General features: G+C 40.8%; 1 protein-coding gene across 7 annotated transcripts; it reads left to right on the plus strand.

Moving 5' to 3' along the window:
• The first annotated feature begins 182,826 nt into the window (after nt 1-182,826).
• NLGN4X (neuroligin 4 X-linked) lies at nt 182,827-472,288 on the plus strand. 7 transcript variants are annotated; one of them, XM_078065083.1, is made up of 9 exons: nt 182,827-183,427; nt 214,366-214,536; nt 217,914-218,000; nt 250,275-251,063; nt 350,698-350,757; nt 354,223-354,375; nt 455,628-455,813; nt 459,290-460,079; nt 468,516-472,288. In XM_078065083.1, the coding sequence occupies exons 4-9, from the start codon at nt 250,592-250,594 to the stop codon at nt 469,363-469,365; spliced, it is 2,511 nt and encodes an 836-aa protein (XP_077921209.1). In that variant the 5' UTR covers nt 182,827-183,427; nt 214,366-214,536; nt 217,914-218,000; nt 250,275-250,591; the 3' UTR covers nt 469,366-472,288. The 7 variants fall into 7 exon arrangements, with proteins under 7 accessions (XP_077921209.1, XP_035924351.1, XP_077921211.1 ...); XM_078065085.1 differs by lacking the exon at nt 182,827-183,427 and adding an exon at nt 183,819-183,970; XM_078065084.1 differs by lacking the exon at nt 182,827-183,427 and adding an exon at nt 184,082-184,359.
• Nucleotides 472,289-487,587: the final 15,299 nt, after the last annotated feature.

Genomic DNA, 487,587 nt, shown 5'->3' on the forward strand with positions numbered 1-487,587 from the left:
TAGGGTGTGGAGTGAGGGCCAATGACAGCATTTCAGGGGAGCAAAAGCGGAATTTTGAAGGAAGGCTTCGAACAGAAAGTACAATTTGAGCTTACTCCCTCAACCTCAACATTTTATTTTAATTCTTCTGACCAAAACAACTTTGTTTTTTAGGGTTTTTTTTTTTTTGTTCCCTTGTTTGTTTTTATCAGCGTACGTGTTTTTTGTTGTTTTATGTTTTTAGTTCCATGGGTCAAATTTAGTGATTCATCAGTTGCAACTAACACCCAGGGCTCATTCCATCAAGGGCCCTCCTTCATGCCCATCACCCAATTATCCCTTCCCCCCACCCACCTCCCCTCCAGCAACCCTAAGTTTGTTCTGTGTATTTAAGAGTCTCTTATGGTTTGCCTCACTCTCAATTTTCATCTTACTTTATTTTTCCTTTCCTTCCCCTATCTTAAATTCCACATAGGAGTGAAATCATACGGCATTTGTCTCTCTCTGACTGTGGGTTTTTTTTTATTAGAGTTTTAGCTGGAGTGGCAACTATGGGACATGCTCTTAGGCTAAAATTTGTAAGAACGGAAAGTGCAGTCTTGTGATTCCCTTAATCCAAGTTCAGCTCTTCTCCAGAGTCAGGCTGCTTCTATTTATCTTTCTCTGACTTCAGGTAATTGACTGATATATACTGTTTTGAGTTTAGTCTTGGCATGTGGACATTTGTTGGTTCAGTAGGATCCCAACTGGCCACACAGAAGGGAAATTCTCGAGCTTTTAAGGAATTTGAGACTTCGATATAAGAAAAGCAGAAGGTGATGTATTACAGGCAGGAGAAGTATGTCTGCCAGAGGTTCTGGGACAGAGTGCTCCATAGGCCATGAAACAAATATGGTGGTCTACTTTGGTTGAATGGAAGTGGGAAGGGAGGTGTGAAGATTGGAAATAGAGCATGCTCTTAAGAAGTCCGATGTGAGTGGCTGGGTTGGGTCTGGTCCTAAGGCTGTAAGTGAGAGCTGTAGACAACTGCCATGGTCTTGGAGAACAAACCCCAGAGAGGTACCAGGGGGACGGGATCATGGGAGCTCAGACACAGAAGTACGATGGGAGAGTTGTTTTTTTTTTTTTTTACAAACATGACATTGTATATTGAGGTGCACTACTAACGTGGAGAGAAAGACCATCAGTGGATGAATGGATGAATAAAGTATGGTACATCTACACACTGGAGTGAAGAGGAAAGACATACTGATGCATGCTACATCGTGGATAAAGCTTCAAACATTATGCTAAGTGAACAAGCAGTCACAAAGCGCCCTATATTGTGTGAGTCCCGTTACGTGAAGTGTGCAGAATAGGTGAATAACTCCATCCCCATTTCTTTTTTCCCCACACAGGCATTTTGCCTATAAAATCTTCATATCTTTACTTTTCTCTTGCTTTGCTTCTCAGAGGACACTCAGAGAAATTTGCTTCTCAAGTTCTCAAACTTCCATCCAAGCATCCTGAGTCTGCATCCTGGCCGCATCATAGCAGACTCTTCTTCCTCGTGCCCTATACCACACCATCGTCCTTCAGTCATTGACCTGCCTTTCCTGATAGATTGCAAGATCCTTGAAACCAGGATCCTGACCCCAAAGCCTAGGACTCTCTGTGGCACAGTACTGATTCTCAGTAATTATTGCATGAATAAATAAACTAAAATGACCCTGTCAAGCCTACAGTAAATTCCAATAACGGCTAATCAATTTCAGGGCATCCTGACCGTCTACCCATAGCAATCATGGTGATCACACCATCAACTGAGTTTGAAGGTGATTCCCTTTTGTTTGTCATTTGTGAAATTCTCAGTGGATGGCATCTGTGGATACCGCAGCGATTCTCAACACCATGCCCTTTTGATATGTGTGGATATTCAAGCCACTAATGACCTTTTTTTGTGTGTGACTTGGGAGTGAACAATGATGTACATCAGATTCACTACTCAACTTCTCTCATGTAGGGAATAGTTTAATAAAATAAGCCATCCGTTGTAAGTGCGTGATATCTTTAGGAATGCCACAAATGTAGTAAAAAAGAAATTTAGGAACTTAGCTGCTATTGTAATTCTAGTCAGGATTCTCCAAATTTTAGTACGCATACGGTCTCCTTGGAAATTTAAGTTAGAAGAAATAATAGCTCAAATACTAGCCATAGACTTAATAATTGGTGACATGAGCACTGATACTTTTTTTCTTGATGAAGACTCTATCATAATGTAGCCTAGATAATCCAAGAGTGATGTGAAGGAAATGTTGTATCTGTTGACAATGTTAGCTCACTTCCACTTAGCTCTTCTATTGCTATGGCCTAGATTCAGGAGGACCTTGGCCTCAGATGATTATCCCAGACCAGGGTAGCAACATGCTTCTGTACTCTCTTATGGGATAAACTACACTGTATCAATGCACATAATGACTCTGAGGTTTGGCTGGAAGTTTGCAGTGATTATCATGGGGTGAAGTATGGCGCATTTCAAATAGCATTAAGCTCTCCAGTAAATGTGCATGCACAGGATATTTTAAGGAAAGAATTTTGTTTCTAGTTATCTCAGTCTGACTGACAAGGTCATAGTAGTTTTAAAAATCATAATAAGAGAAATCTCAATACAAAACTGTATTTGCAAAGTGTCAGATTTTAGAGAATGGTGCCCACGGTGAGACAATTTATCTTATTTTAAAGACCAGCGTTATTTGTTCTGTGAATACAGGTCTTACAAACAGGCAGTTTTTTCTGGGTTCTATTTATTAATATCTTTAATCTCTGATGGTCTCTTAGCTGAAAGATTCCAAAATTAACTTTTATACTATAGAGTCATTTTCTCATATAGAACCAGAAATTTAATGGCAACAAAAAGATTTTTTTTGGGGGGGGGAAGTTCACACTAAGAACAATTCATATGATAACAGTTTTCAATCAAAGATCTGAGGAGCAACGCCATCAGGTCAGCTGTGTGCTCTTAGACAATGTGCTATCTTCCTCCGCAAAATTGCTGTCGCGTGACCTGTCAAGGTCTCCTGAGAAACATTACTATTACTTTATCAGATCAACACAGATGCTAGATAACAATCAAGATTTTGCCAAAATAAGCTCAAGTCTCATATATTTTAAAAGTTTATAAATTCAAGGACTCCTGGGTGGCTCAGCTGGTTAAGCATCTGCCTTCGGCTCAGCTCATGATCCCAGGGGTCCTGGGATCGAGCCCCGTGTCAGGCTCCAGCCTGCTTCTCCCCCTGCTTGTGTGCTCTCTCTCTCTCTCTCTCTCTCTCTCTCTCTCTGTGTGTCAGGAGGAAATGGGGCCTGGGGGATAATTCAAGCAAGGGTTCAGTGACAGAGAAATAATGATCACAGAGCAAAAGTAGGAAAGCAAGTACTAAAAATAGGACACAAATAATATATTTTATTTGCAGAGAGTATTTTTGCAGAATAGCTAATAATTACACGGTTCCCAGAATTCATACCTAACCTTACGGTTTTTTAATTTATTTTATTTTTTATTTATTTTTATTTTTTATTTTTTTACCTTGTGATCTATTAAAATACAATTTTATCTTCTGTAAATGTCTGATAGCACCACCTATCATATCTTCAAGTTAATGTCACAGGGAGAAAATAACATTGCAAATTTTTCTGTAAAATTATTCCATCGAGGATTTTTAATCTAGCAATTCTTCTAATAACATTCAACTACTTTTGACCTATTATTGCATTCTTCAATGAATATCTACCCTACGGATTTCTTCCTTTAATTCTATGCTAAAAAAAAAAAATGAGAGCATGGGGTAGAGACTTTCTGTTGGGTCATCATCGAACCTTTGTATACTGATTAATGGTTAAATATGTAGCTACACGATTTAATGACCTATGAGGGGCAAGGTGTCCATTTAAATTACAATGTCCAGACTTTAGTACAATCACAGCAGGACCGCCCAACTGGACCTAACCCAATCTATGACTAACGAACTGGGCAGGGTTAATGAAAGTATCACTTATAAGTAACACTACGGACTCCACCAAAACAAGAAGACCTTTTTGTGACTGCTTGGTCATCCCCATATGACTGTCACCATCATCATCATCATCATCATCATCATTGTCATCATGACTTACATAGCTTTCTACTATTTACAAATCACCTTCCTATGTCCTCTTACTTGACGTGAATGTCACAATACTCATTTGTCTTCAAGAAGTTGTCAGTAAAATTGACAAGCAATGAACAGGAGTCAAGTGATTGAGTAACTACAGTGTATTAAGATTCAGGGTGGTGTGGACACAGTGCTTGAGCGCTGCAGAAAATCCCAAGAAATCACAAGTGAACTTCTTGGAGAAGTAGGGCACCGAAATGTATGAACCGATTCAGAAAACATTTATGGATCTCTTGTTTTGTTCCAGGTTGTATGTTAGATGTGAAGGGATTGTAAATTAAAAGCTATATGCTCAGTGTGATGGTTAATTTTGTGTGTCAGTTTGTCTATGATTTCACAAACCCTACCTATGATTGCTTGCAACCTATCAGCTGAGGGGGAAAATGTTATAATTTCCTTGTAGAGATTGATAAAACTGGGGTCAAGTGATACTTTTAGTACTTGAAATATTTTTCCCTGTCTCCTGACTCTTGGTCCAGTGTTCTTTTAGACAGTGAAATATCCGTTAGTGGACTTGATTGGCAGCTACGATAAATTTCAGAGAAATGCCCAACACAGATGCTTGCCAATTCTGGAGACTTTTATATAATAGCTTTAATTCTTTCGATTTGTAAAGAAGAAGAAAAAAATTCAAATCTTAATACAAGAGCCAGGAATTGTGAGTTGGGATAAGAAGGACTCGTCAACTATAAATTCAATGAGCCCTTTAAAATTCAACTTTATATTCAATGAAATAGAACTACACAAATTTAACTGATATTGTAATGACAGGATTATTATGTTCTCATTTAAAACACACTAACAAAATAATTAAAGGTAATCCTCAGAGAATGTGGTACCCTGGTTAAATTATATATTTTCTTTCTATCAACTAAGATTTTATTCTATAATAATTTCTCTCTCCCATGCTTCATAAGCTTTTCGAAGGGGCTGTGTTTTGCCCATCTCTGTACAACTTCTCATAGTATTCTGTTTTTGTACATAGTAGGTGCTTACTAAATGTTTGCTATAATTATTTTTACAAAGTCCCTGATATTATGGTATGGATTTGTGAGTAGTCTCCCTCCCTGAGGAAGCGAGCATTCTCTCAACTTGGATGTGTGGGTATGAGCTTACATTCAGCAGAGGCACCTGGGTCCATAATCCATCCCCTTCCCTGACACGTGTTTGGATTTTAACTTCTGTGGGTCTCAGTTTGCTTATTTGCAGAGCAGGGTAATTATCACAACCCATTTACAGGGTGGTTGTAAGGGTGCCTTGCATATAAAGTTCTAAGAAGGGGCTAGTTATCACGGTCATTATACTAAATTCATTTCAGCCTCTGCGTATTTGGGGAGAAGGGCTCTGTGTAATCTTTTCTTTCCTGCTTTATTATTTTCTTTTACTTTTCTATGTTCTTTTTAATATTGTAGCATAAAGGACCAGAATTAGGCTACTTATCCCCAATCTATTTATTTTAATAACTAAGGTAGTGAATACCGATATTTCAAGAGAATGGGCTTAATCGCTTTGCAACCCTACAGAGAAAGTCAAGTGGAATATTTTTCTGTTCATCCCATAAGGAAAAATGTTCCTTTAGTTGGAACCATCACTTTAAATATTCATGCAACCCCAATTTAAATATCGTTAAAGAGGCATTTCCTCTCCAGCAAATAGAACATAAATTCCAAAGAAAGCAATCGGAATGTTCACTGGAGGAATGAAGTATTACCTCCTACCCACGTGTGCCTTCAGAAGTGGATATTTTCATAGTATTCTAATTCCCTCTCTGTGGCACGCAGACTAAAATATTCCAAGGTGCTATTAATGAAAACGTTTTATCTTTGAATATTGTATTGAAAATATAACAAGTACCTCTAGGCACTGATTAACAGATAACTACATCAGCGGTCTACAGAGTAGATCTAGCAGTGTTTATTTTTTTAGTATAAGAATCTGCACTGTTACATCTCAGCACAGTAGAATTTACTCCAGTTTAATGTCAACTGATTAACTGCCTGGATCCTATTTAGAATAACTCATCGCTAATGAACACAGCCCACAAATCTTCGATTGAAGAAGAGGCAAAATCCCCATACCTTCTTAGAGAAGAGGTTTCATGTGCATCATTATTTCATTGCAAAAGTCATGTTGTAAAATATTTGGTATTTGGAGGGGGAAGTTAGTCCAAGTTATATAAAGGGATGGACCATTGATTTCAATGCTGGAAGTGAACAAGGCTAAAATCGATTGAATGAATAGCTTATATCTCCAAGTCTCTTTCCAAGAAAACAAGAATATACTTTGGAACGGAACACTCCCGCACATTCCAAGGAATATGCTTGACACCTTGTTCAGATGATTCAAGAGTCTTCCCCCCACCCCCAACAAATTGAATTATTTGGAGAAGCATTACCTGTCACTTTTGGAAAATAGCTAAATGAGTTAGACCCATTCAGAGATCCGTTTGGCGTACAAAATTGGAGACATGTTATGGTCTTTTTCAAAGGGGTGCTTGCTCTTAACAAGAAATTATCTAGGCTGTTTCCTGAGTCCATCTTTATCTCATTAGGAATCTAATTGCTTTACCCGCTAACTCGGGGTAAACCGTTTGTGTGCCTGCTGAATAAATTAATGAGAGTGTGCACCCAGGAGAGCTGCAGAAGCACAGAAGCATCTGGGGAAGGGATGGATAGAAGAGCATGAAGAGTTCATAGAGGGAGGGAAAGAGAAGATGCACCGTGTGGAGAATACCACCTCTCCACTTACGTCTACTGCCCTCCCTGCCACGGGAAAGCTCACAGTAGGCTGCTGTGGTATTAAGACATTCATGAGCCCCCTTTTGCCTTTGTCATTAAAAAGAATACATTAACCTTGACCTTGAATCAAATCTTGACCTTTGCTTTGCCTGTTCAGGAAGGGAGATAAGAGAGAGCTTTTGTCATGTTTAGGTAACGGCATTCCATTTGGGGAAGCAGTCACATAACTAAAATCTAAAGTTCACCAGGTCTTTATAATGGGATAGAGGGGTTGGGGAGGAAGCAGAATTCTTTCTTTCCTTGCACAAAGCATTGGCTTCTGCGATGTTCCTTGCTTTTCTTTCTCAACATACAGCACTAACTACCTACCAACATTGAGCTCTAAAAGATGCATCTGCTTGGGACAGACCATCATCCTGGAAGCAAGGATACCCATGTTTCTGGGGAACCAACATCACCCCTGCCTCTGTAAAACATATCCATGTTGGTGTGGCCCCTTTTGTTGACCTCTGCCAAGCCCACTTCCATTACTGGATCATTTTTCTCAGTCGCTGTTTGCTGTGGTTTATGAATATCAGAGTACACTCCTTTTTTTTTTTTGGCCAGAGTCCCAGGGGAAAAAGTTTCTGCTTTCTTTACACCTGCCAGCCCCTTACCACAGAGCCATGGAGTATCACACCCACAGACAAGGACCCACAGAGAGCTCAGCCTCGCTCCCCGCGGCTTTCATCTGAAAGAGCCAGTACAGCATGGTGCATTTCAAACCTGTGCATTATATGCTCCTTGGCATGGCCCATTCATCATCTGGAAAGGAATTTAGCCACCTCTGAGCACGCACAAGGAAAAGGCAGTGAAGGCCCGATCCTCAGGCCTTGATTACTTGGCACCCACAAGTAACTCCCACCGCGTACTCAAACCGTCATGACTCATCTTGGGGAGCACCTTGGAGAATCCATTAATCCGTTACTCGTGGTTCAATATATCCTTTCTACATGAGGCCAGGTAGAAGCCCAATGTTTCTCTGAAACGTGGTTGTAACTTTTGGTCATGCTTTGTGGATAAGTAGATTGTGTCCTACTTGACATCTTGGTTGGATGCCTTTTAACTCCCAGTACTGCAGAGAAAGAGAGGAGCATAGCTGTGCATTTTATCCGCCTCTAAACATGTTCATTACCATTTGGCAGGAGGAACTTGCTCCGTTTTTTTAAGACCCTTTTGAGAGAAACTTCCTTAATGTGCATGTCTGTCTGTCTATCATCTATCTATCTAATCTACCACAAGGACAATTACTTGTACTTAGGCACATGAACTGACAGACACACTTCTGCAGGTCCGTCATAGCGCGTCTGAAGGAGAATGCCAAAGAGGATGATCAGGGGACAACGGAACTCATGAAATTTTTACTTTCACGTGTCATTTGCCATACCACCTTGACCGTGGCATTCCCTTTCTTTCTTGGGTTCTACATTTCCTTCTTACATTGATGTCTTACTCCAGCCCCAGAAACTGAAGCTCTAACTTGGGTAGTAAAGCATGGCAGTAAGTTGTATGTATTTGTCAGGGTTATAGGAAGGAAAGTCCACTTTATCTGTCTAGATTTCTGTCCTTTTCCCATTACCTTTTATTGCTTAGACCTCCACTGAAGCACAATATCTCAAAAACCAAGAACTGATCTTTTTTAATTGAAGCACACTTAACACACAATGTTAGTTTTATGTATAGAACACAATGATTCAACAGTTCTCTATGTTCTGCTATGCTCACCGCAAAGGTAGCTACCATCTGTCCCCATATAACGCTATTACAGCACCATGGACTATATTCCCTGTATTAGACCTTGAATCCCGTGACTTATTCCATAACTGGAAGCCTGAGCCTCCCACTCCCCTTCACCCATTTTGCCCATTTCCCAGCCTCTCTCCCCTCTGGCAACCACCAGTTTCTTGTTTGTATTTACGTGTCTGTTTCTGTTTTTATTGTGTGTGTTTATATATTTTGTTTTTAAATTCCACATATAAGCAAAATCAACAGTATTTATCTTTCTCTGGCTGACTTATTTCACTTAGCATTATACCCTCTAGGTCCATCCATGTCGTTGCAAAATGCAAGATCTCACTCTTTTTTATGGTTGAATTACACACACACATATACACCACATATTCTTTATCCATTCATCTATGGATGGACATTGGCTTGCTTCCATATCTTGGCTACTGTAAATAATGCTGCAATAAACATAGGGGTGCATATAGCTTTTTGAGTTGGTGTTTTGAGGGTTGCTTTTGGTAAATACCTAGAAGTGGTATTACTGCATCCTATAGTATTTCTATTTTTCACTTTTTGAGGAACCTCCATACTGTTTCCCACAGGGGCTGCACCAGTTTGCATTCCCACCAACAGTGCACGAGAGTTTCCTTTTTTCCCACATCCAACACTTCTTTCTTATCTTTTTGAAACTAGCCATTCTGACAGGTATAAGGTGATATATCTCCTTGTGGTTTTGATTTGCTTTTCCCTGATGCTGAGTGATGTGCAGCATCTTTTCATTTGTCTGTTGGCCATGTGTACATCTTCTTTGGAAAAATGTTTATTCAGGTTCTCAGCCCATTTTTAATTGGATTATTTGTGGGTTTTTGGTATTGAGTTGTATAAGTTCTTTATATTTTTTGGATATTAACCCCTTATGGGATATATCATTTGCAAATATCTTCTTCCCTTCAGTAAGTTGCTGTTTTGTTTTGTTGATGCTTTCCTTTGTTGTGCAGAAGCTTTTTATCTTGATGAAGTCCCGATAGTTTATTTTTGTTTTCATTTCCCTTGCCTCAGGAGACATATCTAGAAAAACATTGCAAAGGCTGATGTCAAAGAGGTGACTGCCTGTGCTAGAAAATCTTCTAGGATTTTTATGGTTTCAGGTCTCACATTTAGGTCTCTCATCCACTTTGAGTTTATTTTTATGTGTGGTGTAAGAAAGTGGTCCCATTTCATTATTCTGCATGTGGCTGTCCCAGTTATCCCAAAACCACTTGTTGAAGAGATGGACTTTTTCCCATTGTATATGCTTGCCTCCTTTGCCGTACATTCATTGACCATATAAACATGGGTTTATTTCTGGGCTCTCTGTTCTGTTCCATTGATCTATTGCCTATTTTTGTGCCAGTACCATACTGTTTTGATCACTGCAGGTTTGTAATACATCTTGAAATTTGGGATTTCAAGCTCTGTTCTTCTTTCTTGAGATTGCTTTCGCTATCTCAGGTCTTTCGTGGTTCTGTACATAATTTAGCATTATTTGCTCTAGTTCTGTGAAAAATACTGTTGGTATTTTGATAGGGGTTGCATTGAATCTGTAGATTGCTTTGGATAATATGGACATTCTAGCAGTATTAATTCTTCTGATCCATGAACATGGAATATTTTTCCATTTGTTTGTTTCATCTCTAATTTGTCTCATCAACGTTTTATAGTTTTCAGAGTACAGGTCTTTCTCTCTTTGGCTAAGTTTATTCCTAGGTATTTTAGTCTTTTTGGTGCAATTGTAAATAGATTTGTTTCTTTTTTTTTTACGATTTATTTATTTACTTATCTGAGAGAGAGACAGCACACAAGCAATTGTGTGTGGGGGTGAGCAGAAGGAGAGAGAATCCCAAGCAGACGCTATGCTAAGTGCAGAGCCCACCACAAGGCTCCATCTCATGACCCTCAGATCACAACCTGAGCCAAAACCAAGAGTTGTTTGCTTAACAGACTGTGTTACCCAGGTGCCCCTTGGATTTGTTTCTTAATTTCTCTTTCTGGTACTTCATTATTAGTATAGAAACACAACCTATTTCTGCGTATTAATTTTTATCTTGCAACTTTACTGAATTCATTTATTATTTCTAATAGTTTTTTGTTGGAGTCATTAGGGTTACCTATGTATGTATCTTCTCATCTGCAAATAGTGACAGATTAATTTCTTCCTTACCAAATTGAATGCTCTTTTTTCTTTCTTTCTTTTCTTTCTTTCTTTCTTTCTTTCTTTCTTTCTTTCTTTCTTTCTTTCTTTCTTCCTTCCTTCCTTCCTTCCTTCCTTCCTTCCTTCCTTGCTTTCTTCCTTCCTTTCTTTTTCTTTCTTTCTTTCTTTCTTTCTTTCTTTCTTTCTTTCTTAATTGTAATTGCTTTAATTAACAAGTATAGTTTAGAATTTTCATTGTGCTACCTAGTGGCATATACAATGTGAAGTTAATTTTTCAAAGAAAGAGACATAGTTTGAAGGCTTTGTCTAATGTCAAATTACTCATAAAAGGATGTTCTTTCTTTCTTTCTTTCTTTCTTTCTTTCCTTTCTTTCCTTTCTTTCCTTTCTTTCTTTCTTTCTTGCCAGGACTTCCCATACTATGTTGAATAAAAGTGCAAAAGCGGACATCCTTTTATGAGTAATTTGACATTAGACAAAGCCTTCAAACTATGTCTCTTTCTTTGAAAAATTAACTTCACATTGTATATGCCACTAGGTAGCACAATGAAAATTCTAAACTATACTTGTTAATTAAAGCAATTACAATTATGAATGTCAACAATTAGCCATGAGGGTGAGGTTCTCTTTTCAATATCAATGTGAGAAATGATCGTCTTACATCAGTTTTTTGTCATTGCTGCTTCCGACACCCCCAGGGATGATGCCTTGCCAGTGTCAGTAAATGCCACAGAATGCAAGGCAAATTTGGGAAGACAAGAGAAAGGTCCTCAAAGCCTTAATCCCACCCTATTCTTCAAGATCCGACCCAAACATCTCCCTCAGTATCTCAGGGAAGCAGAGCTGATTACTTCTGCCTTTCACCATGACGGCACTTAATTCATAATTATAGATTAGTCGGGGCGCCTGGGTGGCTCAGTCATTAAGTATCTGCCTTCGGCTCAGGTCATGATCCCAGGGTCCTGGGATCGAGCCCCATGTCGGGCTCCCTGCTCAGCCAGAAGCCTGCTTCTCCCTCTCCCACTCCCCCTGCTTGTGTTCCCTCTCTCGCTGTGTCTCTCTCTGTCAAATAAATAAATAAAATCTTTAAAAAATATATAGATTAGTCTAGGGTAGGGATCACCACACTTTTTCCAGAAAGGCCCACTTGGTATAGATTTTCAACTTTGCAAGCCTTGGTGCCTCTGTCTCAAACATTTGACTCTGGTACTCTAGCAGAAAAAGCAGCCACAGACGATATATGGTTGAATCACTATTATTGTATTCCAATTAAACTTGATTCACAGACATTTGTGTTCCCTATAGTTTTTAATAGACTACATCTTGAAGATGCACAAAAGGTATAGAAATGTCCCTATGCCCCCTGCCCCCACACATGCACAGCCTCCCTTATTATCAATACTTTCCCCTCAAAAAAATCCCCTGCCAAAGGGTACATTTGTTGAAAGCAATGAAGTTATATTGACATATCAGATCGCCCACCGTCCATAGGTCACAAAAGAATTCACTGTTGGTGTTGCTTTGTGGTTTGTACAAATGTATAATGACAAGAATCTATTATAGTATGATACAGAGGATTTTCAGTGCCTTAAAAATCCTCTGTGTTCTGCTGAGTCATCTCTCTCCCCTTCAACCCCTGGCAACCACGGATCTTTTTACTGTCTCCACAGTTTTGCCTCTTCCAGAATGACACAGAGTTGGAATCATACAAGATGTGCCTTTCTCTCACATTGGCTTCTTTCACTTAATAATAGGCATTTAAGGATACCCCGTATCTTTCTATGGCTTGAAATCTAATTTCTTTTTTTTTTTTTTTTAGTGCTGCACGATATTTCATTGTCTGGATGGACTAGTTTATCCATTCACCTGCTGAAGGGCATCTTGGTTGCCTCCAAGTTTTGTCAGTTATGAATGAGGCTGCTGTACCCATTCATGTGCAGGTTTTTCTGTGGACATAAGTTATTGACTGATATGGGTGAATACCAATGATGATACTGCTGGGACTATATAATAACAGTAGAGTTTCATATAATTTTCACATGTCACAAAATGCTGTTCTTCTTTTTATTTTTCCAACTATTAAAAATATTTTTAAAATTATTCACAGGCCATGCACAAACTAGGTAGCTGGCTGAATATAGCCTGTGGGCTATAGTTTGTAGATCCTTGGTCTGGACCATGCTATTGGGTCAATACCTAAGTGTGTTTTTTTTTTTTCCTCAAAGTCTTTAAGCCTCTTTGGGGTAGGAAGGGTTAACTCACATTCATGTTCAGATCCTGAGCACTTATTATAGTGCCATGCATAATTATTAGTAGAAAGAATAAAATTTGGAATAAAAATCTGCATTCCCATCAGTGATAACTACCCCCCAAAATGACCTTGAATATCCACGTATTTCTCCCACAGCAAAGTTGAGAAGAGATTTCTGCAACCATAAACCAAATGCATTGACAATGCAATGTAAATAGTTCAAAGGGATATTAAATATTGAATTTTAGACCCTTATAGTGATAAGTAAATTTCCTGAAACGTGTCTCAATGATGCATTAAAAATAGCGGCACATCAAAAGATTCGGCAACGATTGCCAAGCTGATGCCGTCTAGCCAATTCAAAGCGAGGTGGGGCTTCCTGTCCTACTTTGCCTTCTGTGTCACAGACTTGTTTGTGGAAATGCATATTAGTTTAGAAAGAAGCACTTTAGGTTCAGAGGCCTGATGCAAATTAATTAATTAATTCAGCCTACAGCAAAACATCTATATCAAAGGACTGCAGTAGTGCCAGTGCCATCGATGTTTAAAACATGAGTTTCCATTTCATTTTATTTTTAGAGCATCGCTTTCAAGAATGTATTCAATGCCCTTATCCTCCATGCTGATCTGCAGCTTGACTTCAGGATCTTGGAATTTAAGGGCCTAAGCCAAGTGAGGGGTCATGGTCTTCTGACTCCTTCACAAGATGTCAGGAAAACCCCCGAGAAGCTTTGTCCAGGGACGTGTGGTGATCAAATGAAGACTTATTGAGCCCTGTGTGTCCCTGATCTTTCCAACACCCCAGTTTGCCATCAGCTGCCCTTGACTTTACACATTCAGACTTGAGCTACCTGTCCTCCCCATCCATTGTTTCCTTCCTCATTTTCCACTTTACGCAGGACTTAAAACACTCATCAACACTCTGACTCAGTCTTGTCACCCTTTCTGATCTTTGTTCCTGTTCTGATAACTGGCTTTTGGCTGAAGACCCCACCCCCACCTATGCTCGAAGCCTGCAGACCACTATCTTTACCCAAGCCCTGTCTGCTTCTTTGATAACCCAGCCCCATAAAGACAGGGGTCTTGCCTTGATCTTCCCGTTTCATGACAACTGAGTTTGTTTCTTGGACATGGCCCATTGCATATGGCACTGCTGATTCCCAGCATACTTTGCATACATTGGCTATCTTCTTGAGTTTGTGAAGGGGAGCCACTGCAGGGTCCTCAAGCCCACACTCCTCCCGTCTTCCAGCAGCTGGGATCTTTGCAGCCTGTGGATACTGATGAACCCTTCTCTGCTCCAGGCCTGTTATTTCCTTTCTGCCAGCCAACTGGCTCTGCACTTGCCTGGCCCTCCATTGTAGGGAGGGTCTAACTCCATGTCATAACTCTCACTACATTCCTTGGTCAACAGCCTAGACCTTGACCTTTCAGTCCCAAGGTTTGAGGATATTTACCTGTGATAAAGTGGGGCCTGGGTTTTTGGATTTAGGGTACATGTTTAAACCATCCATGTTTCATGAAAACATTATCTCAGTTGGTGATGACTAGGTATAGTGTGTTGATCGCGTCCTTCAGATACTCAGGTCTTAACCTCCGGCACCTGTGAATATGTCCTTTTTTGGAAGTAGGGTCTTTGCAGATATAATTAAGATGAAATCATACTGGGTCAGGGTGGGTCCTTAGTCTAATGACTGGTGGCTTCACGGGACAAATTAGAAGGAGATTTGGATACAGAAAACATCATGTGAAGACCGAAACAGAGGCTGGAATGATGCATCTGTTGATAAAGAGCTTCAAAGATCGGCAGCAACCACCAGGAGCTGGGCTGGAGGCCTGGAACAGATTCTCCCTCACAGAGCTCAGAAGGAACCAACCCTGCCCACACCTTGATTTTGTGGTCATTTATGACAGCTTCCAGAAATGAATACACTTGTGCAAAGGACCGTGGTTCACAGACATGACATGAGGTAACTCTGGAGACAGAAGAGTCCTGTCATTCCCTCGCAGTCCGTTCAGTTGGAAAAAGCTCACTTCTGTGATGCCAAGCAATATGGTTGAAGCCTCGGGTTTCTCCTTTTCACCCAACCTATGATTTTTTTTTTTTTTAACGAATGGAGAAACGACTTGCATCTTTGCCTAAGGAATTATCACCCAGACTAATGGCTTTCAATAGTATCTCTCTATGCTGACATCTAAATCTTTGGCTCTAGTACATGCCTCTCACCAAGCTGCAGACACACGTACCCACCTGCCTTCTAGGAGCCGAATTTATAAGCCCTGACCACGTGCAATGATTTTTATGATTTAAGTGGTTCACCTCCACCTGGGGAGGAATATCGTCTTTCACGTCCACTTTCCAGGTAAAGAACTAAGGGCATAGAATAGTTAGGTTCTTGCCCAAGCTCCTACAGCAGTGAGAGAAGCTTCAAGAAATACATTTGATGAGAAGGGGACAACACACGTGGTCCGTAGACCTGCACCATAAACATGCAGTGCGGTATTAGCCAGTGGTAACCAGCAGGGTCATGTCATGTCTTCAGCATTTGGGCGTGTGACTCAGCCACCCACCATGACCACAGGCCACCTCTCTCTGAATTTTTGCACTTGTAAAAAGGAAGTACCTTATCTACCCCATAATGTTGTAGGGAAGATGAACCATCTGGCAAGTATCAAAAGCATAATGAGTGTTATCACGGTTGTTAATATCACTATCATCATTGGGAGGATAGTAATACAAATCATAATTACACTTACCATGGAGTGGCTTTTTTAGTGCGGTGCGTACAATGAGCGTGCGTCATCTGTGGGAGACAAAAACACTCCAGGATTTAGTCTTGATCCAGAATGATAATCACAGAGCTTGGATTTAGACTACAAGGAAGGTAAACACAGCCGTGCCTGTTTGTTTACTTATTGTCTATGGCTGTTTCCACAGGGCAGCAGCAGACTGGAATAGTCACAACAGAATCGGATGGCCCATTAAGCCTAAAATATTTATAGTCTGATGCTTTACAGGGAATGTCTGTCAGCCCCTCCTACAGATTATCAGAGGTACTGAGCATGATGTCTGCCGACCCCTACTGCAGATTACCATATGTTCTGAGCACACAACCTTGGTGCTTTATATACATTGTCTTTAGATGCCCAACTACCTGCTTGACAGGGTCTGTGTTTGTCATTGTTGCTGGGTGCTCAGAATAGTTCAGTGTTTGCTGAACACCAGATAACAGCCAAGTGGTGTGTTAGGATTGGAGGTTCTGGAATTCTAATTTTGAAGCTCTATTCCACACCCCTGAAAACAGGGGAGCAAGTTCCTGGGGCTTGAGCAAGTAGAATCAGGAATCCCCTAGCATTGGATTCATTTCAGGGAGAACTTGGGAGAACTTGAAGTTGGTAAGATGCTTCAGTGCTATAGTCCTCTAACAAATGGAGACATGGCAGAATACCAAAGAAACAGGACTTCCCATGTAAATGGAACAGAGGATCCTTCTACACCACGTAGTTCTGTAAACGTAGCCTAAGTGCTCCCCAAGAAATAGTTACAGGCCTATCCGCATATCGACTGCTCGCCTGAATGTGCCTGTACATTTGAAAAGTACCCATGCTTTATAAATACCAACAACATGTTAACCAAACATCTAGGTACATAGATATGTATGGGGCCATGAACTGCCACCGCCACACAGACTCATGGGAACAGACTCTCCTCCAGAGGGCTGACCCTCTGTTTCTGTTCAAGGAATGCTAATTTCTGGATGTTCATGGCAAATCCTTATCACGGCAAATTATCCCTGGGAGTTACACAAAAATGTCATTTGTTTCAAAGAGCTGTCCAACTTTAAAAATTGTTCTAAGACCTCTGTTGGGTAGGTGAATTCAAACAAAATGTATTTAAGCCTTTATTGTTGTTCACAAATAAATGAAAATAAAGAACATTCATGGCAGTTTGCATTTCTTTGCCACCTGGTAAATAAATAAAAGCCCAAGGCTTACTAATAATGAACTCTGAATGAAAGTTTTTATCGAAAGTAGACACCGTGTCTATATCAGCAGGTAATATTCAGCTTCCAACACTGACTTGAACTTTGTTTTAAAGACCAGTTCTGAAAACAATCAACTAGAAACGAAGAGTCTTGGAGTCTACTGGGTGTAATCCATCACGAACAATGAAAGAGCCAGCATTACGTTTCTGAAAATCTGTCAGGACATCGAACCACATGCACGAGGCAGACAGATATATCTTCTGGCAATTACATTTCCTTTTTGGTTGACATCCTCAGTATAAATGGTGGTCTTCATTTCTTTAGTCCTGTATTTAGTACATAATGACTCCTTTATAGAAATTAATCATCATACGTTTTGCCAAAATAAGAGATCACCATCCAGATTGTAATACCTTTAATCAGCTTACATAGTCTTGAGGGAATCACATCATGAAAAAATCATAATATTACTGTCTAGACTAGTGCTGTCCAACACAACTTTCTACGCTGATGGAAATCATCTTTATCTGTGCCACCCGGTATCAAAGCCGCTAAAAATAAGTGTCTATGGAGCTCTTGAAAGGTGGCCGGTAGGTTGGAAGAACAGAATTTTACAGGTTTTTTTAATTGAAGTGTAGTTGAAACACAGTATTTCATGAGTTTCAGGCGTACAGCATAGTGATTTGACAAGTCTATATACGTTACGCTATGCTCACCACACCTGTAGTGTCTTTACATGCTATTACAATACCATAGACCATATTCCCTAGGATGTGCCTTTTATCCCTGTGACTTACTCACTCCATAACTGGAAGCCTGTGCCTCCCACTCCCCTTCTCCCCTTTATCCATCTCTCCCCATCCCCCACCCCTCTGGCAACCATCAGTTTGTCCTCCATATTTAAGGGCCTGTGTCTGCTTTTTGGGGGTCATTTCTTTTGCTTTTTTAGATTCCACATATAAGCAAAATCATATGGTATTTGTCTTTCTCTGACTTATTTCACTTAGCATTATACCCTCTTGATCCATTCCTGTTGTCATAAATGGCAAGATTTCATTCTTTTTTATGACAAATATTCTTTTTTTTTAAAGATTTTATTTATTTGACAGAGAGATAGCGAGAGCAGGAACACAAGCAGGGGGAGTGGGAGAGGGAGAAGCAGGCTTCCCGCGGAGCAGGGAGCCCGACACGGGGCTTGATCCCAGGACCCTGGGACCATGACCTGAGCCAAAGGCAGACGCTTAACCAACTGAGCCACCTAGGCTCCCCTATGACAAATATTCTATTGTATATATACATGCACCACTTTCTCTTTATCCATTCATCTATCTTTGGACGTTTAGGTTACTCTGTATCTTGGCTATTGTAGATAATGCTGCAATAAATATAGGGGTGCATATATCTTTTTGAATTAGTGGTTTTATCTTCTCTGGGTAAATACTCAGTAATGGATTTACTAGATCATGTGGTGCATCTATCTTTAATTTTTTGAGGAACCTCCATACTGTTTTCTACAGTGGCTGCACCACCTTGCATTCCCACCAACAGTGCATGAGGGTTCCTTTTTCTCCACATCTTCACCAATACTTGTTATTTCTTATCTTTTTGATACTCACCATTCTGACAGGTGTAAGGTGATATATTTCCTTGTGGTTTGATTTGCATTTCCCTGATGACAAGTGATGTTGAGCCTCTTTTCATGTGTCTGGCCATCTGTATGTCTTTGGAGAAATGTCTGTTCAGGTCCTCTGCCCATTTTTAATTGGATAATTTGTGGGGTTTTTGGTTTTGAGTTGTATAAAGTTCTTTATATAGTTTGGATACTAACCCCTTATGGGATATATCATTTGCAAATATCTTCTCCCATTCTGTACGTTGCCTTTTAGTTTTGTTGAAGCTCTTTATTTTTATGAAGTCCCAGTAATTTATTTTTGCTTTTGTTTCCCTTGCCTCAGGAGACATATCTACAAAAATGTTGTTAAGGCCAATGTCAAAGCAATTGCTACCTATATTTTTTCTAGGATTTTTATGGTTTCAGGTCTCACATTTAGGTTTTTAATCCATTTTGAGTTTATTTTTGTGTATGGTGTAAGAAAGTGGTCCAGTTTCATTCTTTTGCATATGGCTGTCCAGTTTTCCCAACACCATTTACTGAAGAGACTGTCTTTCCCCTGTTGTGTATTCTTGCCTCATTTGTCAGACACTAATTGACCATATAATCGTGGGTTTATTTCTGGGCTCTCTATTCTGTTCTGTTGATTTATGTGTCTATTTTTGTGCCAGTACCATACTGTTTTGATGACTACAGCTTTATAGTATATCTTGAAATGTGGGATTGTGATACCTCCATTTTTGTTCTTCTTTCTCAAAGCTGCTTTGGCTATTTGGGCCCTTTGAGATCCTTATAAATGTTAGGATTATTTGTTTGTTCTGGTTCTGTGGAAAATGCTGTTAATATTCTGATAGGGATTGCATTGAATCTATTAACTGCTTTGTGTAGTATGGACATTTTAATGATCTTGATTCTTCTAATCCATGAGCATGGAATATTTTTCCATTTGTTTATATTATCTTTGTATTCTTTCATCATTGTTTCATAATTGTAGCCAATCCCAATTTTAACTTAAATTGGCACATGTAGCTAGTGATGCTGTACTGGAAATTCAGATCTCTTTACCAGATGGTATTAATCTGAATAATTAAGTAAAACTTAGAGTATTTAAAACTAATAATAATACTAAAAATACAGAGTGATTTTTATGTATGCCAAGATATATGAGGTCAGTGATGGTTACATTTTGAGCCATAGCTAAATTTGCACGTTAGCCCACATGAATAGAGGAGCTCCCTTCCATTGTGAGGTTCTGGATGCAAGATTATCTCATGTGTCATGAGGGTGTCCATGAAAACTTTTATCATTGCTTTATAACAATGTGAAGGAGGAATTCTTGGGTTTTTACCTCTTTCTATAAATCTAATCACTTGCTGGTTTTCAAGGTTTCCGCTCTGGTAGGCTGAATAATGCACCCCACCCCTGCCAATGTCCATGTCTTAATCTATGGACCTTTGGATATGTTATTTTACATGACCCTTATGAGCTAAATTGCTCTTCCTCCATTTATATGTTGAAGTCCTTACTCCTACTATCTCAGAACATGACTATATTTGGAGGTAGGGCCTTTAAAGAGGGGATTAAGGTAAAATGAGGTCATTATGGTGGGCACTCATCCCATAGGACTGATGATAAGAAGAGTAGTTGAGGACATAGGCACGCACAGAGGGATGACCATATGAGGACATGGGGAGAAGACGGAGTGTACATACCAAGGAAAGGGGCCTCAGGAGAAACCAGCCCTGCCCATGCCTGGATCTCAGACTTCCAGCCTCTAGAACAGAGAGTGAATAAACTTCTCTTGTTTAAGCCCCCCAGTTTGTCATACTTTCTTATGGTAACTCTCTCTAATGCATTGGTAAAGGGTCTTTCTGGATGAAGTTTAGCCTATGGACCTTGAGATGGAGAGATTATCCCAGATGATGTGAGTGGGCTCAATCTAATAAGAACCATTCCTGGTTGTGTTCAGAGAAACACGGCACAAGAAGAGGCAGGAGAGATTCAAAGCATGAGGACTGAGTCAGCTGGGACTGGCTTTGGAGATGGAGGAAGTGGGTTATGAGCCAAGGAGTGTGGGGCATCTCCAGAGTCAGAGAACAACTTGCAGCCAACAGCCAGCAAGAAAAGGAGAAGCTCAGTTCTACACAAGGACATGTATTTTGCCAAGAGCCTGGCTGAGCTTGCAAATGAATTTCCCTGCAGAACCTCCAGATAGGAGGCCATTTGAGCTAACACCTTGATTTCAGCCTTATCTGTGAAATGCAAACTGAGATTTGCATTGAGCCACTAAGTGTGGTGGTAATTTGTCACAGGATCCATAGAAAATCAACACACACCTATACAATCATTATCATTCAATATTAATAATATCTGGTATTCACAGTTTATGGAGCCCTTTAATTAGCAAACTCTTGAGGGAAGAAATCATTGTTGTTTTCTGAAATCATTGAAATCATTGAAATCTGCAATAAATATAGGGGTGCATATATCTTTTTGAATTAGTGGTTTTATCTTCTCTGGGTAAATACTCAGTAATGGATTTACTGAAATCATTGATGGGTAAATACTCAGTAATGGATTTACTGAAATCATTGATGTTTCCTCCAGGAAACCCATCCATAAACAGAAAGGTGACCAAAGGCCAACATACTTAAAATGGTTTTTTGCAACTGCAAGCACCTCTTCTGGGTAAAATACTACTTATGTCAAGGACCCGATTTAAAACCACCTAGGGTAACTACAGAGAGAGTTTCCATGTTTCCTGGAGGAAACCCATCTATAAACAGAAAGGTGACCAAAGGGCAACATACAGAGTAGATACAAAGGTACTTAAAATGCTTTTGTGCAGCTGTAAGCACCTCTTCTGGGTAAAATACTACTTTTGTCAAGGACTCGACTTAAAACCACCTAGGGTAACTACAGAGAGAGTTTCCAAAACCTGATTTACCCACACAGCCTTCATGGTGGAGTGTGTTATAAATCCCCTCAAGGTGTAAGACTCCAGTGGCCACATTCCTGTTCTCAGCATTGTCAGTATAAGTCATTGGATTACTTATAGCAAATTAGCTGCAACTCTGCAGACCAAAGGTTGATATTTATTCCCCCCCTGGGGTCGACTTGTGGCTTTCTTGGGCATCCTTCTTCCACTTGCTTGGGCTTAGCACACTAATATACCATAAATATTTAAATTTAATTGTATTTTTTTCTGTTATTGTTACCAACCAAATCATTTTTCCCTAAAGAAATGCATTAGGCTTTTGGTTCACTATGAAACTGCTAAAGGTACAACATAATGATTATATGAACTCTTCATGACCAATGTTCAACAGCACGATTTATTACCCACCTGCTCCTTAATTTATTGTAGTAATACTTCATTCTACCAGTATTGATTTAGTGCCTACCACATCTCAGGAACCTTTCAAAAGGCTGTGTGGAAATAATGGGAATAGACTTCCAGTGTAGTAGGGGATGTAGGCATGCACAAAGGGGTGATGCCTGCTCCATGGAAAACAAGTGGACAGCCCCCAATAGGGAGATGTCGCAGAGGATGAGGAAAATCTGCCCAGGGAAGACCAGCAAAGATGTCCTGTCTTTGAAAAAATGGATGCGTACGTGGTCTTCATGAGTGAGTTGGAGATCCCCAGGAACATCCCAGGAGGAAGAACAGCCGAGGTGGAGAAAAGGGCAAAGGAAAATACTGGGAGGTATACAAGAACCTATAGCACTGCTTGAGGTTTGATATGGCTAAAGCAGAGTTAGACAGTGGGGAAATGTAGCCACTTTCTGTATTTTTCCATCTGGCTCACAAGAGAGGACTGTGGATCTGCACTTCTTCCTCCTAATCTGAAGATCACACAGCTTAGCTCCAGTCATTGACTTACCTCATCTCATTGGTTCTGGCTTGTGGCACCATACCGCTGATGCTTTGATTCTGGCTTTAGTGAGTCCCAGACATGTTTCATGTTACCCATCTCTGCAACTTTCCAAAAATGTCTCTTCAAGGATCCTGTCCCCTGTTTATTCAGTTAAATGTGAATCTAGGTTCTGCTGCAAAGGGACCTTACAGATGGAGTTAAGGTCTTATCAGCTGACCTTAAAATAGAATGTTCTGGACTATGCAGGTGAGCACAATATAATCGTATGAGCCCTTAAAAGTGGAAGAAGCACTCAGGGAGACGTGTGGTAGAGGGAGACAGAGGAAGGATGAAGTTCATCAAAGCAGGAGGAAGACTTGACCCTTCATGGGTGGCATCAGGGGGCCCAAAGGCCAAGGAATAGGAGGGACAGATTCCAGAAGCTGACAGACTTGCAAGGAAACAGGGACCTCAGCCCTATAACCCTATTCTTCCAACCACAGGAATGTGTCTGCAAATGAATTCTTTTCATGAGCTTCCAGATGAGAACACAGCCCTCTCTACACATTTATTTTATTCTCGTGTGACTCTAAGGGGAACACCAGCTGAGCCACGCAGTGCCAGGAAATCTCATCTACAGAAACCACAAGCTAATAAATGGGTGTCATGTTAAGACACTAACTTTGTATTAATTTGTTATGGAGTCATAGAAAAGGAATTCCCCATGTCTTGGAGATCCCTGGTGACATTGAATGGAAGTGGTTTCACATCTCAACACAGCACTGGGGAAATAAATGCCCTGAAGATCCAGCCTTTTGACACTTGACCTCCTTTTTTAACAGGAGGAATTTCGGAGGAGTTACAGCTCCCTGAACGTGATACCAGACTCATGCCTAAACTTGCCTTGTCCTTCCATTGCAACCACACCAAAAGGACATGAGCATTTCCACTTACTCAGCTCTGGGACAGCTCTGGGATTACCACCATCATGTTGACAGGGGCAGACCGAGCGCATACTCTGGGATTAAAAAGGGGTGCAAATAGTAGAAGCAAACCATCTCTGGATCTTTGTATGGATCTTGCACACATAACAGGATATAAACTTGCCTTTCCAGAAGGTCACTTCAAAAGACAACTAAGTATAAAACAGCATATAGCAAACATGTCTCATGGGTGTGCTGCCCATACAGGGCTGGAGTTGTCTATCGAGGGAGACTGTGGAATGATGATTTAGGTGGGGTTTCAAATCCCCATCAGGACCGGAAACAACACTACCAGCAGGAAAAATAGCATGGAACTGGGGGGAAAGTTCAAGAAAAATTAAGATATTGTGAGCAGGCCAGTGGGGCTCAGAGGGCTAGAAATATAACGAGGACAAGACTAGGGAAGTCCGTGGAGTTAAAGAATGAGAAACTGAAGAAGGACTTTCAGGGAACAAGTGATTCAATGAAATACATACTTCCCAAGAATTCCTTTATGTGGCCGTGGAACATAAGATGGCATGTACCGGGCGTAATTGAAGACACAAGACAATTTAGGAGTCATGCATTCCCTTCAGGTTTGACTCTGTAGTGGCTTTATTTCAAGGTGTCTGCATGGAAGAGGCAAGATTCAGAGAGTCTGCAAAACCCTGACCAACAAGAAAAATGACACATAAATGTCGTGGGTGTACGGAGAGATTGAGGGGGTGGGTAATTTATGGTGGTCAAATTAAGCATGGCCGGTTGGTTCCTTTTAATTTTGTGTGACTCAATCCAATTTTCTAAAGCAAAATCCTACAGCTAAAATGAAGGAGGGTACAATTACTGATAGCAAAAATTTGTGTTTTATGAGATTGTCTCTTATCATATGTTTCATGGTCAAGGGGTACATTTGTAAGAGACGAAATTAAATATATGTACATATATGTGTAATATATATACACATATGTCCACATAAATATCTAGATATAATACATGTGCATAGATATATTTCATCTCTCAGCAATGCACCGTTTGGCCATACGATATATAGAGAACTGGACTTTTAAAATCAGGTCAGCCCATAAGAAGACACTTGTTTTAAAGACAAGGAAACTGGAATTTAGTTACTCAAAACTTAAATGGTAAATGAGCCCATTAGAACATTGTCCTTCGAACTCATTCCCAGGGATTCTTGTCTTATTAAGGTATTTCATGTGTCCTGAAAGCATTTGATTCAAATTTGTGAAAACGAATGTTGAAATTAGATTGCACCTGTTACCCATTATTCAAACTTCTAATTTCCACATTTGTCAAAAAAAATCACTTTTCATTGACTGATCTTATGAAGCCACATTATAAAATTTAAGCTAAAAAAAAAAAGTGCATTCACAAAAATAACCCGTTTACTCTTTTATATTTTGAGCACATGCAAATGGGTTCATTTGGCAGCATGTGAAGAATCCAGGAAGACACACACCATCCAAGGTACACGGCTTTCCCAGGGCAGTAATGCTCCCGCTTCTTGTGTAGAGTCATTCAAGACAATAAACTGGAATGTTCAGCTCTGCTTGGGATAGTAGTTACAGCATGGATTGCCCCGAGTCCCCGCAGAGCACTGGGCATTATGTCATGCCATAAACATCTTTTATAAGCCTTGCAGGTGTTTGTCTTGCAGGTGTTAGCACACCAAGTCAAGTGACTGCAAAAATAAATAAAAATTGGGGACTGAGGAACATCATCAATTTCTGCTTGCCATGATCCACTGTTACCGTCTCAAAGCCTGCTTTCAACTGTTTTGGTTTTGGTATCAGCTTTATTGCCATAAAATTCACAAAACATACATTCCACCCATCCAAAGTGTACAATTGAATGGTTTCTAGAATATATGCAGTCTTGTGTAACCACCATCACAACCAGTTATACAACATTCTCATCACCCCCCAAAACACACTCTGCCTCCCTCAATCTCCCTCATTAACCCCCCAACCCTATGCAACTATCAATCTACTTTCTGTGTCTATATGGATTTGCCTGTTCTGTACATTTCATATAAATGGAATCATACAGTACTGTCATGTGACTGACTGCTTTCACTTAGAATAATGTTTTCAACAAGTGTTGGTGAGGATGAGGAGAGAAAGGATCCCTCTTGCACTGTTGGTGGGCATGCAAACCGGAGCAGCCACCCTGGAAAAGAGTATGGAGTCTCCTCAAAAAGTTAAAACTACAACTACCATATATTCCAATAATTCCACTACTGGGTATTACTCAAGGAATATAATAGCCATGAACCCAAAAGATATATGCACCCCATATTTATTGCAGTATTATTTACAATAGCCAAATCATGGAAGCAGCCTAAGTGTCCATCGAAAGATGAATGGATAAAGAAGATATTACTCCACCATAAAGAGAATGAAATCTGGCCATTTGCAACGATATGGGTGGATCTAGAGGATACAATGCTAAGTAGGATAAGTCAGTCAGAGAAAGATAAATACCATATCATTTTACTTATATGTGCAGTTAAACAAAACAAAGAAAAGACAAACAAACAAAAAAAACCCAGACTCTTAACCCTAGAGAGTTAATGGTTACCAGAGGGGAGGTGGGTGGGGATGAGTGAAATAGGTAAAGGGAATGAAGAGTACACTTATCATGATGAGCACTGAGTCATGTACAGAATTGTTGAATCACTGTATTATATACCTGAAACTAATACAACACTGTACGTTAATTGTACTGGAATTAAAAGAATATATCCAAGGTCTACCCATGTTGTAGGATGTATCAGTCCTTCATTCCTTTTTATGGCTGGATACCATTCCATTGTATGGATACACCATATTATTTACTCATTTGTCCATTGATGGGCATCCAGCTTCAGCAATGTGTTTTGCACTGAGTAGAAATTTGTCCCTGCTGACACAGATCAGCCGTGCCTGGTTGTCATGGCATGGTTCCCCATCAGTCCTCAGAAAAACCCAGAGGGATTTGGCGGTGGATGACGTGAAAGCTACAGTGAATTCTAGGTCAGCTTCCCATTTATGAGCTCTTCATCCCGGTCCACGTGCTCTCACTAAATGAAGGCAACTGCACAGCCATGGGAGGATGGGAGTTCTCTGGACGTGGGTGCTTAAAACAGAATCAGACCTTGAGCACAGAACTTGGCGAGTGTTGCCGGCAGGAGACTGGGGGATGGAAAACAGGACAGAAGGGGAAAGCTAATAAAATAGGCAATGATTTTGAAAACAACATCAACTGGAGGTTGGAAACAATGTGGCTACGCTTCTCACATTTATTCCAATCAAGAAAATAAGAATTAATTCATAAGGTTCCCATGACTCAAGACTAGAGGTATTCTTGGTGGTTATGGGAAAAAAATGCCCTAAGAAAAGCCACTCACAAATGAATATGAAAATTGTATTATCACCCTATCCTTCAGAGTCCTTAGCTGTATCGCCTGCCAGTTCCCCCAAATAGTTGCCATGGACGAATGTTCTGTTGAAAATCCCATCCTCTGCCCAAACCCATCCACTGAAAATTGCATTTTTATTCCACCTATAGTGAATTCGTATTTGCTCTTGAGCAATTTCACTCCACTCCACTTCATGAATATCCCACTTCTTAGCAACTTCTAGAAAATCACTTGAAGCTTTTATCGCTTGTGAACATAAGTGTGTTTGTACATACAAATGGAACTCTACACAGATGCATGATGGATCACTTAAAGCAATTCTCTTAAAATAATGGACCAAACTTATGGATCCAAGTGCTATTTGTCAAGGTGCTCTCTACCATTTTTGAAATTCCTTTGGTATAAATTGTTTTAGAAAGACAACATTTCCCATACCCCCCCCCAAAAAAAATCCGTTTTTTTTTTTTTTTGCTTTAAAAATCTCTTGATTTTCATGAAGGCACTATGTTCCAGTTTGCTAAAATTGGTTATACTTATCAATTGCATTACACTTATGAGCCCCATTATTAATCTTGAGCTTTACCAACTGAACACACTTTTATGTGCATTATTGTATTGACTCACTAACAGGCATAGAGGGAAACTGAGGCACAAAGCTACTTGCCTAATGTCACATAATGAGTCTTTAACTTGAGCCAGAACTCACAGGCTTTATCTTCCAAATCACCTTCCATTCTCTCCCTGCTCTGTCATGCTGCTATTTTGGTTACCCACCATATTCACCATAGTCAGCTCTGAATGAATTTGGCTATTTCCCAGAGACTTAAAAAAAAAGTAATCATCAATGAAGACAGAAAAATAATGAGTTTCTACCTCTGAAAACAATAGCACTTATATAAAAATATATAGGCCACATGGTGTAAGGGAACTACAATTAGCTGGACAGAGAAGGGCGCCCACAGGAGGGTGCCCACAGGAAGTGCTAACTAACTTCTATTTATGCTCTCCATGGGCATCAGAACTGCATTTCACTCCCCCTCGTGCTTTTATTTTGAAAATGTCAAAACTACAGCAACGTTGTAATGGTAATACAATGAACACTTATATACCCTTCATTGAGAGTCGCTATTAATATTTACCCTTTTTTCCCACATTTGTTCTCTCTCTACTCTTTTGGATTATGCATGCTCTCAAACATATATATACAAATACGTAAATACATAGGCAAGTATATAATGCACATATATGAATACATATGAAATACATAAACATTGTGTATATATACATATACACACATCCTTCTGAATCCATTGGAAGTAACTACATTTTACTGATAAATACTTTAGTGTGCATCTCCTAAGAACAAAGACATCCTCCCACATATCCATAATACATCTCAGGTATTTAAGATCGATAAAATAACATCCAGTGTTCCATCCCATATTAAAATTGTCCAATTGTCACAAGATTTCATATTTGTATTATATATAATGAGATTACATCTATACTGCAATTACGTACATAAAGACTGTACATCTATCTAATCGGACTCTAGTTAATAATCATGCTTGGCATTTGCTTGTAATGCCTTTTTGCCCTCTATAAATCTAAAATTGCCCCTCTGCCGTTTTGGTTCATTTCCAAAAAATTGACATTTTTGAAGAGTCCATCCTGCTTGTTTCATAGACTACTCTTCAATTTGGATTTGTCTAATTGCTTCCTTCTCATGATTAGATTCAGGTTAAGCTTTTTGGCAAGAATATTGCTTATGTAATTTTGAGCAAATCCTATCAGGAGCCTGATAATGTCATTTCCTGCGTTTGTTCCAAGATCGTACCTTTGATCTAAGATATGTATCGACTCAAACAGGGTAAGAGGGGCTGAGGAAACATTAGTCTCATCACAATTGCTTGTCTTACCATTCCGTCTTTCAAAGAAAAGAAAAGAGACATAATGGAATATTTTAATTAAGAAACACATTGACGTGGTTTAGGTTAATAGCTCACTGACTCTGGAACAAGTTCTGACATTTTCTAATCGAGATCTACAAAATACTAGAGCATTAGCTTAGCTGTGACATGAAGATCCACCCAATGTGTGTGCACTCAGTATTAGAAATCCCAAGTTCTCTGTGTGACTCTAATTGCCCCAAATTGCTGCAATTTTCTGTAATACCTCCATGGCACTTAATCTCACCTCTAATCCTCATACAAGGCAAAATGGGAATTTTCTTATGGCCCAACTGGAAATTAGGCAGGTTTCTGTGAAGGTTGCTGACTTCACTTTACCTTCTGGGGTAGTCAGAAGGAGTTAATCATAAATAAATGAGCATCAAGTGCCTGGCCTAGTCCATCCCTGAAAATTGCATTCAGTGCATACTCATCCTTTCAAACATCCTTGAGCATTTATTCAGGGACATTTAAAAATCTGTAGCAATCACAGAGAGTGTGCATGTTATGATAAAAAGCATCAAGGTGAGAAAGAGAAAGGGACCATTGTTGGTTTTCATAATCAAGGAGTAAAGTTGAGAGCCTATCATTCTCATGTGAACAATGATGTATTAATACATTTAGCAGTGTGCCCATATGTCTGCCAAAACCTTGAATGTTGGACAAGCAAAATCTGGGGATTCATTCACAGTATTCACATCACAAAGAAAGACATCAGAAAACTTAACTATTAAGCAGGTAAATACAGTCTCTGTGTGTGTATGTGTGTGTGTGTGTGCGTGCACACACCAAACATCTATATTGTAGCTTTATTACTAAAGCATATATATAAAATATAAATAATTGCCAGGATACCTTGTGTAACCCTCTGTTTCCATTTTTGGAAAAAAACAAAAGTGTCTAGACTTGCGCATAATTGCATTGTGTCTAGACTTGCCCATAAATACACACTAAAAATGCAGAGATTCCTGCAAGTTGAAACTTACAAAAATTTGTGTGATAGGATATATTCCTCCTAAATACCGATCATCATGCATTTATTTTCGCAACCAATTTTGACTCAGAGATCAGTGGGCATTCATTTAAGTGACACATTAAAATATCCTCTGGACTGAAGATAGCATTGGTTGAATTATGAGAGATCGTGGTAAAGAGAAAATGCATCCTTTCTGAAGCTCATTTCTAGCATCACTGCCTTCAGCATGTCATAATTTTAAGTCTCTTCTTTTACGATTTCCTCCTGGTGAAAATGTAGAATGCCGGCCACAGGGGGCTCAACAATCCTTGTTAAATCATCTCTCTTCTTCAGGCCACAGATGTGTGATTCATATTCCTGTAGTTTTGGGTTTTCCAGTGTCACTAGGGTAGCGGGGTTCTTGGATTCCTCATTGGAGGTTACCTTCTTTCCAGAATTAAATAGCCAAAGCAGGTTTCGGTATCTTCATATTTTCATGAAAAAACATTATTTTTTGTCTTTAAAAAATTTCTAATTCCAAGTATAATTAACATAAAAGTTAATGTTAGTTTCAGGTGTATAATATAGTGATTTAACAATTCTGTACATTGTTAAATGTACTGTACAGTGCTCATCATGATTAAATGTGCTCTTCAACCCCTTCACTTGTTTCTCCCATCTCCCCGCCCACCTCCCCTCTGGTGACCACCAGTGTGTTCTCTAGAGTCAAGAGGCTGTTTCTTGATTTGATTCTTTTTTTCTTGTTCCTTAAATCTCACATATGAATGAAATCATATGGCATTTGTGTTTCTCGGACTGACTCATTTCACTTAGCATTAAATCCTCTAGACCCATCCACGTTGCTGCAAATGGCAAGATGTAATCCTCTTTGATGGCTGAACAATATTGATTTGTATATATATGCCACATCTTTCTCCATTCATCTATAGATGCACACTCTGGCTGCTTCCATAATGCTTCCATAAAGTTATTAACTTCCATAAAGTTATTGTAAATAATGCTGCTATAAACACAAGCGTGCATATCACTTTTCAGTTTGGTGTTTTTGTATTCTTTGGGTAAATACCCAGTGGTGCAATTGCGGGATGATAGGGTAGTTCTATTTTTAACTTTCTGAGGAGCCTCCACACTGTTTTCCAGAGTGGCTGTACCAGCTTGCATTCCCACCAACAGTGCACGAGGCTTCCCCTTTCTCCACATCCTTGACAACACTTGCTGTTTCTTGTGTTTTTATTTTAGTCATTGAAAAACACTATTTTTTAAGTCACTAGGTTGGAATAAGCTTTTGATCTCGAAGCCATGGGTCTTCAATCTGTATCAACTATAGCAGGTTGATGGCAAACGATGGAGTTACCTTCCCAGGATGAATTCTCTTCCTAAGGCAAAAGCCCTCCCCACCTCCTTTTTTTTTTTCCCCCCCTCTTTGGGAAATACATTCTCTTACTTTCTATAAGTCTTTTGATTCCCACAATGAGTTTCCACATGGGAAATGTTTTAATATACTTAGACCAGAAATTTTCTTCATTTTAAGCTCCATATCGGTCTTCCTGAGACTTTTTCACCCAATAATACAAAGCCCCCTCTGCTCTCTGAAATAAGACTTTTTCATTCATAGATTATATGAGTTAGACTTTATGGAGTGGATCTTTCTATCCCCATGCCATCATTCAGGAATAGATTTGCAGAAAGGTAGAATTTTTGGTGAACTGAAATACACACCTTTAAAGATCTCAAGGAGAACCTTACACGGTGTGATTTTGATCATCCCTTCCAGTACTATCTTTATCTAAACCCCAATCTCCTTTACACTTAAGATTCAAGTGACTCTCTTCTTGTGATGAGCACCGGGTGTTGTATGGAAGTGTTGAATCACTAAATGCTACACCTGAAACTAATATTACACTGTATGTTAACTAACTGGAATTTAAGTAAAAACTTGGAGAAGAAAAAAAAAGATTCGAGTGACTCTCCTTTTCCACACTGACTTCGGGTTCTGTCTCAAGACAGATCTTGGCTCTGGTCAAACTGGTCAGTTTTCGAAAGCTTCAGTGTGGGTTGAGTTTCCTTCACCCCATGCATTGAAGCCACCAAATCCTAATGTTCCACTTATCCTAATGAAGGTAGACTGGTTGTTCTGCTGATCCATCCCCATGCATTCATGGAGAGCCAGCTAAGGCAAAATATCAACAGAGCCCACCCAGCTGAGTCTTCTATGCTCTGTATTCATGCATGTGTGTGTACATGCAGTGTGTATGTGCTCTGCATTTGTATGCACACACACACGTGTGCATTTTCCTCTCCACCTTGAAGCCACATCATGCTAGGCATACACGTTGTGGGGTCAAGCAAGCTAGATTTGACATCACAACTCAGCCATGAGCTGATGTGGCCCCTTCTGTCTGTTTTCTCAACTCTAAAAAGTAGACCAGTGCACCAACGTTTATGAGACTGTTACGGCTGGAAATCAAATGATATATATGTAGGGAAAGAACCTCCTACGTACAAAACATGGTTTCTGTTCCACCTCCTTGCAGGATTAAATGCCACTCACTTTGTATTAAGTTCAATACTATAACAATAGAAGCTTGATAATTATATGTTGGTGCATTAATTGATTTTTAAAATTGATTAAACATCAACCCAGTTAATTATGCCTCCTCAATTTTCAAACTGCTTAAAATGGCATGTCAACCTGTCATCTCCTTTACCAATTTTAAGACCCAGGTTCCTGGGGCAGAACACAAGACAGCGTTTACAACCCTGTCTTTTGATGATTTCCCTTAAAAAGTCCTTAAATCATCGACAGCCGATAAGTGTATCCTCTTCCATATCCGGACCCCAGATGACTCCCTGCTTCTGACCATGTTTGAGACAATGCTGGTTTTATTCTCTTCTCTTAGATGCACCGTCCCCCGTTTGCCCTCAAGCTACATTGTCTCTTTAAGTAAAAACCAGTCAAGTGAAGAGAGAGAATGAGGTCCCTGTGCCAAGGAAGCCAGGCGCTGGTTGGGAGAGTGGCAGCTTCTCCAGAGTGTATGCAAATAAATTAATTCACTTTACCATTGTGAAAATGGTCTGGGAAGCTTGTTCTTTTTGCCAGCTGGGGAGCGGCCGTTAATTTCAGCTCACTGAACTGAGTATTGGATCTTGCTAAGTAGTGAAACACAGCTCGACCTGCCACCCTTTCCCAACACACAATTCTTGAACAGACACAGCAGGTAATTCAGTGGGCGTCGATGGGGAATCAAATCAGTGTGGCCAGAGTTTACGTATCTACCTAATTTTCCCCAAAGTGGGAACCAAATGAGTGATGAATTTCCCACGGATCCGTCCTGGCATTTCGTGCCCTGCTGTCCATTTTAAGGACACTTGTAAACATCACACTTGTAAACAGAATTACATTTGTTTCCATCTGTTGTTTTGTTACTGTTATGAATTAAGTGAGGGCGTAGTAAATTGTTTCTCTTACAACATGCTTAATGTGCTTTCCAAGCAAATGTAGCCTTATTTGTATGTTTATGGTGGGCACAGATACTTTTGGTCGATGGGTCGGAGTCCAAATTCCAATATCCCCTTGGTAAGCTTTTTAAATTCGTCACTTCTCCTTGAGCCTTTGTTCCCAAGATGTCAGAGGAGCAGAGAATACCTGTTATTATTACTGACTATGTCATTGTCAATAAATCTTTTTAAAAATAAAGAATAGACACTGTTACACAACAAAATCAAAGACAGCCACATTAAGAGTTTTAATCGTGAAGGTTTTCTGCTGCACTCCCTGGTGGAGCCATCGTGGTCCTCCGCCATCTGGTTACCCCATCAGCCTTAGATTCCTTTACTTTTTCTCACAAAATCTATGCTTTAGACAAAGGATACTTAGGATTTGGAGAATAAGCTGCAATATGTCCAATATTTTTGACCTTGAACATGACCTTCTCTGTGACATTACAAATCAAGGAATTGTCTTCCCCCAAAGCACGTGGTGCATTCACCCCTCTTTTTGGAGACCCGATCAAATGCCTTATCCCAACAGACTTTCCCACTCCCTACAGTGAGAATACACTAGGCTTCTAAAAGCACTTGTCAATTTATATGCCTTCCCCTTTTAAACCGCTAGGGTCCTTTTCTTTGTATTGTTGAGATATTTTTGTTCCAAGTTGGGGTAACTGGACTGCAAGAATGAACACAACAGTACTCCCTAATTCTTAGAGCCTCAGGTTGGTCAATCACGACACCTTAGGGTTTCTTTTTGGGAAGATGACCTGATGTGTGGCGATGATCTTTCTTCCAAACCAGATTCAGAGCCTTAGGAACTATGGCTGGAGCCTGGCGGCTTAGGGTCTACTAGTCCAGCATGATTTAATTCAGCCTAGGTTATATACCCTTTTGGTCACCTTGACCACCTTTATCTATTTTAACTCTGAGCCCTGTTGCAGAACCTAGTGGAAGACTTTGTCCAAGTAGTATGTCTCCCTCACACAGCATTCTCTCTGAATGACATTGACACAGTTACATTCAGGGCCAGAAGCTGAACTATTTATAGGAGCACACTGGAAAATGTAAAGGAGGGACTGTCCACTGTCCTAGCAGATCCACGGGCATCACTCGCATTCATCATCACAAGGGTGGCCAAGTCTCCTGCCTATTGCTATTCCGGGTGCATCCCCTTTTCACCATTAACCTGGTTTTCTGCACCCATGACTCACCCAGGAGAAGGCTGAGATGTGCAGTAGAATCTTCCAAGATGTTTGAAATGTGTGCACAATAGTACAGCATTTGCCCAGCTCACTGGTGCCCTCCTCCACCTTCAGACGCCAAAGGATAAAGCAACAATATGATACTAACATCTGCTTGATGGATCCAAAGCCCAGAGCTTCTCCCCTACACCACCACAGAGAGAAATTCTTCCACTTTTGGTACGTTAATTTTGTACTTCATGAACTGTTTCAAGGCAGACAATTCTTATATAATGCCAAGCAGAGGACGGTGAAGGGGTTCTCTGCTGTTCTTCCTGAAGGACCTGAGAAATGGGAAATGCCCATTTATGTTCACTGAACACACTGAAGGTATTGCCTGCCCTGTGTATTATAGGTATTTGCCTAAAACATTGATTTCTTCTATGAAAATGTGAAGCTCATTTCATACTGGGACTGTCTTATTTTATACATTTCTCAGAAGATGCCTTTTGTATAGGGGGGCACTCCTCAACTGTTTATAAAGGGGCAGCCTGTTTCTAAATATCACATGCCATCCATGTCAGAATGAATCATAATTCCGGGCTGTCCTCCTTGTGGAACAGCCTGAGCCATTAATTTGCCATTCCTGAGGTGCTCACTTATTTGAGGAAATAACAGGTGTTTGGAGGAACAGAGATGCAGGCAGCACCGAAAGGCAGTTTTCATATAGTTTTAGAACTACCTGCATTTCAATCATAAGGATTCCCCAGATGCAATTTTTACGTGAGAAATAAAGACGTAGAAAATACGCTTCATTCAGCTACATTGGTTTTTTTTTTCCTAGCCTGCGTCTGCAGGACCACAGTGATTATAGTAAGAACAGCTGAAATAAAATGTCTGTTACAGATTGGCTTTGCTCCCCGGTACAGAATTGTGGAATAGAATCCGGAAGCATGATGCTCTTCATCTTGAACAATGCAAGCAGTGTAGGCTGATGTGCTTTATATTCTAACCACAAAAAAAAAAAAAAAAAAAAAAAAAAACAGAAGAAATACATGCCAACAGTTAAGTTAGCATAATCACTTGGTGGGATTTATCTTAAAAACCACATCGTCCACGAAGGATAAAAACGGCTTCAACGAATCAGTCCTACATGAAACATATTTTGATACTAAAATTTAATGAACTTATATATGCAATTTTTCTTGCTTTGTGCTTTCACTCTGAAAACCTGGGAGATGCCTGCTAATACGTAATCCTTTTCGTGCACGGGAGCCATGAATCAACTGAAAAGGCGCCGTACCAAGAATCCGATGGGTTCCTGGTTCCATAAGCTTCAAGATCATTGCGGGGACTTCAGCCATTCCCTTCAGTTCTGTCTTCTTTTCTGGTTTGTCCTAAGAGGCTGCTAGGATTAGTCCGCGCTTCTGATAGTAAATAAAGGCAGATTTCTATCACCACCACCTAGTGAAAGTTGAATTAGCTCTTTGTTTTTAAGTTCTGCTTTTTTGTAGTTGACACACAATGTTATATTAGTTTCAGGTGTAACACATAGAGATTTGACAATTCTGTGTCTTACTCTGTGCTCACCATCATAAGTATAGTCCCCCATTTGCCACCATGCAACACTATTCTAATACCATTGACTCTCTTCCCTATGCTGGGAAGACTTAATTATTTTACAATTGGAATTTTACAATTTATACTCCTCAATCCCCGTCACCCCTTTTGCCCATATCACCCCCCACTCAGCAGCCACAAGTTTGTTCTCTGTATTTATAGGTCTATTTCTGCTTTTTCTCTTTGTTCATTTGTGTGTTTTGTTTGTTTGTTTTTTTAGATTCCACATGCAAGTGAATTTTTATGGTATTTGTCTTTCTCTGTCTTATTTCACTTAGCATAACACCCTCTAGGTCCATCCATGTTGTTGCAAATGGCAAGATCTCATTCTTTGTTATGGCTGAGTAATATTCCATTTTGTATATATAGACCCCATCTTCTTTATCCATTCATCTATCAGCAAACACTTGGGCTGCTTCCATATTTTGGTTCTTATGAATACTGCTGCAATAAACATAGGGGTGCATGTAGCTTTTTGAATTGATGTTTCTGTTTCCTTTGGGTAAATACCCAGTATTGGAATTACTGGATCACATGGTAACTCTACTTTTAATTTTTTGAAGAACATCCATACTGTTTTCCACAGTGGCTGCACCAGCTTGCATTCCCACCAACAGTGCACAAGGGTTCCTTTTTCTCCCCACCCTCATCAACACCTGTTGTTTCTTGTGTTTCTGATTCTAGCCATTCTGACAGGTGTGAAGTGATATATCCTTGTGGTTTTGATTTGTGTTTCCCTGATGATGAGTGATGTTGGGCATCTTTTCATGAGCGTGTTGGCCACCTGGATGTCTTCTTTGGAAAAATGTCTGTTCAGGTCCTGTGGCCATTTTTAAAATCAGATTATTTGATTTGTGGTTTTGGTGTTGAGTTGTATAAGTTCTTCATATATTTGGGATATTAACCCCTTATTGAATACAACATTTGCAAATATCTTCTCCCATTCCATAGGTTGCCTTTTCATTTCTTCTCAGTTCATTTTGATTCGCTGAGCAAAGCTTTTTTATTTCGATGAAGTCCCAGTAGTTTATTTTTGCTTTTGTTTCCCTTGTGTCTGGAGACATATCCAGAAATATGTTGCTACGGCCAGAGTCAGAGACATTCCTGCCTATATTTTCTTCTAGGAGTTTATGGTTTTAGGCCTCACATTTAAATGTCAGCTAATGTTAGCTAATAGTCAAGTTAGCTCATGACTTACATTTTCTCTCTTAACCCCTCAGAAAGTGTATGAGGTAAGAATTGTGAGTCCATTTTACAGATGAGGTATAGGGCTGTAAAGCAGGTGTTGGTGAGGTCACATGGTCTATATTGAGACCGCTCGACTCTGCTTCGTTGGGCCAGCAGCCATAGAAGATGCTAAATGAATGGGCGTGTCTGTGTTCCAATAAATCTTTATTTATAACAACAGGCAGTGGGAAGGATTCAGTTCATGGCTCATAGTTTACAGACCCGTTTTCTAAACGATCATAAGTCATAACCTTAGTTGGGTTGCTAAGCAAGGTTTTGAGCATTCCTGAGTATGTGTTTTTATTTATTACATAAGATCCACGGTGAAAATGTTGGAAACCACAGAAAACTCTAGAAAATGGCAGTCATGCATCTTCCAGAGACAATCCCTCATAACAGGTGTATTTCTGTCTCATCTTGGTGGTACTGCTGGTAGATTCCTGTATATACATTGGTTTTGCTTCACACACATCATATCATTTTTCTTTGCCATTAAAATCCTTCATGAATATGGTCTCCGTGTGGATGCCACCATCACCTGCTGCCTTATGCCTGCATCCAATGACATGCTGAACCCTAGATACAGAAGGCTGTCTCTTTTGCCTCAGGGTGCGTGCTATAGACTCAATATTGGTGGTTCTTCACAACCCTGCAAAAAAAAAAAAAAATCCATATGCTAGAATCTAATCCCCAGTGGAATGGTACCAGGAGGTGGAAGGTGATTAGTTCTCACAAATAGGATTAGTGTCCTTATAAAAGAGATCTCAGAACCTCTGTTACCCCTTCCTCCATGTGAGGACACGGCAAGAAGATGGCCATCTATGAACCAGGAAGCATGTCTCACTGACCAGGAATCTGCCAGCACCTGGATCCTGGACTTCCAGCTTCCAGAGCTGAGAAATCAATGTCTACTGTTTATAGACATCTCCCTATCCCCCCCTAAGTCCCCTGTTAGAGCAGCATGAACGGACTAACACAGTGGTACTGAGTGACGTGTGGGTCATGCTCCAAACCTCCCCATGGGATCAGGTTGAAGTAGACGTACATTGAGATCACATCAACCTTGCTTCTCCCACCCCAGCCCTATCCTCCTCTCCTGAGAGCTTGTCTTCCAAAATTCACATGCACACGTGAGAATAATCCTCACATGCTCTTCCAGAAAACCTGACCTAAGATACTGGTTTTATATATATATACAGAGAGAGAGAGACAGACATCTATTTGGATCTTGGCCTTAAAAACCTCATTTTAAAAGATCCTAGGTCTAAAATTCTAATTCTTAATTCCCATTGTTTTATATATTTTGAAAACGAACAGGAAAAAAGATCCCTGTGATTTCCTAAGAAAATCTAACAAGGTGTTATAAAAGCTTACAATGCTAATCACTTGTCTTTAGGTATGAGATAATCCATTTGCTGAGTAAGATAATGGGTCTGTCTTCTGAGTATTCAACATCATCTCAAAGTACAGTGGTGAGCTGAAGGCTTTACGGTTGGGAAAAATAAACCAGGGGATTAAAATAAATATAATAGCCGGAGACCAACGTAATTTAAAAGTTCTCCCTGGGAGGGACATAAAAGTAAAATGTTTAGTTTTGATCTTCGGTATAGAATTCAAAGAATGTTACATGTGTGGGAAGGAAAGAACACATTTCTACTGATAAAAAAAAAACAAATCATGGGTCTAGCTACTGTACTCAAGTCACCATGCGATCAACCCTCGGAATCCATTGCCCCAACTCCAAAGAACTTCTTAAAACCACCGTTTCCCTTGCTTTTCCCTCAAGCCATCCAGGCTGTGTCTCTGTTACTGATGTGGGTGTGTTTGTTTGAATGTTCCCAAGCAACTATTTTCACCAACATTCTAAACAAAATGGAGGAATAATCTAACTCCTTATCATCTTTCTTAAGGGTTTTGTTTTCTTTTTAAGTCACCTGAATACACGTTTAAAGTAATAGAAACATGACTTTTTTTCTTTTCCACAACAAACACAAATGCTTGTCTTGAGGCAGAATTTTCCCCTAAGGCATAAAAAGCTGGAAGCGTTTCAATCCTGTTTGTTTTTCATGAATGCCCCGATCTACTCCGTGAAACCTTAGTAGGGTTTACTTGAGCATGAATTACCTTATCGTTTGCCTCTCTGTCACTGTAATTCTAGTAGACAGCTATAAGGCTGTCAACACTTCATTCATTTCCGTGATCGCAAGTGCCAACAACTTCTTGGCATCAGAAACGCTGTGGATCTCCCACGAATCCACGCTGGTGGGTGTTCGCTACCAGAACCGACCCCGGTCCGTAGGATTCTACGCTGTGTCAGCCGTGTTTTTTGTGTGTCCAAATCATATACCGACACACTCAATGTAGAACCTCCTGGTCCTAACTTTAGTGGAGTCATTAATATAAATTGTGCAGGCTTCTTAGACTTCCGTGTGTTTTGGAGTGAGCCTTACAGACAGGTGCTATGCTGTTTGACTTCAGTCAGCAATGCCTGGTATTGCTTTACGTTCAGTGAGCACTGGAGCTGGCTCCCAGAAATGCAACAGGGTGCATCTCTTCCCATTTCCCCACTGAGTGACATCACATGCATAGCTTGACATCAGCCCCAGTAGGAGTACTTACACCCCAGAAATTGGTAAACACGACGAATCCGAGTTCTCCCCCAGCTCCTTTGGAGAGTCTGTTTTGAAGCGCTTGCTAGTCTTCTGCCGTCTAAACCTCTGACACAGCAAGAATGATTAAGAATAAGGCTAAAAGCATATTTTGCATTATTTGTTTCAGAGGTACAGATCTGAGATTCAACAGTCTTGCACAATTCACAGCACTCACCATAGCACATACCCTCCCCAATGTCCATCACCCAGCCACCCCATCCCTCCCACCCCTCCCCACTCCAGCAACCCTCAGTTTGTTTCCTGAGACTAAGAATTCCTCATATCAGTGAGGTCATATGATACATGTCTTTCTCTGATTGACTTATTTCACTCAGCATAACACCCTCCAGTTCTATCCACGTCGTTGCAAATGGCAAGATCTCATTCCTTTTGATGGCTGCATAATATTCCATTGTATATATCTACACCACATCTTCTTTATCCATTCATCTGTCGATGGACACCTTGGCTCTTTCCATAGTTTGGCTATTGTGGACATTGCTGCTATAAACATTGGGGAGCACGTACCCCTTCGGATCACTACATTTGTATCTTTGGGGTAAATAACCCAGTAGTACAATTGCTGGGTCATATGGTAGCTCTATTTTCAACTTTTTGAGGAACCTCCATACTGTTTTCCAGAATGGCTGCACCAGCTTGCATTCCCACCAACAGTGTAGGAGGGTTCCCCTTTCTCTGCATCCCCACCAGCATCCGTCGTTTCCTGACTTGTTAATTTTAGCCATTCTGACTGGTGTGAGGTGGTATCTCATTGAGGTTTTGATTTGGATTTCCCTGATGCCGAGTGATGTTGAGCACTTTTTCATGTGTCTGTTGGCCATTTGGATGTCGTCTTTGGAAAAATGTTCATGTCTTCTGCCCATTTCTTGATTGGATTATTTGTTCTTTGGGTGTTGAGTTTGATAAGTTCTTTATAGATTTTGGATACTAGCCCCTGTCATTTGCAAATATCTTCTCCCATTCTGTCAGTTGTCTTTTGGTTTTGTTGACTGTTTCTTTTGCTGTGCAAAAGCTTTTTATCTTGATGAAGTCCCAATAGTTCATTTTTGCCCTTGCTTCCCTTGCCTTTGGCGATGTTTCTAGGAAGAAGTTGCTGTGGCTGAGGTCGAAGAGGTTGCTGCCTGTGTTCTCCTTTAGGATTTTGATGGATTCCTGTCTCACCTTTAGGTCTTTCAACAATTTGGAGTCTATTTTCATGTGTGGTGTAAGGAAATGGTCCAGTTTCATTCTTCTGCATGTGGCTATCCAATTTTCCCAACACCATTTGTTGAAGAGACTTGTCTTTTTTCCATTGGACATTCTTTCCTGCTTTGTCGAAGATTAGTTGACCATAGAGTTGAGGGCCCATTTCTGGGCTCTCTATTCTGTTCCATTGATCTATGTGTCTGTTTTTGTGCCAGTACATACTGTCTTGATGATGACAGCTTTGTAATAGAGCTGGAAGTCCGGAATTGTGATGCCGCCAGCTTTGCTTTTCTTTTTCAACATTCCTCTGGCTATTCGGGGTCTTTTCTGGTTCCATAAAAATTTTAGGATTATTTGTTCCATTTCTTTGAAAAAAGTGGATGGTATTTTGATGGGGATTGCATTGAATGTGTAAATTGCTCTAGGTAGGATTGACATCTTCACAATATTTGTTCTTCCAATCCATGAGCATGGAACGTTTTTCCATTTCTTTGTGTCTTCCTCAATTTCTTTCATGAGTATTTTATAGTTTTCTGAGTACAGATCCTTTGCCTCTTTGGTTAGATTTATTCCTAGGTATCTTGTGGTTTGGGTGCAATTGTAAATGGGATCGACTCCTTAATTTCTCTTTCTTCTGCCTTGTTGGTGTATAGGAATGCCACTGATTTCTGTGCATTGATTTTATATCCTGCCACTTTACTGAATTCCTGTATGAGTTCTAGCAGTTTTGGGGTGGAGTCTTTTGGGTTTTCCACACAAAGTATCATATCATCTGCAAACAGTGAGAGTTTGACTTCTTCTTTGCCGATTTGGATGCCTTTTATTTCTTTTTGTTGTCTGATTGCCGTGGCTAGGACTTCTAATACTATGTTGAATAGCAGTGGTGATAGTGGACATCCCTGTCGCATTCCTGACCTTAGGGGGAAAGCTCTCAGTTTTTCCCCACTGAGAATGATATTCGCTGTAGGTTTTTCATAGATGGCTTTTATGATATTGAGGTATGTACCCTCGATCCCTATACTCTGAAGAGTTTTGATCAAGAAAAGATGCTGCACTTTGTCAAATGCTTTTCCTGCATCTATTGAGAGGATCATATGGTTCTTGTCCTTTCTTTTCTTAATGTATTGTATCACATTGATTGATTTGCGGGTGTTGAACCAACCTTGCAGCCCAGGGATAAATCCCACTTGGTCGTGGTGAATAATCCTTTTAATGTACTGTTGGATCCCATTGTCTAGTATTTTGGTGAGAATTTTTGCATCCATGTTCATCAGGGATATTGGTCTGTAATTCTCCTTTTTGATGGGGTCTTTGTCTGGTTTTGGGATCAAGGTAATGCTGGCCTCATAAAACGAGTTTGGAAGTTTTCCTTCCATTTCTATTTTTTGGAACAGTTTCAGAAGAATAGGTATTAGTTCTTCTTGAAATGTTTGGTAGAATTCCCCTGGGAAGCCATCTGGCCCTGGGCTTTTGTTTGTTGGGAGATTTTTGATGACTGTTTCAATTTCCTTAATGGTTATAGGTGTGTTCAGGTTTTCTATTTCTTCCTGGTTCAGTTTTGGTAGTTGATACATCTCTAGGAATGCATCCATTTCTTCCAGGTTATCTAATTTGCTGGCATATAGCTGCTCATAATATGTTCTTATAATTGTTTGTATTTCTTTGGTGTTGGTTGTGATCTCTCCTCTTTCGTTCATGATTTTGTTGATTTTGGTCATTTCTCTTTTTCATAAGTCTGGCCAGGGGTTTATCAATCTTGCTAATTCTTTCAAAGAACCAGCTCCTAGTTTCGTTGATCTGTTCTACTGTTCTTTTGGTTTCTATTTCATTGATTTCTGCTCTGATCTTTATTATTTCTCTTCTCCTGCTGGGTTTAAGCTTTATTTGCTGTTCTTTCTCCAGCTCCTTTAGGTATAGGGTTAGGTTGTATACTTGAGACCTTTCCTGTTTCTTGAGAAAAGCTTGTATTGCTATATACTTTCCTCTTAGGGCTGCCTTTGCTGCATCCCAAAGATTTTGAACAGTTGTGTTTTCATTTTTGTTGGTTTCCATGAATTTTTTAAATTCTTTAATTTCCTGGATGACCCATTCATTCTTTAGTAGGATGCTCTTTAGCCTCTGTGTATTTAAGTTCTTTCCAACTTTCCTCTTGTGATTGAGTTCTAGTTTCAAAGCATTGTGGTCTGAATATAGGAAGGGAATGATCCCAATATTTTGGTACTGGTTGAGACCTGATTTGTGACCTAGGATGTGATCTGTTCTGGAGAATGTTCCATGGGCACTAGAGAAGAATGTGTATTCCGTTGCTTTGGGATGGAATGTTCTGAATATGTCTGTAAAGTCCATTTGGTCCAGTGTGTCATTTAAAGTCTTTATTTCCTTGTTGATCTTTTGCTTAGATGATCTGTCCATTTCAGTGAAGGGGGTGTTAAAGTCCCCCACTATTATTGTATTGTTGTCAATGTGTTTCTTTGCTTTTGTTATTAATTGCCTTATATAATTGGCTGCTCCCATGTTAGGGGCATAGATATTTACAATTGTTAGATCTTCTTGTTGGATAGACCCTTTAAGTAGGATATAGTGTCCTTCCTCATCTCTTATTACAGTCTTTGTTTTAAAATCTAATTTGTCTGATATAAGGATTGCCACCCCAGCTTTCTTTTCGTGTCCATTAGCATGGTAACTGTTTTTCCACCCCTTCACTTTCAATCTGGGGGTGTCTTTGGGTCTAAAATGAGTCTCTTGCAGACAGCATATCGATGGGTCTTGTTTTTTAATCCAATCTGATAGCCTGTGTCTTTTGATTGGGGCATTTAGCCCATTTACATTCAGGGTAACTATTGAAAGATATGAATTTAGTGCCATTGTATTGCCTGTAAGGTGACTGCTGTGGGATGAGGAAGGACACTATATGGTGTATTTTAGAGTCCAGCAACATAAACGAGCCCCTGGAAAACAAAATAAGTATTTCACATTTGTATAGTGTAAATACTTAGCCCTGTATTGTCCCTTATGGTAACCACTAGCTGCATGGGGCCATTTAAATTTTCTTTAATTTAATTTGATACATCTCTAGGAATGCATCCATTTCTTCCAGGTTATCTAATTTGCTGGCCTATAGCTGCTCATAATATGTTCTTATAATTGTTTGTATTTCTTTGGTGTTCCAAAGAAATACTGAGGAACAGAAACACTGTTCCTCAGTTGCGTCTGCCGCTTTGAAAGGGATCAGCAGCCACCCTTGGTTCCAGTGGCTACCATATTGGATGACACCAATGTGGACCATTTTTATGATTCTTAAAAGTTCTGTTGGATAGCTCTGGTCCTTTGTCCATTCAGTAAATTTTTCTTGAACTATATTCTAAGCACTGCTGTAGTTATTGTAGATACCAGCAGAGAATAAAACAGAAATGCCTGCCCTGAGAAGTTTATATTCTACTGAGAGGTGCACAACATCCAAAGGTGGTCAAGCCTTAATTCATAGTGTGTCTGCCTCATACACAAATTCAATACAGAACTTATTCACATATTTAGTTTCCTTTTTACCCGTGAGCCTCTTGTGAACAGCCCAAGGAGCCCTACTCATCTTTTTAATCCCTGAGCATGATACCATGCCTGGTACCTGCTGTTAAGTGCGTGACAGGAGCTTGATTAATAAATAAAATCATCTTTATGACTCATCTGCCATCTTGTTCATAGGGAAACAGAAACAAAACTCAAGAGACTAAATATCACTCAGTATGTGGAAGAACCAAATTTAACATCAACTCTCTGAGTGTTACACTATCTCCAGAGAATATTAACATTCATGGTGATGAATTCTGGAGCAAACCATCCTATAAAGAAACACATCTGGATCTTCAATATTTGAAGAAAAGATAATTATCATTGGGAAGTTCACTCAATTTACGATAGAACTTTTCAAGAGAACATAAGATACACAAAATGTTCTTATTTCCTTTTCCGTGGGTCCTTTTAGCATTAGATCCTCAGTTCATTGCAGGTCCCTCTGAGAAAGAATGGGACGAGCCAGAGAAACACTTAGGCATGGATTGTTATAATGTGTCTTGGTATTCATATTGAATTTCACTTTATGATACCTTCTTTTAACCCAAATTAGTACATAATGATTTAAATACACACAATTATATGTTTTTATTCAAAGTGCTCATTTCCTTTCTAAATTGAATTCCGTTCATCCAAGCACTGGCAGAGTGTTTATTTTCAATATGTGTGATTATTCCAAATTCTACTTTCTCTTACAACCAGTTTTTTTGTGAACATAAAGTAAGTCCTACACAGTTTCCTGGAAAACCAAATTAGTTGTCTGTTGGTGAAGTTGTAAACCATAGATATCTGGAAAGAAAAAAAGTTGTATTTGTCAAATTAAATGCAGCTATTCAAGGCAATATCAAAGTTTGTTATGTGTTCTGGAAAGCTGTGAAAAAATTGTGAAAGTTGCATAATGATGTAGGTTTACAAAGTCCTTCATAAAATGACATGGATTATTTGCACTGCATGCTCACAATTTTAAAATATATATATTTTTAAATTTCATTAGTTTTTTTGACAAATAATAAAAGGTACGGGTAGAAAGGCATTGACAGGAGAGCATAAAGAAGAGAAAACACAATCCCCATGACTCCTGAATTTCTTGAAATAATGTCAAGTATCTTTTGGCTTATTTCAAGTATCTTTTTTCTATGTTCGTTTTCGGTTATTTCATTTCATTATTTTATACATTTCATTGTTAAATACACAGTGTCTAACATTCTCATTAAATAGAATGTAATCTAGTGATTGTGATTTCAATCCTGTGTATTTTTAAAATCTTCATTGCTTGTGGCTGTCCAGTTCTCCCAACACCATTTATTGAAGAGACTGTCTTTTTTCCATTGGATAGTCTTTCCTGCTTTGTCGAAGATTAGTTGACCATAGAGTTGAGGGTCCATTTCTGAATTCTCTGTTCTGTTCCACTGATCTATGTGTCTGTTTTTTGCCAGTACCATACTGTCTTGATGATTATAGCTTTGTAATCGAGCTTGAAGTTCAGAATTGTGATGCCTCTAGCTTTGGTTTTCTTTTTCAACATTCCTTTGGCTATTTGGGGTCTTTAATGGTTCCATACAAATTTTAGAATTATTTGTTCCAGTTCTGTGAGAAAAGTTGGTGGTATTTTTTTTTTTTTTTAAGCATCCGAAGTTGGTGGTATTTTGATAGGGATTGCTTTGGATGTGTAGATTGCTCTAGGTAGCATAGACATTTTAACAATATTTGTTCTTCTAATGCATGAGCATGGAACGTTTTTCCGTTTCATTGTGTCTTCCTGGGGAGGGTATGTGTTGTAATGATCACTTGGTATTATAAAAGACAGATGAATGACAGACCTGTACCCCTGAAACAAATAATACATTGTATGTTAATTAATTGAAAAAAATTTTATTGCTTAGTTATTTCTTCCCAGAATCAAAACCGTGACTTTCGAATATATGAAAATTTAGTACTTTTAAAGGGGACCTTACATTAAGTATGAGTCAGATTTGGAAGCAAAGTTACTCACCTGAGCACTGAGTGTCCAAGGACTTCTGCTTTTCAGGTTGTCAGATTGTACAAACACCCCTTCGGGACACCTGTCCCTCTAGACTATAATCTCCTTCCTGGGCTAAAGTGTGTCCTTCTTTGTCATGACATTGGACAGATCAAGTTAATTCTAGAACATGTGATTATTATGCAGTCTTAGTCTCTAGCATAGATTCCAAGTCTCCCTTCTCCACTTCTGCCCCCTCCCATCAGAAACTGCCTATTTTTATCTGTTTCCCCCCACTCTTCCTGCTCTGTCTGAAAGGGCCCCTATGTCCATTTGAGTATTTCAGTTCAGATATTTCCATGGCCAACCAAGGCACCGAGTAGGCATTTTGAAAGACACCAAGGCAAGCAAAAAAAACTGCAATCAAGGGGTTTAAATCGAGAAGGAGATGAAATAGAAGATTGCCTTATAAATAAATGATGGGAGTATGCCCCTCCTTTTCATCTCCATGTAGCTTACCCTAATTAATGTGCATGTTGTCACTATTCATCATTCAGTAAAGATAAGGATTTGATTCCCAATAATGAGTAGAATGTCCATGTGATATCCATGTTTATAATTGACCCTAGGCTGATTAGTATTGTAGCAAATTAGTAACAATATATTATTAATGACTTAGTGCTAACCGATGGAGAAGGTCAGTCTAAATTAGTGAAAATCATTTATTTCTAGAGTACTCATTTACAAATTAAGTGCTTGCAGATTTTGTCCACACTGCTGACGGATAATGAACAAAATATGCTCATTTGTCATATGAAATTAATTATGGCTGAATATATAGCCTTTTTTTTCCCCCTCACCCAACCTAGGCTGATTTAGCCACTTAGCAATGCCCTCATACTTTGGATAGATATCAGGACTTTCTGGCCCTCCAAAGCAGCCCAGCAACTTGGCTGTCAGGTGGTAGGATTCCAATGAAGGCCAACTCTGCCAACAATATGAATATTTATAGACACATTTTGATGAACTCAAGAAACCCTCTACTCTCTGTTTCTGGACACAAACCCTCTTCACGAAAGATGAACATAGAGATAGAATGATACTCCAAAGGCAGGATTAAGCAAGCATTAGGGTTGGTTTGGACAAAGTGTCCCTTTGAAATGTGAAGGATGGGGACACATGACACAAGACATATGGGACTGTAGATCAAGAACATTGTCCCAAAGGCATTGGGGGGGAGATGGCTAGTTTCCCTTAACCATGTAAGCTTGCTGTGTGTATTCGTTCTTCGTGGCAGCGGAAGCATATAGCCACACTCATGGTGGCTCCAAACAACGCAGATTCACTTATCTTAGAGTTCTGTAGCTCAGCTGTCCGCCATGGGCCTCAGGGGGCTGACAGCAAGGCATCTGCGGGGCTGCGATCCTTCTGGAGGCTCCAGCAGGGAATCTGTTTCCTCGTCCTTCCATCCTCCAGAGGCTCCTACATTCCTTACTTGTGGCCCTTTCCTTCCCCTTCAAAGACAGGAATAACAGTTGGAGTCCGCACAACTCAAGTCTGATCTGTTCTATGTCCGTCTTTAAAAGTGGGTGATTCCATTTTTTATTCCAGTGAGCCCACCTGGATAAACCAGGATAATCTCCCTATTTTAAGGTCAGCTGATAGGCTTTAACACCATGTACAGCCTTAACGATGCCTTGTCAGGCAAAGGAACATTTTCACAGGTGCTGGGAATTTCAGTATGTAAACAGGTGGGAGCAGGGCATTATTCTGACTACCATACTCTAGAAGCACATGTCTTGTCTACACCCATCACCAGAGAAAAAGTATTTCTTATATCCCCTATAAATAAGGAATCTCTGTTGTAGATTTCAAAAAGGACGTTTGGAATATATCCTTTATGGGTACTTGTGGATTTCCGATTAGTGACTTAGAGCGCTCACTTCTTATACTAGGGAGCAAGTAAAGTTAATTTTCGTACACAAATACATCATTCAGGATATAATGAGGCGATTTAAAGCGAAATGTCAAAAAACGATAAAACACCATGCATGAAATGCAGTTTCTACTAGGAAGTAAGCTGAATGTTATCTCTTCAATTTATTGGGCAAATGCTTTCTGAGTCACAAGTGCCCAAAATACAGGATTAAGAAAGAAATCTCAGAGTAGGAATAGCTCACAGACAGCTTTCGTCCAATTTCCTCATTTTAAAGATGAGATATGTAAACTGAGAGAATTGATGTAACCTGCTGAAAATCACAGATATAGTTAGTGACAGACAGAGGTGTGACCTAGATCCTCTTAATCCAAGTCTGGTTTTAGTAGCAGAAATAAAAGTTCACCCCTCATCTCTGATAATAACCCTCAAGGAATTTTTATTTAGAATTATTTAAAAATTTCAAATTAGAATTATTAAAAAAGGATGCTGAGGGAAAAAAAAGGAGGGAACAAAAGGCCTTTACCAACAAACTCTACTGAATTCAAAAAAATCCAAGTACAACTCAGTAGTTTGTGAATTATTAAAGTCTGTATCATTAATCTTAGGAGCCGATACATGATGGGCAGGATGGCAATAGATATTTATTTAATAAATATATATTAATTAATAGATATTAATATTTAATATAGATATTAAATAAATCCTTTGCAGGGAGTTCATCTGTCTCTTAGATTCAAAAATCTCTTTTCCCCTCTTTTGAGCTATAACATGAATGCATCAACTTTCCATGCAAATAGAATGAGTCTACCAAGTTCAGTCTTAAATACTCAAGTGGGTTTCAAAAGGGCTAACCACAGAATTTAAAAGTTGAGACCTGTGAATGAAAGCGGGTAACTGGGCGCCTGAGTGGCTCAGTCGTTAAGCATCTGCCTTCGGCTCAGGTCATGATCCCGGGGTTCTGGGATCGAGCCCCGCATCGGGCTCCCTGCTTGGCGGGAAGCCTGCTTCTCCCTCTCCCACTCCCCCTGCTTGTGTTCCCTCTCTTACTGTGTCTCTCTCTGTCAAATAAATAAAAATCTTTAAAAAAAAAAAAAGAAAGAAAGCGGGTAACTTCATGAACCCTCGTTAAAAATGTAAAATTTCAACAAAAATTCCTACGAAAAGTCTTAATAGCACACAATGAAAAGAGTTTGCTCATGCAAATTGTAAATGTGACTGAGGGGGAAAAGTATAAAAGTGTGTGACATGTCCCCCAAGTTACGAAATATTTCAAGATAGGTGCTTGTGATAGCATTCTTTATTAAGGCAAAATTTTTACCGACAGATCTTCTGAATGAAAAGACACCCAAATATGTATTTGGACTCTCAGCCTCTTTTCTACAATGTGAAAATTACACCATCATGTAGAAACTGAAATCGCTATTTATATCCTATGTTAGTAGAAACTATATGTTGTTATATCTAGGAAATTCCTGATACAAAAGCAACCCCTCAAAAGGGTAACCATAGATCGAGAATATTTTTGTATGTGTTTTTTTTAATAGCTTTGCTGGGGCATAATGATATATAAACGTTCCACCTCTGATTCAAACAATGACCACCTGATATTATAATTCTTATGGCAATGCGTATTTCCCAAATATTGTCAAGTATGAACAAGAAACTGTGCACTTTAATTATATTTTTCCACATATAACTCGTACACATCACCTCAAATGTGCTAAACAAACAATATGCATATTCAGTGGGTTCAAAGGAAGAGTGAAGAAGTAGAGATTTATACAGTGATTTGAGAATCTTTCCACTCAACCACTTCAGTAATATAACATCCAAACTATGTTCTCCAGAAAACAGAATGCTAAATTCCAGACGTTTTCCATGATAGGTGATCATTTTGTGCAAAGTAAGTTTGCTTTCCTCATATGGGAAGCCTCTGAGGCCTGCCCGCTGGTTTAAACTTATAGAAAAATCATGAATAAATTGTGGGTTTCAACTTCTCAGATCCATGCGTCAGTAAAAAGCATAAAAAAAAAAAGCAGGAAACCACTCTTGATTCTCCACTTAGCCACTGACATAGAGTGAGCCCGTTCTTTGGGAAACAAAGGGAAAATGGTTTAAAATCCACATCCTCCTAGAAAGGGTAATTTGTTAGGGCAATTAAGAAGGCAAGTGATTCCGGTATTCTGTAGGGTTGAGAGTGTATTAAGGTGAGCCCCAGGTGAGCAGAAGCAACGCACATTGTCCGTGCCCTGCTGCACCTCACAGGATTATTCCAGACTTTCTGTTTGGGTTCTTGGGAACACAGAAACAAATTGACGTTCCTTAACCTGCGTTCATACGCGTTGTGAATAGAAAAGAGTTCTTGCCAGCAATGTTCTGCAGGTTGCTGAAAGGGCTTCCCTGTCCCTCCAGCTCACTCCAACCCCCACCAACCCATGCACACACCTTGACTGGTCACATGGGCCGACGTTCATCTCCACCAGTAATTTCTGAATGACAGACTTCTGTTTCACACAAAAGGGCTCCGTTGAGAATCAGTCTTGCAGATTTTTCAGAATGAGATGTTTCTATTCCATAATTTCAAGCTTGGCCAGCTCTGAGCATTATTCTTTCAGGTAAATAGGAGCCCACGCAAGGAACACATGTGGACTCATTATAGACGAAGGGAAGTGAAAAGGATTTTCTCATTTGGAGTTTATCCAGCTGGATTTATAGTTGATCCAATAATTGCTTTAAAAGGGGTGCATGATTCAGAGCACATCTTCAAACATCCCTGTACCTTTGATCATTCCCTGGAACTCGGCCCTTAGAAATCACCTGAGTTGTAATCACCAGGGCTGAACGACGTGAGCAAAGGGTACTCTGGAGACTTGTGTGGTCCCGAGTTAGCAAGCGAAGCGTTGGTACTGCTGTGAATATTGGGATGGTAGATTCTAACTTTAAATGAAATTTAAGATCAGTTTAAAGGGCAGTTTTTTTAGGGAGCACATTTTTAAGAACAAGTACACAACTGGATAAGGGAATGCGATTGGAGCCCGTTGATGCCGCCAAGAGGAACTCATCGCTTTGTGTGGTAGAAGAAGTCACCGTACTTCATTCAAATCCTTGCAGATAATTTTCAGAGCACTTGTGGGAACTCTTCACTGTCTTCGGACCAGCATTCCTGATGCGTTCTCCAGATTACTATTCCTAGAGTATTAGTCGGTATTTGTTATGGATGGGCTGGATTGTGAGCCCACCCCCTTCCAAATTCAGATGTTGAATTTCTAACCCCAACTACCTTGTTTGGAGGTAGGACCTTTAAAGAGGGGATTAAAGTAAAATGAGGTCAGAAGGGTAGACCCTAATGCAATATGACTCATGCCCTTATAAGAAGAGGAGATTAGAACACAGGGACAGAGGGACGACCATGTGTGGACACTGAGACAAGATGGCATCTACATGACGAGGAGAGGGGCTTCAGGAGGAACCAGCCTCTGCCATGCCTGGATCTCAGACTCCCAGCCCTGAGGATTAAATTGTGAGAAATAACTGTTGTTTAAGCGCCCCCAATCTGCATTCTTTGTCACAGCAGCCCTAGCAAACAAATATCACATAAAAGAAGCAATCCCCATTGCCATGAAAGGTTGGGAAGCCGAAGGGAAATGCAATCCAACACAAGTTCTTCGGGTGAGCATTTTGAACAGCATTGTGTTTTCTTGTGACCCTACAAGAAACAATGATTATATGCAGTGCATTCCAAACTTCTCTGGCCACAGATCCTTTTAACTCTGAGAACTCGGAGAAACCTTTGTTCTGATACATATCCTTTTGGAAACATTGCCCTGCACTGAAGTGCTCTAATTAATAGAAATATCCATTCATCTCCGAATACCCGCTGTTTGCATATCACATTTTGCCAGCATCCCATTTAGTGTTGCTGTGTGGAATTATCAACCAGGAAGAGTCGTCTGAAAAGAGGTAAAGTCCTGATTTCTCTTCCAAGACACATCTTCCGACATAAATGAAAAAAAAATTGCCTGTAAGCATAACTAAAAAAGCAACACCTCTTATTGGCATAGTGGTTTGAAGTTTACTGTGCTTTGACACATCTTCCTCCATCCCAGAAATTGTCTGAAAGAAAGAACTTTCTCTTCTTTCTCTCCTCCCTTTCTTCCTTCCTTCTTTCGACAGAGAAAGAGATGAGGAATAAATGAAGCAATTTTAGGCAGCTTATTGGAGTATTTAAGACCGTAACTTTGGAGTCCATTCAAGCTGCCTAGAATACTCTGCCTAGGAAAATCCATTAACCCATCTGAATCTCAACTTTACATCTACTCAGTGAGAGAAAATACAGGACACGCTTGGCGCCTCTCCGGGTCAAATTGAGAATTAAATGGGCTGATAAAAATAAGCAAGTAACAAAGAGCCTCGCATAGCAAATACTCAGGAAGCACTAGGTGTTGTCTCTATCAAGTTTATCTTAGCCCACAAAGGAATGGTGCAGATGACTCCCAAATGGTATCCTCTGATATTCCATCTCCTCTGCTTTTCCACTGCAGATAAATCACTTTTTTGAGACTGGCGAATAGGGACTGATGGCCCAGAGCTTAATCAGAGCTAAGTGATCTGATAAAACTACTATTTTTATCCTGCAAAGAAAGATAAGCTCATTGGAATGCAAATCAGCAAAACTGTGGGATCCCCCCCACATTTATGAAGAAACTTAGAACTTCAAAACATATCCCCCCAAAATAGTGATGCCCACCAGTGTGTCAGTGAAATATATTAAAGGGGTGTTGGTGAAAACACCAGAGAAAGCACAATTTACACTCAGCATATGAAAGTCGAGCCCCCAATTCTGCTTTATGACCTTCAAAATCTATCATCCAAATAAAGTGCAATTCCACCTTTGTTTTGTTTTGTTTTTTTAATGGGTTTTGGGCATGCGTGTTTGGGTCTTTGATATGAGTTTCTTCTGTCTTGCATCTACAGATCTTGGGTTCCTTTTCATGGCTCCGTGTTTACTTTGTATTAGAGACAATCCCAGCAAGCTAGTTACACACCAGTTAGCACATCGAACACTCACATATTATTCAGTGATGCACAGGTGTGCATGACAAATATGCTTCTCTTTGCCAAATTTAAATTTCAGGCCTTTCATGAGGTCAAGTCATTTTCAAGAATAAACACATGTTGCCACAGGCAAACAAAAGAACACAACCCTATTCCAGCAATTCAACCCACAGTCAACTTTTCATACATCAATGTAACACAAAGGTTGCAGGCTGCCCGGTGTAAGCATGGAGCTGGTCTGCATGGTGTTTTCTTGTATTTGTTTTTTCATTTAAACTTTTTATTTTGAAATAATCATAAATTCACCTGCAATTGCACGAAAGAGTAGAGAGAGATTTTGTGTACCTCGCATCCATTTTTTCCCAAATGTAACTGCTGCTTTTTATTTTTAATTTAAATTCAATTAATTGGGGCGCTTGGGTGGCTCAGTCAGTTAAACATCTGCCTTCAGTTCAGGTCATGATCTTGGGGTCCTGGGATTGAGCCCCATGTCCGGCTCCCTGCTCAGCAGGAAACCTGTTTCTCGCTCTCCCTCTGCCCTTACCCCTGCTTGCTCTCTCTCTCTCTCAAATAAATAAAATCTTTTAAAAACTAAATTCAATTAATTAACATAGTGTATTATTAGTTTCGTAGGTAGAGTTTAGTGATTCATCAGTTGCATATAACACCCAGTACTCATTACATCATGTGCCCTCCTTAATGCCCATCACCCACTTACCCATCACCCCTATGTTTATAGCACCAATGTTCACAATAGCCAAACTATGGAAAGAGCTCAGATGTCCAATGACAGATGAATGGATAAAGAAGATGTGGTGTGTATACACACACACACACACACACACACACACACACAATGGATATTACTCAGCCATCAAAAAGGATGAAAGATATTACTCAGCCATCAAAAAGGATGAAATCTTACCATTTGTAACAATGTGGATGGAACTAGAGGGTATTATGCTAATGAAATAAGTCAATCAGAGAAAGATAATTATATGATTTCACTCATATGTGGAATTTAAGAAACAAAACAGATGAACATAGGGGAAGGAAAGAAAAAATAAAATATGATCAAAAGAGAGAGGGAGACAAACCATAAGGGACTTTTAACTCTAGGAAACAAACTGAGAGTTGCTGGAGGGGAGGTGGGTAGGTTTTATTTTTATTTTTTACACACTCATTCATTTAAAGAAAGCAATGATGAACACATTACACATTGTTAATAACATCTTCATATTATGATGAAATTAGTACTGCCCCTGTGGGAGCCCCTAAACTCTGGTTTAAAGTATCAGTTTGTTCCATAATATGAAAGAGCTGATGAAAGATGAGATTTGGAAAGTAAATTTTATTGACCTGATTTATAACACCTAAGTTTGACAAAAACATAAAATTTATTAAAAATCTTAGTGTTTTCAGTTTTGATGGTTTTATTTCCTTGGTTTATTGCTTATTGCCTTTGCCTACAATATAAAGGATTATTTTTTAGTTTCTGGACAGCAGAGATTCTGTATCTAGCCAGAATAATTTCCTATACTTTATGTTGACTTTATTATATTCTTCATTATTTAAGAAATAAAAAGAACAAAGATTTCCTTTTCCTCACTTGTAAAAGAACTAAGATTCTTTATAATCATGTTACTTTCTTTTTGTATTACTTTACAATGTTTTATTGACATTACCTGTGGTCTTTTTCAAATGTGATTTATTGAACATCTAAAATTGGCTAGATTTAGATTTTAGAATTTGATGTCTTGTTTCCCTTAAAAATTGAAAGATTCAGCCACAGAAGACGTATATTTTCACAGGCAAACAGGGTGTGGTGCTCTGTGATTCCAAATCAAATAGACACAGAGATTTGTCAGATTTTCAGCAAGAAGTATTTGAGTTTCTGTGTGACCCCTAATCTCATGCAGATTGCTTAGGAGAGGGGTCACTAGAGCCCTAGGTGGATCCCTAGCTCCCCAGTCGTGTTCTTTCCCTGCCTAAAGTCTGGCGCTGCGCTTCTGCATGCTTGCCCCATTGACCTTCTCGCACCCAGCTTATTCTTTTTTTAAATTTTTTTAATTTAAATTCAATTAATATATAGTGTATTATTAGTTTCAGAGGTAGAGGTCAGTGATTCATTAGTTGTGCATAACACCCAGTGCTCATTATATCAGGTGCCCTCCTCGATGCCCGTCACCCAGTTACCCCTTCCCCCCACCCACCTCCCCTCCAGCAACCCTCAGACTTACTCTTCACTTATTCTTCATGTCAGTTTTACCCTCTGACCTCACTGGCATTTAAGTATGAGACTCTTGGCTCAAGGTTACTCTGACGTAATTCATAACCAAATGCACATTGGTTATACGCCTGAGAAGTAGAAAGACATATCAAGACTGTTGATTGCCCATCAGAGAATATGTGCTTGATCTTGCGCAAAAAGACCGAAATCAGAAAGAGTGAAGGAAAATCACTGGAGAATTTTTGACATTGCCTTTCGGTATGAGACCAGATCTGTGTGTGGGCCCTCGCCATGGCTCAGGTTGCTATGTGTTCTGTTGACTCCACAGGTCGTCCACTCTTCAAACCTGCTCCGGAACAAAAAGAGTGTCCCAGCTGCCTGTTTGCTGGTACAGATATTGAGGATGAGTCTACAGAAGTCCCCTTTAAAGGAGTCAGTATGGAGGACCACTGACCTGCCTCGGTGGTAAGCAAATATCGATGAAGTTGGCTTGGTTTGGGTATGGGCCAAGATAGAACATTTGTCATCACGTGGGACGCAGGTTCCTGGTTTTCATGTTCCAGGATGGGCTCACGTTCTTTGGTGATGGAGATGACGTTGCGAATGCCAACCTTAAGTTCCCCTGGGTCACTGTGGCTTCATCCGCCACAGGTGTACGAACAACCGACTCATTAAGAGCCTTCCCGGATGTAGCCTATTTGAAACGGCTCTGGACCCCCTTTTATGTCCCTAATGCTGGAGGAACTTGTGCCCATCACCTAGAATCAGCAAACCTCTAGTGCCCCCCATTTATAGGGACACTCTGCTATTGCATTTCCTTCCTTTTGCTATATGAGTATCCAACCTCACGGAACTGTGCACCTGACCTGGGGCCAAGCTCTGAGCTATTTAGCAGGGAGGTATTTGTGGGTATGGAGTTCTCTATATATGCATTATATAATATATAATGTAAATATAAATATATATAATTATACAATAATATATATAATATTATATATAAATATATAATATATAAAACATACACAGGTTGCTCTTCATTCAACCTTTGCTCTTATTCATAATTCATAATCCTCGTCTTGTGGGTTCTGATGGGTATGTGCTGTCCAAACTATCCCTTAGATGATCAGGTCAGACTAAACACATTCATCTCCCTCTTACCATATTGAAGCTCTTTTGAGGCTTAGCTCGGTGTCCTTACAGCCCCATGGCATGTTATTTTTGGTACTCAGTTTGGCAAAATGCTGACACTCTTTGAACTTTAGTATAAAGGCATCATGTCTTATTTCTGTTGACAGATTATCTTAGTACATGTAATATTTAATTCGATTGAGCATGTGGAAAAAAAGTATCAATATTCTCAAAATAGAAATAGACTAATATTAACCCTAAATAAAGAAGAAAGGCGTAAAGTATGATTTTTTCTTCCTGATGCAGATGCTTATATTTGTAATTGAAAAATTTAATCTGTCTTTAGATTACCTGAGAGAATTCCAAGAAGTTTTAGCTACTTTAAATAACAATAATTTTATAAAATGCTCTGAAGTATTTGCCAATACACAATAGTAGTAATCAATCTTTCTAAACTTTCGTTAAGTTACTTGGATTCTGGGTCTTTAATTGATGGATATTATAAGCGATAATGCTATTTCACTTGCTCTTCAAAGAATGAAGATAGGAGCGAGATATAGCCCTAAATTCATAATTACTTCCACTTATTTTTTCTAATTTACTTTTAGAATTCAGCATTTTGTATTAGGTAGGAAGTCTTTTTTTTCTTTTTTTTTTTGCTGGTGGCAGGAAAATGGATTTCAACCTTTTAATTTACCTCTTTCTTATAAATCTGGACTGCGGGGGACTTAGTATGTTTAATAATTATTTCTAGAAAGAACATGTACGACTTCCCTGGGTTCTTTTTCTTAACACTAAGTAAACATCAATAATAGCAAATCTCGTAATCATACATAAATCCCATTACTGGAATTCAAATTACTTTGTGAAGTTTTGGGAAAGGTGAATGATCATATTTCCCCAAATAATCCACTTTATTATAACTGTGGATTAATTTTTCAGTCAATGCACATTTATTAATTACCATGTTCCTCTTATAAAATATCTTAAATTGACTCAGAGTAGAAATATAGAGAGAAAATTCTGAAAAACAATTAATCTCAGTATAACATATCATATGTACTTATTTATGCACTTTTGTTCCCCATATATTTTCAAAAGGACTTTGCTACCTTTGGGCTTTTGCGAACTGTGGTCGTTAATTTCATCTCAGGGTAGATATATTTTGGTAGGAGCCTACTTATCCAGAATTTACTCTGTTCTGCATTACAGTTTAAAATCAAGTTTGGGCATATCTAATTCCACGGCAATGGTGTTGTATGCACATTTCTTAGAGTCCAACTGTGTGTTTTCTTGAAATAATGTGTGTCGACCCTGTCACTAGAACCTTTTTTGCTTGCATGACCTACATGATAACATGGACCTACATCCCTACCACAGCTGGTTTGGGTCTTTTTTTTTTTTTTTTTTTTTAGGGACAAGGAACAGAGAGGAGCACAATTAATTCACTGTTCCCTTGACTAGTACAAGTTCTGTATATCTTAGATTGTAGTTCTTTTGGAGTTGCAGACTATTGCATTTCTGCATGGTTTGCAATAATTATTGAGCTTCCTGAATTCAGTCCTTATGTGGAATCCCTGGAAAGATCATTCTGACAAGGGGTATAGTTTCTCTTACATTGAACTCAAGTTAAGACGCTCCCTGGTGATAGACAATCAAACTTGACTTTACACCTAAAGGAAAAATACAGAGCCCATGCTAAAGTAATGAATGAACATGAGTCACAGAAGTACATTTCAAACCATTATGGGTGATAGCATTTTAAATTTGGGGCTAAGTTAGCAAGACAGATGGCAATCAATGACATATCTTTTTTCCTTGACATTTCACATAATCTCCCTGATACTTTACCTGGAAATTAAATTATATTTTCTTGGATATAAGAAAAGCCACACACACAATGAAATGATAGAAAGCATTTGTGATAGATGGTTGAGGAGTATGGGTTACGGGAGGTGAGCATGGGTAGGCAAAAGGGTAAAAACTATAGAAAGATGCCATCTTCCGTAAAGTATGGCACAAGAGGGACACATAAGATTTCTGACAGATTCCATATTAATTCTATTTGTTGGTATTTTTATAAATGATGCACCCAGGCATGTTTAGCTCAAGGGGACCAGCAGCAGCAGCTTATTCGTAAGGTGGAACTCTTTACAGGGAGGTACGCATCATGCATTTTGCATATTATGTGAGAGGCTGGGAGGGCGAATCAGAGCAAAACTGAGCTGCTGGGATTTTTGCATCTTTGTGGATCACTCCTTCGCAGCTGAGGTTTTGCTACAAATATTAATGCTTCAAATGGTTTCCCTTCTGCTGAAGGGCATGTTACACTGCAAATTTTCAAGGTAGATAGATAGAATAACAAATGTGCAAAGAGGAAGAAGTCTAGCTCCACAGTGACGGTGGCTGTTGAAAGAGTGGTTCTGCCTAAGGCTCTTTGGAAAGAATACCACTGAGATTGAGCAACACGAATGAAAGGAGAGAATATTGGTATACCTTCCTTCTCTGGTTCTCCAGAAAGAGTACGTCTGTAGTGTGTGAGGTAGGGATTCAACATGGCTGGGCACAAACAGAGACCATGGTCCCTAAAGCACATAAAGAATATATTTTAATTTCTGGATTGGTTAACATTTCTTTCCACACACCAGTTCTCGGATGTGCTTATAGTTGCACTGAATATCTGCATGACATAATGCCCCAATACTGATTTTATTATAGCAGCATGATCATATCTGAGTCATGAACACTATCCTCTTTCTGAGAAAAACAAAATAATGAATCAAAACTCACATGATATTTAAGAGAATGACTCCTAGGCAGGCGGGTGTCAAAACTGAGAAAGTAATGCAAAACTCCCTCTCTCCCTCCCACTCTAGAAATAAAGACATAATTGATCACTGAATGTGTTTATGGAATTAAACAATGAGGGTCAGAGAATGGAATAAGTTTCAAATAGCTGGATTTAAAAGAAAGGGAATCATTTTGGGGGATTGTATGATAGATAAATGCTTTTAGGCAAGTATATCTCAGGGTGACAGTGGCCCCTAACTGGTTGCTTATGGAAAGTAACTAAGAATCCATGCAAACAGACCATTTCCACAGCAGGAGAAATGAATCTGCCCACCAGGATAAAGACACAATAGTTTGAAAGAGAATTCTTTTGCATCCTCACCTTGAACTTGGCATTTGATGGCTAAATTTGCAGCTTATTTCCAAATCCCTCAAAACAGTTGCCAGACGTGGGGTTTGTAAGGTAAATCCCGTATTGTGGAAGCAAGCATAAAAGAATAAAACATATGTACAAAAAGATTTGCTGTATCTGAGTGATCAGCACCCACATCATGGGCTCAGTGGAGTGAGATGTAGGTTCAAATGCAGACAGATACGATACCATCCCTGCCATTGAGCAAGGCACAAAAAATTAATGTGGGACAAATGCGCCTAATAGTAGAACCATATATTTATCAACTTGATAACGTTTTCTTGATTCACTATGTTTCACCCATAAAATGAAAGAAGGTGGGACACCTTGGTGGCTCAGTCGGTTAAGCATCCAACTCTTCATTTCAGCTCAGGTCATGATCTCAGGGTCCTGGGATGGAGCCCTGCGTCGGGCTCCACACTGAGCGCGAAGTCTGCTTGAGATTATCTCTCCCTCTCTCCCTCCCACTCATGCTGTCTCTCTCTAAAATAAATAAATAAATCTTTAAAAGAAAGAATGGACACAGCCCACTTGTAAGATCCTTTGCAACTCTGAAATTCTGTGATCATGAAGGGCCATGATGGGTGCTATGATTATCCTAAGAGCTCAGAAGGGGGGGAAGTAAGGGGAGCTGGTCCAGTTAAAGATGATTTCCGTAGTCGGTGGGTTTGGGGCTAAACCTCAAAGGTGCTTGGCACCCAGGTGGACAAAATGGAAACGGGGAGGGTGATTCTTTGGATGAGAATATTAGCAGAGATTGAGGGAAGGACTGTTGATTGGTGAGACCATAAGACACAGTTTAACACAGAGTGTTCATTGAGAGGCACAAGTTCTAGAAGCAGACACAAATGTGGGAGCAAGACTTAACATGGCCTTGAGGGACACGCCAACAGGTTGCTTTTGGATATGTAGCAACAGCAAGGAAGTAATGCAACATAGAGAGCAATTGGAAAAGACTTGGCTTGGCCAAGTGGCGCAAACAGAAGAAAGACAAACCATGCATTCCTGTGAGGGGTCCTCCTCTCCTGGAAATGCCGTTATAACGAGAAAAAAAACCATGCACATGTGGTCAAAAGGGACAAGATGAACCTCATGTGGTCCAGCCAGCTCTGCCGTGGGGGTGGGGGGGGGCCCAGAGGGGATTTGGGTGGAAAATGGGATTTCCCTAAGCATGCGTAATTCGCCCCATTTTAGCTTCTGCAAACCTACCTGCTGCATCTGCCGCTGCTAACTATAAAGGATATTGAGAGAACCGGTCTACAGCATGGTCCATGCAACTCTCAACAGACCTCAGATTGAGTTTAGATAGTGCAGTGTCATCTGCTAATGTGATTTCCCAAGGCCGAGCTAGCTGCTTCCTGCTTGGTCTGCCCCCGGGTTTCCCCATCTCGGCACTGATGGTATTTGGGGTCCGATACGTCTTTGCTGTGTGGCTATCCTGGGGAATGTTTAGCAGCATCTCTAGTCTCTACCCACCAGAAGCCAGTAGTGAGCGTCCCAGTCGGGACAGTGAAAACGTCTCTAGACATTGTCAAAGTACCCTAAGGGACGCCATTGCTGCTCCTTTCCCCCTTCGCAGCTAAATGCAGCAAGACACCTCACTTTTGTGTTCATGAATTAAAGACTGCAGGCTCTGAGTTTTCCGTGCTAGGCTCCGCATCACCCATGCCTTTATGAACCCAGAGATAATTCGGAAAAAGCCTAGGCATTAAAATTTCCGACTAGGTAGCCTCGGTTATGTGCAAAAACCCTATTCCCTCCTTCGATATTTTGGGCGCTAAAACTGCCGGACAGAAAGGCTCTAGTCAAGCTGCTCCTCCTTTCCCTCATAAAGGACATTTTAGAAAACAGTGTCACTTCTCTGAAATGATTGCTTTCATCGTCCCGTGACACTTTGGAAGATGCCTTTCCCAGGTGGTCCCCAGGACTCTGTGCTTTGGGGGCCATGCTTTAACCCAGAGCCTCCGAAGGCCCTTCTGGTCCCCGTGACACGCCAGCCCGGGAATGCAGGCCTGAGCCAAGCAGTGCCGCGCGCTTGCCTCTCCTGTCCCTGGCACTGGGGCGCACACACCCGGAGCAGGCCTCCAAGGCACGTCGAGGGCTGTGGGAAAGCCCGGCTGAATGAGCTCATTGAAGGGCAGTGATTACAGTGAGGACACTCTGAAGCTGGCAGAGCCTTCAAAGGGTTCCACGGGGGCATTCCTCTGCCAGGGAGAGCGAGGAGGTAAGAGACCTAAAGCCCTAGGACCCTCCTGCTTATTAGCAAAGCCCTGGAAAGCGGCAGTCTCTCCTCCCCCATAAAATGAAGTTAGTCGGGATCCTTCACGGGCCAGACAGCACAACAAATCACTTTTCCGAACGTGAGCTTTGAAGTCGAGGACACTCAGCTCCGGAGCGTGCCCTTCTGTGTCTGCTTATCCATCGAAGAGGCTCTGCAATTAGGGTGTTTACCCAAGTGCGCCATACACCCCAGGGTCACAACAGAAGGGGTACGGCAAGCAACAATTAGGCGCTGACTGTCTTCACTGTGCCGAAGGGGATATGGAAATGCTCCTGGAGCTTGGGTCATTTGCATCACACAGTCCATGAATGGGATTCAAAGGGTTTGGATATTTCGAGGTGGAATTCCTTTCACTTTTGGAGATTATGAGCTCTGTCCTCATCAGTCCTTCCCTTGGAAAGAACACCGGGGACGACGCCCAAGCCCTTCATCCTCTGGGCGCCATGGAGACTGGTTAGATTTTCTGGAAGACAATCGAGTTGGGTGCCCTCCTTGCATGTCCCGCTCTGACACTGGGTGAGCACATCTAGCACCCCAAATACTGCTGGCTGACCTTGTTTCTGTAACTCCTCCAGTCCCGGAACCCGCAGTAGGCATCAGTGAGATTGGCAACACTCGCATCTCTGGCTATGGCTCAACGCTCCCATAGTCTGTGGTGCCCCGTCACCCCTGATTCCTTCTGAAGTTACTTTTATACCATCAGGCATCTTGCCCTTCAGCCTGGGTGAATGCATTCCGCCCAACATGTACACATCAGCACTTTGAGTTCTCAGTAGAGAGAACCGCAAACCTCATGTCCCCACCAGACAATTGTTGTCTTGCCTACTGGACAGCATCCCCAAGGCCAGCAGAGCACACCATTGTGATATCTGGATACCAACACGTTTCCAGGGTCAACGGGCAGCCTCGGTTCTAAGGGGAAGCCATTGGCCATTGGGGAAGCCATTGGTCCTTGCAGCGGATGCGCTGTGGAGCTTGAGCTCAGTGGCTCTACCCAAGGATGCTGCAGACTTGAAATCCTACCGCTATTTGAAAACTCCAAATTGCTACTTCCTTCTCCCCAGAGAGTGAGTCCTCTACTCCACTGAGACTGGTATTTGAGGGAACCTCACACAATGCATTCTGTGGACATTGGAGAAACGTAAGACACGGTTTGACTTTCAGAGGCTCCATGGAAGAGCCATGCATAGATGCAGCTTGACAGCACCGAGTTCCTTTTTCGTGTGTTCTTCATGAGCGCTCATCTCCTGAACCTGCAGGAGAAGGAAGCTGTCCTAAATACCTTCCCCTAGGCACATCACTTGGCCTTCAAAAACATAAAGCCAAGGGATAGTAGAACAAAAGTGAAGGATTTGAATCCTGGGAAGGAGTTTGCTTTGGCAGCCTTTTACACCTGTGTTATTAGCATAGGACATAAAGTTAGTTATTTCCAACTTTTGTTTTGTTTTGTTTTTTTAAAGAGCAAGACAGGTATAAAGTCAATAAACACCTGCTAGATCAATACTTGCTTCTCAATGACACCAGATGACAGATCAATATCTCCACAAGATCATTTCTTAAATGTCAAGTGACCAGTTAATTTTCTTGTACTTACTTTTTTGCAGTGAGATTGATGGGAGCATTGTTTTTGTTTTGCTTTAAGAAGTACCTGAACTTAGGTTAATGTTTAAGGAAACCCCCTTTGGGGACACCTGGGTGGCTCAGTCGGTTAAGCATCTGCCTTTGGCTCAGGTCAGGATCTTGGGATCCTGAGATTGAGCCCCCAAGTCCAGCCGCATGTTGGCCTCTGTGCTCAGCACAGAGCCTGCTTCTTTCTCTACCTCAGCTTCTCCTCCTGCCCATGCTCTGTCTCTCAAATAAATAAATAAAATCAAAAAAAAAAAAAAAAAGAAAGAAACCCCCTTTGGCATGTCTGTACATGCCCGTCCATCCCCAGAGCTGTGCACAGACTACCTGTGCTTTCTTAGCAGCCTGTGAGCTCGTGAAGTTTGGTCCTGGCCTGCCGTTTTTTCCCAGAAAGCCCAGAGTAATTAGTGGAGAGAGCCTGTTTTGTTAACTGGTGCCAAGAAAAAAGATCAGATAAGGAAAGGTCACTGTGAGGAGGAGGGGTGGGCTGTTGCTTCATTTTTAGCAAACACTGTGCCTTCCTTAACGTCGCTGTCTTCCGACACTGCATCATTTGTCAAACGTTCTTAGAATCAAGGGGTGATTTAAACAAAGCAAAACGTGGCACCAAAAAGAATGTTCCTTTTGTTATTGGTGAGAGTAGCCCCAAGATCAGAGAATGATGGGGTCTCCAAAGGACAGAAAGAAACACAACTAAGTTTATTTTACATTGGACCCAATCTCTGGGTATTTGGGGAGATGCCAATGTGTGTGTGTGTGTGTGTGTGTCTGTGTATATATAATTTTTTTTTTTTTTTTGAGAGAGAGAGCACATGAGTGGGTGATTGGGGTGGTGCAGAGGGAGAGGGAGAGAGAGAATCTTAAGCAGACTCCACGCTCAGTATGGAACTCACTCTGGGCTCAATCTCATGACCCTGAGATCACAACATGAGCCAAAACCAAGAGTCAGACGCTTAACTGACTGAGCCCCTCAGGCACCTCTAATTTTTAAAAAGAAATATTTCTGCTTTGGCACCATTTATGTTTTCCATAGACATTTCTTTGGAAGACGGAATATAAAGGAAAAGTGAAGGACTAACTGCTAGACCCCAAATATGCCTGGTGTGGGGACTAAGAAAGGACATATAGTATCCTTTTTTTCAGTTACAAGCCATTATCCTTCTCCTTTGTTACAGCTTCCCTGTTCTGAAAAGGCTCACGGGCCATCGCTAAAAATTGGAATTGTTAAAAATAAAATAGGCAGATCAATAGAGGACATAAAGTTGCCCATGTGATCAGGCAGGTTGCTGGGGGTGGCAAGGAGAATCAGAACCTTACCGGTGCGTATACCTAAAATCTAACATACGTTGCCATTTGTAGCATTTCACACGCCTATGTGGCCCCTCCAAGACAAAACGGTGTATGTCATTAAAAAGAAAGGCAAGGAACCACAAAAGTGGAAGAAAGTAGTAGAATGAGAAGATCTCAAAAGAGATGAGAAGATGCAATTTGTGAATCCTGACTGTATCCTGCAGAGGAGGAGGAAGAAGGTATTTTCAGAACAAATGGGTATATTTGGACGAGCACTTGATAGCGCATAATGAGATCAAACTACTGTGATTTTTCATAAGTGAGAAAATGTGGAAGCCAGAGAACATCGTCCTTCCAAGGAGAAGCACACCGCGAGCATGTGAGGCTCACAGCAAAAACATCCGAATGCCAAACCAAAGTCGTCACATTTCACGTGTATCCGGGGTGCATGGTTGGTGTGGCTCCAGGTTGAGCTGGGCATCAGGGACATGTGATGAGCTCTATGGGAAACCCCTGCCCGTCTCCAAGGGATCCATGCAGTACGTGGGTCTGAGTTCACGCCTGATGAACAAGGATACAAGGCTGAGAGAAGCCAAGTAGGGGACACTCCAAACAGATGGACATGGAGGTTCAGTGGCAGGACCGAGAGAGAATGACCCATGTGTGGGGCGCCAAGTAGGCTGGTATTGCTGTTTCCAGCCAGCACACAGGTTGCATGGCACGGGGTAGCACTCAGCCCATAACTCTTACAAGACCACGAATTCAGCAGATCACCTTGTCCTTGTCTCATCTCCACACCCAAAACTGGAAATCAGGATCCCACCCAAGGTAGGCATCTCCCAGGTCCTGCAGGAGGGGTAGCCACACCGTGCAGTAAAGCTCTGTTGGAAAGCAGGCCAGTGAGACCCAAGGAACAATCATGGCGCACACCCTGCCCCTTTGTGGCCTGTGCCCTTGATGGTTGGGGGTGCCCTGTCTCAGCAGGCATGCCATGCAGACTCACAAGGGATGCCATTCATGGAAATATTTATACCCGGAGTGAAATCCATGCATTGCACGCATTGGTTATCATTCCTGAATGGAACTCTACAAGCATGCATTGGTTATCATTCCTGAATGGAACTCTACAAGCACAAATTGGTTATCATTCCTGAATGAAACCTCTACAAGCACGCATTGGTTATCATTCCTGAATGGAACTCTACAAGCACAAATTGGTTATCATTCCTGAATGAAACCTCTACAAGCACAAATTGGTTATCATTCCTGAATGAAACCTCTACAAGCACGCATTGGTTATCATTCCTGAATGGAATTCTACAAGCATGCATTGCTTATCATTCCTGAATGGAACTCTACAAGCACGCATTGCTTATCATTCCTGAATGGAACTCTACAAGCACGCATTGCTTATCATTCCTGAATGGAACTCTACAAGCACGCATTGCTTATCATTCCTGAATGGAACTCTACAAGCATGCATTGCTTATCATTCCTGAATGGAACTCTACAAGCACGCATTGCTTATCATTCCTGAATGGAACCTCTACAAGCAGGAAAGACTCCGCACCCTGAAATTATTACCAGGGTGTGGATCTAGTCCCTTACTCCATGAGTCAGGTGCAACCCGCAAACATACATCAAGTAACATTGAGCCCCGGAAGACACTGCAGAAAGCAGAGGATCCAAGAAGACGGAGCCGTGCAGAGTTTTCACAGGTGCATGTGGGAATGAGCCAAGCCCACACAAAAAGGTTCCAGAACAATGGGTTTGAACACTGAAATCCAGCATTGGGTGTTGCAGATAAAAAGCCCAGAGCCATTATTTATAAGCACGTTTATGAAGACTTTGATGGAGGACAGACCTCTCCTGCTTTGAAGGCAGACGGCTTTCACTGCAGGCCAGGAGTCCCTCCTTTGTGGGAAGGGACAGGCTTGAGCGCTCCTAAGACGGGGGATAAAATGGAGGGGAGGCATGCAAGGTGGGACTTGGCCGAATGACTGTGAGTCCTGAGAAGACAGAGGTGTGTGTGAGTCGGAAATGCCCGGGAGCCAGGAACGCTGACAGTATCACTCCCAGTGGGAGGGCACGAGAACATCAGTCAGGCAGAGAGCCAATTCAACCTTCCCCTGCCCTTTGGTGTAGACAGACCCTCAACAGATTGCACGAGCCCCACCAACGTTGGGAGGGCCATGTGTTTTATTGGATGCACCAATTCAAATGCTCTTCTCATCCACAAATACCCTCACACACACACCCAGAAATAACACCTGACCAGCTAGCTGGGCATCATGACCCCTTGGGTGGACACACAAAATTAGCGGTCAGCCTGCCAGGGTGGATTCGGACGGTGCCGTATGCCCCCCTCTCTTCCCTGTGATGCCACACGGACATTGCAGAGTTCCCGAAACCCCTTTAAAAAAAAAAAAAAATCACGGATGTCCATTTATAACACTGCGCTGAGACATTGGCCGTCCTGAATCAACAGTTGCTATGGTAACAATTAACAGTTCAGATCAAAATGCTATTAACGTGGAGGCAAAAGAGCATTTCTTTGAAAATTAATAAAAAAGGGTTTCATGGAGTATGAACCATCATTTAGGCTCTGTTCAGAACAGACCTCACTCTGGACCGGCCGCAAGCATACATGATCTAGAAGCTCTCCTTGCAAACTTGCCAAACCTGAGTGCTTTCTCTACAAGTGCGTTGTTTCCGTGGTTTTGTGTGTGTGTGTGTGTGTGTGTGTGTGTGCATGCACTCATTCTCGGGGTTCAAGTGCAGAGTGATGTAAGAGGTTTATCAACAGGGGCACCTGGGTGGCTCCGTCGGTTAAGCATCTGCCTTCAGCTCAGGTCATGACGTCAGGGTCCTGGGATCAAGCCCTTGCACTGAGCTCTCTGCTCCCCCCGGGAGCCTGCTTCTCCCCCTCCCTCTGCCTGCCACTCCCCCTGCTTGTGCTCTCTCTGTCAAACAAATAAATAAAATCTCTTAAAAAATAAAAAAGAGGTTTATTAACAGATAGGTGTGAATCTTTCAAAATTAGATCTCCCGAAAGGAAGGGACATTTCCTCACAGCCACCTGCATAACGCATCGGTCCTTGCTTAAAAGTGCTCCTGAGTAATTAGAAACTGTCCTGATATTACCCACCACCCTCTTTAGAAAGTTATTAAGCTGATTCCTTAGTAAGAACAGTGTAAATAGCATTAGCAGAAGGACTAAAATTGTTTCCTTCTGAAGACTAACTCCTGGGTAACTAAAGCACTTTACTCGTAATTATTTCAGAGGGAAATTATCACCGGAGCAGAACAAAAGTGAAATTCTTTACGTTACAAAATGTTTTTCATAGGCTGTAGGGGGAAACAAAAAAGTACATTCGCATCCTTGGGGGTTTCCTTTGTAAATCATCCAGTGGCATTGGCCTGATTCTATAAATGCTCAGACTCATTCTGAAATGATTTTTGACCTGGGTGCATGATCCACCCCACCCTCTGGGGTTCTTTATAGAATCTGTTGAGGCCCCCTTTTTTGAATTAAATATACACATATCAAACCAAAATTGTAAGGCGGGTTTCTGCAAATTTCTTCTTGAAGGGCTACATAGTAAAGATTTCAGACTTTCAACTTTTACAAACCAAGAAGCAACACTGGAGAGATTATGTAGTTACGTATGCTATGCACCAATTTAAAACTTAACCATTTAAAAATGCATCTGACGCTTGAATTCGGCTGAGGTCATGATCTCAGGGTCGTGAGCTTGAGCCCCGAGCTGGTGGACTCTGCGCTGGGCGTGGAGTCTGCTTGTGATTCTCTCTCTCTCCTTCTCCTTCTGCCCCTCCCCTGCTCCCACTCTCTCTCTCTCTCTCTCGAAAATAAATAAATAAATCTTTTCTAAAAAATAAAATTTTAACCATTTAGAAATGTAAAGGCCACTCTTAACTCACCAACCATGACAAAAACAAAGAAACATAGATGGCTGGTCAGATTTGGCCCCTGATCTAAAGTATCAAAAATGCCCTAATACAGAGATGTTAGTAGTAATAAAAGTATTAATAAAGTCACTGAAACTTATAGGTCCAAGCTTATGAAATTATTTCACACATTTTACCTTGTTTAATTTACAGAGTTCCTACTTCCCTACCATCATTTTAAGTGATACCCCCAGGGGGAGTTTTTAGGGAACCGTTTGGTTTAATGCCAAGGGGACAGAACCGTCTTTTTTGTCTGAAATGTTCATAAAAGGGACATGATTTGTGGCATCAGCTGGCATGTGGATGAGGGCCAAGCAGCTCTGTATGCTGTTTTATTGACATTGCCCTCAACGAGACAGGATTTAGAGTAAACCAATAGGTAATACACAATACCACCAAACCCTTAGAAGGATTTTCAAGGATGAAGGACATGTGATCAGGTTTCCAGTACGGACTTTGGAGTTTTTTTTTTACCTACTTGCATGTAGGGTCCTCTACTGACTAGCCTGTTCCAACCATTGTTGAAGAAATAAAACTTCCATTGTAGACATTTCTGTGTATTTTTTGGAAGCCCCAATGAGAGTCACCCCAACTCAGTTTTGCAGAAATCATCCTAATGTGTGAGACTGTGGACATTGCCAAATTAAGTACTGAGTGTCAAAAAAGAAAGGAAACTGGAAAATGCGTGTCCTGCTCAACCTCGTAAATAATGTTATACAGAAAAATAATGGGCGTCACGTCCAACGTCATCTCAACACCGAGACAGAAGACAGAAATCAGTAAAAATCATGGCAGAAGATGCTTGACTTGCTTCTTGACAATGAAGTAAACTGTAACCGTGGGGTCAGGAGGTCCATCCAGCCTTCTGGCCCTATCACTGACCACTCATCATTCTGTGGTTAGTAACCTGTTTCCCCTTCTCCCCTCGCCCCCACCTCCCGCCAGCCACAGGAATTTGATATCGAACTGAGGAATTCTAACATTCCAGCCGTTAAACACTACCTTCCCGTCCGCCCCTCCTCCCAGCCCCTGGCAACCACTGCGAATGTGTCTCTATGGATTTGATGATGTTAAGTACTTCCCATAAGTGGAATCATACTAATGTGTCCTTTTGTGACTGTCTTATTACACTCCAGCATAATGTCCTCAAGGTTAGCAAAGGGAGTTTTTAAAAGCTCGTTTCACAAGGCACAAAACTGTAGAATACAATAACCCCAATTTAGGATCCTTTAGAACAAGCTCGGGTAGAATTAGTGCTTCTGGGATCCAGTGATTGGTTCCTCCGCATGCAAAGATGAACAACATAATTAAAATGCATGTTTCCCTCCTTCCAACAGTGTCCACTTCCTGTAAAGACATGGGGGCAGGTTCAGACTTTAGTCTGGGGATTTAATTAGAAACTTTGTCCTGAGAGGGAATATCTCCCAATTAAAAAAACAGGACACAGGGTAATAACGAATAAAAATGATTTAAAAGTGCATTGGAAACGTACCCTGATCTATCTGTGCAAAGTGATAAAGATGATTTGGGTGTTTATGGGCGGCTGTGTCCGATAATAGCCAAATGTGCTCAATGCTGAGAAACAACATAACGTGCTTTTGATATTGTCGTTTTCTGAAATGGTCATCTTGTTTTGTGGTTATGTAAAGCCTTATTAGGCACTCTGTTTAACAAAGATGGAACGGCTACTGTTTCGCGGCGTTGGGAAGGACTCTTCTTCCCCACGTGTTTTTACATCTTCTTGCTTCATGGCTTCTTACCTGATTATTGATTTTAAAGAGCAGTAGTGCATCCCACACTTGGGGTATCAGGAAGAATAATGAGTTTGTTTGGCCTTAATACAGTAGGCCAAACCTGCACGTAAGTGTAAAGGGCACTAATTTGTAACACACCGTGACTCCTGAATTTTACTTCGAGCTTCTTCAGCAATTCTCTAACCTCAGATGAGACGCGCGGCTTTTCATGCACAATGTGAAATGAAGCACCTGGGTAGATCGTGAGTCTTCAAAGGAGATGGTAGCTGAAACTGCAATCCATTAAAAAAAATCGAGACAAAAAAACCAGAAAGTGAGCAATGCATAAAACAGCCAGATAGTATGTCTGCTTCTCATCCCTGCCCCTCCTCACTCCTGGGGGGGCTCAGTACCACCCTTGGGTCTCCAAGCACAGTTTGAAGACTACTGGTAGTCTCTAAAGGGCCACCACACTCAGTTGTAAAACACACACACAAAATAATACACAATTATATTAAAACGATGTAAATTAATTTGAAAATGAATGATTAATATTTCTTTTTTAAGATTTTATTTATTTATTTATTTGAGAGAGAGAGCGAACATGACCACGGGGGGAGGAGCAGAGGGAGAGGCAGAAGCAGGCTTCCCACTGAGCAGGGAGTCCGATGTGGGACTCGATCCCAGGACCCCGGGATCATGACCTGAGCCGAAGGCAGACGCTTAACCAACTGAGCCACTTAGGCGTCCCCAGATGATTAATATTTCTAAAAATAAAAGTTACCATCAACAAAGAAGAAAGTCAAGAATGTGAAAGACTATTTGGAACACATAGTTTATAAGTGTTTATAAGTGATATCAAGAATAAAATAATTTGGGGCACCTGAGTGGCTCAGTTGTTTGAGCGTCTGCTTTTGGCTCAGGTCATGATCCCAGGGTCTTGGGTTCAGGCCCTGCATCGGGCTCCCTGCTCACGGGGGAGCCTGCTTCTCCCTTTCCCTCCGTGCTCTCTTGCTCTCTCTGTCAAATGAATAAATAAAATCTTTAAAAAATTATTTTAAAAAGAATGTAATAATGCAATGTATTATAATGCATTCATATACATAAGAATATGTGTATATTATTATATCATCTACAAAGAGAAAAGCCAGGAATGCACAAAGACTATTTAAAACATGTTTTACTCCAAACATATCAAGAACATAAGAATGTGTTGTATTATAATACCTTTATATACATAAGTATGTAAATGAATATCTGTGTATATAAAAATATATAAAAGTACACACACATATACACAGAGTCTGATAAATCAGTAAGAAAAGTGGCGGAAAGGGCACCTGGCTGGCTCAGTTGGTGGAGTGTGGGACTCTTGATCTCAGGGTTATGTGTTCAAGCCCCACGTTGGGGATTACTTAAAATCTTAAAAGGAAGAAAAGTGGGGGAAAACTCCATACAAAGTAGGCAAGAAACCAAATAGCACTTGGAAGAAAAAACCCAAATGGCCAATAACACATGAACAGCTGTCTTTTACTCGCGGACAGAGAAATTCAAGTTAAAACATGAATAAAACTCCCTTAAGTTGAGCAAAAAATTACATCACTGTGTAAAGTACTAAGGAAAACATGAAGCAAAAAAAAGAAAAGGATCCTCTTACTGTTAGAGGGAGCATGGATTGACACACCTCTTTGGGAAGCCTTCTGGAAGCCTCCATAGAACTGAAGATGCATTCAGCCTTCCAGCTAGCTGTCTACTTTTGAGAATCTTGTGTGCACAGAATCATGGACAAGAATGTCCCCAGTACTGCTTGTAATAATGAAAAATTAGAAATCAGCCACATTGGAATAATCCATTTTAAGTAAAATGAATGAACTATGATTGCAGGTATCAATCCAGTCCATGTCAAACTTAATTATGAATGAAAGATGACCTTCAGCATACCATTTACATACGTTTTAAAATAGATGTATGGATGGTAGGTAGGTAGATAGATAGATAGATAGATAGATAGATAGATAGATAGATCTAGATGATGAATGGATGGATGGATAGATAGATGGATAGATACATAGATATATTGGATGATGGATGATGGATGGATAGAGATGATAGATAGATACATAGATTGGGTGGATGGATGGATGGATGGATGGATGGATGGATGGATGGATGGATGAACAGACAGACAGATGCATATGTATTAGAATGATAAGAAAACCCAGGGATCCAAGAGAATGTTAAACCAAACTGATTAAGGTCTGCTGGGAAGAGAGCTAGGGAAATAAAATCAAGGGCATGTACATAGGGGATTTAAAAATATTTCTCAAGGACGCCTGGGTGGCTCAGTCTTAAGGTTAAGCGGCTGCCTTCAGCTCAGGTCATGATCCCAGGGTCCTGGGATGGAGCCCCGCATCGGGCTCCCTACTTGGCGGGGAGCCTGCTTCTCCCTCTGCAGCTCCCTCTTCTTGTGCACGCTCTCTCTCTCCCCCTGACAAATAAATAAAATTAAAAAATCTTTAAAAAATATTTCTCTAACATGTTTTAAGACCCATCATAGAGAAAGCATAAAGGAAATATGGCAAAGCTGTTGACACTGCTCTGTCCTCCGCAATATCAAACCTGCTAACATTATCTCTTCAAAAATATATTTCTAGGATATGAGGAAAATTACGTTATTTTCCTAGTGAGAAATGGTGGCTCATAAGTCTCATGTGTCTTAAGTAATTTCAAGTGGAATATGCAATTAATAATTGATATGTTTATTTTCCTCGTTCATTCATTTCATGTTTTTCCCCCCTGTTTAAATGTGATTGTTTTTATATATCAGCAAACACTATCAAGCAACAAATAGTTGAGATCTTCCCATTTGAAAATATGAATTTTTTTAAGGAATAAGTTAGCTTGTATGTGTTTTATTGCTAGCCTTGGTTAGTTGCAAGAGTGTTAAGTACCAATGTCCCCTGAATGTAGCAAACCTATGCCCCTGTGCATGGTGTCCTCCTGTCCTTGCTGTCTCTTTCTTTCCCGTAATCAGACTTTCTGGTCTGGACTTTGTATCCCTTTCAGTGAGGGAGGCAATCCCGACTGTGGTGCCCCTGAAATCCTCAATGTATCAGAGACCAGAAAGTCGTATACGATTTGATGTTGAGGGAAGCAAGTCTGGGAAGAGAACACCATACTTCCAGGGAGGAGGAGCAGAGGAATAGCGCCAACCCTTATGGAACCTGCTCAGGTCATCCTTGCTTGAAAGGGAAGAATATTAGAGACTTGTTGCCAATGTTTTTAACTACACACATCCTTTATACGTATGTATATGACACACTCACATGAACAAATATGTCTCTATACATGCCCTACATATATGTCTCTCTCTCCCTCTGTCTCTCTGCATACACACAATTATTTATTACGATATGTAATTAAACCTTATATTATGTTATATATTAACATATTGGTTATTAATATATCAACACTAATACATTCATATCTGTAAGAATGCAAATGAATGTTATGCTAATTAACATATTAGTATGTGCATCATATAATAATATGTTACATGGTATATCATATCACATAATATATAATTTATAATATATAATAATATATCAACCTTTATTATATTCAGATAATATATTATTACTTGATATAATAATATAGTTCATATATTTATGTGTATCATATTTATATTAATATAGTATTTGTGTATTAAGAAATACTATGTGCACAATAATTTAGAGTGTTTTATGTCACATAGGGTTCTAAATATGCTACATTTGTTGCTTTCCCAATTCAATCTTCACAACAGCCATGAGCTATTATTATACCCATTTTATACAGAGTACTGATACCCCAAGAGGCAAGTTACATGAGGTTCCATGACAAGAAGCGCTAAGGGCGAGCAGTGATTTGATTCCAGCCTCCGTGGCCTAGAGAGATCCCTTCCTAACTGTTGGAAGTTGCCATTGGTTTCCACTTTTGCCAAGTGCATGATGGCACCTCAGAAGATATGAATGACCCATATATCCAGAAATCTGCCATATTGAATTTAGCATTAACAGCTTTAAGTCCTCACCATATGCATTCAACATCCATTGTCACTATTAGAAGTATTGGACCACATCTCCATGTAACAAGTGCATGTCCACCTCCAAAACCAAAAGACGGAGATGAAGCATCCTTGGTAAATTGCGTTTGTCTTGCTGAGGATATGGATGTTGCAAAGGAAAAGTTGTAGATGCATCTAGGTTAATCACCAAAGAGAATCACGAATAGCCCTGGATCTATTTAAGTAGCTCGTGTATGGAACATTCTCTATGTATTGAATATTTTAAGCCCCATTATTATCATTATCATCTACAGCTACATTTATCATCATCCGCAAGTAATGGAAAATGTTTTTGCGAACTCCCAAAGCGCTGTGTGCTCATTTCAGAACGTCCTGTGCTCTTAATGCATTTCTTAATGGTGGTTCCAAGTTGTGATGGGGAGCAGGGGCTTTGGAAGTCAAAATGCCAGTATCTCATTGCAGCCTCTTCTTCAGGTGGAGACAGCCCTGCCCATCTTACAACAGACACCAATAATACACCAAGCTCAAATTACCAAGACTTCACTTACTGAAACCAAATGAAATATCAATAATCCTTTTTAAGGTAATTATTGCACATATAAAATCCACCTCTGATTTTTGTACAAACAAGCACAAAATGGGAAGATGAAAAGATATTGCAGATGCATTCAGACGTTGAGTTTCTGACCAAGGAGCTTCACCATAAAATAATTAGTTGCAGCTTTAAAGGAGATCTTATCTTATGCTTATCTTAAATTGGAGTTGGTCATCCAGATGAATTGGAATGGCTATCTGTGTGTGAAGAATTGGTAGAAATACAAGAGCCTTGGGTTGGGTTCTTAAGAAACAGAAGCTGAGACAAGAATGTGGGTGCAGTTGATTCGGGGAAGGAAAAACCAGCAAAGAAGGTTGGTGGGCAGGGGTGGGTAATGCCAGGAAGCAGACAGGCATGACAAAGGGACAGCCTCTGCACAATGCAGCCTTGGTCTGACATCATGGTGGGGCTCGATGTCATGGTCCCCATGGTGGAGAGGTAGGGTGTCACTTTCCGGGTAGGGCAAGTCATTGTCAACCAAGGGCAATGCTCTAGGGGGAGACCAGCTGTGAGCCATCGGCACCTAATTCGGACAGCTGAAAGACAAGTGCACTGGCCCGTGAGGGGGCGCTTGGGCAAGGTACCAAAACAGCATCTATCACACCTACCAACTCCTACACATGGAAGTCTCTTTAAGCATTCATTTACAATAATATGTCTCTTCCTGCTGTGACTCCTAACACCTACCACTCAGAAATTCCAACACCTTGAATTCAGATTAAATCATGATTCTTATGCTGGCCAAAATTGTACATAATTTAAGGCCATGGTTTCTAAATCTTTATGTCTATCCCCACTGTAAGGTACAGATTTGTAAATAGCAGGTTGTTGTTTTGTTGTTTTATGAGATTTATTGGCATGATTTCAAAATCTGTGGTTCGTTTTGTACACGTGTTTTCCTGGCTTATAAATCCATATACTGAGCTAGAGCTGATGCTTAGAATAACGATTTCTCAATAAGAAGTTGAACAGGATTTTTAGCAGGTTTTATAAATCAAGTGCAAAATATATAGTTGGAACTTCTAAAAGCAAGGATTTATGTATCCTCACAATAAATCATGAGTCTAAATATCCAGAGAGTCCCACTGATTTTGTGTTAATCTGGTCAATTGCTGGGTAAATACTTCATGCCTTTTAATCCAATTCATATTCATAATTAGAACTCATTATTTCCGTAAATATCTGTCGGTTTATGGTTATCCTAAATGCATGCGTTTGGAGGAGGTTGGAAGCTTGCTCGCATATTAACAGTTACCGAGGATAAGAAATGCTATCACCATGAGAATGAATGAAAAATGTACAACAATAATATTAAGTCCCATATGTAAAGGATAAAGCAGAATTTGAAATCTCTCCACTTCTGTTCTCAAAAATACACCATACAGTAATTATTCTTATGTGATATTAATTCAACTTTATAACTATAGAATGTTTTATGATTGACTTAACATTTTTATGCCTACATCTTTATTTTATTCTGACACTAGGAAATAGGCAGGGTCCGTAGAATTGTCTATTGACTCCAGTTGAGAAACCGAGCCTCAGACACTCCATGCATTTCCGAACGTCACAGAGGCAGTCTGGATATCACGGCTGCTCACTCTGGGTCCTGCCCTCCAGCTGTCCTCACACTCAACCCCGTGCGCTTTAGCATGGACCCAAATGCTAATCAGGAGGGAAGCCTCTTTATGGAGACTCTCCTCCCTTTCCTCAAAGTCTCTATACTCCAAGAATCATGCAAAAGGTTGGAAAGTTCATTGCTTTATACCCTTCTCCATCACCATGGGAGGGGACAATATGTCGGCAACTCACCGTCAACATAAGCCACGTCTATAATTGTTATTACAACTTACCTCTCAGCATTATATGTGTTGCCAAATGCCAGAGGACACTGACCAGGGCTCACCTGTTATGGTTGATGCACGGACTAACAGTTATGCCCACAGAGAAATCCCATCAGCCTTGCAACTGGGGAGCTGGTTCACTAGCGGTCTTACTGTCATAAAAAAAGAAATATGGATTTAATTTTCAATAAAGAATTAAATACTTTGTTAATATTATTAAACATGAAGGTAATGTCTTAAAATTTTAATCAATGATTAATGTCATGATGGGAAGGCTGTATGCAAGGGGCCTGTCACAGAAAATGTGTTCAGGATTCTATACAAATGACTAAGTGACCATTTAAAAAGATGAAATACAGGGAGGAATTGGAATTTGGGTGTGACTAGGTCAGGAGGATGTTGAACAAGGTGACTATATAATTTCATCATTCATGCAGGACTAGGGAGAAATAAGGACAGAGAAATTTTACAATTTTATGAATTTTATAATTGTAAAAATATTAATTAAAAAGAAAAGTTTGATCAAATTGTTGGAGCTGTGTATTAGTCCTATTTAAAAGTATATGTTAAAAAAAAAAAGAAGATAGAGGGAAGGGAAAAATGAAGGGGTGGGAATCGGAGGGGGAGACTAACCATGAGAGACTATGGACTCTGAGAAACAAACTGAGGGTTTTAGAGGGGAGGGGGTGGGGGGATGGGTTAACCCGGTGATGGGTATTAAAGAGGGCACATATTGCATGGAGCACTGGGTGTCATACGCAAACAATGAATCATGGAACACTACATCAAAAACTAATGATATACTGTATGGTGACATAACATAATAAAATAAAATTTAAAAAATATATATATGTTTTATTTATTTATTTATCTGAGAGAGAGAGCACAGGCAGGGGGAGAAGCAGGCTTCCCGCTGAGCAAGGAACCAGATGAGGGACTCTATCCCAGGACCCTGGGATCATGACCTAAGCTGAAGGCAGATGATTAACCAACTGAGCCACCCAGGCATCCCTAAAAGTATTTCTTTAGGGGAGCCTGGGTGTCTCAGCTGGTTGAGAATCCAATTCTTGATCTCAGCTCAGGTCTTGATCTCAGGGTCATGAGTTCAAATCCTGAGGTAGGCCTGAATAAATTAAAAAAATGAAAATAAAAGTATTTTTTATCTATATACAGAGACACATGCATCATTAAAAAATATTTCTTGGGGTGCCTGGGTGGCTCAGTTGGTTAAGTATCCAACTCTTGTTTTCGACTCAGGTCATGATCTCATGGTTGTAGGATGGAGCCCCATGTCAGGCTCTGTGCTCAGTGTGGACTCAGCTTCAGATTCTCTCTCTGTCTCCCTCTCATTTACTCTCTCTCAAATAAATAAATAAAATGTTTTAAAAATATATATTTCTTGCATCCTGGTTCTGGGTAAGATGTATATTAGCCTGCTTGGGCTACCATAACAAGATACCCCAGAATGGTTGGCTTAAATAACAGATTTATTTTCTCATGGTTCTAGAGGCTGGAAGTCCAAGATCAAGGCGGTGGCAGGGTTGGTACCTTCTGAGGATTCTATCCTCAGCTTGTTGATTGCTGTCTTCCCGTGTCCTCACATGGCCCTTTCTCTGCGTGTGCTCATGCCTGGTGTCTCTTCCTCTTATGCAGACAGCAGTCCCACTGGATTAGGGCCCCACCTTTCTGATTTCCTTGAACCTTAATTACCTCTTTATACAGTACCCCCAAGAACAGTTATACTGGGGGTTGGTTTTCAACACATGAATTTTGAGGAGATACAATTCCATCTGTAAAATGGGGACAGTGCATTGTATGCTGACTCTCCCTGGACAAGATGCACAGAACAGCAATTTGGAGACTGAAGACTGTATGGCCAGTACACGGTCATTAGAATGGCCCAAATCCAACATTAAATGCAGGCAAGGGTGTGGAGAAAAGAGACTCTCATGCATTTCTGGTGAGAACATAAAATGGTACAGTCACATTGGAAGACAGATGGTTAGTTTCTTAGAAAATGAGACATCCTCTCATCGTGCAATCCAGTAATCCTGCTCCTTGGTATTAATTCAGGACATTGAAAACATGTCCACTGGATGCTGACAGCAGATTTATTCATAATTGTCAAAACCACGGTTTGCTAATATCATCAGTCCAATCTGGAAAGATGTTAGCTATGGAAAGCTCTCAGTAGCAGATAAAAATTAGATTTTTCTCTGAAGCCAATGGCTCACTCTGTTCATTTTTGAACTACCTAGGCGGGTGCATCAGACATTCTTTTCATCTGTTCTTCCACGAAAACAGCTGCTACCTCAGTTTGCAACTCAAGTAACTGCACATATGCTTCCCTGCAAGACAGCAATCATACTTCAGTATGTAGAAGACCTTCATGTGCACCTCGTTTCACCATGCAGGTGACTAGCGGACCTGCGGAAGGGTTGAGATTTAATAAAATCAAGTTTTTTTTTATTTCATAAAGGTCGCTCTTAAGTGAAGCTGTCTTCCCCCCCCCCCCCATTGTCTCTGAGGCTGGAAGGTACTGAATAACACAGTGACTAACAGTACATATTGATGCCATTGCTTTGACTGGTTCTAAGTCAACAGTAGTGTTACTTACTATGTTTTGCATCTTAAGTACAAATATCAACATTGAGAGAAAGGCACAAAACATGATGATGTTCTGAAAATTGTTCTGATCTCCTGTTTTGATCTCCTTCTGACGTTCTTGGGAAATCCAAGGGTCCAGAAACTACATTTTGATCATGGCTGCTTTAGCCCTAGAATGTTCATTTGTAATTATCCACAATCACAGCTTGAATTTTGGTATTTTGATACATTTTGCTAGAGCAGCTGCTCCTGTTGCAATGATGAGTGATTTGTGGACCACAGACGCTGCTGAGGACAAGTCTACCCCATTGCTTTTCCATTTTCTACGAACGTCACCTACCAAGACATGCATGCACTTCCCTAAAATTTGTCTTCATATTATGACAGCAAAACAAATGAGTGCATCTTCCACGTTGAACACAGCATTCATAATACACCAGGTGTTTCAACGAAAACACAACAAACTTGGAAAATCTCTACTGTTATTCCTTGAATTGGCTGAACGATTCGACCAGTGTTAGAATTCACGGATATTTCAATATTCTCAAGTTGTGAATATAAAACTGATGTCATTCCTCTGCTCAGGAAGGTGAGGATTTGCCAATAGAACCAGCATGCTAACAATCTTCATGTTACTTTTTGTACATGCACAAGAAAACTGGGGAAAAGGATGGATAATTTCCAAAAGTCATTTGATCTAAATGAAAGATCATGCTTCCCAAAATGGCATGCAAATTCATTTTCTGCAGCTCTACATGTTAAATCCACTTGCAGTCACAGGCTTACAAAATAACTACAAAATTTTGAAATAAATGCTGTTACGTCTACAGATCTGTATCTTCTGCTTTTCATGTGCCTTGTGAGATCCCAACAGCATTCATGCTGAATTGTAGATATTGACAAATTTTTTTCAAGCAGGTTACAACTTCAGCATCAAATTTCTTGAGAAATGGAAATTTAATTCCTAATTTGTCCTTAATCATGGTCTGTTTTGGAGTTTGTTCTTGTCAAAAGGGTTGATTACAAAATTTTTTATGTTTGATCAAAGACATAAATACTTGTAGATTTATGCTACAATATTGTTAACACCTACTATAACAAAATATTCAGATGACTATTTATACACCCTAAGGCAGGACTACTGAGCCTTCTTTTCCAGCACACATTTGCTATATACTTAACCAATGATGACCTGTTGCCACACTGAACCTTGCCCTGAGGGCTTCACATATATTTTGGGTAGCAGCACCAGCTACGACTCAGTGGATGGGTACACTAAATGGCCAATACCACTGGCCATTATCATCAGAGTATTCAGCTTCTTCTGTTCCAACACTATTTGCATTACCTGTGAGCACCCTGCCATTTGAAGGACAGTGTTAATTACTTAGCACCTAGGAGGGTGCTTGTATTTCAGGTAGAACCACTCACAAAACTACCTGTTTATTGCACATACCACCAGAGAAAATCACAGCAGAATCTGGAACTTCAGAGTGGAAGAATACCCCACCTATCATAGCTTATTTTAATGTAATGATGAGCAATGATGCAATTAACTAAAAATTAAAAATCCACCGTGAATACTAAATTAAAAATGATGCTGAGGAAGTAGACAAAAACATGCACATTTGGAACATGCAAGAGAAGTCCCATGCAAACCAGAAAATGTGGTTACCAGATGTAGAAAGAATTGGGGGAAAAAATAGTCTCAAATGTCATGGAGTACCCATCCTCAGTCGTTCTTGACTTCTGGGAGAAGCGATGATCATCATGATTTGAGAACTTGTTAAAATGTATCGATTGCATGCCCCAGGAGAATGCGCCTATACTTAACATTTTGCCTAGAATTTCAGTGTCCGAGGAGATCCTGATTCTATCGATAGATTCCATAAAACCAACTCTTCAACGGTGGCTATAGATTGAGTTGTTGTGACTGTTGTTATAAGAATTTACTGTCACTATTGTCATTTACTGGACAGAAGCCAGGAATGATAAAAACTTCAGCAATGTACATTGAGAAGAGAAGAAACAAAATAAAACAAAAATGGTGCCATTCCCCACACAACTTTGAAATATCCCACCAGGTATTCATTTACATTTTAAAAAAAAGAGCTCCAATAATTATCTGAATCTAGAACCTGACTCGATTTTATATCTAAACTCAAGGAGTACTTTTTTTCACACAGTTTTAATAGGCACTGAACTTTCCAGGAACACAGCTACCAAGTAATTAGGGGGAAAATTGTCATTTATTTGTTTGGAAATGTACCAAGAGTTGTTAACAATTTCAGAAAAATTTCAACACTGCTCATAGTGTTTGAGTCACGGCCATGAGCAACTCACCCACCAAAGCTTTGGGCTACTTCATTATGTCAGTAGTGAAGATATATATTATATTATTGCATTTTGCTTCCCATTTATTGCTTGTGTGAATTAGGGAATTCAACCTCATCATTAATATTATTAAATTAAGTATATAGGTAAGTTATAGCATAATGGGTAAGATTTCATCCTTTATCAGATTTGCAGTCTTGGTCAAGTTGTGTACCTCTCTCTGACTCTGTTCCGTCATACGTAGAATGGTGATAAAAAGGACTCCCTTCACAAAGCTTGAGAATTAAGTGAGTTACCACTTTGTGTGAAAAGTGCTTGTGCCTGAGACTTTGTATACACCATATAAAGTTAGCTATCATTAACATCGTCATTATTAGTTATTGCTATACATGTGTGAGCACCAGGGGTATATTTTAAATATTTGATATATAATAAATAGAAAAATATTATTATAGAAGTGGGAGATTTATGTCTCTTAAATCGACAGAAGGAATTTAAGGAACCCAGTTGAGAGACAATGAAAATTGCCTTCAGTGAGAGACGTGACTTTAGGTCTACCTTTTTAAAAGAGGCATGCTTTACTCCTCTTTCCTGAAATTTATCCTTTTGTTGTTATCATTGAAATGTTCCTCCAAACTAGAGAAGAAATCTTAATTATGCTTGGACCTGTAGATAAATTAAACATTCTATCACTCAGTACTAGAATGCATTTCCTTTACATTCACTAAGTGTTGATTGAAAGGATTTTCTACATATGAGGGAACAGAGTCAGAGAGAGGTACACAACTTGACCAAGACTGCAAATCGATAAAGGATAAAATCTTACCCATTATGCTATAACTTCCCTAATTCACATTTACAGAGATGTCTTCAGACATCTGAATTACATTTTCGCTCCCACAAAAGCAACATCATGGAGTCACACTGCAAACTATGGCCATGCCACCTTCCTTCGTGCGGCTATTCACGAAGTCTTCGCTTGTCATGTCTGCTCAACGCACATCCAACTGATACTGCAACCTAATCTGTCAAAACTTTTCATAATCAACTGATTTCTTCCTCTGTGCTCTCCTAGGTGCCCTGGGCATTCAGCACCACCACAGTGGTGGTAATACTTCAGTGTCTTGGGGTTGCTGAGATGCAAATCTATTTGATTTCTGCTGGTAAGCATTGGCAACCCTAAGACAAAAGAGATTCTGAGAAATGGCAGGGGTTTCATAACTTCTTGTAATACAAGTCAAATCATGCGTGATTTTCTTGGCTCTGTTTTAGGGAGTAGAACCAAGGACTCTTGCTAGCTATATATATATTCATCTTCCTGAAAAAATATGATTGCTTACATTTTTTCCCTCATTCTCTGGATCTCCCGAGCATAACTAATGCCTATTTGCCCTCTGCCCACCCCCAAAATTACTCTTTAAAGTCTTGCAATATTGGATGTGGATACTGCTCTTTGGTTCATGAGCCTTAAAGCAAATAGATCCACCGTCTTTCCATATCAGGAAAGAGCAAACTGCAATGACTTATCAGAAAAAAAAAAAAAAATTCCACACTGTCTCCTACCCAAGTTATCAACAAACCCTGTCTGAAGAATTCACTTAATGAAGATTGATGGAAGGAGAAATAGCCCACCTACAGTCTAGCTTTGTGAAACATCAGGAGTTTGTGTTCTCTGATTGTTTGCACAATACTGTTTTGGGCATGGCCAAATGGCATTCAAATTTGGCTTGGGTGCTCTACCATCTGCTTGGGTTGAGGACGCCACACAAAAATGTCCTTATAGCCCACCATCTCAGTGGTTGTAGAGATGCTGTGGTCAATGTTGACCCCTTTGTCTTTTAACCTCACCATATTAAAGCCCATCTAAAAAAATTACAGCTTCATGTTGCAGAACACTGTTTGTTTCTGCTAATGAATCCATTGACTCTGTTGTTTTTAATGGAATGGCAAATGCTGAGTTCACTCCAATTAACTTAATGGACTAGATTATGGTTTATTTCTATAATTCTAATTTTTATTTACATGTGTTTTTTTCATTTTTATCATATGTATTATAACAGGTGTAGGAAATATCCCTTTTTTCATGTTGCCCATCCCCAACCCACCCTCCTCTAGCAACCAACAGTTTGTTCTCTATATTTATGGGTCTGTTTCTGTTTGTGCTTGTTTGTTCATTTGTTTTGTTTTTTACATTCCATATATAAGTGAAATCATACAGTATTTGTCTTTCTCTGTCTGGTTTATTTCACTTAGCATAATACCCCCTAGGTCCATCCATGTTGTTGCAAATGGTAAGACCTCATTTCTTTGGTAAGACTGCATAATATTCCATCACACACGTTCCACTTCTGTACCCATTCACCTATTGATGGACACTTGGGCTGCTTCCACGTGTTGGCCACTGTTATAATGCTGCAGTAAACGCAGGGCTACATATATCTTTTCAAATTGGTGTTTTCATTTTCTGTGGGTACATGCCCAGAAGTAGAACTGCTGGGTCACATGACAATTTTATTTTTAATTTTTCAAGGAAACTCCTTACTGTTTTCCACGGTCACTGCACCAGTTTGCATGCCCACCAACAGTGCACAGGGGTTCCTTTTTCTCCACATCATCACCAACACTTGTTATTTTTTGTGTTTTTGATACTAGTCATTCAGACTGGTGTACAGTGATACCTCATTGTGAATTTAATTTGCATTTTCCTCGTGATTAGTGATATTGAACATCTTTTCATGTGTTTATTGGCCATCTGGATGTCTTCTTTGGAAATGTCCATTGAGGTCCTCTGCCCATTTTTTATTTGGATTATTTGGGTTTTTATGGTGTTGAGTTTTGTAAGTTCTTGTGTATTTTGGATATTAATCCCTTATTGGATATATCACTTCCAAATATCTTCTCCCATGCAGTAGGTTGTCTTTTTGTTTTGTTGATGGTTCCCTTCACTGTGAAAAAGCTTTTTGTTTGGTGTAGTCCCAATTGTTTATTTTTGCTTTTGTTTCCCTTGCCTCAGAAGACATATCTAGAAAAGTGTTTCTATGGCTGATGTCAAAGAGATTACCACCTATGTTTTCTTCTAGGAATTTTATGGTTTCATGTCTCACATTTAGGTCTTTCATCCATTTTGAATTTATTTTTGTGTGGTATAAGAAAGTGGTCCAGTTTCATTCTGGTGCATGTCCAGTTTTCCCACCACTACTTGTTGATGAGACTGTCTTCTCCCCATTGTGTATTCTTGTCACCTTTGTTATAGATTAATGGATCATAGAATGTGTGTTTATTTCTGGGCTCTCAATTCCAGTGATCTATGTGTCTACTTTTGTGCCAGGATCATATTGTTTTGATGATTACAGCTTTGTGGTATATCTTGAAATCTGGGATTGTGATATGTCCAGTTTTGTTCTTCTTTCTCAAGATTGCTTTGGCTATTTGTGGTCTTTTGTGAATCCATACCAATTTTAGGGTTATTTGTTCTGGTGCTGTGAAAAATGCTATTAGTATTTTAATAGGGATTGCACTCAATCTGTAGATTGCTTTGGGCGTGTCTCCTCTGTAGTATTTTTCCTTGATTCTTGATGTACGTGGCTCTGAAGTTGGAAGGTCCTGACTCTCCTGAGAATGTTAAAATGCCCTGTGGTGCAAAGCACAGGGCCACGTCTGGAAATTGATTTCCTTTCCTTCCAACATCAGAACAAAGCCATGCCAATACCCATGTGAGGAGCAGTGTGAGCCCCAAACCTCCCTGTTGGCTTGAGATCATTTTAAAGTAATTGGTGCCTGAGACAGAAGCCTGCAGAACCAGCCTCCCTCCACCCTTACCTCCAGGAGCAGGAGCTAAGGAGATTTCCATTTCCATCCAGAAGAAAGATGCACACTTGCCTTTGCCATGAGTGAAGGGAACTAGCAAAGAAACTGCAAATATGTCCATGAGACAAGACGTTAGCCTTGAAATCAGCTATTTCCAGAGAGCAAGAAAATAGAGTATGATTAGTGCCTGCCAAGTAACCATGTCCTGAGATCCTTACCAACTCCCCTTTCCTTATAGACCCTAGTGTAAAACAAAAACAAACACATCAGCCCCCAGGTAGGGAAGAAGGTGAGGCAGAAAAACAGAAATACCATCACTCCATATACTCTAGTTGGCCAGTCTACAACAGACTCCAGCTGGGGAAAAAGAAACGTTTTAAATTAAAGTCAAAGGTTTTTTTTTTTTTAATTTTTGTCTGTAATTGGATAATTTAAACAACTGAATTAACAGTAGATTATATGACCAAAACCAGTTGAAGGGGAGAGACTCCTCTCGTTGAAGGTGTTCATAGACACAGAAAGAGCAACATTAGGATGGATTCTGATTCCATGTTAGGAGTCCAAGTGGTAAGGATCCCAACCATGTGCTCAATGAATATTTATCAAGTTCTGACTAAAGCTATAGACAATGCCAAGTACTAGGGAATCCGAGAGAAATGGGACATGGTGCATCTACTGGATGAGGTCATGGTCTTGGAGAGAAGTACAAACAGAGAGACCTGGGCCCACGGAGAATGCCTCACCCTCTCTGCTTCATGTTCAGCAATAGATCTCCTGTGAACCCAGTGGTCACCCATTCTCAACAGAGACAATATCCTAATTAATTGAAGGAGTGATGCCATGTTCTCCACTCTCAGAAAATAAGATAATTAAATGAACACTAGTTGATATTAACTTTAAAGAGGCCATTCTTTTTTTTTTTTTTTTTTAAGATTTTATTTACTTATTTGACAGAGTGAGAGATAGTGAGAGCAGGAACACAAGCAGGGGGAGTGGGAGAGGGAGAAGCAGGCTTCCCGCCGAGCAGGGAGCCCGATGTGGGACTCGATCCCAGGACCCCGGGATCATGACCTGAGCCGAAGGCAGACGCTTAACGACTGAGCCACCCAGGCGCCCTTAAAGAGGCCATTCTTAAAGCATTTCTTATGTGGCTCCTCTATTAAGTACAATCAATATTATGCTTTGGGATTAGTGGATCATCTTTTAAAATCTTTGTTACAATTAAAACTGGGAAGACAAAGTGAATGCCCATAAAATAATGAACAATAACAGTCTCAGTGTATTTACCTGTTACTCTGAAGCAATTACAGTAAATGCTGCAGGATTTTACTAGGGTCAGAGGTAACCTGATTAGTAAAAAGCCTCATAAACAAGGTGGGACTTGCAGAATGATTAGGATTTATCCCAAAAGAAGGGGGAAGAGAAGTTGTTCCACAGGAGAAAAGGATAAAATGAGCAAAGGCACTGAAGGTTAGGAGGGAGTGTTTTGAGAGGCTTTGCTTAAATCACACTGATAAAAGTAGACTTTGGTCATTGGAGAATGGTCAACATGAGTTTGCATAACTAAAAAAGTAAAAACTTAAGAGTCCTAAAATCCAGAGGGGAATGGTCAACATGAGTTTGTATAGACAAAGAGGGAAAAACTAGAAGAGTCCTAGAAATCCAAAAATTTGCATCTATGAACAATGGAAGAGCACAGTAAGGTTTGGAGCAGGGAGTTGGGATATAAATAAAACTTAAATGAGATCAAGCTCATAGAAGTCATTACCAGTAGACAGAAATAGGAGAGTCTCCAGCTAATGAAGTTCACTGGGAGGGTGCTGGCATCCTCCAGTCAAGAAGGTGAGTGGGAGAGGTAAAGTCAGGGTGAATGGAAACAAAGGTGTGTCAGATTTTCTCGCTTGCACAAGTATGGCCGACTAGCTATGCCAAACCAACATTCCCCCCAGAAAATACATAGCAATTCTGGATAAAGTGTAACAAACATTGTTTTAAATACAGAGTTCATTATAAGGAAGTGGAAATAGTTAATTTCTAGGGGTAGAAATGTAACAGCACAAGAAATAAGAGTGTCCAGAGGGATCAAAACTTCTCTAACGGAAGTAGCCATTTCCAGGACAGACAGTACACAAGACCTTGGTCTGATACCTAGGATGGAGTTGAAATTGAGACCTCTTTTCTGCAACCAAGAACTCAAAAGGCTCTTCTGCTGGTCAAAATTTGCACTAGAAAAAATATCCACCTGTTAATACAAGGAAATAAAGATATGTACTCTTTCGATCTGAAATTGATTGGAAAAATGTCTCCTTTGACAATTTACATAGAACTGCTGTAGTAAAGGTTTGGGAATTCAACCTTATATTTGGTGCATGATTTAAGAAGGCCCAACACAATAAATGATTACCTTAAATAGCACTAGTATTGGTACCACACCAGCACCTTAAAGGTGGTTCTTCCGTGGAGCAATGCACCCTCAAAATGAGCAGGATTCTCGCAGAGAAAGCATATGTTAGGTAAATACACAAACCCCAATGACAAAACACACAAGGCAACAAACCACAAACCACTGAGAACAAGAGTTAGTTATGGGAGCAAACAGCAGGTTAGATCTTTAAGAAATAAATCTTTACACCATACCCATCATCCTCTCCCCAATAAGCTGTATCAACTTCCTTCATCTTATTCCCAATAAACTATTCCTACAACCTCCTTCATCCTTTAACACAAGAAATACACCAACTTTCATCATCCTATTGCCCATAAACTATATCAAACATCTTCCATTATTGGGGTGCCCGGGTAGCTCAGTAGGTTAAGTGTATGCCTTCAGCTCAGGTCATGATCTCAGGGTCCTGGGATCGAGCTTTGTGTCAGGCACCTTGCTCAGCAGGGAGTCTCTTTCTCCCTTTGCCCCACCCCCCATGTGTGCTTTCTTTATCTCTCAAATAAGTAAAATCTTTAAAAAAAAATCTTCCATTATCTTATTCCAAATAACTGTTTATACCAAATTCCATCATCCTACCCCCAGTAAACTATTTCTTCTGGAGATGACTCCATGACTGGGGCACCTCCTACAATCTCATTGCATTTTCACCTCCCCACCTTGGTCTAGCGATTCTTACTTGGAACACCAAGTTTGGCTACATCCAGAGACAACCTATTTATCAAGCAATCCTCAAGAAGCCAGGCAAAGCCACAGCCCTGGATGATTGAATGATTATGACAGAGGGGCATCCAGAGCCTTGGAGGGAGATTTATACCTTGGTTGAGAACTGGGACAGTTCAGACCAACTCCACAGGAGATCTGATGCTCCATCGTTGACAATTGTGTAAAGACTTCTTTAAGTGACGCAATTGCCCTGTGTGGTGTCCTGTCCACAGGTAGGAAGAGAAATCAAAGGTCACTGTTTTTTTTTTTTTTTTTCTATTTCCAATGTGGATTCATCATCTTGGACTTTAAGATCCTTTTATACCCACTTATACTCTCCATCTGTTATAGCCCCTTCCAGAAATGAGTCCTGCATCCTTCTTACCTGGCATGTAAAGAATGCTTTTATGTATCGTGAAATGATCATGTTCTGACTTCCAGGAATGCATCCTGGTTCTGCTATTCTGGAATTATGTGAACAAGAAAATATAGGTGTCTACATATACCATGATTTTATAAATGTCAGTCATGACTACTTGCTTCCTTGTATTTTCTAGAACAATCAATATTTAACCTATAGCTCCCTAATAACCTTTACTTTTTCAATTTTATACTGGATCAGTAGAGGAAAATCAGTCTTCAGTTACCTTATTAGTCTTCCCAGGCAGAAGTTCATACAAAGGCACTTGGACATTCTTGAGGTCTTTGATCACACATCCTGAAAGCTGCAGATATTAATTTTGGTTTGTAATTCTTTAATATGCAAAGAGCCTTAATATTGTTTTGATTGTTTGCCATGCATTTTGGCTTTGAGACTATCAGCTGATGTTAAACATTGCCCTTTATGGGCTTATGGAGATTCTGGAAGTTTATCGCTTACAGAACTTGCTGAAGGTAGTAAGAGGCAATATGGCCCAGTTTTGTTTTGTTGGTTAAGGGTAATGGAACCCATTTTAGGGGAAAGAAATACAGAGTAAATTCCCAAGAGAGGAAATGCCATAGAAGTTGGATTGGGAGGCAGACGATTTTTAGCAGAGAAGAACTGGAATGGTAAAAGAGTTTGAGAGCTGCCAAATAGAATTCTGCTAAATACATGAAGATTCTTTGTTATATGGAAAAAAAAATACAGTATAAAATAATGTATATAGAAAGGTAACTTTTGTGTTGGAAAGGGGTTTAAAAAGATTACCTATTCATTTTTTATTTGCATAAAAGAAACACTGGAAGGATACCTAAAAATCTAATAAATAATTTGCAAAAAGATGAAATGTGAGCAGGAAGTGTCACAAAGCATACTTTTTATATTATTTTAAGTTTTGAATTATCAGAAAGTCTTACTCATTTTAACATTAAATGAAATTTAAGTGGTTTGTAAAGGTGATAAAGATATAGATTAAATTATTAATCCCTGATTTTCTAGTGTAAATCCACTATTCAGGACATAATTCTGACCAAGATGGAATTAGTTGAGACAGTAACATTTTGTTTTTTGTTTTTGTTTTTGTTTTTTTAATTTTATTATGTTACGTTAGTCACCATACAATACATCATTGGTTTTTGATGTGGTGATCCACGATCCATTGTTTTCGTATAACACCCGGTGCTCCATGCAGGAGACAGTAACATTTTGAAGGTGAGTACAACTCACTCTTTGAAGAGGAGGCAATTTGGATGTGCCCACTGGTTTTAGGCAAATGATTTATTGCTATATATGTTTTCATGGCTTGAGATTCTCCACAGAAAAATTACTCAAGCAGAACAGATTTCCTCAAAAATGAGATCAAAATGAGCCTGAGGATCAGGGAGGTTTTTGACTCTAGAATGTTCAAGGAATATGTCCAGATTATCTGACAAGCCCTCAGGGGGAAAATACAGAAATGAGGCAGGGACTGTAATTTGAGTGTAAAGAAAGCTCAGGTTCAGAATAAGCAGACACCTTAAAAATGCCAAGTATACCAGAAAATGTTTCTAATTATCAATTGCTATCAGAGTAACATGGCCTATTGCTTGCTACAGAAGACATGTTTTTCGTCACTGATGTAGAGAAAGCTCAACTGGTCTTCTACTTCTCTTCAGTGAGACTGATGGTTAGGCTAGACAGGATACAGCAGACATGGTTAGATAGGAATGGGAGACTGGGAAGTCTAGAACATTGTCTGCCCAGTGTTCATTGTACTTTCTTTGATACTTGAGTGGTCCTCATACTTTCTTCTGAGTGGCAATATATCCCATCAGGAGAGGACTCCATGGCCCATCCTGCCTTGAAGCTGGGTGATGTCATGTAACATGGTCTAGGCAATGGAATTTAAGTGGAAATCATTGCTTTGGCTTCCACAAGGATGATCTGACATAAACTAGAATTGGCTGGCTCATCTCTTTTATTCTCTCCTCTTCTTGCCTTGAAGGGATGGGAGACATGATGGCTGGAGCTACAGCTGTCATCTTGTTACCATCAAGGAAAGAGAGAGCAAGAGAATGGACTAATTGTAGCCTTGACCTTCCTGAACCACTGAGCCAAAGTAAGCACCTCTCCCTTTATAAATGAGAACAGAAACAGTTCATTTATTAATTACATTAACAAGAGCTAACATTTCTTCAGCATCTACCATGTGTTAGGTTCTTCTCTAGAACCTTCCCCTGTACTAACCTATGTAATCCTTACACCATGTCTATGAAATTAATACTACCATTATGCCCATTTGACAGAGGAGGAAATGCAGTGCTAACTCACGTTAACACAGGTCCTAAGAGGCAAGTGGGGATTCCAGGTGGGGATTCACACACTTCTCTACCAGGCCCCACTGCATTCCCAAACCCCCACTGAGCCACCGCTCTGAAAGTCATTGTTGGCTACAATTTGAATAGACCTGGTCCCCAGGGGATAACATGCTAGGAAAGGAGTCCCTGAAGCTGTTATCCTAAATCCTGTGTTCATCATTTTCTGGTTTCCTCTTTGTATCTACCCTTACAGCATAAATTTATCTTTCTAATATGTACACACCCCTAGAGTGACAGAGATGGAAAAGGAGGGAGGTGTGTATTACAAAATGAGTTGTCTTACCTGGAAAATGAATTTTTTTTTCCTGTAAAAAACACAGAAGTAGGACACAGAAGGGTCGCGTGTATACTAACACTAGCCTCTCATCCTCATGACATCTGCTTCTTCCACTTATGTGGGGTTCTAGTGACCCCCGCCCCCATTCCTGTTGTGAGCAAAGAGAATCGCTGAATTAAATGTCTATTTCCCCATCTGCAGGCTTGATTGGACCAATGACTACTTGGAGTAAAAGACTTTCTTCTGTCTCTCAGGAACGCTAGATCTGATGTTATTTCAAGTCACTGGTTCACATGGCAACTCCATTCCCCCCCCCCCGACTCCAAACTCTATCAACCCCCATTTCTATTCCATAGCTGGCCATTTGTAAGGCCTTACAAATTATTTAAATCATCTTAAAATATAATGAGCTTTAATTCACTTAAGCTGAGAGAATATTTTATGTGCCCTGTACAGATTATTTTGTTGAGGTGGTGGATGGGCAGGGAGACAGGTGTCATGGAAGAATAAGTTCTTCAACGTCTGTCTCAGAGAGTTGTGTCAGCAAAGAATAATTCCTAGGCACACTGAAAAGTAACAAGGCTCTTTCACATAAACTACTTCTCGCAAGATGAGAGCAGTTGCAGCTTGAAGTAAACGTTAATCATTTCTCCAACGTCTATATCTGCCATATTTATTTTCCTAAAAACCCTGAATAGTCTCTTGAGGGCATTAACAGATACAACCACGGGGAGATGCCTCTGAATTTGGTCCTCCTGCTGCAAAGCAGACATTTGTACAAAACAGCATCTAAGAAATAGGTTAGGGATTCATCCATTCGATCATATTTTATAGTCGATGGGTTCCATATAAAGAAAGGGATGCAATGATAGAACTTACCTTTCTTTCTTGAATACTAAGCTGGTACTTGTTATTTATCAAGGCGCTACAGATTGGCTGTGCTGGGTATATTTATTATGGATGGATGTGCATTCAAGAGTTATTGATTTTATTATAGAACACCCTGGATGTGGGAACTAGGAATACATTTTGGAATTCAAATATGTCAGATTCCAGTTTGAGGGGGCGGAAGGTGGATGAGGGCAGGAAGAATCAGTATGAGAAGCTTATGAAGTGGACGTGATAAGGCAGAAGCATTGATTTGCACATTATTCATTTGATGAGCCAGGGGCTTGAAGCAAAGAGCTGCGTTGGTTACAGTTTCTATCTTCAAGACCAATACTCATTGTAGCATTGCAGTGATTTGGTTAACATAACATGTGGTGAACTATAGGGTTGGTGAACGTTGGCTGTCCATTCAGAAAATACCAAACGTATTTTTAATTTGTGGGAAAAATATGAAATTGTATTGCAATGTATTATGACAACACTTAGTCTACTTTTACAGGCAACCCATCTTTGGCAGTTGTCAAAATATTGGAACCCAAATATTATGAGAATGTTTCATTTGAAAAATACTAATTCTGCACTTCTCATATTATGCTGTGTACTTGTTTCCACTCATAGTCATGGAGTTCATTGCTTTTTCTTGGAAGTCACTTCAAATCTGCTTATTTTTTTTAATAAGTTTCTGTCTTCCACACTCTTCCCAAAGAGTGGGTGATAATAAATCATTCTGATTTGATTCCTTAATACATTTCTTGCCATTCCTCACTGAGCCGTGGCATAGCATACTAATTCTTTCATGCCAATCGAATTCACGGATTCTTTTATTTCAATTTTGAATCAAAAAATGAATTTTATTGATCCAAATATTGCGATCTACCAGATTCATTAAACGGTGAGGTTTCTTGTTGATGCTTGGAGAAAAGAAAAGTTTTACAACGTTGCTGTGAAAGAATTTGGTATTTGAAAGTGTGTTGCAGGGTGCCTGGGTTGTTCAGTTGACTGAGTGTCCAACTCTTGATTTTAGCTTGGGTCATGATCTTAGGGTTGTTGGACTGGGCCACGTGTTGGGTTCCGCACTGGGCATGGAGCCTGCTTAGGATTCTTTCTCTCTCCCTCTTTATTAAAAAAAAAAAAAAAGTATGTTGCTTCTACTTCTTCACCATATAATAGTGATTAAAATGCCATCATGTAAACATCACTTGTAAACATTCAAATATCAATTATAAAAAATACACTTTATACACGCATTATATAAATTATAAAGATTTTACATAACCTTAGATAAATTTTAAAATTAGCATGAGTCTTGGTGGCTCACAAAACCTGAGAGGGGGGACTAGAACTCAAAGTGAGAAAAGTGCACAAACCAGCTGATGAAAATTCTCACTCTGTGCAGAAAAACAAAAGTAGCAATACTCTTCAGCTCATCCGAGTCTCCCGAAACACGGAGACAACAATATTTCTACAGAACCCGAATGTGATGATTGACCTAGAGCAGCCCCGGGCAAACACTGCTGCAGAGTCCCAGTTTTCTGGTTTCCTTGTAACAACATCGAACAGCAAGGACGCACCTGCAGGCAGCCAGAATCCCAGGTGCTCACAGTTTCATCAGCTGACCTCTTAACCTCTTCATTTTTTTTTTTTTTTTTTTAAAGATGGCGCTTCTCCAAACACAAATCAGTTCTGGCATTTGGGGCAAAAATCCAAATATGTAAAACTCCATGTGTCTCCTGTGGTTTTGGCTAGGAAGTGTAAAACTAGACAACAGGCAATCTTGCTCCTTCCCCTCCTATTTATCGCAGAGGGGAATGAGCAGCTGCAGCAGAGTCATGGAAAGGGAATGTCAGGTGTTTTCAAAATAATGTTTGATAAGAGAGTTTAAGGAATTATCTTCCCTCCCTGCGCATCCTCAAATGGACGCTGGGTGATATCTGACAATTATAGAACTTCTCCCTGTGACTAATTCCAGTCTGTCACTTCCTCTCCTTTTCCCCTCCCTTCTACTCCCTCCCTCTTTTTAGAGAGGCTGTGTATCACACACTGACACTCCTGTGTTTGGACCATGCACCTCCAGGTCCACCGAGCATTTACAAGCTACTGGCTGTCTGGATCATGTTTAATCATGGTGTCTCCACATCAGATCCCACCAAGTGATGCTGGTGACAGGGAAAGCAAACCCAGATCAAGGCTGACTGCATGATATGCAAAGCTTCCGATGATCACCAGTTAAGAATGCAAACATTCCCATTTAGTGATGATGGTCATCTGGGACACAGCATTACCATAATCTGGAGTAGCCTGTGTTCCTGTAAGCGGATGCTGATGCACTCCTGATTGCACCCCAAATAGTAGGTCTGACACAAAACTCAGAAAGGTAGCGTGTGGTAAAAGAAACTCCAACCATGGGTGGACCCTCACCCCCTAGAGGGAATTCAGAAGTCAGCACCTCCACTTGTCACAATTCACAGAATTCTGAAGGCGCTTACCCACATGGGGAAGTTAACTGGAGGACACTCAGGATACTCATGGCTTTGATTCTTAAGGGTATGATAATAGGCAAATAGAGGCTCCTCTAGAAACACATGGTTTTTAAAAACGAAATGGTAACTTACTGTTGAGGACAAGTTTATTTTATGATATGCATATTTCAAATCAATTTAAATGTAAATTTAAATTCTATGTAGTTTATTAGTTGTAAAATATTAATTTACTGAAGAAACATTTATTGAGCATCTACTCTGTGCTGAGAACAAGCTATTCCTAGGGAGACCATGATTTAAAAAAAAAAAAAGGCTTCCTTTTTTGTAGCATAAAATTTTTTAAAAGTAACTTTTTATATGAAAGTGCAAACTTACAGAAATTCTGCAGAATTACTCCAGGCAGCATACATTGTTACCCAGATTTATCTAGTGTTGTTTACCCCATTTGTTTTATTTTTGCTCTGCTGATAGATAGCAGGTATAGATAAATAAATATATATATATAGATGATAGATGTAGGGATAGGTACATAGGTAAATAGCAGACATAGAAAGATAAATGCATAGGGAGATGATAGGTAGGTAGATAGCAGGTATAAATAAACAAACATAGATAAATGGTAGATGTAGGGATAGATGGATAGATATGGTGGATGGGTGAATAAATGGATGGATAGATGGATAGATAGATGATTGATAAATAGATATAGATAGATGATAGACAATTCTGACCCATTTAAAAGTAAGTATTCTGGCCCTTTGCCCCTTTGTGTTTCGATGTCTGTTTCCTAATAAAAAGACGATTCCCTCTGTAACCACAGAATAGTTTTCAACTTCAGTGTATTTCACAGTTAATATTATCTATTGTCCCATCTGAATTCCAGTTTTTTATTCAATTAAAAAATGCCTTTTCCACATTTTCCCCTCCAGTGCAGGACCCAGCCTAGGATCATGGATCACATTAATCATCATGTCAGCCTGGCCCCTTTAATCTGGAAGAGTATCTCAACTTTGCTTGGGCTTTGGTAACACTGACATTTCAATGACCGTGCAACACTTTGTAATAAACTGTCCTTGTGAGTTTGCTGCTGCTCTCCCATGTTTCAGCCCTCATCGTGCATGCCTAGCTAGAATATTTCCTAAGTGATGTGTCTTTTTCAGGGTATAGTGAAAGCCCCGCAATGTATGGATATATGTCCACCTGTGCCTGATGATGCTAATATCGATGACCTGGCCAGCTCCAATTTCTCCATGATAGTCTCTGTATTTTCACCTAACCACGAATAATTAATATGTGTGGAAACACTTTCAGACCATCCAAATAGCATGCCTCCTATGGAATCCCCTCTACCATGGATGGGACATTCATCGGGAATTGCTGCTCAAAGGGATCTTTGCACTGATGACAGCAAAAATGTTTTTCCTATGCTGACCCTCCTTCTGCAATGCATCCCACATTTCACTGGAAACAAGATCTCTCCTTTCTTCCACATTTACTTATCTCTTTATTATTGGTAAGGACTCATGGATTCCTGATGATTTTTAATTCTCTACTGTACTCAGGTATCTTTTTCCATAGTGGTAAGCAATGATAGGTGTATTTGGGGTGTATATTTTGTTGTATTACACCATACCATGTATGTGATTTTTAAAAAAATAATATATCCTGAAAACCACTTCATATCAGATCATAAAGATCATCCTCATATTTGACAGCTGCATAGTACCCCATTTGTGTGCGCCATGATTGGTTCAACCACCTGCCCCCATTTGGGCATTTACAGACCTTCTCGTATTTACCGTGTGATCAGTAGTACCGTGCAAACAACCTCGTGCATTTGTGTTCCATATCAATGGAGGTGTATCCCTCCAGAGGGTAAATTTCTGGAAGTGGGGATGATTGAGATGTGTGAGGAAGGCATGTATTGTCCCGTTACCTTTTGTCACCTCCCTTTGGGAGCTGTACATTTGCAGCCCCACGGGCAATGTTTCCCACCAGCCTGGCCACTAGATCCTATTGTCACGGTCTTAACATTTCCCAGCGAAAGAGGAAAGGTATCCCCATGCTGCGTTAGCCTGCATTTCTCCTTGAGAGTAAAGTTCAACATCTTTTCACAAAGACTCATTAAAAGAAAAAATCTTTTCTGTGTGAGCTGTCATTTTATACCTTTGCCTAATTTTTAAAAAATCTGTGCCTTTTCTCATTTTTATAAACCTTTGGGTATTAGGGATGGTAGCCTGTAATATATTGCAAGTACTTTCTCCTCATTTATCTTTGTTTTTAATTTTGTTTATGAAATTTTTTTTTTTTTATTTTTTTTATTTTTATTTTTTTAAAGATTTTATTTATTTATTTGAGAGAGAGAATGAGATAGAGAGAGAGAGCATGAGAGGGGGGAGGGTCAGAGAGAGAAGCAGACTCCCTGCTGAGCAGGGAGCCTGACGTGGGACTCGATCCCGGGACTCCAGGATCATGACCTGAGCCGAAGGCAGTCGCTTAACCAACTGAGCCACCCAGGCGCCCTGTTTATGAAATTTTATACCATGTGCAGTTTTTTTTTTTAATGTAGGCAAATGGATCCATCTTTTCTTTTATGAATTTTCATTTTATTACATCTAGGTGTGACTCTTAGAAAGCCTTTTCCCTACACCAAGGCCATAGGAGAATTTTTCTAGTTTTTATCTGACTACTTTCTAGTTCTGGTTCTTTTGCCTTTTCTCTGGTCCACTGCAGATCCATTCCTGAGTATGGTGTGAGGAGTGGATCTAATTTTATTGTCTCTTAAATGGCTGTGTACCTCTGTCATCGTGCCCTTTATTAAAACATCCATTATCCCTTGGGGCTCCTGGGTGGCTCAGTCGGTTAAGTGACTGACTCTTGATTTTTGGCTTAGGTCAGGATCTCAGGGTCATGGGATCGAGCCCCACAACAGGGTCCTCACTGGGCGTGGATCCTGCTTAGGTCTTCTGCTGCTCCCCCATTATTTGCATGTGCTCTCTCTCAAAAAAAAAAATCTGTTATCCCCAAATGATTTGAGATCTAACTTTATCCTACCCTAGATTTCTCTCTTCTTGGGTCTATTTCTCTTCTTTCTATTCTCTGTTTCATTACTTTTTTCTTTCTTTCTTGGACCAGTTCAACATAGTCTTTGTCATAAAGACTTTGCTGTGTATTTGGTATATTTGCTATATATTTAAAATATATAGTGTGACTAGACTCCTCTCTTAGACCCTCCTTCTCAGTATAAAACATGCTTTTTTGATGAAAACAGTCAGAAATTGGTGGGACCTCTTCATTTCTATACTGTTGTTGACCTTGGGTTCTTTTTTTAAATCTTTCAGAGATGTCAGCCTATCCAAACAGTCTTCAATCCACCGATAATCTCTTGAGCGCATTTTTAAAAATTTTTTATTATTATTTTTTTGTACACCGATAGGAACACTACAGACACACATGTCCTATATTTGCATTGCAGAAATGAACAGGGCTATCTTGATTTGCCATTACTGGTGACACAGGCTGTTAAATTATCTCCTCTGTAATTGAACATAATGAACATTAGGGTTTGAGATTGAAATGCTTCAGTGTTGTCTTTTATAAACAAATGAAGACCCTACGGACCATTATAAGGCTTCCAGATATTGTATCTCAGTCTCAAACAAAGGTAATTTAGTGTTCAATTAATCTCAGGAGGTGGGACAAGCTGTCTCACATCATCTCCTGTTACCGATTTATATGTATTGTTGTATCAAGTAATAGCCTGATCTAAACTGTAATAAGTGCATTTTCAGCCAAACATCATCTCCAAGTAGCCCATATGTTTAGTCCAGATACTTCATAAGAATTTTTAAATCTGTAAGAGATTTTTAGAGTATGTTTCCCACTATAAAATGTGGTCTCTTAAAAGCTCTCGTCAGTTTATTACCATAGCTATAATTGATTATGAATTGTTAGTAAATCATGTTAAAAATTCCCTTGCAATTAGGATGTTTTAGTTCATATTTTTAATTGTCCCAACCAATGCCTCGTAAAAGCTTTCTAATAAATTTTCTGTTGACAATGATTAGGAATGCATAAATACAGTAAAATCCTGACTCATGGAATGTTATGATCAAATCCCACAAAATATTTTCTTTATGTTTTATGGTTCAAAAAAATCAGACTGTAAAATAAAATCATATTTTGTCCCATTTCCTAGCCTTCTCAAATTAAAACTGAATTTTATTCTGAAAATATCACAAGTGGATATAAATCATTAATAAATTGTCAGTACATGTGGAATTGCCGTAACATATCTTCATTTTATTTTATTTTATTTATTTTTTTTTTTTTAAAGATTTTATTTATTTATTTGAGAGAGAGAGAATGAGAGAGAGCGAGTACATGAGAGGGGGGAGGGTCAGAGGGAGAAGCAGACTCCCTGCCGAGCAGGGAGCCCGATGCGGGACTCGATCCAGGGACTCCAGGATCATGACCTGAGCCGAAGGCAGTCGCTTAACCAACTGAGCCACCCAGGCGCCCACATATCTTCATTTTATAAATATACCTGAATTTGTTTTTTTAAAATGATACTAAGTGTATTTGATCTAGACACATCATTTTAAAATGTAGTTGTGACATGTAGTCTAATCAGGAAACATACATTTATAAAAACAAGTTAATCTTCTTAAACTTATGTTTCATAAAATTGGAAAATCATTTAGATGGTATCATAAGTCAGTAAGAATATGAAGGAGACCACATTTTAATTATGTATCTTTCCAGATAAAATATGAGTAAAATTCCTACTTTAACTCTGGCTAACGATGCAATTAGATCATAAATATCATAAGTCAACAGATTTAAAGATAGATTAAATACAAGTATCCTATGGTACGAGTCTAATTATAGACAATTTAGCTCTCTATTTTTAGTTGTACCGTATCCTGTATCCATTCCATCTTTTTCAACTAATTTATTCTTTCCTCTGGCCTGCCATACAGAAAATTCTGGATTGGAATTGAGCAATAGGCTTCTGGTTCTGAATCAGCCTCTGATTACTGCCAGTTGTTAATGCCTGGTTTTCTCACCTATAAAGTAAGATGTGGGTGGTCAACATTCAAAATGGCAAATTGGATTTGTCATCAGTTAGAAACAGCTATATGATAGTCTTTGATGAGGAGAAATGAGGCTTCTCTAGAAACAATATTGATCATTAAGTCTACACAGAAGCTGAAAGATGATCTGGAGGCTTGTGTCCCAAATACCTGCTTCAGATATCTCTCAAATGTCAAACTCTGTGTGTAGAAATGAAGTTTACCATGGATGTGTGGTCTGTGTCTCATGTCCCTATTCTGTTCTGCTGATCTATTCGTCTTGATACCAATATTACGCTGTCTTGATCACTATAGCATGAATGTGTCTTGAATAGACGTAGTATGAGACCTCCAAATTTGGGGTTTTTTTTTTTTTCCAAACTTTTTTTTTTCCCCTTTGGCTATTCTACATATGAATTTTAGAATAAGTTTATCAATATTAACAAAAAAGCCTGCTGAGATTTTGACTGGGATTGTGTTGAATCTGGAGATTGATTTGGGTAGAAGTGACATGTTGAAACCTACATAGTTTTCCAACGATGAACAAAATATACCTCTCCCATTTATTTTGATCTTCAAATTCTCTGAGCAGTGGTTTGTAATTTTCAGTGTACTGGTCTTGCACATCCTATGTCAAAGTTATCCCAAAGTATTTCATACATTTAATGTTCCAGTTATTGATGTTGCTTTCCCAGTTTCAATTTTTGAATGTTCATTGCTGGTATATAGAAATATAATTTATTTTTGTAGATTGATCTTTTATCTTGCAACCCTGCTAAATACACTTTGTATTTCTGGTAGTTATTTTGTATATTACATTGGATTTTCTACATGGATGATCATGCCATATTCAAATACAGTTTTAATCCTCCTTTTACAATCTGCAGGGTTTTTTTTTTTCCCCTCATTGAACTGGCCGGAATTTCTAGCACAGTGGTGAAAAGCAGTTGTGCAAGCAGGCATGTTTGTTTTGTACTGATTTTAGGTGGAAGAATGAATTAGGAAGAATGCTATTAGTTGTAGGATTTATGTACGTGCCTTTTATCAGATGGATAATTTCTTTTTTTTTAATTTTTTTTTATTTTATTATGGTATGTTAGTCACCATACAATACCTCATTAGTTTTTGATGTTGTGATCCACGATTCATTGTTTTCATATAACACCCAATGCTCCATGCAGTACGTGCCCTCCTTAATACCCATCACCAGCCTAACCCATCCACGCACCCCCCTCCCCTCTAGAACCCTCAGATTGTTTCTCAGAGTCCATAGTCTCTCATGGTTCATCTTTCCCTATGATTTTCCCCCTTCATTTTTCCCTTCCTTCTTCTAATGTCCTCCATGCTATTCCTTATGTTCCACAAATAAGTGAAATCATATGATAACTGACTTTCTCTGCTTGACTTACTTCACTTAGCATAATCTCCTCCAGTCCCATCCATGTGGATGTAAAAGTTGGGTATTCATCCTTTCTGATGGCTGAGTAATATTCCATTGTATATATGGACCACATCTTCTTTATCCATTCATCTGTCGAAGGGCATCTCGGCTCTTTCCACAGTTTGGCTATTGCGGACATTGCTGCTATGAACATTGGGGTGCATATGGCCCTTCTTTTCACTACATCTGTGTCTTTGGGGTAAATATCCAGTAGTACAATTGCTGGGTCATAATATGCTCAAAAATAAGAAATTATAATTTCAGGAACACATTGAATTTCAACAAACTGTTTTCTGCAAATACTGAGATAATCAAGGTGGTTTTTCTTTTTTAATCAGTTAGAGGACATTGAGTTTGGATGTTAAAACAACCTTATATATTTGGAATGATCCCCCTTGATGTATTACCCTTTTTATGCAGTTTTGATACACTTTGCTAACGTGTATTTAGAATGCTTGACTGTTAGAAATATTCATCCATAGTTTTTGTTTGTTGTGCTCTTTCTCCAGTTTTATGCAACGGAATACCCACCTCCCCCCACCAGCAAATACTGTTGTTGCCATGCATTTTAGTTTTATATATATAATAAATCCCACAAAACATCCCTTTCACTTTTGTTTATACCATCAATTATATTTTAAAGATATTTAAATAATAAAAAAATCTTATAGGTTTATGAAGGAGCTTCTGCTTTTCACTCTTGTGTTAATCCAGACATCCTTCCAATACTATTTTCCTTCTGGCTGAAGGTATTCTTTGGACTTTTTTTTTTTTTAAGTAGGCTCCATATGGAGCCCAACATGGAGCTTGAACTCATGACCCTGAGATTGAGACCTGAGCTGAGAACAAGAGTGGGCCACTTAACTGAACCACCCAGGCGCCCCTGGACATTTATTATGGTGCAGATGTGCTGGTCATGAATTCTTTGGGGTTTTATATGTCTGAAAATGTCTTTTCTTTACCTATATCTACTTTAAATATATTTTTGCTGGGTATAGAAATCTAGGTGACTTCTCTTTAGTACCTTAAATGTGTTTCTTCATCATCTTTCTTAAATTGTTACTGACAAGAAATCTAAAGTTATCCTTATCTTTGCCCATCTATGCAAAACTTTTTTCATCTAGATACTTGTTAAGATTTTATCTTTATCACTGGTTTTGAGCAATTTGATTATGATGTGCCTTGGTAAATTTTTTCTTATATTTCTTGCACTTGGAGTTTGTTGAGATTCTTGGATCTATAGGCTTAGAGTTCTTTTTAAATTTTGGGAACTTTTGGCCTCTTTTTTCTCCTTTGAGTGTTCTAAATACCCACACATTAGGATACTTGATGTTTTATTACAGTTCACTTATTTTCATTTTTCATTCTTTCTCTCTATATTTAATTTTTGGGTAATTTCTGTTGCCATGCTTCAAATACTCTAATATTTCAATGTAGAATGTTGTGAATTTTACCACTTTGGGGTTGGGTATTTTTATTCTCATAAAAATTCATAGGCTTTCTTGGGGCACCTGGCTGGCTCAGTTGGTTGGGCGTCTGCCTTCCACTCAGGTCATGATCTCGGGGTTCCAGGATCGAGCCCCACATCAGGCTCCCTGCTCAGTGGGAAGTGTGCTTCTACTTCTACCTCTGCCCCTCCCTCCTGCTCATGCTCTTTCACTCTGTTTCTCTCTCAAATAAATAAATAAAATCGTTTTAAAAATTCATAGGTTTTCTTTTGGGATTTAGTAAAGTTATTTGGAAGGAAATTTATCTCTAGTCTTGTTTCTAAGGTTTGGTAGCAAGACCTGAGCAGTACTCAAGCTGTGGAGAATGATTTCCCCCCTTCCTGAGGTGGAAACTTCCTCATTACTTTATGCAATGTCTTAAATACTATGAGAGTTGTTTTTCTTTCTGGAGGGTGGAATCAGACACTGCTTACAGTCCTCTGTGAACACTGAGCAGTGTTCTAATTCTTTGGATGGTTGTATCCCATCCTTAGATGATATGTATGCACTGTATTGGTTACATAAATGCATTGATTAGTAATTTGCTAATTACTCAAGGCGGGTACTCTGCAGTTCTTATGGGTTCTCTATGCAGCTTTCCTTTCTGCAAACTCTGTCCTGAAAATTCTAACTGCCTTGTTCTCTCCACTCTGAGGTCCATCACCTCAAAGCAGGAGTCTTCCTGGTTCTGCGTGGGTTCCCATTCTTGCAGCACTACGTGGTATCTCTCTCAGAGCAGCAGCTGTTTAATGATAGTACTCATATCATTTGTTAACCATCTTTCTGGAGTAACTGTCATTCACTGACTGATATTCAAGGTCTTGAAAACCCTTGCTTTACATATTGTTTTTTTTTTTTCTTTTGTCAAGATGACTTCCTGTTAGTTACTCCTTCTTAACCAGAGGTAGAAGTCTTAAGTCAACTTTCTACATCCAAATTTACATAATTTCTTGTTATGAAGAAATCTGTAATATTTGATCTAGCTCTGAGAAATATTGAGGGCATTTTTTACACCAATAATTTTGTTGCCTGGCTACTTTCCCAGATTCAAAGGTGTATCTGCTATTGTCTTCAGCCCAAGTGAAACAAGTTTGCACTGGCTTTTCTATAATGGAGAAGCAATGTAGATCAGTGTTTAAAAGGCTAGATTTTAAAGCCAGAATCTATCGGTTTGTATCGTAGCTGCAAAATTCACCTGTGTTCCATTGGGGAAGTTACCAAAACTTTCCATGCCTCCATTATCTTATGTATAATGTAAGGATGACAGTAGTGCTGCCTTATGGGACTGTGGTAAGGACTAAATGAGCTAGTATTTGTAAAACACTTGGAACAGTGGTTGGCAGAGAAACACCATATGTGGTTGTTAAAAGAAAAAGTAAATGGTAACTCCAAAAAGGAGTTATAAATGTTGCAGTGAAATAATGGGAAAGTACTATCTGTGATTTCAGGAACCATTATGTAGACAAATAGCTCTCTCATTCCAGTTGTAATGGTTTTATCAATAAATTATGCTTAAATCTTTTATAGCACTACATCACATCACTATTTTTTTAAATGGGTCATCCTGACAAGATTGAAATTAAATCATTAATCTTATTTTTAATTCAGAATTCTAATGATACTTGCTACTAAATACATAGAGTAATTATCAGCCCTCCAGCTGCTAACAAAAGAAAAGGCTTTTTTTCTTTTGTGTTTTGAGGAAATGGATAAACATGTGCTTAAAAGGGAAATGTTAAATGATGTGATGGAAGAATTAGGTCAGTGCCCAGAAACTCAAGGTTGAGTGGATTCAGGAGAGCATCTTAGGATTCTCTCTTTGAAATTGGATCTATAGCACACTTTTTTTCCCAGGAAGGTTAGATGGAGTGACCAGGGTTCCCAACTTGGATGGTACAATCCAAATGTGGGAAGAGGTAGGGGTCGTACTTTGATTACCCAGTCACTTTTTGTCTTGAACCCCTTTGCATATGAAGCTTTAACCTCCCACCTCCTTCACTTTATAATTCTCATTCCGTGGTTATAATATAACATTATCCTAATTCAGAATGCTTATGAATTTAGGGGAGACATTAGTTTTAGTGCCTTCTATCAGTTGATCAGAACTGGACGCGTGAGTTAGGAAAGCATAGTCCTACAGTAGGACAAGTATTTGGACATTTCATGTTGTTTGCTTTGTGCAGGGTCACTTGACTTGGAGCCAGGAAGTCTGGCTCAAGATCCTGGTCATTAAATGCTACATGAACTAAGGAAGGGGGGAAGGCAGGTGTGCCTTTGGAAGTCGGCTTTGCTGAAGTGCATATTCCAGAAATCCCTTTCCTATGTGTTTCCCTTATCCTGTATGAATCTCTAGAAAAGAGATTCTTGAGGGATTAGGAGGGTAGGAGGGAAGGAGCCGCCATTTTGCAGGTCACCAATGTAGCTTCTGATTTACTGACTCACCTTGTTGGTGTGAAGCACTTCTGTGTGCCTCACATTCCCCAGCTCCTTCTGTTTCTCTAGGGCACGGGCTCGGCGTGCGTGCGCACCTCCACCATGAAGAGCCCATGAAGAGCTCCACCATGGAGAGCCACCATGACAGGATGCTGTTGCCACAAGGTGAGAGGCACCACTAATGCACACAAGTTTCCATCCATCTTCACTCATGCTTGTGAGCTCCAGCCCGCCAGGATCTCTTCCCCTAACATCACTTGTCCCTTCGGGACCACCCACTCTGTGTATTCCCAGCCTCAGCATCAGGCACAAGGATGACAGCCTGAGGAAGCATGCTCAGACCACTCCACAACCGTGGGAAGTCAAATCCCTGCCACAAATGTAAACACATCCTCTAAGGGATTGTGTTTCCATGATAGCACCCGGGGTGGTTTGCACGAATTGGGGAAAAGGTAGGTGCACAGCAAATGCATAAATACACATGAGGCCGCAACACTGAGAATAAATACCTTCCTTGCAAATGCGTTGCAACTTGGGCCTGCTCTGAATCACAGGTATCAAATAAACATGTTTACCAGAGTATCTCTCTCAGAGCAGCAGCTGTTTAATGATAGTACTCATATCATTTGAGTATTTTTTTTCTTCCACAATTTGTGGAGAGAAATGATCACCAGTGAGATATCAGTTGGGATGCTTTAGTTGAATAATTAACATAAGGAGGAACACTTTTAAGTATCTGAGGAATGATTTTTTTTTTTTTTCTTTTACATCCTAGGTCATATCCTTTAGATATGAAACAATGAGGATTTTCTTCCTGTTCTTTTAAAAGTAGACATTTATAAAACTAACACAGTAATGAATTATGGATTTTTTAAGAGAGAAATTAGTGAGAACGAATCCCTTTAAAGATTTCTCTCTTTCTGAATTCCTTAAAAGAAATTAAAAATAAATAGGGGTGCAACAGTCTTTTGATCAGGAAGTAGCCAAGAGTAGAAGGGACCCCAGTCCTCTTACTGGTGTCCACATTTCCAACACAGAGAGCCACCTGGCTGGGAGTCAGAAAGGCAAATGCCTTGCTTTGTTGTTGCAGCCCTGTGACCAAATTCCTCACCCATCCCTGACTCACTACCCATGCATCTTCACACCAAAGACAGATGAAGGGTTTAATATGCAGGACAGTTACTTCATGAGCACCATCTCTACTAGTAGATGTGTAGAAATGGGATCCCCAAATCATCAGTGTTTCAGGGAACTCTTTCCCTTGGAGCGGTGGTTCTCAAATCATAACGGATATACATGAGTCTCCCCGGAAACTTGTTCGGATGAAGATTATGTCATAGGCATGGGGTTGGTCCTGAAATTCTGCATCTCCTACAAGCTCCCAGGCAATGAGAATATTACTGGTCCAAGAATGACACTTCCCATAACAAGGCCTTTAAAGACCAAAAATTAAAGACCTTAAAGAATGAAAGATTCATAAATTCCTCAGATGCATTTCTTTTTCTTTTAAGTGAGGGGCATGGTGACTAAATTATAAAGACCTTTGTATCTTCAGGATGTATGTATCTGCTAATGTGAAGTGTCACTGCCTTTATGAATGTTTTTTAATTTTTCTCACCGACTTCGCAATAAAGGATTCGTGATGAATAGCCTGGATGTTTTTTACTTCTTCCAAATATTGACTTAGATGTGCATTGCAAGGTTTTATTTGTAATTGATGGTAGAATGTGTACCTGTATTCTCCGATTAAGGAGCCAATTTATCTACCTATCACATGCAGAATATTCAAGATGAGGTCTTAAAAAGAATGGTTGCAAAACATGTTTGATTTTGAAACCCTCTTTAGTTACATCCTGACACCCCAAAGTGAAACGGAAATTTAGCAATAATCTTATTAATTCAAAGCCCATACCACGTGGAGTCCTGAATTATGTGGTAAGGTTATTTTGACACGAAACAAATTAACAGCTGAAGCATTAAAAGAACCCAACAGATTGGCCATGGAGAAGCAAAGGGGAAGAAAAGTAATGTGTTTACAAAAGACAGGAGACAAAACAAATTCAAAAACAATGCTGACATTTAGAAACAAGATAACAGATTAAGAATAAAAAATGTATCAAGTCCAGGCTGCTTCTATAATCTGTTGATTTACATTTAAAAATGAAACCCTCATGAATTCCCCAAATTGTTTTGTATACATGGATGTTCACTAGTTTTTTCTTTGAAAAGATAATAATGCTTATTATGTGAGCCTCGTGTTCTCTCTCATACTTTGTAAGCAGCTGGTAGTAGGCATGACATGGATAAAAATGATATTTCTTTAAAAAAATGGGGACAGTATTCAAATCTGTGAAATGATCATTGAATTGATGATGATATTAATTCTCCTTGATTTTTCATTAACAATCAGGAAAAACAAATCATCTATGATGTAGAAATATGTATATTTTTTTTCTTTTTTAAGGACAAACTAAAAAGAGACCCTAGCATGGCATCTGTTTTTGGGACGTGGGTGAGTCTAAGATTTGAGAATTGTCGATGTGGTGTTAGTTTTCACTTTCCTGGGATGACCCCACCCAAACCACAGACGATGTGTTTGAGCTTTCAGACAATAATACTGTACAGCTTAATAGCCAAGGTCCCTTCTGCTATGGTTTCTACTCAGTAAGTCTGGGATGTGACCTGAGACTTCACTTTTTTTTTTTTTAACAAGTTTCCAGGACATGTCATGGTGCCCTTCTAGACCATAGTTTGAGAACTGTTATTTTACATCATAATCTCTCCAGCTCCTTTCTTCCAATTTCCTATCCTTTTTTTCTGTATATGCAGGAATTAATTACCAGGGAGAAGGTCTCCATTTTCCTCTTCTTGCTTTTGTACAATACAAATTATCAATACATACGTGCATTGCAGGAAAAAGGAGAAAATGACTTAGGTATTAAGAGAAGCCTTCCCTTGCTTTGGAAATACATAAATCTCTAGCGGAGCCTATCTGTCAAAGAAAGAGCATGTAGAAAAAGTTTTAGAGGTTTTGTCACCATTTAAGAAAAAAATACTTAAGGTTTGGTTACATGTTTAAGTGGATCGATCGATGTCTCTTCCAACCTACCATTTTTGGTATTAAAACTTTTCATGTTTAACAAAGAGATCTGGTGTGACTCAAGGCCCCATCAAAGACAATAAATTTCTACATCTGTTGGCCCCAGAGTATCCTAATCTGGGCTTAACCCAAGAAATTGCCCACCGGAGCATCACTGGTCAGGACAAGCCCAATGCCGTTTATCTAGAGATGTGGAAATGGCCAGTCCTTATCAAGACTGATTTGCTAGAGCTTTACTTTTTTACAGAAATGGGACATTTCCCAAATGGGAACAGAAAGAGTTCCTTAGAGAAGGAAACTCTACCAGTTTCCTATTGCTCCCATAGCCAATCACCATGAAACTACTTGGATTGAAACAACACAAATTATATTATCTTACGTTTCTGGAGGTCAAGATTCTTCTGTGGGTCTCCCTGGGCCAAAATCAAGATGTTGGCAGGATCGAATAATCCCATGTATTCAAGCTTGTACCTTTCCCAACAGATTCTACTAGGCTATGGCGGGCTTTGGAAAATGGTCTGTGGATTTGTTTGTGCCACGTTATCTCATCAGTTCATTTTTTGCGTGCCTTTCCACCTCGTAAATGGTGCTCCATAAATCCATTAAAGAACAAATTGGCGAAGTTGGAGGCTGCTTCCAGATGCCTGGGTGGCTCAGTCGGTTAAGCATCTGCCTTCAGCTCAGGTCATGATCCCAGGGTCCTGGGATCGAATCCCACATCGGGCTCCCTGCTCAGCAAGGAACCTGCTTCTCCTTCTCCCTCTGCTCTTCCCCCTGCTTATTCTCTCTCTCAAATAAGTAAATAAAATCTTTAAAAAAATTAGAGGCTGCTTCTCACTTTCTTGGACTTTTTCTGGTTTGGATGATGCTAAGAAGCAACAGCATAAAATTCTCTTCACTCCTATTTTAAATCCTTTTCCTTTTTTTTTTTAAGTTGTCACCATGATTATCAGAGAAAATATAATACAGATCCACAAATAGTAAGCAATTAAAACTTAGCTTATTTGACATTACTGAGCTATAACCACTGTTAACATTTTCACATATAACCTTCCAGTTACCCCTCAGTAAACACGCTCTTGGGTGTTTTGTTTGTTTGTTTGTTTGTTTAATTTTATTATGTTATGTTAGTCACCCTACAATACCTCATTGGTTTTTGATGTGGTGATCCACGATCCATTGTTTTCATATAACACCCAGTGCTCCATGCAGTACGTGCCCTCCTTAATACCCATCACCGGGCTAACCCATCCCCCCTCCCCCCTCCCCTCTAAAACCCTGTTTGTTTCTCAGAGTCCATAGTCTCTCATGGTTCATCTCTCCCTCCAATTCCGCCCCCCATTTTTCCCTTCCTTCTCCTAATGTCCTCCATGTTATTCCTTATGTTCCACAAATAAGTGAAACCATATGATAATTGACTTTCTCTGCTTGACTTATTTCACTTAGCATAATCTCCTGCAGTCCCATCCATGTTGATGTAAAAGTTGGGTATTTATCCTTTCTGATGGCTGAGTAATATTCCCTTGTATATATGGACCACATCTTCTTTATCCATTCATCTGTTGAAGGGCATCTCGGCTCTTTCCACAGTTTGGCGATTACGGACATTGCTGCTATGAACATTGGGGTGTATATGGCCCTTCTTTTCACTACATCTGTGTCTTTGGGGTAAATACCCAGGAGTGCAATTGCTGGGTCATAGGGTAGCTCTATTTTTAAATTTTTGAGGAACCTCCACACTGTTTTCCAAAGTGGCTGTACCAACTTGCATTCCCACCAACAGTGTAAGAGGGTTCCCCTTTCTCCACAACCTCTCCAACATTTGTTTCTCTCCCTGTCCATTTTTGCCATTCTAACTGGTGTAAGGTGGTATCTCAGTGTGGTTGTGATTTGGATTTCCCTGATGGCTAATGGTGATGAACATTTTTTCACCTGTCTGTTAGCCATTTGTATGTCCTCTTCAGAGAAATGTCTTTTCATATCTACTGCCCACTTTTTGACTTGATTATTTGTTTTTCGGGTGTTGAGTTTGAGAAGTTCTTTATAGATCTTGGATACCAGCCCTTTATCTGTAGTGTCATTTGCAAATATCTTCTCCCATTCTGTGGTGTATATGCGTTTTTAATCACAGTTGGGCAACACTGTAGAACTCTGCTTTTAACTGTTTCCTTCACTTAAGATATTCTGAGCTTCCTTCTTGTTAGTTTAGATCTATATCACTATTAGAATCGGTTCAGGGGGCGCCTGGGTGGCTCAGTCGGTTAAGCACCTGCCTTCAGCTTGGGTCATGATCCCGGGGTCCTGGGATCGAGTCCCATGTGGGGCACCTTGCTCAGCAGAGAGGCTGCTTCTCCCTCACCCTCTGCTGCTCCCCCTGCTTATGCTCTCGCTCTCTCTCAAATAAATAAAATCTAAAAAAAAAAAAAAAAAAGAATGGGTTCAGATTATCCTGTTCTATGTGTGCAAGTGTCTATACGGAATAAGTATGCACTCTTCCTTGACTCTCAAGTTTTTTTTTTTATGTTATGTTAATCACCATACATTACATCATTAGTTTTAGATGTAGTGTTCCATGATTCATTGTTTGCCTATAACACCCACTGCTCCATGCAAAACGTGCCCTCTTTAATACCCATCACCAGACTAACCCATCCTCCCACCCCCCTCCCCTCTAGAACCCTCAGTTTGTTTCTAAGAGTCCATAGTCTCTCATGGTTCTTCTCCCGCTCCGATTCCTCCCCCTTCATTTTTCCCTTCCTAGTATCTTTTTTTTTTTTTTAACATATAGTGTATTATTTGTTTCAGAGGTACTGGTCTGTGATTCAACTGTGATTTCTCTGATTGACTTATTTCACTCAGCATAACACCCTCCAGTTCCATCCACGTCGTTGCAAATGGCAACATTTCATTCCTTTTGATGGCTGCGTAATATTCCATTGTATATATGAACCACATCTTCTTAATCCATTCATCTGTCGATGGACATCTTGGCTCTTTCCACAGTTTGGCTATTGTGGACATTGCTGCTATAAACATCGGGGTGCACGTACGTTTTTGGATCCCTACATTTGTATCTTCGGGGTAAATACCCAGTAGTGCAATTGCTGGGTCCTATGGTAGCTCTATTTTCAACTTTTTGAGGAAACTTCTGTTTTCCAGAGTGGCTGCACCAGCTTGCATTCCCACCAACAGTGTAGGAGGGTTCCCCTTTCTCTGCATCCTCGCCAACATCTGTCGTTTCCTGACTTGTTAATTTTAGCCATTCTGACTGGTGTGAGGTGATATCTCATTGAGGTTTTGATTTGGATTTCCCTGATGCCGAGCGATGTTGAGCACTTTTTCATGTGTCTGTTGGCCATTTGGATGTCTTTGCAGAAATGTCTATTCATGTCTTCTGCCAATTTCTTGGTTGGATTATTTATTTTTGGGGGGTGTTGAGTTTGATAAGTTCTTTATAGATTTTGGATACTAGCCCTTTATCTGATAAGACATTTGCAAATATCTTCTCCCATCCTGTTGGTTGTCTTTTGGTTTTGTTGACTGTTTCCTTTGCTGTGCAAAAGCTTTTTATCTTGATGAAGTCCCAATAGTTCATTTTTGCCCTTGCTTCCCTTGCCTTTGGCATTATTTCTAGGAAGAAGCTGCTGCGGCTGAGGTTGAAATGGTTGCTGCCTATGTTCTCCTTTAGGATTTTGATGGACTCCTGTCTCACATTTAGGTCTTTCAACCATTTTGAGTCTATTTTTGTGTGTGGTGTAAGGAAATGGTCCAATTTCATTCTTCTGCATGTGGCTGTCCAATTTTCCATTCTCAAGGAGTTTTTGACATATTATTTTAACTTTATAAAATATCTTCATATCCGAAAAAAATGGTCCCCTTTATATTTCAAAAATTACTTGAAAAATCTACAAACTTTATTTGTCCAAAAGAACTTTCAAGTATTTCTTCAAGTTAAAACTTTGATATTTTGAATGAATTTGCATTAACCAGGTTGCAGTGGAATTTATCTTTATGATTTAAGTCTTTCTAGACCAGCATGAGCTGTGTCTCCCTATGTACTCAGTGCTTTCTATTAAATCATATCTATTTTGTCTTAATGTCCTTCCACTGAGATTAAGAAATCCATCTTTCTTCATATAGGTCCAGAGACTTTCTCATTACTATTATTCCTATTTGGATGTGTGTAGCTTTTGTGCAAACAACACTGTAACATTATGTTTCCTGACTGGTTATGGTTTGAACCTAAAAACCATATTGACTTTATGTTTTATTTTTTTTTAATTTTTGAAAATATTTTATTTATTTATTTATTTGAGATAGAGAAGAAGAGCAGGGGGCAGAGGGAGAAGCAGGCTCCCCGCTGAGCAGGGAGCCCCACGGGGAACTCGATCCCAGGACCCTGGGTTCATGACCTGAGCCGAAGGCAGATGCTTAACCAACTAAGTCAATAGTAACAATTAAAAAAAAAAAAAAAAACCAGTTACTGTTTTGTCCCTGGGCTTCACAATGACCTTATATAATTTTGGATATTATCTGTTTTAAGTTGACTCTTGTCAACTTCAGACCATCAAGAATTTTGCCTCCTGCTATCAAATGTCTCCCATTATCTTTCTGATGGAAAATTATAAACGAAACCGGAGTGAGAATTCTTGTCATCTCCTTGATTGTGGTTAAAGGAAAATATCTAGTGCTCACCTTTAGTATGACTATCGTTTTGATATGACCATTTTTTTATCATGCTAGGGAATGTCTTTTTCTTGCTATTTTAGTAACCAGTTTTATTAGGTATGGATATTGCATTTTATCAAATTCATTAATGCTATCTAATTTATGAAGAAAACTGCTTACTCTTTCTGCTCTCTCCACTAATACAGTGAGTTCTATCCTTGGATATCACGTTACCTGCCTTGTATTCCTGAAAGGATCCTTATTATGTAATGACATACTGTTCCGTTATTGTCCTAACTTCTTTCTCTGTTCTTGGAAAATTGTAAATACATAGGAATCCTGTGCTTCATCAGAACTTAAAACAGCTCATTACATTTATGGCGTAGTCCTTTGGCAACCTTCTCAAGGCCTTTTGGAACCATTGGTCTAAGAATTTTCCCTCTTCTGGAGCCAGTTTTGATCATTTATGTTTTTGCAAAAATAATACTCTGGTTCATCCTCATTTTCAAATTATGTATATATATTGTAATATATATTATATATCAAGTTATATATAAAATATATTACATGTTATATATATAACATGTTTTATATATATAAAACATTTGGATATGAACAATGAAAAATAGGATTTTCTTTGTATTCTATATATAAATATATATCTTTCATGAGTATTAATTTCTTTACATAGCTTATAATTTTTCACTCATTTTGGATATCTGTAGGTTTTTTAAATGCTTTTCATACTTATATATTTGACATATTTTCTTGTTTGTTCCATAGAAAATCCTATTTAGCGTGATTTTATAAAAATATGCTTTTCTCTAATCCATTCACTTCCACTGTCATTTATATTACTTCATTTCCATTTGTTCTCGTCCATCTTTAAAGTCCTTAAATGAAGGCTAAGTTGCTTATCTTCATTTATTTTTAGTAATACATCAGTTTAAAGCTATGCTATTTCCCTTGAGCCCAACATTCCCAGCATGCTAAAGCTGAAGATAAACTTCTCACATTGTTGAATTTTGATCTATTGATGCAGTTTTAATATTCAGCTTCCCTTCAGCCTTACCTCCTCCTTATCCTCCACATTTCTGCCAGAAACCTTAACAACATTCTCATCAGCATGACTTCTACACTTAAATTCTCCATTACCTGCAAAGCGTCCTTTTAACTCTTTAGGATGGTATCCTCTGTCCTTTCTGATCTGTCTTACTGGTTGACCTTGGAGTCCTGCAACCTCCACACAAATCCTCCTCTCAAGCCTGTAGGCAGCAAATTTGATTCTTTGAATAGACCACAAAGTCTCCTGCCCACCTTTCCACACTTTCATTCCTTCTCTTCCTTTATGGTCTTTTCTGTTCCCTCCTGCTCTGTCAATGTCACCTCAACTCCTAACACACAGAAGATTCATGATCCGCTTTTGCTGAATGAGCAAAGCACATGATTGCCTAACTCATGCCACCATATTTCATGGTTTTCTTCATCTACTGACACAATTTCAGATCCACTCATCTCTCACATAATCATCCCTCAAGGTACAGATAATGAGTAGATAATGCAAATCTCATGACCTTGCCATTGCACAGCCTTTTTGACTTCGTAATGATTCAGCTCCCCCCATGGCAGGGCTAATCTCTGGCATCTTTGTGAATTTCTTCATAGTTGTAGCCATAAAATATCCAAACCAGAGTGACTTTTGAGGCTTCCTGTCCCCACATTGCAAGGAGGCAAAGCTCAGCCCCACAGTGACTGGCCTGCAGACATCATGAAGGTGCAGACAGAGGACTGAGGTCCATTCCCCTGAAACACACCCAATATTCTCTCTGTTTCCCAATAGCTGATCGCCTCTCACTTCCCATTCACGCACCTTCACTCTGTCTTTGATTCCTGCTCCCCTGAGCACATGTGGCCAGGACCTCACAGCTGCTATATTGGCTACATCCCGACCCCACTGTATTAGGTCAACCTGAAAAACCCTGTCAGAGAAAAAAAAAAAAAGCAGCTCTCATACCTTCCAACCAAAAGAGACACGATCAAAATATACTAACAGACAGGTTTAAAAAATGCAGTTTAAGGCAAAAACAAGATCCTTACCTCTTGGTGATTGGGGTAGAAATTGGCACCATTTTGGAGGAAAGCTTTTCAGCAAATTGCTTTAGAAACTCTCTATAAGTGTTCATAGTCAACACTGACGATGAATCAAGGTGCCCATCATAATTGTGAGCAGCATGGCCCATCTCCTGGAAACCGCTGATGTCACAAACACGCTGATCCCCAATACTGTGATGTCATCAAGAGCTGGGACTTAGACTCAGTTGACAGGTGAGAGATGCATATAAGTCTCAGTCCTGTCCAGCCAGATGCCAGATCGCCTGCTCTAGGATATGCTCTAAAAAGTGATCATCATAGGGTATGAGAAGCATACCCCACACCTCCTTCCCATTGCTAATGTCAGAGATCTGTGGAGGCACAGAAAAGCGGGAAAAACAGCTTATGGATGGAGGAGAGGGTCTAAGATTTGATAGCCTAGACTGGATGCTCATCAAAGATGCCTGTATTGGGCTCCAAGAAAAATCTTTACTTCAAATGAAACCACCCCTTATGCATCTTTCTGAAGGGGGAAATGGGCAGATGTGGATGAAGAGATGGAAAGAGGAAGGTGCTCTTTACCTCTAGAAAACAGACTCATCTTGGTAAATTCGCTCTTTCATGAAGTCCATCTCTATATATACACAAATGTATGCTACATTATTAACTCAAAGGCATACTTCATTCCTATTTCCTTATTCTATATTTCATATTTCCTAACATCCTTTCTCTGTTCCAGGATCCCCCCCTGGGGTCCCACATTACATTCAGTCCTCATGTTTTCCTAGGTCCCTCTTAGCTGTGATGGCTTTCCCAGACTTTCCTTGTTTTTGATGAGCTGGATGGTTCGGAGGAGGACTTCTCAGGTAGAATGTCACTCAATCGGGATTTGCGGGATGCTTTTCTCAAGTTTAGACTGGGTTATAGGTTTTTAGAAGACAGAGGCACATCCTAGCAAGGGTATGTTCTGTTAGTATGACAGCAGAGTTGGTGTTGAGCTTGATTGCCTCACAGGGGTGGTACTTGTTGGGATTCTCCACAGGAGAGTTACTTTTTTGTTGTTTACTAATATATTTGCTACATACAGAAATGCACAAAGAAGGAAATGTAAATTACCCACAATTATACCACCATTTCCTATTAGGTATCTATCCTTTTAGTTATTTCTGTATCTATACATCTGTATCTATATATAGTTATATTTATATCTATCCAATCATTTTAACTTGTTTTATTCATTAATGTATTGCAATTTCAGCCCATCATTACCTATCCTGGAACACCATCTTTAAATAGCTGCATTGAAATTCAGCTCCTTTTTATTTGATCCATTCTCCCATTTGGGGCATTCAGCTTCTGCCATCTCTTCACTGTTAATAAACAAAACTTGGAAAAACCTACAATTACATTTTTGCACACACCAATTGTTTACTTACAGTGTATTTCTAGGAATGGAATTGATCGTCAAAGGATGTTCATCTGTTTGCAGCCTTTGCTAGATATCACCGTATTTCCTCCTAGAAAATTTGTAACAACCCATCAGAAGCCTTCAGTGTGCTTATTTCCCATTAAATATTTCCTAATATTTAATGTAAATATATGTAAGATGCACAGACACACACTCTTGGTTCTATTTTGCTGGAGAATTCTTCCCAAAACATCCTGTAAGCTTTCCTTAACCTAACCCTAGCATGCCTTAAGTATGCAAAGGAATAAACCATGGGCAAGACCTGCAGAAGAATAACCTAGAACATTTGCCAACTTTGCCATTTCTTTTCTCAGGCCAGCTCAGATGGCCAATATGCAAGGTTTCCGGGTGTGATGAATCACCCATCCTGATGGTAGTTTTAAAATAAAGCCACACATTGTTGTGAGCAAGAAAGAGAGGCATCAGGCGATCAGCATACATGGGATGACACATGTTTACACTGCACCCTGTGTACAATTTCAGGGGAAACAGCCCATTGGCTGTCACCGATGCTTCTTAAAATAACAGTACGCGTTTCCTAAAGGGCTGCCTACATTCTGTGGCCATTGCAATTGTGCTTGAAGGAAGAATTGGCCCTGGGCACGTGGCTAAATAGCAGGAAGATGTTCTGTTATAATTCCAGAGGCATACGCAGGTGGATTTGGACACATTGTGTTGCAACTCCTATTTAAAGGGCCATCCAGGTGTTTGCAGGGCCATGATTTACCTTTCCATTAATAAACACATGTCCTTCTATTCAGCCAACATGCAGGGTAGCTTTGAAATCAATGCTTCTTCGACCAAAGTCTGAAAATCCCTCTGTCATAAAGGAATAACAATTCATTTTCAAACCCTTTTTTTATTGACAGGGTGGATCGTTTTTGCTTTGTAGCTCACTCTAACTCATGAAATCCCATCTGGACAAGGATAATTCTCAAAAACTGTTCTCTCTCTTTGTAATACCTTAGAATTCTTTCATATAATCTCCATACCTTGAAACTGAGCACACAGGGCAATACATAGAAATCCAGCTAACCAAGATTAGAAATGATGGCTATCTCTTTAAATATTTTTAAATTGCTTTAATTAACAGAATATTGATTTCAAACTGTTGAGAAAATAGAATCCCATCCTGGAAATTGGAGCGTTTTTACTGAAAATATGTATTTGGAAAAGTTTTGAATTAGCATCACACATCATTTAACTCACCTCAGTGTAGCACCTGAATAGCAAAAATAAATTAACATTAATTAGTGCCAACAGCCCATAATCATATTTTTAAATATAGCTTTTATTTTCCATCCCAATGTCATGGGACATTTGAATGTTCTTTTCAGTTCCTGAGCTTTAATTTTTTATTTTTTTAATACCGAATCCACTTTTCCCATTCTTGCCCTCTGCTGGAAACTACAGGTGGTGGTCGGGCTGACAACCAATTCTGCAAACTTAGTGTCAAGTGGCGATAGAAGGTCTGGAACGTGGATGAGGAAACGTAATATTTAGTACAAGCATCACTCCTAACCCTCCATGTGCACCTACATAAGCTAATAGATGTCTCTGGAACACAGCTTCCTCGTTCCTCAAAAGAATATACGTTTTTACCGGTCCCCAAATTGAGAGATTGACAATGGCATAATGATTATAGAAGTTCTTTGTAAACTGAAAAGTGCTCTACAGTTCTCAGAGAACATTATTGTTTGTAAGTGGAAGAGGACAAGTTCCTCAAACTTCTCAGCACAATTTAAAAATACATTTCTCTTAATATATTTTCCATCATTTCTAAGATTACCAATACTTTCATAAGTATTGCTGCATCATACTTAAAACTTGTATTTGAATATCACGGGATCTGTCGTATGTCTGGTTTTTGTGTGTGTCTTGTTTATATTTTGGAGGAAGCATTAAAATTGAATTTGAATTTTGGTAAATATTAAATTCTACTAAAGGTATTTGGGGATTCACACTTTACTATTAACACAAGTTTAAGACTACTTACATAGCACACGTCATTTGGCTATATATTTTTTAGAATGAATGCACGTATATGGGTCAAAATTTGAACACAGATCATTAAATTCATTGTAGTAGTTTTCCTACATATATGGAAAACCAAGAAAAACATTTGCAGGACATCTGCAAAAGATCAAGAGTTAGCATCTTACTTAATGGTGAAAGGTTGAATGCTTTCCCCTAAGATCAAGAGCATGACAAGGACAAGGATTTCTGCTCTTACCACTTCTACTCAACATTGTTCTGGAAATGCTAGGCAGGACAGGGAAGAAAATACAATCAAAGGTATGCAGATAGGAAAAAAACAATTTGGTAGTCAGTTTATTTTAATAAATTCAACAATAATTTCTTTTTTTTTTTTTTTAAGATTTTATTTATTTATTTGACAGAGAGAGACACAGCGAGAGAGGGAACACAAGCAGGGGGAGTGGGAGAGGGAGAAGCAGGCTTCCTGCTGAGCAGGGAGCCCGATGCGGGACTTGATCCCAGGACCCTGGGATCATGACCTGAGTCGAAGGCAGACGTTTAAGGACTGAGCCACCCAGGCGCCCCACAACAATAATTTCTTAAAAAGGTATGCAGATAGGAAAATAAGAGCATCTTTATTTGCAGATATCATGATCTCATATAGAATATTCTAAGGATACAAGCTCAATATAAAAAAAATCAACTGAACTTCTATTCACTTGCAGTGAATAATCCAAAAAATAAAATTAAGAAAACAATTCCATTTATAATAGCCTTGAAAATAATAAAATGCTTGTCCCAAGAAAGGAGCACAACTTATATTCTGAGAACTAGAACACACTGTGGAAAGAGGAAAGACATCCCGTGTTCATGATTTGGAACACTTCATCTTTGCTAAGTTTAATAATACTCACCAAAGCAGCCTACAGATTCACTGCAAATTCAACAAAACCCCAACGGCCTATTTCAGAAATGGAAAAGTTGACTGTAAACTTCATACATAATTGCCAAGGACCGTGATAGACAAAGCATTCTTGAAAAAGAAGTTGGAGGACTCAACATTTCCATCCGTGGGTCCACAGAACGGACCGCCAGTCCCCCATAAAAAGGAATGACCTACTGACATGTGCTGCAACAAGGATGGTCTTGGACAACATGCGGTGAGAAAAAGCCAATCATAAAAGACCACATGTTGTGGAACTCCATTTATATGAAACGTCTAGAGTCGGCAAGCCTTTAGAGACAATAAGAGCATTAGTGGTCACAGGGGGTAGAGCGGAGGGGTGGTGAGGAATCGCATGCAAAATGTACAGGCTGTCTTTCTGAGCTGATGAAAATATGCTAAAATTTATTGTGATGGTTGCACAACTCTGTGGCTAGAAGAGAAACCGTTGAATTGTGCGCTTTTAAATGGGTGAATTGCATGACGTGTGAATTATGTCTCAATAAAGCTGTTACAAGAAACCCCAAAGCTTGTGGAAATCAAAGAGTTCTATAGCTTGGACCATTTGTAACTTGAGTGAGTTCTCATAGTGTCAATTTATGTTTCCTCCTATATCCCAAAGTTCATGCTTAGCTGAATTCTGGGAACTTGGATTCCTTTTGCTTCTTGAGGATAAGTGAATTAATTCCTGCCTGGATGTAGAGAAACATTTCATGTTTCAATGCACGGAGTTCTAATAAACACAATAAACTGACAATCAATCTGATGCATCTTGAGCAACTGTTAATGCTGGGTGCTAAGCCGAGGGCTTTTGATGATACCAAATAATTAAGTGCACAAACAAAAGCATTCCCATCTTCAAGTTCAAGATGGCTAGGCCAAGAGATACCTTTTTTTAAATTTGTTTTTTAATTTCTTGTCTAGTATATATTTGAATGCAGAAATTATAAATTCATGTGTGGTCAAATCAATAATTCTGTGTAGTGCCTGGGGTTTCTATCTTGCTTCAAAGTTGTCTTCAGTTCAGCACTGTATTTCCTGTTCCTTTCTGGAATCTCTACCTCCGTATTTAAATTTATATAAGGAAAAAAATAAGCCCTTTAGATAAATAGGAATATCTATCCATCCATCTTGTCTATCAACCTACCTGTCTATCCATCCTATCTATCATCTATCTATCTATCTATCATCTATCTATTATCTATCTATCTATCTATCTATCTATCATCTATCTTGCCAATCTATTTATCCATCCTGTCAATCTATCCATCCATCCTGTCAACCTACCTATTATCTATCTACCAATCCATCTATCCATCTGTCCATCTATATCTGTCCTATCATTTCTATATACACATAGATACTATTTAGAATTATAGATACATATACACATATATGTCCATGTCCATATGCACCTCTTTTTCCCTCCCATGGCCACATTACTCTCTCACAAATACTTGTTAAATGTGCTCTCTCTTCCTCATTGATTGGGATATTCTTTGTCATACACTAAATTCCCCTCAGCATGTCAATCTATTTGTGGACCCTTTGTCCTGTTGATCGCTCAGTGATTATTGCTCTGCCAATACCAAGTGGCTCTGAAACATGTAGCGTTATAACACATCTGTGTATCTGGAGGGGCTGGTGCCTCCTCACTCCTCTGAGACCCAGCTCTTCTCGTGCTCAAAGAAACCCTGTTGGCATTTATATTGAGATTGCTTTCAATTTACAAATTAATTTAGGGAGATTGACATCTTTACAATACTGAGTCTCCCTCGCCAAGAAAAAAATAACACGTTTTTCCACTTATTTAATTCTTATTTAATATATGTCAATGATGTTTCAACATTTTCTCTAAATATGTTTGTACATGGCTTGTTATGTTAATTTTGAGGCACTTTATTTTTTGCTTATTTGGTAATGTGAGTTATCTTTCTGTCAGCTTATTCTCTAACATGTTATTACTCATATGTGGGGCAATTATTGAATTTGTGTCAATTCCATAAACAGCTATTTTACTTTAACATCTTAATGTCTCCATTTTTATTTTTCCAGATCATTCCCTTAGGCTTTAGTTATAAAACTAACCTTTCTGAAGATAATAGGTATAAAAGGTATATATTTTATTTCTCCTATGTATTGCATTAGATAGTAATTCTAGAATAACATCAAGCATTGATATTCTGGGTCATCTTGAAGGCAAATAAAGAAAATCTCAAAGGCTCAAGGCAGAAAAGGTAACAAATGAAACATCAGGGAAGTGGTCAAGATTCAGAAAGAAACGGAAGGAGAGCCAGTGGTTCTACACAAGAGAGAATTTTGACTCTCCACGCCTCCTTGGGGATTTCATAGGAGCACACCAACCTTAGATGAGCAAACTCCTGATGGTCCCCCAGGGAGCTGTGCCTGCATCTGCTGACCCATAACTCGGTAGCACTTACCACATTGACCCAGCCGCCTGGATGGCCTCTCTGGTAGCATGAACTCACCCTGAAACAAAATTGCAGAGATGCAGCTTTGGGAGGGCACAGCCCCCTCATTCCTCAATGGAGGGCATCAGCCTCCACTCTGCAGGAAAGGAGATACTTGTTCACCGTTGCCTTCTATGACTAAGATTTTTTTTCTGTTCCTCCTTCAACTGTCCCACCTGCATGGGATCCCCACTTCTCATATAGGCTGTGAAAAACAGGTCCACCCCCTTATCAGAAGCCTCACAAGAAGAAGCTGATAGTCCATTTCCTTAGTTCTTAACAAAAAACCCCTCAGTTCTAGATATAGTATAAAGGACTATTTTTATTTTCTGGAACCATTTCTGAGTAAACGCGGTAACTTTGAGGCATCATTAATCCTGAAAATGCACTAATGTTTTCTACAAATCAGGAAACTCTTGCATCAAAATAAAGAGATTATCCTGGATTCATTATGATGGTCTAATCTCCAGACCTTATTTAGGTTTGCCAATTATCCCAATCACATCCTTTAAAGTCAAAAATTACATTCTAGAATCACACGAGACATTTGATCGTGTCTTTCAATCTGGAGCTGTTCCTCAGATTTTCCCTTGACCTTTATAACCTTGATAATTTTGAAGTTCACAGGCTGGATGTTTTGCAGAATGCCCCTCAAATTGGGTTTGTCTTATTCTCTGTATGATTCCATTCAAGCTATGTGTCTTTGGCCGGAATATGTCCGGAAGTAATGATGTGTTTCTCTTTTGTTACGATCTTGTGGTGAACAACATTTTTTAGTGCCATTATCAATTTGTCGGTTCATTCAATGGCTTCTAATCCATTCAAACTGTCCCCAGAGTGCTAGCTCTCCAAGTTAGCTTCTTTGTCTTCTGACATGATTTCATCACTCGGGCACTTCCTGACACAAGATATTCCTAACTCAGCTTGTACTTTTCCTGATCCAGCCCTGGACTCTGCCATTTTTTTCTAAGGCGCCCTTGTATCTCTTAATAAACAATGGTGCCTAGAAGCCAAAATCCGGGTCCTTGGTGTGCTCATTACCATTGGACTGTCCTTGTTCCCAGACCCCCTTACTAAACAGAATGAGGGACACATGCACACATTTATATGTGTATCCATTTCTTTATGTCTCTGACTGTACCAAAAACCGGGAGTTCACACAAATACCTCGGATCCTATTTCCACACCACAGGCTTCATTCAAGCTTCTTCCATTCCTAATTTTAACTCCCTTATCCGACCATGAGAACCTTGGCTCCCACTCTGACCTAGGTACATGCTTATTTGTTCATCCCTCTTACATGTTTGCAATCTCCCGTAGTTGATCTTGCTTCCGCTCCCCGATACCAGTGCCCCCTCTCCTCCTTTGGACTTCAGCATCCCACACCAGGCAGCCTTCCTATGTGGCAACTCCTCACACTGGCTCAGGCATCTTGGTCTGGACCACTGAGGCTCTCTCCCTGCCCTGGCATGAACATCTGTCATTCTCAGCCCTACCCTATGGATTTAGGATGAACTGATTAAGAAAGGAGAAGGAAGAAGAGCTTGTGGGCAAATTCCATGCTTCTCTAAGGCTGGGCTTACCTGTGAAGAAAATATTTAATTCTATTTTCCACAACAAAGGAACAATCATGCATTGGATTAGATAAAGTAACCCTGACTGATTAAATAAACCCCAAACTGTATAATGGTCCAAACACTACAGCAACCTTTCTTGCCTGATGTCCAGAAGAGGCTATCTTGAGCCACATATGACTCTTCTCAAAGGAATGGTTCAAGCACAGTTCCTGTCCATTGTTTGGTGCCATAATTTTTCATAGCCAAGTTCTCAGGCTACCATGCTTGTCTTCATCCTGAGAAAGGAAAGAGAAGGAAGCATATCATTAGATGTTTAGGCAGCAGAAGTGAAAGTAGCCCCCATGAATTATGTTCACCTCCTAGAAGTCAGGACCTCACTGCAAGGCAAGCTGGATGCATGCTCACAACGTATCCAAGGAAAGAAAAAATGGGACATGGCAGTTAACCAGTTTCTGCCAGACAGGACATACCACAGTTCAAATGGAGATTAACATATGGGCACTACATAACGGAAAACTCATGATACTATCAAGGGAACAACCTTCTGTTATCAATGTGTGTGAGTGCAACTCTCCAAACATGTTCACCATTACCGTAACTACTCTTTCAGCTTTGCCGTGTCCTCCTCCAAGAGAGGGGGGCCATCTTTTTTCTAAACCATGTTCAATGAGCAGACATGACTCAGTGTGACTGGTTCTGTGAAAATTGTCTTACATTATTAAACATAGAGGTTATTTTTCCCCCTCTGGTTTTTATTATGTCCCTGTTTATGGTGCACTGTAAGGAAGAACAGTGTAATAAACATGTTTTCACTCAACCATCTTTGGCCAGGAACTTCAATAAATGCTTGTTGACAAAAATGTATAAACAAATTCATTTTGCATAAACCCAAGGACTCATTAAAAAACAAAACTATGAGAAGTGGAGATTCCTGGCACAAGACACATTTCTGGTAGCTTCCTCCCACTTGTTTATTGGAAGAAATCTCAGGGTTGAGTGATAAGAAAGTCCATTTTCTTGCTAATGCAGCTTCCAACGCATGTGATGCTGAAATCAGCATCATGTAGATGGTGTCAAATGTGTGAACTTTAAAAAGAAAAAAAAAATGTAAATCATGACAGTGGTCATATTTACCAAATATTCTAAAGTATGCTGAGAGCTTCACTATCCTAGAGAAAAGGATTAATGGACATTGTGCTCAAATTTGCTTTATTCTAATTCCTTTGGTATCTCTTAGCAAATATTTCATTTTCCTAACATTAAGGAGATGATACCTGGCAGATCATTTTTTATCTGTAGCTCTTTCTAGCTGATCAGGAAAAAAATCGAAAACAAGAACAAGTAAAACTAGAGTGGCAAAACCTCCTGTACATTTTAAACTGAACTTGAGACTCTGGCGTAACCAGAATTTGCCATTTGGTCCGTCAACATGGAAAATGTTAAGGGTCTGGCCAAAGGTCAAGATAAAGATGAAGAAAGATGAGGAACAGTGAGGAGAAAGACAGAGTTCACTGAGGTCACCCCTAAGCTGATATCAGGTGGACAGCATCTCTACCATGAACGATGGAGGGGCCCAGACGTCACCCCCACAACTGCATTACTCCGACACGGGCAGTTCGGGTTCGCCTGGTCGACCGCGGGTGCTGCCTCTCTTCCCACGTCAGCTGATCCATTACCCAGGTCATCACTAGCTTTGTTTCCAGACCTGTGTAGGATCACCAAGTTCAAAAAGAAAACAATTTTAACGTTTTTACAATAAATGTTCTCCCTGTATCTATTTAGTAATTATAAAGATGGAACTCTAGTGTAAAATCTAAGAAATGTTAAGAAATAGTGTCCTTGCTGTTTGTGGCCTAACAACCACTTACTGGAAAGACTGTAATTTACTCCATGTGAATTTAAAATGTTCGTGGCAGAGCAGAAGACTTCTCAGTTTGCACAGCATGATTCTTAGAGGGGGTGGTGTTGGAAGTGAGATGGGCAGCAATCCATGTAGGAAAGCAAGCCTTGGGAAGGAACAGGAGTCTCAGTAGTGAAGGAAGAGAGGGAGTGTCAAATTTCCTCTGCCCCGCACGGGCCTCGCCTTTCATGCTGCATGCTGTTAGAGCCGAAATTCGGTGTCCTCAGACCTGTAGCAACCAGGAGGGACACAGAGCTGGGACGGGAAATGTGGGGTGGGTGCGAGATGGACGGAAATCAGCTCTCCAAATCAAGGAAAGCTTTCAGGTTTCCCCAAAGAGCGCAGCCCAAGGTGTACATGAAGGGGCAAAGTCTGGGTTTTCGAACCTAAATGATGAAACCAGATTCAGAGCAGCTCGGAGTAGAATCCCGGTGCAAATCATTGGTAGCTGGGCAACCTCTCCCATCGTTCAGTCTCTTCATTTTCAAAGCAGGACTGCTCGAGTCTAGTTTACAAAGCACCTGTGACAATATTTGAAAAGCTGACACACACCAACAACTCCAGAAGTAGGGGTACCTCCTCTGCCGATGTCCTGGTTCAAAAATGCTGATTTGCCTGAGAGCTATGCTTAGAGGTGACATCACATAATTTTGGAACACTAATTGGATCTTGAAACCAATCCTTGCAATGACGAGGCTCTGACTCTGCACGCCTTCTGCAAACATCAGGCTTTTGTAGATCTTGCCTCACTCAAGATCTTCCCTCACTCACAGGAGACGTTCTTAAATAATTAATAATGCAAGAGATTTGCTGAATGGTTATTGTTGAGCATGCTCTGAGATAATGTTTTCTGCAATGAAAACAGACTGGTGAGCGGGACATATTTGCCCTGCCTCTTTCTAGCTTAAAATAGACTGGGGGCGTTTTGGCCGGTGATCTAGAGAGTCCTCAGAAATACATTTGAGGAACACCTCACCCGGGGGGCTGGGAACATCCCCTAGGACAAAAAATAGTGGTGTGGAATAGGGGACAAAGGACTACAGGGGAGACAAGCAGGTGAATGAGACAACAGTTGGGGTCAGAGAAGAACACGGGGATTATGATACCATTCTGCCATTTTCAGGGTTGCAGTTCTCAGAGCGATGCTGGAAAGCATTCTTCATGAATGCGGTGGAGTGACAGAGAGAGACGCCATTAGAAACTTAGCGCTCCAAGCTATTAAATGTAGTTTAGATTGCTTATGTGGGGGGAAAAAAAAGAAGTAGCAGGCAAGGAAAGAGTAGGCTGAATGAAAAACAGGCAGAGCTGGGAGAGATTGTGTGGCGTTCTGAAATGCTATCCCAAGACGAAGATCTGCTTTGTAGTCTGAAAAAACAGAGCAAAGCATGGGGGAAATCACCCCAGGAACATGGCAGCCAATTTGAGATGGTGGAATGAATACAAAGGAAGGGGACACAAATTATTTTTTCACAAGTGTTTTTTTTTTTTTTCATGATGAGAGAATGTATTAGATTTCTCAGCCTTAAGGGTCCTCCAGAATCTTACTTTAAACTCCAAATAAACGTTAGAACTTGGGAAAATAAAGACCACTGGAGGGGAGGACAGTATTGAAACCATGATACAAAAAAATTTTTCCCAGCCGAGGAAATAATTGAGTTTGGTGACCCAGAGGGCTTGCCAAGAACTTCATGGAAAAGTAAAAGAATCACATACAGGCATTCAAGCAAGAAATACAAGTGACCTAAAAAATGGAAGGAAAAAAATAGATTATCCTCAGGGAGTTTTCCACAACAAATGCCGTAAGATGATTTAAAAATAATGCGGAGTCTTTAAGGAAAACGGTCGAGGGAAAACATGTGTAGTCTTAGTTCATTTGTGAAAATAAAACAAAGTCAGTCATAGTGGAAAAGGATCAACAATGTAAATACCTCCTGTTGGCAAATGTTTAAATAGATCACATTGCATCAAGTCAATGGATTATTATGTAATTGTGAAAAGCATACACCAATTTAGAAAATATAATATGGTATATTAAGTGTTAAAGTGGATATAAATATGATCACGAAACATAGAAGATATACTTGAAAAAAGTGTGGGACGAAATGGAGAAAAGTGTTAGTAATTATGTTTAGGGGGCTTTCCTATGATGCTATTTTGTCTCCTAATTATCTGAAATGCAAAGCTGTCTATATTTATCCTGTATTCATTTAACACAGAAAAACCAAACCTTAATATTTGATTTTTTTTTTTTTATGTTTGAGCATCAGCAGTTAACAGATATTTACTCAAATCAGCTTAAAAATAAAGATGATTTCCTTTCCAGGTGCTCACAGACCAGAAAGGAAACCGGACCCGGAGGTCAAGCTGTCAACAGGCTGAGTGCGTGGAGGTCAGCGGCTCCTTCCCCATCTTTACTGCGCGGGCCCCTCTTGTTCTATCCTGTGTCTGCTCCTTGCTTCTGCGGGTACCAGCTCCTTTATTCCTCCTCCTGCTGTTCCGTGCCATGATGCCTCTGCTTCTGGTTCTCCTTCCTCACCGTCCTTCTGCATTCCTGCAGACTCAGCTTGCCTTCTTTGAGACCTCACCATCTAAGACTTACCTAGCTGAGATTTCTGAAAGGAGCATCGTACTGGCCTGCTTGACCCCTGTGCACCCCAGCCAACACCTGACGTGTCCAGCGTCTCCCCCCAGGGTCAGATGCTTTGCACGGGTCCAGTCCACGGTGTTCAGGGCATGAAAACAAGACTCTCCACAAACACTCCTTCAACAGGGGACATAAACAGGGGCCGCGATAAGGCAGTCACCATAATTGAAAATCAATAGATAAAACCGTTGACCATTTCAATCATAGACATTTAGTTAATTGCTAGTACTCAGCATGAATCACCGTTCCACTGTCTAAGGGATGGCGCGGAGGGGGCTGAAAACAAATCCTTGCTTCAAAGCACATCCAGTTCTTTTCTGCCACCTTGTTATAGTCCTTGAAACCAGTGGACACTTTCTTTTAAAAGCATCTGTTTATTAGATTCATGACTGGCTGAAAATAACCATAATCATACTTCTTACTGAGTCATGTGCCATGTGCTTGTCACTCATTTAATAACTAACAGTCTTCGGAGGCTAGCATTATTACTAATTCATGGCCAAGTCGTGGCTAGAAGTCAGGCTTGGTTAACTTCCAAAACATGGCCCCTCCGTGCTGTCCCCATGATGACGCATCGTGGCACATAACACACACATGGATATCAGAGACAGGCACAAACTAGACTCTCCTCAAGTTTCCGCACACTCCTCATAATAGGAAATGAATTTGCTGATGCCTCTCCCAGAATTGTATGACTTGTGTTTACTGCCAAGACCAAGAGACCATGGAGCCTAATTGTGAGTAACAGGCGTGGGTAGAGCATTAATTAGCCATGCCCATCCACGTGGGCATAAATTCTTCTCCATCTCTTTGCCCACTCCCATTTGTGCTCATAAAAAGGGGAGTGTGTCTTGTAAGCACATGTGGCTGGTCTACCAGCATACTATCTTTACTTTTCCAATAATTAAGATCATGCCCGATAAGGTCATGCTAAAACAAAAAGCAAGGAACACAAAGCAGTACTTTAGGTACATATCATCCACTGAAGAAAATGTCAATTAATGACCTGAACAAAAATTAGTGAAAAAAATAAGGTACTTGGGACGGGATTGAGCTTCCCAAGTACAGGGACAAGGCTAAGCTCCTGCGATCAAACCCAGTGCGCCCATATGCTGTAGGAAACGAGACAATTATGCCAGTAATTCAGGTGAAACCGAAATGTTTACCAGCAATATAGCAACATCACATCTCGACTGTGACATGTTTTATCTTGAATTAAGGAAAATAAAACACACAGTTGTGAAGTTTTCTTCTACGTGTGACTCGGATCCATTGCAAAATGTTTTCTTTAGTGAAGAGTGCAAGGTTCTGCCATGATAAAGAGCAGGAGGTTGAGAAAACATCTCTGTTCTCATACCTTGTCTATCACTTACAAAAGTGCAAACTTGAGAGAGCCTAATAAGCACGCTGAGCCCAATCGTCTCTGTAGCAGCATCTGAAAAATAACACTGCCTCTGGTCCTGCTAACCTGTCCGCTTGCACTAAAATAGAAAAATAATTTCATGAAAAAAATACCATCAGAGAAATTTAGAATAAAACAATGGTGAGATACCATACACAGGCGCTGCAATGGCCAAAGTCCAAAACACTGGCCACACCAAATGCTGGGGAGGACAGGAGCGACAGGAACTCTCATTCACACCAAATGCTGGGGAGGACAGGAGCGACAGGAATGCAAGATGGTGTGGCCACTCCGGTGGTTTCTCCAAAAGTCAAACCTACTCTTCCACTATGATCCACGAATGGCGCTCCTCAGCATTTACCACAAAGAGCTGAAAACTTCTGTCCACAGAAAAACCTGCACACGGACGTTATAGCAGCATTGTTCATAAGTGCACAAACTTGGACATGACCAAGGTGTCCTCCAGTGAGTGAACAAATACACTGTGGTCCATCCAGATGATGGAATATTATTCACACTAAAAAGAAATGAGCTCTCAGGTCATGAAGAGACATGAAGGAAATTTAAATGCACATAACTAAATGGAAGAAGCCAATTTGAAAAGTCTCTATGGTCTATGATTCCAATTCTGTGACGTTCTGGAAAAGCCAAAACTGTGGAGACAGTAAAGAGATCAGTGGTTGCCAGGAGGTAGGGGGAGGGATGAGCAGGTAGAGCATAGGATTTTTAAGGCAGTGAAACTATTCTGTATGATATAATGGTGAATACATGTCATTACACATTTGTCCAAAATCATACAGGGTACACCACCAGTGGTGAGCATACACCACCAAGAGGGAACCCTAATGGAAACTACGGATCTGGGCAATAATGATGTGCCAGTGTAGGTTCGTCAGTTATAACGAATGTCCCACTCTGGTGGGTTGATGATGCGGGGAAGGCTTTGCATGTGTGGGTGCCTGGGGAGTATATGAGAAATCTCTGCACCCCCTTCTCAATTTCACTATCAACCTCAAACTGTTCCAAAAAATAAAATATTTTAAAAACAGATTTAGGGTGCCTTCTAGTAGTAATCGCAATATAGAAGTTAGCTATAAGTAATATGTCAAAGCACAACCCTATCATGGTAGAAGAAGACAAGGTGTGCATCTGTGTTGCATATCCAATGCCTGCACTATTATTGTGGTTCCTATCTGAGATATTTATTGTGGAAAATAATCTTCTCACCGCAGGTCCCTGGAATACTATAAAGTACCATGCAACTATTGGTCTTATTCCACTTCGTGCAGGTATTTTAATGGACCCTATTCCTTAAAGTACAACAGATTTTATTATTTTGTGCTGGAAGTATTCACTGAGACTCCTCAAGCACAATTCATGCCTGTTTCAAGCCATTGGCAATTACTTAAAAACAAACAAACAAAAACCTGAAAATGTTCTAAGGAGGTTAATAATAATGTAAATTCCACCAAGCGGAGGGAGATGCATTTAATTAGGAAGTTCCAATTTAAGCTTAGGGATTGCAGGTGCTTCTCACCACCACCACCCGCCCCCTCCCCACCCGGTATAAGCTTCCAACTCACTGCCTATGGTTGTGTCCTCCAGGGAAATTTCATACTCCCGTCTTCTTTACTCAGTACTTCAAAAGTCAGGTGAACAAAGCCCACTCTCCTTTGCTCCCCATGCCTCCAAACAAAGCTGGTCTCTGTAGTATGACAGTCAAAATATCAAACAACCTCTTTTTCCTTCATATCTACTGAGGTTGTCAGAAGCTGCAAAGAATGTCACTTCCACTCTTACAAGGAGAAAGAGATGGATTACCTACAGAAAACTGAACTTGCCTTGAGCCCTCCAATATGGACAAGACCCTCCAACGAGCTATGAGATACTCCAACTCTGTCATCTGTCTCAGCACGAGGGGGAGAGCCATCCTTCAACTTTGGCAAGTGTAGGCAAGGAAAAATCATTCTCCCTCCACCTTTCTAGGTTCTTGGCTGAGAACTCCCTGCAATGAGAGACAAAGGAACAGGACAAGGGTATGGTGGTTATGCAGATTTAAGCCGGTGTCTTCACTGGTGATAAGAGTTTCTAGAGATTCAGCCATCCTCATCTTTCTGGAACAGAGAAGAAGACACCCTTACAAATGGAAATCTCCCTTATAAATGTAAAAAGTAAATTCTACTAGGTTTTCGGAGCTTTTCCTGTGCCTGTAGCTCCTCAAAAATAATCAGCCGAAGAAGCATTATGCCGAAGAGGCATATTTTGGTGTGCCAAATTCTATTCCCCTTCATCATGTTGGGGAGGAGGAATTTCCTTGGCCCTTCAAGATCCTTCTAGCTGGACTAAAAGTCAAATTGACATGAGACACATTAACAGGAGAAAATCAAATTTAGTTTATACGTATAAGGAATCCACACAGATTTGGAAATTCCAAAGACAGGCAACAGGAGACTTATACGAGCTGAGCAGAGGGATAGGGGTCTGAGGATACAAAGGGGAACAAGACCGTTAGCAGGAAGGTCATAGGAGGTGTTTGGAAAACAAAGTTGCCCTCAGTTTCTTAGGTAAAGAGGAATGTCTTATTAATACCTCTTTTCTTGCACAGGTTCTCCTTTCCAATGTAAATTTAGGCAGAAGTAAAAGGCTTTTCCTGAATCTGCTCGGTTTTGATTGCTTTTAACTCAAAACAATGTTCATGCCAAAGTGGCCCATCTTGAGGCAGCCTGCCATTGGCATCTACAATAAGCAAGACAAAATCTGCTAAAATATTAACCAACTTTTATAGCTCAACCAAGGGCTAGCATGCCAATCTGGAATAATCCCAAGCCCTCTAAAGTAAATTTTTGAAAGACTTTGAAATGTAATGGATGCCCTAGTTAGCTCATCCATTCAGGTAATCTCTTCCTTCGTTGGCCTTCACCAGCCTATCTACAGGTCTCCAAACCACAACAAACTGATAGCAGTAATTCCTGTCCAGATCAATGCGAATTAGATCCAGTGGAATGCAATTGGTTTTCACCTTGCCGGTTTTGCCAGTGTGATATTCTTTTGATGAGTCAACTTTGCTAGGTTGCATAATGGGAAGCCAGTACAAGAGTTGGTCAATTTTACATCCATTTCCAAATTTATTTCAGTGTTTTTTATCAGGCAGTAAATGTGCAAACTGATTATATATCTTACCGATTCCCTCATTAATTAATAAGTTAAATAAAATATTTCGTACATGCTTATTTTATAGCTTACTGAGCATCATGGATTTACCTTTTCCTTTTTCTTTTTTTTTAAAGATTTTATTTATTTGACAGAGAGAGAGCACAAGCAGGGGGAGCGACAGGCAGAGGGAGAGGGAGAAGTAGGCTCCCTGCTGACCACAGAGCCCAATGCAGGGCTCTATCCCAGGGCCCTGAGATCATGACCTGAGCCTAAGGCAGACACTTAACCGACTGAGCCACCCAGGCGTCCACCTTTTTATTTTTCCTATGTGCTTAGGACCCCAGACACAAGGGGAGTCTGCACTTATTCATAAACCCTCAAGTGGTCTTACTGTTTCTCATGAGAGAGGTTGGAAGCAGACTGGGACATGAGACAGAGCCCACCTCAGAGGTGCAGGCATGACCGAGATGACCAACACCTGCCTGGGGAAAAGCACAAAGACTCACAGGCTTCCCTAAATTCCCCACTCATAGGGAAAGAAATCTTAAACCTCTGTCCAAAGTTACAACAGATGACATCACCCCCAGGGCCCAGACACAGACGCTTTGAGGCTAGGTCAAGGGTAGCAGACAAAGCCTCTAATCCTAGGGGAGGAGCAGAAATCCTTTTGGCCCCAAGATCCTATGCTGATGAGAAGCAGAACTCTGCTATCTCCAGGAAAAGGGCATATGCTCCCTCCCACCCAAGACCAACAGTAGGTGCCAAGCCAAGTTTGGCTGACATGGAAGGGAGGCCAGGGATGCTGAGAAAGTCCCACCTCCAAACCCTGGGAATAAAAGAGCAGCCTCAATCTGGGACTAGATTACGAAGACAGAACACCCCACCCCTTTCCCCCCAACCCTGCCCATCCTTGCCATCAGCTCAGCATGGATTAACAAGCAACATCAATGCACTGCTGGAGAAATGAAGGAGCGTGAAGAACCCACTCTGTGGGGGTAAAGTGAGTGGGGCAATCCAAAAGCAGAAACCACGAGAAAACACTTAGCCTCTGAGATACAGCCCTAAGCACATAGTAACAATCCCCCAACACCCACCCCCACACACATGGACAAATGTGAAGCCTGTGCTGTCCTGAAGAGCACCCAAACCCAGCTCCATTCATTGCCAACATTACGGGGAGAAATACAATTTATTTCAGTTTTTACCAGGTCTTGCTCTTTTGCAGGCAACCCACTCTTAACAAGACCGCCCCCTCCCTCGCCAACCAACTTGGTTTTATGCTCTGTTCCCACCATCTTGAAATGCATGATAACTTTTGATCAAGGGGCTCCGCATTTTTATTTTGTATGGATCCCTGGATATGATGGAGCTGATGCTATCCTCTACTATTCTGTCTGTGACCATCAGCTTTCAACAAGTTAGACCATAACTTTCCATACTGTAATTCAGGAAACCCTCTTGTGTCTGCAGGACCCCTTCAAAAGGTCCTTGGGCCAAAACCCTGTTCATAATAATTCTCAGACATTGTTGCCTTTTTCCCTCTCTCATTCCCTCACTGGTTTGCAGGAAAGTTTTCCAGAGACTACATGACATGTGATATTATAACAGATTGAATGCAGAAGCCAATATGAGAATCCAGCTGTCTTTTATCAAGCTCACTAGGGAGATTTGCACAGATACAAAACAATGAGACCCTAATCACTTTTTTTTTAAAAAAATACAGTCATTTTTAATAAAAGATGTTATTTATATTAGCATGCAAAGGGCTTCTTGTATCATACATCAATTTAATATAATAATAAGTAAATACTTCAAATGTTTCTCGGTTTTCATTTCTACTCTGCTAAATAGTGAATAAATGTAACCCAGATTAAAAAATGTTCATTGAGGTCCTGAATCCTTTTTTTAAAGGCAGAGTGGTTCCCAGATTTAAAAAAATTGGGAAACTGTTGAGTTAAAACATGTTGCCTCCTCCCTGCTCCCTAAAATAAAAATTTCAGAAAGGTTAAATGTGCTCAGTGAGCTGATTTGTGTTGACGTGAGATTCTAATGATGAACCCTGACCCAACCTTGAGGAAGACCCGTTGCCCTTCTTTGCTACGGATACTCCATCACTTCTAAACCTCAGAGACACAAATGCCACGTTTTAGAGCTTTCGGAATATTTAACTGTTTCTCTTCTGTTTTTAGAAAAGGCAGCTAAGGATGATAACGCATCAAGAGAAAAGACTAAGTGAACTGAAATGTGTCTATACTGAGGGAAAGGGGACAGGATTTAGTAAATGTGTGTGTATACATGTGTGTGCATATACCTGTATAATAAATAAGAAGATAATTACAGGTATAGGATTGGTAAAGTATATGACATTACTACTTTTCACTGAGTATTAGTGAGTGCAATTAATACTCCTTTATGCAAAGATGTCCCTGGTCAAGTGGCTTTAGGTGACTTTTCTCTACAAGGACGTCCTATACTTTAATGTGCACATGAATGTGCACATGGTGGTGGTGGGCAGAGGGGACGGGGTCTATCACATCTTGCTCTCAGAGAGCAAGTTTAGGATGGTGTTGAGCTTCTGCAGAAGCCCACAGACCAGGCTTTGAGTATCAAGGAGATGAACACAACTGTGTGGGTCTCCGGTGCATGTGGTGTTCCTGGGCTCCCAGGAAGAGAAAGTGGGGCGGATGGGCACCTAGCAGCTGTATGACCCACACAGACACTTGCATAGTCATATTTATTTGGGGCTTAGGTGTGTTAGGTATATTTATCTTGGAAAGGACATTTTGCCTAAGTTGTAAAACCTTCTGCATTTTCATGTCAGTACTTAAGGAAAATAGAGTACAATCTTGTTATACTCGATATTACAAGGCCTGCCTCACAAGAATTCACTCAAAGTCCATAAAATTTTCCATTTTGTCCAGAAAATTTCCTCTAAAAAAGTCCATGTTTTATCTCAGTGCCAAGAACTAGGGTTTTAGGTGTCTGCAAAGCAAAATAAACAAGCCCAAATGAATCTGAATGGCCACATGAGAAAATTGTTTTAATTCGTGTTTGTATGACTGATTAAAACATGGCTGTATTTTATAAAACATAAAAATTAAATATGGATGGTCTCTGAAGAGAGCCGTTTACATCTAATTTTTAAAAATAAACCTTTAAATGATTTACATTTTATTTTCCTATCTAAGCACCAAAAGATTTGATTAAAATTTTGTCTACTTTGCTATCTGCCGCTTTATGCAATTACTATCCCCTTGGATGGTTTTCTTTTTATTATTCTTTAAAGAAAAACTGCAAAGATAATACATGGATAAAGTTGAAGGATTTTACAACCAGGCAATTTTCTTGGTTTTACAACATTTACACTTTCACAAAATTTTGAGTCAGAAAATCCAAAGTTGGGTTCCGAAGGAGGAGTATTCAGTGGTAGGGCAGGTGCTGCCCATCTGACAACTGCACTGGAGCGCGTATAGGAATACACACAAAGCACACACACACTTGCGGTTAAATGAATGGCCTTTGAGCTGCTGACACCGTGAAGGACTTCTACAGTTTCCTGACATACTTACTGTAATGTGGGACCCTCGTAGCCAACGATGGCAAGACAGAGTGTACTATTTCTGCATCGATATGAGGTTATTACAGAACCTGTTTTAAATCAAATGGGATGAGCAATTGTATGACTTGAGATCCTTTGGTTGCCACTAAGCTTGGCACGGATGTATGTGTCCCATGAAGATAGGGCTAAAGTGGAGATACCGAATACAGCAAAGCCTTTGGGTATTCAGCAACTCAGCCTCATGGCAGAAAACCTACTGGCCTTGCAAAGACACAATGCAGTCTTCCAAATCCTGAGCTAGAAAAATGTCATTGCAAAGTCTGTGGGACTGGAGCGGACTGATTTTCTCCTTCAGTTGAAGGGTTTTCTTTACCTAAGGGTCTGAGGATAGCAATGTTGGTAAAATGGAAGGTATTTTAGGAAATTTTTATAGAAAGGCCAACGACTAAACCATTTAACAGAAATATACTTGAGGAGGTACAGAGCAGATTCAACTTCCTTTCAATGGAAGACAATTCAGGGATGAAATCTCGGTAGCAACCATTGTTGTGACAAAGAATTACAGACAGCTCAGATGATTCAGTCTCCTGTGAAGAACATAAGTAGGAACAGGATGTGAATAAGAAGGAAATGCTGGGGGTGGGGGTGGGGCGCCTGGCCAGCTCAGCCAGTGGAACCTGCAACTCTTGATCTCAGGGTTTTGAGTTCAAGCTCCATGCTCGGTGTAGAGATTATTTAAATAAATAAATTTAAGGAAGAAAACACTGATGTTTTTAAAAACACATCAAAGTGCCTCAACATACAAAAACTTTAGGTGCCATTCTGTACCAAGACTTTTTTTTTTTTTTTTTACTTTGGTAGGGCACGGACATCATAAAATATATTCTCTTAAATCCCCAGAATGTATGAGTAGAGTATGCATATTCTTTTTTTTTTTTAATTTTTTTATTTTTATGTTAATCCCCATACATTACATCATTAGTTTTAGATATAGTGTTCCATGATTCATTGTTTGTGCATAACACCCAGTGCTCCATGCAGAACGTGCCCTCCTCAATACCCATCACCAGGCTAACCCATCCCCCTGCCCCCCTCCCCTCTAGAACCCTCAGTTTGTTTTTCAGAGTCCATCGTCTCTCATGGTTCTTCTCCCCCTCCGATTTCCCCCCCTTCATTCTTCCCCTCCTGCTACATTCTTCTTCTTCTTTTTTTCTTTCTTAACATATATTGCATTATTTGTTTCAGAGGTACAGATCTGAGATTCAACAGTCTTGCACAATTCACAGCGCTTACCAGAGCACATACCCTCCCCAGTGTCCATCACCCAGTCACCCCATCCCTCCCACCCCACCCCCCACTCCAGCAACCCTCAGTTTGTTTCCTGAGATTAAGAATTCCTCATATCAGTGAGGTCATATGATACATGTCTTTCTCTGTTTGACTTATTTCGCTCAGCATAATACCCTCCAGTTCTATCCACGTTGTTGCAAATGGCAAGATCTCATTCCTTTTGATGGCTGCATAATATTCCATTGTATATATAGACGACATCTTCTTTATCCATTCATCTGTTGATGGACATCTTGGCTCTTTCCACAGTTTGGCTATTGTGGACATTGCTGCTACAAACATCGGGGTGCACGTACCCTTTCGGGTCCCTACTTTTGTATCTTTGGGGTAAATACCCAGGAGTGCAATTGCTGGATCATATGGTAGCTCTATTTTCAACTTTTTGAGGAACCTCCATACTGTTTTCCAGAGTGGCTGCACCAGCTTGCATTCCCACCAACAGTGTAGGAGGGTTCCCCTTTCTCTGAATCCCCGCCAACATCTGTCCTTTCCTGACTTGTTAATTTTAGCCATTCTGACTGGTGTGAGGTGGTATCTCATTGAGGTTTTGATTTGGATTTCCCTGATGCCGAGCGATATTGAACACTTTTTCATGTGTCTGTTGGCCGTTTGGATGTCTTCTTTGGAAAAATGTCTGTTCATGTCTTCTGCCCATTTCTTGATTCGATTCTTTGTTCTTTGGGTGTTGAGTTTGATGAGTTCTTTATAGATTTTGGATACTAGCCCTTTATCTGATATGTCATTTGCAAATATCTTCTCCCATTCTGTCAGTTGTCTTTTGGTTTTGTGGACTGTTTCCTTTGCTTTGCAAAAGCTTTTTATCTTGATGAAGTCCCAATAGTTCATTTTTGCCCTTGCTTCCCTTGCCTTTGGCGATGTTTCTAGGAAGAAGTTGCTGCGGCTGAGGTCGAAGAGGTTGCTGCCTGTGTTCTCCTTTAGGATTTTGATGGACTCCTGTCTCACATTGAGGTCTTTCAACCATTTGGAGTCTATTTTTGTGTGTGGTGTAAGGAAATGGTCCAGTTTCATTCTTCTGCATGTGGCTGTCCAATTTTCCCAACACCATTTGTTGAAGAGACTGTCTTTTTTCCATTGGACATTCTTTCCTGCTTTGTCAAAGATTAGTTGACCATAGAGTTGAGGGTCCATTTCTGGGCTCTCTATTCTGTTCCATTGATCTATGTGTCTGTTTTTGTGCCAGTACCATACTGTCTTGATGATAACAGCTTTGTAATAGAGCTGGAAGTCCGGAATTGTGATGCCGCCAGCTTTGCTTTTCTTTTTCAACATTCCTCTGGCTATGCGGGGTCTTTTCTGGTTCCATAAAAATTTTAGGATTATTTGTTCCATTTCTTTGAAGAAAGTGGATGGTATTTTGATGGGGATTGCATTGAATGTGTAGATTGCTCTAGGTAGGATTGACATCTTCACAATATTTGTTCTCCCAATCCATGAGCATGGAACGTTTTTCCATTTCTTTGTGTCTTCCTCAATTTCTTTCATGAGTATTTTATAGTTTTCTGAGTACAGATCCTTTGCCTCTTTGGTTAGATTTATTCCTAGGTATCTTATGGTTTTGGGTGCAATTGTAAATGGGATCGACTCCTTAATTTCTCTTTCTTCTGACTTGTTGTTGGTGTATAGGAATGCCACTGACTTCTGTGCATTGATTTTATATCCTGCCACTTTACTGAATTCCTGTATGAGTTCTAGCAGTTTTGGGGTGGAGTCTTTGGGATTTTCCACATAAAGTATCATATCATCTGCAAAGAGTGAGAGTTTGACTTCTTCTTTGCCAATTTGGATGCCTTTGATTTCTTTTTGTTGTCTGATTGCTGTGGCTAGGACTTCCAATACTATGTTGAATAGCAGTGGTGATAGTGGACATCCCTGCCGCATTCCTGACCTTAGGGAGAAAGCTCTCAGTTTTTCCCCATTGAGAATGATATTCGCTGTGGGTTTTTCATAGATGGCTTTTATGATATTGAGGTATGTACCCTTGATCCCTATACTCTGAAGAGTTTTGATCAAGAAAGGATGCTGTACTTTGTCAAATGCTTTTTCTGCATCTATTGAGAGGATCATATGATTCTTGTTCTTTCTTTTGTTAATGTATTGTATCACGTTGATTGATTTGCGGATGTTGAACCAACCTTGCAGCCCAGGGATAAATCCGACTTGGTCGTGGTGAATAATCCTTTTAATGTACTGTTGGATCCTATTGGCTAGTATTTTGTTGAGAATTTTTGCATCCATGTTCATCAGGGATATTGGTCTGTAATTCTCCTTTTTGATGGGGTCTTTGTCTGGTTTTGGGATCAAGGTAATGCTGGCCTCATAAAATGAGTTTGGAAGTTTTCCTTCCATTTCTATTTTTTGGAACAGTTTCAGAAGGATAGGTATTAATTCTTCTTGAGATGTTTGGTAGAATTCCCCTGGGAAGCCATCTGGCCCTGGGCTTTTGTGTTTTGGGAGATTTTTGATGACTGCTTCTATTTCCTTAGTGGTTATAGGTCTGTTCAGGTTTTCTATTTCTTCCTGGTTCAGTTTTGGTAGTTGATACATCTCTAGGAATGCATCCATTACTTCCAGGTTATCTAATTTGCTGGCATAGAGTTGCTCATAATATGTTCTTATAATTGTATTTCTTTGGTGTTGGTTGTGATCTCTCCTCTTTCATTCATGATTTTGTTGATTTGGGTCATTTCTCTTTTCTTTTTGATAAGTCTGGCCAGGGGCTTATCAATCTTGTTAATTCTTTCAAAGAACCAGCTCCTAGTTTTGTTGATCTGTTCTACTGTTCTTTTGGTTTCTATTTCATTGATTTCTGCTCTGATCTTTATTATTTCTCTTCTCCTGCTGGGTTTAGGCTTTGTTTGCTGTTCTTTCTCCAGCTCCTGTAGGTGTAGGGTTAGGTTGTGTACTTGAGACCTTTCTTGTTTCTTGAGAAAGGCTTGTATTGCTATATACTTGCCTCTTAGGACTGCCTTTGCTGTATCCCAAAGATTTTGAATAGTTGTGTTTTCATTTTCATTGGTTTCCATGAATTTTTTTAATTCTTCTTTAATTTCCTGGTTGACCCATTCATTCTTCAGTAGGATGCTCTTTAGCCTCCATGTATTTGAGTTCTTTCCGACTTTCCTCTTGTGATTGAGTTCTAGTTTCAAAGCATTGTGGTCTGAAAATATGCAGGGGATGATCCCAATCTTCTGGTACCGGTTGAGACCTGATTTATGACCTAGGATGTGATCTATTCTGGAGAATGTTCCATGGGCACTAGAGAAGAATGTGTATTCTGTTGCTTTGGGATGGAATGTTCTGAATATGTCTGTGAAGTCCATTTGGTCCAGTGTGTCATTTAAAGTCTTTATTTCCTTGTTGATCTTCTGCTTAGACGATCTGTCCATTTCAGTGAAGGGGGTGTTAAAGTCCCCCACTATTATTGTATTGTTGTCCATGTGTTTCTTTGCTTTTGTTATTAATTGCCTTATATAATTGGCTGCTCCCATGTTAGGGGCATAGATATTTACAATTGTTAGATCTTCTTGTTGGATAGACCCTTCAAGTAGGATATAGTGTCCTTCCTCATCTCTTATTACAGTCTTTGGTTTAAAATCTAATTTGTCTGATATAAGGATTGCCACCCCAGCTTTCTTTTGGTGTCCATTAGCATGGTAAATGGTTTTCCACCCCCTCACTTTCAATCTAGGGGTGTCTTTGGGTCTAAAATGAGTCTCTTGCAGACAGCAAATTGATGGGTCTTGTTTTTTATCCAATCTGATACCCTGTGTCTTTTGATTGGGGCATTTAGCCCATTTACATTCAGGGTAACTATTGAAAGATAGGAATTTAGTGCCATTGTATTGCCTGTAAGGTGACTGTTACTGTATATTGTCTGTGTTCCCTCTGGTCTTTGTTACTTTTAGGCTCTCTCTTTGCTTAGAGGACCCCTTTCAAGATTTCTTGTAGGGCTGGTTTCGTGTTTGCAAATTCCTTTAGTTTTTGTTTGTCCTGGAAGCTTTTGATCTCTCCTTCAATTTTCAATGACAGCCTAGCTGGATATAGTATTCTTGGCTGCATATTTTTCTCATTTAGTGCTCTGAATATGTCCTGCCAGTCCTTTCTGGCCTGCCAGGTCTCTGTGGATAAGTCTGTTGCCAATCTAATGTTTCTACCATTGTAGGTTACATATCTCTTCTGCCGAGCTGCTTTCAGGATTTTCTCTTTGTCTCTGAGACTCATAAGTTTTACTATTAGATGTCGGGGTGTTGACCTATTTTTATTGATTTTGAGAGGGGTTCTCTGTGCTTCCTGGATTTTGATGCCTGTTTCCTTCCCCAAATTAGGGAAGTTCTCTGCTATAATTTGCTCCATTATACCTTCTGCCCCTCTCTCTCTTTCTTCTTCTTCTGGGATCCCAATTATTCTAATGTTGTTTCGTCTTATGGTATCGTTTATCTCTCGAATTCTGCCCTCGTGGTCCAGTAGTTGTTTATCTCTCTTTTTCCCAGCTTCTTTATTTTCCATCATTTGGTCTTCTATCTCACTGATTCTTTCTTCTGCCTCATTTATCCTAGCAGTTAGCGCCCCCGTATTTGATTGCCCCTCATTAATAGCCTTTTTGATTTCTACTTGGTTAGATTTTAGTTCTTTTACTTCTCCAGAAAGGGTTTCTCTAATAACTTCCATGCTTTTTTCAAGCCCAGCTAGTATCTTTAAAGTGATGATTCTGAACTCTAGATCTGACATCGTACTAATGTCCGTATTGAGTAGGTCCCTGGCAGTCGGTACTACCTCTTGTTCTTTTTGTTGAGGTGATTTTTTCCATCTTGTCATTTTGTGCAGAGGAGAATAGATTAATGAGAGAACAAAATGCTAGCAGGGTAACAACGTCCCCAGAAAATATACTCTAAACAAATCAGAAAAGACCTGAAGCAGTGGGAAAAGAAAGGGAAAGAGAGAAAAAAGAAAAAGAAAGAAAAAAAGAAAAAAGAAAAAGATAAAGATAAAGATAAAAACAAACAAAAGCAGAACAAAACAAAACAAAACAAAAACAGAATGTGATCAAATATGATCAGGCTGGTTTATAGATCAGTGCCACACACTAGATTTTGGGTGTATTTTGGTCTGTTAGAAGAAAGTCCCTCCCAAAATTTTAAAGAAAGAAAAACTTATATATGTACAAAAATAAGGGTTGATATGATGAAGGGATGGAATAGGACTGTAAAGATGGAAATTATAAAAAATTTTATAAAAGGATTTGATAAGTTGTTTGAAAAAAGAAAGAAGAGGATTTAAAAAAAAAAAAAGAAAGAAAAAAGGGAGAGAATGTGATCAGGCAGGGGAGTAGAAAAAAACCATACACTAGAGATTTAGAGTATATTTTGATCTGTTAGAAGAAACTATCTCAAAATTTTAAAGAGAGAACAACTTATATATATATGCCAAAAATATGGGTAACTACTATGAAGGGATAGAATATGACTTTAAAAATGAAAAATAAAAATGTTTTTTTTAAAAAAGGGATTGATAAGATGTTGGTTGAAAAAGGGAAAAAGAAAAATTCAAAAAAAAAAGAAAAAAAAGGAAAAAGAAAAAAAGACAGTTAAAAAAAATAATTTTCTTTGAAAGACTAAAGAATCATGGTAAAAAAAGCCATGGATTCTATGTGCAGTATTCCCCTAGCGCTGGAGTTCTGCCGTTCTCATTGATCGGTAAACCTGGTCTTGGCTGGCTGTTCTCGCTGATCTTCTGGGGGAGGGGCCTGTTGCCGTGGTTCCCAAATGTCTTTGCCGGAGGCGGAATTGCCCCGCCCTTGCCGGTCCGGGCTAAGTCATCTGCTCGGGTTTGCTCTCCGGAGCTTTTGTTCCCTGCAAGCTTTCTGTACAGCTTTGGAGGCGGAGAGTGAAAATGGCGGCCTTCCAGTCTCCGCCCTGGAGGAGCCGAGAACTCGGGGTCCCGCTCCTCAGCGAGCCCCCAGAGAAAAGCAGTCAGTCACTCCCGTGTCCCCGGTCTCCGGCCACACTCCGTGCTCACCCGGCCTGTGACCGCGCCTTTCTATCTGGCACCCGACCCCGGGTGGAGTCTCCAAACCCAGCAGATCCCCGCGGTGCGCTCCCGCACCTCTCCTCCCGGGGGAAGAAGGTGAGTCTCCCCGGATCTGCCGCTTGTTGGGTCCCTGCTGGAGGAGCAGTGGCCCGACTGTGCCGCGGATCACGGTCTATGACAACCCCGAGCTGAGAGCCCGCGCCTGGGCTCCGTCTCTGCAGCCGGCTTCCCTGCTCCGATACCTGGGAGCTCTGCCGCACTCAGGCACCCCCGGTCTCTCTGTGACCCCGAGGGTCCTGAGACCACACTGTCCCGCGAGGGTTCCACCCCCTGCTTAGCCACCAGAGTGACGTCCCTCAGCGGAGCAGACTTCTACAAGTTCCGATTCTGTGCTCCGCGGCTCTATCACTTGCCAGACGCGGCCAATGGAGGCCCCTCCCCCGCCATCTATCCTCCCGAATATCGCCTCGGATTCACTTCTCCGCACGTCCTACCTTCCAGAAAGTGGTCGCTTTTCTGTTCAGAGAGTTGTTGCTCTTCTTTTCTTCGATCTCCTGTTGAGTTTGTAGGTGTTCAGAATGGTTTGATCCCTATCCAGCTGAATTCCTGAGAGGAGACGAAATCCAGGTCTCCTACTCCTCGGCCATCTTGCTCCACCCCCCGAGTATGCATATTCTTGAGTGTACTTGTAACTAACTGAGGAGGCCATTACTTTCTTACACAAAACGTTCCTAAAAATTAATACAACATTGCAATATGAGAAAATCAAGTAACAACCTCTATGCTCAAAAGAGAACACTAGGTCTATAAAACAGAAAATGAGCCCTCAAATGTTTCTTTGGTTTTTTATTTTTTTTAAGCTTTTTTTTTTTTTTTTTAGATTTTATTTATTTATTTGAGAGAGAGAGAATGAGAGACAGAGAGCATGAGAGGGAGGAGGGTCAGAGGGAGAAGCAGACTCCCTGCCGAGCAGGGAGCCCGATGCGGGACTCGATCCTGGGACTCCAGGATCATGACCTGAGCCGAAGGCAGTCGCTTAACCAACTGAACCACCCAGGCGCCCCCTCAAATGTTTCTTTTAGACAAAATTGTCAATGACGCGAGTTCAGCATTTCATATGTGTTTGTTTTTCGTTCTTTTCCTTGAGAATGTCACATGCAGTGGCAAACTTAAGTCCCACAGGGACCTCAAGAGAATGCAATCTCATAACCTGCCTGAGCTTCACTGTGGATTCTTCCCCAGTCAATCCTCCAGATGACAACTCAACCCAGACAATACCTCTATGGAAGCTCAGATAGACTCTGTGCCTGAACTCCTGACCCACAGAAACTGTGAGGTCATAGGGGTGCCTGGGTGGCTCAGTGAAGCATCTGCCTTCGGCTCAGGTCATGATCCCAGGGTCCTAGGGTCAAGCCCGGCACTGGGCTCCCTGCTCGGCAGAGAGCCTGCTTCTCCCTCTCCCACTCCCCCTGCTTGTGCTCTCTCTCTCTCTGTGTCAAATAAATAAATAAAATCTTAAAAAAAAAACAACTGTGAGATCATAAATGTGTGTTATTTTAAGTTTGACACTAGACATGGAGGATTAGTAATAATACCTGGAAGAGCATGACTAGATGCATGACTTAGTCTTGTTGCTGAATGTTTTCTGAAGATGGTGCAATCTCTAAAACAAACACAATTCTAGCATGAAGTAATTCATGTTCGCTCCACAGGTATCAGTAAAGAGGTGAGGACTCTGGACCTGGAAGAGAAAGATTCTACAATTTTATCAACTACTTGAAGGTGTCAACTCATTGAACCTTCCTTGGTCTCCATTTCCTTATTTGGATGGTGCGGATAATAACACCTCATGGGGAGTTGATTAACTAAATGGAAAGAAATCGCTCAAAGCACCTCAGGCTGTTCTCCATGTTTTAGGTGCTTGATCTATGTGATTTGACTTCCTTTCTTTCTTCTGCAGCTAACTGAGGAGCTGTGGTTCTCTAAAAACAAAATGAATCAAATGTCTTCTATTCCATGCATACTATGGTTTTTATTCTTATCATTTTTATTACTCATGGAGAAAGGCAACAGATAGTAAAGCTCCCTGATCTGAGGCAGTTTTCAGTAAATGGAGATCTGTCTCTCTCTCCTTCTATATGTTGTCTGATGGTCTTCCAAACTGCAAGGCACAGCATTTTGCACATAGGTTAGATGTATTCATTTAATCATCTATCCAATAAATATACATTGAGGACATCATTTATGCCAAGCATGGGGATAGACCCTGAGGATTAAAAAAATGAAAACATTACTCTAACTCTTCAAAGAGTTTTCTATGGTTCCGAGAGTTAAGGTTTTGCTTTGATTTCCTCTCGCTGTCTCAGCAACAAAATTCTGTAGCATAAGGGATGAAGGCCAGACCAGAGTTGGCCAGGATGTCACCTTAATCAAAGCATCATTCCCATTTATAAGATGAACAGTGCTTTAATAGATAAAACCCTATCTTCCTACACCTGTAGAAGGATTTAAAAGCAGATGGTTTGCATATTTTCCCAGGCTTGGCCAAATTTTTCACTGATATTCAATGACTTTGTACACTAGCATCACTTCGGAATATATACTCTTAAAGACAATACTTCTCAGAGATTACGTGTCCACATGAGTAGTACAACATGCCCACTTCCATCTAGCTCCTTACACGAACTCTTGATGAATTATGTGTAAATGGACCGACTTAATTCAATTGATAGCATAGTTTGCTCAAGAATGAAAATGAGAATAATTCATTTTTTATAGATGAAAGAAGGCAGAGTCCTGCCCTCAATGAATTTACATTAAAAACAAACATTAAATATAGATGGGAGTCTAAAAAAAAAAAAAAAACACTTGACAAGATATATTTAGGGACCCAATCACTCTAAACCATTAGAAAAGACAAACATCAAACACTTGACCATATTCTTATTCCCATCTATTTTTGATTCTTATCAAACTAAATAGATTTCTTCACTAATTTAATTCCAATGACAATAAAACTGAGCAAACACAGAAATCATAAATCAGCTCTCTGCTAACTGAAATCATACATTCACTAGAGGATTTCATGGAGAGTTTAAAAGAAATTCACAATTAGCTCACATTCTCCATCATTGAAAAATCAGAAAGGTCAATCATCTTGTTTGGAACTCTCAGGGCACCCCTGGGGGCTTCTACCAGTTGTTTCACTGGCCCGTTCTGATTCCGTTAATGACTTAAGTCCACAGTACAAGCTACTTTTGAATACGCTTGAATGGCAATTTGAGATTTCATTGTTGTAATAAGATGCCTCTGCGTACTTTCCTTTCATCAAAATGGAAAGAAAGGAAGTCTTTTGGAAACTAAGTGAACAATGGTAAGAGAAGGCGGATGTTAACCTTGACTCCAAGCTGCACAGTGTCCCCGGGTTCTGGAGTCAAGGGCCGCCGCCGCCGGGTCTCAGAGAGTCAGCTTGAAGAATGTTGCTTCCTGCAGTGTTCTCCAAGTCCTTAGCTTGGGGGCTTTTCAGCAGCAATCTGTCGTAGCCTGTGAACCCAGCTCCGTCTCTCACACCCCCAAAACGATGAGCTCACTGTCTCTCCCTTTTTTTTTTTTTTTTTTTACTTTCTTGGAGAATCTGGGCTGTAGAAAAAGCAGTAAAAACATTTACATCTCACTGTTGGAGCACGAGATGTGGAAACACTCATTTTACAACTTAACCCACTGCTTAAATTGCACTGTGAAGATTGCAGAGATTAAATCATAACTCCCAGGAGCATCGACAGTCTAGAACTTAATGAAGGAGAAGGGCCCATTGAAATATATATCTTTTATATTGCTTCTAGCTGCAACGGTCGGCTCGTGGTCGATCCGTCTAGAAGTTCTTAAAAAAAAAAAAAGCAAGAGTATAATGGCAGAGGGAGTTACATAATGCTGCAGGTTATTTTTAGAATTATTTCCATGCTCTGAAAAATAACTCAGGAGAGACTTACATTAATAATGTGTGTCTAGCTACCTAGGAACACACTGAACATTCTGAGCAGTGGGGTGTGCTTCCCCTGCTTCTCTGAGAAAAGCCTTGCCGAAGACTATCCTTGCTTTAGCATTTCGGGTCTGACAGTGCATGACAAACGTCATCCGGTTTTCATCTCGTATTCTGAAGCTTGGGAATCGCCGCAGAAATGAAGGTGCTGATTTGGGCTGCCGATAATTACCGAAAGCATTTCTCTTCACCAGTTACACGTTCCAGGGTCCGTCTTCTCTTGGACACATACTAAATCAACATTGCTCTGTACCCATGTTTCATGCCCACGGTTCTTCCCAAGGTAACGTGGAGAATCTATAAATATCAGCACAGTTTCACATTTCACTTTGTCCTTAAGGTATTTTGTTTTCCCCCAAATCTGCTTTCTTTTGAGAAGAGCCTAATTTCTTTCTGAGCCAGGAGGCAGGAGACACTCAACAGAGTAGCGGAGTCCACAGCCACCATGCCTTCTAGGACGAGGTGGGGAAAGACACCACCATCACCGCCACACTCAGTGTTTGCTCACAATTGCAGGAACGTGGGCTCCGCCCCCAGGGGTGGACATGTGCATATTACAAAACGAGCGGGTGTCATGGTGGAGGTACCAAGCAGGAATGGCAAATGGTGCCAAGCAGGAATGTCCCTTCCGTTGTCCCGTGAAGGGACACGGGGAAACTCTGCAGTATCTTTACGGTGAATGCCTCCTTTCCCTGATGCCAGAGACCAAAGCAAAGTAGTTCAGTAGGGCTGAGACTAGGGATGTCCGACAAACTTTCTTCTCTCTGAGTGTGCAGACTTTTGGGCTCATAGGTGTTGAGAAGAAGCAGCTCATAGCACCTGCGAGGTCTGCATCCAAGGGACTCAGTAAATGCCGAGTGACTTTGAAAGTGTCTTGCTCACTCCCACTTCTGGGCGTATATCCAAAGGAAATGGAATCGGGATCCCGAAGAGATCCCTGCACCCCCATGTGCACTGCAGCATTATTCACAGTAGCCAACGTGTAGAAACAACCCAAAGGTCCACTGACAGATGAGTGGATAAAGAAAATGTGGTCTATACCCATACAATGGGATATGAACCCACCTCAAAAAGAAGGAAATCCTGCCATTTGTGACACATGGATGAACTTGGAGGACATTATGCTAAGTGTGATAAGCCAGACACAGAAAGACAAATACTGTATGATGTCACTTACACGTGGAATCTAAAATAGTCAGATTCATAAGAGGAGTGGGTAGAATGGTGGTTGCCAGGGGCTGGAGAGAGAGGTGTTGGTCAAGGGTACAAAGTTTTGGTTATGTCTCATGAATTAAGTTCTAGAAATCTGCACAGCAGAGAGGCTATAGTTAATGATACTGTAGAGTGTATTTTAAACTGTGCTAAGAGGATAGATCTTATATTAAATGTTATCACACACACAAATAGTAATAATACATAAACAAGGTGAGAGGAAACTTTTGGAGGTATGGATACATTTATGGCATAGATGGTGGGAATAGTTTCATGGGTATACACTCATCTCCAAACTCATGACGTTGTATACATGAAATATGCATACCTTTGGTATGCCAATCATATCTCAATAGAGCAATTTTTTTAAAGGCTGTTCTGCTACAAATTACAGAAGAGAAGTTGTCCATTTACCCCGAATATGAGTTGGAGAACATTTCTATGAGGGGAATTTTGAGTAGCAAATTAATAAACCTTGTCACCAATGACAGCATGCTGAGTCATATACAAAGTAAAAGCACGTGTTGGAAAGATTTCAGAAAGCCTTTTCCAAATCCCTGCAATGGGCAAGGTGATGAGGATTTGGTGTACCAAATCCAGCTACCTGCCCTGAGATTTCTCTCTTTTCCCATTTTCTAAACCAAGTGCAGAGCTCTGGGTCCTGGGTCAAGGTGTCCCCTAGATGTTAATATCTCTTCCCAAAATAGGTCTCTAAGCTTTGGCTCAAATATCTCCTATCTCATGGTGGGCTCATAATTCTCCTTCCATTTCTCCACTTAATTTTAATAGTGCATGCTCTTCTTTGTGGTCTTCAGAGAAGGACCTTGGAATTTTAAAACTCTTTGCAGGTTATTTAAAAGATGTCATCATTTCTAAGCATCAGGGGCAGCTGAGAACTGATAGTAAAAGGCATCTCTCTGAGCCACGGTTGGCTTTCAGGTTTTAGACATCTGAAAAATGGCACACGACACAGTCTTTAGTGTCATGGATATTTGGATGAACTTCTTCCCGTGGTTTGTGAGTGTCTTCTAGTTGTCATTTGTAAGAATGAGCATCTTGCTGTGGCCAAACTCCCCCCACCATAAGAGGTGGTAAAGTGTTGAAACTCACCCAATTTGGTTAAGTGCCTCATAACGACCTGCTTATAGTTGGTGGGACAAGATCTCACACAGTGTGAAAGAGCTTGTGTTTTCTTGCTACTCTTTGCTGATGATGGAAATAGACTCTTCTGGTATGGGTTGAATTGCATTCCTCCCAAAATTTGTGTGTTGAAGTCCTAACCGCCACCCCCACAGAACTGTGACCTTAATTGAAGACATAATTAAGATGAGGACATTAGTGTGGTCTCTAGTCCAGTATGCCTGATGTCCTTCCAAAAAAAGGGGGATTTGGATACAGAGACACACACACAGGGAGAACGCCAAATACACAGGGAGAAGACCACCATCTATAATCAAGGCGAAAGACCTAGAACAGATCCTGTCCTGTCTTCTCGGGCCTCAGAAGGAACCAAGCCTGCCAACCCCTTGATCTCAGACTTCCAACCTCCAGGAGACAAGCCACTTCTGTTGTTAAAGCCACCCAGTTCGCTGTGCTCTGTTATGGTGGCCCTAGCAAACTAATGCAATGCATAAGCTAAACAACCCAACATGTGGTAGACCGTGGTCTACCATACTTAAAACATGCCCAAAACAACCACAACGAGGTCTAAACAGAATTTGAGGGGAGCAGAAATATATATAAGTTTAAATAAGTGCAAAATTCTTTCTCTACTCATAAGTAAAGAAATGCAAATCAAAAGTGGTGGGAACCTCTATTTTAAATCTTCGAATTGACAGCAATCTAAAACACAGATAACCCATAACGAGCGAGTGTTTCCATAGTGATACTATGAATCGGGTAGCCCTTTGAAAGGGAGATTTGACCAAGCAGATCCACACTTAAAATGCTTGTGGCCTTTGACCCAGCATTTACTCCCCGTTCTGGGAATGCACACTGAAATACACACTCCCCTGCGGCAGAGGGATTTATGTTTTGTGACGTGTACATTGCAGAACTGTTTTATAATAGCACAGAAATAGGACAAAAATAGCAAAATGACCATCGACAGAAATTAAATGACAGCAATCCACAAAAACAACAACAACAAAATGACAGCAATCCACAAATGGAATATTACGTAGCCATGAACATGTGTGTGTGTGTGTGGGCATGCACATGCTTATGCACTTCTGAGCTCAGATAGACTTCTTCCAGAAGGTTCCAGGAGAAGGATGTAAGAGCCTCCAAGGGAACAGTGGCTCCAAACCTGCTCTCCAGCAATGGTGAATTCATGCTTGCATATCTTTGTGACCCTTGGGCTTTTCACTTTTCCCTATGTGCTCTCACTTTCTGTTAGAATCATCCGTTAAGTATTCTTGAATTCCTTCATTTCCATTAACACGATGCTAGACTGGACTCTGTTTTTATAAAAGAATCATGGGCTTTCGATGAATAGTTGGCACTCTACAGAGGAGGCTATGAAAACAGAACTGTGGCGCTGGCCCCTGCTTATTCACATCAGTGCTCAATGCGGTTGCAAATGCAGCCTACTGTAGGATAAAGACTAATAATCAGTTCGTTTCTGAGCAAAGAAAAGGCCAACATTGCCTCGAAGGTACGAGAGAGCTTTGAAGTAGTATCTCGTCTTAAGATCATTCGTCATTACTTCCATCTCGTACATAAGAGGGCCGGGTTAAAATTGGCCCTGTCCACATATTCATACCCTGTAATTGATTTGATTTCGAGCACATCTTACAATCTGTGTTTTGTGCTTAAAAGGAAAGAAGAAATCGTTAATAGTAACAAAAACTCGGACCATAAAACTTGCATTAAAGAGCTAGGAAGGGAAAAACCTGACATCTTAGATTTGCAGATTTCTTTCCAGGTTCCAAAAATTATGCCAGGAAGTATGACAACCTTAAAATATTCTCAAGTGCCAACAATTTTCAACGCCGTTGCTGAGCAGACAGGCTGTAATTGTTAAGAACACTTCTGACGAACCCGTGGAAAAGAAAGTACTTGACATTTATTTAATTGTGCTGCATTAAAAGGTGAGTAGTTACCAAAGTGGATATTGTGATGATCAGTAGATTGTGTGTAACAGTAAGATACAGATTTGAACTCATGGCCTCTTTGATCAGCCAGACTGTGGATAATTTATAAATATCAAATCAATGGAGTTTGCTTCTGCAGAATTCAGGAAATCTGACAGCTCGACGTGGCAGAAGAAGGAGGCTGCTTTCAAGATGCTGAGCCAGCTTTTTTGTCGTGGAATTGAGTCACTCTTGCCAAGGTTTGAGCATTTCTGGGAAGTCCAAAGGGCCCTGAACTTGGAGTCCTGTACTCCAGTGCCTTTCTCTGATTCACTGGTGTTGTGTTTGTACCCTCGAAATTCACATGGTGAAGACCTAACCTGGAGCACCTCAGAATATGACCCGACTTGGAAATAGGATCAATGAAGATGTGATTAAGTTGAGACGAGGTCATAGAGGTGGGTCCCAATCCAGTATGACTGCTGCCCTTATGAAAAGGGCAAATTTGGAGACACACACACGAGGAAGGCTGTGTGACGATGAAGCAGAGATGGGCATGATTCATCTGCAAGCCACGGAGCACCAAAGATGGCCAGCCAGCAAGCCACCAGAAGCTGGGAGACAGGCCTGGAACAGAGTCCCTCACTGCCCTCTGAAGGAACCAACCCTCCCCATGCTTCGATCTCACACTTCTATCCTCCATATTGATGAGAGAATAAATTTCAGCCAGGACTCATGTCCCTGAAGAACGCCTATGGCCAACAATGAGGAGGGAGCAATTGATTGGTTCCATCATGGGCAAGACATCCCATCTGCAGAACGAGGCTAAACTGAAAATATTTCAAGGAAAACATGCTGAACCTTCCTCAAAAAATTATATTCGATTATTAAGACCTATACTCAAAAAGTTTAAATTGACCCTATGGCCAAACCCTCTGGAAGTTGGGAAAATCAGTCCCGAAAGGAAAACCATGCCCCAGATTAGACTTTACATTTGCAATCCTAATGAGATTTGTGTGACTTCTCGTAGACACAATTTTAGAGCATGAAGGAGGCAACCTTTCAAGTTGACATGTGTGAGTGTCTCCGACTGGCAGAAAGGAGGGTATAAAACAAAATCTAACCACGTGAGAAGACTCACATATGAGAGTCCCAGCCCCCATGTTGTATGCCAGTGGGACGTCCCTCATTTTATTGAATCTCTCCTAAAGCACCTTTGGTCAGCTCCAAAGAGTAGGCATGCATCCCCCAAGATGTGACATCTGAGTGGTCAGCCCTGAGCTCATGTCCTGGCCCCACATTCACTGGCCAGGCAATCCACTGGACTTGTCCTGGCCCTGCATCCACTAGGCTGCCCTTATGCTAAACTCTCCGTCTCCCACAGCTCAGCAAATCCTAAGCTGGGATGCTACACAAAACTTGAGTAGAAGGCAGTTGAGAGTGACTACACAGAAAACAAGAGAACCTGAAACAGGTTCCTAGGTATGGTGCTCATACTTCCCATGGGTGAATGTCCCCTGTGCCCAATGTGGCAAGGATGGCAAGGGATGTCAACTCCTAGGAGATAGAAGACTTCTCGGATGATGAGCTTGGCTTGAAGACTCCCAAACCACCTTTCCCAATTTTCCTGTTCCTGTTCTCTCTCTTTTCACTCAAAGTCAGACTTAACATTGAGCTGCGGTGGTTCTCCCAGCCTCACCCAGATCTCGCCCCATCTCTCCCTCAGGCAGGTGTTTCTCCGAAAACCATCCTTTCCTGCTGAATCATGGCTTGTCTGTTCTCCAAGGTTCATCTTGGAGTCACCTTATCAGGGATCTCAGAAGAACCCAAGCATCCTTCTGTGTAACTCTTCCATCCAAGAAGGTATGTCTGTTTGTTTTTCTAAAATAGTAGCTGTTTTCTGTAAAATGAGAAGTTAAGTCTTCACCAACTCAGGAAGAGGGGAGAAAATGCCCCCAGCTTTCAAATGACTCTTAGACCATTCTGGAGCCATGATTGTTTCAAAAATGATTATGGTTTTATGGGGCGCCTGGGTGGCTCAGTTGGTTAAGCATCTGACTCTTGATTTCAGCTCAGGTTATGATCTCATGGGTCATGAGTTCAAGCCCCATGTCAGGCTCCCTCTCTCTCTCCACCCCTCCCCCTCCCCCTCTAAAAAGAAATAAGTAAAAATAAACTTTAAAAAATGGTTAGGGTGTAGTTTGGGTAAAAGTATAAGCTGCCCAAGCAATTGTTAGATGTTTACAGTCACGAAGTTTGGCTGTGTCTGATGGATGTACATAATTCTTTTGGGATCTTCTTCAGGACCAAAACAAAGGTAAGTCAGAGCCCATGAATATCAATATTTAAAAAAAAATAGCCTGACATGTAGAATTAAACAATGAGTAAGAGCTAAAGAGAGAGTTGAGCGTGATTTGTATTTTTTCTTTTTTTTTTTTTTTTTTGAGTTTACTCCTAAGCTGTCCCAAATACATGTATTTAGGTCAAAAGCTAGGCTCTGTTACTCAGTGATACCAATCTGGGTTGACCTGGATAGCAGTTTTTTTTTTTTAAATGCCAACACCCAGGTCCATCCAATTCACAGAAATCTTGTTTGAACTGGTAGCAACTGGGATTCTTACCAGGCATGAGTGGTTCTAAACCCCTCCCCAACCCTCCCTTCCCCAGTAATTACAACACACAGCTGAAGTGGAGAAGGCCTATGTCCCATGTTTGGCTACCCTGTTAATTTTAAGCAAACTAAATCATCAAATCTATAACATAAGATTGTCCACAGAAATGCATAAATGTTATAAAAAATATTTCTTAAGATCCTAGCTGCTTCAAACAGCTATGTAATAGTTTTAAGAATAATAAAATAGGCAGAACTTTATATGTAAGAGGAGCTAAGTGATTTATATCTGTTATTCCACTAACTATTCATAACAAGCTCAAATAAACATGATAACATGATCTTCCTTTTGATCTGATGTAAGAATTAGTTACATTTTGGTATGTGAATAAGATGTTTTTATATTTTTCTATGATTTATTATATGAAAATGAATAGTTGTTATCATTGATTAGAAGTTTCAATATACTGCACAAATAAGTCAGTTGAAATACAAAAGCACATATTTAGGAACTTTTGACTAATGTAGATATAATTTTAGATTCATTCAATTGCATTCCTTGCCCTCCCTGCAAAGAGATCCAGCAAGCAAATGTAAACAGATAGGAAAGAATTTCCTAGATCTTTGCTATGTGATAAAAAGATAAGGCTGGCCAATTGTGTAGCTTCAAATTTTCTAGAAACCTCTTTAAAAATAAGCAAAGCAAAACTGGTGAAATCAGTTCTAGCATTATGTGTGATGTGACCAAATATAGACAAAATATCATCATCCCAACATGTGATCAATATAAAAGTCTTCATAGCATATCTGGCATTCTTTCTGTTGTGGTTCTAAGTGTTTGAGATCTGATGTGTATTTTCCACGTTGAGCACATCTCAGGTTGGACTGGCCACGCGTCAAGTGCTTATGGTCACATGGGGCTACCATCTGTGCAGCAAAGACCTGCTTCATTGTTTTCTCCAGGCAATAACCTGTGAAGACATCATCGATATCCAAGTAACATAGGATGTTGTTAGAGATGGATGAGGCTGTAAATATTTTCTAATCAAGAGGCATTTTACCAAGGATGATTCTAGGACTCCAGAGAGTTTAACTGGCTTGCCTAGGTCACAAAATCAATAGCAAAACTAGGACTAACCTCATTCTCAGCACTAGATTGATACCTTGTATACTTGTGTGTGTAAATTTAGTTACCATGTACTTTTTCCTACCACTAGTGTCCTAGAATGATATGCTTCCTTGGGATTATCATTCTAGTATGGTATGCAGACACTAGCGTGATCCCTGTGCTTCCCACCCCATAATGTTCATGCACTAAAATCCCCTCCCCTTGCATATGGGCAGGTGCCATGACTTGCTTCTAGCCAAGAATGTAACAATGGCGAAGGAACTTTTCAGATGTAATGAATATCCCAAATCAGTTGATTTTGAGCTTGCTCAAAGGGAGATTCTTCTGGGCTTCATCTAACCAAGTGAATGCCCTCCCAAAGCTGAGGGACTCTCCCTGCAAGCCTGATGACATAAGCCTCTATGTTGCAGAAATCCAAAGGGCAAAGAACAATGGGTGACCTCTAGGGATTGTGGACCGCCTCCAAGACCTGTGGGCAGGCTCTAGACAGTAGGTAGCAAAAAAGGCGGGACCCTCAGTCATATACCTACAAAGAAATGAACTCTGTTGACAACTTGAATGTGTTTGCAATTGATTCTCCCATTTGAATCTCCAGAGGCGAACACAGCCCAGCTATGACCTTGATGGTAGCCTTTTGGGATCCTGAGCCAGGATCCAGCTAACCCATACTCCAGAGGCATGGAAACTATGAGATAATGAATGTTCATTGTCTTCAGTCTCTGTGACAGAGACAAGTTGTTAAACAACAATACAAAACAAATACCATATCATATCTGTTCCCAAAATTTCATCAAGTGTACCCTACAGATAACTGATGACTTCTTAACAGTGGAATCAATGATTAATTGCTTAAAGACTCTCCTTCAAAGCAAGTGGTTGTTGGAGAGTGAATAAATCAGATAGATCACTTGAATGGAAATTAAGTCATACTTTTTATGCATTAGTATTATATACCTTTCAGGTTTATGTGTCAATTTTCTTGTTTGATCCATTGAGATTAAACAATCTTAAGGGACGTTGCGATTTCCTTTTAGAAAATCAAGTAACTTGGGTGCCCATAAGACATTGTCATTAAAAAAAAAAACCAAAACCAAAAGGCTATTACTTCTTAGAACCATCATGTACAAAAGATCAAAATTTTCAAAAGTTATGATGTGGAGTTACATAACAAGAAGAGGACGATCAATTTTAGATTTTGGTCATGGGTCGCAGTTCGAGCTGCTACAGCATGTGAGGACCATGGGTTTCAATGCCAAGGCTTTATAAATGATCCTGCTTATATATCTGAATGATATCTTAATAGCTGTTCCATCAGGGGATTTCTGTTAGTTCACATAAAGCCTACCGCTCATTTATTAAAAGCCTTTGGCATTGTAATATAAGAGAGAGAGAAAAAAAATCAATGTGTTCACTTTAAAAGTCAATAGATTGCTGATGTTTGGGGTGAGTGTAGAAAGTATATAATTGCAGAGATCTTGAAAAAGGAGAGACCTCATATTTAAAGATGTCACACAACCAAGAGAGGGTCAGATGTCCTGAAAGCATAGGTTCTTCAAACAAGTACTTTCTATCTAGGTAGAACTCACAGTTGGTCTAAGAAGTAGGAGAAAAATACCAGCTAGCAATACTCATTTCTTAGTACGTTCAGTTCCTCGAATAATAAAACAATAGGGATAATACTCATAGCTTGATAAAATATTTATTCTAAATCACTCACTCTGCTAAGGGCTCTAAAAAGTCTACACTTTATCTACCTAATGGCTGTGATGGAGGGAATATTATTTATCCCAATTAATAAATGAGCAAAATGTGCCAGAGAGAAGCAAAGTCTGGATTCGGAACCAAGATCTCCAACTCTCGGCTTCAGTGACATTATAATGGAATCATCCATGTATGGGGTATGTATTGCTATGGGACCAATTATCCCAGAACATAGCAGCTTAACACATTGATTAAATGAAACCATTTATTACCTTAGAGTTTCTGCAGCTCAGGAATCTGGGCATGGCCTGGGTGGGTCTGGTGCTCAGGGTCTCACAAGGGTACCATCAAGATGTTCACCGGCTGAGAAGAATCTGCTTCTCAACTCACCCAGGTTGTTGGCAGCACTGAGTTCCTCGCGGCTACAACACTGAGCACTCTGGCCGTGTCTGGAGATCAAGCAGAGGCCACTGTCCTATCCCAGGAGCTATCCTCAGCAGCTCACCAGGTGGACCTTCCAATATGACCACCTACTTCTTCAACATCAGCAACAGAAAGCATCTAGAGAGAATCTGGTGGCAGGATGGAGTTCTATGCAGCAGAAGCAAACGTGGACATCCTAAGATTCTGGGCACCCCAAGGAGGGGGGCTTATATAGAACGCTATATCACAAGATGGCGGCCATTGGGGGTCATCTTAAATTCTGTCCAACACAGGTGGAGTGCGAACCAGCTTCTTCAGTGTGGTTGCTGACTTCAATGACCCACGGCTGAACCTTTTTCTTGGGGAGGGCCCGCTCCATCTTTTAAGGACTTTCATCTGATTAAGTCAGACCCACCCCAGATGACCTTTCTTTAGCTGAACTCGAAATCAATCAATGTGGAACCATAAATGACATCTGCAATCTCCCTTAAAATTCCCCATACCTTGTGTCTAGAAACAAGTCATTCTAAGGGAATTCACACCTTTCTGAACACCAGGGAATGAGGATCATCAGGGTCACCCTGGAAGTACAGGGTCCATCACACTATATTTGAAATGTTTATGCACAGTATCTGAGAATCTACAATTCCAATCACAGCCATCTATGATGAAAGCTAATAAAAGAAATAAAGATATTTTTTAGGCAAAAACAACTCCAAAAATATTTTACCCTTTATAAAGACACTATGAAAAGATATACTTTAGCACAAAGAGTAATAAACTCGATAGGAGGTGCTAGGATTCAACGTGCTACATAAGTAAAGGCCATATGAGCTATTTTGGTAAATCTATAAATACACATTAATTGCAAAAATGACTTTAATGCAGTATTAATATTTATACTGAAAAGTAAGCTGGAATAGAAATGCTAAAACAATCTGAGCAAGGACTGAGGGGTGACTAGTGTGAGCACATTAACCCCATCGTCTTGGGCAAAAAGAGGATAAAATTACTTAGGTGATTCAAAGTTATTAAGAAATTGGAAATCTGAACATTTAAAAGAGCAAGTCGGGAAAAGTAAGAAAACTGAGAAACAGAGAAAAAAAAAAACAGAAGCCAGACACAGGGCAGGGTGAGAAATGGAAATGCAATTTGAAATAGTAGGAATATGTCCTAATTCAGGAATCACAGTCCATACAAAAGGCTAACCCCCCTGCCCCCATTAACAGGTACAGACACTCAGACTGGATTAAAAGTAGCTAAATAAAATAATAATGCAGCTCCGGACTATTTACTAGCAACCCATCTATAACAAAACAGCAAAAAGCATTTGAAAATAATGGAAATGAAAATTGCACAAGAACCAAAATGCAGCAGACATACAACTGAATTGAAGATGAAAGCAGGGAACAGAGGTTAGGGTATTACATCATCAGAAAAACATCCCACTGGGACGCCTGGGTGGCTCAGTCGTTAAGCGTCTGCCTTCGGCTCAGGTCATGATCCCAGGGTCCTGGGATCCAGCCCCGCATCGGGCTCCCTGCTCCGCAGGAAGCCTGCTTCTCCCTCTCCCACTCCCCCTGCTTGTGTTCCCTCTCTCGCTGTGTCTCTCTCTGTCAAATAAATAAATAAAATCTTAAAAAAAAAAGAAAGAAGAAAAACATCCCACTAAAAATGCATGATAATCTCAAACTTGTGTTTCAATGCTAACAACAGTCTTGACATACCTAAAGTTCAAAATGACAGAATTACCCAAAGACATTTTGTTTATTTTTTTAAAGATTTTTTTTTAAGTAATCTCCATACCCAATGTGGGGCTCAAACTCACAACCCCCAGATCGAGAGTCACATGCCCCAGTGACTGAGCTGGCCAGGTGCCCCTCCCAAAGATATCTTTTTAAAAAGATTTTATTTACTTATTTGAGAGAGAGCACAAGCAGGGGTAAGGGCAAAGGGAGAAGGACAAACAGACGTCCCCCTGAGCAGGGAGCCTGTTGCGGGACTCGATCCCAGGACCCTGAGATCATGAGCTGAGCAGAAGGCAGACACTTAATGACTGAGCCACCCAAGGGGCCCCTGAGAAGCAAACATATTTTAAAAACCCATCTTCAGTGGGAGAATTGAGTGACCCTCTGTCATGTATTACAAAAGGAAACAGATACAAAAACAAGAGGAGGATAAAACCTGCAATCTGGTCATTAACACGCTCGATCTAATGGATACATCATAAGAAGATAGCTAAATATGCACAACAAAAGAGACATTCAGCATAATTTTTGCAGGGCACCTGAATCACTGACCACGTTTAACCAGGGCTGCAAAGGAAATCTGAGAAAGAATCCCAAAGAACCGAAATCACCAAGACATTGTTCACTTTGCATTGTGCAATTATATTAGACATCAGCAGTAAGAAACTATAAAATGTGCGTAGACGACAGGGCAATTGCTACGTAATAAAACACGCAGGATGCATTGGATGGAAGATGGAAATCAGGAAAAAAAAAATTTAAGCCGTTATTAGAAAACACGGAACAAGAATGACTTTAAATATTTGGCTTAAGAACAAGCTTTCTGGAAATTGCTAAATTTCTCAGCCCAATTATAGCCACTACTTACTATTATTGTTCATACAGACCCTAAAATTATTCAAATTATCCCATAAATGCTGATTTTCCATGAGTCACATCATAGTTTTTGGAACATGACTATTCATACAGAGTACAGCACATTCGGCTCAATCATACGTTTCCCCGTGCCCTGAACATTGAAATCGTACGTCTTGTTAGGACTTGGGTTGTTTATTCGTTTTCTCTATGATAAAAGTGCTTGCTCGCTCTTTGTCACTGTGCTTATAACATATTTACATTGAGAAACTTCCATTTCAAAACCAGCGTCTTTTATGCCACTCACACACTGTGTAACAGGATGTAGAAACCATATGGTATCTGAAAAATGTATGGATTTACAATCTCCCTAAGCGTAGAGGCAGATGATGAAGGGTGAAAACATATCGCCCAGAAAGGTAAAAAATACGGTGAGATCACGAATTACGATTTTTTACGTTGATGTCGAAATTTTTGGCACACAGGTTCCTAAAAACCAGGCACTGGATTTTTGCAACACCTTTGTTAGAACACAGGATCTTATTAAATGTCGGGAAAAACATGTGCCATTCATCAAAGAGAACTATCATTGGGAAAGCTGATAAAAAGATGCAACATGATACAGGATAGGTTGGAAATGTCCTTTTTAAAACTACCCCTTGGGTAATTTAATAGTTAAATATAATAAGATAAATTTCTAACTTTACTTTTGTTAACATTGTAGCTACAATTTAACTCTTTGAAGAGTTGTTTAGGACCTGAAAATAGAAATTTTCTATTTCTATTTCTATATTTCTATAAACTATGGGAGTTTATAGGAGGACACCAGCTTTCAGCTGAGGTCATTGCGACACCATAGGAAATCCCAAAGGGAGAGAAAAAAAGAAAAGGTACTGTTGCTGAGCAATCTTTGATGGTAAAATTTCTATAACAATGTAATAATCGCATCAAAGTCATCACCTTTCCATATAACCTAGTCCTATAATAAAAGGAACTGAGAAAATTCAATTACTTGTAGAGCAGTATTAACCCGAGCACGTTTGATTTTAAGTGTGAAGCAATTAAAGAGAAAACAACATTCATTTAATTATTTTCCCTGAAATAAGATTATCTTCAGAAACCATTTGGCACTTTTCAAAAAACACTATTATTTTCCTCTCTCCTTCCTGTATCCAAATATATATTTGGAGAGTGATTCAGGCGTAGATGTTCTGAACATTTAACAGCTAAGAGAGTGGGTCACGTTAAAGCTAATAAAAAGATGTTGGGTGATAATTGCACCCGAGTAGATCATGTACCCAAGCATGTTCCCCTTCGTAGCTACAGAATGTAAGCTGAGGGTCAGCCCGGGGCCCCTAAATCCTCCTGTCATAGGCACCTATGAAAGAATGATGGGCCCATTCATAATCTGCTCGGATGGCCCATCACCGTCCCCAGGGTCCCAGGGCGCTTGCAAACCCTGGTCCCTCAGTTTTGGGGGCTGGGGCACACCTTGCATGGTTCCTTCCTACTGCAAAGGGCGGGCTGCCTCCTGGGCTCCTCCACCAACCTCAGTGGACACTCTTAGAAGACTAGGGAAGCTGAGGGTGCTGAAGAGGGATTATGGACAGAATAGTGAGAGCAATTGCTTTCCAATTCCTTTCCCACACTCCTCCCCTAAGCCCACCCTCATCCCCGGCCTCTCTGTTCCTATTCTTCACCCTCTCACCGGAAACCCCAAACTCCTCGACGATGCAGAACAGTTATCTTTCTCTGTCTTTGAGACCTCTCTTTCCAGGTCAGGTGCAGAGACATCACCCTTCATACCCGGAGAGACTTTTCCAGGTGTTTTCCGAAGCCAGGACTGGGCGAACGTCTTGGGCAAAGACACAGATAGTAACTACTCTAGGCTTCACGGGTCGGATGGTCTGTGTGGCGGCCTCTCCGCCCTTTCGGGAAGCATGAAGCATGAAGGCCTACTGTGTGCTGATAAACATTACATACGGACACTGCAATTTAAATTTCCTTTAACCTCCTTGCATCAATGACGATTCTTCTTTCATTTATTTTTCCAACAGTTCCAATGTACCATCTTTTCTAGAGCTTGCAAGTTCTTGGATATGGCTGGACTTGGCCCAGAGACCGTGGTTTTCCAAATTCTGCCGTGAAGAACGAGGTTCTCCGATGCTATGATTCTTGACACTCGGTCTGTGAACATCGCAGCAGGCTGATTTTTAAAATAACATCTTTAAATGTTTAAAATAACACTTAAAAAACTGTACAACATGAGGACGGGCCTCCACGGAACAGGGACACTTGGATTTGAGACCTAGGTCAGATTCCCTTATGGTACAACTTGAGGAATCAGCATCTGTGGAAGATGACATAATAATAATTCCTCTGTTGCCCAATTCTGTGGATTTTTGAGCAGCAAACTTGAAGGAAAATGGAGAGACTGTAACTATGTATCATTTCCTAAAAACGAAATCCTATGGAAAGGAGCTCACGTGGCTGGGATTTGATTATTCAAACATCGAATGGAGAAACGTTATTACTTGCAAGCATTACAACAAACACACCCAGGAAAAGAAATAGAATTTCACCATATTTTCTCTCCCCCATTTTGCCTTCTTTTTTTTAAGTAATTAATAAAGGGGCACCTGGGTGGCTCAGTAGGTGAAGCGTCTGCCTTCGGCTCAGGTCAGGATCTCAGGGTCCTGGGATCAAGTCCTGTGTCAGGCTCCCTGCTCAGCGGGGAATCTGCTTCTCCCTCTGCCCCTCTCCCTGCTCGTGCTCTCTCTCAAATGAATAAATAAAATCTTGAAAAAATAAAGTAATTAATAGATATGGTATCGACTGATTCACATCCATAGCTTAGACACCATGATTGGGATTGCCCCCGAGATGAAAATCATTCTGGAGTGCTCTGCTCAGCACTGATCTTCAATTAAATCTTCAGTTCAAAGGTTGAGGGGGATCAATAAAGAATTACTGGAAGGAAGCACGTTTGCCTTAGGATTTTCCCGTTTGCTCCATCCTTGGCCTCCAAATTCCGGATTCCAGATTCCCGTTAGCAAGCATGCTCTAGCTAATGACCCACAGGGAGGCAGCTTTAATACGATTCTAGTCAAACAGTTGACTTTCAAAGTGTGCGATGCCCAACCTCTATTCACATTAGTTTTGTTTTAAATTATTTTCATGTTTTTATTGATTAAAACTTTTGTCATTGCCCTCTTACCCTCTGGGGTGTGTGTGTACCCAATCCCACAGTCAAATTTCCTAGATAATTTGGGTACACACATCTCTAACTCTACTGCTCCAAATTAACTAGTGGTCTGGACCCTTCGTATTGGGATTGATGGCAAGAAGCAAATCCATCCTTCCAGGAAAGGAATGGCCATCACGTGAAATGCAATGCTTGTTGGAGAATAAATTATCAGGGCGTTCAGTTTCTCCTGCCGAACGTTCTGTCTGCAGAACGAAACTGAGATCAACATTGCATTCCTTTGTGTTTAATGCAGGGTATGATACTTAATAAATAATAAACCCAACAACAGCTTGTACAATAGCCCTATTCTGCTTAACAAAAATAATCCTCCTTTAAATAAATGACTTCATTGTTTAGGCCCAAATGTAACTATGGGAGACATTCCTTCTATCCTCGTCTCTAGATTTATTTAAGAATGAAATGGGAGGAAGAAATGCATAAATATGGGGTGGAAAATCCCATTACAGTAAAGTGGAGATAAACATTTTTAAATGGAATTCTTCGCCTAGTCTTTCCTATTTTAGATTCCTGCAGAAAAGCTGTAACGTGTTTTCTTTGATTCTTTCTATAGTCTTGAAATCAAAACTTTTCCTAAATAGTGCCAAACAGTGAGTTTAAAAGTTAAAGAAGAAAATCACACTGGTTGAAGCTTGTCTTCATGCCTAGACCAAATCAACACTGACTTAATGGCCAGACCAAATTGGTTGTTCAATTTCAAGGTCTACCAAAACAAATTGGGTGTGCTTTCTATTCATATGACTGCAGACCTATTAGGACAGCCAATCCACTTCCAAAGAAAAACAAATACAAAACAAAAAAACAGAACAAAAAACCCTTAAATTCAACTTTGTGTTCTCTCTGGCTCACCCAGAAACAGAATGAACTGTCTTTGGTTTCAGGTTTTTCTAGATAAATCCACAGTATCTTTCAAGGCAACTTTTCTTTAGGTTGTGTATGGATTTGTTTGCAGAAAAACAGGAGTAGCTCAATACAGGGTTTAGCAAGAAGACTCTGAGCATGAGATGGGGATGTCAGAGATAATCGGTTTTTTCCTTCTCATTTTCCAAATGAAATAAATCCCGAGGGAAGACACTCTTCCAAACGGTTATATTAAGTTATATATTTATTTATCTTGACAGGAAAAGGTCCCAGGAAAATTCGGAAGACAGTGTGGCCAGCTCCGGTCAGATTTGCCAATATTAAAATGAAGCTGGGTTTCCGGAGTTTTTTCAGGCTTCATGATACCATATTTCTTAGCTAGATTCTCTTAGCTAAGTGCATATATCTACACTACCTTATAACAGGTAGTAGTCAAGATAGATTCTCAGGGCAGATACACCCAGCTCCACCTAAGTGGTAATACCCAAAGCAGATTGCAAAAATCTAGTTGTTAACAACTAAAACCTACCTTCATACAATGGAGGGCGCTTCTCAAACTTAAGGTGTCCCACAAAAGCAATCTACAAAGAGGGAGCCAATTTTACCACAATGAGGAGCTCTTTCTAGATGCTTCTGGGTACCAATGCTTGTGCAATATGTGAAAACGTGCTGTGATGGATTCTTCTACTGAAAACGTGCTACTATGTACAATGTATCGTATCCACAACCTGAAATAAACATGCACACTGCATATTAGTGACCTACTAATGCAAGCAACTTGCCACCGAAACCCATTGCCTTTATTTCAATCTGAGCATAATTTACTGGGATTCTACAGTGTGGTGGGAACAGCACGGTTTTGTTTTGTTTTTTGCACATAGTATCTTCAGTGTAGATCTCTGCTTTTCATCCCCAGTAACGTTGGTAGCCATGCCCCCATGCATCCCCGTTAAATGAGAACGCATTTAAAGAAATAAGCACCTGGCCATTCAAACCACCAGAAAGAACTTGGATGTCAGTGATTTGCCTTCCCGGAAATCTCCCCAGCTGGAGAAACTGAGAGCTTTGCACAGCTTTTGGAAAAAAAAAAAAAAAACAAACGTAACATCATTTTCCTAAGTGTTTTTAAACATCGAACTTGACCAACAAAACATTTCGACTGCCACTCTGAGAAAGTAAATATGAATGACCTTGTAGGAGTAAAGCTTTTCAATCTGCATAACAGCCCGTACTCTGGTGAAAGCTTCCTGCCTCTTAACCTCCCCAGAGCTGAATATAAGAAATCAAATTTAGCACATTCCTATAGTTAAGTTCATAAATTGTTTCCTGTCTTTTTTTTTCTCATAAAATAAAATATTCATCCATTGCAAATGTTCAAATTCAATCACTATATTACTTTTACTGAAATGTCTACTTCAATAAGAGAAACCAGGAGATAAGACCTAAATCTTATAAAAGGTTTTTACTAAAACCAGTTGAAATTTTGTGTCACTATTATTAATCCTTTTAAAGTGTGAGATAAATGTTTAAATCCCTCTCCCTCAACAAAACAAAACTCCATAATCTCACGGGAAAAAAAAAATAGTGTTTTTAATTTTATATCCTTTAATTATCATTTAATAGATCATTGGCTTATGATTTAAAAATAAGAGTTTGCCCGTCTTTGCTTTAGGTGGACAGATGTAGAATATTTTCTTGATGATTCCAGTTGAGTCAGAGTATCCACTGTAATTGTGCCTGATTCATCCCTACTGGGGAAAGGCAGGTCAGCTTTCTTGCTTTCTCCGATTTCCCAGTTGGATCACTGGGATTCTGATGGTATTCTGGAATCCAGAATACCCAAGGGAGCTTTTGTGTGCCAAGAACACTTACCGTGTGCATTTTGTTCATCGTCTGTTTTGCTGAAATATAAAATTTCTTAAGCAACTTCGTAAATGATCTGTAAAGATTATCAGTAAAATGAATAAATAAAATCTATAAATTATACAGTTATTGAATATGCTGAGCTAACAACTTCAATACCTACCTCCTAAGCCCAAGAATAAAATCCCATGCCTGATGTCTCAGTTTCTCTTCTGACCATCCTGCCCTCACCCCCCTTCCCAAATCATGAGAACCTGACCCCATCTCCTTTGGAGAAGGGTGGTGGCTCAGGGAAGGCAGTAACCAATCACCAATTGCATTATAACCAACTTTGCATTTTTATCTAAATCTAAATTTGCACTTGCACATGGTAGGTTTGATGAGGTTTTATTTTGAGGAGTTTTTAAGAGTTAAGCATGGTTAAATTTTACATATGAAAACTTGATTACCAGGAAGCATGGTTGCTTTAGAAAGTTCTATGTCAGAGTGCCCGGGTGACGGGCTAAGCAACTGACTCTTGGTTTCAGTTAAGTTCGGGATCTCTTGGTGGTGAGCTCAGCCGGGAGTCTGCTTGGGATTCTCTCTCTCCCTCTGCCCCTCCCACTCCTGCTCTCTCTGTCTGAAATAAATAAATGAATGTTTAAAAAAAAAGTTCTTCTATGTTGTCCGTATGAAACTAGTATAATATTGTATGTTAATTATACTTCAGTTAAAAAAAATAAAGTTCTGGATCCGTAGTGAAAGGATCAGAATAGAAACACGGGGATCAGAAGAGAAGGGCTTACAGTACCTTCATCACAGTAATGTGAATATTTTGCAAAGAATAATAATAAAGCTACCTGGAACAAAGCACGTTTGTGAAAAGCCATCAAAACCCAAAGAAACGCAGAAATGGCAAAGTTAAAGTAGTCAATTAACAGATAGTTATACATACAACAATAGAAAAGCGATGGTAGACTACGTTTAACTCTTGCATTAACGTAAACAGTTAATGCGTTAATTATATTTGTGAATTCTGAAAGGGTATCCTACATAATCAAGGCCTTATCCACATACTACCCCCGATTCTCTTTAGTTTTTGGGGTGCTATTCTGGACCCCACTATATCACCAGATCCCTCTGTGCACCTTCCTATTTCCACATTCTGGGACTTCACGTTGGTATAGAATATCAGCAAAGATCCAAGTATTTCACCACGGAAATCATCACCTGCTACAAATCAGGACATACCTTGACCCAGAAACCCCATAGTTAAATATTTTTCTGCATGCCACTATGCTTCACATATATTTTTTCCACGACATAAATGCATTTCTTGAGGACAATGCCTTATACCATTTCTTGTAAACATTAAAGTGTCCTGCACCATACTGAGCCCATATGCATTACTAAATTTATATTTACTTACTTTTTTGAGTGGCTTTGGACGCTATTTGAAGAAATGTAATGTCTTATAATTTGCACTCATACATTTAATGTCTCATAGCAGTATTATCAACCTATTGTTCATTATCACTCCAGCCCCAGGGAGGCTTTTAAAACACGTTTTCCTAATCCACCTCCCTGTGTTTTGTGTATAATATATATTAAATATATTTATATAATATATATTAGATATGCTCTAAATCTGCTTATGTCCTATGTATATAGAGTTGACCCCTGATAACATGGGTTTGAACTCTGCAGGTCCACTTACATGTGGATTTTTTTTTTCAATAAATACAGTGCAGTACTGTAAATACATTTTCTCTTTTTTGATTTTTTTAGAAGTTTTCCCTTTATTAAGATTTATTTATTTGATAGAGAGAGACTATGCCTATGAGTTGGGGGAGGGGCAGAGGGAGAGCGTCTTCAAGCAGACTCCCCGCTGAGCGTGGAGACCGACCCCAGGCTCAACCCCATGACCCATGAGATCATGACCTGAGCCGAAACCAAGAGTCAGACGCTCAACTGACTAAGCCACCCAGGCACCCCTTCTCTGCGATTTTCTTAATAATATTTTCTTTTCTCTAGCTTGCTTTATTGTAAGAATGTAGTTTCCAATACATATGTAATATGTGTTAATTGACTGTTTATAGGCTTCTGGTCAATAGTAGGCTATTAGTGGTTAAGTTTTTGGTTACTCATGGATTTTGGACTGCATGGGGGGGTCAGCACCCCAACCCCTGCATTATTCAAGGGTCAACTGACTATATATGTTTCTTTATACCTAAAAATAATAAGTTTTTTTTTTTTTTTTGCCAGTTTTTACCCCCTTAGTACCACTCCTGTAAAGAATGTGTTACTATCTGTCACTGTCTTTTTCCATTCCTTGTTAGGAATGAAAATTCCTACATGAAATTCTTCTTCAGTATTTTACTTATGTGTTTTGCTGTCTCTGCTTCTGTGTAGGAAAGAGAATGTTCTTTGAAGTCCTGCTGGTCGATTTATTAGCTACTTACATCAAAAACATGTTACCCAGACTTTCAAAGCCTCACCTTCCTCATCTGTGTTATGGAGAGATTGAATACCCTCTTGCTCTACTCGTCAAAAAATATTCAGTAAGATAATATATTTGGAAAAGTCTCTCCTATTCCCTGACAGGCCTTCCCTCCACTTCCCCGGCTGTGCATAAAAATCAGCTGTTCGAGCTGCATTCTGATGAGCATCTTTTCAGAGTGGCTACAACATTTATGTTCCAGGACTGGCTGATGCTGATGAGGCCTTAAAAGAAATGGATGCTGATTCTTGAAAACACAAAGGCAGAGTCGCTGCATAACTGTGCTGTTTTTCCCGGAAATTGATGACAAACTTGTAAGAAAATATCAGCACACGTTGGCCTTCCTGGTTTGGTCACTTCTGTCATCCAGCACACTGAGGCACCCGGCACTGCCCACTGAGCCAGATTCAGTGATGGATTTGACTCCTCGGTACTGCTGTGAACACTTTCAGGAGCTAGGTAGCATCTGAGATTTTACTCCGTTTGGAAGCTCTCAAGCCAGCCAGCCAGGGTTTCGTGGATGCTGGCAGAAGACACAAAACCCCCGGGTCAGAGACAAAACACTATTATTCACAGGACAGCAAGCAGTATGATTGCTCCCCTCTCCCCTCCAAGCTCCAAAGGGGCAACGCACAGAGGCCCAAGTGGATGCTCCACATGTATCCTGAGCTGATGGAAGTCAACTATGTTATAATGGGCAGCACACAAACCTGCCCTTTGCTCAGTAAAAAGACACTAGCCATCTTTCCAGGCTGTCGACTCTGCAAACCTTCCTGAAAAGATAGTGCAGAAGACATGAAGAACCAGTACTTCCCTTGCAAGTCATACAGGACGTGAGAGAGACCTATGAAGAGTGTCTCCCCTCATACATCACTTAGGTAACTGTTAGGTTTACGAGGAATGCAAAGCACTCTGTGGATTTGCAAAGGGGAACATGTAAGCCAATAAATTCCATCTCCCCTCTGCTTTGTTACAGCTTTCAGTGATTCCAGCTCTTGATGAGTGTTTTGAGCAGGAGCTAAATGTAGGAAGGAACTAAGCATGGTTTCCCTACTGCCTGTCTTGACAGCCTTTTTTTTTTTTTTTTTTTTTTTTGCCAATTCCAGCAACTTCTCTACCACTTAATGTTTATACCTCACATGGAAGATGTGGGGACTTGAGCTTCTCAGTGCTACAGAGTGCATGGAGCCAGGTTAGAAGGGAGAGAAAAAGCAAAGAGAGGAAGTAGTTCCATTCACCCAGATTCATTTTTTTCTGACACAGGTATAAGAGTGCGAGTCATTACAGTTCTAATGCACTAGTCCTTTGCAAATGGAGAGGTCCCGAACTCTTCTCAGAGAGACACAGAGATCAGAAATTGGGCACAAAAGAGTAAGTAATATTTGTAGATGAACTACCTGCTTTGCAACTCTGCTATATTTAAATAATTAGATATTATTAATTTCATTGTTAAACTCTTAATGCAAGGTTAAATATCTTCATGGGCTCTGTGTAAGATCGAGTTAATAAATGGTATTTTTAAAGTGTTATTATCTACTGACATGAGACCAACCAGACCTGAAAGTGGAAAACAGTTTAAGGGGAAAAACAATTCACTTGGGATTCTGCTGTTTGCTTTCTTTCTCCTTTCTCCTCCTCTTACTGGTGCTCCTCATCCTCCCTCTCCTTCTCCTTCTCCTTCTCTCTCTCTCTCTTTCTCTGCTTCAGCACTAATACTAAGTAGATTTTCAATGTCTAGACTACTATAATGAGGAAAAAAAAAACCCTAAAATTGGAAATAATGTAAGAGAAAACACGGTGAAGAGCTGACAACTTCAAACGATGCATAGAGGGAAGTTTGTTTCTCAAGGAATTTTCTAGCAGACTTATTTAGCTTCTAAGCTGATGTGGGGTATCTGATTTCCATGAGAAATGAAAGTGTGTGTTATTAATTAAGAAAAAGGTGGCTTGAAAGAAGCCAGATGGTTGAGGGGTGAGCCTTTGCAGGGAAGACAGCCCCGCTCCCCTGACAAGCCAGGTGTGGTGCAGATGGATGAACCCCAGGAACACCCAGTTGCCACAGTCCAGCAAAGACTACAGTGAAGTGATGGTGTTTCAGTCAAGTGCCAACCCGGAGATTAGCTAAAGTCTTAGAGGTTGCAAGTAGCTGCCTAGTTTTTGTGCACCTTTCTGTTCATATAGAGCAGAAAGATTCGAGAAATCCCTCTGGGAGACCATTCTGCATGGTTAGAAGTGCTTTTCCAAAGCCCTGGGCAAGCAGCCTTTGGGGGCGGGGGGAGACCAGGAGTTATCAGAGCTGCTGGGGCCTGGACCCAACCAAAGGGAGGCTCTCCTGGGAGAGGCAGCCCCAGGTGTCTATCTAGACATGTGGATGGATTTGAGGGCGGCTGAGGTCTCAGGCCATCCAGGACTTCTCCACGGAAAGCTGGGTGTGGCCCGAACCCCAAGAAAGGGCCATGGGGTCCTGGGGCAAAAGGAGAGAATTGCTGAAGTATGTGAGCCCTGCCTCCTACTGCCCAGTCCTTTCTGGGGTGGAGGGGGTGGGGGGAAGAATGTCCGTATGCCTGGGTGTGAGAGAGAGACAGACAGACAGAGAGAAAGGGAGGAGGGAGAAGTTTTTTTCCTTAGGATTATGAAACACATTTTGAATGTGAATTTAAGAATAGGAGCTCTACATGATTTTTATTTTCTTTAAAATGGCCAACTTGGAATAAACATTCCTTTGTAGTCTTGTAACCCATCTACTAGGTGCTCCCATTAAAGACTATTGATCTCCGATTGCTATCAAAGAGGGCTTGTTTACCATCACTGTCGGGGATCTCTGGACAGAATAGCTTGATTATGCTAGTTATGTGCACAGGTGACTTGCGATGCTGTGGGCATGGGGATCATGTTCACCTGGGGCTTCACGTTTCCACTCTGTCGATAAAAACCGTGTTGCTTCATTTCATACCAGAGGGTTAGTGATTTTACGACTGGATTAGATGACATTTGCAAATGACTTCACAGTGGTCTCCCCAAGGTGGGAATCTCAACGCTCCAGAACGACGACGCGGTATCGATAGGAAGACAGGTGACACCGACCCTTCCCAGGAGATTTTGATTGATGTTTCTGGAGTAATCTGCCCAAGTTATGAGATTAAAGTAGACTAACGAAAATGAAACAAAATTCAACTTCTGTTATGTGAAAAGTAAGGGGCATTTTTATTTTATTTAAGATTTTATTTATTTATTTTAAAGAGGGAGAGTGCATGCGCACGAGTGGGGGGAGGGGCAGAGGGAGAAGGGGAGACTCTCAAGCAGACTCTGTGCTGAGCACGGAGCCGATATGGGGCTCAAGCTCACAGCCTTGAGATCATGACCTGAGCTGAAATCAAGAGTCTGACGCTTAACCCCACTGAGCACCCAGGGGCCTCATAATGAGCATTTTTAAATTGAAGCATTGGAGAGCTTATAGTCCAGTGAACAAGATGTGTGTAGACAGGCACACACGCCTCACACACACACTGTCTAAATGCTGTTGGAAGTAGTGGATTAACTGCTTTGAGAATATGGGAGGTGGAGTGATGAATTTTTCTGATGGAGTGTTTGAGGGGAGTGGGTGGTTATATGAGGAAAGCATAAGTCCTTTGGAATTAAGTAATATTTGCAAGCCTCTCACATTCTGGTTAGCCCAGAGCTGAGCAGGTGGAGGGGTGGATTCCCTCATCTCTCCTCCACTTGATGAGCTGTGAAAAGATCAAGGCTGTTGAGGAGCATTCTGAGCCAGGGTGAAGAAAATCTATTTTGCTTGATGCAGAAATTATAGATTCCGTTGTCAACTTCTGCCTTTCCTCTAATTTGATACCTTTTGGCAGGATTTATGAGCAGATGATGTACTTGTGGTTCATTCATCTATGGTGTGTCGGAAAGAGCCAAGCAACCATTCTGAAAGCTGTAGGATTTGTAGCACATTCGTTCAACTTGTCCAATGTTCTTTTCGGGACTGCCATCACTATGCATATCCACCCAGGCAGACACAGATGCGTGCACAGGGGCTCATGTCCTATGAGTTACCTGTTCCAGCACAGCAAATTACCCCAGACCTAGAGGCTGACACTCATACTGACTATGTCACGGCTTCTGTGCGTCCACAGTTGGACCGTGGCTTAGCTGAGTGCTCTGCTCTAGGATGTTCAGGACCTGCAATATCAGTGTAAGCCGGGCAGGGGCTGAGGTTTCATCAGAAAACTCGAGTGGGGAAGAAGCCACTTCTGAGATCACATAGTTGTTGGTGGGATTCAGTACCTCCCAGGCGAACGGACTGAGGACTTCACTTCCTCACCAGCTGTGTTTTCACATGAAGATGTGGCACAGGGTCCGCGGTTTCCTATGTAATTTTGGTCACATAGACTTGGAAAATACAGAAAATTGTTTTCCATATATACCAGGAAAATACCACCATATTACTAATATAGCAGTGGCGTATAACAGTTGGGTCCCCATTCAAAACACATCCATCGGTCTTAGTATATATGTTCCTGCCGCTCTGGTACTACATGTACACGTACACACACATGTACATATATGTACACACACGTGTGTGTACATGTCACATGCAAAGCATATTTGCAATACTTCACATCTCAATGAATGAGCATACAAAGCTAAAATAATTATTTTAATTTTTTAATTATTTTTATTATTTTTTTAAAAAAGATTTTATTTATTTATTTCTAGAGAAAGAGTGAGAGAGAGTGAGAGCACAAGCAGGGGGAGTGGAAGGCAGAGGGAGAAGCAGGCTCCCCGCTGAGCAGGGAGCCCGATGCGGGGCTCGATCCTGTGACCCTGGGATCATGACCTGAGCTGAAGGCAGACGCTTAACCACTGAGACACCCAGGTGTCCCTAACATGTTTATTTTTAAAAAAAGAAATTCCAAAATGAACCTTTAGTTCAAAAGGATAAACGACAGCATTCGTTCTAATAATTTTTTTGTCCACTACACTTTATTGTTTCATTCTTTAAAAGGTTTTTATTTAAATTCCAGTTAGTTAACATACAGTTAATATTAGTTGCAGGTGTACAATTGAATGATTCAGCATTTCCATACAACACCCGTGCTCATCACAACAAGTGCATTTCTTCATCCCCATCACCTGTTTCCCCCATCCCCCCCACCCACATCCCTTCTGGTGACCATCAGCCTGTTCTCTAGAGTGAAGAGCCTGTTTCCTGGTTTGTCTCTCTCTCTCTTCTTTTCCCTACGCCAACTGCACTTTATTTAAACTGAAAATTACACACCATGTGGCATTCACCAGAGATGTTCTAGTTCCTCTGGCATGGGTGACACCTGTCATGAACAAGAGGGAGGGCTGTCTGATCTGGCATCAGTACACAGACTATGTCCGTGCTGCCCCTAATATTTAACGTCCTTTTCTGCACCTCCCAGTGCTACATTTCTTTCTTTTCAAATACAGATTCTCTGAAAAATAAAGTATGAAAGTAGGAAGAGAGGTAGTGTACATACACAGGACAAAGATACAGGGCAGAATCAACCATTCTGGGAGTATAAACATCTATCTATTATATATTATATCTATCTATTATATATTATCTATCTATATATATCTATATATCTATATATCTATCTATATTATCTATATAACATCTATCTATTATATATTATCTATTATATAATAGATAATATATATTCCCAGCCCACTGTTAACCAATAGATAATATATATATATATTATCTATTATATATCATATACATATATACAGAAAGTTATATACATATGTACATATAGGTATGTATATGCACCTATTTAGAAAATACATATATATATATACAGAAAGTTATATATGTACATATAGTTATTATGTCTGTATAGTTCCAATATACAGAATGATATATATTAATATATAATGATGAAATGCATATGTTTTATATATAAATATGACTATAACATATTATATAATTATATTATATAATTATATTCTATATTTTATATACAGATATAATATATATTTAATATAATATACTTAATATAATATGTATTATATATGAATATCTATTATATACAAAATATAATTATACCATATTATATTATTATACATACAATATATTGTATATTTTATATATATTTATAACTATACTATATATCACATTATTATATATAATTATTTTATATATTACATATTGTTATATATAATATACATTTATTTTATATATTATAGAGAAATGTAAAAATATATATTATATATGAGTTAATATATACAATATATTATATATAACTAATTATAATTATATTTATAATATAAACATAAACTGTTTTATAAATGTATAAATATACATACATACAATATTATATATGTATGATGATAATATATTGTATTTTATGAATATATATATTTAGAAGTAAAATAGGGGTTATTTATAATATATATTATATTGTTTGTAACCCTGTGTATATATTATACATAACCCTATATAATATATAACCTTATATATATTATTAAAGTATATATATTATATATAAATATATAAATATATAAATTATAAATATATGTATATTCATATAAGTCTATGTATATTACCCATCTCTATTTTATATATAACTATATATACATTTTATATATGAGATATACATGTGTGTATATATATTTATATATATAATTCCATGTAACCTAGAGAGAGGAAGTTTTATGCACATTTTTCCTAATTTTCAAGTGTAGTGTGTGTTCTTACTTGTCAAAGGGACACAGACATTGTGAGAGAATTTCATAAAAAGTCTTAGGCAATAACAGTGAAAAAATTGCTGCAAATGTCATTTAAAAACGAACTCTAGCTATTTGGGATTTAGTATTCTTGGTTTTCAAAAGCAATAGTTAATGGCTTTCACATCCACAGTGAATACTGTGAAATTCAGGAGCTGGAATACTTTCTAAAAATCAGGGCCATTTAAAAGTCATTTAAGCTAATCATGCCCAGTGATGAAATAATAACCAGGGAAAGAATTTAAAATAGTCAGATGGAAAGTCAGCACAGTGCATATCTCTGTATACTGCATGCATATTACATAATTAATGGTGTTTTATGGGTTTAAAATAACAGAAGGACAAAAGCTTAGGAAAGACTGGAAGTGGACCCTCGTCCATGAAGTTAATTATTCCCATTTCTCAGATGCAAACATTGCGTTAGGGGCATGCACAGCCTTCTTATTGGAAAATAGAAACTTTAATATATTTCCTTAAAGCTTTCTAAGTCTTATAAAACACTTTACCTACAAAACCGATGGGGATAGATGAGAAAATCGCTTGTGTCTCTTCCAAGTAAGTGTCTATAACTATATTAACATGGAAGAGAAGGTATGTACCTTACACCCTCTTAAGTGATTGACGTGAATTTGAAATTCATTATAATTTAACTTAGACTGAAGTTTACTTTGTATCACTGAAAAGACAAGGTTTATTTAGCAACTTTGGAGGATACCGTAAGAATTTGTAAAACACTAAGAGAGTAAATATTTTTAAGGTTTCCAGCATATTTCCCTTATTCAATCTATGTTTTTAATCATATTATAATCTAGTCATTAAATCCAATTTGGGAATACTACTACTCAAATATTTGTAATAAATTAAGTACATTATGAAATCCAGTTTTATTTATTATATGTAATATATATGTCTGAATCTCTGTCTATTGTATATCTATCATCTATCATATGAAAATTATTTCATGTCCTATCCTTTCTCAAATTTATTAAAATTCATGCTCTGATGTGGTCTCATGTAATTGTGACCACCCAAAGCATTTACCATCATAATGTTGCAGAGATTTTTTTTCCAAGATTGTGTGTACAATGGTAAATGAATGCAAAAAAATATGATGAATAAATAAATACATAAAAATAAAGTGGGACAGTTGATTGATAAGAAAGGCCGTTGATTAATAATATTTAAGGATTAACTACTTATGGGCAAAGACCATGTCTTATTTTTCCATCCTTGGTATTTTATTTTATTTTATTTTATTTTATTTTATTTTTTTTAAAGATTTTATTTATTTATTTGACAGAGAGAGACATAGTGAGAGCAGGAACACAAGCAGGGGGAGTGGGCGAGGGAGAAGCAGGCTTCCCGCAGAGCAGGGAGCCCGATGTGGGACTCGATCCCAGGACCCTGGGATCATGACCTGAGCTGAAGGCAGATGCTTAACGACTGAGCCACCCAGGCGCCCCATCCTTGGTATTTTAAAGAGTTCTTGGAATAAGCAACAATTCTGAGATTCATGTTCATTAAACAAATGAGTAAGAGTAGCAATCAGCAAACTACTTAAAAACAACCCCACCTCAATCCCCCTGCCTCTGAATTTGTCATATCATTTCCACCCCCACCCCACTTCATTTTAAGACTACAATCATGGTTTCAATCTCCTCATCAGGATCCCACTCATGAATATGCCTACCACATTCAGTGGAAGCCTGTCAATAATCTGTTGATTCCCAAAAGCAATGGTGCTCTCCCATCCTCCGCATTATGATCTCTGCAATTTCTGCAGCTCTCCACACAGTTGACTCCTGTCCACTCCTTTGGGAGTTGAGACTCCTCCCTTGAATTCCATACCACACCTTGCTTTGCCAGAGCTCTTGTGCGGGCGGGACCAAGCTGCTGTTCGTGCTCAGACTGCCATTTGGATGCCTACTCCAAAGTCGGTTCCTCCAAAGACCTGTCTCTCCGTTTAAGCTAACACTTTCTCTCTTTTACACCAAAATTTCAAGTATCCCGTGCATTGGGTCTTCCGTCAGATTTACTGACCCTACTCCAAGCTTCCTATTCCTGTCAAATCTCAATCTTCCAAGGTCTGTGTGCCAATCACATTGACAGGCTCTGTCAGGATCTCAAGTCAAAGTCTTCAGTTTTCTTCCCACTCAACTTCTTTTGGTTTTGCATATTACCATTTATCTTAGCCTTTCCATCTTGCAACATCAAGGCCATCTTCTTCTAAGGTCCCAGCCCACTGTTAACCAATTTCTAGGATTTCAAGTCTTATAATGATTATTCCACCCACCTCTTGGTTTTAACTTTTACCATTACCACCTTAGTTTATGAATGCTACAAAAGATTACTACCTGTGCTCTCCTGTTCTAGAATGTTCCTGCTATAAGCTATCCCTAAAATGCAGCCATACCCTAAAATGCTTCAGGGTAAACTCCCTGAAAGTAAATCTGTGTCTCTCGTGTGCTAACGTCACCCATGATTCCAGTCAATGGATGTCCATAACCCTCCATGACTTGGTCTGACCAATGTCTCATTATTCTTCTTCATGAATGCTATGAACCTACCATTAACTCACCACCATTAGTATGTTCATGGTTTAATTTAAAGGCTTCTTACAAAAGATTCACTTAGCAAAGTGTCCCTAAAAATGCAGGTCCCTAGAGCTAACTCAAGACCCACTAAATCTGGATCCTCAGCGTTGAGTTCCAAGAGCATGGAACAAGCTAACAAGGTGGGTCCTTAGGCACCTTGAACTTTCAGAACCTCTGTCTACTCCGTGTCCATTTCTCTCTTCCAGACTTTGTTTACTTGGAATGATTTCCCACCCCTGCTCTCCAATGCGCCAGAAAAACCTTATTTATATATGAAAGATTTTCTCATCTTCCCTTCAGGAAGCATGCAATGCTTCTCATATGCTTCTAAGATGGCAAATACCATATATTACCTTGGATTTTACTGATTTAACACCCCCTTAGATTTTAAGCCTCTTGTATATTATACATATTTATATCTCCAATACTGTGTGGCAATTAATCGAATAGTACATATTACTATTACATTAATAATTATTGTTCTACTTCCTCATATTTCTGTTTTGTTTGAATCCTTGTTTTAGCTGAGTTATATGAGTTAGTAGTATTGCAATGGTCCACCTGGTTTAGCCAAGACTGCATTTAGGGTTAATTGTGTCAACCCTACAAGAGCACAAACATTATCCCAGAATGTGGTTGATGGAGACAACAAGATGGAATCATCAAGAAGAGCAATGGTACAGGAGAGATTATTTGTCAGGTTCTTCCATTTCTCTGGGCCAGGCTCAGTTCATGTCAATGGCCCTTCTTTGTAGGCTATGGTTTTGTATCTTTCCATGACCTGTTTCTCCATCTCGCCACACTGCACAATTAGATTTCAAATGGGAGCATAAAGAATTATACCCTTATCTCTCCAAGAATTCTGGATTTAAATCTTTCCAACTCCATTCACCACATTACAATCTGTTCTCCCAACAGGTTAAGAACCGGTGTGTTTGGTTCTTCCTCTTCTGACCCTGGTCTCATGTGATTAGGATTAGGGAAAATTATAAACTCATACAATTACACATTCACTTTTTCTTAAAATAATTACTCAGTTTGCTTAAGTATTTTTTTTTCCCCCCTGGGGCCTGAGCCTTTTTTTAATATTTTGTTAAAGCTTAATAAGATCATTCAGACCAGGTAACAGATCTCAGGAAACAGGTCTGGTACTCAACCAACCCACCGCCCACACTAAGACAGCCATTAAGATCTTACCCATGGATCCAAGCTCTCCCTCTCCAAGTTCACGTTTTTTTATGCTGCCTTAATATATTTAGACATGACCTTTCCTACACCCCTATCAATTGCTGTATTCCTTTTCTTCTCTCTCACTCCTTTCTCTCCATTATTCAGGACATTTCTCTAGGACATTCACCCTTCCAAGAGACTCAGAAAATTATCTCCTTTGCTTTCAGAGTTTTGTCCCCTCCAACTCATTCTCCATTGTGATTGTCCTAAAATGTAGATCTGATTCTTTCTCTCCTACTGTGGCTTATACTATGTTATCGGTGCCCTACTGTCAATGGGATAAATTCCATCTGTTCAGCATGGTATTCAGCATCCTCCATACATAGGTCTCAGGACACGTCTTCACCCTCTTGTTTCACCTCCCTTGTTTGCACACTCCGTGCCCTGCTCACACCACACCCCCTCTGCTTCCAATCCCCACCTGCCGGTAGTCGATGATACGCATTATCCACGGTATTTCTGTAGCTTTTTTTTTCTCAACTTCTGCATCTGAACCATGACTACTTACTTCTCTTTCAAAGAAAGACCCTTCCTTCAGCATTTCCACCTCTATGGATCCCAATGAACTCATGCATCAGAGGACTTTTTCCACACCTTGTAATCATTTCCTTTTCTTACCTATTGGCTACCTTGCCCACCAGACCATATGCTTTTTCAAAAATAAATGGGTGTGACTTACTCACAAATGCATTTTCAGTGCTTAGGATTATGCCCGCGCTCAACAAACACTTGAATTCATAAACCAGTCAACTAATTAATTCATTCTTGGCAAAGCCAATGACTTTCTAGACTCCTATAAACTACTGTGTTAAGTGGAAGCTCTTTTCTAAGCTTTGCTTTGGGAAACACATATGTCTACATCTATATTTTGTACTGATATCTATATAGGTCACTGATTTGGGGGAGAGGCCATATTTATTAGCGATACTATTATGTTACTGGATCTCACATAGCTATTCAATAATAGAAGAAAAATATATTTGTATAAAACATATAAGTTTCCTCTATATATGCAGGCATATGTATTTGTATACATCTTTTTGATAAAAGGTCTTTTCATACATAGTATCTCACTTAATCATGCTTAGAAACCCACAAAGACCGATTTTACTGTTTAACAGATGTAATCTCTTGGATTCACAGAATATGACAGACTTTCCAATACGTCAAAGCTAGCAAGGGTAGACACCAAACATGAAAGTAGGTCCCCTGACTCAGTATGCATCACCTTCCCCTTTATTGGCCACCATCCCCCCCCCCCCCCACCGTGAGTTCCTCTCTCAAAACGTGTGAGGAATCCCTAATTATCCCAACACAGCAAATACTGAGTGCTGGTTGGATGCCTCGGTCTGTCGTCTAAGTGCAGAAGCAATAGTGAGGATGTCCTTTGGGTAGGGGACAGTATCTCTTTCCTTTAATAAATAAATTCTTGGGCCTGTGAAATAATTTTAAGAAAAGCGAGCATTAATTTAGAGCTTCTTGCATGTTGAGTCCTTGTGTTAACCCAGCTCATATCACGATGATACGAGGAAGTCTTTACTTCTATCTTCTCCATTTTACGGATGCAGAGACAGACACAGAACATTTAAATCCACGCCTGAGGTCATACGCAACTTGAGCCCAAGCAACGTAGTTTTAGCCACCGCACTACACGGCGTCCCCTGACTTATCACTTAGGGACCCTCAGACATTGCCCATGCAGAGCCAACTCCTTCTAAGCCAATGATAAATACCAGCTCATATCACCAAAGTTAGAATTGGCCAGGAAAAGATAAACTCCTGGACCCTGGAAGCAAAGATGAGCTATTTAAAAATAACTGGCCAAATCCTAGCAACATCTCCAGGGTTGTGTATCCATCAAAAACATGACTGTATCAGAAAAGAAACCAACAAAAGCTATCGACCCATCACCTGGGCATCAGGGAGGGTCTGTCCTTTACAGACCTTCCATTGCAATTTGGTGCCAAAAAAAAAAAAAAAAAAAAAAGAAAAGATAGATACTCTTGCTTCCCAATGTAGGCAACAGTAACACATTTGTGAGCCTGACCACAGGGAATAGCTCCTCTCTGCTGGCGCCCTTGCAGTGCAAACCCTCCAAGAGTTAAAGATGTTTGCAAATACTGTAGCGAGTTTGGGGTGGAGGAGAGCCGAGGAGCCAGGGAGCCAGCTTCGTTGCGCGCCCCGTGGTGGCATGGTGGCCCAGTGTGACGCGCTCACCTGTTTCGCCACCCCGGCCCCGGGGATCTCTGCCACAGCTGGTTTGCCCTGGGATTAGCGGCTCTTCGCATTCGCTTGTAGCTGAGGATGTGGTTTCTGTTGGGACCGAGTGCGGAGATCTATTGGTTGCTGGCTTTATAAATTTCATTCAGTTTGGTCCAATAGCAGAGGGGGATCGGGGAGACATCAGGAGCTCTGTCTTCAATCTCCCCTTTTCCTCGCAGACCCGTCTCTGTCTCTCAGCACAGAGCTCTTATTCAGACCTCGCTCTGCCCTTTCCTGCTACGACTCGGTTGCTTTCTCCTCCTGACTCTTTAGGGCCGAAACAACGAATTTCCTCCAAACGGCCGCCGCGGTGGTCCCCACATTCCTTTGGAGGAGCAGCTCTGGTGGGGAATTCGAGAAAGCACCAGCTCCTGGATGCAACACAGCCTCCCCGAATCCTACCCTCAGCCAGGGTTTCCCTAGAAAAATCTGGACGTGTTAAAAAGAGCAGCCCCAGCTAATGCAGCCTTTCCACGACTAAGGTAGGTGCCGTTTTAAGACGTGTCTCTGGGTTCCTGATGCATTTTTAAAGCCTTTTAAACATTCGGACTCGTGTGTGCTCTCCCCAGCAAAAGCCTCACCAAAGGCGCTTGGGCTTCACTTCATCCAGCATTTGTTCTTTCATTTTATTTTGGAAATCCGAACAAGACTTTTCTCCCATCTGCCGCTCCATTTCTTAGGTGTGGGTGGGAGGGTGGACATGTATGTGTGGCGCGTCCTGTGTCAGCTTCATGCACAGCTCCACAGAAACATTTGATTTTTTTTTTTCCTTTTCACTTAAAAAAAAAAAATTGGGGACCCCCTTGGTTTGGAAGCATTTTGCTGCAATCAGCTATTTGAAGGGCTCTGGGGCCGAGTGTGATGTGTTTACAAAGTAGCGCTGTCTTACATACAAATAAACAGAAGAGTGTGGCGGGGAGAGGAGGAAAAAAATTTATCTGCAGTAGGGGGAGAGCAGGAGCTCAGCGCCAGTTCTCTGCAAACCGGGACTGGAGATACACAGACAAGACTACTTCTGCAAGACTGTGAGCAACCACGGGCTTTTTGTTTTGTTTTGTTTTTTTTCTCCCCCCCCCCCTTTTTTCCCCCTCCTGTTCTTTAAGGAAACTCAGCTACCACCTCCTCGGGTGCTTTTTTTGGCGCGGGGGGGTTAACCAGAGAGAAAAAAGGAAAACAGGCTTGGCTGGGGTTGCATTAAGCGATTTTTTTTTTTTTTCCTCCGTCGTCTGCTGGCCTCGTAGAAGATGACGGGTGATGTGATGCACGAAATAACGCACGTGATTGATTAGGACCTGGCTGGGCTTTGCTGGGGAGCGACCCGGGCGCGCCGGAGACCCCGGGTGGAGACCAAATGACGGTAGCTTCGAGCTGTTTCTGCAGAGCTGGGGAGCGGGCTCCATGCCCCCCTTTTCCCGTGCGTGTGGGTAGGGGGGAGGCAAGCGGAGTTAAGGGGGGGAGGGTGGTGTTTTGCTGCTTCGGGAGCCTTTGGGTCTGGCCTGGACCTTTTCGGGGGGCACGCAGCTGCCTGGCGAGCACCATCCCCGCGCTGCTTGCTTGTCTGCCGGACCACAAAAGTTGGTAGCTGCGGGGACAGGCGCCGGGCGCCGCAGCCCGGGTCTCAGGGGGATGCAGACCCCAAGTCGCTGCCCACAGAGAACCCGGTTCCCGGGAGCAGAGCTCGCGGGGCGCACGGCCGGCCGGTACCCTGGCCTGTGCTGGAGGTGGGGAGTCTGGGGAGTCGGTTCCGATATGTGGGCCCCCCCATGGCCTCGGGCAACCTAGCACAAACCCCCATCCCAAAGCTCTCCGCCGTCCCGCGCTGCAAATTCCCTCCTGCCCCCCCACCCCCAGCCCACTCCGGCGTTCGCGGCCGATTTCTCCCACCCCCACCCCCAATCCCGCGCGGCTCGGCCTGGCCCCCCTCCCACTCCAGTGGGCAGAGCTGAGCGCAAAGATCCGGCTCCCGGCTGCCCGAGGCGGGGGTGGGGGCACAATGGGGAGTGGGCGCGGGGCTGTGAGACCCCGGAGCCAGCCGGTGAACTTGAGTCCCGCCCCCTCCCCCAGGCCGCGGCGGCGCCCCTTAGCCCGACCTGCGGACGTGCGTGCGTGCGGGCGGGGGTGGGCGGTGGGGGCGAGTGTCGCTCGGCTGCAGACCCTGCGGGGGGATCGGGGCTGGCGGTGGTGCGCGCAGGGGCCGACCCCTCGGCTGTCCCCTCCCCCGCCCGCTCTCCCGGACGCCCGCCGCCTCCCCGGGCGCGCTCGCCTGGCTGCCTGCTGGACGCCCCCCCGCCTCCCCGCCCGCGCCCCCCGACCCTGCCCCGGCTCCCTCGGCCCTTGGCGGGCGCGCGGGCTCCGAGTCCTCGGCGCGGGTCTCCCGGGCCGGCCCCGGGGTCTGCGCGCCCAGTTCGGGGCCCCGTGCGGCGCGCAGCCCTGGGCCCGGGCGCACCATTCCGGCGCCCGCTCGCCGCCAGACACAGCGCCCTTCCTTCCCCGGGGCGGGGGCGCTCGGAGCCCCGCACCCCCGGGCCCGCGGGACCACCTGGGAGCGCGCGTCCCGCTCGGAGGGCGAGGGGCGCGGGGAGGACGTCCTCCGCATCCCTCCCGCCCCTGCCCCAGCAAAGGCTTGCTCCCTTTATTTTTTTTTTGGTTGCGGGTTGTCTTTGCTCTGACTCCTTCTCCTGAACCGACCGGCAGGTGCGGGTCTCTTTCTATTTATTATCGGGGTCGGGGGGGAGGGGACGCAGCAGGCAGCGTTGGGGGGCCCGGGGGTGGCTGGGGGGCCGGCCCCCGCGGTGTGTCCCGGCCGCAGCTCTGGCCAGGCGCCGGGTGCGCGGACTGCGTTAACCCGAGCGCGCCGGCGAGACTGGGGCGAGCGAGCACCGCGGATCCCAGTCTGTCTTTTGGACCCAACTTAAGAAATTTGGGGTGGGGGCTGCTGGGTGGGGGTTCTTAAATCTAGCAGGTGCTGTTCTTGCGAGCAGAATCCACAAGGTGGTAGTATGGATTCTTCTTTTGATTGGATTTTTTTTTTTTCCCCCTATTTGGTCAGTTGTGGGGGGGGGAACGGTTTTATGTGCTCATATCCTATGCGTTTTGGAAGGGATCTACCGCTGGATCGGCTCCCACATCCAGGGCGCGTTGCATTAACTGTCTTCTAGTGAGAGGTGGGGCGAGCGAGGTCCGTGCCCGGAGTCAGCACTTAGCAGGATTTGAGGGACGCAGAGAAGCAAAAAGAAAAAGAAAAAAAAAGAAAAAGAAAAAGTTTAGGGAGACCTAGTTATCGTGGTGCAGAATTTCCAGTCTGTGTGGGCGTTCCGCAGGCAATACGCAAGGGCCAGGTGAAGACCATTGTTGGTAGGTAACCTCCTTCCGCCAGAAATTAAATGACCAGGACAGAAGAAAGATCTGACTTTCCATCAGAACAAACCAACAGCAGCCGCTAACCGAGCTCCACGGTTGGAAGGGAGATGCTTAACCGGTTTCCTAGAGGGTGGCAGAGCGCAGAGAAATGAGCAGACTGCACAGAAATCTGCGCTTTTGTGGGGGCGGTGGGGAGCGGGCTGGGGGGGCAGAGTGGAGAAGTATTCCATGCCTTCAGTTGTCTGTAGGAAGGGGTTAACAGCAATTGTGAAAATCTCAGACAGACGGTTAATGGCACATTGTTGCATCCATCCCTTATTTCCAGAAAAAAAAAAAAAATCTGGGTTTTGTATTTGTATTCGTCCCCATGTCGAGAAGATAAGAATTTCACGGAGGGTTCTGCAACTATATATATTTTTTTCAGATTAGACTTCCAGAATTGTGTTATCCAAGGAAATCCAATATGTATATATATACTATATATATATATATGGTTTATATGTATGGCATATATTTGTAGACATGGCCGTTTTCAAGAGTATCATCCTTGACGTGTAAGAAAATGATCAGGACCAGTTGTAGCAAGTGGAAAATTACTTCATCAGTTTTAAATCACTGAATTCAAATGAGAGGATTGTGTTCTTTGGGAAGCCAGAATGATTTGGAGCAGGAATTGAATGATAATTGTATTTTCATAATAATAGCTGTGCTTGGAAGCCGTCTTTAAGGTGTTTTGACATATTTTTCTTGGATAAAGAAATTGTTGCTTTCCTTTGTATTTTTTTTTTCTTAAATAATGCTGAATGTAGGTTTGGCCTTAAATCCAGCGATCCAGCTAATTTTTACCCAAATCTAAGAATAGAAAAAGATACTTGATACATAACTGATACATAACTAAGGGGCAGGAACAGAGCTGTTGCTAAATTTGCAAGTGAATGAACTTGAGGATTGTCAAAAGTTCATTATTATTATTATTTTTTTGGCATGGAATGTGTAGACTAATGATAAGTATATGGGGGTTTTTCTTTATTTCTGACCTTGGCCTTTTCATTTGGTTTTCTTTGTAGTAATTTGTGGAAAGCTTCTGGTCTCTGCACAAAGATAGCGTGCTTACTGACTAAGCCTGTTACATTGCTTTCAGAATGTGCAAGGGTCTTTTTCAGAACTCTTTAGAATATAGGCGCTCTTATGCCCAGACCACAAAAAAAAAAAAAAAAAAAAAAAAAGCCTGGAGATGGTTTTCACAAAAGTAAACATTCAAGTGTGCATGGGATCCGGCCTCTGTTTAAGATTGTCTCGTTTTAATTGGAGCTCCATATTTTAAACATTGAGTATATGGTTGAGTATGGTCAGTAATGCAACTTGTTGATGGAATTTATTTTATTCCAATGAAGTTTCAAGATAAACATATTTTAAGTTCCTAAATCCTCACTCTGCAGATAGGCTTCTCTGGTTAAAACATTGGGAGAGCTGATTTCAGTATGCTGATTTCAAGTGTAAGGAACACTTTTTTTTTTCTTTTTTGTATATAAACCAGTCTGTGTCCTTTCTATAATGTTTTCCACCTTAACGATATATGTTCTATTCCCAAATGAGAAAAATATGTTCAGGGGTTAGTTTAAACCAGTTGTGCAATTTTTTTTTTTTTTTTCCTGGATACCATATCCTTTGAGAAGAGACTTCATGTTCTACTTAATTACGTTAAATGATAATAATGATGTGAAGACAGACTGTGCCTTCTATGTCATAACAGCTGATTTCTTAAACTTGTCAGCTATCAGTTTCCGATCCAATAGACCGTGTCTGCCCGGTCAGGGAGAGAAAGTGAGAATCTCGGAGGTGAAGGCCACGTGGTCGTAGGCAATTAGGTCATCTCTTGTGCGCTCATTCATGGGCCATTCGCTCAATGAATATTTTCCAGTTTTGTCATTTTTCTCTCAACAACCTACATGGGGCCTTTCAAAGCCTCCACTGTTCTTTGGTTCGTGAATGGCACGATGGGAAACCCTCCTTTTCTTGGGGAGAACAGAGGAACAGAAATGAGCAGGGGGTAGAAATCAACTGGTGCAGCCTAGACGTTCGCCATTTTGCTGTCGATGGCCTTTCCGCAAACATGCATGCGAAGCTTTTCTCTCTGCGGCGGTTATAACTAAACAAAGATAAATAAAAGGCTCCTAAACTCACAGCAACGGAAGGTCGGTAGAGGGGCACAGCCAGTCCCCTTAGGGCTCTCTTCAAACTCCAGACACTGAGTGCTGAGTTCACCTGTTGCGGGTGTTTGCATACCTGAGCTCCACCTGCCTGCGCAAATTGGCCAGTTTCCGGAATGATCCTCTTATCTCACCCCACCCCCCCTTCCTCCCGGAGGTGGTACCTGAAGGAAAACAAACCAAACCCCAATGAACATAAACTATGGAGTAAGATGAGGTTGTATTGAACTGATTCCAGAGGGGAAAAGAGTAATCTTTGTATAATTTAGGGAGGAAATGAGGAAGCATAAAGCCTAAAACCTCATTGGAATAAATCTCCAGGAGACAGATCTTTATTCAGGATAGTGTTAATGAAATGGCATGTGCTTTCACAGCTGTTTGGAAATGTGTGGAAATTATCCAGAGTTTTGTTTGGGTGGCTTTATTTAAAATGTATGTTCTATAAATAGGGAGTCCCTACAGTAACTGAGTTCTATTTTGGGCTTACAATGGGACCTTCTTGGTTCTGCATGTTAATGTTGCTGAGCATTCTGGTTTCAAGAGGCTAATTCTTCATGGGATGATGAGACCCTGCATCTTGAAGTTATCATTCCAGGTACATTTTTAAATTTTATTTTGTTGGGGTAAGAGCATGGAAGCTGAGATCTGCCCTCTTAGCAAACTTTTCAGCGAACAACACAGTATTGCTGACGCTCGGTACAAGGTTGTGTTGCTCATCTCTAGAATTTACTCACCTGGCTTAGCTGAAAGGTTATGCCCATTGATTGCTAATGCCCATTTCTCACTTTACCCAGCCCCTGGCAACCAGCATTCCACTCTATGAGTTTTGGAATTTGACTATGTTACATACTTGAAGGCATCAGTCAGCTCCTCTTCTAGGCTCCATTGCCTTTTGTGTTTCTGCTTGCTTGCTCTTTTTTTTTTTTTTTTTTTGCCCAGGAGGAGCAAAGGATACATATTTTGCAAAGTGCACTTCTTTAAAGTGTGGAACCTTGCCTGCTCTCTCTGGACAATAAAAAGAAACGACTTGGTTAGTTTGAAGTTGCGTTTCTTGGTCAGGTTTTGGATCCTTCAAAAAAAAAGAACCAGGGTTAATGACCCTGAGTGGCACTGATGGGAAACAGCATTGAAGGTTGATGCTCATTTTTGCAAAGTGTGGCAAAGGTGTCTTGGTGTGTTCCCACGGCTCTGATGGGATTTGCTCTCGGTGTCATTTTCCTTGTTTCGTATTTCAACATCACCAAGGCTTGGTTCAGAACTGGGGCACGGACGCGTGTTGCATTACTTGGATGGCCTGCGGCATTGAAGGGGTTTTGCTCTCTTGAACAATGGGGTGGGGTGTGGAGACCAGAACCCCATGAGATCATGTGCCTTCATTGTTTGCAAATGCTTCCTACTTAAGGATAGCTGTGAATGCACTAGGGGCGAAACAGAAAAACACTTTTTTTTTTAAACAAATGCATCACCTGTACCAGTCAGATATGCCCTTGTGGTCTAAAGGAATGTGGTAATAATTGAAACGTGTGTGTTTATATACACACAGATGCCCAGATTCACAAGCATAACCAAGAGCTATTTCTTTCTTTTTTTTTTTTTTTTTTAAGATTTATTTATTTATTTGAGAGATTGAGCACGCAGAGGCAGGGGTAGAGGGAGAAGCGGATTCCCCACTGAGCAGAGAGCCTGATGCGGGACTCGATCCCAGGACCCTGAGATCATGACCTGAGCTGAAGGCAGATGCTTAACCAACTGAGCCACCCAGGCGCCCTGCCAAGAGCTTTTTCTTGCATAAAATGTTTTTTTTTTCAGCCAGTGCAACACATTACACCTACACAAAATATACTAGAAGGAAAGATGTGATTTTGTCCCATTTTCCCCGTTTTTCGTGCCTCCTCTCTGTCATGTACCAATCATACGTCATACTGAAATATTCGTCATGTGAGTGACCTGCAAAGCGCTTGTGAGTATTTCTCATTTGAGGGTGAAGACGTTCATTCGTAATGGGACCTAAATAAATGGAGAGTATGTATTTAGGGGCAACTATCCACGATCTCCATGCGTCCTTGAAGTTTTGTCTCCTAATTGGAGCCATATTTCCTAACAAGTTATCCATCACCCACGTTAATGGTGAAATCATCTATATGATCATTGCAATAAGATGCTACCCCTTCACGGACATCGATCTCGTAGCTTCTTGCATACTGGGATGGAGAAATGCACAATTTCTCCACGGACCAAACTGGGCCCTCCTTTGAAAAGGCTAAGCCCATCACCCTTTTATCTGCCTTGCCCTTTATTTGTTTGGTGCCATAGGGGCTGTGTGGAGAGGCTGTGGCCATTGAAACGTTGTGGCATTGTATTAGCACAGAAGAGAAACCCAGTGATTCCTTTCATAAACACCCAGAAGCTTGAAGCCACAACAGTTGAGAAACTCACAATAGTCTCTTTATGGTCTTGGGTCCCTCCCTTCCTGCAGAACTCCTCTGCATTCCCATTCCGCCCGGACTGTTCATTCATGTGGCGCCTACCCGCGAAGCACTGAGAAATCCCAGCAGACAGTCACTGGGGAAGGTGAATGCGTGCAGCTTGGCTCTCCTCTCCTGGCTTTTCACTCCCCCACCGGGCACGGGGTCTTTAGAAATAGGATTCCACATTACAAGACTGCAAACACACTGAGGTCCCCAGCATATCAATATGTTAGCGTGTAGGCATGAGTGGCCTCTAGACACTTAAAGCCACAACATAACTAGGAGCTGTTTCTTTTTTCTTTTTTTTAAGATTTTATTTATTTATTTGAGAGAGAGAGCATGACCTGGGGGAGAGGCAGATGGTGAGAAAGAGACAGATCCCAGGACCCCGGGATCATGACCTGAGCCAAAGGCAGACGCTCAACCGACTGAGCCACCCAGGAGCCCCAACTCTGAACTGTTTCTTGCATAAAATAATTTTATTGGCAAATCGTATCTAGAAACCTTGCATCATTTAACTAGCCAAATTTCATTTAAAAATGTATACAATTACTAGTATATAGGATTACATTTATATACAGTCATTATTGTACTTCTGTGCTATCCATTTATATAATTATATTTACATTCAATTTATGTAATTGATGAAGAAAGCCTTCATCATCTAAACTTGGTATATTTCACAATTCACTGGAAAGCTTTTATATATCTTTTTTTTAACTTTTAGATATCTTGATGAATGAATTCATTTAGACATAGATTATATCTACAATTACGTGTTTTATAATTTTATATAAATATATAGTCTACATAATAAATTACTACATCAAAAATTACTGTAAATATATAGTACATTTGTAGATCTAGGTAGATAGACAGTCCTGCATTTTCCAGAAGAAAGTATCGTATGTGGTGAGTAGGTTTCCAGGCTGGTCCACAGTATCGATATTTAATGGTCCACAGAAACTATCCACAGAAACTACAGCTTGGAAGATCTATTACCGCGCGTGCATGTGGGGAGAGGCATATTGCAGTCCTCATGGAAATGTAATTAATTCATATCTTGTGTGCTTTTGTGAACCATTTGGGACCTCTTCTGTCAGGGGGACCATGTAGCTAGCCATGCATCTTTCCTGCTTGGATGGGTAGGCAACTTCTTCTCCTCTCCAGAAAGACTCTGAACACCTGAAACTAATTGTGTGTCAATGACATTCCAAAAAAAAAAAAAAAAGCATACCATACAAAAAAGACTGCAACTATCTACGGGTACGTGGGCAGGAAAGACGGCCATGAGCATGGGGGTGGTGGTGGCCAGAGCACCCGGTCTGTGCATCTGTCTGCCCACCATGCGATACGTTCTGTTGGTCTCTTGGTGGCCTTGTTCAACATGAAAAACCAGTATGGTAGACTCAGGAATGGAGCTCCTTAGTGAGCCCTGGCAGGAAAGAAATTGCGTGACTAAGGTATTTCTGTGTTTTTCTGGAAAACTAGCTTCTTCTTGCACTAGAGGTTTGTTTCTTGTGTTTGCTCTTGCTTTCTTCCCTTGAGCTATTTGATTGAAGAGGTACTATATGCCAGTTATAGGCTGGGGGGTAAGTTTAGTGCTGGTAGTAAAGAGATGAATTGGGAATATGCCAAAACTCTCAAAAACCCCTGGGTGTGAATGCTCATAAGAACGTGGTTAAGGTCTTTGGGTCATGAATGTATCACCCCCTCCTGTTTGTGGTGTGTATTACGGGTTCTCCCCTTCTGTCCCTGCCCCCCCCTTGCTTCCTAGCTCTCTTCTGTTTTGGGGAGTAATGAGATCTCTTTGGTCCTTAAAGGGCTGAAGGAATCATAAACTTAACTAGATAAGAGGCAGAGATCAAATCGTCAGGAAACAGTAGCAAATCGTAACAGCAAAGAGTTTCCATGACAATCTGAAAGGATCCTTCTCTTGCCATATGTGTGCGGCTGGGTCTCTTTTTAAAAGCTGTCAAACCCCATATTTGTAAAACACTGATTTTCAGTTCGGCAAATCTATGAGTAAACGCATAAAGCAGAGGACTTTGACTCCACCAAGAACGGCATGCTCCTGAGACATTTTTGCTGTGCTGCTTGTATGAGCCTTCGGTGGTAGACATGTTCTCGTCGATCCCCGCCGGTTCCTTATGGTCATTATAAAAATCAACAGGGAATTGTTAGCTCTGTCAGCATCCCAAAGGCGTGAGCAGCACCTTGACTCCTACTGTCCCTGAGTCTCGGAAATTGAAAGATCACAGATAATCAGCTCATACTGCACCACCGTTGCTGGAATCTCTTTTTTCCACCACGTGAGATCTTTCAGCTTCACGCACCAGCCTTGAAAATAGACCACGTCACTCGGATGGGCAAGATGACATTGTCCCAGAGAAAGGTTTTCTCTTGTGGCGATTCTTTCAAAAATCATGCAAAAGTGATAGCAATTGATGGAAAGAGTTCCGAATCCGAGATTCTCTCTTGAGGAGGATGCCAGCTCAACTAATTTTGGAGAACTTCACCTGTCATACCCCTCTCTTGAATTTTACCCTGAAGACAGGCACATTAAGGACTTGGGGAGCCTCGTGCTAATGGATTCAGGGACGTGACAGATAATTTCAGATTCCTTGTAATGAGTGTTAACCCAAATTACATAACTATCATCACAGAACTATGTTGAGAATCCTTGTATTATATTTTATTGACAGAGCAGAAAGAAGAACTAAGAGAATCTAATGTTCCTTGAGAGTGTTTCAATTGTCAGGGTAATCTGCACAAATAATCTTGCTATTCTTTCCCCCCCCCATTACATTTATGTATTTAATATCTGTTGAAGGCTAAAAAGACTATGTTGTTTATTATCCATATGACAATCCATTTAACAATGCCATTTTGCATCTCTTTCATAGAAATTTAAAAAAATATTGTGTGGGGTGGGTAGAAACAGTAAAACATGAACCAAAGTCTTATGATTCAGAACAAGGAAGTTTTATATCAGAATCTCCCTTCTAGTGTGTGTGTGTGTGTGTGTGTGTGTGTGCATGTGTGTGTTTAATCTCTCATGTCCTATGTTCACTGTTACAAAATAATGGCTTAATTCAATGTTGATAAATCTTTTTCAAATAGTTAAAGGCAAAATCACCAGGGCCATAGAGCTTAAATATTAGCAGTCAGGTTCATTTTATAGTTTTCAGATGAAGATGGTAACACTGTTATATTTTAGCTACATTAAGAGGACAAAGTCCTAGAGTTGGACAGATAGGTGAAGATGTTCCATACGGGGTGGGGAGGTGACCTGGAGCCTTGGCAAAAAGAAGGCTGCCTGGCCTAGGGGACGCTGGGGTGATACGTGTGCCCCAGACGTAAGCCAGCGGGAGCTGGGAGACCCAGATTTCATTTAACACTGCCTAATGTGAGTGTTCCATGTCACCTTTTTTTTTTTAAAGATTTTATTTATTCATTTGAGACACAGAGATACAGAGAGAGAGAGCATGAGCAGGGGGAGAGGCAGAGGGAGAAGGAGAAGCAGGCTCCCCGTTGAGCCAGGAGCCCGACGTGGGGCTCGATCCCAGGATCCTGGGATCATGACCTGAGCCGAAGGCAGATGCTTAACCATCCGAGCCACGCAGGCGCCCCCCTGCGTGTATATATTGTAAACCGTGCACGTGCTGAGCTCATTCTGTGCGAAGAGCTGCAATAGTAAGGATCGCATTACAGAGAATTATTTGGAATTCATGCCGTTAGAGAATTAGAATCCTTGGGAAGTAGACATTTGGGGAAAAAAAAATACAAAAAAATACCCCCCTAAGGCCAACATCTTACTTTGGATTCGACTTTGTCTGTTAGCACAGAGTTCAGGGTAAGTAGCTGAAATGTGTACCCCAGCAGTTGACGCAGGAGAAAATGGTTCTCTCCGAGGAAAATGGTAAAGCAGACCCAGGGAGAAAGTCTAAGTTACATGAAAATTAAGTAATAGTTAAATGTGCAGGAGGGCGCCTGGGTGGCTCAGTCGGTGAAGCGTCTGCCTTTGGTTCGGGTCGTGATCTCAGGGTCCTGGGATTGAGTCCTGTGTCGCAGGGAGCCTGCTTCTCCATCTCCCTCTCCCCTGCCCCAACTCATGCTCTCTCTGTCTCTCTCAAATAAATAAATAATCTTTTAAAAAAATAGTTAAATATGCAGAGAAAGATCGTACAGTGCTCCCCCCTCATCCCTGGATTTCAGTTACCCCTGGGTCTTAATGCTGTCCCCTGTGTTGAGGAAGAAGGTACGTCTCCTCCTGACCTAGCCTCCCACTTGGACAGGTCACAACACCTGCATTCTGCCCTTCACCTCCCCCGGCAGGCATCGGATCATTTCCCCTCATCACGCGAGGGAGGGTGAGGACAGGACAAGAAGGTATTTTGAGAGACAGACCACATTCACATCACTTCTATTAGAATGTATGATTATACTTGTTCTTTTGGATTATGAGTTATTGTGACTCTCTTACTGCATCACATTTATAAATTAAACTTTATAATAGGTATGCATGTATGCTATATGTGGGGTTTGGTACTCTCTGCCGTTTCAGGCATGCACGGGGAGGTCCTGAATCGTATCCCCCACAGAGGGGGGGGACCCTTGTATAAAGCAGGGATTCTAGAATGGCAGAGCAGAAAGTGGGAGAAAACTGAAGTTGTTATAGCATAAAACAGCAATGTGAAAGGAGTGCTAGGTGGTGAATTGTAGAGCATGCAAAAACGGGCAACAAAATTATTACAAAACAACAAAACTGGGGGCACCCGGGTGGCTCAGTTTAGCACCTGACTTTTGGTTTCGGCTCAGGTCGTGATCCCACAGTCGTGAGATCGAGCCCCACTTCGGGCTCTGCACTCAGCATGGAGTCTGCTTGAGATTCTCTCTCCCTCTCCCTCCCCCTCACTCTGTCGCTCTAATAAGTAAATAAATATAATCTTAAAACAACAACAACAACAAACCCCCACACAACCCAATAAAACTGGAAGGTAGTCATGGTAGTTATTTGTAATGTGGGAAAAATACCATCTCAACAAAAGACTCCTGACAGTCTAGGTTCATAGTAGAAATCAAACGGTAGCATATTATGAGGATGAATCAGTTCACACATTTCTTCAATTCTTTGTGCAAAGGTGTTTTATGATATATATATAAATATATATATAGAAACAGCATATTTTATGTTGGTTTTCTATATATAAAATATATATAACATGCATGCATATTTTATACATAAAAAACCTACATGTATACTGATATTTTATATATTTATCTGATTTATATATTTTTTATATAAAATATCAGCATACACATGTAAATATATAAATATACATCAGTATATATAATTGATAGCTATATAATTTAAGTATATAAGTTATATAAATATTCATATATATTCACATATGTATACATAATTTACTTTTTATTGGGAAACCTATCTTTCTGAAGATTTTTAGTGTATGTGCTGCCGAAGCGAGCGGTTTCTGAAGAGTCTTTTTTTAATGTTTTATTTATTTATTTGAGAGAGGGCGAGAGAGAGCATGAGCTGGGGGAGGGGCAGAGGGAGAGGGAGGAAACAGACTCCCGCCGAGCAGGAAGCCCGATGCGGGACTCGATCCCAGGACCCTGAGATCATGACCTGAGCCAAAGGCGGGCACTTCACCGACCGACCGAGCCCCCCAGGCGTCCCCTGAAGGTTTGTAAAAGACAAAACGTACCCTGCATTCTGTAATAGCATATCGGAATCGGTAAAAATGCAAACCTATTAGTTACAGCGACAAACTTGTGTTCTTACAATTCTATTGCTAAACCTTTCCAAGGTCCCTGTTTACCTTTTCTCTCTTTTAAGGATGAGACAACGAGGAGGGGAAGCAGGTTGCAATGCTATATTTAACCATAAACTATACCCCCCCCCCACCGCCCCCAAATAGGCTGTTTCATTCAGAGAAACCACAGCTGAGCCTGCAAATCCGCAGCATCTGCGGGGCCTCAGGGCGTGCCTGGAGCGAGGCGCGGAGCCCGGGGCGTTCTGTGACACGTTGCCGGGCATCCCTGGGTCTCCCAGGTGTTGAAACAGCTATCGGTGACCATGCCACCCACGGTCTTTGCTTCCTCTGGTTTCTCTTCAAACTTGCGGGTTGGCAAATTCTCTCTGGAGGAAGGACCCCGTAAACTGCATGTGTTCCTAATGGTGTTGCCAGTCATCTGTGGTGGGTGAGGCAGGTGGCTCCTGGGGCTGATCCTCCCCAGAGCTTCTCTTCCTTCCTCCTCTCCTCCTCCTCTGCTCTGACAACCTTCCCAGCCTGCTTCCCAGGACAAACAAGTAGCTGCTATGTAAGCTTTGTGGCTATTTCAATTTTATGGATTATTTTTTTCGGGGTGGGGAGAGGGTATGGAGTGCAGGGTGCAGTGATTCTAGAAAAGTATACGTCTTCATCCACTTGCAGTTGGGGGAATAGAAAAATCCGCCTCAGTGATGATTAAATTGCCTTTATCACATACAACATAGAGTTTGTTGGAATATTCATGATAATACCAGGCAATAACTTTAGGATCACAGATTGTTAGGGCTTGTAAGAAACCGAACAAACGTTTGTATTCCCCTCCATTTATGTGGAAAGAAAGTGAGTCACATGGAGCTTCCATGATTTATCCCAGCTGGTGGGTACTTTTATTTATTTTACTTAATTTAAAGATTTTATTTATTTGAGAGAGAGCATGAGCGTAGGGGAGAGGGAGAGGGAGAAGCAGGTTCTCCGCTGAGCAGGGAGCCGGACGTGGGGCTCGATCCCAGGACCCCAAGGTCATGACCTGAGCCTAAGGCAGATGCTTAACTGACTAAGCCACTCAGGTGCCCCTGCTCAGTACTTTTAAAACACTGTTCACGAAACTGAAGGGGAATTGCCTGAAATTTCAGGGTCTGATACATCTCTGTTTCCCAAATCATCCTATGCATTCACAGAACAAAGCACACGAGGTCAGTTTCGAAACCTGCTTTTCTTTGCAGAAATTTAACAAGGTAAATGATTTTGCTGACAGGTGCCAGGGGAGGTCTTCAGCTGGGGGCGGGGGGACGGAGGGAAGGCAGATCAGGGCGCTCGGTCCACAGGAGCTGGTCTGTGCATGTCCTGTCTTGGCATGGTATCTTTTGATTACCCCAATCTGGGGGTGACTCCGCGAAACCTGTTTTTTGCTTAATTGGAGTATGATTAGCATACAATGTTATGTGAGTTTCAGGTGTATGATATTGATTCGAAATGCTATAGATTCCTCCATGCTCCCGGTGAGAGGTGTATTACAATATCATTAACTCTATTCCCTGTGCTGTACTTCTCATCCCTGTGAGTTATTTTTATAACCCGGAGGCTGTCCCTCTGAACCCCCTTCACCTGTTTCTCCCATCCCCACCACCGCCCCCTGCGCGCCCTCTGGAGACCGTCAGTTCTCTGGATTGGAGACTTTTTTTTTTTTGTAGGGAATTATGCTAACCGAAGTAAGTCAAACAGAGAAACACAAATACCATATGATTTCACTAATATGCGAAATCACAGACACACCCACAAAAAACCCCAAAACAGATGAACAAACAAAAGACAGGCTCTTCAATGCAGGGAAATCTGTATGTTTACGATTCATCCGTATCAGAGTCAGCATGAGAATGGCTGACTTACCGTGAGCATCATGCCCTATCTTGTGCGTCAACAAAGCGCACTCTGACCCTCACATTTTTGGGTAATGGTCTGTTGTCATGCACACCTGAGGAACCTGGAGGATTAGAGCGTCCCAGCTTTTATGGAGATGACTTCTGTGTCCCTGAGAATTAATTATTATTTGACACGCAGCTCACCTGCATAATTACCCGCCCTTTATGCTTTGCACTGTGACCTAAGATCCCGAGCCTGGAGCTGCGCGTGGGGAGGGCGCTATCTTTCTGTTCCGCGTACTCAACGATTTTTCCCACGATGCCTTCCTTAATGCAAAAGCACTTTAAACGGATCCTTTATGATTTCAGTGAGAGGCATTTTGAAACTTGAACTTTGTTGTTATTGCTTTCATACCTCGGGGCTTTGATTCCCCAGGATGAAAACCAGGAGCTGATTATTCCAGTGCATGGAAAATTTCAGCGATAAGAAGTTGGCAGACCCCCTCCCTCCCTGGGTTGCAACGCGGATCCTTTGATTCTTAAACGTTGATTGATTGTACAGAATTTAACCCTTTTTTTTTCCCTTTAGGACATTTTTGCAATACTGTTTTCATTTTTAGAAGTAAACTTTAAAGTCGTTCTAGTTTTACAAAACATGATGTGAAGAGTATACACAGTGCCTGTTTACCTGCACCCGGTTAGCTCATTGCATTGCCGTTGGGACATCAGTCCCAACCGAGGACCCCGCACCAGCACATTACCGTGAACCAAACCCCAGACTTTACTGCGATTTCACCCGTTTTTACCTAATGCTCCTTTTCTGTTCCAGGATCCCCTCGGGGGAACCACATTGCATACACTGTCCGTTTCCCTTATTTCTCCTGTACTCTGGGGCGCTTTGGATGACCTTGTTTTTCATGACTTTCATTGTTGTGTGGTGTGAGGGTACAATGCCCCCCAGTTCGAGTCTGTCTGATGTTAGAGAGTATTATATGTTTTGGGTGGGGGGGAGGTTGCACAGAGGTGAATGGTCTTTATCACTCTATCAAGGGCGCGTACTGTGCACAGGACTTTCCCTGATGATGTTGCCCAGCTGAGGTAGTGGTAGGTTGCTGGGTTTCTCTACTGTGAAGTCTCGTGACCCCTCACCTTTCCATCCTCTGTGCTCTGGAAGCGAGTCACTTAAAGTACATGCAAGGTGGGGAGCACGGAGAATTCAGCTGCATGCCTTGGATGGTGCAGTACTGACCTCAGGGACTTAGAATTCTTCTCTGAGGAAGATGTGCTGCACCCTCCTAATTATTTCTTTATTGCATCATTCATTTACATCGGTATGGACACGTGGATGTTTAATGCATCCTTCCAGTACTACTTGGCAGTATCCTCCAATACACACTGTTACTCCTTTTGCTCCTTCTACTGTTTTGCTGCCGTGATTTGGACCCCAGGAAGTCTTTGCATTTTGGTAACTCCAAATTTCCTGCAGAAAACCTCAGTGGACCGGCCACATGCACAGTGTATTTGACAGAGGTTTCTTGCCTTTGCTTGCAAGCTTCCGAGGTAGGAAGCAAAGCCGGGCAGTGGTGTGGGCGCCATTCCTTCCCACAACCCATGCTAGCATTTTTCGACAAACACTTATGAAGTTGCAGGAACATACCGCTGACCCGAGAGTTCCAGGGCGGACCCACAGAGGAGGTTCCATTTTGTCACGTTGGCTGCCTGGCCCCATGCTTCTACTGGCCACAATCGATACTTTTAAAAAGTAACCTCATTCTCTCAACCCATGGTGTGCGTTTTGATATAAAACTTTAATATGCACACGGGTGATGGTCACCTAAGTATGTGTTAAGCATTCTTGTTGGAATTCTGGGAACTGGGTCAATTTTATGAATAAGGCACACTGTAGCCTTTTCAGGGAGCTTTTTTTTTTTTAAGATTTTATTTATTTATTTGAGAGAGAGAGAGCACAAGCAGGGGGAGTGGGAGAGGGAGAAGCAGGCTTCCCGCTGAGTGCGGAGCCTGATGCGGGGCTCGATACCAGGACCCTGGGATCATGACCTGAGCTGAACGCAGACGCTTAATGGACTGAGCCACCCAGGGGCCACATCTTTCTTTACATCATATCTATCCATATCTATGCCATCGTGAGCTTTATACTTCCCACAATATGGTAGCAAAAGCCACTTGAGGATAATTACAAATCTTCTTAAGCATTATTTCTCATCATCATCATCATTATTTTTTTACCTTTAGGATATTTATTCAGTTTTGCTCCTATAACTTATTTTCAAATCCTTCCATGTAAATGCTTCATCATAGGGGCATGATGTATTTTGTTGTGTGTATTTCCATCTAGTGTTTTGATTTGTAAACTTTGATTTGTATCCTTAGAAAAATGACCTTTTCTATGTACTTGAAATCTGACTGGATATTTTACTATGGAGAATTTCAAGTACTTGCAAAAAAATGGAATCATGAATCCCATGTACCCATCACTCAGCTTGAGAAAGGAGGATTGCATAGTCTAGTCTTTCCTATTTAACCTCATCTACTTCCCCTGTTCTCATTAGGGCACCATGGAATTCATCTAAACATATGTCAGTACATTGCTCTAAAATATAAGAACCTTTTTTTTTTTTTTTACATAGCCATTGTATCTTTATCACACCTAAAACTATAATCACCAACTTGCAAGCCAAAAAAGTAAAAAATGATTTTTTAATATTTTGCTGCCTCACACAGGGCTACGCATGACAATAGGTCGATTTCTGTTTTGAATTTCTTTTCATCCATCTGCACCCCCCCTCTATTCTTTACTCTTTATTGCAGAGTCTCATTGAAGAAAGGGATATTTCTACATAACCTACAGAAAAGTAGGTTATAACATCAGCAAAACGTAGCACTCGGGTTATTTTTAGAGGAACATGAATGTTGTCCATAATCTTCAGTCTCAGGTTGTAGCGACTCCTTAGGGGGGGTAAGCCCGCGTGGCCTGAGGCAGAGCTGTCCCCCAGGAGGAAAGCTGTATGAATACAGCCAGGTGTGTGTGTGTGTGTGTGTGTGTGTGTGTGTGTGTGTGTATGGGGGGCTCTGTGGGCTCCCTGCATCTCCTGTGTTCTGGTTCCCAACAGATGCACCATGCTGACAAGAAGCAATGAGAAAGAGGAATGAAGATAGACTTTGTTCCGTCATTCAACACACACACACACACACACACACACACACATACTCTTCCAATTTCTTCCCCTTTGCTGACTCAGTCAACCAAATTATGTCACTTTGGTAGAAGCCCATGTGGTGGATTCTATTGGCAAAGACAAAGACCACAGAATAGCAACCTAATGTACTACAATTGTCATTGGCCATTGTTCCTACACTAATGTGTATTTGTGCAGGTGATTTTCTGAATCTTGATGGAAGTGTGCCCCGTTTTACTTACTTTTCTCATTTTGTTGAGAAATAATTGCCATCCATCACCGTATACATCTAAGGTGTATGGCGTGATGGTATGATTTGCGTCTGTTGTGAAATGATTATCACAGTATCACACTTACTGCCCAAGGTTGAGTTAACATCCATCTTGTCACATAGATACAGTTAAAAGAAAAAGAAAAAAAAATGTTCTCCTTGTGATGAGAACTCTTAAGCTCTATTTTCCTAACTTTTCTACGTATCATGCAGCTTAACTATGATGTTGACGTGGTCCTCGTGCTGTCCATTACGTCCCCAGGACTGACTTAGCGTATCCCTGAGAGTTTGTGTTCTTTGACCAATTTCCTGCAATTCTGCCTCTCCCCACCACCCTGCCTCTTGTAACCACAAGTCTGCTCTCTCTTTCTATGAGTTTAGGTTATTTTGTTTTGTTGTTAGGAGTATTTCCTTCTTGGTTTTTTTTTTTTTTTTTTTATGGCTGAATAGTATATTCCGTTGTGTAAATATACAACATCTTGTTTATCCATTCACCCGTCGATAGACACTTAAGTTGTTTCTGTGTCTTGGTTCTTGTAAATAATGTTGCTATGAATACAGGGATGCAGATACCTTTCAAGCTAGTGTTTTCGTTTTTTTTTTTTTTTTTTTGCATATATTCCCAAAAGTGCAATGGCTGGATTATATGCTAGCTCTGTTTTTCACGTTCAAGGGAACACCATACTGTCTTCCGCGGTGAAGGTATAACAGTTTACAAGCCCACCATATGCATGGCCATCGTTCTCATGCTAATGTGAGCATGCCCCATGTCAAGATAGCTTCGGGTCAATCCAAGGACTAACAAAGATGGTTTCTTATCACTCTTGGTTTATTTTATCCCTTTTCCCCCACAGCTTTTTTGAGATATAATTGGCATATAACACTATATAAGCGTAAGGTGTACCCATTGATTGGATATATTTATATGTAATATGATCACCACCATAGCTTTCATGAACACCTCCATCTGGTCACACAGTTACCATTCCTTTTTGGTGGACAGATAAGATTTCGTCTCAACAATTTCCAAGCGTCTAATCCATTAGTGTTCACTATCATCACAATATCGTGTATTAGATTTCCATGATTATTCACCTTCCCAGTGGAAGTTGGGACCCTCTGAGCAGCATCTCCCCATCTCCCCGTCCTGCGCAGCCCCTGGTAACCAGCATTCTACTCTCTGTTCATAACATTATATCTCCTCCTTCTAGAACAGTGACCTCGAGGCCCTTGCCAGGAATGGCTGTATGTCTGAGAACAATGATACACGTTACATATTTCACTTGTGAAACAAAATAAAAGGAATGACTTACCCACTTTTCAAAAGAATGCTCTTGCTAGATGCAGCAAACTGTGCCCCCATTGTTGGTGTGGGTACGGATGCATGTGTCTGTGCCCTTAATAAACCCAAACTTCTACAACGTACACTAGAGATCCTAAATTACTGTAAGTAGAAGATCATTGCAATTGATTACAAGAAGAATGCATCAGAGGACTTTGCAAACTGACAGGTGCTGGATAATATTTAAGGAATGATTGGATGTGCTCAGATGTGTGATAGGAATACATCTCCCTTACAAACAAGATTTACTGCCCTTGGCACTGTTGATATTGGGGCTGGGTAATTCTTTGATAAAGGTGACTTCCCCGTGCATTGTAGGATGCTTCGCTGGATGCCTGGCCTCAAGCCTCTAGGTGCCAGGAGCATATCTCTTCCCAGCTGTGACCATCAGAAATGTCTCCAGACGTGGCCAGATGTCGCCTGGGGGCTAAAATCCCTCCCAGTTAAGAACTCTGTTATAAAATGAGGTGTGCCTCAGCCACATTCTCATTCTCTTTGGGGTCTTAGGGGCTGGACGTGACCGGAAACCAGGGGGCAAACAGGACAATACACACAAGATCCTTGGAGCGTTCTCATAACAAGAATCGACTATGAATTGTATCCGCTGTAATAAGCATTAGGTTGATGTTCGGACGCAGTCGTTATGAAGCGCTTTATCGAAAAGGAAAATGGAAGTGATGTATGTAAGAGAGAGCTTTAGAAAAAATAAAAAGAATAAAAAAAAATTCTTGATAAGCAACTTTCAGATCCAAGTACAGAACGCCATGCAGCTAGCTTATCTAAAATTGGGCAAAGGCACGTTGCAGATGGAAATGCAGTAGACGGGAAGACGGTGTTTGAACGTTTGACGCGCAGAATGATTTACCGTTCTATAGACGCCCGCAAATCGGTGAGCGCTGCCCCTTAGTTAGAACTTATTAACATCCATGCAAAACACAAACAATGGGCTGCACAGAAAATGAAATGTAAGACTCATTGAAAACGGGGTTCTATTTTCTGAGCTGTTACGCCGATTGATTAAAATTAGATTCTCCAACAAAATAAGTTTTAATAGTCTGCGAGTGAATACAAGATGAATTTATATGGAAAAGTGTGTGTTGAAGAGACGGTATTATCAGCCTCAGAGATTCGGAATTAGTGTCACCAACCCCAAAGAAGGCAGATGTAAGATGTGTCGTAAATGACTTCATAATAGCTTATTTTGTGTTATCATCGTTTTTGACTTCTGGAAGAAATAGTCACCTTTTACATTCTTACGATAAAAGGGTGATGTAAAAACAGTCACTTTTATTCAGATAGTAGTAAGTCGGCACGTGAATGTGCCTCATGTGAGGTGCACTCCTTCCCTGGTTTCTGAGAGTCTGAATGATACACTGCTGTTATCAAGAATTTAATTCTGTAACCTTGCATTGTGGGGGGGGGGGTGTACGCTGGTCTTTTCCTGTACATATTTCAGGTTTTATATTTGCTACGGCGAATATGATTTCATGGCCTTCATTTCTAAATGTCCTGTCTACCTCTCTCCTTGCCTCCATTTTTAAACCTTTGGTTATATTTTTGAAATGCTGACGTCATGGCTAAAATACTCAAAATAACTAATGGAACGGATTTAAAGTAAGTTTTTGTTGCACAAGGGAAGAGGCAAAGAAGCGAGGGTCCGGCAAAAATACGAGGGGAAACCCATGTATGATGCAACTATTCCATACAGGGTTTGAGATGTGTATGCAAATTGCTCCCACCAACAGTTTGGTTGCAGTCATCCTTATGTTGATAGCGGATGCATGTGTGAATGTGAATTATGCCGATAGCACACATTCTGACCTCATTCCTCAACCCGAAGCGCATGCACAGAAACAGCAAGGTGGTTTTTGTGGGGTGGTAAAATGCCTGGTTGAAAGTAAACCCACCCAGCCAGTCACCCAAATGTCCTGTTTCCGCAATTCCAAATTCCAGTGTCTGTGCGTGTGTGTGTGAGAGAGAGACAGCGTGCGACTTTCCCATTCGGTTTGTCTCCAGGTTTGACACTAGAAGTTCAAGTAGAAACACCACGAATCCAACCATGCCGTTTTACAAACAAACCAAGCGTTGTGGGTTGAATTGTGTCCCCCAGCACGATAGAATAAAGTCCTCACGCCCAGCATCTCCAAATGTGACCTTACTTGGGAAAAGGTTCTTTGCAGATACAGTTAAGAGGTCAGGCAAATGGACCCCGATCGCATGACATCTGTCCGTCTAAGACGGGAACACGGCATATGCGGACACAGGCACACACGGTGGGAAGACAAAGTGAAGACTCAGACCCACGGGGAGAAGACAGCTGTGGGACGATGGGGACAGAGGGTGCAGCAATGCTTGGGCAGAGCAAACACCAGCAAGGATGGCCAGCAACCCCCCTGAGCATAGAAGAGGCAGGAGCCTCTTCCTTTGGATCCTTCCGAGCAGCGTGGTCCTGCCAGCACCTTGATTTTGGCATTTTGGCCTCCAGAACCTTGATGGGAGAATAAATTAAACCATCCAGCTTGTGGTGCTTGTCCCTGCAGCCCTGGGAACCCCTCCAAGATGCAGGGCTGTGTGCAGGACCAACCCAAAGGTAAGCAGCCCGCCTGGGTAGAGCCGGGTGAAGGGCAGAGCCCTGGCCCAGCCCCTTGCTCATTCCTTAGCCTCCCCCGACTTCTCTGACACAGTCCGGCAGTTGGGGGGGAGGGGTGGCGGGACATCTGTCCTCCAGAGTCACCTTTGTTTCATCAGCATCTCAGAGACGATGCCACTGCATCCTATCACAACACCCACACATTCTGGGGGTGGGGTGGCGGTCCCCCTTTTTAATTGCAGCCCTCTGCAGGGACGTGGTGGGGCTTCGTACTCCTCAACTGTAACGAGTGGGTTGGACCGATCCCCAGGTCCTTTCCAGCTCATTCTGCGTGATTCCAGAGCCATGATCATTGTAATTAAGACTCTTGACTTGAATGCGGCTCATTTTAAACCGTGATTAGCGATACGCACGCTCTGTGTATTTTCTGAATAAACTTCACTGTGACCTGGTTAAGAGGTGCGTACGAATTGAGAAGAGGGGGTCTGCAACCAGAAATTGTGAAATCTAGCAAATCCAGAGGCGCTGACGTGCTGGACCACGTCTAGATGATCACAAGTCTGGATAGATCTCAAAAGCACGGTGTAGCATTTACGGTAGAAAATCTACATTGCGCTAAACCTAAACGTAGGGCCTGGGTGTGATGTGTCCCCTCCTATCTTTGCCTCTGTCTTGCTTCTGTACCTCACTCTGAGGAAATATCAAGTCCAGCATGGGTTTTCTCCAGCGTATTTTCAACTTCTAATCATGCATTATAAACAGTTGAGTGAAAGAGATTTCTCAACCTTTATAGAGTGGAATAGGATTTCTTTCATCTCCCAGTTGGTGTAAATGTCAGAACCTTTTGACAATATACCGAACATTTTATACATCGAGCAACGAGTGCCTGTTGGACTTTTTGTGGGGAAGGAAGGCATGTCAGCTCCCTCTGGGTGCGTGTGGTCTGGTGGGGGATGAAGGCACATCTCAAATGATGACATTAAGTGCATGTGACATCATTACCTTAAGAGTGGCAGAGTCAGTGTTTGTGGGGTTGGGAGGACATGGGGATTCTGGGTCCATGGGACATCTTCCAAGGGAAGTAAGACCTTCCACTTGAGAGGGGGCTGAAACAACCTGAGGAAATGGTGGGGAAGAAACAGATTTTGGACCCTGAAAGTGTGGCGTTCAGAGCTGGTGCTGAAACACCCCTGGGATGTGAATGAGGGACAGAGCTGGCTTCTGGACTCTTGGTTTGCCTCCGTCCTGTGCCCATGCATCCGTGGTTCAGAGTAGATTCCCACCCATTTTATATCTGTCCTCAGAATAATACTGTTGGGAAGATTGTCAGTGAAAGAACCCACTGAACCCTATGTCTTAATTGTTTTGAAGCCTATCATCTATGGCAGTATTTCTCAAACTTGAGTATCAGAATCCCTTACAGGACTTCTGGGCTCCATCCATTAGAGTTTCTGAGTCAGCGGATCCAAGATGGCACCCACATGAACTTGCTGCTACTGGTCTAGGGGGGTCACACTCTGAGAATCATTGCCTTTGGGTCTTTTCACGTTATATTTCCACAAACGACCTATTTAATTTTTGAGTCTTGTACTATTTTGGTCCCTCCTATTTGGAAGGTGGCTTTAACACTAACTCTGGGTCTGGTGGTTTGCTTTTGACATCGAGTCTTGCTCTGCTGATTTACACGTTGTATTTGTTTTCAGGTTCCCAGTCAGTTCAAGCCAGTGCATACTTATTGGGCCTCTACCATGTGCTATGGACTGTGCGGGATATAAAGATTAATAATAACCACCATAAAAAAACTCATTGATATGCTGGATGCTATTTATTCCTCCATGCTTCCAAATGCTTGGCTCATAATTCAAATCACTTGAAGGCAGCCGATTGTTTCCCACTTCAGGGATCCAAGGGCACATTCTGTCTTAAACAAAGGTCTTGTAATTCCAGGCTGCATGCAGCTATCTTGCCTTCAGAGACTGAGAAACCATGACTAGAGCTTCACTCATTCATTCATTCATTTGATAGTCATGTATTCACACCTTATTTTGAGAAGGTCACCAGACCAGATAATGCAAGACATAGAAACATAGATAAGATTCAACCCCCCGATCCCGGTGAGATCACCATCGCAGTAGAGAAGACAAAATGATCAATGAACTACTTTTACTACAAGGTATGCACACCATATATTCCATAAGGAGGATGAAAACACAGACCTTGGGAATATAGAGTCTTATTTTCCACTGTAAGATTCCATATAGAATCTTATTGGGCACGGGTATCACTCAGGACAGTTTGTTATTTGTCTATCACTGCATAAAACATTCCCCTAAAACACAGCTTAACACTGCAAATATTTATTATCTCATAGATTTTCTGGAAGTCAGGAATTGAAGAGCTGCACAGCTCGGTGGTTCTGGCTCAGGGTCTGCCGTGATGCTGCACTCCAGTTGGAGACTGGGGTGGAAATTTTACAAAGGCAGTGGAGAATCTCACTTATGTGTCCCTCCCTTCACAGGAGGCTCATGTTTTTTGCCACGTGAGACACTCCCTAAGGCCAGTCACACATTGGCTCCTGGCTTCCTTGATTTGGGGAGGAGAGAGACAGGATGAGAGGGAGGGACCCTAAGATGCAAACCATTGTCTTTTCTACCTTGATCTTGGAGGTGGTACATCGCCAGGTCTGCATGCTGTTGGTCACACCTGGTACCAATCTGGAATGGAACAGCGGGAGGGTGTTGGTACAGGGAGGCAGGGACCATGGGAGGTCTGAGGGCCATGATGGAAGCCAGTTTGTCAAAGAAACTTGTACAAAGGAGGTTGCTTATGATCTGTGTCTCAGGATGCATGGGGTTCTGTGTGAAGAGCAAAGGAGGGTGTGAGTCGATATGGGTGTGCAGCAAGTGTTGATAAAGGCACTTCTCGAATGATGACATACATGCATGTGACGTGTCATAATTCACACAAATGCACGTGAATGGGTTGAGTGTCATTTCAAGCGCAGGTGGTTGCGTTGGATGACTCAGTTGAAGTTGGAGAATTCTAGGTGGTGGAACCCAATGGTAAAGCCAACAGATGTTCTTCTGTTGGCTCTGGAGGAGCCCTGTTGTTGCTTTTGCTGCGGTGAACCATTCACGGAATGTCAATTTTATGGCAGATATGATGGAGGGAGGTAGCAGTAGAGATAGAGGTTGAGGCCATGAGGCTATTAGTGTGAATTGAGATCTAGCGGCAGTAGACACTGAGGAAATCATGACACTCCTGCAAAGCCCTGGAAGACAATATTGATGGCTATGTCTTGCATAGAGAACCAAGTAATGGGGTTGCCATTGGAGGCTGGTGTTATACGTCAGGTGATTTCATTAAGGGAAGAGAGAGGGTTCAGGAGTTGGGTGGACGGGTCAACATTACCAGATGCTACAGAGATCTCTGAGACTCACAGAGAACAGGTTCTTCTTGGTGATTATAAGGTAATGGATGGACTTGAAAGGATGCACTTCTCAGTCCTCCACATTCTCTGGTTTATAGTGTTCCTTTCTGAAACTGGTCTCCCATGTTCATTATCAAGACCTTCCCCACCATTCTCCTCATCTGCCCACAAACGTACTTATGTCCTGACACGTCGTATCTTGAAAGAACTCGTCATAACAAACATTTCTTTATTTCTTCCCACATCTCTCCTGCTTTCTATTCTGACAGCACACCTGGGCTTTGTGGCTTGCCCCGGGCACCAGTGCAGGGGCTGACCCTTCAGCACAGCCAACGTTCTTCTCAGAGTTTCTCTGTAGACTCTGACATGTTCTTTGCCCTTTCCTTCAAGGGGTTTTATCCTTCCTTGAATTTCTGAACATCCTCCCCTCTGGTTCCCCTCTACCGCCTTTCCATTCCTTTCCTGAACTTTTCTGGATCCTGCTGCTCCGTCTACTCCAGCCCCAGACCACTTCTCCAGCTTCCAGACTGTCCCACGCAGCTTTGCCTCTGTTCGTGACGTAGCCATGCCTTCCGCTTGGGAGACCCCCATGTCCCTACTTTCTGCTCTGACTTCTCCCTCAAGCCTCATCCTGCTCTCACAGTTGCCTCTTTTTGGACAACTTCGTCTGTGTGCTCTGCCAAAAGCTCAGTTCAGTGTGTCCAAATTCAGCCCATTGTCATTCTTGCCAAGCTTGCCCCATTCCCTGCATTTTGTTTTCCCAGCAGAGGCATCTTCTGCACTCGGTCCCTCATCCTGCACTTTGCATCCCCTCTCCAGTCTGCCTGCTGTAAATCACTTTCCAGGTCCCTTTCTTGCTCTGGCTATGATACGTCTCTACTTTCCATGGCCATGTTCTCACTTGACGTTTGCTCGTTTACTACTGTTCTGTCTATGGCTTTTCACACTCTACCATCTACTTTTAAAACTCTTCCTGCTCCACCTTCCTGAATAATAGCTTGCATCAGAGGACTGTCTCTTCCAGAAACTTTCTGTAAGCACACATGGTCTTCCATCTCCTGAACTGGCGATCTTCAAGTCAGTCCTGACCTCTCTTCCCTGGTACTTCCTGTTCCGTCCAAGCTGAGTGTCTCTGGGATTCACCGCACCTGTTCCTGGCCTTTTTGCTCTGCCATCCTCAGGCTCTCCTTCAACCCGGGTACTGTTGTATTCTCTTCCCACGTTGGTTGGGAAAACCACTCCTCCGCTCCTGTGTTCCTCCTTTACTCACACACTCAATGCTTCCTGTCACCAAATATGTGTGGTTTACGCCACACAGTGACATTCTCTGTGACAGTAGGAGGGTGTCCTACAATTCAGTTCAATTTGACACTAACTGGAGTCGGCGCAGATGCCACCAGTGAAGAGCTCAGTCCCACAAGACCGTATCCACCGCAGATGTCAATTGCAAGCAGTAGGTCCCCAGGTGACTCACAACTTTTCTCCAATTCGACTACAAATCAGAGGTTCCCGCAACCCCCTCCTTGGATTGCATCATTTGCTAGAACACCTCACAGAACTCAGGGAAACATTTCTCTAATGTCTTCCAGTTAATTTTATTATAAAGATGATAAAGGATACAGATGGAGAGATACAGAGGACGAGGTCTGTGAGGGTCCTGAGACAGGAGCTTCTGTCCTCCTGGAGTTGGGGTGCACCACCCTCCCAGCCATGGATGTGCTCACCAACCCCAGAAGCTCCCTGAACTCCATACTTTTCCTTTTTTATGGAGGCTTCATCATGTACCCATGACCAATCTTTAACTCAGTCTCTAGCCCCTCCATCTTTCCAGAGGATGGAGAGGGGCTGGAAGTTCCAAGCTTCCAACCATGACTTGGTTTTCCTGGTGACCAGCCCCCATTTTGAAACTATGTAGGAGCCCACCAAGTGTTGCCTCATTAGAACAAAAGACACTCCTATTACCCAGGAAATTCCAAGGGATTTAGGAGCTCTGTATGAGGAACCAGGGCCAGAGACCAAATATTAGAACAAAGATGTTCCTAGTGCTGTTATCACTTAGGAAATTCCAAGGGTTTTGGGAACTCTGTGCCAGGAGCCCCAGAGGCAGAGCCCGATACATTTTTTTTTTTCCTAGTATTTCACCCTTATCCATACCTTATCCATCACATGAGGCCTAGACTCTGTCATGCTCACTTTCTTCTCTAACTTTGGCATGCATTATGGACCCTTGTCTCTGGCACTCATTACTTTCTACCACAGGAGCCAGGCCCCCTGATGTTTCCTAGCTATGTGAAGTTGATTTTTTTCATGCTCCGGTCTTCTCATCCACAAGAGAGTTAAGTAGAGAGTCCCTCCATCTAGAGGTGTTTGCAAGACGAATAAGTTAACGAAGCAGGTAAAGTACCTTAAAATATAGGCACATCATAAGGCAGGCTGTTCGCGGCATTTATTTTTAACCTTATCTTCCTCCTCCTTGCTCTGAAATGTTTCACAAAGGATGGCTTCATGTTACACTTAAAATCAACCCAGAATTCCCTTTACTGACCTATTTGGCTTTACACAGTGAACCTCCTGCCCACCTCCGCAGCTTCACCCCACAGCACTGTCTGATTACCACCCTGCTGGTATACCAGTTGTCTTTCAGTTTTGTGATCCAACTAAGCACGTACTGAATTAGGGCGTTGCCTGTGCCACTTCATCTGCCTTCTCCCTTCCCACATAAAGCGGGTTACATGCTCTCCTGTCTGCATATTTAGCCTCCTGTTTGCTTCCTTCTTGGTGCTCCCTCACATTGGAAAGCGTTTTTATTTTTTTCCCGCTTAGATGTGTTTTAATGTTTTCCTGCCTTCCCTTAAACACGTGTGTTTCAGTGAGTTCAGCTCAGAGGAGACGCTCATTGGGTGATTATTGAAGAAATGAGTAGTTACAAGACACTCTGTGGATATTCACTGAATGAATGAGAAAATCAAAGGTTGCAGGTTGAGGACAAGTGTTAACAACCCAGACATCTCAGTTTTTTTAGACAATATAGCCAAACCAGAGAGAGTATGAGAGAACATCTTTGATCCTTTAACCTATTTGTTGTAGAAGGGAGTTTGTCTTCCCCCTAAGGGAACATGGTTCTTCCTCAATTATTGAGCTTATACACTAGCATGATTAACTGAAAATGTGTGGATTATTCAATATACTTACGTGATTTGTTTTTAGATGCCTTTTTATCCTAATTTTTTCCTCTCTTTTTTTTTTTTTTTGCTGGTAATCATTTCCCTACACTTTTTACAATTTTTTTTTCTGTATTTTTTTTAAAGATAGCATCAGAGAAAGGCTTCAAATTTCCCATTCTAGTCCATGCCTAGAAAATTGAGAGTGATAAATTTTAGGAATCTTAAGGATTTTGGAGATTAATTATTTACTGTCTTTCATGAAAGCTATAAATTTGCTTTGCTCTGCTGTTTGTTTCTACTCCTTGCTGAATAGATGACTCGAGTCCTTTTTAATTTTGTTGTAAAGGTTTGGGTCAAAATTAGCAATGTGGGATAAGAAATGAATTCTTTGAGAGTTCATCCGAATTGTGGATTGACTTAGGAGGAGTAGAATTGTGTAAAATTGATGGTATATATTTTAAGTTATGCTTTTTACATTCTAAAGAGAAATTTCTCTCTTTGTTGTTCTTCACTCGACTTCCATAATGCTAAAAATTAAACAATTTGAACATTGTATAAAACTGGGAGCAAATCCAAGGCAGAAGCAGATGTTTTATTAAATATGCATCTTTTCAAAAATGGATATAATTTGGAAGATTGTTCTGTTTGAGAGATGGGAGATAAAATTTGGGTTACATAAATTAGGTTACTTATGTTAATTTGAACATTTATGTACACATCTAGAAATATCCAGGATAACCCCTCTGAAACCTAGACATGCATTCTTTTCTTATGTGAGCATGCCTTTTATTTATTTATTTATTTTTTTATAGCTACCCAAGAAACCTATCAAAATGATGAAAATTCCACTCATTTTCCTTGCAGAAATTTGGCAGGTCATTGTGACTCAAAAGAAAATTAAAGGATAAATAAGCCTAGGAATTTTAAAACATTTTTAGGGGCACTGGGTGGCTTAGTCGGCTAAGCATTAGCTTTTGGCTCAGGTCACGATCTCAGAGTCCTGGGATCGAGCCCCGCGTTGGGCTCCCTGCTCAGTGGGGAGTCTGCTTTTCCCTCTGCCCCTCTCCCCCTGCTCCTGTTCTCATTCTCAAATTACATAAACAAAAATCTTAAATTTTTTTTAAATACCTCTGAAATATATTTAGGTTTTAAAAATCAGTTTATCTTCTCCAGTGTTTGCACACATGTGTGCAAGCCTGGTGCAGTCTTTCATAATGGTGCTGCTGAAGCCTTGGGAGCCCCGAGCCCAGTCGTGGTGCAGACTTCTCCAGGACCCCGTGGGCTCTGTGCAGCTTTCTGCTCATGCTTTCTGTAGGCTGTGCTCTGACAAATATGGCCCTTCTCCCCACTTCTCTGCAGCTCCTAAGACTCTTTTAGAGCTGTCACCTCCACCAAGCCTGGTACCTTCTATTCCTTTATCAGTGGTACAAGAGCTCCTGCAATTAATTATGAGTACTTGCTCTGATGATGCCCTCCCTCACAAGGACACAAACTCACTGGGGGCACGGGTGGTCCCGTTAGTCTTTGGAATTCCTTTTCTGCCCTCATATCTCATTCATGGTCTGCATTCATCAAATGCTTGTGAAATGAAATGAAAGGATTTCTAGACTGTATTTATTACAAGTTATTTAGGAACGAAGGGATACAATCATATCAGTGCCCTCTTGGAAAGCCAAGGGTATATGAATGCCATCTTTTATGAAGGTATTTATATCTTTCTATCTTATATTGTAGGTATCCTTTTGACCTACTACCCAGGGTGATTTGCAATGGCTATGAATGTCTTCATGAACCCCCAGATCTTCAGTTGTAAAGAAGAAAGTATATGGAGAGGCTTTCTTGAAACATTGTCATAGTGTGGAATAATATATCATTCTCCGTTCCAAGCCTCATATTCCTCAAAAGGTCTGTATGCTTTGACTAATGTACTCTCCGTATGCTAAGATCCTATTAAAATGATATGATAATTTTATGGTAACATTTGCTAATATATGAGTGAACTATAATGTTGTTAATATATTAGTAACTCATAAATATTGCTTTAATCAGTGCTTCCCCCTTTTTAATACACCTTGACTATTTGAAAACTATCATCACAGGCCGTAGATGTCTTTAAAAGTTTCTTGGGGCGCCTAGGTGGTTCAGGCAGTTAAGCATCTGCCTTTGGCTCAGGTCATGATCCCAGGGTCCTGGGATCGAGTCCCGCATCGGGCTCCCTGCTCAGCATGGAGTCTGCTTCTCCCTCTCCCACTCCCCCTGCTTGTGCTCTCTCTCTCTCCCCTCTCTTGCAAAAATAAATAAATACAAATCTTTTGGAAAAATAAATAAAATATTCCTTTCTAGGGGTGCCTGGCTGACTCAGTCAGAAGACCATGTGACTCTTGATCTCGGGGTTGTAGGTTCAAGTCCTATGTTGGGTGTAGAGATGACTAAAAAAAAAATAAACTTAAAAAAATTCTTTTCTATATCAATGAATACATATTAAGTACAGTGTAAGTCTTTACAAATGAGAAGTGTATGATAGGGTATACTTTCTATGTCAAAACTTAGATTATACAATGTAATGTCACATCATTTCCAAAATAATCCAAAATAATCAGCTATTTGTAGTCATGTTTATCTGTCCTTTAAGGCCTTCGAGATAGGCCATCCAGGCCAAATGTAATAGTAAAATCAAGAAGTATTTTAATCTAAGAAAAAAGTAGTATTTTAATCTAGAGAATTTATTCTTTAACCTTTGAGATATACTATTCAGCTCGTGACTATATCTTATAATTTAGCTTCAAATACACGAAGTAAGGCTTCCTGCATTATGTCCTGTGGTGAATCAGGGAGCAGAAAACACATGAGAAAAGTGGCATATTTGCATGGGGGAGTGTTGGTGATTTGCATCCTCCCTTGATTTCAACGGTTGGTCCCGAAGTGGCATAACTAGGATGGATGTCATAATGGGCCCTTCTCTGTCTCGGACTTCTCAGTGTTGGGGCAGTTTCTCACACAAAAACCAGTCTGGGAGAATGTTGTGTTGTGAGTTCACACATGAAGGGTTATCCTCGAAGAAGAAACTAAGAATATTTGGAATGTATTTAACCTTGCACAGCAGGAGACATAATACACTAAGGTGGGGGTAGGCTCCAGTAAGAGAAGTAGGGGAGATGGTCAGAGGGAGGGAAGCAGGACAGGTGGAGATATTCCTGATGGAGGGTGCACCAGCTTTAAATACTGTCCTCCCAGACAGAACGAGTGCGGGTGAACAGAGTTCTTTCCAGGGACTTCCGCTCAGCTAGATGTCCACGTGATGGGACTATTGATTTTGTTCTATCAGACTTTAGTAATATCAGATTTTAAAATAAAATGCATGGCAATATGATTAATCATTCCATCCTACTTGTGTACCTTAAAAAAACACACAAACAAAGCAAACCAAGAAACAAACAAAAACTCAACCTTAAGATAATAATGAAGGAACGTTTTTCTCTACCCCATCACAAGAAAAAAAAAAAAAGTACAGCCAGTCAGACGTAATCCATACTAATGTTTTTAGAACTTTCCTGAACTACATACATAGTTAACTTTGTAGTTGTGTACTTAACACTTGCCTGTGGGTGAGAGCCAAGAGATGACCTGGGATCAGGTGAAATAGAAATAGGGCCAATTTTCAAGTTGTAGTATTAATGATAAAGCTGGTATTCAGTGAGTGTCTACTGTGTGCATCACTCATGCACTATGAGTTTGTCTTTGCTAGGGATGTCAAATAGCCCCCCTTTTGCTGACGAAAACCATTTCAGCTGTAGATTCCCACAGTGTGGGGATGGAGGATGTGGGACAGAAAAGATGTTCATTGTCCCACCTGAGCCCGGGTAGCAAGGTACCTCGTGTGACAGCCCTACTTTTGGCAGCTCTGTGCTCTTGGGCTAGTTGCCCAGTAGCCCTCTGATTCCCTTTTTTCAACTCATGGTGATAATGCTCTTCCCTACCTTCTACGGTTCTTGAGAAGATAAAGAGAGTCCCTATATAAAGCAGCCGGTATGTGAAATGTTGACCCACTGTGTACGTGTTAGCTATGATGGTTCATTTAGCTGAAGAGGCAGCTTGATTTGGTAAAGTGAGTGATGTCCAGGGAGACTCAGTTCTTCCTCCCTCTGCCTCGAAGCCTATGAGCCGCACGACTTAGCCTGTGGACATCGGTTTTTCTAACTGTAAAATAGATGTCTATAGGCACCCTGCATGGCTATAGAAGGGTCAACAATGATGAATGCCATTGTGATTGTTTTGACACAGGAATTCATTTTCACAAATATATTTCAATCAACAGTGTTCATGAAACCCCTAATAATAAGTAATTGTGCTAGTTGTTATGAGTAATCAAAGCATCATTAAAATAGGACCCCGCCTTCCCTCAGTTTAATAATGCGCTGGCTCATTACCTTTGAAACCCAAAGACCTCATCTACTTGGTACTGATACTCCTCCAGCCTTGAGGTAGCGTGACAAGTGCATTAAATGAAGTAGTCTCTCTTTCCACTCACTCTGCTTCCTAGCACTCTGAAGTGGTGGGTGTCGGCGGCAAGTTGGTGTTCTGTCCAATAGCTCACAAGGAGCCACTTGCCTTGTTGTGATCTTCACTTGCAAGTAGAACGAGCAGCGTTGGGTGAGAGTCGCCCTCTAAAGAGAAGATTCAATGTTGACATGACAAGAATAATGCTCAACGATCCTGGGATGATTACTACTCCAATAGACACGAGTTTTCTCATAGCCGAGCCAAGCACATGGCGCCGTGTTGGGTCTCGCCCATCCTGACCCGTTGCTGTAGGGGAAAGAGCAGTGTCTGCAGATAAACGATTTCTAAAACACGGATTGACTCTCTTCACCAATTGTGTTTTGCAAAGATGGAAAACTCCTAAATTAGCTGGAAGGCAGGTAGACATGGGCTAAATTGATTGTCATCATCAACAAACATGGAACAGAGCCCAAATGAATGCAGACGAGACTGGAAACCTCAATCTGTCTCCCATTGATTCTAAATCGTCATGCCACGTGAGGACCAGGATGGATGGTTGTGGCTTCTCCAGTTAAACACACCTGTGCAGGTGTCCTGTTGTGATTAGCAGCTTGACTTATTAAGAACCCAGTTAAAGATCACTTTCTGCCATGACCAGCTAGGTCCTATAACAACCCAAAAGAAAGGTTATGTGAGCAATAGAACCTTGGCTTTGAAGCAAGCACACCAATCTCTTTCATTGAGTGGACCAATATGTCTCTTTGCCGTTTTTATTTTAATAGGGACAGATGTGTTGAGATGGAAAAGACAGCAAGTATATGTCCCTGGAGGTGTTTTTGAAGGCATCTTCTTAGAAGGACAATGTAATGGTGAGTGTCGAAATCGTTGACTTCCGCCGACTTATGTTATTGATGCATTTGCAGCCAGGGTAAATCAAATCTAGCAATGCTTTCTGGCTCCTTTGGTAGTAAAAATAGTTTTCTTTCTCACAGTCTATTGGAAATGAACCAAAGGGCAAAGCGGTGATTTCAAGCTCATGTGGAGTGCATAGAATGGCATGCGTTGGAAATTGAGGATTTTGTAAAAATTGCTTGTTCCTCCAAATAGCGACAAGGCTGAATATGTCTCATGAATTAGGTCTACACAGATGAGAGGCTCAGCTTCCTGACTCACCTCGTATAAACCTTTCCAAAATTTACCCTCAAGCCCATTGGCCACTGGAAGCCCACTCTGTTCTACATTGAGCATCTCAAGCTACAAGGGCATTTGAATGGCAGTGGCCCCTCGAGAATGGGATCCAAAATGTCAGAGGTGTGGTTCTAACGCAGGCCGAGGGGCCCACTGAGACCACAGGATCTTTCTCTCTATCTGGAGAACAGGAATAGAGCACATCGCAGGGAAGGGGAAATGGGTAGAATACTTTTGTGGTCTCTGGTTGGGAGCACTTGTTAGTAAAATCATTGCACCCTTCAAAATCTGGACCCATCCCTTCCCATACTTAGATTTGAGAAAGGATGTGTTTTAATATGTTTCAGGTAAATGGTTATGTCTTTTCATGGCTCAGCTGTCAATTCAAGCCCTGCTGAGGTAGTATTATGATTATATTACTCACGTATTCGTTATCTACCATCTTTCTCATCACTGTGAATACCAGGCTTCCAAACATTTTCCACCATTGAGACCACAAACGGCTTTTAGCTTCTTTAGACCCGACCACATAATTTCCATATCTTTCCTCTGTCGGTAACAAACTTACATAGGATTCCTGGATTCTACAGGATTGTCAAGGTCGTGTTTTTTCTATGAGACCCTTGTTCCCAACAAACTGGATTTCCAAACTCCTCCCCCATTTCCTGCCATAAAAAAAAAAGGGGGGCTAGTTCTTTTTTCAAAGACTATTTTTAATTGACAAAGACTCACGCTGTCCCCCTTTTGTTATTAACATGCAAATTTGGAAGATGATGATAGATGGGAAAATGATTACTATTTTTAGCTGGTATAGGTTATTTTACCAAAGGCATTCGACATACACAGGCATTTCTCATCAGCACATACACCTAAATCATCATTAACAGCCCATTATGTAAATTCCTTTGTCTTCTGAATTGTGCAGCTTTCTAAAAAAATATTGGGCTTCCCCCCCTCACCCCCGTTTTTATTTCCTTTTCTCAATCTGGAGGAGTATTGCTATCTAACCGGGGCATGAAATCTTGGAACGATTTGTCTTCCTTCTCACACGATTTGATTTTGTAACAGCAACCCGATGCATCTTGGTCATAATCATTTCGGTAGCCGCTGTGCTAGGAGCACTCTGTTTAATACAATCAGGCTGTCCTGCTTCCAAGGAGAAGCCGTGGTAATAGGTCTGGCATTGCGCTCCGAGCCGTGGACGTCACAGCTCATAATGTGACAGTTCACATAATGAAACCCAGAGGGAACATTATATAAAGTGCACAATCAGGAGGGGAGAATGAGGACTTCTGAATCTAGAAAGGCCTTTTGGATTTTGGCCATGGGCAATTAGACCAGGCTTTATCGACGTGTGTGTGTGCAAGAGGTTGTCTAAATACCCATCTGAATCCGGGTGTGCTTGGTGCTCACACTTTGAGGTGGCCTCGACAAGGGGTGATCCCAAGTTGGAGCACGTCTGAATCGGGGTGTGCTTGGCGCTCACACTTAACGGTGGCCTCGACGAGGGGTGATCCCAAGTTGGAACTTCCTATATTATATGCTGAGGACAGATGCATGGCTAGATGCAAAGCTCACGACAGGGAGTTTTCCTGTTCGGGCATTCCCAACATGTGTCCATGAGAACTGAGAACTCCATGGGTCTTCATTTGGAGTCATTGTCATTCACGAGGGGTGCAGGCTTGTGCATGGGGCAATGGTGCCTTGATCTAGGTCTGCTGATAGATGTAAAGAATAGAGAGACAGGCGTCCATTCCCCATTCACAATGGGGCTTCTGAGATTATAAATGAAGAAAACCAGCTGCCTAGGAAAAACAGATCATTCAGGAAGCCTCTCTGATACTTTAAAATTTCAACGTATGCCACTTGAATCACATTTTCTATACAATGTTGCCTGAGCATTTTCTGCTTTTGTAATCTCTGTGAAGGGAGGCTCTTTGCAATGGATTTTCATAGCTGTCTGGGTTGGCGTTAGAAATTCCTTGATTTTATTCCCAAGATGGCTTATTAGTTCAATTCAAAACCGATGACCAAGGATAATTCCTTCCACGGCAATCCCGGAATCGTAATTTTCATTTTTAAATGAGAGGATCCAGAGATGAACCAGGAATTGGGAACTTCAGGATTATATGGAACTGAATTTATGAGTGTATCAAAGATGCTGATGATGAGGACTAGTGTAGGGGCTAAGAATAAATTTGAATGTTGAGATAGTTTGTTTATACTCTATTTAGTTCTGAACTCGTTATGCCGATAGATCTTTTATTAAATATTTTGTGATTCAGAGGGACACAGAGGAGTTCTGTAAATCCATTTGGTACAGCAACTGGGATATAGACTTAAATATAATAATATAAAATTTACATAAATATAATAAATAACATAAATATTATATGATTTATATAATATATAATAAATACTTTGTTTTTGGTTCTCCTTAATCCTTTTCCTTTCAACTATCTTCCAAACCCATAATGTGTCCTTTGCACCCACACAATACTGGTTGCTTTTACCCCTAATTTAATGCCACTTTTCTGCCAAAATGATATATTTCAGAGTAGAATAAAGGGGCAAGTGTATCTAGTTGAGTAGAGCATTTTACACTATTTATGAGTTATTTATGCATAAGTTAATTCTGTTGCTCTCTGGAGGACATAACTAAACTCGACTTTTGAGTAAATGACCTTGAAACACGTGCAGGCGTAAGGTGAGCTAGCTATGACCTGTCTGCCATGACCTGTGGGCAAGTCACCTGTTTTTAGAGAGGTTTATTGGAACATAGCCACACCCTGGCATTTACTTTTTCTGTCTATGGCTGTTTTACATATGCTGTGTCAGAGTTAAAAGGTGTCCAGAGCACAGGACCTGGGAAGCCAAAAATATTTATTATTTGACCCTATACCATGAGTTTCCCAATCCATACCTTAGGGCGTGGCATGGTTTTTTGGAAAGTGGGAAGGCCGTTCATGGAGAACATCTTGGATTCACAAATCAGTCATGAATATTAATATAAAATAAATTATGCGTGCTTATATAATACATGCATATACACATGTACGTGCATACGATACATGTGTGTGTGCAAGCATGTATGCATGTATTATGTATGTACATATATGTATACAATAGTATATGTTTTCACATTGGGAATTCTATTAATGCCTCCTCTACACCCTTTTAGACACAGAGCAGGTGTTTGTAACCTGCAGCGTGGGATGCATGCATGAGTGGGGTCTGGGAGCCCTCGGGAATATCACCTGTGAAATCTCCATGCACCAGGGAGAGATTTGACGACCATCCACACAGCGTGTGTGAGGCTGCTAACACACACCGTTTAGCGTGCATCCTCTTTAGCTGTTGCAGCAATAATTCTGATTGCTGTGTCTGGTGGGGCTCAGGCTCCCAATTAAGCCAGTTGACCGTGGGGAGCCATATTGACCGGTGTTGCCATGCCCCCGTCCATTTGTTTTGTGATCTAGAAGAAAAGAACACTTGATTAAGTGCAGGCAATTATTGTGACTTTTTATCCTGCTTCACTAAACTTTTCAGCAAAGTGCATTTGATAAAGTTAAAGCCAGGGGATTCATGGATTCCATTTTTGGTGTGTTTGAGAATTTGAGAGCAAGATAATTCTGACTCAGCAGGCTTCCTTGAAGTGGGTAATTAATATCCATAGGGAATGGGGTTGTTTTGTTTTTCTCCGGCAGGTTATTGGATGTCATACTTGCCGTGCTGTGATAGTAAATATCAACAAAATATATTTCACTTGTAGATGATGGAGGATCTTTTGCTTAAGAATGTTCCCTTATATGCCCCTACTTCTTTCCCCTTCTGTAGCGATTGATGATACAGGAGTTTCTGTGGTGTCCCTCAGTATGAATTTATTTAACCATGAGGTGGGGTTGATGGGGAAAGGCAAAACTTTGGTGAGGCAGAATGTAACCTAATCCACACGAACGTGGTTAATACGCTGGAGGGGAGCACCGTTCCCCGTTCCCTCACATGAACCTTCACAGTGTCCTTTAGATGCAGTTGGAAATTGAAGTAGAACATTTTCACTCTTCCCCGTACTGAGCCCAGTGCATGGCATGTAGGAGATTCTCAGGAAGTGTTGGGTGAATGCGGGTCAACATGCTCAACCCCGTAGTTTTGAAGTGGGGCAAAGTCTAGTCCTGGCTAAGTAGACCACATAGGAGAGTGACAGTGGACGAATCCTCTTATCTCCTCCTGTCCCTTCAGCTGAGAAGGGAAGGGAATGAGCCTGCAAGATGCCAATTTCATCCGACCCTGGGAAGGCGTCCTTCCACGCCTGAAGTTTCCCTACAAATTGGTCCAGAGCTGACCAGCCTCTAAGAGGATGCACCTTTTTTCTATTATACAGAAAATCCTTCTGCAGTTCTTTCTTACCATGATTACATTATTGCAGAAAATACGTTTTAGTAAGGGAGGTCTGACCACCAATTAGGGTATGTGTGCTGGGGAGGGTTTCCCACACCGTGAAGAAGGTCTCTGACAGCCACTGGGTGTCCTGCAATTTAATGTGATGCCAACATTATCTACGTGCAGACAGTGTCAGATCCCACAGGGTGAGGGCTCAGTCCTACAAGAATGCCCACCTTACACTTCAGACACCAACTGCAAGTTCATGCTCGTACTTGTGCTTCTGACCCACAAGCTGTATCGATCAGAGGTTCCAACGGTCCCCTCCGTGGGTTTCATTAATCTGCTAAAGCAGCTGGTTCACAGAACGTAAAAAGAAACATGTCACTCACTAGATTATAGGCTTATTATTAAAGGCTGTAAATCAGGAACGGCCCCGAGTAAGGTGTGGACAATGGGCATGGAGCATCGTCCACGGTCTCTCCACGTCTGCCTCTCTCCCCAAACCTCTCCATGTTCACCAACCTGCAAGCTCTCTGAACCCCATCCTTTTGGGTTTTTATGGAGGCTTCTTCATTACACAGACAGGATTGATTAAATCATTGGGCGCTGGTGACAGATCCAACCTCCAGCCCTCGCGGGGGTCAGAGGTAGGTAAGTCAGAGGTAGGACAGAAAGTTCCAGCCCTCTAATCAATCACACAGATGTCTCCATTAGCAACCAGCACCCATTCCTAGATGCTTTCCAAAAATCACCTCATAACCTAACCAAAAGCACCTTCATTGCTCTTACCACTTAGTAAATTCCAAGGGTTTTAGGAGCTCTGTGCTAGAAAGGTGAAGATCAAATAAATTTTTCTTATTATAAATCCCAATATCACATTCAGAAAAACCAAGCATCTTATTTTTACCCAGAGACGAATAAGTATTATTTTCTTCCTTCAATTTTTGCAAACATGGAATAAGAAGAAAAGAAATACGGTGTCTTACGGTGTTTGTCTATAGGTGATAGGCACTTGGAAGCAATGCAGTGTAGACTCTAGAAGGTTGTTTCTCCCTGCCCCTGGTATTTGTTCTAGTCTCATATATATGCACAGAAGAATATAAATTATTTAGCATTGACTTATCTGTAATTAAGTCTTCTAAATGGACTAGTATTTTAGCTGCTGTATTTTCTTCTCCAATTACTTAGAAAATTCAAGCCTTCCTTGGGGAACACTTGGTCTTTCGCTTGGGCTTTTAATGGTAATTGATTGGCTTGTTCAAATTATGCTGTTCTGGGAAGAAGGTTAACAAATAAAATCTGGCAAGGTGATAAGCAGAGGGGGTAGGATAAATGAAGAGCACTCTGTGTCCAAGATAGGTGTCCCCATGAATTTCTTACCTTTCCAAAGTTACCGATTGATAACGAAGGTGAAGTTTACAATGGGAAGTGGGCTGCCCACAGAGTTAGTGTTTTGGAATAGGTGTTCCTGTGGTCTGTCACTTGTAGGATTTACATGTAAAAGCCTTTTATAATCATGACTTCATTAGAAGTCTCGACTAATTTAATTCTTTTTAAAGATTTATTCATTTTAGAGTGACAGAGAGAGCAGGGGGGAGGGGCAGAGGGAGAGGATCTCAAGGGGACTCCCCGCGGAGCGTGGATCCTGACGTGGGGCTCCATGTCACGGCCTTGAGATCATGAGCTGAGCCGAAACCAAGAGTGGGACACTCCACCAACTATACCACCCACGAGCCCCTAATTTAATTCTTTTGATATGATATCATAAGTTGCATGTTTAAAATATTTAAACCAAATACTTGCTCAAAAATTAATGAATGAGGGCAACTACAGCTGACAGTGAATAACTGTCATTTATCATTTTCTGCTCGGAAACATCAGATTACTGTGTAAATGTCTCACGGTGCCGAACCCGTTTTACCATCAACGGGTTGTCAGGTATTTAAAAAGCATTTCAATTTCTGTGGTTAAGTCCTAGAACCAGTCTTGGAGATGATGTGACATCGGCCATCGCTTACATTTTTTAAAAGGAGTAAGATATTACTGAGTTGGGATTCCAGAATATCTGACCAGAATTAGAACAGATTTAAGGAGGAAGTCCGTTTAAATCAGTTTCATCTACAGTGCATGAGAACATCTGAAGTCATGTTCAACAGTGCTGCCATCTTGTTTTTGTGTAGTAAAGATCCATGAGTGGATCTTCTATATTAAAGAGTCATTGGAGCAATTCTTTTTTTTTTTTTGTATGGAAATGGCTAAACTGCTTTCAAAAGAACTTACCAAGTGATTTGACCGTTTGGGGCTGAGAAAGCAAACACCAGGTGTCATGGCGTCCGCGTCCTCACCGCTAGACGCTTGAGGATCTTTCATCTAGGTTTCTTAATATGCCCTGTATTTGGAAATGCACTGGCAATCTTGCACGTCCAAAAGGCACAATCCTGCTGCTCTGTACCTGCTCTGTATTTCTTAAGAAACGCTTAGTGACAGTTACCTTCCTCCGTTGCTATTCTTTCTGCCAGGTATGAATTTCTCATGGCAGCTTTAACTGATGATCACAACCTTAATGGTCTGCACAGCACACCTGAATAAATACAGCTCTGGATGTCAGTTATTGGGGGTAAATACCCGAGTGTTCCCCCCGGGCTGATGCCTTTTGCAAGCTCTAGGAGAGAACGCATTTCCTTGTGTTTTTGCACATCAGGGGGCTGCCAGGAATCCTTAGCTTGGGGTCCCAGATCACTTTTCACCCCTCTGCTTCACTGGTCACATCTGGTCACATCCAGTTCTATCTCCTTCTCTGACTCCCTGCTGCCTTCTTCTATTCAGGACCTTGTCATTCCTCTGGGCTCACCCGGATCATCCAGCACCATTCCCTATCTCAAGACCCTACATTTAATCACATCCGCATAGTCCTCGTAAAGTCCTTTGCTGTGGAAGGTTATATAACGTTGACTCTTGAAAAATATGGGTCTGAAATGCCTGGGTCCACTGATACATAGAATTTCTTTTTTAAGATTTTATTTATTTATTGGGCAGAGAGAGAAAGAGCACAAGCAGGGAGAGTGGGAGGCAGAGGGAGAGGGAGAAGCAGACTCTCCACTGAGCAGAGTCTGACGCAGGGCTTGATCCCAGGACCCCGAGATCATGACCTGAACTGAAGGCAGATGCTTAACCGACTGACCCACCCAGATGCCCTGAATTCCTTTTTATCAATACAGTCTTGTAAATGTATTTTCTCTTCCTTGTGATTTTCTTAAGAACGTTTTCTTTTCTCTAGCTTACTTTGTTGTATGAATACAGTACAGAATACGTAGAACATACAACATATGTGTTAATTGACTTTATGTTTTTAGTAAGACTTGCACTCAACAGTCAGCTGCAAGTAGGTACATTTTGGGGGAGTCAGAAGTTAGATGTGGATTTCCAGTTGCACAGGGGTCAGTGCCCTGTTGCTCCAGGATCAGGGATTCTGGGGATTTGGAAGTGCATGACTTTGGGGGGGGGGTGCATTATTCAGCTTACCACATGTAGGCGGCCACGATCTTGTCCATGACCTTGGGAGTGTCTGTAGATGCATCTCAACTGTCCTCGTCAGTGACCTCTAGGACATCCGTCCCCTTCCTTGGGATGCTCTTATCATGCCTGACAAGCTCTTGTTTCTCCTCCTCCTTCCCGAGGCTGCTTCTCAGACTCTCCATAAGAGCCCTCCTCACTTCTCGTTCATTAAGGTTTAGTTTAGCTCTCGCTCACAAGCATATGCGCTTAGCATGTTCCTTCCTTCTTTGCTCTGTCTCCTTCTGGAATCCCACCCTCTGTACTTGAGAGTGGGTGTGTCTGGAGGACCCCTCCCCTTGTATGAACAAAGACTGGGGGCTGCTGCAATGGCCTCTGGTGACTTGGCCCCAGGCTCCCTATTGCATCCCATTTCTCACATCCCTCCACATGCTCTGTCCTGGGCAGCTCAAACTATTTAGAACCTTCCAGAATCAGTGGTGTTGACTCAGACCCTCATGTGTCTTCAGGTATTGCTTTCTTCCCCTCCCTTAGCTGACCTTTCTTCCTGGATCTGAGTTCCTGAAAAAAACCCCGTTCCATCTTATGTCATGAGGTCACCTGAATGTCATTTCCCAGGGAAGCCTTTCTCCTCCATGATAATCACTTATTGAAGAGGGCACCTTCGTTTTCGGCATTCTCCTGCCCATTTACTTAAATGTCTGACTTCCCGATGAGCCTGAAAAATCCCTCAAGTATAGGACATATTTTGTATTATGGTAACCACCACCCCCTCTGACATAGTAACCCCACGTGGTCCAAAGTGATTTATTGAATTAATTGAACTAATATTTAATTATTGAATTTATTGAATTAATAACACAAGAGCAATGAAGTCAATCCTTGGTGATAGCGTCATGACTTTGTCCATCTCTTCTAAGTGTATTCATGTTCATTCCATAGCATGTGCATCTCTGTGTGAGGTATATTGTAATGGATTATTAAAGAAGGTATTAAACTTGAGGGTTCTTTGTTATCATCTGCTAGAATTTATTAACATGCATGCAGAGTTGTCAAAAGAGGGCCAAGGTTCCAAATGACCATACCCCATCCTAATGTTCCGGAGAGCTGTGGATGTACCAAGGAAGATGAGAATGAAGTTCTCCCCAAAGCACAAAGACTTATCACTGTCGCTTAGAGGGAGACAGGCAAAATATTGGTGCCTTCTAATGTGATAGTGTTTTCCCCAGGAATGCTTTACCTTCACTTGACTTAAAGAAAAATATAGGCCCCAGTAGTGGAAATGAACCGATAACCTTGTGCCATTGCATATGGCTCTGCTCCAGGGGAGATCCTAAAGAATAATGCTTTCAAAATCACATCAAAAAATCAAAGTGAAGATTGCAAAAAAAAAAAAAGAAATTGCTGTCAGCAGTTTAGACCTTGTGAAGGTCATGTAGAGAACCACTTACCTGGAGTTTACAGCAACTCTGATCTCTCTCCTATTATTTTTTTGAGGAAAATCATAGTCAAAGATTTTTTTCTTAACACAGTCTCTGCTGCTACTTTCTGTTTATAAACAGTAAACAAATGCATTCAGCATTCATTATCTACAATAAACGGACATATCCAGCGTTCCATTGGGAGCCTTTCATTAGGTTTAGTGTAACGCTTGCTCATGTGCTTATGTACTTAGCACTTTTGTTCTTTGTAGGTTTCTTGTGTTCAAGTCTTTTCAAATTGAACCCAGTTCCGAAAGCTACACATCCATTTTTCAAGCACAAAATGAGGTGAATTTACTAAAAACTCAAAGGGATCTCAGTGACAGGACATTAATCTATTTTAATCATGTCTCATAAGCTCTGAAAAGGTGGTCACTTGACTTCAGCGTGATAACTAGTAAATGGCAGGGAGTCATAAGGAGATGTCCTTAGGAAGTCAGAAAGGGACCCCACGTCACAGCCTTGTAAGCTGAGAAGAAGCCACCTCCTTCTCCATCTTGTTTTTGCACTTGGCTTCAACTGGAACTTTGATGGTGTCCTTGTGATTTGCACTTGCCTTTTGGTCCTGAGAGAGAAGCACCTGCTCTCTCCACCCGCTTGACCTGAGAGGTTGGGTTTCGGGTGGCAAGTAGTCAGTAAAGAGAAAGCTGAGGTTAGTGAGAGCCCTCTGAGCAGATGAGGGTGTGAACCCAACACTGAGCAGATGAGGAGCATGTTAACCGAGCACTGAGCAGAGGAGGATGGTGTGAGCCCAACACTGAGCAGAGGAGGATGGTGTGAGCCCAACACTGAGCGGATGAGGGTGGTGTGAACCCAACACTGAGCAGATAAGGTTGGTGTGAGCCCAACACTGAGCAGATGAGGTTGGTGTGAGCCCAACACTGAGCAGATGAGGTTGGTGTGAGCCCAACACTGAGCAGATGAGGAGGGTGTGAACCCAACACTGAGCAGATGAGGAGCACGTGAACCGAGCACTGAGCTGAGGAGGATGGTGTGAACCCAATACTGAGCTGATGAGGGCATCAGAGTCAGTGAGCACCCATCTAGTGGCCAGACCATGGTACCCCACATGCACCCTGGGAAATTCCAACATCAGGGTTTCTCTCTCTTAGCAATGCCATAAAAATCACATAAATAGCAGGACTCTAAAGTTTAGCCTACTCTTTTTTTAAATGACTTTTCAAAGCCCTTGACACTCACGGAAAATGGTTTACATTTAGGATGGTATGATCGTATTGCTGGGATGACATTACCGGAGGCTTTATCCCCTTCGCTTGAGTATATTAATGTTTTATAGCTTTTTGTCATCAAAATATGCCTGATTTTCCTTACCATGCCATTCTCAGAGGTTTGGTGTTTTTTTAGGTCTTAAGATCTGGGAGCTTTCTTGGCTCTGACCTTCAAAAGCTTGACTTGATGTTGTCTCTTTGCCAGTACCATGGAATTTAGCTTTCCTCGGTTTTACCTGAGTTATGTAAACTGTGTCAGCACACTCACACGAGTGACAAGATCAATATATGCTTAGCATTTCTATATTTTACTCCTTTTTAGGATAAGTCAGTGAGGGAGATGTGTTTCTCAGGCTCATTGCACATGATCTTGAATGATGTGCACGCTGGTGATGATAGTGACTGTCAGCACATTGCAATATCTGATTTTAAATACAATGAAATAGTCCGTGCCCGCTACAATAATTATGGATGCATTTGTTTGCTCTGTGGTTTTCAACCTTCCTTTCATATACATGGTCCTATTTGATTGTGGAACAGGTTAAGCAGAGATATCGTGTCCATTGGGTAGAAAGTGAGCTCTAAGGAAGTGAATTGGTTGCCGGAAAAATCACTGTGGGCTCTTGTTCAGTGACTGTCTTGTCCATTGGGTCCACGAGGATCAAAGGAGATGGTGCCTTCCTAGAACTACAGAGTGACAAAATCAGTAGATGAATTGTGTGATTTCCTCAGTTATCGGAAGTTAGTGGGTGAACATGATCACATCTGATTGTGCTCCAGTATGTCATGTAGACCGCCTTTTATGTCTGGTGGTTATAGAAGCCATAGTAATATTCGAGAACACAGAGGGAGAGCGCTACGAGCAGGCCAGGTTCATAGCACCATCTGAAATCTGTCGGCCTCCATCATCGTCCCACTTTCTAAACGTCGGATGTGTCAACTTTGTAGATGCCTCCTGGTGTTCTTTAAAAATGTCCAGAGGTTCTTCTACCTCTAAGCAGTTTTTCATGTTCAAAGGACATGATTCTGCATGAGTAATCTGTTATGTGGCAACTGGCTAGAATTATAAGTCAGTCTAGACCATCCTATACAGCAAATAGACACATACCAAGATATTTTATGATGCTTGTGGAATCAAAACAATGATAGATGGAATAGGATGTTATTTACGTGCACAATATAAGGGGAATCATGTGCCCCCAAATACCGTTATTTCTTTTTTCACCGTACCACCCTAGCATTCTACCTCCTGAACCCAGCGTTATCTCTTTGGGCTATCAACCATAACATAGGCTGACAATCAGATAGCTTTTCATCTGTGCTAGGATCTGTTCCAAGTGCTTTTTATATACTGACTCAATCATCTCAACCGCTGTATCCAGTACTTACCATTCATATTGGTTTCCTATGGCGGCTGCAACAAATTACTACAAACTCAGTGGCTTAAGACAACACACATTTATGATGTTACACTTCTGGAGTTCCGAAGTCCACAATGAGTCTTACGGATCTAGAATCAACATGGCAGCAGGGCTGCATTTCTTCCCAGGCTCTAGGGGAGAATCTGTTTCTTTGCCAGAGCTCCCAGAGGCTGCCCCATTCCTTGGCTCATTGCCCCCTTCCTCTGGCTCCAAAGCCCCTGGCTTCAGTCCTTCTCATACTATGATCTCTCTGGTTCGCTCTCTTCTGTGTCCCTCGTTCTTTTCTAACGATCCTCATCCTTCCTTTGGGCCCACCTGGGGGGATCCAGGATCATCTCCCCATCTCCAGGTCAACCGATTAGCACCCGTAATTCTATCTGCAACCTATATGCCTGTTTTCCACAGAACATAACATATTCAGAGGTTCTGGGGGTTAACATGGGGGCATCTTTGGGGGGCCATCATTCCACCTACCACACAATTACGATCTTTACTTTAGAGCTGAGGAAACTCAACACTGAAGGTTAGATGTCTTCACCAAGGTCATAGGGTGGCTATGTGGTAGAGGCATGGGAGAGGATGACCACGGCGTGAAGCCAGGAGGCCACTGTCAGGGTTTGCTCTGGGCAGGGGGTAGGGCACATACTTACCTGAGATCCTTGTGAATCCAAAATCTCTCAGGAGCTGCCTTTTGACCTTCAATGTGAAGGAGCAGGTACAAGGCAATGGGTTAGAAATAAGGGGGAGGGGGAAGCAGAGTGAAATTAACATAGACAGTGAAATAGACCCAGAATATTAAGCCAATCTGAGCAATTTTGGAGTCCTAGATTTTTGTGTGTATGTGGAAATAGCAAGCACCACCTTCTTCAAAATCTGAACTTAGTGGGTGCTCTTTTCTCCCCAAGAAGACTTAGAAATTTTCCATGAATTGTCAGAAGAAAAAGGTGTCTAATGATTCCCCAGACAGGATATGGAGGGAATGCGTGCCCCTCCTCTGTCCTTTGCAAGCACTTTGATCGTGGCTTCAGACACGCGTTAATTGCTTCCATAAACTTGTAAATAATATTTCTGCAACATGAATGGAAACTTTCTCAGTAATCCTTTTTGTTTTGCAGACTGTGGCTTTTATTTTAAATATTCAATTTTGCTGATGTATTTTAAGAACTCAGTTAAATTACAGAGGGATTGATTTGAAGTCAGCAACCTCTTTATATTAACGCTGCCAAATATCCTTTAACGTGAGAGTGCTAAGAGACACCAGAAAATTTAAAGCTCAGTTAACACTGAGGGGTTATATTATTGAATCGTTTCGGCTCTACTGTGTAGAATGCCATCACATTGGAAAGACTTTATATCCCAGTGGTTAAGAACACAGGATTTAGAAGAAAAAAAAAACCCAAAAAGGTGTGAATACTTGGTACCACCTCTCTCTCCTTAGACAGGTGTCAACTTTATATATATATATTTTATTACCAAGGAAGAACCTACATTGACACGTCATTATCCCCCAAACTTCACAGCTTACATTAGGGCTCCCTCTTGGTGGTGTACATTCTGTGGTTTTGCACAAATGTAGAATGACCTATATCCAGCATGACAGCATCATACAGAATACGTTTATTGCCCTAAATTTTCTCTGTGCTCTGCCTAGTCATCCCTCCCACCCCCTGCCCCAACCCCTGGCGACCACTGATCTTTTTACTGTCTCCATGGTTTTGCCTTTTCCAGAATGTCCTAGAGCTGAAATCATAGACCATGGAGCCTTTTCAGGTTGGCTTCTTTCACTTAGTAATGTGCATTTAAGATTCGTCCACATCTTTTCAAACATAGCTTGATTGCTCACTTCCTTTTAGCCCTGAGTGCTATCCAATTGTCTGGATGGACCCCAGTTTATCCATTCACCTAGGGAGGGACATCTTGGTTGTTTCTGAGTTTGGGCCATTGTGAATAAAGCCACTATAAACATCCACGTGTAGTTGTTTGTATGGATGTAAGTATTCAACCCCTTTGGGTAAACACCAAGGAGCATGATGATTGCTGGAATATACATTATTTGTCACGTTCTATAAAAGGGAAGAAGCTACTTCTTGTCTTGACTCCTGAAATGGTTATGTGCATTGGGAATGAGAATGCACTCAGCAAAATCATTCTTCCAAAGACAGTGGCAGTTTGTTTGCCAAGGGGATTAATCAGAGCTATTTTTAGGGTAGCATTTCTAGCATGGAAAACAAGCAAGTAAGAGGAGGCGTATGGAAGTGCCCATTTCTCGGCAGACCAGCCCACTGACCTCCGTTCTTTGGGTGAGGATGGTGTAGTAGGCAACGTGAGCTTACTGACATCCACATCCATCATCACGTGTGTCTTAGTAACAGACATCTACCACGGTGAGCTTAACGGAGGAGACCAATGTAATAAATCATTGATGTTACAGAAAATTACATCTGCTTCCTTGTCATCTGCTTTCCTTCCCCTACATGTACATGTTTTCCACATCTTTGCAACCTTTCCCTGTGTAAGCTTCTCCTCTAGGGAAAATGTATGGGATTTAATTTTCTGTAGATGTAATCCTAAAATTGGAAAGTTAATCCCACAGTACTGTTTAGATAAGCCATGGACTTTTCATTTGCAAATTCAAGGATATGGAAATTGTCATAGACGGCTGATATATTTTGGATAAAAGACTAAAGGGCCAGAGAATGTCTGTAATTCTGAATGAATGCGCGGTCTGGCGTTTTTTGCAAAACAGCTGTATCGCACTCTTCTGCTTTGATAGGCAACTCTGTTTAATAGTTTCTTTTCTATACTTTTCAAAGTCATCTTTGTGCTTCTTACCCTGCGGAAATGAAGGGGGGTCAGCAGCGTAACTGGTTGCAGGGATAGGCGGTTCTCCCACCCCGCGTTAACGTCAGTTTTGCTGCTACCTCAAACAAGGTGATTGTGGTGTGGGGAAAATGCCAGTGACCACGGCGCCGATGTCTACTCTTTTCTCGCATTGGATTTTGGGGACTGCTTACTCCCACGTAGCATATTACCATGTCCATTGACTTTAGAGCTTTGTCGGGAGACCTGCAAACAGTCCGTTCCACTAAATGTTCGGGTGTCTAAACGTATACATGAGGTTCTTACTTAGGGTTTAGATGGGAGACCCTAGCCTTAGTGGAAATGCTAGTGGCCATTAGGAGAACTTTTGGCAACATATGATGGACAGGACACAGCTTACAGTCTTGAGCTGATTGGATGATGTAGATGGAAGAAAGTGAGAATATTAATTGAGGAAAGTTTAGAGCTCAATGTTGGCAAATATATTTTGTCGTGCATTTGATGCATGACACTCCCCCTCGCTCCTGGGGCCATCTTATTCTTCCACATGAATTTTTACTCTTAGCCCTATTTCTTAGTAATCTAAAAATTGCTTTAATCTAACCGTATTAGATGCATCTGTGCCAGATAAAAATGAAAAACAAAAAGAAATACTTGATGACATGCTATGTAAGAAGAATGAAATAATACACGAAATATATTGGATCAAGCTAGGTCTTAAATGACTTTGGAAAGCATTTACTTTGATGTAATGAGATTGCATCTCGTAGAGTGCATTCTCCATGCTTCCGGGTGGTATAATGGTACATGATCTTATGCTACCCCACCATTTCTCTTGCTAGTTTATTTTTTAGTGCAGGTTCTTGTATTATGTGCGGGGCTATTTTTGTCAGAGTAAGAAAAATAAATCATTTCCATGGTGGTGGAGAATTCCAGGTTTCCCTTTATCCAGGCTGGATTGAACACATGCATCAATCTTGCTACCTCGGGGCGCCTGGGTGGCTCAGTTGGTTAAGCGACTGCCTTCGGCTCAGGTCATGATCCTGGAGTCCCAGGATCGAGTCCCGCATCGGGCTCCCTGCTCAGCGGGGGGGTCTGCTTCTCTCTCTGACCCTCCCCCGTCTCATGCTCTCTCTCTCTCTATCTCATCCTCTCTCTCAAATAAATAAATAAAATCTTTAAAAAAAAAAAAAAAATCTTGCTACCTCTTCCAAAACCTTGTGCTCAATTGAAGTTCTGTGAGACCACACATTTCCATCCTGTGTGGCAAAGTAGTGTCCTTCACCCCACTCCTCAGGAAACTGAAGAAATTTATGCGGGAGGAATTCAACCCAGACAAGAAGCACCAGGCACTTGAAGATTTAGTGAAGTGAGCACTGAGCGCTTAGACCGAAAACTAGGGAATTAGATAGAGTTTGCTTGCCAGTGGCCAGTCAGCCTTTTCTCTCACCCTCTCCTCCCACCAGGGTGAAAGCCACTGGACTTGCACAAACTGATATTGGAGGATTCTTTTTTATGGGGAAGCTGAACAGGCAGTTTCTTCTGAAAAGAATCCCATAAATGGCATTTGAAGACCATTTGAGTAAATTGCTTTTTCATTGTACAAAGTTCCACCTGCTGAAAACCCCCACATAGAGCTTATTCTCAAATGAAAAAAGATAGTCTTAATCCTACATATTACAGTGAAACCTGTAGTAAGAGAGTTTAAAGATAGCCAATCGAAAAGAGTTATCTGGATGAAGCACACAAAGCATCAAATAGAAAACACACAAAAAATCTCTAATCTATAGCTTGTGGGGGATAAGGCAAAATATTGATCCTTAAAACAAACAAACAAAAAAGAAATGCAGATCCTATGAAAAAGTAACATAATAAACATGCTTTTAAAGCTTGGATGGGAAAATAAATATGAGGATATTTCCTGTTGGTAAAAGCTAATGAGAGAGTGATAGGAAAAAAATGAAAAAATTAAAACTCAATCCAGGAATTTATCATACATGCAGTGATTCTGGAAAGAGATAGATATGACTTCTAAATAATTTAATTTTTCCTTTGGCATCAAAAGACCTGAGCTTCCAGATTTTGTGGCACACTGGATGCCCAACACGTGACTGGAATGAACCTTACTCCCAAGCACACTGTCCTGGGATTTCAGAATAGTAGCTACATTGGGGAGATACTGAGAGGTTGGGATCCTCAGAGCGGTTGGAGGAGCATATAAAAAAAGACAACAACCCATAAATAATCAAGAGTTAGAAGGCCATGGGACCCTTCCAAGTCTTTACCGAAAGTTTGGAGACAGAGAAACACTTTCGCAGTTGTAAGAAAAGCAAATTTTGACAAGATAGAACTCTATCCTGAACCAAACTGTCAATGTGAAGTCAAACTAAAGAAATTTTTACTCATGCAGGTTTTGAAAGATTTACCTTTCATGCACTCTTTCTCAGAAAGCTGTGTCTTCCTTCAAATGTCTTCCTTCCAATAGCAGAGTAAATAAAATGGAAAGACTTGGTTTCCAAGAAACCAAAATGGACTCAGTGGAAGATGGTGGAAGGAATTGGGTCTGAGATGAGTGCTAGGAGCACATTGGGACAAAAAGGCTCCTAGAGAGACAGACCTGGAGGAAAAAAATAAAAGGAAATAGGCATTTGACCCTGTGCAAAGAGTACTTGAAATGAGCTATAGTTCTGTGGGAGCATTTAGAAAAATTGAACTTGTCTACTGTTCAACATGAAAATGAAAACATGAAAATGAAAACCTGAGGCTGTTACTGTCTCCAGATAGAACAGGTTATTCAGGGAAGGAGATTTTATAGAGTACAAAGCTCAGTTCATGAGTGACCATGAATCTCCTGGTCACAATAATGTTAATATTGAAGAGTGGTATACCCCAGAATAGTGTTGTCACTCTGCTGGGATGTGCGGAGGGAGGATGCAAACAGGGTGGTGGTTGCCTGTAGAAAAATTTTAGATAGCATCCAGAAATAATATATAATATATCTCCTGAGCAGGCGTGGTCATGGCATGGCCATGGGGCTGGTGTGTGTTGGGGTAGGGATTTGCTAGTTGGTGTTACTGAGGCTGTTTAAATGATGCTCATAGTTTGGGTTTTAGGACTTCATGCGAGTCTTTGTTGAGACACAGTTTTTCAAAAAGAAGAAAATAAAATAAGGCCCCAGTTGCCTGGCATATGTGCAGAGCCCCATCAGAAGCAGCACCATTTTGCAAATTTGGCTGACTCTTAGCATAACCTGGAGAATTTCAAACATACCTGATACCTATGCCTTAGTCCCCCAGAGATGCTGGCTGGCTGGGTCCTGGGTGCCACCTGTGCAGTGAGATTTTTAGGAGTCCCCCAAGGATTCTAGCACACGGTCAAATGTGAGAACCATGGGTCTAGAGTAGCACAGGTCATTGCTTTGATTTAAAATCCCATCCACTGTTCCCTTCATCTAGACACAGTGCTTTGGGTTAAAAAAATAAGTCGAGGATGCCTATTGAGCAAATTTCATCACTCAGTCGTTTATTTTGTCCCCTCTATTCTGTGATGTGTTCTTTAGAGAAAGCCTGTAATCACTTAAAAATGACCTAATGTTTTCTCCCAAAAGCTTTCTATTTTCTGGTTGTTTTACTTTTTTTCTCCCCCCCTTAACTGAAGTCACAGAATGTTCTTGTTTTGGAGTGCTTTGCCTATCCTACGGGAAGCCCATTGTGCATGGTCCGTGGCGCTGTTCCAATGTAATTGTTCCAGTTTCTCCTGTTTCTGTGACTGCACATGAGGTTGAATTAAATATAATTTTCTCTGCTTGCATTTCCCTGGCGCTCATTCCAAGTGGCCCCGCACAGGAGCTCCGTGCATCCGCTGGTCTCATTCCATGAGGTCCTTTCAGTCAAGGGCCAGGGACATCATTACCAGTGCCAGAAATTTGTTCAGTGGTCAAGGATGCTTGTATTGAAGCAAAATTTTCTTTCATTATAACCTGCCCTTTCCCAAGCTGCTACAATGCAGAGGACTGAGTTCCTACGCACGAGCACTGGCGATGATCCATAGACCGCTTTCCCTACCTTTTGCAGCGAGCCTCGTCTACCTTTCTTCAATGCACCTTCCACCTGATCAATATTAGACAGGTTGTAGGTCTGCATGTTCTCCAACGAGATGCCGCTGGCTTTCACAAACATTTATGTTTGAGTCCCTTTTATCCTCGGAGAAGCTAACTCATTAAAACCATGCAGTGCTGACATTTAGAGTTGGCACCATGACACAATCTTCATCTTGAGTCTCTTTGTCCAAGTATTGATTTTTGGAGAACTGACTCATTTGTTCTCCCTCTCTGCTGGAGATGCCTGTGGTCTCTCCTCCTTTGAGGTCCCTTCCGTGATCCGAGAAATCGGAGTGTTTCTGATGGGGAGCTATGTCTCTACCCTGCCTCTTCCGATTTTCCTTTGCTTTTTATGAGTTTTGGCTTCCTAATCTTGCTCTTTTAGAATATCCTTACAGCTGATGAATTTTTAAAAAATATTCCTTTGTGTATTTCTATAAGCTTTTAATCTGTGAGATAAAATTGAACACCCAAAATGTCCTGATTGGGGGTGGGTCTTGTAATTTTAATCTAGTCTGTGAAAATCTTAGGGAAGAAGCTACTGTCTCTCACATACACAACAATGTGTACACACCTATACACACACACATATAAAACTGAAGCTTATTTGTTAATACATATTGAAGCCAGTTATCTGGGCTGCATAAATTCAACACATTTTCCTAGTGACCTAGTTAATTCAAAGGACATACTTCATAGAGGCAAATTGTTTTATATTAGTTGTTTTAAGTCCTTTTTGATGCGATCAGCTGACGGTGCTCTCATATTTGAAGTTGCAGTAGGAACTCTTAAAATGGAACCTTCCCAGTTGGTACATTTCCACTCGGGGGAGTTTGCCAGGTGATAATTTCACATCCAGATTTCACTGATGTGTGTACCACATACTCTCAGTGACACTGTCTGGGGTGGCCAATTGAAAACACGCAGAAACATTCTTGTTAAGAGATAATTAAACATGGGGGAAATAGAACAATCATGGCAGAGGATTTAATTGGGTTTAATTGGGTTCGGAGGAATAGGCTTCGGTAAGAGAATAGCTCTTAATAGGAGGTCTGAAAATAGCCAAGGAAAGCATTAATTGCAGAAAATCTGTGACATCTGATTACCTTAGGGAAAAAAAAAAAGGACCAACCTTTTTATATCCTTCTGTATAGAGAAGGAGGGGACTGGGAGAAAGAAATCGTCCCATACGTATATTTAAGAAACACAAGGAGTTTTGAGATTCAAAAGGGATCAAAAATGATGCCCATACTGGCAAGAGAGAGACCTACCCTTTTAGAGTTTCAGGATTTTGCCATTTGTTATGAAGTACTCTGGAGCTTATATAATATTGAGCCTTTCCTGGTCTTTTCTCTGAGAAATGGAGCATGGGGGTTGGAGGGCGGGGTTTGAGAAGCATCAGGGTGATGCACGCCCCTATCAATTCTGTTTATCGCTGGCATTCTTTCTCATGGCTTCATAGAAGAGACTCCCCTTGAGCACACAGCATCCAATTTAACATTCCTTTATTTTCAAGTTGTAGGTGTGAAATTTAAGGGGCTTTGTTCAGAGAGAAAGACCATGTGGTTGCTGGAGTCTCTCCGGAGGTTAGAGGTGCCCTGGTCTTGCAGGTGATCCTGCCCCCCCAACCCCCCACACCTATGCAAAGGGCACACACAAGTGTTTCAGTTCCTGGATGAGAGAAGCTCCAATGTTGCTATTAGCTACTTCTTGTGGGCACAGCTTTGGCCTTTAGGGATGCCAAGATGACATGATCTCAGGTTCCACCAAAGGTGTCCAGGGAGAGGTGACCAGGAAGACGTCCTTCACCTGGGTGGATATGACCAGAGCCGAGCGAGACCTGCAGGTGGAGGGAAGGGTCATTTATTTTCATGGTGGACTGATGCAAAGGGCAGGTCTTCCCAAGGGAGGGAAGAAGAGCCAGAAACGCCTGTATAAAAGAGTTGAGTAGATGGTCTTCATTCATCCAACCACAGCCACCTTCTCCACCAACGGAGAGCTGTGCTGTAACCTTGTTGTATCCACAAGGTCATGATAGCTGACTATCTCCTCACCACCCTGAGGCAGGTTGTGTCAATAGTTTGGCCATTAGTCAAGGGTTCTTAACCATCAATGCTTGGGGTACGTGTGTGTGTGTGTGTGTGTGTGTGTGTGTGTGTGTGTGTGAGTGAGAGTGAGATCCCTTTGTCAGCTCGGTGAAAAATAGACTTTTTCTAAAAATAACACTTTTAGGGGCACCTGGTTGGCTCAGTCAGTTAAGCATCTGCCTTCGGCTTGGGTCATGATCCCAGGGTCCTGGGATTGAGTACCGCATTGCGCTCTCTGCTCAGCAGGGAGCCTGCTTCTCCCTCTCCCACTCCCCCTGCCTGACACTCCACCTGCTTGTGCCCTCTCTGTCAAATAAATAAGTAAATAAAATCTTTAAAAAAATAAAAATAAGAACAACACTTTTAAGTCCTAAGATAAATAAGCTTAAAAGGAAACCAGTTTTAATGGAAGAGTTATCAAGATATTTTTTTAAATGTGCCATAATAACGTATGTACTTCTTTCCTGTTTATTACATATTCAGATCTGGTTAAGAGCCTCATTAATGACACAATTTCAAAATGGCAGTGAGTTTATGTAGTATTGTCTGGTGTCTGCAATAGCATTAATTTGATAGGGAAATATATGTGATTTTTATTGGGGGAAAATTGCAGGAATTTCTGATACTGAGTGTGTGTGTGTGTCTGTGTGTGTTGCACTTAACCTTTGTAATTGAAGAAGAAAATACCACATTTCAGTTCACATTCAGCAAAAACAAAGATGAGATTTATCTGTTCACATTCATAGAACCCTTGAAGGGCATCCATTGAAGGGCATCTGGGTAGGAGTGGGGATCATGGAGTCTGGGTAGAGGGAAGGGTTTTAAACATTTTTCTATCCAGATTTCCTTTTTAAAGCCTGCATGTGTAGGTAGGGATTTTTACCAGAGCTGGGGGATGGGTGTGAGACTGACTAGGTCTCAGTATGGTGGGTGGAGCGTGAGAATTCTCTGTCAAAAAAACCCCCCCAAAACAGCAATGTAGTGGCTTACACTCTTCCTATCATTTTTACTTAAGACATTTTAAGGCCTCAAGAGCAGTTATCGTTGAATGCTATTTACTGCCTTTCTTGGCAAAATACTTTTCCTTTTAGTGAATTTTGCCTTGTGATAATATTCATGAGGCTTTGGAGGTAGATTTGCAAGGAGATGCCTTGGAGTCCCATCATGTATTCCGGACTTGACCCTGGTTCTGTCTCTCAACTTTGAACTTCTTATTCTTGCCTTTCTGACTCTTATCCTTTATTTTACAGCCTTTTCCCCCTTCCCATGCAAATGTGCGGGAAAGGCTTTTAAGGGAAGCCTCTTGCCCATATTCCCTGTCTCAGAAGCCCTGGTCATGTCCTAGAGCTGGAAGGTCGTCTCAATTACGTTCTGATCCCCAAGCAGGAAACCTCTCTGTAGTGCCTCCATTTCTGGGGAAGACTCTGTTTTCACATACAAATACTCCCACTGGAGGGATGCAGAGCAGATATTTCGGGAGAATGGGTTGGGGGGATGTGGTGCTCAAGACCGAAGACAAATCCTGCCTCTCCTGGGAGCTTGTGCAAGAGTCATGCTCAGGAAGGAAGATGTGTGGAGAAAGGATTGTTTCATAACCTGGAGCTCTACAGCTTATAAGCCTGTCACCTTGTCATTTCAGGCGACTGTGCGATCAGAAACCCAGGAGAGGAGAATGTGAACAGTCAGAGAAAACATCACACAAACGTAGTAATTTCCAAAATACAGGCTCTTCCATAAAAGATGGAGCAGCCTTCCCTAGGAGATAAAGTAGGCATCTCCTGCCCTCTTTTTTCAACCTGCTGGGGTCATGTAACATCGAAGTGGTCCTTGGGTCATGGATGGTGTCTTGGGATACGTTCTAAAGACACTCTCCATTTTGGACAGCACACAGCTCCTTAGGGGAGGCTGTGAACAGCGGTTTCAAAGCTACTTATTGAAGACCCGCAGAGACATCCTTCTCATTATCGCCCGAGATGGTTTTTGCCATTGTCTCTCCCTCGGGAGCACACCCTTCTTGTGCACACTAACCTCAGAGGGTCCAAGTGCTCAGCCATCTGTCTGCAGACCCACCACATCTGAGGTTCCAACTCCACGTCAAACTGGGTTATTAATAACTATGCAACTCTTCTTTTACTCAAACTGATAGTTTTCCTTTGCAGGAGAACGCATTCAAAGTCCTCTCTATCTTAAATATTGCCTTTCAGTGATTGAGATTATGTCTGCTCATCGTTTATTGCTGCGACATAGCCTTTCTATAGTATGGCAAGAGGGCCTGGCACCCGGGAGTCGTTACTTTGCTTGCAGACGTGCAAACAAATTTAGTCTCAACACTGCATCAGAATGCTATTTTTTTTTAAGTTAGTTTTCATTGAAATTGGCCGAAACTGGTAAAGTGCCAAAGACTCTACCACGTTCTACTGCTGTGTCAAAGAGGGAACCAAGACTCCCTGTTTTCAAGATAAAATTCCTATGGGTAGAAACCGCAGGGGCTAGACCAGGGGACCCAAAGGAAGTTTATGTCAGAAACATGACTGGAGCTGGGGGTGGGCACAGAGGTTTACCCACAGCAGATGAGCTAAGGAGAACATCGGGGAACCTGACCTTGCCAGTTCTTCTCTGCCTTTCCTGTCTTTCTGACTTCCTTCTGCATCTTTTCTCTTCCCTTTAATTTAATAACCTCTGCTGAGACCTTCTATTTTCCAAGCGTGAGTATTAATCATCTCTGGTCTTTGCCCTTAGATTGCTCATAGTCTAGCAATGAATGTAAACATTTAGGAAGTAACTATGACATAATGTGAGTGTTCCTTCTGGTATTATCTTTTCCACTCTCCATAAATCTTGGTGAGCTTGTATTCACATTCTTGAAGTTCAAAGCTTAACTCCTCCGTTACTGTCTTGAAGAACCCAGCTCTCTCAACATACCTAAAATTTTAAATGCATCTCTTAGACACTCCATCCCAAATTCCATCCTGCGCGAGGCCATGGTCCCCACAGAAGGAGGAAATGGGCCGCACTCGTGCTTAATTGTAGCAATTTCAAAACAGGCTTTATGTTATCAGCTGGGATGTAGACTGGGTTCAGATGAGAATTGGATTGGCGTCTCTTTATATTTATCAGAGTGGGTTCTGCGGTGGAAGCATTTACTAGAACCTCAGAAAGTAATTCTAATTAGTTAGCATTTCTTGGGAGGATACTTCTTGTTCTAAATTTACATGTTTATGTACATATTTATATATGTTTATATCTATGTATATTTATATATACTATATAATTAGAGGTCTGTATTCACACACACATGTATATTCCCACACACTTACAGTCGCATACCCGCTGATGTCCATACGTTACATCCTGTACTCTGCCCATTTTATAGATAAGAACTGGAGGCATTGATGGTTTACATCCTCCTCTGTGGTTGCTGAAGGAGTTCAAGGCTGGGTTTATGGTAGGCACCGTGAGTCTAGAGGGCATGTTCTTGACCAAGCCCCAGATGCCCCCCGCCGCAGGTATTTAACACGTGGACGAATATGTGTTGCGATGTGTCTCGTGGTGTATTTGAGTCTTGTTCTTCTGGCTCATGCCTAGAGCCCTCTATTTGGAAAGGGATAATCAGCATCACATAGAACATGTTTTATTGATTATCTACAACATAAAGAGCATTGAACAAGATACCGTGGGGATTTACAAAGAATGGAGAAGGCATAATTTCTGAACCTAAGGGGCTTAATATTTCAGTGACTTATTTGGAGACGCACATACATACGTGCATATTCATACCACATTATTAGTTTGGATTAGTAGACATATATATTTAAGAACTTGTGTATATGGGATATATAGTGTTTCTGTATAATATATACTCCATGTGTATGTACATAAACAGTGTGTGTGTGTATATATATATATATATAATATATGTATGTAAAGTTTAAGAACAAACTTATGAATTAACTCCATATAGTTAGGTGATAGAGGAGGGCAGTAGATTATTTATACTGAACCAATGGTACAATAAATCAGTGGGTATTGGAAAAAAGAGCATCTTCATTCTGAGTCTTGATGAAGGAGTCACGTGAGTGACGTTGGTGACATTTTTACCCCGCTGATCAATGTCTGACACAATAGACCTTCCCTTGTTTTTCTGGATCAATTATCTCGCTGAAGTAAGTTCCTCCTGCAGAGCGTTCTGTACCCACCGGCTTCCATACTTCCATACTTCATGTACACTCCGTTTCGAGGATAATAGCGTGAGCTTTCAGAGAATCCTCAGGCTGAAGGCATCTTAAGGGGTGACTTTGTCTGAGCCCTCCTTGGCTAGCTCAGGGAGTGGAAGCCCTGGGCGCTGAGTGATGGGCCACAGGTCCCCTGGCTAATTAGTGACCCGGGCAGGAACGCTCTCAGCTGACCCGACTCTCCATTTCAGCCATGCCACCAGGACCCTACTCCTTTTTATGGACTGTGTCAGCAGATGGCCTCTTTTCCCTTGGGCTCCTAACATAACTTTGGAGAAAACAGTCTCTATCTTTCTTTCAGGTTTTAAATCTCTTTCGATAGTGCATGGGAAGATGACGTTACTGAGCCAAACCCACAGACACATGCAACTCTTGATTAAAACTTGCATTGTTAAAGAATCATACTCCTCTAAAATGTGCACTATATATAAAAATGTAAATATATGAATAATATATATTTATTTAAAAGCAAAAAATTAAACACACATACCCACTGCCCGTCTACCAAATAGAACATTATCGATTATCTTGGCATATCCCTGTGGGTTGAGTCCCATTGTCCCGTGTCTCAGACACAAGTGCTATCCCAGAATTTGGCCTTAACGATGCCCTTGCACTTTTAATATTTTAGTATAAATATAGTTCTAAGCAATGCCCTGTCTAGTTTTCTATGATAGTATATAAATAAAACCACGCCATATGTATTCTTCTGTGGCTTCCTTTTCATTTTTGAGATTTCTCCATTTTAATACATATGTCTGTATTTTATTCATTTTTCACTATTGTGTAGTATTCTGTTTGGGTATGCCAACATCTATTAGTCCATTCTCCTGCTAATGGACATCTGGGTTATCCTAGTTCTCTTTTTTTTTTTCTCCTGTGATTATGGCTACACATGGACACTCTTGTGCATGTCTCCAGACACAAATATTTAAGAATCTCTCTAGGGGCACCTAGGTAGCTCAGTCAGTTAAGCATTTGACTCTTGGTTTTGGCTCAGGTCATGATCTCAGGGTGTGGGATCGAGCATTGCATCGGGTTCTGCGCTCAGTGCAGTCTGCTGGAGATTCTCTCTCTCTCTCTGCCCCTCCCCCTGCTCATGCTCTCTCTTTCAAATAAATGAATAAATAAAGTCTTTTTTTTTTTTTAAAGAAGCTCTATACATACTACCTATATATACCAGGTAGTATGTATATGTGTCTCTGTGTGTGTGCGTATTTATTGGCACCAAAGTCTTCTGTATGCTTGACTTCCACATGGCATACAAAATTGGTTTTCAGTGGGATTGCACTGATTTTCACCAGGATGGTATGAGGTTCTAGCTGTACCATACATCTTTGCTCAACACTTGGTACCATTTGTCTTCTGAATGTTTGCTAATCCTTTCTGATCTCTTCTGTATCTGGCCAAGAATGAATGAGGTCAAGCCTCCTGTCCTGTGAGACTGTTGGCCGATTTGAGGGCTTACCATATGGACTCGTGGAAGGAGAGCCACCAAAGATGGTTTTTAATTTCACCAGCATAACTAAAAATATAATGGTAGTAGTTCTTGAAATATAGAACAAAATATGGGGGCAATGTGAGTGGATCAAAAATGAGATTTTTCCGAACATTGCAAGATATGTAAATAACAGTCGTCAAGAGACAGGGCGCTTTGAGTTTGAAGATGTATGCCTGAGTTTGGTGACAAAAGTCCACACACACCCTGGAGGTGTTTGCAAGTTATTTGATTTGGATTTGGAAATCATATTTGGTAATAGTTGAATTAGACACAGAAAATGAAGCATTTAATGAGTCGTTCACACATGCCGATCCCTGTGCTTTCTTTCGATGCGCAGAACATGAATAAGGAAGCAAGCGGCCCTGTTAGGGATAGTTTCATGAAAATGCAAACTTGTTGCGGGCTGGGATCATATATTCTTCCCCCACGGTGTCCCCATAACGTAAAATGGTGATCTTTATGAAATACGTATTGACCTGTGGCTAGGTTTTGGTGTCACTTTATTTCTGTGGCCATTGTAGGTCCTCTTGTCCACATAGTTCTTCTAGAAAAATCCATATCTTATTCCGAATCCTATTTTTGGGCTACATACTATTGAATGTCTTTCTATCCAGCCAGTTTTGACTGGACCCTGTAGAAGCCACTATCTCTTTGTCCTGGGTTTAGTCTGTGTTCTGCATATCCTCTTGCTGCAAACTCCAGATCCTTCCACTGTGGCTCACATGTGTTCCTGACCCATTACGCTTCCATGGAAGAACAGAAGTAGGGCGGGCAGGTGATGGAGTTGTTGCTCTCAGGTTATAGTGGGTAACAAAACCACCTTGAAGATCATCTTGCCACCTTGGCATCTTTATTTTCCTCTCCAGTTACTTTATTTACATCTTAGCTTCATGGTTCAACATGGCGGGCTTGTATGGGATCTGATTTTCAGAACTGAAAGCAAGTGCAGAGATCAATGGGCAATGAGCTGTAACATTTGACAAAAGACTATTGATAGATTGTAACCTTGCTCCCCTAGGAGATAAGACCAGAATATAAATATATGCAAATAGTATACTAGTTGGCTGATGGCTGGCATTGAGTGAATCTTGGTGGGGATTGACAGGGGTGTGTGTGTGTGTGTGTGTGTGTGTGTATGTGTGTTTATGTTGTAAGCCCATGCACAAAGTGGACGTTGTACCTCTAGGTAACACATTCCCTGGGCTACCTCATGGCTGAGCTCTATCTTGTAGGACAAAAGATGAACTGCACCCCACTCAGGCACTGGAAAATGTTGGTGTCCTCCCCAGAAACAAAAGGGAGGGACCCCAGCAATGTCTACAGGTTGCATGCAGTTTGAAGAATGGCTGTCATAGGCTTTCGTAGTAAACAGTATAGGAAGATGATTGTACCAGCTCATTAATTTGGGCAAGGACCAGAGTCTGCGGTTCTTACTCCTGATGCTTCGTAAACATCAGATGAAAGTGAGTCTTCATAGTCCCTCTTGGCAGCAGATCTGTCCGTGAGTCTCAGGCCTTCCATGTAGCTGAGAGCAGCACGGACCAGGACTCCTTCCAGCTCATTCATCCTCTCTCCCTTTTTTGGGGGACAGGAGGTTGGGTTTTTGAAGATGCATCCACAGAGTTCTCTGTCCTCTAATATATTTTTCACGGCCTGGAAACGAAAGGCCTTGAATGCCAGGGAGACGTGATTTTATTCCTTGTTGGTTCAAAATAGCAAAATATGTTTGGTCTGGGCTCATCTTAATGAGACACATATTTTAACATGAAAACCAATCTCCGTTTGAGGGATGGACACTTTGGGGAGAAATGCATTGTGACTTTTATTTTGACCCATTTGTATTCTGATATGCTTGCATAGTTTGAGCCTTGTCTTAATTACAATCTCAGGCAGGATGTCTGCCCTGTAGAGAATCATCCTAAAATACCCAACCAAGGTATAAATCACGTCAAACACCAGTCTGAAATATTCCTCTTTGTGCAACCTTTGCAGAGAAAGCATGCTAGAAAGCCCTTCTTTGCTTTCATATTGTATGTATTCAATGAAACTATGATTTTTACTTTTTTTTCATTAAAATTTTTTATTCAGCTAATTCCTTTTCTAGTGTGCCTTTTTTATTTTGGGAAAAAAACAATATATGAAATAGATATATGTATATAAGTATAGGTACTATATACTATATACTAAATCTATATGTTTATATGCATATATAACCACATTTCACCCCTTGAGAAATACTTTGCAGTGTGTGAGGTTTGCATGGGAGGTCTTTTATTTTTTTTGTCCCCAGATGTATTGGTTGATTAAATGTATAGGGTTTTTTTTTTTTAATGATCATGAGGCATATTTAATAGATTTATTTTAAAATTCTTTATGACTTGTAATGTTAAAACTTTTAAAGTTGACCAATACTTGAATGTGTGACATATGCACACACATCATATTCTTTACTTGTACCCAGGGATACTTAATCATTTACATGGCCACTAGAATTCCAAACTGGATGACTCAGACCTCTGGTTCTCACTCTGGGGGGATGCTGCCCCCAGGGCTCATTTAGCAATGTCTGGAGATATTTTTGATGGTGAAAATTGGGTGGGGAGGTGTTACTGGCATCTACTAGCTGAAGACCAGGGAGGCTGTCCCACCCCCTACAGGGCACAGGACGGCACCCGCTGGAAAGAACTGTATGGTCCACAATGTCAACAGTGCTGAGGTTCAGAAACCATGGGTTTCAGATTGTATGACTTGTATGCAAATTAGCCAAATTTCAAAAAAGCGAGGAAATAAATAAGAAAGCCCTGAACGTATGTACATTACGTAGAAAGGCTCACATCCCCCTGGGTACCTTCTTCTAGATTCTGCTGGTCCATGATCTCTTTCTGGCCCTCGAAACCCTCTTGGGGGGCAGGGGAGGTAGATTTGGGCAGAGAGACTTGATCCTTGGACTCAGCATGAAGTCTAGACCTGACCCTACTTATTAATGCATATGTGGCTCATAGATAGTCTCATCCACATTGAGTTGGAGAAGTGTGGAGTGGGCCAGAATTTCCCAATGGAACTAACTTTGTAAGTGCTGACGTAAACCCACCGAGTCCCACCTCTGCTGAGCTCTGCATTCCAGGGATTATGTGCTGCCTCGATCTCATTTCATTCTCAGACCGTGATAAACACATCAGGAAAGGGAGGCGCAAAGAATTTAAAGTCCTTGCTCTACACTTGCTCAGCACCAACCCTGGGCTGACTTCAGAGCCTGTGCATTTTGTCTTTGTACTCAGGATTCTTTCGAGCACGACCCTGGGCAAAATCCTAGCATTTTGTGTTTATTGAGTGGGCATTTTCTCTGCCCTACACCTTTGCATAGTGCCTCATTCCTGCTCACCAGACCCCATGAAGAAGGTACGATAGAGCATTTACCTAAATCCCAGGCAGCTCAGCTCACTTTCCTCAGCTCACAGACTTAGCATTCGAGGGCCCAAGTCCACCAGAGTCACAAATTAATGGTGTCTCCTTTTATCACCAGGAAGGCTCCAGAAGGAGCAGCTAATACTGATTCAACATCAGAAGGGCTTTCGGGAAAACAAAAGATTCCAAACATGTCATCACCTCTTTCTTGTTCTTGTCTGCCTCCTAATTATTCAGAAATTGGATCACGGTGTGGCAGAAATCCAAATGTTGTCCACGGCAGAATTCAAAGATAGAAGCAAACACATACATCCACTGTTTGGTGTGATGCTATTTTTCAGTTTCAATGGTACAACCCAGACTCAGAGTGCATTTTCATTCAGCTCTGATGAACTTGGCCCAGGGTGTCCGCGACTATGGAATTTCCTCCGGAGGTGGTGTAGCTCCATGACAGATCCAGCTGGGGTAGCTTTCCCTAAAAAAAAAAAAAAAAAAAAGAGCTTATTGACATATTAGTCAATAAGTGCTCAACCGTCCACTTAAATGCATCATTATCCTCTAGTCCAGAAATACTCTGAATCACCCATGACATCTTTCCAGGCACGTGTGTCTGTTTTTGAGTTGAAGAACGCTCTATTTAAAGCTATACTGCTTCCAACATCTAATGTAATATTTTCTTTCCCTAATGGGTCATTTACAATCCTCTCCCAGTCAGGCCCAACATTCTTTACTGTCATAAGAGGAATGATTTATCTAGTGAGAGTCATAGGTTCTACATCCAGACAACTCTGGGAGATCCCACTCAACGGAGGGTAGCTCAAATGTACCATCAGATTTTAAAATGGGGTGCTTGGGGCACCCACCTTGGGTGGCTCAGTCAGTTAAGCGTCTGCCTTCAGCTCAGGTCATGATCTCGGAGTCCTGGGATTGAGCCCTGCATCGGGCTCCCAGCTCAGCAGGGAGCCTGCCTCTCTCTCTCAAATAAATAAATAAAATCTTAAAAAAATTTGAAATGGGCCGCATAAACAAACAAAAATAAATAAAATGGGCTGTGAGGTGAAAGGTTTGCTGTGGATGGCTTTATGTGAAAATCAGGATGGCCGTATAGACGCTTTTACTTATGATTGATGTTCTGGTGGCACATACTACAGCCGATATGTGAATTGTTCCATCTTGCTCTGTTTTTACGAGGAGCAGAGTTCCAGGGTGATGATGTGTGTAGCCTCATGGTACACGCCACGGAATAGCCCAAGAAGGGTTAGAATCCAGAGCCTACGCTCTTTCCGTTAGGTCATGCTCCGTTTGTGTATATCCGCACGACATAAAGCCCTGTCCCACATTTCTCCTACTCTCATACCGAAAACCATTGATAGGCTCCATGCATATCCCCTTAGGGAGAAGTGGCAGTTTCCTTAGACATTTGAGAAACACTGTATTGGGGCTACCTATCTACTGACCGACCAGTCTTTGTAAATAGTGAAATTGGGAGACATCGTTACAGTCTTCTGAACGAGATGTGTAACTTTTGGGGATTTGTGTGTTGATTCAACGGAAACTTGTTGAATGTTTTCTAAATGCCGTGCATCGTTCCAGATCATGGGGTGCCCAGCAAGAATTAAGGCAAGTCATGTTCTTGCTAGATTCTTCTCCGTGGAGATGTGAGTGGACAGATTCATCAGTGAATGAGCATTTCATCGAGTGACGTTGAGTGTTGCAGGGAAGACCTGTGGGTTGCTCGGCTTCCCTTGGCTTCATTATTCTCATCTGCTTTCTTTCCCCATTAGGCGGACTGCTCTGCCTTGGAGTTTTCCTAAGGAATCCTTGTCCTTGGGAGGTGTTGGATGGTCACCGCGTCCTTGGAGCCTCACACCTGCTGGAATTCCCTTCCAGGATTAAGAGAGGGCTGCTCTCTCCCGCAATGGGCTGCCGAGAAGACAGCTGGGTGTGTCCTTAACCTCGGGCTCTGTCTATGACCCATCTCAGAGGCTCCTCTCCTGGGCCTTCTGCTCCCTGGAAAGCCCTCTCTGTCTGCAGGCTCGCTTCCCGGCTTTGCTTGCTTGGAGTTGCATCACACAGACCCCCACGGATGTGGCAGTGAACAATGTCGAGACCCAAGGGACTGTTATGGCTGCCACTGTTCTTCACCCCGGTCTGCGTCATGTTGAACTCCAACGTTCTCCTGTGGATAACCGCTCTTGCCATTCGCTTCACACTCATTGACAGCCAAGCACAGTATCCAGTCGTCAACACAAATTATGGCAAAATCCGGGGCCTAAGAACACCATTGCCCAATGAGATTTTGGGTCCCGTGGAGCAATACTTGGGGGTTCCCTATGCCTCGCCTCCCACTGGAGAGAGGCGGTTTCAGCCCCCAGAACCCCCATCCTCATGGACTGGAGTTCGAAATGCCACCCAGTTCGCGGCTGTGTGCCCCCAACACCTAGATGAGAGGTCTTTATTGCACGATATGCTGCCCATCTGGTTTACTGCCAATTTGGATACTTTAATGACCTATGTTCAAGATCAAAACGAAGACTGCCTTTACCTAAATATCTACGTGCCCACCGAAGATGGTAAGTACTTTATTGAAAACAGGAAACAGCACCTGCTCACTCGGGTGTCAGGTTGGCCAAGAGACGTTTAGAATATCTTGTGCATGATTTTTTTTTCTATAACCCAGTTATTTTCTTTTTCATATTCTGAATGTAGCTATTGCCCTACCTTATAAATCATGACACTTGTATTTATTGAGCATCTAGGAAGTGGACAATGCTATAATTAATGACTTAATTATTATCATGTATTGCCTTTTCAGCGTGTTACAGGGTTTGAAGTTGGTCACCAGTCTGAGCATAGACAGTTACATAGTATACCTTTATTATCTATATAGGAAAATGAAATCTAGAGAAAACAATAGAATTAAGAACATTATCATGCTTGAGTTAGCAAACTGAAGATTATAAGGCATGGTTTCTTTTGCTTTAATGCCTTAAGATTTTAGCTCTCCCTTCCTTCCTTCCTTCCTTCTCCCTTTCTTTCTCTTTCTTCTTTCTTTCTTTTTCTTTTTTCTTTCTTTCTTTCTTTCTTTCTTTTTCTTTTTTCTTTCTTTCTTTCTTTTTCTTTCTTTCTTTCTTTCTTTCTTTCTTTCTTTCTTTCTTTCTTTCTTCTTTCTTCTTTCTTCTATTGAGGCTTGAAAGGAAAACCATGGATTGTTTTAAATACAGAAGCAAGGGATATTTCATAAAATGGTTGGATTTCTTTGTTTAGAATCTGTGTTGCTAACATCAATTTGCACCTTGTTTCCTCCCAGTATTCACAGCAATCAGATGGCAGACGGGTGTCCTTAGATGATTCTAGCTATATTAGGAAATAATGTGCTTGCTTGAACAAAATGGCTCCTTTGTTTTCAATAACACAGCAGTGAAAATCTGTAAAAAACGATGATGTTTGATTTATTAATTTAATCCAATGGTAGTAAAATTCGATTATCTCCTTCTCTGTGTAGGTTTCAAATTAAAAACATTTTTTTAGAAAGGCTAACCAGACTAAAGTTACACCACAATGTGAACACATTCCTCACTTACCATTTGCATGTGCTATTTTTAGACAAGGAGCAAGAAAAGCCTAGAACATAAATCTTCCTGGAATTAAAAGAAGTAATTTACAGGAATCAGAGACATCATCTACTGTAGAAACTGCAGTGTGTCCTTTGTAACTTTTAGGGGAGAAATTCCATTTTTCTTTCCCTTGAATACTCGGAGAATGATTTTCAGTTGAGATTTGGCTGAAGGTCTGAAAGAGAGGATGACATTATCCACGATCTCCAAAGTTGTCCTGGACCCGCCATATTGTGCTTTCTGCACGTAAATGCTACAACGTAGCTCATGTAGGGTGTCTTGAAACGCCAGGCCAGGGTTGTGTTACCGAGATCACAGAGAACACCCAGAGAAAGAAATGGGAAGGTGGTGCTTTGTTATATTCGCAGTCTCTGGCGGGTGGGGCCCTCGTCATCATGGGAAGAGATCACACAATTATCTTGCAAAGCCTAGGTCTGAATGCGACGTTCACGGGTTAGAGTGACACTTGGATGCCGTATTTGCACGCAGTGCTCGGACCTGCCTCAGTGACTGCCTTGTGCATAAGCGTGGGCAGAGCTCACTGCACCCAAAACCCGATGACACACCTCACTTCTAAAGTCGCCTGGCGCGTGCTCCTTTTCGTCGTCAACGGTGCAAATAAAAAGCAAAAAGAAGGGAAGGCAGAAAAGGAGACGGGGAGAACAAAGCAGGATAAATGATTCAAATCCCTCTCCCGGAGGAAAATCAGGAACCTCCCTGATTACAGAACCACCGTGGATGTGCAGTTGTGTGGCTCAAAACCATAAACAGTTGGGCCATTTCACTGTGGGCCATTTTATATGCCCAAATATAAAATGCAAAAAGTGCTACCCCATGGGAAAGCCATCGCACCTTAAGAATAAACCCGGGGCCACCTCTTTACGTCTTCAGGATTCTCAGAACATGTTTGCCTGCGGTACGTCGCGCGATCTTGACAAGAGAATCAGAAATCCAGTAGGGGCTGAAAAACGTAGAATCTGTTTTCCTACGATATGTAAATACTGGCATTTTGTACAAACAACAAATCACAGCCCGTTGGGTCAGGAGTTTTCTAGTTTCTTTTCTTTCTTTCTTTTTTTTTTAAATATTTGCATCCATTTGAGAAGCAATGTGGAGCTTTAGATATTTAATTATTGGCTATTCACTTAATGAATAAACTCCCCGTCCTTAATAACACATGAAAATTATGGCATCGTGCTGATTCCTCCAAAGACCTCCCTTTATGGGCGATCTTATCATATCAGTGCATTGATTTAACAGTGTAAACAGCAGTATTGGATATTCGGAATTAAAAATTGCACTCTGATACCTCAGTTTTTTAGATTGATCTCTCTGCATCACCCAGATAGTGCGGGTGATGACCAGGTACAAACTGACTTCACTGCCAAAAACAGTTCTGAGTATCTACTATGTGCTGGGCATGCTTTAGATGTTAATGGTTGCAAAAGACACAAGAATTCCTAATTTCGGGACAAGTGTCTACTTGGAGGCAGAATACGGACTCCCCCAAGGTGTCTCCATCCTAATCCCTGGAACCCGTGACTCTGTGACCTTCCATGGCAAAGGGGAATGAATTTAGCTTGCAAGTGGAATTAGATTTGCTCATCAGCTGACTTGACGATAAAGGGAGCGTATGTTGGATTACCTGGGTGGGCCCAGTATTTAAGAGCAAAGACCCTCAATTAGGGAACGGGGAGACACAAATCATCAGAGCTCGTGAGCAACAGTAAAGACACAACTAGCCTTCCTGGCTTGGAGGATACCAGGAGGCGAGGAGTGTGGGCCGCTTCTAGACGCTAGAAAAGACCAGGAAATGGATTCTCCCCGGGGGCCCCAGAAAGATGCCCGGCCACTCTTGCCACGTTGATTTTAGCCCCATGCAACTCTGAGCGACAAAACTGTAAGGTAGCTCCCGTTGGCTGCTTTGGGAAGCGGCGACATTTGTGAGGGTGTGTTAAAATCCTAATTGAAACGCAGTCAAGTCTCTACCCTAATTGAAAACAAAGAAATCGCTGAAAAAATTATTTTGTTGTGAGCCTTCTGAACCCCTACCCTTTCTGAGACTCTTCTTGGCTTCCCTTTCAACCTCAAGTATTATTGATAGAAAAACACTCTTATCTTAATGCTGGGTGGTTAAAATGTGCTGCTTCCCGCATGGGTAGCAAGAAGACGATACTGGCCCCAGTTTGTGGGCAGACACTTGGCAGATTTGAGGCATTAAGATATAGTGCACACATCCAACCTTTTTGTCCACTGGGTTATTACAGCGTCAGGGAAAATCCTACTAAATGCCATATTTAGGAAATACGACGATTTTACATAGGGACGTAATAAAGGGACATTTAAATTTACCCAGGCACCTAAAACGAATTTCCAGAGTCAGTGTCCACGGAGGACCTACAGCAAAACATCCAAGTTGTCCCCTTAGGTCTTAAAGCTACACCTCTCAATGGCTTCTTGTCCTCTTTGCACCTACGCTGGCTAAATATTTTGGGCTCTCCACTCTTCCTGTCTAGACCTCAAGATCTGATCTGTTCTGGGCAGAGTGACTCTTTTGTTTTGTTTTGTTTTCTTCAAGCTTTTTAATGTAAATTTGGTTCACTCCTCCTGTTGAGCTTATAGGAATAGCTCTAAGAACATGCCTGCTTGGGTTAAAAATGCCATCTTGTCCCCTTACCAGCCGAGGGACTGTAGGCAGCGTCCTTGGCTTGTTTTGCCTCCCATTTCCTTCTGTGTCTGATTGAGAAGTGCCGGGAGGTTAAGGCATTCATCCACGTAGAGTGCTTTACCCTCGTCTCCTGCACATGTGACCTCTCTCTAGTCCTGTATTCGTGGAACATAATTAATCGTCAAAAAGGGAACCAGAATGTATCAGCGAAATTGCATGTGCACATGGGGTCTAATATAAATGTCAGCCCCGTGCATAATACATGTTTCCTGTCTAGAACATAATTATTTACTGCATTCGTGCAGGGGTCAGCTTAAGGAATAAGACCAAGGGACCATCATTTCTGCCAGGACTGAGTATGGCTTTAATAAAAGGGAATTTAGAGGGAATACAATTTTTTTTTCAAAGAGCAGAGAATTATTCTGCTCTGCTTTATTCCTAAGCTCTGTCTTTTTCAGCCTCAGTTGTGAAATGAATTTCCAGCATCTTATGTGAGTTACAGAAATTAATCATCGAGAAAGCATTAAAATTCATTTCTTGGGAGAGTGCCTTAGAACATCCAAAGACAATAATACTCTTTTTTTTTTTATGTGAGATAAAGGAGAAATTAATTTCCTTTCTCTTCTCATCAAGTCACAGATAGTCCAAGTGTATGCAGATAATGGCAGAATCCAGGTGACAAAGTAAAACTTAAGTGAGTTAACACAGTGAGACAGACGTTTTAACCAATCCACATCAGCATGCAACGATGTGAAAACAATTCGGTGATTGCCGTTTCCATGTGTCACCTGGATGTTTGACGTTGCGTAGACGTAGCTTGTGAGGGAAGATAATTATGAAAGATGATTGAACAAATATCTCCCTGACAGCGATTCATTGAAAGGAATTTAGTATTTTGTGAAGACGGTTCGACTGGAGTGGATTTCTGAAAACATGCATTTTTCCATCAGCTCAGAAGATTTTGCCCATTTGAACATAGAATCGTACCCTTACTGAGGGTTGAGCAATTGTGTATGTTTAGAAAATACTATTTGGGTAGTGTGAATTATACTTGTTTGGAAAATAGAGCAAAATCATTCCCTAAAAAGAGACTTATCCCTTACTTTCCATCAGATGGACTGTAATTCCATCCCATTTGCAACTTAGATGTTTCTCACAATTAGAACAAGTCTCAATTACGTAAAATGTGTTAAGAACCCGACTCCCCATATGGTGCATATCATAAACAATATTGCAAAAAAACGTTTAAGATGGGAACTGGGCACGCGACTGGTCTGCTAGAATCTGTCCGTTTCCAACAATTTGCTCATTTTCTTGCACACTCTTGCTTTCGGGACACCGAAAAGCTTTATTTGTTGCCAACTGATACCGCTAGTTCGGACACGGCCATTTATTTTCCATATTGTCTTGGCTGAGACAATATTGGCTCAATATTTAGTGACCTCGGCTATTAGTAATAATAACATTCCTGGTATACCTCCTCCGAATGTTGTTTAGGGTTATAGCAATTTTGGAGTAAGCCGCTGGATCATTATAAATTATGAGTAACAATATAATTATAGAAATAATGGTGAAATGGAAAAGGTCAATATGTTATACATTTAACTTCATGTGAATTTTAATATGAATCTCCTTACATGACCGTTTACTGGAAGATCCCATTTCTCGGGTACGGTGGTCCGGAGTAGGTCCCTGCCTTCCTACTGTGTGTTTTGGTTCTAAACCAGGCTGTTTTCACACTGGATTTGTGTCACGTTCCTCCTCTGTGTGTAAGAACACTTGTCCTTGGTGCATTGACCTATAAACTGTAGCAAACACGGACAGAAGGAGAGATTTCCTTAGCTTTGGATTTGAGGACCACAGAGGGTGTGTGAGATGCAAAACAGTGACCCTACGTAAATAAATCAGACCCACAGATCATACTCGGAACTCACAGGCGACAATGGGGTGGGGGGAGATAGTCTGAGTGATCTATTCCCCTACTAATACTTGTTAAGGAAGATGAGGAGTCTCTGTTTTATTAATTCAATCAGATATTCTATATTTCTTTTCAGAGAAATAGGTTTCCACAAACGTGAAGCAGATTTCTTAAAAAATGGGAAAAAATTCCTATTAGATTTCTCTTTGGAAAAGAGATATTTGGAGAGTGAAGGTATATTGTGTGTGTGTGTGTGTGTGTGTGTTTGTATAAGGTGTTGGAGGAAAGCCAACGAGAGAGATCCACAGTTCAATTAAGATCAAATGTGTTATGATTTTTGGGAAAGTCAACTTGAACAGAAGAACTCCTATACTCTTCTGTCCTCTCTAAAATCCCAAGCATTCTGATGTCCCAGCTAAGCAGAACGCCCTCTTGTCTGCTGGGAATGTGGTCCTGAGCACAGTACTCAACAAGTCTGCCCCAGGGCGTGGGACAGGGTGGTGTTCCCATCAGAAAGGGAAGGAACACAGAAAGTTTTTACTCTTTTCAAGCAAAGGAGCTTTTGTGGTACATTTCCACAAGATAGGAAAATGCTCATTAACCCTCTTTCTTCCTTAAATGGATGCCTTCAGCCTACGTTCTGCTCCATCTCTTTTGGGACCTAATCATCACTCCACCCAAAAGTGATCATCCAATATTCCCCTAACATCCCATCCACCTGCTATGTGTTGACTTTACTCCCACCTCAGGCCACACCATCTATTGATCTCCTGACCTCAGCTCTGATTCTTTGTCTTTTCTTCCCTCTTTCAACCCACACTCTCCTGAGAGCCCTTTTAGCTGACTCATTTAAACATTATTGATTTGAAAAAAAGATAAAAAAATAAAAATTATCGATTTGAAAAATGACTCTTTGCACTTACCCCACACAAGACATTGGACCAGTCCAACTGGGGATAACAAGGAAATGTAAGCTCTTTGCTTGGAAAATGAATGAGCCCCAACAAAACTCGAGGTTCAGAAAGTGGGCAGAAGAATTCAGAGAGTTCTTTAGGATTTCAAGAAAAAAAAAGGCAGGTAATCTGTAAGTTGATGTTTTCCGTTGAGGATCCACGATGGAAAGTTTTCCACCAATCCTGACATGAATACACAAGGAATACACACCTATGTTGTGCAGCGAGGAAATGGTTTCTGAGTCTCCCAAAGTAAGCTCCTTGTTTATTGCTTCTCTAGATGGGCCAAGACATAAAAAGTGCAAAAATGGGACGGAAGGAGAGATAAAACCTAACAAAATGATAGAAAGGTGCATTGATACTATAATCTAACATGCAAAGCACCCACTTGGGTGTTTTTTGCAGGGTTTTCATTTTTGACATTGGAGGATTCATAACTGGAATTCCAACTCAAGGAATTCTAACACACATTTTTCTTCTCAGCGGACTGTGTGGTGAGTTTAAATCAAAGAACATAAGGTTCCGTTCTTATCAAATTCCAATGTACTTTTATCACCTGAAATTTTTTAAAAAATCATTTATTAAAAGCTTTCTGTCTTCCCCCCAATTTTTTATCTACTGAAGTACTTTTATCACTATGTTTTGTCATGTATCCAGATAATATGCAACAAAATTATATTAATTTTGCATATTTAAAAATAGTTTAGATCCAAAAATAGTAGCAAAGCACAGACAGAAAGCTGTGTCTTTCCCAAGAAAATTTAAATGTTTAAAATAGGGCGCCTGGGTGGCTCAGTCGTTAAGCGTCTGCCTTCAGCTCAGGTCATGATCCCAGGGTCCTGGGATCGAGCCCCGCATCGGGCTCCCTGCTCGGCGGGAAGCCTGCTTCTCCCTCTCCGTCTGCCTGCTGCTCTGCCTACTTGTGCTCTCTCTCTGTCAAATAAATAAATAAAATCTTTAAAAAAAAAAAAAATAAATAAATAAATAAATAAATGTTTAAAATATATCGACGTAGATTAGATCTTTCCTCTGAGCTTAAAGCATATAATAATGAGATCAAATTCTAGTGTAGCACAAGTTGTTTGCATTTCCCTAAAGATTTTATTTATTTATTTGAGGGCGGGGAGAGAGAGAGGGAGAAGCAGACTCCTCACTGAGCAGGGAGCCCACGTGGGACTCGATCCCAGGACTCGAGGTTTATGACCTGAGCTGCAATCAGACGCCTAACTCACTGAGCCATCCAGTCACCTGCATCCTTTTTTTTTTTTTTTTTTTTTTTTTTTAAGAAAGAGATTTTGGCATGTTGACTATCATTGTCAGAGTTTATCTGGAGTAAGTGATGGAACCCAGCAGGACGTCCATCACAGAATTATAAAGACCTCCACGTGGGAGGAACTGGAGGAGTCATTCCATCCGCAGTCTTCTGCAATGTGGTACCTCCCTATTCTTGACACTCTGAGGCCCTACGCAGAGATGCAGCATCCTCCCGTGTGTTGGTAGAGTTTTGATGCAAGCATTATTTTACAAGTCTACACCTCCGGTAGACTGTAGAACTTTAAAAAATATCTTCATTCATTTATACCTTCTACAACTATTCCTGGGCATCCACTGTGCCACGGGCATTGCCTCCTGGCCGCCACCCACCCTCGGGGGAGAGACACACACAGGGAACATCAGCCAAGCTGCCAGGGACCACCCCAGGACTCCTGATACATTGCCAGGGCCTCCCTGCACCAAACCATCCTCCAAGTGGCATTGGGACGAGCAAAGCTGAATCTCACAAAGCAAGACGATCGCGAACAGAACAAAGTCCCTGCTGTTACCAGGCTAGCGATGAGAGACGGGCAGTATGTACGTAACAGATACACAGACACCCAGTAGACTGTAAACCTTTTATAGGCAGGGGGACATTGGCGGGATAAAGGAATGAATGCATTGTGTGTCGACTGGTACGCACGGCATGAATGAATGAATGGGAAGCACCTGACCACGCGGCCGTTTTTGAACCCGGCCCAGGAAGACTTTTGCAGCTTTATGAGAGCGTTCACTTCATTGTTACAAAGGGTTGGTGACCCATACGTGTGAAATCTCTACCAACAGAGCTGGAGCAATTTGGGAGGCTGCTTTCTCTCTGTTGCTTGCAAAGTCTTTGAAGACAAGACGTTATGCCCTTTCTGGGCCGTCTTTTGCAAACCTCCTCAGCAGGTTTACCTTTCTCCTGCAAGTGTCTTTGAGACCGTCCTATCCTCCTACCTAGCTTACTGTGCATAGGCTGCCCACGATGATTTGTTCTGATATGGAGCTCTCGGTAACCATGATTACTGCTGATGTCCACCAATAGGCATGCATTTGTATGTACTTTTTAAAAAATATATCGATGTATGTCCTAAATGTACCCAGAGTCGATGTTAGATTTTTTTGTTGTTCTTGTTGTTTGGCAAATGCATGAAGCTCTTGGCTTATGTGTACTGTGCCTGAAAGTCAGATGTTCTCCCAATTTTTTTTTTTTAAAGATTTTATTTATTTATTTTGAGAGAGAGAATGAGATAGAGAGAGAGCATGAGAGGGGGGAGGGTCAGAGGGAGAAGCAGACTCCCCGCCGAGCAGGGAGCCCGATGCGGGACTCGATCCTGGGACTCCAGGATCATGACCTGAGCCGAAGGCAGTTGCTTAACCAATTGAGCCACCCAGGCGCCCAGTTCTCCCAATTTTTTAAAGAAGTAGTGTCCTCGTTTATGACAAGATTTAGAAAGTAGTAGAAAATAGGATCCCTCGGCTTCCTATGACAAACTGTGGGCACACACTGGGGTGAAGCGATTTCCCGCTATGGCTGAGCTCACCCCTCAGGATGTCGACTTGCATCATCTTGACCAGTTGCAGCCACACCAAAGTCTGTCTGCTGACGTTTCCCTAAAATACCAAGCCCCAGAGGTGTTACAAGGGAAGGCAGCTTAAAATCGTGATAGAACGGCCAACAAGCTAATTGATTTGTGGTTTTGAGAAAGCAGCGCTTTGCCTGATTTTAAATACCGTCGACTATGATTTGCTTTCATTTTCATGGTTCTGGACTCCTTTCCAACAACTTAATTAAAGTTCACAGGTTACAGTCATTGACATGAGAGGAATCATCATCTTAGAAGGCTTTCTCTAGACTTAGGGGAAAATGAGCTTCCTCCAGCATTTTGTTCTACTTAAGGCTTTGTTGTTATTATTACTGTGGTTCTCATCACTGTCAACAACAGCAATATCATCATCATTGATATTAGATTACCTCTGAGGAGACATTATGAGGTCCCGGCCCAAGAGATATTTGGGGTCTACAGGATTTGAAATTGTTATTCTAAGGCTGCAGAATATCAGTTAGAATCTTTTAAAAACATTTATAGATCATAGCGTGGCTATTAATCCTTCAAACTTTTCTCTTGTTGAAGGGTTTTTGAGTTGATCTGTGTTATGGGTTGAATTGTGTTGCCCCCCTCCCCAAAAAGAGGATATGTTGAGGTCCTAATCCTGGAACCTATGAATGTCAGCTTACTTGGAGATAGGGTTTTTAATAGATGTAAGCAAGGTAAGATGAGGTCAGACTGTATTCGGAAGGACACTAAATCCATTATGGGTGGTGTCCTTACAAGAGGAGACACAGGGACAAAGACAGACAGAGACACATAGAACATGATATGAAGATGGAGGCAAAGAAGTGAGGGATGGATCTCCCAGCCAGGGAGCTCCAAGGACTCTGAAAACCACCAGAAACTAAGAACTGAGAGAGACAGACATCGTGATCCCCGAGACTCTAGGCAAGTAACCAACCCTGCTGACTCCATAATTTCAGACATCAAGAAGAATTTATTGTCCCACTGTGTTGCAGGACGACTCTATAATTTCATACATCTGTCCTGCAATACAGTGGGACAATAAATTCTTGTTGTTTAAAGCCACCTGGATTTAGGGCTGAGTCATTGCTATTAGTAACCTCTCATTTTTGGTTTATCATTGGCTTTCTTTTGTCTCTCTGTGATGCTATGTCCATATGGGGCAAAAAAAAAATGGTCACCAGCATTTCCCTGTGATATCACCCTTGAGCTCTGAGAAGCACATTGGCCTGGGGATGATGCCACTGGCCCAGTTGGGGTCACAGGCCAACTCAAACCAATTTCCAAATCAAGGGGGGGAAACACCCTTTGATCAGCATGGCCTGGGTTAGCATTCATTTCTGAACAGGGAGAGGGATGTGTGAGTCCAACAGGACCTACCTTAGGGTTGATGTAGGCAAGGTAGCTCCCCAAAGGAAAACAGGATGCTAAGCAGGCAAAACCCATTGATGTCCATTACCCTTCCTCCTATTTGGGATAGAAAGTAGACAAGAAAGACTGGTATGGCTTCAGGGGCAGAAAAGCCCTACCTAGGGTAGTTCTTCCTTTTTAGCCCCAGAGAAGACCCTGAGGATTTGAAAATGGGAAACCTTGTTTATGAGTTGTTGCTGTTGTTGTCTTGTAAGCACTGGGGACCCTTGCGTGATGTAGAGTGATAAAGTGACAGGAACGTCTCGCACATCAGGAAATTGATATTCAGACAACGCTGAGGCAGGACCACATTGGGTACTGCACTCCAGACGGACATCTGGATCTGGAAGTTGTCCTCTGGTGGCAAAGCAGGGGTAGCATGACCGATAACTCCAGGTAGAAAACGTGCCCTGAAGGGGGCCAAGCTGTTTAGGACAGGGTGTAACCTACTGTGTCTACTATTTCTTTTAACCATTCCAGCTAATGGGCTAGGTTTACTGAAGGAGTATCCAATTTAGAGAGTTGATCTAGGGGAAATGAAATTGAATTTGAACAAAATCTCAGCCCAAGCTCTTAGCAGGGGGAAGGGCTTGGTAAGAGTTGCATTGTAGGGCACTGGGCAAATGGTTGACAAGGTGGCGTCTACGGAATTCTGCAAGAAGCACAGGACATCCCACTCAGCATCTTCCTTTGCTCATTGGGCTTCTCTGAGAGTTTGAGGTGGGTGGGTTCTCGGGATGGTGATAAAACCTAGTCTTCAATTCTTGTGCAGCTCTGTCAATCCAAGTAGGTGCCACCTAGACCCTTACTTCATTGCATTTCTTTGGCTTGTTTGTTAACATTTCCTTCTGTATAAGCCCCTGACATTAGCAAAAGTGCAGTTTATAAATGTATTCATTCAGAGCATCCTTACAGAGCATGTTCTAATTGACCAGTTTCCTGAATGTGGTACCATCTTTTCCCTTGCAGATCATATGGGGGGAGGGGGAGGATACACAATGAGCCAGAATTACCATTTCGTATGATCAGTGCTGTGATGTGACCAGTTGGAGAGATATGGGAACATCTGGGAGGAACATGTTTCTAGACTCAGAGGTCAGAATACACTAAGGAGAACTTCGAAGGACAGCAGATGGCCAAATTGGTGGGTTAGGGGGACTTCAGGTGGAGAGAATATGTGGTCAAAGATGGTGCCCGGAGGCTGATGTTAATGTTGATTCTCTTGGCTGCGCATGGTTTAAGAGACTGAGTAAGTGAATTTGAAGTCTTGGCTCGGCCAAACATCCCAAGTACAGTCACTGTTGCGGTCAGTTTATTGCATGGCGGCATGATCCCGTCATCAACTGAGCTGCAGGGACTATTGGTCGATGTGATCTTATGAAAATTGAGAAACCCAACAAGGATGAGTGTTCAGGGAAAGGAGGGCCTCACTTCCTTTCAGAGATGTGAAACAAGAGGGGACAATATGACTCATAGGCGGAATCCATCATGCTGCTGCCTATTTTTGCAGAAAAGTTTAATGGGACACAACCTTCCACATCAATGTGCCTAATTTCTGTGGCTGCTTTCACAGTACAATGGCAGAATCAAACAGCTTCAAAAGAGGGCATATGGTCCACAAAGTCTAAAATATTTATAGAGAAAGTTTGCTGACCCTTGATGTAAAGGGAAATCTTCATGAAGTCATTCGGGTATCTTCTAGTTAATGCATAGGATGGCAGGGTCCAGAGTTGCCATAGCACAGTTGTTCTCAAACTAACCAGGAACTTTTTCATAGGCAGACTCCCAGGCTCCACCTGGCTGGACCGACTCGTCATTTCTGGGGATGGGCCCCAAGAATTTGAATTTTAATGACTGTGAAGGTGATACTGACAAAGATTTTGTCATATAATAGTCATAACAGATATGTTTGTATATCAATTAGAGTCATATTTATAGGGCTCTTTACATGATGGCTAATGATAGGATTAATGATATGGAAAATAGTCATAAATAGGGCCTCAGAAAATTGGACCTAAAACCTTGTTAAACCAAATATAAACAAATACTCCTTTCTGCCATTAGAAAAAAATAGGAAGAAAAAAATAATGACACCCATTAAAGAAACCATGGTCCATATAGCCTAGACCAAGGTAAATTTCTGGAGTGTCCTCTAAGAGCAACTAGTTGCAAAGTGTGTCTGTAGGCAGTTAAGAGACACACAACAAGGGATTGTTAGCTATAGATCCTTAAAATCAAATTTTAAGGAAAACACTGATAGAATAGTGGCCCAAGGACACAACCAACCCATAAATAAATAAATATAGACAGTAATAGTAGAAGTAATAATAGTAGATGACGATTTTGATAATAGTGGTGAAAGAGATGATGGAAATGAAGATAATCATGGCCGTGATTATGATGATGGAGGTGATAATGACCATCCTGGTGATGATGATGATGATTTTGATGTTAGTGGTGATGGTGATAGCCATGAAGATGGTGATTGATGATGGTGATGGTGGTGATGGTGTTGATGATGGTGTTGAAGATGGTGATGGTGATGGTGATTTTGATGTTAGTGGTGATGGTGATAGCCATGAAGATGGGGATGATGATGGTGATGGTGTTGATGATGGTGTTGAAGATGGTGCTGAGGACAATGGTGATGGGGGTGATGATGATGGTGATGTGATCATGGTGGGGGTGCTGATGCTGGTGACAATAATGATGGTGATGGTGGTGGTGGTGAGGGCAAAGAAGATGACATTAGTTGCTACTCAGAGAATGAGTTTTTTACAGCAAGCACTTTGCACTAAAGCTTGTGCATTTTCTATCAGTGAGTGCACCTAATAGCCCTCCAAAGTGCTAAGTCACAAAGGGGAAACATAAAGCTAGGAGTAGTGGTTCATCCTTTACCTAAATCACCCAGTGTGTAAAAGGGAAAAGCAGAATTCAGATCTAAGTCTTTCTGAGAGTTTCCCAGGTAATTTTCTTGAGAGTTATTAATGCAATTTAATAAGAGCAAACACCATTTTACTGATAATATTAGCAAAGCCATAATAAAATAATATTCAGTGCTGAAGAGAATGTGCATGCATGAGTTCTTTTGGTAGGTGTTTTTGTCAAGTGCTACATAGGTTTTTCAAAAAACAGTATAACAGTATGTGTGAAAAAACATTTTAAATGCCCATAACTTTTGAACCAGTAATTCTATCTCAAGAAACCCACCTAATGAAATAGTTACTTTAAACGCTTTTAGAGATTAATGCCTAAAAACCTGTGTTTTGTTATGGTTTATGATAGGAAAATAAAAGATAAATAAAAAGAGATGAGATGTAAGTTATGACATATTCCTGGAATAAAGTACTGATCAGCGTGCTTTCGTTTTTAGCTCTGTGTTGAGAGTCTACCTCTTTCATTGGTAGCTGGTTGGCCCGCAACACGTCATGAACCAATTCTAGATCTATCCTCTCATTTTCACACGACCCCTACGACCCCTACAAACACACGTAGTCCATTGGCTCACTTGGCGATACTGTCTTTAAGTTCTAGATCATCGGCTTCTTAAATAGTATAGGGGAGTAGTTGACATGCAAGCAAACCCGGGGCTGGTGCATTGAACACAGGGTTGCAAGGTATGTGGGGTCTTAACAGGAGAATATCTCAACCTGGAATATGAGCAGGACCTCACTCAACTCTTTCCGGAACAAAGTCTTGTCAGTCTTCTCTATAAGAATTCTTAATCTAACTTTATAGCAGATTGATGAACAGCAATGACAAAAAAATGAAATGTGCAGGGTATATATTTAGGACTCGTATTTTTTAACAAGTCGGTGTTCCTCACGGATAAATATATACTTTCCCCCAAATTTTAGTGACCAGCCAAGTGTGTATGGTATCTGTCGTTCAGTCACCCCTGGGATCAATTCCTGCAGAAGCAGATTGGAACCAAATTGCAGTCGCTCTCCCAACGGGACGGGGAAAGGGGAGAGAGTCCAACATTTCTTGACCACTTGCTAAAGTGCCAGGCTCTGTAGTAGGCAATTTGCATGTATTACCTCATTTATCCTGTTTGGGAATTATGTTGTTGACAGCGGGAGTCCCATGAAGGAATATTTTTAGGAAGTGAAATGACAGGCTCTGATTTGCATTTGGAGATTAATTACTCAGGCTGCCAGTTATCCGTTAACTTGCCCAGCTTGGCCTAAGCCAGCATCGAGATGGTGTAATTTGATTTATTCTGCAGAGAGGTGATTTGCCCCTACGTTATCTTGGCCTGCTGCCTGATTTTCTGACCACTAGAGACTTATTTGCTTAGGTTAGGCATCTCATTTCTGAAACCCGTCAAAGAAGTGAGCATGGATTAGATTATCGACTAACTTGACCAGTGCGTTCGTTTATGAGATGATGAGTTTGCCAAGCTAGTTTATTAAGAAAGGGGGCATCTTTTAGGGTAAAGTAACACTTACAGGGAAAATGGAAGACCTTTATCTCAATGACTTTCTTTCTTTTTTTTTTTTTTTTTTTTAAGATTTCATCTATCTATTTGACAGAGAGCGAGTGAAAGAGAGAGATCATGAGCAGAGGGGAACGGTAGAGGGAGAAGCAGACTTCCCACTGAGCAGGGAGCCTGACGTGGGTCTCGATCCCAGGACCCTGGGATCATGACCTGAGCCGAAGGCAGATGATTAAGTGACAGAGCCCCCCAGGTGCCCCAGTGACTTTCCATTTTTAATCTTTGTATGAATAAGTCTGTTGGTAAATACACTGAGTGGTTGGTTCTGCTTTCTAATTTAGGCTGTAAAAAATTTTTATCAGCGTTGAGCGAACTCTAGCAAGACCATAGGGGAGTATCCATAGGTACACTTAAAAAAAAAATCAATCTTTCATCCTTTGTAGAAAAAGTAAGCTATTGAGTATTGTATGAAATAGAAAGCCGAGTTTAGCTATTTCCATTAGGAAGTGACAGATAATTCCTATGAGCTTTTTCCTCTACGCCATCATTATAGCTACTCGATGATATAAAAAAGAAATATTTTGGCCCTTTTATATACAATTGGTACAAAAAGGTCCACATAAAGGAATAGTCTAAAGAATGCACTACAAAAAGAAATGTCCAGCGCTATTAATGAAATGAATCCGTGGTCATTAACATGGGATTTGTGATACATTTTATATGTTCTTGATTAGATTCAAGAACCGAAGAATAAGGCCTAATTGATGAAAATGGGCTGTAATTTTATGCTTTTAATATAATGGCCTCTGGCCAAATCTGGACGAAAGAAGAGCGTTTGATTTGTTGCTTTAGATTTGTTTCTCCCATCCTCCTCGAAAATAGAAATGATTTACAGTTTTAATATATTTTTCATGTACAATTAGCATCATTGTTGCCAGATTTACAGAGGAGAAAGGAGAACAGAGCTGTAGTGATTTATTAGGGGCACGTGGAATGGAATTAATGCTACCAGCAGCAGAGTTTAATGGGAAAAAGTGAAAACACAAAAATCTTAAAAATTAAAAGAACCCTTGGTGTTAAAAGCGTGTTTGCTTTAGGTAAGCTCTTGGTCTTACAGGATGCCTTTTTTTTTTTTTTTTTTTTTTTTTTTAACAGCAACAACAAAAAATGATATTCACATTGGGGACTTCTTTCCATTTCAGGTTTCACATGGAATTTTAATATGGTAAAATACGTAATGTTGTTATACGAGGAACCCAGGGAAAATCCAGTTAAGATCAACATTTTTAGAAAGAAATGGGGCATGGGGGGGCGCCTGGGTGGCTCAGTCGTTAAGCGTCTGCCTTCGGCTCAGGTTATGATCCCAGGGTCCTGGGATCGAGTCCCACATCGGGCTCCCTGTTCGGCGGGAAGCCTGTTTCTCCCTCTCCCACTCCCCCTGCTTGTGTTCCTGCTCTCGCTATCTCTCTCTCTGTCAAATAAATAAATAAAATCTTTAAAAAAAAAAAAAAAGAAAGAAATGGGGCATGGGGGATATTTTAAAGATTCAGTATCTTCTTTCCCAATTGGCATAGAATTGAAAACCATGTCTTTGAGAGCAAATAGATTTTTTTTTTTAAAACAATCCTATATTAAAAAAAAAAATTGTCAGGCTTGTATGTTTGTTCATGATGTTGCTTTGTGTATTTGCTTTCTTCGGAAGACTCTTTCATCGGATTTTGGAAGATGAACACATATTTGCCCAGAGGTGCTCATCACAGACTTAATATTTTCTTCACTGACCACCTGTCCTTGTTTGAGACTGGGCAAGTAGGCAGAGCTTCCTTGGAGTTAGGAACTCTAACACCTGCTATTTGGGCATTGTCTTTTAAAAGAAAGAGAGCCATGTTGCAGAAAAGGAGGATAAACCAAAGATGTTGCTACAAAGCATTCAGGTATCTGTGAATTTAATGTTTCGGAGGAAAGACTCTAATGAGGGGTAGCTCTTTGTCTATTTAGCGAGTAAATGTGTGCAGACAGAATCAAGCATCAGTGAATAGGCTCAACCAAGCTTGCTTCCAAAATGCTTTCTCTGCCTCCGGACCTTGAAGGTAACTCCTGGGTGCACTGTGGATTATCCATCCCCTGCATTGGTCTTCATCCTTTCCTGTTTTGGTAGATGGTATGCTTACCTTTTAAATCCATCAGTAGTAGTATTCTATGGACAGGGAAAGGGTGGTGTTAGTCTCTGTGAATCTTCCAAGCTGCTAACAACGGAGACCATAGTTATCTGTGAAAACATACATGAATCTTGGCATAAGCATTAGACCAGCACTTTCTTTTCCACTTTGGAAGGATCACTTCAGTTTTCTCTGTAGCTGTTGTACTTTACAGAATCGTTCCCTCTAACATCTCCTAAAACCACAGTTAGTAAGCGCCTCACTGGCAGTGGATTTTAGCTGTGGGAAATGCCCGCTCATGCAAGGCTGGAGTGTTTGCAAACGGTCCTAATTTTTGGGGGAGACAACATGACAATAGATTGCAAAATGCCTTGAAATACATTGCACTGCAAGGAATCTTATCCTCAAGAAGTAATTGGACAGGTGCAGAAGGATGAATGTATAGGGATTTTCATTGTCAAGGGTTTATGACAGCGAAATAAATAAATACATACTACGTACAAAACGGAAAGGCTACAACAATTTTTAACAGTCTAGAAATTGTTAAATAATTAGAGGTAAAATACAAGCGTGGAATACTAGCCATTAAAATTGCATTACAGGATAATATTTAGTGATATGGGGAAATACTCAGAGTGCGGTAAGTATTATGTTAAAAACATCTTAATCATATTATCTTCTGTTGGTCTTGCAACTTTTAAGTTCTCTTGTACAAATTACTCTGGAGCTTCTCAGTTTTATTTCATATAATGACAAGAACGGAAGATGATGACAGGTTGGCATGTTGTGTGCTGAGAATCTTTACAGTGGTGTGAACAGAAATGCTGTGGGAGGCAGGAGGAACCTGCCAGACAGCTCTGTATCCTTTTATACCAGTCCTTAGGACCCCACGTCCTGGTTCTGTTTTAACCCTACGCCTAACACTGTGAGCGTGCTCTGCTTTAAGTAGTCCACCAGTGTTTGTGTGCACATTGCAAATCTCTTCTCTGTGTCCTATCCACGATCGTCATTTCTGATATTCTTGAAACAGAAATCAATAGTATTGATTTAGCAAAGATTCCTCAATGTTTTTTTTTTCTTCCTTATGTCTTTTTCTAAGTAGGACACATTTAAGAAATCCTGACCTCTACCCCAGCATCGCAAAAATGTCCTCCTACATATTTCTCTATGAGTGTTAGAGTTCAGGTATACGTTGTTAATCTTCACAGAGTTAATTTTTTTATGTATGGTGTGAGATAGGGATCCAGTGTTATTTTTCTTCAAAGAGAGAACCGATATGTTCAACATGTAATATAAACCATGTCTCCTTTTCCAGTGATTTGGTGTCAGGCAGCATCCTAATAAGGACATATGACACGCAAAGGTATTCTATTAATAGGTGGGGCAGGATATAAGGGAAACCAGCAGAGGGTAGTGCGGTAAGCCTGGAGTGGCCATTTTCACGAGCCCTTATGAGAAGTTACGGATGCCCATTTGGGTTGTACTGATCATACCTGCTAGGGACGTGACTGGAGATTGTACATACAGTCTCTTCTCTCTTTCTGCTTCCAGTCTTCCTTGGTTTCCCTCAGGGGAAGCCAGAGGCAAGAGTGATTCCCTATGGGTTCAGGCCAGAGAACCTGAGGGTCTCTGTGGGTCTGAGCTCAAGAGAGTAAATCCCAAAGGAGTCTGCCAAAAAATAACCCAGTACAAAGTTCTAACATCCACCCCATATGCGTAGGGCAAGCTCTGTGTTTTATATTTGGTCTGGTTCCTTCGCCAGTCCATTCCCGCAGTAGGCAAAGGGTCACTCATGTAGAACAAAATGGCCCTATGCTGTTCTCCTTCCACATTCTCTTCGCGTTTGTAGGTGTCTATTCTTTTATGGACAATTTAGAATCAACGTGTCAAATTCTGCAAAATTCTGCCATCTTTGTTGGGAGTTGTATTGAGTTGAAAGATGACATTAGGAAGAAGAGATATCATTCTGCATTCACGTTAATTTTCTCCTCCTCCTCCTTCTCCTTCTTGCAAATAGCATCTTATTTTGTATGACATTTCCTACTCCTGCTATAAAAGAATATCTTGATTGTATATTCAGAAGTCTTTTTTGGATTATCTGTTATTTCTAGTAGCTTATCTATCAAATTGCATGGATTCCATAAAAGTGACCATACTCTCTACAAATCATGACCATTTTCTCTCTTCCCCTTTGAATATTTATACTCTTCGCTTCCTTTATCCCTGTTGTCATTGCATTGATTCAGGACATCCAGTGCTGGTTTGAACTGTGTTGGGGCAAACTGACATCCCTGTTCATGATTTTATAGGAAAGGAGTCCAACACTCTTTAATAAATGTGATATTGACTAGATGTTTTGGGGAAATGGCCATTATCAGGTAAAAAGAAATTACCTTCTATTTCCAGTTTTCTACTAAGTTAAAACATTTTTAAAAATCATAAATAAACATTGAATATTGTCAGAATCATTTCTAGCATCTTTATGGCTGGTCACAAGATTTTTCTTTCTTTTTTTTATTTATTTGGTTGAATAATACAGTAGGTTTTTTGTGTTAGGGCATTTTGGAAACAGCCCCATGTTGATCATAAGGTGAACTTTCAAAAATCTGCCAGTACTTTATTGTATTTGCTTTGTTAATATTCACTTAAGATGTCTACATCTTTATTCATAAGTGAATTTGATTTATAATTTTGATTTAAATTCAAGTTTGATTCAGTTTCTTAATTTTATCTTCTGATCTTGTACAGTCCTTACAGTTAAACTAATCTTACAAAACTATTTTGGCTGCTTCTTTTCATTTTATATTTTCTGAACAAAACTTCAGAAAGAACTGAATTACTAGAAATTGCTTGAAAATAATCTTGACTGTTGAGTTTTTATGTGGGAGAATTTTTTTATTACTATTTTGCATTAATAGTCTTTATTTAGATCTATCTCTGTTCTAGATTCTTTACTTTTTCTCAAATATTTTAAATTTATTTATTTATTTTTTATTTTTTAAAGATTTTTTTTTTAAATTTATTTGAGAGAGAGAATGAGATAGAGAGAGAGCATGAGAGGGGGGAGGGTCAGAGGGAGAAGCAGACTCCCTGCTCAGCAGGGAGCCTGATGTGGGACTCGGTCCCGGGAGTCCAGGATCATGACCTGAGCTGAAGGCAGTCGCTTAACCAACTGAGCCACCCAGGCACCCCTTAAATTTATTTTTTAACATCAGTATTTATATCATTAAAATATTTCTATTTTAATATTTTTATTTTATTTGGAATTATTTAAAGTGAGTTCCCTCACTTTTCAAGACTATTAATTTTCATTATTTCTGTTTTGCTTGATCAATGTTGCCAGAAGTTTGCTTATATTAATAAGCTTTCAGTGAACTAGCATTCATTTTGATAATTAGCTTGACTCTTTTTTCGTTCCCTATTTCACAGATTTCTACTCTTTATCCTGTATTATTTTCTGATTGAGTTGGATTTATCCTGTTCCTATTAGTCTAGCTTTTTGATTTGCCTCCATGGCTCATTTATTTGCAATCTTTCTTATTATCTTGTAAATGTAGTTGAAGTGTTAATTATCCCCATAAACACTTCTTTAGACCTGTCAGACAAATTTTCACACGTGACACCTAAATTATCATGGGATTTCACGTAGTTTGTATTTTTTACTTTAGCTTAAAGGTACACACACACACGTTCAGTGTTCTAACACTTTTATAGGATGTTTCTTTTTTTTAAATTTTTTTTATAGGCTGTTTCTATCAACTTTTATTTTATTTGATTAGGTTCAAAGAATGTATTGCTGTATGGTACTCCTTCTTTAAAGTACCGTTTATGAATGGTACCTTTTCGAATGATTCTGCATGTGCTCAGAGAACACTTAACGGGATTACTCAAACATTCTATATCTCCTGTTACTCTTTGATCTCCTACATCTATCCATTTCAAGAAGGTGTTATGGTAATCTCTCACAACATTTTTTCCTTAACATTCCTTTATTTTAAGCATATTGTATACATGAACACAAATATATGAGAGAGATTATTGACTTTTTACATGCTTTGATGTTTTACTAGGTGCGTTCATAAAAGTGTTGGTGATATCTTCTTAACTACTGTTCGTCTTCCAGTCTTTAATGGCTAATTGTGACATGTATGATATTTTTGTCTGATCTTAAATTTGGCTCCCGGATATTTTTCAATCCTATTTACCTTCTATTTTGCATTTTGGATTTCTTCATTTTCCAAGTCGAGGACTCCTCTTGTGTTAAATATATCTATTCAAATATATCCATTTTAAGTTTATATGTATGTTGATAAAGCTATTTGTAATCCTATTTTATCAGTTTATCCCACTTCTAATTTTCCAACTGCCATTATTATACAGCTTATAATTTTTGTCATTCTATTTTCGGTTTTCTGTTTACCACCTTGTTCGATTTTTATTTGTTTTCTTTGGTTTTCCCAACATATGTTGTATCATTTTTAAGTTTCTATTGCTGATGTCATTGTCCCACTAGTCTTTCTTCTGTGCTCTCTTTTTCCTTCTTACACATAGGATTCACGAAGTGTTCCTTTACTTGTTTGAGAGTGATATCCCGCAATTACATTTCCGTGTAAGACCCATATCTATTCTCATTGCCTATCAACCTTTTGAATATCCACTGTTTGCTTCAGAACAAAATCTGGAGTAAGCCCACTCCTACCTCCCAACTCTCACTGTGCCAGATTCTAAGAGAACTTTGGCTCGAGATTATTTTGGGATTTCTTTTTAGATTATTGTCTTCTGAGACTATTAATACTTTCTGCTTACCTGAACTCTGTTGCTCTGTTCCAGATTCACTTCTCTCTTTGCAGAAATAAATTTTTTCAAAATTTTCTCCAAGAGGGTTTAATGTGGCACATTTTGTAAGATTTTTCATACCTGGATATATCTTCGGTTTTCTTTTTCATTTAAGAGATAAATTTTACTGGGTATAAAAGTCTAGGTTTCTTCCTCTCCCTTTACCTTGTTGAAATTAATTTGCCATTTGTATCCTGTGCCACTTTTTCTATCCCATGTTGGTGTGAAAAAGCCCATATTAGCCACATTGTCCTCCCTTTGAATGTCATCAGCTTTTTTCCTCATTGCAAGATTTAAACATATACTGTGTGTATTTAATGTTCTTAAAAATCATGATAATTGGCCCAAAGGTTATTTTTTAATTTGTTTTTAGAAATAGGCTTGTTTAACTTGTACTTTTTGTCTTAAGCCTTGCATTTTCTTGACTCCTTGGAAGTTCTCAGCCATTATTTCTAGCCATTAATCTTTGTTACTCTCTCTTTATATGAGTGTTCCTGTCAGACGGAGGATGACACTTACATTTATGTCTTCCTTATTTTGGTGTTTAGGGGATTTTTCTCCCTGTGTCGCTCTCCTAGGTACCTTTTGGGAAAATGCCTCTCTTTAGGTGCACCTGTGTATTCCTTGGCTGCATTCTTCCATTTCAGTGCATTCTTTGAGCTCTCACGTTCAACAATTGTATTTTTCCTCTCCTCATATCTCTCTTGACCCCCCCTTCATAATTGTGTGTTCCCACTTCCTGTAGCCTCCCAGTGTGGAATATTTAATACACTTTCTACTAAATCCCTTGTTTGTTTGTGTGGGTCATTTGTCCTTCTAATAAATAGATTATGCTATTTGTTTTTAGTGCTTCTGCTCTTTAGCTGGCTCCTAAATATTTCTTATGAGTTTATCACTGTTTCCACGGGGCCAGCAGATAGCATGGCAGGTGATTCATGTTCGAGGGCTGAGCAAGAACCCTGCTCTCGATCTAATACCTCTGGGAAGTTTGGAAGAAAAATGGGGTCCTTTCAGAGGTGCCTCTGGAATTCCAGTTCGAGTTCCTGAGCCAGGAACATTATATTCTTTCCTTCCTTTCTATCCCTCCCATCCACATGCAGGCTCTTACCTGAGACTCTGCAAAGTTCAGTTGTAAATACTCAGCCTACTGCATATGGGGCATGGGGAGGGGATGGGAACGTGTTTTTCCCACCTGGCTCTTTTCATTGCCATAAAATCCCCCCTCCGGTAGGGAACCAGAAACCTCAGGACCTTTGGTTCTCCTGGGTCTGCACCCTGAACTTCCTGATTCAGCATCATGATGGTAGAAAAAGCAAGCAGTCCACCCACTCAGTGAGGGGGAGATGAAGCTCTTTCTCACCTGTGAGAGGCTCTTGGGTTGTCAAGATCCTAAGACCTACTTCACCTCACAAAGGAGCGCAGCTCTGCTATTTACCTCTCCCAGCGTCTCTCCTTTTTTGTAGTGATTTCAGAAGAGGTAAATACTTTGATCAGAGGAACAGACAAAGAAATTTAGGTGGCTTGTTCAGAAAATGGAGTGGAAAATTCTGTGACTGCAGTGCTTTTGGAGGATCATGATTTCTGTAAATAAAAGGAAGCCATTTCCAGATGTCATAAAAAAAAAAAAAGAAGAAGAAAGCAAGAAAGAGGAATTACTTCTGGCTCCAAGAATATTCTCTCACAACATCTTGCTGCATCTCCATCTGTTATTGTTAACTGGTGGGCCAACAAACCTACAACAGTCTGGGGTTCTTCAATTGCCAATGGTTTTCAATGCGTTAGAACCCGATGTGTCTGTCTTCTGTCAGAGTGTATTTCTGTGGTTGGCTTCGTGTTAGTTCCTTCATATCCTTCATTTAAGGACATCAGGATGATCTCCAAGACCCGAAGTGAACTTGGGAAGCTCTTTGTATCAAGACAAAATAACGCACCGGATTGCAGTCATGTGGAAATCATGACCAAAAGAATGTTTGAGTATTCCAGAATATTGTATGTTCCAACCCAGGCTTTGATAGACAGTAAGATTTCTCGCACCTGAAACCCTTGGGATAATAGCCTTTTTATTTCAATTAGATTTTTGTAGAGGCCTTAGCCCTCTAGCAGGAGTTCCCCTCTCATCAAAAGATTTTTCATGGAGCTCTTTGTAAATGGTTAAAAAATACACCCATGCTTCCTGAGACAGAAGTACCAAAGGATGTGGGACCTTGAATTGTTGACCAACGCTGGTTACTGCAGAAATTGTTTACTGTAGATGTCTTCAAGACCAGCCGTGTTCTCTACACTTTCTTGGGCTTGTGTGAAATCGCAACAGACCACTGTGGATTTTTCATGCTCAATTTTGCTTTGGATAATTTTTCTTTCTTCCCCTTTGCTGGCCAGCTTTCCTAAAAGTACTTACCCCGTTTCCTCTTCATCATGTGATCTGTGCTACAAAATCTGATTAAGAAGCTCACTAGAGTCCTGCTTGAAACAGAACAAAGAAACCCATAGAGTCCTCTCTTCTGGGTTGAATATGGTCATTTGCCCTTTCAAGGTCTGGCATTAGACAGGTTACTTACCTTCTCAAAATCTCAGTTGTATCTGACGGATAAAGAGGGGCTAATAATAGGACCTACCTCACAGGGGCTGTTGTAAGGATTCGTGCGATAACTGACGTAAATTCTAAGCGTAGCGCCCCACTCATGGGAGGTCCTTCATTAACGTGAGCAGTAACTAATATTATTATCCATAATGACACTTAAAGTGATTTGACTGAGCTACCAGGGAACTCATCCACTCCCAGTATTGATTGTTCTTTCATTCAGTGACTTCTCTGTTTCCTTTTCTTTTTTTTAATAGCTCAAAATAAGTGCGAGACCTGATCTAGGTGTGGGTATAAGGTGATGACTCAAAGTGTTTGCATTCAAGATTCCCATCATTTTGGGGACTGGCCTTTAATTTGTCCTGCTCAGAGATGCTTGTGTTTACTTGACATCTTGATTCTTGCCTCTATTCTGGGTAGCAAGGATTATGTAGCTACTTTCCAAATCAGTGATAAGATGTGATGCATATTTTTTCCCCTGGGGGTTAATTAATTGCTCTAATCTCCATTTGGGGCTATTTTTGGAGTGTTAATATTATCATAATAAATATGATGGCATTGCCAGTGGTAATATAAATATGGTGGTACCCTAACAGTATAGTAGAGAAGTCATGTCTTCATGATTTAGGAGGTCCTGAAAAGTGTTGCACAAAAATTAAAATTTCTGGAATTTTTTGCAAAAATCCACATTTACAACATTGCTTACAAATATGTAAGATTGAGCAACACTGGGCCAATGGTTCACTAGGGATGAGGAGTGGCTCTTCCGTTTAGACATGATATTCACTTTGCTACGTAGCCACACTCCCCGCCACTCCCTAATGTGGCCCCAACACTCAGGTTGAATGTGTGTTTCCTGCTTTTTTTCTCCTATATTCTCACCTGACTCTTATATTTTTTTTTGAAAGCTCTGAATTTATGCTTTTGATCATGTGGTGGTTTTAGCATTTTTTAAAATCAATAATCCAACATCAAGTATTGACTCAAAAATTCTCGTATCTACCAGATCATCTCACAGAGAACTTAGAAAACATTTCTTTTGCCATTTGCATCAACATACAATATATGCATAATTATCCAACTAGATACCAAATATGATAAAGATTCTTCCTAAAATCTTGTTATCTGTAAGTGGCTTTATTCTTAAACAGAGGCATACACTCATTCATTCATACATATCTGAGTACATACTATGAACCAGGTACTTTTCCAGGTAGTAAAATAATAGACCCCAGTAGATAACGATCTCTTTCCTTATGGAATTTAAGTGAATAAAGAAGTTAATATGTAGTGTTTTAAATAGCGATACAAGCTGTGGAGGAAAATCCTACAGATTAAAGTAGATAGGGAATTATAGGAATGAGCTGGTATGATTGTTAAGTGCAGAGGACAGTGGAGGCCAGGCTTGAAGGGAAGACTTCTAGAAGTCAGGAACAGCTTGTGCAAAGACCCTGATGTGGTATAGACCTTGGTATGTTCAAGGAATGTCATGGTGACCAGCATGGCTGGACTGCAGAAAGAAGCAGAGTGGAGATGAGAATGGAGAAGGGCTGGGCGTTGGACCCTACAAGATTTGTAAGCCATGGAAAGGACTTAGCTTTTCAATGACAGCGATCGGAAGCCGCAACTGAGTGTCAATCAGAAGAGTGACAAGCTAAGACTCACATTTTTATTGGATCACTCCGAGTCCTGGTTGGGAAACGAGCTGTAAGGAAGGAAGTATGGGCATATTTAGGGAGACCACTTGGCTGACAGCCCCAGTTGGATGATGGTGGGGAGCTGGCTGGTGAGAAGTGTTCTGCTTCTGGGACTATTTCAGGGGAAGAACCAACAGATTGATGATGGCTTGGATGGGGAATGAGAGAGGAGTCAAGTCAGGGCTGACCATAGTTCCTTTGGCCAGAGTAGCAGGAAGGATGGAGTTGCCCGAGGACAGGGAGCTTGTACAAGGAGCAGTTTGGGAGTAAGGAACTGGATTTTCTGCAAGTTAGGGACAACTGAGTATAGCTGAGTATGGAAGTGGGGTGTGAAGGGCGAGGTCTGGCCTGGAGATACCCATTAAGGAGACAACAGAAAATAGACGGCATTTGTAGTTAGGAGACTGAATCAGAGTTACATGGAGAAGCAAGTGGGGTAGAAGAGGAAGAGGAGGAGAAAGAGAAGAAAGGGAAGAAGAAGAGGGACAAGAGGGAGAGACAGAGACAATAAGGTAAAGCTGCATTATCCAAAAACCAACATTTCAGTTATTTGCAACAGTGGTTCATTTTCTCTCTCTCTTGCGATGCAGGCAAGTGATGGGTTGGTGTCAGCCCTGCTCCTAATCCGTGTCTTCCTCATTCCCAAATCCAAGCTGGGGGCAACCCCCAGAACTGAGGAGGTTGGGCTTTTTGGCACTTGAACATTTGTTGACTGAGAGTGATGTGTGAATCCAGCGTCTGTTCTTTTACAGTATTCATGACCTTCTTTATTTCTTTTGTAAAAATTACCCTCACCAAATTACGCAGTGCCTTTCGTCATTTTCGCACCTTGCTCTTTGTGCAAAGACAGATGTGCATGATACAGCTGTGGGGAGGGTGGGACCACCCTCTTTGAAGACCCTCTTCTGCATCCTAACAGCTCAGAGGAAGCCACTGGACCTTTGAAACAGGCGCTATGTCTTGGGGATGCCCGGTGAAGGGCGAGTCTGTGTGTTGCTTGGAGACATTCTGGAGAATTCCAAAACACTTACCTTGTCCTCCTCACCTCCCCAGTTCTGAAAAGATTTCTCTCACTGCAGGGACCATCCGTCTGTCTGCTTTGTTTTGTCTCTGCGTGTCCCTATTTCTGGAATGCTTCTTCTTCCCGGTTTCCACCGTTTCAATTTCTCCTCCATCAGTGGAATGCTGGGTTTGGGGTTAACTTGTCTCTCTCCATGAGGAGACCCTGAGGACAGGGGCGTATTTTTGCTCTAACAGCACAGGTGCTCCATAATCTCGGTTAGAGAAAGGCTGAACTGAATTTCCTTTTCAGCTTTTTATCAAAAGGATGCATGAGATCCCCTATATCGTCAAGACACAGCATGACTATCCTGGCATGAGTTGCAGTGGGGATTATGTAAAATTTATGTTTTGCTACCAACCCGACCTCTCCTCCTAACAATCAAGATGTCTTGGAATAGTTGATGCTGAATTATTAAACGGTCCTCTCTGCCCCTTGCTCATAGAAGAACACACCTCTTTCACAACACAGGCATCATTCCTAATATTTTTTTCTCTTTCCAGAAACCACTTAGAGATGAAGAGGCACTTTAGAAAATGGGTTGATTTTTAAAACTGAGTTATAGGCAGCAACAGTTGGAGACATGATGACTGATGTTTATTTCCATTAGGGATTGTTTTTCTGGATTTAATAAAGAAGATAAAGTGCCGAGTAGCCATTTATCAGCAGGATTCCACGGTTTGTAGCAAGACAACAATGCTATGTGAGAAGCAGAAACTCGGGAAGCTGTCAACGTTTATTAAACTTCCTTGAGGATAAAATTATTTGATAAATAAGTTGTCCACCACCATCACCACGGACAACCCTGTGCCATACCTTCATTTTAATAATCGTAGGGATGCTCAAATTTGATGTTTAGTTTACCTGACTTTGATGACTATAACAGCAAAGGGGAAAGTAAGTAAGTAAGAGACAATTGAACTTTGATGGTTCAAGTTACGAAACGTTGGACGTGTGTGTGTTTATGTGTGTGGGGGTGTGTTTGCCACTTGGATGGAAAGAGACTTGCAGAGACTAGTTCTTGTTAAGAGCTCTCCATTCGAGTAGAGCTTTACCTACATTTTGACACGTGACTGCGTCCTGTCGGGAAAAACGAGAGGGTGTGGTTGAAAGGGGGAACCACACCTCGTAATGGAAATGTCTCCACTGGGAATGTCTCGAAACCGTTACGGCTTTTGTCTCAGTATAAACAAGAGCTGAGCATTGGGATTTGTCTGAGTACATTCCATAAGTAAAATATATTCAATAGATAAGAAAGGTGACTAATATCCCACTCAGACAGTTCCTTCTTACATGCTTCTTGCCAGAGAAACCATTTAAAGTCTCGGAGGCTTTAAATGGATGAGTATCTAATACAGTACAAGGAACCCAGGGAATGTGAAAATATAGAAAAACTTCATTGATTCAACAGAAGCAGTTCTAATTCTGTAGAAACCTACAACAACTCAGATATAGCATGGATTCTTTTAAGTCCATCTGCTAAATCATATCCTATGTTTTTGGGGAAGAAGCATATCCCAGCCTGAATTAGCCCTTACGATCCAGTCTGAGTCAGGACATTTCCAAAAGACCTTGACGATGCTACAAAGCTGGGCCATTTTTATGGTTTCAGGATTGGGATTTATTGTAAAGTTGTACATTCTTATAGCTTTTTTCCCCCTTCTTATTAGAGTTTTTTTATTTCCCTGGTAAGTTTAAAAACTTGAACTACCAATTAATTTTTTCATACATACTTTTCTCATGGGGCCCCTGGCTGGTTCAGTCAGTACAGCATGTGACCCTTGATCTCAGGGTTGTGTGTTCAAGCCCCACGTTGGGTGTAGAGATGACTTAAAAATAAAATCTTTAAAAAAATAGATAAAATAACACTACTTCCTGCTTTTAGATTTTTCTGCTTTCTAAATTGAGTTTAAAATTTTTTGTTTTTGAAGATTTTATTTATTTATTTGTTTATTTGTTTATTTGTGAGAGAGTGAGCACATGAGCTGGGGCGAGGGGCAGAGGGAGAAGCAGACTCCCCGCTGAGCAGGGAGCCTGATGCGGGGCTCGATCCCAGGACCCTGGCATCATGACCTGAGCTGAAGGCATATGCTTAACCAACTGAGCCATCCAGGCGCCCTATTTGAGTTTAAAATCATATATATAAATTTTAATTGTATTTCTTTTAAATTCATACATATATATGAATTACTCTTTTGAGAAAATGATATGTAAGAGTAATGCTTCTGAGAAACTATTATCTACAATGGGTTTTTAAATACATTTTTTAAATTTTGTTTTAGATTTATGGAAAATTTTGGAAGATAGTATGGTTTCCATATACCCCACCCACCAAAGCCCCCTATTACTAATATCTTATATTACTATGATGCATTTGATACAGTGAACCAATATTTATACATCACTATTGACTAAAGACCACACATTATCAGATTTTCTCAGTTTCTATCTATTGTGTTGTTCTGTTCTAGGATCCCACATTACATTTGGTCTCTGTATCTCCTTAGGCTCCGCTTAACTGTGACAATTTCTTATTCTCTTGTTTTCTTGTGACCTTGGCAGTTGTGAAGAAGACTGCTCCTTCAATTTGAATTTGGGTGATGTTTTTCTCATGATTAGATTGGGATTTTGGCTTCTGGGGAGGAAGTCCCCAGAGACCGAGTGCCCTTCTCCTTACACCATATCAGGGGTTCATGCTGTCACCAGCATGACTTATCACTGATGACTTTGACCTTGATTGCCTAGGGGAGGTCATGTTCATCACATTCTCCACTGCAGAATGATGTTGTCCCCTTTCTAATATGTGCTCTTTGGAAGGAAGTCACTAATGTGCACCCCACACTTAGGGAATGGCGATTTACCCTCTCCCTCCTTGAGGGCAGGTTTACCCTCATGAGACATTTGTCTCTTTCCCCCCCACTTCTTTATTTATGTATCATTTACTTTTATCAATATAGATTGGATATTTATTTTATATGTTGGGTTTTGATCCAATATTATGTTATTTACCTACAGCAAATTTTAGGAAATAACCTGGAACTGAAAATTTTTCATTTTTGAGCATTAAGCTTGCTGTAATTTTATCTAGGAGATAGGCCAGCAAAACAAAGTTATATGTCACATTTTAGGACGTAAGTATTTTCGAATTAATCTTGATTTCCAAGAAACTGGGTTATCTATCCATTTACTTAAGACCCCAGGTTGCTTAGTTAAAGTCACTCTCCCAAAAACTGAGGGCTATCTTGAATGATTTTTTGACAAATATTTACAGTATTCTTTCCTTTAACAGCTAAATTTTTTTAACAAATATTTACAATATTCTTTCTTTTAACAGCTGAATTTTTTAACAAATATTTACAATATCCTTTCCTTTAACAGCTTTGGTTTGATGTCTAAATATCCCAGGGCATGATATTTTACATATGACGAATATAAGAGCTGAAGGCCCACATTAGGTCAGGGGTGTTCTGGACATGAATGCATCTACAAAATCTTTCACATATTTTTACTTTCCTTAAATAAAACTGAATAAAACAATCAGTGATACCATATAAATCTTAAAATAGTAATGGTGGGGAATAGCCATGAATAGGCATCGGGATCTTTGTAGGACCTCACCCCTCTTGTGGGTTTCGTGATGGGCTGTGCTTTGCCAGGTGGGGGTCTGTATTTTCCCATCCCACAGCCCGTGCATGTTATTTTCATGGTGCACCTGCCCCTTCTGATTCACACCTTGGTTCCTCCCTCTGCACAGACTCAGGAATGGATGACAATGGATCCAAGCATTCTTTGTCATTGTCTTTGATTTCCTCCCAAGGAAATCTTTTGTTCAAGATTACACCCAACAGGAGACCCTCAAAGACTGGGGAACCAAGGCTCCCAAAGGCACTCAGAAGCTGTTTCTCCTGGGGGTACATTATGAGTACCTCCAAGGGCCAAGGCATTTCTATCTTTCTTCCCAGCATTTTTGCCCGGTGTGCTGTTCCTAGTGAGATTGGTACTTGTGTTTCGATCTTTGCAGAGTGAAGGCTTTGAAGATGATGCTCTGCACAGCTTCTTTGCTACTTTAGCATTCTACCATTAAATATATTCCCAGAAAGAAGGATGCCTATGACTAGAGAAGTATATTAGGGAGAACCAACCTGCCGGGAGTACCTGCCTGCAGGGTTTCAGCCTCTTGAGGGGATGCACAGATGTCCAGGGCTCTGATAGCTCAGCTGTCTAGGAAAGGGAGGGTCACCGGCTTCCGTCCTCATGAGGCTTCTGTGTTTATGGGTGGAAGTCTCTTGTGTGGGGGATACAATAGCAAAGGGACCATAGCATCCCAGGGAGAACCCTAGGGAACCCCTTGCAGGGCCTGGGATCAAGAAACCTGCCACGTGGACTACATCCTTCCGCCTCCCTCTCTCCCGCTTTGCTCGGCACCTTTCAGCAAAGGTTGTGAGAGTGCCTTGTATCCCCAGAGCACATCTGTTTGCTGAGACAGATATTACTCTTAATTCCCAAAGGCTTTTAGTGTCTTCCTGGGGGCTGCACTTTTACCTTTCCATGTGACTTGGCAGAAGAGGAAAGCAGTGTGCACACCCAGGGTCCTGCCTCTGAGGGAGTGAAACCCTGTGGTTTTTCTTTTCTGCATCACAAAAGCATTATTTTCTTGCCTGATGGGCCAGCTCCAGGACACATTTACCCATCAGGGGATGCTGAAATTTGGACCCACTTAGCTGGCTTATTTCTGAAACCCTCTCTTTGGGACATCACTGCTGTAGTTAGGAGAACTGGTGTCTTCAGATTTGGAAAAAAGTTTGCAGTCACAAAATAAAGCAGTACTTCCGAAAGAGAAGGTACATTAGATTCAGCTATGTTGCATGCACATTCTGCTTTTTTTGTTACTTGGCTTCTTTGTTCCTTGTGTTGTTTTTCACCGGGACTGCTCAGAGAATAAACCCCAGAATGCACGTGATCAATGCGTATCTCATGTTTGCTGCTGTTGAAAGTCTGGGTTTATACTTGATGGGCCAAAAAGTCAGAGATCAGGAAATTTACAAAAAGAATGAAATCCATCACTTAATTCATACATTCTTTGGTTCATTAGGATTAATCAGCTAATGAAGTTGACCATTTTATTACATGAGGGTTCGGGGCACTGATCCTGCACGTAGCCAAAAATCCATGTATAACTTTTTTTTAATAAAGATTTTATTTATGAGAGAGAGAGCGCACGTGAGGAGAGGGAGAAGCAGACTCTCCGCAGAGCAGGGAGCCCGATGCAGGACTCCATCCCAGGACCCTGAGATCATGATCTGAGCCGAAGGCAGACGTTTACCCCACTGAGCCACCCCGGCACTCCTTAAATCCATGTAAAACTTTGACTCCGCAAAACCTTGTCTCACAGCCTTCTGTTGACCAGAAGTCTTACCGATACCATAAAAAGTAGAGTAACATGTATTTTGTATGTTACATGTCTTACATACCGTATTCTTACAGTAAACTAAGTAGGAGAAACAAAAGTTAAGAAAATCACAAAGAAGAGAAAATACATTTATAGGACTGTTGTACTGTATCTATTGAAAAAAAAAAATCCATCTCTAAGTGGACCTGCACACTTCAAACCCATGTTGTTCGAGGGTCAACTGTATAAGATGTGCCAATATCTTGATGTTTAGGTCATGTCATGGTTAGTCCCCATTTTTTTTTTTCTTTTTAGAGAGAGAAGGTCCACGCACGTGTGCGAGCAGGGTCGGGGGGAGGGGGAGAGGCAGACGGAGAGAGACTCTCAAGCAGACTCTGCACTGAGCATGGCGCCTGACGTGGGGCTCGATCCCACGACCCTGAGATCATGACCTGAGCCCAAATCAAGAGTTGATGGCTTAACCAACTGACCCACCCAGGACCTCTGTCCCCATTTTTAATGCAGTTCTTATTCTCATTTCATGGGCCCTGCCCTTGCAATACCCCACATTTAATGTGATTCAGGGGTTTGCTCCAAACTTAGACTATGTGGCTCGTTGTTACTGGATTTCTAGTGGTTGATAGCGCTGTGAGTGTGATACATCAGAGTTCTTGCTAAAAGGGAACAGAGATGATTAAATTTGAATGAGTTTAGAATGAGATTAGTCCCTTGCTGCTTCAAACAGCTCTGTCTCGGAGCTGCTAGCAGCAACATCACACCTGATGTTGGAGACAGCCTGGAGGGCTTCCCAGAGGAAGTATAATTTTGCCCCAAACCTGAAAGATGAGAATGGAGAGATTGGTCAAGCAATGAAAACCCACACATAAAATTCTGCCGTCGGTTCCTTTGATGGTATGGAAAATTGATATCTCCAACCAAGCATTATGTTTCCTCTGTTCTTATTTTGCACGCATGCATTAGTAAGCATTTTAGGAAAAAAAAAAAAAAACAACCCCCAGGATTGTGCAAGTTTAATACAAAGTAAAACTCAAGTACATTTCGGTGAGAAGCCTCCAGTGGAAGGAGGAAGTGGAAGTCAACATTAGAGTTCGAAATCCGTCTGTTTTGATTCTTCATTTTGCTGGCAATATAACCTCAAAATTTTGACTCAAAAAGTATCTGCTTAGCTCAGATTCTCTTAAAAGCAGAGAATTAAAAGTTTTGTTCAGGATTATTGTTACATTATACATTGCTCTGTACATTATTATTCTATTATACAAAATTTTGTACGGTGATTTTATTATTGCAGATAACATGCCAAGAGTAGGCATGTAGGACAAGGGCATGAAGCTTGGGAGGCGTGAGAAGCTATGCAACGTTCTGTTGATTGGGTAGCTCTTGCTTCGCCCACTGGGGCTGCCTGAAAACCTTTCAGGTGTGTGTCCCAGGACCACCATCTCGTCCACTTTCACCCCCTCTTACCTTACTGTGGGTAAGCTCCCCAAACTCTTGGGGAGTGCTAAGTAGGTTTCAGCAAGCTGTTCCCTGTGAGACGCCAGAGACCATTCAACCATCAAGAGCTTGGAAACCAGCACCCCACTGACTGTGGCTGAGCCTGGGTCCAAGTGTGTCCATGTCTTAAAGATTCTTTGCGTTGAAGTTCAAGCTCATGGTTTACTTGTGTATCTGTCAGCGAGACTGTCCGTAGGTTAGTAAGGAAAGGGTAAAAAATAAATCCATACTTCAAAATTGAGGTTATCTGCACCACGGTGGCTCTCAAGAGTTCTTCAGTCTTTTTTTTTTTCAGGTTGAATGCAGGTTGTTTCCTGGAAAGGCATTGGCGATTTTTAGTTCTCGCATCCCCGTCTCCCGCTCTGTGTCAGCTCAGCTGCTGGTTCCCCGCTGTGTGTTGTGGGCAGCATGCACATCAAAAGTGCTTCTCGCATGTCAGCTAACCCCTTGACAGAAATGAGAGAACCTTACTTGGAAGGATTGTTTTTGAATATGACCAGAAATAATAGTCAGGCAAGCCCAGCCTTAGATATACTCCTCTCTATCAAATTGTTCTAATTCCTGACTTATGCTAAAGACAAACAGAATTGTTCTCCTGAGGGTCACGTGTTTCAAATATCTTCTGAAATCCCAGCCAACTTCTGCATGACAGAGGAAACGTGTGTTCTGCTCTTGGTTCTTGTCACCACCTCCCGAGGGAGCGGCGAGTCACAGACGTCATGACCTTGAGGACTTTCGGGGCCAGTGAACAAGGCTGTTTGGAGATTGTGGGTGCTGACACAGGAGGAGATGGTCTTATGGGTTGGGTCTCCTGATTCCACATCTAGTTGTCTGGGCACGGCTAAAACTTAATAACAGACTGTAACGGTGTTACTAATAGAGAAGCAAGAACATCAGCTTTCATTCTTTTTTTTTTTTTTTAAGATTTTATTTTTTTGCGAGAGAGACAATGAGAGACAGAGAGCATGAGAGGGAGGAGGGTCAGAGGGAGAAGCAGACTCCCTGCTGAGCAGGGAGCCCGATGTGGGACTCGATCCCGGGACTCCAGGACCATGACCTGAGCCGAAGGCAGTCGCTTAACCAACTGAGCCACCCAGGCGCCCAATCATCAGCTTTCATTCTTGGAGCACCTGTGAGCTTCCGCACGCTTACAACCTGGTGAAGTCGGGGTTACGCATTTGGACCCTTTCCATGGATCACCACTGTGTTTGGGGTCCTTTACAAAGGGTGTCTTTTCCACTGGACAGATGAAGTCACGGTTCGGAATGCTTCCAAATTCCATTCAGAGACTCAGATGCAGGAGGGGATGAAGGTAGGTTGTCGGTGCATCGGACCAGTGAGGCTCCCCACATCTGTGGGTGTTCACAGCATGACTGGAAATGGTTAAAATGGTCTAATTAACTATTCACATCCATCATAATGGATCCCATCTAGAGTGCGTGGATTTCCAGCACCCAAGGGTTAACCAGCTTGGATGAACATAACCTAAAACTCGTTTTTTCTAAATGGGATGTTCTTGGGTCCTTGTTTTGGTGTTGTCTTCAGACTGGTTAATAAACATCAGGAGAGGCACCTGTTGGTAAAGCGTCCGACTTCGGCTCAGGTCATAATCTCAGGGTCCTGGGATCGAGTCCCATGTCAGGCTCCCCACTTAGTGGGGAGTCTGCTTGTCCCTCTCCCTCTGACCTTCCCCTCGCTTGTGCTCTCTCTTTCTCAAACAAATAAATAAAATCTTAAAAAAAGCTATTTAAAAAAAATAAAAAATAAACATCAGGACAAGTGTAGATCCAGAGTCCACTATCCACAAAATACCCTGATCCAACAAAAAAAGAGTCAAAACCAGTTCAAATCACCGAAGTGGTTTTGTAACTCATTTGGCACAAAACCTGACCTGACAGATGGCAACGGATGGTCTTTATTTTCCAGTCTGGGGTAGACATTTAGATGCTTTGCTGTGGAAATATTAATGAATTGGATTCTGTATGAGATGATGTTCCCGGGTTCCTCTGGAGGTGTCACATCATATTTGTAAAAACCAATAGACTCTCAATTCCCTCCTTCTGCACAAAGCATAATCATCCTCAAGGGCTGCAGATCACCAGCGGTTGATCAGGGGTCATGGTGGTCAATGGTCAAGGGGACATTAGGTTGCAAAGAATAGCAAACAAGCCTGGAATTCATAACAGTTGTTGCAGTAGTAAGTCATATTTACTCATTTCCCCAAGACACCACGCAGCTTAACTATCTCCCTTACCTTTACTGACTTGAGTCTGGGTGATGTTTATGGAAGATTATACAAGCCAAAAAAAAAAAAAAAAAAATCAGCTCCCATCAAAATAATGGCATTTCTCTGTGGAGCAATGAGGTGATGGAGAAGTCTTGGTTTCATGTGTTCAATTTACAAGTTAAACTCCCCACGTAATTATTAGGATAGATTTCCAAGACATGGTTCTGGGATTCTGTCAGTCAGAGCAAGGTGATAATTTCCAAGTTAACACTCATTAGGAAAATAATAATTCATTTAATATAACAGGTTCGATGACACTTTCTAAGCACTGACAAGTAATGAACCTGCTTATATTTGCTCACATAAAACCCGTTAGTCTGTTTTAAACAAGCTAATCTAAAGTCTTAACACGAGACATCTTTTAAGGTACTATTTTTTTTTTTGCTCATTGTTTGCCTGCATTAAAGCACATCAGTTTAAATATTTCATTCCATGTTCTGAATTATATTTGTATATACACACATACACATATTCTATGCTGTGAGTTAAATTCATATAAAAAGTGGATATACCTTTTCAGGTAGTTGTAAAATAATGTTGATTCCATGGTCTAAGTTCATTTGATTTTGTTAATGAAATTACTGCTCTGATATACGCATTATTATTCTGGGTGCAAAGTCTAACACCTGTGAGTCCATCCAGACTCCTGTTGGAGCCAGCCCTTAGGTCTGTTTGACTCAACGTGGGTCAGGGTGTGAGGTTCCTTGCCTGCCCTCCATCCTTTAACACCTCCCCCACCCCCACTGTGCAGGTGGCTCACAAGTGTCTACTTCTCATTTAACGGTGAGAGCCCCCAGGTAATGTTCAGGGAGCTGGCTTAGATACTCTAGCATAGCTGCCCCTCTGTCCGCTGGTCATTGCTTGTCCTCCCTTTCACTTCCGAGTCTTCCCAGATGGCCCACCATCCCTCTCCTTTGAACTATGCTTTCTTTTTCTCCTGTAGAAACTTCCCCAAGTGTGTAGGTCTGAGTGTCTTCTGCGTGTTTGTTTCTGCATCAGTCTTCAGCTGAGAGGGATAGAGAAAGACCTTCAGGATACAAGCAAGAGAAAGAAGGCGAGGAAGGAGACAGACACGCAGCAGAAGAACACTCTGAGATATAACCCCCTCCCCCCACGAGATTAACACAGAAACCCATGCATATTTAGATCCTATCCACCTGTGACGGGAGTTAATTATACATTGCTTCCATGTATAATACTGTCTGAAGCCCTCACTTGGGAAGATTATACAGAAAGCTAAGGGCTATGCAATGTGTTCTTCCTTCTCACCAAAAAACACCAGGTTTCATTTCTGTATTTCTAGAAATGTGTAGGTACTTGCAATTCCAGGAATTCTTCAGGCTGGTTATCACTAAGTAGAAAACAAATGTGCAATTATAAAAGAGTTTGTGGAGGAGGTGAAATTTTGGATAAACATTAGCATTTTTGGAATCTAAAATGTACAGCTCTGCGGTATCTGAAAACACTAAATAGATTTTAAAGAGAGTGGGACTATATGTATATATATGGACATGTACCTCTCAAGCACATAAATATGTGCACATAGATGCATGAACACCCACACCACTCATACACCTGTTCCACCCAGACACAAAGACATCACGCACACGCAGTCATCTCCTACACAGACACACACCTGACACAGATAGATTCCATAACTATTATTTGCTGGTCATCTGCACAGAATTGTGGAATGAGTGCAACATGCCACCATTATGGTTGCGTTGGAAACACCCTGACGGTTCTCCCGCTTTAGAGATATTACGGGTTTCTGTGTAGTGCTGAACTGCAAAGTATTAATGTCTTAACCTATAATTAGGCATCACTGTGAAATGAAATCCTGAAGCATTAAGTGCTGAGGTTTTGAAATCGCGTTGCACAGGTGCTGAGCTGTAGCGAGTCATCCATTAGCAGGTGTTGTGGGTAAGGCTGTGCCGCGAGGAAGCCGTGTGTCAATGATAGTAGACTACCAGAACGACGGTGCTGACATTCGGCATCAATGCCGTATTGTCCGGGAGGGCTCAGTATGTTGTAAGAAAATTTGGCAGATGCTGTACGTGATGACATTTGGCTTATTGCGTTTGGCTGCCTGCTGGGTCCCAGGCAGTCCAGAATCCCATTTAATCACCTTTAACTGCACCTTACTCTTGTCACCCTTTCTTGGAAGCATGGACTCTTGGCTGCCCATTAGCCTCAGTTGGATTTCCTCCTAAACTGTAGGAAAAGAACAATTGGAGCTGGCCCTCCAGGGGTAGAAAGACCGCAGGCAAATCATCCAATCTGGTAGAGTGGCGACCACATGAGCTTGGCCATGTAATTTGTTTTCCTTCCCTTGTGTTGGTAAAATATTCTTCGTGCGCCGCCAAAGGAAGTAAATCTTAAAATTCAACTCAGTGAATATCTCCTCTCTGTTTGACAGAGATATGTTTAGTAGTACCAGGAAATGTCCAAAGGAAAGGAGCCTTAGGACACCCCCTGGAGGTGAGCATTATATCCTCTCAAGAAGTACTCTTGTCTTTTCAAACCTTAGTAATTCCCCAAAGCAGGAATTCCACAGTTTCCCTAGGGAGCATCTTCACACAGTAAGTCAGACCATTGCGTGTTTTTAATGGAGTGATATGTTGATGATCAGAGTGCTTATCAAACTGACTAAATATCTTGGCTCTGTCACCCTAATAAATAGCTTCTCTGCAGGGTGACTGGGTGGTGCAGTTGGTTGGGCCTCTGACTCTTGGTTTCGGCTCAGGTTGTGATCTCAGGGTCATGGGATCGACCCTCGTGTCAGGCTCCATTCTCAGTGCGGAGTCTGCTTGGGATGCTCTCTGCCCCTCCCCTTGTGCCCCCTTTCTAAAATAAATCATTCTTGAAAAGACTAGCTTCTCTACATGTGAACTGAGTCTTTTTACATATATATAAAGTCAACTAATTATATATATACACACTTATAAAATTTAGATGAGCAAATGAGTTTCAGGTCTTTGTTAAGTAACTGAGCAAGACTATATATACATAAGATTATATATACGTATATATATAGTGTATGAATATGTGATTCTGTATGTTTGCATATGTATGCAAGGGTTTCTGCCTATCTATATCACCTGTATCTCCGACTTATTGATCGATCTATCGTCTATCTGACTCCTGGTGGATATTGGATTTTACAATAAGATGACATTTCAGACAGACCTTGCCAAGGTGCATGAAGCTTAGAGTTTGAAAATACTGTTTCTCTTCACTTTGTTTTTTTCTTCTTCGGTACGATGTTCCTATTCCTTTCGAACACCATTTGCCTGCGTCTCGGGGCTCCTCCAAGTCCCCTGTTTTCTGAAATCCGACCAATGTCTAATCTGTGTCAAGTATAAAGATGGCATCCACGGTGATGGTGTCGCATAAGGATCAGTAGGAGGGAATTGATTGTACCAGAGAGATACGTATTTATCGTATGTGTAACTTCTGCCTGCCATTCTTCCCCAGATATAAACTCCAAAATTGCAGGCTTTGTTTTCTTCAGTACTATACTTTTGGTACTTAGTACAACTTAATAAATATTTGTGGAGCGCAGGGATGAATAAATAAATCATAACATTGCCCCTGGTACGGTATGGCTGGTATTTCCCTACTTGGATTCCCTGGCCTACCGTCCAGTGTCTAATTCCCACCGTGAAGACTGATTGCAGGTGGCTTGTTCTGTAAGATGCTTTTGCTGACTGCTCCAGTGTAGAGATAGATATCCCCCCACTGAACTCCCCATTGAACTTTATCTGCATCAATATATTACACTCTATTTTCTAACACTCACCCATCCCAGATGATAAGATTTGATTGAGTGAAGATCCTGGCTTTGCGTTTCATAAAACCAAAGAAAGTGCCTTCTTTGTAGCCGTTCACAGATATACTCTCATTTTGTACAGCAGCTGATGAAGGAGGTGGTGAAGACATAGTTTCACTCTGCTCAATAGATAAGAAAAACAGGCTCAGAGAGACTGATTCTGCAGGATTTTACCCCCAAGCCAAGCCAAGTCTATTGAGTTTCCATCAACCACATCTCATCGTTGTCTGATCGTTTTCCCAGCAGCCTTTATTTCATCCATGTGGAAGTATTAATTCATGCTGATGTACGCAAGTCCTGCCCGTTCCACACATACTTGATGAGCACTTGCTCTGCACAAAACATTATGAGGTTAAGAAGTTCCTGATGATGTCACAATGGGCGGTAGGTTTATTATCCCATCAGCTTTGAAAGGCTGGTGCCTAGTGATGGATACCTAGGACCAAGCCCCTGACTGAATAAAGAAATGTGTTCTGCCATCTTGGAGACCAATCAGGCATCAACTGGAGAGCAAGGGAGACCAAAATAATTGTGGTAACAACAAAAGTCAGAGGACGAAAGGAGAGTCCCCAAAGCTTGATAGAAATTAGGTAAGACTTGCTGAACTGGGTATCCCAGCGTATCTTACCAACATCCTTGTAGGTTACGGCTGGTTTGTTCATTTACCCACCGAATGTCACGAGCACCTCCTATGTGCTCTCCTATGGCTCTAGACTCGGGAAACAGAACATTGAGTAAAACAAGACAGGTTTCTAAGTTAATGTAGCTTATACTCTAGTGCAGTGGTTCTCAATGGGGGGTGAGTTTTCACCCAGGAGCATTTGGCAATGTCTTGAGACAGTTTGGGTTGTCACGGGTGGGGTTTGCTGCTGACAGGTGGTGGGTAGAAGCCAGGGATGCTGCTGAACGTCCTTCAACACAGCAGACAGCCCCCACAATGATCATCAGACCGAAAGTGTCAGTAGTACTGAGATTGAGAAACTCTGGTCTACTGGCAGAGGAAAACCTATCCACTAATTACCCACACATATAATTTCAGACTGGAGTTAAGTGTTTGGTGCTGGTAGCGATTGTTTCAGGGGCTTCTTATCGAGCCAGCAGCAGGATACACACTGATAATGGGAACAAGAGTCTGAAGAATAGGGATGGGTCCTTAGGGTAGGCAGGTGCTGATGGGCAGAGGGACTGGGGTGTACAAGGACTCTGGGGTCAGAGGGTGTCTGGCACTGTCCAGGGTCTGAGGGTACACATGGGGCTCGAAGGCAAAGGGCAAAGGGGTGATAGCAGTAGGGAATAGTGAAAGACCTGGCAGGGGAACTTGGGAGTGTGCCAGCGATTGGTAGTGTGGGCACAGATGTGATCTGATGGGCTCCTTTCCCCTGTTACTTTCCTGCAATAACATTGAGTCATTGGATCAACATCTTCTGTTTCTACTCTCATCTAACCCAATGACAGACCTTGGGGATACAATGACAACTAAAAAGTGGTCTCTTCCCTGGAGAATTCCTATTCCCAGTCAGAAGACATTTGCTGGGCAAGATGAATGATTCTTAAATGCATCTAATTTTCCCCTAATCCTAATACCTTGTGCTGTTCTAGTTTTTCATTGGCTCATTTTCGTCCTTTTTTTAAAAATACTTTTTAAAATTTATTTATCTGAGACAGCATGAGCAGGGGGAGGGGCAGAGGAAGAGGGAGAAGCAGACTCCCCCCTGAGCAGGGAGCCCGATATGGAACTCGATCCCAGGACCCTGGAATCATGACCTAAGCCAAAGGCAGACGCGTAACCAACTGAGCCACCCAGGCGCCCGGCTCATTTTCTTCCTACATGTTAGGTTAGAGTTCTTGATTCCTCACTGTGAGATTTTCCCTTTTTCCTTTTTCTCCTTTCCTAAATTAGATTGCAAACAATCAAGCCTTGTTCCTCACAGATTTGAAATGCTGGATGTTGATTCTTAACGTTGCAACTGCAAAGGGCCATGAATTGAGGACATCTGTCATTTTTTTTTTTTTTTTTTTTTGGAAGTCTGAGCTGGAATGGCTTTGAGTTGCATGTGTGTGAAGCATCCCTGAACTAGTGAGTCACGTGGAGTCTTTTTTTAGTTGAGAGGACACATGATAAAGGCATTGTTGTAGAACACAAAAAGGTCACAGTACATATTTGTGGCAAGAGCTAAGAGTTCACTCTGTTTCCCTTCGTTTGTAATCTTTCACGATTTCTCCCCCATCTCATTAAATCATATCTTTAGATCTGGGGTTCTAGTTTTGCTCGAGGCTCACATAGGGGGGCTAACTGGCTGGGGTTAAGGTGAGGGAATCTCCAGGATTCCATCCTTCTACAACCAGAGCAATAGCATCGAGACTTTCTTGTTAGATTTTATTTGTTGCACATTGTAGACCACTACTAAAGTATTTTCAGAAGAATAGCCAACAGAACATCATCACAGCCTATTAATTGCTTTCCTCTTAAGATCTGAAACAAAGCAAGGATGCCTACTCTTCCCACCTCTAGCTAACAAGTTGGAGGTCCAACAAGAAACATGGGGAAATGAAACTTAAAATATGCCATTCACAATAGCAACCCAAAGCATAAAATATTAGGAATAAGTTTAGCAGAGATTCATGTAAGGCCATATAGATTTATAGAATATGTGTCATTTTTAATAAAGAAATGGGATTTGGGGATTTTTATTAAAATAGTGATGAATCTTTAAGTAATTTGGGAAATTGACAATTTAAGACTTTTGAGCCTTTCAATCCATTAACATGATTTAGCCCTCTATTTTATCTGAACCTTCTTTAATTTTTTTTTTTCCTCAGGAGTATTTGTCATTTTCAGCATACAAGTCTTACCCATTTTTTTTTTTTTTGGTTAAATTTATCCCTAAATGAACATGTGTCCACACAACAGGATTGCAATTCTGAGGCATGTATAAGCAGTAAGCATCCTCTGTTGATGACACAAAATTAAACTAGTAATACACCCTAAATTTTATAGTCTCTGGAAAGAATATGATGACGTTTGATAAACCAACATACTAATATTACTACTGGATTTGTCTCCTGAAATATGAACACCCAGTTAACATTTATTGATTTAATATTTAGTAATTCTTATTTAATCTGGTCTTAAAAATCTTTATCTTGTTTGTAGAGCACAGTGGCCAAATTCAACATTCCCCTGTTTGTATGGATTTTTCTTTCTTTTTTTAAAAAAGATTTTATTTATTTGACAGAGAGACAGCAAGAGAGGGAACACAAGCAGGGGGAGTGTGAGAGGGAGAAACAGACTCCCCGCAGAGCAGGGAACCTGATGCGGGGCTCGATCCCAGGACCCCGGGATCATGACCTGAGCCAAAGGCAGACGCTTAACGGCTGAGCCACCCAGGCGCCCCTGGATTTTTCTTTCTTATAAAGCGGAACCATGTCTATACTTTACCAGCCTCAGACCACAGAGACTACTATTTCTACGGCTGTCATTCACTGTGGTTGTCTCTCCCCCACGGGGGTGCTGCTCCTGAGAGTTCAGCCAAGTGACCTTCTGGAGAGCTGAGAGGACGTCTATCCACTCGTCTAACGCATACAAAGCCTGCAAGAGGGCAGCTCCTTTGCTCTACCTCACGTTCTTTCTTGGGCTGTCAAAGCCAATTAACACTGCATCTTCCTGTCTTATCCAGTCACATTTCCTGCACATAAGGACCAGCATCAATGGAAAATGGAAACGATAATCTCATTATTTGAGATCGCTGTCATCGAAAATCCACTCTGTACCGTCCCTGGTAAGATGTGAAACTTTAATGTGTTATCCTCAGAATTAACCTTTAGAATATGCATCTTAAAAAAAGGGGGGTACAATATCTCTCACACAATAATTGTTTTTTTTAAAGATTTTATTTATTTGAGAGAGAGAATGAGAGAGAGCACATGAGAGGGGGGAGGGTCAGAGGGAGAAGCAGACTCCCTGCTGAGCAGGGAACCTGATGCGGGACTCGATCCCTGGACTCCAGGATAATTACCTGAGCAGTCACTTAACCAACTGAGCCACCCAGGCGCCCTCACACAATAATTGTATTAGCAAAGCAATTGGCATTCAGTTTTGGAAAAGAATGCTCATGTCTTCCTGGACTACTCAAATGCCACTTGCAGAAGAGTGGACACTCATATGCCATGATGTGAGGACTTCAAGGTCAAAGGTGTTAATTTGCTGAGGGCTTTGGCTAGTGGATGTTAAAATCCCACTGACAGAAGCAAACACATATGGACAATGAGCATGTCTTCTTAGCACAGAAACAACAAAATTCAGGAACATACTTGGCTAGAATCAACTATTTCTGCCCCAGCAAAAGGAGGTTTCCAAGTCTAGTTAATCACTGAAATCATGTGTTGGGCTAGTTGGACATCTCAAGGACTCATCATTATCTCCAGGCAGCTGGATTCCTAGAACGGATGGGGAGATTCTCCCTGAACGCCGATATCTGAACTCTAAGTACATTAACTAGACCTTGTACGGGTCACTCACTTCTCACACATGGTTAGCTCACCTATCAATGGATGGACTTACACTATCCATCTTATATGAAGAGAGTAATCCCATCTTAACGTTTGTGTGGCACTTTGGTCCCTAAAAAGTCCTACCAAAAATGTGAGCAAAGACTAGCCAACTGAATGCATTGATAAAATGCTGATTTCAAAGGCATTTGTCCTCTTAGTCTATAACTATAGGACCTTTGAAAATGATTTTGGTTGGGTGAAGAATAAAGAATGCTGGGTATGATCATGGCGGACCCTTGACATACATCCATGAACAAGAAATGCTTGCATAGATTTTATTTTCTCCCTTCAAGAAAGGATGACTATGTTATCTAGAAAGAATCTTCATGCTCCCGAACGTGTTGATAATAAGCTGAAACAGTGTAAGTGGGGCCATGAGAAGGCACACTCGGCAAACTCTACAAACAGGAGGACGATACTTAAGAAATCAACAGATGGACGTTCTCCTAGTCCCATGAGTTTGGATAAGTGTGCCTTTGAAACTAGTGTATCCTATACCTCTGCTTACCTCCTTATTGCTATCTTATCTCCCCTAAAAATACTCCTTTTGAAATTATCGGTCTAAATGTATAAGGAAACACAGGAGATTCAGAATACCGGGGGCTATTCTGAATATTGAGAGATATTGTACCCCCCCTTTTTTTAAGATGCATATTCTAAAGGTTAATTCTGAGGATAACACATTAAAGTTTCACATCTTACCAGGGACGGTACAGAGTGGATTTTCGATGACAGCGATCTCAAATAATGAGATTATCGTTTCCATTTTCCATTGATGCTGGTCCTTATGTGCAGGAAATGTGACTGGATAAGACAGGAAGATGCAGTGTTAATTGGCTTTGACAGCCCAAGAAAGAACGTGAGGTAGAGCAAAGGAGCTGCCCTCTTGCAGGCTTTGTATGCGTTAGACGAGTGGATAGACGTCCTCTCAGCTCTCCAGAAGGTCACTTGGCTGAACTCTCAGGAGCAGCACCATGTGGGGAGTAAAGCAGACCTTTCCATAGAATTTGCATCTCACTGTGAAGCATAGTTTCTTCCTGGGGTGCATGACATAAACAGTTCTTGCTGTTGTAGAAACAGACAGTTCTAGCTTAGGGGTGAGTGTTCTCCATCTGGATAATTAATTGGCTTAAAGATGAGTATTTTCAGATGTCCTCTGAGAAACTCTAAGACATTGGACGTTGGAGACTGTGTTCAGATCTAGATGCTGCACAAAGCAGGTGCATGGAGCCAAGCCAGGGACCATTTTGATTCTTCCATCTATTTCTTTCCCAAATACTGAGCTTATCGACATTAGTTCTACTGACATTTGTCGGGGGCTGTCCTGTGCATATACGATGTTTAGCAGCATTCCTCTACCCACTTAATGTCATCAGAAATCCCCAGTGTGATAACCAAAAATGTCTCCAAGATAATGCCAAGTGTCCACCGAGAAGGTAGTATTTGTCCCCATTGTGCACCACTACCAGAATTTATTGCCTTCTGTTATTACCCTTGGCATTCGTGGGTAGAATTTGCCTACGATACTACATGAATGTGAATTTCTTTGGATCATTATTTACAGTCACTGCAATCACGAACGGTGCAATCCCTCTTTCCAAAGACCGGAAAACAACATGTCATATTGAAAAAAAAGAAGCCCAAAACCAAAACTCTTTTAGTATTTAAAAGAGCATTGTGAAAAGTCTAGTTCTTTAAGATGGCAGTTGCTTGAAAGATAAAGTGCAATTTAGGAGGTTAACAAGCACAGATTGACTCACAGCAATGAGGCATTGCTGTTTGGAACCTACTGCGTCTCAACGCCCATTGTTGTCTTAATTGTCATCTTTTTTTTTTTTTTTTTTTTTTAAGATTTTATCTATTTATTTGAGAGAGATAGCGAGAGAGAGCCCAAGCAGGGGAAGAGGGAGAGGGAGCCTGATGCAGGGCTCGATCCCAGGACCCTGGGATCATGACCTGAGCCGAAGGCAGATGCTTAACCAACTGGAGTCACCCAGGCGCCCCTTAATTGTCATCTAAACACCAGCATCAACAAGAGTGTAGAATTACATGTGTTCTCCCGAGTAGAATGTGATCACTGAAGAGTGTGCAACCCGAGTACAGTATGCATTTGTCAACACTACCATAATCACACACACATACCGTAATTTTGGAATTGAACAATTAAGTCTCATAAAGATGCGATTGTATTCAGGGTGTGATTTTGAACGTTCTAATAGAATACACATATTCTAGAAAATAATTGTCTAGTACAAATTTAATGCAATTGCCTGTTGCTTTGTTTTTACTTAATGCAACTTTCTTTCAACACTCTAAAACTTTTACACATGGTTCACCCTGGATGTGTGCACCCTGACTTGGCAACTTCACGCCGTATTTCCCTATTGTCTCTTCCCCTTCAGTACAGATACCCATAGCTGATGATTCTTCCATATTTTGTGGTTGGGTTCCTTATCATTTAAGTCCCCATGGCCAGCCAGATAAATAACTCATGCTAATTTATAACTTGAAGTAGATCCTCTGGGGTCTTCTTTGTAAATTTCCCCCAAGATCTTTGCCTCACCCATTATCCGGTATATTCGAGATGCAGTGCTTGTCCTGTTTAGCGTCCCGTCTACCTCCATGATGGAAATCTCCAGTAGACTGACCTACTCACCTTGGTTTGTGAAAGACTTCCCGAGATCTGGCGCTGAAAGCCCTATGACTCAGGAACATCTCAATCCCAAGCAAACTGGGGCATTCGGTCGCTGATTTTAGGTTCAGTAGAAGCAACAGTGGATCCCAGCAGGTCTGAGATAAAAATGTCTGAAATTTGGCAACGTCTTTCAATCACTCCACTTAGATGCCCTACATCAGTCCTAGCACTTAGGGATACAACACGGATAAAAAATGAAATATTCTTTTACAAAACTTGCATGTTAGTGATGCTAGATTAATGCACATAACCTCTTTGCATCTCACTTGTGGTAAAATGAGAAAAACACTTAGCTTCTCCCATGGTTATCGTGGCAATGAATGAGAATAATCTGTAAGTTACTTTGCATAATGCAATTCATTAGAAGACTTGCTAAAACTAGAATTATAGACTTCGGTAACTTTCCAATCAGGACATTGGAATGCATTTCATATTTATCACTAGGGTGAAAAAACGGATTGTAGTAAAAAAAGTACTTTATTTTTTCATTGTTGGTTTTATTTTTTCCATGTGGTATTTCCATTGTTTAAGAATATAAAATAGATTAAGGAAATCCAATTTAGTGCTAGGATATTTTTATTGATAAGATTTATATGTGTGACTAAATAACAAGAAGCATCTATTTGGGGAATACAGTCCAAGTTATTCATATTACTGAATGCATATACACTTAGCTACACACATACATCATATATATCATAAATATTTACTAGCATTTTCCAATATTTGCTTAGGCATTAAAAGAGTGTTCAAATATATGTCTTCTCCATTCTTCATATATTCTCCTTCTGGAACTTTGGTTAGATAAGATAGACATTTTTCTCTCTCTTTTTTTTTAAGATTTATTTATTTGAGAGAGAGGGAGGAAGAGAAAGCATGAGCGGGGGGCGGGCATGGAGCAGAGGGAGAGGCAGATGTAGACTCCCCGCTGAGCAGGGAGCCCCATGTGGGACTCGATTCTAGGACCCTGGGATCATGACCTGAGCTGAAGGCAAAGACAACCGACTGAGCCACCCAGGTGCCCCGAAATTTTTATTTTCATACAAATGTCACCTAAGTTCACTTCCAGTTGTTAATTTCCGTATTTTTGCTGTGCTTTATAAAATTTTTTATTTACTATTATTTTTTAAAGTAAGCTCTGCACCCAACGTGGGGCTTGAACACATGACCCTGAGATCAAGAGTTGCACGCTCCACCAACTGAGCCAGCCGGGTGCCCCCAAAGAGGAGCTTGTTTGTGTATAAAATTTTCTAGATATAGCTTCCATTTATTCTCTTTTCTACTGTGTCTGATCTGCTTCTTTGACTAGTCCATGAGTTTGTATGTATTTCAACACTCATGGTTTCCGCTTGTTTAATTTCTGTGTGGTCTTTTTTAAGATCTTTGTAATTCCTAGTGATTTCCTGATTCTTGCTTCTCTTCTCATATTCCATCCTTCATTTATCAAAACATTTCTTACATAGCTATTTATATTTTACACAGAGCCCTCAGGGCTGTATGTGTATGTGTATTTGTGGGTCTATCTCAGTGACCTCTGACTGTGAGCTCATATTTGATCTTAATCTGTGGGAACTTTCAAAACTATGTTGGTGATTCTTTCCCCAGACAGGTTTGCTGTGCCATCAGACAGGAGCTTCATGTGTGAGATTTGAGCCCACTTAGGGGCCAACTTCTCCACCATGCCAGAGCACCCCTCTCTTACTGATCTGACCACCGGACAGGTGCCTACTTCCGTGCACTGATGTTCATGCAACTATGGACATAGTCTCTTCATGGCCAGTCTCTTCCAGTTTTCCCATTACTCAGGACACTCAGGTATCCTTCAGCTCACACCGTTGGGGCAACATGTATGGGGGAGATCAACCTTGGTTAGTTCTCTTACAACCTTGGATAGTGAGCTCAGAAATTCACTAACAAACTATGTCTTATCACGATGTGATTGGAATAGAGGGAATGTCTCTCAGGGTTGTTTTATGTGCTAACAATGTAAGTGGAAGCTATTTCCTTTGAGAGATTTCCACCCTATCAAGGAAGAGTGAGACAGAGGGGGCCAGGTGGAAAGAAGAAAGGAGACAGAAGGAAGATGGAAGGAAGGAGGAAGGAAGTGGAAAGGGAGGGAGGAAATAGTGAGAAACATCTTCCTCAATTGGGAAAGCCAGTTCTCATACACTCTTACTCTATGAGCCAGTTTTTTTTTTCCAGAGAGAGTTGGGCTATGTCTTACTCTATAATCCATGTCTGTGAGAAAATAGGTTTCATGAAAAGGGCTTTTATAGTATTACACAGTTGGCTGGAATACAGCTGCATGTTGTAAGGATGAATGATGATCTAAAATCAGAGGATGAGAACAAAAATAGGATTAAAACAGTAATGCCACTTATTATTATTTTTTTGGAACATCCACGCTCAATTTTGAATAATGTCTAAATTCCAGGAGCTGATAGTCAACCCTCGGTAGAATCTCTTGTAATGTTCTGTAGAGAAGGGCATTTTTAGAAACTAGATCTGTGAGGGTTCTGTCTTCTGGAACACAAGACATAAGACAGGAAACCTTGATTTTAGGGATGTAGGAGGCCTCCCAGTAGCAGGGTCTTGGGACCAGCACAGTTTGGGGCAACTCATTGACCAACACAAGAGGACAGGACAGGAAAATGGAGATTAAAATCTCGAGCTTTCAGAGGTTGTCTTCATAAAAAATGACCAGGTTTTTTTTTTTTTTTTTAAACACATATCAGACCCTCAGTAGTACCAACTTGTTTTATTCCTTCTCTCCTTCCCTAATTCCCTACCTACGGCCTCCCTTCTGTTCTCCCTTCCTTTCTTTTTTCTTTCTTTCCTTCACCCTTCCTTCCTTCCCTCCTCCTTTCTTCTTTCCTTCCCTCCTTCCTCTGTTTCTTCCCTGTAAGACTAGATTTCTCAACCTTGGCCCTGCTGTCCCTGTGGGCTGCATAATTCTTTATTAGGTGGGGCCACCCTGTGCATTGTAAGAAGTTTAGCACCATCCCTGGCTTGTGCCCCCACCTCAAGTTATGTAAACCAATAATGTCTCTAGACACAGTCAAATAACCTCTGTGGGCCAAAATCACCTCTGCTTGAGAACCCCTGCTTTTGAATATACCATATGCCAATGAAAATCCTGCTTTAGATCTTTCACACAGTTCAAACTTCTAAGATTGTAAGATTCTGATATTTTTATACAATTTGCAGGGATGCTCTTTAATTGATTCTTAAAACTTACACTATTGATTTAAAAAATGAAATTATATTGTTATTTTTATATTCCTACATACAGCACCATAAACATGGTTTTTTATGGGAACAAACATGCAACTCAATGTAGTTAGATTAACTACTTTCATACATCCTAAAATGAGGTTCTAATAAAGTAGAATCAAAACAGGGTAAAAGTAAACGTAAAGATAAAGATATGACATAATAATTATTTGCTAATTTTCCATGTCAGGTCTGTGACACTAACATTCTACTCCATCGTCCCTAGTACCTTCTTGAAGTTCTTAAGATGAAAATAATTTTTACTTACGTTTATCTAAATATATTAATAGTGGAATGGATAGATGATAGATATGTTCATGATGGGAGAATATGGGAAGATCAAACACTACAAGTTCAGCTCAACCCTGAGATTATTAGGAAGTATGTACAAAAGGAAAAACTAAAATTAGGTTATTAAAGCATGTTCCAGCTTCATCTTTCCAGGAGAGGTGATCTTAGTGCAGAGCTTGGAGACTGTTAGTGTTCATATTATCAGGTCCTATTAGGACTGTTCTCAGATTTAGCCTCACCTTGGTCCACCATCTTGCAGGTGCATGGTTCCTGACACCAAATACCACAGCATTGTTAATTACCCTCCTTTTACAGAGCAAGAAATGGAGGTATTTGGCGGTTACATATGTCAATGGTGCATCATCACTAGTGGCCAAGTGAGGTGGTCCCCTACTTGCCCAAGTCTGAAGTCAAGATATTTCCCCACTCCTACTTGGTCTGCAGGCATGCACACAGCAGACATTTGCAAGTTTGCCATACTGAACCCTTTCTGCAAGATCCTACTTGACCTGGCATCACCACCCCATAAACCTTTTGCTAAATGGAATGGTGGGTGGTTTCCACTCTTTTCCACCTATGTCCCCGTCCCCCACCAACCCTTTTTCTGGATGGGGAGAGGGTCGTCCTTCTCCACATTGACTTCTGCTTTCTCACTTCCTTATACTCTTTGGGTGGATATATGGGTAAGAAAAGGCTGAAAATAATTACATACTGCTTGTAGATTTTTAAAAGGTATCTTTTACCATTGGTAGGCAACTCCAGTTTAAATAAGAACACTCCTTAATTCCTTTAGCATTCAATTTTGCTATTATTTCTCAAATACCTGCTGTGTTCTTAGAAAAATTCTAGGTGCTGTATGGAATTATTCTATGATAATAATTAAGGCTTGCACAGATATTAATGAGCTCTTGTTTTTACCCAGACAGTATAGCCATGCATAAAAGTCCTAATGGGTAATGGGGGATGACAGGGAGATACAATCTCAAAATGTAGAGGGTTAGGTATTCATTCAGTTTTGTTTGCTAAATAGACATTAACATTTACTCATCTTTAACTGCCTGCTTTTAGCAAACAGCACCTACATACCACTCATTGCAATTTACTTATGTGATACGTCAGATTATACATAGTCTTTGTAGAAATTTAGTTTAATGCTCTGTTCGCAATTTTCTTATCATTATGGAAAAATGTATCTAGTGGATGAAATGAAGTTCTTGCCAAATTATGAATTGCTTTATGGAATTTACTTACAATTATCTTAGATGCTCAGTTAACATGTTGAAATTGTCCCTTTATTATGTAGGGATTGTTTTTGTTCCATTCATTGATTTAACGAGCATTTTTTTACAAAAAAAGGTATTTATTTATTTATTTGAGAGAGAGAGCACGGGTGAGCAGGAGGGAGGGGCAGAGGGAGAGGGATATGTAGACTCCGTCCTGAGTGCAGGGCTGGCTGTGGGACTTGATCCCACGACGCTGAGATCATGACCTGAGCCAAAATCAAGAGACAGATGCTTAACCGACTGGACCACCCAGGGCCCCCATGAGCATTTTTTAACCATGTAACTTGTGTGAGGCTCTGTGCTAGGCTCTGTGGGAAAAATGTTCAAGGGAGGGATGCTCAGTCTTTGCCTTCTGGGAGCTTACGGTAGAAATACAGGGACAACCAACAACTGAACGAACAGCCCAGTGAATATAAAGTACAAAGTGGGATCAGTGCCATGGAGGAAAAGGAGTGTTGTGGTCATGAGCAAGCCAGCTGACCTCATGTTTCAGAGAAGGATAGAATGGGTGTTCCACAGTGGGGAGGTGAAGAGTTGTGAGTGAGAACATCCTGTGCATGGGCCTTGGGCTGGAACATTTGTTGGTACAGATACCAACCAAAGAGAGGCATGAGTTCCCTAAAGAAACGTAGAGAGTGGCCAGGTCATTCTGGTCCCTGTTGGAGGATGTGAAGCAAGGGTGAGTCATGGTCAGTGTTGGGATAGATTCCTCTGGGCGGGGAGCAATGGGGACATCTCATCAGCAGATCACTCTGGGGTCCAGCAATAATACACTTAGACTTGGGTGGTAGAGGGGTGGGTGATGGGGATTAAGGAGGGCTCTTGCTGTGATGAGGGCTGGGTGTTGTATGTAAGTGATGAATCCCTAAATTCTACACCTGAAACCAATATTACCATGTATGTTAACTAACTAGAATTTGAATAAAAAGTTGAAATAAAAAAATAATACATTTAGACTTTGGGTAAGGGAATAGAAGGTCAGATGGGCTCTCCCCTTAGCTTCTGTCTGGATCACTTACCTTTGTGGGAAACACTCCAGGTGGGATACACTGGACGCTTACAAGGTGCTCGAGTACAGGCCCATGTAAAGAGTTGATCTTTTTCTATATTTCTGTCTGAACTGAGGTTGTAAAGAGCATTGTCTTTTCCTACAATGCAGCCTCATGATGTATGACTTTGGAAGGCATTGCCTTCGCGGCAAGCGTCCTTTGAGATTAATGCTTGGTACAAAATATTATTCAAGGAATAATTATTTAAATATCACAACCTCCATAATAAGTAATGCATACATGATAAATAGCAACATAAACATATAATGTAAAAGTCCTACATAGTAAATGTTAATATGAATGATATGTATTTGAAAGGAAAATCGGAGGGGTGTCAGTGATTTAGGGACCGTGGCAACCTCCCACGATTATAAGATGTTCAGTATCATTTCTGTCACATCAAGCATCGTCTGATTGCAAAATCCTGCTCAAATAATAATAGTTTAAATGTAGTAATATCAACAATAAGCCATTCACCTATAATAAATAATAGTATTATTTATTATTAATATCATAAATAAAATAAATGGCATATAAGTATTATGTAATAAATTATAATATGAATGATGAAGGATGATCTGAAATAGAACATTTTAGGCAGGTAACTTGAGTTAACAGAAAATCATAAAACTTGGTACGGAAACGTGCTTGTTTGCAGTTGTCTGAACGTTACTTGCACACCACTGTCTTTTTAAGGATACAACAAAAACAACCAAAGGCAAACTTTGCAATTATAAAATTGGAAATGGGTTGGATGGGGATACACCAAATTTTTCTTGGAGATGCGAGTAATTGAGCGGGCTTACTGGATAATAAAGTCAAACGCCATGTGTTCATGTCATAATGCCCTGTGATGTATGCAAGCCATGGCCATGGGTTATGTCACCGTCCCTGACAGGAAGGACCCCGGTGCCACGTGATGTATGCATTGTCAGGAAGGAGCAATGCCCTCAGTTGTATCTTGGGGGAAATAGGTGATTTGCTTTCTACCTAACCAAGCAAAGCATTTTGATCACAACCAAAAGATGCTTTAGGACTTTAATTTTCATGTACTGCCGTGACTAATCCTCGTGGGTAAACGAAGCCAACAGAGCACACATTTGTGCAAGACTTTCTAGGAAGCAGACACTACATAAGGCGGGGTGTTTTTCTTTTTTACTATTTATTTATTTATTTTGAGAGAGAGTGATAGAGCATGAGGGGGAGGGGTCAAAGGGAGAGGTAAGCAGACAGAGTGGTGGGGGCCGGGGTAGGGCGGACAGATACCATGCTGGACACAAGCAAGAGCGGGGTTTTTATTTCTGTATTTTTTATTTTTTTACTCCTCTTTCCAATCCCTTGGATTCTTTTTTTTTCCCCCTCCTCCCCCCATCCCTGGGATTCTTATTGTTGCAATAATTCTTACGATTATGAAGATGGTTGCATTTTATGGTCTGTTTACGACAAATCGGAATCTCAATGCCTCCCCGGATGCTGTGATTTTAAGAACTGAAAGTCTAAATACGTAAAAGAAAAATAGATATTGAATAGCCTCTTTTTTAAATTTTTTAAATTTTTTTTTTTTAAAGATTTTATTTATTCATTTGAGACACAGAGATACAGAGAGAGAGAGAGAGAAAGCATGAGCAGGGAGAGAGGCAGAGGGAGAGGGAGAAGCAGGCTCCTCGCTGAGCCAGGAGCCCGATGTGGGGCTCGATCCCAGGACCCTGGGATCATGACCTGAGCTGAAGGCAGACGCTTAACCATCTGAGCCACCCAGGCGCCCCTTGAATAGCCTCTTTTGAAAAAGGGATGCTCAAGATGTGTTTCTGAAAGGAAACTGAAGAATTTCACACGATGCATGTTTTCCTTAATTTAACATGAAAACTCACACTTTAGATCTCGTATCCGTGCTATTTTATTTTTGACATTTTGAAAAAAATAAGTGATTTTGATTTCAAAGACATATAACCAGAAATCTACTGTCCATAAAAGAAAGTAGTTCAGGTAATAGAGAAGTACTTCTTAATATTTCATCTTAATTAATTCTTAAATCGCAGCAATTAAAAAATTATTTTACTGCGATTAAGTCTGCCCAAATTCCAATGACTATACATACTCATATTCTTCATTGTGTGCTGTGAATGGTACGCTCTCAACTCTGTGGAGATGTGTTCATTAATTTAAGATAACTACGTGAATTTGGCATTATATATTCTTCTTTGGTCATCATTAAACAGGTTCAACACTCAGCAAACATCCATTGTTACTACGGTTCAAAAGCTAAGTAGAAACTAGTAGATACGGCGCTTTGATGTTCAAAGTGGAAGTTTATTATTTCTCTTCTTTCTGGTGTGGATGCCTAAGGGTCACTGGGAGAAGACTTTTATTGCCCGCTCTTGAGTAACCAGATAGGATTTAAGGAATTCTGTTCTTAAAATGGTGACGGGGACTTGTCAGTTTATACCCTAGGGCTGATTTCCTCTTTATCTCAGACTGACTCATGTAGGATTATGCAGCAGCTTTTGTTAACCAGAGCTAAGGAAATCAAGGTCCCTACAACATGCCACACGAGTGCGTGATGTTCTCCTGGGTGGATGGAAAACTGCTTGGAAATTGATGGCTTGTTTCAGGCACCTTGACAATCTTATCATAGACTCTAGCCATGGACCGTGAAAAATGGCTTCTATGGGGGCTTAAGGGAGAAAATGAAGAGCTTTGCATTTTCTCTTGGCATTTCCTGCTATTGTTAAAAAGGTCAGGTGTGCAATTTAAAATGTTCCGTGCATGGAGCATGACAAATGTCACACAGAAAATGAAACTGCTTTAGTTGGCATTTTTGGCCAATTTCCAAAAGGTACCACTTTTCACCTTTCCCCTGCTCGCGGATTTGCAAATTTCGGCGCGTGCAAAATGCCCCACTGTGAATTGTAGCAGGGAAATGCTACGGGTAGGATATGGAAATTGTGTGTAGATGAGAATAGCAAATTGAGAATAAAAGTGACAAATTACATGGCACCAGAAAGGAGAGGAACACATTGCAAATGAGTGTGTCAAAGCCATTAAGGAAGCTCATAGTCGAAGAAATAAAATGTCTAAAACTCATCAAGAGACGTACCCGAACGCATTCACGTTAAAGGAAAGTCAAGACTATTTTACTTTATTGTATTATCCTTTTGCCTGGCTTAATGACAAAAATAAATTCAGTTATCTGTGGGCTTGGTCAAATAAGTGTTTTTACACCTTGCTAGTGGGTGGATGAATTGGTGGAGAGTTTTGAAAGAAATTTCATATTCTATAGTAAAATTTAAAAAGAGACATTTCCCTCCAGCCGTTCATTCTCAGGAATCTCTGAGGCGCCCGTAGATTTGGTGTCTGGTGAGGACCAGCCTCTTGGTTCCTAGATGGCTGTCTTCTTTCTGTGTCCTCACATGGTGGAAGGGACCAGAAGGCTCACTGGGGTCTCTTTGATATGGACGCTAATCCCATTCATGGGAGCTCCACCTGCCTGACCCAATCACCTCCCAAAGACCCCACCTCCAAATACCATCCCATTGGGAGTTAGGTTTCTGCATATACATTTTGAGGGGACACAAAACATTCCGTTTATGGCTTGCATGGACATAGATGTCCATTGCTAATGAAGTTTCTCTCATCAGGGGAATGAGTAAATGAAATCTTGTGTGCACTTGTAAATATAAAACAACTTTTCACTTAAAAGAAAACAAGCAAAGCAAAAATGTGAAGATCCATAATATCCCAGATAGACATAAATGCCCCAAACCAACCTATCACATAAATATTTGAAGCAAGAGCTCTTCTATCATACAAGTGAAGGACGAGAGTGCACCTGTTTTAACACTTAAATCTATATAGGCATCGTATAGATACTTACATATGAACCTATATAAGAATATACACCTATGTGTATTTATAGGTATCCACACATTTGCGTGTGGGTTACATATGTAGATTTAAAATGTTCTGTATGTATGCATGTGTGTATACAAATATGTGTCTGTGTATGTCACAGCCCAGAAAAGAGTCCAGAAATAAACAAATAAGCAGTGTTTACTTCTAAGAAGGGGAGTAAGGTACCGTGCCTTGCGGACAGACAGGGATCGGCAGAGAAAGCGAAAACCATAATTATTTCTATGCTCACGCATTCTTTGAATTCTTCACAATAAGCCTGATACTAAGAAAAAATAATCCTGCAGGCTGTGCGGATCTACACCTGTGTGAGAATCCATGGGGAGAGCAGATGGTTTAATACGTTGGAGAAGAAAAAAAAAGGTTAGAGTTTGGACTCAGCTGATGGGATGATTTTTTTCCCAAATCCATTTAGTCAAATCTCCCTTGCATGGAAGAAAGCCACACATTGAAACAAACACAAACAATCCCTTGATATTTGGGAGAGAATTGATGCATTGTCAAAATGATCGTCCCCATCAGCCCAATTTTGAGATCTGGGCTGAGAACCTCAGAGGGTCCCAGAAGCTTTCTTGTGCTTCACTGGTACAGGGAAATCCACTCAGAGGAATATATGGCTTGCAGATCATTCTGCTTTATAGTTCTATTTCCTATTTGTCACTGCCTTTTTTTTTTTTCTTTTTTTTTGGCTTGGGAGAAACCCGTCAACCAAGGAGCAATACACTATATCATTTACAACATCTTGGCTTTCAAAAATTTTATTTCATATCCTGAAAGCAGTCATTACACATGAAAACACTTTTTTTCCTCCCTAAACCCTGTTTCCCTGGCCTCACCCACGCCACCTTTTAACTCCTATCCATTTGTCTCTTGGAAAGCTAGCGCACTGACGTGCATCTCCTTATGCCTCATAATCCCGTCAGCATCCGGTAAGTGTGACAGATTCCATCTGAGGTTAATGGAATCATAACCCACCTGCCAACAAATAATAGTAATAATGATAATCATAGTTCATTTTCCTACTGTTTACATGAGTTTTCTTGCTTGACTTTTTTTTTTTTTTTACAATTACCATGAAATAGTGTGCATGAAACTCATGCAATGTCCAGGAAACAGACACTGATTTAAAGGTGTTGGAAGTAAGAAGTGGCAGAATGTGCACATGCAGGGTGCCAACCCCCTGCAGGCCACCCTATTCCAGATCCCCTTGCCATGCCTGCACTGCTCCTCTCATGGCCCTTTACCTGCCTCTAACCCCATAAAGACAAATGCTTCCGAGTTATCAGTCACCCCTGAGAGAGAGAGGCACCAGAATCAGCCATAGATGGTTTTCTGAAGACCCTGGCTTGATTCACATCATCAACAAGACCATATTTCAGTGTCTGCCCTCTGCCAGGTGCAACGTGCTGCTGTGGTCCACCAAGCTTAGGAAGATCCTCATAATGGGTATTGAAAGCATGTCGGAAAACATTACATGAGCCTGTGTTAGCAGAGTCTCTGTCCAGACTTGGAATACCATGTGCATTCTAGTTAGGGTTATCCCAGATAGACATAAATGCCCCAAACCAACCTATCACATAAATATTTGAAGCAAGAGCTCTTCTGTCATACAAGTGAAGGACGAGAGTGCACCTGTTTTAACATGGATTTGGAAATGTTGGTGTTCTCTCTATGCCACCAGCATTGACTGAAAGGGCCCAGAAACAATGGAAGCATACGAGCTTCTTGATCTCCCCTGTTTGGAAGACTTAGGCTCTCTTCATCAGCCATCCCCTAGGTCCTCAGTAGGATCTTATCATTCCTCAAGCTTCCCCTCTTCCTGTTCCTGACCCCTTTTACAACAGTGGCGCTGAGCTTCTAGTCTGCCTCCCACTTTGATAGGTCTTCCATCAAGCCTTGCAGCTCTCCAAGTGGTGCCTCTGTTTTCAGCCACCAGGGGTGAGGCATAGGTTACGGGATCTGAATTGAACCCTCCCTGACACCCTCGATTCCCTCCTCTGCTTGGGTTGAGCTTATCCTGCTGACCCAGACATCCGTTTCTTTGGTCCCATAGTGTTGCTCCCTGGAGCCAATGGAGTTATGGCACAGATTTGCTTCACCATCAATCAGTATGTGGTTTCTGGAAACAATGGCGACCTCATGGATGGTTGGCAGCTCTCAGACCCATTTCCCTTGGCATCCATTCCACTATTCTCTGTCTTCCCACCTTCATTGTTATCAGAAAATAGCCTCCTCCCTCTTCACAGAGAGAACAAAGAATCCATCAAGAATGAACTCCCCGAGACCATATAGCACAGCACATTTGCAGATCAATTTGCACCCACCTCTCTCCTGTTCCCCAGAATCTGGGCGGTGCTCAAGCTTACACTTGTGATCTAGAAGCTAACCCCTAGCACCAACTCAAGTACTTCTTCCCTATCCATTGGCCATTCTGTCTTTCCACCCTAAACAGCCTCAATCTTGTCTACCTGTTCCTTCTTTCGTTAGGGCAGCAAGTCAATCATTTTATTCATTTCTTATGTATTTCCGCATGTTAACAGAATGAATAATTCTATGAAAATTTAAATTGAGGTATATTGACATATTTATTTCAGGTGTATAACTTAATGATTTGGTATTTCTATATATTGTGAAATGATCAAAATGTCCAGTTAACATCTACATAATTACTATCAATTTTTTTCTTATGAGGAGGACTTTTAAGTTGACTCTATTAGCAACTTCCAAATATGCAACGCAGTCTTATTCATTATAGTCCTCACGCTGTACATTATGTCTCCATGACTTAATTTTATAACTGATTTTGTACCTTTGGACCCCCTTCACCCATTTTCCCCTCCCCCACCTCTGGTGACCACCAGTCTGTTCTCTGTATCTATGAGCTTGTTGTTGCTGTTTTTAAGATTTCACCTATAATGAGTGATACAGTATTTGTCTTTCTCCATCTGGTCTTTTTCACTTAGCATAACGCCCTCAAGTTCTATCTGTATTGTCACAAATGGTGGTGTTTCCTTTTTTCATGGTGGAATAATAATCCATTGTATATACATATACCCATGTATAAGATGCATGTTCTTTATCCATGTGTCCATCTTGGCTGTTGTAAATCATGCTGCAGAGAACATAGGGGTGCATATGTTCAAATTATTGTTTTCATTATCTTTGGATAAATACCTAAAAGTAGGATTGCTGGATCATATGGTACCTCTACTTTTAATTTTTGAGGAACCTCCATATTGTTTTCCATACTGCCTACACCAGTTTACATTAGGACATATATTCCTCCTTTCATTCACAGACACATTTCTTGAAATCAGAAGTTTCATTTCCTTCTTTCTCTTCCATTTCTCCCAAAATCCGTTTTCCACCCTCCTCAACCTCATGCTAAAATAATCTCATTACAGTATGGCAACTCACATTTCGTGAGTGCTTGTCACCCTGGTCCAGTCTTTATTCCTAAATTTTCATTGTGCTCCTATCTGCTGGTTCTCTGCCATAGCCCCATGAGGTCCTTCTCTACTTACTTCCCTCTTCAATATTGGCCTCTTCAACATTTTGTCCTTGACCTCATTCACCTCTTTATGGTTAATCTATGATTCAGTCTACCCACACAGTTTCAGCTGCACATCTTTATGAATGTTTCTTGTCTTCACTGGCTACCCAGACCACTAATTTCAGTCACAGAGATTGTATTTTTAACTCCTCTGAAAAGGCTGTTTCTGAATGTCATATCGACACTCCAAACTCAACATGTCCAAATGTTGACAGATGATTTTCCTTTAAAACCTTTTTCTCCCTTTGCACCTCGTGTTGGTCAAAGGCACCCCAGACACCAGCATGTCTAAGGTAAGAACTCGGGCATAATTTACTTCCTCTTTCTCACCACTTATTCAGAAGCTGTCTATATCCCATCATTTCTGCCTGGAAAAGATCTCTGAGTATGTGCTGTCTCCTCAATGCCCACAGCGACTGCCGTAACTCTTAGCGTCATTATCTTAGCTTGGATGGCCACTTAAACTGTCACTCTCCTACCTCCAATCCATCCTTCATGGGACTGTCATATGCATGTCCTAATTCTCAGGTCTGATGACTTCATTTCCTGATTAAGGATGAATCATGACCACATCTCTCTAGGCTGCCTGTTTACTACCCCAGAGAACCAAAGACATTTGAGACAATGCAGAAGGATCTTTAAAATATGTCCGTGTGTTTCTTTTCCAGGGTCACCTCCCTCCATTTTCCACCTCCATGTACCGCGCATGTACTCTTGTCGTCTGCAACAAACTGCTCACATTTCCCTGAGCATACCCTGCTCTCCTACAGGCCCCTAGGCCTTCTTTATATTGAGCTGTACTCCGATGTCTTCCTCCCCACTCTCCATCTGGGAAGGTCCCAGTCCATTATTAAATCTCGTAAAAAGGTTTTTCCCCGCTTCATTTTCCTGGAAAATATATACAAACATACATATATACCATACATACATGCATATAGACATGCATTTATCTAAGTGAATTCTTTGACATATTTATGTGTTGTTGATGCTTAGGCCATTTGTCTTTTCAAGTATTACTTAGCAAATGATCTCTGGTTTGACCAATGCATGAAGTAGATAATTCTTTGCCAAATTACAGAATATTAGAACCACAGCATTGCCTTGGGTGAAACTAGGCTAAAAAAGAGGGGGGCAGGACTTGTTTTTATTTTATATTGGAAAATTATCCAGTGCATTATTAAAAATGTTCATTTGCCTCATTTGTGCTAAGTGTCAAGAATTTAACAGAGAATGGGGCATGAATGGTTTAAGCCTTTATGCATCCTTGCGTAGTCGAAGAAATGTAGGGGGTCTTGTGGTGTTTTATCTCAATCTTTGATAAAACTTCCTGTGGTCACAACTGTATGTTGGCAGCATGACCCCATTTTCGGAAAATAAGATGAATGTACTCTTTCTTTCCTCTTGCATCACCTTGTTTTTTTACCCCTCTTGCGAGACCTGTTCTGAGTTTGGTTTCTGGTTTCTAGAATATGGACCAAGGGTAGAAGGAAGGATGAAAGGAAAATACTGCTTCCTCTAGTGTCATGCCTTCCGGACCCGGTATCTTTTTATGCCCTTGATGTGGGCGATGCTTTTCTTGAAGTGGTATGCCTCTGTTCCTCTCCCAGCTTCTTCCCCAGGGAGGCAAACCCTGTCCTCTTGTTGCTGGGGCCATGTTGTCCAGCAAGCCTGCCGACCTGGAAGAAGCCTACTCGGACACACTCTCTCACCCCGAGGCTTTGACTGGACCAGCCAGGCGTGAGTCTGGAAGCTTCCACTGCAAGGAAGAGTATCAAGGGGATCTCTCCCTGGGAAATCCCTCTAGGAGACTTTGGGTTTGGAGGTACCTCTCCATTAGCTACCTCTCCACCATGGGGTAGACCAGCTGTCATGTTTGCTGCTCTGCCTACTTTGCATTTTCTTTCTGTTAAGAAAATATTTATGGGGGCGCCTGGGTGGCTCAGTTGGTTAAGTGTCTGACTCTTGATTTTGGCTCAGGTCATGATCTCAGGGTTGTGGGATTGAGCCCCATGTTGGGCTGCTCAGCAGGAAATCTGCTTGAGATTCTCTCTTTCCTTTCCCTCTGCCTCCACTCCCCTCCCCAATGGTCTCTCTCTCAAATAAATAGAGCTTTTAAAAATATATATTTATGGAAACCTGATAACCAAGCTGTTTAATAGAATTGTGCATACAATTAAAGTTTAAAATTTTGGTTCTGAGAGTCTAAGCACAAAGTATACCTGCTATATTAATTGGTGACGATTAGTTTTATTTTAGTTTATCAGGCTTTTTAAAAATAAGCTTAATGTTTTTATTAGATTCAATAGACATCTAATTCCATTTCAATAAATGCAATCAGAACAAATATAACCTAGAAAAAAGGAAAAGAATTGCAGATACTATCCATCTTGTTTGTGAAAGTCTACCCACAGGCATTGAAAAGAGAGAATTACTATTATACTCAAGTTTTTATTATTATTATTATTAATTATTATTATTATTCCATACCATAATATCGGGTGAATTTTTGCTTTGGTGGTGATTCTTACATATATTCTTATGAGTTCATTTTGATAGACTGAGGATGTATCTAGGGACTCACCCATCAATTCACGCATATGTGTGTCTGACTATTATACACATATGCATGAATCAACCCACACACCTATATGCAAGCCCCACCTGCTTCCTTCCCCTTAGACAGGAGGTTGAAAAGTGAGAGAATTCTTTTCACCCTCTTGTGTTCTGCGTTCTCTGTTCCTTTCTGGCCTGTCCAGGATCCACATTGTCATCACCTGCATATCCAACTGGTTCCCGCAATACTAATGTGTACTGGGTGTGGGGGGTAAGGGTGTCATTACAAGGGCCTTGAGAGGGTAGAGAGAATGCTTTTCTACTGCACAAGAGGAGGAAAACAATAACTTGGGTTGACCAATTCTGCTGTGTGTCCAGTAGTTCTACAAAGTTGTGTTAAAAGTGATGCAGATCTGTGGGTCCCCGATGGTGGATTGTTCATCTGCAGCCATCTCTAAAGGTCATATCGTCTAAACCTCATCTTAAAGACGTGGCTCATAACTGTGGTCAGGTGAATAGTTGGTAGCAGAGAAGGGAAAAATTAGGGACAAGCTTCTGGACTGAAGTCTGAAACCCCTGCCCAAGATCCTCCCACCATCCCCTCGACTATACAGGCACTTTCTCTCTCCATGAGATTGGAGATGCCCGGAGATTGCTTATCAAAGATTGACTATTACATTAAATACTATAATCTTGTACCAACCAGGTCAATTTGTTTTCTAAAGAAAGGCACTATTGCTGTTATTTTCCAAGGGACAGTTTCCAAGCTAAATATATTCCTCCCAAATAATAGAGAGCTTGCTTTTGGTCAATATTGCCTGAGTGGCTTTATGTAAACACGCCAATCCCTTGAGAATACATTTAGATCAGAAAAGAGAGATGTGCTCCTCTCACTTAAATGTCAAATTTCCACTTAGTCCTAAGAGTCTGATTCCATACACATTTCCTATATCACATCTAGGTCAAGCTAAAGATAATTTTGTGTCCTTGGAAGTAGATGTTCTTCAGCTGAGACCCATGGATTCCCAGGAGGTCTAAGAAGCACCCCTTAACCTGTGTGGCACTTTTGTGGGTAGATGAGAATGTATTTTGCATTGAAAGGATCCTGTCCTCAGAGGAGTCTGTGACCTAGAAAAGGTAAGGAATTCCTGGTTGGGATTCAGAATGTCAGGAACAGTCACTTGGAACATAACAAGACTTTCTTCTTAGTATATATGAGTTGGAACCGTACGGGATTGCCATGTGCTTAGACCGAAAACGGTCAATTATTGTCATTTCCATGGGGCTCCTACTGTGTTTTTCATACATTCACATTATCTCCTAAACAGAAAGCTCCTCAACAAGACAGGGGATCTAACAGCTTCATATCCTCCCCCAGCTATTTTTAGAGAATGTGACCAAGAAGAGAAAACCTTTTCACATCGAAGAACCGAGTGTGTTTGAGTCAGATAGACCTTGTTTGAAATCTCTCCTGTGTACTCTGGAAGGAGTTGGTACAACTCTCCGGGAAACTGGGATAATGAGTCCACAGAGGGTTGTGGTAAGCGTTCCTAGAAGGTGGGCATTCACAATCAACGTCAGTCCCCTTTCCCCTTGGGTGGCAAAATAACAGAATGGTGCCGATGATCTCCTTAGTATTTTAAACATACGATCTCAGCTCACATTTATTGACTGTTTACTATGTGCCGGATATAATTCCGTGTTTTAGGATATTTGCTCTCATAGGAAACACATGGGCACAAGTCCCTACTATGTGCCCAACACTGAAGACAGAGCCGTAATGAGTACTGACTGCTCTGTGCCATCCTGGTGCGCATGTTCTAATGTGGGGACGTGAACTCACACAGGTAGGCTCCGGAATAGAAAATGGGCCAACTTGTGCATGATAAGTGACTTTGGGATCACCAAAGCAGGATGGGGGGTTGGCACTGGTTGAGGAGGAGCTAGGTTAGGACAGGCATCTGTCCTAGGTGGCATTTGAGTAGACAACTGAAGGAAGACTTATCTCAGTCAGCCTACTTAGTTGGGCCAGAAGGCGATAGTATGCATTAACTCCACTATAACTCCACATATGGAACCTGAGAATGACAACGAGTGAATAACTCCAAAGAGATCAGTTGAGGACTGGGGCTCACAGCCTGTTAACCATGAACCTCGTGCTCCCCAGCATGACACAAGAGCAGAACACACCCCCGTCTCCTTCCCCATGGCATGTCCCCCATAGAGTTACTTCATTCCTGCTCCCCAACCATGACTAAGGGACAACAGAACAACACTCCTGAATGCTTTCAGTATAATGCTTAAATTCTCAATACTTTCTTGTAATTTGTTATAAATTGGAAAATGGTCAATCTTGTTTTTGTGGCTGGGATCACCGGATAACATGCTGGACATGTTAGGGTCCACATGTTCCTGTGGACATATTCCTAGAGGTTTTGTTCTTCATAGTCATGGAAACCACTCTGTCCCTTCATCCCCAACCCCAACCAGCTTGGCCAGGGTGAGATGCTAGACATCATGAGGGATCAGAAGTTAGCGGAGAAGGACCAGTGGGCCAGCACAAGAGCAGACCCAAGACGGATGCATGGGAGCAGGTTAAATGGCCTACGTATAGGCTTAGTCATTCACTTATTCATCCACCATTCATTTATTCTTTCATTCACTCCATCAGTGAATATTGATGAACCATCGTTCTAGATTCTGAGGATATAATAGTAAACAGGATACAAAACTGTCCTTTCCTCACCCAAGTTGGGGAAGAAGTAGATACCCAGGCAAACAAAATTTATTAAGGACAGAATTTCAGATTGGGATAGGATCTATAAGGCAAATAAGAACATGAAAGAGGTATGGCTGATGGGGTTACTTTAGATTTCATGACCAGGACAGGTCTCTAAGACGATGAACAATTGAAGGTGATAGGTAAAAGACCAAACAACACAAAGAACAGGACAAATATATCCCAGACAGATTTTGGGCTAAACATTGGTCTTTTCACCATGTGAGACAGGCTTGCAAGTTTGCTAAAATTTAATAAACTTAACGATAGGAGTTCAGGGTCGAGCTGCAGGGAACCCAGCTTCCTTTGTGGCTAGTGGGATTAGAAAGGGGTACAGTGCTTAAATCCCATTTGTGGTTTCCAAAGCTGGTAATGGGCTAAAATGAAGAGTCTCTTATCATTTGCCAAGCAACAAAAAATGCACTGAACCTGGCAAAGGACAAGTATCTTCCTATGAACCCTTGTCTTTTCATAAGCCAAACTTCTGTATTCATTTCCATTTTGGGTGAGTCAGTGGGTAGTTGGATAATTAGCTGGATGTTGCTGAAATAGGAGGAAGGTAGATGAAAGGGAAAAAAGAACCAACAAAGGGCAATTCTTATTTAATGCTGGGGGAAAAAAAGGTTGATTAGACAAAATTTTAAGGAGAAATGACATAATTTTGGTGTGTAAAACTAGAATTTTGGAATGCGATAATATTGATGCTAAAGTGAATTATGAAAAAGGAGCATATAAAATATATTTGAATCCCATGATATAAATTTTTCTCTATGCATTAGTTACCCAAAACTTCAATGTAAACATTTTCATATACCCACCCATGCAAATGTAAGAATGGCAGGTGGGATATCACTTTTTCTATTTAAAACGTATGTGGGAGTGAAAGGAAAAAGGTAAAAAAAAAAAAAAAAAATTAAATCTAAAATTTTAATGAAAGAACATATTGGAAATATGAAAACATTATTTAGGACTTTGTTCTTTTAGGGACTGATCACAGATGATGCTAAAAATAGTCTTTTTTTTGGTGTTAGCATCTATTTGAAATGAGCACACTGAACACAGAGAAGCATCAGCATAAAGAACCACAGAGCAGTAGGCAGACAGATATCATATCTCCTCATTTGCCTCTTTTGAGGAGATAAGAAAGACCCACAAGGGTTTGTCTAATTATTTGGTATTTTATTTCACTGGTGAAATAATGAGTGCAATTGAGCACACCCAGAGTCTTTATCTGCAACCTTCCTCCAAGGTACAAAGTGTTAGCATTTCACCCAGATTGCATCGAGGAGTTGGTTAAGAGAAAACCACAACCCTGGTCTCAGAGTATTTATCCCACTGTGGGTTAGCCAAGCTTAGCTGCTAAGAAATGAACAGAGCTGGGCCATTCTACCTATGTTTGGTTCCATGAAACTATAAAACAATGCATCAAAACAACTGGGAAAAGGGCCAGATCCATACAAAAACTCTTAGTTCCCAAATGATAACGCAGGAAGCCCTTTTAATCTATTGCGTGGCTATGGATGGGAGTTTGCACTTGTGACAGTGCTAGCTGATTTCGCTAGGATCCATGTAAGGCCAGTTTATGGGGCTATACTTGGGCTGTTTTTGGTTTTTGTGGCTTTGTACTTACTTTTGATGGATCTGTGATGCTCAACATTAATTCCCATTGCAGCATTTTATGAAGGGTCATCGACACCTGTTCTGTCATCCTCCAGATGCTCAAAAGCTGAGGCATCATGTCCAACTGAAGGGCAGGTATCAGATCATCCTGGAATTAGAGTCATATAGAGATTTTTTTGCAAGTAGACCTGGCAAGGTGTGGAAGCTGATTTTAACGACGGGTTGGAAGCAAAAGAAGAAGATGAATCTGGGGAGATTTCATGTTTCTGGCTTGAGCGACCAGTTGAGGAGGGAGTGAAAACCACAGGAGTTGTTTCTAAGTGTCCTTCACTTCTTACCTCTCCTTCTTTTGTCCCTTTCCTGCTTAGTTCAAGTCCCCATTGCCTTTGTTTGTATGCTGGCCACGTCTCCCTTCCTGGAGCCGCCATCTTTGGTGACTCACCTAGAATTATCTTTAGGAAAGGCAGATGGGTCACCTTTCGTTCTTGCTCCAAGCACTTTCCTGGTTCCCTGTTCTTCACAGCACCAAGTCCTGTCACCATCTCTGGTGAGCCAGTTGATGAAGACCAGGTCAGCTTCTTGATGGGCCCCATCAAGTTTCTGAACAAATGCAACCTTTCCCGTGAAGCTTTCTCTCTCTAACCTGGTCAGGTGTGGCCATGCCGACTTAAGTGTATCTTTCTTATTACCTTCCCAAGGCTCTTATTTGCACTGGGTTAGCTGCTTTCTTGACCATCCTGCCTATATGAGAATGGGCTGTTCTATGTGCCTGTCCAGTGATTGGCATGCAGCAAGCTCTCCAGAAAGGATTGTTCAGCTATTAGAGTACCCTTTGCTGTGATCACACCATACTTTTATCCTGCTTGTTCTTGGGTATCTCTCATCTGTACCTTGGCTCTTTGTTCTTCATGAATCAATATCAATAGTATGAGCATGGCAATCATACAGACCTATGTTTCACTCTTACTTCCTCATATCATTGTTTTTTCCTGCCCGGTCAGTGGCTATTACCTTCCCCTCTGGGATTCTCAGTCTCTTCGTCTGTTTAATTTTGGCTGTGTACCATTGCTATAATGATTGAGCGGGCTCAGACATGCAAAATATCTGTGCATAAATGTAACATGACCTTCGCCCTCATGAGAATCTGATCTTTGTTTGTCTAGCTGGATTCTTCTTTCAACCAGATGAAAGGCATGGCAACAACGATCCTGGCCATTCGGCTTACCATAAAGAGAATCTCCATTTTGGTAAATCATGTCTGGATCAGGAAGAATCCAAAAGAACTATAAGACTCCATGGGCGATGCCACAGGCTTGGGCTTCCCTGAGGGCAGTGCCTTTTGCAAGTGCCACATTCCCTATGGGGACCCTGGCATCTTTGCTTATGTGGTTTTTATAGGAGATATTCACTCCTGTGAAGCCTGGAGTTTCTGTGCCAAGAAGGAGCTAACCCCCATGGATGGAGACCTTGTAGACATCTTGTCTTTGCATCTAAGCTATCACCTTTGAGGCAGACAGCTCCCAGATGCCTACTGCCAGCCCTGCTGACAAATTCAGCTTCCTTTTTGTCCTTCTGAGTTAGCTAGCAATATGGTGACTTTTGGAGGTCTTGTGATCTCGCATGTTCAATTAAACCTAAGAAGACCCTCACTGGGCATTAAAGAGCTTGGATCAGAATCCGTTGTCACAGAATACTGGCTTAACAATTAGTTTTCTCTCCGATGCTTCTTCCCTGCTTAGGAAACATATTTCTTTCTCCTTAATCACTTTTAAAACCCAGATTAACCTTCACCACTAGCAGTCTTTCTTGGTCTTCTCTCATCTCAGACTTTCTTAAATTGTTTACTCTGTCTTCTCATTTTTCTCTTTTCTAGCTTATGATGCAGTCCTATATATTATCTCATAACTGCCCCCATCATCTTACCTTTGTTTATGCTGCTTCTCTGCTGTATCGCATACTCCACGGGGGTAGAGAGCATGCCTTACTTGTCTTCCTTCTTCAAAGCATGAACTACTATGCTAGCACACTCAATTCTCTTTCATGAGCATCCCTGTTACTTTCTTTGAACATAGTGACACCAATTTGGCAAGGATGTCAGATGTCCTCTAGGTGTAATTTCACCACTGAGAATAACGCTAGAATCCACCATAAATACTAAATCGAATGCTAATTTATTCTAATTTTAAATATATAAGCTTGGTGCTAGCATTGTCATTCTTTATGAGTCACTAATTCATTTCATCAGCAAATATTTATTGAGCTCCAAATCTCTACAAATCATTGCAATATGTGTCACTGAGCAAATGTCTAATAAGTCAGTGCCTACTACTGTAAGGGAAATAAAATATGGGAATAAAAGAAAATATCATTATTTCCTGGACAAGGTAAGAGAGTGAATCTGGGCTTGTGTAATGGGGATACGAGGGAAGCATAATGCTGTCTGGATTGTAGCATTAGGAAAGGAATCATAAAAGAGGTGAATTTTAACTGCTTCCTAAAGGAAATATATGAAGCAGAGCCATTCGACGTTATGGTTGAGGGACTGTTGTAAGTAAGGTGTCAGAATAAGAAAGTGTGAGGCATAACTTGGAAAGAACAAGGGATCCTTCTTGTCTAAAGCAGAGTATATTTCAGGATGGAGCAAAAGGGGTACCTGTGGCTAGATTTGGGAATGACCCAGAGTATAGTGAATGTGGGAGTAAAGAGTTCGGGCTTAACTGGGGTTATTGGTAAGACTGACCCTAGTTTCTGGAGAGATGGGTCTCTCAGCATTGAATAGCATGGACAAAGGTGGAGGACAAGAATTGGAGACTCCAGTTTAGGAGCTAGGGCAGAAGGTCAGTGAGGGATGAGGCAGGATTAACAAGGGGTCTGGAGGCAGTGAAAAGGAGAGTGGATAAACACAAGGGTCATTCCAAAGGTGGACTCAACGTGACAGCAGCAAGGAGAGTGAGGGGTCATGGCAGATGCTAAGGGGAGGCTCACATACCTACACAAGTCAGGAGGAAGGTCTGGGATTAGCAGATAACTTGTAAAGTGTAAAGCTAACCCAATGCCTAGAAAAAAATGGAGGAGTAAGATGTAGGAGTAAAATGGGGAGATCCCTAGAAATAGAACTGTTGGAAGACTATTAGTCCATATCCGGAGGCCATGATTTGCGGTGTTAAGTGGTTCAGTTTGTTTCACAGAGTTAAAAAAAAAAAAACAACCTGAAGATAAGTATTTCCAACATTCAGATGTTTAGACTACAAAACCGCCCCCTTCAACATCAGGGAAATCTGTCTCCAGCGTTCTCTTACAGTCCCTAAAAGTGAAAGGAAGTATATGCCCTCCATGCCATCACTCGGACCAATACTTATCTTCGCTCATGGGAAGGAACATGATTTTGCTGTGAATGGTTTTTTGCGTCTCTTGTGTAGTCATCAGCTGTCCGTGGTCCTGAATTTATAATGGAGGTGCGGCATCGACGAGCCAAATCCTTGCAGTATGCAAAAAACTCCCCGGGTGCTGCTTTTATGCTTTCAAGCCCTCTTCTAGTATCTTCATTAATGATGTTGGGCAAGGGGCCCTGTTGTCCCTGTTAAAATTCAAATCTTGCTTATGACAAATTAAGGGCAGGATTTCAATTGACATTTGGAGATTTCTCCAGCCACATTAAACACAAAATGCATTTAAGTGATGTCATGCTATATAACAAGGTGCACGGTTGCTGGCTATGTCCAGGATCATGAGGATATCTATCTGATGAGGGCTCCTCTCCCATCCCACTCAACCACAGTGGGAAGCAGAACAAAACATCAAGCTGTTATAATCTGGCCGCATCTCACTTCATTTCTTCCTCACGGGAATGCCAGTTCTCACATTGGACAATCTTTGGCTTCACTGGTTTTAGATTTTGTTCTAGACCCATATTTTATTATTGTTATCAAGGTGTTGTGTTTAACCTTAAGTTAATTGAAATGAACCGCATTTTTCCCTCCCACCACCACCAATGATCCAGAACATGAAAATAATCCAAAGGACCAGGGATATCATCTCTTGGCTGCAATTATTATCTTCTTAATTGTCTTGAAAACATAATGGTTTTCTGTTTTATGCAAAGATAACTTTCTTACTGTCTTATGAAAAGATATTGTATGAACTGAGCTAGAAAATGAGTTTCAAATGGGTATGGCTTGATGTTTTCTATCGAAGATGTAGCTTCTGTGCCCAAGTCTGTAGGAAATCTCTACAGAGTGGAATGAACAGAATGTAGTATGCTAAGTGGAATAAGTCAGATAGAGAAAGACAACTACCATATGATTTCACTCCTCTGTGGAATTTAAGAAACAAAACAGATGAACATATGGGGGGTGGGGAGAAGAGAGGGAAACAAACCATTAGAGACTCGTAAAGATAGAGAACAAACTCAGGGTTGATGGAGGGTGTGGTGGGGTTATGGGCTAGTTGGGGGATGGGCATTAAGGAGGGCACTTGTTGTGTTGAGCACTGGGTGTTGTAAGAAAGTGATGAATCACTGAGTTCTACTCCTGAAACCAATATTGCACTGTATGTTAACTAACTAGAATTTAAATAAGAATTTGAAAAATATTTTAAAAATAGAATATACTATATGAATATTTGGGGAACAACCAAATTTTCAGTATCAGCTCTTTAGCATCTTATCAGTTTTAATAGCTGACATGTGTTTCTAAAATCTTTCGTGTGCTTCTTTAAGGGTGATACACATTCTTGTTTGTTGATGTTGGTTTTGTTTTTGCTATTTTCCTGTTCTGCTAATCTCAGGCATGGGGACATTGTCTTATTTTAACAAGTAGTGTGGAAGCAGGCACCTAGGCAAAAAGCTTAATGACTATGGCTTGAGTTGATTGTAGCGGCTTTTTGTTGTATTGGAGTTATACATCATTATTTTCCATCTGTGGAAACTTGAATACCATCCAATTATCTCATAGATGTATAACCATCAATCATTTCTTATATCAGCCATCCAGAAAGTTTGGCTCCATTTTTCATTTCAGTTATGAATAAAATTATTCTGAAGTTTCACAGTGAAGTGTCTCACCTCATCCAAGGGCATGTCTTGTTACAAACACAAATAGCATCAGTCCAACCAATGCAGTCCTCTCTAAAATGATGAAAGGTGGTTTATAGATCCTGGTTCTGCATGAGCTATTAGATTGTTAGGCACTTCTGCGTGATTTTTTTTTTTTAATTGTTGGGGGCATTGTTTGAATTTTCTGTTGTACTTTCTGTATTGATCTCTGAGTTTTGAGATCTACAAGAAAAGAATTCCTGATGATAATTAACGATCATTAACCTTCCTTTGTAACAATAATTGGCTGTACAATAACTTTGGACTGTTATTAGTACTATCATAATATTACTTTCAGGTCTAGATCCTCCTTTTTATTTAATTTTCATTCAACTTTTTGTTTTCATAAGTCTTGTCCCTTCAATCCTTAGCATCAGAATTGTGCCTTTAATTCTTTTATGTCTTCCTTCGCACTTAACGGGATATCATTCGCTCCTGGATGTTAGATTAACTAGTGTGATAGGGCTTTATTCTTTTGTGATGGAGTGTTCCTCTACACTGTTGCTTTCAGATGAAGATTGTGATTAATTAGAAAAATAATTGAACCTTAGTTCAATGAAACTCAAGCATCCCAACAGATTTTCCCATTGAGAGCCAAATAGTCCTGAGATCTGGGCACACTTGGGTCAGCTGGTCCAATACACTTTCCCAACCTGCCTGGAGTGGGTTGGGGGTGGGAGGCATCAGAGATGAATGCCTACCTGTGGACTCTTATGGAGAGAATTTCTGAGAAATCTTTCTTATAATAAAAAGGACCCAAACATCTTGTACCAACTACCTCCCTTCCCCCTACCTGGTTGTGGGTGACCTGCATGGTATTGTTGCATCAGGACCCACAGGCTTGAGGACGAGATGAAAACCTAACAGCCAAACATGGCGGAACGGTGAGAGAGAGAGATGACATGAGCTCCTGGAGGCATTGTGGAGTAGCTGAGTTATAAACCTCTCTCTCTGGTCTTCTTGTCTATGTCTCTTTCTTCTTTTTTAAAGTTCCCAGTTTGGAATTTTCCAGACATGCTGCCAAATACTTCCTAACGATGACTGTGGTCTTTAATCGGTGATAAGATTTTATGTACTAACATAAAACTGTACAGTAAACACTAAGAGACTGGACTTCAAAACATGGATCACAGAGAGGGCAAAATGCTCTAAAGCTACCTGGATGAGTCACTAATTACTGGGGATGTGGAAAAGGACATTTGTTTTAGTTTTTAAGCAAAATAAATGCTGCCAAAACAGAGTTTCTTCTCTACTTTGCTTTGGAGAGCAACAGAATCCAGTAAAATGTTGGAGAAAGATTATCATTGCAGTGTTACTTTAAACGAGTGACTCCAATGTGAACGCATATGCCATTTGTCTCCATCTGTTTTAATATTTCTGCGAACAGCGTGAGGGTTAGACATTGATGTAAGTGGTAAAAAATAATAATGTGACATGCAGATTGTTCAAGATCCTCTAGATAATGTCCACATGAAAGGAGACAGCAGAGGTCTGTGATATGTGGTCAGTGGTATGAGGCAGAACTAGCCTAACCAGGCAAGTCCTTGGAGATACGCCATGAGCCCATGTGAACACAAAACACTGCAATAGAATTCTACTCCAATGAGCCCAACTCTACTACAATATTGGAGCAAAGGAATGTACAAAGACAAAGCCTTTTTCGTAAGCAAGCACACATGTGAGTGTGTGTGTGTCCCCTTCAGGGTCAAGGTGTCATGGCAACGCTGTCATATGAACATAATAGTGGAGGAAGGGTAAGATGGAAGAGAAGAAATATCCAAAGCAAGAACAAGAAGTTGTCCAGCAAGGGATAATGGGAAAGAAAAGGGAATCTCTGAAGGATGTGAGGACCACAGGATCACTCCACACAGGATCCGTGAACGAAGGAAACCCTTACTCACCACAAAGCCAGCTCTCTCAGGGATAGACACAGAATGGCAGGGACAGGCTGCTGAGTGAGGCATAAAACTCCATGCCTTCTGAGAGTTTACTGAATCAAAATTGCACACATTTGCTGGTTTATTTTCTTGAACAGGACTTGAACAGTGAAAGAAAACATGAAAATGGCAAAGCCATGTGAAAAAAACAAAAAACAAACAAAAAAACAAAAAACACCAAGAGTCTGAATAGGGCATACAGAGAAGACAGGAGAGGAACTAATAGGTAGACTCTGAGACCAACACGAAAGTATAGGGCCAGAATAAGGGCTGAGAATGTGTAAGAAAGAGAAGATACACAAATGACGGAATGATGGGACACTGGATGTCTAGTTAGTAGACGATGTTCATAAGCCAAGGAAATCACTGAGGAGGAGGAGAACACACAGGAAATGTTAAACCTCTGAGCAAGCATCCAGAATGTCAACATCTAACACCACACATAATTTTAACACCATGTGGAAATACTGATTCTCTACTAAACCCTCTTAAAATATGTCAGGACACTAAATTTCAAACCTAGTATAGATAAATGTCATTTAAAAAATGAATATCCTACTTAATGATCAATCTTAAGGTTATTATAATTTGTTTAAACCACCAACTTTAATTCCTAGATGAGCATATAATTGAATTGAATGTTAAAAATGTTTGGCATGTTTTATTTTTTTTTATATATTTTTAAATCAGAAATTTAAAGACTTTAAAAGCGATGTTAAAGACAAAACAAATAATCTTACTGTCAAGAAATGTAAGACAATTTAAGCCCCAAATAAAGAAGGCAATGTTTCCTGACCCATCTTACGTGGTTTGGATAGAGTTTTTAAAAGAAAAAATAGATTCTATTTTTTGGCGCACCAAAGCAAAATTTCCAGAGATTGTACGTTGGATTCAGCTTTAAAGAGGAGACTCCAGCTGTAGGCTGAGCATCGTAATCAACTATCCAATTAGTTGATGCCCAAATCTTTCACCCTCCCCCCAAAAAACTTGGACGATGAGATAGGATACAAGTGACCATTGTGTGTGGCTCAGTTATCTGTACTGCTTTCTCTCTCTCTTTTAACTTTTCTGTATTTCCTAAAGTTCTATAATGACATGTACTAGTTTTTCATCAGAAGCAAGGATGATGTCTTTCTCTTTGCCCATCCCTTTGTCTCTTACTAAGAGCTTCCTAAGAGTTTGTGTTCCTGCCTGCTTGTCCTGGGTATCCCCTGTCTTCTACTGACAGCACCCTTGGTCCCTGTTTCCACGTGTACCCCCACAAACACACATGTACACAGACCTCACCTAAGAGGCTTCTCTCTCTCTCGCCTGGGGTCTCTATCTTTAGCTTACTGCAGCCCCTCTCTACCTGGCTTTAAGATGACACGACTACAAGTGTGCCTCCTGAATGGAATGGCTCCCAGAAAAATTAGGTCCTAACCTTTCTTCTCGGAGACCGTGAGACACCACACAGGTCTGCGTGTTTCTGAGGCAGTGTGGCATTTGTCCTCGCATGAAAGACGGAGGTTGGCTTTATAAGCATTGAAACGCCTTTCCCAGGTATGCAGCTGCATTCCTAGGGCAGGTGATGGTAACATCTTGGCAAAGCCAAGCCCAGCTTTTCAAGAACCTTCTAGGAATCTGAGATTTCTAAGGCTCTGTAAGGATGATGCTGGGAGAAAGGAGGTGCAGAATGGGATGGGGTGACAGAAAAAGGAGCGATCCTCAGGAGACCAGAGAACACGTGCAGTTCATCAACTTGTTACAAGTCTGTGCAGAAGGAATATAGATTCACTGATGGTATCCCAAAAATAGGACAGAAATAAGAAATAAAAGGAAATGAAATACCAGTTCACCTGTGACAAAAAGAGCCAAATGAGCAAATGAAGGCAAAGCCACCTGCATGACTGGAAGCGACCATCTGAATAATTATGCTTCAGTAACCTTGGAAGGATATCTCAAGTAGTTTTGTATTTGCTGAAGCACATTCTGTACATTTTCTTGACTTGTCCTTAAATGGTTCTCTCTGAACTCACCTGAAATTCAACTTTTCAAATAATTTATTCTTTAAGATTTTTTTAAAGATTTTATTCATTTATTTGAGAGAGAGAATGAGAGAGAGAGCACATAAGAAGGGGGAGGGTCAGAGGGAGAAGCAGACTCCCTGCCGAGCAGGGAGCCCGATGCGGGACTCGATGCAGGGACTCCAAGATCATGACCTGAGCCTAAGGCAGTCGCTCAACCAACTGAGCCACCCAGGTGCCCATTCTCTAAGATTTTTAAACGTTCATTTTCATGCTTTACATCATGTAATTCCAAAAACATTTGCATTCTATTGTTTTTGATTATTTTATTTTTATTACTGATTCCCTCTTTCACATCATGTATTCTAAGCATTGTAGATGCATCAACATACCCAGTAGACAAAATTTCCTGCCTAGTGCAATTTATATTTTATGGGGACCCTGGAAAATTAAGAATTAAATAAGTTACATATTATTTTGGAAGGTGAGGGGTGTTATGATAAAAATGAAAAGGGGATAAGGAGAATCAGGATTGTGGAGGAAAGTACAAATGTAGGCACGGTGGACAATTTGACCTCACTGAAAAGGAAAAGCGTGAGTAAAGAATTGAAAGAGGTGACAGAGGAAGCCTCGATGATGTACCAGAAGGGTGTTCCAGGCAGAAGGAACGTACCAGTGCAAAGGCCCTGGGGTGGAAGCATTCCCATTGTGTTGGGGAAGACCGCTAGATAGCAGTGGGTGACTGGGATTCAAGTGGGATGAAGCCATTAAGAACTTTGACTTTAATTCTGGGAACAAAAGGAGAAAAATTGGACGCATTTAAGCAGAGGAATGACTGACATGGTGAGGTGTGTTTTAAAGAACCACGTTAGCTGCCTTGCTGAGATTAGCCTGTAGGGGCAAGAGCAGAAAGCAGGAGACTGGTTAGAAGGCTCATTTAAGAGTCACCATGAGAAATTATGACCGTACATCTAGGATGGGAGTAGTGAGGTGGGGAAAATTGCTTGGCTTTCTTCTATTTTTGAAAATAAGATTTGCAAATGATTTGCATGTAGAATGTGGGGAAAGGGAAGGAATCCAAATTTGTTGACCTAAGCATGGAAAAGGAAGGAGGTGTTCATGGATGAAACTGGAGAAAGTGCTGGTGGAGAGAATCTTGAGGATGAATTGAGGCTTGGGAGTTTGACTTTGAAATGAATATAGGACATCAGAGGCAAGATACCCCATAGATGAGTGGATGTCTGAGTTTAGGGGAATCTCAAGAGACAGGTCCATGCTGTGGAGGAAGATGTTGAACTAGTCCACATAGGTGGTATTTAGAGTCATGAAGAGTCTGAAGATAAAAAACAGAAAGGAGAAAACAGAGTCTGGAGTCCACCGACGTAGCAGCCTGGAGGTCATGGGCAAGTTTTACCAGAGTAGCAGTAATTTTGGTGACACATTACGTGGACCAGCCTGGTTGGAGTAACTTTAGTGGTGAATAGGAGCCATGGAATTGGAGTCTGGGTGTGTAGACGACAATTTTAAAGAGATTTCCTGTAAAGGAGCAGAGAACTAGGCAACAGTTGGAGGGATATATAAACCCAAGAGAAAGTTATTGTATTTCTCATATGATGGAAGGTCTAATAGCACATCTAATGATCTCTAGATCATGCAATAGGAATGATCTAGAGGCATGTCGTATCAATCAGTTTAGCTTGCCTTATGCTGCATTAACAAATATCCCTAAAATGTCAAGGACATGTGACTAGAGAGCATTATTTCTCTCTCATGTTGTGCGTTCTTCAGGGATTCGCTTCAGCTCTTCTCCATCTCTTTTCATTCCAGGACCCAACCTAAGGGTGCAGACACATTTCTGATGTTCTGGCAAAGTAGAAGGGAAACATGGCAGAGCCACATCAGCTTTCTCAAGGATTTTTCTTAGAAATGGCACTCTTAAATTTAATTCTGTTCATGCATGATTGGCTAAAACATATCAAACAGGTATATCTCATGTCATTGAGGTGGGGCAATAAAATTCTTCCCAGGGAGGGACACTGTAAGTCTTTTGGCCAAGCCTGCCATCAAAGAGCAGCCGGGGTATATTTTTTTCCCCGCAGAGGGGACTGGAAAGTACTTCGAATAATAACACAATCAGCAGGTTGGATTTCCTCTGCAAGAGGAAAGCGATTCCAGTCTAGCAAGAGAGGGGTGTCTTGTTGTTGGATTGGTAAACTGATGGAATTGGATGGGTGATAGTTAGTCTTAGGTGGGAGCCCTACCATTTACCTATAGGGAAACAAAGGAGCACAGAAGATGGGGTAGTTATTGGTTGGTGTACGGGTAAATGGGTTCATGGGGACTTATGGATGTTCTCTTTAGATTGTTGCTTCTTCCTACACTGAAAAAAAAAATTCTGAGATCATAAACCAACAGTGAAGATGGGACAAGGGGCTTTGGGGATGGCAGGAAGCCAGAGAAGGTGTTGGTTGTTAGGGAATCTTCAAAGGAAAATTTTTGGAGAAATTCGGTATGATCTCCAGTTTGAACCTCCTGCACATTTATGATCATGAATTGAAAGTGAGACCAGTCAGCATGGGTCCGTGTTTTCCTTCATCTATGCTCATGGGCAAGGGTGCAGGTGTACACTGGATGAAAGTTGGGATTTCTCCAGGGCTAGCGTTTTGCTGGGCGAGAATCAAGAATTAAGAATGCTATATGGGAACTAAGGCTGTATGCAAGGTCATGACTCTACAACTCCAAGGAAGAGAAGGTATCACTAGCTCCATCTTGGAAACCCAAAGAAAGAAACTTATCTACCAGGTCCCACAGGATTCTGAGCGTTTTTGTGTCTATGCTCTTACGGTTTGAAAAGAGTTAATAGGTTGCCTGTTTCCCTGCAATTCTCCCTGTCTGAGTTGGAACAACTCTCAAGGTTTGCCCTGAAATATAAACAGCACAGATTCTTCAAACAATAGCAATGAGTAAGAGAAAGAAGCGAGTTTATGGTTTTGGATTCTCCGTAACTAAAGTTGTACCACTGCGAATGATTTATGCAAACAGAAAAAGAAAAATGTATCAATTTCTGCCCAAGTGTATTACTTGGGAGGCAGCTATCTATATAATTACATATGCGCCTGATAAAAATATTAGGTATTTTGTTGAAATTCCTTGGATCAGGAAAGAGTCCTTGAGCCATGTTGAAAAACAAAACAAAACAAAACAAAACTAGGTACTTGGTGTGATGCAAAAGAAAACAAGGTATGACATCAAAACCGTATTTGTTGAGATAAAAGGAGCAAAACCAAGTATTTTCTCAGTAAATAAGTGGCTGGCTGAAGTTCTCATCCTTTCTGGTCACGGTCTTATTGTGGTGTCCCAGCTGAAGTTTGGGTTACCCTCTTCTCAACCCACTGACTGTTGTGACATTTGATTATTATCAGGCAGAAACAATTTGTTGGGAAGATCCCATGCCGTGCAGGTAGGGCAGTTAGCACAAAAGAATCTCAGGTTTTGATGCAGTTCATGAGGAGCTTCAAGTCTTGTTGGGAAAACCAACAAGATTGTAATTACGGAATAAGAGAATGTATAATTAACTGCCAGCATGTGTGGGGTAGATAATTAGAGAATAAGGCAACAGATGTTTTAAGGTGATGATTGTGGATCTCAGACAATAGTGAAAAATGGAAGAAAACCCCATCAATGTGGGCTGAAATTTGTCAGGGGGTGCTTTATGCCTCTGTTGTCTTCTTCCGCTCTAAGCAGTGTTACAGCTGAGCTTGATTTCATTCCCATGAATGGTTATTTCTTTCGACTTCTCTTACTTTACCAGAGAATTACCATTAACAGAGAGATTAACTTATAGATACTACGAATTTCCATTGCACTGGGAGGTGACATACAGCTACCAACAAAATCATATTCACTGCTTTTCTGGAAGTTGTCCAAATACACAGTAGTGACTCCAGCCCACACGTTGAAGTCTGCTGTGGTCCAATGCATATCTTTTTGTTTTGTTTTGTTTTTAATTCCAGTTAGCAGTGCATGTTTTTGAGTTAATTCCAAAATCTAATACATTTTGATCAATACAGATTCTCATATGGATTCCTTGTGTTTTCTTCACTATAAAATAGCTCCATGATTAATTTTTCAGGAGACCAAAGGTCAGGTATTTTAGGATTATCTTTATACTAAGTTTTCAGTGATTCATCCTTTAATGAACGGAAGCACATCTATCATATTGAATCCATAATCTTCTGTTGTGTATTCTTAAGTCAGTATTTTTAAATAGGTGATGCAGATGGCATAGAATTTCAGATTGTCTACAGACAAAACATCTGATATAAAAGTGCAGTGTTCATAATTGATCTTGCTTGTTTGAAACCATGTTTAATGATTTTAATTATAGGTAAACTTAATGTACCAAATTTATTTTTAGCATGTTAATTTGATAGGCCTTTTCCCAAAAAAGCATAAAATTCCCTTTGCTTGTAATATGCTCGAAATAAAAATTGCTAACAACGAACTGGTCATTTTTATAAACCTACAAAATAATTCAGGGAGGGATTTGAATAACAGAATTTAAACAGAATAACTATTTTGTCTGTATTCCATTGCTTTTGTTTTTCTACCAGATAGGTTTTTTTCATGCAGTCTTTAATGATGTTTGTATAGTGGAAACTTTGATTTGCTTTTTTCTAGTCACATAGCTGGATGTCTTGAACACATTGTCTACATCAAAATTGTCTACATCAAATGGTGACTATTAAAAATTAGTCTTAGGGGCGCCTGGGTGGCTCAGTTGGTGAAGCTGTTGGCTCTTGATTTCGGCTCAGGTCATGATCTCAGGGTGCTGGTATTCAGCCCTGCATTGGGCTCTGTGCATAATGGGGAGTATGCTGGAGATTTTCTCTGTTCCTCTGCCCCTCCCCCTGCTTGTGTGCATGTGCTTTCTCTCAAATAAATAAATCTTTAAAAAAAAATTAGTCTGGGGTGCCTGGGTGGTTTGGTCGGTTAAAGGTCTGCCTTCGGCTCAGGTCATGATTGCAGGGTCCTGGGATCAAGCCCCGCATCGGGGTTCCTGCACAGAAGGGAGTCTGCTTTTCCCTCTGCCCCTTCCCCTGCTCATGTGCTCTCTCTCAAATAAATAAAATCTTAAAATTAGTCTTAGATGTGAAAACTGTAATTTCTTCTATATCCTAGCTGCCAATGCTTCAGTTATTATATGTATGTTACATACATGTATATGTATGTATATATATACACATGTTTTATCAAAACTTACTGGAAACTTCTTGTCCCTTCAGTCTGATTATGATGCTTGAAATTCCACCCCAAACCCTAAGATGCTGTACCGTGTTGATTAATTTCATTGTGTCTATAACATCTCTTTGTTGATCTTTCAAAATTTGAAGTGTTCATTCATTATACTACATGTAAAAGTTTTATTTTGTTATGATGAGTCGATCAGACCTGTTACGTCAAGAACTTTTTAGGTTGGAACTCAATGTAGTTTCGGGCGGAGCAAGATGGCGGAGGAGTAGGAGACCTGGATTTCGTCTCCTCTCAGGAATTCAGCTGGATAGGGATCAAACCATTCTGAACACCTACAAACTCAACAGGAGATCGAAGAAAAGGAACTCAATGTAGTTTCTACCCACAGTGAGTGTGAAGCTAAGTTGCTTTTGGCTCATGGGGAGGCATTTTCGTGTTGACTTACACTTCATTCTACCAGTTTGGAAATAAAGGTTGTTGTTGGTGGTGGTTCTTCTTCTTCTTCCTCTTCTTCTTCTTGTAATGGTTTGATTTATGTAACATCTTCCCTTACATCACACCATGTAATCAATTACCAGGAAAAAAAGTAGACTTTGCAAAAAATGAGAACTTCGAGCCTCCATGGAGACGCATCACGTTAAATCAGCTTGAGGGTCTGCCATAATCACGTGATCATGACACCTGTGAGCCTTACATATAGACATGATGTACACTGTAATTGTTTTAAATATGAAAGAGATTTAAAGGCACTTTGTAACTTAATCTGCTTGATAAACTATTAATAGAGTAGTTGCTCGTTCTTATTCTAAATGATTTTGAGCCTCTTCATGGTTTTCATACTATTGAACTTTTCCTCTGGGTGTCTGCCTGGTCCTCTCAGCCTTGGTGTGTGTGTGAAAATTGTTTGAGACCCTGTAATCCCTATGCAGTCTCTGATTCTGCAGAATCAAACCACCTCTCGACAGCAGGCAAAAATCCGCTTTCTTGTGGCCATGTTCCTAGATCCCTTTTCCCATAGCCGGCAAAGTAGTGCCTCTTCATCTAGGCAAAAACCAAGGATGTAGGCACATCACTCCGTCAACATTATAAAACTGCATTTTGCCATACTTGTGTTTTCAAATATGATCCTAGGACAGTACGAACTATTGATTCAAATCACCTTGACGTCTTACGTCAGCACCGTTGATAACGTCCCTATTGGATGCTAGGTGTCTCCTACTGTTCTCTTTGTGTACCTATGCTGCTTTCTTTCATGAAACCTGTATCATTAAAAATATTCATAGCATCACTGAAGTCCCTCCCCAGGAGCTAAGAAATTGGTTGATCTTTAGGCTGATCCAATTACCACCGACATTTGCTTAGATAAAAGGCCATCCACCTCCTTCTGCTGATTTTTGTCAATAGCCTCCTTGTCTTGGTGACTTATGAACCGTTTTGTAACTCTGTATCCAAAGCCATGCATTTTGGATTCATTAATAGAATTTATCTTCACAGTGAACTGGTCCCAATCTGCTCGGCTTCACTCAGTCTGTCAACTCATAATATCTGGTTAAAAGATGCTAATGCAGTATTGGCCGATCTCCTGTCAGTTCTCCCTAATTATTTGGTTTCAAAGCAATAGTGCATGTTACACATACTCATCTAGCTGTCCAATTAACACATGTTTCCAGGCAATTCTGATAGGGAGGTTGACTTCTTTCTTTAGCCCCAACAAAACAAAACAGAAAAGTGGTCACTTGCATGACATTGAGCTTGGCTTTAGTTTTGAATCTCTTACACTGAGGTTTATCACACAGCTCCAGTTATCCATCCCTCCACGGCGTGAAATTGCCCACTTAACAGTTACAGCTCTGTCCTGATGGTGTTGACTCCTCATTTGGGTTTAATGAAATAGGAATAGGGTATGAACAACAAAATTACTGCATCCATCATGGATGATGACACTAGAGAAGCTTAACGTTGTCAACAGACAGTTTGCATCAAGTGTCCCTCTCTTAGGAAACAGGACTGGAATAGTAAAGTGGGCAAATGGATACTCCCACTTGGGTGGATTTGGACTTCCAAGATGGCAGGAGGAAAGCAGACATATGCCAGATACTCGAGGGTTTTAGGCAGTTGGAGAGTTTTTCCGCTCAGTGAGTTTAGCTGCTGGCCACCAGCCTCCCATCACTGTGAGCTGTGTTTGCTGAGACAGTAGTGTAGCTGACCCTTCGTCCACCTGAATGATGTGGCTGACTGACACTGGGAGACCGAGGGTTGTTCTGGGGGTCCTAAGGGAGAACCACAGAAGCCTGCAAGGAAGGCAAGCCTGCAGCTTTCATCAGGCAGCAAATCACTGTGGAGAATCCACAGTCCGAATTTAATTCCTCTTTCACTGCTCTTTTCAGATGTGTACGTTTATCCTCCTCCAAGAATTCCAAACACAGCACTGGAAGAAATGGGTCAAACGGAACACTTTTTTTTGGATCTGTGGTTAAATTGGATGGATTTTAGAATGCAGCTCACCTTACTATTCCTCCAAAGAACATGAGAGGTTGTCGTGTGGGGACAAAAATAAGAAAAATCCTTATGTGTCTTAACTCCCTCTTTGGTAAATGACAGCCAAAAAGATTTTACTTGGAAATAATCATTAGTTCCTAACGAATGCTCATAATACACGCAACCTGTTGATTTTTAGTAGCGTCTGTGCTTGGATTATTATAGATCGTTGCTCTCTTTGCAAATTACTCTGGAATACAAAGGTGGCCCTATTGTCATGAGAAAAGGAAGGACACTCTTCCAGGTGACCTGAAAAACATCATGTGATGTCACGTGGCGACTAAAGCAATGGTTTCCTGATGTTCCTTTCCAGTAGGAAGGAGAGCATCCAACCGAAATATAATACCTCTCCTTCGAAAGGCTTAGTTAGCTCACCATTTTTGAGAGCTTCCAAAGTAAAATGGGCACTGAAAGATTCCTTTTTTTTTTGAGGAGCCAGAATCAATTTGGATTATGTGTAGGGAATGCTGTTGGAAAACGTGGTGGTGTTTTCTGAAGGATTTCCATGGCAATGAAAGGATGCTATAACTCAGGGAGGTTGCCACTTCTCTAGATGGTAATGTATCGCCACATTCTTGTAAGGACAGTGATTTGACCTTTCAAAAAAAAAGCAAAAACCCTCTTTGGCTCCTCATTTTCGTGATGATCCTGTGCCATCCCACCTGCAAGGAACCCGTTGGCTTGCCTCCCCTTGGGCGAGCCTGGGGATGCTCGCCGCGGCTCTGCCCGGCCCCGAGCCAGCGTGCTCATGGAGTTCCAGTCTGCTGCACGAACAAATGGAGAAACACAAGCTTTCCCGATTGCTCACAAGCTGCTAAGGGAATGATTTGTGTTCCCTTGGAATGCGTGCCGAACGTGGGAATGCTTGCTCCGTACCGAGTTATGGCTCTATGTACATGCCCTCGGACGATGCAGATAATTGCGGCCTCTACGGAAGCATCGCACCTTGGTCCACATTTCTGTTCTTTACACACCAAAAGGGCATCGTGGGGCTTGGCAGACAAGGCAGGCTCCAGGCTCGTGGGGAATTCCTTTCCTTTATCCGCCTCTGTCCGGATCTTTCCAGCCTCTCTCGTTAATCTCACGTGTCATATGATGGGTGTCCACCCCGCTGAGCATGCTGGCTCAGTGGGGGCACATGGAACCAAGGTGGACAGAGGGACATAAATCAAAAGGGGAAACAGACAAAGAAAATGAGCCAAAGCTCACCAGAGAAAGGTTTACAAAGCACACCCCGGGAAAATCAGATGCAGTCCAGATATTGCTTTCTCTCTCCAGCGGCGGTACAATTTGAGATGTCAGGGGCTCATAAAGGAACGTTTGCCTACACTCGGAAATAACTTGAGGGCTGCCGGGTGCCTTGTCTGTTGGGCATTTAGAAGCCATGACTAAATCGTGGTATCTGTGATGCTCTTAATTCCAATAAAGGACGGGCAGCCCAAATGCCCGTGCACATGGCTAGACTCCAGATGGCTTGCTGGTCCTGCCTTGCTTGAGTCCCGAACAGAATGCACATTACCTGGAATTGGAGGGAATGTGTGGGGCTGGCTGCACACATTCCTTCCCTAACTAGAGATGGGCAGTCACAGAGAGCAGATGACAGAGGATGCCATCCCTTTTAAAAGGATTACCTTGGTGGCCCACAGGTTCTAGTCTTCCTCGGCAGCTAACCAAATTACCACTAACTCGGTGGCTTAACATCATGCTCATGTCTCACCCCGCAGTTTCTGTGGGTCAGGAATTTGGGTGTATCTCAGATGTGTTCCCTGCTCAGGGTCCCACAGAGACACAGGTATCAGCTACCCTTGCCTTCCTGTCTGGGGCTCCCGCTTTTCCGAGCTCACTGTGGTGTGGTCAGGTTTCTGTCCCTTGTGGTTGATGGATCGCAGCCCCTTTCTCGCCAGCGACCAGTGAAGTCTGCCTTCAGCTCCTGCAGGCTGCCAAAAGCCTCTTTACCACATGGGCAGTCTCTTACTCAGGTCGGCTGAGCAAGAATCCTACACAGCAGCATATTCTAATCAAGCCCTTGGCATCGCATCTCAAGTCCATGTAATGTAACCAGATCCCAGGAGGACGCTTCTGTCATCTAACAGGTGCAGCTCATACCCAATTAGCTGGGATTCTAGAAGGGATTGACTCACTAGGCGTTGCCTTAGGGTATGCTCACCACCCCATTGTTAAATGCCCACTATAGGAGTTTCCTGGAATTCCCATAACAAACTACCATAAATTTGGTGGCTTACAACGACAGAAATGTATTCCGTCACAGCTCAGCAGCCCAGAAGTCCAGGATCAAGGTGTGGGCAGGGTTGGTTTCCTCTGGAGGCTCCGAGGAAGAACCTACCCATCCCTTGCCTCCCTCTTTGCTGGTGGGGCTCCCAGTAACCCCCGGTGTTCCTTGACTAGTGGGTTCCCTGCCTCCATGTCCACATCACTTCCTTGTCTCTGTGTCTCCATCTGTCTTCTCTTCTTGGAAAGACACCAATCATTGGATTGAGAGGCCACCATAAATCCAAGAGGATTTCGTCTAATGACATTGACAAAGACCCTCTAAATAAGGTCTCACGCTGACTTCTCAGTGCATGAGTTTTGGGGATGCTGTTCAGTGCATGACCGTGCACCAAGCTCTGCCCATGGTCTAATGCTGCCTAACTCCCCGGTTTCATTTTTATCAGAGTCTCCTGACCCTTTTCTGAAATGTTTTCTCATGTCTTTTCATCTTTTTAAATCCTGGTTCAGGGCACGTCTCCTTTGCTTCTTCAGGGGAAATTCCCCCAACCACCACAGATTATTAGTGGGTTGCCAAGATGTATATTGCCATGTTATAGTCACATGGTAACCAGCCCATGCATAATTTTTTCATGGTAGGAACTTGAAAATTTGGTGTGATTATTAAATTAATCGTCTCATATTCTAGGAGACTATGGGCTTCATAAGAGCAAAGACAGAGTCTCCTTGTGGTCCATCTACTCAGCCCTAGCTTTTTAGAACAAATGGACAGTAGGAAGACTCAACTTGCCTTCCTATGCAAAGCATTCTGTAGTTCTGACAGGGAAGAAATGGAGATTTTGGTCCTGGCTCTGTGCTGTGTTTCCCACATGGGCATTTCACATAGTCATGAAAGGAGGAACAAAGCATCCTATGAAATGAATTCATGCACATAAATATTGTCTGCGCATCTGGTATGGTCTGAATGTATTCTCCCAGATTTCACTGGTTGAATGGCTAACCCCCAAGTTGATGGTATTAGGAGGTGGGGCCTTTGGGAGGTGATCAGATCATCAGGGGGAGCCCCCCATGATGGGATTAGTGTTTTTGTTTTTATTAAGTGAAAATATTCTTTTGGCAAATGATGTTTACTTGGCCTTGTTCTAGTACTTCATAAGATATTTTAAATGGTGATTTTTCTGTGTATAATTTTTAGTTCTTCTGGGCCATAATTTCCCCATTTTTACCTTTATTTTGACTTCATCCTCCTTGAATTCATGAGCATCATGGAGTTTAATTGTGCTTGATTTATTAGATGATTGGAGTGTTGCTTCCTAGGAATTCTACTAGGCATTAGGGAGGATATAGTCTTGGAGTCTGTTCATCTCTGAAAATACCTTCTTAAAGGATGGATTGGCAAAGGTTTTCTACCAGAACCTGATGGATCTTGCTCCGTCATCATCTGCACTTGGCATTGCAGAGACTTTTTTCAGGGGAGAGAGACTTTTGTGTGTTTGTCATTGTCCTAAAGATGTTTGGGGAGCTACGGCAAGCACATGGGCAGACAGAGCACACATTGTTCCAAGTGCATGGAAGTGGGTTGGAACCCCAGGAAAGGGCGCATGAGGAGACTTGCGGGAGCAGAAGGAGGGATGGATGGCCACCACGCTAGGACGCTCTTTGCCCTTCCAGGCTGTCATGCTTCATCTCATCCTTCCTCCACGTGCCTCCTGGAGCATTTTCTGGCTGGCCAGCACCTTTGGCTTCTTTGGGAAATCCTGCATAGCTGAGGATGCCTGCATACCTGAATCTCTAGCCCTCAGTCATCCCAGCCGGGCATGTGGGGCCCGGGGGTGGGGACAGTCAGTAGAGCCTTTGATGCCTTTGCTACGGCTTACCTCCTCTTGCACTGGGTGGCCGTGTGGGCCGCCGTCGCCTCCAACCAGGTCTGCTGTGGCCCAGAGACTGTGTTTTCTACTTGGATGCCCGGGGTTCTGTGTTTTTCTTCACTTCAGTAATTTTAAACTAGGTTGCCAGGCCATGTCTCTGGGTCTCGCTCTCCCCTTGCATTATTCTGCGAATGACAGGGCTGGTAACTCAGAAATACCATCTTCACACTCAGCTCTGGTTTCCCTCAGGTATCTGCTTCTCTCCATCTTCCCCATCATCCCGCTTCTGTTCTTCACGACTCGTTTGCGTTCCCTTTCTGTCCCTGACTTACTAACATGGCTGATGGACACAATGTGACTTCTCCTTTGGATTCCCTTCAGCGAGCCTCCCTTTTCTTTATTTTAGGTAGACTTACATAATATAAATTTGTCTTACATATATATACAGAAAATGCAAATATTTATATATTATATTTAATTAAGCATGTATTTATATATATAATATGTATTAAATACTTATTAATATGTATTAAATATTTATAATACATAAATAAATAATAAATACTCACTAAATATTTATAATATAATATATAAATATATAATACATACTTATTAATACCTAATATTTATAATATAGATAAATAATAAATACTCATTAAATATTTATAATATAATATATAGATATATAATAAACACTTATCAATACTTACCAAATATTTATTATATAAATAAATATATAATAATTAATATTCATTAAATATTTATAATATATAAATATATAATACATACTTATTAAATATGTTTTATATATTTGTATAAGTATATATACAAGATAAATATATATTATGTATACAAAATAAATGTATGTATACAAAATAAATATATATTATATATAAATTTAAATATATATAATAAATACTTACTAATACTTATTAAATATTTATATTTTATATATTTGTATGTTAGAAGTACATATACAAAATAAATACATATTATAGATATACAAAATGTATATTCTGCGAGGGCAGAAGAACTGGTTTTACCTTCTTCAAGCCAGAATTATTGACACTTGCATATTTTTTTTCAGAATCGCTGCTAGAATGATTTTGTTGTTACCAAAAAATCTTACTATTTTTAAAAATATATTGATATTGTTACACACTAAATTTCTGCCACCAGAAGCTTCTGATTAAAGACAAGTCTTTTATGTATCTCAGATTTTATATTATACAGTGTGTCTTACATGCTTCATAAGGTATGATCAGACCATTTATTATTGTTAATATGAAACGGCTTCTTTTTAGATATGTTAATATTCATATGTATGAAAATTTATTTTGTGTATTGATTTCATACCATCATAACTAATACCTCATCTACCCTAATTTATTTAGTTGATGTTCTGAATTATTTCCCCCGTGTACATAATCATATGCAAGACTGACTTTATTGTGTCTCCTTTTGAATATTTTCAGTTCTCATGACTTATATTTTTAACATATTGACTAGTACTCGCAGCAGTATCTTGAAAAATGATGGTCGTGACATCATTTACTTGTTTACGCTTTTAGTGGAAACTCACATCGTTCACCCTTCTCCAGAGCGTGTTCCATGTAAGGATATGTCTGCACTTCATTGGCAGGATTACAAAAATGTTCCCTGTCAAACTAAATATTCCAGATACTCAAATCCTCTAATGAAACATATCAATTGTGCCAAATGCTATTTGCCATCTTTCAAATCCTTAGTTTGCCTTTGATCTTTCATTTGGTTTCCATTCAACTTTGCTCTTTCCACGGTTCATGAGACCCGTGAAATACCACCCTTTCTTCCTCTTGAACCATGTTCAGCGTCCCTACCATAAACATAATTCCTGGTGGCTCATGACATAGTCTTCTTTTAAAAGAAATGAACATTTTATTCATCAGAGTGGTCACCAGAAGACACATCAGAACGTGCTCGGATTCCTTACGGTAAATTTGTTTGGTGTATGGTTGCCATTTGAAATGCCCTTCTGCTGCAGAGCATCCTGTGATTTCCTGCATTTGGAAACCTCGATGGTCTTTACACCGGAGGAGACGTCAAGAGTTGATCATGAGTATCTTTCTATTGAAGTTCTTCTCTCCTCGTGGTAGTTCTCTTCCAAATTATCCTTACATGAAGATGTTCACATGGATAGACGCAGTGTGCACCTAGTTTCCCCCTGAAGACTTACTTCCGTGGTGTCTTCTATCTAAGGTACACTTGGGTTTACGAGTTTTTCCTTACAAAGAGCGTGCATTTTAGTTCTCTCTCTCTACACTTCCTGTATCTCAACATCGCCCTTGACCTGCTCTTCCTCTTCTTTCTGTCTCAGGCTGTTCTCTTTTTATGCCTCTGCACCGAAGAAATTACGTCTTATTTTTACTCCATGAGAAATGGCCAATGGTTTATCTAAATGTTCCCTTAGAGTTTTCCAAAGGTTGTGGTTATCTTTTGTTCTATGCCACTCCATTCCCATTCTCTTTCCTCATCTTTGGGCAAGTCAGGATGTACCCACCAAAGATGTGTCCCAGCAGGTGGATCTGTGAGAGGTCCTTCCCTGTACCAGCAGTCCGGCGAGTCCTCGTCACTCAACAGGGCAGCCCCAGGCCTCCAGCACACATGTCTGGGGGGCTCCTTGCCAATGCAGACCCTTAGCAGTTGTTGACCCATTGAACTGACCCTCAAATTCCATTTCCAACAAGGTACTCTTCCAGGCTGCACTGTCCCTTACTAAGACATGAAGTAAGTATTAGTTGACATTAAGTATTAATTAAGTAGTAGTTACTCTAAGTGTTAGTGGACCCTCTAGTACTCTGTACTAGCTGAGTGTACGGAAAAGGATATTAAGCACCTACGGCTTTTCCTGAATTGTCCAACTCTGCAGCAATTGGCTGCTGGCCATTTCCATGCACCCACCCGCTCTCTCACCTGTATGTTTAGGCTGGTTTAAATTTTGTCTAATTTAAACCCATACCTAGAGATGTTGGAGACAGGAGATTTTCTGAAATAATGCCCAGGCAACATTTCCTAGGTTTGTTTTTTTTTTTTTTTTTGGTTTGTATAGACAGGTGCTTCTTCTCTGTGATACATGGCTACATGTAGGGAGGTCCCAAATGTTTTATTTCCTATCACGTTTATAGAACAATTCCCAATGCGGTAGTACCATAGGAAGATCCTTGAGCAAGACTGAACTCTCTTTAGGCTCCTTAATAGGGTTGATAGAAATCCACCAGATGTAGCCTTACGTTTTCTGTTGTTCTTGGTTTCCTGTGATGTTCACATCTTTGTCTTTGTTTTTATGGGAATTCCGTTGGGAAATTTGCATTGCGGGATGCTATCTAGACACTATAGGGAGTTACTTCTTAAGGGTTCTTAGGGAGGGACCCTGCAAAGGAGAGGTTTTATCCAAATCTTGGAAGCTTGTTGGGATATTGACCAGCAGGGAGGTGTGGCCATGGCAGCAAGAATGGGTTTTCTTGGTGAAGGACAGGCATTTGAAGATATTTTAACACTATTTACCACCTTCTTATTAACTCTTTTTTATACTGTTAAATATTTTGAGCTGAATTTCATCCTTCCCTGTTTCTAAAACTGAAAGTAATAATAATATAAACCAAAATCCATTACCTGGAAAGATTTTCATAAATACCTAAAATTGCATATAATTACCAAAGAAATGAAATCATTAAGCTAGCAGTGACTTTGTCTGTGGATCTCAAAATAACATGCTTTTAAAAATGGAACTCATTTAGCATAAATCTGTAAACACCTAGAGAGATATTAAGCTTACATCTTGGCCCGAAGCAAATGCTTTATGGGTTTATAATAGAATGAGCTGATTGGCTTAGAGTCATTAAGGGTATGGGATTAAACAGTTGTATTAAAGAAAATCCCATTGAAATCCCATTGTACAATCACCGCAAGGTATTCTTTTCTAAAGTCATACAATGCTAATGTAAATATATAATAATGTTGAAATCAAGGTAAATTAGAGATTATCAAGAAGTGTTTAATAAAGCTGGGTAGTATTTTACATTTAGAGCATTGCCTAAGGATTCTGAGTCCTTGGAGGTAATGGTTTGCCATGTCTTAAAAAAATCTCTTTATCACTAACGCCTAGGAGTGTCTCCAAAACACAAGTGTGTCCTTCAAGTTCATTGCCACAGTCTTGCATAAAGAATGGGCCATCCTTGATAAATGATACTCTGATGATTCTGAGACCCACCCCCAATCAGACAGGTCTCTGCATTTACTCCTGTTTTTAAGGTCTTAGGGCTTACTTATCTCTGTGTTTTATCATTTATTTCCGGATGCCAAACACAGCTACCTCGCCAGAGACTAACTTATCACATTGCCTAAAACAATTTTCCCCATTTGCTCAGATGTTGCCTTTTGTGTTGATGTGATGTGTTGGGGTCCTGGGTTGGAATCCCGAAACTGTGGCAGGTTGATCTCTTGGATCAAGGTACTTGGACCTCTGTTCCCTCCAGTTGTCTCATCTGTACAGTGGGGGGCAAAAATCGTTCCTGACTAGTTTTCAGATGGTTATAAAGGATCTAGAGCAGCATCCGTCCCCCTCATGTATTAAGCAAACATTGCAATTTATTTAAGAATAGTGCCATAATGAAATAACTGTTGTAGTAATAGAGAGACCAGCAGGATGAGTAAAGGGAATGAAGCGAACATTTTTACTCTGTCACAAGCCAGTATGAATTAGAGACACGGGTGTGTGCTGTGAAGTCTACGATGTCACTGGGTCCCCAACTAGGTCTTGCATTGCTTGGGCAAGTCATCCACCTTTGGTCTCCTTCAGCTTCTTGACCTGTAAAATGCAAATGTCAAGTAGAAGAAATCTGGGCTCCTTGGAAAAGTATCTGATTCTAGAAATGGGGCAGGAAATAGACAAGCTGAGCCTGGATCACTTTATAGCAAGTAAGTGCTAACAAAGCAGAACAAAACAGAACAATCCAAATAAAACCAAAACCAAATCACAGTGATGGGGATAGATCGAAGGGGCACAGAAGCCAAGTAAAAAGCATTCTCACTGGCCAATGCTTGAGCAATTTGTATAAATAAGTATAAAATAAATATCCATAACCTCATATTGACATAAATGACTGAATGAATAAATAAAACAGGGTTTATGAGCTTCTTATTTCTGCTGTAATCAATCAACACATTGTTAGTGGCTTAAAACAACACAAATTTATCTTACAGTTTTGGAGGCCAGAAATCCCAAATGGATCTCACTGGGCTGGAATCAAGGTTTTGATAAGATGGCATTCTTCTTTTGGAGGATCTAGGGGAAAATGTCTTCCTTGCCTTTTTCAATTATAGAGGACACCTGCATTTCTTGGTTGACGGCCCCTCTTCCATCCACTCTGAATCCACTTTCGATTACATTGCGCCCATCTGGTTAATCCTGGATCGTTCCCTTGTTTAAAGGCAGCTGATTCTTACTCTTAATTGCATCTACAAATTTCATTCCCTCTTGTCATGTATCATACCATATTCTCAGTATATGTAGATCCTCTCCTTCAACCTCTACTCCTGAGGTTTGGCTGTGCATATTGACTTCCTTCCAAAGAGTATGATACAGAGAGGGGCAGAGAACATGTAATTTTACAGTGGAGAAATTTGGCAAACATACCTCAGCCAGGTGGTCAAGGCCAACGTCAGCAGTGATGAGTCATGGGGACAAGCATGCACCCTTCATATGATGTGATCAGGAGGGCCCTTTATCTCTGTGGGCTTCCTCCCCAAATTTCATAAATTCTCTACAAAGTATTTCTCTTCCATTTAGGATACAAAGTACTCCTTTAAATAGTCTTACTTCAGAAAATGATGGAGTTAGAGCACAAAAAGGGAACATGAGAAGAACAGGTATAAAAAAATGATGGACATCCTTCAGGACCAGGGACATTAAGATATTTTATTTATAAAATCATACTTAAATTTTAATAATGGAACAGCTATATATTTGTTTGAGGTTGCTTAAATATTCTCTTTAAAATTTAGAGCTATTTCCCCATGGAGGTTTGATAGAGAGGCTAATTATTAGATGTAAAGGAATATTTTTTCTGGCATTTGGGGCAGATGTGGAGAGGGAGGAAAAAAACTCATGGTGTGTATGGGTTTTGAAATGCCTTTTTTTTGGCATGCTCAAGACGGGTTTACTTGGGAATAAATTCCAGCAGAGCCTATTTTTCCGTAGTTCATGATTCTAACGAAATTAGATATTTAAGAGAACTCCGTTGGTTTTGAGGTCATTTAATTAGCTATATTTGCAAGGAAAAATACAGCAACAGCTTATTGAAAAAGAACAAAAGGGTGAAAAATTAAGTATACATAGTACATTAAAGGTGATATCTAATTATGTTTCTGGGTCACACTTGCTATCTACAATTAATTCAAAATTGCGGTTGGGCAAACACTTTCTGTCACAATCTCAGTGGGTGATTTTTTTTGTTCAGTTGACAAGCTCATTTGAAAATTCGTGTGGAAAGGCAGAAGATCTAGAATAAGTAAACTACCTTGAAAAAGCAGGAGAAAGTTGGAGAGCTTCTCCTTCCCCGTTTTAAAGCATACCCGAAAGCTATATTCATCGGGACAGTTGGGGGCTCCTGTGGACAGAAACACAGGATGGAATATAATTAAAAGAGTCCAGAAATAAATACAGTCCTGGCATTTATCGTCAACCGGCTTTCAGCAATGGTGTCTCAAGAATTTAATGAGGGAGAAATTACTGTTTCAGTAAATGGTGCTGAAACAATGGGATATTCAGATGCAAACAATGAATTTCAACCCTACCCTCATATCATACATTGGAAGTAACTCATACTTAAAAGGTGTAAGAACTACAGCTCTTAAACGTTTAGGAAAGAGCATAAGACATCACTTCTTGGTCTTTTGGCTACGATCAAGTGTAGGAAAGAGCATAAGAGAAAATCTTCAGGGTCTTGGGTTAGGCAAGGATTTCTTAGATATGACATGAAAAGCACAAGCATTGAAAGAAAATTGATAAAAATCTACCTCGTCAAAATTAAAAACAAACTTTTGCACTTCAAAAGACGCCATTGGGAAAACCAAAAGAGAAGCCCCAGACTAGGAGAAAAGATTTGCAGATCATATATCTGGGAAAAGACATGCATCTGAAAAATGTAAAGAACACTTATATTCCAATAATAGGGGACAAAGAACCCAATTTTAAAGATGGGCAAAATATTTGAGCAAACATCCCACCAAAGAAGATGGTATGTGAGAAGATGCTGGACATCGCTATGTCATTAGCAAGCTGCAGATTAAAACCACAAGGAGACACCATTTCACACCCTTTAAGATGGCTATCACCAAAACGATAATGCAAGGCTTGGCTACAGGATGTAGAAACTGGAACCCCTATGTAGGCTGATGGAAATGCACCATGATGCAGCTGATTTGGAACACAGTGTGGCAGTTTCTTAAAATATCAATTTGCCCTATAAAATAGCAATCCCACTCCTAGATATCTAACCAAGAGCCAGGGAAACAAATAACCCAACAAAAACATTGTCCTCAAGTGTTTATAGCAGCATTATTCATAAGAGCTGCCAAATGAAAACAGTCCAAATGCCCATCAACTGATGGATGGAACAACAAGATTTGGTGTGTCCATAAGGTGGGGTATTATTCATCCATACAAAAGAATGAAGAACTGATCCCTGCTATAGCATGCAGGACTTTGGAAACAATACGCTAAGTGGAAGAAAGCAGACACTAGAGACAACATAGGATATGAATTCTTTTATACAAAACACTCAAAAATGGCGAATCTAGAAAGATAGAAAGTAGATTAACGAGACTGAGGCTAGGAACATGGAACCCGCAGTTGGACACAGTCTTTTTGGGGTTGATGGAAATGTTCTAAAGTTAGTTGGTTATGCCAATGGTTGCACAAGTCCATGAAAAAGTCAGCGGATGTTATGCTTTGATGAGTTGATTTTATGATATGTAAGTGATACGTCAGTAAAGGTCTTAAAAATCACACTTTGGCTAACAGAGAAATTTGGCGGGGAATCAAAGAGGCAGGAGGTTATCCCAGATTGCTACTTTATCCTTGATGGAACTACGTTATGGAAATTGTGAAAGCATTACTATCTTGAGAACTTTGCTCTCTCTGTTGGGGAAGAGAGAGCATCCAGCCCGAGACGTATTTCAGATCACTCCCATTTTGCGCCCTGACAGTGAGCCTGAAGGCACGGAGAGGTGGGTCTTAGGAGAGGGTTCTGGCGTTTCACTCCCCTGACACCTGGCTTGCAGAATGGACTTCGGGCTGATGCCAGGACACAGCACACAGCTCGGAAGAGAAGAGAGATTCCGAACAAGAATATTCAGGAAGGGGCAGGATTATAAGGACGTGTTCCTGGGGAGGGTAAAGTGCAGTTGTGGGGTCTTCATTAAAGAACGCCTTCTCCATGTTGAGAGCGTGTGTTCTGGACGCTGCGTTAGAACAAGAGGGAGTCAAACTTGAAAGGAACACATTTTGTTGGAAGGAATCTGCTGAATCGGGGAGTACCTTCTCACTCCTGTGGATTTGGCTACACCTTAATTTTTTTCCAGCCATTTTTTTTTTCTTTTTAAAAGAAAAAACTGGCCTGTTTCTATAGAAGCTTATAAAATCTTCTTCCATGAATGAATGGAATTTTTTTTTTTCCCGAAAATGAGAGGACTTGTTTTGTAAAACAGTTTTGTGTATCGTTCACGTCGCGTACTTTAGGAAAGGCATCCCTTTTAGGCTCCTGTACACAATTTCATCATAAATTCAAGTCCATGAGTTCGCTTTGAGATAGGTTCTAGACTGATAAACCCTGACAAAAACATCCCCAAAGACAGTCAAGCTCATTTGATTTTTTTTAAGGTTTTTTCTTGTGATATTTCAATGCAGTGCTGTTGTTGGATATAAATAGATTTTGGTATCAAGCTAATGACTATAAGAGATTGACATATCAATGTCATGATACTTTCTAAAGGTTTGGAAATGAATGTGTTGTAAGGAAGAACAGGTGGGTTCCGACAAGACTCAACTCTACTTTTAGGTAGATGAGGTTGAATTACTGGTAACTTGGAGTTTCAAGGGGTCCCAGACACCTCTTCCTGGCTGTCTTCAATGACCTTAAATTAGAGGCTTGAAATTATCTAGAGTGGGAATAGTTAAGCCTCAAAAATCAGCAAATCAGATTTCCCACCCACCCACCCAGGTCTGCTTGCTAAGAAGTGTTGAACCACATAAAATGGACAATATGTAAACCGTAACTGACCTACAAAAACAGCAACTTCAGATCTTGGTTTTGAAACATGATGAGTTCCTTTGAGTTAAGTAGAACTTCTAGAAGAATGTCATTCAGGCACTTTTGAAGTTACTGGATCTGGGATACGCATTCCCCCAGGGCCATGTCTGTCTATAAAAAGAAGACAATTGAGCTAGTTAACCAAACAATTTAAGCAATATGAAATGTTTTAGCGTGTTGTATCTGGAAAATAGGAAAAACCAAAATGGTGCATTCTATATACAGAATGTGTAAGAGAGTGTTTTTTGGTGTAGTTGGGGACGCCCCACCTCCCATGGAGATTCTTAGGTTAGCTTATGTTACAGATCATCAAGGTAGGTGGTTTTATTTATTTTTCTTGAATTCAAGGAGCAATGACACCAAAGTAATATTTAATAAGTGTTTCAAACACAGAGAACGTGATGTATAATGTTTTCTCTTGTCTTAAGAAAACCTTATTGAAAATGGTAGTTGTGTTGTTGCTGTTTTCTTTTTATACTAAACAGGAGCAAGTACTGGGTAATAGCTCTCTAGCCACTGACGAGAGGTGACTGTCATGATTTAAATTAACAAATTGACTGACATTTCTGATCTGTATTTGAAATGCTCTGTTTTAAGTTCTTCTGCATGAAATGAATGTCAATTTTAAGTGTCTTATTGAAAGTCCTTCTGTGTTTATTGCATAAATGTGTTTTCTCTTACCCTATGGAATGTCCTAACGAAAGTGTATTGGTGACATTTCATGAATTTATGTAGATTATCACATGTTAAAATTAGAGGAACATTGAATACTTCATATGCATTTCTTTTAAGAATGTGGGAGATCCTTTTTAATAATTTAATTTTCTTTTTTTCAAACTCACATTAGCTCTTTTTTTTTTTTTGCAGTATTATCATTTTAACCCCCAAACTGCATTTTCACAGGATAGAGAATATTTTTTGCAAGTAACATTTTGAATTTGTTCTTCTTGACATCTTTATGTTTTTATGCATTTTGCATTGCCCTATCTCATTTTTTTGAAATCCAAATGTAACAACTTTCAACTTTTTGTGTGACATTTTTTTTTTCTTTTACTGGGTAGTATCTCTCTCTCTTCTGATTTTTTTGCAAACCTGTTGTTTTTGAATTCTCTTTTTTCCCTTTATTTTCCTTCTCAATATGACCCCAGGAGCCAACACAAAGAAAAACGCAGATGATATAAGCAGTAATGACCGTGGTGAAGATGAAGGTATTTTTTGTTTTTTCAAAGCTCGACCCTGATGCATGATTTTATATCTCTCTCTCTATTTTTTTTTTTTTAATTTCAATCTCTTTTTCCTCCCCTTCTCTGAAACGAGTACACTTTTGTGTGCTTCTTTATTTCCTTCTTGTTTGGAAACCACTGTCCCTTTTAGTCCCAAGGACCCTGTACATGAATGCAAACCACCTGTGAGAAGTATAAACGTTTCTAAATATGAAATGAGTAAAAAAAAAAAAATGTTATTTACAAGGAAGCGCATCTTCTTCTTTTTGTTTTTTCCTTTTTTTTTTTCTTTTTTTGGCTTGGTCATAAGAAGAGAAAATGAAATTTTAGAACATGCATGTATATGTTCTTTTCTTCCTTCCAAAGGTTATTTTGTAAGTTATATTGTATTTTGGAGCTTTGGTCTTCTTAATTCCTTCTACGAGCTGCCAAACTCTGAGAGACACCTTCGTACAACTTTTTGGGTGTCTGGCATTTCTGCTTTTGTTTGTTTCTTTTTCTTTTTTCTTTTTTTTTTTTTAAATATACGGATTTAAAAATAGGTTTCAAAGAATCTTCTCTGGTTCACAGTGAAATACATGAAAAAATATTTTAGCGAGATGTTATTTCTCTGAGGGCTGCTCTTTAGCATTTAAGGGGGTTGGTGGGGAACAGGGACAGCATAGATCCGAAAACAAAAAGGTCAGAAACCCTACATCTATGCCTTTTCCTTTTCCCACCCTGGCTAGTTTGAAAACTTTTTTCACCAATCACCGCCCCCCCAAATGTTTGGTTGCTATGGCAAGTTGCTTGGTGAAGGATCCCAAGTTACTTGACAGATTAGACACCGGATGTCAATTCTTGTTCTTGACAATATGGAAGATAGTGGCCTCCGAGCGAGAAGGAGCGCAAGGTATCCCGATGCCTTCAGCAGAATCCATACTTTCAAAGAAAGCAAACGGCCCAAGTATGTTGCCGTGCAGGCCCCGTAGGGTGGGGGAGAAGCACCTTTCTCCCATCAAGGGGGAGCAAAATGCACGGACCTCCGTTTATTTAGCACAGAGGACGAAGGCCCTTGAAGAACTTTTGGGTTGGGGGCTGACAGGCAATGTAAGGCAGGGAAGCATCCGGTGAGTTCTACCCCCCAGGCAGTGAGAAGTCCCTCCGGGGGCCCTCCCCTCTACAGCTTGCGTTACTGGCTTTGACCTCTTTTCTAAATCCACTGCAATCCAAGAAGTTTGGCTCATGTTGCTTTCATGCCTGCCTCTCTTCACATTGTTACTATTTTACTATTATTGTCATTCCCCTGCGTTCGCAGCGCTGTCCCTACCTCTGAACGTCTGTTTGCGAGATCTTTTGTGATGGCCTTAGGGGGGAGCATATCCTGCACCTGACTCGCCCGTCCACCTGTCCTTTGCAGACGGCCCCGGAATACCTGCAGTCTTATCAGAATTAAAAAATGTATTAAAACAAAAAAACTCTTTTTAATTTTAAAAAGATTCTATCAGACCACATAAAAATAAGAAAAAATGTATTAAAACTAAACCCCAAACCTTTTCTTTGTTCTGTTGCCCAGCCAGAAAGATCATTTGCCTCTTGTTCTGTATCTCTTATTTGTGCATTTCCGTTTGATGCTTAGGACCTGTTTTCCCAATGCTCAAAATGCAACTTTCTTACCATAAAATGCCCCCTAATTTTCATTGAATAGCAATAACTTGTGATTTCTTTTTTCTTTTTACTTTGCATTAATAGGACATCTTGTTATTACTTCCTCAAGATCATGAGAACCTTGTTCTATGGGTTTAGAAAGCTCAGAGATGTTAGCCTAACATTTTCTCCAAGGAAACCCCTTCAAACAGCCCTCAAAATCTCTACTTATTCCTTTTCCACATTGCAGTAGCCAACAGCGTGTACTGGGAAAAGAAATGAGGGCAAATCCACTAAATCAGGATCCAGAGAGAGAGAGGAATAAATCATGCAAAACGCCACACCTTTCCAGAACAACCATGTCTTTCAAAATCCCACGTAGTGCATGATGCTTAGATGATGAAAAAAGGACTTTTACTCTATATTTGAATTTTATTTGAGAAAATAAGATCTGTTCTGCTATCTATTCATTATCTGCAGAACCATGGGGCCGTGATACTCTTTCCTGTACTTGACTGTGACCAGTGGGTTTCTCGAGCCTTCTGCATGCCTTAGTAAAGCAGCCAGTGAACTCGTTTTGACATTGTGATCATAATTCATTTTATTAGCAGCCACCATCTAAATGATAGTGGTTCATTTCCTTGAAACTCCTTTCCGATATTTCAAAAGTGTCTTGGTGAATTAAGAGAGGAAAAAAAAAAAAAAACCTTGATTGATAAAAAGGTGAAAATAAATGTACATGGGTACATTTGGGTTTCTTTTGATAACATACAGATATTTAAATTATTTACATACACATATGTGTGGATATATCCATATATATACATAGAGATTCAGAAATAATCATCATTGAGGTTAGTCTTCTGAAACATTCAATAGAAGTGTAAGGACTGATTAAACAGGTTACGTAATCAATACCTTTTTAGAAAGCAGTTTCTGCAAATGGACACATGGTCTCCAAATTTCTGTGCTCACAGACCATTGCAAAACATTGTTTTTACATCACTGCTCAGTAAAGCAACAAAGGAATGACTAAGGGTTCCCATTGGTTGCACATCACAATGGGAGTTCATAGTCCCTGTGAAAATATGTAGCATTTCACGATTTCCATCTTGAGGCCAGAGTCTTGTGTCATTTTTATTATGTGGCTTTCGTGTTTGTTAGTTAAATGTGTGGAGCTCTGACTACAGCCAGTAAATGAGAACAAAGACGTTTGCTTGGGCATCTTGTTTTGCTTTGTTTTCGATGGTACTCATTTCTGTTCTGTTGATAATTTTTCACCCTTTGTTTGGTTTTTGTCATCATCTGTCCCGTATTGAGCATTTACAGTCTCACTGCTAGTCTTGTGTGCTCATTGTGAGGTTGAGAATGAATCTGTAAGCTCACCTTTGAATGAAGAGGGCAGTAATAGTAAAGGTCAATGATCATTTTGAAGTTGATTTCACACTTACCTAGAGGCTGAAAACATCATGCTATGTGCTTCTTCAATAAGTCGGATCTTAGGACCGGAGCCCTGTTTAGGAAATAAGTATTTCATCTAAATTCTCTATATTTCAGTGTTTTAGATACATACAGCAATGTACACATGCATTCCTATGACTTCAAATGTCTGTATGCTTCTCAAAATACCATTTGTAGGACTAGAAAATATCATCCCATGGACCCCTTTTCTTAAGCAGTCTTGTCAAGGTGTATATAACTCAAAAGTAGACACCTGGTTGATTCCGGTCGAAACAGGGAAAAGTAATCCATGTCCCTTGCCCTTAGCCTCCGTTAATCAGTGTGATTTTTTTATTGTGTTTCCTTACTTGACTTTTTTTCCAGACATCCATGATCAGAACAGTAAGAAGCCGGTAATGGTCTATATCCACGGCGGGTCTTACATGGAAGGAACCGGCAATATGATAGATGGGAGCGTTCTGGCAAGCTACGGAAATGTCATCGTGATAACCATTAACTACCGGCTGGGCATTCTAGGTAAGTCATTGCCTCATGTCACCGCTGCACCAGACGCCGTGACAAACGCTTTCCGTTGTGCGGGGACTGACGGATTTGAACCGTGTTACTCCAATGCGTAGGAAGCTCTACTTCTCTGGGCTTCCTGGTTGGGGCAAGAGATGTTTGTAGCAGGGTCTGCCTTCTTAGCTTGCACTGCTTAATTCTTGGATTGTATTCCAGGGAACCCCCACCCTTCCTCAAACAAAAGGCAGACTCCAAGGTCGCCTAAGTAAAAGGAAACTCTTCTTTTTTGGGGGGCCGCGAGAACATCCTGGGAGGCTACACAGCTCTGTAGAGTGAACACCTTTGCTGATGGGTGATACTTTGCTAACAGGTGATGGTAGCCATAGACATTGGCTTTCTTCTGTGGTTAAGTAGTTATGTTACTTTGTTTCTCTTGTGTTGGAAAACCTTTCACCTAATTCCTTAAACTGATTATCTGTGTGCATTGGGCCCCTGCTGTGGGGTCACGAGGACCATTGTAGTTGCACACAATGGAGCTCAGCTCTTGATTGAATTTTTGCAACAGTTCACAATTTACCATAAAAGGACGCTTGCTAAGTTCATGGAAATCCACCAACGTGGCTCTCCATTTGTTCTGATGTTTCCTTCATTTTTTCCCCAGTGGGGAACTTAGAAAAAATACAGATTTGGCAGGGGGCAATATTTTCAGATTTATCTTCTTTTGCAGTTTTGTCTGCTTGTTGTACACTTTGTGACTGATATTCCTAGGCGTAGGTAAAAACGTTTTCAAGACAGCAATGCTTTAAGATGGTGCTGGAAATGGAGTCTTTCACAGTGTGACTCTACGGAGTGAAACGTGTATATTGCAATGTGGTTACAGTAAGATAAATGGCACAATGGAGCTGTATGAAACAAAAATACAGCTGAGAATGTTCTCTCCAAATAGGCAAATATTAGCAAGAGTATTTTATTTTTGCCTTGATGTTTTAATTTTATTTTGAACATTTTTTTTTTTCATTTTCATGGGAAGACATTCACCTGTGAGAGACCCCTGGAGCGGGGTGTCTGGTAGAAACGCATTTCTAACTTAGAAATGCAAATCGCCTACAGATGTTTTGCAAAGTTGTGCCTTTTGGAGCATCAATAAAGCCCTCGAAATTCCGAAATTCCCCATTGTTTTTTTCTTCCATTCTTTTCTTTTTCTTTTCTTTTTTTTTTTTTGCTTTAAAGGAAGTAAAAAGCTTTAGCATCAAGAGCCCACTCACTTTGTGATTTTATTTCTTTTTCTTTTTTCATAGGTCTCATGAGCCAGGTCTTGGTAGAATCATTTTAGTTAATTTCACGTAGCACTGATTGCGTGCGTGTCCCTACATTTTCCAGCGGCTTCTGGTTAGTCCCTTTGGCCACTGGTGCTTGAAACAGGAAATCGTGTTTCTTGATCTCTTACAAAAGGTCCATTCTAACAAAGAGGTGGAGAGAGGAAACCACGCGTTGGAGCACTGCACAGAGCCTTTTCAAAGAGGACAGTGTGTAGGGTTGTGCGTAGCGTCATCCCATTGAGGAGGAGCTCTGGGCTCTGTTTTCTGAATGAAGCCATGGACTTGCAGCAAGTTCTTGCTTTGGTGGAGTAACAAAATGTTCTCTTGCGTGCATGATGTGTTGACATTCCTTAAAAGGTTAGATTTCAAAGCAAATTGATTTTCCCGCTGTCAAGCTAAGCTGTATTATGCAGCTTTACATAGAGATCTCCTATCAATCTGGCCAGTTTGTGAAATGATGTGCAGATCTGGAAAACGCTGTGAGGATGGTGCACACACACACATAATATGTGTGCACATATATATACATATTGTGTGTGCACCATCCTCACAGAGTTTTCCAGATCTGCACATGTATGTGCATATATATACATATATGTAATTTAAGAAAATGCTGTAGGGATTATGCATATAAATTATATATATACACATATAATTTAAGAAAAGAGGTTTGCTTTTAGAATTTTTCTCATTGAAAAATTTGAAGTCTACCTTTCGCAACTGAGAGTTAAAAAAAGAAATCATGGTACATAACAGAGCTGTAGAGGGTGACCGAGAAATCAAAGAATCAGTTTAGCATTTCTATGCCAGTCTATTTACATTCCGCGAATGAGCTACTGTGGAGGCGCTTAGAACACCACAGACCCCCTTTTATTTGCTGGGGTGAAATGTGCCAACTTTGCTGATTATACACGGGTGGTAGAGATTTTCAAATGTGACTTAGTTTATCTCCATCACGGATCTTGCGTGTGCTCAGATCCTCTTGAAAACCGTCCCCGGCCCGCACTTTAGCTTCAATGAAGTCGCTATTTTGAGTCTTGAGACATATTTTTAAACCACGGGGATCCAGATATTTAAAAAGATGATCAAATAAAATGGCCCAGCCCGCGTGGCGACGAACGTTCTAATTAGTGCTTTTGATACGGGTAGATATGTTTTGAGCAAAACATTGAAATACTGAGTTTCTTCTTCAAAACGTCATTAGTGCATAAATGCTCTTTTCCTGCCTAAGAAATGGAAAAATATTGCTGGATATCATTATTTTTATGGAGTAATAAACGCTGTTGCCCCACCCAAAAGAGAGGGTTAACAAGAGGAATTATGGTCCAAGCAGGAGGCTGGTGCATGGTGTGAAAATAGATTTCAGAACGAGGCGGAAGTGAACTAGCATCTTCCCCACACCCCATGTCTGAGCTGTGATGCCCAGAAAGGCAGTGAATTTCATCAGATTCTCTGTAGAAAGTTGTAGCCTTCTCTGCCTTGCAAGGTGATTGTGGGAAGTTTCACAGCCCACAACCGGCATTCAGGACACCCGATCCCTTTATAATTTCCATTCTTATTAACATCGCTGGACAGCATATTAAGATCATTGTTGATCCCCAGAAGCAGTTGCAACTAGCCAAATATGGAATGGCTAATATCTGTCAAATACCGTCCTCTAAACTGAGCCTTAGTTAAAAAAGTAATTATTACAAGACACTTGTCCTATAAACGGGAGGATCTTCACGCTTGCTTTTTGAAATAGGGATGTTTTCTTTAATCAGAACTGTGTGACTCAATCTTGCTGGCCATCAACCCTATAATTTACGGGCTAGTCCGGGATGCTTGAGAGTTGTTAATATGCTGTTAATAAACTGGGATCGTCCCAGGCAGGGAGGTATCATCATAGCTATAAGGAAGTTAATTGTCCCTATTTTAAGTCTAGTGATCAAACTGGTGTTCCATTTATTTTCAAAGAAGATGCTCTTTTATCAACTTATTTCCTCTTTGTTTTGCTCTACACCTTGGTCATTGGGAAGGCACATCTATCCAACACTTGTGTCCCATCAAATCTACCTTGTATTTATTTTTTCATGACAAGGGTCCAAAGACCTCCGATATAAAAGAGAAATCTCCTCTCCCATGCTTTCTGATGGAAATGCCTGGAATTTATTGATGGGTGGTTCTTGCCTCTCCTTCCCCTCATTAATTGTCTCCCATTTTGCCTTTATATCTTGAGTTGGTTAGTTCTACCTCCGTTCAAATACTCATTTTCGTTTACCTCCCATGGACTTACTACCTTTTTGGTTACCCTGCCACGTGATGCATCCTGCAAGCTTTACGTTATTTTTGCTTCAAAACGGTCCGACCGCTATGCATCAGCAGCAGACTCATGGAGGGCCTGCACTGTGGCCAGCCTTGGATTGCTGTAGCTGTTCACTCAGTCCTCGCAAACCTCCCTGCAGGGGTTCGCTTACTTTATTTTAAAGGCACGAAGGCTTGGGGGTGATAGGGATGCCCCCCAGTGGGTTATTGTTTGCTCATTCATTATTAGGGTGCTTCAGCGATGGTGGTGTCCACCGGGCAATACCACTGAGGGGTCATGTCAAAGCTCTTTGGCGCCATTGACCTAATGCGTTATGGGCCCGTTGTGTGTGAGATGGCTGTTGTCCATTCTTTGCCTGTCTGCTGAGCGTTGCCCATCACGGAGTCAACACCACCGAGGCAGATGATGACCTCAACAGATTTCTCACCTGATGGGTATTTTCTGGTCTTAAGGAATGTTGCCTGTGGAATTATATAACTGACTTTTTCCAGGATTCAGAAAAAAGCACCAGAAACACCTGCTTGTTTTTCAGGTGCTGGTAGCTATTCTGAAATTTTTGTCTCAGGAAGGTTGTGTAGGGGTGTCCTGAAGTTGTGGTTAAGACCAGTAATTGCATATATTCGGTTAGGTGCAGTGATGTCATGACTGTGAATAGAACACAGAGATGGTTTGAAATAAAGGTAGTCTACTTGCGGAGGGAAAAGAGCAGGGGACTTAAAATTCATGAGACGAGAGCTGTATGCATGCTGCAATGCTCTGTTCACCTTCGTGGTTCTGGTCTCCTTTGTGGGGTCTTGGTTTCCATCTGAAATGGAAGGTGGGTGGGTGGCATTTGGAGGCAGCTCTTTGACATCAGTCAGAGAAGTCTCACTCTTATGCATTTGATATGTTGGTGTTCCATGTCAGATTCCATAAAAGGAGTCTGGGAATCGGGGCACAGGATCAACAAGTTCCTATGTAAAGAGCTATGATCTGAATTGCATATTGTGTGCATCATGCATGAGTATTTTGCATCTGTGAAAATTTGGTGGGTCCCTATAATATGCCTTATGCACCTGTGTTGAAAATTGTCAAGGTGCCGTGCAGAGCATACCTCCGTCCCTCTTTCTTTGGGAGTTAAATATGTTCGCTCTGCTAATTGCCGTGTTTTATTGTTTTCTTAGACTGTTGTCTTTTCATTGTTTTTATGTTTTATTAAGGATTTTGTTTTAAATTACAAATGGAACCCATCTTATTTATCAAGTCAAGAGTTCGTAAGTGCATATACAAAAGGAAAAAAATAATTTCCTCCTTCAAGGATCTGCACGTCTTGACACTACTCTCCTAACTCCCATTATGTTTCCTCTCCTCGCAGGTTTGCCCTGATTTGATTTCCCATGGGAACAGTTGCATTTATTCTATTTATTTATTTTAAAGATTTTATTTATTTATTTTGACATAGATGGAGAGAGCATGAGCAGAGGGGAGGGGCAGAGGGAGAGGGACAAGCAGACTCCCCGCTGAGCAGGGAAACCGATGATGCAGGGCTCGATTCCAGGACCCTGAGATCATAACCTGAGCCAAAGGCAGGTGCTTAACCGACTGAGCCACCCAGGCAGCCCAAGAGTTGCATTTAAAATGCAGTTAAAAGTTCAATGGGTAGAGCAGAGAGGTGAAGTGTTGCATTTAAGGAAAAATAAACAATAGTAGAGAAGTCAAGGAATATGGGAGAAATGACAGGAAATGGGATCCAGAGGCAAGAGGAATTGTGCAGGAGCACCCAAAACCAGGATATCGAAAAGTCGGTGGTGGAAAGCATGGGAACCCTTAGCATAATATCCTCTGGTGGGCGGCAGAGCTGATCAACCCCCCCTGAGAACAGGCTCTGGGTCTCCCTGCTGCACTAGTCTCTAAGATGGGCTAGGAGGTGGCAGAGGGGTAGACTCTCCAGATAACAGTCATAACATGCATACATTGTGCGAGAGAGCATGGGCCTTGCAAAAAAGAGAAAGTCAAGAAATGTTTCTGTGCAAAATATTGTCTTTCATCATCTTCTTCATCAGTAGTTTTCTATGCATTTAATCCTCGCTTGAAAACACCGTACTCCAGTCTTTGTTGTTGCTGGTGTGGAACATGAACTCTGGGAGTGGACAAGTTCTTGGTCCCGGTCTGTCCTTGGTGGCCATTGGTTTGGACTTTTGTCTTCTGCCTCCTGGTGGCCGAAAATGCCCACTGCATTGATTTGATTTATTCCACAAAGAAGAGGCATCGTTCAGGATTAAAGTCCTGTCTTTGGGACTTCAGAAGAGCCCTGGAACAAACATGGAAACCAAGGCATTGGGGTAAAGACTCTGTAATGGGGAGGGTGCCTCCATGGAAACGTGGACATAAATCACGACCCAAAGAGGCTCCCTCCTCCTCAGAGGTGACAGGAGTCCATGTCTGCGGCAGGTGGAGACCCCGAGGGAGACGAAGCAGTGTTTTGGGGCGAAGAAAGTCATGGTGGGGGAGAAGTTAGAACCCAAGACTTTTTTCTTTTAATCTCAAGTGCACGAAATCATTGACCAGCCTGTGCCATCCTGTGGAGAATCTCCTTGATCCCTTATGAATGATTCAGAATTTCCTAAAGGAAGGTGGCATTTTATTTTTATGGGCATCGCCGTTTTTGGAAATCACTTGATAGGAGAATCTATTAATACGTAATTTCCACTTAACTGATTGTAGAGCATCATATAAGCTTGAGTTACCAGTCACACGATATACCTTCACAACTGTCCTTTCCTGGGAATGTTTGCATTCAGAACAGTCTCTCCAGACTATTAATTCGAACACAAGCCACGTTCTTTCTTTTGCATGTTTTCTTCATTTCTTTTCTCAGCCATTGTATGAACAGTAGATCATCTTGAGTTGTTTGAGGTCAGGTGGTTGCAAGGTGCAAATTCAAAGTGAATTTCTTGGGAAGAAAAAGATGGAACTCGGGTATGGCAGCTATCTTGCACATTTAGGAATATAAATGTATTTCTCAGATAAAAGTACATTGTAACATTATTAATTGGGTATGTTGGGTCTAATGCTTAAAGTAGTGTATCCTTTATTTGAAAAAATAACAGCTTTTTTGAATGAAAAATCAAATATTATAGAACACCCCGTGCAACCATCCTTCGGTGTTATAGACATTGGATGTGCGTGAGCTAAAGTCTTTAAGCAGGTAAATCAAATACAAGGCTCTGGTGATCCTGTTAATGATTCAAGATTATATGCCCTGACTTTCATTGCATTCAGTACGACGGCTTTTATTATAGGTTCAGATGTTACGGAGGGAAGGCTGTGTCCTGTGAAATGGGTACAGTCATAAACAGGTGGGTAGCATAAATGCATTATAATATGTATGACCTCATCTCCCAGAGAAAGAGCATCAGTTCTACCTAATATAACTAAGACTTGTACCAGAATCAAGAGAACAGTTTTGCAGTAAGGAAATGTTTCCAGTTGGGACTGAGAAATGATTTCTGTCATTCAAAGTGACCCCCTGCCTCTTTACTAAAATATCCTGATAACGGTTTAGATGGCCCCACTGCTCTTTTTTCTTAGAGATCTGCCATACGTTTCTGGATGTCTGTATACCTTTCCCCCTCATTGTTCTCTGTGTCTCCCTCCTAAGCATCAACTGACACCATTTAGAAATATCACTCATGCTTTTCTACGGTACTTCTTCATGAAAAGCATGCGTGGATGTCCCATCTTTCCAAAAAAGCATCCTGGGTGAATGGTACCTACTTTAACACTCCTACTTCTCATTTTTCCACGCTCTTGATTTTTTAAGTTCTACTGTGTCTATTTCATCCCCCTATCTTGTCGTTAACCCATTTCCTCCTTTTTAATCGTATTTCATCAAAACTGTTCTCTGGAGGATCACTCAGATGTGACAAGTATTTCCTATGGCCCTCCAAATACTTCTCACGGCTTTTCACACCTCTTCATCTTCTTAATCTTCTTGTATATGACCCACTGGGCTTGTCTGCACTTGTTTGTTCTCATCTGTATCCTTTCTTTAAAACACTATACACCACATGCACCTCTAAAGTACACAATTCAGTGGCCTTTTGTATATTCACAGAGTGGCACCACCACCAACCCCACCTAAGTTTTGAACATTATCATCCCTCCAAAACCAAACCCAGCACCTACCCCCCCAAAACCCCCAAAGACTCAGGCCATCCCTAATATCCCATCTCTATGCCTTTGCATTTCCCGGACATTTTCATAGAAATGGAATCACACACTGTGTGGTCTCCGCGTCTGATTCCTTTCACTGAGCAGAATATTTTCAACGTTCATCCATGCATCTGTAAACTTTGGACTTTGTTATGTTTTGAGGGCCAAAGAATAATCCATTGTGTGGATATGATGCGTTTGGTGTATCCATCCATCTTTCGATGGGCATTTTGGTTGTCCCCACTTTTTTGGATATTATGCATCACGGTGCCTTGGGTATTCACGTACAAGTTTTTGCCTGACTACATGTCTGCGTCTCTCTTGTGTATATGCCTAGGGGTAGAATAGCTGGGCCATAGGATAACTCTGTTTAGCCATTGGAGTAACTTCCAATTTCTTTTCGAAAGTGGCTGCATTAGTACCAGTATAAAGGTTCTAGGCTCTCCACATCCTCGCCAACGTGCTCGTTCATGTCTGTCTTTTTGACTCTAGTGGTGTCATATTTGTGCATTTCCCCAAAGGCTAATGATGTTGAACATCTTCTCACGTGCTCAAGGGCCATATATCTTCCTTGGAGAAATGTCTACACAGATCCTCTGCCCACTTTTTACTTAGCTTTTATTGAGTTCTTAAAGGTTTTTTTTAAAAATAATGTTTTAGATACATGTTTCTTATCAGATATAGGATTTGCAAATATGTGTTTCCATTTTGTGTTTTCCCCCACTTTTCTGACGGTTCCTTTTGAAGCACAAATGTGTTGTAATTGTGAGGCGCTTCCATTTGTGTACTTTTTTCTTTTGTTTGCTTTTGCTTTGTCTTGTGAGTAAAGAGTCTGCCTGAGCCGAGATGATGCCAAGTTACTTCTGTATTTTTTTCAAAGAGTTGTATAGTCTTAGGTCTTATTTTCAACCTGCTCCATTTTGACTCGACATTTTAACTATCATCATGTGCTTTTTGTCCTGTTTTGTATCGACAGAATACATCACACAAAGCAGTTTTTGAATATTAAATGAAGTGTGCATCCCGGAATAAACCCCACTTGGGCCCAGTGAATAATCCTTTGTATATGTTGCTGGATTTGGTTTGATAGTATTTTTTTTCTTGAGGACTTTTACATCTCTATTCATAAAAAAGATGAATCCTTAGATCTGTGTTCTGGTGATGTATTTGTCAGCTTCTGGTATCAGAGGACTAGTCTCCCCACAGAATGAGTGGGAAGTGTCCCCTTCGCTTCCATGGTTTTCAAGTGAGTGTGAAGGGTTGGTGTTAATGCTCCTTTAAACAATTGGTAGGATTCACCAGGGAAGCCATCTGGGCCTGGGATTTTCTTGGAGGAACATTTTTTTTCATTACTACTTCACTTCCTCGGCTCGTTCTGTTCGGATTTTGCCGTCCGTCCTTGGAGCTCATTTGCCGTCAGACATCCACATGGAAGGTGCCCACGTGGAAGGTGATGGCCCTTCTGGGCATATCTCTCACACTGCATTGTCCCTACACGTTTCATTTCCATCGTCCTACCCATCCACACCATAGTTCCCCCAGAAATTGCAAAACCAGCACTTTCGACGGAAAAGTTCCATATTACTCGTAACACTGACCACAAAGAGGGAAAATTTCACTCACTTTTGTGTCTCTCTCTTATCCCTTATGGATCTGAAAACTTAGGTCCTCAGCTTCACATGGCCACAGCTCTGCAAAATGACTCTTGTTGCCCAAACAGCCTGGCCCCCTTCCATCCCCGCATCTCGCGAACCCTGTGCTGTCACGCCAGCCCACCCAGGGCAGAGCCCATCTGCCGCCCCCCACTGTCAGCCTTGCCTAATCATTGCACTCACCTGATGTACACATGCAAGAATGGGTGAAGTGTAGCGAGGATAGACCACTCTGCAAAGCTCTACAGATATGGACTCCTTTCAACCAGTGTTACCATGATTGGGGATTTGATCCTGATATTGTGGGTTTGGAAATCTAAATTTGTGAGCTAGGCAGAACTTGATACATCTATCAGGGGAAGACCAGCATTGACCAAACTGCAGTGATTTATGCATTGACCATGAGGCATAAAACTCTCCGTAACTATCAAGAAAACTTGATAAGGCATCCTTCATCTGGGAATTGGCATGCAAAAGTCACAAGGTGTTATAGGCAGAGCCCTGAATTTAAATTTTAAAGAAACAAGAGAGGGTGAAAGAGAGCTATATGTCTATAACTTAAGTGATAACATATGCTTTCCTACCCTTGCAAACAGCTTTGCCAAGAAAAATACAATAGTGGATTTCTTTTTCTTTCTTTCTTTCTTTTTCTTTCTTTCTTTCTTTTTCTTTCTTTCTTTCTTTCTTTCTTTCTTTCTTTCTCTCTTTCTTTCTTTCTTCTCTCTTTCTTTCATTCATTCTTTGATTCAGTAAATATATACTGAAGTCCTGCTGTTTTCCACATGGTGCCTTTCATTGGGAATAGGGTAGTGAACAAAAAAGACAATACAAATCCCTGAGCATATAACATTTTTATTGCAGTGAGGAAAAAATAAAGACCAGACACATCTCATAAAATGCACAGTCTCATACGATATGGTGAGGGCTATGGATAAATATTTAGCATGGGGGGCGCTTGGGTGGCTCAGTTGTTAAGCGGCTGCCTTCGGCTCAGGTCATGATCCCAGGGTCCTGGGATCAAGTCCCACATCGGGCTCCCTGCTCAGCGGGAAGCCTGCTTCTCCCTCTCCCACTCCCCCTGCTTGTGTTCCTGCTCTCGCTGTCTCTGTCTCTGTCAAATAAATAAATAAAATCTTTAAAAAAAAAAAAAAATATTTAGCATGGAAGCCTGCTAGATTGGCTTCTATTTCATAATTTTCGTACCTCTGCTCAAATTCATTATGCTTTGTTTCTATTTATCATAGAGTAGACTTATTTCCCTTAATCTCACGTCCCGGGGAAGGACGTGGCCTCTTATGCTGGTATATTAGTGATGTCATGTTTTTGAACTATTGGGTCAGCACTATTGACGTTTTGGACCGATGTTCTTTTTGTGTGGGGGTCTGTATTGTACCCTGGGGGGTGTGAGCAGCATCCCTGGCCTCTACCTGTCCTGCTCGGTGTCCCATCATGAGACGGAGCAGGGATGCAGACTTCCACAAGGCTGAGAACCACCTGCCTTTGGGTACTTCCCCTCTCCGAGAACAGAGGGTCACTCTGGCGTGATGTTCCCTGTCCCTCAATTAATTTTGAACCGTGAAATTCACACTCCAGTGTATATGGCTTTGTTTCTTCCTGTGCATAATGTTTGCTTCCTGTAACCTAGTTCTAAGCTCCACGAGGTCTGGGGTCATAGCTCATATTGCTTTTTGTCTTTGGAATGTCTACCAGATAATAAAACACCTTCTGGATGATTAGCTGTTGTAGTGTGTTTGACTCCAAATTGCAAAGTGGAAGCCAATTCACAAAAGAGAGAATATATTTACTTGAACAATTTTTTTTTTTTAATTGCAGTATGGGTGAACTCCTGGTTGTCAAAACCTGTGAATGCCTAATTTTACGTAAACCGTATTTATTTCCACTTCTCACATTCAGCAGATGTTCCTTTTTCACAGATACTGGAAGGTTCCGTTTTCCTCGAAACATCTACTTATGCTGGTGTCATGAGTTCAGGATTTATCTTCATAACATGTGGCTTAGCTTGAAGAGAGCCTGCATATCTTTATATTTTTATCAGGTTTTGATAGTTATAAAAAGAAACCAAAATAATAGAGCTCTATTATAGAGATTTTCTTTCTTTGGCTCTTTCCACGGATATTTTAAACAATGATGATAAGCAGGACAATAATAGTGATTTTTCCAACGGCTATCTTAATTTTTTTTGCAAATGGCCGGCAAGTTTCTTAGATGATCCTAAAATCTCAATGTATTAGTTTTCTAGGGCTGCCTTAACAAATTACCACAAACTTGTTGTCTTAAAACAACAGAAGTCTATTCCCCCCCAGTCTTGGAGACCAGAACTCTGAGATCCAGGTGGGGCAGGGCTGTGCTCCCTCAGGAGGCTCCAGGCTGTCTCTTCCAGCTTCCCGGAGCTCTGGACATCCCTGTGCTTGTGGCCACATCCCTCCCATCTCTGCCTCTGTCCTCACGTGGCTTCTCCTCTGTGTGTCTCTCCTCTTCTTATCAAGAGACCAGTCATTGGACTTAGGGCTCACCTAAATCCAGGATGATTTCATCTCAAGATCCTTACTGAATGACATCTGCAAATACCCCTTTCTAAATAAGGTGGTGTTCTGAGGTTTCAAGTAAGCATGAATTTGTGGAGGACACTATTCAACCCATGTATCTAACTTTCTCAAATGGGTCATTATTGTGATTTCCATGTGTGTGGGTACAGGGGTGTTTGATGTTTCCATCCATGTGTTGGGGTGTCACTGGGCTCAGGATGAAACCTGGTCCTTCACTCACTAGACCAACTTCATAGAAGACCCTAGGACTTTCTGTGACTTCACCTCCTTCTTGTGTCCTCTTTGCTTTCAAATAATGTAGTCATGCAATATCAAGAAGTTTGTTTTCTGAACCTTTAAAACCTCTCCACTAGTTTTAAAAGCAACAAAAGCATTTTTCCCTGTTAGCTACAAAACTCCTGCCTTTGTTCCAGCAACAGGTAGGGCTATATCTCACGTATTTGTCTAAAATCCCAAAGCTATAAATATGAAGTGAAACTATCACTTTGCTGTATTCTTTCCACCTTTTCTCTTTTATAAAATCCAATTACAAATGCTCCTTAATGCCCTGTCTGGGAATTGCAAGTTGGCCACTTGCCATCTCGAAATGCAGGTCCTAAAATTTAACATATAAGATTAATACCGGTTTTTAAAAACAGACTTATTCAAATCCATCTGAAGTTTTAAAGTGACTCATGGACTTTTAATGAAACCAATGGCCTTCTTATAATGCCTCCTGATTTCTTTTCAAATCAATCACTTTAGGCATCGCCCTTGACAGCAGCTTTGGTGCACCCGAATCCAGGATTGGTGAGGTGATGTTCTTTATTTCATATTTTCACTCTTGTCCCAGGTTGCTATGAAGAGATTATTTAACACTCTTGTCTGGTTTTAAACACAGGTGAGTGACGATGGTGTTCCTTACACACAAGCTTAGGCAGGTCTTGTTGCTGGCGCCCCGTGCCTGATTCACGGATGCCACGTGGCCTTCACCTGGGGAAGGACCAATACTCTGATGGCATGTGGCTGAGGTGGTGGGTGGGATGCAGGATAGCACGAACAGAGATGCGTAAACCCCGTGAGATCTGCGCCCATTGCTCATACAGAGGTGATTTTTTTCCCCCTGAAAAAATGATATCTTCTTATTGCTTCAACAGCAGAGCATTTTGCCAGTGAAAATAAAATATTCCTAATTATAGGGAATTCTTAGGTTTTATTTTTTATTTCCTAGAAAGTAAAAGCCGAGAATCCTGCTTCAGATTGCTCGTAGTTTCTGATACTACTAGCCCTGTTCATTAAGAATCTTTATTCCTTTATTAATTTACACAGAGAGCCTCTTTATTCTGAGAGCTTTTTTTTCCTGTTTTACTGAGATATAATTGACCTGTAACATTGTAACAGATTCAGCTACACAATACAATACATTGTAACAAATCTAGGGACACATCACAGTCCATTGTAACAGCTTTAGGTGCACAATATGATACATTGTATCAGCAGTAGGTGTGCAAACACGATCCATTGTAACAGCTTTAGGTGCACAATATGATACATTGTATCAGCAGTAGGTGTGCAAACACGATCCATTGTAACAGCTTTCGGTGTGCAGCATCATGGTTTGATGTATGTAGATATTGTGAAATGAGCACCACATCGGTTCAGTTAACATCTATCACCTCATATAGTTACAATTTTTTTCTTGTGATGAGAAATTTTTTAAAGATTTTATTTATTTATTTGACAGAGAGAGAAAGAATGAGTAAGGGGAGGGGCAGAGGGAGAAGCAGACTCTCCGCTGAGCAAGGAGCCCGACGCGGGGCTCGATCCCAGGACCCTGGAATCATGACCTGAGCCAAAGGCAGATGCTTAACTGACTGAGCCACCCAGGCATCCCTTGTGATGAGAATATTTAAGATCCACTGTTGGGGGACGTTAGCCTCGGTGCAAGTATAAATTTAGACACTGTTACATGCTTTCACATAAAGATGAACAGTACAAATATGATTTATAATTAACGATTACAATTTTCGCATTTTTGAATTGCAGTAGGATTTCTGTCAAAAAAAAAAGATCTATGACATTCATATTCTATAACAACTATAATCAGAAGTCGGTAGAAGCCCCAGCCTACCACCCCATCATCCGTCAGTTCTTTCAGATGGTAGGCAGTGTGTTGGAGACCTGGAGGCTTACTGAGCCATGGGGAAACGTGTTGGGTTGCTGGATCACGGAGGAGACCCAGGAGGGGTCTTCCGGGAGGGGGCCGCAAGCAGGACCCCCTGCTCAGGGCTCCCGGCCACAGCAGTAGCCAGCCATCCGAGAAGCGTTTCCCTGATGTCAGCAACCAGCCCAGCGGCGCAGGGGCTCTGCAGTCACTTACCTGTACGTTACAGGTAAGATTACACCTGCCTGCACGTATTCCACCTGCCCTGTGTGCTTGTGGATTCCTCTTACTGACCCAGCACGTGAACTGGCGCCTCCTTCCCCACACTTATCACTATCACTGATGCTACACTTGCTCATTCTCTGCCCCATTTGAATAACCAGCCGTGGGATCCATTTGGAGTTGCACCTCCAGTGGAGATCCCCATGGAACTTCAAATGTGAGAAGAAACACGATAGAGGAAAAACACAGATGGAGAGCTTATGAGTCAGAGGACACTCTTTGGATAACAAAGGGCGGATGAGGGTGCCTTAGCTCGGGGCCGAATCCGGCTCAAACAGGGACCTAGGGCACGCCTTTGAATTGGACATTTTAACACGGTTAATTTTATGCTACGTGAATTTCAGTGCAGTACAAGAAAAATAAAGTCTGAAGCTGGCTAAAGTCCTCCCTGAGTTCCCCTCTTTAAGCTTTCCTAAAAGGAGCCCAGTTTGTGAGCAGTTCTTCAAAGGAACATGTGAACAAACCAAACGGCAAACAAACAGAACGGGTCAAGACACACCACAACATCCTGAAATGCAAAAAGTAATAGTAATAATAGTAATAATTATTATAATAATATAACAAAAGAAACTGGCCCCAAGGACCTCTTTTTTCCTTTCTACTGCATTCAGAGGCATTTCATCAAGAGATCAAACACAGCCTTTTTCAACTCCAGTGTCTCAGTTTGAGTTGATAATTGAATTCCTATGCTTTTGACTGGGTAAAGACCTAATTTAAAGAAATTCCTTTGAACGTGCAAACTTGTACAAATGAGAGATTTCGGGGTGCCTGGGTGGCTCAGTTGGTGAAGCATCTGCCTTCAGCTCAGGTCATGATCCCAGGGTACTGGGATCGAGTCCCATTCGGGCTCCCTGCTCAGTGGGGAGTCTGCATTCTCCCTCTCCCTCTCCCTGTTCGCTCACGCTCTCTCTCTCTCAAATAAATAAATAAATGCAATCTTTAAAAAAAGGAATTAGAGACTTTTATCTATATGCACTTGTCTGTTCCTACCCATTCCTTTAGGTATTTATTCAACCATCACTTGTTGCAAACATGCCATTTACAGGGCCCTGGGCTCACACATGCATATTTTATTTTGTATTTATGCCCACTACTTTGTTAACAAGTGTAGCTTCACTTTGTGGAATCATGACATTTACATTTTTTTTTTTAATTTTATTATGTTATATTAGTCACCATACAATACCTCATTGGTTTTTGATGTGGTGATCCACGATCCATTGTTTTCGTGTAACACCCAGTGCTCCATGCAGTACGTGCCCTCCTTAATACCCATCACTGGGCATTTACATTTAAATGGAAACCACTCTGAGTTTGAAAAAAAATTAACACATTATTATGTGAATTTAACATTGTTCATCTCCCACTCTAACTTCTTGAGAATCACCAAAACCAACTCATCAACTTTAATTGCATACATCACTGACTTTTTACGCTTGCTAAAGAAATGATTTTATTTTATTTTTTAAAGGTTTATTTGTGTATTTTAGAGAGAGAGTGGGGGAGGGGCAGAAGGGGAGAGAATCTCAAGCAGCTTTGGTGTTGAGCAGGGAGCCCACATGGGGCTCGATCTCATGACCTTGAGATCATGACCTGAGCCAAAATCAAGAGTCGGACGCTCAACTGACTGACCCACCCAGGTGCCCCTAAAGTAATGATTTTAAATATTTACTGATGCACATCAATTGAATACCTGTTGCTGTTTTGGGGGAGGGAGGAAAACACAGTGGTATCTTAAGTGATTACTTTAAATTAGGGATAACTCTTTAAGGAAAAGCATGTTTCAACTTATCTTTTGTTAGTCAACATGTCATTCATTTCTGTTTTTATTATAATTAGTTAAAAATGATGACTTCTAATAAAGAGAAGGGAAAGTTAATTAATACCATACCATATCCAGTTACAAAACCACAGCTAAGCCCCATGTGGACAGAAAGTGGATGAAGCAGCATGGGATTCAAATAAAAGCCCTTTGGAAAGTGAACTTGTTTTCAGAATGATGAAAGTCTTCTAAGAATCAGTTTTGGCCTGGGTTTTCTACTTTTTCTTAGTGCTGTCTTGTAAACCCTGAATTATTCTGTCCAGCGAAATGCCAAAATGTTCCTTTTCCTTTTCCTTGGATTGTCATACAGTTTGAGACTCATGATGAGTGGGTGGTTTTCAGTAGTGGTATCCTGCTTGGACATTTAGATTTAGTGCTGAGACTTATTCTCATGTATTCAGTTGCTTCTCAAACTATTAGAAATTCTTCTTCTTGACTTTTTCTTTCCCTGCACAACAGTGAGACAAGAAGGTGGCTCTGTTCCCATCCCTTAGAGCCCACTTATTTTCCCATCATTATTAACCTGTGGGCTTGAGAACCACGCAAGGACCCCTCCTGGGTGCTGAGGACCTCCAAGAGCTGCACGCCAGAGTGTAAAATGTACCTTGCTTAGGAGGACAGAGGGCTCCACTGGGAGATGTATCACTATCTCAAAAGTCTTTATAATATCTGGGATTCTCTCTCCTTTTTTTTTTTAAGTAGGCTCCATGCCCAACGTGGGGCTTGAACTCACGACATGTCAATGTGTCCATGTGATAGCCTGTAATTTAAATCCCCAAACATCTAGTTAAATTTTGACACCTCATCTTAGTGGGCTACATTTATTGCTAAAATGCTGTATTCATCCAACTCAAGAGTTTTCTGGTTTTAAAACCAACTCAAGCTGAGCTAGGAGGAAAGAGCAAATCGGTGCCACTTCATGTTAAGTGGTCAAGAAGAAAAGCATGCCTTTGCCTACTTTTACTTTCCTATTTGTGGCTCTACGCTCCACATCAAATGGAACATTGTTTTCATGTCCTCAGGATAATTTGTACTTTTCCCTGAGAAGAGGAGCCCTCTGTGGTGAAGCATTACTTTTGCTTTCATCTAAATGGATAGATAGTATCCATTTTGAGAAGAATCTAGTACATGATACCAAGTTTTGTCTTCCTTTTCCATCCCATTTTACAATTTAAATGTATCTGTGGCTGCATTCAGGATCATTGTCAACAAATGTGATTTTTGTCTTCACTCGTGGTGTGCAAGACAAACATCTGTGTGGGGTTTGAAAATGATTAATTTTCAAATCCCCTTTCACACATTGGACACACATTCCTGTTGAGTTAAGAGTGCGCGTCTGGTTCATCCCATGTGATCCCTGATTTAGGGAAGCTCCCAACCCAATGCAACAAATAAACACAGATCCTATTAGTTCCTTCCAAGTTCCTGAGCCAATTAATTTTACATGTTCCACATCCTTTAAGAGAAGTGAGTGGCCAAAATCCAACAGTTTACACTATAAGAGAATAGAATTGAGTGCATTTCCTTGTGGATTTGCCCTTCATTTCTTTCCTAGAGTTTTGGTTCATACTACATATAATTAGTAACTGGTTTGCCTTCCCAGGGCACTGGTAGGACTTGGTTTTCTTGTTCAAAAGCCACGACTCTGAGAACACTTCCAGGATCTTGACTCATTCTTCTACCTGTTTCTGAAATGGTCCACAAGAGGGGTGGGATCTTCTCAATCCTCAAGCAAAATGCTTTTTGCTTCAATGTCTCAGATCTAAGACCAGCACATATTCCTTTATCAGAGCCCTCATTCTGCAGGTGGAAAGTTTCTCATCACTGTCCGTGACCCTGATCTATGTATTGGCCATTTGCTATAAGAAATTTGGGACTTTCCTATCCTGACCACAGCCCGTCCGTTCCAAACATAATGAAAAGTCATTTCAAATGGTGCCATTTCTTGGTGATGTATGTTCAGTGAGCCACACATAGTCTTCCCTCTGATTCTGTCAGTACAGCAAAGCTGAATTTTCTTTTCACGTGGTTCGGTTTTCTTTGTACAGTTCACATAGGCACTTGTGGGCATGACTAAAGACTCCTGCTGATCTCAACTCGATAGTGTTGCACACAGAAATATTTCTGGGGGTTCCCAAGCAAGGTTGAGAGTGTTTTTTTCATTCAGGAGTAAAGGGGTTCCTCGGGAAGTCATTTCATAGATAATATCCAGACTTGCTGTGGCAGGAGATTTCCCTGGATCAGACATCCTTGGAGGTGTACTTAAAATATTATCGGAGTCAGCACTCAATATCTAATCAATGCTCCGCATACCAGGCTAACTCCTCTGACACAATCCGCATGTCGCACTCACCACAGAAACCTGTAGAATGTGTGTGGAGTGGCACGATTTTTGCTCTTAGGACTGAAATGTCCATCTGACCTAAAGAGAAGCAAAGATCAGGCTGAAGAAATTTTGCTGACTTTATCATTTGTTGGCCCAAATCAGACACATGTCAGAGAGACGTTGAGTTACACAGATGAGAATAAGAAAACCATACTCCTGTTGACATGATTTACAGAATTTTCACTCAAAAAAGCTAGAACTTCCCAAATAAATATTTTTCTGGACTTGTTTTAGAGAGAATGATTCTAACAGATTGCAGGAAGGTTAAAGCAGAGACAGCAAAATGCAAAAGCCGTCTGCTCATCAATAACTATGGCATAGCAATATTCTTGCTGTGAAAATCTTATTAGGATTTTTTTTTAAGTTTAAATATTTTCACTATTTTGCAAATCAATACATTAAAACATTAAAATTCATATTTTACGAAGGCCACACTAACCAGCCTCTTTATGATAACTGTTGCTTGCTTTTTATATGGTAAAATTATTAAGGAAAAAATTTTCTCTTTTTATTTTTGCTGTGGGTTTTTTTGCCTTTTTTTAAAAGGCTATGATATATGGTTAAAGCTTGTGTTCCCTCTCTCGCTGTGTCTCTGTCAAATAAATAAATAGTATCTTTAAAAAAAATAGGAAAAATCTTTTCCCTCAGGGGTTTCATAATGATCCCAAGAGCAGTAATAATAGCGATGGCTTTCTGTCTTTCACCGAGTCCCTTTGTAAAGATCTTTGCTTGTGATGTCCCACTCAATCCCATCTAAAGGGAAGACTCTATTTGCTTTCCTTTACCAGACATTTACTGCAAGGCTCAGAGGGGTTGAGCGCCTTCTCACTGACAGCCTGGCTGGTCATCTTTGCTGATATGATTAGAATCCATGTGGTTTAACTGCAGAGCCTCACGGATGGCCATTAGGAGGATTTGTTACTTTAGGAGGGATATGTATATAAAACCTTCTTATATAACCTCAGGGCTCTTATACCCCTTTTCTAGTTAGTCCTTTGCCTTAATATCACACAATTCCAGAAGCTGTGTGAGCTGTCCAGCGTGTGTGAATGTTAGCAGTAGAATAATGTCAGCAACGATGTTGATGCCCATGCTCTGGGCTGTGTAGGTTACATGTTCTGATTAACTGAAATGTCAACATTTGAGAGAAAGTTGGATTGTCAGAGAATGTTGAGTGAGATGTCCTCGGCAGGTTGAATCATTCTGGGTGAGCTTAAAGCCGTTCGTGAAAAACCCATTGGCTCTGCGGGCGGAGACACATTTTCTTGTGCCCAGCGCACAGTAGGGATGCACATGCTGGCTCACACATTCCTCCAGAGGCTGACGTCCTAAGGAAAACGTCATGCTCGTCATCTACTTGGTAACTTCCAACGACTTCCCACGGCATCTTTATTTTCCCAGGTCATATATTAGCGCTCTTCAAACAAAGACTACTAGATACATCCTCCTGTTTGACTCAAGTTGGCTTTATCGACTCTTTGCAAGAAGGGAGAATGCACACCGTACGGGGCGCTCAGTAAGAGGAAGTCGGAAGGACTTACGAGATGTGGGCTTCTATGAAGTGACTTTAGGGAGAATCCCAGGAAGCTAGGCATGGTTTTGGAGTGGAAACTCTTAGGAAGTAGGGTAATTCTATGATTGCTTATCCAAAAGGGGGAAAAATTAGATGAAAGCTGGATACTGTAGCTGGCAGAGAATCGCTGAGTGTCCCTCAGTGTTCTTGCCTGATGTTGCTGATATGAAATATTTATATTCCACGGGAGAGCACCACAGCCTGGGTATGTGGGCTGAGCCAGGTCCCAGCCGTGCTTATGTGGTAACCCCTGGCCACCAACCAGGTACCAAGGCCTGCTTTTCTCTTTCTCGGGTAACCGAGGATTAAATAAACCGAGGAACATGCTCCAAATTACACAGAGAGCAGGAAGCAGCACTGATATCTCAACAAAGACTGTAGCATGGGGTCTAGACTGTCAACGTCCAGCTTTTCTCTAGGAAACTGAATGCCAGCATGTTATTCTTTGCAGAAATGAGACGTCATACGGGGTCAGCCCATTCTCAGCGGGATCTCATTTTAATCAGACACAGCCTTCAGAGAATTTAAGGAAGCTGAATCGCAGAGTTGTGCAGCTGGTGGACAGGGAGGCGCTCTGTGTCCAGCCAGCAGGTGCCGCCTCTATTCTAGGGAGGAGGGTATGGCGAGGACGGGAGAGCTCCGTGTTCAGCCTGAACAACCTCCTCCGTTGGCCTTGCTTGGGTGGGGATGGTCAATACCAACGTCTTTGCCTTTTTAATTTTCTTGCTCTACTTCCCGTGGCTGATTAAGACCTGTCCCTGCTGAACGGTGTGTTCTCTGAGTTTGATCACTGTGGTCGAGTCTTCCCAGGGTGAAGGCGCCAGGTTGAGTGCAAAGCTGTGACTTTCTGCACTTCTGCCGAATTCCACAGACGAACCCCTCACTCCCGTTTCTTGTTCCCTTACAATGACAGCTATCATGTGCAAGGCACACTGGGAAGGGTCTCAAATTCACCCAGAGCTGGAAGTAATTGTGCAGCATACACAGGGGGTACGTGTACAAGAAAAGCCAAGGTGTATGTTCATGTGCATTTCTTCGTAGATTTGAAAAGCACAGTGAGGGAGAAAAACCATAAGAGATTGTTAACTCCAGGAAACAAACAGGGTTGCTGGAGGGGAAGGGGGTGGAGGGATGGGGTAACTGGGGATGGGCATTAAGGACAGCATGTGATGAGATGAGTACTGGGTGTTATATGCAACTGATAAATTATTGAACACTGTATCTGAAACTAATGATGTGCCGTATGTTGGCTAATTGAATTTAAATTTTAAAAAAAGAGCACAATGAAATTTAAAGAAAAACACGGACAAAGGACATCTTGCAGTCGGAAGGCTGATTCTCACAAATTCAACCTTACTCTTCTAAAGTCTATGATTCTGGTTTTTGAGAGCCAGAAGCATACACAAGAAAAAAAATTCTTGTTGATCCAATATGTTAATCCTATGTTCTGTTGTTCCTATGTGTGAACAAACCTCATTTTGGATGAGGTTGCGTGAACCACGAGAATATCATAGTTATTTATTTTTTTAAAATAGCAGTATGTCTTAGGTTGTCAAAAATTCATTTAAAGATTGTAAGAGAACCCGGTTAGAAAACAAGCTGATTGGCAGCTTTGATTCTTAGATCAAGAACTTTATACTTTCTCTCCTTTAGGCGGGTAATGAGTCTTGTGCCATTTCAACCACCTTTTTTTTTTTTTTTTAAGATTTTATTTATTTATTTATTTGACAGAGAGAGACACAGCGAGAGAGGGAACACAAGCAGGGGGAGGGGGAGAGAGAGAAGCAGGCTTCCCGCCGAGCAGGGAGCCCGATGCAGGGCTCGATCCCAGGACCCTGGGATCATGACCTGAGCCGAAGGCAGATGCTTAACGACTGAGCCACCCAGGCGCTCCCGTTTCAACCACCTTTAGATAGCTGCTGAGTGTTACCACAGTCCGTGAACCATTCTATAGATGGTGGCTGAGCCCAGGCACGCACGGGAGTGTTCAAGCCGCACGCGGCGCTAGCATGCAAATATCACTAGTGAGCAAAGAGAAGAAAGAAAAAATACATATATGTATTTCTCCTCTTGTGTAACTAACTGCTTCTGATTAACTAACTGCTTCTGAAGTCAGGGCTGGGTCAACACCATGTTGGGGCCTACCTGGGTTTTTGTTTGCTTTAAAGCTCAGGGCGAGGAAAAAAAAAAAAAACTGCTCTGAAACCTTCCCTGAAACAGAGTGTGTTCATGAATAGAAGGCAAGGAGACACGGTAATTTCTAAAGCACTGAGTAGGCAAATTGTGCAAATTTTTCAATAGAATCCACTTCATGCAAGCATATCTACCTGCACCGTATTAAAATGAAACTGTGACAATTTAAACTGCAAATTTCAAATATACCATATCACGTGTTGCAAGTCTTATTTCTGGCAAATTTTCTCAAAAAACCATACCCCATATAGATTCATCTATTAATTTTGGCATTTATTTATTGCCAAGAATGTCATATTTTCAAAGCAGTTGGGCCAAGCGCATGATCAATTTTTGGCTATTTTTTTTTTAATGCAACCACAGCATGCCTTTTCATTTTAGCTGCTAGGGAAAAAAAAAATCCATGATGTTTTTGACAGTATTTTTGAATGATCAGAAACTCTGGAGATAATTTTTCGGCATATCCCTCAAACATTTTAACACATTTTAACATGATACAGAGTCCTTTTTTCATATCTCGGGGTTGCGTCAGTCAAGAATAGAACTCCACCAATGGTGCTCATGTTGAGAAATGGATCTAAATAAAACTGCTCTTGAAAGGCACCGTAGGGGACGTGATGGAACGATGCACAGTCAAGTTCTGTATGTGCAGTTTTCCTACACGGAGAATGTCCCATGAGATATTAGAAACATGTGCGGAGAACTTGAAGATGTAGCATGAAAGCAAAGATTAGACGGAGGCAGCCCAGAATTGCGTCTGCCCTACTGGGTGCCTTCCCACGTGGTCAAGCCTGTATTGGCCGGCGGCCTCATGAGCCGTGTGAGGCTGAGCTGTTGACTTAATCTCTCGGGGTGTCATTTGCTTATCTGTAAAGTGGAGACCATGACAGAACTCCTTTGATTCTCCGGGAGTCTCAAACTTGTTATTACACATGATGTGGTAGGAGAAACACCTGCCGTGTGGAAGGGCTAACTCAAGGGAGTGGTTATTATCTTTACTTAGAGATGGTGACCTAAGGTTTCCAAGAATGTAGCTAAGTGTGCCCAAAGTTACATATCTGGCTTCTAGCTGATAAATAGAATTGAATGGGCACCTGGGTGGCTCAGTCAGTTAAGCATCTGCCTTTGGCTCAGGTCATGATCTTAGGGTCCTGGGATCGAGCCCCGCATCGGGCTCCCTGCTCTGCGGGAAGCCTGCTTCTCCCTCTCCCACTCCCCCTGCTTGTGTTCCCTCTCTCGCTGTCTCTTTCTGTAAAATAAATAAATAAAATCTTAAAAAAAAAAAAAGAGGACAACAAATGGAATTGAAATCCATGTGGTGCTAAAAGTCTTCTTCTTCTTAGGGCCCGGAAGCTACCCACACATCATGGAAACCCTTTCTTAGTCAATGCCTTTAGTCTGTACCCTCTCCTTTGGAAGAGGTCACCTGGCAATACTTGTCTGGACTAAAAGGCTTGATTTTAAGAAAGTTCTCTGGTAACTTGGTTATCCACTGTCTTCCCCGACTCCCGCTCTGTTTCTGGCTACTGCTTTGTGCGAGTCTTCTAATTTTTCTTACTTCCACATTGCTAATTTATATTTTCCTCTCAGATAAAGGGAATTTGAATAAATCTTTCTTGGAGAAAGCACGTGATGTGATGAGCACTGAGTGTTATATGCAACTGATAAATCATTGAACACTACATCTGGAACTAATGATGTACTGTCAGCTGACTAATTGAATTTAAATTTAAAAAAAGAAAGAAAAAAAAAGACTTCCAAGGCGAAAAAAGCAAAAGAAATTTTTAAAAATATGCTTACACACTGTATGTTAACTAAGCCAAAAAAAAAAAAAAGATACGAAATATACCAGAATGGAAAAATAAGTTTATCATTCATAAAAATGAAGTTTTATGATTAAATAAAAAAAATTAAAATACACTTACAAATTTTAAAAAGAATAATGAAGTGCAGACTCCATGATCCCAATTTCATAGTGTAAATAATATATATGTATGAAGAAAAGGCTGTACTCTGCATATCCCTAAATTGACACCTGACCTCTCTGGATGAGAGGAAAGAAGGTGTTTTTATCTTTCTTGCCAATTCTCTATAATTAGAACAATACAATAATTTTTTTAAAACTTCTGTGCACCTGTTGGGAGAGAACGCCCACGTGCAGACTTTCACTTATGTGTTCTTGCAGTCCTTTCTTCTCCCTGCCCTGCCTGCCCCTCTCCCAGCCCAGTGCCCTGGGCCTTCTTCCCACATGTGGTCCAATACCAACATCCTCCCACCCGGGGCCCTTTTGTTCTCCAGATGCATCCCTCTGGTGCCCATTCTCCCCAGGGCCAACGGAGTGATTCATCCACAGTCACTCCTCACCCCCCTGTCCTGGCCCCAAGCCTTTCCTTGCTCTTCCGGTCCCTGCTGAATGACTTCTCACCTCTCCATTGTGTATGAGAATTTCCAAGGTCTGGCTGCAGGCAAAAGAAGATCATCGTTTCGTGCAGGGATGTCCTTTTGGGTAATAAAGAAAGAAAGAATGGGTGGCAGATGGTAGGGGATCTTGGGAGATGGTGGAAGAAATGGTTGCTCAGGCAGACGACTTGGAAAAGTGCGTGTATATACTATACTATATATTTACACGTATACACATACTATATATACACTACATATGTATATATAGTATATATACTTGTATATAAGTTCATATAGTACTATAAATGTAAGTTCATACTATATGAAGTTATATAGCATGTTGTATTATAGTATAGTATATAGAATGTACTATACTATATTTTAGTGTACATATGATATGGTATAGTATATAGTATACTAGAGTTTAGTGTATATATACTATAGTGTATACAATAATACTGTACTGTAGTATATACAATAATACTACACTATACAATAATACTATACAATAATACTATAGTGTATATAATAATACTGTACTATAGTATATATAATAATACTACACTATACAATAATACTATGGTGTATACAATAATACTGTACTGCAGTATATACAATAATACTACACTATACAATAATACTATACAATAATACTATGGTGTATACAATAATACTGTACTGTAGTATATACAATAATACTACACTATACAATAATACTATACAATAATACTATGGTGTATACAATAATACTGTACTGTAGTATATACAATAATACTACACTATACAGTAATACTATGGTGTATACAATAATACTGTACTGTAGTATATACAATAATACTACACAATACAGTAATACTATACAATAATACTATAGTGTATACAATAATACTGTACTGTAGTATATACAATAATACTACACAATACAATAATACTATACAATAATACTATAGTGTATACAATAATACTGTACTGTAGTATATACAATAATACTACACTATACAATAATACTATACAATAATACTATGGTGTATACAATAATAGAATAGTACATAAATAATACTATATATAATACTGTATGAACCTGCAAGTGTATAGTATATATATATATATCTGTATATATGTAAAAGTATGTGCTATCTATTTATACATGCTATATATACTGAATATATATACATATATACAAAAGTATGAAAATATATAGTATATACATGCATATATGTATATACATATTTCCAAGTAATATATATAATATATAAGTATATAAAAACACATAAAATATATATGTAAAACTTTCCAAGCTTTGTTATAGATGCATGTATATATAATTTATATGTATAACATTTGATATTATATATAATGTATATATTTATTATAATATATACATGGTTTCATATAAATATACACATATATAACAGAGACCTATACCTATATATTTTATATATTATATATACATACATATAGTACATATATATCTTCACAGAGTCTGACTCTGTTCAAGTAGTCCTCTCCCCCACTCCCCCAGAAAGAAGTAGACACTGAAAGAAAACGAATTTCAAGTCCCACGTGATTTATCCGGAAGCAACAAAGTGTACTGATAATAACCACACTATCTTATCACACAGCATTTCCTTTGAGGCTTTTATGGAAACACAATATATATTTAAGGGGACATTGTTATCTATGCAATAATTAACTGTGTTGTTCCATGGTTCTGCGTCCCTCTCCATTAAGAGAACAAGACATGGATTCTTGCTGTCATCTCTGAGGGCAGGTGCACACCACTCGATCCCTGGGACGTTGCACCTGCAAATGTACAAATCTCCACTTATCTCTGTGTGGAAGCAGACCCTTCACCCTCTGTCATCTTCCAGCACCTAAGTGATGGGGGCAGGCAGAAAACAGAGCTGAAATCAAACTCGGCAGCAACACAAGATGCCCCAAGGGCAAAGACGACAGAGAAGCTATAATCCCATGTGTCTACGTCATGCTCTCATCTGGAGGGGGCTCCGGCAAAACTGCAATTCTGGATCACCTTTAGACATCTGATTGCATTTTGATCTTTTCTTTATACCGACGGAGACGTGATGGAATTGGGTCTGACTTTGGACCCTTTCCAGAGATATGTCTGGCATCGTCTGGATAGTCTGACTGTCTTTGTTTGCGACACGGTATGTTTGGGTATCTGTCCAGGTGACATGTGATGAAGAAACATGCACTCCGGGCTTCTAAGAAGTCTAAAGACGAGAGCAAGGGCTCATTCACAGAAATACAGCCTTACAGTTGGATTTTCTTGTGTGGATTTGTGTATACGGCAGGTGCCCATGGACTTCCTCTTGAAGGATGACCTAGGATTTAAGGCCTCAGAAGAGGAGTTGGTGGGCATTGATAACCGGTGTCATGGAACAGAGAGAGGCTCTTGCTGCTCAAAACAACGTGATGTGTTAATTTCCTTCCAGAGACACCTGATATCTTAGCCCTCCCTGATCCTAACCCCTGTATAATCAAGCATGTTCTTTTTTTTTTTAATTTATTTTTATAAATAAATGGGTGCAGCTATTTACAGCATCGGATTGCCTTATGCACCTAGAAGCACAATTGTACATAAAGTTCCCCAAGGGAACAAGAGGCCCGTGCCTTCGTGGGACATTATTTTCTATTAAATAGGATTCATTTACTTAACCAAGGGAGTTCCTTCAGTTTAGCAAGTGAGGGCGGAGAAAGTCTTGTAAAAATACGGCTAAGTTGGGGAACCTGGGTGGCTCCGTCGGTTAAGCGTCTGCCTTCGGGTCATGATCCCGGGGTCCTGGGATCGAGTCCCACATCGGGCTCCTTGCTCAGCGGGGAGTCTGCTTCTTACTCTCCCTCTGCCTCTCCCCCTGCTCATTCTCTCTCACCCGCTCTCTCAAATAAATAAATGAAATCTTTAAAAATATGGCTAAATTGAGAGGGATTATTAAAAGTATTTACTCATTCATTGGATGAGCAGTTACAAAGCTTATTGAAGCAGAAATAATATCAAACAGGATTATCAAAAGTATTATAAAACATCAAAATATTGGGGAAGACCAGTGTCCAAGAACATATGATTTTTGGCATTATTGATATACTGACTTTCTTACCACTAACAGTACATACATCTTCTAACATCATTGGTATTCAGACAGCGATGACTATGTTTAACCCACAAGGATTGCCACAATACAGTGAATGTGTCTTCCATCTGCCATACAGCCGTGCCAATCTTCTTCATTGTAATTACCATGTTGCAAACAGGTGAGAATTGTCTACAAGTCCCACTGCGGTTATTGCATTCTACAGGGCTTGGCCAGAAGGTCAGAGACCTTTCCCACCAGGCTGACACCCTCACTATCCCTATGGATCTTCTAAGCATCTCCGAGAAGGGCCAACATGAACTCATCCTTATCCTCCAAATTCCAGTGGGTAGGCCTGCTGACAAGTTTCTCCATGGCAAAACACAGAATGCACCCACCACTTTGCTTTGGGCTAAGTATATGTAATCTTTATTATTGTTTTGTTAAAAAGAGAGTTAAAAACACAATGAGATTCCAGGGACCTCGTGGGTTGTCTTGTTCCAGCCTCAACACTTGGTGAGTGTCTGGTGTAAAATATTAGAAGTCCAGTAGCTCTCCAGGGTCCTGGAGGTGGAGACCAAGAGATGGGTTCCAGTAAGGTTCAGACCAAGATCATTCAGCATAGCATAAGTGGGAAGTGAAATGATTCTTTCTGTGGTTTGCATTTTCAGTGCACTCTGTAGACTTCTCCCTCCCCTTTGGCTGTAATACGAGGCATGAGGCATAGCAATTCTGGGCATTCCCAGATTGTAACAATCCAGTTCGCTTGATTGCAATGTCTCCAATGTCTCCTCCCGTGTAAGGTTTTCTCAGTCTCTGGGCCGACCACAGTTGGGGCAACTATTCAGCAAGAAAGGAGGGTGATGTTGGCTTCATCCCCTCACCAAGAGGAGGGAGGAAATTTGAGGAAACAACAAAACTCACACAAGGCTGGCAGAGTTAAAATCTGATGCCACTGCTTTCTGAGGGTGATGGGTGTCTACGGCTGAATTTTACTTTGGATGCATCTATAATTTCCAGGGTCCTGTCGTAGGTCCCACCAACTGCCGTTTGTTGGAGTTGGGTTAACTCTCTTCTGTTGAATGTTCTCACCCATCGCTATCTTCAGATGGATCTATTCTCTTAACACCCACCTGGCTCTAGGGGTGGTGTTCTTAAGCAAGGACAATTTCTAGATGACCAAAGAGTGATTCTTCCTAGGAGGTTCACCTTTGGCTCTACATCATCATGGTTCACAGCATCCTCTCTTCGGAAGCCCTCCAGTATCTTCAACCTCTACCATGTTCTTTTCTCTGTCTGACAAAACCTGTATGAGCCTGATGGGCCAGTGATTGCAGAGCCAGCCTCAAGTGTGTTAGCAGGTCTGGCATGGATGAACTAGTCCCTTGATTAAAATCCTCGGCTCTCCTCCCCCATGGACGATTGCGCTTCCCACAGGACAGGAGGCATTTCTGGTGGTCACTATGAGAGCGGGGAAGGCTACTAACATCTAGTGGGTGCAGGACGGGGCTGCTGCTAAGCCCCTGCAATGCACAGGACAGCCCCCACAGAGGATGGTCTGATTCCAAAAGTCAACAGTGCCAACATGCTCTAAGTGAAAGCGTTGTCTTACTCATTTATTAGATGATTATTCCACGGCATTAGCTCTCAACTGGGGGCAAGTTTGCTTCCAAGGGCACATTTGGCTATGTCTGGAAATATGTTTGGTTGTCCCAGCTTGAGGTTTGGGAATGGCAATGACAGAGTAGAGATCGAGGATGCTGCTACACATCCCTCAATTCACAGAACACCCCCCAACAATAGAGTCATCTGTTCCATAATGTCACTCGTGGTCTTGAGGCTTAGAGACCTTGGTTTAGAATATAGGGGATGCTTATTGGTGCCCATCAAGCTGCTACCAGATGGTAGCTTTGATGAAGAGCAAAGAGCATAGATCCTGAACTCCCTAGATATGAATCAAGTCCCTGGACACTCCCTGGATATGAGTCACAGCTTGGGCACATCTAGCTCTGTTTGTGATCCTAGCTCGTGGACATATTACTTCATCTTTCTGTGTCTCTAAAACCTTTGTTTGTTTGCTTCTCTATGCTTCATAAGGTCCAGCGCTGAAGATAATTAGATTGTACATGCTGGTGAGGTTTGCCTGGCCAAGAGTGAGCATTTCGGATGTGTTACCCTGTTCATAGCGTCCTGTTTGCAGCTTTAGGAGGTACCAGGAGCAAAGGGGGATATTAGCATCCCTCACACACAAAACCCCATCTCTCCAGAGATAGACCCTCCATTGTCAAATAATCCCACTGGTCCAAATGTATTAAATTCCTCTTTTCCTGCCTCTTCCCTCATTCATTAAATGGAATCAGATCGTGCCACTCTCAGGATATTAAAGCGAAGGTAAAATAAAGCAAACAGAAGGAAGGCTGTCTCCACATTGCACACGTGAGTATTAGCGTCTTTATCATCCCTTTCAATTATAACTCATTGGCATTATCAGCCCCAGTGGATGTTACGTGTCTTCTCGGGGGTTTTAATCAGTGGCTGGCATCATTCAGACTTGTTTACTGTTATTAGTGCTGATGGGGATATAATCTTCACGTCTTCCTCTGAATCCTGCCTCCCGAGGCAGAGACTTATTTCTTCGCAGGTTTCTGCACCTGGGAATTCTGAAACTCCACCTCATCGATTTCCATCTTGCTGGTGCGAGAACACACCAGCTTGAGGAAACTCCAAGCATGACCGGCAGCCACGGGCAGCATGGGGCTGCAGGTCTGCCTTGCCTTTGAGGAATAAGGAGGACATCAGACATAGGGAGGAGGTTTTCCACTCTCCTATTACTTGTCTGACCCGGGAGATGGGTGATTCCGCCTTGTTTGATGAAGCCTTGAGGGGAGCAAACAAGGACGCAGTCTGCAAGACAAACCTCATCTCCTCTGATACTGCTCCCTTGCAAAATAAGCAAATACAGGACCATTTTCTTCTTACTTTCTCCTACCCTAGGATCTGTGTGCCACCCTAAGTCAGGTGCCCATCTCACAAGGAGAAGAGGACTATGCAAAGGCAAGAGGCTAAGGGAACTGGTAGACCCTGGCGTTCAGCCCTGGACTTGCTCAGGAAGCCCTATACCTGTGGGGCTGCATTACCTGGCCAGAGGTGATCCTTTTTCCACCTCACCTGATAGCAGGTGCCTTGTTGGAGGAAGGTTCCCCCAACCCTCCCCTCCCTCACCCTATTCCTGTCATGTGCTATGTAGTTGCTTGTTAATATATTTATTGTCTGTTCGACCCAACGTGATTGGTTTGTAGTCTGCCTCAACCTCAGGGGCTAAATCATTCCTTGGAAACTGGAAGGCCTTCCACAAAGATGTGTTGAATCAAAGAACTAAATGTTTGAAATAGCAAATGCACGAAAGTCAGAATGAATATGTCCATTGTCTTGTTTTTAAATATAATTCTGATTCTACTTGTCTTATGATTCATTTAATTTGTGTGCAGTTTTTATTTTTTGAAATACTTAGGATCGTTGGCTTGACCTTCTGGTATTCAGAAATTTCAGGGTGGTGTGTGCAGGTATGAGTCTTATTTTTTTTTTTTTTTTATGACAGACAGGTCTCCCTTTGGAGACTTATTTCATATGGTATTGGGAAATATTCCAATTTATTGTTTTTTTCTTGGCAGTTTCCTCCCATCTGGTCTTTATACTCTTGTCTTTGAAAAATCTCCCAAATGCTAGAACTCAGATATTTAAACTACTTTTTTTTTTTTTTTAACTTTCTCACATACTTTTACCTACTTTTTTTTTTGTATTACTGTCTAGGAAATTAACTTTGTTTAATTTTTAATTCTAGCCAGTAAAAATTTTTTGGAATTTTTAAAATCTTATAAAGTGATAAGATAAAAATTTATTTTTTATATGTAAAATAAAATCTAAGAACTTTTCCAAAGTCTTTCTTCCTAGCATCCCTGTTTATGTAATAGACATGCCATTTTTAAAATTTTTATTTTTTTAAAGATTTTATTTATTTATTTGACAGAGAGAGAAAGCACAAGCAGGGGGAGTGGCAGAAGGAGAGGGAGAAGCAGACTCCCTGCTGAGCAGGGAGCCCAACATGAGGCTTGATCCCAGGACCCTGGAACCATGACCTGAGCCAAAGGCAGACACTTAACCAACTGAGCCACCCAGGTGTCCCTATGTGCCATTTTAAAAAAAAAATTCTCATAATAGTCAATATATTTTCAGGGGTTATAGGAGATTTACTTGTGTTTTCTTCAGGTCTCCATTATCCTCCAAAGTCTGGTATTCAGTTCTTTATGTCTTTTTTAAGAATTTATTGTTTTAGAGCAATGTTAGGCTTATAATAAAATTGAGAGGAAGATACAACAATTTCTTATATGTCCTCCACCCTCAGACATGCACAGCCTCTGTGTTCATCAACATCCTCACCAGAGTAGCTCATTTCTTACCAAGGATGAACCCCCATTGGCATGACATCATCACCCAGAGCCTATCACGTATATTAGGGTTCACTCTTGGTGTTGCTAGTCTAGGAATTTGGGCCAATGTACAATGACATGTATCCATCATTAAAATATCATACATAGTTTCCCTGCCCTACAGATCCTCTGTGTTCTGCGTATTCATGCCTCTCTCCCCTTTATCTCTTGCAACCATGGATCATTTCACTGTCTCCATAGTTTTCCCCTTTGTAGAGTGTGGTAGAGTTGGACTCATACTACACATACATACACAATCATACAAAAGGTATGAGGCCTTTTCAGATTGGCCTCTTTCACTTACCAGTTTGCATTTGGGATTCCTCTGTGTCCTTCATGGCTTGATAGCTCATTTCTTTTTGGTGCTGAATAATATTCCATTGTCTGGTTGGGCCCCCAGTTTATGTATCCATTCACATACAGAAGGACGATGTTATTTGAGAAATAGTTTAATATAAGTAATAGTAAAAATATGGAAGGCACATGAGTGCTGACTCTTAGGTAGGTAGGCTGAAATAATCTAGCAGGTGTATCAAATTATATACTCAAATGAGCATGATTATATACAAATCAGTCACTGTGTTGGCAATACACTAATTATAATAAAGAAGATTGCTTGAACCTTTTGTGTTTCTGCTCATTCAAATCTCTTCAGAGCCCATAGTAATTTATTTTTCAATATCTTGGTATGAGGCAAGTTTTAATCCTTAAAGAGGGATTTATATTTCAACACAGCCAAGGTTTTGTGGAGTAAGATCAGTGCCCACATTGTCTAATGCACTTTTACTTCAAAAACAAGCTACAGCTATCACTAAATGGAAGGCTTGATTGAAATCACTGTTAAGGCACATTGAAAAGAGAAAATCAAAATGCTTTGCACAACCTAAGTTTCACACACACAGCGTCCAAAATTGGCTATTCTAAGGGCCGGCACTCATTGGGAGCTCTGATTTCTACCCTGCTGATTGTCACAATGCTCATTTTGCATCCTCACCTTTTAAAAGTCTATTGAATGAAGTGGTTCCTGATTATTTCGTGCATCTTCAACCTAATTGGGCCCAGTCACACCGTCGCCGATAACCAAATGCAGGTACCTGCTCGGGGTTTAAAATCTAGCTAATCTGCTTTCCATTGAATTTAGCCTTTTCCCCCCAAAATGTTTTGAATAATTAAAAATTGTATATTACCATCTGTGTACAGATAACTCTGAGTATTTCATGTGGCCAGATACATTGCTAGAGATACAGTAGCAATTGCTATAGACCTGTAGAGAGTTCTGGTACGTCATTGTACATGCAGACGTGCAATCAGAAACAACTAACTCCCAGATAAGCCTCAGACAGTGCTATGGAGGTGAGCAGAGACATGGCTTGTGTGAATGGACAGCTCCATTTCACCGTAACATCTGGGAATGAGTGGATTCAGGGCCCTCAACTGCTGATTTTGTAGGAAACTGTGCAGATGTAGGGGCTTCCTGGTATCTGTTCTGGCCGTGTTTCTCTCGGTATTGTCTTCAGTGGCAGAATGGGTAATTGAAAGACACCCGTCAGAAGCTACAAATAATGGGACCATATGAAGGAATACAATAGATCTATAAGGCAAATTGGTCAACATTCGTGCTGCAATTAAATTGACACTGATTGAACAATAAAACACCTGTGTTTGAAATATAACACGCAGAAACAAAAGCTCATGCAGCATCAGTATTCAGTGCAACGTGAAAACATCAACAGATAGTCCTGTTCCCACCATCATGTCAAGAAATAGGATGTCTCCAACCTCATAGAAGCGCCTGTTCTTTTCTTAGCTGAGTCATATCTTCTTCCCCACCCAGGGGATAACCAGTATTCTGACTTTTATGCAAATCACTTCCCTGCTTTTTCCTTGTATTTTCCCCACGTCTATATAGGCATTGCCGAATCACATTTAAATTTTACTTTAAATGCATGGAGCTTTGTCTTCTTTCCAGATGTGTTATTTTTAGGCACAGTGGTGTTTAAAATCCATATATGTTCCTACATGTAGATCTATTCCACTCGTTTCCATTCCTGTATATTCCATTGTGTGGATACATTATTTTGTATTTCCCCATTTCATCGTTAATACATATGTGTGTTTTTTCCAGCCCTGGCTATTACAAACTTTAACGTGGCAACCATTCTTGGAAATACACCCTCATTTCTCAAGAGCATGGGTCTTCTGAGGCACATGCCCATTATGGAATTGCTGCTTTAAATCTACTTTAAGACCAAGCCATTTTCCAAGATGGAAATCCATATTTTCACCAGCAGCTTGCAGTCTGCACCAATATTTGGCAGTATGAGAATTTCATTTTTGTTTTCCTGTCGAGTGTTTTGTACATGGAAACTCCCTGTGTTTATCATTTGTTGTTTCCTGAGGTTGAGGTATGTCCGTTTATCTCTTGGCCATTTGTATTTCCTGTTTGATGAGCTTTCTGTCATGTTTTTGTATTAGGTTGTTTATCTTTTTCTTATTGATTTGTTTTGATTAGGGAGCTACCACAATTATACATGTTGCAAAAAAATCTTCTATCCTCTGGCGTGCCTTTCACTGTTTTTAAGGGTGGCTTTTCATGAGCTACTGTTCCTAAAGTTAGTTATTGACTTTACAATATTTTTGGGATTTTAAGATGTCTTTTCCTAAAAAGAAAGAAAGAAAGGAAGAAGATATTTTTTTCTCCCCAAATATAAGAGCATATCTTTCTAGAGTATCTCCAACACACTTGTTTTTTTTAATTTTTATATTAAAATTCACATAGACTTGACATTTTTGTATTGTATGGATAATGGTTACAATTTATTTTTCCATATAGAGAATTCGACATCACAATATCACTTTTTGAAAAAAAAATGTATACTGTATTGTTACTGGTTGCTTTGTCTATCTGTATGCCAATATCATATTTTCATAAACATATTTTATAATAATTTACAATATGTAGTATAACACGTTTTTTTCTTGTCCTTTTTTAAGAGTATCTGAGCTATTTTTCAAACTTTGCATTTTCGTTTATACCTTAGAATCTCCCCTTGGGAAAACATCTGATTTTTAATTAAGAATTTAATCTCTTGGCCCAGTCAGGCTTCCTGGACATCTTTCAGTATTTAATAGACCCATTCACAAAAATGGCATATCCTTATAACTTATTTAGGTGTTTTTATTTTTTTCTCTGTAATATTTTCTAATGTTTCAAATAGACGTCTTGTACACATTTTGTGTCACTGATTTGTACGAATAGTATTCAGAACTGTTCTAATGTTTATTTTGTTAAATCTTTTTTTTTTACACAGAAACCTCCATTGCTGGTGTAATTCGCAGCGAATTATTAGGGGCTTGAGAAGTTATTAGCCAATTGCTCATGCATCAGGTTGGGAGGAGTTAAATCCACCATATCACAGCTGGGACCTGGGAACCAGGGCTCATGACAACCCCCCTTTGGGTTTTGGCAAACCTGGCAATCTTTATTGCCTGTTATTGCTGGAATATAAAACACAGTTTTTGTTTAATTAATTTTATAGCCAGCAGATTTATTAAATTATGTTATCTGAGATTTTCTGCATACACACTAATATCATCTATGAGTAAAAACAATTTTGATACTTCCTTTTCGATCTTTATACATGTTTGTTTTTCTCACCTTGGTAGTGTAACCGCCAAAAAGACACAAAGATTTGAGTATTTCTTTTTTTGCTTCTGGCTGTAAAGACAATGTTTCCAACATTTAAACAATATCTGTTTGTATCTTCTAATGTTAATACAAGTTTGTGACTTGGGGTAAACCCAACTTGGTAGTGGTATATTGTGCTCTTCAGATGTTGCTGAACATTGTTCATGATTGGCTTGTTGGCTTATCATTTTTTTTCTGGGTTTGGGGTACATGGTATACTCTCATATGACACATGGAAGGATATGTCCTTTTCTTACACACACTTGAAGAGTCCAAGTTCGAGAATATCTCTTCCTAATGTTTCCCAGACGATAAGTGCAGCCATTTCTGCATTGAGTTTTCTTTGTGGCATGAGTTCTGACACCCAGTTTAGTATCTTAAATGGCTATGGAATCATTCAGGTTTTCTTTTTACTTTTCTTTTTTTTTTTTTAAGATTTTATTTATTTGACAGAGAGAGCACAAGCAGGGGGAGTGGCAGAGGGGAGAAGCAGGCTCCCTGCTGAGCAAGGAGCCCAATGTGGGACTCGATCCCAGGACCCTGGGATCATGACCTGAGCTAAAGGCAGATGCTTAACCAACTGAGCCACCCAGGCACCCTCGTTCTGGTTTTCTGTTTATTTCTGAGTTTGTTATGCTATATGTTTTTGGAAGTCTTTCCGTTTCTTTTAAATGTTCTGTGATCAGAACATTTCTTTTATCTTTTTACTTCTACAAGTGTATGGTGGTGTTCTATTTTGAATGCCCCAAATATGTATGCCTTTTCACTTTATCAATAAAACTCATCAGTTTATATCTTTGATTACACTTTTCAAGGAACCAATTTTTGGTTTTCTTCTTCACTCTATTATATGTTGACTTAATTTTCATTAATTACTATTCTTTTAAGATTTTTATTTCTTTATTTTAGATAGAGAGAGCATGAGTAGGGGAAGGGGCAAACAGAGAGGGAGAGAGACAATCTCAAGCCAATTCTGTGCTGACCACAGAGCCTGACGCGGGCTCGATCTCACAACCCCGAGATCATGACCTGAGCCGAAACCGAGAGTCGCTCACTTAACTGACTGAGCCACCCAGCCATCTCTCATTAATTACTGTTCTTATCTTTATTACTTCCTTCTCATTAATGTTACTGTTGTTTTACCTATTGTCTTCTTGAAACAGAAGCCTATTTTATTAATGTTCCAATACCCTCATTTTCTAATATGTTAATACATACTTGTAAATTTTGCTCAAGGGGTGCATTAGCTGCATTCCACAAATTGGGTGATACTTCTATGGTTCATAGGAAATATTATGTGATTTCCATTATGAGTTTTTCTTTGACTTGTGAATTTTAGCAGAGGCAATTCTTGAGTTTCTGAATGTGCTTTTCCGAGTTACATTTATTTAATTTTATTTCTTGTCAATGTGTTTCCCATCCTTGAGGAAATTATTTTGCAGCAGTTGGTAGCAATATTCTATATACATCTAACAACTCAGGTTGTTGAATTACATAGTGCATATATTCTATGACTTTATCAATAGTTTGCATTTTCTATCATTTACTAGAGTCTCTTAAATTTTCCCATGATGGCTATGGAGTTTTCTCCTCTTTGTTTATATTTTTCTATACTTTCATTTTGCACGTTTTATGTGCTTATTGATTTAGGAGATAATTTCTAAAATTTTTATACATTGTGACAAATTGAAATTCTTATTATGATGTGATTCTTTATTTCTGGTGGTACTTCATGCCTTAATGTCTATTTAGCTCGATATTAACATTGCTACATTTTTAGTAATTGAGTTGTGTATCATTTCCATGTTTTTACTTCTGGCCTTTCTGCTGACTCGTGTTAATTGTAAGGTTTTTTTTTTTAAGATTTTGTTTATTTATTTGACAGAGAGAGACAAAGCGAGAGAGGGAACACAAGCAGGGGGAGTGGGAGAGGGAGAAACAGGCTTCCTGCGGAGCAGGGAGCCCGATGCAGGGCTCGATCCCAGGACCCTGGGATCATGACCTGAGCCAAAGGCAGATTAGCCTAATGACTGAGCCACCCAGGCGCCCCTTAATTGTATGTTTTATAGGTAGTACATATCGAGGTCTGACGCTCTTTGCTTTTTTAACTGTAGATCCACTTATATTTACATTTCCTTTTTGATATATTTGGGTTTAAATCTTCTATCCTAAATCTGTGCTTTTATTAATTCACTTCTTCTATATTTTCCTTTCTTGCTTTCCTGTGAATTGCTCATTTTTTAAATCATCTAGTTGCTTTCCTCCCCCCTCCCACTATGTTATAAATTAAAACATTTTGACTGTAATCTTTTAATGAGAATGCTAGAAATTACAACAGGGGCCCTTAATATAATCACTAATTTTAATTAATATGATTTCCACTTCTCTGGAAATATACCTAATTAGTATATTATACCTCTATATTCATCCACCTAACTTACCTTCTCTTACTGCCATTTGATTTTGTGTGTTTGTTTAGGAATCTCATAGGAAATGTGTTTATTTGATTTAGTCTACATTAATTTTGATTTCCTCACAACCACATCATTTACTTGTTCCTCCTTACTCTTATGCCTCTAACTTTATGTGTGAGCATTCTCTTAAAAACAAACAAACAAACAAACCGAATGATGATCTAAAATATGTTTTCAGAGCATGTGAATTTTGGTGAAACCCTCAGATAGCTTGATGAAAGTGTCTTTATGATTCCTTCCTTTTGAAGAATATCCTTGCTGAATTTTAATTTTCAGTTATTTCTTTCCAGTCATTAGAGAAATTCTTCTCCTCTTCTCTGGAGTCCAACAGAATTTAGCTGTCCTTTTAAGAGTTACTTCTTTGAAAATAATACATTCCCTATATCTCATTCCCATTCCCATGATTTTTTAAGATTGATTTCCTTAGAGTTTCTGCAGTGAGGTGTTGCATTCTTTTCTTTTATCTGATTGGAATAACTTAATCACCTTTGACTTTTGCAAGGGTGATTTTCTTAAGTTCTGAGAATGCTTCATCATGACCTCCTCCAACATTGTATTTTCTGCCTTCTTTTCTATTGGTGGTCAAATTGCACATAGCTTAGACTTTATCCTTGTGACCCCATGTTTACCCCCTTTTGTTTGTATTTGCACTTAATTTCATTCTCAAGCTTCCTTCTGAATATTTTTCTCCCAGACCTACATTCTAGTCCCTGAAGTCTCCTTTCTTCTGTATCTAATGGGTGGTTAAGCCAATACATCGAACAAATCATTTTGTTACATAGTTTCTTTACACTTCTGGAATAATTTTTGGACCTTCCTTATAATTTCCACATTTTGGAGGTTCTTATTTCTGTATTTTCTTGCATATACTCTTCCTCATTGTCTTAAGTGCTACCTTTTGTATTTCCATTATCTCAAATGCCTGTGGCTCTGTTTCTCTTCCTTGTTTGTTTATCTCATTGTCTGATAGCTTCATGTCCCAGGCATGGAGATAAGCACATTTTAGAAATTCTTATATGGCTTTCCCTATTTCTAATGCTGTTTTTATATTCTCTTTTGGTACCTTTCCATGACACATTCTGTACAGTTTCTTCTCACCTGTGCTGATATGCACTCCTTTTCCCTTCAGCTTTATGTAATCTGTCCTTCAGCTCGACTCATCAGTTCTTAATTTTTTTTCATTCCTGTGATCCTCTGATCTAGAATTTCTTTTTTTTTTTTTTAAAGATTTTATTTATTTATTTGACAGAGAGAAACACAGCGAGAGAGGGAACACAAGCAGGGGGAGCAGGAGAGGGAGAAGCAGGCTTCCCACCGAGCAGGGAGCCCGATGCAGGGCTCGATTCCAAGACCCCGGGATCATGATCTGAGCCGAAGGCAGACGCTTAATGACTGAGCCATCCGGGCACCCCTTGATCTAGAATTTCTCTTTGGTCTTTTATGATGTTTCTTTTACCCCTGTTTTAACAGTTTCTCACTCTCTGCAGAAATTTTCAATCTCTTTTTTTATAGTTCTTTGTACATTCTTCCAAAATAGTTGGGTTATCATATATGTCTCATCATGACACTATCTCAATTTTTGCAAGGTCTCTTTCTAGTGACTGTTACTTCTCCTTGGTCTTACCAGTGGCTTCTTCTTTCTTTCTTTATGTGCTTGGTCATCTTTGTGAACTGGTCATTATAGTTGAAAAGAAACTACTTATAGTAATAAATTGATGTTGGGGTTAATGGCCTCTTCCTCTAGGGCAGATGCCTGTGGACATTAGAATCTCATATTATTTCATCCACCAAGACCTGATGTTCTCTGAATTGTTTAGATGTTGTGGAGGTGGGCTGCATGGTCCTGCAAGTCTGAATTTCCTTTTGTTTCATGCCTCACCTGAGAGTGAAACCCACGGAGGGAGGGAAATATTAGGGAGAATCTGTCAAATTGCCCACCTTTAGCAGACACTGGGGCTTGACATTTGCGTCCTTACACCATGGTGCTGGGCAAGCCACACCAGTTCGCTCCACATTGGAAAATGTCCCGGGGAAGAAGCTGCTTTGTGTGCTGCATATCCTACTGGTCTACCTACCTGGATCATCACTTTCTCATTGGTTTTAGTACTGCAATCTCTAAATATGATTTTAGCCCTAAAATTTTTTTAAGACGTTTTATTTAATCATGCAAATTTTAACTTGTTTTCAGTAAGGAGGTTGGCTTGAATTACCTAGTCTGTTACTACAAGATATAGATGTCTGATTTATTCTAATTTTAACACAAATGAGAAGGTAGGAGATACCAGTTTATAGAGATAATGCAAAATATTTTATTAGAGCTATATTCTCTTAAGAGCAGTTCAGAATTCAGAGAATTACTACTTTATTTTACAGGCATTAAATAGGAAATCTTGTTTCTAACAACCCGAACTTCAAAGAAATTTCAGACAGTTCATCATCATTTAACAAGACAGCATATGCAACTTGGATTTTAATTAGGATTTATGTTAGAGTTATGGATGAGAAGATATTTTCATTAACATTTCTCTGGGAAACACTGAGTCATACTCTTGGTTTTTCACAGATTTCTTTACACTTTTCAATCACTATTTGAGTGTTTCCTGGGAAATGTGAGTTTGGTTATTTTGGTTTATTCGAGAGTGTTTGATCTTTTAAAGTGCATGATTAAATGCCATTTTAGAAATACACTCATGAGTGTTTTATTTTATTTTATTTTATTTTTTAAAGATTTTATTTATTTATTTGACAGAGAGACACAGCGAGAGAGGGAACACAAGCAAGGGGAATGGGAGAGGGAGAAGCAGGCTTCTGCTGAGCAGGGAGCCCGATGCGGGGCTCGATCCCAGGACCCTGGGATCATGACCTGAGCCGAAGGCAGACACTTAACGACTGAGCCACCCAGGCGCCCCCACTCATGAGTGTTTTAAGTAGAAATTACCAAAGCTAGTGTTTTGTTGAAAATTCAGATATTTAAATTTTTGCAATCAAAATATTCTCCTTTATATTTGCATAATGTGATGTAAGATCATTGACCTTAAAGATTAATGACAGAGTTATTGCCAGGTGGTCATGAGTATATCTGATTTAAATCTATCATATGGCAATCATGATAGCTACTTTGCAGAGTTACTGTGAGAAATAAATGAGACAATGCCTGTAAAGAACCTGGCTAGCTTCTTTGTATATAATAATTACTCAATAAATAATAGTCCTGTGATTACAGAACTACTGATCAGTCCTATAGCAGTGAATTCATGTTTGAAATCCAAGCATAATATAAAAGAATAATGCTATATTTTATGCCAAAATTAAAATTTCCTGGGATAGTAACAATAATACTTTTTTCTAGGAATGCAAATTAGGTTTTTCTATTGATAATTTTGAATATTTGACTCTGCTTAGACTCCTTTCCAAGCTTAGTTGCTTTACTCTTCATGCAAACCAACTTTGAAAATTTGCAGTCTTGAGTATGCTTGAATAACAGTGAATTTCAATTCAAGAGAAGGGAAACGTGTACCTCAAGAGCACCCATGCAAACCAAGTTTGTAAACTGGCTCAGTGGAATTTGGATAAAACTTTTATCAATTGCTCAATGAAAAGCAGAAAGAAGAGCAACCTAAAATGTTACCAGAATATTCATACTTTAGAAATGGGAACATTTCAAAATTATCATATCTCTCAAGAATACCTCATAACATAACATTTTCAACTATCTGTCGTGGATAATTAGGTTTTCTGTTTGGTTGTTTATCTTTTATTTCCAGTTCATCATAGAAAGGTACTCTGGTGTATGAATATATACATTATGTAGTAATCTGAGAAAATACACACAAAGTCTCTGCATTGAAAACTATCACTGAGGGATATTAATGAAGACCTCAGCAAATGGGGGAAATACATATATATATGTATATATGTGTATGTGTATATATATATATATTTTTTTTTTTTTTAAAGATTTTATTTTTTAACTAATCTCCACACCCAACATGGGGCTCGAACTCACAACCCTGAGATCAAGAGTGCACATTCCATTGACCGAGCCAGCCAGGCACCACCACATATATTTTTTAATAAAAATATTTACATATTAAATATATTTCATATATTATATACACATCATACATGTTATTATGTTATATATTTAATATATGTAACATATATTAAATATATATTTATATAACATATACATATTTACTTTTATATATATTTATGTATTATATGTATTCTATTATATATATTATATATATACATATGTATACATAATATATACATATGTATTTGTTTCCTGTTCATAAGAACACTCATGGGATGATTCAATATTTTTAAGATGTTCCCTTGTCCTGAACAGTAATTAATAAGGGACTAACATTTCATCAGATAAAAATAATTGATTGAATTCTGTGAAGTGCTTGAAAATGATTCTTTTTCAACCTGGCATGTATTTACTGAAGTTTAATTAATTTCTGTGCATACATCCTTCAGCAGACATCTGGAGAACATCTGCTTCATGTAAGAGCAACTTGCCAGGCATTATAAACTGAATGTTTGTGCCCCCCACCAATTCAAATGTTGAAATCTTGACCTGAAATTGGATGCTATTAGGTAGTAGGGTGTGGGTCCACCCAGGTGGGAGATCATTAGGTCATGAGGGAAGAGCCTTATGACTAGGTTTGATGCCCTTATAAAAAGAGACTCCAAAGAGTTCCCTTATGCCTTCCTTCATGTGAGGACACAGCAAGAATGTGTCTGTCTATGAACCAGAAGAGAGCCTGCCCCAGACACTGAATCTACCCACACCTTGATCTTGGACTTCCAGCCTCCAGAACTGTGAAAAATCCATGTCTGTTGTTTATAAGCCCCCAGTCTATGGTATTCTGTTGTAGCAGCTGATCAGACTTACACACCAGGTGTGTGCCTACAGACTGGTTCAAGGAGAAGGCACTTGGGACCCATAAGCAGGGAACAAGACTAACTTTAAGCATTTGGTGGACCTCGGTGGACCTCATCTGGTGGATGCTCAGTGGACCAACTTTAAGCATCTGGTGGACCTCAGTGGACCAGCATCTGGTGGACCTCAGTGGACCCAACATAGCCCTTCCATGAGCTGTCAAGTAATGGGTTGATTTTTGAAACAAATTACTTTGTCCAGCGATGAAAAGATGGAGCCCCATGTTCCAGTTTTTTGAACCACATCTCCTTAAATCTATGGTAGGGTTTCTTAACCTTGGGCTGGATCGTTCTCCATGGTGGGAGCTGTCCTGTGCTCTGTAGGGTAATGAGCAGTGTCCTTGGCCTCCACCCACTAGAGTTTGTAACACCACCACCCCACTTCCTCCCTCAGTTGAAAAAAAAAAAATTCTCCAGACACCATTACATGTCCTGGGGGAGACAGGGAACTACACAGCATTAATGAAATGATTTATACTATTTTTTATATGGACAAGAATTACATTGAATGAGTGGTTTTCTCTAGCCTAAAACTATAATGTGAACTGTTAAAGCAACAGAGTCTGTTTAAATAGAGATAAATATTATTCAACACTAAATCTGGTTTCCACCCCAAAAATGTGATCAATTTTCCCCATATCTTTTATTTTATTAGCATTTTTTAAAAATGCAAACCATTAGACTATAGCCTACTGTTGACAGTATGCTTCCTTATATGATTTGTGTATTGAGTTTGGTTGTGAAATCCAGTTTGGTTGTGAAATCCAGTTGTGAAATTGTTGAAGACTTTTTTTTTTTTTTTTTTAATTTTATTTATTTGACAGAGAGAGACATAGTGAGAGCAGGAACACAAGCAGGGGGAGTGGGAGAGGGAGAAGCAGGCTTCCCGTGGAGCAGAGAGCCCGATGTGGGACTCGATCCCAGGACGCTGGGATCATGACCTGAGCCGAAGGCAGACGCTTAACGACTGAGCCACCCAGGCGCCCATGTTGAAGACTTTTTAAGTGACGTGGATTCAGAAGTTTGTTTCAACAGTTTGAAATCTTTGAAGGGTAAAAATATGGCACATAGTAGATGATTATCAGGAATCTCTTACAGAATGTGATTTCTTTTTTTAATTATTGATTTTTTAAATTTGAGTATAGTTGATGTACAATGTTACATTAGTTTCAGGTGTACAACTTAGTGACTTGACAAGTTTATACATCATATTATGCTCACCACAGTATAGCTACTCTCTGTCCCACTACAGCTACTCTCTGTCCCATTGCAATATCATTGACTGTGTTCCTTATGCTGTGCTTTGTATTCTGATGACTTACTCATTCCATAACTGGAAGCCTGTATCTCCCTCTCCCCTTCATCCATTTTGCCCACCTGCCAACTCCCTCCCCTCTGGCAACCATCAGTTTGTTCTCCATATTTATAGTTCTCGTTGTGCTTTTTTGTTTATTTATTCATTTTTTACATTCCATTTATGAGTGAAATCATGTGGTATTTGTCTTTCTCAGTCTGACTCACTTCACTTAACGTAATACCCTCTCGGTCTATCCATGTTGTCTCAGCTGGCAAGATCGCATAGCTTTTCATGGCTGTGTCATATTCCATTGTGTATAAACCACATTTTCCTTTTCCATTCACCTATCAATAGCTTTTGGGTTATTTCCATGTCTTAGCTGTTGTAAATATTGCTGCAACAAATATAGGACTGCATATATCTTTTTGAGTTGGTGTTTTCATTTTCTCTGAGTAAATACCTAATAGGGGAATTATTGGATCATATGATATGTCTATTTTTAATTTTCTGAGGCACCTCCATACTGTTGTCCACCATGACTGCACCAGTTTGCATTCCCACCAACAGTGCATGAGCGTTTCTTTCTCTTCGCATCCTCGCCAACAATTGTTTCCTATCTTTTTAATGTTAGCCGTTCTGACAGGTGGGAGGTGATAACTCATTTTAGTTCTGATTTTCATTTCCCTGATGATGAGTGATATTGAGCATCCTTTCATGTGTCTGTTGACCTCTTCTTTGGAAAAATGTCTATTCGGGTCCTCTGCCCATGTTTTAATCAGATTGTTTGTTTTTTTTGGTGTTGAGTTGTGTAAGTTCTTCACATATTTTGGATATTAATCCCTTATCAGATATATCATTTGCAAATATATTTTCCCCTTCAGTAAGTTATCTTTTTGTTTTCTTGATGGTTTCCTTTGTTGTGCAAAAGCTTTTTATTTTGACGCAGAATGTCATTTTCAATTCAAAAGCATCTGACTTATTTTACAATTATTTATCTAGGAATATTGGTTAAATTTCTGAGTAAAAATAAATTCTACCCAATATGCAATGGATATGTATTTGTATTTCTACCAGTGTTTCTTTTTTTTCTTTTTTTCAGCTTCAACAAGGTTTAAAATTGGCTAACATGTCTTCCTGACCCTTACTCTCCCCATGAGGTCTGGCATATCTAGAAACTAATGAATAGTGAAAAAAATTTATTTTCCTTCCATTCTCTTCTTTATGATCTATGTAATTAAACAGGAAAGAAATTAAATTCAATAATTACTTACCTTATAAAAGACAATTTTACTTCACTACTTACGTTGGATATTGGAACAGAAATGGATATATGGAAAAATGATAGGCCTTTCTCTTTGGTTCAGTCCTATTAATGTGAATTTAATGCTCCCTTATGTGAGACCAGTTATTGAGAAAAAAAAAGTGTAAATCTGTCTTAAAGTGTATTTACTAATATTGTTTATATTCATGAGGAAGATATGAGGCGATATTATTGGACACATTTTTAAAAATATTTGAATACCACAGGAAAGTAGAAAAAAATCATAGTTTTATGAAATTGTTCATCTCTCTTTTTCATCATTAGAAAAACACACAATTGGAACAGACTACCATAGCACCTGTTTCCATATAAGCAGAGGGCTAGGAAGCTGGACAGATTTTCCTATTGTTTTCTGTCTTTCTCAAAATGCTATGGAGACTTAGAAGAAAGTACCTTAAACATACTGATGCAAAGATCTTGATCAACAAAGTTATTTGTGTAGTCCAAAGTAAAGGCTGTTGATATGGGAGGCAATCTGTTCAATTTCGAAAGCTATAATATAAGCATACCAGCCACGAAAGGGGCCCACTTATTTTCTTTTTTGAGAGCAATAAAAGAAAAACACATTAACAAAAGGGTAAGACTCTTCAGTGTATATTATTTCCTCTCGAAAAATGAGTTAAGTGATTTCGCAGCAGGAAAGAAGCATATTTGTAAGAAGTTCCATTAGTTACCAAATGAGTTTTCTCTGTACTATGTTTTCACAGAATGAGCAGCATGGAAAACTCTAGCCTTTGTATTTCTCTTGTGTTTACTCACTTTGCTGTAAGATCTCTACCTCAGCCTTCATGGCTTTGATGGTCCAGTCTCCATGGGGTGGCCTTTGGTAACTAGGCAAGACATGATCAATTTGTGTCTACCCAAAGGATACTTTCATGTGTCTGCAATTTAACATGCAGCATCAAACAGACAGACTGTATGTATGCTGGAAACTCTGTAATTATTAACATCAAGGAAGGTACCTATGAGATGGTGCTCTTGGTTTGAAATTACGTGGCAATCTGTAGATGTTGCTTTGTGTTTACTGGAGTTCTCAATTGCCTATCCCTTTTTCTTTGGCCAACCGACCTTCCCAAAAGGGACATGTCAGTTGTGGGCTCCATGAAGAGTGGATTGAGTTGGCTTTATACCTGGGTGGTGTGGCATTAAGGAGGAGACGAAGGGAAGGAGAGAGAAGCTCTGCAGCTGGAGGTCCTTGTTGCTTCTGTTGGAGTCTTGTCTTAATATTAAAAAATTTAAAATTGAAGGTTCTGCTAAGAAATAGAAAATAGCTTTTTCCTTTAATATTCAATAATCTTTATCTTTGGTCAAGTCATTTATGTATTTAGTCTTGCTAAACAATTGTGTATTTTGTCAAGCCATTTATGGTCTTACTAAATAATTGTGTAAACATTATTTCTACCCAAAATGGCTTCTGTAGAATGATAATCAAGTCTACATGTTTTGTTAAACTATAATAAATTCACTTTGTACAACATTTTTGCACTATTTCAAGGGATTTAGATTTATTGTTTCTCTTTTCTCCTTTGGTGAATTTGAATTGGCATCCCCTCAGCTTCAGCTTTTTAGCTCTTGATCCACTATATCCTGCAGAAGAATTTTAGATTTATTATGATGTCAGTCAGTATAATTCAGGGAAGGAAAAACTCATGAGTTTATTTTCTCTTTGAATTCATGGTTTCTCTTTCCTCCTTTTCTTACTTTCCCTTGAGCCTCCCCAGCTACAATTTCTCCTCACTTGACTTATTTCATGATTTTGGATTGAAATTGAACTTGTCTTTCTTTTACGGACTGTCTCCCAAGCCTGTCCCTTTTGCTGCATCCACAAATAGGTTTCAAATATCCATATCTGAACTACTTTTCATTTAAGCAGGCCAGGTATTTGTTCTTATTTCTGAAAAATTAATTGTATCTCTTGTTGCAACTCCAATATAACGAAAGGTATATGGGGAACTATCTGTTTACACTCCAACACACCTTTTACTCAGGTCTCCCAGATAACACCACTGTTCTTCCTGTCTACAGAATTCTTCCAGAGATACTTGTATCTAATCAGCATTTAAATGCCAGTTTGTAATATACTCTCCCTAACATTTTGCTTTTTCTGCTTAATAACATAAAACTGAGATGGCCTGTTTTCACACATATGAATCTACCCTGTTTTCAGGAAGGTTCCATGACAGTTGGGCAGTTAGGGACATAATCATAATTCTTGACCAGCTTAGATTGTTTCTAAACACTGACTGCTATACACCATGGTGCAGTAAAAACAGACTCTTGGAGTGAGGGTTGGATTCCATATCTATTTTAAATTTGTATAGATGTTGGAATATTTACAGAGTTTAGGAGGCTTAACCAATTTAGCTTCTTTTTTTTCTTTTTTTTTTTTTTAAAGATTTTATTTATTTATTTGATAGAGACACAGCGAGAGAGGGAACACAATCAGGGGGAGTGGGAGAGAGAGAAGCAGGCTTCCCGCTGAGCGGGGAGCCCAATGTGGGGCTCGATCCCAGGACCCTGGGACCATGACCTGAGCCGAAGGCAGACGCTTAACGACTGAGCCACCCAGGCGCCCCACCAATTTAGCTTCTAACTGTAATCTATGAAAGTGCATCTTGGCCACATTCTTGTCAACACAAAGTATTATAAAATGTGTAATTTCTGTATATCCCAGGTCAGTAAACTTCTATAAAGGGGCAGATAGTAAATATTTTAGACTTATGGACCATATGGTTACTGTCCTAACTGCTCTGATCTGTCATTGTAGTTTGGTAGCACCATAGATGATAGGTAAATGAACAGGTGTGGCTTTGTCCCAGTCTCTATTTGCAAAAGCAGGTGGCATGTTGGATTTGGCTTATGAACCATAATTTGCTGACTGATCTATCCAATAGCTCAATAATAATTTTTAATTTGTTTCTTTATATGAGTTAGGTTGGGAATCTTTTCATGTGTTTAAAATCCATTTAGGTATCAATCTCTGTTAACTTTTAAATCCTTTGCTCATATTTCAAAATGCAATTGAACTTTCTTTTATTGGTTTGTGAGAGCTTTTTATATATTTGAAACCTAATCATTTTCTTTTTTCTTTTTCTTTTTTTATTCTTATGTTATGTTAATCATCATACATTACATCATTAGTTTTTGATGTAGTGTTCCATGATTCAGTGTTTGCATATAACACCCAGTGCTCCGTGCAGAACATACCCTCTTCAATACCCATCACCAGGCTAACCCATCCTCCCACCCCCCTCCCCTCTAGAACCCTCAGTTTGTTTTTCAGAGTCCATCATCTCTTATGGTTCGTCTCCCCTCCGACTCCCCCCCCTTCATTCTTCCCCTCCTGCTATCTTCTTCTTCTTTTTCTTTTTTTTTAACATAAAATGTATTATTTGTTTCAGAGGTATAGATCTGTGATTCAACAGTCTTGCACAATTCACAGTGCTCACCATAGCACATACCCTCCCCAATGTCTATCATCCCTCCCACCCCCCACCACTCCAGCAACCCTCAGTTTGTTTCCTGAGATTAAGAATTCCTCAATCAGTGAGGTCATATGATACATGTCTTTCTCTGATTGACTTATTTCGCTCAGCATAACACTCTCCAGTTCCATCCACGTCATATATATGCTGAAAATTTAATGATCTCTTGCTCAGCTATTGCAACAGCTGATTTTCTTATAAATTCCTATTTTTACATAGAATTAAGTAAAAATGATTTTATGTCCCTCTGGTTTGTGACATTTGCACTTAAAAACAATTGAACCTTATATTGGTGTTCACATATAGTTTTCTAAAGGTTTTCAAGCAACAGTGTTGTATGTGACCCTTACAACCTTATTTTGAGATGCCTTCTAATTTTACAGATGAAGAAACTGAGGCTCAGAGTAGCCTGAGCTGGAGGTTGTAAGCATGGAGGTGAGACTATAACTCAACTTTGGACTTTAGTCCTAGGGTCGTCTTTTTCCTTGTACCTCCCAGCTGTGGCTGCCAGTTGCCATAGGGATTACAACAAAACCTCAACCATCAGGCAGCCTACTTTCTTGGAGGTACAGCTTAACTCCCAACCAGGGAGGTGCAGTCATGCACCAACAGGGTCTTCTTCCCACACTAGCTCAACCAGCAACTCTGTTCTCTTCAAAACCCTTCACTTCTGCCAAAGTTTACTTTTGCTTACCTTCCCTACCATGGGATGTCACAATGGGGCAGGGAAGTGCTGTAGATGGGATACTAACTCAGATAGTGGCAACAATTTAAAAACACTTGTTGACGTGACTTCCTAATGCAGAGATAGATATTAGAGCGGTCTCTCACAGAGAAGTGAGATTTCCTAGGTTTTTCACCATTACTGTGGGACAGCCAGCCATGGATATTAGCCACCCAAACACACCGAGGGTATCTTTTAGGTGCTTACATTTCTCTTTGGTACATCACTCACTCATGCACGTGCAGACTTTTAAATGGACAAGAATCACGTACTCAAGTTTTCCCAGAGTAGGCAGTAGATACAGTTGACTTTTATATTAACTATGTTCATTTTGCAGTAATTTTAATACGTCGCCAAGTTTTTTTTTCTGTTACATGTTTAGTAAAGGGTTAGTGCTTAAAAACATGGCATGTAGATTTCTTTGGACTTTTAGTGATCAATCACTTGTTTCTTGGTATAGGAAGGATAGCAGTACAGAATTAGTCTCAAAATACCAGCTTCCATGAGTAAATGCACAAAACAAAAAGATTTTGAGAAGCCATTGAGAGACAAGATCTGGGGGATTATTTTCCTTAGTTAAATCATTACAAAAAATTATGAACACACATTCCAAATTATTTATTCCTAGTTTGGTATTTTGCGTTTGTGTCTCTTAAGTCTAAAGATTTGGTAGTAAATCAAGTAAACGGGATGAGATTATATGGACACACAGTGTGGGTTTGGGGAATTACCTTCCACATTCCTTCTATGTCTTAAACACTTCCATCATTCCTTAGGCAATGTTTATTGAGATAGTGCAATGCTCTAGATTACCATTATCTAAAAAAATGTTTCAAATTGCGCTCAGAACAGGAAGCAATTGCCATTAAGGGTGTTCTTGCATCTGGCACAGGGCAAAGCATTAAAATAAAATTAAAAAAAAAGTTCTTGAAGTAACGTCCTACTTCAGTCTCTCCACCTACAAAGAGTGGTCTTTGCTTTCAGGACACACATTATGATTCAATTAATATTTTCACTCCTCTGACCCAGAACAGAACATACTGTGGGAACACAGCAGGGTGGCTGTGTTTGAAACCCAATTCTGTCTAGTATAATTTCCCCAAAGCCTGTTATGTCATTTATTGTGCAAATCATGCCCAAATGAGGATATGGGCAGTTGAGATGAAATTGATTAAAGAAATGTGTCATCCCCTTGCAAAAAGGAAAGTGTCACAGAGGAAATTGAGCATGATGGGACCCAAGCATTAACATCACTCCTTGTTCCCTTCCTATTTGCTAAATTAACATCTACCTGCTGAAATAATTTCTCTGAAGTGAAAATCGGGGTGCATTATCCTCAGTTCTTGTGACTTGCTCCTTCTATTAGGGGCAGTTTTAAAGTCCGAGAGGAGGCAATGATTCACATCATGACTGCAGGGTTCTTGTAGCTGGTGTGTAAAGGAATAGTTGAAAATCATTGCAAATCATTGCAAATGCAACTTCACGGTTTTCATGAAGACTCGCTGGACAGGATTTGTTATGATTTTCCCAGGCTCCAGAAACACTGGCCAAAGTTCAGCAGCTGATTTGCAAAGCATGGAGCTAGGCGCAGATGGGGTCTGAGTTAGACTTGTCCCAAAGCTGGTCCTGTGGAGGGTTCCTAGGAAGAAGATATAATGATCCAGCCCTGGTATTAGTCACATGGAGAGGGGTGACATTCCTCTGCTGACATGCTCTGATCTGGTGAATGACAAGTCTAAATGTCTAGGCAACCATGGTTTTAGGAACTAGATGAGAGAGGTGGAACGAGGGATGATTTTCCCATTATTTGAGAGAGATAAGCTAAGATTCTGCCTGGCCTATGGGGTTTCCCATAACTATTTCCAATAATAGAAATTTTATTTATAATAATTATTAATTATTTATAATAGCTCTCAGTATTGCTTACAATTGAGCTCTCTAGCTATGGGATGGGCTTCCTTGAGACACTGTGAATTCCCCATCATGGAAGTTGTTTAAACATCAGCTAGGAAAGCAGTAATCACGATGGTGCAAAGAGCATTCCCATTTTGGAAGGACATTTGGGTTGAACGAGCTCTGTGGTTCTTTGCCATTCTGAGATTCTCTAAGTCCAGGTCCTTAATATCAAAACCTTCCCCATCATCATTGTTCTAATCATTGCCAACTGTATTGATTGACGGTTGAGTTAAGGTATGCCTCTCCCCACCCCTCCAAAGCTCAGAAGTTACAGTTGAAAGCAGAGGCTTCTAGCCAGATAAGAGAGTCATATATTCTTAGATACCAATATGTCTCAGCAGCTGGTGGGTAAATGGTCCAGAAAAACTTAGCAATAAAAATCACACCTTTTTAAAACCACAAACTGCTGTTTACTGGATGTTTGGGACCTAGATTTCATAAACTCCTCCAGGAATACTGTGATTACTCAGATTACTCAGATGCATGAATTCATTCATAGGAGTTAGTTTTCTTTTCAAATATGTTGGAATTTTAGATAAACCGTATAAACATACAAAAGCTCACAGTTGTAGGGAAGGAAAAAGTTTTCCTTGACTCCTGTGGCTCCTGGATAGGTCTGAGAATTAAACCAATAAAGACACATGAACATAAGAAAAGCATAGACATTTATTTGGTATAAGTTTTACATGACATGGGAGCCTTTATAAAGAAACAAAGATGGGACGACACAGATCTCAGTTTTGATGCTGGGTTTGATGACATGTGGACAGCTATGCAGAAATGTGATAGGGTGGTTTAACATAAGTATAGTTACCCAGTGGAAACAGGCCTCTTTATGGGGATTCTTCTCGGGGTCCCTTTGGCTTTAGAGATAAGGATGCTCCTTTGATGGAGGAAGTGGTCAGAAAGATCGGTGTCCCATGAAGCACAGTTTCTAGCCCTTTCAGAAAAGAATGAAACATCTAGAACAGGAGAGCTCAGTGAGATGAGTTTTCAAGGGTCCTTTCCGTATGATTCATTGATTCCTTCATTGAAAAAAATATAATGATCAGCTGCTTAGCTGATTAGTCCTCCTCCTAAAGTTTGAGGTCACACTCTGCTGGGAAGGTATATCCATAAGTGGAGCTTTGCCATCTGGAGGTAAGCACAGGATGAAATGCTCCTTGACACCCAACCCAGATTGGAAATGAGATTTCAGAGCTCTAAATTTGAGGACTTTGAGGAGTTAAATAGATAATGAGGGGCAGATATTTTATGCTGGGTTTGGTGACGTGTGGACAGCCGTGGAGAAATACGATAGGACAGAGTTTGAGGTAAGTATAGTTAACCAGGGGATAATGTGTCATAGGAGCAGGGTTGAGTCCTTAGCAAACATCACGTTAGTCACTGTCTGGGGATAGCAAGTAAGCAAGGCTCCATACTTCATGGCTAACATTTCCAGACCTTATGGGCCATAATCTTTCCTGCCTGTCCTCTGAGCCCTTTTCTTCGTGTGTGTTTCTGTGGTCCGAAGGACGGGCAGCCAATCTGTATCTACTTCTCTCCCATGGACCCAGGCATGGTGCTGCAGATACAAATGTAACAAATAAACTTTTTTTGGGAACCACTTTCCCACCAGCCAGATTCAACTCCCCTGAGCAAGACTGAGTGACAGGGAAGCTTAATGCCCACAAAGAGAAGGGGAGTGGAATGGCTCAGCTTTTTCCCTGAATTTCTTCTGCCTTCCTTAGCTTTCGGTCTGGAGATTTTATAGGGGAGTTCCCCTGTGCTGTTCCAGAAGCATCCACAAGAAAAACCAGACAGGGGCCAGGACACAGAAGAAAAGGAAGCATCTTTTTCCTATCCAACCCCTACCCGGCACTTCTACTATAAAGCATGTTAGCACTCTTAGATGGTAGATTAAAAAAGCTGAATTCCACGATGAAGATTTAAAGACAATTCTGTGACAGTCACTCTTTTATAATATTTTAGTGGGGTCCACAATACATTTTGCTGTAAAAATTAGTATTAGTATTTCGTCCTAATCAAGACCCCAATGACATCCAATGTTCTCTGTGTCACTGGTGTTGAATCTCTTCCCCCATCATAAAATGGCTTCATTCTGTCAACTGAAGTCCTTTCTGTCTTCATCTCAGACGACAGACTGAACTTGTCCCCAGTTTGGAGCATGATTGCTGCCCACTGTATTGAGGGCTATGAGGAGAAATGCGCAGGGACACCGTGTTTCACGGAAATAGTAAAACTGGACATGATCCTACAGATGTTGCCTCCACTGTCAGGTGTAGACTTCTACAAGTCTGCCTCTTCCTTCCACATTTTAAGTCATCGAGTTCCACAACAATCCATCCTAATATCCAGTTTGGACCATAGCCAGTTTCTCAAATGACTTCGGCTCGCATCCTGGCAATGCAGCTGAACCTTGACATTTCACTAAATGATGTATCTTCTACCTTTGCCATTGAAACTATCTTGAGGGCGCCTGGGTGGCTCAGTTGGTTAAGCGTCTGCCTTCGGCTCAGGTCATGATCCCGGAGTCCTAGGATCGAGTCCCACATCGGGCTCCCGGCTCGGCGGGGAGCCTGCCTCTCCCTCTGACCCTATCCCCTCTCATGCTGTTTCTCTCTCTCTCTCTCTCAAATAAATAAATAAATAAAATCTTAAAAAAAAAAAAAGAAAGAAACTATCTTGAAGGCGTCATTTCAGAATTAAAATTTTATATATGGTTGCCGTGCTTTTATCTCTGATGTCACACAGAAGCTTCTCTGAAGAGTGTATTTAAATGTGACATTAAAGCATGTCAACATTTGTCTGTATTTATTTGGCTTTAAGTACCTTGAATTATTAATAACGGACCAATGTGGTATGTGGTGAGTCACTACTTTTCAGTGTCCTAAAGTACAATATATTCATTGGCTTTTCCACTTACACTCTTTAATATCGACATACTGTTATATAAATTGTACCTTCTCTATGAATTTTCATGTTCTGTGAGGTATAGGAACAGATCAGCTTTGTAAAGAAGCAGCAAAGTATGCCCTGAAAATTTAAGCTGTGTGAGTGGAAAATCAAAATGATTAATTTACTAAGTGTTTATTAATGTTTACATTAAGCTGTGCATGACTCAGCATCTTACTCATACTCAACGTCTGTTACTTTACCAACTGTTGGTATTATTTTGTGACAGCATATCAAAAACAGCAATAAAAGTAAAGGATATACCATATTTTCCCTTTGGAGTGCTCCAATGAACAAATGTTGCTCGGTGCTTTTTTTTTTTTTTTTAATCATCATTAAGAATATTTCAAAGCTGTACCTTTTCAGTTTCTGAGAAGTTGATCAATGATCAACTTGCAGAGATAATTTGCAGAGATCTTGGCATGTGGCTTGTTTTTCTTTATACAGTGACACTTTTCCCCCCAGGGCTCCTTGCAGCCAATGAGGCATTAAATTTTATTAACTGAAAAATATGTTAAAACTGAAGTCTAGTGAAACAGATCCTAAGAGCTGTTTCTTGGGGTTTTTTTTATGGGGTTTGGGCAACACATACAGAATTTTCCCTGTCATTCAAACCGAATGACACTATTTAAAATGCCTAGATACCTAACATACATTTGCCTAGTGGGGGTCATTGCTTACGTGTGTTGTAGAACATTTACCTGGAAATGAGGTTTTCTTACTTACAAAAAGTTTGAATGTGGGTCCGTGACTTACCTTTTCCCAGCTTCCACCTTATCATTTGCCTAATACACATATGCTTAGGAGGGAAGGACCATAGCAGACAAGCCTGGTGTTCTGCTCATCACTTTGCTGCCTGATTTCAGCACCTTCCCAGTGGACAGTTTCAAATGGTGCTTGTCACCATCGTCCCACGGATTAAAAATTGTATGCCATGGTGGTCTCTCTTCGCCATGCTCACTTCGAAGCTGTTGAGGACCACGCTATATGTAGGCACAACCCAAAAGAGCAGTGGAAATCACCCCAGCAGAGTCCAGGGATGGCTCTCAACTGAAAATGGGGAAATGGAAAAATGCCTCATTCAGCCTCCTTTCTGTCAGCCAGTGGGACAGCTCTGAAATGCATTCTACAGAGTTTCTCAGAGAATTTCCCATAAGAACTGAATTCCAGCTGCCCACATTAGAAACACACTCTGGCAAGCTCCATTTATTGACTGTTCCCCTATCCAAATAAACTGCCCAGACCCCAGTGCTTCTCTCCGGGGGTGCTTTTAGGGTAACCATAAAATAAGGCAATGGATGTAGACGTTAGTAGTTTGATGTGTGATGCTTGTCTTGGCTTGCCATGTGGTGAGTAAGAATCCTCAGGTACACGGAACACCGCTGTATGCACTCACCGTATATACATCACAGGTAGTGAGGCTGTTCTTGGACTCACGCTGGTAACCCATTCAGTTAGTGTCTTGGTCTGTTGCACCTTCTAGAACAGAATACCATAGATTGAGGGGCTTATAAACAACAGACACTAATTTCTCACAGTTCTGGAGGCCGAAAGTCCCAGACCAGGGCACATATAGATTCAGTGTCCAGGCCCTCTTCCTAGTTCATAGATGGCCATCTTCTCTCCATGTCTTCACTTGGTAGAAGGGGTGAGGAAGTTCTCTGGGGTCCGTCCTCTCATAAGGACACTGATCCCATTCGTGTGGGCTCCACCCTCATGACCTGATTACCTCCCAGTGGCCGCATTTCCTAATTCCATCTCACTGGGGGGATAAGTTTCAATTTATGAATTGTAGGGGGACACAGACATTCAGTCTATAAGAGTTAGTTACATGAGATATGCTTAGTCAGAATGCCAACTAATCACTACACAGCTGTTCCTTCAATTCAACATATATATTCGTTACCCTCATGGTCCACATAGCACAGCTTTATATAATTGGTTTAGACTTATTTGGTGTTCTACATATATCAGATAACTTAATATAGAGGAGGGTGAAATTCTCATATTTTTATAAATTTGAACTGTTATTACTGAAGGCCTTGTATAGAAAATTCTTTCTTCTTGAAGGTGCTAAGCATTCGAAGAGATACACATGTCACCTTACTTCCATTTTAGTAGAAACGACTCCTATCTAAAATGAAAAAGAGTGGCCGGGCTGCATTCTTCTTTGGAGGCATTAATTGGCCGATTCAATCTAGCTTCCTTTCTCTTTCTGCCCCTTTTTAGATGGCAGCCAGTTCTTACCTTAGCTGTAATCTTTTTAGAATACTAGGACTAAAATAAATTGTACCATTCCAGGCATACAGTATAATGACTGTTATTTTAGTAACTTTGCACTATATTTTAATGATTTCTGTTGGATGCTTCCATCAGCCAACTGTGCTACCAAACCTTAAAATTGAGGATTCTTTTATTTATTTCTGCATACCCAGCAAGTGACACAGGATTATGTGTGCTGCCCATCACTGCCACTGTGGGCAGGATTCCCTACACACTCCCTTAAAGGCAGTTACTTACATTATTGTCAAGATAAAATCCACCTTATTTTTTCTCCTTATTTTTGTTTTTAAAATACTTGTTGGAGAGCTAAGGAGATGGTAGAGGAAAACTATGGAAATCCATAAACTCTCCTCCTGTTTTGATTAAGATACACTTAAGTATGTTTTTGGTTCTACCACATTTACTGTCTGTATGATGTTCTTTATCCAAAAAATGAATGTACATGGTTGTATTTAATTCTCTCTTAAGGTACTGGCAGGAGTGTGGCTTCAGATTTGCTGTAAGTCTCCTCTCTGAGTTTATGTGAGCTTGGGAAAGTTACCCAATATCTGAGAACTTGGTCTTTTGTGTCTTAAAATGAGTGCGTGGGGGAGAAGACAATAATTTTTCTGGTACCCTTCTAGGTTCCTGGCTGGGGCCCTTGGCACAAAAGACAGATCAGCAAGAGCTCTGATACCCCAGCCCTAGGCATTATTATAATCCATTTGACTTTCTACTTCCCTTATCTATGGAAACATATATAAACACTTAATAGTGTTTGGACTCCTATATTATTTGGACTCCTATATTGACTAATATATGTCAGGACTATCTTCTTCCATCTTATTATTTGGGAACCCTTCTCCCTAGAACTCAGGACAAAATGAGTTTTTGATTCCCATTTATATGAATATGGGGGCAGAGTAACCTGGTTACAACAGAAGAGAAAGAGGTATAAGATGGCATGGTATGAAGTGACAGTGAAGCTTTCAGATTTCTCTTTGACTCATCCTGTGTCTTGGAGAGGTGATTGACTCTATGTGTGTATCTATGGTTGAACTATAAGGCCACCTTTGGACACGACTTTTGAGTGTTTAACATACAGACATACCCCATTTTCTTGCACATGGCTTTATTGTGCTTTGCAGATACTACATTTTTTTAACAAATGAAGTTTGTGGCAACCCTGCCATTGATCAAGACTACTGGCACCATTTTTTTTTTGACAGCATTTGCTCACTTCATGTTTCTTTGTCCTATTTTGGTTATTCCCACAATTTCACATCTTTTTTCATTATTCTTCTATGCAGTGGTGATCTGTGATCAGTGATTATGACTCACTGAAACCTCAAATGATGGCTAGCATTTTTTTAGGAATGAAGTACTTTTAATTAAGGTATAGACATTATTTTTTTTTAGACATAATGCTATTGCACACTTAATAGACTACAGTGTAATATAAACATAACTTTGATATGCACTGGAAAACAAAACAATTCACGTGACTCACTCTACTGTACCATTCCCTTTATTATGATAGCCCCTTTATTATGATAGCCCCTTTATTGTAGCTGTCTGGAATGGAACCTGCAGGAAATCCAAGGTATGCCTGTAATATATTTTTTTGTGTGTTTTAAGACTTCCAGGTGATAAATCCTCCTAAAGATACCTCAAAGGTTCACAAAAATGTAAAAGCATGTTTAAAGTTTGAAATGACTCATGTGTTTCAGTATCCATGGCAAAGAACTTCTCTTTCAACCTTAATAGGATTTCAAATTGACATTGACATTTTAGTAAATCAGAATTAGCTTTTTCTTTTTAAACTCCAGTGTCTTATGTAAATGGCTGTGCTGACTTTTATGGAATTGAATATTCCAGAAAATGTCACGGAACCTAATATAAAACAAGTTAACATTCTCATTTTTAGATCTTAAAGGGATATGGTGTTAAAATATAGATTTTGATATCCATCCAGCCTGTGCTACATTTTCTATGCATGTGAATTTCAAATTCAAGAATTTAGCATGTCTGTGAAGGGATATCTATCTTTATTGAAAACGGGGTTGAAATTCTGAAGGAATTATTATAATTTACATAAGTAAGAACTGCTTTGAAAGTCAAAGACTCTCTTAATGGAGTGTCAATAGGTTTCTACAGAGAACATTAAAAGCTTTTCCGTTTTATTATCATGACTCTACCAAAATATCTATTCAATTCTGAAAGTGAACCTCTTGTTGCAAAAATCACTGTTCAAAATTTAACTTATTTTCACAAAAAAGATCCTATAGTGTTATACACACACGATAAAATTTCTCTCCTAAAATCTGAAATTTATTATTGATGTGAAAATTGGAAACATTTTTAGAAGAAATGAAACGATATTGTTTAATTGTTCAATATTGAAACAATATTTCAAGAAATTTCAATTTCTTGAAACAATATTGCAAGTTATGGAAAACACCACAGTAAAGTATCAAAAACTTGACAGAATACTTACACTAATTATAATCTAATTGTTGGACCATATGGCCAGGCTCTGATGGCAAGCTGGTTGGTTGCATATTTTTTTTAATGAATATACATTTGGTTTCCTAAAACCTCCCTTTCTGAGATGCCATTTTACGTGAAATTCTCCTCAATTTTATGATTATTTTGTCTTAAGGGATCATGTCTTTGGAAGGCTCCTGATTAATGCGCTCATAGAGAAGATAGTAAATTAGGTCTCTCACACATGGTGTATATGATTTTACTGGGATATATAAGACTCAACCACATAATAAAGATAAATTCTTCCTCACTCTCCATCAGAATAGAAGCATCCTTTGGCATTCTTATAACTTACTACTTCCTAACTTCCACTATGACATTTGAGTAAGTCCTTTAACATATCTATTTAAGATATATTCACACTTGAAAATATATTGTTTTTAACATCTTCAAACAATACAGAAATGTATGGCATAGACAGTGAACTTCCTCCATCAGTATGTTCTGTATATATATTTCAGTTGTTTCTGGAATCATGTACATCTAATACAGCTACACCACACACACTTACGCATTTATACACATTTATTTTTAACATCTTTGCACAAAATTGGTATTCTGTCACTTCTGCTACTCTACAACTTCCTCGATTCACTAAAATCTATATCCATATGGAAGTTTACAGAAACACATCATTTTTAAACAATTGCATAATATTCAACTTCATGCACCGCTATTTAACTGCTTCCTTGTGTTATAAGATAAACAAGCATATTAAAAATTTTAGGAGTTTACCTGAGCAAAAATCCATTCATATCAGGCATACAATCTAGCAGATAGAAAGGAGCTCCCAGGAGCTGTACAAAATGAAAGCCTTTTATAGGCAGAAGGAAGTTGTACTCATAAGCAAAAAAAAAGAAAAGAAAGAAAGAAAGAGAGAAAAGCTGGTTGGTTATTGCAAGGTTACCTTCCTTTGGTGGTTGGCAGAGGTCTGTCAGGCAAATTACCTAGCTAGTGCTGACCAGGCGATTTCTGATTGACTGGTACTCCCATTTTTGGGAGAGCCGAAAATGTAGCGAAACTAAGTCTCAGTTTCATGACCTAGAGCTTAACATAAGTGACTCCATTTGGGGCCTGTTTTCTTCTTTTTAATACTTTGTTTTAATCTTCCTTTGGGGTCATTTGTGGACAATATTGCCATGAAAACTCTCTTTTTCTACATTTGTACTTTGGAAATTCTGTAAGAAATCAGAAGCTGATTAGGACTCAATCCATTCACAGTGTCCATGACACGTTATAATGGCGCTGGAATAAGTCGGACCTGCCGTGCCAATTAGCTCGCATCTCCATAGGTAACTTTTTTGTTATTGATAAAATGCAGACTGATCTTTCTCATGCAAGGTTGGAAGTGCCCTATAGTAGAAATGGAAATCACAACAAAACAAGCAAATGTTACCCCCCCCCGAAACTAACAAAAACGTTCCTTGAGGGTCTTGTGCCCGATTCCCAAAATACTTTTATTTTAGCTTTTAAAGGAAGATCTGAAAGTTTGCTTTGTCTACCCTTGCCTTGTGCCCTGTAGTTTATGTGATGTGGAACACAGCATATGAGTAGGGAAGATTTCTCACAGCTGGGTGCTGTTGAAAGAATACCCCTGTGCTGTCCTCAGAGATTTGTCAGTTAGAGGAGCTGCAAGATAGACCTCTTGAAGGTGTATAGAACAATTTACACAAACTGTTGTGTGTGTCTGTTATGGGAATCTAATAAATGATTGTATGTGGGACATTTGGGTTCAGGATGTATAGGATAGAACAGGAGCACAGAGGGAGCATAGCTAACCATCCTCTCCATAGTCTTCAGGGGTTACTGTTACCTACCAAAATGAACCTCAGAATTGTACGTTAGCAAATTGGCTTAGGGAGCTTTGTAACCTTCACATTACAGTTTGACCCAGGGCTGTCCCAGGGGCTAAGCCTCATGAAACTCAGCCAAGTTACGTAAAATTGCAGGATACTGTATTCGCTTCGCTTTCCACAACCTCCTTTCTGTATAGGGAAATGCTGCATGCATTTGCTGTAGGCAAATCTTAAATAAACCATGACTAAGCGAGAAGTGGAAGAAAATTAGGTGGAGGGGTTGTTTAGGGAATTGATAAGACAACAACGTTGAATGTGAGCCAACATGGTATAAATACTCATGTTCCATGATGAATTTAGGAGGCATAATTATTTTGGAAAACCGTGTTTAAGGTTATACTAATGCCTTGTCAAGCATTTAAAGTGGTCTGCAACAGCCATAGCTCCTGAGACCCCAGGTAGGAAAAAATACACTTTTATCCACTTAGTGGAACTTAGGCAGGAGGTTCGGAGAATGTCAAGTTAATCATTGTGTAGCCCTAGTCATTCTGCTATTCCTTGCTCAATCCTCATGGCCGCCATTTAATGATAGATGGAAAGAAAGATGCATGGTTGGGTAGATGGATGGGTGGATGGACGGACATATGGACAGATGGATGGACAGCTATGTAGACAGATGCATAGATGGGTGCGTGGATGGATGGATGGATGGATAGATCATGGATGGATGGATAGACAATAGATGATAGAATAGATAGATACAAGGATGGATAGATGATGGATGGATATTTAGATGATGATAGATGATAGATAGATAGGTAGATAGATAGATGATAGATAGATAATGACACTGAGTTGGGGGAAGATAATACCTGTTTAACCCCATCTGATCAATTTAATATTATACTCTTCTGTTTTGTCCAGAAGTCTGTAAGAGATCCAAGAATCATTATTACCCGTGTCAAATGCATGGATGTGCTTTTTTTGTAAATGTTCAGCTTTTTCCCCTCACTGCTCCCTGCCCTCCCAGACCCTGAGTTTGAGTTGATTTCTCAGCAAACATCATTTAACAGCATTCCACATGCCCATCACTTGTAGTCTACAAATTTGGGTAGACAGACACTTTTCCTTGTGGGGGAGAAAGCAAAAAGGGTTATTATAGTAAATGTATAAAAATGGTTCTCATTGCTCAATGGTACTAAAAACCCAGAAAAATGACATTTGAAAGGAAATCACTTAAAAATATTTTAAAAAAAAGAACCAACATTTTATTTCTCTCCATCATAGGGAAAGCATTGGTCTTAAATGCTTTTGGAAACATTATAAGGGGGGAATTAATTTGATCTCATATTTAAGAAAAGGTAAGATATACATGAAACTGTACGGAAAGCCGTTTACAACAAAAATCAGCCAAGGGCTATTGGTTACTGTTGTTGACAGGGTTTGGTTTTTGGACATGATGTGTGCCTCACCCACATCTCAGTTTATTAGGAGTTCAGGGAATGATTCTAGTTCTCTTAGTTAAATTCACAAAATCCTGTAAACTTTGCAGGGTATGCGATTTTACTTCACGTGCCCCTTGCTGTGTTTGGCCGACTAACACACCTGGAAGGCGGACAGCGCTGACCAGTGGCTGCCTGGGTGCATCCGTGGGAGATCCAAGGGGGTGTGGCGTTACCGATGTTTGGATACATATTTCATATCATGACATAGCCTCCCCGTGAGGAAACAAAATCTCGTCTAGGGCTTTCACACACAATGATTGTATCAATGCCAAGGCAATAAGCTCATGTCACATGTGTTAAATGCAAGACTCAGTCCTGGGGCTCCTCTTCCCTGAGGTTTCTCCTGGAATTATGGTGCTAACGATGCCAAGACAAAGTAACACATGGAAGCAAGGCCCGTTGCAAATAGGGCAAGTCATAAGGCAGAGATTAATATTTTATTTATTGACACATGAAGATGCAGGTGGTTATAGAGTGCATTGGATTTGTATCAGTAACTGGCACTTGCTTAAAAAAAAGGGTTCAAGAAGGATGCTTGTGGATGGATGGAAGACAGTTTTGAGGTGTCCCTTGCAAATGATTGACTTCTCTTTTTGTATCTCTCCGTGTGTGTCTATTTCTCTCTGTCCCTGTGCATCTTTCTTCCTTTTCCTTTTGTGCACACACACACACACACACACACTCTTGCTTTTCTCACGTCTTAACACACAATACCAGCAAGAAATGCCAATAACAGGATTGCAAAGCAGACGGTTCTTTTAGGAGCAAAGTAGCTTTCTATTTTATTGTCTCTTAGATACACAAACGAACACACACAGGAATAAAACAGATCAGGATACATTTTGTCATGTTCAACTTTGTAGCGATCCAAAACGAGCGCAGAGTGGATTGTTTTCTAACGTTATGCCCATTTTTTCCAAACGCGCGTTCCCTACCTCCGTGGCTTTTGGTTGTCGGTTAATCCGTGAATGCTGGCGACTGCTGCCCTGTGTGACAAGAGGTTTTGAGCCGCGACGTAGGTGATTGTCTGCAAAGCGGTCTACGAATCTGTTCGTTCCCTCAACAGTGACTAATTCAGAGGACGATGAGAGCGTGAACAAGGACCGCTCGGTCTTGGGAATTCTGAGATTGCGTGGCTTAGGCGGCTACGTTCTGTAGCAGACTAATTTTTGCAGGTCCTTTCAACTTCTACCCAACATGTAATTTATATCTGTGTATCACCTCCAAAGAGTACATGCTGATACTGTTTGGAAGGCACGTGGTTACAATTCATCCATTTCCTGTTGCCCCAGTGAACTTCTTGTGTCCTTGACTCTTCAAAAATATCCCGCATTGTCTTCCAAACAAACACGCTCTACAACCAGCATTTCTTGCATCTTTGAGTGGTGTGGTTTGGAGGTCTGCACTTGCAGAGGATTTTTGTCTCTTGTTGTATTTTGTATCCCTCCTTGTTTCTTGAATTTAATAGATATTGGGAGATCTCAGATTTTAGAGACCGGTCTTACTGGGAATGACACTCGACTCCAGTTTTCTTTGCCAGGATAATGTCATAATGTCACCTGTGACGGACACGATAGTTGTAAACTGTTGTTAATGTTATGGTTAAATATGTTTCTATCACTATTCGCCCATTTTGTATTATACAAGGTTACATCATTATTTTACGACCTCTTTGAATTCCAGCCCTGGGAACTGGTTTTTATTTGACTGGACCTGTTACGGAGATACTTGTTTCCTCTGAGATATTAAGCCTGAGCCTGAATTTTCTTTTTCTTCACTACATGCATGGAAATTACCATTCTTTTCCACTGGTTGAATGCATACTTCTTGAAGAACATATTTCTTTTTATGATTAGATGTGTTAAGGCTTTAAATATCTGTATGAGAGTGGGGTTTGGAATTCTCATTGGTGACAAATACGTTTATTTTCTTCTTTTTTTCTTCATTTATTTTCTTACCTGACAAATCGGCTGTGTCTAGAATCACCGAACTATTTCTGTATCAGTTACTGATAAGGAAAGGACTCTCTTCTAGTGCTGAGTGGATTGTTAGGCCATAATCTGGTTATTCTGAGCTACGCCCTGAGGTGTTGCTCAATGATCAGGATCTGTATTCGGGAAATATTACAGAAATAGGATAAGCCGATAACGGCAGGGTCTAGCATAGATGCTATAAAGTCAAAGGCTTCTTTGCAAGTTTGCCAGTTTTGTTTTAGAATCATTTTATGTTTAAAACATCTGATTTAATCAATGAAGACTTTGATCCATTTTGAGAGCCTCTAGGATATTGTTTGAGAGAGAGAACACACCTAAGGTGTAATAGCATGGGGACATTTTGCTGGGGATTGTCATGTAATGCCATGGGCTGGTGATTCTCCAGTCCCTTCTATTCCTTAAATGCCTCACAATCTCCTAAAAATGGATTTTCTCTCTAAATTCCCTAGACTGAAGGGAACTAGAGCTCAGGATCCAAGTTTTCAAAACGGCTGCCCACATCACCTGGAATCCCTGGCGAAAGGCCAGTGCTCCTCCCCTCCAGGCTGTGTGGTGCGGGCATAAATTACTACTTTATTAGGGTGAGCATGGGTGCCCGGTACACACCGGAGACTCTCCACAGCCCCGTCTGTCGGCAAAGATGGTGTCTTTACTTCCCTTTCAATTCACATGCCACGGCAGGAAGGATGAGCCCATCAAGACTACGGCATGCCGCAGGCCTCTTTAGGATGCTTCCTATCCTGGCTGGAAACGGCGCAGTGAAACCTAGGCCACGCGTTCCAACACCCGTTTGCTCCTAGGAGAATAAAAACCCCTCGTGTTGTGTTTCCAAACGAGGAAGACAGAAGAACCGTAGTCCAGCCTATTCAACAGAATTTGGTACATTGAAATTAAAAAAGAAAGTTCTCAGTTTTTAATTCTAGCGGGAGCTTTTCAAATAAACACAGTGATGTCTTTGACTGGATTTTTTTTGTAAATTGCTTTTTTTTAAAAAAAAAATACTTTTCAAAATTTGTTTTAAGTAATCTTGACACCCAATGTAGGGCTTTGAACTCACAACCCTGAGATCAAGAGTTGCATGCTCTACCGACTGAGCCAGCCAGGTGCCCCTTGTAAATCGCCTTTATTTAAAGACTTTTTAAAAAGTATTTATTTTACGGAATGATCGTTGACATGCAATGTTATATTAGCTTTCGGTGTACAACATAGTGATTCGATGGTTCTGTACATCACTCAGGATTCACCTCGGTGAGTATAGTTACAGTCTGTCCCACTACATTATCACAGTGTCATTGACTCTATTCCCTATGCTGTACTTTTCATCCCTGTGACTTATTTGACTTGACTCTTTGATGGAACTCCCCAACAACTGGGCCTTCAGAGATACCTGCTCTGAAAGATAACCAGAAGATCTCTCAAAATAGCACTGACATGACCTAGTGGGTGGCTGGCAGGCAGAAGGACCTTGGGTTACCTATACAAATACACCAAGGTTACTTCCATTGCTCTGTTAACCTAGAGGCAAAGAGGTGTGTTGATTTTTTACCAAATTTGCAGGTTAATAGGAGAACAATGCCAATGAGGCATACACTATGGGGCAGATGCAAATTTGGTTTGGGGGTATGGTGTGCTATGGTCTTTGTGCTGCGCCAGTTATATGTCATGGCAAACTACAGCGTAAAAACCAGCAGGCCTTCCTTCATGGAATGTTGGTTAGTCATTTCCCAGAGATATCCAAGGTTGTACAGCTCACTTTTAATAAAGGAATTTTCCTGTTGAACCCATATGATGGTCCATTGGATGCGACACCTTGATTAGACCATAGTACCCAGTTATTTAATCAAACCGATGTAAGTGTTGCTGCGTAGGTAGTCTTGTAGATGCGGTTAATATCTATAGTCAGTTGACTCCAAGTCAACTTGAGGTGGCCCCCCATGATGTCGGTGAGCCCCATCCAAAGAGCCAAGATCTTAATGGCAAAACCTGAGGTCTCTGAAAGGAGAAGGAATTCTGAACCAACTCTACAGCATCACCTTTTGCCTGAGTTTCTGGTTTGCCAGCCTGTCCGATGGATGTCTGCCTCATCAGCCCCTTCAATCACACAAGCCAATTCCTTAAAATAGACTGCTTCAATCAATTTAACCTCTACAGGTGAACACACGTAACAGAGAGCAGTGACTGATTCATCTTGGTACCACTCTTGCTTGGCTGTTTTCGGAGAAATTGGAATAACTTAGACTAAAATATAAGTCACTGTCTGGCATCCATGTCACACATGCACACACCCACTCTCCAAGAGATCTATCAACAACCCGATATAAAAATAGGCAATGCATACAGGAAAAGAGACTCAACCGTAGATGATCCTGTGGAGGAAACCCCATCCTTCGTGCACCTGCTCAAGAATGCTGTTGCCACTCTCCTCCACCAACTCCTACCTCTTGTATATCTTCATATCTGCTGGTGGTACCTGGCACTGTGTAAACGTTCTCTCGTTTATCCCATTCACAAGGACTTACCTTAGCCTCACTTTCACTGCTCCCGTGGACCCACTTCTTTGTTCTTCTAACACCAGTCCCCTCCTCATGGAAAGTTCTGACCAATCACTGTCTCAGTCTCGCTCCTCCTGTCCTCTCTTGAGTCTTCTTGCATCGGTGTATGCCTCTGGCCACTCCCATCAAACTCCTGTTGCTAATTCACCACGGACCTCTCAGCTGCTCCATGCAGAGTTAACTCCTCGGCTATCCTGCTTGCTCTGGTGGGATTTCAGGAATCCACATCTCGAAATGCTTGGGGGAAAGTAATGAGGTTGGGCTTGTCAGTAGGAAATCCTGAGAAGGGATAGAGGAGCCCTCAGACTGCCTGTGACCTGCACTGCTTTGCACCTTCATGCCCCCAGCAGACAGACTAGGGAGGGCCCTTCTGTCCACCAGGTTGAACCAACAGGCTGCTCTATATTTCTAATTTTCTTGGTCCATCTGGTCAATTGTCCAATTGTTCAAACATCAGAAAAATGGGTCAGATGACCTCTTTGGGATTTTGGAGTAGAATCTGAAAAGGCAGGTGGTCAGACTCTGGTGCAGTCTTGAGCTGGAGGTAAGTTCTTGTTTTATTAAAGCCATTAAAAAATAGGACATTCCTGGTGCCTGAGAATTTGCAGCAGGTCATAATCCTATGAGGTGAGTAGGTATTTTCTGTAACAGAAAAATTAGTTGAAAACACTGTGAACCACTGTAAATGTCACTATCCAGAAAGAAGTGTGGAGGACGGGTGAAACAGGTGATGGGGATGAAAGAGGGCGTGTGTCGTGATGAGCACCAGGTGTTGCATGGAAGTGTTGAATCACTATATTGTACACCTGAAACTAACATAACACAGTATGTTAACTAACTGGAATTTAAACAAAAACTTTACAAAAAGAAAGAAAGAAACATACTACTTTGCTTTGGGTGAATTCTAATTATTTTTTTTTTTTTTTTTTTTTTTTTTTTTAAAGATTTTATTTATTTATTTGACAGAGAGAGACAGTGAGAGAGGGAACACAAGCAGGAGGAGTGGGAGAGGGAGAAGCAGGCTTCCCGCGGAGCAGGGAGCCCGACGCGGGGCTCGATCCCAGGACCTGGAATCATGACCTGAGCCGAAGGCAGACGCTTAACGACTGAGCCACCCAGGCGCCCCGGGTGAATTCTAATTATTAAAGGTTAATGGTGATTCTGATTTGCAGTGACAGAAACACAAGAGAAAGGCAGTTGAAGGACCACATCCAATCCAAGCCTTCTTTTTTTTTTTTAAAGATTTTATTTATTTATTTGAGAGAGAGTGAGAGACAGGGTGCATGTGGAATGGCAAAGGGAGAGGGAGAAGCAGACTCCCCACTGAGCATGGAGCCCAACACGGGACTCGATCCCAGGGCCCTGGGATCATGACCTGAGCCAAAGGCAGACACCCAACCGACTGAGCCACCCAGGCGCCCCTCTAAGCCTTCTTATACTCACCTTGGGTGGTGACTATTCCTTCTCCATTCTCCGTCCTGAGAATGGTGTAAGGATTTTGCCACACTGAAGGCAGATCAGAAGACATCCCAGTCTCTTCCATAATTCATGCCTGGACTGAAGTTTTTCAAGGTCAGAGTGATTGAAGAATATAAGCAATTTCAGAAATTCTTCATCCTCAACTACACATCTTTGTAGAATAGTCCATCAGCACTTGAGATTCTCCTTCACATGTTCTATAGGTAACTTTGGAGCCTTCATTGTTATATGCATTCATCTCATAAAGAAAAGTTGTTAGTGCCAAGTTTCAGGAAATAGGTAACATTGTATGACACACATTAAGCTGTTAAATTTGGTTATTTATGTCTGGAAACCTCTGCAAACCTTAGAAAACCAAGACATGTAAGAGCCACCAATTTCTTCCAGTGTACCAGTATCCTATCAACATGTCAGATGTATTACATGTGTAACTTTAAATTTTCTAGTAACAACATGAAAGAGAGTAAAAAGAAACCAGTAGGGATAATTTTAGTAATACATTTAGGTTATCCCAATATTTCCAAAGGATTATTAACTCAACATGTAATCCAAACTTAATTAAGGGGATATTTTGCATATATTTTGCTAAATATTTGATATCCAGATACACTTAATCACATCTCAACTTGGGCAGGTCACATTTCAAGGGCTCAGTAGCCATCTGTGGTTACAGCTACCATATTGGAAAGCATGGTGTGACCACTTTCATCATTATCAGCCATCCCTTCTGACGTATACCTCAGTGACAATCTCTTGGCTTCTAGATATCTAATCCTGCCACACCAAATTCATTGGCTTCTGGAAAGACCAAATGATCTTTTCAACCGTAGATGACCAAAACTCATCTATATCTTTGAATCACCTCTATAGTTGGGTACTGGTCTTCCAGACTCAAAATGGTGTGTTACTTGCTAAGCCATTTTCCCTCTTCTCACATCATCTTTCCTTCATTCTTCATATTGTAGGTCTTCTGGACTAAACTCCAAGTACGTTGCACTTCTACTTGACATTTGACGTGCCTTTGGTCTCTAGTGTATATCTGGTTTCTGTTCTGGCTCCAAGAGAGCACAGCATCTCCCTTCTTCACTAGCCATCCATCATGTCTAGCGGAGAGCCTAAAACATAGTGCATCCAGAACTCTCTCAACTGAGTTGAATGAATGTATGAAACGTTCCGTCTGCTTGTGTAATGCATGATGCCGTATGTACTGTTGTGGTGCATCATTTTTAAAAAATCATGAACTAGGGCGTCTGGGTGGCTCAGTTGGTTAAGCGACTGCCTTCGGCTCAGGTCATGATCCTGGAGTCCCTGGGTCGAGTCCCACATCGGGCTCCCTGCTCGGCAGGGAGTCTGCTTCTCCCTCTGACCCTCCTCCCTCTCATGTGCTCTCTCTCATTCTCTCTCTCTCAAATGAATAAATAAAATCTTTAAAAAAATAAATAAATAAAAAATCATGAAGTAAAGCAAGTTCCATCTATGTCCTTATTACTGCTACAGAAATCAATCTATAACATTTCAACAGTGATGCCGTTGAAATTCGTAGTTAATACAATATGTCAGACCACACTTGATGGACAATTTGTGATCAACCACGTATGTATGATTTGACATAGGATGTGTGATTTGGGACAGTTTATGTGCATGTTATTCATCTGCACTCTCAAGTTCCCTGTGTTTGAAGGGATGAGTTTGTGAATAACCCAGATCTTCAACTCATAAGCCATTGTTGCAGTTGGTAGGCATCACGAATTGATCACAGCACTCTGTTTTTCTGAGTCAAGAGGTGACTCTATTATCTATCTTTTGGAATCAGCACATGTGATTACACAGATTTAACATACTGGGTGCAACAGACAGAAATCAACACAAATGTTCAGCTGCTTTCCCAACTTAGAAGTGGAGGCTTTGCATATTGTGCTGGCCCCAGTGGCTTTCTTCACCAGTAGAATGTTCTGGAAGCAATGTGCTTGCACTTCTGGAGCTGAGTCATAAGAAGCCATGTAGTTTCTGCTTAGACTACTTGGAATGCTGGCCCTTGGGACACTTCCTTTTGGAACCCAGACACCACATTGCAAGATGTTCAAGCCGCATGGGGAGACTGTGTGTCCTGCTCCCATCAATAACCTTGGCTGTGCTCTTAGTTGAGAGCATCAACTACCGGCGATGTGAGTACACCATCCCAGGCATCCCAACTCCTTAAGCCCTCAAATGATTCTATCCCTAGCTTCTAACCGATGAGAACCCAGGAAATCTCAAGAGAGAACTTCCCAGTTGACCTCAGTTAACCCCCAGACCCATGAGAGATAATCATAAACTGTTCTAGTAAGCCTCACCCTTTTGGGCTGGTTGGTTACATGGCATGAGCTAACCAGAAAACCATTGAAACCAGGAGTTTTTGTTGTAACAAAAACCCCAAACCTAAAATATATGGTGTTGACCTCTGGAACCAGATGGCAGATGGGAGCTGGAAAGGCCATGGGTAGAAGGCAATGGGGCTAGGAAGACAGGAGGAGAATGGGAGGCTGGCAAATTGGAATGGAAAAAGAGAACCCTATTAAAGACCAGCTTATTCAGGCTCTTACAGGAAAAAAAAATAGCTTTGGGTATTGTACCATTTCACATAAATTTGTATTTGTCTTTTAAAATAGAGAAATGGCATCCCAATGAACATATTTGTCATAAGTAGTTCCTAAGGAACATAATAGTTAACATGAATTTCAGAGGTGTGTGTTATTTATAATCTTAGTATAGTATAATTTCCATTGCATAGCAAAAGGTCAAGGATGTAATTATAATAATAGATTCCTTTTTATTTCTTTTTGTTATGCTTAAATGTCAGTTGTGAGCACTATTTTTATTTTGTCTTATAATCCATGACTTTCCCATTGTTTGAGTCACATAAAGATCTGTTTTTACATTATGAATTTTGCGAAACATATTCCCACAGAAAATAACAATTTATAAAACATGCAGTTTGTAGTTATCTTTCATTTCAGAGTGAATGTTCAACTAGCTTTCCTTCATTTCTATTCCTATGCAACTGTCTACTTACTCTTTTGTTCAATTCATTCCTACCTATTCTTGAATGTTTTTGTAAAGTCAGAAAATGCCCTTCAAATTCCTTTCAGTCTCTATCTGCCTAACAAGTATTTACGTTACGTATTTATTTCATTTTCTACTTACAGATACATATTTCCATTCTCAGGTTCAAGTTATAATGCCAATGTCTGCATTCTGAGGATCAAGCATGCATAAAGAAAGGACATTTATAGCTTCTTGCAGAAGGGTTGTTTCTTTTTGTGAATGTATTACTTCCCTGTTTGACCGTCTCAAACACACACACACATATGTAATATATATTGTGTGTATATACACGCAATGCCATCAGCTTCTAAAAAATGAAATGAAAGCTCCATCAAAATTATATCCACTTAATCTATGTTCTTCAAATGGAACCCAGATCCTCTGCCCCCAGTATCCAGCCATCTACAGGGTCTAAAATCACTTGAAGCTATTTTTGTTTCTCTAAAGAATTTCAGATTTCCTTCTTGCAAACTTTTCCTGAATTTGCATGCATTTTGTACCTCAGACCTGCATGCAGCCCTCTGGAAACATTCCCTCATCCCTCTGATTCCTTGTCTAATCCTAAATGATATGTCCTTATCCAATATATTTACATACTGACTTTTTAAGTTTCATCTTAGAGACACTCTCTCAAAGCTCAAAAACATTTTCTTTATTACTTGTGCTTAAAAGTCAGCTTCTGTCTGCTTTGCCGTGATTCTTACCCAAACGAATTCTTTATAAACCATGGAAGCACTGCTTACTGATCTCATTCTCTATGTACAATAATGTCATACTCTCTTATTTTTTTCCTTGGGGGCATATACAAACACTGTAAAAAATATTTGGGTTGTCTAATACATTCAACACATGCCATAATGACTAAGTACATTTTTGAAAAGTCAGCGACAAGAAGTAAAGGAGGTACATAGATGTCTCATTGTCTAGGCAGTGGTTCTCAACTAGGGGAGCTTTCCAGTATCTGGACACATTTGTGGTTGCCACGGCCACGTGGATGAAGGGATAGTACTGATATCTAGGGGGTAGAGGCTAGGGATTCTGCTAAACATCCTATAATGCCCAGGACAGCCCCCAGTGACAAAGAATTAATCCATCTCCAAGTGTTACTAGTGGCAACGTTGAGGATCCCTAGTCTAGGATTATATTGATAAGCACAAAGTATGGTTTGGAACTGCTTTTTCTGTACATGGTTGATGCCAGATTTTTTAACAACAACAAAAAACAAACAAACGAGATCATGGGAGAAAATAAAGCCTCGGTTATATAGAATTCATGAGTGGCATTTTGCCTGTGAGCTCTATGCACCCTCGGTTTGGAGCAGAGAGAACTATCAGGTAAGATACTTCCCAGAATGGTCCATGTGAATGAAAACATGGCACCCACTAACTTCCCTGAGGACCCATATTTCCCAACCCAACCCAACCCAACCCAAGTGCCATGCCCCTGAAATGGTAAAGTCTGTGTGCTTTTGCATCTTAATGCCAATTACCTCCTTCACCTTTGCAAAATTCACTTCCAAATCCTATGGCTCCGGGCTGACCAACAAGGCATGCAGGCAGCCTACTTTCTTCTGCTGGAACCTTTCACAAAATGAATCATATGTCACTTTTCTTTTCCAAAGCATATGCCATTTTATTTTATTCTGGGAGTTGAAATCACGCCGTACATCTGGTTAAGTGTCGTTCCCGGTGAGTTTCACGATCGTTGCTTCCTCGGGCTGGTTTCTTGTAAGGACGCTTGCTGACCTCAGCCATCCATCTTGCCGCCACAGCCTCTAGTGTTTCTATAGTGTTTACTGCAACACTTATCTCCTCCCAGCCTTGCTGCACTTTATACGGGCTCCCCCTTCTCCCTCTCCTTGGCGTTTATCATTACGTAGTGCAACTCTTGCATATTGGACAGTGAGGCAAGATGCCCGGTAGCCCTTCTAATATGCTCTCCTCCTTTTCTGCTATTATTACTGTTACTTTTTGTTTCCTTTTCATAAATACTCTTTCCAAAGGCTTCCACCTGCTTTTCTCCTCATTTTGTTCTCAACGACAATTTCACAACAAAGGTATTATTATTACCCCCATGTTTTATGCGACGGAAGAAGGGTTTTGTAACCTGCCAGGATTTCCAAGCTGATAATCCACAAAACTGGGGATCTGAAATCCATCTTCTGGCTCCATATTGATTATCCTTTCCATGCTGCTTACTATTATTCTACTAAAAATAACACCCAATAAAGTTTTAATGTGTTTCTCCTTTGGCTGGTTTCTTTTTTCAGACCAGAGGTGTTCCCAAGGTTGCAGTGAGCCCCTGATGTAGGTATCTTCCTAACTGGTGTAGCTTCCTCGGCTTTATTCACTTGTGTCTTGAAGTGAACTGATGATGAAGGGCAGCTTAAGGTCCCGCTGGGTGGTTCTGGGGATCGGTGGGGACGAAAGCACCAGGAGAAGACCCCTGCAGAATGAGAACTTAAAGCAGCTTCCCTGCTCCTCAGCAAATATACACTTGTCTCAAGGGTTTCAGACCACAAGTCTCCGTGAGTTCTGTCCTCGTTAGGGAAGATGTTGCCTGCGTTAGACTGACGGCGACTCTTTGCATTATAACAAAACTGAAATTTCAACTGAGCTACCCTTGTTCACTTAAGATGGGGTGTTGGTGTGGCAGGTGGGGTGCCCCCAAAGAGGTGGCTTCATTGAACCTCTGGGTCACCTTCATCTAGTAGAGTAGATATGCAATCAGCCCTTTATAACCTTGAAGGTTAGAGATGGTGTCCACAGTTGCATTTTCCTCTCAAATCTTTCTGGCCTTTGTCAGTCCCGGTAGATATTGTTCGGGGATCATCAGTTAGGCATATAGCGATGAGACAATTCTATCCCTAAACGATTATGCAAGATGCCGATACGCATGTTACTCACGTTCCTTCAGGGTGGGAAGGCACCGTGACTAAGCAAGAAATGGTCACTCTATACGTTTAAATGATCTCTTTAACTTGGAAGGAGAATTCACCTGCCAGTGGGTTCTGAGACCCTCACACTCCATGGAAATATATTTCTGAGCATTTTCAGTAATTATTTCTCCAAATCCCAAACTTGGCATCTTCAGCTTCATCTGTGAGATCAGCACTGCCTGCTTGTCCCTGAATTTGTTCCTTACGGCTGCTGGAATGAAGAACCCCACACTCCATGGCTTAAAACAACACACCTAATCCTCTCACGCTCCTGTAGATCGGAAATCTCTATTTCTAGGATGGCTTCTCAGTCAAGTCTTAAAGAGCCGAAATCAATGTATGGGACGGACTGTGTTCCTTCCTTGAGACACTAGGGATGAATCCATTTCCAGCAACATTTGGTTTGTTGGCTGAATTCTGTGCCATGTGGTTAAGGTTCTTCTTTCTTTGGTGGCTTTTGGCTGTGGGTCATTCTCAGCTTCCTGAGGACCTTAGCATCATTTACCTCCTGTCCCGTTCCTCTGTCTTCAAAGCCACAATGGCAACTTCAAATGCTTTCAATCACCCTGACTTCCCTTTCACCTTGTTGATCCTTTTCTACTTTCTGTGGCATCTCTCTGAGTGTCCTGTCTCCATCTTTTGCTTTTAAGGGTCACGGGACTCCATTGGACCCCTTTGGATATTCCAGAATGATCTACTCCTCTTCGGGTCTGCTGGCTAGTACCTTTGATTACATTCGCAAACTTTCTTCCCAAAAATACCTTGATTCACAGTTGACTCAATAACCATGGGGAGAAGAGTCTTGGGGGGACGTCTTTAGAATTCTGCTTACTACCTTATATAATCAAATGTGGAGGTTGGTTGAAGTATCTTCAACAACTGGCTTTGACTGGGCTAGATTCAACTCAACCAGTAGGCTCCCCCAGTGGAAGGAAAAGCCAAATTAGGGAAGATATGCCATTAGTTGCTTACCCTGCCCCATTCTAAGTAATAATCCTCAGGTGGCACCACATATAGTCTGGGACAATCGAGTTTGCTGCTCATCTCTGATATGGCTGGCCACCACCCCAATTTTTGTGCTTTCTTATTTAATAGAATTCCAAAATCTTTCTATCCCTTAACTTTGTCGTCCGCTTAGCATTTCTTTTTTCTCAAAATTCTGCATTCTGCACCCTGAAATCGACTGACCCTTGCAATATGGCGGTTGCTATTCCAATAATTCTACTTAGGGTGTGATTTTCATGTCACCTTAAAAGGGACTTAGTAACTGAACCCCCTTGAATTCCCATCTTGTTTCCTCTGTTCCTGTGAAAAATCACAGGTTAATTTTTCCCCTTCACTGGTTTCCAGCAGTGAATCAAAAGGTGGATACATTTTCATCAGTCAGCCATTTGGCAACCTTTGCATTTTTAATGAGCTTTCAATCACATCAAAGAACACGGGAAGACCTTGGGAACTCATCCTGTGCTTTGGAAGTCTTAATGTTCTTAGCAAGAAAGTTACAATGACTTTGGTCCTAATGCTCTGTTCCAGATATTCAAAACTGTTAATATTTACATGTTTCCTCACTGAAATTCAGAGTCATTGCTCCAATCATCTTCTATACATATCCTTACCTGTTTTATTCAAAGTGATTTTGCAACCCAAGAGAGCTCGGTAAGGATGTTAATCTGTAGAACTCAATCTGACCTACACACATTTTCCAATATTTGTTTTTCCTGGTGTTCACCTGCTGGCTTGGGGTCTTGCTTAGGCCATCCTGGTACACACATTTTCCATTTCTTAGGAGATACTGCTTTGGACGTGAAATCTGTCTTTAAACTACCTTTCATCCTAATAATTTTAAGACATTAGCCTGACATCCAGACCAACATTTTAGCTTTGTTTCTAACTGGGATTTCCATTGCCTAGTGCTATTTCGGGATGAGTTTGTAGGCAGTAGCCTGGCTTGCCAATTTAGTGTTCTAGATTCTTATGTCTTAACAGCTTCTCTGGGGCCATCATAGGTTATAATTGAGGTAAGGAAAGAAAGGTATTTTCAAGTAATTTCTGATTTTAGATCCCATTTTGCTCAGCTAAAAATGTATTTTGGGTGTGGGGGATAGAACCAAGCGGTATCACTGGGTTATACATTTCTCTTAATATATTGAACTTAATGTGAATCTTTGTAGCGTGTTATCTTCACAAGCATATGATTCTATTTCCCCCCATTTATTAAACCATTTTGCCAAAGGAAATAAAATTAGCTTCTCCTAAGACAGTATATTGAAGATGAACTTTAAGGGAGGGTCCTACTCATCTACTTAGCCCTCAAAAATTCTCTATCCATTGCAGTTCAGTTAAGAATTAGACTAAATTGGAGGGGCACCTGTGGCTCAGTCGTTAAGTGTCTGCCTTCAGCTCAGGTCATGGTCCCAGCGTCCTGGGATCGAGTCCCGCATCGGGCTCCCTGCTCAGCGGGAAGCCTGCTTCTCCCTCTCCCACTCCCCCTGCTTGTGTTCCCTCTCTCGCTGTGTCTCTCTCTGTCAAATAAATAAATAAAATCTTAAAAAAAAAGAATTAGACTAAATTGGATATTTTAATAAAAATGCACTTATAAGATAGGAAAGTGACTTTTAAATCCACCACCGGTACAAGAGAGTAGAAGAAATTTAAAATAAAGTTATAGATGATGATTGAATCTCTGAAAAACATGGTTTTATTTCCATAAATGACTATTAGAAATGAGGGTTTTTTCCCTGGGCGCCTGGGTGGCTCAGTTGGTTGAGCGACTGCCTTCAGCTCAGGTCATGATCCTGGAGTCCCAGGATCGAGTCCCGCATCGGGCTCCCTGCTCAGCAGGAAGTCTGCTTCTCCCTCTGATGCTCCCCCCTCTCATGCTCTCTCTGTCTCTATCTCGTTCTCTCTGTCAAATAAATAAATAAAATCTTAAAAAAAAAAAAAAAAAAGAAATGAGGGTTTTTTTTCCCTAAATGCAGCTCTTAGTAGAAGAAATATATGAGAAAGAACATATTTGGGCACGTACCTAACACTGCGGCGGCATGATCTCAGCGGTCTTCCAGATGGCCGAGCTCAGGTAGAAAAAGTGATGAGATGACATCTTCTATTTTTCTGTGTGTGGTTGCCCATTCTCAAGTGATTTTGGGCTTCCACGAGTATTGCAAGACTCCCTTACCTGGGCAGGAAATGTAGGTTTCCAGGGAAGACTTTAAAAAAATCAACATCGAGGGCGCCTGGGTGGCTCAGTTGGTTAAGCGACTGCCTTCGGCTCAGGTCATGATCCTGGAGTCCCTGGATCGAGTCCCGCATCGGGCTCCCTGCTCGGCGGGGAGTCTGCTTCTCCCTCTGACCCTCCCCCCTCTCATGTACTCGCTCTCTCTCATTCTCTCTCTCTCAAATAAATAAAATCTTTAAAAAAAAAATAAAATAAAAATAAAATAAAAAAAATAAAAAAATCAACATCGAAGCAGGAAGAGCCTCCAGGTACTTAAATATAAGGAGCTCGTTGGTACTTCATGTCTCGCATGGCTAGTGTTGCTAAGTAAACCAAATTATTTTAGGTGTTTCTTCCTGACCTTTTTTTTTCTCTCGTGTTATTTTAATTTTGGAACATCACTGAAAACTGAGAGCACCACAGGGGTCTTTACCTCTTGCATCACTATGATTGAAGATCATAATTAGAAAAATGCATGAAAAGGGAAAACTTCATAACCCATGCATCCTTTTATGAGACAGAAATGTGGAAAGAGATCAACCATACAGTAATTAGGCATGGGAGGGGAAAGATTATTAAAAAAGTAAATTATCTTGATTTTAGAGCACAAAAGATATCAGGAAATGGATGTTCTATAAACACAGCAATTCAGCCAATTTGCATGATGGAACATGGATGTCCTGACCTCCTTGTAGCTCAGACAGCACATTGATTCTGATCGCAGACCAGCCCACTGGGAGCTATAGAGTGTGTGTCTGTGTGTGTTCACCCCATCCGAGTAGTCAGATTTTTTTTACGATATACCTATTTTAAGTATTTTGGCACACCCCAATTTCAATATTTACATACTTACATGAACTATTTCTGCACTCTGCTTTTCTCTGTGTGCAGTGGTTTCCAAATTTCTGTCCAATCCTGCAAATCCCAGAGCTCCTTGACTCTTGCCCTTCTCTCTTCTCCTTCCATATCTGTGTTCTGGTAAATCTGCCAGGACCCATCTTCTATCTGTGCATTTCCCATTTGTTGCAGTGTCCAAATCTTCAATATTCATCTGTCCTCATCCGTTGGTCTCTGCATCCGTGGTCTGAACCACACAAAACCAAGCCTTACCACTCACGACGTTGTGAAAAGCTTGTGGTCGTGGAATAGAATTTTCCGGGGAGGAGTTCTGAGGTTTGGAAGCATCCCACCGGCTAGAAATAATGAAGGGCATAAGCGGGTACTCTCTAGTAAAGGAACTGAGAGGCTCTTATTAGTACTTTTCCATGTATTTTCACATCAATCCCAATACCAAGAGACTGAAAATGCATTTACAAATGTTCTCTTCACACTGACCTTTGGCCTGTTTCTGTTAGCGGAAATCCTGGGAACATGTGAATAATGTCTTTGAGTAAAGAAGTGGTCATTTATTATTGTTGCACGTTGTAAAAATGTGATTGAATGACTAGAAAAGTATATGCACATGCATGTGTGTGCCTATACATATGCATACAGATTTACACACTTGGTGTATGTATCTAGAGTGCGTGCACGCGTGTGTCCTTACATAGACATACAGATCGGTAAGATATATTGAGTTTGCATCTGAGATGATGGAAGAGTTCTGGAGGTAGACGGGGTAATGGTTGCATGACATGGCGTCAGTATGTAATGCTGCTGAATGGTACATCTAAAATGCGAAAATGGTAACACGTATACTACAGATATCTTGGTACAATAAACAGAATCTATACGTATAATATATACCATATATTATACACTTCAAATTTGTATCCCCAAAACCCAAGCTCTAACTTGAAACCTGTCCTTAAGCTAAATGCAGTTTTTTGATGCTGCTCAGTGGAAAGCCTGCTTCTCCCTCTGACCCCCCCCCCATCATGTACTCTCTCTCTCTCATTCTCGCTCTCTCAAATAAATAATAAATAAATAAGTCTTAAAAAAAAAAAAAGAATCCACAATCTAATGTAAAAAAAAAAAAGATTTTATTTATTCATTTGATGAAGAGAGAGAGCACGAGCAGGGGTTGGGGGGGAAGGAGGCTCCCCCGCTGAGCAGGGAGCCTGATGTGGGACTTGATCCCAGCACCCTGAGATCAAAACCTGAGCCAAAGGCAGATGCTTAACCATCTGAGCCACCCAGGTGCCCCTGAACTCCTTGATTCTTCACCATTGAGTTGACCCATCATCTCAAATAGTAAACGTGGACCCGAACCCAAACTCAAACCAAAACCCTAACTGGAAGCTAGGACTAAAACCTAATGGAACCAAATATGAACATGAATCCAAAGCTAAACCCAAAGCTAAACCCAATCCAAACACCTACCTACCCGTTACCCTTGAGTTTTGACCATAACCCCTGACTTTCAACCCCTGACTCTCAACCCCTGACTCAAACTCCAAACCGAGACCCTAAAGATAGCCTCTGACCATTGGTCTTTGATCCTAGTCCTGACCTTTGACCTCTGCTCTAATAACATGAGTATGATCCCTTGATCTTAACATTGACCTTTGACCCTAACTCAATATCCAATCAGAAATCTACCTGAACTTGAATGCATGCTCAAAACCTTTCACCCCTTGACTCTGTATCATGAACCCTCATCCTGGACAGGAATCCAAATCTGTCCTCAAAACTTCTTTCTCACCTGAATCATAACACAAACCCACCCTTGAACTCAAACCTTGACCCCACCCAGCACAGCTACAGATGGGAACCCCACACTTGTCCCCAACCCCAACATGGGCAAATGAGTATCTCAGTCCTAGAGGGTACGTGTGGCATTTGCAGCCCTGCAACCCTACAGGTAACCACAGAGGTGGGCAAACTCTCACATGTCCTTTCTGAAAAAGGTTTAGCCACTGGAGAGCCAGGTGTGGAAGGTTCTTATTGACCTCTGTGTGTACAGACCACGAAGGGACATCCATGCGGCTTGACCTGTGGTATTGCCAATGACATCAGGTTGAGATTCAGAGATCATAGTGGGGTTCTGTGTCCCTGAAAACCCATTTACTCAACAAATATTTAGGGAGTACCCATGGTACGCCAGGGACCAGCTAGCCACCTGGAGACAGCCATGAACAATAGAGACCCAGAGGCCTGGCCCCTTGGAATGGAATTCTTATGGTGGCTTGGAGGTAAGTCTGACTCGGATCCAAGATTCACTCCATGTGGAAGTCCTAACTCCTCCCCTCTTATTTCTGCAAAGTTTGCATAGGGCATGCATGGAGACTCTGGTTAACATGGCTCTTTCTGGAGCCAATTTCTTCCACTTCTCATTTAGGCATAATGCAGTTTCCACTTTGGTCACCAACATGGGAAACTTAGCTACTTCTCCATTTATACAAACACCCACTTACCTATGTGAATCGTGGTGTGTGTATCTGTGTGTGAATCGTGGTGGTGTTCTTATTAAGTTTAATTTATGATTTGAGGAGAAACTGGGAGCATTTTATCAAAAGAATCGAAAGATAAGCCTTCCAAATTGAACATACCCTAGCCCTTGTGATAGATAACCTCTCGGGCATCCGAAAATTGGGGATTTTCTACTAGATGTCTCAACTGTAACTCATCAAACCCACTGATAGCAGATTTGTAGTCTGTTCTTCTGTTGGAGTTTCCCTCTGTCATTCAGGATTTAAGAAAGAATGCTACGAAAGTCAGTTTTCTCCCTGAGATGATGAGTTTTGCTTCTTTGTGGAAAAATAATAGTAAATGTGTGCTTCTATTAAGATAGTTCTGCATACACAAGGGGGGCCCCTTTGACGCTGTTTCCTTTCTCCTAGCTACACTTGCAATTTGAGTAATTACTCTCTACCAATTCCAGTAGCCAGTCAATAGGTCAGAATCCCCAGGCGGTATCACCTGGGACTTTCCTTGCAAAACACATCCCAGGTGTTTGGCTATGTCTGGAAACCACGGTTAAAATTTTATAATAAGTAATAAATTCTCCAGACTTGTCAACTGAGAATGGTTGAACATAAGTTTAAGAAAGCATTTAAATAAATCCTTTCTACATACTAATTGAGGCTTAATTATTGAGAGTTTTTTGTTCTAGCTACTGAGAAATGGCATTTGGCATGAGACACAGAAGAATTAGAACACATACCATTTTCTTCATTCTAGATAAACAACTCTTTTCATGTTTACCTGGAAGTATACCATACACATAAACCCACTGGTTTCTTTGCATTAGGAAATTCAAGGTTGGTGGTTATCCTGGTTGTTGAACTGATGGGTTCACACACAGTGTCACACTGAAACACAAAAAAGGATTTATCGATAGGATATATCTCTAGCTATTTCATACAATTATGGGATTAGCTTTCTAGGACAATTTCATTCTTTTTTTTTTTTTTTCTCTCTTATTATTAGGGAATGCTTCATACATGGACAAGAATAATGAAACAAACATCTTTCTATACCCAATCTGGCATGAAATTAGGACACAGTGAAGGTTTTCGGATCCTTTTTCCGCTTCTAAACTACATCCCATTGGTCCCACCCTAAGGATACTAACCTTTCTGAATCTCGTTTATCATTTCCTTCTTTTAGGAAATTTTATTTCTTCAAAATTGTCACTCCTAGTATGGCCCTAATAATGTGTATTAGGTATGGTCTGTTTTTTATCTTTTATAAATTGATTGTTATCTATTCTTCACCTGGTGTTTCATTGAATACTCTTATTTTGGGTATGCAGCCCAGGTGATGTTTATCTTATACTCACTGATACACAGAACAACATTGTATGGCTACACCACAAAGCATGTACCTCTTTTCCTGGGAACTGGAAATTTACTCTGGGTTGACTTTTCATAAACAGTGCAACCATGAACACTTCGCACAGATCTCTTGTAAAAGCAGAAATATCTTAACTGATCGATGAATCCACTGTACCATATTTTACGTGTATGTTTACATACACTTCACAAACCTTTTTAAATGATCGGGCTTTTATCCTCCCAAGGATGGCATATGAGTTTCCATTGCTCTTTATCTCTGCTGGGCCAGGGATTGAGTAAATTTTATGTTGGTTTTTTTTAACCTCATGACTGTAAACATTTATTTCTAAAGATAAAGTTTACATACAAAATACACTTCGCTTAGGTGTATAATTCCATGAGTCTGAAATTTGGGGCACAATATGGTGGCAGAATTTTTTGACAAACAATTTTAACAAGTGGTTTTCTATTTTTCCATATAGATCTTGTACAACTGTATAGTTTTCTCGTACATTCCCATGTGCTGCCAAATGACATCTTCTAAAAAACTTTCCATAAACTCTTGCTGATACATCGAAACAATATTGGCCCTTGTATGTTGATGTTCTCTGTAGGGACCTTATTAAATGTTGTCGTTGGTGTGAATAATTTTTAAATTCTGTTGGGTTTCACAGGTCCTAGAGAATATGATTCACAGTACCAAAGCAACTTCCCAGCCTCCTTTTCCCTCAGACTTTTTTGTTGTTATTCTTGTTTGTGTTTCTTACAGGGCTGGCGAGGGCATCCGAATACATTGTTGAATGGAAATGAGATTGTGTGTCTCTGTATCTTGTCTTTAGAAGAAAGTCTTCTATAGCTTTACCATCCGTGTAAGATTTGGAGTAGCTTATTGATAAATGTCCTTTTTCATGAAGGTTAAGATTAAGAAGTGTTAGTACTAAGTGGTTATCCCACAGCTCATTCCCATTGACCCCATATGATACCAGATTCAGATGTTATATGGAAGAGGGACCACCCGTCTTCCCCCAACAACCCAGAATATAATGAGTCCTATTTATACACAAGTCTGAAGACTCCCTTGCACAAAGATTTTATCTAGTTCATGGAACTACAGTTTGCTAGTCGATCTGTCAAGTGTCTTCTTAATACATGTATCCAAATTGATCATTTTGGGTGATAGTTATTTCTGTGACCATGTTCTTCCAGAATGCTTCTCATGCTTTAGCATTTATCAGAATCCCCTAAAGGGCTTGCTGAAATGCAGACTCCAGAGCCCATCCTCCAAAATTTGGATTCAGTGACTCTAGGGAATGGGAGGGGAGAGGCAGAGGATTCATATAGCTAACTGGTTCCCACATGATGTGGTCATTGTGGGTCCATGGACACACTTTGAGTAGTTCTGTGTATGGCCTTCTGGATGTAATAAAAATTGTGTGAATTATCATCCTTGCTTCTTATTGCTGGCCAATTCCCAATCACTCTGTTCATAAAATCTGTATCCATATTAGGCTAAAAGGAACTTATTCCAGCCTAAAACTACAGAGAGAAGCCTACTTCATGAGTTTTCTCAAACAATTCCTTAATTATGCACAATAGCTTAGGTTAAATCTTACAGAGAATATCAGTGTCGTGTACATATGCATTTTTAATATGATGTGTAAAAAAGTATGTGTTAAACAAAAGTTAACATACAGTGGTTGATTAACAAATCTTGTATACGTCTTGTTTCAAAATGGGCAAGCTTGAATCTCTAAGATGAGGCTTGAGAAATAACACACATTGCAATTTTCCCTCAACAGATTAATTAGTAGCTCAAGTAAGATAAAAACTAGTCCACCTCATGACAGGCTACGGTGACATTTTTGAAAGGGGATTCGCATTTCACAAGTTAGCAAGCTCCGTCATGCCACGTCGTTCCTGATGGAAGACACGGGGCCCATGGGCTTTTGCAAAGCTCAGAGACAGCATTTTCAGCTGGAAGTCACCGCCACGTATCCTTGCAAAATATGCAATTGCACAACCGATGAGTAACTCTGCAAAAGATCTGCTATTCATTGTCTGTTGAACAACAAACGAATCTAGCAAGCATGCAGTCTGGAATATGTGTACACCCTTATAAATGTAACCACGTCTGCCTTCCTCTCAATTAATCCCTGTCCCCTTCCCCACTCAAACCACCCTGCCACTGGAAAAGTGATTTTTGGAAGGGAGATGGGGCCATGTGTCACCTGTGAAGAGGCCATTTATTGATTCATTCAACCTCCGTTTAACAAGAGCATAAAATGGACATCATATGAGTTTGAGAACGGACGGTTTCCAGGACAAACCCAATTGCAGAGAAAGAGGAGAGTAACAAATATTAGATGAAAAAAACAAGATTGTGTGTATGGCTTTGAAATATAAGTCTAGGAACATAATTATGTTTGTATCACACAACGCCTACAGATTGCTGAGGAATACAAGTTTTAAGCAAGATTGAGCATGAGGACAGTCAACAAAGTGTGGGCATTCAGTAGAGTTTAGAATAGGGGTGGGGTGAATAACTGGGAAGCTGTTTCTTTACAGTGGAGATGGGTCTTCCCTCTGGACTTGGGGATGGGTGCGAGAATGAGTAGGCGTGGCTACAATAAATGAGAGAAAAATCAGCACAGCCCGAATGCTGGGTTTCTCAAAGATCAGTGATGCCAAAACCACGAATTCAAATGATTCAACCTCCGAAGCTGGAGACATGCTCGTGATACGGATTCAGGAAGTGGGAAGGAAGACCAGGTTGAGGGAAATAAAGATGCTTTGCTCCATATTGGACACACTGAGCTTTCTAGGACAGGAGGATATCCAAGTGGCACAACTCCATGATGCCTGGGGACATGCGTGATGCTTGGGGACAAACTGGAGCCCTTGGGATTCCCTAAAGATACAGGCTGGAATTGTCATCAGATGAATGACAAAGCAGGTCAATGTTGGCTCATGGACTCAGGTTGGGAGCAGTTCCTTATTGAAAGATGTGCTTTCGTGCTGCAAAAATTAATGGAAATTCTCCCTTGCCTCCTTTTATGCTCCCCTTGGTACTTTTGATGAAGAGAATAATAGTGATTCACCGATACTCTCCATCTGTTAGAAAAACAGATAAAGAAGAAATATTTGTTTTAACGGAGTTCCAAACTTAATATTTAATGATTTTTTTCTTGAAGTTTGTTGATACACACTACATTTCCACATACAATTTGCTTTCAGTAATTCCCAGATTTGCTACAGAAAGGACAATTGATCAAAAGTTGGCTGCAGAAACTCCACAGCAATCCTTTTAGAGCCTTTTTGCAGCTTCCCAAAACTATACTAAGATCATAAAACACCTTCGCTGTGGAGTGTCTGAGTTCCATTTAGGATAATATCCTTCTTTAAGTATAGTATTTTTCTATTTTTCTAATTGCCTCGTGGCTGAAACAACACACCTTCAGTGCTATAAATTTAGAAAGTCGAAGGGCATAAAGAAGAAAAAATAAATATATGTGTATAAGTGCAGTTGACCCTTGAACATAGGTGGGAACGGTTCTTGTAGGTAGATTCTGAGGGGCAAATACCGTACAGCACCAGAAATGTATTTTCTCTTCCTTGTGACTTTTCTTAATGACATTTTCTTTTCTCTGGCATACTTTGTTGTAAGAATACCATATATAATATACATAACATACAAAATATGTGTTAATCAACTATTTATGTCCTCAGTAAGGCTTCTAGTCAACAGTAGGCTATTAGCTGTTAACTTTCTGGGGAATCAAGAGTTAGACTTAGATTTTTAACTGCAGGGATGGTGGGGTCAGTGCTCCTGACGCTTGCATTTTTCAAGGCTCAACTGTAAGTGTATATAAATATATATATTTATATATCCACATATATATATGGATCCATATATATATGGAAGGCCCCTCACTGGCCGCAATGGGACAGTTCCAGCATCCTTAAGAATAACAGGTATACTGAATTGAAACATGACAAATCTATAATAACCCATGCATTCACCACGATACTCAATATAACAATTCATTGGTTACAAAGAATTCTTAAAACTTGGTGGTGAGGACACAAATAATGGGCCAAAGACTTCAAGAGACACCTCAGAAGAGAAGATATACAGAAGGCAAATAATTATGGGAAAAGATGCTCCTCCTCACATGGGTTCAGGGAAATGCAAATTGAGACATCAATCAGGTACCACTCCACACCAATTAGAACGGCCCAAATCCAGGACACGAACAGCACCAAACGCTGGAGAGGATACAGAGCATCAGGAACTCCCATTCACTGCCGGTGGGAATGCAAAATGGTGCAGCCACTTTGGAAGACAGTTCTGCAGTCTCTTAGAAAGCTAAAGATACCCTTACCATAAGATCCAGCAGTCATGGACTTTGGTCTTTACTCAGAGAAGCTGAAAATACATCCACACAAAAAAACCCATCCCATGGATGTTTATAGCACATGTATTCAAAATTGCTCAAGCTTGGAAATAACCAAGATATCTTCGGTAGGTGAATGGATAAATAAACTGTGGTCCATCCAAACACGGGATGTTATTCAGCACTAAGAAGAAATGAGCTGTCAAGGCTTGAAAAGTCACAGAGGAACCTTACATGTGTATTATTAAATGAAAGAACCTGACCTGAAAAGGCTTCATCGTACGGTATACTTCCAACTTTATGACATTCTGGAAAAGGCAAAACCATGGAGATAGTAAACAGATCAGTGGTTGCCAGGAGATGGGTGGGGGGAGGGACAAGCAGGTAGAACACAGAGGATTTTTATCATCCTATAACAGTAGATCTACGTCATTATCCATTCATCATAATCCATAGAATATGCACCACCAAGAGTGATCACTCATGCAAACTCCAGACTCTGGGTGGCTATGATGAGACCATGTAGGTTCATTGACTGTCACAAAGGTACCACTCTTGCAGGGGACTTTGATAATTCAGGAGCATATGCCGATATGGGGGCAGGGGGTCCATGTGAAATCTCTGCACCTTCCTCTCTGTTTTTCTGTGAACCTAAAACTCCTCTAAAAAATGAAGTGTATGTAAAAAGTACAATTCATTGGTTCCATCACTAGGGCGCTACCACATTTCTCTGAATACCGATAAATATAAGAATCATGCTTTTTCCCCCATTTTCCCTCTATGTACTGAATTTCAGAGTAACTTCAAAACTTGGTGAATTTTTGGGGCGCCTGGGTGGCTCAGTCGTTGGGCGTCTGCCTTCGGCTCGGGTCATGATCCCAGAGTCCTGGGATCGAGCCCCACATTGGGCTCCCTGCTCCGCAGGAAGCCTGCTTCTCCCTCTCCCACTCCCCCTGCTTGTGTTTCCTCTCTCGCTGTGTCTCTCTCTGTCAAAAAAAAAAAAAAAAAACTTGGTGAATTTTTATGGATTTCCAGATAATAAATGCAAAAGGACTAATAAAAACAGGCAGTCAGCCTTTTGTAGAACCCTGAATGAAGTCATAGCTGTAGGAGATCATCACCAATGGTTTATAAAACATCAGTTGAAAAGCTTGGTAGATATTTTTCATAAATGGTGGGATTAGTCGCCACCTGAATCCAATTATCAATCGCTATTAAGATAAATAAAAATAAGACAGGTCGGGAGGGCCTCCTGGCGATTTTGATGTCTGCTACATGTAGAACTATCGCTTCCCGTGAATATTTACCTGATTTTTCTAAGATATCAATGACATAAGAACATGCAAAGAATTTTATAACAGAAAACATCTTTATATTTATTTGCTTTCTCTCCAGATCAGCAGATCACATTATTTGCTATTCACTAAAATTGTACAATTTTTTTTTAAATGTGTGTGCCTACATCCTACCCGAAAACAACTACTTAAGAATCTTGAGCACAGGGGCTTAGGCATGAGTATTTCCTTTTTTTTTTTTTTTAAAGATTTTATTTATCTATTTGACAGAGAGAGACACAGCGAGAGAGGGAACACAAGCAGGGGCAGTGGGAGAGGGAGAAGCGATGCGGGGCTCGATCCCAGGACCCTGGGATCATGACCTGAGCCAAAGGCAGACACCCACTGACTGAGGCACCCAGGCTCCCCAGGCATGAGTATTTCTTAAAAGATGTGCAGATGTTTAGTGTGGACAGGGAGGGTAATCAAGTATTTGGTGTTACCCAATTCTTTGAAACCAATATGTGTTTAACCACAGACATAACCCGAGAAACCAGAAATATTGGTAACTGAAAGGAACCTCCATTTCAGTGGGACAGATAAAAGAAGGTGTAAAAAGCACCTTGTAAATGATAAAAGGTGTTTTGCATGAAGAAGTTAGCTGTTATTTGAAGGGTCTATTTAAATGCTGTGGTCAATTAAATAATTTTTTTTTTCATTTGATTTTTATTGTCCTGAAAACATTTAAAAGTAGAAATTTACTATTAAAAAAATGTGTTCAAGATCATGGGATCTTTCTTGCAAAGTGAACATAATGCCATGTGTTCGAGTCATCCTGTTGACAATTAGCCATGATTGCACGTGGAGCAAATCGGACAGAGTGACATCTTGGCTGACCCAAGTTCTCCCTAGGATGAGGAATATTAGTTGGCTTTGAAATCAACCTCAGATAATGAGACCCAAAGTATTTCATTTTCCATCATTTGCTTTTAACTCCCCTCAAGGTAGACAGGTTGTGGAGGTGCTTTACGTATGTGAATATAGATTACAAAACAACAGTGTTAAAGTGATGTTAAGGGATCTAACCAGTTGAGTACTATGGTGGGCATTTTCAAGGACCTTTACTCTTCGTGGGAGGCATGTCTGTTCGGCTCTCGTAACCAGTACGCACGCACAGTACTGGTGTCTGTTACTGGTTATAAGCAGACTACCATAGACTGGGTGCCTTGAAAACAACAGACATTTCTTTCTCACCCTTCTAGAGGCTGGAAGAGGAGGGTTCCGGCATGGTCATGTTCTGGGGAGGACCATCTTGCGGGTTGCAGACCACTGACTTCCCCATTGCATCCTTGCATGGCTAGATCTATGGCTGCTTCTTATAGGGCACCAATCCCATTCATGGATTACCCTCCACCCTCATGACCAAATCATCTTCCAAAGGTGCCGCCTCCTAATAATAAACCTCAACCCTGGGGATTAGGGTTTCAACATAGGAATGTTTGGTCCATTGCAATTCGATCTGGAAGGGGGTTTGCATTGGTCATTCAATACAGGTATCATACCTTATTAACTGGATTTGGCCCAATGTGTAGGTAGCACATTTTATGGACACTACAATTAAAAAATATTTCCCCCACGGGGACTTGTAGCTTCCTAGAGTTTCTATTTGGGGTGATGGAAATATCTTGGAAACGGGCAATGGTGATGGTTGTTGCACATCCCTGTGAATATAAATAATCCTCTTGAACTGTGCACTTAGAAATGATGAAAACAGGGGCGCCTGGGTGGCTCAGTCGTTAAGCGTCTGCCTTCGGCTCAGGTCATGATCCCAGGGTCCTGGGATCGAGCCCCGCATTGGGCTCCCTGCTCGGCGGGAAGCCTGCTTCTCCCTCTCCCACTCCCCCTGCTTGTGTTCCCTCTCTCGCTGTCTCTCTCTGTGTCAAATAAATAAATAAAATCTTTAAAAAAAAAAAAAAAGAAATGATGAAAACAGAAAAATGTATACTATACATACACACACATATATATATCTTTATATGACTTTTCGTTTTAGTTGTACTCGATTTAAGGACAGTGTGAGGCAGAGTATAATACCCCACACATTTTTTTCCTCAAAAATAAACCAAATTTCCTCACAGGGACACAAAATGAACACTTTCAGGTGCCTGAGGTAAGCATAAATTTGGTCACAATTTGTAGCGGATGAAGCAAAAAAAAAAAAAGAGAGCGAAAGGCATTTGACGTTGGGATTTTTGTATCTGGCAAGAGAAAGCTTTTCCCTTTTCCTTCTGCTTCTTTAGGATATAGGGTTGGTGATAATAGAGGAGGTTGTACGTGAAGGTTGCTGGTTCTCTTTTTTCTTCGGTGGCTGGCACATTCGCTGATGATGTTAAGAAGAATATACCAAAGTCTGGGGTGACCTCGCTCAGTGGTGGCTCTGCCCGTTGTGTGTAATGACTGCCTACACTGTTAAGCCTTGAAAAACACTACATTGGTTGTGCTCGGTTTATTCTTCAGATGCCAATCCTGGATGACTACATCTGCCAGATGCAAGTAGGAATCCTGCTTGGTTTTTAGGGTCTACCCCTGGGTTGTATCGCAAGAGATTGCACTTTTGTGGTCTGGGATGGAGCCTACTTGCATCTGTTTTTCCTGAGAACTCAGCGTGGTTCAGACGAATCCCTCACCCCGGTTCTGAGCTAGCCCAGCCCTTCCTGGCTCGAAGCACCGTGGACGCTGGAAGAGGATGATCCTAGCTCACCCAGGGATCACAGTGCAGGATGCAGAGCTGCCCATAACAAGTGGGCTCGGGAGAAAAAGGGACACTTGTACCTGGAGTTGCTCAGTGGCATCTCTCTCTCTAGTTCATTTTCAACATATCTGAGTCACATATTGAGAGGCAGCGTCTGGTCGTGTAGCAGAAGCACCTGGGAGAGGGATTGAGCGCATTTCCCTCAGAGCCCCTATTTTTAGCACTTTCTGCCCTTGTCTGTCAGGTTTGCAACCTTGAAACTGTTGTGATGGTAATGAAATGAGTCTATGCTATGCTTTAGCTTTTGAAATAATTGTATCTTTCTTTCTATCTGTGTGTTCATCCCTCCCTCCTTCCCGCCCTCTTTCTATCTGTCCATCTATCCATCCATCCATCCATCCCTCCCTCTCTCCCTTCTTCTCTCCCTCCCTTCATCCATTCTTCTATCTATTATCTGTCATCTATCTATCTATCCATCCATCCACCCACCTGGCCACCTACCCAGCCACCCATCCACCCACTCAACCATTCATCCATTCATCCACCCATCTATCCATCCATCCATCCATCCATCCATCCATCCCTCTCTCTCTCCTCCTCTCCCTCCATTCTTCTATTATCTATCATCTATCTTTCTATCATCTATCTATCCATCCATCCATCCTTCCCTTTCTCCCTCCTTCGCTCCCTCCATCCATCCATCCTTCTATTATCTGCCATCTATCTATCTATCTATCTATCTATCTATCTATCTATCTATCCAGCCACCCAGCCACCCATCCATCCACTCAAACATCCATCCATCCATCCATCCATCCATCCATCCATCCTTCTATCCATCATCTATCTATCCCTCCCTCCCTCCTTCTGTCTTCTTTCTATCTATCTGTCTGGATTTCAGAGTCTAAAACTGTATGGTAAGAACTTGTGTGGAATGAAGGTACCAGGTTTGTGGTAATTTGTTACAGCTGTAAAATAGGGAACTAACATACTACATCATTTAATTTGCATTTGTTTGTTGTCGATCTGCCTATGCTAGAATATGAGTTCCAGGCAGTTGAAGATACAGTTTAACTGGTTCATTGCTACATTTTCACCACAAGGACAATGAGAGCCTGGAATTTTATAGGCACCCATGACAGTATGGTGAATTGAGCCATATTTCACTGAGTTAAATGAATTAACGCCATATGCCTGTTAAATATTTTATCTCCATTACATCTTCGTTATTTTAAGATCTGTGCTTTTTCTGCAATTGACTCCAACTCCGGCTGCTTTTGCTTTTTGGCCACTGCAAGATTAATGATATTTGGTTGAATCCAAGGGTAATGGCTAAAATTCAGGGGACCCAATGTGATCTCCACATGCTGTCTACACGTGTAGGGAAGACTTGATATGTTCTTGACTCTGGAAAATTACTTTGTTTAAGCAAAAGTTGGTGAGATAACATTCCTTAAGTGGAGAATCAGTATAAGATTATGTCTAATCTTTAAGAACAGAGAGTTATGGGGGCACCTGGCTGGCTCAGTGGGTAGAGCAGGCAATCTTCATCTTGGGGTTGTGAGTTTGAGCCCCATGTTGGGTGTAGAGATCACTTAAAATCTGTTAAAAAAAAAAAAAAGAGCAGACAGTTATTCTCTTTGTGAGTTGAATTTACTCATACCTATTTTGTTATATGATCTGCTTCATATTTTTGTATGTTATTTTTCAGTGAGAAATCTTCATTTCTGCCTTTTAAATTCCTCAGGAAAGCCTTCCCTGCGTCTTCCAGTGCCACACCAGGACAGAGTTATCAAAAATGACAATGGCAATTATAACAATAAACGTTAGTACAGTAAGAGGTAGAGTGGGATGTCGTAGCTGCTCACAAATCAGGAGTGTCTCCTGGCCAGTGAACACAGAATTGCAAAGATCTCATCTCCAGCCCTTGGTGAAATGGCCTTCAATTTCTACATGAGATTAGATTACATTTCTGCCTCTCAAAATCAACCACGACTGCAGGTCCTGTAAGCAGAGTTAACTCTAAAGAGTCTTAGGAAAAGCATCCCACAACAGCCCTGTGTTGTGGTTGTGGGTAACAGGATCTTGGGTGCTGTGTACCTATGGGCTAGCCATTTTGGGAAGAAAAATAGCAAAGACGGCAAACACACTGATCTTACGACAGTTATGAACATAATACATAATAAGCGAGAATGCAATAAAGCAGAGAGCACTTCAAAGCGTCAACCAAAGGCATGCATCCCTGCCACTCCATTCTGGAAAATATCTTCAAAAACCTCCCTGTTCCCAAAACTAAACTTTTCCATTGGGATTTTAGCTCTTTCCTATGTTATCATGCTTACTTGTTACTCATGGGTGTGCTGTTGCATCTCAGATCTTGTTGTTCTTTCTTAACTAAAACAATTTCGGTATGTGTGCTTCAGCTTTGCCGGAGAAAACCAATGTTGGAAATCTTGGGGATGTTTCTGGGCACAAAAAAAGATGATGTGCGCTAGGAGATAATGTTGGATTTTGATCGAGTTGGAAAAGAATGCATTGTCCTTATTACATTTACTTGTTCTGATTGTCTTATGGAAAAATAAGAACAGACTAGATTAGTTCTGGTCCGCCCCCAGATAGTACCTAGCAGTAAGTACTCATAAATAACACTAGTAGGTCCAGCACCATCCTTGTTTGCAATCGAGGATAGAAAAGCATATCTAAACAGGGAAGCATATTTTGAGCATACAGCATTCTTTCATATATATAGTATACTTTAAAAGAGATTATGACAATTATGTTAAAAATAGGATTGTATAAATTGTCTTTTCTCCTATATGCACTTTCTAGGGCTCTGAATACCATATAGGGACAAAATGTGTGTCCTCTGTGTGCTTTATAAGTATAGTTTCCTGGAAAAACTAGGACTTTCAATTCTAATCAGTTTTAAAATATTCTTTTTTTAATTATAGTTTACAATGTTACATTAGTCTCATCAGTACAACAGAGTGATTCCACAAGTCTGTATGTTATGCTTTGCTCAGCACAAGCGTGGCAAATGTCTGTCATCTGTGGTCCTAAATTATTCTTATTAAAAAACAAACAGAAGCATGCAAATGCAGAAAAATTGTGTAAGTTTTCAATATAACTATGGAAATCTACTCAAATACTCTATTTGTCCCCAGGTTTTAGCATGTTCCTGGGTCATCGTGGGTACATATAAATGTTGGTGAATGGCGTCTCCATAATTCACAGCATGGATGAAATCTATAGTATGTGGTGGTTTGGGGTTTTCTTTTCTTTTCTTTTTCTTTTTTTGCCTCGCTTTTCTTTAAGCATATACTGAACACTTAATAAACAGAATTAACAAATACATATGCATCACCTTCACGCCAAATCATTTCATAAACAACACGTGCAATCAGGCAGCATGGAAGTTTTCTCTATCACGTGCCTGATCTTCAAGTCAGAGTCTAGGTAGACCAGTAGTCAGTTTTCCCTGTGGGCCCATTCCATTTACCGAAAGGGCATCTCTTCCTACTTGCTGTGCATCGGTGCAACAAGTAAGTACCAATGTGTCTGCAATCGAGGAAGTCAGTGGAGTTGCTGACCATTCGTGAGCACACACAGTATACAGTGGGCTTGGGGTATTTGGATGCGCCCTCTCCACTCCACTCCCCAAGCAATGCTCTGGGAGAGCTACTGTCCTCTTCTCAATTCCACATGTGAGAAAACTGGGACTTGGAAACCTTCAACTACATGACGCCCCGAGGTGTCACCATAGATTCCAACCCGAAGGTGACTGACTCCAACCCCAGCCCACATGGTAACCTGCTACTGAATGACAAGCACATATCCTTCCCAGACAGTGGGAATTCTGTAATAGAAATCTGCTGAAAGAAATGTACAGAGCTGAGAGATTGGAGACAATCAGGAAACTTTTGAGAAGGGACCCGCATGTGTAGAGGGAAAGAAAGGAAGGACACTGAATTCCTGCCTCAGGGGTTGGAGCAGGGAGGGGATGGGGTTGGTCTATGCTCCGTGAGCAAAGAGTGAGGCCAGGTCTACGGGAGGAAGGCAGATTCGGGCACTGTGGACAGGGCAGCTTACAGGCCCAAGGCAGCCCTTTAAAGAGCATCCTGGATGTAGCCGACTGCGTCTAAAACCAAAGAGATACAGAAATGCAAGCCTTATCCTGGGGGCAGTCAAAAAGTAACACGGTGTTTGTGTGCTTGCTAAAGAGCGAGCAAAAATTGGAAAAAGTGTAAACCCATATTTAGAATTAAGTGGGAAAATCACCTAAAACCACATTCCCAGAATTAAGCACTATTAAATGTTGGATTTCCTTCCAGAGTTTGTATCTTACAGCTCGCTTTATTATGTTAATAAACATGGGATCATAGGACCCAGTATTCAGCAGCTCACTGTTTTCCCTCGAGAGATCTTAGATGTGTTTTTGTGTCTCCACAAATGAAGAACCGCCCATTATATGGTTCAGCCAACAGAATTCATGCAACGTAACTTTTATTCATGAACACTGACATTGCTCTCATCCCTTATTTTCAAAATTACCATCAATAGGAATTGATCCTTGGGTGGCTGGCTACCTCTGTGCTATCAAATAAAGTTTTTTTTTTGTTGTTTTTTTTAATAGAACTAGACCTTCAGGATCTAAGGGTTTTAGGGTTATCTTTTTCATGGTATGGAAATGGGCAGCCAGGATGGAGGAGTCAACTGGACGTCTCGTGTCAGGTACTGGGGTGCAGACCCAGCCCAGGAACAAGGTGTATGAGCTGTTTCAGAAATAAAAGCAAAAAGATTTGACGGCCAATTGAAAGCAAGTCCCACAAATCTAGAGCAATGTTCTAGTATGGGGTTTCGAATGGAAACGCATCCATAGTTGACTCACAGGGGATTTGGTTCCAGATCGGCCACTGACAAAATTTCATCTCTGTGAAACTTGTTAACCAATGACCTTCACGTTTTGATCTCTATTGTGTAATAAACAAAACTGTATTTATTATTTTGTATTTTGTTTCCAGAATATAACTTTGGTTTTAGTGTGTGAGTTAATATAATTTCAGCTGAAGTACTTTAAAAACACCTGTGCAGCCTCGTTCTCAATTACTGTGGGGGAATATAATGTACTTTATGGAACTAATGTAAGGAATCCCGTTAACAACTAAATGGGCCCCGTGTTTGGAAACGTGTGCATAGAAATCATCTGTCCTCATAACTGTCTTAGATTTATTCTACTGACATTGGAAATAGATTTTGACCCTGTATGACATTGATGTGATAATTAAATGTGGTAGGTTATGACTCATGTCATTTGTAAGTAAACTAAAAACTACAAATAGAGACACTAAATTTCAAGAGCTTTCCCCCATCAGGCTCACAGAATTGGAGTTTATACCTTTCCTTCCCTTCCACCCATAGGTATAGACCCTTTCGTCAAATCATACCCGCGATTCCACTAAGAAAACTTAACTTTCACGTTGTAATAAATGCACCCGGTGAAGGATTTCCTATAAACATCCGAGAAGATAGATTTGCATGTCTTTGGCTGATTTTCATCTTTATACCTCTGCTCTAATTCTTATCACACATTTCTTTCTGGGCTCATTTGTGTGATCTAAAATGAATTCTATCTCTTCTCATTGGAGAATTTTTATGCAAACATTCCTTTTTGCTTTTACTCCATTAAATTAAGTGTGTGTGCACACACATACAGGAATGAGATGTTATGATTTAATAAGGACTAGTGATTTGCTAATCCTCAGGCTGCTCTGTATGTATGTATATGTATATATCACGTATTTATATATATGTGTGCTCTCACAGAAGGACCTATTTATACAGTACATTCTACATATGTTACAGAAATATGTCTATATGTATATGCACATATGTGTATATATGCAATTAATAAGAATTAATTTAGTCTCAACTGTATTTCAGAAATTCCTTTAGAAATAGTTGAGACTCTAATTCTAGCAATTACAGGTGAATGCACACCCTAAAAATATAAAATATATCATTCTTTATACACTTAGCACTTATCTTGTGGTTAATGGTCACCCAAAAAATGGTCTACTCTGCTTATCTAATGAATCATCTCCTAAAATAAAATGGATTGTAGCTTTAAAGTCCTATTACGAATGAACAAAAGGGCAGCCCCATCTGACACATTGGGCTTCTAACCACTGACCTGCAGTGCACGGACAGCCGTGTGACCTGGAATCATTCTCCTGACCCCTTTGGTGCAATTCACAAGAATGAGAAAACTTTGGATTGTGATAACCTATCATAAAAGCCTGAAACTTTCTATTCTAGCACCAGTAAGAAGACCAAATACAGTGCTTCGTTTTTATATGATGTTGAATTTCATTCAGCATGCAGGGGGAAAATGTGAGTTCGGGTGTTCAGGCATTTCTCATGGATAAACCGTCTGTCTCTTGTGTGAATGTATATGTTTTTGTTCCTTCCAGTGCTTTGAATGAAACTTGGTATCAATATAGTGACAGTATGTGTGAATTCCAGTGTCTGTTTTGTATCTCCCTCCCATTGTCCCATTGTTGGGGTGGGGTGGAGGGGCTGACTGATTTACAACCTTCATTACAGAGACCTTAACTCTCAAAAGCCAAATGTTTCATCAGCTGAAATGCTTGAAGAATCTGCAGCCAAGAGTGCTTATCAGTGAAAGAAGCCGTTTGTTTAAAAGCTCTGGTTTTAGCCAGCCAAGGGGCTGCTTCTGTTAATTCATCGGCAGCGTATATGGGGAGTTAAGTCCTCTGCGGTGGGACAGACTTCTTAGGATGCTTCTACCAGCGCTCAGCTTTGGTGACGTGCCTGGCTGTTTCCAAATTGATTATCTTGCTCTCACGTTCATAGAATTCCACGATAGTAAATGCATATACATCTCATATCTGGATTATATCAAACACCGCATTTTCACGATCAGAATAGCAAAGGAATACACTCTTGCAGAGAAAATAAAATTGCTTGCATTCATTGTGTACCTGCAATGGAAACTCTGCCTTGTGGATTGTTTAAATCACAAGAGAAAGGGGAAAAAAAAAGTCTCTGGGTGTTGCAGTAAATGAAGATTCTGTGGCAGAAACTATGGAAACACCAACTTTAAAAAAAAAACAAAAAACCCCAAAACCCCACGTTCATTTGCTGAACTTAAGAGATGCATGGAGGAGCTGTTTCCCTCAGGACTTTTGGAAGGAATTCAGAATCGCAAAGATCCAACCTTTCAATAGGAGGCTGTTAGGAAAGCTAAGATTTGCCAGGGTATAGAATATTAATTAGCCTGGCATTTGAAAGGTTACAAGAGACACGTTTTGCTCGGGAGGGGCTCCAGTTTAATAAAGGCTGGTGATTTACCGTATGTTGCAAATCCTCACGGTGCTCTGCGGAAACAAAATAAGCAAATAGGTCATTCTGGGAGAGTTGACAGAGGGTTGGGGGGGGAGAGGCGGTGGAGGAAGGATGTGTTAAAGACAGAGCCATTCTGCCAAAAAATTACTAGAGCCTTTAGGAATTAATCACCTCTTTCCTTAATGGGGAAAAAGAGGCTTGTCTTATGGTTATTATACGGCACCCAAACTGCCATTAGGAGCGGGTTTCATACATAAAGTTGCATGAAAGGGGCTTTTCTCCCAAGCAGAGCGCAATGCATTTTATGAGAAACTGTGTAAAAGGTTGCATGATGAATGCCAGAGCCAAGGAACATTCGCTGGCATGAAACGCTAATTAGTAATTGCTAATTAAATGAGGGAGGGGTTGGTAATGTCTGAACATTCCCACTAATCACAGCTAATCTCAGCTCAATCCCTGTGAACGCCGGAGAAGCCTGGATCTGCGGGACGTGCCCTAAATGCACAACCTTGCAGGTTTCACCCTGCGTCTGTTTGCAGATACAGGAGATTGTGAGTCCGATCGTTGCAATTTTAGAAACCCCCACCCCCACCCCCAAAAAAAGCCTTCCCATTGCTTTATTTTAAACTGGGCCCATTCATTTCTGATACCCTCCCAGCTCACACTGTGCATTTTTCTCAGGTGCCCAGGGAACGAAGCCTCGCTTCCTCAGTGGGTACAAGCCTTCATCCCCTACTTATTTTGTTTTAGGTTTTAGAAGCCGGCGCTCGGGCGCTCCTTAGATTTGCTGTCAGCTTTGGTTAGAGAGGAGGTTTGATGGCCTCGGTTCTGATTCCTGTTATTTCCGGGCCCGAATCAGTCCACGTTCACATCAACACTGCAGCGGGTGGTCACTTAATACGCACTTAATACGCACTAATTGAAATGAGGTGAATGGCATGGCCCTTGCAAATGCAACGGAAGAGGGAGATATCATAATTGGGTGTTTGGGGGCAGGAACAAATAAAGTAAAATGGTTAAAAAAAACACTTTTTATGACTTGCATTTTTTTTTTTTTTTTTTTTTTGGTCAGAAGGCTTATGCAAGAAAGAAAGGGATATAAAGTTGGGTTGATGTTTGTGCAATAAATTAACCTTGCCAGGTGCTTTACAAAATAATCATAGTTTTGAATTTCAGCAGGAGAGTATCTGTCAACTTCAAACGTCAGACGGAAGCCTTTTTTTCCAGGTCAGGATCTTTTTGTCATGTTGAACAGGCAAGGAGTCCAATGTCTATGTGATCACTTTACTCCCATAAATGCCTTATTTGCAGCTTCTAAGGGAGAATTAGCGATTTGATGCCTTGAGTGAAATTAGTTCCTCAAGTTACAGAATCTTCCTTCTTCTTGAAATGAAACGTACCAGCTCATCCCATTTCGGGGACAGTTGGAGTGATTTGAATACGTATTGTCATTTGGCCAAGATTAAAGACTTGTTTCTGTGTGTGGCACTAGTGTTTGTTTTGGAGGGCAAAGATGGAAGTGCATGCTAAGTGACCCTGGGATCTCATGACGTCTCTCATTTACTTTGAAACTGAAGCATTAAAGGGAATTAAATGAAAATATTAATAACAAATTCAATGGAAGAAAGCTGACCCATATTGCCTTTATATACATGCACAGTCTCTTAAACATCGACACAGAAATCCCCCCAGCCCAACACATGCACTGATCTTTCCCTGAAAAACTTCTTTTATGATTTTCCCTGAAAAACTTCTTTTAGGAAACTTGGCCACTTTGCAACCAACACGTGCACCGGAATGACAACTCGAATCTGGTCAAATTTATAGTCTCTGGTATTGTCACGTGGTGTAGATAATTTAGACTGATTGTGCCCGACAGGGTAGGGTAGCCCCATACAAACTCACAGATGAGACATTGTATTATAGGATCAGCAGGAACAGTAACCATCATAACAATGATTTACATAACATAATCCCTCCTGCCTTGAAAAATGCTCTCCGGTCGTGCTTCTCACTTATAGGGAGACGAGCAAAGAATGAACAAGGTAGACCATGAGATACCTTTTCAAGGACCAGCGATGTGCTTTTTTATACTTGACAACCCCAAATATCCTGTGTTCTCTTGCAGGGTTTTTAAGTACCGGCGACCAGGCGGCCAAAGGCAACTATGGGCTCCTGGATCAGATTCAGGCGCTACGGTGGATCGAGGAGAACGTCGGGGCCTTCGGCGGGGATCCCAAGCGAGTGACCATCTTCGGCTCGGGGGCGGGAGCCTCTTGCGTCAGCCTGTTGACCTTGTCACACTATTCAGAAGGTAAGAAGGGCATCCCCGTGCTGGTGCACGACCCACAGGGCTGAGAAGTGAACACACACAGAGTGCATATCCCAGGTGCTGGGTGCTGGTGTTGTCCTAAGTCTCTCTTGCAGCCTCCACCGAAAATCCCCAAAAGGACACAGACTCCCTTTCTTCTAACTCCGCTTTCTTTCCACGTGAACCGTATTTTGTCATCTCACTTAAATTAACAATTAGATGCCGGTTGCAACAATTGGGACAAAATGACTTCTTTAGCAAGACCAGCACTTTGCTTCTGCCTTTCCGACTTTATCTGGTCAATTTTAAATTTTTTCATTTTGGTCAACTTTAAAGTCGGTCAACTTGTCATCTCAACTTGGGAAAGGTAATACAGAAGTGATGTGGGTAAGGGTTGCAGATTTGTACATTTGGTAAGCGACGTGGCTCATGGCCATGTGATTTTAGAACTCACTTGTCTGGGGCGCCCGGGTGGCTCAGTCCGTTAAGAGTCTGACTCTTGATCTCAGCTCAGGTCATGATCTCAGGGTCCTGGGATCGAGCCCTGCATGGGACTCCACGCTGGGCGTGCAGCCGACTTACGAGTCTCTCCCTCCCTCTCCCTCTGCCTCTCCCCCACCACCGCTAAAAAAAAATTACGTTAAATTAAAAAAAAAAAAAATGACCCACCCTAACTCAAGGTGGCTCCCTCATGTCCATTGGTAACCTGTAGCACTGAAGGGGACCTTGAAGCTCATCTACTCCAAAACCATCATTTATAGAAAGGAAATTGAGGCTCAGAGAGGTTGCTTAACCTGCCTCGGGTCACACAGCAAGAGTCAGAGCCAGAGAAGAAACCAAGCTTCCCAGACCCCGATTCAAACCTATTTCCATCATTCCCCTTTAGCTATGAAACATCGGGGAAGAGTGGATGGTAGTCTTGATCTTCTGTACAGAATAGTCTTGCTTACGGATTCATGAATGTCTGTGCCGATTCCCGGTGGCCTCTCCTAGTTGCTGTTTTATGTACCAACTGCTTTTCCACTTTGATTTTCCGTCATGAACTTCAGACTTCCTCTGAAGGTGTTCGGCAGGCCTTAGGAAATAAAAATGTTTGGCTTGAGAAGAAATTTTAGCTGGTCACAGGCACCGAGGAGATTCAGAATTCACCTGTCAATAAGATGCTCAGTGCAAGAACCACAAGCAACCATCAGTCAAATCAAGGCTGACAAGGTTGTAGGTGATTTTGTAACATGAAGGAGAGCTCGAATTAGGGGCTCACACTTGTATTAACCCTTCGTTTTTACAAAAATGAAGTAGTGACTAACGAGAGGGGTCATTGGTAATATCCATTCCTACAGCATTCCAGAAAATATTTAGACTTTCCCATTTGTCAGTGGATATAATCCCAGTTCTCGAGTGAGCAAGTAGTCAGGACCGGCTTCCGTAGGAATCAAACACAGTAAACCAAATCTAATTGGAGGAAGAGCATGAATTACTTAAATCAACAGATCAGAAATGAGCAAGCTCTATGGCAAGGCTGTGCATGGGTCACGTCTCTGCAGCTTTTTGAGACAACCCAGCAATAAATAAATACCCAGACCGTCAGCCTTAGAATTGTACTTCTAGCCATGTAGACTAAAAAACAATCACCGCGTGCCTGGAAAATGATGCTTTCGTGAAGATGTTCACCACGATATTAGAGCAAAGACTCAAATGAAAAGCTCCAAGATTCAAAAGACAAGAAGTTTATAAAGAACAGGTGCATTTGCTCAAAGGAACGATAATTAGCATCCAAAACAGGTGTCCAAAAGCCTGGGCAACACAATGTCAAAGCTAAACGTATATTGGACTCCGTTGTTACAAACAAAACATTGAGGGGGGAAACAGCCAAGTGGGCATGACCCCAAAATGCTGACGTAACTTGTATTTTCTGGTATGAATTATGGGTGGCATTTTTCTTGACCCATTTTTTTCAAGGTTTATCAGGGATTATATTCTGTAACAAACACACACACACACATACACACACACACAGAGCTACATCAGTCATGGCCGATCAGTGTAATAGCAAAAAGAAAAAAAAAAAAGAACAAACCAGGTAACTTATAGCAAAATTGTTCTAATCCTGATTTTTTTAACTTATGAAAGTCTTCACGATGGATCAAGCATCGACATCATTTCTTTCCCGGGCTTCCACACATTAACCTTGAGAGCTAAACACGCAAGTCCGTAGTTGTGCATCTCCGAGAGTGTTATCAACTGTGTTATCAACTGGCCCCCAAATAACTTTGATGTTGAATTGAGCAAAGCCAGATCCATTTAAAAATCTTCTCTTAGGTGTCATGTTTGGGCAATGCTCCAGTCTTTAGAATCGCATCTTCCTGATTGCAATCATGTTTTCCTCCCTTAATTGCTTGCATGACCTTAAAACTCTACAGGGCACGAACTTCTGGGCTCCCGGCTGAATTATTCTTCCAGCAACTCCCAACCCATCAGAGCTAGATCATGCTGGAATCCAAGAAAATGTCAGGAAGAGATAAGAAACAGAATGCTATCATTTCATACCCCATCATCTCTTGTCCTGTAGTCGTGAAAAACAGAGGGTTTAAAAATTTTTTTTTTTTTTTTTACTGACTGACATTCATATACTAGACTGATCTGATAGGAAATTGTAAGCTACACAGAATTTTACTCATCAACTAGCCCAGTTTTTATTTTTTTCCACTTCTCACCAAACACACACTTTTAACTTGTAGCAGAATACATGACAGAAAAGTCTGGGCTTTGAATTGATGTGATTTCGAGATCAGCGATTTGTTGAAAAATACATTTTAGTTGGGCAGTCAACTGAGGATTCCTTTAGGAATCGCTAATTTAATTAATATTTTAGTTGTAAAAGTTTCATGCATTTAATATATTGAGGGTGGAAATAGAAATACATGTCTGAATTTATACTCTAAAATTGATTTCAGTGCAAGTTTTTTTTTTTTTTCCCCATAATGAAGTGGAACCTGGTTTCTGGTTTCACCAGTGAGGCAAAACGGTCTTTGACGTCTTCTTGGCACAAAGCATATTTTTAAGGGATGGGGGAGGTGATAAGTCTGTGAGGCTTTATATATAGCATCTGGGGATGGGGATGCCAACACAACATGAAACTGGGGAAGGGTAAATGGAGTGCACCTTTTTTTTTTTAACCACTGCAGCTAAATTGTGAATGCAGTTTCATTCTCTGAGACCCTGTGCGTGTGCGTGTGCTTGCGTGTGTGTGTGTGTGTGTGTGTGTGTGAGTGAAGAACATCCCAGAAAACCAGTGTCCAGCGGGAGGGGGAGGGGGACAGAAAGAGATGGAAATGAGTAAAAAATCCTGAAAGACCTGAATGCCACTGTATCCAGAAATTCACATGCCCGAGAGACAATCAGAGCCTTCTTTGCCCAGTAAAAGCTGCTTTTCTATCTTTCGGGTTTTCATTTGCATGTCTACAACTTTGCACCTGCAGGTCTGTTCCAGAAGGCGATCATCCAGAGCGGGACCGCCCTGTCCAGCTGGGCAGTGAACTACCAGCCTGCCAAGTACACTCGGATATTGGCAGATAAAGTCGGCTGCAACATGCTGGATACCACGGACATGGTCGAATGTCTTCGGAATAAGAACTACAAAGAGCTCATTCAGCAGACCATCACCCCCGCCACGTACCACATTTCCTTTGGCCCCGTCATCGACGGCGATGTCATCCCGGACGACCCTCAGATCCTGATGGAGCAGGGAGAGTTCCTGAATTATGACATCATGCTGGGCGTCAACCAGGGGGAAGGCTTGAAGTTTGTGGATGGTATCGTGGACAACGAGGATGGCGTGACGCCCAACGACTTTGACTTCTCCGTGTCCAACTTTGTGGATAACCTTTATGGCTACCCAGAGGGCAAAGACACGCTGCGGGAGACCATCAAATTCATGTACACGGACTGGGCCGACAAGGAAAATCCGGAGACGCGACGGAAGACCCTGGTGGCTCTCTTCACGGACCACCAGTGGGTGGCCCCCGCCGTGGCCACAGCCGACCTCCACGCCCAGTATGGCTCTCCGACCTACTTCTACGCCTTCTATCACCACTGCCAAAGTGAAATGAAACCCAGCTGGGCGGACTCAGCCCACGGCGACGAAGTGCCCTATGTCTTTGGGATCCCCATGATCGGCCCCACGGAACTCTTCAGTTGTAACTTCTCCAAGAACGATGTCATGCTCAGCGCGGTGGTCATGACGTACTGGACCAACTTCGCCAAAACCGGGTATGTCCTTCCCACACCGGCTTCTTACTTCTCTTCTGCTCTGTCTGGGTCCTCCATACAAGTCTTGTTTCCATGACCGAATGGTACATAGGATGCCGACATGCACACGCATGCACACACAGTAACGGAGGGGGGCCTCGTAGTTTGCACACCCCCCAATTGCATCGTGTCAACCAGAGTTTTACCAGAGTGCAGAGTGCTAATAGCATCACTAAAAAAAGTCTGTTTCCCACCTGCCAGTTCAAGGCTGAGACGTACCTGGCAGTTCTATGGGATGCTGATCCCAGAATTTCAGGTCTCAGTACGACCTTGTCTCCTTTGATAAATAAGAGGGTTATTAAAATCCATGTGCCACATGGCAAATTGTGTTTATTGTGTAGCCAAGAGAATAAAGTCAATCCCATGATACATCTAGGGAATACTATGTGTGTATATACTCTTTATTAACACACATGTATGTGTATATATCTGTAGTGTTTCTCTACAGTTAGGAGATTTATTTCCTATATATACATATATTTACAACATATTTATTCATGTAACTATGTCACACACATTTATTTCATAAATAAATACACATTTCATATATGCAAATATGTACATATATAGGAAATAAATCTATATAAATACATATAATACACCTCAAAGGGAAGCTCGTTGGCTAAACACAGTGGAAAATATACAAGACCCACACACATAACAGATGTCGCCAATGTCCTCTTGAGCAGTGACTCTGCAAACAATAAGAGAAAAAGACTCCCCAGCATTCCAAATAGCTACAAACATCACAGCATCTTTTCATTTTTCTCTGGCCTGATAACATAACTGTGGAAATTAATGAGCTATCATTCTGTTCTACGTCTCTGCTTCTCTCATTAACCTTGAGCCTCATGCATGGAATTAACATCGGAGATGTTCTCCGAGGGTTGGTGAATCTCCCTGTGGCGAGCCGGGTGTCGGAATTGGGCTCCCACCCGGGGTCAGCCCTGCAGTGCCTGAGTCCTATGCACCTCGAGAGAGAGGATGTGGGGACGCCGCAGTTTTGTATGCTTACTTAGGGCTTTAGCGGGTGTCATTCTTTACAATGACCCCAAATATTATTGGGTGGCAAGTGGTTTCAGAACATTTTGTGGTCTCAGCAAAAGTATGGCATGCTTATAGAGTGGCAAGCTATTGCATGGATACCCACTTTGACCTCAGATTTGACAAGTTTGGTCTAAGAAAGGCTCACATGGAGGCGGGGGGGCGGGGAACAGGATAATATACGGACGTTTGGGAGAGGTGCTTTCCTATCACCTGAAGGTTCTTTCTTCGACGAGGAGATGACTGAGGTCAAGTCCACAAGTATTTTAATATAATCCTTGTTTATTATATTATTATAACATCCTTAGGGGTGCTATAACTGTGTACCACAAATGGTGTGGACTAAAACCACAAAAACTTATTGTCTCACAGTTTGGATGCTAGAAGTCCAATATGCAGGCATTGGTAAGAACGAAGCTCCCTCTAAAACCTGCAAGGAAAGGTTTCGTGCTCCTTCCTAGTTCTTGCTGCTTTGCAGGCTCTCTTCCAGCGACATCCCTCCAACTTCTGCATCTGCATCCCGCGGCAGGCTCCCTATGTGTCTCTGTCTTTAGATGGCCATCTTCTTACCAAGGCATTGGTCATATTGGCTTAGTAGTCCAACCAGCTCCATCTTATCTTGACTGATTCCATCGGCAATGACCCTATTTCCAAATAAGGCCACATTCTGAGGGACTGGGGGTTAGCATTTCAGCCTATATTAATTTGAGGGGGGAATACTTCAACCCATCAGCCCTTTTGAAGGCACGACGATGCCCAGTTTTGTCATTGAACTCAGATGTGTGATGCGTCTCCTAGCAAGTGTCACATTCTTGAAGCAGAAAGACTCAGAAGGCCATTTCCCAAATGGTGGTCATACCACCGGCATCCACACATAGCATTCTTTGTGTAATATCTAAACACACCGTCGTTGCTTACCTTAGCTAAAACCACATACTTTTTTCCCTTACATGTTTGGAAATGAGCTTCATATGATTTTCTTAAATGGGAAGCTAGGATCATTCATCACCAGTGTAACTGAACCATTAAAAAAAATGGTAAAATCCAAACAAAGCTATTAAATTCTCGTTAGCTCCTCTCACCTTGCCAAAGGCTCTGAGGCTGATGCTCTCGCGCTGTTCAAAAAAGAAAGAAAAAAAGATAAAGGAAATTGATCAATGTCACAAGATGGGAAAGAGCTCCTAGCACCAAATGGACCTTTTCACCAAGACCTATCAAAGACTGAGCCAGGATTAAAAATACCACAACGTTCTCTTATTGGGTGCTTTTTCATGCCCACCGTGCCTAAGATTCTATTGGATGCTGATTCCGGAATTTCAAGTCTCCGTGCCTAGCACCTTATTTGGAAATAGGGTCATTGCAGATAGAATCAGTCAAGATAAGATGGAGCAGGTTGGACTTCTAAGCCAATATGAACGATGCCTTCATAAGAAGATGGCCATCTAAAGACAGAGACACATAGGGAGGTTGCCATGGGATGCAGATGCAGAAACTGGAGGGACATGAACTTCCTCTAATATGAAATGCAAAGCACCATTTTCCAGCGTAAGTAACTAGGGGATAACATTTGCATAGCTGCTGGTTTAACAAGAAAACAGAGGATCGAGGAGACGCGCAGTCTGCTGATTTAGGTACTTGTCAATACGTAGCAAGGTCTTGCGAGGTAGTTGCTAGTTATTTATTTAAATAGGGCAGTGGTACACCAAGGTCTGTGGAGAGGAGTATTTCCTTGTCCTGAAGGGGCTGCTTGAGGGGTACAAAGGAAGATGAGCCAAAATGGCGCCCGTAAGGGAACAGCGTAGGATAAACCATATCTGATGCCACTGGACTCAGGCCATGACCCACAGACCATGATAGAAGACACAGAGTACCATCAACTGCTCCTGTAAGCACTAGAGACACTGGATTATAGGAGTATCTCGCCATCTGTCCATCACAACACGTTGCTATGAGGACAGGAATATATGGCGTCAAGACATGCATCCCCATGATCATTTGGTGTTGCTTCCAATCTTCTGCACCTTACCGACAGCACGCTGGTGTTCCTTATTGCGAATATGTCAGGCAAGGCGAATGTATGCTGGTGCTTTTTCATGTACAACCCAAAACTCACAGGTGTGACCTTCTGTCTAGGTTTCGATGTCTATATTCCATAGTTTGTTTGTTGTTAAGCATGGGAAAGTAATGTTGGGAATATGCTTGTAGGAGGCAGAGAGGAAGGAGAGAGGAGAGTTCCTTGTAGCTAGGAGGGTGTTTCCGTGACCCAGGTTAGAAGACACACCCAAAACAGTGCTGGAAAAACAACAACATAGGCCAAAACATGTAGTAGTCTACAAAAAAAGCCGATGTGGAAAGTTTTGATTAAAGAGAAGTAAGGTCAAGGAAAAACTAAAACGAATTCCAAGGCTTACAGAGGATGAGGAAGAATTGAAATCTGTATCATCTAAAATCCCTTTGGGAATACGAGACCCAACTGGCCCATAGAATCCAGGTGCTCACGGACCAAACACCAATTTGGTTTGAGCACTTTGTGGGAAGAAGTGCCAATAAAGGGAACACCAAGGAAGACCCAATCTCTCTAGAACACGTTGCAACAAATAGCACTTTCCACAAAACCAAACGATGCCTTGTCCATCGAAGGGCTTCCTTGAATGGTATCAGAGTTGAGAGAATGGAAACATAGTTCTGAGACGGCCAATGCAGCCAACACAGATTTCCATTTTTTTATTTGTTCTCAGGACATTGGTGTAGGTCTGCATCAGAAGCCATGACTCTCGATTGTGTTGGTTATGCTGTGATGAATTTGTATTCAACCTTTGCGAAAAAATGAGAGGTGCTTAGGGTGGATGGCTTAGGGAGAGCTGTAGCCTATGTCTGGTCTTAAAATGACCAGCTACTACATTATGTTAGGTGTAAGAAGGACCTTAAACCATCAAAAAGAGCCTCTCAGAGAGCTTACTGATATTTTTAAAGAAATCATATTACCTATCTCTAGCAAATAAAATGGATCACAAGAGCTTAGAAATGCACTTGACTATTCTCTGCCAAATGATGTCTCCAACTACAACAGGTGAAAATGTGTGTTTCAGGTGCTGGGAAATGTAGATGCAGATACGCATTGAGGTCTTTACTAGGGAGAGAAGATACGTCCGTTTCTTTCTATCCTTAATCATTATGACCTTTAATTTTACTCATGGAAATTAAAACATGTTGCCTGCGGAAGTCAAGTTTAAAAAAGCAAGACACTGATATCCCACTTAGAGGTCTTGCTGTCTTTGGAGTGTTTGACAAGGAAAATGATGGACTTTCGTGAGCTCTGTGAGTTTATCTTGGGTTAAGGCTTCTGACTGTGCATCTCCAAGAACTTTAATAGATAGATTGTATCAGGCTAAAGCTTACTTATCTGGATTTTCAAAATCCTCCGCTCTATTCTTTGAGAACAAAATAAATGTGTTTCTTTACCTTTCAGATGCACACCGAATTTCATCAAAAATAGCCCAACATCCAACATGAGCAGAACGCTCTCTTTCCTCGATGCCCTCTGCTTAATAAAAGGTCCACACAGCTAATAGACCCAATTCAGTGAAATCAGATCAATGGAAAAATAGTAGGAATTCTCACCACCTTTCCTTGCTTTTAGAACAATAAAAATCAATGACAAATGTTCCCATGGCAGATTCCAATTAAATAGGAATTTTTTCAAAAACTTGTTCCAGAAGACTCAAATAAAAGAAACATGAGGTGCTACATTGAAGCCAACATTTTAAAAAGAAGAGATAAAACGTTTATTTTTAAATATACTAATGCTTATAAATGAACACATAAGAAAACTCATGGCAATAGGACTTATAATTTTATGTTTTATTTTCTTAATCCCATTAGTAAAATAGAAGCACTGCAGTGAGTGTATAGTTAAAAGGTAAAAGTTCTTTTTCTTGTATACCACATATATATCTATATGTCATATATATAGATATCTATATATAGTACATTTTATGCAGCATATACTATGGTATACAATATACTTTCATACAGTATATACTATACAGTATACTTTTATACAGCATATACTATAATATACAGTATACCATATATACTGTGGTATAGAATATATACTATATGTACTATATAGTACACTGTATATACTGTGGTATACAATACATACTATATATAGTACATAATATGCTAGGGTATAATTTTATACAATGTATACTATACATAGTATATATGCTATGATATCCAATCAATACTATATACAGTATATAGTATACCATATATAGTATATGATATATACTATACACAGTATATAATATACTGTAGTATACAGTATACTTTTATACAATGTAAACCATAGACAGTATATAATATACTGGATATGCTATGGTTTATAACATTGCAATATACAAATATACCATATATACTGAGGTATAGAATATATATACACTATATAGTATACTGTATATACTGATACAATGTATACCATAGACAGTATATAATATACTGCATATGCTATTATTTATAACATTGCAATATACAAATACAGTAGACCATATATACTGTGGTATACAGTAAATACTATGTACAGTGTATGGCATACCATATATACTGTGGTGTACAGTATACTATAGACAGTATAGAATATATTGTATATGTTATGATTTGTAATATATACAATATATAAATACAGTATACCGTATGTACTGTGGTAGATAGTAAATACTATGTACAGTGTACAGTGTACCTTATATACTGTGATGTACAGTATACTTTTATACAATGTATACTACAGACAGTATATAATATACTGCATATGCAATGATTTATAATATATGCAATATACAAATATAGTATACCGTATATACTGTGGTATACAGTAAATACCATGTACAGTGTATAGTATGCCGTATATACTGTGGTATACAGTAAATACCATGTACAGTGTATAGTATGCCGTATATACTGTGGTATACAGTAAATACCATGTACAGTGTATAGTATGCCGTATATACTGTGGTATACAGTAAATACCATGTACAGTGTATAGTATGCCGTATATACTGTGGTATACAGTAAGTACCATGTACAGTGTATAGTATACCATATATACTGTGGTATACAGTACCATGTACAGTGTATAGTATACCGTATATACTGTGGTATACAGTACCATGTACAGTGTATAGTATACCGTATATACTGTGGTATACAGTAAGCACCGTGTACAGTGTATAGTATACCGTATATACTGTGGTATACAGTAAGTACCGTGTACAGTGTGTAGTATACCGTATATACTGTGGTATAGTAAATACCATGTACAGTGTATAGTATACCGTATATACTGTGGTATAGTAAATACCACGTACAGTGTATAGTATACCGTATATACTGTGGTATAGTAAATACCACGTACAGTGTATAGTATACCGTATATACTGTGGTATAGTAAATACCACGTACAGTGTATAGTATACCGTATATACTGTGGTATACAGTATACTTTCATGCGGCATGCACTATATACAGTATATGGTAAACTGTACATGCTGTGGGTATTACCGTATATGACTTTATAGTCCTCTCTCCCTAAGCAATTTTTGGGTATTCTGCTTTCCATATTGGCAGAAGAGGATAATATTTATTAATTTGCCCACACTTTGCAGTGGTTATTTAACCTCCATCACTTACTTCCAATATTCTCACCCGTTCTATGGATGAAGACGGTGAGGCCAAGAGAGGCTTAAGAGTTTGCTCAAGATTTCACAGCTGTAAAGAGGGACAGCTGCAGAGCTTAATGCATGGAAATGCTTTTGACAGCCTCACACTGAGGGCAAAAGTCCTTCCCTTAGCAAACGCTGCACCTGTCGGGCACTATGTTGTTTGCATCCTGCACAATGCAGGGCCATGTGTGTGGACTGGGGATCTTCACAGAGGACCTTCTGGTCCCCCAGTCTTCTAGCATGTGAGCTGATAGGCAGTGGCTGGAAGTAGCTTTATAAATGCTGCCCAGAAGTTGTTGCCTGCAAAGGAGAAGTTCGAGCACCCAGGGCAATCGATGTGGGTGTGCAGGTCCCTCCCAGCTTGTTCTGGCCCATACGTGATGTCTGAATGCTCAGTGTTGCCCACCAGGTGACATTTTGCAGTGCATGACCTCAACATTTTCAAAACAAATAAACACTAAGATGAAGTATTGAGATGAAGTATACTTCACTTTACCAACCCTAAAAATAAATGGAAGAAATGAGAATATGATATTTTGGGGAGGTTGGTTGTTATATTAAGAAAGTTGGTGGCAAAGACATTTAAAGTACCATGTTTGTGGATTATCCTTTAATTTTGACGATCTTTCTGCCTGCGCCCACTTATGTGAATAATAGGACAAATCTCAGGTTCAAAGTCGGCCCGACGCACTTAACATCTACAAACCCCTCACTTTCTGGCACTGGGTGTTACTTTTTCTAAACATGTTAACTTCACCATATCTAAAAGTGTGATCTTATCAAAATTCTTAGAATGAGTGGAATGTTGTTTGATCTTTACGTGGCTCAGTCTTCAAATATACTCAGTATATAAGTATTCCTCTTTCAAATAGAAAGCAAACACATGATGCATATTACTGTTTACTCACATTTTGCAATTATAAAGCCTGTTTTTGTTTGAATTTTAACATACATTTTAGTTATTAAACCTGCACTATGATTCGTCCACCCCAGAAGCCACTCTTGAGCAAAGAGAGAATGCCTACTTTTTGAACAGTAGCCTCCAAATCAGGATTTCTCAACCTCAATACTATTGACATTTGTGACAAGAGACTTCCTTGGGTGGGGGACTCTGTTGTGCACTGAAGAATGTTGAACGGTGCCCCCAGGCTCTCCACCCATTCATGACACTACCCCCCATCCGCGACAACCAAAAATGTCCCCAGACATTGCCAAATGTCCCTGTGTGGGCAAAACACCTTTGGTTGAGATTGATGGCTCAAAAGTAGGTAAACGTGAAAACGTGTAAAAAAAATTTTTTACATCCACTTTTTTTTCACTTTTTCCTTGTTGAAGAGCATTTGATGCATTTAAAACATAGTACAAATGTTATGGAAATGCCATAACTCTGCCGTCAGGAATTATTTTTTAAAATAAAGGGAAGAGGGGATGTTAATGAAAAGACAAAATGGTAGCCACGCTTGGATGACAGCAGAATGAGTCTGTCGCTCCTCGGGTACTTGGTGCTCATCAATAAACATGTGTGAGTAACTGGTTGTAATTCCCTGTTGTACTTGATGAAGAGATTTACGTGTCCCATGTCGAAGAGTGTGACCTTCTTCCTCTTTTTTTTTTTTCTCCCTTCTATCTCCAGTGACCCCAATCAGCCTGTTCCTCAGGATACCAAGTTCATTCATACAAAACCCAATCGCTTTGAGGAAGTGGCCTGGTCCAAGTACAACCCCAAAGACCAGCTCTATCTGCATATTGGCCTAAAGCCCAGAGTGAGGGATCACTACCGAGCCACCAAGGTGGCTTTCTGGCTGGAACTGGTGCCCCACTTGCACAACCTGAATGAGATCTTCCAGTATGTCTCCACCACCACAAAGGTCCCTCCTCCTGACATGACCTCCTTTCCCTATGGAACCCGGCGGTCTCCCGCCAAGATCTGGCCCACGACCAAACGCCCAGCCATCACTCCCGCTAACAACCCCAAACACTCCAAGGACCCTCATAAGACAGGGCCCGAGGACACAACCGTCCTCATCGAAACCAAACGGGATTACTCCACCGAACTGAGCGTCACCATCGCCGTGGGGGCCTCCCTGCTCTTCCTCAACATTTTGGCCTTTGCGGCTCTGTACTACAAGAAGGACAAGAGACGCCATGAGACGCACAGGCGCCCCAGTCCCCAGAGGAACACGACCAATGACATCGCTCACATCCAGAACGAAGAGATCATGTCGCTGCAGATGAAGCAGCTGGAGCACGACCACGAGTGCGAGTCCCTGCAGGCTCATGACACGCTGAGGCTCACCTGTCCCCCAGACTACACCCTGACGCTGCGCCGCTCTCCGGATGACATCCCACTCATGACACCAAACACCATCACCATGATTCCAAACACACTGACGGGGATTCAGCCTTTGCACACGTTCAACACCTTCAGTGGAGGACAAAACAGTACGAATCTCCCCCACGGACACTCGACCACCAGAGTATAGCTGCGCGGTTCCCTTCCCCTTCCTCGGCTCCTTCCCCACCGGAGAGAGGGAGAAAGAGAGAAGCAGCATCCCCACGCGAGGAATGTCTGTCACCCCACTGACTTAGGACAGAAACAAACAAACAAAAGAAGCAACGGGGCCGCCGTCGTGTCCCCGTGGACCCATCCTGTTGGCATTTCCCAGTATTATGAGATCAACTTCTGACCCTATGAAATGTGAAAACGTAGACATCGCTGTTCCAGGACTGCTTTACCATCCCCGTCTCTCCAGCGAACGTTTAGCGGGACTAGGACATCACCGTCTCAAGGACCTGGATGCTTCCGATGCAACGATCGAAGCTGACCCTTGGGGAACTCAGCCAGGGACACTTAAAAAAAAAAAAAAATTTTTTTTTTTTAATTACACCCGAAAAGCAGAACAAAACAAACAACAGAAAAGAGTTCCTTATGTGCCATACGATGGATGGCTCTACGGAAGGAAAGAGTCTGTGGGCTTTTACCCAGCATACGGAGCTGTAATCCAGAGAGGAGGAAAAGTAGAATTTTATTATTAAAAGAGCAGACTATGTAGTAACATACCTATAGTTCTGGGCAAAGAGATGTCTTGCCGGCCTGAACTATATTTAAAAAACTTTGTAAAAAACAGAACAAAAAAGTGTATATAGCTGTGAGTTTAAACAAAAACGCACACAGAGGAAAAAAAAGAAAAAAAAAAACCAACCAACCAACAAAAAAGCTTTTATTGGTGTTTTCAGTTTGAAAGAGCTTTTACCAAGATTGTGCTTTTCATTGTGGTCTGTATGTATATAAATATATATATACATTTAGTCATTCACCTCTGTTTCCTCCCGGACACAGGAGGGTTTTCTTCTTAATTCCTTGTGGTAAGCAAAGACACGGGGCTTTCTAACGCATTTCATTTGTAGGAGGATGTGGTGTGGCGCCGTGGACCCAGACTCTCTGTGTGGTGGGGCTCTCCCCCTCTGTGGGTTGCACAAATGCATGCAACAGCACTCTTAGGAGACCGTGGTTTGAGAAAACTTTTATGTTCATGTGTTAGCTTCACGAAGTTGCAACGCCAGGACGGATCCCCAGCGTGCAGTCTCTATTGAAACCTTTGCGGAAAAAATTAGAAACACGCACGCACAGAGCGACAGCAGGAAAAACAAAACACAGATCTCGGTCTGTAGTTGTGGTTCTTTGAATATGTTGAGGGAGACTTGCTTCCCACCCCAGGGTCCTGCCAAAAAAGGAAAGAAAGCTTGCCTTTGGTGGGGCCGTGCCCTGCCGAGTAAATACGGCTCAGTGTTCACCCACAGCTGCAGAAGGCTGAAGCTGCTGAACTACCTGCTCAGCTTAGCTAATCAGATTGAAGCGAGGGCATGTGTCTTTCCTTTTTTCTTTTCTTTTTCCTTTTTTTTTTTTTTTTTTTGTTTAAGCAGTAAGTCCCTTATTTATCAGTAAGCAAGACTTTTTTATTCTTTCTATCATTTATCGGATAAAACATATGCTTGTCTGAAAAGTCCTGCCTTTCGTGGACTTGTGTATCAGACCCTGATCAATGACTATTTGCAGGCACGAAACCAACCCACAGAAAAGGACAGAACATTAAAAAGTGCTTTGCATGGGTTTTCTGGGAAGTTAGGGTAGCTTTGACCGTCGAGGTAAGATAACGGAAATTACTCACCCATTTTAAATCAGCAAGCTGGGGACCGGAGATTCGCCCTCCGACACCTTCCCATGTTCCCGTCGTCCTTTTCCTTCTCCTGAACGAATATTTTGAGTGTCATAAAGTGGAAGGAACACATAGCCAGTGGTTACTCTGTATTGTGTCTTTCGAGAATTATTGCAACATCAGGAATTAGTAGCCAAAGATATTTGAAAATACTGTCTCTGGGCTCGACTGGCGTTGTTTTGGAAACCCAGGCTTAGAAGTCATTGCTGAGTTGGGGATTCTCCCCAAAAAAGAGTCCAACGTCCTTTTGCCCCCCGGGCACTACCTTTGCAAACTGACCCCCCCTCCTCCCCGCCCCAGCGCTAAACCTGCAGTGATCTCCATCCACGTGTTCGAAAACGCCCTCTTGAAAAAGACAGTCCTTAGAAATGCCTGGAGGTCACACAATCAGTCTTGTCGTTTATCTGGGTTTAAATTGGAGAATGGTTGTCTGTATATATGTATGTGAACTCTTTCAATCCCTACTTTGCACATGGTGAAACCACACTCCTTTTCTGCAGCTAGAGGTGTCACGGATACAAGTTTTGTCCCCCAATTAATTCATCACTTTCTAAAGGTATCGTCAGGTCCTTTCTGCAAGCTGTGTATTCCCCCCCCCAACACACACACACCTGGGCTACGGCAAATAGGCTCTCCATCAATCTACCATGGGAAGTGATGCTCAGCATCAGTGTGGGTCCGGTATGTTTGTAATGTGAATTCCAATATTTGTTTAGTATTTCCAATTGTCTTCTGCTAGCAATATGCACACTAATGTGTCAGGCTTGTGACATTTGGATAAGGGGAAAAAAAAAAGAGTTCTTGTTAAGTGAATAACTTTAGCTTTTACAGAGGATATGATCAAAAGAAATTTAATACATCTTAAAGGATATCTTATTTCTACATGGAAAGAAGTTATAGAATCTTCATAGAGTTCTATGAGAATAAAATATACTTGCTATCTATAAAAAAGTGAAAAAAGAGAAAAAAATGGGAAAAAAATTAAGTAAAAAAAAAAAAAAAAACTTTCCTAGGCTTTTATTCTTGACCTTCACAGGCACGCAGGGTTTAATGGTTTCTTGGGTTATTATTTTGCAATTTTGTTTTTGATTTTGCCTTAAGTAATGATAGAGGATATATATGGCTGGACACATATGTATAAACTTTTCAGCAGCATTTTTAATAATAAAATATCACAGTATTTTCTAATGCTTTGTGCAAATAATTAAGCGTCCGTTCTTTTGTTGTAGGTGGTCTATTTTATTTACTTTTTTCCTTTCCCCCGCTCCCACTGCCTTTTTCGTTTTAAGAGCTCAGTGGTACATCAGACCTAAAGGGACCCACTCAACTGATAGTGGATGGATTTCATACTGTGTCTCCTGGTGCACGATGTTTGTGCCATCATGGGGCATGTCCTGCCTGAACGCTGGAGCATCCAGGAAACCCTGGAAGAGGATGCTGATGTTTCCTGAACGTTTCTGACTTGCAACACTGGGATCTATGACTTCTCCCACTGCCCCTTTGTTCTCATGGTGTTGGGTTTGACATCGTGTGCGACCTAATCATGCCCTGCAGCTTTCAAACAGCCTCCGTTGAGTAAATCTTCAAGAGACAGAAATTCTGAGTAGATCTCAAGAGGCTGAAAATCCTCACCATAGAAGGGGGAGCAAATTTGCCAAGTGCTCACGATGCATCTGGCCATCACCTATCCTGTTCACCATTCACGAGAGCCCCCAGGGACGCGCACCTGTTCACCATTCATGAGAGCCCCCAGGGACGCGCACCTGTTCACCATTCATGAGAGCCCCCAGGGACGCGCACCTGTGTTACCCCCTTTTTAAAGTGGAGGGAGTTGAGAGTCAGAAACGTTTAGTGGCCAGTCAGCAGAACTTAGGTTCAAAGGGTCATAGCGTGCTTCCAAGCCCAAACCACCAATAAGCAGGAATTTCTACCCCACGGGCATGCATGGCATCACGAATGAGCCAATTATCACAAAAAGAACCCCAGCAAATCCTGTGACTGTTTGCTGCATTTATATATTGATTCAGGTCATTTGCTGAGTATGAGGCAAACAGGATATATAGATTACATGTTTTATATATATATATATATATATATATAATATTTTAATAATATATTCCATTATTAATTCAATTGAATTAATAATATATAAATAAGAATATATAAGTATATTCTATATAAAACATGAAAACTGATTGTGTATAATTATATAAAGTAAAATATATTTTATTAAATTTAAAGTATATGAAACAAATTTATATATTATATATACATATATCTAATATATATTATAAATATATTTAATATAGTATAAAATACATAAAATATAGCATATACCATATATTATATAATCTGTATTGTATATAGTTTATATATACAATACAGATTATAATACATTATATATATAAATTAAATAAATATAAAAATATATAAATAATTACATAGAGTTTTATATATTTGTTATGTATATTATATGTTATATAAATATATATTACATAAATATGTATAAATTAATATATATAAAATGAATATGTATATTTACATAAAATATATTTATTTTATATATTTACATATTTTACATATTTATATATGTATATATTACTTGTATTATACATGTGAATATACTCATACATATATATATAATATAAATATATATTTAATGGAAACACCATTTTCATGAATTCAAAATTGAAAAAATTCAAAAACTAAAACAAAGTAAAATTGAATGTTCAGCAAACGTTAGGTAGAAGAAGTCACTGTTTTCTCCATCATTGGATGCATTCTTGACCGTTCTAACTTGGAGAGTGGTAAAAAATGGATGTATTCCTTCATTCGACTGAGTCCCTCACCCATTGATTCACCCAGCAAACCTTTACCCAGCATGTCCATCGCCCCAGGCCATGTCCTGGGGGTGGCATTAGAAATGAAAGGAAACACTCTTTCCATCCTAGAACTGGGCGTGAAAGATGGGGAAGTACGGGGATGGAGTGTAAGTAGACTTTGGAGATGGTACCCACCGTGCCAAGAGGAGTCTACACGCACCCCCCAACCCCATCTGCCAGGAGTGGCCAGCCTTCTCTAGGAAGCTCCCCCAAACCCCGTGTCTCCAAATACAGGTGGGAGTCCATGTGACTTAACAGTGGTGGTGAGTGCTCGGGGAGGTCAGCCGTACACCTTCGAACGGAGAAGACGGGACGTGTGGGGGACCATAGCTTTGTGGTCATAGCTGGAAACTAGAAGGTGTCTCTGGGAAGGGTGTGGGGAACAGCATCGAGCTCATTAAATGCCCCAAATCACAAGACGTGCAGTTTGCACACTGTCCTGAATGCAAGCGGGAGTCAGTGCAAGATTGCACGGAAGGGGTGTGAACCTATTTGTCATATTTAAGAGCACTCCCCCCCCCCCCCACCGCCCTACCAGGGAATGTGCTGGATGTCGGGCTAATTCTGGATGTTGGATGATTCTGTTTCAGCAGGGGACGATGTGCGGGCTGCAGTCTCCCCATTTCCAACAACCTCTCAAAGTGATGGAGATCTTGCTGCTTCCTAAGGATCCCCCTACTACTAGGGGGCTCACTCCAGCTTAGCCATGATGGTCACAATCAGGGGTTTCCGTGGGGGGAGGGGGCAGTGAAAGGTGTTCAGTGGGAAGCTGGAGCAATTAAGACCACCCTCTTGGAGGTGGTGAGGACAGGGATGGGAGCGAGCGCCATTTTACACCTGTATGTTCCAGAACTGATCAAGCACAGTGGTCAGAGAAGACCAGAGGCACTTGGTCGTCCAGAGTGAGCTTGGTCACTTGCAGCAAAGGCAAGAAGGGTGAGCCATCCGGGTGAGGACCCCACATGTGCGCTTATCCCGAGCGGTCCTTTAGGAGGGCTGCAGGGAGCAAGAATTTGTTCTGGGTCCGTGGCTCTCGGGATAATTTCAGGTTGATAACTTTTAGGCAGAAACGGAGAGGAACAGAGCAGGTCGAGACTTGTCATCAGCAAAGAAACTGGAGTAAAAGCAGATATTGGGTCATTTTTGGTGACGCCCACCATGACTGAGCCATGAACCATCAGACGAAATCTAGCCTCGGCTAAGGCGGCAAAAGGAATACTTTCTCTGCAGAACATACTTAGAAAACCTACATATAATTGTGTTTTCTCGAGGCGAGGGTTTTAGGGAAAAACGGGAAGTCTGTCTGCTCTTATACATTAGTCCAAAGCGCAGAAGCAGCTAGCTGGGAGGAACAGATGGAATGCATTAAAGTCTTCACACCTCTTGTCTAAGGTCAGTGGTCCTGATATAAGTGACTTACTTGGAGGTTCCGGGTAATGAGAAAAATCGCTGGGGGCTTCAGCCGGCAGAAGCTTTGGAAAGAAAACTCTTCTAAGCCCCTCCTTCTCAGGTCCTGAATGCAGGAGCTTGGAATCGAGTGCCTCCGTGGATGTTAAGAAGGAAATGGGGAGACACATTTCTGGAACCCCAATATACAGCCCTGAAGATGTCTCTTTAAAAAACTGGGAAATCAGATGATGCTTAATTGCAAATATTGGAGGCGTTATAAAGCTTCAGTGGTAAGATCTGTTTTGAGTGCTTATCTAGTCTCTAATGTACTTGGTTAGTAGAGAAATGTCTCCTGTAGGAATTCTGGAAGATATAAAAAAAAAAAAGAAAAGAAAAGCCCATCATCTCTCTCTGCCTTGAGAAAATGGATAGCTTTAGATTTTAGAACTCTTTTCATGTAGACACACCCCCAGATACACACACCCCCCCACACACAAATACATAGACACACATTCTGATGCATAAACAATTTTGCAGAGTGTTGCTTTATTTTTTTAAGAAAAACATAATTTATCAGTTTCACCTATTGTCTTACAATTTTAGCTTCCTTCTGTGTCATTAATCACTGGGATCTCATTTTGCTGAAATAATATTTTTAGACACCTGCTGTGGTTGCATCTCACCTGAATGGATGAATATAGGACAGGAAACTTGGCCTATTAAGGTAAGAGAACATAAAGGAGACGGAGGTACACACGAAACAGGGTAAGTAATTCATAACCTAAGAAGAAGGAAACGCGACCTGCTGTAGATGTTTACCGCGTGCGTTATAAAACCCGTTTTTGAAAGAAGCCACATTTAAATGCTGAGAAACCACAGAGAAGCCTGTTCCTAGCCAGGTGTGCTGGTGACCTAAGCAATGTGGCCTCAGCATATGCTTTGTGAAATACCACTTATTATCATAATGCCACGAACCCCAGTGAGCTGAGCTGTCCCCATGAGCAGGGGGAAACCCACTTCCCAGATGTATGCAGGTGTATTATCTGATCTGACTACAGGCACCAACCCCACGTGCCTGTTTCGGGAGCTCTTTCCCCTGGAGGAGCATGCACACTCTGATGGAGGCCCGATCCCAGGAACTGGCATTGTCCTGATTAAAAAAAAAAGGAAGGAATTGAGGGAGGGAGGGAGGAAGGAAGGAAGAAAGAAAAGAAAGAGAAAGAAAGAAAGAGAAAGAAACAAAGAAAGAAAGAGAAAAAGAGAAAGAAAGAAAGAGAAAGAACGAAAGAAAGAAAGAAGGAGAAAGAGAAAGAAAGAAAGAAAGAAAGAAAGAAGAAAGAAACAAAGAAAGAAAAGAAAGAAAGAAAGAAAGAAAGAAAGAAAGAGAAGAAGAGAAAGAAAGAAAGAGAAAGAAAGAAAGAAATTAGCAGGACATCTGGTTGCCCTGGGCACCCATTACCACATTTTTATTATAGACCTAAATGCAATTCAGCAAAGAACACGTTTTAACCTTGTTCTTCCAAATCCCTTTGTAATCGCATATAAATGTATCCAACACACTGACAGAGACAGACATAAGGCCCAAACTAACATTTTAAGATGTGCCTCTCTGTTAATTTAGATATCATGTAATGTGGAGAGCTGAAGTTTTGTATTTTAAATGAATTATCGGGGTTGGGGGGGCGGCCAGGGAAAGTAGCAATTCACATCCTGTCTGCAAAAAAGTATGCAAAAGTATCAGAGTGTTGGGTGATTTCTGTGTGCTAGAGAAACAGCAACATTCCTTTTATGAAAAAAAAAAAATTAGCAGATGACAGTAATCTACGAAATGATCTGGATCTCCAGAATTATGCTATCCTTGTTGGTATTTCGTGCACAAAATTAGAGGAACGATGACCTTCAATTGTAATTAGAGGAACGATGACCTTCAATTGTAAGCCATGAAAATTAAACCCTACATTTACCTTTGTCCTCATAGGAGCTTTGAACGCTGGATCTCTGGGGAAAATAACATAGTAGAAATTGTATGCACTTTGGAGCCAAGATTCCCAGAAGGTATGGATTCTTGTCACGGTGTTTCCACCAACAAACCGTAAAGTGCCTCATATTTAATTCTTTCATTAACCATAACGTGCTTTATTGCTCGCTACAATTGAGAGAAACGTTGGAACGACGTAATGCAGTATTTCTTTTTTTTTTTTTTTAAGATTTTATTTATTTGATAGAGACAGACACAGTGAGAGAGGGAACACAAGCAGGGGGAGTGGGAGAGGGAGAAGCAGGCTTCCCACCGAGCAGGGAGCCCGATGCGGGGCTCGATCCCAGGACCCTGGGATCATGACCTGAGCCGAAGGCAGACAGTTAACAACTGAGCCACCCAGGCGCCCCTCCCTACACAGACAGGGAGCCCAGGATGGGCGTGTTGGACGTAGAGGTGAAGTAAAAGACAGTGACATTAGATTACGGTCACTGCATGAGCAACATGTCAAAAGCAAAACGACAGTGACTGGGGAGGGGGAACCCACAAATAGCCCGGGAAGGAGAAGGAGGGATGAAGCAGAGAGAGAGAAAGTCTCTGGAAAGGGAGCATTGCTAATGAAACTTTCCTAATCCGCATGCAGGAACCCTTGTGTCACGAGTCCCTTTTCCTTGGAATAACATCCAAAACCAGAGACAAACCTCGTTATAAACCCAATTCTTCACGGCCCAAGCACTGGTTTTGGTGTTCATGGATCCCACGACCCTTCCTATCCCCCTAGGCTTTATCTCGGCTGCAGGGCGCTGAGTGAAGCTCTTCATTAAGGATTTCATCGTGAGCTCGGATGAAGGACATAAGAGAGGAAATTAGAAATAAAAGAACATCAGCGGTACTTTGTGCCTTGGATTCACTCAGCACCCTTTCCTTTCAACCTCTTACGGGGATTTTTCTTCCTAAATCTTCTACTTCCACAAAACCCAAACCTTTGTCTCTATTCTGTGTACTTCACATTCTTTGTCTTCATCCCCAAACACATCCCAACTTCATTTTCTTTGGAACTGTGATACCAAAATCACCTCGGAAGTGACCTTCCTATGAGGCTACTCACACGGGTGTCACGACCCTATTCTGTTTTATCCTACATTTTTAAAGATTCCTCCATAAGACCCGTGGTGCGTAGAAATGGCAGGCAAGCAAGGTAGGTCCTTGTTCTTTACTACAGCAGGTCCAATATGGACCAGCAAGGCATCCTCCAGCCCGAGGGATCAGATCGGAGAGGGCTGTTCATTTATTGGAAGGGATGGGTGTCCACATCACTCACTAAAGAAGTGCACCAAAGAGAAAGCATAATGCAGTTGGCGGTCAGGACAAACACCTCTGAGATTTGAGTGGGAAAAAGAAAATCATGTGTTTGTTCTAGTCTGTTGCAAAGAAAATATGGTATTAAGGGTCAGTTGTTGGAATAGTATGAAATGATACTTTATAAAATACGGTTATGCAGAATGTCTCTTTTTATTCTGCATGGTTTCAGTCGAAAACCAGCTGGTAGCCTGTCCCTTGATGTACAAGGCAGAGACAGTATGATCTTTCATGTGCAATGGGGGAAAAAAGAAAAAAAAATGCAGCTTCTCATTGACGCCCTTATTTACGATTGAGGTATAGGTGGGAAATACGAAGAACATATTTGCTATGTTTCTTGGTTGCAATGGACGCTGATAGTAACTAGTGGTCTCACTGGTCCTTTTAAAGATGTGATTGCAGAATAATGACAGTGTTAAGATCCCGCACTTTCTTGCAGAATTTTAAGTAAAGGCAATTGGAGGACAATTTTTAATCAATGAATGATCACGAGAGATACATCAATAAGGCAAATAAAAGCTCTCTTGCTTTTTCAACAATGGAAATAAACCCACACCCAACTAGCCGAGGGAATGACTTGTATCTTTGTGCTAAGGAAGCTGGTTAATTAACCTGCAAAGTGTGAGTTTCGATAAGAGGGTAACACCCAGGGGCCGCGAGCCAGAATCCGGTGACCGGGAGCTTTCTCCTGCTTCCATCCGAACGAAGGTCAAGTGACCTCAGACCAGCCGCTTAATTTCTATGCATTTATCTGCTAACAAGGGACAGTATTAGACCAGCTTCCTCCCCTAGGTCCAGTTAAAGATAAAACAAAATTGCAGGTTTGAGCATTTTTTATAAACTCCTATACATCTCAACGGCTCCTGGGTCATGTGATTCTTTCTCAAGTTTATTCCTAGACACTCCTTGAAGAAAGCAGTCACTCTCTCTTGCTGGCCTCTTAGCAACTCTGCGTATCAACCCGGCCTTGTGTGTTTTCCGTTTTTCTCTACTCGTTTCCTATCTTCACAGCTAGCACGCCGCCAGGTCCTGGGGGGGATGCACGAGAAATGGAAGACAGTGCTTGTTGATCTCACTTTGGGGGAAGACTGCACATGGGACACCCGAGGACACACCATAAGGGAAAGGAGAACATGAGAACAGGAGATGTCGATGCTGGAGAGAAACTCCTAGTATTGCATCCCCATCATGACCACACACGTACACCCACATGCATGCCTTACTGGGATTGTAAATCCTAATTATATCCTTCAGAGGATAAAAAGAAGAAGGGATAACATTGAAAAATCTACGATTTTGGCGATTTTCCAAAATTTTTGTGGAACACAAAGTTATTGGAAATTTTCCTTAAATTTTTTGATCAGTAGCAAGTCTTAATATATATTCATGTGTAGTGGTAAGTGTATATATATATATCCTCCTAGTATATATCCTAGCATTATACTGGCTATTAAATATATATTATATATAATTTTATTATATATAATTTTATTTATATTATTTTCTATATAATTATACAGAATTTCATTATGGCTATATATATTATATATAATTACATATTTTATTATTATATATAATTTTATTTATATTATTTTCTATATAATTATACAGAATTTCATTATGGCTTATATATATTATATATAATTACATATTTTATTATTATATATAATTTTATTTATATTATTTTCTATATAATTATACAGAATTTCATTATGGTTATATATATTATATATAATTACATATTTTATTATATATAATTTTATTTATATTATTTTCTATATAATTATACAGAATTTCATTATGGCTATATATATATTATATATAATTACATATTTTATTATTATATATAATTTTATTTATATTATTTTCTATATAATTATACAGAATTTCATTATGGTTATATATATTATATATAATTACATATTTTATTATATATAATTTTATTTATATTATTTTCTATATAATTATACAGAATTTCATTATGGCTATATATATATTATATATAATTACATATTTTATTATTATATATAATTTTATTTATATTATTTTCTATATAATTATACAGAATTTCATTACGGCTATATATATATTATATATAATTACATATTTTATTATATATAATTTTATTTATATTATTTTCTATATAATTACACAGAATTTCATTACAGCTATATATATTTTATATGTATAATTACATATATAAAATGTTATTATGGCTCTCTCTATTGCATACATACACACAATACAAAATAGGAGAGGACTGCCAAGGTTTAACTCCTGACCCTTCTGTTTATTGACTTTCTGCCCTTGGGGCAAATGTTTAATTTCTTAGAATCTTAATTTCTTCATCTGTAAAATGGAAATAATAATTGTACCTGCCACATGGAGTTGTTGAAGATTAACCGAGTTAATGTATGTTAAGAACCAGCATCTAGCACAGAGTAAGAACTATACAAATGATTTTCAAATAAGTAAAATAAAATACATTTACGGTTGCATAAGAAAATAATGACACATATATAGTATATAACATATACAATGTATACCATATATATACTATGGTATATGTACAATATTATATACATATACCATACATGATATATACAATATTACACATACAGTATACTGTAGATATTACATGCACATGCACATATGTGCATTCTACATATACGTACTCGTCACTAATCATTGATGGGGAGAAAAAAGGCCTGTAGGGCATACAAACTTTGGTTTGAAAATGTAACAATTGTATATTTTTTTCTGCTTTACTCCTGTGATTGTTACACATAGTATTTGAACATAACTTTTTACTTTTCTTTAACTGCTTGAATGATCTTAGGGCAAGCACAACCTCTACCCTCTATTTCGAAGGAATTTAAACCTACACAAATAAGATTAAAGAATATTCTTGGGACGTGTGGTTCATGTGTTAATCTTAGCGTCGCACTGGACGACGGTGGCCTAGATCATGGTGTTATACCTCCATCATGACAGAACAAATACCGGGTTACGTATGAGTGGGTATCCAATGTGGACAATCTCTCCTTTCCACGTTGTTATGCCAGAAACATAGAAACCATTACTTGCAAGTGAAAAAGGTTATAGCATCCAGGTCAACTTTCCCTGGTTCGGCCGGATCTACATCTCTATCAGCTTTTGGAGGACAACCAAAGGCCAGCTCTGCTTCTTGCTTTAGAAGGTATTTTTACTGGCTAAGGATGCTCGCACACAGACTATATTACGAATGGTTAAGAAGATGTGTGTGTTTGTAATGTCTACAAAACATACACTCCATATTCACCATATTTGTTTTCATGAACACATATAAATATAAATGTATATTACATATTTATAAGTATAAATACTATACTTGTGTGAATTTTACTGTATTTGTGCATACACACATATCTATGTATATATACATGTTTTACTAACGCATTACCAATTCTTGCTATGACGTTGATCAGAGTGCTTTGAAACGGTGTCCTTACAAGAAAATTAGACAACGACCCTGGACTCCATTCACGTCTTCTCTCACCGAGAGACGGTATTTTGTGAGAGGTGAGAGAACGAACTCTGATACCACCCTGGTTTCCATTTCCACCTCCCACACTTAACGTGGACACGTCACTGAGAGATTTTTTCCTTTCTTCCTCATATGATTTTTAGGGTCATAATATCACAATGCCATATGAATGACACAAATATGATCACGGTAGTTGGGTGTTCCTATTTTTCCATTCCCTCTCTATTCCCTGTGAAAATCAGAACAACGTTATTTTCACAAGAGGAAGAACACAACTGCAGTGTGTGCTCTGGAGACACATGAGTGGCCCAGTAGCTGGTGCTATGAGCTCTGTGTCCACAGAGAGGGATGGTGGATGGTGTGGCCCAGGGACCAGGTGGACAATCTGCAAACACAGCCAGGTGACGAGGCTTCCCATCAGTCCTTCCCAAAGCTGCCTTAAGGCATTGATCTCCATCCTGCAAATACAGCCCGCCGCCTGATGGTTGACCTTATCTTAAAGACAGAGATTCCATGTATTTGCAGAATCCCTTCCAGCTCTGTGAACACTTCTTTCATTCCCGGGGCGGGGGGCGGAGAACAAGCAGTTAACCTAACCTGGATTTTGCTCTCAATCAGCAAACTAGAAATTCTGACAAGAGTAGAAGAACATCTATTCTCTTAAAGTTCTTGGATTCATGGTACATCCTCTAAAAATTATATCATCTATCTATCTATCTATCATCTATCTATCTATCTATCATCTGTCTATATCCCAAATCTTACACTGGGAATTTACAGCATCTCAAATTGGAGAAATTTCCACCGCTTTCATACAAATTGAGGAATGAGTATATTCAGGGCTGGTAAAATTGGTTCTAGGAAAATGTAATTATTTCAAAATGACTATATACACAAATAGATCATTCTCAACGTGAAGTGAATTATGCGATGTTAGACCCTTAGTTGGGACAAAGGAGTTTTGCATCCTATGTGATGTCATGATCCGTAAGAGCTCCAGTGTCCAGTGTCTATATTACATTTTTCACTGGAAATTCCACTTGAAATTCTATTTTACCACGAAATGTATTTCATGGCACCACTAAAATAATTCTGTACTGTGTTAGAATATCTTCACACTGGTGATCCTTTAGGACACATTCTTATTTTTATGGCTCAGGAGCCTTAACATCCTGAAGTGCTAAATGATTTGTACTGAAAGCTCGTTGGGAAAATTGGTCTATTCAGGGGATATTTATTTAGTGATTTTTTTAGGTGTCTGATTTCCTGCTAGCTTCTGGGACACACTCAGTTTCCAAGAGAAGAGTTGACATTTTAGCTCAGAAAGTAAACAACAGGAACAAGGGGAAAGAACCGCATTTTTTGGATAGTACAGGATATGTAGTGACAAAATAAAGCAGGTGTGTGTGGGGGCATTCTCAGACAAGAACTGCCCAAGAGTGCATGACAGTCTGGTGGGGAACTGAATCCGACCAGAAGGGTGGGAAGAAGCTCATCTTTAGGGTCCGGGATGAGGAAGATATCTAAACAGAAGTGGACTCATTAGGAGGTGAGGACCTTTATAAGAACGGAAGGAAATCCTGAGTGATGGGGTTGGGCAGGAGGTGAGGATAGAAGGAAGTCCTGAGTGATGGGGATGGTGGGAGGTGAGGAAAGAAGGAAGTCCTGAGTGATGGGGATGGGCAGGAGGTGAGGACAGAAGGTAGTCCTGAGTGATGGGGATGGGCAGGAGGTGAGGAGAGAAGGAAGTCCTGAGTGATGGGGATGGGCAGGAGGTGAGGACAGAAGAAAGTCCTGAGTGATGGGGATGGTGAGAGGTGAGGAAAGAAGGAAGTCCTGAGTGATGGGAATGGGCAGGAGGTGAGGAAAGAAGGAAGTCCTGAGTGATGGGGATGGGCAGGAGGTGAGGATAGAAGAAAGTCCTGAGTGATGGGGATGGTGAGAGGTGAGGAAAGAAGGAAGTCCTGAGTGATGGGGATGGGCAGGAGGTGAGGAAAGAAGGAAGTCCTGAGTGATGGGGATGGGCAGGACGTGAGGATAGAAGGTAGTCCTGAGTGATGGGGATGGGCAGGAGGTGAGGATAGAAGGAAGTCCTGAGTGATGGGGATGGTGGGAGGTGAGGAAAGAAGGAAGTCCTGAGTGATGGGGATGGGCAGGAGGTGAGGAAAGAAGGAAGTCCTGAGTGATGGGGATGGGCAGGAGGTGAGGATAGAAGGTAGTCCTGAGTGATGGGGATGGGCAGGAGGTGAGGAAAGAAGGAAGTCCTGAGTGATGGGGATGGGCAGGAGGTGAGGAGAGAAGGAAGTCCTGAGTGATGGGGATGGGCAGGAGGTGAGGAGAGAAGGAAGTCCTGAGTGGTGGGGATGGGCAGGAGGTGAGGAGAGAAGGAAGTCCTGAGTGATGGGGATGGGCAGGAGGTGAGGAGAGAAGGAAGTCCTGAGTGATGGGGATGGGCAGGAGGTTAGGAGAGAAGGTAGTCCTGAGTGATGGGGATGGGCAGGAGGTGAGGAAAGAAGGAAGTCCTGAGTGATGGGGATGGGCAGGAGGTGAGGAAAGAAGGAAGTCCTGAGTGATGGGGTTGGGCAGGAGGTGAGGAGAGAAGGAAGTCCTGAGTGATGGGGATGGTGGGAGGTGAAGAAAGAAGGAAGTCCTGAGTGATGGGAATGGGCAGGAGGTGAGGAAAGAAGGAAGTCCTGAGTGATGGGGATGGGCAGGAGGTGAGGAGAGAAGGAAGTCCTGAGTGATGGGGATGGGCAGGAGGTGAGGAGAGAAGGAAGTCCTGAGTGATGGGGATGGGCAGGGAGAACGCAGGTTAAAAGGTGATGTCATAACTGTGCCCAGATGCCCAATCTAAGACCTTGCAGTCCTGGGGAGAGATTGCTAGACACTTGTAGACTGGCTGAGAAGGTGCTGGTTTAAGCAGAATAGTGACAGGGGCCATGCATCTGCACAGCTCTGCAGAGGTCAGGAGCTGCCTGGGTGCAGGGGTGAGAGGGGTGGGGAGACAGCAACCCTAGCTCCTCAAACATGAGTTTGGACGTGTTCCCTCCTCTTCGATTCCTGAGAAGAATGTGACAGAATTGGCATTAGTTCTTTATGCGTTTGTCAGAATTCACCGCTGAAGTCATCTGGTCTTGAGCTTTTTTTTAATTGAGATTTTTTAATTCCAGATCTGTTCTCTTTACCATTGTTGGTCTGCAGAGATTTTCTATTTCTTCATATGCAGGCTTGGTAGGTTTGTGTGCTTCTAGGAACTTATTAATTCCTTGTAAATGATCTGACCCTTTTGCACACCGTTGTTCACAGTATGATCCTGTTGATTTCTGCAGCATCTTTTTTTAATATCTCCTTTTTAATTTCTTGTTGTATTTTTTTTTAAAAAAAACAACTGTTACTCTCACTGATTTTTTTTCTATTTTTTTCTATTCTCTATTTCACTTGTTCCTGCTCTAATCTTTATTGCTCCTTCCTTCTGCAAACTTTGGCCTTTGTTGGTTCTTCTTTTTCTAGTTCCTTGAAGGGTAAGTTAGTTTCTGGAAGACCTTTCTTCTGTTTTAATGGAGGCACTTACCGCTATAAACGTCCTTCTAAGTACTGGTTTTGCTTTATCTCATAAGTGGTATGTGGTATTTTTGTTTTCATATATCTCAAGATAGTTTCTAATTTTCCTCCTAATTTCTTCTTTGACCCATTGGTTGATTGGATGGGCAGGACAGGTGATAGGGAGTAAGGAGAGCACTCGCCGGGATGAGCACTGGTAGAACCACTAAATTCTACTCTGAAACCAATATTATAGGTTATATAGGTTAACTAACTAGAATTTAAATATAAACTTGAAACAAAAAAATAGATAAGTAAAAGTAGTGTTTAATTTCCACCCATTTGTGAAATTCTACCTATAATTTTTTTAAAATAACAATTGGTTTGAAGTATAATCCACAAAGCATGAAAATTCACCCTTTAAATGTACCATTTAGCATAGGTTAGTGTGTTCACTGTGTTGTGCAACCATCATTACTATTCAATTGCATAATGCTTTTATCATCCCAAAGAAAACTCCATACCATTAGCCGTCACCTCAATCCCTCCTTGCCCTCAGCCCCTGGAAATCACAAATCTACTTGCTGTCTCTATAGATTTGCTTATCTTAGACATTTCTTATGGATGGAATCATCCAAAAGTGGCCTTTTGTGTCTGGCTTCTTTCACTTAGCATAACATGATCAAGGTCCAGCCGCATTTTAGCACATATTTGGACTTAATTCCTTTTTGTTACTGAATAATATTTCATCATATAGCTACACTGCATTCATCAGTTGATGGACTCTCTCTTTGTAATTATTACAAACAATGCGTCTGTAAACATTTGTATGCCAATTTTTGTGTGGACGTATGTTTTCATTTCTCCTACATATATATCTTGGAGAAGGAACGCTGGGTCATGGGCAACTCCATGTTTACTATTTTGAAGGACGGCCAAATTGTTTCCTAGAGGAGCTGCCCCATTTTACATTTTTTAGGAATCTACATTTACCTTTTAGGAATCTACCAGGAGAGTATCAGAATTCCAACTCTGAGCTGCATCCTCTTGAGTACTTAACCACTTTCCTTTTTTTTCAATTTTCACCACTCTGATTGTGCTGTGGATCTCACTGAGGCTTTGATTTGCATTTCTCTAATGACTAGATATCGAGCATCTTTTTATGTGCTTAGTAGCCATTTATACCTCTTTGGTGAAAAATTTATTCAAATCCTTTGTTCATTTTTTTTTTAATTGGGCTATTTGTCTTTTTATTGTTACATTTAAAGCATTTTGGGGGGAAACTAAGTGAGATGAGTATATGGCAGAAAGATAACTCAGTGGATAGGGTAAGGAAATACGAAAAACTGAAAAATACAGCTGCATCTCTCCCTCTCCAATGCCAACAACTATATTCATTCTTAAATCAAGTGTGTTTTTCTTTCAAAGACGTATACCAGCAAGACTTTCAGATCATGGATATGCTGAGAAAGCAGAGTTATTAATATATGTCACGTTTTGATACCTCTTTAATTTAGAGAGATACCAACAGTGTAAAATGTGGATTCACCATAGACTAAGGCATGCTGTAAGAAAATAATGTATTCAAGCATACTATTATCTTGTTGTAATGGCCACGGGCAGGTTCTTTCCAACTCCACAAACTCCAAAAGAGTTACTGCTTTGGGAGCAGTATTTTTGATCGCACTCTTTGCTAACATGACATCGCATAAAACGAACCAGTGTCCCAATCTCCTGCCCAGACATAGATGACTGACATTACATTATTAAGAAGTCACCCTTTCCTGAGAAACTTCTTGCTCTTATTAGTGCTC

The sequence above is a fragment of the Halichoerus grypus genome, chromosome X (genome assembly GCF_964656455.1).
Source record: "Halichoerus grypus chromosome X, mHalGry1.hap1.1, whole genome shotgun sequence".
Lineage (NCBI taxonomy): Eukaryota > Metazoa > Chordata > Mammalia > Carnivora > Phocidae > Halichoerus > Halichoerus grypus.

Excerpts from the sequence above, each read along its gene's own strand:
- NLGN4X (XM_078065083.1), top strand. The coding sequence starts at position 250,592 with ATGTCGAGACCCAAGGGACTGTTATGGCTGCCACTGTTCTTCACCCCG. Across the intron at positions 251,064-350,697 it reads CTACGTGCCCACCGAAGATG|GAGCCAACACAAAGAAAAAC; the intron begins GTAAGTACTTTA and ends ATATGACCCCAG. Across the intron at positions 354,376-455,627 it reads CTACCGGCTGGGCATTCTAG|GGTTTTTAAGTACCGGCGAC; the intron begins GTAAGTCATTGC and ends GTTCTCTTGCAG.